This window comes from Staurois parvus, unplaced genomic scaffold (assembly GCF_062004578.1).
Source record: "Staurois parvus isolate SC_StPar_1 unplaced genomic scaffold, SC_StPar_1.0 ptg000154l, whole genome shotgun sequence".
In the NCBI taxonomy this organism is placed as follows: Eukaryota; Metazoa; Chordata; class Amphibia; order Anura; family Ranidae; genus Staurois; species Staurois parvus.
This window is the reverse complement of record NW_028317950.1, coordinates 9865490-10432617: the sequence shown is the minus strand read 5'-3', so window position 1 is coordinate 10432617 and position 567128 is coordinate 9865490. Positions and strand designations below refer to the sequence as shown.

The following is a 567128-nucleotide window of genomic DNA, read 5'->3' as shown; positions in this document are numbered from 1 at the left end:
ACAGTTTTGTATTGTCACTATTGTCATTTTATTTACTAGCACTTTTGGTATTAATATTTTATAGCACTGCATCCTACGTTTTATATGCTTTTGAGGATATAGGGGTTTGTCCTTTTATGCAAGCTGCTTTTTGTTTAGTCCATGTGCTCGCTTTCTGTCTTCATTTTATATTCCATAGTTTGTAGATGCTGAAACTTTCACACAAACCTATGACTAGAGACTTTTTTTTTTTACCAAAGACATGTAGCAGAATACATTTTGGCCAAAAGTTATTAATAGAGATGAGCGAATTATTCAAAAATTCGATTCGGCTGATTCGCCGAATTTGCGGGAGAAATTCGATTCGATGCGAATTTATTCGCTGCAAATTTAACTTATTAAAAGGGTTTCTAGGCTTCAGAGAGCCTTTATATTAGTGCAGAACACTGTACCTTTAATTTAAATGCCCTTGGAGTCTGCTGGGGAAGAGAAATAATACTGTCAGTCAGTATGACATGCAGATGAGTGCCGTCGATCTTAGAATCACCGCACAAATCACTCATTTGGGCAGTCACGGGGCACGACGAAGAAGAAGAAGAAGAAGAATGAAAAGAAGAATGAAAAGAAGAAGAAGAAGAAGAATGAAAAGAAGAATGAAAAGAAGAAGAAGAAGAATGAAAAGAAGAAGAAGAAGAATGAAAAGAAGAAGAAGAAGAAGAATGAAAAGAAGAATGAGAAGAAGAATGAAAAGAAGAATGAGAAGAATGAAAAGAAGAAGAAGAAGAATGAAAAGAAGAATGAAAAGAAGAAGAAAAAGAATGAAAAGAAGAAGAATGAAAAGAAGAAGAAGAAGAAGAAGAATGAAAAGAAGAAGAATGAAAAGAAGAATGAAAAGAAGAAGAAGAAGAATGAAAAGAAGAAGAAGAATGAAAAGAAGAAGAAGAAGAATGAAAAGAAGAATGAAAAGAAGAAGAAGAAGAATGAAAAGAAGAAAAAGAAGAATGAAAAGAAGAAGAATGAAAAGAAGAATGAGAAGAAGAATGAAAAGAAGAATGAAAAGAAGAATGAGAAGAATGAAAAGAAGAATGAAAAGAAGAGGAATGAAAAGAAGAAGAAGAAGAATGAAAAGAAGAATGAAAAGAAGAAGAAGAAGAATGAAAAGAAGAAGAAGAAGAATGAAAAGAAGAATGAAAAGAAGAAGAAGAATGAAAAGAAGAAGAAGAAGAATGAAAAGAAGAAGAAGAAGAATGAAAAGAAGAAGAAGAATGAAAAGAAGACGAAGAAGAAGAAGAAGAAGAATGAAAAGAAGAAGAAGAATGAAAAGAAGAAGAATTCCAGTACAGCAAAAAGTGTATCTGCAGAGAGCTCCGCTATTTCTGACAGTTCTCTGACAGTTCCTTCACATTTACAGCGGTTGAAACATTGTATCTATTTGTTTCCGAATAAAAACATCTGTATCCTAAATGGAAACAAATAGATACAATGTTTCAACCGCTGTAAATGTGAAGGAACTGTCAGAGAACTGTCAGAAATAGCGGAGCTCTCTGCAGTGACACTTTTTGCCGGCTGATCGGGGAAAATTCGATTCGTGCATCCGAAGTTTGCTAAAATTCGGATTCGGTGCGAATCGAATTTTTCCTAATATTCGAAACGAATTCCACTTCGCCAAGTTCGATTCGCTCATCTCTAGTTATTAAGAATTTAGATTTTTTTTTTTAATGGGATATGTTTTATAGCAGAAAGTAAAAAATATTGTTGCTTTTTTTGTTTATAGAGCAAAAAATTAAAAATGCACAGGCGATCAAATACTACCAAATGAAAGCTCTATTTGTGTGAAAAAAAAAAAATTTAGTTTGTGTACAGCGCTGCATGACTGCGCGATTGCCAGTTGAAGTAGCACAACACCGCATAGACTTTGTCAGGAAGGGTAGTAAATCTTCTGGAGGGCAAGTGGTTAAAAAGCAGCCCTGGTGCTTTGTCTTGACTGAGATGATGGCATCAATCTTCTTCAGGTGATAGGAAGCAGTTCCTCAGTCTCTTCTCCACCACTGATCACTTACACTGCACATTGTAACTTTGTAGCCACTTATAAGATGAGAGGCTTTTCAGAGGGCTGATATGAGTCAGACACAGGGGCGGACTGACAACTCATGGGGCCTCCGGGCAATAGGGGATCATGGGGCCCCTGTGTCCTTGCCCAAACTCAAAATAGCCTATGAAAAAGGTACCAGGGGCATCTCATGGGGCCCCCTACTGACCCCGGGCCCTCGTGCAGTGCCCGAGTTTCCAAATGGTTAGTCCGCCCCTGGTCAGACATTTGTGAACACAGCCATGAACTGCACAGGCCCCAGGAAAATGGCTGAAAATATGTCCTTCTGAACAGGAAGGCAGATGAAGACATTGGCGGGGGGAGTACTGTGATCTCTGGGAAAAACAATACTTAAGTGTACCTCCTTGTGAAGAGCTGTGTTTGCCCGCACGGGATGCACATGTGTTCAATGCATCTGCATGCAGGCAGACTCATAAGTCTATTGCAGGGGTCTCCAAACTATGGCAAACAAAAAAAGGGGAGAAAAGTCACCTATTATGACACGTATATCCGTGTCCTAATAATATCTCTGTCTTATTTGTAATGTAAATGTGGATTTATAAACCCAGGGTACTTAGTAAAAAAGTCTCCAAACTATGGCCTGCCAGGTGTTGAGGAACTGCAAGTCCCATGAGGCCTTGCAAGACTCTGAGAGCCACAGGCAAGACTCCCAGAGGCAGAGGCATGATGGGACTTGTAGTACTTCAACAGCTGGAGGGCCACAGTTTGGATGGTCTATTGGGATGCAGTGGCTGCTCAGACACAGCTGCTACTCCCAGTTTGACATCTGTGCAGGTACGGGTGCTTGTACCCAAACTCACACTGCCTGGGTTCAGGGACATGCACCCACATGGATTCCAAATCGGGAGCATCAGCTGTATCTATGCAGAAGGTATCTACCAGGTGTCATGCACAGGATATTTCAAAATGGCAGCACAGGTGTGGAGCGGCGGGATTATTGTATGCATTAATGAATTTTTCACAATTTAAGCTAGCTAAGGAGATACAAGGAGGCCCGGTTCTATCAATATTGACTGTGTGTTAAAAGCCATCTGCGGGTGAGTGCTCTGCATTTTACTGACCTTTGACCTTCTGTTATCTTTCGTGTATCACAGATGAGATTACTCCCGGTGAACCCCCAGCTTTCTCCTGCCCCCCCCCCCCCCCCACACACACACACACGCTATACATCTTCAGCTCATGTCTCTGTCCAGTGCTCTCCTCTCTTACTATTGTGAAATAAAACAAACCAATAAGGACAAGCACTGTGCTGTCTATTTACTGACCGTAAGGTATTTTCACCTGCAATTACAAATTTCCCAATAAGCCTGTTATTCCTTTGTCCTATTATTTCTATTCTGCAGTACATGGTGTGTCCAGGAGCATAAGCCAAGGAATGCAATGATTATTTGTGATCAGACATGTGCAGAACAAAAACATTTGTTTAGTTTCTGATTGATCCGTTAAGTTACTCATTTCTTTTCACTGAATTCGTAGCAAAATTCATTTTGTTTATTCATTTTCGACTGGATTCAAATTTTCCCAATGTATTCAAGCTATTTGAATTGCATTTGAATCGAAAATATGAAATCGATCCTAATTCATTGTGAAGAATAGCTGGTACTATTCTATTTGAAATTAGAATTTCAGAACACTGTTATAGTGTTTCTATTTAATTTATTTATATTCTAGTCTATGCTTTTATTTCTATTCTATTATTTTCTATGCTTTTCCTTTTAATTCAATTCTATTTTATTCTATATATTCTGTTCTGTTTTACTCTATTCTTCTCTATTCTATTTTGTTTTTATTTTATTTTTTATATTCTCTTCTATTCTTTTAATTTTCTAATCTATTGTATTCTTTTCTATTCTATTTTATTTTCTATTCTTTTCTTATATTTTCTATTCTATTTTGTTCTATTTTTTCTATTCTATTCTGTTTTTACTCTAGTCTTCTCTATTCTATTCTGTTTTTACTCTAGTCTTCTCTATTCTATTCTGTTTTATTCTATTCTTTTCAAAATTAAAACTTCAGAAGACAGCTGTAGTCTTTCTATTTTTTCTATTCTATTTTTCTATTCTGTTAATTTTAATCTCTATTATTTTTTATTCTATTCTTTTCTATTTTATTTCTTTATTTTTTATTCTATTTTATTCTTTTATTTTCTATTCTATTTTTTTCAAAATTCAAATTTTGAAAGATTACTATATTCTAACACAAGTACACATTGGGGTTAATTTACTAAAGGCAAATGGACTGTGCACACTGCAAGTGCATTTGTTCCAGAGCTTAGTAAATGAGAAAAAGCTCTGCTGACTTGCATCATCCAATCATGTGCAAGCAAAAATGCTGTTTTTTTTTTAAATTCTCCTTGCACCTGATTGGGTATTCTTTGCAAAGTGAAGCTTTACCTCAATTAATAAGCTCTGGAGCAACTGCACTTTGCAAAGTTCACAGATTATTTCACTTTAGTAAATCAACCCCATAGTTTTTGAAGAAAATCAGCAATAGTTAGCAATATGTTTATATTTGAAAACAAATTTGATTTTGTTTTCGAATTGGATCCAGTTCAGTTAGAATTTGATTGGAAGTTTTGTTTCGTTTTTTCAGATTTGTTTAAATTTGTTACTATTGTAATTTGGAGATTCAGATACATCCAAATCTCCGAAAAATGAAAATTTTGTTTGAATTTTGGAACAAAATCAACAGCGCATTTCTATTTGTTATTCCCAAAATTTTGGAGCTGCTGTTAGGCTGGTTGTATCTTGCATCATGGCAGCTGCCCCCACCTCTCTTATACTGATTGACACCAGTCAGCTGAGAAGACAAAGGGGTTCCTATAGCTTTATAAATACATAAAATGGAACTCCAACTACAATGTGGGTTTTTTGGTTCCCAATGGAGTAAGAGTAGGTAAAAACTCTTCCAAGTTTAATTTCTGTCTGTGCTCATCTTACGGAGATCAAAGTCTACCAAATTAAGTCTAATGGCAAACAGCAACTCTTCAGGACTAGTGATGAGCTTAAGAGTTTTTGGATCCTAGTCCGAACCCACCTGAGCTATCCTGCTAGGAAGCTGTCACTGTACAGAACCAATGATAAGTGGCCAAGGCATTCCCTGCCCCACAGTCGCACGTATACCCACCCCTTGCCAGACAGCTCAGATCTGTTCAGCCTAGGATGCCAACATGCTTCAGCTCATGCTTGTTCAGGACCTGCAAAAACAAAAAAGCAGTCATGTCAAATGTATGTTGTCAGTGATGAGCCTGGGCAGACATACTATTTGTGCGCACTGTATAGGTCAGGGGTGCTCAACCTTTTGAAGAGCAAGGGCCACCTAAGAGATTTGGTAACCAAGCGAGAGCCACAATGAAATGAAATGGCTCAGAATTTATTAATTTTTTTATTTTGAATCTCATAAAGAGTAATTTCCTCCTGCAGTTGCTGAATGCCAGCAGGAAGGAGAGGAGGAGAAGCTGGCTTTCAGCATTTGCAGGAGGAAAGTGGAGAGGATCAATTCCTGTATATGCCACCTCCCTGGAGCATGGAGCAGGGTCACCATTGCAGCTCCCTGATGCTACACTAGTGGTTGAGGGGGTGGGGAATTGATAAAAACTCTTCTCAACTATGGGTTTTACGACCCCCCAAGCCGCATATGTAAATGAGTCCTTACTGTCCTGAGCCCCCTATAAGGCTGTTTTCACACTGATGCGCTGCGGTTTACCCACACTGCAAGATAGCTGTCTTTTGCCATAGACTTCTATTATATCTTGCAGATGTGGTGCACTTTCTGAAAGTGCACCAAAACTCCTGCATTCAGGAGTTGTGGTATGCTTTCAGAAAGTGCACTAAACACAGCACAGAATATAATAAAAGTGCGCTTCCCAGGTTTGAGGTTGAGGGCCACGTCAGAGGACTCCAAAGGCGACAGGTTGAGCACCCATGGTGTAGGTGCACAGGGGCCCTTTACATGCAAGAGGCCATTTTACACTAGATACCAGTCTGAGAGGTACTGGGCCCCCTTCCCCTACTGTCACCTAGATTTGGACATAGTCTGCTTCTATTCAGCACACAGTGAATATGTTTTTATTGGACCAACAGTTTCATTGGGATGCAGCAAAACTGGTCTCACATAGGGGCACTTTGGTGATTCTACTCCCATCTGTGTTGAGCTTTTGCTAAAGATTCTGGAGCGTAAGAGGGAACTCACTGATATCCTTAGTTTCTATCAATACCATTACATTTTGTGGATCATGTAACCCGTCCATAAAATTTCCAATGGACACTCATGGTTCATATGACTCTCTAAGGTCTCTGCTGGGGATAAAAAATACAACATATTTACAGTAACTATTAGTCCATGTTTTTTGGCATCAAAATAAGCACTTTTTCTTATGCAATACTTCTGTAAACTAAACTTATATCTTTTAAAAGAGACTTTAGTTACTAAAGACCCCTCCCTCCTAGATTGTAAGCTCCCAGGATCAGGCCCTCAAATCCCTCTTGTGTTGAACTGTATTGTTGCTGTATTGTCTGCCGTTATATTGGAAAGTGCTGAGCAAACTGTTGGCGCTATATAAATCCTGTATAATAAGAATAATAATAAAGTCTCTTTTTAAAGATGTAGGAGATAAACAAACAGAATACAAAATGTTTACTACAGGTTTAAAGCTGTAAAGCTTTTTTATTGCTTATAAGCTATTGCTGTTATGTTTAAATTGACATAATAAAGCTATGTTATAATTGCAGTTTTTTATATTTTGGACTCTTTATTCTAAAGAAAAATGTAATTTCATACATTAAGGGGGCGTGGTTGGGGGCAGGGCTGGGGTGGGGTTGTTGGACTGGCAGGGGGTGGGGTTGGAGGCCGACCTGGGCAAGGTTGGGTGGGGCAACTGGAGGAGAGTAAGGTTTGTGCCTGGCTAGTGGGTCTAGATTCAAAATTTGAATCCCTGCTCTAGAATATAGTGAAACAAACTCCCGTGCCTACTATGTGCTAAAATGAAAATATATAAATGTTGGTGACTGCTCCTATGAGTACTGCTGCTAATATCAATTGTGTTCCCACAATACAGTATGAATATTGATGTTGTGTGATGTAGCACTACTAGCAGAAAATTGTGAATAATAAAATCAACATCAACCCATCAAATACTCAACAATCACAGTGAGTGAACTCATAACAAAGTGCTCGGAAATAAATAAATATGTAAATGAATAAATATATAAATACTTATATGTAATATGTAAACTTCATTCAACTCCAAATATTGCGTGATCCAGCACCACAAAATTGAGATTCGTGCTTCACATGAATTTCATGCATAATAGTGCCACCTCTGTGCCCTCAGAACTCTCGCCTCCAATGCATGTTAAACTGCGCGTTTATTGAAATATCTCCATTGTTGATCACTATCTCCTTCAACCAATAGGGACTGTCCACTCCTCCTCTCCTTTCCTACAATATGTAAGAACAAAAGGCCACAGTTCTATTACTGGTTTTCCTCCTGCACAGTGCTCATAGCTGTGGTATCTACCGCCAACTGCTGCCAGATCTGCAGGTCACTCACATCTTCCTCCAGGAGATCCTCACCCAGCAGACACACCTTCCTCTGTCTTCTCACAGTGCTCCATGCTTCTATTTCCTCTATCATGTGCATCGGAATTAGAACCTGTCCTATGACTGTGCTTGTAATCCACAGGTCAGACATTCATTTCATACAAAGAAAATTAAATACAAAAGTACCTTGCTACCAATCTATACATGTGGAACCTTCTCAATTAGAAAAATTAACACGACCAAACAAAAAATACAACTCACTACTGGGTTGCTGCTAGCATTGATATGTGTTCCTACACCTAACAAAAAACTTAAAAAAATATAAGAATGTAGCGCAACCTCCTTCTATATCAATATTATTACTTCTGCGAATAAACAAAGATGAATAATGGTAGAAAATCCCATGGGTAATTAAAATATATAGATAGATAGATAGATAGATAGATAGATAGATAGATGGCTTTTTTTCTCAGAGAATAAGTGCAGGTACTTGCGAGTGTGTGTATAAAAATTAAGGAATAGTGGTGGAAACTTCCAATATATTCCAAAATATATGTGCAGAATATCCAACTCCAAAAAGTCCTTTTAACATAAAGTCCAACATATACTCCACTTTCCATTTGGGATGTGCAAGATTTTGTAGTAAAAAACACCACGTGTAATCCTCCACTTATCACACCAACTGCTCACCTCCAAAGATTGACCAATACACTATATACTGTAGGTCTGCATGCACTTTCCCTTTAAATGGATTCTATTCTTCAATTCAAGATTTTTCCAAGCCAGATTCCCTTTCACTTCTGGTTTGTATCAAGGTCTCCAGGTTCAAATGACATTTCTGCCTCCACTAGTAGCTCAGAAAAATCACACCATTGTAGAAAAAAACTTTCTGAGCTGCTATACAGTTGTGTCCAAAATTATTCAACCCCCAATGCTGTAAAGGGGTTTAGGGACTATAGTGTACATTTGGAATTGTATTCAGAATCAAATCCTACAAGGACGTTGTAACTACCCAAATGCAACTAAAATGACATCAATTGTTTATGTAATACAGTAGTAAATGGTTCTTATGTGGTTTCTTCATTGCCACAATTATTCAACCCCTTAAAGACTACCACTCTGAAGAACAGAGGTTCATACAGGTGCTTTCCATCAGGTATTGAAAACACCTGTGGATGTCACCGAGCAGCAATCAAGCATAATAAGCACCAATTAGGCAGCTTTAAAATGACTGTGATACTCAGCTCCTTCTAGACATTTACTGGTGTGGTTACAAACATGGTGAAGGCAAGAGAATGGTCCAGGAAGACAAGAGAAGAGGTGATTTCTCTTCACAGGAAGGGCAATGGCTATAAGAAGATTGCAAAGATGTTAAACATACCAAGAGACACCTTAGGAAGCATCATTCGCAAATTCAAGGCAAAGGGCACTGTTGAAACGCTACCTGGTCGTGGCAGAAAGAAGATGCTGACTTCGACTGCTGTGCGCTACCTGAAGCGTAGAGTGGAGAGAAGTCCCCGTGTGACTGCTGAGGAACTGAGAAAAGATTTGTCAGATGTGGGTACAGAAGTTTCAGCCCAGACAATAAGACGCACACTGCGTAATGAAGGCCTCCGTGCCAGAACTCCCAGGCGTACCCCCTTGCTGTCTCCAAAGAATAAGAAGAGTCGACTGCAGTATGCCAAAAGCCATGTGGACAAACCACAAAAGTTGTGGGATAGTGTTCTGTGGACTGATGAAACAAAATTAGAACTGTTTGGGCCCATGGATCAACGCTATGTTTGGAGGAGGAAGAACAAGGCCTATGATGAAAAGAACACCTTGCCTACTGTGAAGCATGGTGGAGGGTCAATCATGCTTTGGGGCTGTTTTGCTTCTGCAGGTACAGGGAAGCTTCAGCGTGTGCAAGGTACCATGAATTCTCTTCAGTACCAGGAGATATTGGATGGAAACGTGATGCAGTCCGTCACACACCTGAGGCTTGGGAGACGTTGGACCTTTCAACAGGACAATGATCCCAAGCATACCTCCAAGTCCACTAGAGCATGGTTGCAGAGGAAAGGCTGGAACATTTTGGAGTGGCCATCGCAGTCACCAGACTTAAATCCGATTGAGAACCTCTGGTGGGACTTAAAGAAAGCAGTTGCAGTGCGCAAGCCTAAGAATGTGACTGAACTGGAGGCCTTTGCCCATGAAGAATGGGCGAAGATACCCGTAGATCGCTGCAAGACACTTGTGTCAAGCTATGCTTCACGTTTAAAAGCTGTTATAACTGTAAAAGGATGCTGTACTAAGTACTAAGATTGAATGTCACTTGGGGGTTGAATAAAACTGATAATGCTGTGAGCACAGAAAAGACATTTGTGGTTATTTCATTATAACTGTTATGTTATATTTGTCTGACCTACAAGTGCCTCTTTAATGTAAATGTAAGCAAGATGACTGAATGATCAAAAGCAATGTCAAACTGGCCAAAACACTCAATTTCAGTGGGGGTTGAATAATTTTGGACACAACTGTAGGTATAGATAGGACTAGTGAAAAAAGCTGCAAACACCTAGACCTAGACACCACTAGCACAAGGAAACAAAAATAAAATGCTGTTGTGCTAATATCAATAGTACTAGGGACACAATAATTCAAAGAGTGGGGAGACAGAAAAAGGTGATAAGTATAAAGGCCTGGATCCAGACCTAATTAGGTGCAATATGAACTGTGGCAAAGACAACGTGAGTAATAGGACTACTATGTTAAATACATTACTTATGTTCACTTGGTGACTATTGTTCATGTTGTATTTCATCACAATCTATATTGCACTTAGTTTGGTCTGGGTTCAGGACTTTACATTTTTATGTATTATTTACGTTCACTTGCTGATTATTACTCACATTGTCTTTGCCACAGTTCATATTGCACCTAATTAGGTCTGGATTCAGGCCTTTATATTTATCACCTTTGTTTTGGGGCTATTTTTTCTGTCTCCCCACTCTTCGAACACCTCATCTTGCATACCTCTCAAGATTTATAAATTGTATAAACAACAACTAAGATATATGCTCACATTAAACAGTGCAAAAATTCTGGTGCAATGTAGTAAAATCAGCATATAACCTTAAAGAGGTAAGCAATTGGCATCACCTTTATAGTATAGTGTATGATGTCTCTTCTGGTTTGCGTGATGATGTCCCTGGTTCCACCCTTCTTCTAGGAGAATTTCACAATCAGCTTTACTAAGGAAATATTTTTTTTTTCATTTAAGGTAGAAGTGTAATGAAAGAAATATGAGGACTGCCTTTGCTGACCACCTGAAAAAGTTAGCTGGTTGGCTCTTACTCTTTTACTGATTCAGTAGCTTCAGTACTCACTCACTTACAAGGAACAAGCATGCAGATAAGGAAAGGCAGAAGACCTTACCAGCTTACTTGATGTGGGTCAGGAACTGAGGGTATTATAAGCCAGAGGACCAGCATGACAGCCAGGCAACTAGCTTTTTAATATGGTGAGAAACATGTAATTTGCCATTGCTGATTTCTCATTCTACAAATACAAAGCTACGTGGCTTCTATATTGATCCTCTGGCTTCAATATGTTAAGTCACTGACTCCTGACTTTCCTCCAGACTTTTCTGGGAAAGGTTTTCATTGATCAGTAAATTGGACATACAATTCAAATTTCACATGCATTAGTAGAATGTTTACATTCTATTATTATTTGAGTAAAAAGTATATCTCTTCCTGGAAATGAACAAAAAATGCTGTTACCAACCTAACCTAAGTGGTCAAAATCAATCAGCGGTGAGATAAGATGATCAAAAAAGATTGTTCCATGTATATATAGTAGATAACTAAAAAATACACCGTACATAGTAACAGTTTTTGTAATACATTAACACACATTAGTAAGAATGATTAAAGTGTTTTAAGAAAAGCGCCACACCCTCTAACACCAAAGCAGCAAATTCCCAACTCAAAAAAATCAAAAACATTTTTTGCTTAAACAAATAAATAAAAGGAATGTGCTAATTAAGTTAATAATACAAAGTGAAAATAATAAAAAATAAAATAAAAATAATAAAAAATAAAAAATTATGCAAAAAAAGTGTCCATAAATAATGTCCAAAAAGATTTTTAATTAATGTCCACACTATGTTAGAACCACCACCAAAAAATTGTTTTTAAATCACCCAACCGAGCTCAAAAATAAACAAATACCTTTTTGCTCTGGGCAATATATAACAAATCAATTGTTGGATACAATACTGTGTAAATCACTGAACAAATTTTCCTCCAATGAAAAAATATTACTGTGTGAATCAACGAACGAATTTTCCTCAGATGAAAAAAACACCATTCAAGGATATAACAAGGATATATCGCAATCCGATTCTTAGATGTGAGAAACGAACAAATTTTCCTCAGATGAAACTCCACCATTCAATGGTGTAGGTAATTTCCAGGAGTATATCTCACGACTCTTTCATATATTTCCATACCATAGGAACCATGTTTAAGGTAAGAAAAAAGAATCATGGTGCAGCAAGTTTTAAAATTGTAACAAACTTTTTAATGAACGAATAAAACTCACAAGTCAGGTGTCTCCACCGACACCAGTTTTACAAGCATGTGTTTAGGCAATCGTGCACGAACGTATCTTCGTTTGCTCTGGATCTCCTCCTCTCACATCCAAAGAATGTCTCAGACGTCAGCATCCAGCAGGCCATGCCCTACGCGTTTCATCACCAACGACGTTCTCACGGGGCGGTCTGGATGCAGACGTCTACTCCCTATAATTTATACCGTTCGTTCGTATACCAATCACATAACATGAAAGGCAATAGGTGCAGCGAATATCATACAATCTAAAACAAAATATCCGACTTTGACTACACATTCCACCTCCCTTAACAAACATTGGAAACTAAAAAACTGACAAGTTGACATCTTTCTAAGGACATTGCAAACATATAAAATATCCGCAACAATTAAATAACATTCTTAAAACAGCATCGCCTCTTAATGGTTATCACACACACTAATTAAAGGGCCATGTTCCACTTTAAAGAAGTACTCTAAACCAATAAAAATACACATATACAAAAAAATATACATTATGAAAATGAAAATAAAAATAAAAAATATATATATAAAAGGGAAGTATATATATTTCTGTTTGTACATAAAAAATAAAAAACATATCTAAAAAACAGAGATTATATATAAATACTGTACATATATGCATTCCCTACTATTTCCAAAGGACACCTATAATAACCCGCAATTCTGCACGTCCCTTAAAATATGTATATTTATATATTTATTTATTTACCCAATCGTCATCTTGCATTAGACAGAAAACCACTTCTTCAATAATCCCACCTCTCTACTATTCTTTAAAAATTTGTCAAAAAGCAGTTTAGGTCAATATCTGTATTCAAACCTTTTGGATTTAAACAATTTAGTTCATATATCCAATAGGTTTCTTTTTTGGATATTTCCTTGATCAAGTCTGAACCTCTCCAATGTGCATTTATTTTTTCAATACCATAAAAGGTTGCCAGTCTTGGATCACTATTATGCTTCAATTTAAAGTGCCTAGATACGCTATGTTTTTCATAACCTTTTTTTATATTATTTAAATGTTCAGCAATTCTTGTTTTCAATTGTCTCCCTGTTCTCCCTACATATTGGAGGCGACATGGGCACTCCAAAACGTAGACCACATGCGTCGAATTACACGAGATAAATGACTCACTTTTGTACTCCTTCTCAGTCACATTTGAACAGAACTTTTTTCTATTCTTTCTAATTGTGAGTCCATTAACCTTATTACATGCTTTGCACTTTTTACAATGAAAAAAACCCCGAAGCTCAGGAAAAAAATGTTTTTCTTTTTTTGGTGGATCTAGAACATTATGGACTATTTTTGTTCTCAATGGGTTGTTCTTTCTATAGATGAACCTTGGTCTATGTGGAATGATTTTTTTTAATGTCTCATCTTTAAGTAAAATTGGCCAATATTTTTTAACAATATCTTCTATGTCCTTATATTGATTATTAAACTTTGTAATAAATGAAACATCAAAACCTTCTTTCTTTTTTGTTTTTGTATTGGTCAGAAAACTATTAAGGACACCTATAATGTTTTGCCAGCTGATCCCACCAAGAAATTAAAAAGTCATCTAAAACTTTTGATAGATAAAGGAAAAGAAACAGGAGTTTTGAATGAAAAGGAAGCAAAATACTTATATATTAAGAATCCAAAAATCCCTACTATATATTACTTACCCAAACTACATAAAGATAAGAAGAAGCCACCGGGGAGACCGATCGTAAGTGGGATTGATTCTATTTTTGCTTGTGTAGGCGAGTACATAGACTCATTCCTACAACCAATAGTAAGAAATAATAGATCGTTTTTGAGAGATAGTGGAGAATTGATTAATATTTTGAAATCAATAGAAGATGTAGAAAATTGCTTCTTAGTAACGATCGATGTCGAATCATTATATACGAGTATAAAACAAGAGGATGGAATCAGAGCAGTAAAATGGGCATTGAAGCATAAATCTAAAATGAGGAAGACCCAAAGGAAATTTATTATTAAACTATTGGAGCTTGCTATGTCAAACAATTTTTTTTGGTATGGTGGGAAGCTTTACCAACAATGTAAGGGTGTTGCTATGGGGGCAAAATATGCCCCCAGCATGGCAAATATGGTTATGGACAAATGGGAGGAAGAAATGATCTTTGATAGATGGCCAAAAATGGTTCTATACAGGCGCTACATAGATGATATTGTGATGATTTGGAGAGGTTCATTGGATGAGTTGGATAATTTTCTTTGTAGCATTAGTAATAATCATTATGGGTTAAACTTTATGATGATTAGTGATTTTAATAGTGTTAATTTTTTGGATTTGACGCTATATAAATATAAAGACCGTATTTTTACAAGGACTTTATTCAAAGATATTGATAAAAATAGCTACATCCCCATTTCAAGTGGACATCACCCTAGATGGTTACATAGTACCCCTAGTAGCCAATTTACAAGGATAAAAAGAAACTGTAGCTCACAAAAAGATTTTAATGAGCAAACTGAAGTATTAATCAATAGATTTGTAGAAAAGGGATATAAAAGACCTTTTTTGGTTTCTGAGAGATATTATTGGTAACAGAGAGAGAAGTAGTTTTCTGACCAATACAAAAACAAAAAAGAAAGAAGGTTTTGATGATTCATTTATTACAAAGTTTAATAATCAATATAAGGACATAGAAGATATTGTTAAAAAATATTGGCCAATTTTACTTAAAGATGAGACATTGAAAAAAATCATTCCACATAGACCAAGGTTCATCTATAGAAAGAACAACCCATTGAGAACAAAAATAGTCCATAATGTTCTAGATTCACCAAAAAAAGAAAAACATTTTTTTCCTGAGCTTCGGGGTTTTTTTCATTGTAAAAAGTGCAAAGCATGTAATACGGTTAATGGACTCACAATTAGACTCACAATTAGAAAGAATAGAAAAATGTTCTGTTCAAATGTGACTGAGAAGGAGTACAAAATTGAGTCATTTATCTCGTGTAATTCGACGCATGTGGTCTACGTTTTGGAGCGCCCATGTCGCCTCCAATATGTTGGGAGAACAGGGAGACAATTGAAAACAAGAATTGCTGAACATTTAAATAATATAAAAAAAGGTTTCATCTGGGGAAAATTCATTCGATTCTCACATCTAAGAATCGGATTGCGATATATCCTTGTTATATCCTTGAATGGTGTTTTTTTCATCTGAGGAAAATTCGTTCGTTGATTCACACAGTAATATTTTATCATTGGAGGAAAATTTGTTCAGTGATTTACACAGTATTGTATCCAACAATTGATTTGTTATATATTGCCCAGAGCAAAAAGGTATTTGTTTATTTTTGAGCTCGGTTGGGTGATTTAAAAACAATTTTTTTGGTGGTGGTTCTAACACAGTGTGGACATTAATTAAAAATCTTTTTGGACATTATTTATGGACACTTTTTTTGCATAATTTTTTTTTTTAATTATTTTTATTTTATTTTTTATATTTTCTCATATTCACTTTGTATTATTCACTCAATTAGCGCATTCCTTTTATTTATTTGTTTTAGTAAGAATGATTACATTTGGCAATGATTATAGTATTAAATTAGATTATTACAGTATTCACCTCATGGGTATGTGTCATCAGGCCACCCTGGGACTATAGGAGACTGCTGTAAAAGGCATCGCCACACCATTACATAGTGACATTCTCTGCAACATTCAAGACCCTATTGCCAGAAGAGGAAAATACCTTGTGTTATCACATGGCTGGACCAAAGACCTAAGGAAATAAAAATGTGTATCTGTGCAAGTGTTTTAGGCAGATGTGAAAAAATGCTGTAAATGAAGAATTCAAACAAAAGAATTGGAGCGCCAACTCCTGTTCAACCCTATAGATTGTAAGCTCCACAAGCAGGGCCTTCATATTCCTTCTGTACTGAAATGTATTGTAATTGTATTGTCTCCCTTATATTGTAAAACACAGCGCAAACTGTTGGCGCTATATAAATCCTGTATTATAATAATAATAAATACGGAGAAGTGAAAAAACATTATAATCATTAATCTAAGAAAGGAAGGCGTTACTCATAGCAATATCAAAGCGATCACTACCTACATAAATATTGACCACCTGCCCTCCAGAGGATTTACCCCCCTTCCTGACCAGGCCATTTTTTTGTGTTATGGCGCTGCGTTACTTTAACTGACAAAAGTAACGCGGTCATGCAACGATGCACCCAAATGAAATTTATGCTCTTTCTTTCCCACAAATAGAGTTTCTTTTGGTGGTATTTGATCGCCTGTGTGTTTTTAATTTGTGGCGCTATATAAAAATAAAGACTGACAATTTTGAGAAAAAAACAATATTTTTTTCTTTTTGCTATTAAACATGTCCAGTAAAAAAAAATTTAAAAAAATCTAATTTCATCAGAAATGTAGGCCAAAATGTATTCTGCTACGTCTTTGCTAAAAAAAATCCCAATAGGTGTAAATTCATTGGTTTACGTGAAAGTTATAGTGTTTACAAATGGCAGTATATACAGTCATGGCCGAAATTGTTGGCACCCTTGATATTTCTCCAGGAAATCATGTATTTCTCACGAAACGTATTGCATTAACACATGTTTTGCTATACACATGTTTATTCCCTTTGTGTGTATTGGGACAAAACAAAAAAAGGGAGGAAAGAAAGCAAATTCGACATAATGTCACACAAACCTCCAAAAATGGGCTGGACAAAAGTATTGGCACCCTTTCACAACTGCGGATAAATAAGAATGTTACAAGCATGTGATGCTCCTGTAAACTCACCTGGGGCAAGTAACAGGTGTGGGCAATATAGAAATCACACCTGAAAGCAGATAAAAAGGAGAGACGTTCACTTAACCTTTGCATTGTGTGTCTGTCTGTGCCACACTAAGCATGGACAACAGAAAGAGGAGACGAGAACTGTCTGAGGACCTGAGAACCAAAATTGTGGCAAAATATCAACAATCTCAAGGTTACAAGTCCATCTCCAGAGAACTAGATTTGCCTTTGTCCACAGTGCGCAACATTATCAAGAAGTTTGCAACCCATGGCACTGTAGCTAATCTCCCTGGTCGTGGACGGATGAGGAAAATTGATGAAAGATTGCAACGCAGAATAGTCCGGATGGTGGATAAGCAGCCCCAAACATGTTCCAAAGACATTCAAGCTGTCCTGCAGGCTCAGGGAGCATCAGTGTCAGCGCGAACTATCCGTCGACATTTAAATGAAATGAAACGCTATGGCAGGAGACCCAGGAGGACCCCACTGCTGACACAGAGACATAAAAAAGCAAGACTACAGTTTGCCAAAATGTACTTGAGTAAGCCAAAAGCCTTCTGGGAAAACGTCTTGTGGACAGATGAGACCAAGATAGAGCTTTTCGGTAAAGCACATCATTCTACTGTTTACCGAAAACGGAATGAGGCCTACAAAGAACAAAACACAGTACCTACGGTAAAATATGGTGGAGGTTCAATGATGTTTTGGGGTTGTTTTGCTGCCTCTGGCACTGGGTGCCTTGACTGTGTGCAAGGCATCATGAAATCTGAGGATTACCAAAGGATTTTGGGTCGCACTGTAGGGCCCAGTGTCAGAAAGCTGGGTTTGCGTCCAAGATCCTGGGTCTTCCAGCAGGACAATGACCCCAAACATACGTCAAAAAGCACTCAGAAATGGATGGCAAAGAAGCGCTGGAGAGTTCTGAAGTGGCCAGCAATGAGCCCAGATCTAAATCCCATTGAACACCTGTGGAGAGATCTTAAAATTGCTGTTGGGAAAAGGTGTCCTTCCAATAAGAGAGACCTGGAGCTGTTTGCAAAGGAAGAGTGGTCCAAAATTCCGGGTGAGAGGTGTCAGAAGCTTATTGATGGTTATAGGAAGCGACTGATTTCAGTTATGTTTTCCAAAGGGTGTGCAACCAAATATTAAGTTAAGGGTGCCAATACTTTTGTCCAGCCCATTTTTGGGGTTTTGTGTGACATTATGTCATATTTGCTTTTCTGCCTCTGTTTTATATTTGTTCCAATACATACAAAGGGAATAAACATGTGTATAGCAAAACATGTGTTAATGCAATACCTTTTTTGTGTGAAATACTTGATTTTCAGGAAAAATATCAAGGGTGCCAACAATTTCGGCCATGACTGTATACTGGTATTTTTTTAAATTGTTTTACTAGTAATGGCTGCGATCAGCAACTTATAGCGGGACTGCAGCGGCATTCTGACACTGGGGGGAACTGACTTGGTGTCACTGACATCCCCAGTGACACCAATACAGTGATCAGTGCTAATAAAAAGCACTGACATCTGGAGTGATCAAAGGGTTAACTGTGTGCTGTTTTACTGTGTGCTGTGTGTGTACTTTCAACTGTAAGCACACTGCTCTGTATGGCTCTGCTAGGCAGAGCCATGCAAAACAGTGTGCAGGAGCTGACAGGGGAGAGAACTGTATTGTTTACATACAGTTCTCTCCCTCCATCGGTAATGCTCTTCGATCACCAGGTGCCGGTGAGTAATTGCTGGTGAGTAATTGACAGCCAAGGCAAATAGCCAGGAATAGCCACACACGCCCCCTACCCGAAAATGCAAAATCACGTATATATATACATGATTTGCGTAACTGTGCCGCCCTGTAGCAGTATTACTGCTATAGGGTGGACGGGAAGCGGTTAGTAACACATATCATTCAATAACACCAGAGTGTCAAATCAAGTTATAAAGTGTCCACAAAAGAAAAGTCCATATACTAATTTCACAAAGAATTAACCATCCACACCAAGTGTCCAAAAAAACAAGTGATCCCCTTGTGCGAATATCCACCACATGCAGTGAGAGTAATAATTCACCAGATATGGAATATTAAAAGGTGAATCATAATCAGCTATATCATAATGACCGATTTGACCGAAATCTTCACAGTCTTCCTCACAGTAGACTTTTGCAATCAGGATAAAACAGTACAAACACTCAAAAAAGAGAGTTGTTCTATAGTGCAGCAAGTTTATTAAAATTGGGAGGAATATAAAAAATGTTATTGCACTCACATATTTCAGTGCCAAACGGCACCCTCAGAAGGCAGAAACAGATGCTCCGCACCACCACTCACTCAACCTGAGTCGGCATGTGTTCCTCGACTCGGATCCATCACCGGAAGTGACGCCCAGAAGGACTGGAACTGACGACAAATGGCTGGGCCTCAATGCATTTTGCAAATCACATCATCAGGTAGCTTCATGTATAGTTGAGTTGCTTAGCTTTGTTTCCATGTCAGGGGTATGGCTTTTTGGCCACATTTCTTTATGAAGACCACTTCTGGACAGACTTCTTTGGACAGTAGATGGGTGTACCTGGGTCCCCCTGGTTCCCGTCAGTTCTCTGCTGATGGCAATGCTGGGCAGGGAATAGTTTCTGACTAGTAGGGAAACTGTAGGGATGGCCTTGAAAACCCATAAAGACTTCTGCAAGTTTGGGGAAAGACCTTATTCGAGCCTGCATCTGGTCTGACACATTCATGTGTCCTATTTTGCCAACAGAGCACCCTATTGTGAGGCCACTTTATGCCAGCCAAGGGGACCTGTTTAAGGAGCACTCCTCAAGCATGCTGCCACCTGCAAGTTCTGTATATTGATTGGATTGCCTTGTTACAGAACTATTAAAGTATATGTGAACCCTCATCTCTTAAACTAACCCTTTCAGTTTAAAATAGAAATGAAAGGCATGCCTAGTGTGCTCTCATGCCTAGTTATCAGTTTTTAATAGGAAAGCAGAGGGACGGCCGGAACACCAGGGATTTCACACAATGGAAGCAATACAAAGACAACAGAAGAATTTTTCATACAAGTACATGGTACAACAGGTACATATCAGGAATATGAAATGTTGGGTTTACATATCCTTTAAGTCCCCTATTGTACATACACCTACCTAGGATTATCACCATCCTGCTATACTGTTCGGTATTCATTACATAAAACCAGAGAATTCCCAGAAGACAGTGTCTCACTTATTCTGTTAAAATCATCACCACACAAGTAGCCTTGTCGACTAGCTTGCAAACTTTTTTAATTTTGCAGGTAATATGAATATTTTTTTATTTTTGTGTATTAATCAAATACCACACTACTGAAATTTATCCTTTATGCTTTTTAAACAATATGTTTTACAGGGGTTCCAGCCTCCCCACATTGTATCCAAAACTCTACTCCACCATCATTCCTAATATAGAACTATTAGAGTTAGGGTGTGCATTAAATCAGACCTCTTCCCTCTCACCCTCATGCATAATTACCACCATTACTGTATTTATTACAGCAAAATAAACACATCTCACTATGGGAAAGATTTACTAAAACTGAAGAGTGCAAAATCTGGTGCAACTCTGCATTGAAACCAACCAGCTTCCAGGTTTTATTGCCAAAGCTTAATTGAACAAGCTGAAGTTAGAAGATGATTGGCTACCATGCACAGCTGCGCCAGATTCTGTGTGCTCCAGTCTGTGCTGCTATTAGAAACCACGAGGCCCCATACAGGTCCCCCTCCCACCCCATTATGCTTCATATATGAACGAACACATTGAGTGATTGGTACCAATCACTCATGATCATTTAGGAAAGGAAGGGGTTGGTAAATGTGATATATGTCCCACTCTCCACCCGGAAGGATCCTATTGTGTGCTTGCAGCTACTGGTGGTAAGGAGAGGAAGGAAACTGGCAGCACTGAGGGGATGGGGACTCATGGGGGGCCTGGGCAGCAGGGGGAATAGTATAGTGTGAAGGGAGGGTGATGGGTGCAGTGGGGGGAAATTTCTGGAACCGATCCCCTGTATGGTTCTCTCTGCACCAGCTGAAAACCAGTGTGAGGGAAAGGAATAGAAGGCAGTTTTCAGCTGAAAGATTCATACAGTGGGTCGGTTCCAGTAATTTCCCCCACCGCACCCATCACCCTCCCTTTGCACCATACATTTCCCCCTGCAGAAATTGCTCCCCACTGTGCCGATCACCCTCCCTGCCCACATCCAATTCATCCAGCTGCCTGGGCCCCCCTGCAAGCCTGGGCCCTGTACAGGAGGACTGGTGGTACCCCCTTATCCATGGCCCTGGCTCCAGTTTTAGCAAATCTCCCTCTATGAATACTTGCCTTCTGGGTTTCTCTATTGGCACAGGCTAATACTCCTATTCTCTCCCTCCTTTAACCCTGTGCCATCATCTTGATTACTGGACACCATCACTAACTGGCTTCTTCTCCTGTGTTTTTGCCAGTCATCCAATGACACCAGAGAGTGTGCTGTTTGAGATCTGGAACTGTTTACTATATTGTACAAATTTCTATGGCTACAGAAACAGAATTACACTACTGACATACATGTTGCTGAAGCCATAGCAATGTATGATCAATGGAGTTTATTCTGAGATCTCTCAAGGCTGGTGATGTAGCCATCCCAGTAGGCAGCTGCATGCAACTGTGTTTTTTTTTTTTGTTGTTTTGGGGACAAAGGTTCACTTAAATCAGTACAAGCATTGTGAAAGCTCTGATGCTGTATATTGAGCTCCATAAAAATAAATTTTTGGTATGGAAGCTCTGCAGAATAGTTGTTTCGTGTTTTAATTAATACCAGAGTATTTTATCATGTTATCCATCAATTATTATGACAAAAGGTGAAGTTTAGGGGAAACCCTTTATTGACTATCTTGAGTTCATATAGATGCAAGATTTTGGTACCTGTTAGGTTCAATGCTCAAGCATTATTTAAATTGCTGAACACCTAAGGAAAGGTACATCTTTCTTAACTCAAGTAAGCCAATAAAGGTTTTCACTTAAACTCCAAACTTTCCACATTTAGTCACAAAGAGAAAAGCTTTGATCTTTGCTCTTTGACATAAGCTTGTTTTTCGTTGGTAAATCATTGCAGGAAAGAAAATACAGGGATCAGAGGTCAAGATAACTGGAAATGGGTCACTGTCCACTGACCATGTTGACAGAAGTTAAAGGAAAAAAAAAAAACATACAATGAACATAACCCTATATCCTGAATACAATCAAGGTTCCATCTTGACCATTTGGTCACACATCCCCGCCATAAATCCAAACTAGTAAACACCCTTCATCTGAAATCCACTAAAACTCCTGGCAATGAAAAAAAAACTTTTGGCAATACATGGAAACATCTGGGAAATCTCAGTAATCACGAAATGAGATAAATATTTAACAGAGGATACCAGTTCCTCTCTATTATATCCAAAAGGCCAAAAATAGGCTTAACTGTGAAAGGAATAAAGTAATCAGAAACAATATTTTCATAGACACAGATAGCTTGCTGCTAAACACCCCATTACACAAAAATGGCAAACATACCTTTTAGCCTTCAGGTGTGATAATATTACCAAAGAGGCAGCTTTAGCATGCCTTAAAATTATATCTAAAACCAAAGTTCTCTACCTATACAATGTTTATTTTATCCCATGCCCAGGAACGCAACTACCGAATATTGGGCTGCATTCACAAAGCAGTATCTATCACTTTAACAAATGCAGTAAAATACTGCTCAGCATTTTTCAAAAAATGTTTTGGCATTCACTAAAAATGCTTCTAAAATACCGCATGCAGAATTTATCTCATGAAACCATGCGGTATTCATCCAGTGGGATGGATACAGTGGAGAAGAATTAGAACCCCTGTCAGTTTTTATTGCTAATAAAGAGGTAAAATTGTTTGAACTGTAGAAAAAAGCCAAATCACTAAGTCAGTGCGGTCCCTGCAGCAGATGTATTAGTATAAAAGAAAAAGGGTGACCAGACAATCAGCCCAAGCTGCATTCACAGGACACACGTGATGTATCAAAAACAACTAAGTTAAATTAAGCAAATGCAAAATATCTTTCTAAATGTCAAATATTGAATGAAAGTAGTATCAAAAATCACACACACATATAAATACCTTTCTTCTGCAATGTTGTCTTTTTTATTGGTGAAAGGATATTATTATTATTATTATTATAACACAGTATTTATAAAGCGCCAATAGTTCGCTCAGCGCTGTACCCCTGAAATATTTTCCAGTTTCAGGAAACCCCTGCTAAAAATTATTATATTTACAACTCATCATACATTAGTGGTCAGTGGGAAGAATGCTCCTTACACTTATGGTCACTGAGAAGAATTACCTCCTTATAGATCGCTAAAAATATCAATGATGTCAGTGGGAAGATATCTCCAAAAATAATTGCAAAAAAGTAAAGTATCCCCACTACATATGACATATGGTCTAACAAGGGATTAGACCATTGTCATATGCATGTACTGTATGTTGTATAATGTTTGAGGTGATCAGGAACTTTTTTGCAGCAAGTGATGTAAATGCTTGTATATACATAAATAATGTCTCTGAAAATCTGGTGAAATGACAGTAGAAAATGAATCAATTTTACTGCATGTAATGGGGTGGATTTACTGAAGGCACATAGACTGAGCACTTTGTAAGTGAAGTTGTTCCAGAGCTTAGTAAATGAGGGGGAGTTCTGCTGACTTCCGACATCCAATCATGTGCAAGCAAAAATGTTTTTTTTTCCTTGCATGTGATTGGGTACTCTTTATAAAGTGAAGCTTTACCTCATTTACTAAGCTCTGGAGCAACTTGCAAATTTTTAATTTTGCATAGAGTAAGGGAGAGTTATAACCCCTGTCATTTTTGTTTTCATTTTATGCCATCTGTGTCCCCATTGTTAGATTTCCCCTCTATTTCTTTTCTGGGGACAAACCAACATTTTGGATTTTCTTTTGCTTTCACTTTCAATGATAATGGTAAACAGGACAAACAGAGAGGGTGAATCTAATGGGGGGACAGACAATAAAAACCTGACAGGTGTTCTAATCTACCTCCACTCTATCCAAAATTGAAAAAAAGTTTTTCCGTCAGTAAATCAACCCCAATGATTTCCATATTTAGTTTTCTATGCATTACAGTTGAGAGAACTAATCGAAAAAGGAAGAGAATACTCAAAATTGGCCATTATATTTTTACATTCGTTGAGTACCGCATGTGTGGACCACTACTTAATTACAACATGCATTTCATTATTTATTTCCTTCTGTGAATTGAGTTTAATGCATTTTCATGCGGTATTTACCGAGCATTTTTGAGTGTTTTGTGGTAAATACTGTGAAACAGTAGAGTGAATTGACAGTTTCAGGATTGCATGTGATATTTAGGGGAAATGTCTCCAGACACCTACATACCTTATGAGATACACTTTTGTGAATGGAGCCCATTGTCAAGATGGTATGTCTGCCCCACAATCTTACATAAAATAGATCTTTCTAATCCTAATACATGTAAGAGATATTTATAGGCCCCTGGCACTATGACCCACCTTTGGGGCACTTGCCATCCCTTTCTGGGGTATGAAACTGCAACTGTATGAGAAGCTTGTGGGTGACCAATCACTAATGAACCACCATGTTGTCTATGCTGTCAGATTCCATTAAACAAATCAAAAAGAGCTTGATCAGACAATTCCTAACTGGCGCTCAGTCTGTGACAGCTAGACACTGGCGTCAAACCAAACCACCATCGCTGACTGAATGGGCTTGTGAAATGGACAGAATCGACTGCTTGAAGGGTATGATAGTCTGGGATGAAGACAAAATTGAATCCTAACTCGTGCAAGCTGTATGGTCCTATTTTCGTTACTCTTTGCATCCTTCATATCTGGCAAGGATTGAATACCTGGCTGTATCCAGGGCCTCCATGCATGTGTGCCTCTTTCCCTACCCCCCCTTTTTTTTTTGCCCCTCATCCTTGTCATCTGTATTTCTTCTCTTACCTTTTCTCCATATGACACCTATTTTCTCTTTGAGTTGCCAGGAACGGCTGTACACATACTGTAGCTGCTGTCCCGTTTTGCCTATATGTTGCAGGAGACATTTTCATAGCCTTGCTACTCTTGTTCACTACTGTACTGGCTATTGGGTATGAGGGCAAACTGATGCTTTTTGATTTCCTATATGAGTAACTCCATGACTATTGTTTCCATTCATAGTTTTGATATGATAACCTAAGCTAATAGATGTGTGCCATATTACTTTTGAACCTTTGTGTTTGTGCTGATGTACCCTATACTTGGATGTATTGAACATAACGTCTGTTTTTGTGCTATATTATTTCAAAACTCAATAAAAAAAGATTAAACATAAAACCAAAGGTCTTTTCAGGTTTTGATTGCGTAGGGAAGTGTTGGAAGACAATGTTCCTGGTGATCATTATCACCCTGATAGAATGTCTGACATTTTACAGGAAAATCTTCCAATGTAATAGGGCAACTGATGAGCCTACACTCACTTTGGAGAGAGTTCCTTTCACTTCCTGCTATTATTGATGGGTTAGAGCCAGGGGCGGACTGACAACTCATGGGGCCCCCGGGCAATAGGGGATCATGGGGCCCCTGTGTCCTTACCCAAACTCAAAAAGCCTATGAAAAAGGTAGCAGGGGCATCTCATGGGGCCCCCTACTGACCCCGGGCCCTCGGGCAGTGCCCGAGTTTCCAAATGGTCAGTCCGCCCCTGGTTAGAGCAAGCACAAGAGACTTTTTCTCTAGCTCCTTGTCTGCAGTTATAGTGCACACTGCAGATGACCTGAATGTAAACAAAGCAATGCTTATATTGGGGCTCAAGCTTCATGGAAAGCAGACGGAAGGTGTTATATTTGTTCAGTATCCATGTATGCAGTGTCGGGACACGGTCATACAGCGTCCAGGGCAAAAATGCCAAACTGCGCATCCCCCCCCAATTCATGTTTTTCTAGCTTATGGGATTCTATGCCCAGTAGTCACTTACTTGTCAAAATTACTGTGCAGCTCAGTTTTATCACTGGGCACATGCGGGTGTTGATGGCTCTCAACTCCTGGCTATCTCCTGGACACTTCTGCAGGATGTGCTCTCTCTCTCACATCTCCTTCCTGCTAGTACAGCTCCTGTTTGTCTGTGAACACCCCCAGGTGTAAATACAGGATAACTGCACTGGAGAGGGAGTGAGAGCATAGCCTGCACCGAGTCCCAGCTCTCTTTTTCTCTCGTCACTGCTCCCAGCACTGGGCTGACAGGAGTAGTGATGCCGCTGTCACTACTCCTGTCAGCCTTGTGACAAAAGGAAAGCACACCCATCCCTACACTAAATCATTGCACCCAGGGCAGCCGCCCCTCCTGCCCATCCCTTGTCCTGGCCCTGCATGTATATAATAAAACAGCTAATGTGTTTTTTTTTAAAGTACAGTTATCTTTAAACACCAGAAACACTCTTTAATCCTAGTCCAGCAATGATTTTGATGCTATTACTGCACTTTTTCATTCACTTTTGATACCAGAATATTTCTATCAATCCATGTCAGACTTTAAATGGACTGATCTTGGCATGGACTCAGTAGCTGCAAGCTAAAAAGTAACCTGAAACAAATTATTGATTTCCTGTCTACAAAGCGACCATCATCCTCATTAACCCTCTTAGCAAAGATGAGTCTCTTTTTCTTCTTTGGTAAGGGTGGATCAATATTTAGCATGCTTGCCATTGGTGGAAATTGTTGATGAAATGCTGGCCACTGGGCACAGGTCTTTGTTCGCAGGGTCATCAGACATTACACTTTGACGGTCTGAAGAGAGCGGTACAGTTTACCTCTGGAGTAACGGGATTCTGACAGTGAACATGAAGACGTACTTACTTTTCCTCCCTGCCTTCCTGGGCCTAGTGACCAGCATCCCTGTTGAGACGGAGGTCTCCATTACACCACAAGAGAACTTTGATGTTACCAGGGTAACTTCCTGATTTTACTTAATTGCTTTCTTGTTAATATAGAAAATAGATAATCATAATGGTTACATTTCTTCCTGCTATTACTGAAGAATGGTTGTTGTATTATTGTGTGGATAATAGTGGACATATGGCATTTCCAATGTATTGACTTTAGAACAGCAAGAAAGAGTTTTAGAATTTATTTTAGAATCTACATTTATTCTTTTTTGTATCAAAAAGCCAAGTTCTAAATTATTGTTGAACATCTTTCTATCCTCTCATGCTGGTAATACAGCACTTCCCATAATTGCCTTTTCATCATTAGGGATGAACAGAGTGATATCAGCATATTGACTTTCCACAAAAGTACTGTTTTTTGGGATGTATTTAGGTCAATTTATTTTATTAGTGTTCTAGTGTTTTTTGTATTTGTGTTTTTCATGTTTTTTGTGTATTTGATGGTTATTTGTGTTATTCATATTTTTTTTTCCACTTTGTTTTTCCTATTGGTGACAACCAAGTACAATAATGAGAGGTCATTTTTTTGTACAATCACAGGTCTAAAATAGTAATAGGTACAACAGCTGGTCTCAGAATAGTTGGAAAGAGCTTCTGTAACCCAGAGGAGCAATTAAAAGCCCATAGCACACTTAAAAAACAACCAAAAACCACCTTAGTGTAGTTTTCCCCAATGACTTGAATGCATTTAGCCAATATAGCAAAACTTTGATTAAATCACCTAATTTTTTTAACTGTTTATTTGTATTTATGCAATACATTTTTAAGACCATAGTAAGAGAAACCCACAATACATGATAAATGAAGGAAAAATAAGTACAGCTATATGGCGCTTCCTGAAAAGAGCAAGAAAGCAATTAGGCACAACAGTCAGGTAACATCATGTATCAACATGTCTTTGTATGTGTAGATGCGTACACACCGGGACCCATGACTAAGAGGACTTTGGCGGGTTGAGTTTAGAAATTTGTGTGGGAAGTGTAGCAGAGATGAGGGTAAGTGCAGGAGATTTAAAAAAAGGGAAAAGAAGATAGGGGAATACTCAGTGTTCTCTGTACCCTGTTAGGATCCCCAACCAATCCTGGGGCATAAAAAGATACCTGCTTCCTGATTTTTTTACCAGTACCCCATAAGACTCTCACTTTTGTTACTCATCATGACCAATGTTTCACATTTTATTTTTACAGTTCTTTTATCTATCTGTTTTTCTTCTCATGATTATTAGCTTTTTTCCTTATGAATGTTCCTTCTGCATGATGACATAAATAAAGTAATGAAGTGTTCCTGCTTTTCTAGTCGTAACCAATGACTGGAGATATAAGATGGGAAATTACACCTCTGTTCAGAAGCTTAAAGCGGTATTAAACCCAAAGCCAAAAATGTAATATATTGCAGTTTACCAATCATTAGATGTGGTGGCTGCATTTGTTTTCTTATTTTTGGCTTTTTTCCCCTCTGTTTTCTCCTGGGAATCTAGCTAGTAACACACCTATTGTATTAGAGGGCCGACAGTCTGGATAAAGTAGTACAGGGGCACCACTTAGACAGCAGCATTGTCAGTCTTGGGGGTGGGGGGATGTTGGATGGACTAGCAGATTTAGATATACTAACAAACTGAAGCCAAACTCCAGCTCACACTGGAGTTACACAAACAGTTCCAGAAACCGTTTTTCTTTTCCTCTTGGGATAAAGATTTTACATAAATAAATAAAAGCTGACCGTTGTAAGCACCCCTGTCAGGAGTAAATGGTTTATCTCAACCCATTAACTGCTACATCTGCAGGACAGCTTGTTCTGTTGAGAAACAGCAGACTTGCTTGTCAGATCACCAGGTGAAAATAAAGGAAAGAGAGTCTAAAAAGGAAAATAATGCAGCCATCACATTTAGGTTGGTATTGGTAAGCTGCAATATAATAAATGCTTGATTTTGTGCTGCTTTAATTCTAAGTGTCAGGTTCTAACACAGATAATGTGTTTGATGAAATGTTCTTTATTTCAATTTAATATTGACTGCTTATTTTAACAAAGCACCTGGATGTAGGCTGGAGTTGGTAACAGTCCACCAATAAGGCAGGTTCAGCATTTTAGGGTTGAAGGTTAGGGATTAGGACATAAGTGTATATAAAGCCAAATTGTTTTAGTGTACAGAGCGTAGAAAAGTCAGAACCTCCTGTTTATTTTTTGTCCCCACTGGGGAAATTCTACTTCTCTATGTTTCCTGATGTCCATTGTCTCAGGTATACAAAAGTGATGGGAAAGCCAAACTATGAACAAAGTTTCATAAAAACAGATGGTGAGGAAAACCCTGTTCTGGTGACACTGTCTAAGGCAGCCCATACAGTAACCACTTGCCCTCCCGAGTATTTACCCCCCTTCCTGACCAGGCCTTTTTTTTGCGTTATGGCGCTACGTTACTTTAGCTGACCATTTCGCGGTCATGCAACACTGCACCCAAATTAAATTTAAGCCCTTTTTTACAACGAATTGAGCTTTCTTTCGGTGGTATTTGATTGCCTGTGCATTTTTATATTTTGTGCTATAAAAAAAAAGCGACAAGTTTTCGTTCTCCCCCCCTTTTTCCCCCTCTCCCCCTCTTTCCTCTCCCTCTCTCTTCCTCTTTCCCTTTGTATATATATCATTTATTTCCTTCTTATTTCCCCTCTTCTATATAAAATTCTAAACGTAAGGTCGTTGTCCTCTGGACTTTATGCATACACCATTTTTGCCACTATGGGCTTCATATGGTCTTTATTGAATGGGATTTATCCCTAGTTTTCATTTGATTTTGTATTGTTGTAGATTGTCCACCAAACCTATATGTGCTTTGGATCTTATGCTGTTGTGTTACACTTTAAGCCTATATATCACATGTACTTGGTGACAACATGTAATACGGTGTCCCTTTACTTCATACTGTTTTCTAGCAGTCCTGGATGCTGCCTTCTGATAAATTGCCACCTGTGCAATAAGTCAATCCATGACATTTCCTTGCTACTAAATATTCCATGGTCAACTGTTAATGATGTTATAACAAAGTGGAAGAACTGGGAACAACAGCAACTCAGCCACAAAGTGGTAGACCACGTAAAATTACAGAGTGGGATCAGTGCATGCTGAAGTGCACAGTGTGCAGAAGTCGGCAACTGTCTGCAGAGTCAATAGCCTAAGACTTCCAAACTTCATGTCGCCTTCAGATTAGCAGAACAACAGTGCATAGAGAGCTTCATGGAATGGGTTTCCATGGCCGAGCAGCTGCATCTAAGCTTTACATCACCAAGTGCAATGCAAAGTGTCGACTGCAGTGGTGTCTAGCAATCCAATGGACGAGCAATTTATTGCAGACAAACCTGGAGTGGCAGTATTAGTGGTGGGGGACTTTAATATGGTGCTGGATGCGAAGATGGATAGGCTCCCTCCTGGTGTATCAGCAGACAGTGATAGTGTTAGCAATATATTTGCTCAACTTATTAAAGAAGCAGGATTGTATGATGTGTGGAGGTTGTTGAAATCTGGCTAGTTGTCAGTAATCCTGCTTATCCCTTACTCATTTTACACTCTCAACTCTTGACCTTGCCCTGGGAACTGATAATGCCTGGGTTTTATATCTAGTTTAAATTACATGCCCAGAGACCTTTCTGACCACTCTCCCCTAATTCTGTTGATGCGTCTGGGCGGAAGTCATCATCCAGCAGAATGGAAAATAAATCCTTTTTGGTTTGAGTTAATAGGGAAGCCAGAATTGGTGTTGATGTTAATGGAGTTTGTGGAGATGAATGTAGGTACTGTGGGCCCAGGGGTAATGTGGGATGCTCTTAAGGCCTTACTTTGTGGAGTAATAATACAGGGGAACAAGAGACGCACTAAAGAACAAAAATGATCTTTTATAGGAGAGGTAACATTGGCGCAAAGACAATATGTGGATGATCTGGCTCCTGGTGCACTTCTTGATTGGTCGAATGAACAGGAAGAATATAAGATCCTAGTCCTTAAAAAGGCAGAGAATAAAAGATTGTTTCATAAAATGTGTTGCTATGCTGTCCTATGCTGGCATTAATAGCAAGGGCAAATTCTGTCTCTTCTATTGTACCAGCTAATAAAACAAACATGGGTAGAATCACCTCATACTCCCCAGAAATTGTGGATACTTTTAAAAGCTATTATGAGGGGTTGTACAGTTCCCACTGCGTAGATATGGAAGGAGAGCGTTGGGATTTTTTTAAAGATTTGAGGATTCCATGCCTCTTTAGGGAAGATACAGAGATGCTTGATGCTCCTAGAAGAGTTGCAGGCTGCGGTAATGGCGACCGCGAATCAGATATCTCCAAGGCCGGATGGCCTGCCAGCAAAAATGTATAAGTATTATGGGGATGCATTACTACCGGAGTTGTTGCAGGTTTTTAATGGAGCAATACTAGAAGGAGCTCTACCGGCCTCTACGATGGAAGCTTTTATTTTTGTTTTGCCCAAAGAAGGAAAAGATCTGCTTAAACCACCTTCATATACAGTAGGCCAAAATCTCTATTGTGCACAGATGTGAAACTTTTGGCGAGGGTTCTAGCCAATAGGCTCAGTAAGGTCATTCAGTTACTTATACACCTGGACCAGTATGGGTTTATACCTAATAGATCAACTAGTGTGAATATAAGACGAGTGTACCTTAACTTACAGATCCTGATGTTAAATATGGGATCGATAGCTCTGCTGGCTTTTGACGCAGCCAAGGCATTTGATATCTTGGAGGGGTATTATCTTTGGCATGTACTGGGCTTTTCAGTTTGGTCCCTCCTTCATTAATTGGGTTAAGTTGCTTTATAAGGCTCCTAAAGCAAAAGTAAGAGTAAATAATGAATGTTCGGAGACCTTTCCTTTGGCTAGAGGGACTAGGCAGCGGTGCCCTTTGTGCCCCAGCAATGGAACCATTAGCAATAGCCATTAGATCATTGCTGGATGTTCGGGGGGTTCCAGCAGACATCTGGGTAGGAGAAAATAGCTTTTTATGTGGATGATGTCCTCCTATTCCTGGGAGACACTAGGTCCTTGTTGATTAATGTAATGGGTATAATTGGTGACTTTGGGCGGTTCTCTGGCCTGACCATTAATTGGGATAAATCACTATTGTTACCCGTGGATCCATTAGAGCAGGGGTGTCCAAACTTTTTTCAAAGAGGGCCAGATTGGATGAAGTGAACATGGTGGAGGGCCGAACATTTTTCCGAACATTCTTTGAACCATTACAATTAAATGCAAATAAATTATTTTATGCCAAGTTAATTGCAAACGACATACTTTTCATTTCATAACATTAAGATCAACTGACAGCTGAGTTTTCACAATGTATTGAAAATAAATTTATAAAAAAAATTACCTGCACTAATGTGAAGGGTGAAAAAGGTAGCTGGAGCTGAAGTCTCTGCTCGGCAGCCGGGAGGGGAAGAGACTTCACGCTGGAAGCCCGGCCCTGATGTCACCGCCCTCTGTCGCTCCCAGCGCGGCGCAGTCACGCATGCGCACTGCTCTCAAGCAGAAGACTGTCTGCCACAGAAGGGAGGGCCGTGCGACAGCCGCATTTACACAGACCAGGGAGAACGTGCCGCAGTCAGGCATGCTCACTGCCCTCTGCTCTCAAGCAGAAAACTGTCTGCCATAGAAGGGAGGGCCGTGGGAGTGCCACATTACACAGAGCAGGGAGGGCTGTTGGAGGGCCGTATTAAACCGACCCCCGGGCCGTAAACGGCCCGCGGGCCGGACTTTGGACATGCCTGCATTAGAGGAACCTTTACTGGCCAGTCTTCCTCAAATGGAGATAGCTAATAAAATTAAGTATCTAGGGGTATGTATAACAGGAGATCCTAAGCACTATGTTATTGATAATATAGTCCCATTAATTAAAAGAAAAAGTGGGGTGGGGCACTGAATTCCATTATCTGTGGTGGGATATTGCAAACTAATTAAGATGACCTGGTTACCGCAACTTTGTATTTATTACATTACTTCCCGATAGGGATCCCTAAACAGTGGTTTCAGGGATTGGATATTATTTTAGAGAACTAATTTGGAGAAAGGGGGTATTGAGGATATGATTACGTACGTGACAATTGCCAAAGGATATGGGGGATTAGCTTTGCCTCACCCCTAGATTTTGTTTTGACTTCACAGTTACAGCACTTAAGAAATAGTGGATTAACAGAAGGGGGGATGCATGTAGAGATATGATGTTGACCTGTACTGGGCACAAGATAGTGGTGAAGGCTTTAGGGGCGAAGTTTCATTTTGAAGTGCCCAAAGCTGTTATTGTTAGTAAAATTGTTGGAGTTAGTTAAAGCACTAATGGGGTATCAGGGATTCACAGAATTCTCCCGAATTTGGGATATTAAAAACATGCAGAAGTTGTTTATAGTAAAAAATAAGGAATAGGAAAACTGTGGTATGATACATCTGGCCCAGTTGTATAAGTTTGATTCACTGAAAACATTTCAAGAATTAAAAGAGGAGTTTTCATCCAGCATCAATCTTTCTACAGATATCTGCAGGTTAGACATGCCCTGAGGGAGCAGTTTAAAGAAAAGGTATTAGAGTGGAGTGGGATACCCGTCACGTAAGATAATTATTATTTGCATCATCTCATAAGGGAATGATATCTGATGTTTATGCTGCGGTACATATTGTGGCATTAGAGGGAAATATTTATCTCCCATGTAGAAGTACTGTAGATGGATGGAGCATATAGCAAGTATTACAGAAAAGGAGTGAAAATATATGTTGGAAGCCATACTATTGGTGTCTATGTCCTCCTCGCAGAGGATTTCACATTTATTTTCATTACACAGAACTTACTGTACCCCCAAAAGCTTGTTTACATATGGATGATGTCCAGATGCTGCATGCTCGCGATGTGGGGATCCAACTGGTGACCTCATCCATATGGTCTGGAGATACCCCAAACTACAGTATATAGGTATTGGTTAGATATTCTTCATAGCATAAATTCTATGTTTGGGTTGTTCCTGGAGCTGGATCCTACGTTATGTATATTGGGCTATATGGATGAGGGGACCTTGTCATGTAATACACAATCGCAATACTTAGGTGTTTATTTCAGGCTCAGAAGCTTATTGCACAGAGATAGCTAGCATCGGACACTCCAACAAATTGACTTCAATGCAAAAACTCCTGTCAATAGCAATCCTATATGAACACTTATCTTGCCACTCTGCTTTATCACTTGTGAATCAGGACTGCATTGCTAAAAACTTGCAAAGCAATGCAAAAACACTTCCCACTGACTTGAATGCAAAAACACCTTCCATTGACTTCTATGCAAAAACTCCTCTCAATAGCAATCCTATGTGAACACTTACAGTGGGGCAAAAAAGTACTTAGTCAGCCACCAATTGTGCAAGTTCTCTCACTTAAAAAGATGAGAGAGGCCTGTAATTGGCATCATAGGTAGACCTCAACTATGAGAGACAAAATGAGAAAAAAAATCCAGACAATCACATTGGCTGATTTGGAAAGAATTTATTTGCAAATTATGGTGGAAAATAAGTATTTGGTCACCTACAAACAAGCAAGATTTCTGGCTCTCACAGACATGTACCTTCTTCTTTAAGAGGCTCCTCTGTCCTGCACTCATTACCTGTATCAATGGCACCTGTTTGAACTTGTTATCAGTATAAAAGACACCTGTCCACAACCTCAAACAATCACACTCCAAACTCCACTATGGTGGAGACCAAAGAGCTGTCGAAGGACACCAGAAACAAAATTGTAGACCTGCACCAGGCTGGGAAGACTGAATCTGCAATAGGCAAGCAGCTTGGTGTGAACAAATCAACTGTGGGAGCAGTAATTAGAAAATGGAAGACATACAAGAACACTAATAATCTCCCTCGATCTGGGGCTCCATGCAAGATCTCACCCCGTGGGGTCAAAATGATCACAAGAGCGGTGAGCAAAAATCCCAGGACCACACGGGGGGACCTAGTGAATGACCTGCAGAGAGCTGGGAACAACGTAACAAAGGCTACCATCAGTAACACACTACGCCGCCAGGGACTCAGATCCTGCAGTGCCAGACGTGTCCCCCTGTTTAAGCCAGTACATGTCCGGGCCCGTCTGAAGTTTGCTAGAGAGCATTAGGATGATCCAGAAGAGGATTGGGAGAATGTCATATGGTCAGATGAAACCAAAATAGAACTGTTTGGTAGAAACACAACTTGTCGTGTTTGGAGGAGAGAGAATGCTGAGTTGCATCCAAAGAACACCATACCTACTGTGAAGCATGGGGGTGGCAACATCATGCTTTGGGGCTGTTTCTCCGCAAAGGGACCAGGACGACTGATCCATGTACAGGACAGAATGAATGGGGCCATATCTCATGAGATTTCCATCAGCAAGGGCATTGAAGATGAAACGTGGCTGGGACTTCCAACATGACAATGATCCCAAACATACCGCCCGGGCAACGAAGGAGTGGCTTCGTAAGAAGCATTTCAAGGTCCTGGAGTGGCCTAGCCAGTCTCCAGATCTCAACCCCATAGAAAACCTTTGGAGGGAGTTCAAAGTGCGTGTTGCCCAGCGACAGCCCCAAAACATCACTGCTCTAGAGGAGATCTGCATGGAGGAATGGGCCAACATACCAGCAACAGTGTGTGCCAACCTTGTGAAGACTTACAGAAAACGTTTGACCTCTGTCATTGCCAGCAAAGGATATATAACAAAGTATTGAGATGAACTTTCGATATTGACCAAATACTTATTTTCCACCGTAATTTGCAAATAAATTCTTTCCAAATCAGCCAATGTGATTGTCTGGATTTTTTTTCTCATTTTGTCTCTCATAGTTGAGGTTTACCTATGATGCCAATTACAGGCCTCTCTCATCTTTTTAAGTGGGAGAACTTGCACAATTGGTGGCTGACTAAATACTTTTTTGCCCCACTGTATCTTGCTACTCTACTCTATCACTTGTGAGTCAGGAATGCATTGCTAAAAACTCGCACAGGATCCTTTTCGTAAAAGCACTCAAAACACTGTGAGTTGCATATGCATCCAGAATTGCATATATGTGAAACAAAGTGGTTTCATTTAACACCTGGGCGTTTTGGGATCATGGCAGAATTGCTTTGATCACAAAATGCAGGTTGAGGTGCCATTATTTTCAATGGCACCTAAAACGTGGGGTGGATTTGACATGATTGTCTTGCGGCAAATTGCATCGGGTGAAGCTTGTCACCCAAAAGTTGCCTTACCCCAGGCGCTGACAACCTATTCTAAGCTAAAAAAGCTGGCTCTTAACTTTTTTAGCTGGCTCCCAGATTCAAAACAAATTTGTCAAGCCCTGATTTAGGGCAAGGTGATAGTGTGCCCTGATAGCACACCTCCCAGCCATGTATACTCACCCATCTTCACATTTTGTTTTAGAAACTATTTTTACTGGGACAGAAAGTGAAGAAAAGACCAAAACACTTACAGCTGGTAGCAAGTGGGGGGGTTAGAAACTCGGACTCCTTGCCAATAGTGTCATATTCAGAAATAAAAGCCTGACAGAAGGTTATGCTTTTGGCTGAAATTTGGTTTATATGGCTGGAGCGTGGCTGTGTTAAGGATCTGGACACTCAAATATTTACCTGTATGTAACAAGCAAACAATTAGTTTCACTTACCTCTGTAGTTACAGCAACTGTGAAGCAGTTGATCCTCAAAGGTGTCAGCAAAAGTGCTGAAGTCCTTGTCCAAGCCTACAGCTCCAGAGGTCAGTAATGGATTTACTGTTTAAAAATATGTACAGTAAATATAGTAAATACGTGGTACTTCATACCTGCCATCAGGTTTATTTTAAAATGCAAACTCAGTTTAGATCTAAGCCATATATTTTAAAATAAATAAATACATATATTTTTTTTTTTTAATTTTTTTTTTAACCTAAACTGAAGTTATGGTTACTCAAGTATTTACATACAGCATTATTTAGCAGTAAAGTCCTCGATGACCTCTGGAGCTGCAAGCAATGTGGATAAATCCCTCCTCAAAACATTTAAACTGCATATATACACATATACAGTAAATCTTGTCTTTCAATCTTATTGTCATGCTTGCTTTTCTGTCTAAATATGATTTCTGTTGCAGCCGACTGTGTATAGCACATGGGAATCATATCGCTCACTATTTAGCATCTCTGATTTTATTCCTCTATTTGCTCTATTTAGATATATGGCAAATGGTATGACATTGCAATTGGATCAACATGTCCGTGGCTGAAGAAGTACAAAAGCAGTTTTGACATGGGGACTATGGAGCTCAGCGAAGGGCAGACAGATGATGAGGTCCAAATTGTTAACACCAGGATGAGGTGAACACTAACATTACTGTGTGTGAATTTGCGGCTTAGTGAAAGCTAAAAGAAGGGGAAGTTTTACATTTGTCATTTATTTTAAAAAATCCAACTTTCTATTTTCCTTCTTATTTCATGCACTATTTACTATTCTTAAAAGTTTGTATTTCCTGCATAGATGGCTAACGGAAACTGGTAAAACTGAAAAAATATGTTTTTCCATAGAAACCAGATTCTATATTATGTCTTTCCATTGTGGGTTGAAGTATAAAGCCTAAAGCATTGATCCTCATGCACACTTCTAAGGGCGGCTGGTGTTTTTGTTTTTAATTGCCCATGAACTCATCTGTTATGTTATGGCTATGCACGTGTGGTCATATTTGCACAAAGCATTCAGCTGCATAAACAAAATGCCCCAAACCTGCGTTCAGAATGCATGTTATCAGCATGTATAAGCATAACGTGACTAAGCGCGCATAAGCGCACGCATATGCACATAAATTAATATTCTGGCCAGTAGACTGCATTTATGCTGAATTTGGTACGTGCGTAAACATGCATACATATGCAACATAAGAGGTATTTTGTTCTACAGAAAAATTCCAGCATATCTGGTGCATGCGGCTTATCTGAGTCTAGGTAATGGGCTTCTCAAATCAGCAGGAGCAGCAGCAGCAGCAAAGAGATGTTGTCCTATAAATTGTGCCACCCTACCATCTAGTGGCAGAGTAGTAAACTGCAAGGATTATTATTTTAAAAAATAACAGATGTCTCCCTGGGTACATGCTGATCATCTGATATTTCCTGCAGACAAGGAACTTGCACACAAGTCACAGGTGCCTATCAGAAGACAGACATCCCTGGGAAGTTCAATCACCACAATTCAAGTAGGTTTATCTTAATTTTCCATAAACTGTTTCAAAAGCTTTAAATCTGAACTTTACTCACTTTAGAAAGGTCCTCTCATCTGCCACTTTTTTTCCTCCCTCTTGATATTTGCCAAAAAAAATGTAAAAGTAAAAACTTATTCAATTTTTTCTTTGCTTTTTAAATCCAGGCCAGGAGGATATTGTTGGTTAGTCCCAGCACATGCACAGACACACCATCGGTCTCTTATGCATGTGCTGGGATCATAAGAAGCCTGCTGGGTCATGTGATGTCGACACTGTAGGAGTAGTTTGCAAGAGGTTGTGCATGCGCTCACACACCACATAGCCAATGCTAGAGAACTGGAAGAGACTAGCGGTGGCATGTCAGCGCTTACACAAGGGATCTGACACATGTGCAGACACACTGCAGGGTCTTTCACAGGTTCTGTAGATCTTGAACAGACTTGTGGAGTATGTGCACATGTGCCGGATCTCCATTAAAGATGGCAGTGCTGAACAATAGCAGCAAAGTGGGTACATATTCTTCAAGCAAGACAACGCTGACTCCCATGGTCTAGTAAGTATTTTTTTTTTTTTAGATGGGGCTAGTATTAGGAGGTTAGGCAGAGTTAAAGCGGTTAAACTCCAAACCAAAAATGTAATAAATTGCAGCTTACCAATCACTAGATGTGGTGGCTGCATTAGTTTTTATTTTTAGGCTTTTTTTTCCCTCTGTTTTTCCCTGCTGATCTGACCAGTAAGGCTCCATTCTCATCTGAGTGTAGCGTTTTTGTGCATTTTTTCACAAATTTTGTTGCCCGTATTTATGTATGTTTGCAAACATTTGTGCGCGCTTTGTTTAGGCTTTTTCAGGCTTTTTGAGTTTTGCCGTTTTCGTATTAGCCAATAGAGAAAAATTTAATCTGTGACATCAATTCTTACCAAGTTTTCCCTGCCAGAAAACCGCTCTTGGTCATGCGCCAAAATGTGTGAAAGCATATGAAAACGTGCGATTTGTGCATTTCCATGTGTTTCTATTGGAATGATAATGCATCAATCTGCCTGATTGGAGCTACAAAGTAGCTCCAAAACGTTTTTGAGCTTTAGGCATTCTGCTTCAGGCAACTTGGAGTGGAGTTGTGAACCATCTCCATAGAGTAATATTGATTTTTTTCTCCCAGAGCATTTTGGAGCTTCGAGCCTCCTACTACAAAATGCTCAGGTGTGAATGGGGCCTAACATATTTCCTGCATTAGAGTTCTCCCACTATGGATGAAGGAGCACAAGGTGCATATTTGGACAGCAACATTGTCAGTCATGGGGGAGGGGATTGGACTAGGAGATTTAAATACACTAACAAATTGAACTCCAGCTCACACTTTAAAAGCAGTTACAGCAAACAGTTTTTTTTTATCTTTTAGGATAAAGGTTTTACATAAATAAATGGTGATCATTGTAACTACTTTTGTCAATGGGTAATAGTTTGTCTCAACACTCTAACTGATATATGTGCAAGAGAACTTGTTCTTTTGAAAAACAACAGACTTACTGGGCAAATCACCAGGTGAAAAATAAGGAAAAGAAAGCACAAAAAAGAAAACTAATACATCCATCACATCTAAGAATTGGTAAGCTGCATGATAATAAATGTTTGCTTTTGGGTTTAATACCGCTTTAAATTCCTCTTTAAGCAGAACCGGTCACAACTGGTATAATACAAATCAATGTTTCATCCTGTCTTCTCTGATCCTCCCCTTCCTCTACTGTCCCCAATCCATCTGCTGATAGTACAGAAATCTGGGAGTCACTCTGTACATGCTCAGTTTGGAGTGTATTGCTAGAGAGGTCTTTTTTTTTCCACTGGGAGGGTGCATGTGATCAGCACAGGGCAAATCAGCACTTTCCAGACAGAGGTTCAGGAGTTATGCAGCCTCATAGGACAATCAGGTGAGAATGAAAACTGCTTCTACAAACTGTAACCGGTGCTCGGACAGTCACTGATAGAAGTCACAAGACTGCTATATGCTGCTGATGAGGAAGGGATTTAGCAGTTTATATTTACTAAAATCATTGCATTTCTATGTTTTGTGTACTGTGGAAGACCAGATATAGTGAATGCAGGGTCCTGGGTTTAGTAACACTTTAACTTCACCTACTATCTCCAAGCTTCTGAGTACATACCAGGGGTGGACTGGCCATTTGGAAACTTGGGCACTGCCTGAGGCCCGGGGTCAGTAGGGGGCCCCATGAGATGCCCCTGGTACCCTTTTCATAGGCTTTTTTGAGTTTGGGCAAGGACACAGGGGCCCCATGATCCCCTAATGCCCAGGGGCCCAATGATTTGTCAGTCTGCCCCTGGTACATACGACAGTATCAAATAACATAACCTCCTGGTACACATCCTACATTCCAGGAGGCTGAAGGATCGGTCTGACAGTACCGCACAATCTAATATATGTGCAGTGGGGAGCCAACGGTAAAACATCTGGCAGTCACAGCTGGCTCTCACATCCAAGATGGAGGCACCATAAATCCAAAGTTTGACAAAGAATGTCCTTCAGTAAAGACAGCCCTGGACACTTGGCCTGGTGTCTGTTTCTTAAAAAAATCAGCAACTAAATTATATGTGGCTTCTGGCTTTTAATTAAAAAAAAAACAACAAAAGTTCCTCTTTAGGAGGAATGTTAAGCATTGGATACTGTTATGTATTCTTAGTAACTGGGTGACAGTGTGTGATGTCAAGCACTTGACAGGGAAGCAACTATCAGAGTTTAGGTGACCTCTGACCACTACTACTCAGGATTAATTGTCAGACAGACAGACAGACAATGGAACCCAAGATAACAAAGGAGGCAGATATTCATCTTTAATAATTAAAAGCTTCACATTACTTTCTTAATGTTAACATTGAATATCTATAATTCTCTTTTAGCCAACCACAACCAGTTTTCACGGAACCAGAGACTGGCATTCTCCAGATCTTCAGCTGCCACCCAGCAGTCCTGCCTTGTAGTTTCTTGGTGGTTGGAATCAGTCAGGCTGCCTTACGTTAATAATATATGGATCATTTTTTTGCTCTTACAGAATGGGGTGCACAGATCCAAAATTATGTTGTGTTCACCAATTACAATGAATATGCAACAATGCTGATGCGTAAGACAAAGAGGGGTGAGACCACGACTACAGTTAAGCTGTACGGTGAGTATGATGCTTGAGGCTGGACTTAATTTATTGGGAAGTACAAAAGCGATTCGACTTAGGCTTACAGATGTCACAATGAAGCAAACAGTTCTGGGGTCCTAGATTGAATTCACACCCAGGGTTCTGTATGTACAGTATGTTCTCTCATTAAGTCTCCTCCCACCATCCAAAAACATATTGGTAGGTTTCCTGTCTTCCGCCTAACCCAACATATGTATGTATATATGGCTACCAGATCTCTTGCCAAGAACGGCAAATTTTATAGAATCCATCATAATGTCTATACCAGGGGTAGGCAACCTTTCAGAAATTGAGATCTACCTGGACAACATGGAGGAAGTCAAAGACCCCCAGGGTGGTGGGGGGGGGTCCTCTTAAAAAAAACTATCAAGCCCCCTATAAAAACATAGCATAGTGTCCTGTGCCCCCCCCCCCAAAGCAGTATCCTCTGCCCTCTTCATCTCTCCTCCACTGTAGTGTCCTCTGCCCCAACCCCATACCAGTGTCCTGTGAACTCCCAAAGCAGTGTCCACTGACCCCATCATATCACTCCTCCCCTACTGTAGTGTCCTCCGCCCTCCTTTGCACACCCCTCCATGTAGTGTCCCCTGCCTGTGAACTCCCAAAGCAGTGTCCACTGACCCCTTCATATCACTCCTCCCCTACTGTAGTGTCCTCCGCCCTCCTTTGCACACCCCTCCATGTAGTGTCCCCTGCCCCCCCCGCACAGTGTCCTCTGTCCTCCTGCACATCACCTCCCCCCCCCCCAACTGTAGTGTCCTCTGCCCCCCTCTAGCAGTGTACTCCGTCCCTCTTGCATCACCCTCTCCCACTGTAGTGTCCCCCTCTGCACCCCCATAGCAGTGTCCTGTGCCCCCCCAAAGCAGTGTCCTCTGTCCCCTTTACCCCCCCCCCCACTGTAGTGTCCTCTGTCCCCCCAAAATTGTGTCCCCTGCCCCCTCCCACACACACACAAACATACACCAGGATGCAGGTAGCACTCTTCTATCTTACATAGGTGTCCTACAGAGCGGAGAGTGGGAGGTATCACAGTACCAGATGGGGAGAAGGTCACCAGTACACCGAGGATCACCAATATGGATCCAAAAGTTTTAATGAATGATCGCATAGTTACAGCAAGGCAACGTTTCAGAGTGTTGCAGGACCCCTTCACATGCCTGATGAAGGGGTCCTGCGAGACTCCGAAATGTTGCCTTGCTTTAACTATGTGATTCTTCATTAAAACTTTTGGACCCACATTGGTGATCCTCGGTGTGCTGGTGACATTCTTCCTTGCTGATTCTGTTCAGTTCCAGCCGATGGTCGCTGCAGCACCCACTTATACACACAGCCATTTTTAACGCAGGAACGTGTGCGTTTGGATTGTACACTTACAGTACTAGATGGAGGACAGGTGTGGGAGCTGCCAGAGTTAACTTTTCACATGAACAAGCTGGTGATTGTTTGCTAGGACTGCCCAGCAACCAATCACCTGCTGGTTAAAGGATAAGTTCACCTTTACACAAAAAAAGATAAATGCATATTTTTATGCAGGTAAAAAATGGGCATTTATTATTTTTTGTGTTAGGAGCCTCTAAAGCATTGCTCCAGCGATCGGCAGATCACTGATGCCATGCAGGTCTCCTGCAGACTGTCAATGTATCTGCTTGCTTGTACATCCCGTACGAGCAAGACGATACTTCTGACAGGAAGAATCAATTAAGTACCACGGCGCTCACAGCGCCGTGGTAGTTCATTGAGGACTACAAGCCGAGAGCTGCCAAGGCTGACCGGACTTGTAGTTCATTTATTCACAGAGAACTGTGAACGAAAGACAGGGCAGTGTGAGTGGAGCCCCGCACGTTTGCCCTGTGTTTGAAAGATGACAGCTAAAATGGGGAACTTTGCCCCGTACATCTGTCATAGGGAGAGGGGGGCAGCGGCTGCAAGATCGGGAACATGTTCCTACCCTTCTTATACTACTGTGATACCTCCCACTCTCCACTCTGCAGTGGCTGGGGGGAAAGGATCGCCAGTGCAGGGCTGTGTTCGCGATCTACACATTGGCTGCTTGCGGTCAACGGGTAGATCACGTTCCATGGATATGTGAAGGAGTGCTTGCTTCATATTCTACCATATTGGAAACCTGGGTGTGAAAATGATTGCTTCGGATATTGCAGTTGTTTGTTATTACCCCTGTATATGTCTCTAATAGCACATGATTGTTTACATTGGTTGATTGTTAGGTTGGGTGTAGCCACCCAATGACCGCAGTAGCAACATTAGCTTTGTGGTTCTTCCAGGGATGGAAAATTAAGTTAAAGGTTCTATAAATCTGGAAAGGACTACGGAATGTCATGGCACTAAATCAGTTAATAATATTATCCAATACGGCTCCATGGTACAAACAAGATATTTTTGAAACCTGTAAATGACTTTTCGCCTAAATTTAGGACGCACCCCAGAGCTGAGGCTAGATCTGATTGAAGACTTCAAGCAGTTTGCTATGGAGCAAGGGATTGCAGAGGACTCCATCTTTCTTATTCAAAACAAAGGTACAGCCTAACCAGTGCTTCCATATGCATTTCAGTGCAGCTGTGTTTTAACATATGAATACAAAAGCTTGGACATCTGTGCTCAGAATACAGGGAAAAGTGTGCTCAACTGTCCTGAACAGAGGCCCCCAAAACCAAGCAGAATGCAGAGCTCAGACCTGTTGGACCTGTCATTGTATTACGGTATATGAGAGGACATAACCTGGTGCTTCATAGGAGGAAGGTTGATACCTCCTCTAAAGAACCCAAGAAGATACTACAGTGATTTATACTTATGTCTTTGTGATGTCCTACATGGAAGTGGGACCTGCAGGTGGTGCACTTCAGATGTAGAGCAGAAAACTACCTCGCCTTGTCTCCCCAAGTCTTAGTTTGCTACTACCCTGGAATATCAAGAATATGCTTGCCACAAACTTCAATAGAATTATTTGAGACAGGTAACAGTAATTGTTAATAATCTGGATACCCCAGATATTAACCCTTTTGGTTTCTTTACTTACAGGCTGCATGCACCTGGTGTGCAATCTTTCTTGTACAGTAAGATTACTAATAATAATAGGAAAGAAGGAGTGCTCAATGTCCAAAAATATCGAAAAGTACATCAAACAATTGCTACCCCTGGAATGACAACTGTCACTCTGTCAGTTTTTCGTGGCTTGGGAATCATTCCCATAACTGGCTTGGGCATTCCCATTTAATAGTGTGCAGCAACAGCCCTAAAGAAGGGGAAGCCTTTTCTCCCGAAATGCGTTGGCTTGATGTACTTGTCGTTATTCTCAATACATGCCTCTTAATCTACCATCATAAGTGCATTCTTTTGGACATCCTTCATTCCTATTATTCCACGTTTACATGTGGAAATGATCTTAAGGCCTTACCAGAAAGGCAGCAGCCTAAACCCTAAGAGGGTTTACCACCAGTATCCACCTTTGGGCACAATTGACTGGAGGAACATTTCCCTACCCACCCACACGACCACCCACCTATGACTAGTGACAGATCCAGTCAGTCCAGCGCGGTCTTCAGCACAAACAGTAATGTTACTAGGGATGCCTTCCCACAGTTTATATATATATATATTTATAATGCCTCCAACTTACAAGCCAACCTCAATGCACTATTTAATTGGGCAAATATGTGGCAAATGAGGTTTAATGTCATAAATGTAAAGTTATGCACTTGGGAGCTAAGAATATGCATGCATCATTCATAAATGCTAGGGGGGTACAGCTGGGGGAATCAATGGTGGAGATGGATCTGGAAGGTCTGGTAGATCATAAGCTTAATAATGGCATGCAATGGGGATATCATTTTATCCCTGTACAAATCATTAGTAATACCTCATCTGGAATATGCAGTTCAGTTTTGGGCACCAATTCACCAAAAGAATATTGGGGAACTGGAGAAAGTACAGAGAAGGACAACCAAACTGATACAAGGCATGGAGGAGCTCAGCTATGAGGAAAAGTGAAAGGAATTGAATTTATTCTCTCTTGAGGAGAGGAGATTAACCACTTGCCTACTAGGCGATCTGTTCGCTGACAATTGCTTGTTCTCGGCAGTACTTTCCTCACGCTGTGACAGCGTGAGGAAAGTGCAACCAATAACCGGCAACTGTATTTACCTGGTGATCTGCTGTGTCATTGGATACAGCTGTTCAAGTGGTGAAAGGCCACTGTGATTGGCCTTTTACCACATCATGTGATCGGCCTTTTACCACATCATGTGATCAGCTATGTCCATAGGACACAGAGATCATGGAGATTGCCCGGTGCGCGCCTCTGGAGGCTCGCGGGAGGGCGTGTTCTGGGAGGACATCATATGATGCCCTCCCAGAACTTTACAACCGCGCTGTAGCCATCATTTGGCTATAGCGCGGTTGGTAATTGGTTAAGGGGGGATATGATGTATAAATACATCAGTGGTTCATATAGTGAACTCGGTGTAGGGTTATTCACCCTGAGGTCATCACAGAGGACAAGGGTGCACTCTTAACGTCTGGAGAAAAAAAGATTTAATCTCCAAATACGGAAAGGTTTCTTCACAGTGGGAGCTGTGAAAATGTGGAATAGACTCCCTCAAGAATTGGTTCTGGCCAGCTCAGTAGATTGCTTTAAAAAAGGCCAGGATTCTTTGTTAGATACACAGAATATAACTGGATACTAACATTTATAGGTAAAGGTGATCCAGGGAATATCCGATTGCCTCTCAGGGGATCAGGAAGGAATGTTTTTCGCCTGTTGGAGCAAATTGAATCATGCTTTGCTGGGTTTTCTTTTTTGCCTTTCTCTCGATCAACCGTGGGTATAGAATTATAACTCTTTTTTTTATGGTTGAACTACATGGACTTTTGTCTTTTTTCAGCCAGACTAAATATATATATAACCAATTGGATGCATGCTTTCTGAACTAGAAAACAATACAGCTGAACCTAATTGCTTGATATAGAAGTCACAGCTAGTCACGCAGACAGGGAAATAAATAAAAAGATGGATATGGATTTAGCAACAATCATTGTGTTTGCAGGAGTCAGACACCAGACACCCATGTATTGTTTGAAAAATTGCTATTGTTTTCACATTGAGAAGTTTATCAATAGGTTCAGCTTTACATTAATGAACATACATGCTTGCTCTGCCACATTTTCAATTCTAGTAAAGTAGATATTGGTAGATTAGCCACTAGAGAGAGCTCTCACTGACTCTGCGCATTTCACTCTCTCTTTTAACAGCTATTAGGACAAGATATCAGCCATCCAGGGAATACATTGATTTCAATAAGCCTACGTTCACACTAGCCTTGTTAGCAAGTGGCAGACAGGCATTTGGGAAGCGTTTTTACCGTTTCCCAAATGCCTGGGAAAATTCTGCACATTGCAGCACATGGTGCTGTTCAAACGGGAGCATTAGCGTCGCGTTGCATCGCGTTGCGGCAAACCGGACGCTTCTGGTCGAGTCAGGAGGAGTTGAAGCCTCCTATTCAAGTCTATGGTGCCGCTCCGCAAACGCCCGGCGGTGCGGTTGCGATGCGGTTGCGGGGCATTTACGAAGAGTTAACAGCATTCAAACTTCATTATAGGCGTTTGTGGGGCGTTTTTAACGCTTGGCAAACGCCTAGCAACCTCCGCTAAACCGTGCAGGCGGCGTTTGCAGAGCGTTTTTAATCAACGCTTGTCAAACGCTATAGGGGTGTTTGGCAAGAGTTGGAAAAACAGTCAAGTGTGAACGAGCCCTAAATCAATCAACTCATAGACTTGCATTGTGAGAAGGAGCAGTAAAGCATAGCCATTTTGCAGCATTACAAAGCATACAGCAGTGCCTATGCATGCAATGAGCAATATGGCTGCTGATGTGTGCATATTTCATTACAAATTATAATTAAAAGCAAGATTTTAAAACATGAATACGCTTTCATAAGTTTATTTATATCAAGCTGATCTCTTTTCTACAACCCTTCAGGGACTAATGTTGTGTCTCTGCACAGGTGAATGTACTCCAGGGGACATCGAGGTGAAACACAAGGTAAGTGACAACAGTGCAGCTCATCTTGATCTGGTTATGGATATTTGGACAATTCCATTTGGTAATGTATTTTCTTTTAGCAGAGAACTGCACGTGCAGTGGCCAATGAAGAGGAAGAGGGCTCTGGAGGCATGGACAACACCCCATTTACCAAAAATAAAGCTGGTAGGTGCACCCCTTAGGCTACCGTCTATATAGCGACAGTAAATATGTTTTCATATTTGAAAGGGTACATGCTGTGCATGTTCTAAGGATAGCAGGTACACTATATTCCCAAAAGTATTGGAACACACCTCCAAATCATTGGATTTGGGCATTCCAATCACCTCCATGGCCACAGGTGTATAAAAGCAAGCACCTAGGCATGCAAACTGCTTCTACAAACATTTGTGAAAGAATGGGTCACTCTCAGGAGCTCACTGAATTCAAGCGTGGCACCGTGATAGGTTGCCACCTGTGTAATAAGTCCATCCGTGAAATTTCCTTTCTACTAAATATTCCACGCTCAACTGTTAGCGGTATTATAACAAAGTGGAAGAAACTGGGAACAACAGCAACTCAGTCATGAAATGGTATGCCACATAAAATAACAGAGCGGGGTCAGCGCATGCTGAAGCACACAGTGTGCAGAAGTTGTCAACTGTCTGCAGAGATAATAGCTAAAGACCTCTAAATTTTATGTGGCCTTCAGATCAGCACAACAACAGTGCATAGAGAGCTTCATTGGATGGGTTTCCATGGCCAAGCAGCTGCATCCAAGCCTTACATCACCAAGCGCAATGCAATGCGTCTGATGTAGTGGGGTAAAGCACGCCGCAACTGGACTCTAGATCAGTGGAAACGTGTTCTCTGGAGTGATGAATCAGGCTGCTCTGTCTGGCAATCTGATGGACGTGTCTGGGTTTGGCGGTTGCCAGGAGAATGGTACTTGCCTGACTGCATTGTGCCAAGTGTAATGTTTGGTGGAAGGGAGATTATGGTGAGGGGTTGTTTTTCAGGGGTTGGGCTTGGCCCCTTAGTACCAGTGAAGGGAACTCTTAAGGCATCAGCATACCAAGACAATTTGGACAATTTCATGCTCCCAAATTTGTGGGAACAGTTTGGGGATGGCCCCTTCCTGTTCCAACATGACAGCGCACCAGTGCACAAAGCAAGGTCCATTGATGAGCGAGTTTGGTGTGACCTCAACCCAATAGACCTCCTTTCGTATGAATTAGAGTGGAGACTGCGAGCCAGGCCATCTCGTCCAACATCAGTGCCTGACCTCACAAATGCGCTTCTGGAAGAATGGTCAAACATTCCCATAGACACACTTCTAAACCTTGTGGACAGCCTTCCCAGAAGAGTTGAAGCTGTTATAGCTGCAAAAAGTGGGCCAACTCAATATTGAACCCTACAGACTAAGACTGGGATGCCATTACAGTTCATGTGCGTGTAAAGGCAGGCGTCCCAATACTTTTGACAATATAGTGTATGTTTAGTCATTTGTGGGGTAATATTTCATATACCCTGTATTAGGAAACGGTGCACACACATCTGTATACCAGACAAAGCAATCTGCATACTAGCTGAACAACAGCTGTGAGAATTTGCCCAGTTTCCACCGACATTAGCTTATAAGTGGTAAAGCAGATTCCAGCAGTCTTTTGAAGGGATTCAGTACTGTGTAAAGCTTTCTAATTGTTTTCTAGAGCTTAATAACTGTTTCTGTATACAAAAATAAGTGCAGCTAATAAGGTCAGGCCTGAAGTATAGTTAACCGCTTGCCAACCCGCCACAGTACATATGTTGCGTCGGGCAGCAGCTAAAGGCCCAGTAACGTACTGGTACGTTATTGCCTGTTTCCAGGTTTTGGGAGATTTGACAAAGCGGGAATTCCTCAACAAATCCTGGCCAATGATTCATGGCCAAGACCTGCTGATCAGTTGTGCAGAGTAGGGAAAAGAAACATATTGACGTGTAGTAAAAAGCAGCACACAGTACATATGTTAACACTTGTTATGCACACAATTAACCTCTTGATTGCCCCTAGATATTAACCCCTTCCCAGCCAGTGTCATTAGTACAGTGACAGTGTATATTATTAGCACTGACCACTTTATTAGTGTCACTGGTGATGTAAGTGACAGTTAGTCAGTTCTCCCCAGCATCACTTAGTTGTAGATTGTTCACCACACTATCACAGTTCCACTATAAGTCGCTGATTACTAGTATAAAAAATGTTTTATTCCAGTACATATCCCATTGTTTGTAGACGCTATACAGTTTAAGCAAACCAATTAATATACACTTATTTGGATTTTTTGGGGACATGTAGCAGAACACTTTTTGGCCTAAATTTATGAAGAAATGTTTATTTTTAAATTTTTTTATTTGATATGTTTTATAGCAGAAAGTAAAAAATATTGGGTTTTTTTTCAACATTTTCAGGCTTTTTTCATTTACATAATAAAGAATTTAAAAACCATTGGTGATTAACTACCACCAAAAGAAAGCTCTATTTGTGTGAAAAAAAAAAATATACATTTTGTTTGGGTACAGCATTGCGTTAAAGTAGTGCATTTGTGGAAAAAATTGTTGTTTAGTTTTGGCTAGCGTGGACAGACATTGGAACATCTGATTACTGCTGTCTGTGTCCTCCATAGGGAGATTCACCCTCTCTATTTGTCCTGTTTACTGTTTTTCACTGAAAGAAAATCCCATTATTTGGGTTATCACCACAACAGGAATAGAGGGGAAATATTCCAATGGGGGTATAAGTTCTGGTGACCCTGTTGGCAACTAGGGATTCCCTCACTTTGGAGAGATTTTTTCTTATTTCCTGTTTTTCCTATTGGACAGAAGGAGAAATCTCCCCAATGGGAGGCCGCAAAAAAAACGGAAAGGTGTATAATCCTCTCTTACTTTATCCAAAATGAAAAAAAAGTTACAGTCATGGCCGAAATTGTTGGCACCCTTGATATTTCTCCAGGAAATCATGTATTTCTCACGAAACGTATTGCATTAACACATGTTTTGCTATACACGTTTATTCCCTTTGTGTGTATTGGGACAAAACAAAAAAAGGGAGGAAAGAAAGCAAATTCGACATAATGTCACACAAACCTCCAAAAATGGGCTGGACAAAAGTATTGGCACCCTTTCACAACTGCGGATAAATAAGAATGTTACAAGCATGTGATGCTCCTGTAAACTCACCTGGGGCAAGTAACAGGTGTGGGCAATATAGAAATCACACCTGAAAGCAGATAAAAAGGAGAGACGTTCACTTAACCTTTGCATTGTGTGTCTGTCTGTGCCACACTAAGCATGGACAACAGAAAGAGGAGACGAGAACTGTCTGAGGACCTGAGAACCAAAATTGTGGCAAAATATCAACAATCTCAAGGTTACAAGTCCATCTCCAGAGAACTAGATTTGCCTTTGTCCACAGTGCGCAACATTATCAAGAAGTTTGCAACCCATGGCACTGTAGCTAATCTCCCTGGTCGTGGACGGATGAGGAAAATTGATGAAAGATTGCAACGCAGAATAGTCCGGATGGTGGATAAGCAGCCCCAAACATGTTCCAAAGACATTCAAGCTGTCCTGCAGGCTCAGGGAGCATCAGTGTCAGCGCGAACTATCCGTCGACATTTAAATGAAATGAAACGCTATGGCAGGAGACCCAGGAGGACCCCACTGCTGACACAGAGACATAAAAAAGCAAGACTACAGTTTGCCAAAATGTACTTGAGTAAGCCAAAAGCCTTCTGGGAAAACGTCTTGTGGACAGATGAGACCAAGATAGAGCTTTTCGGTAAAGCACATCATTCTACTGTTTACCGAAAACGGAATGAGGCCTACAAAGAACAAAACACAGTACCTACGGTAAAATATGGTGGAGGTTCAATGATGTTTTGGGGTTGTTTTGCTGCCTCTGGCACTGGGTGCCTTGACTGTGTGCAAGGCATCATGAAATCTGAGGATTACCAAAGGATTTTGGGTCGCACTGTAGGGCCCAGTGTCAGAAAGCTGGGTTTGCGTCCAAGATCCTGGGTCTTCCAGCAGGACAATGACCCCAAACATACGTCAAAAAGCACTCAGAAATGGATGGCAAAGAAGCGCTGGAGAGTTCTGAAGTGGCCAGCAATGAGCCCAGATCTAAATCCCATTGAACACCTGTGGAGAGATCTTAAAATTGCTGTTGGGAAAAGGTGTCCTTCCAATAAGAGAGACCTGGAGCTGTTTGCAAAGGAAGAGTGGTCCAAAATTCCGGGTGAGAGGTGTCAGAAGCTTATTGATGGTTATAGGAAGCGACTGATTTCAGTTATGTTTTCCAAAGGGTGTGCAACCAAATATTAAGTTAAGGGTGCCAATACTTTTGTCCAGCCCATTTTTGGGGTTTTGTGTGACATTATGTCATATTTGCTTTTCTGCCTCTGTTTTATATTTGTTCCAATACATACAAAGGGAATAAACATGTGTATAGCAAAACATGTGTTAATGCAATACCTTTTTTGTGTGAAATACTTGATTTTCAGGAAAAATATCAAGGGTGCCAACAATTTCGGCCATGACTGTATGTCTAATTTAAAAAATGTCTTAAAATATCCTAAAATTATCATTATTTAAAAATGTACTGTCCTACCCATCCCTTTACAACATTTTTCTGCAAGTTTCCAAGAAAGTGATTTTTTTTAGACTAGATAGTGTAGTGTAGGTTATTACTGTCAATGTTCCCAGTGGGGATATTTTTTTCCCCACCCCTCTTTGAAGGGTGAGAAGAACAGGAGGTGAAGGGAAATTTCCAGCAATAAAAGTACATTTTATTATAACATGGTGGTTTTAGAACATCTGGTAGGCTTTTTTGCTGTTTCCCAACTGTGTAGAATTTTCGGCCCTTTCCATTCGGGTGACAGTTGTCAGATTGGACAGTAAATGAGGGGAAATCTCCAAAGCAAATAAAAACAGACAGAAAAACCATGAATGTTTCCAACGTTGTTCAAAACTAACAGAACATTTTGGATGGAGTTGCACTTAAATTGCAAGACCCTGATTACTAATTCCTCTCTTTTCTTTTATTAGCATCCTGCCATATAGCTCCGGCTGCTGGTCCTTGTTTGGGATCCAGTGATCGCTATTTCTACAACACCTCATCCATGGCCTGTGAGAAATTCAAATATGGTGGCTGCCTGGGAAACCCTAACAATTTCTTTACCGAACGGGAATGCCTCCAGACATGCAGGACTGAGGGTTCGTATAGGCTGGTGAAGCCATTCCAATATCAGTAAAATGTCCAGTAACACAACCTGACCAGTAGACACAGGGCGAAAACATTAAGGGTCTGTGATGACAGGCTTTTGTCAATGGCATCAGTTTACTATTAATTTTTTATGCTTCTGAGATCTTTCATTTCATCCAGTGGTGCATTGACCTGTGGTTGATGTCTTTCTGACTATGGATAAGCTAAGGTTTGAGCTGAACTTGGTTCATCCTAATGGATCGTGAAGCTGTCAAATGACAGCAGGCCACTAATCAGCTGTAGCCATGGGATTTACTGCCCCTCAGTCACACATAACAAAGGGGTGGGGTTTCTTGTGACATCTTTGACCTAATATGGTCACATGGCCATATTTTCTTGATTTCATTGTTCAGATATGGCACTGCGGATATATTAGGTCAGTGAAACCCAAGAAAGTGGTAAAGGGCATTCCAATTAACTTAAAGGATAAGTTCACCTTTTCACAAAAGATAATAAAATGCACATGTTTTTGCAGGTAAAAAAATGTGCATTTACTATTTTTTGTGTTAGGAGCCTGTAAAGCATTGCACCAGTAATCAGCAGATCACTGATGCCATGCAGGTCTCCTGCAGACCTGTCAGTGTATCTGCTTGCTCGTACCTTGTATGGGCAAGATGATACTTACTGACAGGAAGAAGCAATGAACTACCACAGCGCTCAACAGAGCCATGGTAATTCATTGAGAACTACAAGCCAACAGCCTCAAAGGCTGTCAGAACTTGTACTTTTCCATTCACAGAAAACTGTGAATGGGTGACGTGGCCATATAGGCGGAGACCCGCACAACCGCATTTTCTTTTACATTTTGACGGCTAGCAGGGGGAAAAGGATCCCCCCCTAGCTATAAAAACAGGGGATCAAAAGGGAATGGGGCCAGTCCCTTTGTAACATGTTATGGGTATGTGTGTAACATGTTACATGTTATGAAAGGTGAACTTATCTTTTAAAATGTTATTAAACCCACAGCAGTAAAATCAATCTTTATATGCAGTAAAGCATGTTTGTTATACTCACTGTAGAGCCTAAGGGGTTAATCCTCTACATTATATAAAAAGTCTGTTTGATCCTGTCCTCTCTGATCCTCCCCTTCTTTTGCTGTCCCCATTGCATCTGCCTATGGGCAGAGACCAGTGGCAAGTCTGCACATGCTCTGTTTGGTGTGCATTGCTAAAGAGTTGGGGGGTTTTTTCTTGGGGGGGGGGTGCATATGATCAGCACAGGGCCAATCAGTGCTGTCCAGATATAAGGTCAGGGGGTCATGCACCTCATAGGACAGTCAAAGGACTCCTGAGAACTCCGCCTGCAGGATTAACCAGTGCTTGGCCAGACACTGATACCAGTCACAAGAATGCTATGTACTGCTTTTATATTTTATATTTACTAAAATAATTGCATTTCCATGTTCTGTGTACAGTGGAAGACCAGATATAGTGCATGTGGGGTCCTGGGTTTAGTAACACTTTATTCAAGCTCCAAGATGTACACAGGGCATACAGCCATCCATTTGAGTTGCTACTGAGTTCTTCATACAACAGGATTTTTTCCAACATAAGGGTCAAAAAAGAAATATTATCTTGTGAAAAACAGCCAAAACTATTAAACCTTCACCCATTCAAAAAGAAAATACAAAACATTAATATGCATTGTTGGCTGTTGAAGGGGCTGAGGTGAAGCATAATACAGTAAAGATAAAATGGATTCCTCCTTCGTTCTTGACCAAAAATACTAATCTCAGGTTTAATTGGCTGCAGTGGAACCCTTGTCTCTCTACCAGCCTGATAAGCTCTTCTTTCTTGCAGCTGCTTGCCGTTTGCCCATTGTAACAGGCCCATGCCGAATGTCTGAAACCCGCTGGGCGTTCGACTCAGCCCAAGGCAAATGCATCACTTTCCTGTATGGAGGCTGTAAAGGAAACGGCAATCACTTCTACACAGAGAAGGAGTGCAAGGAGTACTGTGGGGTTCCCACAGGAGGTAAGTGCACAGATAGTGGACGTTTATAGAAGTTTTCTATTTCACACAAACTTTATCCACTGGCTTGTTCGAATTCCCCCTCAACTCTTAGTGAATACATGGCTTTGTATTTCTTCATTCTGAATTTTGTGGTCAACTGATTTTTATTCTTACTCTCAGAAAAAATACTAATATCTGGTTGTATAACATATCGTTCAGTGAGTACACTGTAACTAAGGCAGCAATGCTCAAAAAATTAAGATCAAATCATTTTATGACTTTACAGGATGACTAGTATTTTACTTTACTTATTTTACTTATTTGGACTATGAAGCATCAAGGTGAATAGTGAAACTTCACTGAAAATTCATCCCTCCTTCCTGTGCCATCATCAGAACCTTTTTTTTTCCTTTTTTCTGGGAGCGAGTATGCTGTCACTTTCACTTTTATTTCCTAGAGAAGAATAGCAGAAAATCTTCTCGAATCCCCCCATCCCAGCATGCCTTCTTCTGGAACACATCATACATCACAAGAGGCTGTGGGACCAGTCACAAAGCACAGCTCCTTTTGCACATGCACAATGGGGAGCTGACTGTGAAACAGCAGGAGGTCACAGGTGGCTTCCCACAGTGAACCTGCTAACCATTTTTAAATGTAAAAAAAAATATTCATATCTATCTATCTATATATATGTATACTCACTGGCCACTTTATTAGGTACACCTTGCTAGTTCCAAGAAAATATCTCCCACACCATTACACCACCACCAGCAGCCTGAACCAATGATACAAGGCAGGATGGATCCATGCTTTCATGTTGTGTACGCCAAATTCTGACCCTTTAGCCCTTTTGAAAAGGTGCACAAGCACGAAACATGTTAGGAAGGAGCCCAGCTGCTGACGTCATGCCGCACAGGCCGCGATGAAGGCCGGCGGCCATCTTTATTGTGTATTTTGCCAGATGTAAGTGCATTCTCTTTCTATACCATATTCTAAAAAATAAAATACTGCACTATCAAGAATTCTTTCTTTGGCTCATTATTTAACGAGCCCCCAAGGTGAAGTCCTGCAACATACCCACTGTATGCCTATCTAATTGGTCTATGATATCGGACATGATGTCCCTGGAGCCTGTGTGTGAGGTCTGCTGATCACCTGACGTGCTGACGTGTGCCAGATGATTCGTAACATCCCTATCCACATCCAGATGACCATGACGGGATTATTATACACAAATGCAGTTATATATTGCGCTTCTGGTTAGTGCAATATTATACAAAAGCTTCCAGCCACTGAGTCACGGATTTCACTAATATTTGGACTTTATCATGTCATATATAGATCACTAAAGTCACTTTATTTTTTCACTTTACGTATGTGTACATCATACTGATACGTCAAAATCATGCAATACCACTGTATATTGTATCACTCATAGCGCTTTTTAGCGCCTACACCTTTTTTCTCACTTTAATATTTTCTTAGCGCTGCATTTCTGTATTACATATTTTACTTAGAGGATCAGATGTTTTACCTTCATGCAAGTGGCTTGTTACCTAGCGCTCGTAATTTTTACCTTTTTATCATATGTTGAAATTATTGTATATAATTTTACAATCCTGAAGAAGGGGGTGCCTGAAATCCCTGAAATAGGTTTCCTAGAGTGGTGTGCGTAAATGATTTAGAAATATTTGAAACTTTTTTATCTTCTTGTCCCAAAAATAATACATTTAATATGTACAAAGCTTTCTACTGATATAATTTGGACATGAATATCAAAGTTAAACTTTGAGTGCATACTGTAAGTACAAAATAGTGTGCATCAGTGATTGTCAATTTACAAAGTATAGAGGGCCTCAAATGCGGCTCAAATGCAGCTCCTGATGTCTCCAAAGGGGGGATTAAGCAAGTAATGCTACTGAGGACTTACTGGAGGAAAGGGTCAGGGACTGAAGTCATGCTGTAGGGGACAGTTAGAGACTAGGGACTTGTTACATGAAAATGCTAGAGATCACTGTTAGACCCCCTTTACAAATCAGTGATCCCACTACTAACTGCTTTGGCCCTTGGGCTATACTTCAAACACCAAAAGGACTGGAGTTTGGACACCAGGGGACAAAAATAATTTAGAAATATACAATGGCTGATAACGGTGTAAATGTTTGTCCTTTCAGATGAAGAAGAATTCCTGTAAAGAAGAATCAATACCTGGAGAGTACCTCTGCTTTGCTCTTTACATCCCATAAATTCTTTTTTGTGCAATCCAATCTATCCATACAGGGACATCTGCAAATTAATGAGATTTTTACAAGGCACTTATACGAATCTGAAGAATACTGATAGTAAAAAAGAAGGCAGGTGCTGACACAGCTCACCGGACTTGACCTAAACTAAAGTATCACCCTTGGGTATACTGATCACTAACATAATATAATCGTTTTTGGATAAACATTCCCAGTAATCTAATGATCATCATAATTTTTTGGCAATACTATGAGCACCCAATTTGTGAAGAGTCAATCTGTCTACTGAAGTCACATTACATTTTCACGGTTATTCCTCAGACTGCCGATGGCATATTAGCAGTCACTCTATACTTCTCTATCATGAACTGTTATGTCTATAATAAAGTATAAACTAGCTTAGACTCTTGATAATTAATAAAAGAAGACCTGTATTGTACAAGAAACAGTATGTTAAATGTATTGCACAAACTCAGCATACAAATAAAGTCAAGTTTATACTGAGTCAAGTTTATACTGACTGTGCATCACTTTTACGATTAGTTCCTTCTGTTACCACATTTTTATACATCGCTCCAAAAAATTGAAGAAACACTTTGAAAACACATCAGATCTCAATGGGGAAAAATATCATGCTGGATATCTATACTGATATGGACTGGGTAATGTGTTAGGAATGTAAGGATGCCCCATCGTTTGATGGAAATGAAAATTATCAACCTACAGAGGACTGAATTCAAAGACACTCCGAAAATCAAAGTGAAAAAATGATGCAGCAGGCTAGTCCATTTTGCTGAAATTTCATTGCAGCAACTCAAAATGGTACTCAGTAGTTTGTATGACCCCCACGTGCTTGTATGCATGCCTGACAACATCAGGGCATGCTCCTAATGAGACAACAGATGGGGGTTTATTTACTAAAGCTGGAGAGTCCAAAATCAGACTCCCTTCTGCATAGAAACCAATCAGCTTCTAACCTCAGCTTGTTCAATGAAGCTTTGGCAATGAAAACTGGAAGCTGATTGGTTTCTATGCAGAAGGGAGTCTGATTTTGGACTCTCCAGCTTTAGTAAATAAACCCCATGGTGTCCTGGGGTATTTCCTCCCATATCTGGACCAGGGTGTCACTAAGCTCCTGGACAATCTGAGGTGCAACCTGGCAGCGTTGGATGGACCAAAACATGATATCCCAGAGATGTTCTATTGGATTTAGGTCAGGTGAGTGTGGAGGCCATTCAGTGGTATCAATTCCTTCATCCTCCAGGAACTGCCTGCATACTCTCGCCACATGAGGCTGGGCATTGTCATGCATCAGGAGGAACCCAGAACCCATTGCACCTCCGTAGGGTCTGACAATGGGTTCAAGGATTTAATCCCAATACCTAATGGCAGTCAGGGTGCCATTGTCTAGCCTGTAGAGGTCTGTGCGTCCCTCCATGGATATGCCTCCCCAGACCATCACTGACCCACCACCAAAACGGTCATGCTGAATGATGTTACAGGCAATATAACGTTCTCCACGGCTTCTCCAGACCCTTCCACGTCTGTCACATGTGCTCAGGGTGAACCTGCTCTCATCTGTGAAAAGCACAGGGCGCCAGTGGTGGACCTGCCAATTCTGGTGTTCAGTGGCAAATGCCAATCGAGTTCTATGGTGCTGGGAAGTGAGCACAGGGCCCACTAGAGGATATCGGCCCTCAGGCCACCCTCATGAAGTCTGTTTCTAATTGTTTGGTCAGAGACATTCACACCAGTGGCTTGCTGGAGGGCATTTTGTAGGGCTCTGGCAGTGCTCATCCTGTTCCTCCTTGAACAAAGGAGAAAATACTGGTCCTTCTGATGGGTTAAGGACCTTCTTCGGCCCTGTCCAGCTCTCCTAGAGTAACTGCCTGTCTCCTGGAATCTCCTCCATGCTCTTGAGACTGTGCTGGGAGACACAGCAAACCTTCTGGCAATGGCATGTATTGATGTGCCATCCTGGAGGAGTTGGACTGCCTGTGCAACCTCTGTAGGGTCCAGGTATCGCCTCAAGCTACCAGTAGTGACACTGACCCTAGGCAAATGCAAAACTAGTAAAAAATAGAAAGAATGAGTAGGGAAAAATAATGTCAGTGGCCTCCACCTGTAAAACCGTACCTGTTTTGGGGGTCGTCTCATTGTTGCCCATCCAGTGCACCTGTTGTTTATTTTTTTTCAATACCAAAGCAACTGAAAATGATTAAGAATGCCCTCTGCTACTTAACCGACCAGATCAATATCCCAGGACTTTAACTGACTTGATGCTATACTCTGATTAAAAAGTGTTCCTTTAATTTTTTGAGCAGTGTAGATTGGTTGTAACGATCATCATGTAGATATATATAACATTCAATGTACACTTGCTGACACAATGCCTAGATATTTTACATCTGAAAACCTTTATAAAACCTGGAGACATTGCTGTGTGACTCTATATGGTCAAACACAGTTTAGTGTAATAACTCTTTCCATGGTTTTTCATACACTGGGGTGCAGGCAGAGAATTTTGCTGCTGAAACTGATCGGGAAAGGTATGTATGAAAATATCTATGATCCAAGCCCCAAACCATGGGGTAGTTGTTAGCTGTGCATTCTAAATCCTCTTGCAAATGCCCCTGGAATCACCAAAATCTCTATTGGAATATTGCCTTTACCAGCGATTAATCACACTGGGGGAATTTTACTAAAGCTGGTGAACTCAGAATCTGGTGCAGCTCTGCATGGTAGCCAATCAGCTTCTAAGTACAGCTTGTTCAATTAAGCTTTTGCAATAAAACCTGGAAGCTGATTGGTTTCTGTGCAGAGCTGCAACAGATTTTGCACTCTCCAGATTTTAGTAAATAATCCCCACTGTGTACCATAGATGTCTGGCATTTAACAAGGCTACCAGTGATTAAAGTGTTACTAAACCCAGGACCCTGAATTCACTATATCTGGCCTCCCACAATACACAGAACATGGTAATGCAATTTGTTTAGTAAATATAAACTGCTAAATACCTTTTCTCATCAGCAGTTAGAGCAGTCCTGTGACTTCTATCAGTGTCCAGCAGAGCACATGTTAAAGCTTGTAGGAGGAGTTTTCATTTTTTTCTAGGAGGATGCAGAACCCCTGACCTCTGTCTGGACAGTGCTGATTGGTGTCTGACAGATCACATGCACTCTCCCTAGAAAAAAAACCGCTCTCTAGCAATACACACCAAACTGAGCATGTGCAGAGTGACTCCAAAGGATATGTCTTATCAGGAGATAAGGGGGGACACTGGAAGAAGGGAATGATCAAAGAAGTAAGGATCAAACAGCATTTTTACACAATGCAGAGGATTAACCCCTTATGTTCCACGGTTAGTATAACAAGCATGCATATACATACTGATTTTACTGTTGTGGGTTGTGACAGTGCGAGGCTCTGTCACTATGAAAATGGCCAGGAAAAAAGACACAGAGTTTGCATGTCTGCTTAGTGCAATGCTACAACACATAGATTTGGAGTGGAGAAAACTGCTTTTGCAGCCTTCTCTGGATCTGAGTATTGCTGGATGGGGCGCTGTAGTTTTGGAGATCACTAAGAGTCTTGGGTGGGGTGGAATCTCTGACCCTGTGTCCGGGTGTTGTGGACAACCAGCAGGGTGTGTGCCAAGGTGCACACAGCCCTTATAATGATGGTCTTGCGAGAGCAGTTAGTGGTGGAAGTGGAATAGCAGTTGCTATTACATTGAGCTTGAAGACAGAGCTCGTTTAGGAAAACTGGAAGCGTCTGGTGGAGACTATACCCCTTGTAATGGGGATTCTGAGCCAAGGACTGGGAAAGTCTGACCAGCTACGAGAGTCTGGGAGGCTGAGGAAGCTGCAGAGGCCAGTGAGTCCAAGGAGCTGGAGGGAATCCGTGAGTCTCTGGAGGAAGCAATCTGAGGTACAGGGTAAACGCTGTCAAGAGGCCATGTGGGGCCTGAACAGCAAGTAGTTGTCACCTAGGCTAAGAGAGCCTGAATACCCAGTGGTCTGGGAGACCAAGCTAAGTAGAGGTACTGCTAACCAAAGAGCCAGGTGGCTTGGCATTTTCATTGTGTATTATTTTGAGTGAAGTGGAAACCCCTTGTGTGGGAACCTTGTGTCGAAAGGACTTTTCAGTTACTGTTTAATAAAAGTGGGCTACCAGGCCCTTAATTTTAGTTCCTGTCTGGCATAAACTCACTTAAAAACGCATCTGCCAGTGAGCTAAGCATCCCCCATATCACAAGTGGTTGTCGGAATACGGGCACGCGGACGGTAGAAATCTGGGTCTCTGCTCCAACAGTGAATTTGAGAAGGAACTGTCAGTGGCTGTGTGGCAGCAAGGCAAATGGCATTGTAGAAAGTCACTTGATGAACTGTGTTGCATGCAAGTGGAAGTAATGAGCTCAGAGTGGCCTTAGAAGATGTCTCCACCTGGTAGGAGTGGAGTCCAGAGGGTCCAGTGGTGTTTGAGAAAGTGATTGGTTCAAGCTGAACCAGAAAAAAGTTAGGGGCTGAGGTCTGGGACTCTGATTATATGCTACCTACAGAGGAGGCTGGGGACTTCCTCGTAAAATCCAAAAAAGTCGCTTCACAAAGGACATGGCCTAGAGAACGGTGGCCAAAGCTGCTGCTCAATCAGTTCCAGGTGTCCTACCAACAGATGGGTTCAAGCCGGGATAATTATGACCAGTACAAAGCTGAGATCCTGCTTGGGGAAATGTTCCCGTGTGTATGGGAAACCCAGAAACACTACAACAAGGGAAATTTGCCACCCTTAGCAATAGGAGAAGTATCACCGGGTGGCCAAAGCATCAGTCAAGCAACAGCTCAGGAGGGCATGCGTGAGCATGAGGAATGCAGAATTGTGGATTATGGGTTCTTATGTGAAGTGGTCAGCCCAGAAAGGAGGGCGCAACTGCCAATATCCTGCATTAAGTCTAGCCGATTGTCTGTGGAGTGCCATTCTGCTGGTACCTCTAGCAACAGTGATCCTGTGTTGTCTGCAGGGGGTGCCAGTGGGTCAGAAAAGGCTGCAGTGTCACCTGTGATTGCATGGGGGAGTCAGCCTGTGGAGACATCATGGATGAGAGACACCGCACTCAAGTGAAGGCTATGACACCTGCTACAGGAACTGGTAAGACTCCGTTTGTAGGACTGATCTCAATAAAGTGGAAGTGTGTCCAGCAGGGAGATCTGCAGTACAGATGGACATGGTCTTGCTGCAGTGTGCTACCCGGAGTAGTGGAGTGGCACAGGGTGAAGCTCAACTAGCAGCAGAACTAAAGACTAAAAAGGACATGGGGACTCTATATGTGCCTGGTGAAATCCAGCAGAGGGCTGGGAGAGCTGTACTAGGGGTGACCAAAGCAATCCATGTTTCCTAGTGACAGACAGGTGCTGCAGAGTTGCCCAGGGAAACCTCTCAGGAGCCCGCAGGGTCGAAGCAGAGGGTTTCTCAGTTCAGCTGTGGAGCTGTCAAGTTGGCAAGAGCGCCCCTTTAAAGAGGCTGCTGTGAGGAGCAGCTCACAGGCTCTGGTGGGAAAAGGGGGGGGATTGCATCACAAAGTGAGAATGTTTGGGTGCAGCCCCACAACCACGTCTGTAACTCGGTTGATAAGAGATTACTTCAGCCTGCTAAAGCTGAGTGTGAAGCTGAATGTGTCAGTAGTTCCACCAGAGAGAGCTGGTCAAAATTGTGTATAACAGCCTCCCTTGGATGAGGATGCAGAATCTCCGTATAATAGGAATTACAGCATGGTGTCACAAGGTGATTTATATAGAAGTGACAAATATGCTGTTTTGGCTAATGAATCCCAGGTTCCTGTGGGACCTTCTAGAGCAGGTGATGCAGTGCTGTAGAGCATGCATAATGGAACCACAATTGACTGGGATAGTGGATGCAAGAATGTGCTCATACTAAAAAATGTGACCATGCGTTACAAGACTATGGTGTGTAATAACATGGTGGACAGAACACCAGCTATGCCCAGTGGAGGGATTGCAGAACAGCTGGTATTTTAGGGTGTGTTATCCCTTGAGAAGCCTGATCCCCTTCAGGGCACTGGCATGGCAGATGTGTTGTCCACAACCTCCCAAGATTCAGTGGATGAGTCCTTCCATGTTTCTGACAGGGGTGAAGTCCCCAAAAAAAAAAAAAAAAAAGTAATGTATTGAGATGTCCAATACATTGTTAGAAATGCTGGAACTGGAAAAGATACATTTGCTGTACACCTGGGTGTCTCCTCCACAGTTGGGTCAGGTGGTACTATGTAGTACCGATGGGTGGAGCAGGGTGGTACAAGCTATGTTGGGTATCCTTGAACAAGAATGGAATTGGTGGAACCAATGCTTATTAACAGTTTGGCATATGAACTCCCTATTCTCTGTGAGGGCAGTTCCAGTTACTGGTTGGTATGGAAGGCAATCAGGAGAACTATTGGACAAATCAGAGGTCTCTCCATCGGATGCTGTGAATAAGAACACTCCTGCTGGTGCAGTCTGACGTGTGGCTGAGCTGTGGTGGGTAGAGGGTACAAATACTGTCTCACACGCTAGACCTCATGGGAAGAAAGGGCCTGGAATAGACGTTAGACCAAAAGCGATTTCTCCTGCGCTCTGGGACCCAGGCCGGTGGTGAGTAGATGGAATTAAAACCTCCAGAGAAGCAACCACCGGAGTATCCAAGGTCGTGCAGCTCCAAACCAAGGCTGGGGAAGCCCGAACAAACTGCGAAGTGAAACAACAAGAAGCGCACCAACCTTGTGCATTACCTCAGTAACCAAAATTTATTTAATGAAGGAAAGGTACTCACAAACAGCGAATAAAAACAGGCATGTAAGTCCACCAAGGGACTTCAAAGGTAAGAGGCCAGCGCGAATCCCATCATGGGTGTAGGTACTCAGTCCAGCTGACGCGTTTCGAAGGTCATGCCTTCTTCCTCAGAGCTGACTGGACTGAGAGTGTATGCTCCCATTTATGCCCACAGACTGAAATGGGACCCTCCCAAATGGGTTGGGCTGTCCTGGGGAGGGGCCAGGGGGGAGGGGCCCGGGTATCAACAAAGTACAATAAATAGTCAATAGTCATCCAGATGAATATAAATCATAAAATGTATATAGATGGTAAATAATACATTATACCTTTAAAAAGTGCAGCTTATAAATACAATAGTAAGAAAAGATTAATTAAAAATTGGTTGATATTAGCATTAAACTGATCGTTGGATGCATAAAATGTATATAAAATATATATACACATACATAAAAACTATATAATATATATGCCACAATCGTGTATCATATCCAAGGCTGATGAATATCCAATAGACTTATACGTGTGTGTATGTATATGTATGTGTGTGTGTATATATACGCGCACATGCACATACACATATATACAAACATACCACACATACCTCCACATATATATATATATATATATATATATATATATATATATATATATACACACACCACAGTGGCAAGGTCATAGATACTTGAGTGGGACATAAACCCAATAAGATACACTAAATATGTCTGTCGCTAGCAGGAGATTAGATGAGTGTATGAATTTTGAGGTCATCATTCAGTCCTCTAGGAGACAAAGTACCCGATGTAAAAATCCAAAAACTCTCCCTTTTGGACAGTTCTTGGTGTCTCCTCCCACTTTCTAAGTCCCTAGTGATGGCCTCAATCCCGAAAACTCTCATACCAAGATAATTGCTCGAATGCTTTTCTTTAAAATGGCGGGGAACTGAGTATTTATCTCTCCCTAGTTTGATACTGCTCTTATGCTCACTGATCCTGATCCTAAGGCAACGTGAGGTACGGCCTACATATAGTAAGCCACATGGACAAATTATGCCATAAATGACAAAGGAGGTGCCGCAATTTATAAATTGTTTAATAGGATACCTTTTCCCGTCCGTACTTGTGAACGGAATAGACGTGGCACCAGCAGACATGGTTTCTGTCAAAGAGGTACAAGTTAATGTACCTGGAGACGCTGTGGGGGAAAGTATTAGTTACTGTAACAATGTAATGTGTACACCAGTCTACATTATCGCAGTAAGAAATGGTTTGGGCTTGGATCAGTGTCATTTGTTAGGACATCTACCCATGGAGCGTTGGACAACAGGTAAGATGGAGCTGTGCGATGGTCCTGTAGGGCATAGTCGCTCGCCTGTGTGTGTGATCCCTCCTCAGGTCTGGTCCTAACAAGCATTGAGAAAGTAGTGATACTGGAATTCGGGATCTAGTATTTATTGGTATGGTTAACAATGATTTTGTTGCCATAGGTAGCCAGAGAGGTTTTTGAACCTGAAAGACCTAATGTGAAGTTGAAAACCGGTAGCAATGAGTGAAAATGTTGACTCCTCAACAGAGGCAGATTCCCTACAAGATCCAGAAGGTCTCTTGAGAGGAAGGAAGAGTTCCCCCCAATAAGCCAAGAGAAGACTGAGAATAAGGAACTGTAGGATCCTGTTGAGATTCAGGATTGGGCATACCTGGAAGTACACCCAAAAAAAGGGTTGGGCCTCGACAGCTGGGACAGAGGTGTCCCAATCATAATGATGGGTGAAGGTCTTCCTTCCTCTGCATCGAAACAAAGGGGGGGTGGGAGATAATGTGACAGTGCAAGGCTCTGTCACTATGAAAATGTCCAGGAAAAAGACAGTTTTTATGTCTGCTTAGTGTAATGCTACAGAGCATAGATTTGGAATGGAGAAAACTGCTTGTGCAGCTTTCTTCTCTGGATCTGGGTATTGCTGAATGGGGCTCTGTAGTTTGGAGATTCCTAAGAGTCTTGGGCGGGATGGAATCTCTGACCCTGTGTTCGGGTGTTGTGGACAACCAGCAGGGTGTGTGCCCAGGTGCACACAGCCCTTACAATGATGGGCTTGCGAGAGCAGTTAGTGGTGGAGGTGGAATAGTAGTTGTTGCAGTAAGCCTGAAGACAGAGCCCTGTCAGGAGAGCTGGAAGTGCCTGGTGGTGACTACAACCCTTGTGAGGGGGATTCTGGGTCCAAGGACTTGGAAAGTCTGGCCATCTAAGAGAGTCTGTGAGACCAAGAGAAGGTCTAGGAGGCTGAGGAAGCTGCAGAGGCCAGTGAGTCCAAGGGGCTGGAGGGAATCCATGAGTCTCTGGAGGAAGCAATCTGAGGTACAGGGAAAACTCTGTCAAGAGGCCATGTGGGGCCTGAACAGCAAGTAGCTGTCACATAGGCTAAGAGCCTGGATACTCGGTGGTCTGGGAGGCCAAGCAGAGGTACTGCTAACCAGAGAGCCAGGTGGCATGGCATTTTCATTGTGTTATTTTGAGTGAAGTTAAAACCCCCTGTGTGGGAAACCTTGTGTCGACAGGACTTTTCAGTTACTGTTTAACGTGGGCTACCAGACCCTTAATTTTAGTTCCTGTCTGGCATAAACTCACTTAAAAACACATCTATTGCTGAGCTAAGCATCTCCCATATCACAGGGTTTAGTAACCTTTTTAAGTAGCGATTTCTTTGGAGGTCATTTTTGTTTTCAGAATTACAATTCTTATTCAGTTGCAGCTGATATGACACCCAACGTCTATCAGAAATAAATTTTGTGCAATAGATTTACTAAAACGTAAACTTTTCTCAAAAGAAACACAAGGGTTGTTGTTGCTGAGCTCCTACAAATACTATATTCCTGGCTGTTATACTAATCCTCTGTCTTCTATACTCTCATCAGCTGGGAACAAGAGCGCAGAGCAAGAAAGAGACAGCAGTCTTTATCTATACATTCTCTGGGTATGCAATGCAAAGTACTGAAATCAGTGGGTCAGCATGATGCACTGATAGTAATCCAAATGTGCAAACGAAACCAGCGCTCAAATCTTCATGCAGACTGAAAAAACTTTAAATGCCAAACGTTGAGATGCAGCCCTTCGAAGATCAGGAAATCTTGGTACTGGTAAACAAAAGCAAAACAGGGCGCACTCTCATCGTGCATTAACATGGGAAACCACGAATTTATTTAAAAACATATAGATGTATACTCGCAAACCAAAAAGAAAAAAAACAGAGCAAATAAATCCGTAATGTCAGTCCAATGGAACGATAGACCCTTATTGGGGTAAGCTAACACGTTTCGGGAGACGCACTCCCTTCTTCAGTACTTCTGCAAACTACTGAAATCAGTGGGTCAGCATGACACACTGATAGCTTGCATTTGCAGAATGACAAGTCAGCAATGGCAGCCTCCGTGTTTCTTTCAGGAAAAGTTGATTAGATAAGACAGCAATGAGTCTATCTACCTGGTGTATTCCTATAAGCATTTCCACTTATTGATAGTACTGCTTGGACCTTGAAGAAGGGGACACTCCCCGAAAGCTTGTCCTCAAAATTGTATGTTAGTGCAAATAAAAAATAAAAAAAGTATCACGGACAGTACTCAATTGTTTCTATAAGCAGTTCTCAAATTTGTACAGCAGGTGGCAGCATAAGTATGCAATCTAAAAACTTAAAGCATTACCCCAAACAAAACTGCTCCATGCTTCTGGCCATTACTACACATATGAAACCAATCATGATGCAAAGCAGTAAGCAGGCAAAAATATTTGCCAAATTAAAATCATTACATTCGGGGCACACATAATACAATCTGATTTTATTATGTTATTGACTTATTACACTTTGGACATTAACGCTAATAAGGAAACTTCTAATAAATTCAATCACACCCTGGGATACACTACCAACATTAAAGTGATACAATCATAAGTCATCATTTTATTGACTTTTTTTATAAAGATGATTACAGCTAAAACATTGACCTATATCAGCCTCAATGTGTTCTTGTCATATGTCAGAGGAAGTAAGTGTCTTAATTTTGTCAAATGTTTGTCACATTCCACAGGTTATGGCTGGTCTCTAATAAGTGAATACGCTGGACATGGTAGAGGACTGCATATATGGCAGGTACACATTAGAGGAACTCTTCAGAAAGGATACAAATAACCAGTAAACATGCCTCATCTTTTGTGCAGGTGATCATGTTTTCTTCTTGGAAGCTCCCATCATTACCTGCATTAAAGCTGAACTCCAGGAAGATCTAAAATATACTAATTCATACATTTCTATAATCATTAATGTACTGTATTTTTAAATGCAAACACCTGCATCTGACCGGATATCAATCTCTTGCGGTCCCTGTACAGCAGGGCCCAAGTGTGGGAGGATGAAGCAGCACAATAAGCTTATCGGCTCATGTACTAATAAGAAGCATAACGCCCTTCAGGTTAGATAGTTGTGAGGTTTTTTTGTTTTGTTTTGTGTTTTTTTTTCTTAGAGGCTGAATAGCAACCTGGGAATAGGTCGGCCAGGGGAATGAGGCAGAGAGGTTACCTCAGGCCAGGCTAGGGAGGTTCTGAAGGTCAGAGCTTCTGGAGCCCTCCCACCTCTCCAGGAACCTGAGAGCTTTCTGGAGGAGGGGAGGAAGCTTGGATCTGCATGTTTGAGGGACCTTGGCCAATCCCCTAGCAGGAGGCTTATGGTGACCAAGGCAACCCTTTAAATATGGCAGAGCCTAGGGTGGAGTTCAGTGAGTAAGAGTCAGGTGGAAGATGGAGTGTGTAGTCTGGGAGGGGCCCAGGGAAGGGGCCTACCTACAGGGAGGTGCTCGATAAGAGGACCTCCACTGTTCCACCATCTCTAAGGGAGGACAACCTGAGCAGCAGAGAAGGAGTCGGCCCAGCGAAAGGCCTGAAGGCCATTAGGGGTTGAAAGTGTGTGTACTCTTTCTCCCCCTGGGCTGGATAAGGGGAGAGGGCGGTCAAGTGGAGAACTAACTATCTCTCCTCTGGGACCAGTGGTGTCCCGTGGGGGGTGCGGGAAATACGAGGTAACACCATCACAGGGGGTGCAGGAGCAGGATGCCAGCAGAGCTTCTGGGCTCTGTGAAGGTCATAGACAGTTATTGGGGTGATCCCGGATTCCCGGCACAGTGATGGCTGCCCCCCGGTGTAGCGGTAAAATGAGTATCCCGTGAAGCTATGTATCCCCTGAAGCAACTGCGCATGTGTCGGTTTCAGGCTGAAGGTTCAACCTATATGGGGCTAACTGACCTTGCAACCCACAGTGATACACGGGATCAGCTTCAGAGGTTTGCAGCCTGTAAGGGGTTAACTGTGGCAGCTCTGTGCTGAAGTCAGAGGTCGGCTTCTTCGGCCTGAAAACGGCACATGTGCAGTTGCTTCAGAGGATACATATCTTCACGGGATACTCATTTTACCTGTACTCCGGTACTGCTCCGTCCTCTCTGGAGGGGTGACACCACGTGTTACTGCACTGGGTGACACCAACCCTAGGGACGCCTCTATCTGGGACTGCTTGGTTAAATTGGCAGCTTCTGGCCCCCCTTGCCCAGGGAAAACCATCCGTGCAACTGAGTGAAGTGGAGGATTTATCTGGGGTCTGAGGAGATGCACAAGAGAGCTTTGGAGGCTCTTTAAAGGAGAATCCAGTTTGATCGACATTTTTGTACATTGTTGTCCTTAGGTGGGGTTGAGGGATGTAGGGTTGCCCAAGAAAACTGTAAACCTTAGTTATCAACATCTTAATAAAATCACAAAACCAAGCTCAAGGAACGTGCGTGTTGCCTGGCTGTGCAGAGTTTTAGGGGACCCAAAACTCTGCGACTCCTAAGGGGGTAGTGCTACAGAAGCATATTGATAGACCGACAGAGAAAGCAGAATGACAGAGGGATGGGCTCATCATTGTGCTGCTTCTTCTTTTACTGTCTAGTCACAGTATGACCTGGGATATGAGGAAGTGTGTTGAATAATGCTAGGCCTTTAAGCTGAGGACTTCTGACAGTAAAGAGTACTGTGGGGAAAATCTCTGCATTGCCAGTGAATGTTTCAGCAATTCCTGACATTGGCATTGTGTTCTTCCCTTTTTTTTTTTTTTTTTTTTTTTTTTTCCGCTGATGGGACTTTTTCTACTCTCAATAGCCACAGTTCCCTTAAAATCTGATGGACTGTAAACTGACACTTTGTTCAGAAAGTTTGGAGGCCCCTACACTAGAGATATCAAGAACAGTGCAAAGGACAGAGTCTGCAACCTGAAATTTTATAGAACTCCAGCCAATCCCTGTGTGTGTCCATAGAGAGTCTAAAGCCTGAGTAGCAGAGGGGAGTGTGTGAGAGTTCCTGAGTCCAGATTGTCACGAAGAGACTTCTCTGCTCTCATGGGCAGAAGTCTGGGAAGAAGCCAGCTTGAAGATACCAAGGTCCCTGCTAGGCTTAGTTGTAGTGGGGGGTAGTATTCGCAAAATCAGCCCAAAGATCCGGTTGGGTGAGCAGAAAGCTGTGGAAGAGAGCCTACCTGTCCGAAGGTGGTGTAAATCTATATCTCCCTCACAAGGAACAGTCCGATGGACAATCGGCAGGAGACAACCCATGATCTTGTTGCTAAGTGAGTACAAGTCCCCAGTGCTGTGAATGTGACAGTGCTGTGCTTTGAGACTCTGGGAGGAGTACAGGTCACAGGCAGCTTAGATCCTGTGGGACATTCTTTTGTGAAAGTGCAGCCAGAGGTTGTAGAGAAGCCAGAAGTTAAGCAGTCCTCCAAGCTGTTCAAATTTCAGTTTTCACAGTCCTGGGTATCCCATGCTTCCTATCCTTGGATGGCCAAGTTCATCTTTCCTGATAAAAACACAAAAAAAAAAACCCCTAGACTGATCTTTTGGACCAGAGAAAGAATGCTGCAAAATGCTGTGTGCCTGGCTGTGTGCTCTAAGGGGTACAATAAAGTAAAAAAAAAAAATCAGACCCAAATTCCTAATACAAGCTTTGAAGATGGAATGGGCGATCGTGGCTGGATGAAATTATACTGTGTGTAACAACCATTACATAGACCTTGATGGTGTTCTAATTTTTACCTTCAGAGGCTTTGCTAAGCAGATATAGATAAATCCTTTCAAACACCACATACTCATTTATTTTACATATGGATATAGTGCTGACACTTTCCATTCACTGTAGGCCCGTCCCCTTAAGGAGCTTACAATCTAATGGCCCCACCTAACTCATAAGGATGCATAATAGTGTAGATATAGCACAGAAGACAAATGTACTTATCAGTATATTTTTGAACTGTGGTAGTAAACCCAAACAGACATGGTGAGATCAGGAGCAAGCAGATTGTGTCCAGGACTCCAGAACTGTAAGGAATGCTAATCGCATTGCTGAACTTGATCTATTGCCTAGAGTTCCTCTAAGTGTCTTTTCGACAATATCATTAAAAAAAGAAACAAGCTAAATGGATCAGAGAGCTGCAAATGCAGTTCTACTAAAATCAAAATGTTGTCAAGTTTTCCCCATTCTGAGTTTTATGCCTTTTTCACCAGGTTCTTCTGGACAGGAGGGAATTCTTGTAGGACTTCGGATCCCTCAACATTCCCAGGATCCTGAGCTCCAGTGACGTCACTCTAGCCTTCACGTGTGTGTGTGTGTGTGTGTGTGTGTGTGTTTTCTTTCTAACTTTTGAATAGAGTGTAGAAGAATTAGATGTCCTGACAGGTTTATTCTGCTAGTCAGAGGGTGATGATAGAGGTTGTGCCAGGAGAATAGGGGGTTGTTGGTGTAGTGCCCTTCTAATTTAGCTAGAGGGAGCTAGTGTTAAATTCTTAGTGAGTAAGGCTGAGTAGCAGCCTGGGTGTAATACCAGAAGGTGAAATCATGGTCAGGAGCTGAGAGGCTGTGCAGGCCAGCCCCTCTGGAATTTCCCCTTGCTCTAGTGCTTTGGAAGAAGGTGGATTTGAGGAGTGGCTGGCTGCACTCTTGAGGGACCCTAGCTAATCCCCCAACAGCAGGCTTGTCAAGGGGCTGGCATACCCTTAAAAGTGTTGGAGCCTGCACACCCTGGGTGGATAGGGAAAGGTGCACTCTGGTGGGAAACCAGCTTAGCCACCTACCAGTGACTCTTATCTCTTAAAGTGACAGGAAATGGATCCTCTGTTCAGAAATACCTCCAGATGCTGGGTGAAGAGAAGTTCGTCTGGGGTGGTACATTAAGGAGATGCTGGCTAGCTCTCCAACAGAGGCTGTGTTGCAGAGAAGGCTTGTAATTAATTCAAGGAAGTTGTCCTCAGTACTCTTGGGCATGCTGTACACCCCTAACCCCATCCCAGTTCAAATCCCCTAAATAAAACAACAAAACCAAAGATCAAGAACTGATTTGTTTACTCTGGATGCAAGCTTTTGTGAAAATGTGTGATGTCTGGCTGTGCAGGACTATAGGGGGACCTAAATCTTTTAGCGACTTTTAAGGAGGTAGTGTTATATTAGCAATGACCAGGTTGATGGGGACCGGGGTGTTAGTGTAATTGGGTTTTATCCAGGTTATGGGGGGGGTTATAACCCTGGCTCAGACTTTCCACCCTCCCCCTACTGGAAGTACTGAGCCAGAAGACTAGTTACAAGTGAGTGTGTATATGTGTAAGGGGGCAGGGGGACATATATTGTGTGTGTGTGTGTGGGGGGGGGGGGGACTGTATTATGTGTGAGGAAGGTGGGGGGGGGGGGCTGTATTTCGTGTGTATCTGTGAGGGGGCTGTTATGAGCGAGAAGGTGCGCAAGAGGGCTGTATTATGTGTGAGGAAGGTAGGCAGGGGGGCTGTATTATGTATGAGGATAGGCGGAGGGGGGCTGTATTGTGTGAGGAAGGTAGTCAAGGGGGCTGTATTATGTGTGAGGAGGATAGGTGGAGGGGATGTATTATACAGTGCCTTGAAAAAGTATTCATACCCCTTGAAATTTCCCACATTATCATGTTTCAACCAAAAACATCAATGTATTTTATTGGGATTTTTTGTGATAAGCCAATACAAAGTGGCCCTAAATTGTGAAGTGGAAGGAAAATGATATAAATGGTTTTAAAATTTGGGGTTTTTTGTTTTTTACAAATAAATGTTTGAAACGTGTGGTATTCTGCCCCCTTTACTCTGCTACCCTTAACTAAAATCTAGTGGAACCAATTGCCTAATTAGTAAATAGTGTCCACTTGTGTGTGATTTTTATCTCCGTATAAATACAGCTGTCCTGTAAAGCCCTCAGAGGTTTGTTAGAGAACATTAGTGAACAAACCGCATCACGAAAGCCAAGGAACACACTGGGTGGATCAGGGATAAAGTTGTGGAGAAGTTTAAAGCAGGGTTAAGTTATAAACAAATATCCCAAACTTTGAACATCTCACAGAGCACCGTTCAATCTATCATCCGAAAATGGAAAAAGTATGGCACAACTGCAAACCTATGCCAAGAAGGGGAAAAAATGGGAAAGCTGGGGCGTCCACAATAATCCACAAAGGGATATAGAACAGGTGCCACCAGGATGTCTGGAAGGATGCTACCTAAACCATATAACAAGATCAAAAGAAAAGAAAATGGGCTGCACACCTCAGGCTAACCTCAAAAATTGTTTATTAATGAAAAACATACATAGTAAACATAACATCGGCGATCCGGTGTCATACTCACTCACAAAGGCCCCTCACCCACGGAATAAAGGTCCTCCCGAGTGTCTGCCTCCCTGATGGAGGGGGGCTGTATTATGTGCGAGGAAGGTAGGGGGGGCTGTATTATGTGCGAGGAAGGTAGGAGGAGGGGGCTGTATTATGTGTGAGAAAGGTAGGCGGGGGGCTGTATTATGTGCGAGGAGGGTAGGTGGAGGGGGGGGCTGTATTATGTGCGAGGAGGGTAGGCGGAGGGGGGGGGCTGTATTATGTGCGAGGAGGGTAGGTGGGGGCCTTTATTATGTGTGAGGGTAGGCGGAGGGGGGGCTGTATTATGTGCGAGGAGGGTAGGTGGAGGGGGGGGGGCTGTATTATGTGTCAGATGGATAGGAAGGTAGGTAGAGGGGCTGTATTTTATATGAGGAGTATAGCTCTAGCCTTGTGAGAGCTGCTGTGTTGTGGGTATCTCTAAACTTCCCTCCACACAGCCAGGCAACAGGTATTCTTTTCACACAGATTTGCATCCAAAGACGGTGACCAGTCCACAAGCTTGGTTTTGTTGCTTTATTAGGGGAATTCAACTTGGATAGGGATTATGGGATGCCCAATTTGACTTAAAACACTAGAAGGGGAACACTTCCTTCCTATGTACAAAACAGATCCTGGACTGTTCTTTTCCTGAAAGCCATCAGTCGTCACAGATCAATATAAGCTGCCCCTTATGGGCAAGACACTAGAAGTCCCTCACAAATCACTTTACTTCTTGCAGCTACATGCAGACATCTTCTCTCCCCCTTTCATAGCTGCTCCCAGCTCCACAGCCTGCAAGCGCTACCAGCTCTACTGGCTTCTCGGAAGACCTCCCGGGACAAGGATAGAGGATTGAGCCCAATGCTGTCCTTAAAAAGCTTGCCACATTTGGCAGTCTCTCCCCTTGTAGGTCCCAAAGTGTACTGCTGTACCCAACTCCTTGCTCCTTACTGCTTAAGGCCTTGATCCCATTTGTGCCTCTCCACAGAATGTATCCTTCTGACCCCCCCCCACCTCCCCCAGACCTAGGGGGGGTCCCTTGTGGACACAGACAGTCTCCTCACACTCCTCTGTCGGCCTGACTCTCCCATATTTATAGGTCGGTTCACCACTCTACCAGGGCCTCCAAACCTGGGATTGGCCAGACTCTCCATGAATATGCAGATTAGGCCACCACCCCTTCCTTCTTACCGACTTCCTAAAGGTTCTATGGTTCTCCAGAGTCAGGAGGAGGTGACAGCCACAACCTGTTGTCATCCAGCTGACCTGCAATAACCCGACCTTAATCACATGACTCGCACATCTACCATGAGTCATAAACAATGATTTTACCTATAGCATACTACACTATCCTAGTAGCACACTAGAGAGTGCTACAGGAGGATAGACGGGGGGGCTGTATTATGTGTGTGGAGGATAGGCGGGGGCTGTATTATGTGCAAGGAAGGTAGGCGGGGGCTGAATTATGTGCGAGAAGGGTAGGCGGGGGCTGTGTTATGTGCAAGTAAGGTAGTCAGGGGGGCTGTATTATGTGTGAGAATGGTAGGTGTGAGGGGGGGGGCTATATAATAAGTGAGGATAGACAAGAGAGCTGTATTATTTGAGGAAGGTAGGCGGGGGCTTGCATTATGTATGAGGAGGATAGGGGGAGCTGTATTATGTGGGGGGAGGACAATTGTTGGGGACTATATTATTTGTGAGGAAGGTATACGGGGGCTGTATTTTTATAAGAAGGATAGGCGGGAGGTGTATTACGTGTGAGAATGGTGGGAGGGGGGCTGTAATATGTGAGAGGAAGGTAGGCGGGGGGCTGTATTATGTATGAGGAGGAAGGGATGTGGGCTTGAGTATGAGTGAGGAAGGTACGTGGGGGACTGCATTATGTATGAGGAGGATAGGTGAGGGGGGGCTGGATTATCTGTGAGGAAGGTAGGTGGGGGACTTTATTTTGTGTGAGGAGGATAGACGGGGCGCTTTATTATGTGTGAGGAGGATAGGCAGGGGACTTTATTATGTGTGAGGAGGATAGGTTGGGGGGCTGTATTATGTGTGAGGAGGATAGGTTGGGGGGCTGTATTATGTGTGAGGAGGAAAAGATGTGGGCTGGAGTATGAGTAAGGAAGGTAGGTGGGGGCTGCATTATGTGTGAGGATAGGTGGAGGGGGGCTGTATTATGTGTGAGGAGGCTACGCGGGGGGGGGGGCTGTATTATGTGAGAAGAGGCTACGTGGGGGGAGCTGTATTATGGGTGAGGAGGCTAGGCAGGGGGCGCTGTATTATGCGTGAGGAGGCTAGGCAGGGGGCGCTGTATTATGCGTGAGGAGGCTACGCGGGGGGGCGCTGTATTAAGCGTGAGGAGGCTACGCGGGGGGGGGGCGCTGTATTATGCGTGAGGAGGCTACGCGGGGGGGGGGCGCTGTATTATGCGTGAGGAGGCTACGCGGGGGGGGGCGCTGTATTATGCGTGAGGAGGCTACGCGGGGGGGGGCGCTGTATTATGCGTGAGGAGGATACGCGGGGGCTGTATTATGTGAGAGGATAGGTGGGGGGGCTGAATTATGTGTGAGAATGGTAGGTGGGGGGGCTGTATTATCCATGAGGAGGCTAGACGGGGGCTGTATTATGTGAGAGGATAGGTGGGGGGGCTGTATTATGTGTGACAATGGTAGGTGGGGGGGGCTGTATTATGTGTGACAATGGTAGGTGGGGGGGGCTGTATTATGTATGACAATGGTAGGTGGGGGGGGCTGTATTATGTGTGACAATGGTAGGTGGGGGGGGCCTGTATTTGTGACAATGGTAGGTGGGGGGGGAGTATATTATGTGTGAGATTGGTAGGTGGGGGGGGCCTGTATTATGTGTGAGAATGGTAGGTGGGGGGGGCCTGTATTATGTGTGAAAATGTAATGGAGGATTAGGCAGGGGGGCTGTGCTATGTGTGAGGAGGAGAAACAGGGGGGCTGTAATATGTGTGAAGGAGGTAGGCAGTGTGGTTTTATGTGTGAGGAGGGTAAGCAAGAGGGGCTGGATTATGTGTGAGGAGGGTAGGCAGTGGTGTATTATGTGTGAGGAGGATAGGCGGGAGGCTGTAATATGTATGGGGAGGGTAGGCGGTGGTGTATTATGTGTGAGGAGGGATGACCAGTAGGGCTTCAATATGTGTGAGGTGGGTATGTGGGGGGGTCTGTATTATGTGTGAAAAGGATAGAGGGTAGGCAGGGGGGCTGTATCATGTGTGAGGAGAATCGGTGGGGAGAGCTGTGTTATGTGTGAGGAGGATTGGCGGGGTGGGGGGGAGGTAGGCGGGGGGGTTGTATTATTTGTGAGGAGGGTACATAGGGGGGTTGTATTGTGTGAGGGGGATAGGTGGGGGGCTGTATTATGCGTGAGGAAGGTAGGCGGGGGGCTGTATTATATGTGAGGCGGGGTGGCCGGGGGGGGCTTATGTGTGAGGAGGGTAGGCGGGGGAGCCGTATTATGTGTGAGGAAGGTAGGCCAGCAGAGACATAGTATGTGTGAGAAGGGTAGGCGGGGGAGCCATATGTGTGAGGAGGGTAGGCGGGGGAGCCATATGTGTGACGAGGGTAGGCGGGGGAGCCATATTATGTGTGAGGAGGGTAAGCAGGCAGAAGCATAGTATGTGTGAGGAGGGGTGGAGGGGGGCTGTATATGTGTCACGTACCTTGGTTGGAGGCTGAATTGACATTGAGAGGGCATTAGGGTTGTTATTTCTAGGTTTTTCTTTGGTGAGCTTTCTTGGGTCTGACCCTCTGATCCTGCACCTATAAAAAAGGGACAGGGGTCCAGAGCCTGGGGGCCCAGGTAGCAGCGGTAGCCACTGGGGCATCTGAGTCCTGCAATAAGAAAGGGGATTCTGGAAATCCCAGTCCATGAGCTGGATGTCATCAGCAGTGCTGGATTCCAAGGTCACTTACCTGACAAAACCTTCCATCATGTAGAGGGGCTGCGGGTCCGTCCTGAAGACACCAGCTGCTGGATTCTGCCAACCATGGACTGTGCCACGAATGGACCTATGCAGGGAGTACACAAGCCTGATATAGGGACTAGGGAAGTAATGAAAGAACTGTATTGTACTTTGAACTGTTATGTTTTTCAGTAAAGCCTTTACACCTTTCTTTTGCCTGATCTGAAGTTATGAAGGGGATGCAATGCAAGTAGCCGGTACACATGGCTTTCATCTCAGGTCAGTTTAGACACATTGGGGTATGAAGTCGGCAAGTGGTTACCAAGGGTAACGGAGGTCCAGCAAGCAGCCTGTCATTAAGTGTGCACCTGTGATGGGTGTGACATCGATATATCTCCCCTGGCAGTCCTTTTCCCATAGTAACGGGAGCAGATCAGTGCTCAAATGTTCCCGGCCTGTACACTGTGTACAATAGAGAAGGAATTAGGTGAGTGCACGCATGGAGCCCATGCTAAGTACATGGTGGGGTTCCATTCTGCTACTGAGAGTGAGGTAGTGGAGTAAACGCTGGACAGGTGGAGTGGGCATAGCTTCAGCGTCTCTCCTAAATGCCACACGTTACAGTGAAGGTATACATTGACATGGTGAGCAACATAAAGACAAGGTACCCCATGTGTGAGGCAAGACCCTACTCAACCTGCCTAGCATAGCCTAGAAGAACCCGCCCCAGGAGTAGGTCTCCTATGTGACCCATACTTGGCGCCCAAGGAGAAGGGAAACATGTAGGAAGTGTCACTACTACCCCCCACTTACCCTTGTAATACGCATACCATCTAACAGTCCTAGATTCTGTGGGATTGTCCTGACATTGTAACAAAACTCCTGAATCCCGCAGATCCAGTCTGTGCCCCACAGAGCTGCCAATTGGGGTGTAGTGGGGATGTCTTTGAGCACAATAAAACCATCTCAAATGACATATCCAGCTTTAAAGGTAGTCACTGCAACTAAGCCTATGGATCAGAGGTCTCCAAACTTTCCAAACAAAGGCCAGTTTACTGTGCTTCAGACTTTTGGGGGCTGGGCTGTGGCCAGTGGGAGCAGAACATGTCCTGGCATCAAAGGGAGTTAACAATGTACCATCTTTGCTAATAGGGGAAATATTAGTGCCCCATCATTGGTGTCAGCGGAATAGTGCCCCATTATTGGTATCAGTGTGAGAAATAGTGCCCCATCGTTGGTGCCAGTGGGAGGAATAGTGCCCCATCGTTGGTGCCAGTGGGAGGAATAGTGCCCCATCGTTGGTGCCAGTGGGAGGAATAGTGCCCCATCGTTGGTGCCAGTGGGAGGAATAGTGCCCCATCGTTGGTGCCAGTGGGAGGAATAGTGCCCCATCGTTGGTGCCAGTGGGAGGAATAGTGCCCCATCGTTGGTGCCAGTGGGAGGAATAGTGCCCCATCAGTGCCAGTGGGAGGGATAGTGCCCCATCGTTGGTGCCAGTGGGAGGAATAGTACCCTATTGTTGGTGTCGGTGGGAGGAACAGTACCCTACTGTTGGTGTCAGTAGGAGGAATTATTGTCTCGTTGGTATCAGTGGGAGGAATAGTGCCCCATCGTTGGTGTCAGTGGAAGGAATAGTGCCCCATCATTGGTATCAGTGAGAGGAACAGTACCCTACTGTTGGTGTCAGTAGGAGGAATTATTGTCTCATTGTTGGTATCAGTGGGAGGAATAGTGCCCCAAGGATCAAATAAGGGTATGCAAGGGGCCGCAGTTTGGAGACCACTGTCATAGATTGAACAGCATATTATCTGGCTCCCTCTGGTGGACAACCTTACATTTGCAGTGTCCTACAGAGGAAAAGACTTGTGCAGGACAATGTCCTGGACTGTCAGAAGCGGTGCAGCTCCAACAAGCATTACATTGGTGTTCCCTGTACAAGTAGGGGCTTCAGTTGCTTCTAGAAGGGTGGCAGCAACCTGATCCCTGCAGTGTTCACTGCCGTACTTCAGACAGTCCTGGAATGTAGGCTCTGCAACTCAGGACAGCCTTCGGGGTTTGGGAAGCTTTTCTGCAGCTACCACAACATAGTCCATCTTACAGTCACAGACATTGGGGGGAATTTAATAAAGCTTCTGCACCATTTTTTTCAGCATTAATCCCTCTTCAAATTCTTGAAGCACTGGCAATTACTTTTGGTTCTGACAGCAAATTGTGCGCCAAATTCAGGTCGTTCTAAAATTCATCACTTTTACATTATAGTGCAACACCTGTGCCAAATTCAAAATCAAATACCAACAGTTTGTAATCTACAAAAGTGGAGCTAATAAGATCAAAAAGTGTTGCAAAAATGTGTTGCATTAAATGTGGCACAACACACCTCAAATTCAAGTACAAGTTTTAGACAAATACATTTATTTGGCGCACACTGCACCACTTATGGAACACACATGGTAGACACTTTTCAGCAAAATTTGTCTGCACAAGTCTTAATGAATTTCAGGGTCTGTCTGGTGTGAAGCATCAATCAATGATTGAACTAGTCCCTCCCCCCCTTCCATGGAGCACCAGTCCCACCCCCACGGAACAATAGTTTCCCCCCCCCCCTCTACGGAACACCAGTGTTCACACTCCTATCTCAAAGCATGAGTGCCCAACTGGGCTACAGAGCACCACTGCCTCCCCTCTCCCTCTGCAGAACACTGGGTTCTTACCCCCCCCATAACCCCCTCTAACCCCTCCTGGCCAAAGGGTTTGGTTGTCTGACCATTGCTGGCTGCTAAATAGTTACTGATTATTTTAAGACAGATTTATGGTCACAGCCAGTGTTGCCTGTTTGCTGGCTATCTCTTCCCACAGCTTCCTGGATTCCCTGCATGCTTTTTAGTTTTTCCTCTGCTGTTTACTTTACATTTCTACATATCCCATGGTACCTTGCTGCCTGCAAGGTAGGCTTTATGAAGTGTTACCCAGCAGTGCTACTCACAGCACATAGTGACTACGTGTCACAGAATTCAAGGAAATATATGTGTTGGGATCTTCAAAAAGGAAGTTTACTAATTTCAGGATCATTCAGATTATTATAAGTAGGATAGAAGTAATTGAAATACAATAAAGAAATTAATATGCGAGTTTACATTTTGACCACAGAAACACTTTAATGAAGTTCGGCTCAAAGTATTAGCTCTATGTCTGCATTCTGTTTTTGTTTTTTAACTTCTTCCCGCCTAAGGGTAAAACAAATGTTAATGCCTAACCACAAATTTGCAACTTTGACATGTGTTAGCAAAACTGTACGTATCGTCACAACTTTGTGTATCCAGGTGGATTTCTGGACAAATTAGGCTTTCTTTTGGTGGCAAATGGTAACGAATATCTCCTGATTTTTTTTTTTTTAACCAAAGGAAAACCAGCCCAAAAATAGTTTAAAAAAAAAATGTGTGTGTGTATATATATATATATATATATATATAATTATTATTATTTTTTTTTTTTTAAATTTACCTGTATATTTCTTTCTGTTACCATAATTTACCAACAAAGAACAACTCAAAATAAATACCCCTGCTCTTGACAATCGCAGCAATACCACATATGTGTATGTTTTTGTTTCTACCCATAGTAAGGCCCAGAAACAATAGTGCACATTTTATTTACTTTTTTTTTCAAAACTACCTAACATACACTGAAACTGACTGATACGAATTAAAAAAAAAAAATTCTACCCAAAATATGCTGTGACCTTTGACCCCAACCTTGACCCTAACACTAACCCTGGCAAACCTTGATCTAGGTATTTTTTTCTTTATTTTGTATTCCTTATTTTAATTTTTTTAATATTTATTTTATACAGTTTGGTTTGTGTATATCTTCCTCTCCTGCAAGAAGAGAAATATACAATGTATCTTTCACTTAACTCAAAAGAGGAAGTAAACCCAGGGGCGAGTGTCAAGGTCCTACCTTTTTCCTGTGGTTGTTACTTCATGTGCTGGTGTCCATCTTGGATTCTGCTGTGCATGATGGGAGCCCTTTTATGCCTTCAGGTTTCTGTGGTCCATCCTCCAGAGGGGTGTGGCTGATGACATATAAGCCTGTGGCCCGCACATGCTCTTTGCACTTGTGTCTTGTGTCTTTGTGTTGCTGTTACTCTGTTCTGACTCTCGTGACTCTCCTGGTATCTGATTCGGCTTGTCTTGACTATTCTTTGTATCCTCCTTTGATCTGACCCTCTGTTGCTGAACCCGGCTCGTGACCTGTGATTCTCGTCTGCTGTCCTGTACTGTTCTGTCCTGTTGTTGTTGACCCCGGCTTGTCTGACTACTCTTTTGTCTCTTCCACCAGCTACACGCCATTGGCGGCGGCCATTACCGCAGCTGAGGTGTCTCGGGGGCCGCGACCTGGTTCCTGGCTGCGTCAAGTCCATCCCCACCATCAGGGGCCCTGGTGAAGGGCAGCCTGGGACTTAGACTCCGCGCCCTGAGGGACTTTGGTCTGTGGGTGGTGGTTGTCGTCAGCCAGTGCGTTACATTGTTAGGCCTGCCTGTCCGTTTCTCAGCTCCTGCCCTGACAGCGAGCTCACAGTGACTGATCACTGTGATAGCCAATCAAAGGCTATCACAGCTTTCAGGTGACCCAAAACTGGGAGTCCCCGATTGTTCATATGAGACTTGGTGCTATCAGTGAGAGCGTGGTATCGGTGCTGGGAGTGTGCTGTGAAGTGCTCTACCAGCACAAAGAGACATACGCATATATATGGCCCCACGGAAAAGACCCACTTCTGTGAAGCCGCATATATGCATACAGTTGGTGGGAAGGAGTTAAAGAGGATTCTTTCATGTCTCATGTGTCTGTGACACTCTCACTTGTAGTATAATAGTTAAGGTGTACTTTGTGGGTACAAGGACAGCAGCGTGTGTGTACTGTGAGTAGGCTTAGGGCCTGTTCACATCTGTGCGCTTTTGCCACTCTAAAACGTACCTGCTCAGTGTGTCAAAAGCGCATGTAAAATAGTCCCCTGTGAATGCTATGTAACTGCTCACATCTGGGCATTGCGTTTTTTTTTCTATAGTGCGCTGCATTTTTGAAAAGTCCTGCTTGCTGCATTTTTAGTGCGTTTTGTGAAAAACACACTAAAAACACGCCTTTGATTCTAGTCAATGGTAGTGCAATAAAAACACATGTTTTCTAACTCCACCCTATTATCACCTGGGACAATCCCTGTGATTTCTAACTCCACCCTATTATCACCTGGGACAATCCCTGTGATTTCTAACCCTCCCAGGCACACGCACTTTATCACCTTGAAAACCCCTTTGATTTCTAACACCCCCTCTTATCCTCCAGGACAACCAACCACGTAACAATCCCCCGCCCCCCATCCTCTTTGGCACCCATGACATGAGTAACCTCCCCTTTTATCACCTTGGACAACCCCAGTGATTTCTAACCATACCCCCTTGTTATCACACAGGACAAGTCCCTGTGACTAACAACCCCCTCCAGATTACCTGGGACAACCTTGGTCATCACTAATGCAGGCCATAGATAGGATGTTTATCGGCCGAACGAAAAATCGGCCGATATTCACACTATTAGTGGGGCAATGTCGTCGGCTGATTTTAATGGTTCTTGTTGTTTCTTTTTATCAGTCACGCTGGAAAATCTACATTTTTTGTAAGCATTGGTGGCAGCATCGGTAGCAGCAACAACCGATTTTTCATTTATCGGCCGACAATTCGTCCAATAAACGTCCCGTCTATGGCCAGCCTTACACCTCCGTTTGCTTATCTATCAGGAAAACCTCATCATCACTAAAACCCCACTTTTCACCCATTTGTCATCACAAAAATCACCACCTCCTTATAACACAGGGCAACCTTGGTCATCAACCCCACCCCCACTTTGAGGCCAGCCAAAGATGGATCAAAATTCAGCCGATTTAGCAGTGACTGGATGGATTTTGAATCATCTATGGCCATTCCCATTCAAGAGGAGTCAATCTCAACTCCTCTTGAATGGAACTGTTGGTATATTTTTGATCGATCGGTGCTTGGAGCCAGTCGGCTGCAGCTCTGATCAATGTATTGTGACGGGAGGAGTTCCGCTGTGCGCAGCAAGGAGGATTCCTCCATCCACCTTGATTTTGTGGATGGAGGAATCCTTTACTTTTTTTTTTGCTAGATCAGTTGGCTGGCTGATAAAAACAAAACCCATGCATTAATGGCCAGCTTAACACATAAGATGACCTTGTTCATAACTAGAGCCCCCCATCAGAAATAAGAAGCTGTTGAGGGTTCTTCCCCTCTGTCTATGATACTGTTGGGAGATTTTCCTGCACTTTCTGCCTGGTGAACCTAATGTCACCAACAGTAAGTGAGAGGAAATTTATATAATGAAGTTCAGGAAAACTGTAAAAAATGGCAGGTGCTTTAACCCTACAAATTCCATCAAAAACTTGAAAAAAAAAAATAACCTGGACATACACTTTAACAGCATTTTTATAAGGAGGGCTAAGCAAATAAGCAGATCTAGCATTTTTATGCAAAAAAAAAAAAAAGAATTACTCAGCAGGCAGGCTGGACCCCCTGTATACTATTCGTGGCTTCATTTTCAATTTCCATGTAACAGTAGCTTCTGAGTTGGCTGCTTTGTAGCCGCAAAACTGCTTCAACAGACCTCGGGACAGAGAATTAGTCATTAACTGCAAAATGATAGCTGTCCCTTAATTAACTGGTCAGCCACCTCCTATAGCATAGTGCCCCTGCGTTGTCTATGCTTCTGTGCCGGCTCTTTATTCTGAAGTTACAAAGCATTTCTAGGAAAAAAAAAACTTCTGGGGTTTTGGGGGAGGGGGGATCTGATCTGAAAAGGACTGCACCCCTAACCCCCCCCCCCCTCCTCCAAGCCAGCCCTATAGTGATGTTCTCTCTATAGGCATCAATACAACTTAAGATTTTCTGTGTGGCTGAACAAGGTAAAAGAGGCCTTTGAAAAAGTTGGGGGAGAGGGGCGGGCAGCTTGAAATGGGGCTGGCTCTTTAGCTGCATCAAGGGATTGGCCCGTTTGGCTGGCTGGACAACCAGGGATGGCTCAATATCAGCTGCCATTGCTGCCTGTCTTAAAAAAAAAAAAAAAAAAGCCTCTCCTGTTCGCTCTTTCATCATCACAGTGATGCTTCAGCCTAGGATGAGCTCAAACGGTGGTCCTGAAAAGTCCGCAGTGTGCATTGCAAGTGCTCATAGGGGGCATTTAGGAAATGTCAGGAGGATTAAATAAATCCTAAGAACACAACCTGAATTTCAATGATCTGGATCCACAGGTTATAAAGTATTGTTACAGATAAAAGCGTCATGTCTGTTTTATCAAATGTGTCCAGTTTTATTCTGAAATCTTGGGGGGGGGGGGGGTGTCTCCAAAACAAGAAGTGACTTTACAGAACAAGGTCCCTGTTTCTCTTCTTACTATCTTTCCATTCTATGTTGGGTTATCAAGGCGAGATATATTAATGTGGCATTTAAAATGCCAATGAAAGTATGTTATTATTTGAGTATAGTTTGATGTGACTGTAGTGTCTCATGGCCTTCTGTGGGTAAACATGGCAGCAGGCAGGCAGTTGCCTGAGCCTCCGGACCTGGCATGATCCTCCTCTTAGGGCTAACAGCAGTACAGCTCCTCTACATTTTCTTCATACACAAACCAGCCATAACTTTATGACCATTGATAGGTAAAGTGAGTAACATTTGTTAATCTTGTTACAATGACATCTGACAAGGGGGTCTATTAGGCAACAAGTGAACATGTTGTCCCTGAAGTTAACATGTTGAAAGCAGAAAAATGGGCATTGTAGTTTGTTATATATGGGGCTGTGTAGCTACAAACTGGTCAGGTTGTCCATGCTGAACCGTGTTCAAAGCCAAAAGCGTCTACGATAAACATGAGCATCAGAACTGGACCATGGAGCAATAGAAGAAGGTGGCCTGGTCTGATTAATCACATTTTATTTTTCATCATATGTATGGCATGTGCATCACTTACCTTGGGGGAGAGATGGCACCAGGATGTAATATAGGACAAAGGGTCCTGCCATTCATGTGGATGATACTTGGCATGTACCACCTACCTATACATTGTTGCCAGCCAAGTACACTCCTTCATGGAAACACTGTTCCCTGATGGCAGTGGCCTCTTTCAGCAGGATAATGTACCCTGCCACAACGCAAAAATGGCTCAAGAAGGGTTTGTGGAACACGAATTTGAAGTCTCCAGATTCTTCAAATCTCAATCCAATCTGTGGGATGTGCTGGAATATTAAGTCCGATCCATGCAGGCCCCACCTCACAACTTACAGGACCTCAAGGATCTGCTACTGACGGCTTGGTGCCAGAGGTCTAGATGGGACGGGGCTGTTTTGGCTCCATAATGAGCTGTTTTAACAGCAAATGGGTGACCTACTCAATATTAGGTGGTAGTTGAAAAGTTATGGCTGATCGGTGTAGAAGACTGAAGGATCAGATCAAAATTTCCATGAGTGCATCCCTTTGCCTGCCACATTATCTCCATCTATGACACCTGAAACACTCTAATTGTCCTACACCATTTTCAATATCTTGCCTACATTTTTTTATTTTATATTTAAGCTGTTTATGAGTGGCCTCCTAGATCTCCATCACTGCATGGCCTCCCAAGCAATGTTATGACTATGATGGAATTGATTGAAAGGCTGCTTCAGCAATGCTTATAGTTACACTAAACAATATCCTTATTCTACAATAATCATACACTTCACTACTTAATGGTCCTATAATCTATTACAACCTTTCTTCCTACTTAATGGTCCTATAATCTATTACAACCTTTCTTACTATTTAATGGTCCTATAATCTATTACAACCTTTCTTCCTACTTAATGGTCCTATAATCTATTACAACCTTTCTTACTATTTAATGGTCCTATAATCTATTACAACCTTTCTTCCTACTTAATGGTCCTATAATCTATTACAACCTTTCTTACTGTGGTTTTTCTGCCTCACTGTAACCTCCTCCATGAGATTCCAAACCTCTCCTTTTCCCCCTCACTTCTGTTTGTTTGGAAGAATCCGTGCATTAGGTGTGGTCATGTGCACTGCTCTATGTACACAAAAAGTCCATAGTCCATGTCAGGAGGGAGCAAGGGAAAGGTGGTTGTGTCCCTACATACAGTGGAACCATGGAGAATGAATGTAGTCACCCAGAGCAGCAAGAAAAGACATTTGAAGGAGGCTGAGAGCAATTTTGTGAGTTAAAGGGATTGTAAACCCTCACCTTTTTTAATATAACCCATTCAGTTTAAAATAGAAATGAAAGGCAAAACATTTGTGTATAGATATAACAAAAATTATAAATACCCTTTTTTTTCCCCTCATTTTTTATGTGGTCACATAGTCTCTGTTCTCAGCTGCATAAGATCTTGGGGGGGGGCAGCAGTGCACTGGTCTTCCTAGTGAAAGGCTGTGCGGGGAGGGTTCAGGAGAAGTCTGATCATGGGAGGAAAGCACACTGATTTCCCAGCACAGCTAGGGAACTGACCACAGTGGGGTTAATTTACTAAAACTGGAGAGAGCAAAATCTGGTGCAGCTGTGCATGGTAGCCAATCAGCTTCTAAGTTCAGCTTGTTCAATTAAGCTTTGACAAAAAAAACATCTGGATGCTGATTGGTTTCTGTGCAGAGCTGCACAAGATTTTGCACTCTCCTGTTTTAGTAAATCAGCCCCGGTGTGTTCTCCTGCTTAGTGTGGTCAGTTTTTAATAGGAAAACAGAGGGACTGACAGGATCACCAGGGACTTCACACAAAGTAAGAAGTACAAAGAGAACAGAATATGTTTTCATACAAGCACATGGTACAGCAGGCTCAGGAATATGAAATGTTGGGTATACATATTCTGTAACAATACATACTTGAATCAAATGTATTATTTTTTTTTAAAGTTTAATGTCACTTTAAAGAGGATATTAACCTTGGTGTGATTTTATTTTTCTTTCTCCTCTCTCCTGGTTTCCTGAATTATCTTCAGTGCACATACTCAGGTGTCCAACATTTTCTTGGTGCAATCTGAAGGCTGCAACGCGCTGGATCACACACTGCCATCTTCCTTGCTGATGTCATCAGTAGCTGGCTGTCTGTTCTGGGCTCCTGCAGGCAGCCCCTCTGATGACCGGCAATGTTGTGTGTTCAGTGTGTTTGAGATCCCTCCGATACTTATAGTTGTGCTCAAAAGTTTGCATACCCTGGCAGAAATTATGAAAATATGGCATTGATATTGAAAATATGACTGATCATGCCAAAAAAAACGCATGCCAAGAAATTGTCTTTTATTTAAGAATAGTGATTATATGAAGACATTTATTATCACATACTTTGGCTCCTTTCGAAATCACAATAACAGAAATCACCCAAATGCCTCAGGTCAAACGTTTCCATACCGTGGACTGTTTGGCCTTGATACAGACACACAAGGTGACATACACATGTTAAAATGTCAAGTAAAGGTTAATTTCCTCACATCTGTGGCTTTTTAAATTGAAATTAGTGCCAGTGTATAAATCGATGAGTTTGTTAGCTCTCATGTGGATGCACTGAGCAGGCTAGATACTGAGCCATGGGGCGTGGAAAAGCACTATCAAAAGACCCGTGTAACAAGGTAATGCAACTTTATAAAGATGGAATAGGATATAAAGATATCCAAACCCTTGAATATGCCAGTTAGTACGACTCAATCACTTAAGAAGTGAAAAATTCGGGGATCTCTTGATACCAAGCCAAGGTCAGGTAGACCAAGAGAGTACAGCCACAACTGCCAGAAGAATTGTTTGGGATACAAAGAAAACCCACATTTAACCTCAGGTTAAATAAAGGCTGTTCTGGAAAGAGACATTGTGGTTGTTTCAAGGAGCACAATATGACAATACTTGAACAAAAATGAGCTGCATGGTCGAGTTGCCATGAACAAGCCTTTACTGTACAAATGCCTTTAATATGCCCAACAACACCTTGACACACCTCACCGCTTCTGACACACTGTGATCTGGAGTGACGAGACCAAAATAGTGCTTCTGGTTGTGCCCATAAAGCTCTATGTTTGGAAAGTGGGTCAACAAGGCCTATAGCTACAAAAATACCATCCCCACTGTGAAGCATGGTGGTGGCTTACTAATGTTTTGGGTGTGTGTGAGCTCTAAAGGTACAGGAAATCTTGTGAAAACTGATCGCAAGATGAATGCAGCATGTTATCAAAAAATAGTGGCAGACAATTTGCATTCTTCTGCATGAAAGCTGTGCATTGGACGCTCTTGGACTTTTCAGCACAACACTGACCCTAAGCACAAGGCAAAGGTGATCCTCCATTGGTTACAGCAGAAAAAGGTGAAGGTTCTGGAGTGGCCATCACAGTCTCCTGACCCTAATGTCATTGTTCCACTCTGGGGAGATCTCAAACATGCAGTTCATGCAAGACCAAAGACTTTGCATGATCTGGAGGCATTTTGCCAAGAGGAATGGGCAGCTCTACCACCTGCAAGAATTTAGGGCCTCATAGACAACTATTACAAATGACTGCAAGCTGTCATTGATGCTAAAGGGGGCAATACACAGTATTAAGAACTAAGGGTATACAGACTTTTGAACAGGGGTTATTTCATTTGTTTTCTTGTTTCCATGGTTTTTGTTTTTTATGATTGTGTCAGTCTGTTATGACCAGGGGCGGACTGACAACTCATGGGGCCCCCGGGCAATAGCGGATCATGGGGCCCCTGTATCCTTGCCCAAACTCAAAAAAACCTATGAAAAAGGTACCAGGGGCATCTCATGGGGCCCCTTACTGACCCCGGGCCCTCGGGCAGTGCCCTAGTTTCCAAATGGTCAGTCCACCCCTGGTTATGACCTACAGTTGAATATGAAACCTATAAGAAATAAAAGAAATGTGTGTTGCCTGCTCACGCATGTTTTCTTTTAAAATGGTACATACTGTATTACGAATTCTCCAAGGGTGTGGAAACCTTTAAGCACAACTGTATGTCACGCATCCCAGAAGGCTTTCAGCAGCTGGTGACATCATTCTCATGTAGGCAAGAAATGCAAAAGGGCAGGATGTTCTCGCTAAAAGAGATTTTTGCCTCCTCCAAAAAATGTTTTATATGTGATTTCCTGAAGGGGGTTGGTAATATTCCTTAATGAAGAAAATAGTAGTGAATGTCCCCTTTAAGTACTAATGCTGCTTTGTGAATGAGGCCCATTGTGTCAGTGAATTAAATGAGATTTATATTGTAAAGCGCTGCGCAAATTGTTGGAGCTACATAAATCCTGTAAAATAATAATAAAGATGAGCATATTTCTACTGATGATGAGAAAAGATACCGAGTTTATACATCTAAATGGCTCAGTACACACAAGAGCTACTGAAATAAAAGTTGCAACAGTTGCATTCTGTTAAGTGACTTCTACATTTCACAGTCATCTCTGTACACCTACCCACATATGTACAGCGACTGTTATAGATGACATTTGTGCAGCTCTTAGGCAGCAGGAAAGGTCCTCATTCAATATTTTTCCCCACTGCACCATTTGAAATAAAGATGGACAGAAGGAAAGGCATTGTCTGCATTGGCTGAACAAATGTAGGCAATGGGGTTGATTTACTAAGACTGGAGAGTGCAAAATCTGGTGCAGCTGTGCATGGTAGCCAATCAGCTTCTTACATCAGCTTGTTCAATTAAAGTGTTACTAAACCCACTACAGTAAAATCAGTCTGTATCAGGGGCGGACTGACAACTTATGGGGCCCCTGGGCAATAGGGGATCATGGGGCCCCTGTGTCCTTGCCCAAACTCAAAAAAGCCTATGAAAAAGGTACCAGGGGCATCTCATGAGGCCCCCTACTGACCCCGGGCCCTCGGGCAGTGCCCGAGTTTCCAAATGGTCAGTCCACCCCTGGTCTGTATATGCAGTAAAGTATGCTTGTTATATTCCCTGTGGAACCTAAGGGGTTAATCCTCCGCATTGTGTGAAAAGGATCTTTTCCTGTCTTCTCTGGTCCTCCCCTTTTTCTACTGTCCCCAATCCATCCGCTGATAGCACAGAGCTCTTGAAGTCACTCTGCACATGCTCAGTTTGGTGTGTATTGCTGGAGAGTTTTTTTTTTCTTTCGGATGGTGCATGTGATCAGCACAGGACCAATCAGACAGAGGGTCAGGGGTTATGCAGCCTCATAGGACAGTGAGAGGAGAATGAAAACTCCTGCAAGTTTTAATCAGTGTTCAGCTGGACACTGATAAAAGCCACACGATTGCTATATACTGCTGATGAGAAAAGGTGTTTAGCAGTTTATATTTACTAAAATAATACCATTTCCATGTTCTGTGTACTGTGGGAGACCAGATATAGTGAATGCAGGGTCCTGGGTTTAGTAACCCTTTAAGCTTTGACAAAAAACCTGGAAGCTGATTGGTTTCTATGCAGAGCTGCACCAGATTTTGCACGCTCCAGTTTTAGTAAATCATCCTCAATTTATTTACCAAATGTAGACAATGATCAAATAAAACATTGACAGATTGCATTTGATCTTATCTGTTCTTTCAGCACAACTTTTAAGGTGTGTGTAAAAATATCATTTTTATCCCACTCCCAAAATATTTGTGAAATATAAAGAAAAGTCATCTATATATACTGCCATCTTTTTCAACCAACACAGTGCAAGGGTCTACCCAAATGAGTCAGTCGGTTTAGATGTGATCAGGCCCTGGCAAACAGGTGCATCTGCATTCATGACAGGTCCTCTTCAAGTAGCTGAGCGATAGATAAGCACCATACAGAGCTACAGACCTGTCTTCACATTTTGCATTAACAAATTCCAAAGCAGACACAACAGCGTGAGTGTGTGTGCGGAGGAGGAGGGGGGGTGTCGCATTATGGCCAATGTCTGGAAATTGGGGAACGGAGGAGGGTGGGTGTGTAGGGAGGGGGGTGCCCCTCCTTGTGCATCTATTTTACACAGTCCAAGCCTATTCTACCCGCTGGTTAATGCATTTGAATGTGAAAAGGCAGCCAATGTAAGGGGGTAAAGATGCCTTCTTTGTGATTAGGCTGCCACGGACTGGGTCCGCTGGATTTATTGAGCATTTGGAGAAGTGAGGGGCACTGACTGTCAGGAGCTCATTTCCATAGCAGCTGCTGCATGAGGCCTCGGCAACAAGAGGAGAAGCCTCCTTGTCCAGTCCATGAATAGGCTGCGGAGGCCTGAAAGAAAGGCTCAGGGTGTTGCGGAAAGGGAGGAGTGGGGGGCGCATATTTAAGCTCGCTTTAGTTTGATGAACTTGTGTTAAGGATTCAGAGCAAGCCGGGGTGGTGGCGGTGTGGAAGGGGGGGGGGGGAGGGAAATTGGCAGGTGTGAGAACGACTCTGCCGTGGCACCCAGTCCTGCCCTACTAGGGTGTCCATTGTTTTCTATTTTTTTTTTTTTCATATGTCCCACCCATAGCATTGTAATGTACCCTGTTCCTAGCCCGGAGCGCTGTCACTTTCAGGGTGACCGTCTGTGGGGTTAAGGGCTCGTCCCTCGGAGAAGCAACTTTGTACTTGGCATCTGAGGAACACTCAAAAAATATATCTGATAAAAGTAAGGCACTTGGATGCTGTTATACACCGACACTGATGGGCTGCGTCAACAGCAAAGTTTCTACAACCGATGTGCGTTATTTTTTTAATTATATGAACAGTTATTGTATCCTCTACTGCGCTTTTATCAAATCAGGATTCCCACTAGGATAATTACATGACAATCAGACATCAATTAAAACAGACACACAAACTTGATGTCATGAGAAGGACAGGTCTGCCAGTATGAGTTCACAAAATGCGATCATTTTGCTTGTTTTTCTGAATTCATCAACCATAAAATAACATCTATTTATTGTGGAGCCAATTCTTAGAATTTGTTGATAATTTGGCTTTATATTTAAATATATCAGATGTTCATGAAAGGGCAATGTATATATACTTCCTTCTTAGATGCATAGCAAAGCATGATTGTCTGAGATTTGTGCCCGATGAGTTCATCCTCACGATTTTGGCTGGGTTGTCCCTAGAAATGGCTGAAATGCATTAGATGTGTAGGGAAGGTGAAGTGTTGAATGGGGTATTGAATGACAATTTCCTTACGGGTACCAGTCTTGTTCCAGTATTCCAATCTAATGCTGCACTGGGGTCCTCAGTTCAAATCCCAACTAGAACATTATCTTCCTGCATGTTCTTCCTGAGGTTGCATGAGTTTCCTTCCACACTCCAAAGACATGCTGGTAGGTTAATTGGCTCATGTCTAAATTTGGCCCTAGTATGTGTATGTATGAATGTAAGTTAGGGACATTAGATTGTACGCACCTTGAGAGCAGGGAATGATGTGAATGTACAATATGTAAAGCGCTATATAAATATATCAGTGCTATATAAAAACCTGTAATAAATAAGTTAGTGTTACTAAACCCAAGACCCAGCATTCACTATATCTGGCCACAGTACCACAGAACATGGAAGTGCAATTATTTTAGTAGATATAAACTGCTAAATACCTTTTCTCATCAGCAGTTAGAGTAGTTTTGTGACTTCTATCAGTGTCCAGCAGAACACATGTTAAAGCTTGTAGGGGGAGTTTTCATTTTGCTCTAGGAGGATGCAGAACCCCTGACCTCTGTCTGAATAGTGCTGATTGGATCTGTGCTGATCACATGCACTCTTCCAAGAAAAAAAAAAAAACCTCTCTAGCAATACACACCAAATTGAGCATGTGCAGAGTGACTCCACACGATATGTCTTATCAGGAGATAAGAGGGGGACACTGGAAGAAGCGGAGGATCAGAGAGGTCAGGATCACACAATGCAGATGATTAACCCCTTAGGTTTCATAGTGAGTATAACAAGCATGCTTTACCGCATATACCGGCTGATTTTACTGTTGTGGGTTTAGTAACACTTTAAATAAGTAATAAACAGGTAAAAAGAATATGGTTTGCTATTGTGTCTAAGCCTCCTTCAACTTACAATGGCATAGAATGATAGGCTACATAGCAGTTATAAAAGCTTTCCATGGTTTTTAATACAAAATCCTCCAAATAAAGGGTCGGTTCACACTGGGAGTTGCACAGGAACATGCTGTACGTTCCTGTGCGATTCACATTTTGAATGGGTTGAAATTGCACTGCACAGCACCAAAAGTGGTGCACACACTACGTTTGGAAACTCACTGCAACTGGATCTCATTGTACCATGCAATCCGATGCAGGTAAACCTGTGTTTTGAGATTCAACTTAAAGTGGTTGAAAAGGCTCAAGGTTTTTTACACTCATACATTATAGGCAGGGGCGGACTGACAACTCATGGGGCCCCCGGGCATTAGGGGATCATGGTGCCCCTGCGTCCTTGCCCAAACTCAAAAAAGCCTATGAAATAGGTACCAGGGGCATCTCATGGGGCCCCCTACTGACCCCGGGCCCTCGGGCAGTGCCCGAGTTTCCAAATGGTCAGTCCACCCCTGATTACATGTATGAAGGTAAAAAACCTTCACTGTGCAGCACCCCCCCCCCTTATTACCTGAGCCCCGTCACGATCCAGCCATACATACAAGAACCTCAGTTCTCCCAGGTCTCTACTTCCTTATTGGCTGAGACAACAGTGGGAACCATTGTCAATCACAAGCAGTGAGCCAATGAGGAGAGAGCCGGAGAGGGGTCAAGCCACTCTCTGTGTATGAAAGGACAGACAGAGCAGCGGCTCAGGAGTAAGCCTGCTCAGGTACCAGCATAGCAAGCTGCTTGCCCTGGGCACTAAGCAGGAGGGAGGTGCCAGAAGCGCCAGCGGGGACCTGAGAGGAAGAGGATTGAGACTGCTTTGTACAAAACCACTGCACAGAACAGGTAAGTATAACATTTTTTTTTTTTAAATCTGCCTTTAATATCACTTTAACATTGCCACCAGCTGCAGATTGCAACTGCAGTGCGTTTTGAACACGGTGTGTGATACGTGCTGGGAACAAGGCTGTCCTGCACTACGTTCTGGTTTAAACGAGTCTAAATGTCAGTTGAAGTATATATCCAGCTAAAACATTTTTCCTAATTTTAAATTAGACTGAAGAAGGGTTAGAACACCCACGATTTTACATAGGGTTCCAACTTGAATACATAGTAAAAAAAAAGTCTCCCCCCCCCCAAAAAAAAAAGTTGAGTTATGATTTAGTTTCTCTTGAAAGGGGCTCTGACACTGAACAAACGAGCTGTGTGACTAGGCTCTGATGGAAGCAGGCATTCCCTTGCTCACATGCCAGTATTGGGGGTAGTGAAGCTAAACCTAACCACCAGTTCTCTGTTTTCAAGGACATCTGCAGTTGCTTTTCTGTACAACACCGTCCCTTTAAATAAAGACTTGTGTTTTTCTAATGTCCCGTTGCGCCTGATTGTTTCATGGCGAGGATAGATTCTAAGCTGAAGTGTTGAGGCCCGGAGAACTTCAGAGACCTGGAACCAGTTACTGGTTTTGCAGACGAAACGCTCTTTAAAAAAAAAAAAAAGCCCACCCCCCACCCTTCAAACCCCATGCACAGCTTCTCTATAGCACCTTGTCTGCCAGTGCCATGGTTGTATTCTCATGACCTCCGACTAACAGCATGTAAGGGGGGGTACAGACTTGCCTTTGACAGCCTGCTTAATTTCCAGCCCCCCCCCCCTCCTCTTTCCCCAAGAGCAGAAGAGGGGGAGGACTGAGTAATAGAGCATCCATCTGCTGTGCAGCCCAAATGAAGCAGTCAGGACAATACAAGGAAATGCTCCTAGTTTGGAATTCCTCTTGCGGATTTTGGCAGGAGCTCAGCATCTCTTCCTAGTGGCTAACTTTACCCCCCAACCCCCCCTAACAGCTTTTTTGTGACAGTCTGAAATTTTTAAGTTCTGCACCTAGTCAGGATTTGGATGCAAAGGGTGGGGTGGGGTGGGGGGGATCAGGGGTTTTCATTTTCTTCTGTCATGCAAACCCTGGAGATGTCACGTTACAGTCTGGCGATAAACAGAGAATCTGGCCTTCCAGTGAGAGGGAATGCAGGCCAACAGTTACGTTTGAGGCTGAGAACTGGCTGCGGTAAGCGGTTGTCTGTGCCAGGCCTTCCATTCCCACTGCAGATCAGCGCAATATGTGATACTCCGCTTTCCAGATTGACGGGGATCATTCAGTCTGCTTGCCCAGAATTGTCCTGACATGGTGAACCCAAGAGGAGCTCTTGATCCTTAAAGGAAAGTTGTACCAAAGAGAATATATAGGCTGCTGATGCTGGCTCCCTAGTGAAAGTGCTAGTTGCCTGGCTGCCTTTTGCTTCAGTGCTTTTTAGATCACAGGCTGCAAGAATGTTGTTTGTAAAGGTCAGACCAAAGTCAAAATTCCTGATATGTAAGCTTGTTTCTGGTCAGCAATGATACTGAAGCTACTGGCTGAGCAAGAGAGCCAGGGAACTGGTATTTTTACCAGGGAGAGGACCAGAGGGGTTTCTACAGTCTTAGTAGACTAGAGGCATTTTTGCACATACAGATTAAAATGTTGAGCAGCTGGTAGGATCACTTTGGATCAAATCTAAGACTAATAAAATCTTTTTAACTGTACAAACATGAATTGATCTAAAAATTGTGAAGCATAGTGGTTAGCACCTGCCAGCAAATAGGATTGTTGGTTTGAATCCTAGCTACGACACTACCTGCATGACATTTGCATGTGCTCCCTGTGCCTGCATGGGTTTTCCCCCAATGACATGCTGGTAGATGAATTGGCCCTAGTATATGTATGTATGAATGTGAGTTTAGGGACTTTAGATTGTAAGCTCCTTGAGAACAGGGACTGATGTAAATGTACTATATATCTAAAGTGCGGCATAAATTGATGGTGGTATATATGTACCTGTAATAAATAAACTGTAATTTCACTATGATAAATAATAGATGGATTAAAAAGATACATTATACAACATTCCAAAGCTGTATAATGCACAGCATGTATCATTTCCATATGTCAAAAAAGACCTGGAACATTCAGTTGATGTCCTGGGTACCAGGGTCTAGCAATGCCCCTGGATGGGAAAGTACTGGTAGCCTACCTACATCCTTTCTTAAAGGATATTCAGTTTTGGGTGGACTGGGCATGCTCAATCAAACACTGACATTTTAGGGACACTGGTAGCAAGATTTTACACTCTCCCCACTTTTTTTTATCAATTGCATTTGTAAAGGAATGCAAAACAATGTAATTGAAATATTATCCTGGGTGGACTGACCCTTTTAAATCTCACCCCTGCTTTATAACCTCCAACTGGCTGCCAAAAGAGTGTAGGTTATGGAGGAGTTTGGTGTCACTCCAGCTTTTAGTACATGATACAATCTGAATGCTGACAGGTTCTGTTCACCTCTAACTTTAGGCCTCATGCACATAGGCGCCTGGGATCATAAGATGTAAACGTTTAGCATATTTCCCCACCCGGTATCCATGTTTGCTGCGAGTAGCCACCCATAGAAATCACACATGCATGTGTATGGATGTTCACCTCTGGATGCAGACTGTGCATCATAGTTACATTGTTGGTTAGGTTGGATAAAGACACCAGTCCATCCAGTTCAAACTGTGTTGGTGCGCGCATGTGTGTGTTTATGTCAATATAATTTCCCATATCCCTGTATATTGCATTCCCTAAGATGCCCATCTAAGAGTTTTTTGAAACTATCGACACTTCCCGCTGACACCTTTGATTGAGCGGTAAGCATGTAGAACTCCCTTTCACAAACAGTAAAGAACCGCTATGCAGTCTAAGGTAAAACCTCTTCTCCAATTTCATGGCATGGCCATGTGTCCTCTTAAGCTCACTGAAACTGAACAGTTTTCTTAATATGCGGGGACCACCATTGAGGTATTTCTATATCAATATTATATCTCCTCTCAAGCGTCCCTTTTCCAGAGAGAATAGGTTTAGTTTGTATGTCAATGTACATGCATTTGGTATACATTATACTCAGCTACAGCTGCATACAACCATTGATTTCTATGGGCGGCTGTACTCAATGCTTGTGGTTCAAACATAGCATGGCGGTTTGCGCCTCCAGCGCTCCAACACTCCCCCTGCACAGTGCTCCAATCAACAACACTCCTGCTCCTTGGACAGCATTGCTGATTGGGATATTGTGCAGGGAAATTGTTTAACCACTGAAGACCCAGACTGCTGCACAAGCAAAACTTTTTTGGACCCTGATTACAGCAAACCCAGGGGGTGGTCCTTATTTAGTGGTTTGGTTATTGTGGTAGTTATAAATGTTATGGGTACTACTGTGATGTTTACTGTGTCAACTTGATAAAGAGGGACCTCTATTGCCTGAAACTCCAGTAAACACTTTGAACTAGAATCTAATGTGCTAGCTTGAGCAATAAAAACTCTTTCTAACCCTCTAACCTTTCCAAACTCCATCCAAAACCAAGAAATGTTGCTTTTCAATAAACACTAGCCTAAATGTTTATGTGAATAATGGCTTGCCTGGAATAGTAATGTTTAGGACCCTGGTGCCCAACCCGTGGTCTGGGGGCCACATGTAGGCCTTTGGCCCTCATTTTACAGCTCTCAGGGCTTCTGCAGACATCAGTCTGCGATCTTACTTGGGTGCTTACTCAAACCGGTGAATGAAACAATATTCTTTATACTGGATTCCAGTATTTAAATGGTTTGGTTCATTTCTTCTGAGCTATCTTATTTTTTTCTGTGCTGTCTATCCATTTTCTCTTTTTATGGTTTTAAAATGTATCTTACAGACTTGCACGTCTGTAGTGCTGTATGGCTTTCTGTAGCATAACATTTACTCAATCGATCAGCCATAAAATTATCACTACTGACAGGTAAGGTGAATAACATTGATCATCTTGTTACAATGGAATCTGAGTCGGTGAGATAAATTAGGCAGCAAGTAAGCATGTTGTCCCCGAGGCTGATATGTTGAAAGCAGAAAAATGGGCAAACATTAGGATTTGAGAGAACAAGGGCCATAATGTAGTGGCTAGATGACTGGGTCAGAGCAACTCCAAAACTGCAGCTCTTGTGGGATGTTCCCAGCCTACAATGGTCAGGACCTACCAAAAGTGGTCCAAGGAAGGAAAACCGGTGACAGGGTTATGACCAGCCAAGGCTCATCGATGTACATGGGGGGCAAAGGCTGATCTGTGCAGTCTGATCCAATAGAAGAGCTACGGCAGCTGAGATTGTTTAACCACTTGCCTACCGGGCACTTATACCCCCTTCCTGTGCAGGCCAATTTTCAGCTTTTAGCGCTGTCGAACTTTGAATGACAATTGCGTGGTCATGCAACACTGTACCCATATGAAATTTTTATCTTTTTTTCACACAAATAGAGCTTTCTTTTGGTGGTAATCGCCGCTGGGTGTTTTATTTTTTGCGCTATAAACAAAAAAAAGAGCAAAAAATTTGTAGAGAAAACAAAGTTTTTCTTTGCTTCTATTCTAAAATTTTGCAAACCGGTAATTTTTCTCCTTCACTGATGGGCATTGTTGAGGCTGCATGGATAAGCGGCACTGATGAGGTGGCATGGATAGGCGGCACTGATATGCAACAATGATGGGCACTGGTAGGTGGCACTGCTGGGCACTGGTGTATGGCACTACTGGGCACAGGTGGGTGGCACTTCTGGGCACTTGTGGGCGGTACTGCTGGGCACTGATCATCAGTGTCCTGATGATCGGTGCCTATCCGTCCTCCTGACAATTGCCGGTTATTGGCAGTACGTTCCTCACGCTGTGACATTTGTGCATCTCTGGGCTGTGCTGGAAAAACAAATCCGATCCATGAAGGCCCTCACTTCACAACTTACAGGACTTATAGGATCTGCTACTGACGGCTTGGTGCCAGATACCACAGCATACCTTCAGATGTCTAGTGCAGTCCATGCCTCAAAGGGTTATGGTGGGTGGTCATAATGTTATGGCTGATGATCGATGTATGTGCCGCCCTTTTGACCAGGGGCTGCATTTGAGGCCCCCTAAGTCAAGTAAGTTGACTACTACTGGTTTAGGAAATCAGGCCTGTCACATTCTCAACATAAGCGAAACATGCAAATTGATTCTCTGAAATATTAGTGCAGCCATTAAGGAAACCTGTGGACACTGTACATGGACAGCTTTCTAAAAATGGTTGTCATGTTGTTCCAATTGCATAATTACTTTACAAATCTCTACCCTGGAAAAAGTATGCAGATCAGAATTTTTGACATTACTTGGACTTTAGTTGCATTTTTAGGTCAGTGACTGAAAGTATTGAGGCCAAACACTGCCAAGCAGCTAGCATTTACAGTTGAGGTTAGCCTCAGTTAAAATAAAACATAGGGGGATGCCTATTCAGTGGTTCTACATGGAAGCCTTTTTTGCTTTACTTTGCCTTTCTTTCACTTTAATGACAGCTGCTGTGGCATCTTAAACTCGCCTTTCCTGATTTTCCTTACCAGTCCATTCAGCCACCAGGAACAAAGTAAAATACCCAGTAATATGGAAAAGCATGTGGCTCCCTCTCTCCTATCCCACATGATATCACTGTTGCTTACCATTTGGCTAAGCGGGTACCCATAATGGCAATAAAAGACCCCAGCTCTGTGTCATGACTTGGAGCTTACACAAGGTTTCCTCTCTCTCCATTCATGGTGGGGTAGCAAAGTGAAGGTAATTATAAGTGACTGGTGGGACCACTATTACAGTAAACTTGCATGGGCAAAGTATAGTTCCACCTTTTATTTCTATAGCAATGCAGGAAATTGTCCACACTGTTACAATAAAAATGGACTTCTCAAATTGCAAAGAACCCAGAAAAGTTAGTCATGTTTGCATTCACCTGCAACCCGTGGTGGCAGCCATTCTGCAACCCTAAACTGGAACCTCAGGCTAAAACAATTTTATTTAGTTTTGGAAGAGTAGGGCTAATACCACTGTCAGGTGCTTATTTCTTCTTTTGAGGATGATCTCATTCATCACCTATAGTTGGTGATAAGGGACATGCAAGAAAATCTCTCAACAGTCAAAATGTAAAATTTGTTTTCTCTCTCACAATGTTCTCTGAAACCTTAGTATTGGCTTGAGCTGGGGTAGGGCTGCTATTAGAAACCATGGGGCCCCATACAGTCAACCTGACAGGGCCCCTCCAAATAAACACAGTTTACCATGCTTCAGTTATGATTTAACACTGAGTGATCAGTACCGATTACTCATTGTGTTCATTCAGGTAAGAAAGGGGATAATAAATGTGACCTATTTACAGGACCCTTCCTCCACTCTCCATCCTAAAGGATCCTATTGTGTGCTTGCAGCTGCAAAGAGAGGAGGGAATCTGGCAGCACTGTGGGGTAGGGGGGACAGACAGGGGGACCTGGGCAGCAGGGGGAAAAGTAGGTGCAGCAGAGGGGCAATTACTGAAACAGAATCACCTGTATGGCTCTCTCTCTGCTACAGCTGAAAGCCGATGGGAGGGAGAGAAGAAGCAGCCAGCTTCAGTTTCAGTAACTGACTCCCCCCATGCAGATCATCCTCCCTTCCCACATCCGCTTCATCCAGTTGCTTGGGCCCCGTATGGGGGGGACTGGTTGTACCCCCTTATCCACGGCCCTGAGCTTGGGTTCCACTTTAAGAATGAGCATACTGCCTTTAAAATCCCTGGAAATCGGAGATGCTGCCGAGAAGCTGCATTAGATCTTTCACACATTGACTTCTTTAAACTTTCTAAACAGTAGATAGCCAAACATAATTTGAGTTGGTTGAAGAAATCTGAAAACCCACCAAGAGGAGACAGTCCTACTCTGGAGACCCCAAAAAGAAAAGACAGTTCTACAAAGGTGGTCCCAAACAGAGGAGAGAGTCCTACAACTTACAAAGTCCTACAAAGACCCATTAATTTCTATATTAGGTCAAAACCATACAAATTAAAGTTCTAATGGAGATTACGGGCAGCACAGTGGCTAAATGGTTAGAACTTCTGCCTGGCAGCATTAGGATTGTTGGTTCGAATCTCAACCATGGCACCACCTGCTGGAGTTTGCATGTTCTCCCTGTGCCTGTGTGGGTTTCCTCCGGGTTCTCCGGTACCCTCCCACACTCCAAAGACATTCTGGTAGCTTAGTTGGATCCTGTCTAAATTGGCCCTAGTATGTGTATGTATGAATGTGAGTTAGGGACCTTAGATTGTATGCCCTTTTGAGGGTTAGGGACTGATGTGAATGCACAATATATATATATATATATATATATATATATATATATATATATGTAAAGCGCTGCGTAAATTGATGGTGCTATATAAATACCTGAAATAAATAAATGCCCCAATACCCAAGGCTTTGTTTGTCTAGTCCAAGCAACTTCAGGAATCTTCAAAGAAGTCTACAGGTCTGACAGCTTGTGGAAGAAGGCTGAGACAAGGGCTACCTTGTTAAAAAAAAATGTCCATATCAGAACTTGTTTTTTGAGAGGGCATTACAAAAAAAATATAATTTCCACTTCACACATACCTCCCCGTTGTACCAAAACGCAGTTGAACCATTGACATAAATTTTCCATTAAAGCTAAACAGCATTTAACCCCTAATGATAAAGTTCCCCTTTTTGCTCCCTTTCGATCAGTTAAATATATAATTGAAAGCTTTTTTTTGTATCTGATAAGTGCAAAAAAAACTTCTGAAATCGTCACACGTTCGGAGTAGCCCTGTGTGCAACCTTCCTAGTTCTTACTTTGGACTACAGAATAGTAAACCTTTATGTTGTAAAGATCTGGGAGTATGAGTGGCTGCGTAGTTTAGAAAAAGACATCTGGGAAGGCTGACAACACTCCCTTCTCAAAAATGCCATGTTGTCAGCTTACCACAGGATTCTGGAGCCAAATGCATTTCTGGCAGAACAGGCATTTTATGTATTTGAAGTGTCTTTAACCACTAACCTACAGGGCACTTATACCCCCTTTCTGCCCAGGCCAATTTCCAGCTTTCAGCGCTGTCACACTTTGAATGACAATTGCGCGGTCATGCAACATTGTACCCATATGAAATTTTTATCTTTTTTTTTTTGAGACAGAGCTTTCTTTTGGTGGTATTTAATCACTTCTGGGATTTTTATTTTTTCTTAAACAAACCAAAAACCACTGAAAATTTTGAAAAAAAAAAAGTTTTTTCTTAGTTTTGTTATACAATTTTGTAAATAAGTGATTTTTCTCCTTCACTGATGTGCGCTAATGAGGCTGCAGTGATAGGCACTGATAGGTGGCACTGGTAGGTTGCACTGATGGGCATTGACAGGCATTACTGATGGGCACTGAAAGGCAGCACTGATATATGGCACTGATCGGCAGCACTGACTGGCACTGTTAGGCGGCACTGACTGGCACTGATAGGCGACACTGGCAGCACTGATAGGCGACACTGACTGGCACTGATGGGTGATATTGAAAGGCAGCTCAGATGGGCACTGATATGTGGCATTGATGTGCACTGGTATGCACTGATATGTGGCATTGATGTGGCACTGATGGGCACTGGCACGTGGCACTGATACTGATGAGCACTGACAGGTGGCACTTCTGGGGCCACACTGATCATCAGGGCACACTGATCATCAGTGTACATGTCCCCTCCACGGAAAGCCGATTACCGGCTCTCCTCTCCTCTCGAGCTGTCAGCGTGACAGCTCGAGAGGAGAGAAATGCCAATAACCGGCATTTCCGTGTTTACATGTGATCAGCTGTGATTGGACACAGCTGATCACATGACCAAGCCGACATCTTCAGCTCTTTCCGTGATCCACTGTGTCCCTCGGACACAGCGGACCGACGATCGCCGCGCATGCGCAGTGAGAATGGTAGGACGTCATATGACGTCCTATCAGAACGAGAGAACCACCTTGCGTCCATCATTGTACTATAGGTCGGGCGGAAGGTGGTTAAAGGAAAAATGTGTAAAGTTTAGCTTGGTCAAACTTCCCCCTTCTGCTTGAACTTCCCTTTTGGACAGGACAAGCTTGGATTCACAATTTCAGGCAGACTTAAATAGGTTGGTTTACTAAAGACAAATGGAGTGTTCACTTTGAAATGGAATTTTCCCCAGAGACAAGTGAATGAGGTGAAACTTAGCTGACTTCAATCATTTAATCAAACGCAAGCAAAAATGCTGTTTTTTTTTTAATTTCCCTTGCACGATTCATGCAAAGTGAAATTTCACCACATTCACTAACCTTTGGTCATAATTCCCATGCAACTTCTCTTGCAAAGTGAACTGTCTATTTGCCTTTAGTAAATCAAGACCAAACTCTCTCTTAACTATACTTTTTATTGTTTTTTTTTTATATAACTTCCCCAGTTGCCCTATCCTGTAAAAAGCTACACTGTTTATATACTAACTCCTCATAACTCCAAGTTCAGTCCAACTTTGGGTCCTAGAATGGAGCCACTGCTGTAAGGTCATGTGGCAGCCATCAAGCATGTGTGCTTAAACAGAGCCATTAATGGGTTGCCAGAATCCATAAAAAGTTTGCCATAAAAGGCTAGATTTTGCTTTGAACATTCGTAGAAAAAATGATTAGTGCCATCGATGTAGGTAGTTTTGTCCAAAAGCCCTCAAAATTTCATCTAGATCTGCTGTTTTAATGGAAACCCTGACGTACTACACCAGTTTCATTACAATATGTACAATTTTTCCAGAATATAAAACTCATTCAAATGTTCTATCCTGCGCCTTAAAATTTCTGGTATAAAAAAATTAATGATGATTTGACCCAACCAACCATGAGAATATCAAGTAAATTTTCGGACACCAACACTTTGGTGATGTATAGCCCGCTTAACTCTCCAACGAAACTCCAGAGCAGACTGACCAAGCCTGGAGTTTGGTAAATATTACATTATACCTAGAAAACGTATTGCGAGCCTTGTTCAGTTTCAGATCTAGCTGCCCGCCAAGACATTTGGGCAACAATGTCTGACCAAATAATCAACATGCATGCGAACAACATCCGAAGCCTGAAGAAATCAAATTTGATATCCTGGATAAGTACCTGCATTGATCACAGGCCCAAACTTTTTACCCCCACATGAAGAACCAGGACATCTGGGGGCCTATCCAATCTAGAAAAAACTATAGACTTCACGTACTACTGAACACTACCCAGATCCCTTGAAAGCCCTAGCTGAATTACTGATGGCACATGTAACTAGCTAATTTTCATCACCAATAAAGAATTACAGAGGTTGTAATAGTTCCCTATGCTACTAAATAAAATGCTTTTATTGAACTATAGCTTGAGTATACAGATATTCTGCTTTACTTCCTGTGTCAGTGACCACACAGCAAATGAGGGGGCAAATCTAACTAATGGGAGGACACAACCAATAATAAAATACTGGACAGTGGTTTCCAACCCTTTCCTACTCTGCACAAAATGTAAGGGCACTACCACAAAAATGCAGTTAAGGGGGTAAAGAGTGAAAGGCAGTCATACATTTTACGACTGTGACCATGGACTGTCCCAGTCCTTCGCCACTTTCCACTGCTTTTAGTATGTGTCAGCACTGTAGAAGCCTAGATGTGGTTTCAGATACATTCAAAGAAGGAAGATATAGCAGGACTTAAGTCAAAACTTCTGTGTGACAAACCTCAGAATGGCAGGCTACCTAAAAGGAGGCATTTAAATGAGCAATACTGAAACTCGGACCCACCCTATCCTCCCATTCAAACCATCCCTATTGGAACCCCGGACCCACCTTATGTTCCTGTTCAAACCATCCCTATTGGAACCCTGGACCCACCTTATGTTCCTGTTCAAACCATCCCCATTGGAACCCCGGACCCACCTTATCTTCCCATTCAAACCATTCCCATTGGAACCCCGGACCCACCCTATGTTCCCGTTCAAACCATCCCCAATGAAATTCTGGACCCACCCCACCTTGCCGTTCAAACCATCCGCATTGGAATCCTGGACCCAACTCATCTTGCCGTTCAAACCATCCACATTGGAAACCTGGACCCACCCCATCTTGCCGTTCAAACCATTCGCATTGGAACCCTGGACCCACCCCATCTTGCCATTCAAACCAGCCGCATTGGAACCCTGGACCCACCCCATCTTGCCATTCAAACCAGCCGCATTGGAACCCTGGACCCACCCCCTCCTGCCATTCAAACCAGCCGCATTGAAACCCTGGACCCACCCCACCTTCCCATTTAAACCATCCCCATTGGAACCCTGGACCCACCCATCTTCCCCTTCAAACCATCCCCATTGGAACCCTAGACCCACCCCATCTTCCCCTTCAAACCATCCCCATTGGAACCGTGGACCCATCCCATCTTCCCCTTCAAACCATCTCCATTGGAACCCTGGATCCACCCTATCTTCCTGTTCAAACCATGCTCATTGGAACCCTGGACCCACCCTATATTCCTGTTCAAACCATCCCTATTGGAACCCTTGACCCACCCTATCTTCCCGCTCAAACCATCCTCACTGGAACCCCGGACCCACCCTATCTTCCCGTTCAAACCATCCCCATTTAAACCCCAGACTAGCCTTATCTACCCATTCCCATTTGAACCCCAGACTCATGCTATCTTCCCATTCAAACCTTCCCCATTTGAATCCCAGACACACTATATCCTCTCATTCAAGCCATCCCTTTTCATTTAAATGGAACCCTCCTTTAGTAGTACATTGTAGCAGCAGCTACTTCAAATCTGGGACTTTACATCCTTCTCAAAACATCAAACACAGTTTCTAATGAAAAGTATGATCAAGTGTATAAAGGAAAATATTTTTTTTATTTTCTATTTAAAACGTATTGCCAATTTAGGCTGAATTTTACACCACAAATTCACAAAACGACCGCACAGTTACAAAACATGCTCACAAAACCAATACACCACATCGCATACAATTCTCAAAAGCAACAAAACAAACAACTACATTTCATCAACAGTCTTAGAGCAATTGAGAAAAAGATCTATCTGGAAAATACACCATTCATAAATTCAATGGAATTTCCACTAGTTTGTGGATTTATTGTAATAGTCATGTAAAACCTGCAACAATTATGGTCAGTCCACCCAAAACTAATATTTCAGTTTTGGATACATGACAGCAATTTTTTTTAAATTTTGGGTAGTCGTCTGCACCCTTCTGCTGTGACAATAACAGATAGGTCACCCAGACCAATAAGGATTTATAGCTTGGAGAATAGAGCAGCCATAAGGTTTAAGAGTTGAAGACAAGAATTGGGAAACCAGTAATGAAGATACTGACGCCACAATTCCCGAAAGATAAAAGGACTTGTCATTATCTAACAAAACTGAAATATTAGCTTTGAATGGACTCATTTTATTTTTTTTTTCACTGACATTCTTCACACAGAGCAATGTAGCAAAACACTCCATATACATATGGTATTGCAATCTCTAAATTCCATAGTATCATTCCTGAGACACGAGGCACTTGGTGCCTCAGACAGGTCAACAATCCTAAGTCAACCAGCAGGCTGCACTAAGCAACGTCCACGTGGCTTATGATAATTGTAGCATATGACCATAAAAATGTTTCACATTTTAGTCCCATGCTATTAAAAGGACCAATAGAGCTAAAACAAAAAGTTATAGTATACTGTAAGAGAAAGTAACCGTACTTGTAAATGTGAATGTATAAACCCTAATACTTACAGAGAAAATTGATTTTTTTAAATACCTTAGCTGCATAGCTCATCGTTTCATGTTGTCAGGAATTTTAAGCTATGTGATTCATAAAGATGACTTCATGGAATTGTTAGATGGGATAATGGAACAGCAAGTCCCCCCAGTGTACCCACTTCATTTTAATGATACAGGTCTGAGGAGTTCCCAAAACAAAAAATAAAAAAGAGCCCAAAATTTTTTTTTGTATTTTTCTTTTTTATAAAACAATTTTTTCAGAGGCTACAGGTCATATCATACACTCAAATATTGCTGTATTTTACAGACTTCATCCAGTTACAACATGGCGATCTCAAACACAGCTTCAATATAAGCCTATAACTTTAATTAACATAATTAAAAAGAAAGTTTCCGTATCTAGAACACAATTGATCACAGACAAAACTCCTTTCTGGAGCAGATTACAGCCACACCATCCTGTTCATCCCAAGGATTTAAAAAGAAAGGGGGGGTTGAAAAAAAAAAGTGGGGGTCGGGGACTCCTGTAACAATGAAAGAGAAGAGACAGTGAAATGGGACAGACTATTGAGAAGTCAGCCAATGCACCTGCTCCTAGCGCAGAGCTGGTCTAGTGGTGGCATGCAGGGTCATATTATGAGACAAGAGGGAGAAAGGGGGGTGGTGGGCAGGACAGAAGCTGAATTTGAGAACATATGGTAGCCACGAATATTTTAATCCCAGCCACAGAAAAGAACTGCATTTTAATTATTGCAAAAAACAAAATAATAAAAATATTAACCATAAAAAGATTCACAGTTAGAGAAGGAATGCAACACCTGAACTAAATATCCCTTTAACAACTGAGATTTTACAAAAAAAGGCACAAATTTTAAAAAAAAAAAAACACCTTGGGATGAACATTGGAGTAATTACATCATAAATATTATGACATTATTTGTGGCAGATCCACTTAAAAATGTGCAACAAGCTGTATTTTTCCATTTTTTATACACGCTATCCCTTTTGCCCACAAACCCATTTAAAGTCATTTTTTGTTATTTTTGTAAAAAAAAAAATGTTTTTAGCTGTTCCCTCCCTCCCCCAACCCACTCAAAAACTATTGCACAGAGAGGCAATGCTCCGTGCCAAGTAATACACCAGCCTAACAATGTAGACCAATTAAATAAGAAGGAAAAAAATGCTGAAAATTCAGCACAACAAGACTTTTTTTAATAAAAGTTTACTCCTCGACTTGACTTTTCTTTTTTTTTAACAATATACAAGATGCTTAAAGGGACCTTGTTAGAGAGCATAGATTACGTGGTTTATGTGGCCCTTATGGCTGCAGGTTTTGGATAAGTTTAACGCAAAATGGTTCAGCTGCAATAGATTTCCTGCTCCAATTCACTGATAGTTTTACAAAGTTACTTCAAAAAATGTTTTAAGAGTACAGTGGCAGGTTTGGTGTCTCACATGAACCAGAAATCCTATGATCATTAAAAGGCGATACTTTAAGGCTAACCTGCATGCAGGACATAGCAGTATACAGTGCAATTTAACACAGTAGGCAAGATTTTTTTTTTTAAACATCTGGCAAGATGCATATACCGATTTATAGGTTGACAAAAAAAAATCACCCTCATATACTTCTGCTGAATACAGAGTAAAAATTACCTAGTGTCTTTTTTGTTTTTTAATTTTAAAAAAATGGCAGACTCAAATATTACATTTAGGGGATAATTCTAAACAAAAAATATTTGGAAAGAACCTGGATGCAAATGTCATCTTTTTTCTATAACTTTGCAAAAAAATATTAAATTGCCTGGAAAAAATAGTGAGATTTGCAGCCAGTCATTATATAAGTAAAACATTATTTTGCTTTTAAACCTTAAATTAAATATCCTAATACAAAATACTTTTAAGGGCATTTTGGGCAACTTTGGACTATAATAAGATGCTCCTATAGCAGATACATACACACGTGTCCTGTCTTATCTGCCTAATAATTAAATCCTTTGTCCCATAGGATTTTTTTTTTTCACTTTACAGCAGCGTTTGTCTGATTTAAAGCAGACATATCAAACAAACATTCCTGTTGCTTCTCTATTATTTAAATCCACATAACGTGGTTTCAAAACATCCAAAACAGAACTCAGTAGTCAACAGGTCACAATTCTCTTTGCAGACAGCAGATGGTGCACTTGCTCCTTTTTTGTGCAAAACCGTGCGCAACCAAGTATGTGATTGATTGAGATATATATATATATATATATATATATATATATATACATACATACATACACATATATATATATATATATATATATATATATATACACACACACTAAAATTGAACACTTTATAGCATCTCATTCAAGTCTTCTTTTTTCCTAGAAAGGAAGCTTCATATGATAACAAAAAAAAACCTATATGCATGTTTGCCTTTTCTAGATTTCAGGTCAGGTAAAAAAAAATATTTAGATAGGTTGTTACAGAAAAAAAAAATCGGTTTAATTAGACAGGCAATAAAGGAGCAGAAGCTTTCCATACAGAATGGTCATTCTGAACTCAATACTTTAAAAGGGACTTTTAATTTGTAACAATATTTTTTTCTGCTGAAATGTTAATATCTTGAGGGAATGGGAAGGGATACAACTGAAAATATTTATATAGGAGAATGATCTGGGATGAAAAACATTAAACACATTACCTACAAGTGCAGCGTACAGTATCTGGTGCTGTTTTTTCGAAATACTGTGCTTAAGGTCGAGGTAGATGTAAAAAAAAGATGAAAAAAAGGACATAAAAACAAAATAAGAAATTTTTTTTTAAAGTAATAAAATGTATCTTTGTGGGCCCCAAACTTCCTAAAACCTGGAGACCAAAGAGCAGCTTCATCATGTCAAACAGAAAATAAAAAATAGACATACACAAAGAGGCAGGAGTCACTTTCCATGGAAAAAAAAAACATAATATTTTGTACCTAATATAAAGTAAATTAAAGTTCCTTATGGAAAAATATAACCTTTAAAAAAATTAAACAGCTGTAAAGGAAAACAAAAAAAAAAATTAGTAACCAGCAGTTGAAAAGGATCCGATGAAAACGTATATTTGGGGGATCACACCCTCCGAAATCAGGAGCCTTGTTTGGAAACCTTAAGCAGCGGAGCCTCTTTAATTAAGACAAAAAAATATAAAACATACACAACAAAAATTATTTAAACCCCCATAAAACAGGAAGTGATGGAATGTCACTGCTTGTCCTGCGGGCAGTTACCGACTGCTGGACGAATACTTGGCCTTGGTGATGAGATAAAGGACAATGTCTTGGTGGCCACCATAGGCCGCTATGTGCAGAGCACTCCAACCGTCCCTGTTGGCCAGTCTGATGTCAGCTCCAAACTTCACCAGGAGCTTGACCAACTCCAGGTTGCCATCAATTACAGACTGGTGCAATGCTGTCTGGCCCTCTGGCCCAAAGGAGTTGACATTAAACTCACAGTTGGTCATGTTCTGGAGAAGGGACTGAAGCTCCTTGGTGTTACCCTTCCTTACAGCCTCCTGGAACACCCGTTGGGTGTGAGGGATGGAGCAGGTGGACACTTCTGTCTGGCTCATGGCTGAGAGGGATCCAGGTGGGTAGAGGGTAAGGTCTCCTGGTGGCAAAGAAAGCTGGAAGCCGATCCGGATCCTGGTGGATGAGACCTACAGGCTGGTCCTTTTGGTAGGGATCTCTTTTGAAGCAGATCCTGTTGGTCGAGATCTCTTCAGAAGGAAGCACTGTTGGTTGGGAACTTTTCAGAAGCAGGTCCTGTTGGTTGGGATCTGTTTAGGAGCAGATCCTGTAGGTAGGGATCTCCTTAGGAAGAGGTCCTATGGTGTTGGGGATCTTTTTGAAGCAGATCCTGTAGGTAAGATCTCTTTAGAAGCAGGTTCTATTGGTAGGGATCTTTTTCAAAGCAGGTCCTGTTGGAATAGATCTTTGCGAGAAATGATCCCGTTGGTATGTATCTCTTGAAAAGTTGTTCCTGTTGGTTGGCAGAGACTTGTTACAGAAGCTGGATCTCTCCTGGAGTGTAGGCTCTGTGCAGGTGAGCCCAGGGTGTGTGTGTGGGTAGGTGGGTGGTGTGAGCCCAGGGTGTATGTGTGGGTGGGTGGTGTGAGTGGCCAGCTCTGTAGCAGTTGCAGACCAGTCTTGGTGGGTGCTGAATCTCCTACACCCCCCTGTACTTTATAGCTCCCTCCACTACTTCTGCACAGCTGGATCCAGGAGGCCAGGAAAGGGGGAGCACTGCCAGTAATCCCAGAAGTTTGGGGAAGGATGCAATGAGCACAGCTACACCAGTAAAGGCACTTCCCAAGTCAGTGATCCAAGGCTCGCACGGTGCTCAGCAGCTCTGCACGGTGATTGTAGAGAGCCCAAGCCTTGCTCGGATCCCAGGCTGGCTGTGCACGGACTAGTGACCCGAGGCTCGCTCAGGCTCCAGTAGATCGGCTCGCTCGGTGTCCTCCAGGCGACGCATGGGGCGCTCTACCGGTACTGTGCTGGAAACTTGCAGGTCAGACTCAGCTCAGCTCCAGCCAGCGCGGCCCCTTTTAGGTAGAGCGCTGATTTGCATCACAATGCCCCGCCATCCCGGCTTCCCATTGGACGACAGCCCACGTGGGGCCAGCCCCCCGGCCCTCCCAGCGGAGTGGAACGTTGAGAATCTGGGCGTGGCCTGGAAGTTTGAGTTTAGGGAGAGTGACAAAAGTTCTCACGCACTGTCTGAAAGAATGAGGAGGGGGCGGGGGAGGCTGCCTGGGACCCCGCCCCCTCTGTATGGCCATGTCTTCTAAACCTGACACCCTCTGTCACCACAGCTTCCTATCGACTATACAGGGACCTCGTGTGTCTCCACAGCTCCCTACTTAACATACCGGGAACCCATTTGTTTCCACAGCTCCCTACTTAAGATACCGGGACTCCATTTGTTTCCACAGCTCCCTACTTAAGATACCAGGACCCAATGTGACTCCACAGCTCCCTACTTAACATACCGGGACTCCATTTGTTTCCACAGCTCCCTACTTAACATACTGGGACCCCATGTGTCACCACAACTCTCCACTGACCATGCCAAGACCCCACTTGTCACCACAGCTCCCCACTGACCATACCGGGACCCCATGTGTCATCACAGCTCCCACTGACTATACTGGGACCCCATGTGTCACCACAGCTCCCCACTGACTATATTTGGACTCCATTCAGATCCCCACTGACAATATTATAACCCCATTTGTCACCACAGCTCCCCATTGACCATACCGGGACTCTATGTGTCAGCACAGCTCCCCACTGATCATACTGGGAGCCCATGTATCACCACAGCTCCCCACTGACAATACCAGTACCCCATGTGTTATTGCAGCTCTCCTCTGAACATATCAGGACCCCATGTATCACTTCATCTCCTCACTGACCATACCAAGACCCCATTTGTCCCCACTGACCGGGCCGAGACCCCACTTGTCACCACAGCTCCCCACTGACCATACTGGAACTCCATGTGTCACCACAGCTCCCCAATGATGATACTGGTACTCCATGTGCCACCACAGCTCCCCACTGATCATTTTGGGAACCCATGTGTCACCACAGCTCCCCACAGACTATACCGGGGCCCCACATGTCACCACAGCTCCCCACTGACCATACCGGGACCCCACGTGTCATCACAACCCCCCACTGACTATACAGGGACCACACGCATCACCACAATTCCCCACTGACCATACTGAGACACCATATGTCATCACAGCTCCCCACTGATCATACCGGGACCCCATGTGTCACCACAGCTCCTCACTGACCTTACAGGGACCCCATGTATCACCACAGCTCCCCACTGACCATACTGGGATTCCATGTGTCACCACAGTTCTCCACTGATTATACTGAAACCCCATGTGTCATCACAGCTCTCCACTGACCATACCGGGACCCCATGCATCACCACAGCTCCCCAACTACCATACTGGGACTTCATGTGTCACCACAGCTCCCACTGAGCATACTGGGACCCCATATGTCATCACAGCTCCCCACTGAGCATACCGGGATTCCATATGTTACCTCAACTCCCCACTGATGATACTGAAACCCTGTGTGTGTTCCTAGATCTCAAGTTGTCAAAAATAAGACATAGGGTTAATAATAAAGTGATATTAAATCTGAATCCAAAGATGTAACATATTGCAGCCTAAAGTGTTACTAAACCCATGACCCTGGTCTCCCACAGTACACAGAACATGGAAATGCAATTATTTTAGTAAATATAAACTGCAGTATATAGCAGTCTTGTGACTTCTATCAGTGTGCAGCTGAGCACTGGTTAAAGCTTGTAGGAGGCGTATTCAGTCTGCTCTGACTGTCCTATGAGGCTGCATGATCCGTGACCCTTTGTCTGGACAGCGCCAACTGGCCCTGTGCTGATCACATGCACCCTCCCAAAGGAGAAAAAAAAATGCTCTAACAATACACACTAAACTGAGCATGCACAGAGTGACTCCTAGAGCTCTGTACTATCAGCAGATGGATTGGGAATAGTAGAAGAAGGGAAGGGATCAGAGAAGACAGGATCAAGCAGCCTATTTACACAATGTGGAGTATTAAACCCCTTAGGTTCCACAGTGAGTATAACAAGCATGTTTTACTGCATATACAGACTGATTTTCCTGTCGTCTTATGAATGCATAGAGCAGCAGTTTGGGAGCAGCAGTACCCCCAGGGAAAGCAGCATTTTGTAGGGGCGCTGCTCAAGGGGGAGGAGCCAGGAGCGCCGACAGGGGACCAGAAAAGAAGTGTCAAACTACTGCACAGAGCAGTTAAGTTTGACATGTTTGTTATGTTGAAAAAAAAGCAAAGCTTTAGTATCACTTTAATCTGGCCATACATGGATCGAAATGTGGATCCATGTATGGCAACTGTGGTTGAACATAAGTTGATCTAAAGATTGCCTGCTGTTTAATCTCCTTGTTGGAAAAAAAAACGCTCGATCAGCACTGCTGGCTGTAGACTACAGCACTGATCTGTGTATTCTGACAACAGGGAAATCTCCCACTGGACACAACAGAGAAGATTCCTCATCCACCTTCAAAAACAAAAAATGAATATACTGCAGATTGCCTTAGATGTGGTGTCTACATAAGAATCCCTTTTTCAGGCTTTATTCCCTTTAATTTGTACCTGGCGATCCAACTGGTAACATACTTCTTGTCCTCAGGTGACAATGCTCACTCAGCGCACTGTATCTATGGGGGAGTATTATTGTTGCACTAGGACCAGACTACAGAGCACCTCCCCTCCTCCAAAAACCTTCATTTCTCCTTCCGCATGGACTCCAAAGAATACCACAGAAAGATTAATTTTAGCCAAATTATCTGATATGTGCCAAAAACAATGTTTTTGACAAACTGAAACTCTCAATTTCACTAATCCCAGGGGTCTCAGATGGTAGAAATGTAGGATGCAAGAAACGTTATATATCTTGTTTCTGCTTCACTTGTATGTGTATATTATTTTTTGGTTATCATTGCTATTTTATTGGGATGAAGGGAGGGTGGGAAGGGTGCATTTATTATTTCATAGTGAATGATATATATTAGGGAATGTTTATTTTGCATTCCATATTTCCATTTTTTCTATTATTCTCTTTGCACTCAGCAATTAAACACTGGTATTTCAAGGACAGTTATGGTGGGACCCGGCCCTCTGAAAAAAGTAAACTTGTTGTTTTCTGGCCCATATCAGTGGGAATGTGAACTCCAGGAAGGAGATTAGGTGCCTAATATTTTATCAATTATTTATTTTAGTCAGCTATGGTTATGTTATCTTTTAGTTTTATACATCTCAGATTTATTTAATTAAGTCTGTACAATAAATTTTCCACTATCCATAAAGCAGAACTCTACTTAACCACTTGCCCTCCAGAAGATTTACTCCCCCCCCCTTCCTGACCAGGCCATTTTTGTCATACGGTGCTGTGTTTCTTTAACTGATAATTGCGCAGTCATGCAATGCTGCACCCAAATGAAATTTATGTCCTTTTTTCCCCACAAATAGAGCTTTTTTTTTGGTGGTATTTGATCACCTGTGCGTTTTGAATTTTTTGCGCTAAAAACAAAAAAAGGTTGACAATTTTGAAAAAAAAAAAATAAATTTTTGAAATTTTTCTTTACAACATATCCAATACAAAATTTAAAAAAATAAATTGTCTTCATAAATTTAGGCCAAAATGTATTCTGCTACGTCTTTGCTAAAAAAAAAAAATCCCAGTAAGCGTATATTAATTGGTTTACGTGAAAGTTTTAGCATCTACATCTGGCGGTATATACTGGAATTTTTATTTTTATTTATTTTATACTAGTAATGGCAGTGAACAGCGACTCATAGCGGGACTGCGGCAGGCATTCTGATAGGGGTGGGAACTGACTATCTGACTTTGGCATCTTCATTGACACTAATACAGTGATCTGTGCTAATAAAAAGCACTGACACTGTACTAATGACACTGGGCAGGAAGGGGTTAACATCTGGGGCGATCAAAGGGTCAACAGTGTGCTGTGTGTATTTTATGTGGGAGACATGCTGCTTTGTATCTCTCTGCTGTATCTCTCACCTCTCAGTCCTGCCAACGATCACCGAGTCTAGGCCGGGACCCAGTGATTGACATATCCAGCAGCCAATAGTGGCGCAGGTATGGTGGTGCACGCATGCGCCCCCTACCCGGAAATGGAAAATCACGTGTACAGTGGGGATTGAAAGTTTGGGCACCCCAGCTAAAAACTTGTATTAATGTGCATAAAGAAGCCAAGGAAAGATGGAAAAATCTCCAAAAGGCATCAAATTACAGATTAGACATTCTTATAATATGTCAACAAAAGTTAGATTTTATTTCCATCATTTACACTTTCAAAGTAACAGAAAACAAAAAAGTCTGCAAAAGTTTGGGCACCCTGCAAAATTTATAGCATGCACTGCCCCCTTTGCCAAGCTGAGACCTGCCAGTGTCATGGATTGTTCTCAATCATCATCTGGGAAGACCAGGTGATGTCAATCTCAAAGGTTTTAAATGCCCAGACTCATCTGACCTTGCCCCAACAATCAGCACCATGGGTTCTTCTAAGCAGTTATCTAGAAAACTGAAACTGAAAATAGTTGACGCTCACAAAGCTGGAGAAGGCTATAAGAAGATAGCAAAGCATTTTCAGATGTCAATATCCTCTGTTCGGAATGTAATTAAGAAATGGCAGTCATCAGGAACAGTGGAAGTTAAAGCAAGATCTGGAAGACCAGGAAAAATATCAGACAGAACAGCTCGCAGGATTGTGAGAAAAACAATTCAAAACTTTGATTGCACGATCCCTCCAGAAAGATCTGGCAGACACTGGAGTTGTGGTACACTATTCCACTATAAAGAGATACTTGTACAAATATGGTCTTCATGGAAGAGTCATCAGAAGAAAACCTCTTCTACGTCCTCACCACAAAAATCATCGTTTGAACTTTGCAAATGAACATATAGACAAGCCTGATGCATTTTGGAAACAAGTTCTGTGGACTGATGAGGTTAAAATTGAACTTTTTGGCCGGAATGAGCAAAGGTACGTTTGGAGAAGAAGGGGCACAGAATTTAATGAAAAGAACCTCTGTCCAACTGTGAAGCATGGGGTTGGATCAATCATGCTTTGGGGTTGTGTTGCAGCCAGTGGCACAGGGAACATCTCACAAGTAGAAGGAAAAATGGATTCAATAAAATTTCAGCAAATTTTGGATGGTAACTTGATGCCATCTGTGAAAAAGCTGAAGTTAAAGAGAGGATGGCTTCTACAAATGGACAATGAGCCTAAACACACCTCGAAATCCACGGGGGATTACATCAAGAGGCGTAAACTGAAGGTTTTGTCATGGCCTTCACAATCTCCTGACCTCAACATAATTGAAAATCTATGGATAGACCTTAAAAGAGCAGTGCGTGACAGACAGCCCAGAAATCTCAAAGAACTGGAAGACTTTTGTAAGGAAGAATGGGCAAAGATACCTCAAACAAGAATTGAAAGACTCTTGGCTGGCTACAAAAAGCGTTTACAAGCTGTGATACTTGCCAAAGGGGGCAGTACAAGATATTAACTCTGCAGGGTGCCCAAACTTTTGCAGACGCCATTTTTTTGTTTTCTGTTATTTTGAAAGTGTAAATGATGGAAATAAAATCTATCTTTTGTTGACATATTATAAGAATGTCTAATCTGTAATTTGATGCCTTTTGGAGATTTTTCCATCTTTCCTTGGCTTCTTTATGCACATTAATACAAATTTTTAGCTGGGATGCCCAAACTTTCGATCCCCACTGTATATATACGTATATCTGCTACGGGGTGTCTGTGGATGCAGGAGGGAGGTCTTGTGTTTGGCTACAGTTTTAGAGTTTTTACTTCTTTTGTCTGTACAGCATTCCTTATTATTGTGGTGTAGATCATGGCTTGTTTTTTCCAGCAGATCCCTTTGCCCCTTTTTTCACCACAACTGTCCAATTTTTTTGTTTGTTTATTTGTTTGTTTTTTTACACCCAATTGTATAAAGCTGTATAATTATTTGCGTTATGTAGCTACTAAGAACATTTATGATGCTACAAATCTACAGTATGTGCAACCTGTAAATGATTGCATATGTTCAAGTACAAGTATAAAGATAAATAGCCGTAAAAACAGAATAGTGTTTTCATAATTAGCCTTTTTTAGTTGTGGGCTATAGTAGATGTCTGACTGTGTCTTTAGATGATGAATTCTCCATCATCTACAGCAGGGATCTTCAAACCTCTCAGTACAAGGGCCACATCGTAAATTTTACAAATATTTGTGGGCCAAAAAATAAATCAGTTTTGTAAATAAATGAATAAAATGTAAATTAATAAGCTCTCTTGTACAAACAGGAGTGGACTGTAGCATCCACTCTTACATCCCCGAGTACCTAGCAGAGTTCTTCTTTACATCCAAGAGTGCCCAGCATATTTCCACATGACATCCAGGAGTGCCCAGCAGAGTCCCCCCTGACATCTATGTGTGTCCAGCAGAGTTCCCCATTACATACAGGAATGTCCAGCAATGTCTCCCTTTACATTCAGGAGTGCCAAGCAGAGCGCTACCTTACATTTATGTGTGCCCAGCAGAGTCCCCCCCCATAACTATGTATGTTTGATACATAAATCGATGCATCAACTGTCAGCCAGCCGGGGTTGCTGCAGGCCAGACAAAATCTTTAAAGTGGACCAGATGTGGCCAACAAACTGTAGTTTAGCGACCTCTGGTCTACATGATTGGAGGTCTGGTAAGGGTGACTCTTTTGCCCCAATATAAATACTTAAAAGGGTCTTTCTTTCCCATGTCAGAAGCTCAGGCTTTTTTATTTTATTCTGGCATTGCTGTAGGGTACAAGTCCACCCACTTTCTTTTGTCCGTAATTTGGTGATCTGAAAAAGTTCTTTTAAATGAATGTCACAAAGCTAACAACAGTGAGTGGCTAATATTTTCCAGCAAATGCTGTGATTGTACTTAAATCAGAAATTTACCTTAGTCCAGAGTAATTCACTGTAGGCAGAATGCAAAGTGCACCCCACAGGGGCACTGGGGATGCACTTCCTGAAACCTGTGCCATGTTCCTCTTTCTTTCTCCTTCCTTTCTCACCATTTACAGTCAGACTTTCAAGGATGTTCCAGCTCTGATTGGTGTATGTAACTCTTGAATAATCACATCTTATACATTAGGCTTTCTGTATATAAGAGACAGCCAGGAGCCTACAGCAAGTGTATTTTAAGAATCCTTCTCCTACATCACAAGCACGGGTTTATGGACAAAAGGGAACAGGGTGGACTGGTGAACTAAAACTCAAGAACAAAAAGTATAAAGTAGGCTTTGTGTGCATCTCATCGCAATAACCTTTAGAAATGTACATTTACTAAAAGGTAAAATTTAAAACACAAGAAAAAATTTCCTTTTCTAGTGTATTACACCAGTTATAACTTGACCATTGGCCCCAAGAGTGATGAGGAGCTAAGACATTGGCACGTCATCAAAATGTCTCAGGAAATTGTTTTAAATTGCTAAAAAGTGGGCATTACACTAAGAATTACTAAGAAGGTTACCGAGCTTTACAACTACTGGCATTGAAGCCGAAGACAGCCTGCCCACCAAAGATTTCAAGGTATTGTAATGACTGAACCAAAATGGCTAATTCATTTAATGGAGACTAGTGATGAGCTGAACACCCACATGTTTGGTTCGCAGTTGAATGTTCGAACCGAATGAATATTCTACCGCTAACTTCGAACTCAATGCAAGTCTTTGGGACTCGAACTTATAAATTCAAAAGTGCCCATTTTGAAGGCTTACATGCAAGTTATTGGCCATAAATGGGATATGGGGACTTGGGTACTGTTGTGAGGGACATGAGTCAGTGAAAAAACAAATTCCAAAAAGTACTGTTTTTAAAAGAGTAGTAATTTTTCATTGCTTAAAGTAAAAATAAAAATTCTTTAAATGTTATGCCCGGGGGGGGGGGTTCCCTTAAACTACCTGCAAGTTGCATATTTGTACAATGTATAGAACCTGCTGCAGCAGGACTGACTTTTTTTTTTAACCACTTGCCTACCAGGCACTTATACCCCCTTCCTTACCAGGCCAATTTTCAGCTTTCAGCGCTGCCGCACTTTGATTGACAATTGCGCGGTCATGCAACATTGTACCCATATGAAATTTTGATCATTTTTTTCTCACAAATAGAGCTTTCTTTTGGTGGTATTTAATTGCCACTGGGCGCTTTACTTTTTGCGCTATAAATAAAAAAAGTGCAAAAAATTTGAAAAAAAAAAAATTTTCTTTGTTTCTATTATAAAATTTTTCAAACAGGTATTTTTTCTCCTTCACTGATGTGCGTTGATGAGGCAGCACTGATGGGCACTGATAGGCGGCACTGATGGGCACTGATAGGCAGTACTAATGAGGTGGCACGGATAGGCGGCACTGATAGACAGCACTAATGAGGTGTCACGGATAGGCGGCACTAATATGCAGCACTGATAGGCGGCACTGATAGGTGACACTGATGATGGGTACTGATAGACGGCACTGACTGGCATCACTGCTGGGCACTGACTGGCGGCACTGACTGGCACAACCCCTGGGCACTGACTGGTGGCACTGACTGGCAGCACTGCTGGGCTGCACTGGTGGGTGGCACTGGTGGGCAGCACTGGTGGGTGGGCACAGGTGGGTGGCACTGGTGGGCACAGGTGGGTGGGCACAGGTGGGTGGCACTGCTGGGCACGGGTAGGTGGCACTTCTGGGCACAGGTAGGTGACATTGCAGAGTGGCACAGGTGGGTGCACTGCTGGGCACAGGTGGGTGCACTGCTGGGCACAGGTGGGTGATCCGCTGGGCACAGGTGGGCGGAGCTAGTGGGCGCACTGCTGGGCACAGGTGGGCGGACCTTGCGGGTGGCACTGCTGGGCACCGATCATCAGGGCACTGATAATCAGTGTCCTGATGATCGGTGCCGATCCCCGCTGTGACAACTGCCGGTTCTCGGCAGTACTTTCCTCACGATCTGACAGCGTGAGGAAAGTGCAGCCGAGAACCGGCACTTGCATTTCCCTGTGATCAGCGTGTCATTGGACACCGCTGATCACGTGGTAAAAGGCCGGTATGATTGGCCTTTTACCACATCTCGTGATCAGCTGTGTCCGTAGGACACAGAGATCGCCGGGTGCGCGCCCCCTGGGGCGCACAGGAGAGCGCGTTCTGGGGGGACGTCATATGACGTCCACCCAGAACTGGCCGGCTGCAGTGAAGCCGTCATTCGGCTATCTGCGGTCGGCAAGAGGTTAAAATTACATTTTTATAAAAAAAACAAAAAACAGTGTGGGGTTCACCCTAAAAGTCATATCAGGCTCTTTAGGCCTATTAGGACTTTTAAGGGAATCCAACCTCTAAAAATGGGGGGGGGGGGCAAGCATGGGGTCCTCCCCAAATCAGAAGCTGAAACCTATCAAAACTTGGTACCTGCTGCCAGAAAAAAAAATCCAAATATGGTAGAGGTGGGAGGAGGAGGAAAGAGGGACTTCCTTTTTTATGTGAAGTTTTGCTTTAAAGGCTTGGTCCACCAGAAAGTGGATTTTTAGTTATAGGTGGAGCTTGATGGGCTAAAGGGGCCCCTGAATTTTTATATGTCTTGGATGTTCCTACAGTAAGATTTCCCTGCTCTAACTACAGCTCTGTTCTTGTATTCCTTAAAGTATTGGATGTTGTACCAACCTTGGTGTGTTTCAGCAGGAATAATGGGGGCCCCTCAAAATGGGCACAACAGGGAACTCAGCACACCGATTTCACCAAAAGAGTCCCTGAGAGACAGACAGAAGAAGCCGTCAGAGGGTCTACCCCACTGGAATTCTGCAAACACTGAAATAATCTTTTTTTTATTAAAGCGGACCTTCACCCTAAAGGACATGTGCATGCAAGTGCTAAGACGGCTAGCATGGAAGCCCAAATACTCCACCATCTTTGCACATACATGGAAAATTGCATGTGCAGATGTGCCGATGAACTGTGTCAGGACCCAAAGGCTGGACAGAGCCCATGGGCACATCTACACATGCATCACAGTGGTGGCACCAGAAAGGGGTGCGGAGCCACCTGAGAAGAGAACTGAAACTCTGCTTTAATTTGTGATAAGTCATTGTTGACCTCTCTTGATTTCTCAATGTTATGTTACTCCAGGAGCTTTGGTCACCGACCCAGAACAAGTATGCTGACTGTATCTTTCTCTCCACTTGGCCTTTTTCTAGTTGTAGAGTAGCCATTAAGTAAACTTGTCACTGACTCAGAATTAAGTCAGAGGATCAGCATGATAGCTACATGAACAAAAGTCAAGTTAGGAAAGTTAAGATTTGCATAATATTGTGGATGGATCCTACAACAGATCTATACAGTTGGGAGAAAAAGGCAAGACTTGAACATTTGTTGCCCTGTTTGAAAAAATGGAGCAATATTATGACCTTTACTTACTGTGGATCCTATGTAAAAGGAGAATGGAAAGGTTGAGTTGCCCCTCTATGCGGCCATCAGGTACAAATGGTAATTGTGTATGTAGAAAGAGTGTCCTTCCTCTTTATGCAGATAAAGGGCAGCAACAAACAGCCACATCAATGCCCCCCCCCCCAATCTTCTTTAAAACACTAAGCTGTACTTCAAACCAGACATTTTATTGGCAAGAGTGCTAGGGAGACAGAACAGTGAGAAATCGCACAGGACACACAGAGTCACCTGTCAGGCCTTTAACCTCCCTGGAACTGAGAGAGTCATTAATGGGTTAACCCTTGCCGTGCCCATTGCACTTTCTGCCCTCATAAGTAATTCATAATTTTCAAGTTGGCAACTAACTTAGGAAAAACAGCCTATGAAGGCTGTGATCTGTCAAGTTCACACATCTGACAGATGGTCAGGACAACTTGTGTAGGTCATTAAAGAGCTAACATAGAATTGCCTTCAGGCAAAGTTAGTAGATGGTGTGTCTGAAAATGGAGAAGGAAAACAAAATCAAATATATATAACTGAGAATGTAGTCTGTCCACTTACTTGAGACCAGTGACATCACTGAGAATGCAGCCTATCCATTCACTAGCGACCAGTGACATCGCTGAGAATGCAGCCTATCCATTCACTAGAGACCAGTGACATCACTGAGAATGTATCCTATCCATTCACCAAAGACCAATGACATTACTGAGAATGTATCCTATCCAAGTACTAGAGACCAGTGACATCACTGAGAATGTATCCTATCCATTCACTAGAGACCAGTGACATCACTGAGAATGCAGCCTATCCATTCATAGAAACCTGTGACATTGAGAATGTATCCTTTCCATTCACTAGAGAACAATGACATCACTGAGAATGTATCCTATCCATTCACTAGCGACCAGTGACATCACTGAGAATGCAGCCTATCCACTCACTTGAAACCAGTGACATCCCTGAAAATGCAGCCTATCCATTCACTAAAGACCAGTGACATCACTGAGAATGCAGCCTATCCATTCACTAGAGACCAGTAAGATCACTGAGAATGTATCCTATCCATTCACTAGAGACCAGCAACATCACTGAGAATGCATCCTATCCATTCACTAGAGACCAATGACATCACTGAGAATGTATCCTATCCAAATGCTAGAGACCAGTGACATCACTGAGGATGTAGCCTATGCATTCAATAGAGACCAGTGAAATCACTGAGAATGCAGCCTATCCATTCACTAGAGACCAGTGACATCACTGAGAATGTATCCTATCCATTCACTAGAGACCAGCAACATCACTGAGAATGCATCCTATCCATTCACTAGAGACCAATGACATCACTGAGAATGTATCCTATCCAAATGCTAGAGACCAGTGACATCACTGAGGATGTAGCCTATGCATTCAATAGAGACCAGTGATATCACTAAGAATGCAGCCTATCCACTTACTACAGATCCATTCACTAGACACCAGTGACATCACTAAGAATGCAGCCTATCCATTCACTAGAAACCTGTGACATTATTGAGAATGTATCCTTTCCATTCACTAGAGAACAATGACATCACTGAGAATGTATCCTATCCATTCACTAGAGACCAGCATCATCACTGAGAATGCATCTTATCCATTCACTAGAGACCAATGACATCACTGAGAATGCAGCCTATCTATTCATTAGAGACCAGTGACATCACTGAAAGTGTAGCCTATCCATTCATTTGAAACAGGTGAAATCACAGAGAATGTAGCCTATCCATTCATTTGAAACAAGTGACATCACAGAGAATGCAGCCTATCCATTCATTTGAAACCATTGACATCACTGTCATCACTTCCCTGCCAATGTTTCTGGGTTTGATCCTGCCCACTTGTGATTCAGTTCCTCCTGATACTTTCTACATAAATGATATGAAATAAGTATAAAATCCAGCAGGAAGTGAGGGAGCCCCTTATAATGGTCCCAACAGGTGTGAAGACCTTCGAACTTGGCTCAGAGATCTCACCAATAGAGTCCCCAGGAGATAGAAGAGGTTGTCATGTGCTGAAGCTTTTTAGCATCCACCTGAAAATAAAATACCAGTTCTGGGTGGACTTATCAAGTAAGTATTTATTTGGGCACTTTGAATATCATAATATCAAAATCAGAATACCTGGAAATAATTTCACTGATCAGGTTTATAAATGCATTGCAGTGAGAGTATCATGACTGCTGCGAGTTGGCGGCAGACCTATTATATCGAGTGCAATTCAAAGTCATTATTCTTATCTGTAGAATTTAACCTGATAGGCAATTAATTACTGATGTGAAAAGATGTTGGACCATTTGAAGGAGGAAACAGAAATTACAGGAAGTCCTTTTTGCCAGTTAATCTCATACAATTGCGTGTAATTGGACTGTGTTTTCTTAAGCGATTAACTGCCTGAGATTTTGGGTGGCAGAAAATTGGCCATGAAGACGAAGCTAATTTAGACAAATATTAGAAATACGGTTCTGGAAGCTTTATTCAGACTGCGCTTTTAAAACAGCAGGCCATGGAGAGTCCGACCACCAGACCTTTATGGGGCAGTTATGTGCTGAGGACATGAGTGATTGCCTGCTTGTGTCTGTTGGGATTGGAAAGTGTCTACAGACATACTAAAATCAATTAAAGGATCAGCCCACCCAAAAGTGATATTTTAGTTATAAATGGAGCCTGACAGGCTGAGTCAGCCCATGGCGTCTTAAATGTTTTTGGTGCTCCAAGAGTGAGATCTCCCTGACATAATATGGGGCTCTAGTTTTGTCCACCTGGGGTTCCTGCCCACCTTTGTGTGTTCCAATTCTTCTAAATACATAAGAAATCCAGCAGGGAGGGTGGGAGCACCTCATAGTGGCCAGATAGATTATATCAGTCATAATAATTATAAAACGTGTCTTGGAAATGTCCTGCTATTGTATATTCGCATCAGTCCCTGCCCTTGAGGAGCCTACAATCTAAAGTCTCAATCTCACATGCACATACTAGGGCCAATTCACTTACTAGCATGTCTCTGAAGCAGAGGAGGGATACAGGGAGAAAGTGCAAACTCTATGCAGGTGGTCTTGTGTTTGGGATTCAAACAAGGAAGGGAAAATGTCACCAGCACATGAGGATCATCAATACGTGTCCAGAGGTTTTAATGAACAATCACATAGTTACAGCAAGGCAACGTTTCAGAGTCTCACAGGACTCCTTCATTAGGTACGTCAGGTGCCTGATGAAGGGGTCCTGCAAGACTCCGAAATGTTGCCTTGCTGTAACTATGTGATCGTTCATTAAAACTTTTGGACCCATATTGGTGATCCTCGGTGTGCTGGTGACATTCTCCTTTGCCGATTCTGTTTGGTTCCAGCCGACGGTCGCTGCAGCACCCACTTATACACACAGCCATTTTTAACGCAGGAATGTGTGCGTTTGGATTGTACACTTGGGATTCAAACCAGTGACTCTAGTACTGCAAGGCAGAAGTGCTAACTACTAAACCACTGTATATGTACTACATAGATTTCAGAAATATTCCGTATCAGCCATATTTCATGCCGCTGCTGAGTGAGAGGGTCCACGTTCTGATACCAACACAGCTTTCTTTCTCTACTCACCCTATTAACAACCCCATTCAGGGCCCATTCACACTGAAGCGTTGTGTTAATGCACACACCTTGATGCATTATTATGTGTTGTGTTAACGCAGCCTATTTATTAGTAATAGGCTGTCAAAGCACCACAATGGATGCAAAATGTGATTGACCCTTTTTTAGCACCTTGCTGACCAACATACATATTGAAATGTCCAAGTAGCTATACCAGGATCATGGTTGCAGCTACAGCCAGGGAAGCAGCTAACCAAACATAATCTGGGCTTGGTTAGTTATGGATGACAGAGGAGACATCGGAGGTCTAATAGATGTTGATAGCAATAACAAAACAGAATAGATGTTGATAGCAATAAATGAAATCAAAAATGAAAAAAGTGTAAAAAAATAAAATACATTTAAAAGTACCCCACACAGCAATCAAATGCACACGTAGGTCCAGCACAGATATGTATACGGTGAATGCACTACTCATGTGAAGTATCGCCACAAACATCAGAGTGAGAGTAATAATTCTGGTGCCATAGTTCATGTTTAACTCTAGCTGATAACCTGGAAAGGCTTTTAAAGCGTCACCTATGGACAGTTTTGGTTCTGTAGTTTGTCGTCATTTCACAGGTATACACAACTTTACATCTTGACAAGTTTGGTATCTGTTTATTTGACACAACGTCATCATTTATAATTTACCAAAAAAATATAGGTATTATATTGTGTTTGTGTGTACTTAAATGCATTTAACCACTTGCCCTACTGATTCATGGCCGGGACCTGATGATCGGCTATGTACAATCACAGCCCATAGTCCTGTGTTGACATTTAACCACTTGCCCTCCTGAGGATTTACCCCCCTTCTTGACCAGGCCATTTTTTGCATTACAGCAATGTGTTACTTTAACTGACAATTGCGCAGTTATGCAACGCTGCACCCAAATTACATTTACATCATTTTTTCCCACAAATTGAGCTTTCTTTCGGTGGTATTTGATCGCCTGTGCGCTTTTTATTTTTTTGCGCTATAAAAAAACCCCAAAAATGCCAATTTTCTGTGACATGTCTTTGCTTAAAAAAAATCACAATCCGTGTAAATTAATTGGTTTACGTGAAAGTTATAGCGCTTACAAATGGCGGTATATATACTGGGATTTTTCTTTTTTTACCAGTAATGGCGGCGATCAGCGACTTATAGCAGGACTGTGGTGGACATTCTGACACTGGGGGGGAACTGACTTGGTGTCACTGACATCCCCAGTGACAACAACACAGTGATCAGTGCTAAAAAAAAGTACTGACACTGTACTAATGACACTGCTCGCCCCTCATGTTAACTCCATCCTGCCCAAAGGGTTAACTGTGTGCAGGGAGTGTTTTGCTAGGGGGCTGTGTCTGTGTGCTTTACTGTAATCACACTGCTCTGGATGGATGTACTGTGCTCAGCCATCCAGAACAGTGTGCCCGAGCTGACAGGGAGGAGAACTGTTCGTAAACAAAACAGTCCTCCTCCCCATCAGAGATCTTCGGAAATCAACAGGCGTCGGCGAGTAATTACCGTCTGGGACCTGGTGATTGACAGCTGTGGCCTCAAATGGCGGTGTGGGTAGAGCCCTACCCTACCCGGAAATACAAAATCTTGTGTATATATATATATATATATATATATACGTGATTTTGTGCACCCATGCTGCCGTGTAGCAGTATTTCTGCTATAGGGCGGTCGGGAAGTGGTTAAAGAGTACCTCCACTTTAGCTGAGAAAAAAAACATTCCCTTCTGGGTGTTACATTGCAGGCATTTTAACAAACTTTGTTGCAGATTCCTACCTTTTGTTATTCTGAAGAAATACCTGTTTGTGTGTCTGTCTGTGTCCATGTGTGGAGTGAATGTGAATAATTGTATAATTAGCAATCAGTTGCTCAACTTGCAGGGTTCTAATGAGGAAAGTGGCAGGGTTTGCATCCCTTTTAGACATGATTTCCCTTTGGGAGTATCTCACCAAAAATGAATAATAAAATTGATAACCCAAATCCATGTATAGTTTTTAGTCTGTGTGAAATGTATACAAAGATATAGAGTCTACAAACTATATGGTATATATATTTGAAAATTGATAAGACCTGATGTACTGACGGCCTATCCCATTTCTTGAGGCCCTAAAATGTCAGGACAGTACAAAATACCCCCAAATGACCGCTTTTTGAGAAGTAGACAGTCTGAGGTATTTAGAAATTAAATAAAATTTCTTTTCACAATCCTTTTTTTTTTTTACATACTGTCACCAGAGCAGTACAGAATCATCATATGACTGGCATGGCAGTGATTAGGGATACTGATTAGTGACTGTATGTAAAATAAATAAATACATTTTTCTAAAAAAAAATGTTTACTTTTTTTCTTTTTTGCTTGTTGTCATTCATGACTTTTGTTTACTATGTAACGTGATCGCACAGTGATCACTTGGTATCTGGGCTGCCCACAGAGACCCGATACTGAGCACTGCAGTCTGCTGTGGCCAGATCGCGCATGCCCCAGGGGGCGTGTGCAGTGTGCATGAGCACTGCACAGTATGAGTATGTCACGGTGCCTAGGGGGCCGCCCTCCCACAGTAAATGTACTGTTGGTGGTTGCCAAGTGGTTACAGATCACCTTTCAAGTTGTGAGTTCTAACTGTCTGATGGTCATCTCTTTCCACAACTTCCCGGATTCCCTGCATGCTTTGCATCTTCTCCCCTGCTTTTATTTTTCATTTCTAAGGACTACATGCCCCATGGTAACTTGCTGTCTGCAAACAGTGATTCCTGTACTGACTCCACCTCCTGAAACTCCTCCTCTCAGCCCCTCTGTAGATCAGAAGGCAGGCTGTGTGAAATGTGTGACTCAGCAGTTCTGTCCACAGGGCATAGTGACTACGTGTCACAGAAATCAAGGAAGTACATGTGTGAGGATCTTCACAAAGCAAGTTTACAAACGTCCACATCATTCCAATTAATAGCAGTAGGCGAGAAATAATGGAAACACAATGTGGAAATAAATATATAATTTTACATTTTGATCATAGATCAAAGCCACCTACCTGTGTTTTTTTACCTGAGTGTTGCTGTCTGTGTCCCCATTAGGGAGATTCACCCTTCCTATTTGTCCTCTTCACCGCTATCACTGAGAATGAAAGAAAATTGCAAATTTGGGGTTGTCACCAGAACAGGAATACTACTAATGGTGATGATCAGTGAATTATAATGGGACTGCGATAGTGCAGTATCACCAGTCACACTAATACAGTGATCAGTGATAATAATATACACTGTCACTGTACTAATGACACTGGCTGGGAAGGAGTTAACATCTAGGACGATCAAGGGGTTAAATGTGTGCCTACCAGTGTGTAATGTGTGTATTATGTGCTACTTTTACTATGAGATTTCTATGTTTCTCATCCCTGCTTTGCGGGGATGAGAAACAATGAGATTGGTCCTTCTCTACAGAGCCCTGTCTTAACCACTTCCCATCCACCCTATATCAGAAATACTGCTATAGGGCAGCACGGGTGTGCAAAATCGCGTATATTTACATGTGATTTTGCATTTACGGGTAGGGGGTGCGCATGAGCACCCTACCCGCGCCGCCATTCGTGGCTGCGGCTGTCACTCACTGGGTCCCAGCCAGTAATTACTCACTGGCACCCGGTGATTTCTGAAGATCTCTGACGGGGAGGAGAACTGTTTTGTTTACTAACAGTTTTCCTCCCTGTCAGCTCGGGCATACTGCTCTGGATGGCAATGCACAGCACAGCCATCCAGAGCAGTGTGATTACAGTGAAGCACACACACACCTCCCCCTTCGTAAAACACTCCCTGCACACAGTTAACCCTTTGATCGCCCCTCATGTTAACCCCTTCCTGCCCAGTGCCATTAGTACAGTGTCGGTGCTTTTTTTGTCAGTGACACCAAGTCAGTTCCCCCCAGTGTGAGAATGTCCGCCGCAGTCCCGTTATAAGTCGCTGATCACCGCCATTACTAGTAAAAATGTAAAAAAATTTAAAATTCCAGTATATATACCGCCATTTGTAAATGCTATAACATTCACGTAAACCAATTAATTTACACGTATTGGGATTTTGTTTTAGCAAAGGCATGTAGCAGAATACATTATGGTGTAAATTTATGACGAAAGTAGATTTTTAACATTTTTTTTTACTGGACATGTTTAATAGCAAAAAGTAAAAAATATAGTTTTTTTTCTCTAAATTGTCTCTTTTTTTTTATAGTGCAAAAAAAAAATGCACAGGCAATCAAATACCACTGATAGAAAGCTCAATTCGTGGGAATAAAAGGACATAATTTCATTTGGGTGCAGTGTTGCATGAAAGCGCAATTGTCAGTTAAAATAACGCAGCGCCGTAACGCAAACAAAATGGCCTGGTCAGGAAAGGGAGTAAATCCTCAGGAGAGCAAGTGGTTAAATGTCAACACAGAGCTATGGGCTGTGATTGTGCATAGCTGATCATCAAGTCCCAGCCATGAATCTTTGGCAGGGAGTGGCTGACACACGGCCCGCTGTGTACAATCACAGTGGGGGGGTGATGCGTATGTGTGGTCCCAAACCAAGAAGCAGGTAGCGACGTACCAGTACGTTGCTTTGCTTGCACAGGGCACCAGTCTGCAGTACACTGCAGGTGAGCTGTTCGCAAGTGGTAATAAAGTACGCTTCCCCCAAAAAATAATGTCCAAAGTTAATCACATCAGTCATGATATAGATTTAGCATCAATTACGATGAGAGATGCCACCAATGCTCCCCCCTTACAAATGACAGATATCTGGCACTGCTCGAATGTAAACATAGTGGTGGGGATCCTGGGCAACACCATTGACTAAATATGATCAGCACCATATTTGGACAATGATGTCGCCCCGGATCATCCCTGTGGCTGTTTACATTCCAGGAGGTATCTGGCATGTCATATAGTGGTGGCAGTGCTACTGCTTCCAGGTGATGTTCAGGCAAGCTAAGTGGCCAGGTTCAGGTTGACCAGCTTGTTCCCAGATTTGAAGCTCACCCCTAGTTGGATGTTAGGCTTTAGTTTGGTTCAGCTGTAGCTCTTTGGTAACATATGGCCTCTAACAGTTCTGGCACCAAATGTCAGCTGAATCTTACCAGCTGGTGAAGGGGAAGGATGTCATCTGGGTGTTATATATGAAACCTTGAAGGTTATCACTGCCAAATTGTTAGCTGCTCTGAGAAGTTGCTTAACCATTTGCATGAGATCTCCCTGCTTGAATGACCCCCAGTGTACCTCCCAGGGATGGCATAAGTAGAATACTTTTTTGGTGGGTTCTATCTGTCCTTAGCAGGAAACTTGGCTGCCAAAAGGGGCCATCCTCAGGGTGGTTGGAGGTTCCATTTGCTCCTTACTCAGATCTTTTTGTACATCTGGTGGGAGAATTAGTAGGATACAGAAAACAGTGGTGCCTGCAACCAAGGCATCTCAAAGGAGCCGAACTGGCTATGTGACTTTTCTTGTCTGAAATACTAAAAGGCCCAAGAACTGTAATACTGTTATTGCAAGAGGCTGAATGCAGATGAATTAAAGTATATGCAATTGCACTTTTTTTTAAAGATTTAAACCACTCAGTATTCTTTGGGCACCTCTGACCCATTGGGGGGATGTCCGATCACTTCTGGTATGTCAGATACCACATTATTTGCATTCTCTCATTTACTTGTTGCATGGGTTTTTATTTAAAATAAATATTTGTTTTTTTAAGAATGAGGTTGAAGCAATAGCCTGGTGACAGAGGTGTTCGAACTTTTTAGAGCAAGGGCCACTCAAGTGATTTGGTAACTGGTTGCAGGCGACAATGGAATGAAATGGTTCCCAACTTTTTTATTTTGAATAGCATAATGAACATTTTCCTCCTGCAGCCACTGAATGCCGGCAAGAGGGAGAGAAGGAGAAGCCAGATTTCAGCAGTTGCAAAAGGAAAATGGAGAGGATCGGTTCCTGTATGTGCTTCCTGTCCAAGTGTAAAACAGAGCGTGACAGGGAGGCTGCATGGGCCCCCTGGAGCATGGGGCAGGGTTGCCATTTTGACCCCTAATGCTATTCCAGTGATTGGCAGTGTGTGGTAAAAACACATCTCAACTATGGAGTTTTACTGCCCCCAAACTGCAAATGTAAATGGTGTATTTATATTTGTGTGTATGTTGAGCAGTCCTCACCTCCAGTTGCACCCAGTTTACGACTGTAGCCTGGTTCCTATGAGACATCCCCCACTATTCATGTGAGCCTTATCAGCTTCTAATTGGGGTGGAGTTGAATGCTCATTTGAGCATCTCCCTATAAATTTAGATCAGCTCATGGGGGGAGATCTCTGATGGGGGGCACAGTCTCTGATGGAGTGCGGCTTCGAAAGAGTGCGAAGCAGTTAAACACAGCAGTTGAACTTAGGCAGCAGAAAGACACAACAACAGCAAGAAACTCTACTGCATGCTGGACAGACTGCAAGCAAACACCCTGGGAAACATCTCTTACATGCCTGAGTCCCACTCTGTGTACCTTTATATAATACACTCCTCTTCATACTACTATCCTCTGTTCCCAAATCTCATTTCTTTACCCCTCTGCTCCACCCCAAAACTTGCACATCTCCCCCTCATTGCTATCATCTCCCTACTACTGCTCTCATCACCCCCCAAAATGCCTCTTCTACTCCTTCTCATTTTCCTCTCCTCCATTCCCAAAATCCATTCACTATATCCCTCTGCTCCTCCTAAACATTTGTATATTGTGTCCTCACTGCTTCCTTCGCCCCTCTATGGCACCCACCACCTCCTCCTATTATTCCACTCTCCCACTGACCCGAACACCTCCACTAGGAGTTTCTCACGCTCCTGCACATCCCGCCCCCATGCCACCTTTCTCATTCTTCTCCTCCTCCTAGCCGCGGGAGACATCTCCCCGAATCCTGGCCCTCCACCACCTCCCTCACCCACACAACACCCTTCCGCCTCCATGTCCTACCGCAACCCCCGCAACCTAGTATCTGTCCCCCTGCTCCCTAAAATCTCCCCCCCGTTTTCATGTGCACTCCTGAACGCCCGATCGGTGTGCAACAAGCTTACCGCCATCCACGACCTCTTTGTTTCCCGCTCCCTCAACCTCCTGGCGATCACAGAAACCTGGATCCAGCCCACTGAATCTACCTCCCCTGCTGCACTCTCCTATGGAGGTCTCACCTGGACCCACTCACCCAGACCTAACGGTCGTAAAGGTGGTGGGGTTGGTCTGCTCCTGTCACCGCAGAGCACCTTCCGAGTCCTCCCAAACCCCCCCTCCCTATCCTTCTCCTCCTTCGAGGCCCACTGCGTCCGACTATTCTCCCCAACCCCCCTGAAGATTGCTGTGATATACCGGCCTCCTGGATCCATACCCCGCTTCCTGGATGACTTTTCCTCCTGGCTACCCTTCTTCCTCTCCTCTGAGCTACCCACCATCATTCTTGGAGATTTCAACATCCCTGTCAATCTTGACAACCCAGACACAGCCCGTCTCCTCCACTTAACCTCCTCCTTTGCACTTGCACAGTGCATACAATCCACCACCCACTCCGACGGTAATATCCTTGATCTTGTCTTCTCCAACCGCTGCGCTCCCCACAACCTCACTAACACCCCCTTCCCTCTCTCTGACCACAACCTGATCACCTTCTCTATCTCCTCGTCCTCCAACGCCTACCCCTCCAAATGTCACACTACTACCAGCCGTAACCTCCGCAACCTTAACCCTGCCCCCCTCCACTCTGCAGCTGATCAACTCCACGACCGCATCCTCCCCCTGTCCTGCCCCGACTTGGCTATGACTGCCTACAACAACGCGCTGTCAGCAGCCCTCGACTCACTAGCGCCTTTAACCACACGCAACATCAGACTCCGACCGCTCCAGCCCTGGCAGACTGATCACACCAAAACCCTCAAACGACGCAGTCGTGCCCTGGAGCGACTATGGCGCAAAACAAAATCCCAACAAGCTTTCACCTGCTACAAATCTGCCTTCCGCACCTACACCTCCTCCCTCCACGCAGCCAAACAAGCCTACTTCCTGACCCTCATCAAGGCCCTCTCCTCCAATCCTCGCCGACTCTTCTCCACCTTCAACTCTCTACTCTCTCCACCCCCACCTCCACCCAGCACCTCACTCACCGCCCTTGAGATTGCCAATCACTTCAAAAACAAGATTGACACAATTCGCAAGGACATTGCCGCAACTCACACCCCCTCTCAACCCGTCCCCTCTCACACAGCTACCCCCTCATCCCCCCTCCCCCTCAACATTACCCGCAGGGACTTCGTCACTGCTCAAACTCCCTCCAACCCTGTTCCCCCTCACTCAGCTACCCCCTCATCACCCCTCTCCCACGGCCCCACCACTGCTCTGACCTCCACTCCCACCCCACCCTGCATTCCTCATACTGAAGCTCCCCCAACACTCCACACCTTTGACCTTACTACCATCGAGGAAGTTTCCAAGATCCTCTCTGATGCCCGCCTCACCACCTGCCCCCTCGACCCTATCCCCTCACAATTCCTATGACCTCCCTCCCCCTCCATCCTACGCTCCCTCACCCACATCTTTAATCTCTCCCTCTCCTCCGGCACTTTCCCCTCCCCACTGAAGCATGCACACATCACCCCCATACTTAAAAAGCCCTCCCTGGACCCCAATGACCCGAACAACCTCAGACCCATCTCCCTGCTCCCACTTACATCTAAACTCCTCGAGCGCCTCGTCTACACCCGCCTATGCTCTCACCTCAACAACAACAACCTCCTCGATCCCCTAGAGTCTGGCTTCCACCCCCTACACTCCACCGAAACCGCCTTACTCAAACTCTCCAACGACCTTCTAACCGCCAAAACTAATGGCCACTATTCAGTGCTCCTACTCCTTGACCTCTCTGCGGCCTTCGACACAGTTAACCACCCCCTCCTCCTCAAAATACTACACTCCCTCGGCCTCAGAGATTCTGCTCTCTCCTGGCTCTCATCCTACCTGTCACAACGCTCTTTCAGCGTTACCTATAATGCTACCACCTCCCCCTCACTCCCCCTCTCTGTTGGGGTCCCTCAAGGCTCTGTCCTTGGGCCCCTTCTCTTCTCCATCTACACCTCCTCCCTTGGCCAACTCATACACTCTCACGGCTTCAACTACCACCTCTATGCCGACGACACACAAATCTATCTCTCAACCCCCCACCTCACCCCCTCGGTCTCTGCCCAAATCACACACCTACTGAGCGACATATCAGATTGGATGTCGCTCCACTTCCTTAAACTGAATCTCTGCAAAACCGAGCTCCTTGTCTTCCCCCCAGCCCGAACCCCACCCCCCATTGACTTCTACATCACATCCAACAACGCCAATATCAAACCCGCTCTGCAGGCCAGAGTACTTGGTGTCATTCTGGACTCCAACCTATCCTTCCAGCCCCAAGTCCAATCTTTAACAAACTCGTGCAGACTCCACCTCCGCAACATCGCCAAAATCCGCACGTTCCTAACCCCAGAAACCACTAAGCAGCTCATCCACTCCCTCATCATATCACGACTCGACTACTGCAACTCCCTCCTCACTGGCATGCCTCGCCGCTGGCTATCCCCGCTTCAGTCGATCCTGAATACGGCTGCCAGACTCATTCACCTTTCCAACCGCTCCATTTCCGCCACCCCCCTCTGCCAATCCCTCCACTGGCTTCCGATTGCGCAACGGATCAAATTTAAGATCCTAACACTGACGTACAAAGCTGTCCACCACACTGCCCCGAACTACATCACTGACCTAATATCCAAGTACCGCCCAGCACGCACACTCCGCTCCTCACAAGACCTCCTTCTCTCTAGTTCCCTGGTTTCCTCCTCCCATGCCCGCCTCCAGGACTTCTCCAGGGTGTCACCCATCCTCTGGAACTCCCTTCCCCAACCCATCAGATTATCACCTACTCTCCTCTCCTTTAGGCGCACCCTGAAAACCCATCTCTTCAGGGAAGCCTACCTCACCCCCTGCTAACTTGCTGACCTCCTCCACTCTTCCTACCACTCCATCCCCCACAGCTATCTCCTCCTGTACCACTATCCCATCCCTTCTAGATTGTAAGCTCGAAAGAGCAGGGCCCTCGATCCCCTCATGTTTTGCATTGTATTGGTATTGTTCTGTCACATGTTCTGTCCCCCTTTGTAATGTACAGCGCTGAGCGAACTATTGGCGCTTTATAAATACTGTATAATAATAATAATGTAAATGAGCCCTTACTATCCTGAGCTCCCTATAGGGCTACTTTCACTATGATACTCTACAGTTTACCCACAGTGCAACTGTGGCTTCCCTGCGGGTTAGCTGCACTTTGCCATAGACTTCTATTATGTCTTTCGGGTGTGGTGCATTTTCTGAAAGCGCACCAAATCTGCAGGACATAATAGAAGACTATGGCTCAGTGCAGCGAACCCACAGGAAAGCTGCAGGTTCACTTCACTGCAACCACGGTTCAGTGTGAAAGCCGCCTAATAGTTGTTAACCCTTATGTGCTAACATGCCCAGTGCAAAAGCGCAGCGTATGCGTTGTTTAATACACTGACCTTCTTGTCCTCTTCTGCTGGCATCTCTGTCCATCTCCAGACTGCTAGAAGGTTCGCAGGCAAAGTGCACTTCGTAAAACTCCACCTGGAACAGGAGCTGGTACTACAGAGGAAGCATCAACTTATGTGGCTCCTGCTCCCATCGGGGCCACCTACTTCTTCCACTGCTGGCTCCAGTTCTGGCTCCATGCTCTCTGCTGCTCTGGGATAGCAGGTTGGCAAACCCAGATCGCGCTCAATGGGCTGCCGACCCGGGGCATGCGCTTCCCAGGTTTGAGGTCGCAGGCCACATCAAAGGGCTCCATGTGCCACAGGTTGAGCACCCCTGGGTTGAGGCAATAACCAGGATTTTAGTAGGCAGTGACCATTTATGATATACAGTCATATGTAAAAGTACACTCTAAGGAAATTGTTTTTTTTCAACATATTTAAACAGACAGTCATTAGATTTTCATTCAAACAGTGCCTACATGACATGACATCAGCTGACAGCGGGCCTCAGCCTGCTGTCAGCTGAAAACGGGTCTCAGGAGTGCAGAACGAACTGCACTCCTGTGGTCCACAGGAGTAGTAAAGCCGAAAGAGCTTTGGCCCTACTTCTTTAAATAAAAACACTAGGAAATTTGCCTTTTTAATCATTTATTCAACAAAAATATCAATAGATGCAATGGTGCACTCTGCTAAAATTAATATACCCTTGACTCCAGGAGCAGGTATTGCCCATTTTAGGCAAAATTAAGAATTTTTGAGAACTGCCCACCAATATTTGACCACTTCTCCATGCAAAATACCTTCAATTGCAGAATGTTTGTGAGTTTCCTTGCATGAATTGCCCCTTTCAAATCCCATAACATTTCAATGGGATTCAGATCAGGGCCTTGACTAGTCCATTCGATAAACATCTATATATTTATTTTCTTTTTGAGTCATTCCTTTTGTGGAATTTATAGTGCTCTTTGGATAATTATTATGTTGAAAGATCAGTTTCCAGTTTACCATCAAGTTAGCCTCACATTCTCACCAAGAACACTTTGATATGATGCAAAATTCATAGTTAATTTGATAACTGCAAGCTAAAAATGCCTACTTTTAATGTGGCCAAACAACTCTCTATCTTTCATTGATCAGACCACAGGTCTGGTTTTTGCCTATACATTTAATGACAAACTGTAGTCTTGCTTTTTTGAACAGCAAAATTATTTTTCCACACAGATTCCCCAGGCACATTAAATTGGTAAAATCTCTTTCTGATTATAGATCCCCCAATACAATTTGGGGATTTTGGAAGATTTATTTTAGCATCAAACAGTCAGCTCTTGGGCTGATTTGCTGGGTTAACCATTCCTGAACAAATTGTCAGTCATTTGAAATCTAAGACATTTGCAGATTCAGTTCCATACAGTAGAATGACTGAGTTCAAATAATTTAGCAATCTTTTTAATTGTTAGACTTATAGGTATCCACAATTTTCTGAGGGCCTCAGGGCTCATTCACACTAGTTTTGTTCTCTGAACTTGCAGAGTGGCCCCCATTCACTTTGTAGTTTTCAGCAGGTGTAGCTCCCAACAAACCAAAGGGTATGACTACTGTAACGGAAGCAGCATATGTACACCCTCGGCTGCTGCTTCTGCAGCAAATGGGGGTAGCGGTTGGGGGTGGTAAAAACACAGGTTTTACAGCCCCATCAGCTAGTGTGACCAAGCCTTTTGAAAATTATTGACACCCACCCACCCTGCCACCACGTATACAGTTGCAAGAAAAAGTATGTGAACCCCTTGGGATTACGTGGAGTTTTGCATGAATTGGGCATAAAATGTGCTCTGAACGTCATCTAAGTCACAACAATAGAAGAACACAGTCTGCTGAACATAATACTACACAAACATTAGATGTTGCCATGGTTTAATTGCACATAACATGTAAACATTCACAGTGCAGGGAGGAAAAAGTATGTGAACCTTTGGACTTAATAACTGGTTGACCCTCCTTTGGCAGCAATAACCTCAACCAAACGTTTCCTGTAGTTGCAGATCAGACCTGTACAACGATCTGGAGTAATTTTGGACCACTCCTCTTCACAAAACTGTTTCAGTGTAGCAATATTCTTGGGATGTCTGGTGTGAATCTCTCTCTTAAGGTCATGCCACAGCATTTCAATCGGGTTGAGGTCAGGACTCTGACTGGGCCACTCCAGAAGGCGTATTCTGTGCTGTTGCAGCCATTGTTTTGTTGAATTACTTGTATGCTTTGGGTCATTGTCCTGTTGCATCACCCATCCTCTGCGGAGCTTCAGTTGGCGGACAGATGGTCGTACGTTTTCCTGCAAAATGTCTTGATAAACTCTGAAATTCATTTTCCCATCAATGACAACAATCCATCCAGGCCCTGAGGCAGCAAAGCAGCCCCAAACCATGATGCTCCCTCCGCCATGTTTTACAGTGGGGATGAGGTTTTGATGTTGGTGTGCTGTGCCTTTTTTTCTCCACACATAGTGTTGTGTGTTCTTCCCAAACAACTCAATCTTGGTTTCATCTGTCCAAAGTATATTTTGCCAGTAGTGCTGTGGAACATCCAGGTGCTCTTTTGCAAACTTCAAACGTGCTGCAATATTCTTTTTGGACAGCAATGGCTTCCTCTGTGGTGTCCTCCCATGTACTCCATTCTTGTTTAATGTTTTCCTTATTGTAGATGTGTCAACAAAAATGTTAGCATGTGCCAGAGATATCTGTAGGTCTTTAGCTGACACTCTGGGATTCTTCTTTACCCCATGCAGCATTCTGCGCTGTGCTCTTGCAGTCATTTTTACAGGACGACCACTCCTAGGGAGAGTAGCAACAGTGCTAAACTTTCTCCATTTGTAGACAGTCTGTCTTACCGTGGACACATGAACATCAAGGCCTTTGGAGATACTTTTGTAACCCTTTCCAGCTTCATGCAAGTCAACAATTCTTGATCGTAGGTCTTCTGAGAGCTCTTTTATGCGAGGCATGGTTCACATCAGACAGTGCTTCTTGAAACCAGTAAACCCAAAACAGGTGTGTGTTTTTTAAGGGCAGGACAGCTGTCAGCAACACATGCAATATCATCACACTGATTGGAGTCAAGTTTGGCTCACTCCTGGCTCCAATTAGCTCTGGGAGAAGTCATTAAGCTAGGGCCTCACATACTTTTTCCTCCCTGCACTGTGAATGTTTACATCTTATGTGCAATTAAACCATGGCAACATCTAATGTTTGTGTAGTATTATGTTCAGCAGACTGTGTTCTTCTATTGTTGTGACTTAGATGACGTTCAGAGCACATTTTATGCCCAATTCATGCAAAACTCCACGTAATCCCAAGGGGTTCACATACTTTTTCTTGCAACTGTAGCTGGTGTAAAGGGTTGTACTCCATTAGGCTAGGTTCACACCTATGCAGTTTCAGTTTGATCCCTTTCTGCAGTGCTTTGTGTGCTGTGTTTTGTGTTTTTGCACATGCGTTTTTGACCTGTTTTGCATTTTTTGTCTTGTTGCTAGGCAGATTAAAACGTGTCAAAAACACACTACATGCTTTTCTGCAGCGTCTCCATTGAAGTCTATAGAACAAAAAAATCCCAACTTTTTGCAATTAAAAAAGTCCCTGACCCTTTCCAAAAATCGCACTGGGTGAAAACACGGAGATGTGAACGTGTGTCATAGGAAATCATGGTAAATGGACTGTAGTGCGTTTCTGCAAAATGGTGATGGTGAATGTAGGGTGTGCTTACTTTTTCCACCTGACTAATCAGTCATTTAAATTATGGGAATTAATACAGCCTGCCAATTTTATGTCATTGTTTCAATGAAGATATAATGTTTGCTCAGGAAATAATTCTGTGCATTTTACTAAATAGTTTTGACCAAAATACAAGCAATGTAAATTTGATTGATGGGCAAATGCTTTTTGTAAAAAACAAAAAAAAACTGAGGACTGCCTCCACAGATCCAAAGAGTCATAGTAAATTGAGAAGTCCCTATCTGTCTACTTGTTCTGGGTCCATGGCTCAAAGTATGGAATCAAAAGGGGTCAACGTAACAGCCAGACTGGGCTGTATTTACTATAATGGCACCCATAGGCCAGTACCTAGGGCAGCAAAATAAAGGGGGCAACACCAAGCCTTCATTCTGAGTGGCACCTGCCTGCATATACTATTTCTTGCCAGCACCTGTGCATTGGGGTGCCATTCAGAATGGTTGTGATTGTAAACCCACAAGTGGTTGTAAACCCTCACATATGCCCAGTGAAGTTGCAGGCCTCGAGTGATACACAGAGATGAAAAAATATCCTCCTTCATAAGTTGTACCTATTTATCAACAGTCTTTTCTTCTCTACATCTAATCAAAGTGTAGAATTTCTACAGCTCATCTGAGATTCCAGAAAGTAGGGGTGGGGAGCTGATGTCACACTCTGTAGAGCGATGTAAAACGAACTCTGAGAGCTGATTGTAGGGACCCCAACACACACACAGCTCACGGGAACAGAGCTGAGGCCGTCAATCACAGGCTGTGTACTGTCACCTTTTTTCTCTTGGTGTCAGGAAAACTACTCAGATGTGACTCATGCAGATAGCAGAGGAATGAGACAGCAGACAGAAATGACACTTAGTTATCTGGGTTGAGACAAGTACACACTACAGAAGGATATGCTTTGTTCATATTTCATGTCAGAGGTTTATTGTGCAGTGCTGCAGATAGATGGTGTAAAGGGACCCTTATTATATGAATCACATGACATAAGGGGCAGATATTTTTTACAAGGGTCATCCTGCATTTGTGCCTTAGGACATTATGAGGTCTATACATGGCCATTTAGCCAGGCAACTCAAATTTTTTGAAGGAGAAGTCAGTAATGACAATTTCTCTTTGAAATGAAACCAATAATAATATTCTAGAATGCAGCTGTATTGTTGGTACGGAAGGCTGGCAGACTTGGCACCGAGGAGACTGGACAGCCCCATCAGGATGGGATGTAAGGCATTGCAATGCTGTGTATAATAATATAAAGTACACGGCTGCTCTTTTTATGTGGTCACCTACATCACCTAGGTTAGAATTACTCAGCAGTTAACGTGGGAGTTAATTATAAAGCACAGACTATAACTATCGCCTACACACAGCACAGGCAGACTATTTTCAAACTGCGTGTCAATTCAAAAGTAGCCAATTGTCTCTTTAAAAAAAAAAAAAGTGTCCCTCAGGTGTAACTGCCTGAAAGTAGCATTGTTCGCCCGCAGTGGCCAATCATCTTTCATCTTTTGTGACACCAAAGCATGCTAAGCAGCGAAAAAGGAATACGCTAACGAGTCACATGACCCCGGGGAGGGAAAATGGCTAATTGGGCCCAGTTTGGACATTTTCACTTAGGGGTGTACTCACTTTTGTTGCCAGCGGTTTAGACATTAATGGCTGTGTGTTGAGTTATTTTGAGGGGACAACAAATTTACACTGTTATACAAGCTGTACACTCACTATGTCACATTGTAGCAAAGTGTCATTTCTTCAGTGTTGTCACATGAAAAGATAGAATAAAATATTTACAAAAATGTGAGGGGTGTACGTACTCACTTCTAAGAGATACTGTAAAATGTACATTAGGCCATTTGGTAGATGTTGAAAGTTAAATCCCCTGACAGTCTCTTCTATCTATCAGGGAGTGTACTGGTGAGACCTCTGTGCTGAGTTCCCGACTCCTGGCAGTGCATACCCCCTGTGACATGGGCGTTTGGGACCATACAATGTAACATTTGGGTGTTTTTCCCCCACCCAGGAATAACAGTTGCAGCATATAGCTGCCCACAGAAATCAGTGGCTGTATACAGGTATATGCTGATACTTGCATACAAATGCACATGGGTACGGGCATATGCCCCTAGACACAAACAGCACCCAAGGTCATACACATGTGCGTTTTTAAGCAAGTACTGGCATATTCTCATTCAGCCACGCACAGCCATATACAGCACCTGTGCCTCTTGGATGTGGAAAAACACAAAAGTTTTACATTGTCCAGGCGTCCATGTGCATGAGGCTTTATGAGGGGCCCCCACCATCTCTGCTGGATTCTTCATTTATTTGATATTAGTAAGAATGAAACAGGAGGAGCCAAGACACTGGGGTCCCTCTGCACACCAAGCTCTATCTGTAACTGAAATACAGTTGTTCTCAAAAGTTTGCATATCCTTGGAGACAGGGGCGGACTGACAACTCATGGGGCCCCCGGGCAATAGGGGATCATGGGGCCCCTGTGTCCTTGCCCAAACTCAAAAAAGCCTATGAAAAAAGTACCAGGGGCATCTCATGGGGCCCCCTACTGACCCCGGGCCCTCGGGCAGTGCCCGAGTTTCCAAATGGTCAGTCCACCCCTGCTTGGAGAATGTATACAGTATGTAGCACTTTTAAAGAAAACATGAGTGAGCAGGCAAAACACGTTTCTTTTATTATTTTAAGGGATTAATATTCTGTAACTGTAGGTCATAACAGACTGACACAATCATAAAACAAAACATGGCAGTAAGAAAACAAATGAAATAACCCCTGTTCAAAAGTCTGCATACCCTTAGTTCTTAATACTGTGTATTGCCCCCTTTAGCATCAATGACAGCTTGCAGTCTTTTCTAATAGCTGTATATGGGGTCCTGACAGGGGCGGACTGAGCATTAGAGCTCTCGGTCACTGCCTGAGGGCCCGGGGTCAGTAGGGGGCCCCATGAAATGCCCCTGGTACCTTTTTTATAGGCTTTTTTGAGTTTGGGCAAGGATACAAGGACCCCATGAGTTGTCAGTCCGCCCCTGGGCCCTGAAATCTTGCAGGTGGTATAGCTGCCCATTCATCTTGGCAAGATGCCTCCAGGTCATGCAAAGTCTTTGGTTGTCTTGTATGAACCACACGTTTGATATCTGCCCAGAGTGGCTTGATTGCATTAAGATCAGGAGACTGTGATGGCCACTCCAGAACCTTCACCTTTTTCTGCTGTAACCAATGGAGGGTCAACTTGGCTTTGTGCTTAGGGTCATTGTCGTGCCGAAAAGTCCAAGAGCGTCCCATGCACAGCTTTCGTGCAGGAGAATGCAAATTGTCTTCCAGTATTTTCTGATAACATGCTACATTCATCTTCCATCAATTTTCACAAGATTCCCTGTACCTTTAGAGCTCTCACCCCCCCAAAACATCAGTGAGCCACCACCATGCTTCACAGTGGGGATGGTATTCTTTTTGCCGTGGGTCTTGTTGACCCCTCTTCAAACATAGCACTTATGGTTGTGACCATAAAGCTGTATTTTGGTTTCGCCACTCCAGATTACAGGGTGCCAGGAGCTGTGAGGTGTGTCAAGGTGTTATCGGGCATATTGCAAGCGGGCTTTTTTGTGGCATTGCTGCAGTAAAGGCTTTTTTCTGGCCACTCGACCATGCAGCTCATTTTTTGTTAAAGTATCATTGTATTGTGCTCCTTGAAACAACCACAGCATTTTTTTCCACAGCAGTCTGGATTTATCCTGAGGTTACCTGTGGGTTTTTCTTTGTTTCCTGAACAATTCTCCTGGCAGTTGTGGCTGCAATCTTTCTTGGTCTACCTGACCTTGGCTTGGTATCAAGAGATCCCCTAATTTTCCACTTCTTAATAAGTGATTGAGTCGTACTGACTGGCATATTCAAGGCTTTGGATATCTTTTTATATCCTTTTCCATCTTTAGAAAGTTCCACTGCCTTGTTACGCAGGTCTTTTGACATTTCTTATCTGCTCCCCATGGCTCAGTATCTAGCCTGCTCAGTGCATCCTTGTGAGAGCTAACAAACTCATTGACTATTTATACACAGACACCAATTGCAATTTAAAAAGCCACAGATGTGGGACAATAACCTCTAATTGGCATTTTAACCCGTGTGTGTCACCTTGTGTGTCTGTCATTCCAGGGTATGGAAACCTTTGATCATGGCCATTTGGGTGATTTCTGTTATCATTATGATTTAAAAAGGAGCCATTTGATCACTATCCTCAAATAAAAGACAGGTTTTCTTTTTTTGCATGATCAGTCATATTTCAATATCAATGCCAAAATGTCTCGATTTCTGCCAGGGTATGCAAACTTTTGAGCACAACTGTATCACTTTTGAGTGGGGTGACACTTTAAAGCCTGATGTCACAGTTTTACAATTTCCTATCTGTAACATATTTGTGGAGGGTGTATTACTTCAGGCCATAAACATGGTGAGAAACTGGAGTTTGGCTTTGTAGAATCACTATACAATACATTAATTATATGAAAGTGCACCAGCCCCCTGCAACCATAATGGGAGGTGTGATACTCTCCTAGATTGTAAGCTCCAAGGATCAGGCCCTCCTAACCCTCTTGTATTGAACTGTATTGTTGCTGTATTGTCTCCCATTATATTGTAAAGCGCTGAGCAAACTGTTGGCGCTATATAAATCCTGTATAATAATAATGGCAACCCTCCACTCTGCACACATGAATGTGTTAGACAAAAGGGTCACTTGGGCAGCAGAGCTGGCCCTGCCGTTTGTCTGAAGTTGCATTAAAAAGAGGCTGCTAAACTCTTTTCTCTGACTTACCCAGGGGCGGACTGACAACTCATGGGGCCTCCCGGGCAATAGGGGATCATGGGGCCCCTGTGTCCTTGCCCAAACTCAAAAAAGCCTATGAAAAAGGTACAGGGGCATCTCATGGGGCTCCCTACTGACCCCGGGCCCTCGGGCAGTGCCTGAGTTTCCAAATGGTCAGTCCGCCCCTGGACCTAATCTGTGAACTTTTTGAGGCCAGTGACTCAGATATTGTTGCAGCCAAAGAACAGCCAGGAAACTGGTCTTTTTTAGAAGGAGGTCAACATTTGCAGCCTCTGTATTTCTCCCATGACAGGTATACTATAAAAGCAGGATTATTTTGTTCAATCATCACCCTGCATGGACAGAAATACAGGGGCTGCATTGCTGACGATTGCTGCTCTGATTAAAAATACTAGTTGCCTGGCAGTTAGGCTGATCCAAAGGCTTCTGAGCCACTGATCTGGAGCAAATTTGGATATCAGGAGATCTGGCTTCACTAGCTGCATGACTGCAACTCAAATAAAAAAACCTGGTTGAATGGTTTGCCGTCTAGGCATGGTCTCTGGATACCAATCATTAGAGACTGCACGGTCTGTTACTCTAAATCAGACAGATTCCATATGTTCGGGTTCATTCATACTAGTGGCTAGGACTGCTGTTTGAGCCACACTTGCTTCGCTTTTCAATTGACCCTCCCCAATCATTTTAACCCTTTAAATGTCGCAACTGCATGGTTATCACGCACTTAAATGGGTCCTGTTCAGTGGACCATGTAATGCATCTGTGCAGCAGCAAGGAGGGTGGGCCTTATTGACCACATGCCACAGATATGCATCCATGGTGGCCAAAGTTTCTGTGCTGAGAGAGCACTCACTGCACGCTCCCGGTACATGACCAAGAGGTCACAGACAGCTCCTGGTCTCTGTTTATGACTCCCAGTCATGTGACCTCTGTGACAGCCAATCACAGTGATTAGGAAGGTCGTAAAGACCCAGTTAAAGGGCTGCCAGTAGCAGGTGGGAAGGGGTTAAGGCACTGAATCACCCTGGTACACTAGTTTACATAAAGCTGACCTCTTCCCCTTTAAAGAGGTAGTAAACACATATACCCACTGAAGTGACTGGTCTTAGGTGATACACAGAGATGAGACAAATCCTCCTACATAAGTTGTACCTGTTTATCTGTGGTTTTCTCCTCTCTACAGCCATTCAAAGTGCTGGATTTCTAAGCTTGTCTGAGAGTTCAGAAAAAAGGGGGCTGAGAGCTGAAGTTACACTCTGCAGAGCTCAGTTAGGAGAGCTCTGAAGGCTGATTGGAGGGAAGAGACACACCCCCCTCCACACAGCTCACCGAGCTGAGGCTGTCACTCTGCTGGAGGTCCCTCCTCTGTCATCATTTTTCTCTTGGTGTCAGAAAACCTCAGAAGTGATTCTGCTGATAGCAGAGGAAGGAAGCAGCAGACAGAATTGACACTTAGTGCTCTTAACTGAGACAAGCACACACTATGGAGGGATATGCTTTGTTTATATTTCATGTCTGAGGTTTACAGCCACTTTAAAGAAGGAAGCTTATCTTGCAGTCCCGGCTGATGTAAAGCCATCCCAGGGTAATGGAGTGTGGGAATATTGTGGCCACATCATGAATCACATATGATTAAGCAGGAGTGGCCCCGGGCTTGTCAGGAGGATCTGTTTCTATTATTATTTTCACCTTCTGGTTACTTGTAATAGCTGCACCCTGACAGTCCATGGCAACAGGAACCTGAAACAAGAAAGGACTTTGTCCATAGCAACCACCCGCTTGTGGTCACATGTGCTGGAGTGGCAGAAATAAAGGGAGAAGCCAGTCAGCTTCTATGGGCAACAAAGGCTGCTCTGCCTTCAGGTGATTTCTCATGGATGTAAAGAAATCTTAGAAAGTATTAGGCTGGCCATACACTATACAATTGTCTGTCCAATTTCTGCCCAATTTCCTTTAGATTTACCTTCAACTATGTAGTGCAAGAGCCTGCCTAATTGGATACAAATGAAAGTGTTGTTAGGTTTGACCTCCTATTATATGGTTTTTGGTAAATCTAAGAAAATTGTATAATGTATGGCCAGTCTTATTCTACTGAAAGTGTAGTTGATGCTTGGAATAGACTTCCAGCTGAGGTAGTAAGTGGATTCAAACATGCATGGGACAAATAGAAATCTGTACTTAGACAAAAAAAAAAGTTTAAAAAAAAAACAAAAACCGAGCAGACTCAGTGGCCCACTTGGGCTTTTTTTTGCTTACACTCTTCCATGAAGGAAAAAAACATTTCCAATGACACTGGTTCATAGGCACTGACAGCACTCAAAATACATTGTATTCCAATGGAGCACTATTCCTTCCCACTGACACCAACGATGGGGCACTATTCCTTCCCACTGACACCAACGATGGGGCACTATTCCTTCCCACTGACACCAACGATGACGCAGTATTCCTCCCACTGACACCATGATAGAGCACTATTCCTCCCACTGACACCAATGATGGGGCACTATTCCTCCCACTGACACCAACGATGACTCACTATTCCTCTCCACTGACACAATGATGGGGCACTATTCCTCCCACTGACATCAATGACCGGGCACTATTCCTCCGGATACAAATGGAGAAACAGAAAAAGGGCGCACCGACCTATTGCATTATCATTTAAAATAATTTATTAAAGAAACAAAAATAGGTATCATACTCACAATGGAAATAATAACACGGGCATGTCAAACTGAACAAGATGTATGATCCAAACAACATCTGACTCCATACGATGGAACCCTGGATGACCAACTGGCGTTTCGAGGACACAATCTCTTCCTCAGAGCCAACTTTTCCTCCTACTGACATCAATGATAGAGCACTATTCCTCCCACAGATACCAATGACGGGGCAGTGTTCCTTTCACTGACACCACTGATAGGGCACTATTCCTCCAACTGACACAATGACAGGGCACTATTCTTTTCACTGACACCAATGATAGGGCACTATTCCTCCCACAGATACCAATGACGGGGCACTATTCCTTTCACTGACACCAATGATGGGGCACTATTCCTCCCACAGATACCAATGACGGGGCACTATTCCTTTCACTGACACCACTGATGGGGCACTATTCCTCCACACTGACACAATGATGGGGCACTACTCCTCCCACTGACACCAATGATGGGGCACTATTCCTCCACACTGACACAATGATGGGGCACTACTCCTCCCACAGATACCAATGATGGGACACTATTCCTTTCACTGACACCACTGATGGGGCACTATTCCTCCAACTGACACAATGACGGGGCACTATTCCTTTCACTGACACAATGATGGGGCACTATTCCTCCCACTGATACCAATGTCGGGGCACTATTCCTTTCACTGACACCAATGATGGGACACTATTCCTCCCACTGACACAATGAGGGGGCACTATTCCTTTCACTGACACCAATGATGGGACACTATTCCTCCCACTGATACCAATGAGGGGGCACTATTCCTTTCACTGACACCAATGAGGGGGCACTATTCCTTTCACTGACACCAATGATGGGACACTATTCCCCCCACTGATACTAATGATGGGGCACTATTCCTGCCACTGATACCAATGATGGGGCACTATTCCTCCCACTGATACCAATGATGGGGCACTATTCCTCCAATTGATACCAATGATGGGGCACTATTCCTCCCACTGACACCAATGATGGGGCACTATTCCACCCACTGATACCAATGATGGGGCACTATTCCTCCCACTGACACCAATGATGGGGCACTATTCCTCCACACTGACACAATGATGGGGCACTATTCCTGCCACTGATACCAATGATGGGGCACTATTCCTCCCATTGATGGGGCACTATTCCTCCCATTGATTCCAATGATGGGGCACTATTCCTCCCATTGATACCAATGATGGGGCACTATTCCTCCCACTGATACCAATGATGGGGCACTATTCCTTTCACTGACACCAATGATGGGACACTATTCCCCCCACTGATACTAATGATGGGGCACTATTCCTGCCACTGATACCAATGATGGGGCACTATTCCTCCCACTGATACCAATGATGGGACACTATTCCTCCCACTGATACCAATGATGGGGCAGTATTCCTCCCACTGACACAATGAGGAGGCACTATTCCTCCCACTGACACCAATGACGGGGCACTATTCCTCCCACTGATACCAATGATGGGGCACTATTCCTCCCACTGATACCAATGATGGGGCACTATTCCTCCCACTGACACCAATGATGGGGCACTATTCCTCCCATTGATACCAATGATGGGGCACTATTCCTCCCACTGATACCAATGATGGGGCACTATTCCTTTCACTGACACCAATGATGAGACACTATTCCCCCCACTGATACTAATGATGGGGCACTATTCCTGCCACTGATACCAATGATGGGGCACTATTCCTCCCATTGATACCAATGATGGGGCACTATTCCTCCCACTGATACCAATGATGGGGCACTATTCCTCCCACTGACACCAATGATGGGGCACTATTCCTGCCACTGATACCAATGATGGGGCACTATTCCTCCCATTGATACCAATGATGGGGCACTATTCCTCCCACTGATACCAATGATGGGGCACTATTCCTCCCACTGACACCAATGATGGGGCACTATTCCTCCAACTGATACCAATGATGGGGCACTATTCCACCCACTGATACCAATGATGGGGCACTATTCCTCCCACTGATACCAATGATGGGGCACTATTCCTCCAACTGATACCAATGATGGGGCACTATTCCTCCCACTGACACCAATGATGGGGCACTATTCCTCCCATTGATACCAATGATGGGGCACTATTCCTCCCACTGATACCAATGATGGGGCACTATTCCTTTCACTGACACCAATGATGGGACACTATTCCCCCCACTGATACTAATGATGGGGCACTATTCCTTTCACTGACACCAATGATGGGGCACTATTCCTCCCACTGATACCAATGATTGGGCACTATTCCTCCCATTGATACCAATGATGGGGCACTATTCCTCTCACTGATACCAATGATTGGGCACTATTCCTCCCACTGATACCAATGATGGGGCACTATTCCTCCCACTGATACCAATGATGGGGCAGTATTCCTCCCACTGACACAATGAGGAGGCACTATTCCTCCCACTGACACCAATGACGGGGCACTATTCCTCCCACTGATACCAATGATGGGGCACTATTCCTCCCACTGATACCAATGATGGGGTACTATTCCACCCACTGATACCAATGATGGGGCACTATTCCTCCCACTGACACCAATGATGGGGCACTATTCCTCCCACTGATACCAATGATGGGGCACTATTCCTCCCATTGATACCAATGATGGGGCACTATTCCTCCCACTGATACCAATGATGGGGCACTATTCCTCCCATTGATACCAATGATGGGGCACTATTCCTCCCACTGATACCAATGATGGGGCACTATTCCTCCCACTGATACCAATGATGGGGCACTATTCCTTTCACTGACACCAATGATGGGACACTATTCCCCCCACTGATACTAATGATGGGGCACTATTCCTTTCACTGACACCAATGATGGGGCACTATTCATCCCACTGATACCAATGATTGGGCACTATTCCTCCCACTGATACCAATGATGGGACACTATTCCTCCCACTGATACCAATGATGGGGCACTATTCCTCCCACTGATACCAATGATGGGGCAGTATTCCTCCCACTGACACAATGAGGAGGCACTATTCCTCCCAATGACACCAATGACGGGGCACTATTCCTCCCACTGATACCAATGATGGGGCACTATTCCTCCCACTGATACCAATGATGGGGCACTATTCCTTTCACTGACACCAATGATGGGACACTATTCCCCCCACTGATACCAATGATGGGACACTATTCCTCCCACTGACACCAATGATGGGGCACTATTCCCCCTACTGACACCAATGATGGGGCACTATTCCTCCCACTGACACCAATGATGGGGCACTATTCCTCCCACTGACACCAATGATGGGGCACTATTCCTTTCACTGACACCAATGATGGGACACTATTCCCCCCACTGATACCAATGATGGGGCACTATTCCTTTCACTGACACCAATGTTGGGGCACTATTCCTTCCCAGTGCATTTTCTACTCCCTCTGGTGACAATCCGAACCCCTCAACATCTGAAGGCTAGTAAACTGGTCCTTTGTTTGGAGAGTTTGGGGACCCCTCGTGTAGAGGATAAAAATCTTAAAGCTGAACTCCAACCTTACCTTTTGGTCTTGCAGAGTTGTACTGGCTCCTCTTTTGTGCTGAAATTGCTTACTCTGATTTCACTGCACACTTTGAGCTTCTCACAGTGTGCATTAGAAGCTGCAGAAAGTCAGACAGATCATGACTAGTTTCCTGGCTGGGGGAACTTTCAGCATCATCTAGCCTTTCCTCTCCAGCCTGACTATCCCTGGACCACCCCCTTAATTTAGTGGATCTTAATTCTTTCCATCATGGAGGCTCAGCATCACATGTGGGTAGTCTGCATGTAAATGTAGCCTGCCTAGGAATGCCCACTCCTCCAGACTGATATTCGCCCACCAAGGCATTTTGATATTTGCATAATTCCATCGAACAGCCTGCCCACTGCTTCTATCAAGGAGTAGGTTTCTTGGGAGGAGTACTGAGGGAGGGTGGTGTGATGTTCTCAGGAAACATTGAGCAGAACCTTGCCAGCCCCTCCCACCAGACACGATCTGCTTGCATTGCATAGAGAAGCACAGAGACCCAGTGACTAAAATAAAATGTATAATGAAAATGGAAACTTAATCAGCATGTTGATGGGGGAAGTGGGGAGGTGAGAACCAGGGAAGGCAAAATAAAAGCAGATTAAACTTCAGCTCCAGTCAGAGACCATGTGATGATGTCCCTGGGTCTAAAATAAGATATGTAATGAAAATAGAAAGATTTTATTTACAAAAAAAAAAATAATTACATGATTAGGGGCATGGAAGGCAAAAATATAGGCAGCATTAACTTTCATAATGACACTAATGCCGTCCATAGACGGTTCGAAAATCGGCCAATTTTTTGGCCGAAAGAACAATCGTCCAATTTTTGCACTGCTAGTGGGTTAATTGGTCGGCCGGTTTTCGGGTTTTTTGCACTTTGAGATTATCGGTCATGTTGGAAAATTCGCGGTCGATTTGAAAAAACGGCCGATTTTCCCGGCAATGATGGCCAAATCGGCCGATTGTTTTAACAATAAAAAATCTGCGCATGAGCCGTGACCTGCAAGGGACATAAGTTTGGCTGTTATATAGGGTGAACTTTATAATTTAGTCGGCCGATTTTTTTTAATCGTTGGTGGTAACATCAGCTTAACGAACGACCAATTTTTCGTTTATCGCTCGAAAAATCAGCCAGTGTTCGACCCGTCCATGGCCTGCATTAGTCACCGGTCACACCGCTGCAATTTGTGTGCAATTTCAGTGCGATTTCTAAAGACATTAATGTTTAGACTGTGAAGATTTTCAATGATTTCTTGCAATTTGCAGTGCGATTTCCATTATATTCTATGTATGTAAAATCGCAACGAAACTCCAGAAAAAGTCATGCAAGAACTACTTTAGAAATTGTGCTGCAGCAATCGCACATGTTAGGACACTGACATTCACATTCATCAGATGAGATTTCAATTTGTAAATCGCACCGGTATGACCGGGCTCTAATACATGGACACTTATTGGTCTGTTTCTAATAAGGGGACTGTTTCAGGTGCAAATGGAGAAACAGAAAAAGGGCGCACCGACCTAGTGCATTATCGCTTAAAATAATTTATTGAAGAAACAAAAATAGGTATCATACTCACAATAGACATAAAAACACAGACATGTCAAACTGAACAAGATGTATGATCCAAACAACATCTGAGTCCATACGATGGAACCCTGGATGAGCAACTGGCTAACGCGTTTTGAGCCCTCAGGGGCTCTGAGGAAGAGGTTGTGTCCTCGAAACGCGTTAGCCAGTTGGTCATCCAGGGTTCCATCGTATGGACTCAGATGTTGTTTGGATCATACACCTTGTTCAGTTTGACATGCCTGTGTTAATATGTCCATTGTGAGTATGATACCTATTTTTGTTTCTTCAATAAATTATTTTAAACGATAATGCACTAGGTCGGTGCGCCCTTTTTCTGTTTCTCCATTTGTATCCAGTGTATTTGGACCACCCTGGTCTGTTGAGGGCAGAAAGCAGAGCATATTCCAGAAAATTCCAGAACATTCCTATTGGGTCTTCTGAGTCCTTTCCTAGCGCAGGAGTAAAGTGTTTGACTGTTTCAGGTACACTTACCTGCCTGGATCTGCCCATATAACAGCAGGTAACTGGTTTTCTCAGAAGCAGGATCCCGTCACCTTGAGTGACCTCTGGTCATGCAGCAGGAACCAATGGAATCCAGAGGTGATTAGGGCTCCAGATCTCCGTCCTCTGTGACATCAATGCCAGAGCAAGTTCTAGACGGATTTGATGACATCTAGTAAGAATGTTCACCGTGATCACCAGGAAATCCACTGTGAGAAATACTATCACATGTAGACATGAAAAGGCTGCAAAAAGGTTGCAGGTGATCAGCATCACTGCGATTTAATGGAAGATGAGAAAAGGGAAAACAAGATTTTAAAGCAGCACTTTTAACATTATACCAACATGTTTTTTTTTAAAAATGTTTTTAAAAATGTAAAAAAAAAATATGATGATTTTACCAATATTTGTGCTGCACTTCCTGCTTTTTGCCCTAGGTCAGGCCCGCTGCCTACTGGGATTGCAATATCACAGCTGTCCCAGAAGGTGGGGCGCTGTCTGCGCATGCGCACAACGCCACCAGAAACTAGAGTGCCAGGAGAATGCACACATCCGCTCCCTTCCGACGACGCAGAAGAGGGACGGGGGAGAGAATGGATGTAGCGGCGAAATTCCGCATTAATTCCACCAGTGTTTTAGCAAACTAAATGTCATCAATCCATCAGATTTAAAGGAATGAGCTCTCAGTGCAGCATAGAAATGAGACAGGAAAGCCAATTGGCTGTTACAGGGGACACTGACAGTCTAAAATACTTAGTTGAAGTTCTTTGTGCCTCGGATTTTTTTTTTCCCCCACCCTGTTCACAGATCTGAAAGTGAAAAGTGCATTCCAAACTGTGTGCGCGTTACTCTGCGGCGCCAGTGCAGAAGGCCAAGGGTTAACGACACCTGACTCAGTAAACTGAGCAGCTCCCTGGGGCTCTGACAACCACAGCACAGAGCTGAGACAGCCAAGAGGGCGGGGCTAGCAGGCAGCCAATCACAGGCTGGCTGTAGCAGCCAGATGAAATGGCCTGGGCGTGGCTTCCAGTTTGATTCATTAAAATGTGTAGGAGAGCGTGGGAACAGAGAGAGCATGACTTCCCAGCAGAGTCTGCTACAATAGACACACACACAGAGGAGGGGACGGGAGCTAGTAGGAAATAACAAGCCGGCCGAGAGGAGCGCCAATTCCAGCGCATAGCGAGCCCCCCTCCCCTGATAGGAGAGCCACAGTATAGGACAGGCTTAGAAATCGCTTGGGGGATTGTTTGACCGATATGACGCAGCTTTATGGTCGGCCACACGCAGCTCGGAGGTTGCAAGCGATGGCGATCAATTAGTCTAAGATGGTAAAAAGAGGGATGGCGATTGATTTTAACCATAAGCACTTGTAAATGTTTGTGCAAACTGGGGCCAGAGGAACGCCGCGCTCACAGCGTCACTTCTGCCGCATCAGGGCGAAGATAACTGCAGCTGTGTTAGATAAGCAATTCTTAGACTGGCCATACACTATACAATTTTCTGTCCAATTTCCTTTAGATTTACCTTCACCTATGTAGTGCAAGGGCCTGCCTAAACTGATACAATTTAAAGTGTTGTTTAGGTTTGCCCTCATATTATGTGGTTTTTGGTAAATCTAAAGCAAAATTCTCAAGAAAATTGTATAATGTATGGCCAGCCTTACCGATAACCAGGGTACAAAGGCCTAATTGATTTACCACCAGTTAGGCAGGCCTGCATTATCGGTAAACGTTGCTAATCTAAGGATCAATATAAATTTTACGATCTGACTATACAAATAAAAATGAATTCAGTGTAGTTTAGGGTGTGGTTGCCATCATCCCCATTTCCATATAGAGAGAGTTATATCTTACATTTTATGGGATTTTTAAGGCAACCTTGGAGTGTATACAAAGAAACCAATTGTTTGAAAGATCAACATTTTATTTGAACAAATTTCTTTTATCTAACAAATGAATACACATTGAGTAAACAATAGATATTAGCCAATATAAAATACTATTTTTTTGACAAGTCATTCACTTCACACAAATGTGGTTCTTACAATATGTATCCAGTGGTATCACCCAACGCTGATTTCCAACCTGCAACCTCAAAGTTTGACTGCAGATATAGTCAGCTTGGGATCCAACACGTTTCAAATACATTAGTATAGATTCTTCCTCAGGGAAAAGATACCACTCTAACATTAATTATTGTCAACAATCAATTATTAGTGTATATCTTTTAAGTAATGGTAAACTAACCATATAGGATACATGACTTACACAGTCACCAAAAATAGTCAAAAGAAGATGCTTCAGTGGTATCTTTTCCCTGAGGAAGAATCTATACTAATGTATTCGAAACGCGTTGAAGGTGAGTTTCCCCCATAACTGAGGCCTTCATTTGATGTGCAAGGACCACGGGTGCCACATCACAAACACTGTCAGAACAGAATATATATACAGTATATCTGATGCTGTGTATAATAATATCTTAGAAATACAAGACATCAAGTGTGGACACACGGAGCAGCGGGTGCCCCCATAGCAAGCAGCTTGCTGTGGGAGCACCCGACAGACAGGAGAGCCGGCAGGGGACTCGAGTTCTGTGCAAAACCATTGCACACAGTAGGTAAGTATAGACATGTTTGTTATTTTCCAAAAAAGGAACCTCTAGAAGCACTTTAATGGTCACCATACATGTTACAACCTGAGGGTACAAACAAATTTAGATTTACAAAAACTATGTAATAAGAGCCTACCTACATTATCCAATCAATCTGTATTCAATCAGGCAGACCCTTTCACTACATAGTTGTTGGGAGATCTAATGGGTCTACTCCGATTGTATAATCTTCTTCAGATTTACCATAAATTCAGCTTGTGCAAAATAAAAGTTTCACTTATTTCCCTTCCCTATCCAGAGGCACACACTCACCTACTTTCTGCAACCCTGTGTGGCCATCAGGAGTGAAGTGAAATCCTGACACTTCCAATTATGGGTGAGCATGTGACTCAATGCCTGTCTCCCATGTGACAGTGTTGATGCCAAGTGATTGGCCAAGTGCTGTCACATGGGGCTGTTGGAAGAAATCTATAGCCCTGTGTAAGCTCTAATAAGTCAGTTTGGAGCTTACACAGGACTGTCTTTTCCCTGTTGCTGAACAATAGTAACCCTAATCCGGTAACCTGTAAGGGCTGTTAAAGTGTCACCTATAGGGATTTCTAGGTACTATAGTCTGGACCTGTTCCATGGGTGGATACAATTTTAAAGCGTGACATGGTTGGTATCTATTTACTCAGTGTAGCATTATCTTTTATATTTTACCAAACAATTGGGCATTGTACTGTGTTTTTGTGTGATAAAATTCATTGAACTGTATTTAAAGAAAAAATAGGTTTGAAAAACTGCTGCACAAATACTGTGTAATATAAAAATATGCAATACCTACCATTTTATTCAATATGGACTCTGCTTACTGTTTGGGGGTTCTAAGTAGTTTTCTAGCAAAAAAAAAAAAAATTGTTTTATACATGTAGGAGAGGAATGTCAAAATTGTCCTGGTCTGGGAGTGGTTAGTGAACACAACATTGTTTAACCGCTTCCGACCACCCTATAGCAGAACTACTGCTGCAGGGTGGTAGGGCTGCGCAAAATCACACATATATACACGTGTCTTTGTATTTCCGGGTAAAGGGCGCGCGCGCACGCCGCCCTACCCACGCCGCCATTGGCGACTACAGCTGTCGATCACTGGGTCCCAGCTGGAGATTCCCCACCGGCACCCGGCTTACACAGTAAAGTACACACAGACAACACAGTAAAATGGCACACAGTTAACCCTTTGATTGCCCCAGATGTTAACCCCTTCCTGCCCAGTGTCATTATTACAGTGTCAGTGCTTTTTATTAGCACAGATCACTGTATTAGTGTCAGTGGGAATGCCAGTGGCACTTAGTCAGTTCCCCCCCCCCAGTGTCAGAATGCCTGCTGAAGTCCCTTAGTCCCACTATAAGTCACTGATCGCCACCATTACTAGTATGAAAAAAAACTATTCCAGTATATATACAGTATACCGACATTTGAAGACGCTATAACGTTCACATAAACCAATTTATTTACACGTATTTGGATTTTTATTTAGCAAAGACATGCAGCAGAATACATTTTGGCCTAAGTTTAAGATGAAATTTGATTTTTATTTTTACTAGATATGTTTTATAGCAAAAAGTCAAAAAAATATATTTTTTTAAATTGTCGGTCTTTTTTTGTTTATAGCGCATAAAATAAAAAACGCACAAGCAATCAAATGCCACCAAAAGAAAGCTCCATTTGTGTGAAAAAAAGACAAATTTAATTTGGGTGCAGTGTTGCATGACCGTGCAATTTTCAAAGTCACACAGCGCTGTATTGCAAAAAATGGCCTGGTCAGGAAGGGGTGTAAATCCTCTGGAGGGAAAGTTGTTAATAAAGATCAAAATCTAACATTTTGTAGCACCACCCTCCTATACTGGCAATAATGTCAACCAAGTGCTTAGTGAGGCGAGATGGAATTTGGCCCATTCCAGTATACAGAACAATCTCAGTTCATCTGTGTTATTACAATGTCATGCTTCAGAGCATGTTGCAAAATTTTGATAGGACCGAGGCTGAGATTCCCATTCCTAAGAGTTCTCCAGCTTTAATTCACAGCTGTAATGATGGCCACATACGCTTCAATTTTTGTATGCAATCAATGTGTGATTTGATCAAAACAATCAAATCTGCAGGTAATTGAAAAGCCATAACTTCTCTTCCAATTGAGCCACTCAGCCATTATTGGAATATTATCGATTGTTTTGCATCAATCCACAGCACCAAGACACTTTGTTCATAAATACACATGGATTTCGATAGGATTATGAAGTGGCACATAATTGTGAAGTGGAAGGAAAATGATAAATGGCTTTCAAAATTTTTTACAAATAAATATGTGAAAAGTGTGGCGTGCATTTGTATTCAGCCTTCTGAGTCAATACTTTGTAGAATCACCTTTCGCTGCAATTACAGCTACAAGTCTTTTTGGAGATGTCTCTACCAGCTTTGCACATCTAGAGAGTGATAGTTTTGCCCATTCTTCTTTGCAAAATAACTCAAGCTCTGTCAGATTGGATGGAGAGTGTCTGTGAACAGCAATTTTCAGGTTTTGTCACAGATTCTTAATTGGATTTAGGACTGGACCATTATATGAATATGCTTTGATCTAAACCATTCCATTGTAGCTCTGGCTGTATGTTTGGGGTCGTTGTCCTGCTGGAAGGTGAACCTCTGCCCTGGTCTCAAGTCTTTTGCAGACACTAACAGATTTTCTTCTAAGATTGCCCTGTATTTGGCTGTTTCCTTGTCCCTGCTGAAGAAAAACATCATGATGCTGCCACCACCATGTTTCACGGTGGGGATGGCGTGTTCAGGGTGATGTGCAGTGTTAGTTTTAGTCCAAAAAGTTTAATTTTGGTCTCATCTGACCAGAGCACCTTCTTCCACATGTTTGCTGTGTCCCCCACATGGCTTCTGGCAAACTGCAAATGGGACTTCTTATGGCTCTCTTTCAACATTGGCTTTCTTCTTGCCACTCTTCCATAAAGTCCAAATTTAAAATTAAAAGAAAGAAATACAGGAAATATATCACTCTGTGTGTGATGAATCTATATAAATTATATAATCTATATATGTTTAATTTTTTGAATTGAATTACTGAAATAAAAATAACGTTTTGATGATATTCTAATTGAGATGCACCTGTAGTTGTGGGACTACTAGTTCCTGAATTCCTTGGTAGCCTTTCACCTACCTGTATCTTTCCAACAACATTGGAATAATTCTGCTTAAAGTAAACCTGTCAGAAATATGGTGGATGCTACTGCTTATCTCCCACTGAATATGCTAGTTGCCTGGCTTTTATTCTGATTTCAGTTCTTTTTTTCAATTTATAACTTACTCAGGTATAGAAAATCATAATAGTCAAAAGTCCTTCTTAGCATACTGTATTTGTTTTGGGTCACGGTCTAAGAATTATTGAAGCCAGAGGTTTAGCATTTTGAAAAGGAGGGGTCAGCAATGGGATCCTCCATATTTTTGGTCCAGCTTTCAAGGAATCACCATATCGCCTTTGGCTGCAAGAACAAGTTATAGTATATTTAAAAACCTTTTCTAAATTTTAGTTCTGGCATGGAGAGGGGTTAGTACCTCTGTCATGTTTTTTTTTTTTTAAATTGCTGTCTGTGTGAGATACTTACCCTGTTTGTCCCTGTGACCACTATTACCAAGTCAAAAAGTAATGAAAAATCAAAAATGTTATGGCTAGAGCAGGAGCTGAAGGGAAATCTTATGGAGACCCCTGCTCTGGTGACATTCACCCTCACTTTGCATAGATGTTCTGCTTCCTGTTGTGTCTCCAGGACAGGAAATGAGGGCAAATATCTCCAAAGGGACACAAACAGCAAACAAAAATAAACAAAAAACTTAGAGGTTTTAACTTTTTCCAATACCAGTAATACCATGTCACCACAATAACAAATACGTTGGCATGAAGATCTGTAGCATTCAATGCAGGTTTTTCTGTAGAAGTAGAGAGTCAAGCTGGAAGCACACAGGATGACTTTTCAGAAGATTCAATGAAGAGTTAATGAAAATTCATTACTAGATTATATACAAAAAGGAATTTTTAAGGGTAACTCCACTTTCGTGGGAAAAAGCAAATTGAAAAAATAATATAGCGTATACAATTGCGACATAATCATATTGTAATTGAATGTTATTAAAAAAAATTACCTTTCCTTTTCAACCTGCAGCATTGTAATTTTCTGTAAAATGCAATGGAGTGTAGGTGTTCTGTACACAAAATGTGTACAGAATGCCAACCCCCCCAAAACATCATTTTTTGCTTGTGTGATTGGCTAACTGATTTTTTCAGAGGTCTGCACTTAGATGCAAGTCAGATTTCAGGCATCTCCTGCAACAAAATGTCATTTTTGGTGAGATACTCTCAATAGGAAATCACTTCTAAAGGCATGCAGACCCTGCCACTGTCCTCAGAGCCCTGCAGGTGCAGTAGCTGATTGATAATTCTGAAATCACTCCCATACAGATTCACTCTGCACATGGACACACAAACAGCTATTTCTCCAGAATGAAAAAAGGTATGATCTGCAACAAAGTTTGTTCAAACCCTTGCAATGTACATTGAACACCCAGAGGGGAATGTTGTTTTCTCAGCAAAAGTGGAGATACTCTTTCACGGTCACTTTTATCTTGTGATTGCTATTATGCATTTCATTCACTTTTACGGTAAACATTTGTTTTTGATCATTTGTGCTTGAGCAGTAGAAAATATTCTGTAATTGTCTTTAAAGCTGGCCACACATGGAAACAGATCAACTTCAGTGAAAACCATATATCCACGTGTTCAGCAGATACTGGTTATATGCAATGACTTTTCTTGCTTGGGCAACCTCACTGACCAACAGAGAGGCTTGAGAGGTAGGAGTGATGGGGGCCAAGCCTGACATTTATGAGAAAAGTCAACATTTCTATATTTATTGATTACATGTACTTATATAGCACCGTCATCTTACGCAGTGCTTTACATATAAATTGTACATTTATATCAGTCCCTAATCCTCAAGGAGCGTACAATCTAAGGTAATAAACTCACATTCATACATACACATACTAGGGCCAATTTAGACAGGAGCCAATTAACCTACCAGCATGTCTTTGGAGTGTGCGAGGAAACCAGAGCACCCAGAGGAATCTCACACAGGCACAAGGAGAATAAACTCCAAGCAGGTGGTGCCATGGTTGGGATTCGGACCAATGACCCTAGTGCTGCCAGAAGGAAGTGCTAACCAATTAGCCACTATATGACTTTGACTATACCTCTGGATCTGCAGACATGTGGTTTCCAATAAAGGTAAGCTCTTCTTTTTTCATAATATGCTCAGTTTGATTTGCCCACATTCATGACAGGTTTACTTTAACTGTGTCTATGAGAACCTGGCATGCCATGGTTTGGAGGGCACATTGTCATTTCCTGAACTACTCACTTCCACAAGCTTCTGATTAGGAAATCTGTGAGTGCAACATACAAAATGTGCAGTCTCATTACATATCCACAGCAAACACACAGGGTCATTTTAAATTAGCTGTCCCTGGCAGTGTATACTCATTTCTTTTACTTCCCTGCTGCTCTGTTCAGGTGCTGGAAGTGAAGGGATGTCCTTTGCAAATTACAGCTAAAAGAGTAAGGCTACGTTCACACTAGCGTTGTGTGCAGGCGGCAGAGAGGCGTTTGGGAAGCGTTTTACCGCTTCCCAAACGCCTCTGCTAATTCTGCACATTACAGCACATGGTGCTGTTTAAACGGGAGCGTTTGCACCGCATTGCGTTGCGTCACGGCAAAACGGACGCCTCTGGTCGAGTCAGGAGGCGTTGAAGCCTCCTATTCTAGTCTATGGTGCCGCTCCGCAAACGCCCGGCCGGTGTTTGCGGTGCAGTTGCGGAGCGGTAACACCATTCAAACTGTATTATAGGCATTTGTGGGGCATTTTTAACGCTTGGCAAACGCCTAGCAACTGCCGCTAAACCGCGCATGCGGTGTTTGCGGAGCGTTTGCCGAGCGTTATATGGATCCAAAAAAATAACCCAAATTAAAAATTATAATTTTTGGGTATAAACTAAACATTTTTTTTTACATTTTTTTATCTTATTATTTATGGTTTTTTTTTAACATACTGTCACCCTAGCAGTACAGTGTCACCATGGTGACACTGTACTACTTGTGGGGGGTAATGAAGATTTTTATTTTTTTTTTACACTGATTGCTTTTACACCCATAAAGGCTGTAAAAGCAATCATTTCTCCTCTCTCTAGCTGCATTCTTGCAGCCATTGAGAAATACTGTGTGAGCTGTGATTGGTCACAGCTTGTCACATGGTACAAGGCTGTTGTGAATAGCCTTGTACCATGTGACATCTGTGATCATTCACAGATTTCAAATGTAGTAAGCAATGATGTCAGAAGTGACATCTTGCTTACTACTCTGCATGTGATTGGCCAATCAGTGATCACATGATCGGGACCTCGCACAGAGGTCCCATCTGACGATTGGTGTTTCACTGTTTCCGAAGGACACAGCAGGCACCGTATCGTGGTGCTGCGCGCTCCCTGGGAGCGCGCACAAGCAGGGTGCGGGGAGGCAGTTTATAAACGGCCACTCGACCCTGCACTGCCACCGTCCGGCAGTTTATATACATGGGCCGACGGGAGGTGGTTAAAATATAACTGCAGGCAAAACCTTTTTTTTTTTTTATTGGAGTGGCGAGAGATTAGAACACCTATTAGCTTTTTATTGCTGTCTGTGCCCCAGTTAGGGAGATTCACCCTCTCTATTTGTCCTGTTTACCATTATCATTGAAAGTGAAAGTGAAAGAAAACCCCAAATTTTGGGTTGTCCCCAGCAAAGTTATAGCGGGGATATCTTCCAATGGGAACACTAGTTTCGGTGCCTTGGAAAGAGATTCCTTTAATTTGCAGAGATTTCCTCTCACTTCTTGTTTTGGCTTTGTGACAGGAAGTGAAGGTAAATCTACCCAGTGGGACAAAAATGGCAAGAATAAACTGTCAGGGGTTATAACCCTCCCTTACTTTTTTTTTTTTTTGTTCATTTTGGATATAGTTCTACTAAATTGATTGTTTTAAAGCTGAACTGTCTTAAAGCTGTGACTATCTTATTTACTAAATGATTTGTAACTCTGTCTACATAGCAGCAAGGTGATACCACTTCTAGTTGCATGTCTGCCTTTGGCTTCCGTAACTCAGACTGTACTTAAAGCCAACAAATCAGTATGACAGCCAGGCAACTAGCATTTCAAAAGGAAAGGTCAGCAAAGATTTATTTTATTCAGTTTAGGTATCATCTCAGCAGGTTCGGATGTAGGCTGAAGATTTTCTCAGCTGGCTTACGGACAGATCTACTTTAACAAAGATGTACAATGATATAAGTTTAGCAGAATCATTTTTATTCACAAAACTGATTCAGGCATCAGTACAGATACAGTATGACAGTACTTGTCCTGCAGCAGCACAGTAAGTAATTAATTTAAAGTTCAGCAATTCCTGAATTAACCCCATGTCCACAACCTAATATCAGTGTCTTGTGTTTATAAATATAAAACATTTCAGCTATGAAATAGAAACTACACTCCACTGCCAGGCTGATAAGGAACATGGAGCTGCCCTGCGCAACTGCCCCCGGTGCCAATAAAGGTCACCCTGAAGTAGTTGAATTGCTTGGCGAGCACCTCTGAACCCTTGAGCAGCTGGAAAGGACCGCCATTAATGGAGAGGGGTACCATCTGCTGTAAAGGAGGGTGCTGTGTGACTATGATGCCAAGTATGAAAGAGGATACCAAGCCAAGTCGAGGAACACCAGGCGAGGATGAGTGCTGAATCTATGTTCCATCTCGAGCCCATGTGTATATAATTCCAACAGCCTACTAATAGAGAAGGTGTTCCACTTTATAGCTGAAAGCAACACCTCTTTTAAAATAACAGAAATATAAAAAACACAGATTAAAAACAAAAGTACAGTATTTGATAAGAAATAATAAAATAGAAATAATGGTAAATTACTTAAAGATGGAGGTATGATCTGAGGGAACTGTAGCATTCCTCAACAAACATGAATGGACCATAAGGCGAATCGGCAGAGATGACGGGTGTTGTACATGCTGTAACACTTGAATGAATGACTTATAGCAGGACACTGTGCAATCCTCTACTGCCATGTCCTCCTCCACCAGACGGACCATGTACTGGGTTTATCCCCAAATTTAGACCTTAAGACAATTAAAACGAGGAATCATATAATAAAACAGAGCAATAAGCAGCAACCATAGTAACCACATTTCAGATCAATGCTTTAAGATCTGATAAAGATTTACTGCGGCTGCTATGGGTTACTGTTCACACATTATATTCTTTACTAAATTTGCCTTTATTAAAGCCTTTAAGTCTCAAGACTTTTATGGTATCAAAAGACATTCCAATTATAGAACTGAAGGCCTGGAGAAGGTCCATGAGCTAATGTTCCACCCAAGTACTGTATGTACTTAAGACCCTTTCACACTAGCAGACTCCACCAACGGATCTACATGCTCCGCGTGGGATCTGTCCGCTGATCCCCGCTGAGCAGGCAGATGACAGGTCCATGTCCACTCCGCTTATGCAGAGCGGACATGGACATATCCCACTGTCCTCTATGGGTGGTCGGATGTAAATGGACTGCCTCTCTGCTTTCATCCAACTGTCATCTGAATCGATCTGCTAAATGGATGGTGAATGGATCCCCATCTGTCTGTTTTTAGCGGATCTGATCGGATTGGATGCAGGCGAGTGTAAATGGACATGTCTGAAAAATGGAGAGGTGGACTCGAATGGTCTGCCCATGTGAAAGGGGCCTAAAGAAGAATTTCAGGTAGGGATATTTTTTACATAGTTTCATTAGTCAAGCTTGAATCAATATAACCATGTATATACCATACCTGTGGGATCCACATGGAAAATGAAAATCTTGCTGCCCTGCTGAATTCTGAACACATGAGGCTGGACGCTCAATGTGGGCCACATTCAGAGAATGCTTTGCATTTTCTCAATGAATGCAAAGCATTCTCTGGTTGGACGAGGTGGAGAGATATGGCGGTGAGGCAGCATTTTATTTTGCAGCGACAATGTAAGGACAGGGCCACTTTAAAATACTAGTTGCCTAGCTGTAACTCTGATCCTAAGGCTGTAAAGTTCTGTCCTGAAAATGCAGGCAGCAAGTGAAATCAAAAATCTTTTTCTACAGTACTTCAGTGCTGAATCCTGGACAGTGTGAATCCTGGACCCAGAGCAAGCATGCAGATAAAGGATCAGTTTCTGATCCTTATCAGCATAACAGGCATGTATTTTCAGGAGGACAGCAATATAAGTCTGTATGCCACAGGACAGGTTTTCTTTAACCTCCATTATGAATGCCCAACACAAGTACAGAATCAGAAGGGCGGACTTTAACACCCACAGGACACACATTTGAATTGCTGGGTGGCCATTGTTTAAGGGGTTAATAAAAGGTCTCCCACTGTCACTCCAGGCCCCATCCACTGCAAATGTTGCTAGTTTGATATTCTTTTTCTAAAGGGTCATTATATTATTCTGTGCCTTCACTCACTATTGTACAGACCATGCACCATGTTTTATAGTGGAACACTCTCCATTATAGTGTATTTATACCTAAATCTTTGGATAGAGTAAAGAAGGGTTAGAGAAGGGGCAGGACAGCATGGCATGCTAGGTGTGGTGAAAATACAAATCCCATGAGGCATTGCAAGCCTCTGACAGCCACAGGCATGACTTCCAGTGGAAGAGCATGATGGGATTTGTAGCTTCACCTCGACTGGCATGCAACGTTTACTACCGCTCACTACCGCTGGGTTGAGGTGAGGTTTTTAATTGCGGTCTCTGACCCCTTGGGGAGAATCACCCATTAACCATTAACACAGGACAGAAAATGAAGGGAAATCTAAAATATTACAGTTGTCACCAGAAGGGAATTCCTCCAACTGGGTCACGTTCCGGTGACAACTGTAAGAGAGGATTTGACATAATTTTGGGGAGATTTCTCTTTTTCATTTTTGTAACTTCTGGTCAGGAAGTGATGGGAAAACTTCCCAACACGACACTGACAACAAAGAACACTCTATCCATAAAATAAAAGTTTTGGCTAAAGATACATTCATAATCAAAGTGTAGAGTGTCTATTGCAAAAATAAAGTGTACAATCACAGGCATTCCACAGCTTGTCAATTTATGTATTTTACAGATCTGGTCCCACCATAGTCCATTCACAGACCCTGACTGGTAGACTGGTAAAAACATTCTCCTTGATCTTGCAAAACTTCCTTGAACTGGGACACCACTCGGCCAAAGTGCGAGCCCTCCCAAAATATCTTGCCACAGTGACTACAGCAGAAGAAGAGGGAGACCTTTTCTACAATCCCTGCTGGGACTGCGTTTAACTGTAGTTGTGCTCCACTGGGGAGGTTGAGGTACAGGCCCAAGTCTTTCATCCATTCAAGATCCTGGCTGCTGTCTGATGATTCTGATTGGCTGGCAGGTTGAAGCTTTTGAGGGTCTGTGAAGGAAAGCAAAGACATAAATATTCATGAAAACACACTAATATTATAGACACAAGATTCATTGTTTTTTTTTTCACTTAATTGCAGAATCCTGGTTTCTTTTGAAAAAGTTTAACGTTATCTCTTAACAACCTTTTACATGGAAGGATTAAAGCTGAACATCAGGTAAGCATCTAAATGCTGAGTTGCAATAAATATATATATATATATATATATATATATATACACACACACACACACATATACATATATATACATATACAAGTGTACTTCGGTTTACAATCGCCTCAGTTAACATAATTTTCGGTTTACAACTGAAAATCCATTGAAAAGAATTCCTTTTACATGGAAGGATTAAAGCTGAACATCAGGTAAGCATCTAAATGCTGAGTTGCAATAAATATATATATATATATATATATACAGTGGGGATCGAAAGTTTGGGCACCCCAGCTAAAAATTTGTATTAATGTGCATAAAGAAGCCAAGGAAAGAAGGAAAAATCTCCAAAAGGCATCAAATTACAGATTAGACATTCTTATAATATGTCAACAAAAGTTAGATTTTATTTCCATCATTAACACTTTCAAAATAACAGAAAACAAAAAAATGGCGTCTGCAAAAGTTTGGGCACCCTGCAGAATTTATAGCATGCACTGCCCCCTTTGTCAAGCTGAGACCTGCCAGTGTCATGGATTGTTCTCAATCGTCATCTGGGAATACCAGGTGATGTCAATCTCAAAGGTTTTAAATGCCCAGACTCATCTGACCTTGCCCCAACAATCAGCACCATGGGTTCTTCTAAGCAGTCGTCTAGAAAACTGAAACTGAAAATAGTTGACGCTCACAAAGCTGGAGAAGGCTATAAGAAGATAGCAAAGCGTTTTCAGATGTCAATATCCTCTGTTCGGAATGTAATTAAGAAATGGCAGTCATCAGGAGCAGTGGAAGTTAAAGCAAGATCTGGAAGACCAAGAAAAATATCAGACAGAACAGCTCGCAGGATTGTGAGAAAAACAATTCAAAACCCACGTTTGACTGCACGATCCCTCCAGAAAGATCTGGCAGACACTGGAGTTGTGGTCACTATTCCACTATAAAGAGATACTTGTACAAATATGGTCTTCATGGAAGAGTCATCAGAAGAAAACCTCTTCTACGTCCTCACCACAAAAATCATCGTTTGAACTTTGCAAATGAACATATAGACAAGCCTGATGCATTTTGGAAACAAGTTCTGTGGACCGATGAGGTTAAAATTGAACTTTTTGGCCGGAATGAGCAAAGGTACGTTTGGAGAAGAAGGGGCACAGAATTTAATGAAAATAACCTCTGTCCAACTGTTAAGCATGGAGTTGGATCAGTCATGCTTTGGGGTTGTGTTGCAGCCAGTGGCACAGGGAACATCTTACGAGTAGAAGGAAAAATGGATTCAATAAAATTTCAGCAAATTTTGGATGGTAACTTGATGCCATCTGTGAAAAAGCTGAAGTTAAAGAGAGGATGGCTTCTAATAATGGATAATGATCCTAAACACACCTCGAAATCCACGGGGGATTACATCAAGAGGCGTAAACTGAAGGTTTTGCCATGGCCTTCACAATCTCCTGACCTCAACATCATTGAAAATCTATGGATAGACCTTAAAAGAGCAGTGCGTGACAGACAGCCCAGAAATCTCAAAGAACTGGAAGACTTTTGTGAGGAAGAATGGGCAAAGATACCTCAAATAAGAATTGAAAGACTCTTGGCTGGCTACAAAAAGCGTTTACAAGCTGTGATACTTGCCAAAGGGGGCAGTACAAGATATTAACTCTGCAGGGGGCCCAAACTTTTGCAGACGCCATTTTTTTGTTTTCTGTTATTTTGAAAGTGTAAATGATGGAAATAAAATCTAACTTTTGTTGACATATTATAAGAATGTCTAATCTGTAATTTGATGCCTTTTGGAGATTTTTCCATCTTTCCTTGGCTTCTTTATGCACACTAAAAAAACTTTTTAGCTGGGGTGCCCAAACTTTCGATCCCCACTGTATATACACACACACACACATATACATATATATACATATACAAGTGTACTTCGGTTTACAATCGCCTCAGTTAACATAATTTTCGGTTTACAACTGAAAATCCATTGAAAAGAATGCCCAACAAATTTGTTACGAATTTTTTTCGCAATATGAAGTGTATGTTGGTGCCGGCTTTCTTTTTTCTTCACTATAGCTCACAGAATTAGCTGTCACTTTCCCCAGAGTTAAAGGAAACTTTGTTTCTTTTAAGAAAGTAAAAGGAAGCTTTGTTTCTATTAACTCGGGGAAATAAACTAAAAGGAAACGTTCTTTCTTTTAGCTGGGGGAAAAGTGACAGCTGAATCTCCGAGCTATAGGGCAGAAAAAAAAGCGGTAATTACATTTAAAAACCGGCACCATAATAAATTAAAAAACAGTGTGGGGTCCCTTCTCCAATCTATACCAAGCCCTTTGGGTCTGGTAAGGATTTTGAGGGGAACTCCCACGCCAAAATGTAAAAACAAAAAGGGCGTGGCCCCCCAAATCCATACCAGACCCTTATCCGAGCATACAGTCCGGCAGGTCAGGAAAGGGGGGGGGGGAACGAGTGAGCGCCCCCCCTCCTGAACCATACCAGGCCACATGCCCTCAACATGGTAGGCTGCTTTGGGGCAGGAGGGCTCTGCTTCCAAAGATGGCTCCCGTCATCTGCCTGCTCCGGTGGTTTGACAGTTCTTAAATATGTAAGGGGCAGGGCCACCCGGGGACATCTCGCATGTAACCCCACCCCATGTGACATCAATGATGATTGGGTGATGTCCCCGGTGACCCTGCCCCTTACATATTTAAGAACTGTCAAACCACCAGAGCAGGCAGATGGCAGGAGCCATCGTTGGAAGCGGAGCCTTTTTTTAAAATTCTTTTTTCGGGTCGTTCGCAGTGGACATCATGATTGACATTGGATCTACTGCGGGGGACATTCTTTTAGTTTTTTCTTTTAATAAAGGACTTGTCAAAGACCGTGTCCTGTCTTTTTTCACTCCACACTTTTTGTTTATGTGAATGAGTAGACCATGTATGCCATACTCATTCACACGGGGAAGGGGGGGACTGGGATCTGGGGGGCTTCCAGATTCCGATAAGCCCCCTGCCCGCAGACCCCCACAACCACTGGCCAGGGTTGTAGGGAAGAGGCCCTTGTCCCCATCAACATGGGGACAAGGTGCTTTGGGGGGGGGAGCACCTCTGCCCCAAAGCACCCCCCATGTTGAGGGCATGTGGCCTGGTATGGTTCAGGAGGGGGCAGGGACACTCGCTCGCCCCCCCCCTTCCGTTTCCTGACCTGCCGGGCTGCATGCTCGGATAAGGGTCTGGTATGGATTTTGGGGGGGACCCCCCCCACACCATTTTTTTTTACATTTTGCCTTGGGAGTTCCCCTCAAAATCCATACCAGACCCGAAGGGCTTGGTATGGATGGGAGGGGGGACCCCATGCCGTTTATTTATTTTTTTAATTGCCGGCAATTCTTTACCATTCAGCTGTCAGTGGGGAACCCCGTTGCCAGCTGAAACATTAACACATGGTTGTCACTACTAAAATACCACATGACTTGATAAAATAACTCGTGGTATTTTAGTAGCGTTTACTTTTTTCTAACCTCTGGAATGGATGAATTGGTTTTCAATACATTCCTATGGGAAATGGCGTTTCGGTTTACAAATTTTTCGCTATAAGAAAAGTCCTGCAGAACAAATTAAATTCGTAAACCGAGGTATGTATATGTGTGTGTGTATATATATATATATATATATATATATATATATATATATATATAAATTGTTTCACTTGAAAGGATTTGCAATTTTGCGCAGCAAGTTTTTTGATCCAGAAAAATCTTGCCCCACAGCATAATGTATGATGCCTACTGCAGCACGAGTATAGCTTGATCAGGAATATAGTGAACATGGCTGCTTGAACATTGAAGTAGCAGCAGTAGACTGATGAGGTGGTCTCTGCTAACACATCCATTTTCTATCTGCACATGTGCACTGTAAGGCTTTATTCACACGGGCTTAAAGAACTCCAGGATAGGCAGAAAAAAATCACCCATTAGTACACCCCCCTACACAACAGTGAATACAATTTAAAAATCCTTACCAAGTCTAATCGAATTTTCACTACCTCATCTCTGTAATTCAAAAGATACCAGCACCTGCTCAGCCAAGGAGAAGGTGTAACAGTAAGGATTACATCATATCCTCTCTGCAGTAAAAGGAAACTACAGTTCCCATCATCCACAAGGAATTGTGATTGTGGGTGGGTACACTAGGCCTGTACATGTTGAATGTGTCTCAGAGTCCCAGTCTGCCCACCACTGCAAGTAGGGCTAAATTACATCACTGCTTCCAGGAGAAAACTACAGAAGGCATATGCCAAGACCAGTGGCTGGGGGAATAGGAGGAATAGCAGCCATTGGTCTTACAAACAGGAAACCAAAACTAATTAATGGATGGATTTGAAAATGAATAGAATATTTCAGAGTGACTACTGAGTGAACCAGAAGAAGGATGACATGATGAATGAAGGTAGCATATCGGCAACAAAGGACATGTAAAGAAGCTTTTGTCCGGAGTTCTGCTTTAAGCGTACATCTGTGCGGAGGGCTGTGTGCTCACATGGGAAGCACAGGTATTCTGTGCATCCACATGCAGGCAGTCCCATTCATGTCAATTGCGATGTAGCAGCTGTGTGGACACAGCCACTGGTTCCCATGTCACACTGTCTGCATTTGTGGATACGCATATGCACCTGCATGGCTGTCAAATTGGGATCAGCGGCTGTGTCCATGCAGCTGCTACGTCTTAATAGACATGAATGAGATGGATGCATGGAACACCTGTGCACCTCATGTGGGCACACAGCCCTTCTTGTGTGAATGAACAGAACTTGATTGGCTCCTAGCTTTCCCTCTCCTAGTCTGAGTGCTGCTGCCCAGAGGATTACAAGAGGCTATTACTAAGACAAAGCTAGGAATATACAAAAGCTGCATTTGAAAATTCAATTACTGTTTTTTTTCCCAACGCCTAACTGCATAAACTGTTATTTCTTTTTATAACTTCTTGGAGGTCAGCTGTATTAGAAAAACTAGAAAGGACGAGGGCAAAGCAATGTGAATAACTGTACAAAAAGGGAAAGGAAGATAATTAAAGGAAATCTATTGTGTTAAAAAAGCTATTTCAATATGCCTGTGAATGTGATCAGCTTTGCGGATATGACCTTGTCAAAGTCCGTTAATGTTTTATAAACATTTTCTGTGTATAGTTAAAATATATACACAAATGTACAGGGGGGCAGCCATATTTTCTCAATATTACATACGCAAACGTACATAGCAATGCTGCACGGTGCTTGTACTTTACGGTTTCCCAGTCTCTATGGTAGTCTATTAGCCTACCTAGCATGTACAGTATATATATTATACTCTTTTGAGGTGTCATTGCAATGCTCATATGAAAGTACCATTTGGATGTGAAGCCTCATTTTCATACATTTCTGCTCTGTGACATATTTTATCATATGGTTTTTTAAGATTTGTAGAATCTGCTTCTATTGGCAATTGTGAAACTATGCTACCACCATCCTGGCTAAATGACTGCTGAGATAAAAGTCACTACAGAATAAGCCAAGTAGGGAGTAAATCGTTTTTTGATTTACCAAAGGCAAATAGGCAGTTCACTTTGCAAGAGAAGGTACATTTTGCAAGAAAACTTGCCCCAGAGCTTAGTGAATGTGGTGATGTTTCACTTTGAAGAGAATGCCCAATCACATGTAAGCAAAAAAAAAAAAAAAACAAATCACAGGATTTTGCTTGCAGAGGATTGGATGATAGAAGTCAGCAAAGCTTTAGTCCATTTTCTAATCTCTGGGGATAATTATCTTCCAAAGTGCAACTTCCCTTGCAAAGTGAACAGTCTGTTTGCCTTTAGTAAATCATCCCCATTATGTCTTTGAGCTGACCCATTGACTTATAATGAGATGTGCGAAACCGTAAAAGACATTCACTGAGCAACACTACTAAGAAGGAAGCAGTGTAATAATACCAAAAAGTAAGTTTTTAAAACAACTGAACTGAATATTATTTATGTTAAGCTGATTACATTCATATGTATTTCCAACAAACTTTAAAGGACAGTCTTTTCTAAATGGGGGCCATTGTGACTTGTCTGCGCTCTACATTCTGGTAACATGTTTAAATAATTACTGTCTAGTTTCCCACATGGGGCCAGTAAATGTCCTTTTATACATATGTAGTAAATTGGATGCAGCAAGTCCAGACTCGCGTCAGGCAGCAGTTCAGACACTTGTCTCAATGTATAGAGTCTGAGCTGGATGTTGCACGGCTTCACTTCTATAGGGGAGCAATCATCGGGCACCTGATGCAACTGATGACCAGTCTTCTTTTTTGGACTGTTTTATTTGAAACTTTTTGAAAAGGAAACAGATTTCCCTTCAGTTATTAAAAATATAATTGATTCTTTTTTTTTGGTAGTCATGTTAAGCTCCATGCACACTAGATTAAAAAACACCAGTGCTCTTGGCAAAAAAAAAAAAAAAGCGAATGTTGAGCGGTTTTTTATTTCTAGCGGTTAGGAGAGCTTAACTTTTTTTTCTCCTAGAAAAATGCTCTCAAAAATGCAAAACAGAAGGGTTTTTCTCTGCTTCTAAACGGTGAGCTTAACAAATGCCTCTAGACTACCTAATGTGATGGACACAAAGGATAACATTAGTCGCTTCTACAGGCAAAATGCTAAACTCCTCTAGGAGCAGGGTCTTTTTAAGCATGGAGCTTAAATGTGAAATATTTCTTATCAATAATATGAAACCTATGCAGCCAGCAGGTGGAGTTCTTGGCTCCTTGTTACATGTTTTGCTTCTGTCTCTTTATCTTGTGTTTCTAAAAATTATACTGTTTACACAGCTCAATAGTTGAAGCTGAAATTAGGGCAAGCCATTGATGATGACATTTTCTTTCCTTCAACCGGCCTTCTCTGTCAGCAGAACGCAATGATTACTGCTAGTGGCTATAGCCTACGGCAGTAATCACATGTAAAAAAAATCTGACAGGCTGGTAGTACTAAAGTGGATTGATGGATTGGCTTCAGTAAAATCAGCCTGCCCATAGAGGGATGGAATCTTGGCCAGTCCTTGTCGAACTGGTCGAAATCCGATCCTTCTTTGGCCGACTTAACCCTCACAGTGCAAGACTAATTCATTATTTTCTGGTTTCAGACAGACAAAGCATGCCTCAAGGCAGTGTGTTTAGGCTATGCGGTCTCTAGCTAACCCATAGTGCTTCGGGAATCCTCAGTTATGAATTACATATTTATCTGTAAAACCAAACGTCTGTGTCTGTCTATCTATCATAAAATATATCAAAGCGTTTTAAAGCTTGTGAAAGTATCACTTTCACTATTACGAGCAAAGTGCAGGTTTCCTATGATGACAATATTCAGCATTCTGGAAGAATTCTAAGTGAAGCACAGCCTTGATGAAACAGAAGGCATTCACATGTTGTCAAGTCCATCTCATATCTACAATGTTCCAGTGGCCAACTAAGCATCCAGGATTTCTGCTGAAAATAGAATATTTTAGAATAGAAGATCTGAAGCATACAAATACAGAGTAATTTATAATAATTGGGCACACAAGTTAAAGACTAAAATACTTACTGGAATTATGTCTAATATCTACAGGTCAGAAGCCCAGTGGCAAAAGGGACTACATGCAGCTATGGAGCCACATTCAAGTGGACATGTTGCTTTACCCTGCAAGGGCCAATCACATATCTAATTTAAAGTGCTTCAGATTTGCCTGGCACTGTATCAGTGAGAAAAATAAATCAATGACAAGACAAATCAGTGGAAACAATTTATCTGGTTCTTCTCAAGTCAGGATTTAAGTTATCACCTTCATTAATACACCAGCGGCCTCCCTCCCTCCCTCACTTTCCCATTAGTAAGAAAAACTTCGGGAAGGGAGCCAAGAACAGAAAATGTGCGGCATTGTTCCAGGCTGCCCATTGTGTCCCGACCTTTTGCACACTCCAAGGAATGCCTGGTATGTCAGATTTACTTCCCTTCCCCCCTGAAAGGCATCTTGGCCAGGATGGCCGCTCAGTGAGCGAGGTCTCCACGTCAAGAGGACAAGATAGCAAGGCCCTTCTCTCGCTCTCTTTTTTTTCCTAGGGAGCCCACAATAAAAGAAACATTGTCATAAAGTGGAGAGAGTTTAATAGATTTCCTGGGGCCTGGAGGTGAAGAACAGGTCATCCAGTGGAATGTGGACCTACAGAGAAAGTTTCCCTGGGGTCAACAATGTGACTCTATTTTAGGGAACATAGCAAAATATTAGTCCGGGAAGAAAAAAGTTTCAGCAATGGAGATTAATGGTTTGCATTGAAAAGAAGAGAGTTTGAAGTTAAAGGAGGACTGGTGGAAAACTATACAGATCAGAATTATTACTAAATGATTCCTTGATATTGTTTTCCAATGCACACTTTGGCACAGAAGCGAATAATCCAGACTTTGGTTTCCTATAGCCCCAGAGGCCTGCTTGTAACACAGGAGCTATATGCGTCTACTCTGAACCATATTAGCAATTTCAGCCTGCTTGATCTGAGACAAAGAAAGGTCCACCCATATATACTGTTACATTAGCTGGGGTATTGGAGGTTCACACTTTAAAACAAAGCAACATGTAGCCATAATCTGATGGCAGGGATGCTCCGCTACCACTTTTACTAATATTCATAATGGGCAGAAAGTCAGCAACAATACTTGGGTACACTGAACCAGATTCAGCTGATACAATCTTGGTGGAGTCAATGATGACATCATATAATCTAGGGGAGTATAGCTGGGGGAGTCAATGATGACATCATATAATCTAGGGGAGTATAGAGATAGATAGAGCGAGAAATAAGCATTGAATAGGGTATATGATTGCCATTTATAAAGAAATAAATGGTCCATATAGAAAAACTTGGTACAAAGTTATTCACTTTAGGGTTATTACATATGATGAAGGTGCAACACTCTTTGCAGCTAAAGGAAAACACGTTTAACCTCGACATATGGAAGGCCTTCTGTACAGTAGAGGCTTATTCATACCTATGGCTGGGGGTGGTAAAAATAGGTTGCTGAACCATGGGTTTAGTGTGAACACTCCCCACCCCCAACCCCCAGGGAATATGCATGTATTGTAAGGTGAACTGCATGTTATTTTTCTTATTGACATACACTTTAACCGCTTAAGGCCCGCCCACAGTACATTTAAGGCTGCAGGTAGGGCATTTTTTTACATTTCGAAACCTTGTGATAAAAAATGAGATCTGCAAAATACTCACCATGCCTATTTAAATTTCTTGGGGTGTCTACTCTCCAAAAAGGGGTCATTTGGGGGGGGGGGGATTGGTGCTATCCTGGCATTTCATGGCCTCCAAATCTGTGATAGGTAGTGAGGAAGTGAAATGAGGAAGTTCTGCACCTTCAGGCTTTCAAAGTGATCATTGGATTTTAGGCTCCTGTGGCTAGGCTCCCAAAAAGTCTCACACGTGGTATCTCGGTAGAAGTAGAAGAATGTATTTTGGGGTGTAATTCCACATATACCCATGGCTTGTGTGAGAAATATATAATTTAAATGACAACTTTGTGTAAAAAAAAAAAATGCTTTTGTAATTTTCCAAAAACCTGTGGAAAAAAAAAAAAATCTTCCATGGACTCAATATGCCTTTAGCAGATAGCTTAGGGTGTCTACTTTTTGAAAAGGGGTTATTTGGGGGTGTTTGTACTATCCTGGTATTTTAGCACCTCAAGAAATATGATGGGCAGTCAGAAAGTAAAAGCTGTGTAAATTCCATCTATACCATAGTTTTTAGATGCTATAACTTTCATACAAAGCAATCAATATACACTTATTGGATTTTTTAACCAAAAACATGCAGCAGAATACATTTTGGCCTAAATTTATGACGAAATTTTTGTTTTTTTTATATCTTTTATGACAGAAATAAGAAAATATTGTTATTTTTTAAAAAAAAAAAAAACTTTGTTTATAGTGCCAAAAATAAAAAGCGCACAGTTGATCAAATACCAGTGAAAGAAAGCTCTATTTATGTGAAAAAAGGACATAAATTTAATTTATGTACCGTATTGCATGACCGCGCAATTGTCAGTTAAACTAGCGCAGCGCTGTATAGCAAAAAAATGGCGCAACTTGCAGTATCTATACCATAATACCATAGTTTGTAGACGCTATAACTTTCACACAAAGCAATCAATATACACTTATTGGGATTTTTTTTTTTACCAAAAACATGTAGCAGAATACATTTTGGCCTAAATTTATGACTAACCTTGAGTTTACTATATATTTTTTATAGCTGAAGGTAAAAAATATCGTTTTTCTTCAAAATATTTTTTTGTTTATAGCATGAAAATAAAAAGCTCACAGGTGCTCAAATATCACTGAAAGAAAGCTCTATTTGTGTGAAAAAAAGGATGTATATTTCGTTTGGGTGCAGCATTGCATGACCGCGCAATTATTAGTTGAATTAGTGCAGCACCAAATATCAAAAAGAGGCCTGGTCATTAAGGGGGGTAAATCCTCAGGATGACAAGTGGTTAAGGGGCATTCCGACAGGTACCTTTGTACTGAAATAATGTGTGGCACTTCATTCGTTAACATACATGTGGTAAGGCAGCTCATTCATTTAAAATGAGCTGCTAATGTATCACAGGGTGGTTTTAACACAGTATATTGCAATGTGTTTTTGATGGCTCACATCTGTGTGTTGTGATGTGCCGACTCGATTATGCGTTACGGTGCGCTGTGCGCAGTGTGTGTGCTGAAGTGTCATTCAGAATGAATGAATGAATGACACCGCACTGCAGTCAGTTTTATGTGCCTGTATTTGTGAACTTCACAAGGACATGAACTTTTGTGAAAGGCTCAGTGTAATCAGTAAAGCTGGAGTTTGTGGTTTTATAGAAAATCACACAAGTTCCATAAACAATCCTATATGCAAAACCCACAAGCCTAATAACTAAAACAAAACTGATACGTTAATGTGGGATATACTAAAATTATGCAGGATATTGGAGGACTCACAGATCTATCTTTCCTCCGTTAAACAATGGACTTCAAAGGAGACCCAAGGAGAAAAGGTTACTTCAAAGTGAGAACTATTCAATAACGGTCTCAACTGTCCTCTCCACCCCCATTGCTGTCAAAAGAATTCCTTTAAATGCTATGGGTGCTTCTCTCTTTTCTTTAACCTGTTTGGAGGATGTCAGATACTCTGGTCCAGTGACCTCCAGGGATATGCTACTTGGATGTATTCCTGTGAAATTACAGGAAGTGTCAAAAGTGTACCTGTCACACATGCTCAATAGAGGTGAGGCTGAACAGCATTTCACAAAAATGAAGTTAAGTTAGATGAAACAAGTAACACTACTTTGAAATGAAGAGCAGAAACTGGGGCTGTATTCACACTTGAGTGTAGCGTTTTTTGCACATTTTTTCATGCAATTTTGGAAGGTTCATGTTTGTTTTCATACAGCGTTTTTGAGCTTTTGCTTCCTTTTTTTTTATTAGCCAATAGAGAAAAATATCATCTGTTGCTAGGTTTTTCAGCTTTGTTAACTTTTCCATCAGCTTTTCTTTTTTAAAAATTATTATTCATTTATTATTATTTTCTTTTGTTAGAGTAAGGGTTGAGATTAGAAATTGGGGTTCAACAAGAACTGGAAGGACACAAAAAACAAATGCCTTGGAAAGTAAAACAGCTCCCTTTTATGTAGTTCATGGTGTATTTAGCTGTATGTCTGAAGTTCAACTTTAACCCTCAGTCACTGAAAATACAGTGCCTTGAAAAATTATTCATACCCCTCGAAATTTTCAACATTTTGTAATGTTACAGCCAAAAACTTAAATTTATTTTATTAGGATTTTATGTGATAGACCAACACAAAGTGGCACATAATTGTGAAGTGGAAGGAAAATGATAAATGTTTTTCACAATTTTTGACAAATAAATATCTGAAAAGTGTGGCGCACATTTCTATTCAGCCCCCCGGAGTCAATACTTAGACTCTGGGGGGCTGAATTGCCTTTCGCTGCAATTCCAGCTGCAAGTCTTTTTGGGGATGTCTCTACCAGCTCTAGAGAGGGACATTTTTGCCCATTCTTCTTTGCAAATAGCTCAAGCTCAGTCAGATTGGATAGAGTGTCAGTGAACAGTAATTTTCAAGTCTTGCCACAGATTCTCAATTGGATTTAGGCCTGGACTTTGACTGGGCCATTCTAACACAAGAATATACTTTGTTCTAAACCAGGGGTCTCCAAACTGCGGTCCACGGGCCGGATGTGGCCCTTTGCTTGCTTTTATCCAGCCCATGGAGCACTTTTCCTTCCAATGACATAAACAATGGGATGCTATTCTTCCCACTGACACCAACGATGGGGAGCTATTCCTGCCACTAACACCAAAGATGGGGCGCTATTCCTCCAACTGATCCCAAAGATTGGGCGCTATATCTCCCACTGACCCCAACGACTGGGCGTTATTCCTCCCACTGACCCCAACGACTGGGCGATATTCCTCCCACTGACCCAAACAACGGGGCACTGTTCCTCCCACTGACCCCAAACAACGGGGCACTGTTCCTCCCACTGACCCCAACAATGGGGCGCTGTTCCTCCCACTGATCCCAACGACGGGGCACTGTTCCTCCCACTGACCCCAATGACGGGGCACTGTTCCTCCTATTGATCCTAACGGTGGGGCACTATTCCTCCTACGGATCCCAGTGACGGGGCACTGTTCCACTGACCCCAGTGACAGGGCACTGTTCCTCCCACTGACCCCAGCGACGGGGCACTGTTCCTCCCACTGACCCTAACGATGGGGCGCTATTCCTCCCACTGACCCTAACGATGGGGCGCTGTGCCTCCCACTGATCCTAACGGTGGGGCGCTATTCCTCCCACGGACCCCAATGACGGGGCACTGTTCCTCCCACTGACTCCTGCAACGGGACACTGTTCCTCCCACTGATCCCAGCGACGGGGCACTGTTCCTCCCACTGACCCCAGCGACGGGGCACTGTTCCCCCCACTGACCCCAGCGACGGGGCACTGTTCCTCCCACTGACCCCAGCGACGGGGCACTGTTCCACCCACTGACCCCAGCGATGGGGCACTGTTCCTCCCACTGACCCCAGCGACGGGGCACTGTTCCTCCCACTGACCCCAGCAACGGGGCACTGTTCCTCCCACTGACCCCAGCGACGGGGCACTGTTCCTCCCACTGACCCCACCGATGGGGCACTGTTCCTCCCACTGACACCAGCGATGGGGAACTGTTCCTCCCACTGATACCAGAAACTGGGAACTAATTATTCACTGATGCCAGGTCATTATCTACTCCCACTGGCCACAATCCGGCTCCCCTAAAGTTTGAAGGGCAGTAAACTGACCTTTTGTTTTTAAAGTTTGGAGACCTCTGATCTAAAGCATTCCATTGTAGCTCTAGCTGTATGTTTAGGGTTGCTGTCCTGCTGGAAGGTGAACCTCTGCCCCAGTCTCAAGTCTTTTGCAGACTAACCGTTTTTATTCTAAGATTGCTCTGTATTTGCCTCGATCCATCTTTCCATGAACTCTGACCAGCTTCCCTGTCCCTGCTGAAGAAAATCATCCCCACAACATGATGCTGTCACCACCATGTTTCACGGTGGGGAAGTTGTGTTCAGGGTGATGTGTAGTGTTATTTTTCTGGCACACATAGCGTTTTGCTTTTAGGCCAAAAAGTTCAATTTTGGTCTCATCTGACCAGAGCACCTTCTTCCACGTTTCCTGTGTTCCCCACATGGCTTCTCGCAAACTGCAAACGAGACTTCTAATGGCTTTCTTTCAACAATGGCTTTCTTCTTGCCACTCTTCCATAAAGGCCAGATTTGTGGAGTGCATGACTAATAGTTGTCCTGTTGACAGATTCTCCCACCTGAGCTGTGGATCTCTGCAGCTCCTCCAGAGTTACCATGGGCCCCTTGGCTGCTTCTCTGATTAATGCTCTCCTTGCCTGGCCTGTCTGTTTAGGTGGACAGCCATGTCTTGGTACGTTTGCAGTTGTGCCATACTCTTTCCATTTTCTGATGATGGATTGAACAGTACTCTGTGATATGTTCAAAGCTTGGGATATTTTTTTTTTTATAACCTAACCCTGCTTTAAACGTCTCCAAAATTTTATCCCTGACCTGTCTGGTGTGTTTCTTGGCCTTCATGATGCTGTTTGTTCACTAATGTTCTCTAACAAACCTCTGAGGGCTTCACAGGACAGCTGTATTTATACTGAGATTAACTTACACAAAGGTGGACTCTATTTACTGAAAATTTTTTCTGAAAATATTTTCTACTTTCTGCTATAAAACATTGACTTCTGAAGGCAATTGGTTCCAGTAGATTTTAGCTAGGGGTATCAGCGTAAAGGGGGCTGAATACAAATGCACGCCACACTTTTCAGATATTTGGAAAAAATTTTGAAAACCATTTTATCATTTTCCTTCCACTTCACAATTATGTGCCACTTTGTGTTGGTCTATCACATAAAATCCCAATAAAATACATTTATGTTTTTGGTTGTAACATGACAAAATGTGGAGAATATCAAGGGGTATGGATACCTTTTTCAAGGCACTGTACAAAACTTCATCATGGTTAATTGTTGTTGTAGTTACTGCATATTTTTATGCGGTAATTTATTGCACAGTAGCTGGTTGTCAAGGTAACCGGCCTAAGGGCCTGGTATGGATTTGGGGGGGGACCCCACATCTTTTTTAAAAAAAAGTTTGGCATGGGGTTCCCCTTAAAATTCATACCAGATCAGAGGCGGACTGACCATTTGGAAACTCGGGCACTGCCCAAGGGCCTGGGGTCAGTAGGGGGCCCCATGACATGGCCCTGGTACCTTTTTCATAGGCTTTTTTGAGTTTGGGCAAGGACACAGGGGCCCCATGATCCCCTATTGCCCGGGGGCCCCATGAGTTGTCAGTCCGCCCCTGTACCAGATCCAAAGGGCATGGTATGGATTGAGGGGGGGAATACCGCATGTGATACTGCTACCAAAAACCCGGTGATAAATATCACATCTTTTTTTACTTGCTGGACTTAACAGCTTACCCCATGTTTTTTTGCGATATTTACCGGCACATTTTTCATTCTGCATTAAATACCATAAAATCTTTCTTTTTTTGTAAATTGGAAATTTTTTTAACGCATGTGATAATTTATGCAAATGAGTCACACGATCATGTTATCGCATGCGGTAATCTTTAATGAATTGACTCCTATGTGTAAAAGAAGAAAAAAGAAATAAAATACAGTCTTTGCCTCTTGCTGTTTGAGCATCGGCCAGTTACAATGTTTTTCGATACATAATTAACAACGTACTTAGCGTTGGAGTGGGAGTTGTCCATATCTCATACAACGCTTTGCAAGGTGATGCCAACTCATCTGGGCATTGTTACACACAACAGTTACATTTTATAATATCATTGGCACAATGTTATTAATAAAGGACAAATGCCAAAATATTAGATCATAATATTGAGGGAAGTTCTGACCAATCAGTCTGCTAGCCAGCTACGAGCATAATTTAAACTGAACCCGTAGCAACGCAATCAAGCATATGTAGCCCAAACCGGTAGATTAAAGGATAAGTTCATCTTTTGAAAGAAAAAAAAAAAAATATAGCAGGTAGGGGAGTGGATCGCCCTACTTACTGTCATGAGGGGGGGAATTGGGCATGCTAAACATGTTACATCCTAAATACAGATGTAACATGTTCAGAAAGTTTAACATCCTTTAAAGAGCAAAGACCTACAGCTATTCTAGCACAGCAGCACCCTGGCTAAGCTGGTGGTCTCCATATTCCTTTCCATATAGGTTTCCCTTAAAGGACATCTGTGTTGGGTCCCCATATCTGTACTTGGGAGTGCCCTGCTCCTAAATGACTGATTCCCATGATAAATCAATGAAGAGAACAAGCCTGTGAAATCCTGGGAGTTTCCCATGGTCCAGTTCCCACCCTTTAACTGGCTAATTGCTTTATTCATTTAGTGGGAATTTTTGTGGGTTAAATTGTATTACAATGTACTAAATGTTTTTGTACCTGTGTCTCTCACATACTGTCTTTCCGGTTCTGACATTCCATCAACACACGCGGCTCATGTCTGAAACCGCGTATGACTTGTATGTTTGTAGGAAATGCACTTCTTGCTTTCATCTAATGTCTATGGCTTCTCTAAACACTATCATTATTAGCTGGGGAAAATACATTATCCCACACTCATTCTGCTTTGTTACATGGACTTAATAGGATTAGAATGTAACCAACAAGTGTGCTACTACCTACCCTGAGAAACAGGGTAATTTCTGCAATGCATGTTTTGAGTTGTAGAAGAGGATATGATGCAAACGTTATTATCATTCAATGTAAAAACGGAGCCAAAATGTTACACAACACAGTAGAGGAGAATACAAGAAATTTCCAGTACAGAAGAACTAGAAGAAAAGAAAATATCTGTGCTACTGGAAGAACCAATTAGAATCCAGCTTTCATCCAATGCCTACTGAGAGCGCTAAACAGGAATGGTCCTTACACTGAGCGTGCTCACAGAGTCCTCCCTTTTTGGGGTAACAAACATTTGCAAGCTTTTACAAATATTTACACACCATACTTAAAGATGGCGGTCGCAAAGTTCTTTCTCACATTTTGTAAATCCATTTAAAGGCAAAAAGTATCTTAAAAAGGAGCTACTCTTTCTATTTGTAGATACACGAGTGAATGCAGTTGGATTAGAGGTAAACTTTTTTTTTTTTTTAAGTTGTACTTAGAGATGTATTAGAAACAGGAAATGTAAAATAAATCTCATATTTATAAACCTTACGTCTGGGTGTAGTTTATAATCACGTATGTACATGTGGGTAGCCATATTTGCACTTTACATAGGCAGGCACTGCATAGAAGTGCTGCAGTGTGGATGTGCCATGCTGACCCACATCTACCAGACAGAGTCTGTCTGAGTGAAAACAATGGACTCTATACAGTCATGACAAGAAAGAGGCACTGTTTCTTCAAATGTACAAATCCTTTGATTTTGGTAATGCCAAAATTTAGCCAAGTTAGTAGTGTGGATTTTTATAACTGGTGCACTTTAACGTAAATTATCAGCCCAATGTATATTAGTGTCAAGTACAGACTTATTTGTATGTATAGTTTACAAATACCTCTGAATATGAGGACAGTCATATTTCCTCATTACATATGCAGGCTCTGATCCCTAATCATTTGTGCTAAATGGTAAATTCCTGTGCAAATCACATGTGATTTGTGAGCGGTGCGATTGGAGCCATACATTTTGTATGGCTCTAATCGCACCAACCCCCCCCCCCCCCAAAAAAAAAATGGTGCATGGCCTTTTTTTTAGTCTGAAATAAAATAGGGTCACATGGGTATTCCCACCTATGCGATCTGATTCTGCGGTTTAACCAGCAGGTTAAACAAACAAACAAAAAAAGTGGCAATTTCTCCCATCTACACATTCGATGTGAATGGGGAAATCACTCTCACAGCGCTCTTGTGTTCTGCCAGTGGGAAGCCTTCCCCAGCGGAAGAATTCAATAATCAGTGTTGCTGGCTATAGCCAGCGGCACTGATTGGATGAAAGAAAAAAAAAATGACAGGCTAGTTGAGAGATCCCCTTGTCACCTGTTCACGGATGGATCAAAATTTGTCTGGTCTCTGCTGAACCGGCCAAATTTCTATCCATTTATGGCTGGCTTAAAGCAGAGTTCCGGCCTCTGCCACCACCCTAAAAAAAAATTACAAATACGGTAGCTGTTGACTTTTAATATTAGGGCACTTACCTGTCCTCACCCCAAGCCAATTCTTCAATCTGCTGTCGGGTGCTGGTGCCACCACCTTGACTAAGGGAAACCGGCAGTGAAGCCTTTCCTACAGCGCATGCGCGAAGCATGCTGTGCTTTGTGAATAGACCCCAGTCCTCTGGGACCTTGGAAGTGTGAAAACCAGGTACCTGCGCTCCCCCCAAAAGGTGCCAAATGTGGCAGCGGAGGGGGGGAGGGGGAGGAAGAAAGAAGAGCTTCCACTTTTGGGTGGAACACCGCTTTAAGTCAAAGCTACACAGATTTTTGTAGTTCAATCATGCTAGTGATCAGGCACTAAAAGCAGCAACTGATAAACAGCTAAACAGATACAACAAAAGGTCTTGCATATTCACACAATGCTCCAGTATGTGCAAAGTCCTGTCATCATGTGTTACTTGTGTAACTTACTCCATAAGAAGCCATTGTTCCATCTCTTAACTGAACAATTACTACTCCCAGCAATTAATCACTAGGTATTTTAGTAGTACCATTGAGCTACTAAAAATCTCCTGTGTTGCTCTAGCCTAATGAAATAATTGTTGAAGTGGTTACTTTTCTCAGTTGCCAAAGAGTAAAATTACCCCTGTAATGTAGCTTAGACCTTGCTGATTGGCTCTCTTTTAATGTAAGGTGGGCCATACATTATGCAATTTTTTCTCCTTCAACCACAGGTTGAAGGAAAGAAAATTGCTCTGTTCCCCCATCATGACAGTCAGTGTTGATGAGGGAATCCCTCCTGCAGTGCTATTGTGCTCTGCCAGTGGAGAGCCTTCCTCCTTGGCAGAATACAATGATCACTGCTGGTGGCTCTAGCCGCCGACAATGATTGGGGAAAAAACCCAAGTCTGGTTGTACTGAAGTCAATTGATGGCTTGTCTTCAGTACAACCAGTCTGCCCTAAGATAGATCAAAATTCAAGCAACAGGAACCAAATTTCGACAAATTTCGATTTGCCTACGGCTGGCTTAAGTCTATCAGGGCTTATTCATGCCTAGTGCATTAAGCTGTATTGACCTGTGTTGGTCGGCTCAGGCTCAACGTACAGTAACAGCAAACGCTATTGCTATCTATGTGCCCAGTTTACAGCAAGGAACGGTGGTGGTGTGCGCTGAGAAAAAATGCGAATACACTGCATCATATCACAGTGCACAAAAATGGCTTAACAGAGCATGTCACAACATATTGCAGAACATAGAATTACATGGAAATTAAAAGAAAAAAAAAAAAGGAAAAGGGCAAGTACTGCAATGTGTTCTAAAAATGCATTATAGAACATGTCAGTGCAACATCACACAGCACACATTATATGTGCAAAATGTGCACGTGTGCTGTGAACGAGCCCTTATGTTGGGTACACACTTAGATCGTATAGCGATCTCTCAGACTTTAAGTACAGCAATCTCCTCCGCTGTGCCTTTGAGTTATAACACGAACTCTAATGGCGAATTCACCAAAAATACAATATTTCTTTATACTCCTGATTTTTATCTAGACTCTGGGAGATCTTCTTTATCTCACCAGTCAAACTCCATAGTACACAAATGTACAAAGCAGATCGAAGGTCAAGCCAAGCCTTATTACAGGTCTTATCTGCCTTTCAGGCTGCACATTAGTGACTCTTGAAGGAAATTGCCTGTTTTCACCTTGGCTGGCGAGAACAGACAGAACAATAAGGAAGTGAAGAGCGGGGAGGAGGAGGAGGGAGGGGGGACCATGGGATGGGAAACTGGAGAGAAAGAAAGAGAGAGAGAGAGACACACCTTTACTGCAGGCAAATGCCTGGCTTCCTCACACTTATCCAGAGACATGATAAACAGAGCAGAGCCAGGCTCCAAACCGCAGAACAGGTGTAATCAAAGGCTGCTCTTTCATTTCACCGCTTGGAGCACCGCAAAAAAAAAAAAAAAAAAGAAAGCACTTCCATTCCAAAATGTAGTCTCTGGAAACCTCAATGAAAATTAAAGGCCGACTCTGCTGATAACTTTTAATTCAGACTTGCAACTCTGCTCGTGACAACTAAGACTAAATAGTTACAGTGATTTGACCTGTATACAGAAAAAAGGGAATAATCCGCTGCTTTGTCCCTATAGCAAAAGTAAAAGACAACAAGAAATCTCCCCTGGGACTTTCATGCAGCAACAAAAGAAAATGTAAAACAATATATATATATATATATATATATTTCCAGAAGATCAATAAAAAACAGATTTTATTATAATTCCATATAAAACATTTTGTTGGTTAAAAGCAAAAGACTCTGGTCTTGTTGACCCAACTAGGATATTGTACACAACTTCTTCAATGTGTCATTGTACTATGTTGTCTGATTAGCAAAGTTTACAAAACACTTGTACATTAAAAAAAACAGCATACAAGTTACAGTACAACATAACTTTCTCCAGTGACCCTTTCCAACACATTTTGACTATAATTTTAACTACAATAGTTGAAATGCACATTGTGTTGACAAGACCAGAGTCTTTTGCTTTTAACCAACAAAATGTTTTATATGGAATTAAAATAAAATCTGTTTTTTATTGATCTGCCGGAGATACACTGTATTTATTGTTTTACATTTTCTTTTGTTGCTGCATGAAAGTCTCAGGGGAGATTGTTTGTTGTCCTCTAACAGTGATTTGGCTTTTGCCTTTTACAGAATTTTTTCTTCAGTAAAATCGAACCAAAGGAGAAGCAGGAAGTTTTATAAATGTTCAGCCAAATGCATAATTTGACTTTGGTGGGTGGAGTTGGGAACCATGAGCATGTCCGCATCAGGATTAGGTGTTCTTCAAGTGCTGCCAGCATAAAAAGCAAAAGCCCAGTGCTAGAAGGCTGTTTCTTTCCCATACACCCATCAGCTATAAGGTTATGATGATCCACCAAATAATGAGTGCCCCCACTTTTGGTGCCAAAATAGCCCTGACCTATTGAGGAGTGGATACCCCTAGACCTCTGAATTTATGCTGTGATATCCGACAGCAAGCCGTCAGTAGCAGATCCTTCTAACTCAGGGGTGCCAACTGGCAGCCCTCCAGCTGTTGGGAAACTACAAGTCCCATCATGCCTCTACCTTTGGGAGTCATGCTTGTAACTTTCTTGCAATGCCTCATGGGACTTGTAGTTTGGCAACAGCTGGAGGGACACCGGTTTGACAACTGTGCTTCAATTCCTGTAAGTAGTGAGGCGAGGTCTCCATGGATCGGACTTGTTCTTCCAGCATATCACACAGATACTCAATTGGATTGAGATCTGGAGAATTTGTAGGTCAAGTCAACACCTCAAACATGTTGTTGTGTTCCTCAAACCATTCTTGAACCATTTTTCAGTGTGGCAGGGCACATTATCCTGCTGAAAGAGGCCACTGCCATCAGTGAATACCGTTTACATGAAGGAGTGTGCTAGATCAGCAATAATGTTTAGGTAGGTGGTACATGTCAAAGTAACATCCACATGAATAGCAGGACCAAAGGTTTCCCTGCAGAACATTGGCCACACTGCTTCTGCCGGCTTGCCTTCTTCCCATACTGCATCCTGATGTTATCTCTTTCTCAGGTAAGCAATGCACACACCCAACATCCACATGATGTAAAGGAAAACATGATTCATCAGACGAGGACACCTCCTTCCATTGCTCCATGTTCCAGTTCTGATGATCACATGCCCATTGTTGGCTGTGGACATTGGTCAGCATGGGCACCCCGAGCCCAGTGGGAGGCTACGCAGCCATTCGCAACAAACTGCGATGCCAATTTTTTCTACTTTCAATACATTAACTTCATGGACATGTTTACTTGCTGCCTACTATATCCCACCGACTTTCAGATGCCATTGTAACAAGTTAATCAACGCTACTTACTTAACCTGTCAGTTGTCAAAGTCGTGTCTGATCGATGTATATCAAAGATACATTTTGGAATTTCAAGGAAATGTACATTTAATAAACAGTTCAACATGCAACAACATTTATGATCTTACTTTCTTTGCCTTTGGAGTCTTCTCGATGTTCCCGAAGTTTCATTAACCTCATCATTTGTTCTTGGGAGATGTGCATGTACTTGTCACAATTACATACCTGAAAACAAGCAGAAAGCATAGGTAACCCACAGACCGTGCTAGATGGGAAGACACAATTTCACCTGCAAACATCCTGTTTTTTTCCAAACTCAAGACATTTGTGCCATGATCCAGGCTGTAAAACAGACCAGAATAATGCAGATACCATACTGACTCAACCAAACTAGTCTCCTGGTACAACAGTACACTCAGTGCATTTGGATACTGGAAGAGATAGGCTCCAAGAAGTTCAAAGCAAGTGGACTGTCCTAATTTCCAGAGTAGAAGAGGACTACTGGCAGGAATTTGAAATTACATCTCTTCGGTCACTAATTCGAGAGATAGAGTCATCCAAATAAAACTTAATCAAATTTACTACACCCAAATTAAATTAATGGCCTAGGGTTTAGCCACTTCCGATGAGGTGCGGTGACAGTTTTTTCATGCCAAATAGCAATGCTAATATATTTTTTAGTTCTAGTGACAGGTGACAAGCTTTTTTGCAGACTATCTTACATACTTATTCCAAAATTATGTTTATTGGGACCACTCAGGAGTCATTCCAAAAGGCAACTTCATTATCTGCTATTTTACGCAAAAAAAAAAAGTGCATTCTACTAAGGCCGCTTGCACACTTGGCATTTAGCCAGTTTACATCCAATCCTGGTGTTTTAGTGTTCCTGAGAGGCACAGCACAGTGTCAAGGCCCACTGCCTGCAGCCTGTTAAACTCTATGGCAGGCTGAAAAATGCTGCAGCTGGATGGGGCTTAACACTGTACCAAGTGCTACTTGCCTTTAAGGCCCTATGCATTTAGGGATGTATGCCTAGAACAGTTATTCTGCATTCCATGCATTTGTCCCTGAATTCATAGAGCCCTAAATGGAAGCAGTTTATATGTGTGATTCCAACTTTAAAGAAGTTGTACAAGGTCAAAAATTGTGGACAGGCTTGGTCTGTACAATTGCTGAGAGTCTGGCATGACTGAAAGGATAACACCTTCATCATTACTTCTGCTTATGGATTGTTTACTCATACGTTGAACATGCATGGCTCAAGCTTGTGATAGGTTTGCTTTAAACCTCAGATTTTATACATAACCCATACCACTGTCTGTTAAAGAGAAGTAACTCTAGCCAGTGGAATGCAGCAGATGTATGCTGAGACCTGAACTTTAGGCTGCAGATTTCTGGATCGGAGACCAAAGGTAAGTGTAAACTACAACAATGCACTCACCTTCTTTCTATTCTGGGATCTTACCATCCTTGAGTACTTGCTTAAAAACGAACTACTGGGGGGAATTCAATAAACACCTATGGCAGTCTTTTGGTGGTGTGACCTCTTTAAAACAGCCTATGCACAATTCAGGAAAGCCTTGCAATTGTTTTGTAAAGTTTTCTGACAGGTTCATCAGATTCAGGTAGTTCTCTTTACCTTGGACAGATTTCAAAATAATTAGTGCCAGTCTGCAGATAAACAAACTGGTGGTAATTAAGACCAACTCTGTGTTGGTGTAAAATGAGATGTCAGTGCTTGGAGGGGGGCATTTTGTGCAGGAAAGCTGTCATGAATATGACAACTTCCCACACAGGGCTTCCTAGCTGATGTCTTCTTAACCCTCTTGTATTTTATAATAGTGTAACTGTGCTGTCTACCCTTTAGATTGTACAGCACTGCGCAAAAGGTTGGCGCTATATAAATTCTGTATAATAATAATAATAATAACCGTATGAACTTGGCAGCCTCCAGCATCATAGCAATTGAAGACTCATCCCCTGGCCCCATTCAGTTGCTGGCTGGCAGCTGAAGGTAAATAAAAGTTTGGGATGCAAAGATGACTTTGCCTGAATATTTTTCCCAAATTTTGTACAATGGCATAATCATCATCCATACCCCTTTGTTTACTTTCAGCTGCTGACCTGCATGGGGAGGAGTCATCGTTTGCTTTGATGCTCTCAGCTGCACCGCTGACAGTGTCCTAGCCTGGACATGCACCTGGGATTGAGTTTCTGTGGTATGGACCCTCCAGCCCTAGTGATGCCCACCTTCATGCAACTGATTCATGTACCTATATCTGACAAGTACATGAATCTGTCACCCACAGCAAAGTTTCCGGAGGAGAAGCAGAATTCTAAGGAGTGCCTCCAACATTCCTTTTGAATTCCAGATTGGCTTTTAAATATTTTATCACATATACATGTAAAAGATCATCCCAATGTGAATAATTTTATTATGTATCATTGGTTAAAACCCATGTTTTAATATACTTTGTGCAAACATATATGTGAATAGGGTCAGCCATATCTATCCCTCATATATACAGGCTCTGTTTCCTGTAGTAGTGCTGAACAATGATTATGCTTTGTTGATCCTCTTATCTCATTGCAAGCATGTCAGACCAGGTTAGACTGACAGGACACAATAGACTCCTTTAGGCCTCTATGGATGTAAAACAGCCACCACACCACTGGTAACCAGACAACATGGGATCACACAAGGGAGCTCAAGAACTGTGGTTTACTCACAGCAAAATACTTTTTTTTTAAGCTAGAAATATACATTTTCTTGTATGTGCCATACTGATTCATATGAAGTATGAATTTTAATAGGCCCACTTTAAATAAGAATAAAAAAACCCCCCACAAATATGCAACAGGTAAAAAAAAGGATGAAAATAGTAAACTTGGCCTTTTACTATGTTTGGACAGTGTTGTGCTGTCTCATTTGCTTATTGGTACAGAAATGGCTTCCTGGCGATGTATTAAGGATATAAAAAGCGTGAGAAGTGGAAATGAGAGGTAGCCCTACGGACATGTATCCAGCCCGATGAGAAACAAGAAGGCTCAGGAAGAAAAACCGGTTCTTCAGCACAAGGTACACAAGAGAGAGGAAAGACGGCAAGGCAGGGGGTGCGTTGGGGGACTGAGCTGCGTGAACTTCTCATTAACAATTCCAAGGACAGGAAAGAGAACTTTGGCCCTGTCTGCAGAAGATTAAATGCTTAGGAATAATGACAATATCTGTAGATATAATTCCAGGTGTGACATTTCAGGAAAATGGATCATGGCTATTTATTGATGGGGTGGAAGCATGCAATGTCCAAAAAAGGGGATTTGCAGCTTTTAGGATTTTCTATCACACCCCTCATTAGAAAAAAATAATACAAAATGTAATTTGTCAGGTAGAGCAGGACTTCAGATCTAAAACATGTCCACTTTTTAAGTAACATTACAATTAAAAATACATGACAGAAAAAAAACAGTATCGTGCTGAAATAATGCCAGACTGTTTTAGTTAGGCCATTTATTCGAAAGGTGATCATATAAGATCACAGGACTAAAATCCCACCATAACTCAGTTACTGGATTACATCTTATGTTTTCTTTTATTGAAATTTATTACCGAGATTGCCACTGTAAAAAGGAGAAAATAATGTAAATAATATTGTTTTCAGTTCTTTGTGAATGCTGGGGAGTTAAACCACCTAATGGTTTCTCTGAGTCTGCATAGTTTTCAAATAGGCAGCCCTTGGCAGGTTGGAACACCACCTTATAAAATAAATATTGATTTTGTATGGATTTGTCTTTTCATTAACGTTAAGTGGTATGTATCCCTGAGGAAGGTGAGCTGCGCCCACCGCAACATCAGTTGCTATGCACTATAATTTAGATCCTTCATGGCAAGTCCTTGGGGAGTCTCTATTCGCCTTTTAAACACTTTGCCCATTTTGAAGTGCACCCAGGCCCATTCCCACGTCAATGAGTGGCTGTATCTTTATCACTTATATATAACACATAAATAAATAATAGTGCATACATATACACACCTGCTAATAAATATATACAGGATCCAGGGCTAGTTGCCTATACACAACATACACCGTTGCGTCACCTTTTATTCAATTTCAGCTCTGAAGGATGATTACTATGTCCTACTGGTTTGGGCTGCAAGACCATGCTGGACTGATTTTATCTAGTAATTGGAGGGTGGCTTTGTAGAGAGTAAGGCAGGGGTCACTTCCATTGGGTTACACCCAACGAGTGGTGGTGATGGACCCCCTTAAGGGTTTGGGCTGCTCTGGTACAACAAAGATGTAATCTCAGCAAGAGCTACTCGGGTAAGGAGGGAGGAGCACCCTATGTCCAGAATAACACAACTCTTGGTGTAAAATAATAATTGTTTATTGAGAGTGTAAAACATACAGATCAAGCCAACATATTTCAGGGGAATTGCCTTCCTCTTCTTCAGGGCTTTTAGTGCATGCTTTTGGAAAAAGGTGGGCTCCAAAAAGGTTCCTAAATTCCTCCAAAAGCACACACTAACATCCCTGAAAAAGGGGGAGGCAATTTCCCCAAAGCATATTGGCTCAATCTACACCAAGAGTTGTGTTATTCTGGACACTCCTCCCTCCTCACCCAACTACTATGTCCTACTGGCACAAAAACACATTTCTATCAAAATCAAAATTTTTCCTGCCAGTTATAGTAAGCCTCTGGTAAGTTTATGCACATTATTCATGAATGCATTGCAAAACTCCTCTGTATACCAGTATCTGGCCTATACTGATGTATATTTGAAGGTTACCACTGAAGTCCTTCTTCTGCAAATGCTACTTCCCTGGCTACAGGTTACAGGAAGGTAGTCTCTAAAGCAACCAATCAGGTATTGTCCTCCTTTACCTGAATCAGAAAAATCAGTCGGTATCTGACTAGTTGCTATGGGGAACACAAGCACTATGGAGCAATTCTCATTCTGAAACAGTTAATAGTCCAGGCATAGTATTAACAACATTACTCCCTGTTACCCGTGAGCAGAGTCACAGCAAGGCCAGGAGACACCTTGACAGTAAGCAAACAAGGCGCTCGCTGGCTTGTACGGTGAACGCCCTTGCAAGCATAGTGAAAACATGCCAAGTAGTTTCAAATGGTAAAAACCTGCTGGTTGCTTTATACAGTATATCCGCTGAAGCCCCACATAGCATGGTAATGGTATCTTTTTACGTCAGGTTCTACTTTCTGTAGCCCAATATATGCATATTTAATTACTGTAATTAAAGTATCACTAGAAATCCGGATTACGGTTCCTGATTCCCAGTTCGACAGACTTACTTGAACCTTACATAATTTTTATAAAACTGCAATTTACATCTAGATCAGCAGTCACTAAATGGTGGACCGCGGTCTGAGAACGGCCACAGCAGTGCTCCCTTCTGGACCGCCAACTCGCAATGATAGATCTGCTGCTGAGCAGGGCGGTCGTCATGGCAACATGACATCACATGTGCGCCCTACCCCTTGCAGCTCACTGTCTCTCCGGCTCCCGCTCCCTGCCTGTACACAAGCATCCTTCAGAAAGGATCCCGGCACAGCTCCTGTATGTGCTCAAGGTAGGGGCACTCTGATGGGCACATTTAATGTTAAGGGGCACTCTGATGGGCACATTTAATGTTAAGGGTCATGCTGATGGGCACATTTAATGTTAAGGTAAACTCTGATGAGCACTACATAGAATGTGCCCATCAGAGTGCCCCTTAACATAAAATGTACCCATCAGAGTGCCCCTTAATATAAATGTGCCTGTCAGAGTGCCCCTTAACATAAATGTGCCATTAGAGTTCCCCTTAACATAAAATAAGATGCATGCTGATGGGCACATTTATATTAAGGGGCACTCTGATGGGTACATTTTATGTTAAGGGACACTCTGATGGGCACATTTAATGTTATGGTAAACTCTGATGAGCACTACATAGAATGTGCCCATCAGAGTGCCCCTTAACATAAAATGTACCCATCAGAGTGCCCCTTAATATAAATGTGCCTGTCAGAGTGCCCCTTAACATAAATGTGCCATTAGAGTTCCCCTTAACATAAAATAAGATGCATGCTGATGGGCACATTTTATATTAAGGGGCACTCTGATGGGTACATTTTATGTTAAGGGGCACTCTGATGGGTACATTTTATGTTAAGGGGCACTCTGATGGGTACATTTTATGTTAAGGGGCACTCTGATGGGTACATTTTATATTAAGGGGCACTCTGATGGGTACATTTTATGTTAAGGGACACTCTGAGGGGCACGTTATGTTAAGGGGGCACAAATGGGCACATACTGTGGAAAGGGGCACGCTGATGGGTACATGTGATGGAAAGGGGCACTCTGATGGGGAATATGATGTAAAGGGGCACTCTGATGGGGAAATATGATGTAAAGGGGCACTCTGATGGGGAAATATGATGGAAAGGGGCACTCTGATGGGGAAATATGATGGAAAGGGGTACTTTGAGTGTAAGGGGGCACTCTGACGGGAATACCTGATGCAAGGTGGCACTGTGAAGGGGATACCTGACATAAAGGGGCACTGTGATGGGGACAACTGATGTAAAAGAGCACTCTGATGGGCACACCTGATGTGATAGCATTACATGATGTAATGTTGCACTCTGATGGCGACACCTAACGTAAGGGGGCACACTGATGAGCATACCCTATTCGGACCTTGGCCAAAGGAAAATTTTAGTGACCAGACCTCCTTGAGCTTTAATTCAATACCCCTGTCCTAAATCTTCCAGACTAAGTTCACTACAGAACACATAATTATGCTACGGCCTTTGTTTTGTAATTTTACTACAACTGTAAATGATTCATCTAGATCAGGCATGTTGCTACTACTTTGTGTCCTTTGGTGGTGTATTGTGATGTTCCAGTCAAAATGTGTTTAAAATTTGGATAAATTGGGGAAGAAGTAACATTTATCTCAGGCTTGCATTCCAACCTGTAACCCACAACTGGGTCACTTCATGTCTGTCAAGCCCTTTTGAAGACATTGGGGGAGTGATGGTCCCATGGACAGCAATAAAAACATTCAACAAAGAAAAATGGGGAAGCAGGAGCTTGGACCCTTCTCTAAAAACAAAAACAAATCCAACCCATCATTTTGATACTATAAAAAAATGTAATAGTAACTAGAAACATACTGGAGATACACACACAGGGTTAATTAGCCCACTACTGCTCCTAATGACTGTCAGTGCAGGGGCATTTATTACTCCCATTAACCACTGAAGGATTTTTACTCCCAATGACCATCCATGTGGGTCATTTATTACTTCACCAATGTTGGGGCATTTATGACACCACTTACCAAGAAGTATTTATTACTCCAACAGACTATGGACACAGGCCACTATTCACACTGACCACTGATGCAGGGGGTAGTTTTTTTTACTTCAACTGACCATCCACAAAGGAACCTTTATTACCCTGACTGACCACCACCAACATAGAGGCATTTATTACTTCCACTAACCACTGGCAAAAGGAATAAATTACTCCCATTCATCATCGGCATAGGGGCATTTTTACTTCCATTGATCACCGGCATAGGGGCATTTTTACTTCCACTGATCACCGGCATAGGGGCATTTTTACTTCCACTGATCACCGGCATAGGGGCATTTTTATTTTCACCACTGATGCAAAGACATGTATCACTCCCCGTTGACCACCAATGCATGGGCATGATTACTCCCAAAAATATGTGACACTGGGACATTTTTTTTACGCCTGACCACAGTCTGGACCCCAAACAGTGTGATGGACAGCAAACTGGCCTGCTGCTTAAAATGTTTAGGAACCCCTGTTCTGATGATTTAAAAAAATTCACTGCAACCTCAGTTCTGCATTACTTTGGATCATGACCTGTTCTAGATCCACCATTTGGAACAGAAAAGGATCTGTATCCTAGTCAACCTGTAATTCGCTCTGACAAAATACAAGTATGGATCTCGAAAATCCCAACATGTAATCTGTCAAAGAGCTAACATTATGAAAAAGGTTGTTTATTTGGATTTGACGCAAGGTCCCCAGGAAATAGGTTTATTATTCCCTTCCTCTCTGTCTCCATTTCACGCTGGGGGATAATACAGAGCAGACTACACATTAATCTGCCGGGACAACAAGGCTTTGCTCAGGAGCTGCTCTTTCCCTCTGATGGGAATGAGTTAACAGGGGGGAAGGGGTAGAGGAAAGTCCCTGCTATGTGCTACTGTATTTTTGGCAGCCAACAAACAAACAAAAGAGACTTGGAAGCTGATAGAGGTTCCCAGGGAATAGGTGTTAAGTGCTCCCTGTCTCTTCTCCCCCTGACAGTCTCTGGGGTGTGAGAAATACAACTTCATTATACTTCATTAGGAAGTGGCTGTCCCTTGGAATCTTCCCTGGCTGGCCAGTTCCATAGGCAATAAAACAGATCTTTCAAATGCAAACAGATGACAGTTTAAAGGAAACCTGTCATGAGAGATATGTGAAGGCTATCACCAATGACCTCTGACTCAAAAAATGCTAAATGCCTTGCTGTGAAATTGATGCTTTGGCTTCAGTACTTTAGATTATTGACCTACAGCAGGTACACAGATAAGGACATACTTGTTCCAGGTGTGGCTCTGAAACCAGAGACAACCAGGCATGTAGCATTTTTATAAACAGGTTAGCAATGGCAATCTCCATGTTTCAAAAATGGCAAGTTGTGCTTAACGGTCTTTTGTAAAAACTTTTATTTGGTTTGCATGGAAGAATTATTTTTGCTAAGAGTTTTGGAATAAGGGAACTGGCTATTTGTATTTCTTAGGTATTTTGCTAAAATTCTTTATGGCCCAACTGCTCTCAGGCTAGACTCTTGGCTGGTTGTGCTATAAACACACTAAGCTTGACTGTGGTGCAGTGCGCTGGAAGGCGCTGGTATACCTCTGAGAAACAAAAGTGACTGCATGAGGTTTATAAATCGGTCTGAATAATATTTTTACTTCAGATAGTTTTACAATTGTCATCTTCTGGTACCATGAATGCAAAATGACCAACTGACCTGGCCGAAAACTACCGTGCTCAGTTTGAGGCTATGGCTAGATCAAGTGCACTCTGTTCCTGCATTTGTCGAACTACTATACTGAAATTATAATTGATTGTAAAAAGAAACCAAGTTTGGATTTAACATATGGAGCACCAAGTTTTAGGTACAAGATACTTTTGTGGCAGACAAAGTATGTCCGCATCTCAGGGAGTGTCCCTTGCAATGTTTGGTTACAAAATGCTGCTTGGTCTTCTCTGATATTTAATAATAGACCAAATATTGGAAGAAAGGCAAAAAGCATAAAAAAAAGAAAAAAAAAAATCACATTAACATGTTCCCTTTTTATTCATGTAAAGTGTACATTTCAATAGCTGGTAGCGTTAATATAATTATCATTGATTGATTTGGAGATGCAGCCAACTTTCTGTGACCACCAACGTTCAATCATTTGCCAAGCTGATGCTCCTGTTTGTGTTTGAAAGCTGCTAGTAAGCTAACCATCATATAAATACTACTTATCATAGTAGCTCACCCCGATGAACTATCCACACCACCCCTATCATAGTAGCCCAGTCCTAATAAATTATCCTCAACTCTCCTATCATAGTAGCCCAGTACTATAAACTATCTTTAACAATAGCAAACTTTTTTTTAACTTTCTTCCAGGTTTGAAATTACCAGGCAGGATCCTCTATAACATCTCTATGGGAAGCGTATAAGAAACTCTCAAAGCAAGTTACTATATAGAACATTTGTCTTGTCTGTAATGTTACTAAAAATACTTCATTAGTGAAAATTAGCAAGTTGTTGACAAACAGTGTCATGTAGCAGTTGGGCATTATGGTGGCCCAGCATCCTTTTGCCCATATGGCTAGCATACTGTAGCCAAATTGCTGGTGAGAATGGACAGGTGTAGTCGCAGAAGGATCTGGCAGAAGTGTGTAATTGGCATCAGTGTACTAATCTGTAGTGGACAAGCTGGGGAGAGGAGATAGGTCAGTGGGAAAAGCCAAATGCTCTCGAAACAATAGCAGACATTTGCCTGTTGGAGACTTGTGAAATGTCTTTGAAACATCATTAATAGACATTCACAAGGATGCCATTACTATTTTGAGTGCCATTTGCTGGTTTAACACAGACATGCCAAACATCAGCTTTTGATGGCCAAATGTCACCCTTTGGTCTATACATTTCTTTGTCTAAATAAATGTTACCATATTGGCCAATTGTAGTAAGTTTCTCCAGCTGTAAAAAGAAACCAACTTTGGAATCAGCATATGGAGCTTCAAATTTCAGGCTTGAGATACTTATGTGGCAGCCAAAACATAGACTTGGCCTGGGTGGATTTGAAGTTAGTGAGGACTACGTGCAGAAACAAGGGTCTGTGTTTGCTGTCTGAATGCACAATCTTGCTTGGTCTTCACAGAGAAGTAATAACATTAAAAAAGTGGTAAATAGAAGATTGGTAAAGGAAGAGCACTAGCCAGTACCATGATTTAAAAACCTCAGAGCCAGACTGGTGACCTCAGTTGTACCCACTGTGGATAAGCAATATAACCTGGTCTCCTGCCTGCCCCCAGCCTATGATGTAACAGTAAAGGAACAGTAGAATACTCTAAAGTCATGTCCTTGTCAACACATGTGGCAAACCTGGTTGGCTACTATCATAACTTAAAATGAAAATGATCGTGATTAAATTAGTCAGTTCTCCTGACAGGGATTATTGTGTGCCAGACTTGCAAGTTTAAAGGAAACTTGTCAAAAAGGACTATGTGCTTTGCCATTGCTGTCCTCCTTCTGAAAATGCTATTTTTCAGGCTGTTTCTGACTTCAGTACTTCTGAGACACTACAAGAATGTAGCAAATGAAAGCAAGAATTCCTCAAAGCATATGGAAAATTCACTTCCTTTTTTTTGTTCTGGTGTCCATTGTCCCCTGTACAGAAAATGATGAGAAATCCAAGATTTCACAGTTGTCACCATAACAGAAGGTAAAGGGAAATCATCCAATGGAGACACCTGTTTAAGTGACAAGAGGAGAATTCTACTAACCTTGTTAAAATTTTCATTTTTGTTTGTTCTTTTAAATGGGTAGTATAAAAAACCTAAACTGGGCTAATAAAACATTAGATGTTGCACCTTTTAAAAAAAAAAATTTAAGTTTTACCTAACTATATTTAAAGCTAAAGCATTTTATTTTTGTTTGAATATAGTAGAGAAGATTTAAATCCTCTGTCTTTTTTTTTGCTATCTGTGTCCCACTTGGGGAATTTTGCTTCACTTCCCCTCCTGTAGATACAAGGAAGGTAAAGGAAATTCTTCCAAAGTCAGGGCAGTCTTCTCTCCTCTAAGACTGTCCCCCAGAACAAATGTCACCATTAGAAGATTTCCACTTCAATTCCTATTGAAACAAAAAAAATATTGGATTTTTCCTCACTTTCAGTCTTGGCGACAATGGTCACCAATTCAAATAGAGAGGGTGAATCTTCATAACAGGGCAGCAGACAGCAACAAAAACCAAAATGAAGTTCTAACCCCTCACTACTCTATCCAATATATAAAAAAACAAACTTTAAAGGCACATTCACACCAAGAAGTGCCCCAGCCTGCTAATATTGTTCACTGAGGCAAGCTGTGTTAATGCCCAACACACAGAAAACAGCTTGTTCTCAAATTCTTCTAAAATGCACACAACACACTGGGTTTGATTTGATTTACTAAAGTGCAAGTGCAGTTGAACTCATTTTCCCCCAAATTAGTGAATGTGGTGAAGCATCACTTTGTAAAGAATACCCAATCAGGTGCAAGGAAAAAAAAACAAAAAACAGCCTTTTTTTTCTTGCACATGATTGGATGATAGACATTAACAGAGCTTCGCCACATTCACTAAGCTCTGGGGAAAATGAGTGCAACTGCACTTGCAAAGTGCACAGTCTATTGGCCTATAGTAAATTACCCCCATTGTGTGTAGTAGCATTCTTCACATGTGTTGGGGCAGCGTTCATTATTTATGACACCATAGTACATTGTACCATGCTTTGAGACAGTGTACACAGTCCCAAGATCAACGAAGAAGAGTATTGGAAGAAGGAGCATGGTACCGCAGATGTTTATTGCATGGTAGAACTTTAGGGACTGCATAGGTTTTTTAACCTGTCGAATAGATTTTCATCATGAGAGCTCTAAGCTGGAGGGCATCAATCTGCCATCACAGATGCTACATCATCAACTGATTATTTATTTATATAAATCCCATGCCTAGTGCTACCCACACACATTTAGATTTCTCTCGTTCAGTCTGTGGGCATAACTAGAAAAATCTAACAGATTTCTCCATCAATGCTGAAATGTCAGCTATTGTATTCAAGCAGCCATGACATCCACCTCTCCTCGACTATCCAGTGTCTGGATCTGCTAAGATGCAGTCACTGTTTGGCCACCAATTTTCCACTCAGCTCCTTTGATTTTTTTAGTCGAACTTTGTTGGGCCCAGGGGGTGCCAACAAGACGACCCATGGTTCAAATTTCAGCTAATTCAGCAGGAATTGGCTGACATTTGATCCATGTATGTATTGTCGCTTAAGAGCTGCTTAGTGTTCATCAAATCCTCTTTAAATGAAACAGAATGCCATGTCCTGTTTACAGCCACAATGATGTCATTAGTGAGATGCAAATAATGCTGTGCTGAATTCTTCTTTTGTCTAAAGTGGATTCCAGGTGCAGGAAAAATTAAAAAAAAAAAAAAAAACCTCACGAGAGAGTGTCAGAAAAATGATGATCTGCTGGGGCTAGAGGTTTATTACGCCTCCCAGAAAAGTTGCAGGATCACAGCGACTCCATCTCCACACTTAATTCCATAAGTGAAGATGAATTGGGTGAGAGACTGAATTATTTTCTTAAATTAAAGGAAACAGCGACCTTAATTCTATCATAAACACCCCATAGCAGTATGGAAAGCCAGGATGTGAGCCAAGCCTCGGTCGGCGCACGCTCTGGCATTCCAGGATCTGCTGGAAATGAGATGCACATGGGTCGGCTGGGAGAGCAGACACTCCTTAGAGACAAACATGGATTTACACTTGATGCATGCTCTGTCTGTACAGGATACAAGTGCACAGCCCCAGGCTCAACATCGCGCTGCACTCTGTTTGCTCTCAGCTAGCCTGACATTTGCACATTCCTAAAGGGACACATTAACACCTTCAAGGGATGCTCTGGTGAGCTTTCTGTGTATGCAGTTCTTAGTCGATGAAAGGAATTTTTTATTCAAGACTTATACTTTTCCAACACTACTGTTCATATTTTAACACTCATACTGTATATTCATTTTTGTATATTCCTCCTCTAGTGGATCTGGACCAAGCAGTAACAGTCAAAGCCATTATAAATGGCTGCTGAGATCAGATCAATCAGGGCATAGAGCAAGCCGTCTGGTTTCTTTGTAATCGTTTCTATATAGTTAACAAGAAAAATGGCCATTAGAAGAGAGGTTGTAAGTCTGCATGTATAAAAACAACCGTAAAATGACTAATAACATGCCAGCTACTGAAAGCCAATAAATATTCATTTTTTGAGTGTGATAAATTAAAGGAAACCTCTGCTAAGGGAAATATACAGACAGCCATTACTGATCTTCTCTAAAAATGATAGTTACATTGATCCGCTGGCATCAGTAGCTGATAAGTCACTGACCTGGATCATGCAAATCAGGCACTCTGACCACTTGCTAAATGCTTGTTCTGAGACAGTGGTTCAGAAATGATTTAAGATGTAGGCATCCTGGCAATTATGATTTTTAGGAGGCCAGCAACAGCTTCCTTTGTATTTTTCTCAACACAGGTTTCCTTTAGAGTGTATATCCAGTGAATTTTTTTTTTTTACATTTTGGATAAAGTGGAAACAGATAAGGACTCATGTCAGGTATTTACTGTTACTCAGGGCTCTGATAGGATGATTACCTCTCACTTCCTGACTTAGTGAGTTTCCCTTACTTCCTGCCAGATGAATACATTGTCACCAACAGCTACATAGATGGAAATAAAAAAAATGCTTATTTGATAAGTGTAGTAAGGTAAGCCTAGAAGGATGGAATATCTGCCCTTGGGAGCGCAGGTCTGGCTTATCTGGTAGACACCAAGGAGCACCTATAGACAGATGAATCACATCTATGTACTAATCTAGGACCACTAGAATCACTGGGATTACCTCTACACATCTGTCAATGAGCAACAGAGAAAATGTTTATGAGAAAAGTAGAGGAACACTAAAACCTGTCACCCTTATTTTTTCTTTAATTTCTGTCTATGTACCTTTTGTAGATTTCCCCCTACTTCCCATCTGATTAAACAGATTCCCAGTAATCCAACAAAGGTTCTTAACCTTCACCATTGTATCCATCAAAAAAAAAAAGCTTTGGCTGGACACACTTTTTGGCTTTTCTGGTTGTGATAAATAAAAAAGTATGCATATATTTTAAGTGTCAAAACTCCTATGCTCAAAAACGTGCCATGTCAATGACCATAACAAATGCTCTCTCACCACCTTCCCACTGTCATTCTATACTCACGGAACCCCCTTTTGCCTTCAGATCTGCCTTAATTCTTCATGGCATAGATTCAACAAAGTGTTGGAAACATTCCTCAGAGATTTTGGGCCAAATTGACATGAGTTACTGTTGCCTTTCTATCATCCCGAACCAGTCTGCCCATTCTCCTCTGACATCAACAAGGCATTTTTGTCCACACTACTGCTGTTCACTGGATATTTTCTCTTTTTCGGACTATTGTCTGAAAGTCCTAGAGATGGTGGAGCGTGAAAATCCCAGTAGATCAGCAGTTTTTGACATACTCAGACCAGCCAATCTGGCACCAGCAAAGTCATTTAAATCTTATTTCTTTCCCATTCTGATGCTCGGTTTGAACTTCAGCAAGTCGTCTTCACCACGTCTAAATGCCTAAATGCATTGAATTTGTGTTACCAAGCAATTGAACTAGTGTACCTAATAAAGTGGCCGGTGAGTGTATTTCCATCGTACAACCCCAACTCCAAAAAAGTTGGGACGCTGTGTGAAATCTACATAAAAACAGAATGCAATGATTTGCAAATCTCATAAACCCATATTTTATTCACAATAGAAAACATATCACATGTTTAACTAAGAAAATGTACCATTTTAAGAAAAAAATAGTCATTTTGAAACTCATGGCAGCAACCTGTCTCAAAAAAAGTTGGGAAAGGACAACAAAAAACTGGCAAAGTAAGAGGTACTAACAAGGAGGAGCTGAAAGAACGTTTTGAAATTAAATAGGTTAATTGGCAACAGGTCAGTAACATGATTGGGTATTAAAAGAGCATCTTGGAGAGTCAGAGTGTCTCAGAAGTAAAGATGGATTGTGGTTCACCATTCTATAAAAAGTGTAATCTAAAAATTGTTGACCAAATTCAGTATAACGTTCATCAATGCAAAATTGCAATGATTTTAAATCTATCATCTACAGTCTATAACATCATGAAAAGATTCAGAGAATCTGCAAAAACTCTCTGTGTGCAAGGGACATGGCTGAAATGCAACACTAGATTTTTAGGCTCTCAGACGGCACTGGTTTAAAAGCAGAAATTATGCTAGACATCACTGCATGGGCTAAGGAATACTTCCAGAAATCACTGTCCGTGAACACAGTTTGCTGTGCCATCCAAAAATATGCAAGGTAAAGCTCTATCATGCAAAGAATTAACCATATCTGAATATGATCCAGAAACACTGCTGTCTTCTCTGGGCCAAAGCTCATTTAAAATGGTCTGTTGCAAAGTGTAAAACTGTTCTGTAGACAGACGAATCGAAATTTGACATTCTTTTTGGCAACCATGGGCACCAGGTCCTCCGGACTAAAAGGGAGAAGAACCTTCCAGTTTGTGACCAGCGCTCAGTTCAAAAGCCTGCATCTCTGATAGTAATGGGGTGCATCAGTGCGTATAGGATGGACAACTTGCACATCTGGAAAGGCACCATTAATGCTGAAAGATATATTCAGGTAAATGCTCCCATCCAGATGTCTTTTTTCATCTTGCATGGATGGGAGCATATACCTTGCATCTTTTGGTAGGACCATGCTAAAATGTTTCTGCAATCTATTTCAAAATTACATTTTTTAGTACATTTTTTTGAGTTTAAATATTTGATATGTTTTCTATTGTGATTAAACTATGGGTTTAGGAGGATTGCAAATCATTGCATTCTATTGTTATGTAGATTTTACACGGCATCCCAAATTTTTTGGAATTGGGGTTGTAAAAGTCCCCTCACTGCCATCAATACTACCAGTGGTCTATGTTAAAAAACCCTCATCTCTGGCAGGCGAAGTAGTAGTGGAATGCATTGTGTTTGTACTATATAGTGACCTCAGCCATCAAGAGTTGAGAAAGCTATGACAGAGACTGCAGTATTGCTGTTACCAAGTTTCTCGGGTCCTAAGGTGGCCTTTGCATAAAGGATGTGAAAATTCTGTGGGTAAAAGCAGAGTAGGCAAGATTGAATTTTCCTAAACAGGGGAGCCATACTGGTCTGCATGAGGCACCACAGAATCCCAGGGTGACCATAGATTAATCAATAACTACGGCATGCTTTTAATTTGCAGTTCTGACCTTCTAGGAGGGGGTAATGTTTCTTCAGAGGTCAAAGATACTCTTATCTATGAACTAGAAGAAAGGACCAAGAGATTGCATGTGTGCCACCAGTGAAGATCACAGTACATCCCAGGGCTGGAAAGACACAGGCATTTAGTTAGTCTCCCATTCTCTGGATATCTGCCTGTCTGCGGCTGGAAAATAAAGTGTTTTAAAGTGCTACATTTTCACTTTGGACATTCTTTTGGGTTTTTGTATGTCAAACATTGATGTTAGCTGCCTAGATATTGTAATCCCTAGTGAAGGATTATTTCATAAAGAGTAATTTATGCATTACATTTCAAGTAGTATTACAGCATCTGTTAACTGTTCAACACTTTGCTTCTGAACAAGTGCAATGAAATGCAAAAAAATGGTACTGTTCATATTACATAACATATACAGTATACAACCAATAGACTACAGTGTCTGTCAGAAAATAAAATTCTATCAAAATGGCCCACTTTGTTCATAACAAAAGTGAGCAAAAGGCCACCTTGTCCACATTAAGTCAAATTATGACCCCGCTTTACTTATGCCCTGAGTGAGGAGGGTTAATGTCACAGCCCAAACAAAGGCCCTGAAAGTCAGCTAAAATTCTGGGTGGTCAGCTATTTAACTGTATTGTCCTGAGGGGAAAGGACAGGGAGGGGGACAGAATAGCTGGAAAAATAATTGGATCAGCAGTAACTATATATATATCTGTAAAGATGAGAATGATGCAAAAAAAAGAAAAAAGACAATCAGCCACCTCTGAGCCTGCGAATGGGTTAACGAGTTCTTATCCTAAGTAAGTTTGCAAACATTCCACAGTGACTTTTACAATTGCGCTGCCCTTGTCAGACTGGTTTGTGTATCCAGCCTTAGAATCCATAACTTAGGGTAGCTCATCGGAGGGGGTGGAGATACCGCTCTGGCGAAGATGACCTTCATCTCAAGGGAAAGTCACGTAGATCCCTTACTTGTACTTACAATGCTGCGAGGTGTGAAATTTCAGTTTTAACAAACGCAAAGAACCACCATACAAGTGAATTTAAACTACAGCTACAGGAGTTGCACAGGGTGACACTGTCCTGAATCAAGGAGGGGAACCTGTATAACTGCTGACCATATGTAGCTGTGTGCTGCCAATACTGTATAGGATACAGCAGCATTTTCTTTCCTGAACATCTCTTTCAGGTATTCTATAAAATAGAAGTGTAGGAGATAGGTGGAATTATTGAAGGCTGTTGCAGGGGATTGTAGTGGACCCTGATCCAATTTTGCTCTGGGGCCCCATGGCATTAAAGCTGGCCATAGATAGATCTTTTTTATTAATTAGCCAGCAAAAAAATGAACAAATTCCCCATCTACACAATCGAGTTGAAAGGAGAAACCTTGCTGCACTATTGTATTTTAACAGTGGGGGTCAGAATCCACTGATCAGGTTGGCTGCATGAATTACTTGAATGAATGGTTTCCAACATTCCCGTTTGAGAGAAGCCAATCTTTAGGTCAACTTCTCTCTTGTAGGAATGGCCATAGATGGATTGACAATCGGCCAGTCCCTGTTGCACCATCCAAATTTCAATCAATCTATGGTTAGCTTTAGTTTTGAGGAACAGCAATAAAAACATGCTACAGAAAAAATGCAAACAGCTGATAACAAAGAGAGCTCTTGGTCAAATTTTCTTTTGAGCAGCTGACAGATTGATTTCACTAGCTACCTGGGATGGCCCTGGTCAGCTACTGTAACTCTTTGTATACACAACATGAGACTGGTGTGTATCCAAGCTCAGCGCACCCATTGTAGACCTGAATAACCTCTCAGGAGGGCTAATCCGAGGTATATTATCTCTTTCAGATCTTATCAGCTGTGTGACTGAGGGTAAACAGTGGCTCTGTGACCTCAGCTCATGGGAAGATGAATGCAATCAGATTTTAACAGGAGAGATTTTCGGAACTCCCAGCCTTGTTAATTTTCCCATAAATTCCTGTGTGGATCTGTCAGCGATCCTGTCAGCTAGAGTGTGAAGAGGGGACCTCTGCAGTTCTCACATCACGTCAACACCTGAGCTTTGATCCTTTCAACTTCCCTGATGAAGCTCTTTTATCTGGAATGTGTGAAAATCCTCAATGCATTCCATCACATCCATTATCTGAAATGATACTTTAATTCTCAGTGAAGCAAACTGCTTAAGCAAGTTGACTACTGTAGGAGGTGTTATTCCTATTTTCACTAATAGCTTCCCAGGGTCTACCCTCTTCTTCTCTGTCCAGCAGTACTGATACTGAAAGTTTAGCACAAAGTTAAAAAAAAATCTGCAATCACAAAATATTGTGGCAAAAAAAACTGAGAAGGAAGACTCCCGAAAAACATCTGTTTACCTGTTCACAGGAGAAGCTTTCAGGAGTCTACCTCCTTCTTCCCAGAGATTTTTGTCTACAGATTTTTTTTCTCAACATTATAACTAAACCTTTGTGTATCAGTACTGTTTGGATCAAGAAGAAGATAACATTCTAATAGCTTGACCTGAAAATTTAAATGTTATGGAAAATTTAAAAAAAAATATTACGGACACTACTCAACTGTGTTTTTCCAAGCGCACTAATATGACTACAATTACCCCAATTATTTTTAAAGAGAAAATCCAGGCAACAAGTAACCTCAACTAGTGAACTGTTACTGGGAAACACTGAATTTGTTTTACTAAAGGCAAATAGGCTGTTCACTTTGCAAAGTATTTTCCCTTCGCTTTGTGAATGAGGTGAAGCTCTGCTGACTTCCATCATCCAACCAGGTGGAAGCAAAAATACTGGCTTTCCAGGCACACAGTTGGGTATTCTTTGCAAAGTGAATTTTTGCCACATTCGTTAAGGGAAAGAAAAATATTCTTGCAAAATTAATACAGCCCTTTTGACTTTAGTAAATCAACCGAATTGTGTTGAAGACAGAAAATCTACAGAATTTTGCACTACATGCGCTGTATGAAAGCAGCCGGATTCAGCTAGCTTAAGTTTGTAATTCTGTTCTGGAGCTGCAACTTCCTTCTGTGAGATTACAGGGGGTGAAGATCATTACCTGTGAACACTGAGCCTTCATTTTCTTAGACCCAGATTTAATGGACATTTAGAGAGTCAGGTTAAAGAACACAATTAAGGAAAATGAGGCATCCATAGAGATCTAGGAAAGGTAGTCAGCCACCCATGAGGGGGAGCTGTGCATATCTTTTAAAGGTAACCCTCCTTATTTAAGAAGTTGCTGACACATATAGACATACTGTACTTGTATATACATACCTTGGCATCTGGCTGGTAAAAAAAAGAAGAAAAAACCTGACTTGCACCACTGTTATCATAAACTACTAAGAAACTCTCTGTTACACTTAACTATTAGCAGCTGTAGGCCCACAGTACTTTCTGGCACTCATACATGGTAATGGCGTACATGCTGTCAAAGGAGAGCAAGGCAGCTTATTGGTTGGCTCTGCTTCAGCTTCACCCTTTGGTAAAGAGTACAAAAACCACCGCCATATCTGTATCCAGGCAGTTAATACTTGGTAATGGCGTACACTCTCTCAAAGGAGAGCAAGGCAGCTCATTGGTTGGCTCTGCTTCAGCTTCACCCTTTGGTAAGGAGTACAAAAACCACCGCCATATCTGTATCCAGGCAGTTAACATTAGCCAGAGCTACTAGCTTTTGGATATGTAATATGGACAGAATGAAAGAACTGTATCTTTCAAAAACTGATGGCACTAAATAGGCAGTTTCATAAATTATACGACTTATTGAAAACATTTGTCCATGGAGAAAAATCCAAACCTATTTAACCAAATTGTTACTTTGATTTTTTTTTTTTTTAGCAAAAGGTGAAAACATACATGTAACGCGTTGTGTAATCAACAATGCATAAAGATCTGTATTGAAGAAAAAAATAAAATAAGTAATCCAACCAATCTATGATTGTTTACTAGTGCGCTTCTCCAGAGAAAGTCGTTAGAAAAAAAAATGCCAGTACCAAAAAAAAAAAAAATGTCTCTTCACTATATGAAGTTAGAACAATATTTTTCTAACTGACTTTTCTTCATTTGTACCTTACAGATGTCTGCGTTGTTTGACATAAGCGAGACTCTGATTTACTGCGGAGCGTGACAAAGTGAATCCTGGTGACAGATTCACAGGAAGACTGGGTGTGACTGGAGAATCTTCCTGTCATACATGCTAATGGAGCCTGGGAACAAGCTTCTGCCTGTCACATACAAGCTGCGTCTCTCTCTCTACGGACACCGATACACACCGAATGCACCCACAATGCACTGTCAATGACAGCCCTGAGGAGAAGAAAGAGGGACGGAAGAAATTAAGTTCCTGTTATCTTGAAGTGTGTCTAAAGTAATTTTTTTTTTTAAGTTTAGGACAGACTCTTTATGGTTTTTACTACTGAGTTCCTATTTTATATATATATAAAATGTATTTTTTTTTGTAAGTAACAATTGTAGGCAAATGTGGCCCTTTTTATTGTTCTTAAGAGTTTGTACTGTTTTTGGAAGAGCCCTTTTTTTCAGGCAGAGTTACATAGTTAGTCTGGCTGAAAAAAAGACAAGAGAGAAAAAATACATTACAATACAATACATTACATCACTTCCGAAGTTGTATTCTGTGGTACAAGAGTTTTAATATACATATATTTACATAGTATGGCTGAAAAAAGACAAAAGTCCATCCAGTTCAACCATTAAAAAAAAAAGAAAAAGTTATAATCCTATACCCAGAGTTGATCCAGAAGAAGGCAAAAAAACCCCAGTAAAGCATGATCCAATTTGCTCCTGCTGGGAAAACAATTCCTTCCTGATCCCCCGAGAGGCAATCGGATATTCCCTGGATCAACTTTACCTATAAATGTTAGTATCCAGTTATATTCTGTGTATCTAAGAAAGAATCCAGGACTTTTTTAAAGCAATCCACTGAGCTTTCCAAAACCACCTCTTGAGGGAGTCTATTCCACATTTTCACAGCTCTCACTGTGAAGAAACCTTTCCATGTTTGGAGATTAAATCTCTTTTCCACTAGATGTAAAGAGTGCCCCCTTGTCCTCTGTGATGACCTCAGGGTGAATATCTCTACACCGAGTTCACTATATGAACCACTGATGTATTTATACATGTTGATCATATCCCCCCTTAATCTGCTCTTCTCAAGAGAGAATAAATTCAGTTCCTCTAATCTTTCCTCTTCCAATATCACCGATATCAAAGTTTTAAGGTGGAGGTATTTACACAATACAGGTAGAGGTGATGATACAATATTCTCTAATGTTTTTCTGCATGATTTTAAACCTAAACAGAATCTTCACCATAGGAACAAGAAATGAAAAGTCAGCATTACAAATACTGTATCCACTGACTTTAAATAAAAGGACACCTAGCTTAGGTTCACATTATTGTGTATTTATGTTCACTATTGCTCAGGCACTTCATGCAAGGAAAAAGTTCTTGCACCATTTTCAGACACGCAAACACAGGGAAATCTCCTGGCAGTTCCCGCACCAGCAAACACACGGTGATTTTAGATGTGTGAGGGTGCACACAGAATGAATGGCAGCTCCACACATCTGTAAAGAGCAGCGTGTTTTGGCTAACAGGAAACAGGTGCAATTCCCCCATCTGCAACCACGAGCATAAATGTGAACCTAGCCTTACCTGTCATGGGATCCTAATCTGTCATCACCCAGGACAGTTCTGCGCTGGCGGCATGTTTACTAATAGCTGACTCCTTGTGGATTCACAGCTAGCTTCCTGCACTGTACATTGTGATTGGTCCTGCAACCTTCTAGGACCTGTGACATGTCCCAGAAGGTTGCGGGCAAAGAGAGGGGGCTGAACTTTTGCTTGGATTGCCTAGGTGATCCGAGCGGAAATGAGAGCAGGTACCTATCAAAACTAGAAAGAAACTACAAAAAGAGAGGGTGCACCAGCCTAGTGCATTATGCAAAAAATAATAATGAAAAATTCAAATAAAATCTACTCACAAGCATAAGAAATTACACGCTCATCAGGCCACTCATCCATGGTCAAATGGTACCATAGCCCACTGCTTTACAGTATGGAAATCTGTCACTATATTGGAGTCATACCAAAATTCTGCAAGTAACAGAAATTTTTGCAAAAGGTGTGTGCAGACACTAGTTGGTGACCAGACACACATGGACAATCCTAAGAATATATCCACTGAAAATGTGCTGGGCATACAGGCATGTTTTGGCTTATGCTGAATGGAAGGGGGGAACATCTATGTGCCACCCTATCCCTCTGGGCAAACAATAGTGATTGGTCAGAAAAATATGACTGCTGGCTGGGATTGCTTGGACAGATTAGGTTGAGGATGCCCTACAGACACAAGATTTAAATGCAATTGGATTGGGTGAACATGCTTTTATGTCTGTATGGTAGACAAGTTGTAAACTGACGCATGTTGTCCCCACAATTACGTATAAGGATGTACCACTCCCTACTGCTGTACTGCTTGCCAGGACAAAGCACGTTAAACAACTTTACACGCAGATTATTGGAGATCCTCCATGTGATTCACGTTCTGCCGTCAACTGGACCTCAATTCACCCCTGACTTTATAAATGTTACCTTTCTATATATATCTAATTAGCAGTGTAGGAAACTTGGGTTCCCATCAAGCAAACCTATTTATCCAGATATCTCTACTGGGTGTTGCCAGAGTCCTCGATACGTGGTGACAGCTTAGCCATACACTATGTATCTGAGACGCATTCCCTGCTCTGTTGCTGCATGTACCATTTAGTATGATGTGGTGGTGGCTGTCAGGTGCTGGGAATGCCAATTACCTGCTTTCCCATAACCAGGAAAGCAGCTGAAGATATTAACTGGTTTGATTTAATAAATGTGGTTGCTCAATCTAAAACAATTTCCTTTTTTTGTCTTACAGACTGGAGATATTTAAAATATTGTGTCCCAACAAAAGTAATGAATGAAGTTTCAGGCCGATGGCATTGCTCCTAATGCTGTGAAAGCCCTGAGGTGCCACAGAGTCATCTAATAAGCTGGCGAGCCTCGGAGGACTCTGGGAAGTGATATGAGAAAGTCTCTGAAGTGACAAGCCGTATTAGATTCTTCATCTCCATTTCGTCTTATTGTGGGAAAATGGAGAGGTAAATGGTACGGTGGGAAAATTTCAAGAGCTTCTCTCACCCATAGGAAGATGCAGCAGTGGAAGAAAAAAAAAAAACAGGGGGAGGAGGGATGGGATTTCCTAACAATACACCGCTGAAATCTGCATGACAAAAGAAAATGGAAGCCAGGGCTCCTCAATAGCTGCCCCATTGTCTACACCCTGACCCTGGGGTTAAGGAGGGCTCTCTCCTTCCACATCTCTAACTGTATCGCCAGACTGTGGGATCTTCTTACAGCCGCTGTTTAGTGTCCTACTGTTCCCAGGCTGCCCAGTCGTGAGACACTGCCGCCCTCATGAAAACTCCCATTTGGTTCCATCTTCCAGGCGGACTCACTGGTGAGACCTGGACAATTATAGGACTAAACTCATTAGCAAACGTGTCATTTTCCCCCAGCATGCAGAAACTTAATAAGGAAAAGGACAGAACTGATGGGCCTTTCTGCTCCTTTCCGAAGTACACTTATGAAGATGCAAATGCAGAGGTAGCGTAACTGCGAGATATAGGAAAGCAGTGATCAGTTTTGGATTGAGTGGTCTTTAAAAATGTTAATAGGAAGGAGGTTTTACAAACGCAATCATTATAAAGTGTGGCTCATCACTACACAGACTGACCTGAACCAGGTTAGGAAAAAAGTAGAGATATTTTATTTGTTTATATCAGGTACTTATATAGCGCCGTCAATTTACATATATATTGTATATTCACATCAGTCCCTAACCCTCAAGGGCCGTACAATCTAAGGTCCCTAACTTACATTCATATACAAGGGCCAATTTAGACAGGATTCAATTAACCTACCAGCATGTCTTTGGAGTGTGCAAGGAAACAGGAGTACCCGGAGGAAACCCATGCAGGCACAGAGAGAACTTGCAAACTCCAGGCAGGAGGTGCCGTGGCTGGGATTCGAACCAACGACCTTAGTACTGCCAGGTGGAAGTGCTAACCATTTAGCCACTGTGCTGCCCTTATGGGTGCCTATTTCTATTTATTACAGCTACTTTTATATTGCCATCAATTCACACAGCGCATTACACATATATAGTGTACATTCACATCATTCCCTGCCCTCTTACAATCTAAGGTCCCTAACTCACAACCATTCACATACTAGGGCTAATTTAGACAGGAGCCAGTAAACCTACCAGCTTGTCTTTGGAGGGTGGGAGGAAACTGGAGTACCCTGAGGAAACCCACGCAGGCACAGGGGGATCATGCAAACTCCAGACGGGTAGTGCCATGGTTGGGGGACTCAAACCAATGACCTGAGTGCTGCTAGGCAGAACTGCCAACCACTTAGCCACTTTGCTGCTCCTTTACTTTAGCATTTAGTTACATAGTTAATGTAGAACTCAACCAAAACCTCTAGTTTTGGATAGAGTAGGAAGAGACAGAAACCAACAGCTTTTTATTGTATGTGTCCCCATTAAGAAGATTTTCCCCACTTCGTCCTGGGTAACTGTTGCCACCAGGAGTGAAAGTGAAATCCAAAATTCTACGGTAGGACACCTATTTCATAGCAAAATAAACCTGCAGCATGGGTGTGGAGCAGTGTGCCTGCAGTTTTTGTGTGAGTTACCTGAGCTTTCCCATAGATTTCCATTAAATTGGGCATTTTTGGTATGTTTTCTGAAAGCACACCAAAAGTCCTGCATGCAGTATATTTTGTGCGCTTTCAGAAAATTCAACAAAACCACCCAATCTAATAGAAGCCTATGGGAAAGCACAGGTAACCCACATAAAAACCCCAGGTCCACTGTGCTGTGGAGAAACCGCAGTGGATCAGTGTGAAAGCAGCGTAAATAGAATGGAATAATCATTTTGTGTTTGGTTCCAGTTTTTGAAGCAGTGGTCGGGGGGTCCAATTTGTATTTAAAGGATCTAAATTGCTCTGTTGCTACATTATCTGGAACACAGGTTACCATTGTGGAGTTCCTTGTTAAATCTGGTTGGCTATCTGGCTTTAACTGACCTGGAGCAAGCATACAGTTTATTGCAGTGAAGTCAGGACTATTGATCTGCATACTCCTGAGTCCCCTGTTCACACCTATGTGATCTGTCGCACTTTGCCTGTTGCGTGACAATGCATGACAAGAGTCATCCTTTTATTGTCTATAGGGTTCATTCCCAATGATATGCAAAGCGCTTCAGAGCAACTTGAGAAAAGGTGCAGGCACTTTATTTGGTGCTTCTATAGACTTCAACAGAAGCACATGAAAAATGTATGAAAATGAAAAAAAATATGCATGAAAAAAAGCATGCATACATAATGAACCTAGTCTAACAGTGGATCAGCCTGATAGCCAGGCAGCTAGTAGATCAGCAATGGTAGTTTGATATTTTTCCCATGGCCCCATTGCTTTAAGCAATGGCTTTCGGTGTAGACAGTGCTCATCAGAGTTCCTCTAATATTTGGGAAGCTGGCAGCTACAAATGCCACACACACTGCCTGGAAGTGAAGCTCAGTCACAGCTCAGCGGTGAGACAGCCTCGTGAGAGTGCAGCGTGGGAACTGGGAGGATGGGCAAGGAGGCTGCCGTCACAGTCTCAGCAAAGAGTTAAGCAGGGAGGGGTGAGAACGCTCTGGCAGGTGTATGGAAGTGGGTGAGATGGCTGCACATCTCAGGCTCCGTTCTCATGACCCATGGAACAGGTGTTTCACTACGCACTAAAAATAATACCATGCGGCTTCAATGCTCCATCTCCTGCTTATTGCTGCACTTCTTTTATGTCTTGACAAGGTGGAACGACAAACAAGCCCACTGGGCTGAGGGCTGGGGTGGGCATTTAAAGGGCAGCTACCTCCCAGGAAGAGGTTAGAAGGTATAGCTTCAATTTAAAGCTAGCGTATAGAAATGATGGTTGTCAAATGTATTTATTACCAAATATTTTTCTTTTTTCTAGTTTTGGATAGAATAGGGAAAGGTTAGAACCCCTGTCAGGCTTTACATCAATTTGGGACTCCATGAGATCGATTTCCCCTTTTTTTCTGCTCTATGGAAATCCTTTTTATCAGACAGGAAATGATAAAGAACCTATAACAGTAAAACACTTGTAGGAAAAAAAAAAGAAGCCGACAGAGGTTCTAGTCTTCCCCTAATTAAAGTAGTGTTAAATCCTCAGCGTTTTTTAGTTGAACACATTGAGCACAATAAAATAAACATTCTCCAGTAAACTATTCTTACCCCAGCACTTGCAGTTCACATCTTTCAATGCTGCTAGCTCCTGTTCTTTCAGTAATGCTTCCCTGAACTTCTGATCTTTAGAGAAAGAGTGTGGACAGTGCAGTCCGGTAGCTTGGAGAAGGATGGGAGTGCAGTGGAGTGCCTTCCTATCCTAGGCTATGGGGCTGTGTGATTCTAGTAATCTAAACGTTGTAGGAGACACAACTCTAGTCCCTGCATGAAATGGTGGTTCTACAGAATGCTATAGAAAGAAAAAAAGAGCCATCCTAATACAGGAAACCTGGGGCAGGGATCATGGCACCAGCTTAAACTGGAACACAGGCAAGGATCAAAAGATAAAGAAGCTGCATTTTCAGTGATGAAATCATTTGCTGAAAGTGATAAAAAAACTGATGGTTTAAAGAGGCATTATTACTTCTGTATTGCTGTTGGAAAGTTTCCTTCACTTTCTGTGTGGTGAAGAGGTTGACGCCGGGACAGGAATTCAGGGGAAATTTCTAAGTCCCAGACAGCAGTAAAACCCCAGCAGGAGTTATACTTCTTCCCCGTAGTATAAAAAAAAAAAAAAAAAGAAAAAAGGTTTTGGCTATATATACATTCTATGAAAATTGTGAAATAGTTCCAAGAGATTATCAGAAGAAACCTAATAAACTTCCAGCAATATTTTCAAAGGCTAGGTTCACATCTATGCAGGTTGCGTTTGAGCTGTTTCTGCATTGCGGTTTGCATAGCGGTTTTACACCTGCGTTTTTGCGGGTTTTTTTTTTTTATTTTTCTTGTTAATAGGCAGATTTAAAATGCAATACATGCTTTTCCATTTTAGTCTATAGAACCAAAAACTTTTTGCGTTCAAAATAGTCCCTGCCCCTTTCCAAAAAACGCACTGGGTGAAAACACGCAGATGTGAACCTGTCCCATATGAAGTCATGTTAAATGGACTGTACTGCGTTTCTGCAAAACGCTGCAGAAAACGCTTAGGTGTGAATTTGGGTAACACATAACTGCCTTCCTGTTCATTAACCCTAAGCTACTAACAGGTCTTTCTGTACCCAGGGGCGGACTGACCATTTGGAAACTCGAGCACTGCCCGAGGGCCTGGGGTCAGTAGGGGGCCCCATGAGATGCCCCTGGTACCTTTTTCATAGGCTGTTTTGAGTTTGGGCAAGGACACAGGGGCCCCATGATCCCCTATTGCCCAGGGGCCCCATGAGTTGTCAGTCTGCCCCTGTCTGTACTTTTCTGCTTCCTGACATGACAGCACACAGAGCAACAGCCTGTACAACAAAGTAACATCACACTAGCCAAACACCTATGCTAAACAGCACAGATGGAGGAATCTGCACTACTGGCTATTGTATTCAGACAGCCACTGACACCTATGTCTGCCTGAACACCCAAACAGTGACTACATCTGATTGCCTAACAATTTTTCACCCAGAGCCTTCAATTTTTCAGGCAAAGTTTGTTGAGTTGGGTGGTGCAGATAGGGCCACCCACAACTCAAATTTTGTCCAATTCAGCAGAAGCTGTCAGAATGTGAGCCGTGTATGGCTAGGTTTAGTGTTGGATACAGTTGTAGGTACTTTCCAATACACAGCTGAAGGAAAAAAAAAAGTAACATTTCAATGTCTTTTTAATGGGAAACTGTTCATGGCAGTTTTTTCCTCAAACCTTGGGGACAATTTACATTACTCTTAGCGCTCTTGCACATTTATGCCATGGATTTAGGCTTTGTTTTCTGATATGAATGTACCTCATTGCTTTCAATGGGCCTGTACACAGAGGGGCATAAATATCAGGTAACTAAGGCCACGTTTAGATCAGTAAAAAAAAACAAACTTAGAGTTAACAGTCAATATTTTACATGCGTACGCACAAATAAACAAGAGTACACACATAAATCACCCCAGTCCCTTGAATACAATATATTATTTCAATTTAAGTTAAATTTGGTATTCTGGGAGCTAGAATTTTAAGTGCGAATACGCATGTAAATACAAGCACTATACAGTGCGCAGGGACTTACTGCCAGGAAGATCTGGTGTTCAGGCATCAGTACTGTGTGCAAGCACCCTAAACAAGCAGCTCTGTTCACACATTTCTGTGTTTGGGAAATACATCATATACACAGGTAAAGGCTGAAGCAAAAGAGCATACATATACGGCTGCTTGTACACGCCACCTTGCAGTTCCCCAGGTGTGAGTAAACGCCAGGAGCTTTCCTTGCGCCTGCAAATGTCTGCGTTCATGTACCCTTCGGCCTCTTGCACACTACTGCCTAAAAGCTCAGTTTTTTAGGCATACAGGCATTTTTTTAATGATCAAAATACAGCTCATTGTTTTCAATATGCCTGTACACACAGGTATGTAAACATGCATTGCCTATGGATGAGTAAAAAAAAAAATAAAACTACAGAAATCTGAGTTGCCGGTCAGTATTTTATTATTATTATTATACAGTATTTATATAGCGCCGAAGGGTGTGCTCAGTGCTGTACATTAGCGAGGGGGACAGAACATGAGACAATACAGTACAATACAATACACGAGGGGTTCGAGGACCCTGCTCTTTCGAGCTTACAATCTAGGATTTATTTTATGTGCAAATACGCACATAAAATGTTGATTTGAAGAAGTTAAAATTCCATTCTGAGCGCTAGAATTTATTTTTTGCTTTTACGTGCACACAAATACATGCAAAATATGTGCAAGACATTTTGGCCAGGAATACTGATGTTTAACAGTACTGTGTGCAAGTACCATTATTGTGACAGATCAGAATTACTTGGTTTTGTTCCACAAGGTGGTACCAACAATGAAAATATTGGCAGGGTTTTCACAATTGTGGCATAACCAATTAAATACACACCTACCAATATACACCAGTCAGTTATAACTTTATGACCATAATGTGTATGGGGCTTCGTAGCTGCAGACCGGTCAGGTTACCGATGCTGACCCATGTCCACAACCAAAAGCACCTACAATGGGCACACTAGCATCAGAACTGGACCACAGAGCAGCAGAAGAAGGTGGTCTGGTGAATCATATATTCTTTAACATCATGTTGATGGCCAGGTGTGTGTGTGATGCTTACCTGAGGAAGAGATGGCACCAGGATGCAGTATGGGGAGAAGGCAAGCTGGTGGAGGCCGTACAATGCTTTGGGCAATCTTCTGCTGGGAAACCTTGGGTCCTGCCATTCATGTGGATGTTACTTGACATGTACTACCTACCTAAACATTGTTGCTGACCAAGTACACACCTTCATGGAAACGTTATTCCCTGATGGTAGTGGCCTCTTCCAGCAGAATAAAGCGCCCTGCCACAATGCAAAAATGGTCCAAGAATGGTTTGAGGAGCATAGCAAGGGGTTTGGGGTGTTGATTTGGCCTCAAAATTCTCCAATCAAGAATCTGTGGGATGTTTTGAAAAAACAAATCCAATCTATGCTCAGATCTTACAGGACTTAAAGATCTGCTACTGACGGCTTGGTGCCAGTTATTACAGCATACCTTCAGAGGTCTAGTGAAGAAGTTCATGCCTCAACAGGTCAGTGCTGTTTTGGTGGCAAAAGGGGGACCTACTCAATATTAGATGGGTGGTCATAACGTTGTGGCTGATCAATGTATGTTGCAAATGCCCTTTTGAATCACCTCAAATATGTTTTGTTGCAGTTTACATCCCCTCTTAAAAGATTTATAATGACTTCCTGCCCCATGAAGAAGGTAAAATCTCCTTAATAGGGACACAGGCAGCAAATAAAAATCTGACAGAGGTTTTATCTGTACCCTCACTCTGTTCAGAACTAAAAAAAAAAAAAAAGTTCTGTCTACAGCTGGGAACAGAAAGGTACACAAAGCTTTTTTTTTTCACAAGCTAATGTGCTGATGGGAACATATCTCAAAGGGTTTCATTTACTTCAGACACAAAGCGATTTCAGATCTAGGCGACTCCACAAACACTTCACTGTGAGGGACCTATTAAGGTCTGTTCATTAACATTGCATTTTAATCAACATTTGCTGTACACCATAGTAACCAATCAGATATTTGCTTTCATCTTCTAATGGCTAATTGCTGGCCACAGCCTGCATCTATGACATGTGTAAACAAAGCGTCCTTGTCTATGTCCTATTACAGATAGCAGAGGACCCGGCACCATTATAAAAATACTTCAAACCGCCATTACTCACTAGATAACCCCCAATCCTGACAGAATTTTGGGCCTATGTTGGTGTATTTATCAAATGCTTGTCAGTATGTTATCTAGAACAAATACATCATCTGCTATAATTATCTTCTATGCAGCCACTGGAGCTATCGAGATTTTTATTAGATTGCTTTGAGCTTACTCAGACTGTGGGCGTCCATATTGTGACAGAAACCAATCATTTATCTGTTTGATAGGATTCTGAATAATGTTCATGTCACAAGATGGCTGCCTCCACCACCTTTGCTAGATTTTATAGCTCACCACACACATTACAATTTGACTGTACAATCTCCTTTAGATCTATCGACTAGTACAGCCTTTCTCGACTGTTTCTTTATCCCAAAAGGAACCCCTAAGATCATTTTCAGGTCTCAAGGAACCCCTACTAATACCAACTCATTGGAGATCTGTGGGAAAAATTCTTATGTTGGTGGCTAGTGGAAAGAATCCAAACCCCTACAATGTTGTTCAGAATGCCACTCTTACAGGTACATAAAAAAGCCACTGGCGCCATTCCACTGGCTCTACCTAGGTGGCAATGGCCCAAGAACTATGAAGTCACCATCAAATGGGAGGTCCATCAGCCACAGCTCAAGGAACACCTAGCCACCTACGGAGGAACCTTGGTTGAGAATGACTGGACTAGTATACAGAGCAAGAACCTGCTTGATTGGATACAAATTGACTGGATAGATTGAGTAGCCCATGATATTACATAGGTTTGGTAGATCTAAAAGTTGATACTGAGATTGTGCGGTGCATTCTGATGGCAGGAGAGTCTTTTGGTTGTCAAAATACATTGACACAGTAGGGAGGATTCCCCCATTCGCATCGAATATATACAGTTAGGTCCATATCTATTTGGACACAGGCACAGTTTTAGTTTCTTTCAAGTATTTACAAAAACATATTCAAGCTATAGTTATATAATGGATATGGGCTGAAAGTGCACACTCTCAGGTTTAATTGAGGGTACGTACATAAAAATTGGAGGACGGGTTTAGGAATTACAGCTCTTAAGAGTAGTCATCCCCCTTTTTCAAGGGACCAAATGTAATTGCAGAGCAGAGAATCAGGTCTGTTTTTTCATTCAACCCGCTGGTTGAAGAAATAAAACTGACCCATGTATGGCCAGCTATATGTGACAACTTTCTCTTTCCATAGTAAAGCACATAGCAAATATATATATAGAATAGAACAAAACGATCAACCCCACAAGCTCCAACAATTGACTTTCTTCTCTTCCAGGAGTCTGAGTAAGCCCCCTTTAGAGTGATGAACAGTACAGCAGGGAGGGTCTATTAGAGGCGGTGGGGGTAGGCAGGTAGTACAATGTGGTGTGTTATTACCCAGTGGGGCCTGTATGCAGCACAGCTAGGGGGACTATTAGAAAGGTTAGCAAACAGCAGGGATGGCAGTCACATCCGTCCTCTGCTCTCCAGTTCACATGCTCATGAATGTACAGTGTAGTAGCTTTACTGAAACTTTGACAACTACAGGAAGGCCAACATAGGGCATGGGGTGAATCTGTACTCAGACCATTAGGAGGCTGTTATGACTGGCTTGAAAATGCTAGCTGCTTGGCTTATCCTTTCTGAATCACTCCAGGAACAGACACATTGGAAGGTCGGGACTTCTGATGTGCAGGATTGTTCCTGGTCAGTGACTCAAAGTTTTGAACAGAGAATTGCCAAGACAGCCAGGGAAATAGCATTTTTTGAAGTATATAAGTAGAATTATATATTTAAAAGGACAAGATCAGGAATTTGACAAAATCTAACACTGCAAGGGTTAACTGCTCGTGCAGTCTGAGGTTAGGAAATAAGGTGTAATAATTACTTTATTCCTTGCTCCAGCTGGGTCACTCTAGCCATGCGACAGATCTACCTCTTTGAGGTGCTCCTGGCTTCTGTCACACGCATGCCTCCTCCCTGTACAATATGAGGTCAATAGCCCTGCATTACTTGTTATGAGGCCGAGAGATCATCCAAAACCCTGGGCACCAGAAGGAGAAGATAAGAGTGCTGGAGCTTACCACAGTCGGGTATAAATTAAAAACAAAAACTTTAAATCCTGACCAGGCCATTTTTTGCGTTACTTTAACTGACAATTGTGCGGTCATGCAATGCTGCACCCAAATTAAATTTGCATAATTTCCCCCCCCCACAAATAGAGCTTTCTTTTGGTGCAATTTTTATTGAAGCTATAAAAAAATATGTCCAGTAAAAAATTTTAAAAAATAAAATGTCGTCATAAATTTAGGCCAAAATGTATTCTGCTACATGTCTTTGCGAAAAAAAAAAAAAAATCCCAATATACGTAATTGGTTTACATGAAAGTTATAGCGTTTACAAATGGCGGTATATTTACTGGAATTTTTTTTTTCTTTAAATATTAATAGCGGCGATCAGCGACTTATAGGGGGACTGCGATGAGCATTCTAACATCCCCAGTGACACCAATACAGTGATCAGTGCTAATAAAAAGCACTAATGGCTAATAAAAAGCACTACAGTACTTATGACACTGGGCAGAAGGGGTTACCATGTGGGGCGATCAAAGGGTTTACTGTGTGCTGTTTCACGGTAAGCTGTGTGTGTGCTTTACACTGTAAGCACACTGCTTTGTATGGCTCTGCTACGCAGAGCCATACAAAACAGTGTGCAGGAGCTGACAGGGGAGAGAACCTTGTAGTTTACATACAGTTCTCTCCCCCGTCGGTAATACTTGGCAATCACTGGCCGGGACCCAGTGATTGACAGACGCGGCCGTGAATAGCGGCACGGGTAGGGTGCGCGCCCCCTACCTAGAAATGAAAAATCACACACACATATATATGTGTGATTTTGTGCACCCCTGCTGCCCTGAAGCAGTATTTCTGCAATAGTGCGGCGGGAAAAGCGGTTACGTTTAATCCTCAAGTGTTGTTTATAAGCGATATCACACTATATTAGTCTTTTTCTCTTGGGGACCATTTGCACAAGTCACGCTGGTAAAGAGCAGGAAGAAGGTGGAATTGTTTATTAAAAGCACAGTTTATTGGAAGTTCGGGAAGGAGATTGGAGTACCTTTGGCAAGGTGATACACTTGGTGGATTTTTAGCAAACAGTATTGCACTATATTGGTATTTTGGGTAAGACCGTGTGGATCTTCACATGAGATGATCCTTGGAGTACTAAACTTCTGACCTTCAGTTATACAGAGACCATATTGAAATGATCATTTTGAGAGCGCTGGCTACTTCTATCATTACCATTCATTTAAAAGGCTTGAAATAGCACTGGATCGCTCAAAAATGAGTGCATACACTACTGTTCAAAAATGCACCGCACCAAATCACATGGTACTGCACTACCATGCACTCTGGTGCAGATAAATGCACTGTGCTTACAATCTGCGTTTATGATGGCTCTAAGAATATATTGGCATTCGCAGCAGATCGCACACCCAGTGCATTCTGAAGGTGGTGCAGGAAATGTGAAAGGAATGAGCCTTTCCCGCACCATGTTCTGGTGTGAACCGGCCCTTAAAGTGCAAATATGTCTCCCCACGTGTCCATTTATAATTACAAACTATAACCAGGAACAAAGTCTGAAGCAACATAAACAGAGCGTGGATAAGATTATTTCTATGAATATTTCTTCAGCCTCTCTAAGCTGTACAGGCCCCTCTTCTGTATTGAAACTGCTCACTCTAATTTTACTGCATGCTGTGAAGTCCTCACAGTGTGCAATAAAAACTACAGCAAGTCAGAGCCACCTCATTTCCTGGCTGGTGGACTTTCCAGCTTCATATAGCTTTCCTCTCCAGCCTGCCCCTTTCATTCATTGGATTTTAGTTTTTTCAATCACAGCTCAACATCACATGTGGACATTATCTAAGGTGGTCTGCAGGCAAATGCAGTCTGCCTAGGAATGCCTACTCCTCCAGACTGCCATCCACCCACAAAACATTTTGATATTTGCATCACTCCCCCCAAGATCTAGCCCACTACTTACATGGGGTGTGAGGGCTCTCAAGAGGAGTACTGAGGCAGGGTGCTGCAATGTATTCAGAAAGCTATGTACCACCCTTCCAGCCCTCTCACCCAGCTTTGACCTGCTTGCATTGCATAGAGAGGCACACAGACCCAGTGATGATGTCAGTCGGTTCACAAAGTATGTAATGAAAACAAGTTTTATTAAGAAAAATAATTAGCATGTTGATGGGATGGAAGAGAGGAGGAAACAGGGATGCCAAAATATAAGCCAATTAAACGTCTCCTTTAAGCTGGACACATTTTTACCAATATCTGCCAACATATAAAATTAATTTCATAAATCCTTAACAGAAATATATAACTTTAGTCTTCTAATTCTGGGGTTAACATTAAGAAAAAACAATCTGATATTTTTGCATGGACGGTTTGTCTCCTGTGGCTTTAGTGAGCTGCTCTGCAAGGACTGGCGGCTACTATAAGGTTAGGGTGATTCCAGAAGCCATTGTGTTCTGTAAAAATGGTTCTCTATGTTTCTTAGTCACCCACAGTAACCTATGAAAAGGGGAGATATTAACTGAGAAAATATGTTCAAAAAGTGAACTGAAACTATAGGTGAGCCATGAAGCTAGCACTCTAATCAGTACTAGGAAATGGATGCAGGGAATGTGAAGAATGAGGGGCCCATAGGAGCTGGTGTCTCCGCAGCCGGCTGATCAGGTGTCCCTTCACACAATGAGGCAGCCCTGACTCACAGGGATCTTTCCTCTTCTATAACAAGCTAAGAGTACATATTCCCACGGGGAGGAGGAGGCCTCGGCTCTTGTTACCGACTTCAAGAAAAGAAAAAAAAAAAAAGAACGCCTAAATTTACCACAAACCACAAAAGAAAGAAGACTGGCCTCCTGGTGGCACTGCAGGGGAATCCTGACATGACTGGGCTGCGGAATACCAACATGAATAGATGATCCTCCTGTGGTCTGACACAACCACTCCACAGAGCTCAGGAGACGCTTGGTTCGCTGAGTAATCTGAGTGCCAGCTCTTGGGCTGGAAATATTATGCATCTTATTGATTTAACCATTTACATAGTGTTCACACTTTCTCAGCAGTGTTTCACAGAGAACACTGAACCAATCTCATCTGTCCAAAACTAATAGACATTTGTGTTCAGCTTTAAAGAGACCCTATCACTTTACTAATTCAGGACAAAGTGACAGGATCTGTGTAAGTCCCACACTATACCCACCCTACGCTCACCTCTCCAATGATCCTCCCCATCTTCTTTCCTTCCATGGATGCCCCTACAAAAAAACTTGTACTTCTCCGCATGAGGAAGCTAGTGACCTCCTCTGATCAGATTCGTGTAAAGTCCACACATTGACAACCCTACACTCACCTCTCCAGTGCTCCCCCATCTCCTCTTCTTCTATGGCTGACCCTACCAAAAAACCTGAGCTTCTCAGCATGAGGGAACCAATGACCTCCTCTGATCAGATCCATGTAAAGCCCACGCATTGAGCATCCTACACTCATTTCTCCCGCATCTCCTCTTCTTCTATGGCTGCCCCTACAAAAAAATGTGCTTCTCAGCGAGAGGGAGCATATGGTCTCCTCTATTCAGATATTAGTTAAGCCCACATACTGACCACCCTACACTCATCTCTCCAATGCTCCCCCATCTCCTCTTCTTTCATGGCTGTCCCTACAGACAAAAACACAAAGCAAAATGTGCATGAAGGAGCATGTGCCCTCCTATGATGGTTCTTGGGCTTAGTGGCCATTTGCTAGGGGGTGTAGGGGTGATTTCACCACTCCATCTAAGCTTCAACAACAGTTCTGATAGGGAAGAGAAAGGCACAGAGTACTGGAGAGGTGAGCACAGGATGATGTAAATTTTCCATGAAAGTACAAGATGACAGGTTCTCTTTATAGCAGGTTCACACCTTTGTGCATGCCTCTACATAAAACACATTTTATAGATGAAAGGTCTAGATGTGAGGGAGTCCTTTTGCTGACCATATACAGTATAACACTGTTGTCAGTAGGTTGCCTTCATCCATTTGACTGCTTTGGCAATTAAAAGCAGGTTGAGGTTCTTCAGAAAAAAACACCTTGCATATCTGCTGCAAATTTCACACAGGTATTTTTTTTTTTTTTGTATTCAAATGCATCTCTAGCCAAAACTTTTTTTCTCTGTTGGATGTAGTGGGCAAGGAATAGACCACTGTGAGGTTTATATTGCTGTATGTGTCCCCACCTGGGAGGTTCACCCCTCTAACACTTCCAACGGGACAGAAAATCCAAACTTGTGCAGTTACCGCAGAAGTCTTTTATTAGGAATATCTGTTCAAGTTGGATAAATATAAAAAACCCTAAAAACAACAGAAAACTTTGGACCATAGATTAGGGTTGCCACCTCATCCCTTTAAAACCCAACTCATGTTAATTACACAGGTTCTGGGGCTGATTTATTTCAGATAAGGCACTGAGTTTAATCACCACCTTAATCAGCCACAGAACCTTTGTAATTGATATGTGTTTGGTTTTAAAGGGATAAGGTGGCAACTCTACCATAGATACACTATTAAGTTTAGTGTTCCTTTACTATAATGCCCTAAAAAGCTCAAACGTCTTGTTTTATACGGGAATATTAGGAAGCAGGTATTAGGTTTAATGTATTGCCTGTTAAATGCAAATTCTGATTGTTTTTTATCCATTACAGAACTTTTCACATCATCCTTTGCCTAACTGGATCAGCCGGAATGTCGAGATTGCTAGCTCTGAGATCCAGACTATTAAGATATACACTCTAGAGGAAAAACAAAGTCACAGGCAGTGTGTCACCTCTTTCCTATGTGTTTGTCATGCCATGCAGCCCTGCTCCGACCCCCCCAGCTTCCCTTCCACTCTGTGTGAATAAAGCCTTTCACTGCATTATCACAGCAAACAGGATGCTGCGTGGTCACAAAATAGCAAGAGAAGCGGTACAAGGGAACCCTATGGCCTGCCTGTTCTCACCAGGCAAATTAAGCTCCAGCCTCCCTCCCACCAGAGCCTATGGACTCTGACCCGGGCCAGAGGGGTCTGGAAAATGTCCTTAATTAACCATTTCAATCTGGGAAATCGGGAAATCCACATTCCACCAGCAGTGCCAGGGGACACTGATAGATACAAGTTATTCAGTAAACCTATAGGGTAACAGATTTATTTTAGATTAGCTATCCCTAATATAGGACACGTCTGCTAAATTGCAAATAGGACACTCACTATGTGGCTTCAGTGTAATACAGGACAGGTGCTTGCCACTATAAAAAATAAAGTTTCAAATGCTGCCAAGTATATGCAACGTCTTAAATGGTCACTCCACTTGAAACTGATATTATAGTTCTTTGTTAATGCTGGAATTTTAAAATCACGGTTTCTAAATTTTGGCAACTCTAATAGAGATAATTTGCATTTGAGTTTTTAGGTTTGCACACCTGCTATAGCTATTAGGAGGGGGTCCCAGTTTACTGGCTGGATTTTTTACAAATCTCATATGACTGAACAGGCACATCCATCAGCTGGTGGAACGCTGAGCACTCAAATATGGGCAGTTACGGAGCCATGAACTATGAACCATGAACCAACTATGAGCCATGAACCAGGCCACGTAATCTAACCATACCTAAAACATTGCTTGTGAAGACCCTACACAGAGAAACCCTAGGCAACATCAATTACTGGGATGCCTATACTATTCAGCAAACAATGAAAAATGTTCCTCCAGTAAAAAGGTCACTTTACCCAAAATAATATTTGAATTACAAGAGATTGCCAATCACTTCAAAAACAAGATGGATGCAATTTGTGAGGACATCTCCACTGTACAGATATCTTCCCCACTTAACAAAACCCGTCTAACAGCACATTTAATACTTTCCTCTTTTGGACCTGGCTACTACAAAAGAGGTTACCAAACTTTTCTCAGACACCCACCTAACCAATCGTCCCCTGGACCCTGTTCCCTTGCAACCATTAGGCTCCATGCACACTGGGTGTTTTAATAACGCTGGTAATGTTAGGTGTGTAAAGCCACGTTAAAAACTTGAGTGTTTTTTTTACCATTTTTGCTTAAAAAAAAGTTTATCATTAGAGCGTTTTTACAGCTAAAAAAACTCCTCTAGAAACCCACTAGTTCTGGGTTTTTTTTCTAGCCAAAAAACGCTGATTACAGTCTATGTCTGCATGGACACACAGGATAACATGCTGGGGAGCTTACTGACTGTACACAAAACGCCAAAAGCCAAAAACAGCCCCTGTAAAGACGTCCAGTGTGCATGAGGACTTGCACCCACCCTCTTCCTTTATCCTATACACTCTCACCCAAATCTTCAATCTCTCCCTCTCTACTGGCATCTTCCGTTCCCCTCTAAAGTATGCACAGATCACTCCCATACTTAAAAAGCCCTCACTGGACCCCACCAGCCAGAACAACTTAAGACACATCTTCTTGCTCCTATGTACTGCTTAACTTTTAAAAAGCTTAGTTTACAACCATCTACCTCACTGAAAACAACCTTCTTAACCCCTTAGTCTGTTTTTTTATTGGTAAAACTGACTGCTAAAATCAGTGGCCACTACTCCATACTCTTACTACTAGATCTTTCTGCAGGCTTTGATACTACTGACCACCCACTCCTCCTCAATGAATGCCACTCTCCTGGCCTCCAAAATTCTACTTTTTGCTTGTTCTACTATCTATCATAGCATACCTTCAGTGTTACCTACAGCTCTGTTGCTTCTTCTCCACTTCCTCTTTCTGTAGTGCCCCCCAAGGCTCTGTTCTTAGACCCCTTCCCCACTCTATCCACAACCCCTCTCTCGGTCACTTGATAACCTCCCACGGCTTCCAATACCATCTCTAGGCCGATGACATCCAAATCTATCTTTCTACTCCTCACCACACTCCATTGTCTCCTCTTGTATTACTAACTTACTGACATATTAGAAAGGAGGTCACAGCACTTCATCAAAATAAATCTTTTAAAAACCAAGCTTGGAGAATAACCCCTCCCCCCCCCCCCCCGCCTGTGCCCTTCTCCCTGTCTTTTCAATAAATATCAATAATTCAGCTATCTGTCCATCCCCTCGTGTCAATTGTAATCCTAGACTCTGACCTGTCCTTTCAACCCCAGATTCAATCACTGTCAAAAACTTGTAGACTTCACCTTTGTAACATCTCTAATATGTGCCCCTTTTTAACTAAAAAGAACTACCAAGCTACTCATTTACTCCCTTAGTATTTCTCGCCATGACTATTTCAACTCCCTTCTCACAGACCTACCTCTACACATGCTATCCCCCTTTCAGTTTATCATGAATGCTGCTGCCAGACTCATTTACCCTACCACCCCCTCTGTCAATCCTTCCACTGGCTTCTGATTGGCCAGCAAATTAAATACAAAATATTAACAACAATATACAAAGCCATTCACAACTTTGCCCCGAGCTACATCACCCATCTTGTCTAAAAAAAAAAAAAAAAAAAAAAAATCACCCAAACTGTCCTCTCTGCTCTTCCTAAGAGCTCCTGCTCTCTAGTCTCCTTCTCCAATGCTCATCTCCAGAGCCTCTCCCATCCTCTGGAACTCTCTACCTCAATCTGGCTATCTCCAACTCTGTCCACCTTTAGGTGATCCCTGAAACCTCATCTCTTCAGGGAATCATTTCCACCTAACAACTGAGCTTTTAATTCTTCCATAAGCTCATCCCTCTTAGTTATTACCTTTTTTACCACTTGCTCCACCCTATTAAATTGTAAGCTCTTATGAGCAGGGTACTGTTGACCATTCTTGTATTGTACCTGTACTGTCTTCCCATATAAGCACTGTGCAAACTGTTGGTGCTATACAAATCCTGTATAATAATAATAAGTGGAACCTGCTTAGTGGAGTTGGCCCCTGGCTTTTATTTTTTAAACCTCAGTTTTATTGAGTATAAAAGACATACAAGTATATCGAACAGTTTTCATAACCAGGGTCCATAACCAGGATATCATACAGGAACACAGAGGATGAAGTATGGACTAACGGTCAGAGTATACTTGACAAATAGTCATACTTGACAATAGTCAAGCAACCAAATGTATTGCAAAGATACAATTATTGGTTTGAGAAACAAAGCGAAGAATTAATTAAAAACAGTAAACAAAGGAACAAGAAAACCTATTTACCATATGTGCTGTATCAATATAGTAAATAGTATAGTAATAAAGTACAACGTGCAAAAAAAAAAATGTAGTATGTCACGTGGTTTTGTTATAAATCAAAAAGGTGCAGTAAATGTGGGCATAGGGGAGTCCTAATGCCCCGTACACACGATAAGAATGTTGGATGAAGGATCGCTTTTTTTTTGCACACTAGTCTCCGTATTGAAAATGAAAAGGGTACGAAACTTACAAAAATTCTCGTACGAAAGATACATTTTTTAAAAGTGAAATAATGTATTGTATTGTATTTGCAGACAACTAATGCACTGATTAAATGAAAATCGTACAATCTGGTATCATACGAGAAACATCTTCACGCTTGTCCCTTCAGATATTGTCGCATGAATTGTCATGATTGCTCTCGAAAGCTGTGAACGAACAAATTATTGGACAATTGGTCCTTCTATGATTTTCTTATCCTAAATGGAAGGGGGTCTGCTTTGCTGGGGGAGAGGTTTATTGGAAGGCTGGAGGAGTATTTAAACTAGGATCGAGGGGGGATGGAGAATTAGATTATAATGGGGTAGACAGATCAGACAGGGGTCAGTACTTATTGGTGGGTGGAATGGGGAAAGATGGGGGAGAAGGCTATGGCAGATGATAAGAAGGTTCCCATGTTACAAACAACCAGTGGAATTGGTACCATTTGTATGAATATAAAAAATATGCAAAATACATGTGCACAAGGTGTCAATGAATTAAAATGTTTGTTCACCAATGCCAGAAGTCTGCCAAGCAAAATAGGTGAGTTGGAAGCTTTGGTGCATAAAGAGAACTATGATTAAATTGGTATTGCTGAATCTTGGCTTCATTCTTCACATGACTGTGCCATTAATATTCCTGGCTATGTTCTCTTTCAGAGAGACAGGGTAAATAGGAAAGGTGGTGGTGTCTGTCTCTATGTGAGAAATGATCTCAGAGTGAGTGTGAAAGAGGACCTAGTTGATGGAGTGTGTGATGAGTCTGAAATATTATGGGTGTAACTGCACATGGGGGTGCGTACTACACAGGTAATCATTGGAGTTTGTTATAGGCCTCCCAGTGTTAATGAGGAGGTGGAAACTCAGCTCCTTGCACAGATCGGAAGGGCTGCAAGGGCTGGGACAGTGATAATAATGGGGGATTTTAACTACCCGGAAATTGACTGGAGTAATGGTACTGCAGGAACAGTTAAAGGGCAAAAATGTTTAAACCTACTATTGGACAATTTTATGGTACAGTTCATAGAGGCCCCAACTAGGAAAGATGCTCTGCTGGACTTGGTAATCTCAAACCATGCAGAGCTTATTACGAATGTCCATATAAAAGAACATCTGGGTAGCAGTGACCATAAGATGATTTCATTTATTGTTAGCTGTAAACAGCAAGCACATACAGGAAAAATAAAAAACGCTCAATTTTAAGAGAGCTAATTTTCCAAGGCTGAAAGCTGCTCTCTAAGACTTAGACTGGGAGGGAATATTGGCATCAATGAACATAACACAGAAATGGGAGTGCTTCAAAAAGACTATGTGAACACACTGCAAAATGTATTTCCATGGGCAACAAGTTTAAAAGGCTAAAAATCAAACCTATGTGGCTTACGGCCAAAGTTAAAAAAGCCATAGATAATAAGAAAAGAGCCTCTATTAACTATAAAAATGAAGGAAAGCTATCATCGTTTAAACAAAGAATGTACCAGAATATGCAAAAAGGAAATAAAGGTCGCAAAAAATGAAAACGAACGACAGATTGCAAAAGATAGCAGGACCAACCCCCAAAAATATATTAATAGTAAAAAGGTCAGATCCAAGCATGTAGGTCCTTTACAAAATGGTCTAGAGTGGGTGACTGGGGACAAAGAGAAGGCAAATTTATTAAATACCTTCTTCAGCTCTGTGTATATAAAAGGAGCATGGGGGAGCTCTTGTCTATAATGGGCATGGTATTGACACAGCTCCAGATGATCCACATTGGCTCACAATTGATATGGTTCAAAAATATGTAGACAGAATAAAGGTGAATAAAGCACCTGGACCGGTTGGCATACACCCACAGATCAACCAAGGGTCCTTAAAGAATTGAGCTCTGTCATTTCAAAGCCATTGTTTCTCATTTTTAGGGACTCTTTAATGACTGGCATAGTACCACTGGATTGGCGTAAGGCCAATGTGGTGCCAATATTTAATAAGGGGTCAAAATCTTTACCAAGTAATTATGGGCCTGTTAGTTTAACTTCTATAGTTGGGAAGATACTGGAGAGTTTAATAAAAGACCGCATAGATGAGTTCTTACTGGAAAAAAATATTTTCAGCAACAGACAGCATGGATCCATGAAAGACAGTCATGTCTTTGTCATAGAAATCTGATTTCTTTTTATGCAGAGGTGAGCAAAAACCTTGGACAGAGGGGTGGCGGTGGACGTGGTATACTTGAATTTAGCTAATGTGTAAGGTAAAGTCTACGGGCTTGGAAAAATCTGTATGTAAATGGATAGAAAACTTGCTAAAAGATTGTATTCAGAGAGTAGTGGTTAATGGATTCATACTCTGAAAGGTCTTGGGTTGTCAGTGGTGTACCCCAAGGTTCAGTGTTGGGACCCTTACATTTTAAAATATTTATAAACAATATAGGGTCTGGGATTAAAAATCCCATTTCAGTCTTTGCAGATGACACCAAGCTGTGCAGTGGAATAACGTCCTTACAAGATGTCTTCAACTTACAAGCCAACCTCAATGCACTGTTTAATTGGGCAACTATGTGGCAAATGAGGTTTAATGTTGATAAATGTAAGGTTTGCACTTGGGGGATAAGAATATGTATGCATAATACATACTAGGGGGGTACAACTGGGGGAATCAATGGTGGAGAAGGATCTGGGAGTTCCGGTAGATCACAAGCTTAATAATGGCATGCAATGCCAAGCTGCAGTTTCTAAAGCGAGCAAAATCCTCTCTTGTATTAAAAGAGGTATAGACTCCAGAGAGAGAGATATCATTTTACCCCTGTACAAATCATTAGTAAGACCTCATCTGGAATATGCAGTTCAGTTTTGGGCACCAATTCACAAAAAGAACATTGGGGAACAGGAGAAAGTACAGAGAAGGGCAACCAAACTGATAAGAGGCATGGAGGAGCTCAGCTATGAGGAAAGATTAGAGGAACTGAATTTATTCTCTCTTGAGAAGAGGAGATTAAGGGGGGATATGATCAACATGTATAAATACATCAGTGGTTCATATAGTGGACTTGGTGTAGAGGTCATCACAGAGGACAAGGGGGCACTCTTTACATCTGGAGGAAAAGAAATGTAATCTCCAAACACCAAAAGGTTTCTTCACAGTGAGAGCTGTGAAAATGCAGAATAGACTCCCTAAAGAGTTGGTTTTGGCCAGCTCCATGGATTGCTTTAAAAAGGCCTGGATTCTTCCTGAGATTCACAGAATACACCTGGATACTAACATTTATAGATAAAGTTGATCCAGGGAATATCTGATTGCCTCTCGGGGGATCAGGAATTTTTTCCCCTGCAGGAGTAAATTGAGTCATGCTTTGCTGGGTTTTTTTTTGCTTTATAGGAGGCAGTGCTGGAATCAGGGAACACACCAACCTGATATTTCAAAGGTTCAGTTTCAGGTTTGCTCACAAGATGAGGATCCTAGGAACCCTAGAGGTTTACAGAGTAAGTCAGTCAGATGCATAGGTGACTTATCCGACTTTTATGCAAGATTAACTAGTTGCCGACCGCAGATAGCCGAATGACGGCTGCATTGCGGCCGGCCAGTTCTGAGTGGACGTCATATGATGTCCTCCCAGAACGCGCTCTCCTGCACACCCCAGGGGGCGCGCACCCGGCGATCTCCGTGACCGCTGTGTCCTACGGACACAGCTGATCACGTGATGTGGTAAAAGGCCAATCACAGCAGCCTTTTACCACGTGATCAGCGGTGTCCAATGACACGCTGATCAGAGGGAAATGCAAGTGCCGGTTCTCGGCTGCACTTACCTCACGCTGTCAGATCGTGAGGAAAGTACTGCCGAGAACCGGCAGGTGTCAGAGCGGGGATCGGCACCGATCATCAGGGCACTGATGATCAGTGCCCTGATGATCGGTGCCCAGCAGTGCCACCCGCAAGTTCCGCCCACCTGTGCCCAGCAGTGCGCCCACTAGCTCCGCCCACCTGTGCCCAGCAGATCACCCACCTGTGCCCAGCAGTGCACCCACCTGTGCCACTCTGCAGTGTCACACACCTGTGCCCAGAAGTGCCACCTACATGTGCCCAGCAGTGCCGCCCACCCACCTGTGCCCACCCACCAGTGCTGCCCACCAGTGCCACCCACCAGTGCAGCCCCGCAGTGCTGCCAGTCAGTGCCCAGGGGTTATGCCAGTCAGTGCCCAGCAGTGATGCCAGTCAGTGCCGTCTATCAGTACCCATCATCAGTGTCACCTATCAGTGCCGCCTATCAGTGCTGCATATTAGTGCCGCCTATCCGTGACACCTCATTAGTGCTGTCTATCAGTGCCGCCTATCCGTGCCACCTCATTAGTACTGCCTATCAGTGCCCATCAGTGCCGCCTATCAGTGCCCATCAGTGCTGCCTCATCAACGCAAATCAGTGAAGGAGAAAAAATACCTGTTTGAAAAATTTTATAATAGAAACAAAGAAACTTTTTTTTTTTTCAAATTTTTTGCACTTTTTTTATTTATAGCGCAAAAAGTAAAGCGCCCAGTGGCGAATAAATACCACCAAAATAAAGCTCTATTTGTGAGAAAAAAATGATCAAAATTTCATATGGGTACAATGTTGCATGACCGCGCAATTGTCAATCAAAGTGCATCAGCGCTGAAAGCTGAAAATTGGCCTGGTAAATAAGGGGGTATAAGTGCCTGGTAGGCAAGTGGTTAAGGTTGCCTATAGACATTTGACAATGCTCACCAGAGTCCTAAATAGTATTATAATAATTTTGAAAAAAGATCTTTCACAGGAAATGCTCCTAGACAGTACTGAGTTTCTCTGATAAAAAGAAAAAAAAGTTGTGTAAAAACACAGAGTATTAGATAATGTAAAATGAAAGCAATGCTTTCCGTAGATCATGTGTACAATATGTGATAGTTTGATGATCCTAGGATAAACATACAAAAATGGCTAGTGTGGGAATCAGCTAAATGCTATATGACCACACTAGTTTTCAGAAAAACACCAAGGAGGAAGGAAGAAACAGAATGAGGTCATGTAGTTTCGGAAACACTGCTACTTCATCTTTGGATTCTGTGGTTTATGTGGAGCTTAAAGGGGACCTGTCAAATGGGTCAATGATGGACAATTATGTACAAAGTGGAATCACCAGGCAAAAGCAGGCACAATGCCTTTCTGACTCCAATCTGCAGCTTAGCCCAATCTTCAAACCTCACAGGGTAATTATGAGCCCTTAGTGACCAATTGTGAAGTTTCTACTTTGCTCGGGTAGATATGGAGATATACTTGAGCACTAAATTGGAGAAAACTGGTAATTTTATACTGAACATTTCCTAGGTTTTCTTCCTCTTGAAAAACAATGGAAAAACATTTTCTTAATGTGAGTGCCACCTGATATATTTGATTTATACAATCAAGAAATCATAGCAACAGAGAAGCGTGACAGCAGAATAAAGACCAAAGGCTCAATTTACTAGAAGATATTGCATCCGATATTTGAGTCATGTATCCAAATATCGGATGAGGTATGGAAAAGCAGCTGCAGGGGGAGCTTGAGGAGAGGTGTTAAAGATGGCCATGAACAGATCTCCTTCTTCAAGACCCTTGAGTCTTGAAGAAGGAGCTCTGCTCATGCTCCGAAATGTATCACCGCTCCATGCCCACGTGATTGCCGGTCAACGGACAGCATGCGTTCCAGTGTGCGCTCCAGTGGTCCGAACAGAGCGGTGGCCATCTTTAACACCTCTCCTCAAGCTCCCCCTGCAGCTGCTGGCTGGCATGGCGGCTCCATCGCTTAGAGGACAGAGCCCTGCTACTAACGGATTACATTAGAGCCTGTTTTTACTACCACATTGTAAGTGTTTTCAACCGCTTTTTAATAAAGTTGACTTGGAATACCGCACTTAGAAGCGCCTTCTTCTGTTTCACCCCCAGATCCCACCCTATGTGAATGAGCATGGGGTACATAGTACCATTACTCAATCACCAAAGAAATGACAAGTGTAAATAAAAACAACCCACAGTTTTTGACAAGTCCTTTTTTTGCTAAATATTTTTTAAAAATGGCCCTCGATGGCAGGGGGATCTCACTGTTGAAGTATATAAGGCTTATGAGAAATCAGAGGCCACTAGACTCTACCTTAAGCTAAAATATCACTTTGGAAAGATTGATGAGAAAAGCTGTAGGAAGGCTTCAGGCTAGATTTTCACACTGAAATATGACTGCACCTCAAACCTATGAGCAGCACGATTAGATGGTTGAGATAGATGCCTCTGGGCCCTAACAGATCTCCCTGCCAATCTTTTAGGGGAACAAACTGATGGGCAAGACTGCATTTTCTTCAACATTCACTATCACTTCTCAGTGAAATGGTAGGCTTTTGGTGGGAGATCTCTGCTGGATGCAGTGCAATAAGAACATGCAAATATTGGCCTTCACCATGTAGTTGAGAATCTGTCAATGACAACATGATTAATTGTAAATAATACTGATACATAGGTCTTCTCTGATGATTGACAGAAGAGCTGCTACAGAGAATCTCTGCTGTCCAGTGACATAAAGTCAGACTCTCCCTTTGCAAACTAGAAAACTTACAGGAGAATCTGATTGGATGCTAAGAGACAACACAGAATGTCCCAGCTACCTTTTCTTTGATACTTAGTTGGGCCAACTGTGTATGTATGAATCTAATTCTAGAAAATCTATGTCGATTATCAGACAGGTTGAAACATATGTAGTGAAGATGGCAGGACTTAGAAATAGCTCATTAAAGGAGAAAAGGATGTGTATTCCTGGAGGTCAGGCAGGGTGACCTGTAACCTGCATGAAACTGTATATGTGTTTATAGACTGCTGAAAGTCTCTCAGGGAGATCAGCTTAAGCCTCAAAAAGCAGGCTGCTGTACGGCACTGAATATTCCCACATTGCAGAAAGAGTGCAGTGGCATTCCTTTCCTGTCACTCACTGCAATGTCCTCATCCTGCACTAAATTCGTAAAGGAGAACTCCTGGCAAACATTACAGATAAACTCCGTAATAAGTAAATAGGAAACCTACAGGGGTTAGACAAAAAAAAAATGGAAATACTACATGATTTACAGCTGTGAAGGTGACAACATGTTTCACATTGAAAGCAGAAGTGATGTAACATTCTTTTGCTTCAGCTGTGTGATGAGACTTTCCGACTTCTATCAGAACGCTTATGCATACATCTGTACTGCTGGCTACAGATAATTAAAGATTTGCTAAAAACACTTATCTGCTTCATCTTTTACAAAAGAAATTACAAATGCACATCTTTTTTCAGGTAAAAAAAATGTGCATTTATAATTTTTTTCCACTGCAGTTTGTAGGGCATTGCACCAGCGATCAGCACATCGCAGGTACAATGCCTGGATCCCGCAGACACTCAGTAAGCTGTCTGCCCATACTTCTTATAGGCAGACAGTTACTGAAGGGCAGGAAGAATCAATGAATTACAAGAGAGCTCACCAGTGCCCTCGCAGTCCAATGAGAACTACAAGCCGTACGTTGCAGTGGCTGATGGTACTTGTAGGTTTTCCTTCACAGGAAACTGTGAATGAATGATGCAGCCATGTGGGCGAAGCCCTGAACAGCTGCGTTTTGTAAAATTGTTACAGCGGGTGTAGGGTGAAGATTCCCCGCTTGCTGTCACAGGGAGGGGGGATCAGGGGGGAAAGGAGGCAGTAGCTAAAACATGATCCATGTACATGTGGAAATATGGGTGGGACATGTAACATGTTCCAAAGGTGAACTTATCCTTTAAATATCTTTGACAAAACTTAAATCAGAGGGCAAAGGCTACTTATTTGGGACTTGGGTTTTTGATCCAGGCTGCAGTTCATGTTCCCATGTTTGTGACACAAGAAAGGATTTCCCAAACATATCCACTGCAGGTTACTTGTTATCTCTCACATACAGAAAGCCCAAAAATGTGTCAGTGATCAGACAGACTGTGTTCTGATCCAAGCATCAGACCCGCACAGATGTTCACTCCAGAATGTGCTTGGAGAACCATTCAGGTCTACACAACAAGCCGCCTGTCATTAATTGAAACAAGCTGCCTGCATGCGGCTAAACAGAACAACTGTGCATTCAAGGCAGGTGAAGAAGGCCCTTCAGATGGGTGTACAGATTGGTGCACCCATGTGAATGAGACCTACTAGATAAAGTATCCAGATCAGGGTTTGAAAATGCCCTATTGTTCCTTGGCCTTAATATGGGTACAAACAATAATATACACATACAGCGGGTAAACAGTAGTTGCACAGATACAGATATCGGTGCCATATTTGATGTAAGAAGGGCTCTCTGATGGGGGAATCTGATGCATGGGGGGCTCTGATGGAAAACTCTGATGTATGGGGGTCTCTGATGGGGGATATGATGTAAGGGGATCTGATGTAAGGGGGATCTGATGTAGGAATCTAATGTATGGGGGCTCTGATGTAAGGGAGACTCTGATGGGGGAATTTCATGTAAGAAGGGGGAATCTGATGTATGGGTGGCTTTGATGGGGGATCTAATGTAAGGAGAATCTGATGTATGGGGCACTCTGATTTAGGGGAGAGTCGGATGGGGGAATTTGATGTAAGGGGGGACTCTGGTGGATGAATCTGATGTAAGGGAGGGGGAGAGTCCGAAGGGGGAATCTTATGTATGGGGGCTCTCACATGCGATCCTTTGTAGTGCAAGTTGAGCCCATACATTCTGTATGGGCTCGAATTGTACCGCACAGCATGAAAAATAGGGATCAGTAAATGGTATCACGAGTACCTGATATAAAGTATTGGTACTCGAACTCGTTCCTAAAAAAAAAAAGGATATCGCTGCATCCCTAAAAATAAGCATTGAACACGTCACCATTTTTCTGCATCCCTAAAAATAAGCATTGAACACGTCACCATTTTTCTGCATCCCTAAAAATAAGTATTGAACACGTCACCATTTTTCTGCATCCCTAAAAATAAGCATTGAACACGTCACCATTTTTCTGCATCCCTAAAAATAAGTATTGAACACGTCACCATTTTTCTGCATCCCTAAAAATAAGTATTGAACACGTCACCATTTTTCTCGGTAAATATATTTCTATAGGTGCTACTGACATTGAAATTTTCACCACATGTTGGTAACAACCCATGCAATCCATACATACAAAAAAAACAAAACAAATATGTTCAGAAGTGAATTTATGTGTTATAAAATGGAATTACACAGGGAAGATGCCTCCTGTATGGAGAAACTAGTCACATGCATTGCTCAGGTATGATTTTAGCCCATTCTTCCACACAAACAAACAGTCTTCAAATCTTGAAGGTTCCGTGGGCCTCTTCTATGAACTCTGATCTGTAGTTCTTTCCATAGATTTTCTATTGGATTCAAGTCAGCTGATTGGCTGGGCCATTCTAGCAGCTTTATTTTCTTTCTTTCTTTGAAACCAATTGAGAGTTTTCCTGGCTTTGTGTTTGGGATTATTGTCTTGCTGAAATGTCCACCCTCATTTCATCTTCATCATCCTGGTAGATGGCAGCAGATTTTTATCAAGAATGTCTTGGTACATTTTTCCATTTATCCTGCCTTCAATGATATGAAGTTTGCCAGTACCGCATGCTGAAAAATAGGACCACACCATTATGTTCCCACCTCCAAACTTCACTGTTTGGTATGGTGTTTTTAGGGTGATGTGCAGTGCCATTTGACCTCCAAACATGATGTGTATTATGGCATCCAAAGAGTTCAATTTGGCCTCATCTGAGCAGACTATATTCTTCCAGTATTTCACAGACTTGTCTAAAGGTTGAGCAGCAAATTTTAAACAAGCTTCAACATGCTTTTTTCTTCAGCAATGAAGTCTTGCATGGCAAGCGTGCATACAGTTCATGGCGGTTGAGTGCATTACTTATTGTGTTCTTTGAAACAATAGTACCTGCTAATTCCAGGCCTTTCTGAAGCTCTCTACAAGTGGTCCTTGGCTTTTAGACAACTCTTCTGATAATTCTTTTCACTCCTCTGACAGAAATCTTGTGAGGAGCACCTGGTCGTGGCAGGTTATATCTTTTTATAGGCCATCAGTTGAGACAGAACCAGCTGATATTAATTTGCACTGACAAGGAGCAGGATTGCTTTCTAATTACTGATAAATTTCAGCTGGTGTCTTGGCTTTCCATGCCTTTTTGCTACTCCCTTTCTTCATGTGTTCAATACTTTTTCCCTGTGTCCTTCCATTTTGTTACACATAACTTAAGTTTTGACCTTATTTCTTTTGGTTTCTTTATATGGATAATTGCATGGGTTGTTACCCACATATGGTGAAAATCTTATGTCAATAGCACCTTTAGAAATATATTTACCTAAAAAAATAGTGACTTATTTTACCTGCATTATATGGTATAGCCATGAACATCAGGAGAAGGAGAATTTTATTTTGTTTTTTTTCATAATGGGTCATGGTAATAGCAAAACAAATACAGCTAAATTTAAAAAAATTATGCTCTTTTTACTATTTTGGGGCAAACTAGCTTTGATAATATAAAAGATATCCATTACCATTTACCACCAAATGAAGACACAATATGTCCTGAAAAAAACAAGATAGTTGCAATGATATGTACAGTTATACTAACACATTTCAGGCTTGGAAAAATCAGTTTGGAAATGGATAGAAAACTGGCTAAAAGTCCGTATTTAGAGAGTATTGGTTAATGATTCATACTCTGAATGGTCTGGGGTTGTCAGTGGTGTACCCCAAGGTTCAGTATTGGGACCCTTACGTTTTAATATATTTATAAACAATATAGGGTCTGGGATTAAAAGTATCATTTCAGTGTTTGCAGATGACACCAAGCTGTGCAGTGGAATAAGGTCCTTAACAGAATGTCTCCAATTTACAAGCCAATCTCAATGCACTGTTTAATTATGAAATGGAGTGGCAAATGAGGTTTAACCACTTACACCCCCCCCCCCACAACTGACAACTGTGCGGTAATGCAACGCTGCACCCAAATGAAATTTACATCCTTTTTTCCCACAAATAGAGCTGTCTTTTGTTGGTATTTGATCGCCTGTGCGGTTTTCATTTTTTGCGCTATATAAAAAATAAAAACCGATAACTTTGAGAAAAAAAAAAAATTGTATTCTGCTCCATGTCTTTGCTAAAAAAATCCCAATACTTGTAAACTAATTGGTGTACTTGAAAGTTATAGCATTTACAAATGGCGGTATATATACAGGGATTTTTTTCTTAATTTTTTACTTGTAGTAGTAATGGCGGCGTTCAGCGACTTATAGCGGGACTGCGGCGGGCATTCTGACACTGGGGAGAACTGACTTGGTGTCACTGACATCCTCAGTGACACCAATACAGTGATCAGTGCTAATAAAAAGCAATGATACTGTACTAATGGCACTGGGCAGGAAGGGGTTAACATGTGGGTTGATCAAAGGGTTAACTGTATGCTGTGGGCCGTGTTTCATAGTGTGCTGTGTTAGTGCTATGCACAGCCATGCAAAGCAGTGTGCAGGAGCTGACAGGGGAGAGAACTGTATTGTTTACAAACAGTTCTCCCCCCCCCCCCTTCGGGAGATGCTTGGCAATCACGGGGACCCGGTGATTGACAGCCGAGGCCGCAACTGGCGACGTGGGCAGGGTGACCCCTACCCGCAACTGCACCCGTGCCACCCTGACGGGAAGCAGTTAATTGAGAAATGTAAAGTTATGCACTTGGGGGCTAAGAATATGCATGCATCATACATACTAGGGGGAGTACAACTGGGGGAATCAATGGTGAAGGATCTGGGTGTTCTGGTAGATCATAAGCTTAAAGCGGAGTTCCACCCAAAAGTGGATGTGCCGCTTGTTTGCCTCCTCCCTCCACTGCCATATTTGGCACTTTTTTTTGGGGGGGGGGGGGGGATACCTGGTTTTGACAGGTACCCGCTCCCACTCCTGGCTCAACTGGCTGCAGCAAAGCGATCCAGACGTTCGGCCCCCCTCCTTTACCACAGTCTACTGGGCCCCAGAAGACTGCTGGATCAATAAGGATGCGTAGCACGACTCGCGCATGTGCAGTGGACACCCAGCTGTGAAGCTGCAAGCTGTCACAGCCTGGTGCCCACAGAAGTCAGGGAAACAAGAAGGAGAAAAGGGACAGCGTGGGTGAGCACATCGCTGGACCCTGGGACAGGTGAGTATGTGTTTATTAAAAGTCAGCAACTACAGTTTTTATAGCTCTTGACTTTTAATAAACACAAAAATGCCTGGAACTCCGCTTTAATAATGACATGCAATTCCAAGCGAGCAAAATCCTCTCTTGTATTAAAAGAGGTATAGACTCCAGAGAGAGAGATATCATACTACCCCGGTACAAATCAACCAAACTGATAAGAGGCATGGAGGAGCTCAGCTATGAGGAAAGATTAGAGGAACTGAATTTATTCTCTCTTGAGAAGAGGAGATTAAGGGGGGATATGATCAACATGTATAAATACATCAGTGGTTCGTATAGTGAACTCGGTGTAGAGCTATTCACCCTGATGTTATCATAGAGGACAAGGGAGCACTTTATGTCTGGAGGAAAATAGATTTAATCTCCAAATACGTAAAGGTTTCTTCACAGTAAGAGCTGTAAAAATGTGGAATAGACTCCCTCAAGAGTTGGTTCTGGCCAGCTCACATTGCCTTAAAAAAGTCCTGGATTCTTTCTTAAATGCAGATAATATAACTGGATACTAACATTTATAGGTAACGTTGATCCAGGGAATATCCAATTGCCTCTCGGGGGATCAGGAAGGAATTTTTTCCCCTGGAGGAGCAAATTGGATCATACTTTGCTGGGGTTGTTTGGATCAACAGTGGGTGTAGGATTATAACTTTTTATTATTCCCTTTCATGACTGACGTAGATGGACTTCTGTCTTTTTTCAGCCAGACTATGTAACTATGTCAAAGTTGCAAAACTGAAAAACTAAAGTGGAACTTTAGTCAGAACATTAAATCTTGCTAGATCACTTTATGCTGGTTCCTTTTGCTATGTAAAACATTAAAAACAAGTATATTGTTTAAAATCCAGTAATACACTGTCTCACCATGCTCTGAACTTGCTCAGTTGCTCTTTTTTGACACTGCCAAAAATGTAGAGGGCAATCTGCTGACAACCTAAGGCCTCGTTCACACCATATGTGCAGAAAAACTGACGGAAAACACTCACACAAGATTTCACTTGCAGAGACACGAGTTTATCAGTTTTCATGCGCATTTCAGTGAGTTTAATACAAGCCTGTGTAGAAAAAAATCTGCACGTGATACTAATGTTGTGATGTGAACAGGGCACATAGAGAACAACTGTTTTTTTGTGCCCTTGCAGAAAAATTCGCATCTCTGCACTATGGTGTGAACGAGGCCTTAAGGTTTACTGCTGATCAGGGGCTCTGGGCTTCAGCAAAATGGCAGCCTCCTGCAAGTAGAAACAAAAGCAATGCTGGAGGACATTTACAGCACACACTCATTTTTGTAGCATGATTATTATTGTGGAATGTATGTTCCTTGTTGAAGGACATTATTTTTTATCCAATTGTTATGGGTAAAGTTCCACTTTTAGGTGTAATGTTTTCCACGGAGAGTTTTTGACATACAGCAGTAATGTTTTCTGGAAATTATTTGTAATTCACTCAGTTATTTTACTTGTTGCTTTGATTTTCTCTTCAAAAGGACTATCATGAATATTTGTATGGCTTAACTGGGCTTTTGTTTGGTTTTCATAGCCAGTTTACTTCACACTATTATTTTTACCTCAGGCTACCTATTAGAACTGTATAAGGGAGCTTTGTATGTTGGCATTGTAAGTTACTTCCATGTGGCAATGTTAAAAAGCCACAACACTTACGTTACATAATTTCTATAAACTAGCTTAAGTCGAAATGTTTTCAAAACCTATTATGGACACATACAACTATCAGCCATAACATTATGCCCACCAGCCTTAACCAGTCAAGGCATGGACTCTACTAGGCCTTTGAAGGTATGCTGGTGGAGCTTCCAAAGATCAGACTTGTTTTTTTCAGCACATCAAGCAGATGAGATCTGGAGAATTGGAAGGCCAAGTCAACATCTCAAACTAGATATTGTGTCCCTAAAGCAGTCTTGAATTCATCAGACCAGGCCACCTCCTTCCATTGCTCCATGGTCTAGTTCTGATACTCACACGCCCACTGTTGGCTAGTTTGGCTGTTGACATGGGTTGTGGCATGGGCACCGTGCCCATACACAACAAACTGTGATGCACTGTGTGTTCTGACACCTTTCTAACTGAGCCAGCACAAACTTTTCAGCAATCGGAGCTACACTAGCTCTTCTATAGATGGGACTACTGCAGACCGGGAACATCCCACAAAAGCTGCAGTTTTGGAGTTGATCTGACCCAGCTGACAACAATTTGGTCCTTGTCAAAGTCGCTTGAATCCTCATGCTTGCCCATTTATTATACTTTTAACACATCATCTTCATGGACAACTTGTTCAGTTGCTGCCCAATATATACCACCCACTTTCACATACCACTGCAACATAATAACTCATGTTATTCACTTTAACTGTCAGTGGTTATAATGTTATGGCTGATCAATGTAAGTATCAGAACAGAAAACACAAAATGGTAAAGGAGGCAACAGTATTTTCAAACACACAGGAGTTTCGCAGTCTTAGCCCATAGGATAAATCTACGAAATCCCAATAGCTACTTTTGCCAGCGAAGAAAGAGTCCACAAGCTGTGTCAGGGATACAGTACAGCTATAGTGCATGAACAAGCTGCCAAAATGACAAGCTACAGTGGGGCAAAAAAGTATTTAGTCAGCCACCAATTGTGCAAGTTCTCCCACTTCAAAAGATGAGAGAGGCATGTAATTGGCATCATAGGTAGACTTCAACTATGAGAGGCAAAATGAGAAAAAAAATCCAGACAATCACATTGGCTGATTTGGAAAGAATTTATTTGCAAATTACGGTGGAAAATAAGTATTTGGTCAATATCAAAAGTTCATCTCAATACTTTGTTATATATCCTTTGTTGGCAATGACAGAGGTCAAACGTTTCCTGTAAGTCTTCACAAGGTTGACACACTGTTACTGGTATGTTGGCCCATTCCTCCATGCAGATCTCCTCTAGAGCAGTGATGTTTTGGGGCTGTCGCTGGGCAACATGGACTTTCAACTCTCTCCAAAGGTTTTCTATGGGGTTGAGATCTGGAGACTGGCTAGGCCACTCCAGGACCTTGAAATGCTTCTTACAAAGTCACTCCTTCGTTGCCCGGGTGGTATGTTTGGGATCATTGTCATGTTGGAAGACCCAGCCACATTTCATCTTCAATGCCCTTGCTGATGGAAGGAGGTTTGTGCTCACAATCTCACGATACATGGCCCCATTCATTCTGTCCTGTACATGGATCAGTCGTCCTGGTCCCTTTGCGGAGAAACAGCCCCAAAGCATTATGTTACCATCCCTATGCTTCACAGTAGGTATGGTGTTTTTTGGATGCAACTCAGCATTCTCTCTCCTCCAAACACGACGAGTTGTGTTTCCACCAAACAGTTCTATTTTGGTTTCATCTGACCATATGACATTCTCCCAATCCTCTTCTGGATCATCCAAATGCTCTCTAGCAAACTTCAGACGGGCCCGCACATGTACTGGTTTAAGCAGGGGGACACGTCTGGCACTGCAGGATCTGAGTCCCTGGCGGCGTAGTGTGTTACTGATGGTAGCCTTTGTTACATAGGTCCCAGCTCTCTGTAGGTCCTTCACTAGGTCCCCCCGTGTGGTCCTGGGATTTTTGCTCACCGTTCTTGTGATCATTTTGACCCCACGGGGTGAGATCTTGCGTGGAGCCCCAGATCGAGGGAGATTATCAGTGGTCTTGTGTGTCTTCCATTTTCTAATTATTGCTCCCACAGTTGATTTGTTCACACCAAGCTGCTTGCCTATTGCAGATTTAGTCTTCCCAGCCTGGAGCAGGTCTACAATTTCTGGTGTCCTTCGACAGCTCTTTGGTCTTCACCATAGTGGAGTTTGGAGTGTGACTGTTTGAGGTTGTGGACAGGTGTCTTTTGTACTGATAACAAGTTCAAAAAGGTGCCATTGATACACGTAATGAGTGCAGGACAGAGGAGCCTCTTAAAGAAGAAGGTACAGGTCTGTGAGAGCCAGAAATCTTGCTTGTTTGTAGGTGACCAAATACTTATTTTCCCCCATAATTTGCAAATAAATTCTTTCCAAATCAGCCAATGTGATTGTCTGGATTTTTTTTCTTATTTTGTCTCTCATAGTTGAGGTCTACCTATGATGCCAATTACAGGCCTCTCTCATCTTTTTAAGTGGGAGAACTTGCACAATTGGTGGCTGACTAAATACTTTTTTGCCCCACTGTATGTGTATGGCTGATATGTGCTGTAATCTGACTTGTTACTAGACCTACGCTTCTTCCTGCCCCTTCAGAACCCAAATTTATGAGATACCTGGTTAATGACCCCTGGCACAGCCTTACTCCATTCTACCTGGTTCAATTTCTGAACACTCACTTTATCTTACTTCCTCCTACCTAGTTCTGTTACTGAACCCTGGTTCAACTTTGGTTTGCCTTACCCTGGCTGGACCTCACTTCATAATACACTGCTCAAAAAAATTAAAGAAACACTTTTTAATCAGAGTATAGCATCAAGTCAATTAAACTCCTGGGATATTGATCTGGTCAGTTAAGTAGCAGAGGGGATTGTTAATCAGTTTCAGCTGCTTTGGTGTTAGTGAAATGAAGAAAAGGTACTCTAGATGAGCAACAATGAGACAACCCCCAAAACAGGAATGGTTTAACAGGTGGAGGCCAATGAATTTTTTTTACTCATCTTTTCTGACTGTTTTTCACTAGTTTTACATTTGGCTAGGGTCAGTGTCACTACTGGTAGCATGAGGCGATACCTGGACCCTACAGAGGTTGCACAGGCAGTCCAACTCCTCCAGGATGGCACATCAATACATGCCCATGCCAGAAGGTTTGCTGTGTCTTTCAGCACAATCTCAAGAGCATGGAGGAGATTCCAGAACACAGGCAGTTACTCTAGGAGAGCAGGACCGGTATCTGCTCCTTTGTGCAAGGAGGAACAGGATGAGCACTGCCTGCAGAGCTCTACAAAATGACCTCCAGCAAGCCACTGGTGTGAATATCTCTGACCAAACAATTAGAAACAGACTTCATCAGGTCTCAGGGCCCAACATCCACTAGTGGGCCCTGTGCTGACTGCCCGGCACCATAAAGCTCAATTGGCATTTTGCCATTGAACACCGGCATTGGGAGGTCTGCCACTGGCGCCCTGTGCTTTTCATAGATGAGAGCAGGTTCACCCTGAGCACATGTGACAGACATGAAAGGGTCTGGAGAAGCGGTGGAGAAAGATATGCTGCCTGTAACATCGTTCAGCATGACCGGTTTGGTGGTGGGTCAGTGATGATCTGGGGAGGCATATCCATGGAGGGACACACAGACCTCTACAGGCTAGACAATGGCACCCTGACTGCCATTAGGTATTGGGATGAAATCCCTGGACTCATTGTCACAACCTATGCTGATGCAGTGAGTCCTGGGTTCCTCTTAGTAAACGACAATGCCCGGCCTCATGTGGCAAGAGTATGCGGGTAGTTCCTGGAGGATAAAGGAAATTATTCCATTGAATGGCCCCCACGCTCGCCTGACCTAAATCCAATAGATCACATCTGGGATATCATGTTTCGGTCCATCCGACGGCGCCAGGTTGCACCCCAGACTGTCCAGGAGCTCAGTGATGCCCTGGTCCAGATCTGGGAGGAAATACCCCAGGACACCATCCGTCGTCTCATTAGGAGCATGCCCCGACGGCGAGTTACTGCACAGAAATTTCAGCAAAATGAACTAGCCTGCTGCATCTTTTTTCTTTGAATTCAGTCCTCTGTAGGTTCATAATTTTCATTTCCAAACGATGGAGCATCCTTACATTCCTAACACATTACCCAGTCCATATCAGTATAGATATCTAGCATGATAATATTTTTCCCCATTGAGATCTGATGTGTTTCAAAGTGTTCCTTTAATTGTTTTTGAGCAGTCAGCATACATAATTCCATTGATGACCCCTGGCTTGAACTTACTTTATTCTAGCTGACTTCTGGCTGGTCCTTATTTCATTCTACCTGGCTTTGTTGTGGACCCATAACTTGACCTTACTTTGCTGCACCAAGCTCTGTTGCTGACCCCACCTGGTTCTGTTTCTGAACACTCACTTGATCTTACTTCCCCTTACCTAGTTCTGTTTTAGAACCCTGGTTCAGCATTGCCTTGCCTTACCTGGTTCCACTACTGATCCTTGGCTGGGCCTCACATCATACTACTTAATTCCACGGATGACCCCTGGCTTGAACTTACTTTATTCTAGTTAACCCCTAGCTGGACCTTATTTCACCCTACCTGGCTTTGCTGCTGACCCCTAACTTGACCTTACTCTGCTGTACTTGGTTCTGTTGCTGACCCCAGGATTGACTTTTCTCTGTTCTACCTGGTTCCATTGCTGACCTCTAGTTTGACTTCAATTTGCCATACCTGAATTCTTGCTGACACTTGGCTTGACCTCTGTCTGCACTACTTTGTTCTGTTATTGACTTGAGTTTGCCTTTAGTCTGCTCCATACTGTTCTATACCTAAATATTTACTGTTGCCTATCTGTGTCTCACATCTGCTGATTAGGGACATCATTTTAGTAGGCTGATTTTCTAGCGCTGTCTTGGTTTCAAACCGCTGACTATATTTGTTTCATGGATTTGCCACACTTGAGCCTGGTTAGATCTATGACTTCCTCCCTTCTACCATCAGTGTCAACAGTCTTCAGTGGAATAAACCATGAACTCAAATCTGGGGGCATTTAGTAGCAAAATCAAAAATGTATCTTGCAAACATCCCTAGCAAAGCCTAAAATTCCCTTAATCTGCCCATAAAACTCAAGTAGGTAGTTAGATATGCATGCACCATCTGTCTGCACCAGGAGATACCTTTGCTCAGCGAGTCCATGAATGCAAGTAGTCAGAATGGCCAAGCATATTTATGTCAATGGAATGGGTTAAGCAGGCCATAGAGGATGCGATTTTCATTACTGAAACCATGGTTGCAGGAAAGAAAATAGCTCAATTTCCCCATCAGCACAGTCAGTGTTAATGGGGGAATCCCTCCCGTGGAGCTATAGTTTTCTCCCGGCCGGGGGAGAGAACACAGTGATAATTGCTAGTGGCTACAGGCGCTGGCAAGAATTGCATGCTATAACTCCAACATACTGGTATGCTGGTTGTACTCAATTTGATTGATGGATCGACTTGGGTACAATTAGCCTGCCCATACATGGATCGAATCTTGGCCAGTCCCTGCTGAACCATCTATGGCCGGCTGTAGGAAAGGTGATGAGCAAGGAGTGGGTGGGAAGTTTCTCATCTATCTGATTGACTAGCTTGGGTAACCTTAGGCTACGAGGTATTCTGGCATCTCATGACAATTGTAGGTGTCGCTAAGTGATAACAGCACTTAAATACCAAACATCTCATTTTCTGTCCAGCTTGGGGTACATACTTTATATTGGCTTATTAGCAATTCTTTCACAGAACCTACCTATATATTTACCTATAAATTTTGCATGTTAGGGTTAATATTTACTTTTATGTAGCGAAAGCAGAACGTTTAAAGCAAAAATTACAACTGGATAAAAATATAACAGAAAAATATACAATGACTAATGTCTCATAAATCCTGTGAATTTCAATTGAGCTGCCTGAGGGCCTCAACGACTGAGGTAATAGACCAAGCAGGGATTCCGATGTCACTTGCTTAGATAAAATGCACTCTGAAAACACTCTGAAAACATTTACTTCCTCTGGCTATGTACTAAACAGATAGAGACCTCCATACTGAGGATGGGAATTTTATCTTTAGGTACCAGACCTTATAATAACACAGCATGCCTGAGAAATGATCCCATGTCAAGGGGGGGGGGGGTAAACCTAGAGCTAGTGGGAATATAAAACCAGAGGTCAATGTGCCTTAACCCCTTACTGCCAGGGGGCTGTGAAAACACTACTACTGTGTCTGACTTCAGGAAATTCTACACCTGTTAAGCACATTGTGACAGATCTTTATATTTGCCAGTAAAAACTTGTAGATTGAAGTGGTAGATAATAGGAGACCTGTGTGGGCCAACCTTCCCCATCTCTATGCTGCATTGACAGTGTAACTTTTTTCTTGAATATGTAATTTTTTGTATCCAGGTATTGGGGTAAACTTTTGCGAGTACATTATTGCTGTCTGTCTGCATTAAAGTATATGCGAATCCTTACCTTATAAACCAACCCATTCAGTTTAAAATAGAAATGCAAGCAAATGTTTGCATATATCATTTAAAAAAAGTTACATATTTTTATTTTCCTTTTTATAACTGATCACATGACCTCTGCATAAGGGGCTTCGAGCAGTGGGAGTGTAAACTTCTGGTGACGATGGGGGGAAGCAGCAACTTGAACGTAGCACAGACACAGTCCTGTGTAAAATGCAGAGAGAGAAGTACACTATAATAAGCTGTGCAGGGAGGGGGCATGTCAGCAGGAGGCAGAGAAACAGCAGTACACTGATCTTCCCTGTGAAAAGTTGGACATGGGGGGGGGGGGGGCAGCGAAACAGCACTACAGTGATCTTCCCAGTGAAGAGCAAACTTTATTTTTGGCAGGAGTTGGTCTTTACTCAAGCCCAGTCAAACTCATTATGACTGTAATGCAGCCAGGCTGTATATACACGTAATATATATGGAGTTATTTTACTTTTTTACACTTCTAAGTGCTGCAGCAAGGTTTAAAACATCCTGTTGGTGCCAGTAGGGATAGACTTGAACCAGCGCTCTCCCACGCAAAGCCTGGCTCTCCAATGTCCAATGCTCCCCTTTTAAAACACTATCAGCTCACTTCACACCAGAACACGTTGTGAGATAATGTACATTCCGTGCACTTTTCCCACATCGCAGGTGACTGTGCTGTCCTTGTAATCTGCGTTTGGGGTGCTGTTAATAAACATTTGGCACCCGCATGCAGATCACAAATGCAGTGCAAGGTGGGCACCAAATCACATAGTACAGCAGTACCATGCATTTTGGTGTAGTGCATTTTTAAAAGTAGTCCAAGCACTACTTTTTCCTTGGTCCAGTGTATTTTGCAGCCTATTCAGATAAATGGGCTGTCAAAATGCTCCACGCAGGAATGGCAGGAGAATACGTATCTCGTTCCTAGCATGAACCTGCCCTCAAGGAGCAAGGCACTGTTGATTACAGCAGTATTCTGAGGGAAAAGGGGGGGACCGATGTCCAACTCTCCCATCTACTAGTGTTTTAACTTGCTACAACACTTAGTAGTATAAAAAAAGTAAATGAAATCCATATTTATTGCTGTATATGCAACATGGCTGTATTACAGTAATAATTACCAAGGATTCAGTTGGACTTTAGAAATGTATAGCACAGTGGAGCCTTTCTAGAACAGGAGGTATTCACAAGTCTCATTCCATAACATATTCCATAATTAGGAGGATCATTCCTCAGTTTAGGGTAGTGGGATATAAGTACTATTTATATGTCATAAAACCATTCATTCCAAACTGCATACAGCGGTTTTAGGCTTGTTGGTCATCCGCAGTAAGCCTATGGAAACAAAGGCTACTACTAGAAAGTAGGGCTCAGGAGAACCAATGATAAAGTATAACCAGTGAGGATGGGCTAAAAGAACCAAAAAAGTCCTCCAATGAATCAGTGCATAGCACAGAACAAAAAAGCAATCAACTGATGAAGTAAAAATCTTTTTCAAAATATTGCCACACAAGACCTGTCACATATTTGGGTTTTCCACAAAACCAGGCTGAATGATGATAGACAGTACACAAGACAGAAGCTAAAGAACTGTATGAAAGACAGACATGTAAATATAACGAACAATAAAACCAAAGATGAAGACAAATATATAATTGACAAGTTTTCATTTACAAGATGATAGAAAGGAAGTGAAGAACACAACACCCAACCTAAAACTGGCCATACACCAGGAGAATTTAGTTTGAAATCTTTCCTTTTCAGAGCATTCAGTTTTGTAATGGTTGGTGGGTTTTAATTTTCCTTTGGCTTTCGTGAGCAAGAAAACTGAAAGGAGCATCATGGCAATTTTTTCTCAAACAAAATTCTAACTGTGAATGTAGCCTTCGTCCGGGAGAAATTATACCAATTGTAATGAAATCAATAGCAGGTCTGGATGAAATTTTAAAGGCTTTAAAGGCTGGTTTGCTCCGGAACGTTGTGCGGGAAATGTGTGTTCCGTGCGTATTTTCTGAACCATGTTTAAAACACACTGCCTTTGCAATCTGCTGCGGGTGCTTAACATTGTTAACAGAACTGCAAAAGCAGATCGCAAACGCAATGTGTTTGCGAGCATCAGTGCACATGGTATTGAAGCTCCATGTAATTTGGTGTGGCATGTTTTTCAAAAGTAGTGCATGCACAACTTTTTGTTTGATCCAGTGCAATCTCTGCCCATTTAAATCAGCTGAGAATAACACTGCAGAGGAATTCATAGGAATTGCATCCGCAATGCTCCGTGGTGATCCAGTGGCTTCAGCTCTTTCAGAGACACGAATTGGGAACTGGTATATAGATCAGGAGTTCTAACTTACCTTTCCAATCTGCATGCGTGTTGTGGGTCAGTGAATCTAAGTATGACAGCTGGAGACAGGCAGGCAGTGTGGATTTTTTGTTCTAAATTTTCACTCAGAACCAGTTTCTCTTTTCTTTTGCAAAGGCATGATGCTGGAAACATTTTATGTATTTTTATTAGCTGTATATCTATTGCTCACCATTATACACTGCTCAAAAAAAGCATCAAGTCAATTAAACTCCTGGGATATTGATCTGGTCAGTTAAGTAGCAGTGAGGTTGTTAATCAGTTTCAGCTGCTTTGGTGTTAATGAAATTAACAAGTGCACTAGATGGGCAACAATGAGATGACCCCCAAAACAGGAATGATTTTACACGTGGAGGCCACTGACATTTTTTCCCCTACTCATCTTTTCTGACTCTTTTTCACTAGTTTGGCATTTCGCTAGGGTCAGTGTCACTATTGGTAGCATGAGGTGATACCTGGACCCTACAGAGGTTGCACAGGCAGTCCATCTCCTCCAGGATGGCACATCAATACTTGCCATCGCCAGAAGGTTTGCTGTGTCTCCCAGCACAGTCTCAAGAGCATGGAGGAGATTCCAGGAGACAGGCAGTTACTCTAGGAGAGCTGTACAGGGTCCTAGAAGGTCCGTAACCCATCAGCAGGACCAGTATCTGCTCCTTTGTGCAAGGAAGAACAGGATGAGCACTGCCAGATCTCTACAAAATGACCTCCAGCAGGCCACTGGTGTGAATGTCTCTGACCAAACAATCAGAAACAGACTTCATGAGGGTAGCCTGAGGGTTAGACGTCCTCTAGTGGGCCCTGTGCTCACTGCCCGGCACCATAGAACTCGATTGGTATTTGACAATGAACACCAGAATTGGCAGGTCCGCCATTGGCGCCCTGTGCTTTTCACAGATGACAGCAGGATCACCCTGAGCACATGTGACAGACGTGAAAAGTTCTGGAGAAGCAGTGGAGAACATTATGCTGCCTGTAACATTGTTCAGCATGGCCGTTTTTGTGGTGAGTCAGTAATGGTCTGGGGAGGCATATCCATGGAGGGATGCACAGACCTCTACAGGCTAGACAATGGCACCCTGACTGCCATTAGGTATTGGGATGAAATCATTGGACCCATTGTTAGAAACTACGCTGGTGCAGTGGGTCCTGGGTTCCTCTTAGTGCAGGACAATACCATGTGGCGAGAGTATGCGGGCAGTTCCTGGAGGATGAAGGAATTAATACCATTGAATTGCCCCCACGCTCGCCTGACCTAAATCCATGGGTTATCATAATTCAGTCCATCCGACGCCACCAGGTTGCACCTCAGACTGTCCAGGAGCTCAGTGATGCCCTGGTCCAGATCTGGGAGGAAATACCCCAGCACACCATCTGTCGTCTCATCAGGAGCATGCCCGATGTTGTCAGGCATGCATACAAGCATGTGGGGGCCATACAAACTACTGAATACCATTTTGAGTTGATGAAATAAAATTTCAGCAAAAACGGACTAGCCTGCTGCACCATTTTTTCACTTTGATTTTCGGGGTGTCTTTGAATTCAGTCCTCTGTAGGTTGACAATTTTCATTTCCATCAAACGATGGGGCATCCTTACCTTCCTAACACATTACCCAGTCCATAGCAGTATAGGTATCCAGCATGATATTTTTCCCCATTGAGATCTGATGTGTTTTCAAAGTGTTCCTTTAATTTTTTTAAGCAGTGTACATAGCACTTCAAGAGATGATGGCAATATATAAAGCTTAAAAAGGTATCTAAACATAAGAATAAAAATTTTATATATTTCAGAGTACCAGTCCTCAGATGTGGTGGCTGTAATCATTCTTTCCTTTATTTCCGCTTGGTAATCCTGCCAGTAAAACACTCCGTCCTAGGATAACAATGCTCCCTCAATGTACATTGTATCACTGTAGAAGAAGCTATTTAACCATATGACAAAAGGTTTATGCTGGCCATACAAGGATGTTTTTTTTTTTTTTTGATTACCCGGCAAGTTGATAGAAAAAAACAGACTACCCCAACCACAGAAGTGAGGTGAAGGAAGGAATCCTCCCAGCTATGCTATTATATCCTGACTGCAGAGACTCAGAATACACTGATCAGCGCTGCAGCCCATTGGCTGCAGGCAATGATTGAGTGAGTTTATCAACAGTCCCATTTGAGAGAAACCGATCAGTAGATCACCTTCTGTTGAAGGGGAACTGTCATAGATTTAATGAAATTCGGCCATGCATGGCCAGCTTTAGGACTATAGAATATCCACTCCTCTTTTCCATAACATTTTTTGTGCAGGGAAAGAACTGGTAACAAAGGCTGGCCATGCACTATACAATTTTCTGTCCAATTTCTGCCTAATTTCCTTTAGATTTACCTTCAACTATGTAAAGCAAGAGCCTTCCTAATTGGATACAATTGAAAGTGTTGTTAGGTTTGACCTCCTATTATATGGTTTTTGGTAAATCTAAACCATAAATCTCAAGAAATTTGTATAATGTATGGCCAGTCTTACTGATTTACAATTTTTGGCATGATCAAGGTATAAATTTGCACTTATCAATTAGAAATAAAAAAAAAAGTTATAAATGTTATTTTTAAGACACTAAAAGAGAAGCAAGTAAGATCATTGTTAGGGTTTGCATACACTATAAAGGCAGCTATGGACTGAAAAAGGGGGTAAACTTGTTGAGCATGAAGCAGTTAATGCATATTCACCACTTTGCATAACTGCATTTGAACACATAGATGGCCTCCCAGAAGCATCCACTGCATAGTTAAGATAACCTAAGTTGCTGAGGCAGAAGAGGGACTGCACTGTGACTCTGCAACTCTTTTAGTCTCATCCTCTGGTCCAGCGAGAAAAGCTTCCCACGGGCTTTCTGAGCAGGACAAATCTCCCAGCCCGGCCTGCACTCAAAGAGGAAGCCTGATCCCTGGGAAAGGACCCAGTTCCGACTCTCATCGGGACAAGGGGGAATAACCTTGTGGGAATGTCTATATATTGTCACACAGGGCGCGTGCTGTCACTGCCAGCCTGTCCCTTAATAGAGTTAGGGACAGTGATGAATAGGACTGCACAGAGGCCAAGAAATGTCCGCACTTATTCTGCACACGGATGTTCTGCAGATTTAAGTATTATTTTATGTGATATTGCAGAAAAAGATAACTTTTAAGAAAACACAAACCTAAAAAGCCTCAAAAACACAGGAGTTATTTTAAATGATCATTTTGGCATCAAGGATGTGCAACAACCAAAATTAAATATCACACCGGAGTACAATCATATTTTTCAGCATGAAATGGAACAATTAATGTTCAACCTCAGACATTTATTAAGCTTTGGATACAAAAGGAAACTGATAGAATTTCTGTGATCTAATTTTTGTCTTTGACCCCATCTGTAAGATTTACCTTCATTTCCTGTCCCTGGTACACCCATATAAGAAAGGAGTAGTGGTTATCAAGCAGATACAAAGGTACAGACAGCGAAAAAATTGTTGCCAGAGTTCTATCCCTTATTCACTATACTAGAAGTGTGGTTTTGTCAGCTGAATTGGAGCTTCACAGATTTTGGTATGGTGCTAAATATTACATTTTTGACAGTTTTTTAAATGAGATTTAAAGGATAAGTCACCATCCGTAAACCCATCTCGAGAAATGCCATGCAGGAAGTGGCTGCTCAGAAGATCTGCACCACTGTGCTGCAACAAGCCCAATATTCAAATCACCCTTATGGCAATAGCAAATGTAATCATCACATTAAAGAGTCAAGCATACATAAACATGGAGAAATGAAAAAGCCCACTCATTGGGCCTCAGAAGGGAGATGGAGCTGGGAAATTAGGTGCCACATATTTTTTGATAGGGATATACAAGATGCCAGTGGGAGATTGGTAGATTAATTTTACAGGCATCTACCCCAAAGGTGTAATATCAATTGTGGGTAAATTTAAAGGGAAACTATGATGTTAAAGCAGTCCTTCCCTCACTTTTTATTTCTTGCTCCCCCCCAAAACATCATCAGAGAGCAACCAGAGCTCCCGCCTTTGTTGCCTAGGCGAGAATGACATCCTCCCAGCCACAAACACATCATGTATATTAGGAGAGCTTAGGTCTATGTAGAACATGGCGAATGCACAGGGCAGCATCATTAGGAGGCCGGCTGCTAGAACTTGGAAGAGAAAGCCAGGCTCCTGATGATGTCACAAACAAGATGGCGGCACAAGACCTGGAGTGCAGGGACTTTCAAAAGGCTCCAGTTGGAGAGCACTGGATTTGCTGGGTGGGTGACTATAGCTCTACCCATTGGACCAGGTAAGAGGATTGTATAAAAATTAACCTGGGTGAGTAGGTGAAGTTCATCTTTAACATCTTTTTTTTATGTTATTTAAATTGACCTTCTGAGGCTCTACTTTTACTGGCTATCATATGGACCAGCATTTCCTTAACAGAAATCTGTCATTACAGGAGGCTGCCACAGCCGACCTCTTTTCTTCTAAAACTGCTGGCCGCCTGGCTGTTATGCTGATCCCGTGTCTTCAATACCTTGGGTCACTGGTCTGGCATAAATATTTAGATGTGGGTTTCTGACTTTTCTCTACCCTCCTGATCTGCTTACTTGTTTTGTTACTCGTTACACTGGATTTTCATTTGACAATTGTTAACATTTTTTCTAATGGTTAGTGGGCTGAAATCGACAATTATTTTCAACCTTAGTGACAAGAAAATTCAAAGAAGCAGGAAGGAAATTTTTCTCTAATTAGATTTTTGTTGGGAAAAACTGAACAAAATGTACTTAAAACGTTTTAGGCAAATCTGTTTAACATGTCTGGGATTCCAAGTAGCAGGACCAGCCATGCCTTTTCAGCAGGAATGGGCAAAATTCTTGACATATACAGCTAGCTTAAGAGACTAGTGGGCCAGTGAGTTAGAATTTTCAGATGGATGTCAGCATTTCTAGACTGCCAAGTTTACTTTAAAGTACAGCATACATTTCGGGGAGCATGTAGAATCATCCATGAAGGACAAGGATGACTTGACCTCAAGGCTTCCTGTTTTGCACAGTAAGGTGGAAACTGGTGGTTTTGTGTGTGTAGTCTGCCCTCCGTTGACTCACTTCTTGTAGTGGGTCCCACCTATCCTGCCCTTGTTACACAGTAGTCTTTGAATTTTCACAGAGATTTTGTGGTTGAGACACCTGCAAGCTGCGGCTTTCTAGAAGTGATCTGAGTTGAGTTTTTCACACGGTACTCAGGGACCACAATCACTGATTGTGCACAGTCAACTTGTAAGCCAAAGGCTTACTGACCCAGATTTGTGCTGGATATTTACCCTTTGCAGTCCTGTTATATACTCACCCGCAGTGACGCCTGTTTTTCAACAAGAAGCTAGTTTGCATACCAATTACAAAACCCTATAAAAGCCAATCATATCTGTCACTGATAAACGGAATACTGTTATCACTAATATAGCTCTAAAGTCTAAACTTGTTTCTTTATTTTTGAAGACGGTAGAGAATGGGATAGAACCAGTAAAGACTTTTTTTTCTCCCTTAACTTTCTGTCCAGGAGACACACCAGTCAAAAGAGGCGATTCCTTCTTAGACAGTTGTCAACAGAACAAGTGTCCCTAATGGAGGTTTTCCCTTCACCTCCTGCTCCAGTGACTGCTTTAAAATTGGGGATTTTCCATCACTTTCTGCCCCTGTAAAAACAGTCACCTATACAAAAGAGAGGGTAAGTCTGCGAAGCAGAACTCAAACAGCCAAAAAACGCTTCCCTGCTCCATCCAAAAGTGGAAGGTTTAATCACATCCTTTGCTAAAAGGATGACCACAACATTTATGAAGTACAATAATAAAAATATGGGAAAGCAAGCTTGTGCAAGTGTAAAAATTAAATCAGGGATCAATGTTAGGCAAATGGCACAACAATAATCCAAAATATGAGCTCACTGACAATACATGGTGCAGGTTGATTATCACTTTAAGCCGGCCATAGGCTGTTTGAATCTCAGCTGGTTCAGCAGGGACCAGACAAGATATGAACCAAGTATGCGCAGGATGAATGGTTGCAGGAAAGAAAATTGCTCGGTCTATGGCCAGTTTTAGTTTGGACACTGTCTGCCTGCACCTACTCTGTATAGTTACAGGCTATCTGAAAATAGATCCCTCCACCTAAAGCTGGCCATAGAGGGGTAGAAAATCGCTGCAAAATTTGTTCACATTTGATAAAGATCTGTCAAATGAGCATGCGATTACACCATCTTTGATACACATTTTTTTTGTCCCACTCAATGGCATTTTGTCATTCGTTTACAACATAAAAAGCACACTTTTTGTTGATCGATTTCCCATGAACAGTACGATTTTTTGTGTTATTCCCCATCGATTCCAATACTCACACTTACAAAATTGTTCTCCGGCACTACAAAATTCCGACATGCTGGTTCGTTATTTTGCCATGAATCTTTGCATTTCGAGAATCAAAATGAGCCCATTAACATTTAGAAAGTCGAATGATCGAGTGTTTCCAATGCTTTTTTGAATGATTTTCTACCCATCTATAGCTAGTTCAAGTCATTCTTCAGACTAGATCTATGCATGAGTCTAATGAGAGTGAATGTACATTGTAAATACCTTTTGTATTTAGCATATGAACATCAAGCCAGGGTACAACAGACCTATCTCATTATATCCTAATTACCAGGGATTGTTCTTAGAATAATGACACCCACAATCACTGGTAGGATGTGCTAAATCCTGAAGAGGTTCCTGACTAAGGTTAATGTTTAGTGGTTCCTTCTCACATTTTAATTAGCACTTCAAGCCATTCAGAAAAGACCAGCCTCAGGGCTATGGTCATTAGATGTGAATGTTCCAAGAGGGATAGTGTGGAGATCATCTGTGATGTATGCATGCTGGTTGTCACTTGTGGAATGATTAAGCAGAGAAAAAGCTGGCCATAGATGATTCTTTTTTTTTTTCCGTACAGCCAGTGGGCTGAATGAACAGATTCCTCCATCCACATATTCGGGGTGGATGAAGGAATCCTCCCCACTGAGACATTGTATTCTGACAGAAGGGATTCCCAACTATCAGAATACAGTAATCAGTGGCGGCTGATTGAGAAAACATTCAAGCCAGATTGACAGAAGTTGTTTATTAGATCAACTTCTGTTAAGCGGAAGCAGCCATACATGGATCAAAATTCATCCGGTTCAAAAGAGGTCCTTTTATGGCCAGATCACAAAGCTCACATGCACAAGGATAAAGCCCATATCTAGTAGATTTTTGTACAAATATTCAAAGATTGATAGAGAGATGGATAAATATGGGGAGGACAGTGGCTTAGTGGTTATAATTTCTGTCTCTGGGTCCATGGTGCATGTTCTCCCTGTGCTTGTATGGGTTTCCTCCCACATTTGAAACACATGCAATAAGGACCCTAGACTGTAGAAGCTGACTGAGGGCAGGAGCTGATACTAATTGCTGGTGGTACTGTATGAATACCTGTAATATTTAATCTATAATACACACACACAGCGTGCGCGAGTATACATACTATGTACAGTTTAGTTACACTGACAGCATGGTGTGCAAGTGATTAGTACTTCTGCTCCACAGCATTAGGGTCCTCAGTTTGCATCCCAACCAGGACACTGTCTGCATGTAGTTTTCATGTTCTCCCTGTGCTTGTGTGGGTTTCCTCCGGATACTCCGATTTCCTCCCATATTTCAAAGACATGCTGGTAGGTTAATTGGCTAAATTGAGTATGCCCAAGATGGCTGCCTCACCTCCATAAGTGCTTTGAGCCCCCAGAAACAATAGAAATACAAATTAAATTTTAAAAATCTCCTTTTTTTAGCATATTTCCTTTACTATATGTACTTAGGACATATTGGTGATTATAATAAATAATTTAAAAAAATAAATATAAATATATATATATATATACACACACACACACACACACAAATACACATACACATACACACACTCACCGGCCACTTTATTCACCTGTTCAACTGCTTGGTAACAAATTGCTAATCAGCCAATCACATGACAGCAACTAAATGCATTTAGGCATCTAGACGTGGTAAAGATGACTTGCTGAAGTGCAAACCGATCAGAATGAGGAAGAAAGAGGGTTTAAGTGACTTTGAATGTGGCATGGTTGTTGGTGGCTGCTCTGGGTATTTATCTACAGATTTTCACGCACAACCATCTCTAGGGTTTACAAAGAAGGGTCCCGAAAAATAGAAAATATCCAGTGAACAGCAGTTATGTGAACGAAAATGTCTTGTTGATGTCAGAGGAGAATGGACAGACTGGTTTGAGATGATAGAAAGGCAACAGTAACTCAAATAACCACTCATTACAACCAAGGTATGCAGAATACCACCTCTGAATGCACAGCACGTTGGACCTTGAAGCAGATGGGCTACAGCAGCAGAAGACCACACCAGGTACCACTGCTGTCAGCTAAGAACAGGAAACGGAGGCTACAATTCGCATGGGCTCACCAAAATTGGACAATAGAATATTAGAAAAACATTGCCTGGTCTGAAGAGTCTCGATTTCATCTGCGACATTCAGATGGTAGGGTCAGAATTTGCCGTAAACAACATGAAAGCATGGATCCATCCTGCCTTGTAACAACGGTTCATAGATGTGCAGCCAACAGATCTGCAGCAACTGTGTGATACTATCATGACAATATGGAGCAAAATCTCTAATTTCCAACACCTTGTTGAATCTATGCCATAAAGAATTAAGGCATTTCTAAAGGCAAAAGGGGGCACTAGCAAGGTGTATCTAATAAAGTGGCCGGTGAGTGTATGATATATATATTTAGAATAAGCAGATAGTGACAAAAGAGGACTGTGACTCACTGATGAAACATTGGTGCAATAAAACATCTATGATGTCACTGTTTTTGCTGTTCTCCAATGAAGTCCTTCAAGTGTCTATAGTATCTGCTTCTACCTCTTCCATGTGAAGTTTATATTTTGATAGCACTTTTCTATTTTTTTCTACATGTCACAGCTGTAGTACATGGATTACAATTGTATGCATACTACTAGGCAGTTAGAACAATTATGTAGCTTAACTTTAAGTAAAAAAATTAAAATAAAAAATATTTGCATAGATTATATTCTCTAGAACACAATTCACCCCACTGATGTATAGGGTAGCTCAAATAACCAAAAAAGATAATAGCAATGACTATTAGCTCATGCAGACACACAAACACAAAATATACTTTTTATATTCCAATGTTTTTTATTAATTTTTGAAACATTATAAAACAGAGGCAATAAAACTCGCCCACACAGGGGCTATCAATTGCACAGAAAAAAAAATGCAAAATAAAAGAAAAACAGTGCTCTAACGCCAACAGGGCAAAAGGTACGCCCACGCAGGGGCTATCAATGGCACATAAGGAACAAAACATTAATGCAACTGACTCTAACAACTAAAGGCAGCTGTCCAGTCACACCAAAAACAGAGAGAGAGAGAGAGAGAGAGAGAAAGGGGGAAAAAAAAGGGGGGGGGGCAAAAAGCAGGGGTCCAAGAGCACCAATATCGAAAGCCATTACATCCCCAGGCTAGCCGGGGGGAGTGTGGGAAAGGCATATTGCAACCACGGCTCCCATATTTTCAAAAATTTACGGTGGGAGTCATTGCGGATACTCGACATCTGCTCGTTGAGCATCATACTAGTCATACAATCCCGCACCCCCTGAAGAGGGACAATCGGACTCCTCCAGGCCTGGGCAATTGTTCTAGTGGCCGATAAAAACAAATAAGAAGCCAACTTCTGCTGGTGAGCAAAGAGGCCCGGTATGGGGCAATGAAGCAAGACATACCGGGCATCCCGGCGTATGGAGAGATGGAACAAGGTGAAAAGGAGGCCAAACACACGAGACCAAAAACGAAACAGTCTCGGGCATGACCACCAGATGTGCAAGACATCTCCACGATGGCCACAACCCCGAAAACATTGATCACTACAGGCAGGGTTAGCCCGGGCCAACTGAGCCGGAACCCAATACCACCGAAACAATACCTTATAGGCTGCTTCCAGTGTGGTCGTATTAAATGAGCATTTAGCTATGAATGACCAAGCCTTATTCCAGTCCTCCGGATCCACAGCCACTCCCAGATCGCGCTCCCACTGAACAACATATGAAAGAGAAGTATGAGACGAGCGTCTGTTCAGAGCTGCATAAAGAAGGGATATAAGGCCCACAAAATATACTTTTATACAGCACTTGTTACTGTTTAGAATGAGCTGTAAACCTGTTTGGATAATTTATTCCTAATTAACAGGTAGCAATCTTCTTTTTGTATAAACCAAACTTGTATAAATCTCTCTCCATCACAATGTCACAATATAGCCACATGTAGGAAGAAAACAAATCCTTGAACCCTGAGAAATATCACAGGGATATCAAATCTCCAGTGTTTTGGGGAAAGGACTGCAAACCAGAACTGCTGAATAATCCAACCCTAGACATAAACAAAAGTCCCATAAAACAACACACGCCTGTGTCCTTGCTGTGACAATCCCTGCTGACACAGAACACATGAGAAAAATGAAACCTGTACAGAGAGAACTATGGAAGCTATTATTACAGCAATGCTTTTTGCTTGGATGCCACTGATTTCAGTGCTTTCTGAGTCACCAACCAGGAACAAGCATGCAGCAAGTAAAGTAAGCATAAAATCAAAGTTCCAGTTCACAAACGGTGTTTCACAAAGCACTGAACTTGTTGGATAAGTATGACAGGCTTCTTGGCATATTCAGAAGGTCAATAATGAAAGCCTTTGTAGTTTGCAGTATAGAATTCAGTTTAAGAGCACCTGTCTCTTACCCATACCGATACAGATTATCTTAAACTGGCCATAGATGGATCAAAATTTGGATGGTTCTGCTGGGATTGGCGGAATTTTCGATCTGTCTATGGGCAGGCTGGTTGAACATAAATCGATCTCTTGATTAACATCTGTACAACCAGCCTGTCAAGATTTTTTTCCGCTCGATCAGTGCTGCCGTTTACAGCCAGCACCATCAATCATTGTATTCTGTCAGTAGGGAGATTTGTAAAAAGAAAAAGAAGATTGTATATTTCTCACTATGTCTCTATATGAATCCATCCCTGGGTCCAACAAGTATTATAGCTAGGATTTCCAGTAATATTCCCTTCATGCTATACAATTATAGACCTTACCTTGCTTGAATAAGGATCATACTGACTTGCTAGTGAAGGAAAGTTTTCCTTAATACTATCTCAACTAGCTGTCAATTGTCCCATGACTGAATTGACCTCCAACTACGCCTTTCAAAACAGAGGAGCGCTTAAACAAAAGATAAAAAAAACCTTGATCCCCTCATGTTTTACATTGTATTGTTGTTGTTCTGTCACATGTTCTGTCCCCCTTTGTAATGTACAGTGCTGAACGAACTATTGGCGCTTTATAAATACTGTATAATAATAATAATAATAATAATAGAGAAAGAAACCCCCCAGAGAAACTCAACAAGTTTTGCCACCATTTGTGGCTTCATCAGGAGTATCCAACAAACATAAAAGTGCTCATTAAATCAAACAAAGAAAAAAGGTCCCATCAGGGGCGGACTGACAACTCATGGGGCCCCCGGGCAATAGGGGATCATGGGGCCCCTGTGTCCTTGCCCAAACTCAAAAAAACCTATGAAAAAGGTACCAGGGGCATCTCATGGGGCCCCTACTGACCCCGGGCCCTTGGGTAGTGCCGAGTTTCCAAATGGTCAGTCTGCCCCTGGGTCCCATAGAGAATAATAGAGGGGAAATCTTCCAATGGAGACACTAGTTCTGGTGACACCCCATGATTCCCTCACTTTGGAGGGATTTCCTCTCACTTCCTGTTTTGGCTATGGGACAGGAAGTGAAGGGAAGTCTCCCTAATGGGACACAGATGGAAAAAATAACTGACAAGAGTTATACCTTTCCCTTAATCTATCCAAAAATGAAAAAAAAATTGCCTTTAGTTCTACTTTAAATCTTTATCAAATGAAAACACAATAGCAATAGTAGAGTATTGTACCATGTTATCGATGAATGCAGAAAAGTATGGAGTTTAATTGATAGCCTTTACTGGGTAACCTATTAAAGAGGCAAGCTTCCGGGATGTCTCAGATACCTCCTATAGCCTTTATACAGAAAGCCTAAACAAGAGATCATGGGCATCCCAAAAGCTTGCATCTTTAGTACTTTAAGTGAACCAAACTCCAAACTCTCTACATCAAGTGAAAGATGAAAAGAAGTAACTAAGCTGTATATATGGGGGCGCTTTAGCTGAATCCCAAGATCGGTACAAGTGCCATCTTTTTCCCATGGCTGCGTGGGAACAGCTGGCTTGTCGTATTTTCCAGTTGAGACGGAGGAAAGATAAGGAGCGGAGGGTGAGAAAGAGGAAGTGTACAACCTGCTACTTCTCTAATCCCATGCTCTCCCTCCCAGCTCCACCGACTTTCCCTGTGCCCCCATTAGGATGATGGGAGCAGCTTCTAATAGTAGGGTAATTGACCGGCAGCTCTGGGAACTTGGAGCATGTAAGTAGCAGATGATAATCAGCCGCTTCTCGCATCCAAACAACACATGCTGTGCGGTGAGAATGAGACAGCTAAATAAGGCAGAATGTGATCAATAAAATGATCGGGCTTATTTAAAGTGCAATGTCAGTTAAACAGCTATATGGGCATGTATTTACTAACCAAAAGATTTAATTCATTCACATACTGCTATGCACACCACCCCCACTTCCAAAATACTATAGGACTGCAGACTAAAACAGGGTGAGAACACAGAAGCTGTAGGTCTGTAGCTCTTCCTACCGTGGCATTCTTCCCAACAGGTGGCAGTTCAAATTTGCAAGCCTGATTTTAGCTTTCAGCTTGAAGCAGTTAAAACGATTTCAGGCAAAACGCTAGTTTATTATAACTAGTATAATGAAGGACAAAAGGTGGACAAGAGAGTGTTTTAAAATTTGTGGAGTGATTTTCAAAATCAGGCATCTTTGAAATTGCTAAGGAAAAGATTTATTTTTATTTCACTACTTGACACCCTAAAAAACTATGTTTGTTGTGTCCCCCTGAATGACAGCATAGCTTGCATACAATTGATGTAATTGTTGACACCATCTTGCATAGAGATTTATGGATTATGTGTCTTCAGGATTAAAGTGGTTGTAAAGGCTCAAGGTTTTTTACCTTCCTGCATTCTATGCATGAACGTAAAAAACATTGTGTGCAGCTCCCCCCACAGCCCTCTCTAATATTTACCTGAACCTCATCGAAATCCAGCCATGTGCATGAGAGCCTCGGCTCTCCAGGACTCTCCCTCCTCATTGACTAAGACAGCAGCAGGAGCCATTGGCTCCTGCTGCTGTCAGTCACAACCAGTGGGCCAATGAGGTGATAGAGGTGGTAGGCCGAGCCGTGGCTCTGTGTGTGAATGGACATGCAGATCAGCGGCTCAGCTCAGGAGCAAGCCTGCTTGGTTGCCCCCATTGCAAGATACTTGTTCTGGGGGCACCTCGGCAGGAGGGAGGGGCCAGGAGCGCCAACGGGAGACCCAAGAAAAGGAGGATAGGGCCTGCTCTGTACAAAACCACTGCACAGAGCAGGTTAGTATGACATGTTTGGTTTTGTTTCCATTGCCTTTAATATCACTTTACGATTGGTTACTGGTTGACATATGATTCATGCAGAGTGCAGGGTCTTGTTCGTTTTTATTGGGTTAGCTTTTCAAATGTTGCAAAGTAAAATAATAAAAGTGTTATGTTCTTTAATAATTTAATAGTTATGTCAAACGGTTTATTAGTTAGCTTTGGATTTTAAAAAATCCAATCAATAATACTTCCCTACGTTTTTTAGCTTGCATACAGCGGAACAGGAGAAAGTTATGTTGTATCAGGGAAACAGATATTTTACTTTCCCTGGTTCATGGAAAGCTATTACACCAAGTGGCAAACCAAAGGTCTTAAAGTGTATTTCCACTTTTGCAAACAAATTGGGATCACACCTACTATATATATTATGTTCTATTTGTTTTGATTTTATACTTTGTATCTCTGTAGAACATTGTTATGAAGGATCTAGATACTTTATACGTATATCTCCCTTACTGGTCTTTTTAAGTCTGCCTGTGGGTGCCGATTGATTCATTCTGCACTCGGTATGGTAGGCAGGAATGGTGGGAGAGTTTTATCAATTGGATGTTACTATCACCTACCAGTGCTATGACTAGGGCCCGCATGTGATTTGGAATCGGGAGCCGACTATATTCATTCACTTTATAATTGCTTCCTATTCTCATTAAAATAGCACACACAAAAAAAGCTGGTTACCTTTTAGGTGCTTTTTACTTGCTTTATTATTTATTACAGGTACTTCTATAGAGCCGTCAATTTATGCAGCGCTTTCCATATATATTGTACATTCACATCAGTCCCTAACCCTCAAGGGGTGTACAATCTAAGGTCCCTAACTCACATTCATACATACACATATTAGTGCCAATTTACACAGGATCAAAAGCTTAAAAATCATTAATAGCTCTCCCTGCTTTGTGATGTTTAACTTAATTAACCCTGTCAGTACTATGTTTGCTTTGTATGTTAATGAGGTAAAGCTCAGTCTTTGTGGTGATCAAGACATTTCATAGTATGATAGTAGACAGATTAATTTTCCTTTAAACCTCAGATTTAAAGAGTAATTTCACTTTTGATGAGAAAAAAAAATGCAAGGATTTTAACAAATTGTGTTGCACAGTCCTACCTGTTTCTGTTCTGCAGATAAAACGGTTTGTTAAATGCAGAGTGAATCTGAATGGGGGGCCTTTTCCATTATTAATGAGGTGATACACATGCAGTGTTCTAATGAGGAAAGTGATTAACTCTTTGGGAGTATCTCACCAAAAATGAAATGAATGTTGCAGAGGATACCTAAGATCTGACTTGTATCTTTGCGCATACATCTGTAAAAATCAGTGAGCCAATCACACAAGTAGGAAATTACATTTCTGGGGATATTTCGTATAACAATGGTGAACAGAATACCTCCCGATTACCACAATGCACTGAATTTTGCAGAAAATTGCAGCATTGCAGATTGAACAGAAAAGGGTAAAAAGGTCTTAATTTTTTCAAGGATATTTAATTAACATTTTCCTCTTGTTTTGATAAACCTTCACTATACAATGTTTTAAGCCAAATACTTACTTCACTATGGGTTAGCAGCACATACAGTATCCATCTGCATGTATTAGTAGGGGCTGCCACAAGGTGACCATTCTAACCATTGGTACAACAGGATGTCATGCGCATAATAAATTATGCTATTAAGTTAACCTGAGAATTGGTAAAGACTGAATATAATGAATCATAAATAATAATATGTAAGTAAGCACAAATAATTTTAAATAAGCCTTTGACTCGCTAGCGCCTTTAACCACACGTAACATCAGACCCCGACAGCTCCAGCCCTGGCAGACTGAACACACCAAAGCTCTCAAACGATGCAGTCGTGCGCTGGAGCGACTATGGCGCAACTAGCCTTCACCCGCTATAAATCTGCCTTCCACACCTACACCTCCTCCCTCCACGCTGCCAAACAAGCCTACTTCCTGACCCTCATCAAGACCCTCTCCTCCAATCCTCGTCGACTCTTCTCCACCTTTAACTCCCTACTCTCTCCGCCCCCACCTCCACCCAGCACCTCACTCACCACCCTTGAGATTGCCAATCATTTCAAAAACAAGATTGACACTATTCGCAGGGACATCGCCGCTGCTCAAACTTCCTCCCCACCCGTCCCCTCTCACACAGCAACCCCCTCATCACCCCTCTTCCTCGGCCTCACCACTGTTCTGACCTCCACCCCACCTAACATTCCTCACACCGAAGCCCCCTCCACACTCCACTCCTTCGACCTTACTACCATTGAGGAAGTCACCAAGGTCTTCTCTAATGCCCGCCTCACCACCTGCCCCCTCGACCCTATCCTCTCACAACTCCTACGACCTCCCTCCTCCTCCATCCTACGCTCCCTCACCCACATCTTTAATCTCTCCCTCTCTTCCAACGCATTCCCCTCCCCACTGAAGCACGCGCACATCACCCCTATACTTAAAAAGCCCTCCCTGGACCCCAATGACCCGAAGAAACTTAGACCCATCTCCCTGCTGCCATTTACATCCAAACTCCTCGAGCGGTTAGTCTACAATCGCCTAAGCTCCCACCTCAACGACAACAACCTCCTCGATCCCCTACAGTCCGGCTTCCGTCCCCTACACTCCACCGAAACTGCCTTATTCAAACTATCCAATGACCTGCTAACCGCCAAAGCTAACGTCCACTACTCAGTGCTCATACTCCTCGACCTCTCCACAGCCTTCAACACAGTCGACCAACCCCTCCTCCTCAAAAAGCTACACTCCCTTGGCCTCAGAGACTCCGCTCTCTCCTGGCTCTCATCCTACCTATCACAATGCTCCTTCAGCGTTACCTACAATGCTCCTTCAGCGTTACCTACAACGCTACTACCTCCCCCTCTCTGTTGGGGTCCCTCAAGGCTCTGGCCTCGGGCCCCTTCTCTTCTCCATCTACACCTCCTCCCTTGGCCAACTCATACACGCTCTCATTGCTTCAACTATCACCTCTATGCCAACAACACGCAAATCTATCTCTCCACCCCTCACCTCACCCAGTCAGTCTCCGCCCCCCGAATCACAAGCCAACTGAACGACATATCAGACTGGATTTCGTTCCACTTCCTTAAACTGAACCTCTCCAAAACCAAGCTCCTCGTCTTCCCCCCTGCCCGCACACCACCCCCCACTGACTTCTCCATCACGTCCAACAATGCCACCATCAGGCCCGCCCCACAAGCCAGAGTACTTGGGTCATACTTGACTCCAATCTATCCTTCCAGCCCCAAGTTCAATCACTAACAAACTCATGCAGACTCCACCTCCGCAACATCGCCAAAATCCGCACGTTCCTAACCCCGGAAACCACTAAGCAGCTCATCCACTCCCTCATCATATCACGACTCGATTACTGCAACTCCCTCCTCACTGGCCTGCCTCGCCACAGGCTATCCCCGCTTCAGTCGATCCTGAATACGGCAGCCAGACTCATCCACCTTATCAACCGCTCCGTTTCCGCCACCCCCCTCTGCCAATCCCTCCACTGGCTTCCGATTGACCAATGGATCAAATTCAAAATCCTAACACTGACGTACAAAGCTGTCCATCATACTGCCCCAAACTACATCACCGACCTAATATCTAAATAGCACCTAACAAGCACTCTCTGCTCCTCAAAAGACTTCCTTCTCTCTAGTTCCCTGGTCTCCTCCTCCCATGCCCGCCTCCAGGACTTCTCCAGGGCATCACCCATCCTCTGGAACTCCCTACACAATCCATCAGACTATCACCTACTCTCCTCTCCTTTAGGCGCACCCTGAAAACCCACCTCTTCAGGGAAGCCTACCCCACCCCCTGCTAATTGCCGACCTCCTCCACTCTTCCTACCACTCCATCCCCCACAGCCATTTCCTCCTGTACCACTATCCCCTCCCTCCTAGATTGTAAGATCGAAAGAGCAGGGCACTCGAACCCCTCGTGTATCACATTGTATTGTTATCGTACTGTTGCATGTTCTGTCTCCCATTGTAATGTACAGCGCTGAGCGAACTGTTGGCGCTTTATAAATACTGTATAATAATAATAATAATAATAATAATAAATAGGAATGTAAATGTAGTACAAGGTGTGAGTAAATGTTTAATAAATACCTACTGAACCGACCAGATCTTTCTTTCTCAGAAAATAGGTGCAGGACTCAACTATGCCCCAAAACCCCCCTACCCCACACACACCGTCTAAACCGCATGAAATGAGCGTGGTCAAATTTTACTAACAGTGGAAGGGGCTTAAAGGGGCATTAAATAACAGGACTGCATTACGCACAGAGTACAGAATTCAGGGGTGTGCTACATACATAGTGCAGAGTAGTTGGCCACCAGGTTTGCACACATCTCAGGAGGGATTTTGGCCCACTCCTCTTGGCAGATCCTCTCCAAGTCATTAAGGTTTGGTGGCTGACATTTGGCAACTTGAACCTTCAGCTCCCTCCACAGATTTTCAATCAGATTAAGGTCTGGAGACTGGCTAGGCCACTCCAGGACCTTAATGTGCTTCTTCTTGAGCCACTCCTTTGTTGCCTTGGCCGTGTGTTTTGGATAATTGTCATGCAGGAACACCCATCCACGACCCATTTTCAATGTCCTGGCTGAGGGAAGAAGGTTCTCATCCAAGATTTGACGGTACATTGCCCCGTCCATCATCCCTTTGATGCAGTGCAGTTGTCCTGTCCCCTTAGCAGAAAAACACCCCCAAAGCAGAATGTTTCCACCACCATGTTTGACAGTTGGGATGGTGTTCTTGAGGTCATAGGCAGCATTCCTACTCCTCCAAATGCGGCGAGTTGAGTTGATGCCAAAGAGCTCAATTTTGGTCTCATATGACCACAACACTTTCAACCAGTCCTCCTCTGCATCATTCAGATGTTCAGTGGCAAACTTCAGACGAGCCTGGACATGTGTTTTCTTGAGCAGAGGGACCTTGTGGGCACTGCAGGATTTCAATCCTTGTCGGCGTAGTGTGTTACAAATTGTTTTCTTGGTGACTGTGGTCCCAGCTGCCTGGAGATCATTGACAAGATCTTCATGTGTAGTTCTGGGATGATTCCTCACTGTTCTCATGATCATTGACACTCCACGAGGTGAGATCTTGCATGGTGCACCAGATCTAGGGAGACTGACAGTTGTTTTGTATTTCTTCCATTTGAGAATGATTGCACCAACTGTTGTCACCTTCTTACCAAGCTGCTTGGCCATAGTTTGGTAGCCCAGTCCAGCCTTGTGTAAGTCTACAATCTTGTCCCTGACATCCTTGGGCAGCTCTTTGGTCTTTGCCATAGTGGAGAGTTTGGAATTTGATTGTTTGATTGCTCCTGTGGACAGGTGTCTTTTATACAGGTAACAAAATTAGACTAGCAGCACTTCCTTTAAGAGACTGCTTCTAATCTCAGCTTGTTACCTGTATGAAAGAAACCTGGTAGCCAGAAATCCTACTGAATGATAGGGGATCAAATACATATTTCCCTCATGAACATGCAAATCAGTGAATAATTTGTTAGACATGCATTTTTTTTTAATTTTGTGTTGCTATTCTGTCTCTGTGTTACAATAAACCTACCATTTGATTTTTACACTGATCATTTCTTTGTGAGTGGGCAAACATTCAAAATCAGCAGGGGATCAAATACTTCTTTCCTTCACTGTACATGTAGGGAGACAACACTATCCCTCCAATTTCAAGTGCTGCAAGAGCATTATCACCCTCCTGTGTGAACCACAGGCAGCCGTACATCATGCAATCTACTGGTTGATTAACAGCTGCTCTAACAATTTAGGCTCGATTCACTCTGCCACAACTTGGGATCCGACTTGTGAGACCCCAAGTTAGTCAATGAGAGCTGTCTTAGTTAGCACTACTGAAGTCACTGCAACTTTATAAAAGGTTCCTTTACTATTTTAAGTCGCCAGCAAATTGCCTGGCAAAGTCACACCATAAGTTACATGACTTTCAGGTTGCAGTACTGCGAACAGCCAAGACGGGTTTCCTGCTTCAGTGATGTCACAAGCAACCTCAGTTACAAAACCTACAAAACAATATTGTATGTCTACAATGTTTTTTTACATGTGTCCCATTGGCTAGATTTCCCTTCACACACTTTCCCATAGCCACAACAGGAAGGGGAAATCTCTTCAAAAGGAGAGAAATCCCTGGTAGTCACCAGAACAAGTTTGCCCAGCGGAAGATTTCCCCTCTATTTCTGTTCTGGTGACCACCTAAAATTTCCGGTTTTCCTTCACTTTTGGTGATAACAGTCACCAGGACAAATAGGGTGCATCGCCCTAATGGGGGCAAAGAAAAAAATAAAAACCTGACAGGTGTTCTAATTGATCTCCATTCTAAAACATTTTTAAAAAGTTTTGCTTTCAGTTGCACTTTAGTAAATCACAGACAAAGAGAATACACTGTTTTTATAATGATTTTAAAGGCTGAAGGTTTTTTACCTTCGTGCATTCTATGCACGAAGGTAAAAAAAAAACCTGTGTGCAGCTCCTCCCTTAGCCCCCCTAATACCTACCTGAGCCCGAATTTGATCCAGCGATGTGCATGAGAGCAGCAGCTCTCCCGGGTTTCTCCCTCCTTATTAGCTGAGAGACAGCAGCTCATTGGCTCCCTCTGCTGTCCTTCACAGCCAGTGAGTAAGGAGTGGGGGCAGGGCCTGGCTTCACTCTGTGTGTCTCAGAGGTGGCCCCCTTAATACTTACTCGAGCCTGATCATGATTCAGTGTTGTGCATGAGAGCAGAAGCTCTCTAGGGTTTCTCCCTCCTCATTAGCTGAGACACAGCAGTGGAATCCACTGGCTCCCGCTTCTGTTAATCACAGCCAATGAGGAGGAAGCTGGGGGGAGGGGCCGTGCTCTTTGTGTCTCATAGAAACAGAAGAGGCTCATAAGCGAGCACACACAAGTGCCCCCCAAGTAAGCTGCACTCGGCAGAGGGGAGGGGTCAGGAGCACAAGTGGGGGACCCAAGAAGGGGAGGATCGGGCTGCTCTGTGCAAAACCACTGCACAGAGCAGGTAAGTATAATATGTTTGTTTAAAAAAATATGTGAACCTTTAGTATCAGTTTAATTCAGTTAGTCCTGAGAGAAGAGAAGACGTGAGAGAGGAGAACAGTACAGCACTACTGCTGGACAGCACAATCAGGCTGTACATGCAAGTAGCAGACCATGTGTGCCCCATTTAATTAAAAAAGAACACACTGATGAGATTATTTGCATTTATCCGGTCACTTTATATCTACTATAGAGGCTATAGTGTCTCTTTTAGGACATCTCAAAGGCTTTGAGTGGATGGACAGCCTCGGTTTTCATAACCACCGCTTGACCACTGGAAAAGCCCGCCTCTAGCGTGCTCAGGAAGCATCAGGTACACCATAAATTACACCCAAGTTCAGAGACAGTTCAAGCTTTCGAGACACAAAGATCCTTTCTTTAAGGACATTTCCATTAAGGCAGACGGGAAAGGACGGAGGTTTGCCATAGAGGTAAATAAAAGAGGTAACAGAGGCCTACTAATACACGGCCCCGTTGTTACACAGAAACCAAAATGGCTTTGGGTCTTTTCTCCACCCCGTCTCTACAGAGTCCCTGGCTCCCAGCGGCTGCTTTTGTGTCTCTGGTGACCCGTCAAATTATGAGTGTGGGAACCAGGTCCTGTGGGAGAAGGGGAGGCTGGCCGTGTGGGTCTCTCTGCGGACAATAGAGATACAGAGACAGCCAGAAGCAAAGACGAAGCAGGCCCCATCGCTGGGACACAGGAAGGCGATGCGCATTGCAATCATTGCTTAGAGTACTGATGGGATGCTGCGTCTATTTTATCAAATAGGGAAGAACTATCTGTTGCATTCAGCCAGTTTTAAAATTGAACCAGGTGTACGTTTGTCACCTGGCTGACATTTTAACAGTCTTGAAGGAAAAAAATGGAAATTGTTATTTTTTTACTTGTTATTTTTAGGAAAATGCAGTAACTTTATGGGGCTGATGTACTAAAATTGGAGTTTGCAAAATCTAGTGCAGCTATGCATACAAACCAATCAGCATCCACATTTTTTTGTCACCGTGCTGAGCTGCACCAGATTTTGTACTCTTCAGTTTTAGTAAGTCAACCCACATATGTCGGTATGAATAAATTCTTGACTTGTCACAATATACAGAACAGTATCATTTTATAACAAAAGATCCACCTTTTAGCATTAAAAAGCCATCCTTGAGCTTGTGGCAAGAGACTTTGCCTAGGCTGAGATGATGTCATCAGTGTGCCGCAGTAGGAAGGATTTCCTCAGTCTTCTCTCCTCCAGAGATCATTCTATAACATTTTAACTTTATAGTAAGACACAAGGTAAGAGGCTATGTCAGACATTTGAGAACATAGCCAAGAACTGCACAGACACAAGGATTTCATGATTGTGTCATCTCTAAGCCAGCATTGTGGTCCAGGAAGTAGATACTGACCTTGGATGATGCCTGAACAAAGATTATTTGTTCTTCTGGAGAGAAAGCAGAAGAAGAAGGCAGCAATGGAAGGAGTACTGTAATCAGTGAAAAATCTTTGTAAATGTTATACTTACACATTACTCAAGAAAAATATATTTGAGGCAAGGTGTTGATACAGTGAAGGAAATAAGTATCTGATCCAGTGATGAATGTTTGCCCACTCACAAAGAAATGATCGGTCTAATAATCGAATGGTAGGTGTATTGTAACACAGAGAGACAGAATAGCAACACAAAATTCAAAAGAAATGCATGTCTAACAAATTATGCACTGATTTGCATGTTCATGAGGGAAATAAGTAGAGGATTCTGTGTATGAATTAGAGCAGTGGTGGTCAACCTATTTGATTTAGAAGATCTCAAGTGAGCCTCCTAAAAATCGCCAAACAGTTGCACAGTTGTAAAAAAGCTGTCAGAGACTGCGCACGTGCAACAGGGGATGGTCAGAGATTTACAACATATTACAGAAGATGGTCATAGACAGCAGACATGCAACAGGAGATGGTCAGAGACTTGCAGCATACTAAAAGATGGTCATAGACTGCAGACATGCAATAGGAGATGGTCACAGGTCAAAGATCATGCATGACCAAACATGCTCCAGGACTTATTGAGAGACTGGGGACATACTACAGGAGACATCCTAACTGCTAACACAGATCCTTTATAAATCACACTGGTGCTCTTTACAGCTCCCTAAAAAAATACTTTTATATTTCTCTCAACAAGTTGCATTATAAAAACATACACTATATTGCCAAAAGTATTGGTCGGCCTGCCTTTACACGCACATGAACTTTAATGGCATCCCAGTCTTAGTCTGTAGGGTTCAATATTGAGTCGGTCCACCCTTTGCAGCTATAACAGCTTCAACTCTTCATGGAAGGCTGTCCACAAGGTTTAGGAGTGTGTCTATGGGGATGTTTGACCATTCTTCCAGAAGCGCATTTGTGAGGTCAGGCACTGATGTCGGATGAGAAGGCCTGGCTTGCATTCTCCGCTCTAATTCATTCCAAAGATGTTCTATGGGGTTGAGGTCAGGACTCTGTACAGGCCAGTCAAGTTCCTCCACCCCAAACTCGCTCATCCATGTCTTTATGGACCTTGCTTTGTGCTGTGGTATGTAGTCAAAGTAGAAGATGAAAGGGCCATCCCCAAACTGTTCCCACAAAGTTGGGAGCATGAAATTGTCCAAAATGTCTTGGTATGCCGACGCCTTAAGAGTTCCCTTCACTGGAACTAAGGGGCCAAGCCCAACCCCTGAAAAACAACCCCACACCATAATCCCCCCTCCACCAAACTTTACACTTAGCACAATGCAGTCAAGCAGGTACTGTTCTCCTGTCAAGCGCCAAACCTAGAAACGTCCATCGGATTGCCAGACAGAGAAGTGTGATTCATCACTCCAGAGAATACGTCTACACTGCTCTTGAGTCCAGTGGCAGCGTGCTTTACACCACTGCATCCGATGCTTTGCATTGCACTTGGTGATGTAAGGCTTAGATGCAGCTGCTTGGCCATGGAAACCCATTCCATGAAGCTCTCTATACAATGTTGTTGTGCTAATCTGAAGGCCATGTGAACTCCATTTGGTCTTTAGCTATTGACTCTGTAGACAGTTGGTGACTTCTGCACACTGTGCGCTTCAGAATGCGCTGACCCCATTCTGTCATTTTACAAGGCCTACCACTTTGTGGCTGAGTTGCTGTTGTTCCCAGTTGCTTCCACTTTGTTATAATACCAATAACAGTTGACCGTTGAATATTTAGTAGCAAGGAAATTTCACGGATGGATTTATTGCACAGGTGGCAACCTATCATGGTACCACACTTGAATTCAACTGAGCTCCTGAGAGCGACCCATTCTTTCACAAATGTTTGTAGAAGCAGTCTGCATGCCTAGGTGCTTGATTTTATACACCAGTGACCATGAAGGTGATTGGAGCATGTGAATCCAATGATTTGAAGGGGTGTCCCAATATGTTTGTGCATTGTAGTGTATATAGAAATTGGACGGACAGTACAGAAAAGGCTAAGATTGTGAGAAACAAATAAGCCAAACCCATTCAATAATTGAAACTAATTTAAAGAATATATTTCCTTTACTGGTGTGAGTAGTACTTGGTAAGGACAACAAAGACTACTGTCTGGCCATGGGGGATGCATGTGGCTGCTGAGCCACAGATTTGGCACCAAGGAATTAAAAGGTGATATAGTGCAAATAAGTGTATTATTATGAGCAATATGGGGTGTATTATTGGCAAACACTGAATATCTGCAAGCGATGAGGCACGGACATGATTCTCACGCTGTATACAGAGGAAGAAGCGGATTCTGAGTATATCTCAGGGGATGATGAGGTAAGGACATTCACATATCACTGATCTCCCTCCCGCATGGATGCATGGCCGGGTCACCTAGCGCCCAGCCTTACAGGAGCAATACTGTCCGGCTTCATGGTACATTTTCAAGCCACATTTAGAATTAGTCATGGGAAGGCAGAACCATATCATGAATAGCTTATGTGTGCCAGACACTACCAGCGTCAGCCTCTGAGAACTACTTCAAGATGAGATTTTCCCACACAGCATTCTTCTATTTTAGCTCAGTGCCGGCAATATACCCGGTGTATGCAGCGGGCACTGTGGGCTGGAGACTGTACACACATTCCGCTCATTCCCCCTCATTTATTTTATTATGCGAGGCTGGGCACAGCTCAAGTCGACAAAAAAAAAAAAGTAATAAATGAATCTGGAAGGAAGTGTTAAATCAATGAGCAGTAATGGGTGCAGACTTTAGTAGACACAAGGGACAACATGGCTTCCCATGTCTTCTATCCATCCTCAAAGCAGGAGGGCAGCTGTTGAGGATCTAAAGGTAAGTGACAGGTTCACTTTAATGCAGACCACTGCAGCAGCCTATTTATACCTTGTCTTTGCTCCCCAACAGCTCTCTTTGCAGTTAGGCGTGAAAAGAAAAATCCCTGTGTTAGAACCATGTCAACCATATTCAGAACCTAAAGAGGACTTAAGGACTCTTCTCCCTTGTCCTTTGTGTCAGTGCTGGAGCCTGATTGGCAATTGTCAAGAATCGGCACCTGTTGTTAAATAGGAGAAAGGAAAGTGAGTCACAAGTCCCTCCATACCCGGAGGTACCTGACATTCCTCTTCCCAACCCCGTCAGTGAGATCAAGATCAAAGCCCTGGATATTGCACCTTTAAAAAAACAAGTTATCATTGGCAGCCCCATAACTCTACTCTGACCCAGCAGAATAATCATATTAACTAAGGAAGCACCGATACCCTTTTTTGATTGGCGAGTACGAGTACCGATACTTTTGGTCAAATACTCGCCGATACCAAGTACCGATATTTTGCAGTGCAATTTTCGTCAAATAGAAAATGTATGGATAAAAATTGCACCGCAAAGAATAGCATGCAATTTGAATAAGAATGCAATTCCTGTCCAAATTGCATGCGGTTTCTCCACTGCTCATGTGTGAACCCAGACTTGTCATAGAGTTCACACAGAAGCGGTGCGGAAACCTCCCTGCACCGATCCCCAGGGCTGCTATTAGAAACCATGGGGCCCCATACAGCCACCCAGACAGGCCCCCCCCCCAAAAAAAACACAGTTTACTTTGCTTCAGTTATGAATTAACACAATGGGTGATCAGTACTGATCACCCATTGTGTTCATTCAAGAAAGGAAGCGACTGGTAACATATTTACCAGACCTTTCCCCCACTCTCCATCCTCAAGAATCCTATAGTGTGCCAGTAGGAAGGAGAAGATGGAACCTGGCAGCACTGCAGGAGTGGGGGCCTGGGAAGAAGGGGGAAACATGGTGCACAGGGAGGGTGATGGGTGCGGCAGGGGGGCAATTACTGGTACCGATCCCATTTATGGTTCTCTATGCAGCAGTTGAAAATGGGAGGGAGAGGTGAAGAAGCCAACTTTCAGCTGCTGCAGAGCCAGTCATACAGAGGATCAGTTCCAGTAATTGCCATGCCACCGTGCTGATCACCCTCTCTGCCCACTGCTGATCCCATACTGTTACATAAGGAAAAGCTGAGGATTTGAAATGCCCACAGCTTTCTCTCCTCTCAGTGAAGAGATGACAGCATAGGCTAGATGGCTGGCTGAACAAAAAAAAAAATGAACCTTGTATGACCAACTTAAGGCTGCCCATAGACAAGCAGATGTTTCCACGAAAATGTCTGTTGGTTTAGTGCTGAGTCAGTTTGTTGCACTATGCAACTTACCTTAAAGAATGAATCAGCACATGTATGGTTAACACATTCCTTACCTCTTTCTAGTGAGAAGAAAAAAAATAGGTGCGTCACTCAAACATTTTCCAACATGCTGGAAAATCTCTGTGAGTTAACAAGAGTGAGCATTGCGTAAACTGTGCAAACTATTCATAGATAGATAGAATAGGCTTGGATCACTAAGCTATAGTGCATATTTTATCTGCCACAACAATTATCGTTTTTAACCACATGACTGCTACAAGTTCATATGCATAATATATTATATATATATATATATATATATATATATATAGACACACACACACACACACAGGGCTTGAAATTTCCACTCGCCTGCTCGCCAATGGCGAGTGGAAATTATGGTGGGGGCGAGTGTGTCCCCCAGGGCCGTCTTGCTGAGCAGGCTCGGAACTCAGGCCAGATCTGTCATTGGCACTCGGAGCAGTCAGACTGCTCAATAGCTGAGCGCAGTGAAAGCAAATCAAGGAGTGTGTGTTGTGCTCTCTGCCTCCCCCTAGAGTGCAGTACCTGAATCTGTGAGTGAACAACGAAGTACTGCAACTTTTTATGGGGTGTGTGTGTTTGTCTGTGTATGCATGTACAATTGTACATGTGTCTGCGTGTATGTACATGTATATGTGTGTGTACATGTATCTGTGTGTGCATGTACATGTGTGTGTGTTTATGTACGTACATCTGTCTGTGTATGTATGTACATGTGTCTGCGCGTGTGTATTTCTGTGTATGTACATGTATCTGTGTGTATGCATGTCTGTACGTGCCTGTGTGTGTATACATGTGTCTGTATGTGTGTGTGTGTGTGTACATGTGTCTCTGTGCGTGTGTGTACATGTTTCTGTGTGTATGTACATGTCTGTTTGTGTGTGTTTGTTGGTGGCGAGTAACTCTAAGGCCTGGCTAGTAGCTCTAAGCCATATATATATATATATATATATATATACACACACACACACATTAAATACCCTTTTCTATTTTCTTTTTTAATAAGTAATCACTTAACCTTTGTTCTCAGCTGCATAATGGGCTTCTGTAGATTTGGGGTGGGGGGCGCATTTCAGCATGAGGAAGAGAAACAGTAGTATATTGTTCTTTCCAGAGAAGGGCTGTGCAGGTAGGGATGGTGATAGCGGAAGTCTGACCACTGCAGTACAGGCAGGCTGTGCCCCCAAATAGAAAGCAATGAAGAAAACTGACCATGCTGGGATGGATGTACTGTCATACCTAGTGTGGTCAGTCTGAAATAGGAAAGCAGAGTGACTGGCAGGGATTTCACACTAAGTAAGCAATACAAAGAGATTATGATACTATTTCAACTACATAGTACAAGAGACACATCACAAATATGGAATATTAGGGTAACATACACTTTAATATCAGCTTCCTGTCATTCCCTACGCAGCTGCAGTCAGTTGTGGAGAGGGAGGGGAAGCATTAGGAGCCAATCCTCTGCTCTGCTGAATGCACACATGCTGACAGTGAACATGTGTGTTGCTGCTCTATCATTGTCCAATCAATAGACTTTGGCTAAGGAGGTGACACCTTTGTGCTCCTTAACCACTTGCCTACCCAACACTTTTACCCCCTTCCTGCCCAGGCCAATTTTCACCTTTCCGCGCTGTTGCATTTTAAATGACGAGTGCGCGGTCGTGCAACATTGTACAAATATGAAATTTTTATCATTTTTTTCACACAAATATAGATTTCTTTTGGTGGTATTTAATCACCACTGGGTTTTTTATTTTTATTTTATAAACGAAAAAAGACCGAAAATTTAGAAAAATTTTTTTTACTTCATTTCTGTGATAACATTTTGCAAATAAATAATCTTTCTACACAAATGTAGGCCAAAATGTATTCGGCTTCATGTCTTTGGTGAAAATAACCCAACTCAGTGTTTATTTTTTAGTTGGTAGGAAAGTTATAGACTCCACAAACTATGGTATAGATCTAAAAATTAATCAGTCCTGATGTACTGACGGCTGATCCAATTTCTTGAGGCCCAAAAATACCAGGACAGTACAAATACTGCCAAAATAACCGCTTTTAAGAAAGTAGACAGTCTGAGGTATTTAGTAAGAAACATGGCTAGTTTTTTCAAGTTGTAATTTTTTTGTCATAATTTTGTGGAAAATTAAGAAATAAAATTCACAATTTTTTTTTCATACTGTCATCAATGCAGTACAGCGTCATCATATGTATGGCGTGGCGGTGATCAGGGACACTGACTGGCGACAGTATGTTTAAAAACATAAAAAAAGGATTTAAAAAATTTTTTTTTATAAAATAATTTTTTACCTTTTTTTACTATTTTTTTTTCTACTCCTGTAACATTGTGCTACTCTGGGCAAGTGATCAGGACTTATTTTTTTTTTTTTTACACATTATGATCACTTAAAGCAACAAAATTACATTGGTATAAGCAAGCATTTTTACTGAATGAAACGGATTCATTCAGTAGTTTTTGTTGTGATCAGCTGTGATTGACCATAGCTGATCACATTCTACAGATTGGCCCAGTGTATACATGTGATCACTGTGATCAATCACAGCTCGCAACACAGTAGTAAGCAGTGAATGGAATGAAAGGAAGCCATTCATTGTTTACAACTGTAATGTGATCTGCTGTGATTGGTTACAGCAATCACATGACACTGGTAGCGGGCCGGTGTAGTGATCTGTCATCGGCCGTATCCCGTGGACACAGCAGGTGATAATAAGGTTCGGCTGTCATCGTATAATAGGCCAGTCAGGAAGACGTTAAAGTGGTTGTAAACTCCTTAATATACCCAGTGAAGTTTCTGACCTCAGGTGATATACAGAGATGAAACAAATCTTCTTGCTTAAGCTGTACCTGTCTATCTGTGGTCTTCTCATCATCCATTCAAAGTGCTGAATTTATAAAGCTTCTCTGAGAGTTCAGAAAAAAGGGATCGGAGAGCTGAAATTACACACTGCAGAGTTCGGTGAGGAGAGCTGAGAGCTGATTGAAGGGAAGGGACACTCCCCCCTCCATACAGCATACAGGAACAGAGCTGAGGCTGTGAATTTGCTGGAGGTTTCTCTCCTGTCACCATTTTTCTCTTGGTGTCAGGAAAACTTGTCAGAAGTGATTCATGCTGATAGAGGAATGAATCAGCAGACAGAAATGACTCTTAGTGCTCCAGATTGAGAAAAGTACACACTATACAGGGATTCACTTTGTTCATATTTCATGTCTGAAACCACAACCAATTTTATTAGAGCTCTAACAGAGCTGTGCTGTGTGTTAAAGGCATTTCAATCCTGGGGTATGTATATCTATCATACAGTGTGTTAGTGTGTGTGTGTATATATATATATATATATATATATATATATACATACACACACACACACACATAAAATATATGAGAAAACCTGCAAAATCTCATGAAGTACACATTCCCAGGAAGCAAACACTTGGTAGGAGACAATTTTAAAACCCTGGAAATTGGTGGTTTGCCTCACAATACCCTTCTAAATGCCATCAGTGTTCCTGATAATGGCAGTCTACAAGGAGAAGAGGGTTTGTGAAGCCCACTGTGTATGCATGTGTGTGTGAGAGAGAGGCAGATAAAGGCCGGCGAGGTTGGTATTCATAAGCAGCCAACACACAAATAGATAAAGGTTCCGTTAGGACTGATGTCATCTCTGGTCTCCGAAAATAGGACTCTCAACTTTCTGGTGGGAAAACTATTTTTCTCCTACTCAAACCCTCCCCTTTCCAGCAAGGTCCCCTCCAAACACAGCTCCCAGGAGGAAGCAGAGTTAAAAGGCTATTTTATACCCCTGGGACAAAAAGGACTTCAGCTCTCCGCTCAGGAGATGGCAGTCAGATGGCCATAGGCAGTTTGATATATTTGTCAAGATAATGGAGTGGCACCACATGAGCAGGTGGGAATGGTTGTAAAAAATCTCAATGAGTTTGCTATGTTATTGCTGAATCATTCATTTAGGGCAGGGGAGCATGGGCAATTTATAGCTGCACTATCACTAGGGATTATTTGATATGGGCAAGCTATCGATCACCACAGAGATGTAGAAGTTGGGTGTCAGTTAATTTCAGGATTTGTTGCAATAATTTGTAGCAGTGAGACCAAGTGTGACTATTCACTACTACATGGCACTTGTGTAGCTTACACCAAAGACAGACATTTATTCCATCTCTATAGCAAGCGACCCTAAAGCAGGCCATAGATGACATGATTTTCTTTCCTTCCAAGGAAGCAAAGAAAATCGCTCGATTCCCCCATCAACAGTCAGTGTTGATGGGGGAATCCCTCCCATAGAGCTATTGTGTTCTGCCGGCAGGAAACATTCCCTGCTGGCAGAACACAGTGATTACTGTTAGTTGCTATAGCTGCATGCAAATATAGCTGCATGCAAAAAATCAGACAGGCTGGTTGTACTGAAGTCGATCGATGGATCAACTTCAGTACAACCATCCTGCCCATGGATGGATGGAATCTTGGCTGGTCCCTGATGAACCAGCCAAGATTTGATCCATCTATGGTCAGCTTTACACTTATAGAATGAAATTAAATATGCAGGGATAAGTAATAGGTTCATGTTAACACCCCTAAACTCCCCCACAGCAGCACATACCCACCTTTCATTTGCTTCTCAGCCCCCTCCATATGACCACCAAGACAAATAAATTACCTAGAACTAGACCCAGCTCTGTCAAATGGGCTGGGAGACTGTTAGCCCTGTACAAGCTTGGAACTTTTACAGATCTGTCTTTCCTTATTCCTGGAGGCTGAACAGACAGAGAAGGAAGGGTGAGGATGTGTGCTTTGGGTGGGGGACTTTAAAGCAAACCTGTTTCAAATTTATTTTATATGCAAATATATACACTGCTTAGCCATAACATTATGACCACTGACTGGTGAAGTAAAGAACACTGAGTATATATTTACAATGGCATCTGAAAGTGGGTGGGATATATTGGGCAGCAAGTGAACATGTTGTCCCTGAAGTTGATGTGTTGAAAGCAGAAAAATGGTCAATCATAAGGATTTGAGCAACTGACAAGGGCAAAATTGTAATGGCTAAACACCTGGGTCAGGGCATCTCCAACACTGCAGCTCTAGTGGGATGACCCTGGTCTTCAGTGGTCAGGACCTACCAAAAGTGGTCTAAGGAAGGAAAACCGATGAACTGGTGACATGGGTCTTGGGTGGCCAAGCATCAGTGATGCAATCTGGGAGCAAAGGCTGGCCCGTGTAGTCAGATCCATTAGAAGAGCTACTGTAGCTCAAACTGCTGGAAAAGTTAACAATGGTTCCAATAAAAAAAGAGTCAGAACACACAGTGCATCGCAGCTTGCTGTGTATGGGGCTGCATAGCTGCAGATCAGTCAGGGTTCCCATGCTGACCCATGTCCACAGCCAAAAGCACCTACAATCAGCATGTGAGCATCAGAACTGGACCACGGAGCAATGGAAGAAGGTGGCCTGGTCTGATGAATTCAAGAATGGTTCGAACAACACAACAAGCTTGAGGTGTGAACTTCCAAATTCACCAGATCACAACCCAATTGCGCATCTGTGGGAAGTGCTGGAAAACATTTCTGATCCATGGAGGTCCCACCTCGCAACTTACAGGACTTAAAGGATCTGCTACTGATGGCTTGGTGCCAGATACCACAGCATACCTTCAGAGGTCTAGTGGAATCCATGCCTTGATGCGTTAAGGTGGGTTGTCATAATGTTACCGCTGATCAGTGTACACCCAGGTCAAGAGTCTTAGATCATTACTTTTGCTCCAAGAGGCAAGAGAGCTATTTTGATGGATTTGGTGGAATACCTGACAGCAGTGGACCGGGCTCGGGGCAGGAAAGCATTTACTACCTAGACAAGTACTAATCGGATAAGTGGGGCTGATGGCCCTGAGTGAATATACTTCACCATTTCAGCATAATTCAGAATGGGACTAAAGCTGGTCATACAGTAGAAGAACTTTGTTTGAAAACTTGTTTCAGGAATGTTCATTTGTTTTTCGAATAGTTAGTGAGGTTTTGTTTCAGGAGCGTTCATTCAATTTTTGAATAGTTAATTGGGCCAAGTCCTAGTTTGTTTTCGATCACAGTGATGAGAAAATTAAAATTTCCAACAGTTTCCAAAATGTTAAAGTACTTTCTAACAGCATTTGTCAAGTCATCAAATGTACAGATGAAGACAGTCACCGATCTTTGCTCACAGCGGCAGTGAGATCTTAGCGATCATGTGATCGCTGAGTTCTCACACTTCGAGACAGTGGGGGACAGATGCAGCATCCATCTAGGCAAGTACAATTTAAAAAAAAAATGCCATACTCCTCTTTTAACTATGCAAGGGAATATTCCCTTAGCTCAGTGAATGTGGTAAAGCTTTGCCGACTTCCATCATCCAATCATGCACAACAAAAATATTTTTTTTAAATTTTCCTTGCACATCAGAGTGTTCCTTGCAAAGTGAATTTCCACCACATTCATTCAGCGAAGGGAAAATTCCCTTGCAAAGTTAACAGCCTATTTGACTTTAGTAAATCAACCCCATAGTCTGCATAGATATGCATCTTCAGCGATTTTAAAGGTAACATTTCCATGTTTGGCTGAAGTTTACCTTTAATTATACACAAAGCTGTTTGTCACCATAATCTGTGGATCTATTGATTACTGCAGAAGTCAATGGCTACGTGATGCCTTTGAAATGCCCAAAAGGGAGGAAGGAAGGAAGAAATAAAAAGAGAAATGATCAAGGGAATGTTGGACAGGGTGTATGCAAGGAAAGGATAAGGAAGAACAACAGGACACAGCACCAAAGGCACAGGAAGTGAAAACACAGAGCCACTTTCAACCACTGGCTCTTTGGATACATCCGGAGATGGTCATGCATGGTGCTCGATGGAGCAGGCGGTTTCCAGGTGAACAAAGATTAGGCCATTATCTGGAGACAGTCTGAGCACTGCAGCTTTATAGAGCAAATATTGACAAGCATTCTCCAAGGTTAAAATGAATAAGGTCAAGCAGCAGAGAGGTATGGTGCCGCTTGTTTGTAAAAGATACACTAAAGAGGGCAACAGAGCCTAAGCAAACACATTTGCTTTGGAAGTTAAAGTACATGTAACTGGATGAGATTTAACTTGTTATGCTGGCCACATATAGCTTGAATTTCAGCTGATTCATCAGAAATCAGAGGAACTTCAAGCCATGGGTGGCCCTGCTGGCCCCAGCAACTTCGATCTGAAAATCAGTTGCATGGAAAATTTTCAGCCAAACAGTGACTGCAGCCAATCAGAAGTAGTCAGTGCTTGGGTATTCAGACAGCTGTGGAAAAAGCAATTGTCGGAATACAAAAGCTGGCATGGGAGATTCCTCCATCTACACTTTTTAAGATGGATGTGGGAATCTATTGACATCTCTTGTTTAGCCCAGCAGGGCTAAATGAAAGAAATGTTAACATGTAGTTAACATGAGTTAGAAGAACCATGAGTTAGAAGACCTCATGGAATGAGTAACATGAGTTAGAAGAGGGACTCCGGTAAACTTAATCTTTCCCATGCAGCGGGGCTGTGCCTGCACTGCATGGGTTAACTTCTCATTTTTGCCTAGGGGGGAGGAGAGCGGAGATACTTACCCAATCGGCTGATCCACTGAGCAAAAGACAGGTCCCCACCACTCCTGCCCCCCCCCCCCGGCACGCTAATGGTCTTGTGCATGGACTGTTCTTGACATCATCTCATTCATAGACCAGTACTGAACGACAGGAACAGTCCACCGCTGGACATGGGGGAGTCCTGTTTTTCTGAGGATCAGTTAAGTATAGCCTTTCTGTGCACCACTGGACAAAACAAGCAATTAACCCACGTATTAACCCAGTTATTATAAATAATTGTCTTTTTTTTTTTCAAAACAAACTACTGTTGTCATTTTTTAAAAATCATTTTTTGGATCTCATTACTGATGATCTCCTCTGGGCTTTTTCAGACACTTCCTATTTATATGAACTTGCTTCAACATTGGCTGCACATTGCCCTGGAATTGTTTCCTAATGGTGACAACAGTGGACCATGCCTGAACAAAGTGCGCCGGTATGAACACTTGTAGCCTCCGCTGAGGGCGAATGTGACATAGGATCACAACTGTGAGGCAGTTGTCACCCCATGACAGGAAATTATGGCATGATAACCATGTATTCATTTAAAGAAAAATACAGATTTAATTAGAATTTAAACAACTCTAGAAATTACACTAATACAAACCTTATATGAGATTTAGAAGTTGGGTTTAGATCTGCTTAAAGGAGACAGACAGAAAATCCTTCAGACATCATGGCAGAAGGCATATTTATAGGTGACCAGACAGTGGAAAGGCAGGTTCAGGTGTAATTTACTAAAGCAATTTTAACAGCTCAAAAATTGCTATGCAATTTACTAATGGGAGAGACAAAAACTTTCCCTATGATGTAGGCAGCGTTGGATGATTATGAATTCTTAGAGAATCATACACACATACATACATACATACATACATACACACACACACGTAGGTTTGACCTGGATGGACCCGTGCCTTTTTTCAACCTTACCAACTATGGGGGGAGATTTACTAAAACTTGGAGCACTCAGAATCTGGTGTAGCTGTGCATGGTAGCCATTCAGCTGCTAACTTCAGCTTGTTCAATTAAACTTTGACTATGACGACTCAGGCCACTTTTAGGGGCATCAGGTGTTTTGTTTTTTTTACAGCTTTCAAATGGTCCGCCATGTTATCCTATGCGCCCATGCACACAAACTTTTAGAAGCGTTTAGTGCCAGGAGCTTTAGAAAAAAAAACTCACTGCCAGTGCGTCCAGGTGCAGCAGTCTTTTGGTAGAAAAACCTCTTGATGCTTGTAAATGCAGCTAGGCATGTTTGGCGCTTGAGTGTCAATGCATTTCAATGTCCAGAATAAATTAATAAATTTAAATTGACGCACAAGAGCCTGATGCTAGTAAAAGTGCCTAAACACTCGTAAAAGCGTTAGACACTTTTACGAGCGTCAGGCGTTTTTTTTTCTGCCAGAACACTGCTGCCAAGAGAAGCAACGTTTTTAACAAATCCTGTGTGCATGAGGCTTGAAACTTGGAAGCTGATTGGTTTCTTTTCAGAGCTGCACCAGATTTTGTACGCTCCAGTTTTAGTAAGTCTCCCCCTATTTACCCTAAAATGATTAATAGCTGCTACAGAATACTTGATTTGCTTTTATTTGTTATATTGCCACATTGCAATTTTGCAAACATAAAATAATCCATTGGATCAACCTAATCTACCTCTACCATATAGATATAAATTGAAAGGTTGCCTTAATCTTTTTTGTGACCAAAAGCCAGTTATAAGTGATTGAAATTGCCAAAAAAACCTGCTGTGTGTGGCCAACATCAGCAAGGATCAATGGCTACTGACCGTAGGAGATTTTGGTACCAGGATTGAGCTGTCATTTACAGTAGGTTTCAGTCATTGTCAATTAAAAATATGACATTGCAATTTCTCACCGGATCTAGAAATTTTTTTTTTTCAAATTTTAGATAGCGTATGAACAAATTAAATAACTTGATACCCTTTTTTTAATGTCCATATCTCCCTATGGAAATTTCTCTCCGTTTCCAGTCCTAGAAACATAACTGACAGCTGTCACTAGAACTGGTGTTCTTATTGGAGGAATTTCCTTCACCTTCTGTTCCAAAGACAACTATAGAAATCGGATTTCTCATCACATTTTCTCCTGGTTACAATGATGATCAGAACAAACAGTGAGAGTGAATCCTCCCAGTGGGGACACAGACCACATAAAAATGTTGACAGAGCTTCTAACGCTTCCAAATTCACAAATCCATGCCCAAAACAATTCAACCACATCAGCTTATATTTTTCTGTGTTCCATTTGAAAATTTGCTTCAACTTCTTGTCCCAGAGATACGACAGGAAATGAGAGGAAATCTCCCCAAAGTGTGAGGAAATTCCAATTTGTTGTCACTGGAACACGTCATCGCTAGATGAACCTCTTCTGATGACAACTGTAATTTTTTTTCCTGCAACACAGAGATCAATAACTTGACAAGGGTTATATTCTCTCTCTATGCTATCCCCAAAAAAGGTTTTAATTATACATATATTTTAATTGCTGATTTAAGCATTATTAACATGAAAGAGATGGAAGGAGGGCTGTGATACATCAGGTGGGGGGCAGGGAGATCTCTATAAATAACCAGAATTTGATTCTGGAAAGGGTACAAAACTGAATATTTTTAAGTGGCTAGATGTGGAGTTTCTCTTTAAACAGCCTTTCACCTTTTTCCCACAAGTTTGATTATAAGCTCTGCACAGTAATATCCAGCCAAGAATCAGCTTTATTTATACTGGGAACATAAATATGAAAATATTACTTCCACTTCCCATTTTCGCACACACTATGGCACTCTGTTAACAATGGAAAATGACAAAGGTAGATTGGTCAGATGATGAACGGATGTGACCACACTGGGCAATTCCCATTGCTCTTACTCCAGTCCTCTGGGTGACAGAGCCTGGGTGACCCTGATAAAGGGTTAAGCTGATCTGCGTGGCGGTTCTGTGGGAACTCTCTCAGCGAGGGCACTGTTAGGCTCCCTGGGATATTTTCCCACTCCATTTTTAACAGGGGCAGCCCTGGGGTCCCAGTTTTCCAACCGATTAAGACTCGCTTGACGAATGACCCTGCGTTTAGCACATAGCTTCACCCTCTCTTTGCTGGAGGGGTGTTTAGCTGCACTGTAAGATATGCAGGGCAGGTCTCTGGAGCTCGGACACAGTTAATGACAGTGATGGGGACAAAGTCACATTAAGTTCCATTTCAAGAGATCACATATATGTCCTGGTAAATCCATGTATGGAAAGAGTCCTTGTTACTTGTATATTCTTATCGCTGTATTAGAATGCAAGCTCCTTCATGCATGGAATTCACATTATATGTAGGGGGGGGGGGGGAGTTAACATTAAGTTCCATAAATCTATAGAAATTCCATAGATATTCCAGTGTGTGTGTGTATGTGTGTATGTATATATATATATATATATATATATATATATATATATATATATAAATAAATCTCCAAAAAATAAAGGAACACTTTGTAATCAGAGTATAGCATCAAGTCTATTAAACTCCTGGGATATTGATTAGGTCAGTTAAGTAGCAGTGTGGTTGTTAATCAGTTTCAGCTGCTCTGGTGTAAATGAAAGTAAATTAAATTAACAACAGGTGCACTAGATGGGCAACAATGAGATGACCCCAAATCAGGAACGGTTTACAGTTAGAGGCTATTGACATTTTTTCCCTACTCATCTTTACTGACTGTTTTTCACTAGTTTTGCATTTGGCTAGGGTCAGTGTCACTACTGGTAGCATGAGGCGATATCTGAACCCTACAGAGGTTGCACAGGCAGTCCAACTCCTCCAGGATGGCACATCAATACTTGCCATTCCAGAAGGTTTGCTGTGTCTCCCAGCACAGTCTCAAGAGCATGGAGGAGATTCCAGAAGACTCTAGGAGAGCTGGACAGGGCCGTAGAAGCTCCTTAACCCATCAACAGGATGACCGGTATCTGCTCCTTTATGCAAGGAGGAACAGGATGAGAACTGCCAGAGCCCTACAAAATGACCTCCCGCAGGCCACTGGTGTGAATGTCTCTAACCAAACAATCAGAATAACTCTTCATGAGGGTGGCCTGAGGGCCTGACATCCTCTGATGGGCCCTGTACTCACTGCCCGGCAGCATAGAGCTCAATTGGCATGTGCCATTGAACACCAGAATTGGCAGATCTGCCACTGGCACCCTATGCTTTTCACAGATGAGAGCAGGTTCACCCTGAACACATGTAACAGACGTGAAAAGGTTTGGAGAAGCTGTGGAGAATGTTATGCTGCCTGTAACATCGTTCAGCATGACCATTTTGGTGGTGGGTCAGTGATGGCCTGGGGAGGCATATCTATGGAGGGATGCACAGACCTCTACAGGCTAGACAATGGCACCCTGACCGCCATTAGGTATCGGGATGAAATACTTGGAATCATTGTTGCACAGACCTCTACAGGCTAGACAATGGCACCCTGACCGCCATTAGGTATCGGGATGAAATACTTGGAATCATTGTCAGACCCTATGCTGGTGCAGTGGGTCCTGGGTTCCTCTTGGTGCACGACAACACCCGGTGTCATGTGGTGAGAGTATGCAGGCAGTTAATGGAGGATGAAGGAATTGGCAGGTCCGCCACTGGCGACATGTGCTTTTCACAGATGAGAGCAGGTTCACCCTGAGCACATGTGACAGACGTGAAAATGTCTGGAGAAGCCGTGGAGAACATTATGCTGCCTGTAACATCGTTCAGCATGACCGGATTGGTGGTGAGTCAGTAATGGTCTGGGGAGGCATATCCATGGAGGGACGCACAGACCTCTACAGGCTAGACAATGGCACCCTGACTGCCATTAGGTATCGCGATGAAATCCTTGGACCCATTGCCAGACTCTATGCTGATGCAGTGGGTCCTGGATTCCTCCTGGTGCATGACAATGCCCAGCCTCACGCGGCAAGAGTATGTAGGCAGTTCCTGGAGGATGAAGGAATTGATACCATTGAATGGCCCCATGCTCTCCTGACCTAAATCCAATAGAATACCTCTGAGATATAATGTTTCGGTACACCCATTGTCACCAGGTTACTCCTCAGACTGTCCAGGAGCTCACTGATGCCCTGGTCAAGCATGCATACAAGCACGTGGGGGCCATACAAACTACTGAGTACCATTTTGAGTTGCTACAATGAAATTTCAGCAAAATGAACTAGCCTGCAGCATCATTTTTTCATTTTGATTTTCGTGTCTTTGAATTCAGTCCTTGATAGGTTGATAATTTTAATTTCCATCAAACAATGGGGCATCCTTACGTTCCTAACACATTACCCAGTCCATATCAGTATAGATATCCAGCATTATATTTTTCGCTCTTGAGATCTGATGTGTTTTCAATGTGTTCATGTAATTTTTTTGAGCAGTGTATATATAGTTATTTTGAGCTCCTCTCCTTCTCCAACTTTCAGGCACTTTATGCAGATGACTATGGCGGCACCATTAAAGACATGAGAAAAAGGGAGTTCAGCAGGATTGGAGAATTCATGTTTTACAGGTTTATTTCTTCCATCTAACCTCTGAAATTCAAGTTTTGGGCAGCTATCATCCCACGATCACAGTGGCCTCCATAATTCTCAAATGGAAGAAGTTTGGCACAACCAGGATTCTTCCAAGAGCTGATCATGTGGCCAAACTGAGAAATTGGGGGAGAAGGGCCTTTGTAGGAGAGGTGACCAAAAACCTGATGGTCACTCTAACCGAGCTCCACAGATCCTGTGTGGAGATGGGACAACGATCCAGAAGAACAACCATCACTGCAGCCCTCCACCGATCTGGGCTTTATGGCAGAGTGGCTAGATGGAAGCCTCTCCTCAGTGAAAAAACACATAAAAGCCCGCTTGGAGTTTGCAAAAAATGATGGAGGTCACAGTGATCTTGGGAACCTTCAGTGCAGCAGAAATGTTTTTTGTAGCCTTCCATAGTACTGTGCCTTGCAATAATCCTATCTTAGAGCTCTGCAGGCAGTTCCTTTTGACCTCATGGCTTTTGCTCTAATATAGTAATGCATTGTCAGCTTTGAGGCCTTTTATAGCGAGGTGTGTGTTTTCAAATCATGTCAAATCATTTGAATTTATTACAGGTGGACTCCAATCAAGGTGTAGAAATTTCTCAGCAATGATCAAGAGAAATGTAAGGCACCTGAGCCAAATTTCAAGTGTTGTTACAAGGGGTCTGAATACTTTCTCTAAAGTAATATTTCAGTTTTTATTTTTAATTTGCAAACATTTTTTGCTTGCGAACATTTCTAAAATGGCTTTCTAAAAAGACAGTGCTGTGTAAGGTTCAGGTACCATAGAGCTTAAATGGGGCTGAGGATCCCACTACCGCCATTGGACAGTGCTGGGCCAACCAAAGAAAACCAATGCTGTCAAATGAAGTAAGTCACATGCTCCTCCAAACCCGAATTTCAGTGTACTATCTTTGCTCCTAGCAGCTGAACAAAGCGGTATAAAAGCAAAACAAAGGTGAATGTGTGCTGCGGGGAAAGAGGGTTCAATTAAATCAAGCCAACATGGAGACTGCCATGCTAAATTCACATTCTGCAAATATTAGTTATTTGGCAGTGATGCCAAATCTGTCAACAGTTTGTGTCACTGACTCAATAAGGACTTCAAACTTCTACTTTGATCTCTTGATATGAATACTTGTTCCAGGTCAGTGGGTCAGAATAACAGTTAGGAGTGTAGCATTTTTAAGAGTTCAACATAGGCCCCAATATTTCTCGCCATATTACTCTCAGGAAAGGTAAAATTTAAAGTGGACCTATAGTGAAAATTGGACTTATTTGTATTCTAAGTGAGATGGTCCACCTGACAATCAAAATATGAAGCAAAGTGTAAAAAAATCTGTGGTGGGATCACATGGTTGCCACTAAAGGGTGGTGATCTGACAAAGTTGCCAAAAAGAGAGTTGTGTTTGAATGGCAGAGCCATTATCTGCCATTGGGCAGAGACCAGAAGATCACTTTAACCTCTTCTGGTTAAGCAGCCCATAGGTGATTCGATTTTCTTTCCTTCCACAAAGAAAATTGTTTGGGTCCCCCATCAACAGTCACTGTTAATGGGGGAATGCCTCCTGCAGAGCTATTGAGTTCTTTCAGCAGGGTGGGGAAGCCTTCCCGGCTGTCAGAACACAATGATTACTGCTAGCGGCTGTAACCGATGGCAGTAATCGAATGCAAAAAATCTGACAGACTGGTTGTACTTAAGTCAATTGATGGAATTATATTCTTTATGGCTATTGAGGAATGTAAAGTTTTCATTCCCAGATTTCGATTTCAACGCATAAGGATTAGCAGGACAGCCAGGCAACTAACATTTTCATAAGTCAGTAATACAGGAAAGGTTTTCTTTTAAAGAAACCTTTGCTGAGAGAATATGGAGACTGCCAATGCTTACCTACATCTATGAATATCAGTTACCTGGCCGTCTTTGGCTCCAATACTTTCTGAGTCACTGACCAGGAACAAGCATAGAGTAAAGTCATCTCTCTTGATCTACACACTTGTTTTAGGTCAGCATCACAGAAATTACTGAAGACACTGATCTGACAGCATCACTCTCAGATGCAAAGGTCACTTCTGGCAGATGGTCAGATCACAAGCCCCGACCTTTTGGTCCACATGCTATGCTTGTATTATCTGAACCATGAAACATATTCCTCTCCCCTAATGTGCGTTTTAGATACTGTACAGATTAAACAGGCTTTTTCTAGTTTTCTGGTCGGTGCCCCGGGGGCTCCAGGAGCAGAAATGTCCCTTCAGATGGATTACTACCATAGAGGTCAGTAAAGTGTTAACGTCCTGTTTTTCTAAGGACAAAATGATCCTTATCTGGTCAAAGCAGTCTGATCGGGAAAGACTGTTATTCCCAGACTGGCCCACGTCATGTAGCAAGACAAAGGTTAACTTCCACCATTGTCCTTTCTGCCAGTACGATTTTATCTGCGGTATTTTTAATCATAATTATTTGGTTGCTGCCCTTTTTCACAGGAAAGGAAAAGATTGTCAAGAGAGAGAAAACAAAATAAAAAAAACTTTCTGGAATCCTGATCTCGGTAAGGAAAGTTGTACGTCTACCTGTGCAATAAATGGCTGCAAAATAGCTAGCATTATGAAAAGCTATGTGCATGAGAATTTCAAGAAATTCCAGAAGTACTTTAAAATGGATTCTGCTAAACAGACACCGTATATCAGTCTATGCACACTTTGGCACTTTAGGTACTCCCTACCGCATATTTAACTGCACCAAAACCACTCAAAGAATTTTAAAACACATTTTTCCAATGGTCAATATATGAAAATCCTGTTGAAGCTTATCTGTGGTTTGCAGCAAGCAAATCTTCTATAAATCTGAATGGTATCTACATATCTACAGTGGTTTTCTATGTACGTTTATACAGCTGCACATTAAAAGCAGAAAACACGTCACTCCCTTAAAAATGTCAATGTAAAGTTGGGAAGAGATACTCTGCCAAGCTTCTAATGCCATTTGTGTCTACACTTGGCCTTACAGACTCCCATACAGCTATCATTGCCCCATGCTGCCTTGTTTCTTGGGGACTCTATACAGAAACGAGTGCTCTCCCTGATTTAAAAGCTACGAATGCGCTCTTTTCCTCTGCCGCAACAGCAATGAGCTCAGCGTCGCTGCAACAGATAGAGAATGTACTGTACTGGCAAGGTCCAGTTTTTTTAAACAGGGATAGTGGTCACCCCTTTGATGCTGGGAGCAAGCATTCAACATATAGAGTGTCCAAGTCACAAGGCAGGATGGGCAATGATAGCTATATGAAAGTTTTACAGCTAGGTTACAAGTAATAAACCTTCCATTAATCAATTTTTTTTTTAAAGCTGTTCAGTTTTCTTTCACCTACTCCCTTGTCTGCATAGGCATTTTATGCAAAAAGGTGTGTGCTTAAGTTGGCCATACACTAGTAGATTTTTGAATTAACGTTCATACGAACATTTGTACAAGAGTTCTCTGTGCTTTCGATGGCTTGACATATGCTGTTTGAAAGTACTTCAAAATATAATTTGCTTTTAACATTTGATTTTGGAACTAATGGATTTTACCAAACAAAAACCATATGTACCGCTCCGTTTCCGCCACCCCCCTCTGCCAATCCCTGCACTGGCTTCCGATTGCCCAACGGATCAAATTCAAAATCCTAACACTGACGTACAAAGCTGTCCATCATCCCCAGCATCCCCAAACTACATCACCGACCTAATATCCAAGTACCACCCAACATGTATTCTCCGCTCCTCACAAGACCTCCTTCTCTCTAGTTCCCTGGTCTCCTCCTCCCATGCCCGCCTCCAGAACTTCTCCAGGGCATCACCCATCCTCTGGAACTCCGTGCCCCAATCCATCAGACTATCACCTACTCTCCTCTCCTTTAGGCGCACCCTGAAAACCCACCTCTTCAGGGAAGCCTACCCCACCCCCTGCTAATTGCCGACCTCTTCCACTCCTCCTACAACTCCATCCCCCACAGCTATTTCCTCCTGTACCACTATCTTCTCCCTCCTAGATTGTAAGCTCCAAGGAGCAGGGCCCTTGAACCCCTCGTGTATCGCATTGTATTGTTATTGTACTGTTGCATGTACAGTCTCCCATTGTAATGTACAGCGCTGAGCGAACTGTTGGCGCTTTATAAATACTGTATAATAATAATAATAATATGCAGTGTTAGAATTTTGTTCATTTGAAAAAACTTTTCTGTCCTTTAAATTTTCTTGTCCCTATGGATGAAATGAATGTCAATTTGACCCCACTAATGAGTAGAAGAGCAAACAAATGGACTTAAAAATAAACATTTTAAGCAAAATTCTACTAGTTTATGACCAGATTTAGCCTTTAAACAAGTTTAGGTTTGTTCTATATGGAGTCTGTCCATTCTTGAACGTGCAGCATACAGAAGGGCACATCACTGCAGGGGCAGCAAGCACAGAAGCATGCACTGGTACACTGCTGGCAAGCGAAGAAGTGGGCTTCAGTGCAGTGGTGAATAAAGGGCATATGGGAGAGGTGGTGAGAGAAGCAGGGGGTAAATATGGGGGTCTGGTGCAGTGGAGGTGGGGAGGAAATGTGAGCTGATGGGGCCAGAAATTATGAGGCCATTTCCCATTGCAAAACAAACACACGTGCTATAGAGACTGCTCTGGATGTGATTTCTGTTGGGAACAGAAGTTTTGGATGCCACTGGTCTATATTTAAATGTCAGTGCACTGTGCATATGCGATAATGTCTTTGAGATAAGAAAATAATGTCGGTACCTGATGCGTGTGTTGTAGCGACACAATTTTAATACTACACTACTCCCAGAGCAGACTCAGGTTTAGTGACAGCGATGCGGATTCCTTCTAACCTGCAGCAATCTTTGCAGATACCTGAACAAGATGCCTCTGATCACTACTAATAACTTATTTGCAGCTTATGTTTGCCATATAATCTACTGAGAGCTGGAAATAAGTTATTAGTGATGGGAGACTTCTTGAGTGGTCAGCGGATTGCTGGTATGTGGGAGGGATCGCTGCAGGTTAGAGGAGATCAGCAGCACTCTCACAAAATGCTGAATCTATGCATACGCATGTGGGCGGCACAGTGGCTAAATGGATAGCAATTCCGCCTGGCAGTACTAGGGTTGCTGGTTCGCATCCCAGCCACGCTCCACCTGCCTGGAGTTTGCATGTTCTCCCTGTGCCTGCGTGGGTTTCCTCCGGGTACTCCGGTTTCCTCCCACGCTCCAAAGACATGCTGGTAGGTTCATTGGATCTTGTCTAAATTGTCCCTAGTATGTGTATGTATGAATGTAAGTTAGGGACCTTAGATTGTACACCCCTTGAGGGTTAGGGACCGATGTGAATATACTATATATATATATATATATATATATATATATATGTGTGTGTGTGTAAAGTGCTGTGTAAATTGATGGCGCTACATAAGTACCTGAAATAAATAAAATATGGACGCAGTAGAACTCCTATGTCCATAGGGTTCTACTGTCCTACTATGCACACAAAGGTTGCAGTAAGGAAAGGACACGTAATCCCCAGGTAAACATTGTGGGGGAACATCAGTGCAGGAGGTGTACACTGAGCTAGATAAGCACAGCTCAGGAAGGGGAGGTAGAGAAAGCATTCAGAAAGTTCTGTTTAAAACTTTCCCTCATCTTCAAAATCAATCATAAGGCAATCATCATTGTGTATTTCTACATATATTGCATAATGAGGTCATACACTGCATAGCATAGAACAGGTAGCTGAGTGTAATCTGAGACCTGAATGGAGGGAATGAACACAGTCTTATAGGGAAACATACACAACTAAAGTTATTAATCACCTGTTGTGTGCTGGAGGGGGAATAGAGTCGCCTCCTGGGATTGACTGGTGTAGTCAACTGGTGTAGAAGGAACTCATACAGAAAGCAGAGAATTGACAATGCAGAGAGAAATCACACTGGGTGCTCTGGATCAGCACAAGTACACTATATGATATGCTGCGTTCATTTTTCATTCGTTCAGTATTCTTAGAGTTGGTCAGACAATCTGATTAAAATGTATATGTGCAACTTAACATACTTTTAAAAAGGAGTCCTAAAACCAGTTGCCATCCACAAAAAAAGAAGGGAATTGGACTGGCTGAAGACTTTGCTTTCAGGCGTTAATGACAAATGAGGCCCAGAGTGTTCTCTCTCTGCTTACGTGAAACTCTCAGGGAGTCCAAACACTGATATGTGAAACCCAGGGGCAGCTCAATCACAGCAGGGGACAAACATTGCTTATGGTGATGGAAAAACCTATGTATGACACCGAGCATAACACTACTGCTGCACGCTGGGTCCAGCACAGCAGGCCTCATCTCTCCCAGAAACTACTGACAGCTAAGCAGATAAGTAAACTTGTCCAACCGGTGTACATTCCTGGACCAAGGCCAGCCAGGTACACCCCGGCAGCTCTAAAGATACAGCACAGCAAGTGGTCACTCCCTTCTGGAGAATGTAATCAGGAATTCGGGGAATTGGACCGTCAACTAATCCATTACCTGCGGCTATGAGGGTCCTGTGAGGGGAGCAGCTGGGGACTGCTGCGTGGCTGGAAGCTGGCTTGCAGCTCCAAGGACTTTAATTAACATGCCCTCCTCTGAATTTTCCCCTTAGCAGACATACCTTCAGCATTAAAAATGCACCTGTCTTTTGCAACCTGTAAAAGGAGCTATTTTATAAGCAGAACGTAACTGGAATGCTCATACTTAGGCAACCAGAATATTATATATTTTTTTAACACGTCTAATATGTATGGGTTGTGTTGGATTAGTAAAAGTGGGAACTTGTTCTAATGAATATTAAACAGGGTGCATTTTCCTTCAAGGAAGTAGATCCACAGTGGAAGTATAGTGATCCTAGATTGTAAGCTTGAAGGAGCAGGGCCCTCGAACCCCTCGTGTATCACATTGTATTGGTATTGTTCTGTCGCATGTTCTGTCTCCCTTTGTAATGTACAGCACTGAGCGAACTGTTGGCGCTTTATAAATACTGTATAATAATAATAATAGTGTATGTGGACCTTGTTCTAGCCTGAGCCTTCTGCCTCTACAATCATGATAGACAAATCTCTCAATGGGCCATCAACGCTTAGATGTGTATGAAGGAACGCCCAGTACAAATATTCATAGCGCTTAAAAAGTCCTTTTTGAAACATTAAAGATTCATGCACATGAAATAAACTAGTAATTTTTTTAAAGCCTAGCATAAAGGGTAGATATTGCCTGCCATACAAGTGAAGGGCTCTACATGGCTGTACTCTTGTAAACCTGTGCATGCGTGTCCAACATATTTCCTTCACATGAAACCTCTGTGATTGGGAAAACTGTCGGCTGTGTAAGCAAGGGCAAATACATTTTACAAGAGTATGGTCGCTTACAACCATTCACTTGCATGGCAAGCTGTACGCGGCATGTAACGCAACCAAAGGACTGCAAAGTGCCAGGAGACTTATGTTAGGCATAAAAAAAATGCCTATTTTAGTCCATGAGCATGAACCCTTATTGGTTGAGAGCACCAGGTAAAGCCAAAGCGTTTTGGGGAAAAAAAGGCCACTTCCCTCTTTAGGGCTAATACGGAGAAAGGAACAACAATAAAATCTTGTATGTTTATATGAGATTTTAATAGTATTTTTATTGTTCTTTAAATGTCTTTAGTGTTAGTTCACGTTTCAGATGCACTGTAGACGTGGGGTGGGAAAACAATGTAAGAGCCATAGCACTCCACAAACACATGCCAAATGCCTTAGGAGTGTTTAGAATGTGTTTCTGATGCACTTTTCTTGACTTGAATACAGTGTTTGGCAAGCTTTGCAAGCTGCAACACCTGCCAAACGTTTCAAGCAAGATCAAAATGAACACAAATTTAAGTGAACCTGCTGTGTGTACTGGACTATATATGTAAATAACAGGCCTTTCCTTGCAAACCATTTGTAAAGTTTTGTTAATGTGAAGCAATAACCGATTCTTTACACCAGCCTTTCTCAACCTTTTCAACATAGTGGAACCCTTGAAATAACTTTACACAGGGAACCCCTGCTAAAAATGATTATGTCTACAACTCATGATACATTAGTGTGATGGTCAGTGGGAAGAATGCTCCTTACACTTGTGGACATTGGGAAGAGATACCCAGAGGCAGAAATTGCTCATTGCTCAAGGAATCCCTAGCAACCTCTGGAGGAGCCCTAGTTGAGAAATCCTGCTTTACACCCTTAGTGAATAAGGTCTTACAGTAGTATGAGCATCCCCTGCTCCCCCACAGGTTTTAGCTGGACACCTTGAGCTTCATGTCTACTTGTAGCAGTTTGAGCCTTGGTTCACATGTGCAGTTTTGAATGAGTTTTGAAGTGGAGAAATCGCAAGAGATGAGGGATAAAATGGAGGGTCTTCATATAAACTATTATTGGGACACCCCTCCAAATCACTGAATTCAGGTGTTCCAATCACCTCCATGGCCACAGGTGTATAAACTTAAGCACCTATGCATGCGGACTGCTTCTACAAACATTTGTGAAAGAATGGGTCGCTCTCAGGAGCTCAGTGAATTCAAGCGTGGTCCCGTGATAGGTTGCTACCTGTGCAATAAGTCCATTCGTGAAATTTCCTTGCTACTAAATATTTCATGGTCAACTGTTAGTGGTATTATAAAAATGTGGAAGCAACTGGGAACAACAGCAACTCAGCCACGAAGTGGTAGGCCACGTAAACTGACAGAGCAGGGTCAGCACATGCTGAAGCGCACAGTGCGCAGAAGTTGCCAACTGTCCGCATAGTCAATAGCTAAAAACCTTCAAACTTCGTGTGGGCTTCAGATTAGCACAACAGTATGTAGAGAGCTTCATTGAATGGGTTTCTATGGCCGAGCAGCTGCATCCAAGCCCTACATCACCAAGTGCAATGCAACACGTCGGATGCAGTGGTGTAAAGCATGCCACCACTGGACTATAGAGCAGTGGAGACGCATTCTCTGGAGTGACAATTCATGTTTCTCTGTCCTGCAAACCAATAGACATGTCTGGCTTTGGAGGTTGCCAGGAGAACGGTACTTGCCTGACTGCATTGTGCCAAGTGTAATGTTTGGTGGAGGGGGGATTATGGCGTGGTGTTATTTTTCAGGGGTTGGGCTTGGCCCCTTAGTTCCAGTGAAGGGAAATCTTAAGGTATCAGCATACCAAGACATTTTGGACAATTTCATGCTCCCAACTTTGTGGGAACAGTTTGGGGATGGCCCCTTCCTGTTCCAACATGACTGCGCATCAGTGCACAAAGCAAGGTCCATAAAGACATGGATGAGCGAGTTTGGGGTGGAGGAACTTGACTGGCTGCACAGAGTCCCGACCTCATCCAATAGAACACTTTTGGGATGAATTAGAGTGGAGACTGCGAGCCAGGACTTCTTGTCCGACATCAGTGCCTGAACTCACAAATGCACTTCTGGAAGAATGGTCAAACCTTCCCATAGACACACTCCTAAACCTTGTGGACAGCCTTCCCTGAAGAGTTGAAACTGTTATAGCTGCAAAGGGTGGGCCAACTCAATATTGAACCCTACGGACTAAGACTGGGATGCCATTAAAGTTCATGTGTGTGTAAAGGCAGGCCGACCAATACTTTTGGCAATATAGTGTATATGTGGTTGAGCCACACTGTGTTTTCAAGAAAAGGTCACGTGTTAGTAAGGGTGAGTGCGATCTGTTTTTGCAATTATATAAGACTTGAATAGAAGTCACATGGGAAACACAACTGTAGTAAAAATGTGTAAAAATGCATTGCTTTTCAAATAGAACAGAACCACATGAGCTCCCAGAATTGCACTAGAAAACTGGGTGATTTTACAATGCAGTTAGTTTGTATTTTCACTTTGTTTTTCTGTAACACTAAATACACTCACTGGCCACTTTATTAGATACACCTTGCTAGTACCAGGTTGGATCCCCTTTTGCCTTCATTTTTCATGGGATATATTCAACATTCCTCAGAGATTTTGGTCCATATTGACATGAGTTACTGTTGCTTTTCTATCATCTCGAATGTCTGCCCATTTTCCTCTGACATTAACAAGGCATTGTCACCCACAAAACTGCCACTCATTGGATATTTTCTCTTTTTCAGACCATTCTCTGTAAACCCTAGAGATGTACATTAAATCCCAGTAGATCATCAGTTTTTTAAATACTCCGACCAGCCCGTCTGACACCAACAACCATGCCAAGGCACTTAAATCCCATTTCTTCCCCCATTCTGATGCCCGGTTTGAACTTTAGCAAGTTGTCTTCACCACATCTACATGCCTAAATGCATTGAGTTGCTGCCATGTGACTGGCTGATTAGCAATTTGTGTTATCAAGCAATTGAACAGGTGTACCTAATAAAGTGGCTGGTGATTGTAAATGCTCAATGAAGACTTTCTGCTGCAGAATATTTTGGTACATTTACAATGTTTTCAACATCCCCTGCTTTCCCTACATACAGCACAATACAGATGGGCTGTTATTTTTCGCTCTACACATGGGGTTTTGCCTTTATTCATAGATCAGGAGCAGTTAGTTAGTATATTGACTTTGTTTCTTTAAAACATTGTATAAATGCCTATTATAAGTCTACTACACAGTGCAGCATTTTTTAACAGCTCATCTGCCAGGAGTGACACAGATCCATGCTAGCAACATAAACTGGTGCAGGACTTGGATGTGACATGTACAGTGCCAAATCTTTGCCCAGATATTGGGGGGCAGGCCAAACACCAGTAATTAAAAGGCATGAGGGTCAGAGAAATTGGTTTCTGCATTGGTGACAGGCTCTCTTTAAAGTGTTCTCAAGAGGTAAAGTAAACGTCATTGCTGCTACAAATATCAGCAAAAAGTTTCCAGCTAGCATCTCTTCAGCAGAATCACTGAGCTCTGGTTCGTACTCCAGTCTGTACCCATCAGTACAGACATGTGCCCACAAGATGAGGAATACCGGATCACAGACACCTGGGATGTTAGTCACCCTTCCCCTCGGCTCACCCCACCCCAACGTGCAGGATTCCGCCTCCCCCTGCAGGCAGGGAACCACATGAAACAAAACCAGGGAATATCCCAGTATTTCGGCTTCCCACAGAAGATTGTGTGAGAAAGGTTTCCCCATTTGTGACAATATAAGGCATATATTTAAGTACATACTATATGTATATACACAGGGGACTAAATCAGTGCTGTAATATCTTCTAATGCTTTTGGACATGTATTCTTATAAAGCAGTACACATGGAATGCATTTTAAATATCAATGCTGCTTATCATATTCAACACCATTAAAATTAAGCTTTGCCTATACAATGCAAAGTAACAGGTTCATTTAATGGCTTTCCTATCACCCATTCACCCACCAAAAGCCAAGATGGAGCTTACACAGGAAAAAGTACCCAATCACCACATGACAGGTCTCAGGCTTGGCAATTGGCTGTTCAGGCTCCCAGTGCTGCATCATGGAAGGAAGAGGAACGAGTCACAAGCTCCTCCTATGCCATTGTTTGACCAGCTTTAGCTAAAGGCAAAGAGTATGTCACCAGCACACCGGGGATCTCCAGAACAAGTCCAAAGCTTTATTTAACGATTACGTCATAGTTACAATGGCAGTGTTTCGGAGCCATATGGGACCCCTTCATCAGTCATGTGATGGTCACATGCCTGGTGAAGAGGTCCTGTGTGGCTCCGAAACATCACCATTGTAACTATGATGTGGCCTCTAAATAAAGCTTCAGACTCGTTTTGGAGATGCCCGATGTGCTGGTGACATACAGAACTCTTTGCCTTTACCTAAAGCTGGTCAAACTCTTTCCTCTTCCTTCGATGATCCAGTGCTTGCTGCCTGAAAAGGCAATTGCTATGCCATTGTAACTATGATGTGATTGCTAAATAAAGCTTTGGACCTGTTCTGGAGATCCTCTGTGTGCTGGTGTAATGTTCTTCACTTTGAACACCTTTGGTGCCTAGCCAGTGGTCCTTGCAGCACCCTCTTACATCTATAGCTATTTTCAGGAATGTGTGTATTGGGAGTATTGTGCTTAGGTTTAGGTAAAGGAGGAGATCTAAGAAGTAATAGAGGTAGGGGGGGAACCTATCAAGTGCACCCTATTAAGTCAGAAAATGTATTGATGGATAGTCCAATTGCTTCTTTTGATGCTCCAGATGCTGCTGGTCCATGTGACACGGAAGAAGCTGCCATTTTCAGCAAGTACACTTACTTTGGTGTATAAGCTTTGTGAATTAAGCCTATGAGCCTATAGTCGTTTATTATTTCTGCTATCCTTGAAATTCACTCAGCCTACCCACTGCTTGGTTATAAGATTTTCCCTTGCTCCATCTTGCAACTCTACTTCCCAACGGCTGCTTTTTTACAGAATGGAGCAGTATGTGAGCCTCTGAAGATGCACTCTGCTTCTCAGGTTATGGGCTTTGCCCTTTGTAGTTCTCAAAGAGGGAGGTTGCACAGCAAAAAAGTCAGTCAGCAAGAGTTTGCAGTAAATTTGTAATGTACCTGATGAATTTGCCTGCCATATATTTAATAAACGTCAGATTGAGAGCATTTTCTGTTTTCATCATAGTCAAAAAATATTTCTTGGTTTGCATGAGTGATTTACTAATTAGTCTAGAAGTCTCTGAAGGCACATTAGTAAAGGGTTTTATTGTGACTTGTGTTGGATACCTGCACTTTGATTCCCATCCTCAAACTCCAAAGAATGAATTCAGGGGATATCCTTTTCTCTCATCCAAGCCACGTGTTTCCTGGTAGGGGGCTTCCGCTCGTTAACGCCTCTCCTCATCATGTTTGTATCCGGCGGAAGGCAGCCAGTAAACACGATGGCCCTGGGTTCAGCTTGTGGGAAGGGAGAAGGGAGCTTGCTGGCCATTTCCTCTGCCTGTGAAGACCAGCATCCTGCCAGCGACACCATCTCTCACTTAGACACACACACTGTCACACGCTCACACACACATAAAACCACAAACACTCTCTTGTACAAACATGGACACCCTGTCACATGCTGATACACAGAGAAACAGACACAGCGTTCAGCTGCAGACCCTCACTGGAGCACACAAGTTAAGTTTCTCTTATTACAAACAGCTGCTACAAACCAGATAGACAGCCCACTAATGACTTGTGTGTAAGGGTGTACACTCCAGTAATGTCATCCTCATCCTTGCATAACTACTACGTCAAGGCCCTGGAACAAATATGCAAGTCAGGTGTTGAAGCGTTTCTCCAGCTTCATGCTTTCCGCTCAGTGTCTAGTTGAGGATGACCATTCTGGAGCCTGGCAGACCTGTACACGCTATTATAGTGGACCTGTAGTCCACACACTTAGACCTGTAGTCCAAGCCAGCTCCCACACTAGTTAAACCTTAGGTTGAGAGAGTAGCCACTATCTTGTGCCTGCAGATCTTGCTCAGCAACTAAATTATGCGTCCACTATGCCCCAAGAGCTCCTGGATCATCAGAGGCGGCTTCTATGTTTCCTACAAGGAAGACTATCTAAATGGTACCAGTTGCACACCACATAGATCAATGCCAGTATGTTCAGGGTGCTGTAAAATGCTAGAAGCATACTGTCCATTATTAGAACATGTTGACATCTCAGTGCCTTGAGAAAGGGGGCCTTGCATGATTCTCAAACATTGGTTGGTGACATCTGCTTTCACAGACATCTTAATTAAAATTAATCTACAGACAAGGTGTGTGCTGGTGGAAATTTCTACTTGTTTCCAATATGCAAATGTCTCCGTAAGTGACTGATATATTCCCACACTGCACTGTGGGACATGACAGGGAAATGCTTATGCTGGGCTGTACATGGGACTTATGGGGCATGGCAGAAGAATTTAGAAGACATTGAGCATGATTGTCAGATGCTGGATACTGCTTAATTTCCCAGCCCAACCAAGGGCAGGTTTAACCTGTTTTGGGCTAATACAGGTACACTTTAAAAGCAAGTCAGCAACAACACCTTCCGTATTTCTAATATCACAAATGTTCTTTAAGAGTACTTTGCCAAAACATTTTGACTGTACACAATACTAAAAACATTATCTTTGAATACAAAAAAAATTAGGAATTACATTTTGAAGTAATGGGAATAGATCATGGTAGAAATATGCCTTTGCTGACTTGTCTCTAAAGGTGCAAGCTTGTGCTAAGATATACTATTTAGTGTAGTGGTGGTCAACTTCCTAGATACTAGGGGTCTCAAGTGTAGCCTCCTCATCTAAGGGTCTCAAAAAATTTTCTGAGTATGTATTGCTATGCAAGATTGTCCAAGCCTGTGGACATGCTATAGGAAATGGCAAAAACTGTATAAAAGTGACAGTTAAAGATTGCAAATGTACAGTGGAAAACTCTCAGAAACATGTTATAGGGGACTTAAGAGGCCACCATCATTACAGCCACTTTAAAGCTCAATGTTTCTACATTTGTAATCTCTACAGTCCCTCTAAAAATTACTGTCACCACATTTAATATCTCACTACAACAAGATGCATTATAATAGATTAGTGGAATTAGAAAAAAAAACTAAAATGAGAAATGGGAATAGTCAACTAAAAAGAAAAGTCGCAAATAGTTTTTCTTTCACTGGCCTCAGTTCTGGTTCAAGCAATGCAGGATAATCTCTTCAATCATGCTGGACTTCGCACAGAGGGAGGTAAGGTGTTCCCAGGCTTCCCCATGGTACACAATAAGTACCAAAGGGGTCAGGCAGGCTCAGCATATCACAGACCCAGCGTACAGGTTGGAATTCTGCATCCATTTTGCTGAAGACTTCATTTAGGGTGGAGTAAATGATCAGAGTTTAGGTAACTGTAATGGTAAATTGCTGTACAAACCCTCTGACTATAACTATGTCCTGAAAAACTAACACACCGCAGTAAACAGGGAACAAAAACATTATGAACTTCCAGTACAAAGAGAAAAAGCTCTGCTTAATCCAATAATGCCATTCTAAAAAAAAGCTATATTCACTTCTAACTTGTACTCATGTAATTATGTAAAATCCACCTTCAAATAACTGTTCCAAAATCACCTTAACATCACAAACCAGGCAAATTGGGGATTCAAGCAGCATGAACCAATGGAGTATAACACCCCGGTCACATCAAAGCCGATTTTGAAATCGTGCAACTTACAGTGAGGTCGCATGATTTCAAAATCGGGTGAACTGACGATTCCAGTTGCGATTTGCAAGACATCTGACACAGATGTCTATGCAAATCGCAACTTAAGAAATCTGCGTGGCTCCGACCAAGTCGGAACCGCACCGATATGACCGGTATAGCGGACAATAGGGTGTGACTTGGCATGCGATTTGCAAGTTGCCTGGCATGCAAATCGCATGCCAAGTCGCACCCAATTTGACCGGGGTGTAACGATGCCATAACATGTTTCAGCCATTTATGGCTGGAGTGGCAGGTGTTTATGCAAGTTTACAAAAGTTGGAGCTCCCATGGAGGACCTAACCAGTAAGGTAATTCATAGCCAGCTGATTAGGTTGCAGGCAGGGAGGTGAAAAAGAAATGAGAGTAGATTCAAACTGAACTCTGACCTTCCAATAAAGTGGTAGTAAAAACACCATACCTGGTGGGGTGGGTGGAGACAGTGATTATTGTTAGCAACTATATAACAGCTGTTAACAATAATCACATTTAAACTCCAGCAGGCTGGTTGAAACCAAGTTGATCCATCGATCAATTTTGGTACATTAATGCAGGCCATAGACGGGGAAAAAAACGGCCGATTTTTCTTTAAAAAAACGAAAAATCGGTCGTTCAAGCGGCCGACGTTACCAGCAATGGTAAAAAAAAATCGTACGATTTTCATCCCGTCTACAGCCGGCAAAAAGTATCCCTGCAGAGAGCTCCGCTATTTCTTTGACAGTTCTTTGACATTTATAGTGGTTGCAACAATGTATCTATTTGTATCCATTTAGGATACAGATGTTTTTATTCGGAAACAAATAGATACATTGTTGCAAGGAACTGTCAAAGAAATAGCGGAGCTCTCTGAGGGGACACTTTTTGCCGGACTGGAATTCCTCTTATTTTTCATCCTCTTCTTCTTCTTCCTCTTCTTCATCCTCTTCTTCTTCTTCATCCTTTTCTTCATCCTCTTCTTCAAACTCTTATTCTTCTTCTTCATCCTCTTCTTCATCCTCTTCTTCTTCCTCATCATCATCCTCTTCTTCTTCATCCTCTTCTTCATCCTCTTCTTCTTCATCATCATCCTCCTCTTCTTATTCTTCTTCATCATCCTCTTCTTCTTCTTCATCCTCTTCTTCATTATCATCCTCTTCTTCTTCCTCTTCTTCTTCTTCTTCTTCATCCTCTTCTTCTTATTCTTCTTCATCCTCTTCTTCATCCTCTTCTTCATCCTTTTCTTCTTCATCCTCTTCTTCTTTTTCTTCTTTTTGTCTTCCTCTTGCAGGTCACTGCTCATGCGCAGATTTTTTTATCGGTAAAAAATCGGCCGATTTGCCCATCATTGCTGTGAAAATCGGCCGATCGGCAAAATCGGCCGATTTATTTCCAACTTTACCGATAAAAAAAATCTGCCAAAATACCGGAAAACAGCCGAACAAATAGCCCACTAACGATCCGAAAATCGTCCGATTATATTTTCGGCCGAAAAATCGGCCGATTTTCGACCCATCTATGGCCCCCATTAGCCTGCCCATGCATTTGCTTGGATCTCTGTCGGTTCCCTCTATGGCTGGATTAAATCAGGCTCAGGTAAGTATAAGAAGAGGCTGAGGGAGCTGCACAAAAAAGGTTTCTGACCTTATTGCAGATAATGCATTAAAGTGGTTCTAAAGGCTCAAGGTTTTCTACCTTCATGCATTCTATGTGCTGTGGGGCAGCACAGTGGCTAACTGGTTAGCACTTCCGCCTGGCAGCACTAGGGTCGTTGGTTCGAATCCCAACCACGGCACCACCTGCCTGGAGTTTGCATGTTCTCCCTGTGCTGCCTGCATGCGTTTCCTCTGGGTACTCCGGATTCCTCCCACACTCCAAAGACATGCTGGTAGGCTGTTATTTGGCTCCTGTCTAAATTGGCCCTAGTATATGTATGTATGAATGTGAGTTAGGGACCTTAGTTTGAACAACCCTTGTGGGTTAGGGACTGATGTGAATGTATAATATATGTGTAAAGCGCTGCGTAAATTACAAATACCTATAATAAATAAGTAAATAAATAAAACCTTCTGGGTGCAGCGCCCCCCAGTCCCCCTACAATTCTTACCTGAGCCCCCTCCGATCCAATGACGTTCACAATAGCATTGTCTGTATGGGGACTCTCCCTCCTCATTGGCTGAGACAGAAGTAGGAGCCGAACAAATACAGTAGCCAATCACAGCCAGTGAGCTAATCAGGAGAGAGCTTGGGGGAGGGGGGAGGGGGGGGCGCACAGAGCAGTGGCTTGGGATGAGCACACGGCAGGGGCTCTCTCTGGGAGGCACTGCTTGAGGTGGATGAGCACTGGCGGGGGACCCAAAAAGAAGGGAATCGGGGCTGCTGTGTGCAAAACTACTGCAGAGCAGGTAAGTTTGTTATTTTGAAAAAAACAAAACTTTAGTATCACTCTAAGGTACAAAATCTTCTACCTTTAAAACCACTTTAAGGCTAGGTTCACACTACTGCAAATCTGATTTTCTGTGCGATTATGTAGTGCGATGTGGTTGCATTTTGGACGTGGTTTGCATATTCTATGGAGCCAAAATTTCACTAGAGTCACACCAAAAGTAGTAGATGGACCTTTTCCAAAATCACACTATGCTGTGTCACATTGCTGTGAATGGACACCATTGAAAACAATGTAATTTCCATTCTCATGTGGTTCTATGTAAATCAAAATCGCATCTGAAATTGCACTAGTGTGAACCAGGCCTGAAACAACATCTGTTCAGCAGCATTTAACTGTAATTGCATGTGCACTCACAGTTTTCTCTCCTTCCCCCTGTAAAGTTTCCAAATTACTTGTTGATCCTGCCAGTGAAGTCCATCTAATGCAGCTTCCTGTGATGGTGTGGCAATAATGCTGCACTGCTCACAAATTCAGAGCAGAGTTGCCATGCTAATGTAGGCTGTGCCTTGTTGAGCTCCAAAAGATGAAAACATTTTGCAGGAGGTGTGACTATCAGCATTGTCACCGCTAATTCGCAGGCCTGTAACTTATTAATCAGCACTTGGCCACACCCAGTCCTGCCCATTTGAAGCCAGAGGGTCAGCATGACAGTCAGGGTACTTAGGTGACACAAAGTTAGGAGTGGTTTAGGACGCTGTTAGATGGGACAGGGTAAAACTTCGGCTTAGATGGATCAAATACACTCATATGCAAATGCCCCCAGAAATTTGCTCCACAGAAAAGGGCATAACTTATTTTTTGGTCACTCTAACAAAGTGGAGGAAATGTGGGCTCATGGACGAATGTCCGCCAACAAGATGGAATGAGACTTCTATACAAGGTTTATTTAGGATCTTGTCCACTGTAACCACTTTAGGTCTAATGACACCACTGAATTTTAGGCCTGGTATAATGCACCTTAATCTGAACCTAAGCCACATGAGAATGTTTTTGAAAAAATCTCCTACTTCGTCTTTGGTGTGCGTCTTCCATAAAGATAAATGCTTGTACATGCAAAATGCGCTTTCCATGTGTTCTATTGCATGGAGTGGCACACAAAGTCCCCAGTCTGTTGGAAAATGTACATAAAATGCAACAAAAGTGCAGCACAATGCATAATAAACAAACGCCTGCATTTTCAAAAAGCAGGAATTTAAATTTGCCCTTTAATTGATTGTCCGGGCAATAATCTGACCAGCCATTATACTAACCCGGGGGGGTCAACAACCAGTAGATCGCAGCCAGGTGACTGGTAGATCACGGTCTGGGCTTGTTGACCTGCCATCCCAGAGCATCAAACAGAGTGCAAAGCAGAGAGGCTACTTGTAAAGTTAGAGCTGTAGTAGGGAGCAAGAGCCACATAAGCCGATGTCTCGTCTGTAGTGCTGGCTCCTACACACTGTCATGGTTGGAGGGTGTACCACCTGCCAAGCATGACCCATTCAAGTGAATGAGGCCACTCTGCAAGTGCCCTGTTTAACCCCTTGTTTGCAGTACAGCAAACAAGGGGTTAAACAGGCAGTGGTGTGTACTCTCTCACCATCTGCTTTAACCCCTTGGACCCAGCAGAAGCATGCAGTTAAAAGGCACATGCCCCTGACGATGTCTTTTGATGATGAAATGCGTAGTTTGGAGCTACGCTGTGTGACGTCATTGCGTTCCTGAAGGGACAGCGGCCATCTTGCCGGTTATAACTTATCATAGTGCCATTGATATGCTGTTTTTTTTGCTTGCTATGTAAGTGCAATTTAATAAATCGGTTCTTAACTTTGAATTTACTACACTATGAGTAGGCAATTCTTCTTTTCACGTGGTGCTTTGGTGGCCTGATGGGGAGTTTGCCATTTGAAGCTCTTTTTTGGAGGAACATTTTGGATGACCCTGTGAGCATTTCCTGTGCAAGAACCGGTTGCAGCACCTGTTGGATTTTAGGACTGCTTATGTTGACCGACTTGTGCGGTCAACACTTTTGGTAAGAGGCCAATTTATTTGGGTGTATGGTAGTGGTCCCTCTTTTGGATTGGAACCCCTTTCCTTTGCATGGCTCTTCATCTCTTTATGTTGGAAACCTACATGGACTGTGCTGTCATCTACATTATTGTGTATGGGACTTTATGTTTTAATTAGCGCTGCATTTTTACACTATATATTTTTTGTACGCCTATATGTGCAAGCTGCTTTGTACAGTAGTTCTAAGCCCAGTGTCTGTTATACATTTAAAGGGCACTAGCATAATGGCCCCATTTACTTGAATGGGTCTTGATCGACAGGCCATAGCACCCACCAAAAGCAACAGGGAGTGTAACTCCTTCTTCGGGACTGTGTACATCTTTGGCTGCTGCCTCAGCAGCTAAGGGGGGTAGTGATTGGTGGTGGTAAACTGTGACTCAACCACAGGGTTTTATCATCCCCCCCCCCAACTTTACATGTTAACGAGCCCTGAGAGTACTGCTGAAGGATGCAACTAAGGGCTAGTTCACAAGTGCAGCAGGCACTGCTGCTCCTCTGCAAAGCGATTCAAGTGTGTTTGACAGGAGGTGATATATTGCCTCCTCACCACCTGATTGAAACCCATGATTGTCGTGCAATGCATGTGATTGTGACACAGCAGCATGGCAATTAGAGGTTTAAATCAGGTGTGAGGAGGCGAAACTGTGCCTGGTGATTCTCGACTTCTCCCAAGTAGTTCAGGTACATCTCCACCTCTTTAAGGTTGCCTACCCCTGCACTAACCTATTGCTGATGGGACAATGACACCTTGATCCCAATCTTCAAAGGTAATGCTGGCCATACACAAATCTTTTCCTTTCATACACACTGAACAGTGCACATGAGTGAAGCTTCCGCTGCAGCTATTGTATTCTGACAGCTAGTGCCAGTGGCTGTCGTAATTGATGCAATGCGGCAGCTTTCCCTTGCCGGCTCTACACCGAGAACTGAGTGATCAAAGACCACTGATCACTCAGTTCTCAAGTCTGCTCTGAGCACAGAGCGGTGACTGTCAGTCACTGGCTCTGTGCTCTACCCCTTCAGTAGTCACTGGAGCACTGGGTTGTGAAGGGGGGGCAGGGGCAGCAGCAGCTGGCTCTGGCTCTCAGTGGCGTGCTGAGAGGCTGAGCCAGATGCCATTTTTGCCAGGATTCTTGCAGAGCCTGGACCGGTTCCGTGACATCAGCAGACAGCGGACTTGAGCTCGCTGTCGGCTGAATTTGGGTCACAGGAGTGCAGAACTAAGTGCACTTTTGTTACTCACAGAAGTATGCTCAAAAGAGCTTTGGCCACACGTCTCCTTTAAGATTTTATAGTCTCCTATATCACTCAGGGACTCTATTGGTGAGTTCTCAATGCCAAATTCCCAGGTTTGTACACCTGTGGCCAATATGAGGAACTCACTCTTACCCCTGGTTCATCTGTGCAGGTGGTGCTGCAAAAATCCATGCAGCCGCACCACCTGCACAGAGGAATGCGGACCCAGGGACGGGTGCCATTAATTCTAAATGCACGTCGCCCGCACTGGAAATCGCAACCGTACTGGGAACCGAGGTTCCTGTGCGGGCTGCGTTTTCCAAAGAAGTGCAGGGACTTGGGGCACGGGAGACCATTCAAATGGATGGGCTCTTATGCCCGCGCAAAACGCGGCCCGCAGGAACGTGGAGATATGAACCTAGCCTAACTAATGCCTTTTTTTAAAATGTATTTTCTATTATAGAGAATATAACAGAAGAAGCTGTTACACACAAAGGAAGGTGGGAGCAGGAGTCAGGAATTATGGCGGGGGTCTCCAAGACTGATAAGGCCACATGTTCCATCAATAACTAAAATATCTCTTTTGGGTAGACTGTCTCTTTGGGATTTTTACTTCCAAGCACACAATAAAAAGAGGCATTATATATATTATTATAAGTAATTTCAGAATGTTTTTGTGTGATGCACAATAAAATAGATGTTACCAGGGCATATGTTTGGTGATTTTACATTTTGGGTTATTATAAAGTACACCTAGAAATGTTCTTTGATGAGACTTTTATGTGCTTGCTATCCCATATTACTATGATCCTGCTCCATATGCATACTTGTAAAATCTCCCCCTCGTGGCCATTTGTGTATTAGGCAGTATATTCAGCACCCCTGCAAAATTGCTGCTGAGGATACAAAGAAAGCCAGGTAGAATGTCAACTGTTTTAAAGTACTCTGTAAAAAAAATACACAGGCATGTACAGAGAGCAGAGAAGGTAAGAACAATCACCATGCAGCAATACTAAGCAGGAAGTAGTGCCTGCATTTGTAATGCACAAATATGACTGCACCCTGCACACACACACACACACATATATATATATATATATATATGAGAAACAATAAACAGAGGCACCTTTATAATACACATTGATAAGATGATTACAGTAACCTTTGTGGGGAAAAAAAAAAGAAAACTGAAAGCTATGCAGTGAAATAGTAAAACCGAATGGAAAGTAAGACAAAATAACAGGCAGACGAGCAGAGAGAAGGCAATGGCGCAGGGGGAGGAAGTCTGGTATGTCTGAGACAGATCTGTATATTTTTTTCAAATCATGCTTCACATCTCCCTATAACCCGACAACCCGTGGGCTTCCTGCCGGCCTGTGCAGCTCCTCATCTCTCGGAGAGGCGCTCTCTCTGTACACAAAGAGCTCTCGGAACGCAAGAGGCCCCGGGAGGAAGCGCTTCCCCCGGCTGACGTATTTGTTATTGTGTCTGGCCTAGGCTGTTCTCACGGTTCTTGAACCTGCGCCAAGCTGCACAACAGCCTAACCTTGAGCTCAAGTTTTTTCCCAGCAGCTCTGGGAGTCAGGCGGGGAGGAGGGGGGGCAGAAAGGTGTCTGAGTGGGGAGGGCAGCTAGTGACAGGGTGGGGGGGGTGGTTAACCACTTTAAGGTGTGTTAGTTCCACACACACAAAAACAAGACAAGACTGTCGCTGTCAGTGCTCCGAGAACCTGATCTGATCTCACGGAGAATGAAAACTAAGCAGATGTAAACAAGACTGCAGGCGCAAAAGAGATTTTACACTTGAAATGGGGAAATTTCACACTTTTTAGCAGTAGAAATCTGGAATGAAGTAAACAAGAAATGGTTCACAAAGAAGAAATCCTTTATATGTAACAACTACAACATATACATAACACAGTCAAAGTGATTTAATAAGGTATGGTGTACCTATTACTCTATCACAGCATTGTTAAGCCCCTTGTGATAGCACTCTATCACAAGGGGCTTAACAATGCTGAATAAAGTGGTTTTAAAGGTTTTTTTGTTTTTTTTTACCTTAATGCATTCTATGCACACTGAACGCTCCCTGGACACCTTTCTCCAGGCAGCAAAAAAACCTATGGACACTGGTAAAAACATGTACCGCGTTTTGCCGCATTTACCCCCGTTTAGCAGCGTCAAGCAGTTAGGCATTAATTCATTTCACTGGCCAGAATAATAATTTATTCTGGCTATTTAAATGAATGAACGCTCAAGAGTTAAAATGCACCTAGCATTAACGTGCGTTTAGACACATTTACATGACTTTTCGCCGCATCAACTGCTTTTCTGACAAAACACTCCTCTGCTGAATGTGATTCTTCTGCATTCAGGACAGCAGCATTTACTGCCGCTGATCACTGCTGTCCCTAAACTCTGGTAAAAGCCTGTGTGTTTATGGAGTTTTGTTTAGGAGCTTTGGCAAAAAAATGCCAAAAGCTCCAAAAACATGAGTTTAGGAGCAGCAGTGTGCTTGAGGTCTTCTTCCCTGAAAATTATCCTTACACATCTAGTACTTAATGGCCTTCTAATCCATATTTCATGAAGTTGTTTCTTACTGTGTTTTTCTACCGCCTAATGTCCCTCATGAGCTTCTGAACCTCTATTTTTCACCCGGACTTCTTTTTGTTGAAAATGAGCAGTGCACGTTGGTTGTGGTCATGTGTACAGCTCTATGCGCACTACACATCTCGCAGTCCATAGTCCTTAGCCCCTAGTCAACGTCTGGAGCGAGCAAAAGAGGGTGACTATGTTCTAACATACAGTGGAACTGTGGAGAACTAACACAGTCACTTTCTAACAGAAAGTCAGATCACAGCAGCAAAAAAGAATTTGGAGATTTGGAGGAAGCTGAGAGCAACAGAAGGGACTTGAGTTAAAGGATAAGGTCGCCTTTAGTACCATGTTACACCCGTATTTAGGGTGTAACATGTTACTAGGCAGCACAACCTTCTCAACCGCCGATCCCCCACTGTGCGGGATTTTTTCTGCCTGCACCTGCTGTCATAATTTAAAAACAGCGAGGCTATGCTGGGCTCCGCCCACGCAGCCATGGCATTCATTTCCAGGAATATGTGAATGAATGAACTACAAGTCGCATCTGCCATTACGGCAGACAGACTTGTAAATTCGAGAGCACTCTGATCAGCATGCTTGTAGTTCAATCATTCATACTGCCTGCAGCTCAGGAACTGTCTGCCCATACAAAGGTCTGGGCAGAGAGCTCTAGGCAGTGGCTGTAGAAGCCTAACATTGCACCCGCGATCCACTGATCGTGGGTGCAATGCTCTGCAGGCTAATAAGAAAACTACATAAATGCCAATTTTTTTTTACCTGCAAAATATGTGTTTATTATTTTTTTTTCAAACTGTGAACTTGGCTTTTAAGAATATATAACTGAATAGATTTCTCTTTTTTAAACCAGACTTTAGTGTCACTTTAAGTACACTGTTTTGAGTCAGACCTGATTGGAAAATCTGGTAAGAGATGCAGGACAGTCAGTCACAATTGGGGCCAGATCTAGCCTGTCTGATGTAGGGGTGCAATAAAAAATATCAGAGGGGCAGAGAATGGGAGGTCAGCAGGGAAGAGCACAGGGGGTCAGCAGAGCTGAGGATAGGGGGGAGCAGGGCGAAGGACAGGGGTCACAACTTGCAGGGCGGAGGACAGGGGTCACAACTTGCAGGGCAGTGGACAGGGTCACTTTTGGCAGGGCAGAGGACAGGGGTAATTGCTAGCTGGGCACTCAGCAAAGCCCCTTTTTTCCCATCCTTGCACTGTACACAGCCTGGGCACAGGCAGCAGAGCTCATCATCCCCACACAGATAGCTTTGGCTTTGGGGACACAATTAAAATCTGGGGGGCATACCCCATACCCCAGCACCCCTAGATCCTGCCATGATCACAATCATTATGCAGTACTGCAAGCCAGGAAGCAGAGCTTTTAGATACAAGAAGAAAACATGGCTGGGTAAAGAAATATGATGAACTATAAAAGGAAAAAAAAAGGAATAAGGTTTTAAAAATAAAGGAATTACGGTGACAATAATATTCATAACAAGGTACTTAATCAAAGTACTTTTCACAAATATTTAAAGACAAAAAATATTCATAGACTTCCATTTGGTCTTAAAAAAATCTTGAGTCTCCGGGTCAAATCCTAGCCGTAAGACTATATTATGTCACCTGCTATTTACCCTTCAGCCTTCTCTCCCTCTTCTCCATACACCCCTCTCCTGTTTTGGATATCATGATCCTCCCTTGTTCTCCGCATTGCTGTTACTCCCCCCTTTCCTAACCCGTCATCAGACTTGTGAGTACTTCAGCTACTTCTCAGCAGCCCTTGGGAACAATGATCCCCTATCTTAGCAGTTCCCCAAGGCTCCCAGGGGAACCTAGAGTAATAATGGTGTTCCAGTGGGGTCAGAGGCCTGACCTGTGGTGGAATGGGAAAACTCAGGCCAAGTAACAGAAAGTGAGAGTGACTGGAAAGGGAGGCGTGACGTAGATAAGAGTGAGAGGGAAGGGAGAGGGGTCCTTACCACCCCGATGCTGCTTGACAATCCTCCCTGCTCTATGTGGTCTGTTTCTTCTTCTAGAGACATCCTAATACAATATGAATATTGTCATGTGTGTTTAATGTAAGAACAACTGTAGCAAATTATATACTATATGTAATATATTTAATGTATTATATTTGAATATCTCGTTCCCCCTTGCAGCTTAAAGAAACCTGAACTCGGAAAACACACTTTATTTTGGTAAATGCTCCTGGCTGTTCTCTTGATCCAAGGGCTTCAAAGGTTTCTACTGGCCTGGAACAAGTTTATGAAAACAATGCATAGTATGAAATTTATCACAGAAATTGCTGAACACTTTCTGAAAATGCTCATTGTCTGGCTGTAATGCTGATGCTCTGGCTTCATGGATTGCTGCAGCTCACAAAGGTAGAACTTGTGACATGCATACTTGTCCAAATCAGTGACCTAACAACTATATTCATATGGTCAACATTGGGGTCGATTTACTAAAGGCAAATAGACTGTGCACTTTTCAAGTGCAGTTGCACACTGCAAGGGCAATTGCTCTAGAGCAGGGGTCAGCAAGCAGTAGATCGTAATCTACCAGTAGATCTCAGCCAGGTGACTGGTCGATCGCGGTCTGGGCTTGATGACCCACCATTCCACAGCATCAAACAGAGTGCAATGCAGAGGGACTACTTGTAAAGTTGGAGCTGTAGTAGGGAGCAAGAAACGCATAAGCTGATGTCTCCTCTGTACTGCTGGCTCCTATGCCCTGTCATAGTTGGTGGGTGTAGCACCTGCCAAGCATGAGCCATTCAAGTCTCGAATGACAGGCGGTAGCACCTACAAAAAGCAACAGGGGGTGTATAATTCCTGCTGCGGCATGTGTATACCTTTGGCTGCTGCCTCTGCAACTAAAGGGGGGTAGGGATTTGGGGTGGTAAAACCATGTCTCAACCGCAGGGTTTTACCAAACTACACTTTACATGTGAACAAGCCCTAAAAGTGCTGCTGCCGGATGCAACTAAGGGCTCATTCACATTTGCAGCAGACACTACTCCTCCTCTGCACAGCGATCCAAGTATGTTTGAAAGGTGGTGAGGAGGCGATATGCTGCCTCCTCAACACCTGATTTAAACCCATGATTGCTGTGCACAGCACACGATTGTGACACGGTAGTACTGCAATTAGAGGTTTAAAGCAGGTGTGAGGAGGTGATACTGGCCGATACTGTGCCCGATGATCTTTGACTTCTGCCATGTTGTTCAGGTAGATCTCCACCTCTTTAAGGTTGCCTACCCCTGACTCTTAGAGCTTAGTAAATGAGGGGAAGCTCTGCTGACTTCCATCATCCAGTCATGTGCAAGCAAAAACGTTTTCGTTTTCCTTGCATGTGATTCGGTAGTGAAACTTCACCTCATTTACTAAGCTCTGAAGCAAATGCCCATGCAAAGTGCACAATCTATTTACCTTTAGTAAACCAACTCCATTGCAGTTAGGCAACTAACATTTTCACAACAAGATCATGCTGGGTTACATATTTCTCTTTGTGAAAGACTCCCGACTCCCAACCTAAACTGAAAGTATTTTTAAAATGAAACCTGCTGTTTATAAGAACAAATGATAATGACAAAGCATTTTCTTCCCTTGTAATAATGGAAATTCTTCATGCCTTCAATATCCAATAATGTGATGAAGCAGCCTGGATCAGGTGATCTGTGCCAATACACAGATCACTTGGGGGACTGACAACAGAAGATGGGTCAGACAATGCAAGCAAGATTGTAAGCATTTGTGGAAGTAAGCCTCAGTATCATCCAAATGGTCTGGAGGAGTCTTGGACAAAAAGGGAGGATCACTGTACTGGTAGGGTAGCAGACTGACCAACTGTTAACCAGCTAAATAGGGTTGGATCCCCCAGCTAAAAGATACAAGCCTAACTGGCAATAAAATAGCAGCTTCCATCTACCTCTTCTCACACTGGTATATTGCTTCTTCATACCTTTCTGCTAAAGTGAACATGTGCTCTGCCCATGCAAGGCAAAGGTCCCTTTAATGAGGGCCCAATCAGCTGCATGTGCAATATAGACTTTTCCTTTGCTACCCTGCTGCTCTGTTCAGCTGCTGGCAGTAAAGAAAGGAAACCTTGTGTAAGCTCCAAGCACTATGAATAGTCAATCCAAGCACCAGCCTGTCACGGGAAGGGGATCAAGTCACATGCCCCCAATGCCTGGAAGTACCGGGTAGGTTGGTTCCCAGCATCCGAACCAGAAACTATAGGAAGCAAAGGGAAGACAAGTATGGCAAATGGTAGAGCAGCATTAAAACTGGACCTGTTGCTATGCCCTGAATTGCAAACAGGTAAGAAAAAGAAGATCCCAAATCACTGACAAAAGAGATTTAGCAGACTGCTACACTACAGCTACACTTGGATAGAAACTAAAAGGGCACGTTCCCTTTATGTACCTCAAAATTAGAATTTTTAAATTTTAGGCCCTTTAAAAATCTCCCCCCTTGGCCGATGCCCAGTTGCTTCTGATAAAGCCAGCATTTACATGCATTTTCTGTAATGCTCCCATGCCTTTTCCCACAACCTACTAAAGCCAGCATTTACATGCATTTTCTGTAATGCTCCCATGCCTGTTCCCACAACCTGCAGCTACAAACAAGAACTCAATGCCCATTGCTGTTGCCACTTCCCTGTCTCCATTGTGTTCTCTTGTCCCCTGCTGGACCACTTTGTTGGCCAGCTCTCCAAGGCATAGGAATTCCAGCATTGTTTTCTTGTGCTAAATATATGGATGCTACTGGGCTTATGTTTCTATAATTACAATACAATGCAGGCAGCAACAAAAATAGTTGGAGAGAAAAGGAATTAGCATGTCAATTATCCCTGCAGTGTGAGAGAGGTGTACAGTGCTCCAGGGGTTCACAGGCAATGGGGAGGTGGGATAATGGTCCAGTTAGGACACTGGATACAGCTTTCCTTTCACAGTGAGAGTGGTATCTGATATAATTTGTTCAAATGTTGGTGCCTTTAATGCAGCATGAGAGAGGGCAGAAGGACCTCAAAACACAAAATCTAACAGAAAAGTGAATTTGAAAAAAAAAAAAAAAAAAAAAAAAAAGTGTAACAAAAAAATGGTAAAAGTGGAACTTGCCTTTAAGTACCTATCAAATGGATGTACATTTTTTTTTCATGCTCCCTCCAGGCAATCCTGCCCTTTATTTATCCACTGCTTTACTTTAAAGAATTGGTAATATACAGTATGTACCATTTAACCATTCGCCCTCTTGAGGATTTACCCCCCTTCCTGACAAAGCCATTTTTTGCGTTATGGCACTGCTTTACTTTAACTGACAACTGCGCGGTCATGCAAAGCTGCACCCAAACAAAATTTACGTCCTTTTTTCCCACGAATTGAGCTTTTGTTTGGTGGTATTTGATTGCCTGTGCGGTTTTTATTTTTTGCACTACAAGCAAAAAAAAAAACAACAATTTTGAGAAAAAAAACTATTTTGGACATTTTGCAATTAAAAATGTCCAGTAAAAATGAAAAAAAAAATCTAATTTTGGCATAAATTTAGGCCACAATGTATTCTGCTCCATGTCTTTGCTAAAATAAAATCCCAATACGTGTAAATGAATCAGTTTATGTGAAAGTTATAGCGTTTACAAATGGTGGTATAGATACTGGGATTTTTTCTTTCTGCTAGTAATGGCGGTGATCAGCGACTTTTAGTGGGACTGCAGCGGGCATTCTGACACTGGGGGGAACTGACTTGGTGTCACTGACATCCCCAGTGACACCAATACAGTGATCAGTGCTAAAAAGAAGCACTGACACTGTACTAATGGCACTGGGCAGGAAAGAGTTAACATCTGGGGTGATCAAAGGGTTAATTGTGTGCTGTGTGTGTTTTACTATGGGGCTGTGTCTGTGAGCTTCACTGTAAGCACACTGTTTTGCATGGCTGTGCTGTGCACAGCCATTCAAAGCAGTGTGCACAAGCTGACAGGGAAGAGAACTGTATTGTTTACATACAGTTCTCCCCCCCCATCGGAGATCCTTGGCAATCACCGGGCGCCAGCGAGTAATCATCGGCCGCGGCCACGAATGGGGGGGAACTAACTTGGTGTCACTGACATCCCCAGTGACACCAATACAGTGCTAAAAAAACAAAAACAAAAACAAAAACAGCACTGACACTGTACTAATGGCACTGGGCAGGAAGGGGTTAATGTGAGGGGCGATCAAAGGGTTAACTATGTGCTGGGAGTGTTTTACTAGGGGGTGGGGGGGTGTGCTTTATTGTAAGCACACTGATTGGGATGGCTGTGCTGTGCCATGAATGGCGGCGCGGGTAGGGCGAGCGCACACCCCCTACAGGAAATGCAAAATCACGTATATATACGTGATTTTACGCACTTGTGCCACCCTGTAACAGAATATCTGCTACACAGGGTGGACGGGAAGTGATTAATTGAACAAGCTGAAATTAGGAGACGATTAACTACCATGCATATGTTTATGAACACCTACCTTATGTAACCAATCATTTTATCCAATCAGGCAGGCCCTTGCATGACATGATCTAAAGGAGATTGTACAGTCAGTTGTCACCAGAGCATACAGACTGTTTCCATTGGAATATTTCCCTTCACCTGCTGATTTAATGGCAAACATTAGATTTTCCAGACAAAATAGTCACTAGGACAAATAGTAAGGATGAATCACTGCAATGGGGGCACAGCAATAAAAGCTTGACAGGGGGTCTAGCACTTCAACAATCTATCCAAAACTTTGTTTAAAAAATGGCTTTTAATACACTTTACTATGTCTGTTCCTCATTTGGGTTTACTACAATCTCTATTAGCTTCATCACTAGCAAGTGAACATTTTCAAATCATTTGACCAACCACTTGCCTGATTGTTGTACTACAGTGTAAGTAAAGGCTTGTTCACACTTGCTTTGGTCTCTGAAAAGCGACCAGTCTTCAGAGAGCATTTGGCAGGCAGTGAGCAGGCTTCGTATGGCCTCCTTGAACCCAGCACTAGCGTGCAGCAACCGTGTGAATTGCACGCTGTTGAGGGGCACTTGCACAGTGGCTCTATTCACTTGAAAGCTACAAAAGATAGAATTCTTGCCACTGCTAGGAAGCAAAGCATCGCACCCACGGCATGTGTCTAACCCCCATTTGCTGTCTCTACAGCTTAGGGGGGAGCAGTAAAAGCACAGCTCAGCTATGTGAACAAATCCTAAAAGAGTCATTACACTACATTACAAACTGTCAGAATTGAAAATGAGTCATTGGCACCTGCATTGCATCTCAGGTCAGCAGCTGGAATGGTGTGGCTGCCATCTCATATGTAATAAAGCTCCTTCCAGGGCTTCTCAAATGGGCCTAGTAATAATTTGCAGTATGGAATAGATGGAGCTCTGACCACTATACTAAAATTAGGCTAAGACCCCTTATTTTTTGGATTTGTGATGGTAGTTGGATGCGTAGATACCCTCGCTGCTCTAAAAAGACTCACTCTGCTTTGTCTATGAAAAGTTTTAAAATCACCAAGCCTGGAATTACTGAGCATAAGGGCCAGATGTACCAAGAGCTCCCGACCAGGCCGCCATGTCCTAAAATTCACACCGAGACACACTGCATATCCTAATATGAATAGCCGAGCTGGGCTGACCTGGGTTGTGACAGAGAAAGCTGCAATGTGGGTGACATTGTTGGTGAACTATGACTTTGGCCCCGAGGGCAGACGAAGGAGGGGGGAATGAGGGGATTCAATGTCTGCGTGAGAGAGGAACATTAGGATGGAGAGGAGATACAACTGCTGGACAGGACAGCTCTGGCTAATATCACACGTGGGAAAAAAAATGAAGATAGCCCCTCGGATCAGGTATCTGCATTCTTCCCCGTCAATATTCCCACCCATGACAGTCCTAGGATTGTCTGTTCAATGATGCACTGCAAAGAGGAATGATAACATGGAAAGCCAAGCAACCCGGGGCAACCACAATTCTTCTTTAGTCAGGGACTTGAGGTGAAGACATTAGGTAGTGAAGGGTTTATTCAACAAAGAGCAATGTTAATGTAAATCTCCTCGGAAATATTAAAAAATATTTACAAAAAAACCCCAAAAAACACAATTTAATACTCTATTTCTTTGTATTTCCTAATAAATAACTATTGTAAATGCATTTTTATCTAGAACTAGTATTGGTGGTTTGATATCAGCACCAGGGCCGCTGATATGGGGGTACCACCAGGCCTCCTGTAGGGGGTCTGGGCCCCATCACTTAAAAAGGGGGCCCGGCCAATTGGCAGCTTCAGTACGTGTTCTATACAGGGGCGGACTAACCATCAGGTCAAGGGGCCCCATGACAGGCTCTGTCACTTCACCTCTACCCGTTGTGGAGCACTGTTCATAGATCGGTGACATGTGATCAGTTCCTCCATCCTCCCCAGAAACACAGATCCCTTATATGAGGACAAGATGGAGACAGTGGAGAGCATGGTGTCCAGCCATAGAACAGGGAATGCCCATCCGGGAGAGCCATGGATTACAAGCCCCACCCCCTCCGCTCACCGTCCATCGGGATCACTGCCCTTGCTCTGCAGCCCTGATCTCCTATTCATTCTGCTGTGTCCCTGGCTGGAAAGAGATGATCCTGTGTGTGGATGGAGGATGATCTTCACACACTCCTGTGAGTCGATGGAGGATGATCTTCACACACTCCTGTGAAAGGGGCTATGGAGGCGGCAGATTTAAATATACAGAACAAAGCAGCAGGTTTAGATCCTGGCTGCCTGAGCATACAAGACAGTAGCCTGGGGCCAAAATTGTGAGTAGCAGACATACTGACCCAACTCTCTTTCACCTCCCACATTCTCATCTCCCCCCCCCCCCCACCCCCTTTCTCTCCCCCCATTTCACCTCACCCCCCCTTTCTCATCTCATCCCCTCCCTCTCACCCTATCTCACCCTCGCTCTCTCTCTCACCCTACCTCACAGTCCCCCTCTCTCACCTCACCCCTCTTTCACCCTCCCCCTCTCTCACCTCACCCCTCTCACCCCCCCTTTCTCACCTCACCCCCCTCTCTCTTACCCCCTTCTTTCACCTCCCCCCGTTCCCCCACTCTCTCACCCCTTCCCCCTCCTCTGTCCCATTTCTGCCCCTCTTTCTCTAATCCTCTTCTCTCTCTCATCTCTTCCTCTCACCCTCTCTCACCTCACTCCCCTGCCTCTTTCCGCCCTCAGGGAGTGGGGTCAGGGGCCCCAACAGGTAGGCTGTATGGGGCTCCATAATTTCGAACAACGGCCCCAATCAAAGTCCTGTCATCTGTCAAACTCACACTGCCAGAAGTAGGGGCAGCAGAAGGAGCCAATCAGGATTGCCTTCCTGTATATATGCCAAGAGAGAACATGCATCTGATAGGTGGAGAGAGATGATAACTTATCAGCGTGTTGCAGCCTCTACTTTGTACAATAAGCAGGAAGGGGGTGAGGAAGGTAACAGCTCTATTTATTAACTCACAAGGTGGACTTTAAATTGATCGGCAGGGCTCTGTCCGCTAATACCGATAAGAGCATAGTAAATGACAGGTTCGTGTATACAGAGCGGACACGGACAGAGCCAACTCTGCTCTATGGAGTGGCGGGAGTAAGTGTACTCTGCTGTCCATTTACACTTGACTGCCCTCTGATCCCTTCCCCTAGATCAGTGGTTCTTAACCTTGTTGGAGGTACTGAACCCCACCAGTTTCATATGCGCATTCACCGAACCCTTCTTAATTGGAAAAATAAAATATGATTTTTAAAATTCAAAACATAGGTATATATTTAGGTATATATTTATACATAGGTGCACAAAATGAACAAAACCGTTAAGAACAAAGAACAAAACCATTAAAACATGATTTTCACACAAAAACAAAAACATAATAATGAATATTTACTGCACGAATCATATGAGTCGGGTGTGGGTCTTCACCTCCGCCGAACCCGCGAGACTGACTCACCGAACCCCTGGGGTTCGATCGAACCCAGGTTAAGAACCACTGTAGTAATTCATCCCCCATAGTAATTCATCCCCCATATAGTAATTCATCCCCCATAGTAATTCATCCCCCATATAGTAATTCATCCCCCATATAGTAATTCATCCCCCCTATAGTAATTCATCCCCCATAGTAATACATCCCCCATATAGTAATTCATCCCCCATGTAGTAATTCATCCCCCATAGTAATTCATCCCCCATATAGTAATTCATCCCCCATATAGTAATTCATCCCCCATATAGTAATTCACCCCCCATATAGTAATTCATCCCCCATATAGTAATTCATCCCCCATATAGTAATTCATCCCCCATAGTAATTCATCCCCCATATAGTAATTCATCCCCTATATAGTAATTCATCCCCCATAGTAATTCATCCCCCATAGTAATTCATCCCCTATATAGTAATTCATCCCCCATAGTAATTCATCCCCCATAGTAATTCATCCCTCATAGTAATTCATCCCCCATATAGTAATTCATCCCCTATAGTAATTCATCCCCCATAGTAATTCATCCCCTATATAGTAATTCATCCCCCATAGTAATTCATCCCCCATAGTAATTCATCCCCCATATTAATTCATCCCTTATATAGTAGTAGTAAGTAAGTAGCAAGTAGTAAGCCAAGTCCCCCCTGTGTCAATTCACTTACCTTTGCTCCGCGCGTTCCTCTCGCCGTATTCCCGCGCCGTTCCGGTCTTCAGGGCGGACTGTGAGAGGAGCCTAGCTCCTCTCACGTTCGTCACGCTGCCCCGCCTACACACATCCTGACAGCCAATCACTGGCTATCAGGATGTGAGTGGCAGCGAGACTGGCCAATCATTGCATTTGAGCACGCTGCCCTGGCTGTTTTTTTTTTTGGATCACGCTGCAGAGTCCCTGCCGCCCGAGAGGAGGGAGGGGAGCGGGCGCCCGGCACACAAGAGCCACATTAAAGCGTGTAAAGAGCCGCATGTGGAATTGGATTGGAGGTAGGTGGGTGTAAACAGAGACTGTTTACACCTGCCAGTCCATAGAGGTGAATAAACCATCTGAAAAACTGACAAGTGGACCTGATCAGACCCTTTGTCTGAAAGGGGACTTGTGTTCGTTTACACTCGCCTGCCTCCAATTTGTTTAGGTCTGCTACAAAAACACAGAAGGAGATCCGTGCTCCATCTAGGTGGATTGGATCAGAGGGCAGTTGGGGGTAAACAGAGGACTCAATTTACTGCCGATGCTCCATAGAGTCGCCCACTCTGATCTGTCCGCTGATCTAAATGGAGTCCGCCCTATGTGAAAGGGTCCCAAGAGAGAAAGTGGGGTCACCCTCCTGGCTGTGCTGTCCAGCATAGGTTTATAAACCGCAAAAGCTTCTGGTCAGAATTACAAATCCTTTTCACAGATAAGCAACTGAGTAGTTTGTTTTTCTGCCTGGACTTCAGATTTAATTACTGAAGTCAGATCAGTGAAAGGTTTTAGATTTGGTTCTGAGCGTTAGTGTACTTTGCTCACTGCCTTACTGAATACACCCATATATCTGGACATAAAGGGCACAATTTATGTTGATGAAGATACATATGCTTAGTCAGCTCCTCGAGCTCCCTCACTGATGCGGACATATTTCTCCATTTGATTTTCCAGGTAAAATGACGTAACTCAAGCGCATGCGCACAAGAGTGAATTTATACTACCACCAAGGCATGATGAATGGGCAGTTTATTAGCAGGCAAGTAGGTAAGACTGTTTTAATACAGAATCAACAATGGGGTTGATTTACTAAAGGCAAATGTGCACTGCAAGTGCAGTTGCTCCAGAGCTTAGTAAATGAGGTAAAGCGTCACTTTGCAAAGAATACCAAATGACATGCAAGGAAAATTAAAAAAAAAAAAAAAAAAAAAAAAAAAATCGGCATTTTGCTTGCACATGATTGGATGATAGAAATCAGCAGAGCTTCCCCTCAGATCTAGAGCAACTGCACTTGCAGTATACATTATATTTGCCTTTAGTAAATCAACCAAGTATGTCTCTTCTGCAATAAAATGTCTGGCTGCTCACAATTTTTCTTGCAGGTGGGGTAGTAAAGTTCTGCTTTAATAATTGTTGATATAAGATATGAGCCACACAGTGAGTGTGTTGTTTTCAAACCATGAACACACATTAATAGGACTTTTAAGATAAAGGTGAACTTTTTCCCATGTATATCAAATATAACTATCATAGTACCCTTTAATAACATCCATGACTGCTCTATGGTCTGACTCTAATTGATGGTCAATTATCACATTACAAACATTACTCCCGTATTATAAATGCACCACAGTCATCAAGATCATTTCATAGAAGACACAATAGAATTAAAAAAGTGTGTTCAGCACAGATGTTGTATATCAGGGATTATACTCAGACTGGGGATCGAGACCTGGGATTTTTCACCCTCTATTAAAAAGGTGAGATCGTGGGAACCAGGTGTTTCTCGTCTGCCATCAGTCTGTAAATTTGGGCTCCGTGCAGTTTTGTGAGCCTTTGTGCGACAGACTGTCATTTGCCCGGGAGCCTGGGAGACAGATACTTGCTAGTGCCCACCATGGAGACAACTACTCATGTAACCACAATAGTGGTGATAAAACATGCAGCCCTCGGGAACTTTCTGTAATTCTGATTTTTAATAATTGCTTTGTTTCTTAAAGAAATTTGCAGTTGTGCAGCTGAGTTAAAATTCCCAGCATGCCCCACTAGCATAAGGCACAGCAAGCAGAATCTGTAGTATCTCAGATAGCTGATGACTCGAAGGTTGTGAGGTTGCAAGGTGCACTTGGGTTTTTTTCCTTTCTAATCCTAGGCAATGAAAAAAATCTACTGTATTAATTATAACTGTACTGTACATTAACTTTACTGAACTCCAGTTAGATATCAAAGATAACCCTACTTATGTATTCAGTAAAAGAAAAACATTTTGGGCCCCTTCACACCTACCCATTCCAACCCAGATCAAGACCCTTTTTAAAAAAAAAATAAATATGGTATGGCACTTTGAGCTGGGATGCTCTAAATCAGTGTTTCTCAACCTATTTTAAGTCCAGGCACCCTTTAAAAGTAAAAGTATGGACAATTTCAAGGCACCCTGTAAAATTACTGACAGTCCCGAGGAACCCTTTAAAATTATGGACAGTCATGAGACACCCCATTATAAAATGTAAAAAACTATTCTAATACTTTTTTATAACGCAGCAACATCCACACATGGACATCCGATGATAGAGGTGATTTATTCTTTCCAATCAAATACACTTTTGCACACTGGTACTGACTAGTATTCTAGTGTTTCTCTTCTCCCTCAGTTTTTCTCCATCACTGAGCTAATGTGACCGCAGCACTGATGGAGAGGGGCTGGGGAGGGCCAAACAAGGATGCTGTGCAGGCAGCTGACATCCTCCCTATCAACTGAAGATGTAATTGGTTGTCAGGATGCAGGTGGCTAGAAAGTCATAGTGGTGCACAATGAAAACCTGTGGCTTTGTGTAACTAAAAGTCAGGCTTCTTCCACCCGCCAGCTTGTATACAAGTTTGGCCAACTTTTAGACATTTTGCCAAGGCACCCCTAAAGAAACCTTAAGGCACCCTGGTTGAGAAAGGCTGCTCTAAATGAATTAGAGTGAAGGGGGCCTTAATATATGTTTACATAGAAGTGATGGAATGACTTGAATTAGTATTTTAGCCTCCCGCAATATTCTGCACAACAACATAAAAACAAAGAAGGGGGGGGGGGGGCAGCATGTGAGTCTGTCTTTGGGGGCTCTACTGCATTGCACAGCACTAAGGCCCCATTCACACTTTGTGATTTGGAATTGTGGGCAGAATTGCTGTGCTCATTGATTGCGTGGCAATCAGTGCAAAACGAGCATGTGTTTGGGTGCCATTATCCTTCAATGGCACTCCATATGCAATGAAGATTCTGCCTCGATTGTGGCGCATGTTGCCCAAAAAGGAGCAAGAGCTTTGTTTCGGACAACAAAAGTGCATAGGGCAGCTCATTCAAGTGAATGGGATGGCCCTATATGACACACAGAATCAAGTGACAATTGTGTTTTGAAATACATGTAACAGGAATGCTCATTCCTGCTATGTGATATGTGAATGGGACCTCACAGAAGAGGAAAATGCTGACCTCATCAGTGTGGTGCTGCAACTTCGTGACTAAAGCTGGCCATACATTACACAATTTTCTTATGCAATTTCCGTTAGATTTACCTTCAACTGTGGAGTGCAAGGGCCTGCCTGAAAGTGTATAGGACTGACTTCATATTATATGGTTTTGGTAAATCTAAAGAAAAATTGTACAAGAAAATTGTATAATATATGGCTAGCCTAAGTTAAATTGCTTAGCTGTAGTAGAGAAAAATTAGTTCTGAGACCTGGTTGTGCTGTCTTTTGGGTTAACTTTTACTAGCTAAAGTAGTTCACGTGTTTTCATCAATATATTTAGCCGTTTTCGTGGAGTACCACTTTAATCTGGCCAACACTCCTGATCTAGCATCTATAGACTAGTACACCTGGGCCGAATATCAGTCGGTATTGGTCGGTTCAAAGGAAATCGGCCAACATGTGGCCCACGTGTACAGCAGCCTGTGCGGCTTCTGTCGTAAGGGCATGCCGGAAAAACAGCTGCTGATCAGTATCCGGATAGCGCTCGCAGCCAATGGCTGTGAGTGCTGACCGGTATGTCCTGGCGGGAGGGGTAGTCTTCCCGTCAGAACAAAATAGCTCAGTGGGTAGATCACTGCATAGTTAGTAAAAAAACAGTGTACCAGGCTTTAGTGATAACAGGAAACATGAAGACAACTGCCGAAAGTCTGATTTCATCCAGCAATCTACTGTGGACTACTGGGATTACAGACAGAGCCCAGGGGAATACTGTAAATGAACACCTAGTGCCATCAAAGCAGCTCTCTTCAACCCCTCCTACTCAGGATAAAGTATGCTTTTAACAATTTGGGCTTAATGTGGAGCCTTCATTTACAATGGCCATCCACTAGTAAATTTTTGAACAAACGCTCATATAAACATTCATACAAAAATTCTCAGTACATTATACGACTTGATGAATGTTGTTCAAAAGTACTTCAAAATGTTTGCTTTTAACATTAAATTTTTAAACAAATTGACTTTCTTGAATGAAAACCATATACACTGTCAAAAATGAATTTGTCCAAGAAAAGCTTTCCATCCTGTCCCTTTAAATTTTCTCAACAGCAAAAAACAATTTGACCCGAGTAACAATTAAAAAAATTGAATGAATGTTCTTAAAACAAGAAAATTGTGACAAAGTTCTGCTACTTCATGGAATTCCAGGCTAATCCCCAACTATCCTTTTAATCTGTTCCTACCTCATTTTTTAAATCCTATTACGACTACCCTGTAGAAGGAAGATGCCTTTACTCACCTATTCTCAGGGTGCTCCGGTCTGGTCACATGATCAGATACCAGCGCCTGGCTTCAGGGGAGAAGAGGGACAGCCAACAACAGATGCAAGCTTATGGGTGATGTCACTGCCCATGCATTTCAGCTGTTGTCAATAGTCCTCTACCTGGAAGCCAGTCACTGGGGGACCAATGCGCCCTCTGAATTGGTAAGTATACAAGTTAGATAAGTATTTAGAAGGAGTGGGATCAGTAGGATTAAGTTAGGCAATAGTCTGGAATTCCACTTCTGTGCACACAGATATCGCCAGAAAAAAAACAAAAAACAACTTCTTTAACCTACTGAGACCTGAGTAACCAGATGTCTACACTTGAGCTCTCATATACTCCACTTGCCAGGACGATCTCAAGTTGGGGCAGAACCACCATTTAAATTGGCCATACACAGAGGGAGGTTGTTGTATAATAAAGCTGACATTAATGTCAGAGGCATAAATGCTTAGTGAACTGTATGGGTACCAGTGAGGAGACTTGGTATATTGGCTCTGCATAGGAAAGAGATCTGGCTCCTCTTGCTCTCTGGCTGAGCAGCCATGGGCTTGCAATGGGCAGCACTGAACTTCTGGCTATAGGGAGCTCACCTACTGTATGTAAAGTGGACGTCTAAATTCAATGACACGTGTAAACATTTACAGAGAATCAGATGTCTTTAGTAAGGTTTTACTGTAGAATGCAACTCTGTGAACGACTGGGCAACACAGCAATATTGTTTTTGAGAACTATGTCTCATTGTTTAACCTCTACCACAACTACCTACATTGGGTAGTGAGGATATTCTCTGGGTAATGCGTATTCCTCTTGCAATCCAAAAACATACTGGCAAGCTCCATCCAAACAAAGTTAAAGTGGTTGCAACGGCTCAAGGTTTTTTACCTCCATGCATTCTATGCATCAAGGTACAAAACCAACCTTCTGTATGCAGCAGTACCCCCATCCCCCTTAATACTTACCTGAGCCTCATTGCGATACAGCCATGTACACAACAGCCTCGGCTGTCCCGGGTCTTTGCCTCCTCATTTGCTGAGACAGCAAGTGGAAGCCATTGGCTCCCACTGTTGTCAATCACAGCCAGTCAGCCACTGAGGAGAGAGAAGGGGCTGCGGATCCGCGTTTGAATGGGCACACGAAGCAGTGGGTGCCCCCATAGCAAGCTACTTGCTGTGGGGGCACCCGACAGGAGGGAGGGGCCAGGAGAGAGTGTGGGGGATCCGAGAAGAGGAGGATCCAGGCTGCTCTGTGCAAAACCACTGCACACAGTAGGTAAATATAGCATGTTTGTTATTTTCCACAAAAAAAAAAAAAGAACCTTTAGAATCGCTTTTCATGATCAGAAGTATTTTGTGCCCAAGTAAACTTCACCTACATGACTTTCAATAATATTTTACTCTTTATCTTTCTGTATCTTGATAGCCACTAACTTCTTGCACATGTCATTATATTTTTTCTCATGTGTAGGAAATTAGGTCTTAAATGTACACTATATTGCCAAAATTATTGGGACAACTTCCTTTACATGCGCATGAATTTCAACAGCATCCCAGTCTTAGTCCCTAGGGTTCAATATTGATTTGGCCCACCCTTTGCAGCTATAACAGCTTCAACTCTTCTGGGAAGGCTGTCCACAAGGTTTAGGAGTGTCTATGGGAATGTTTGACCATTCTTTCAGAAGCGCATGTTGGATGAGAAGGCCTGGCTCGCAGTCTCCGTTCTAATTCATCCCAAAGGTGTTCTATTGGGTTGAGGTCAGGACTCTGTGCAGGCCAGCCAAGTTCCTCCACCCCAAATTCGTTTATCCATGTCTTTATGGACCTTGCTTTTTGCATTGATGCACAGTCGTGTTGGAACAGGAAGGGGCCATCCCCAAACTGTTCCCACAAAATTGTCCAAAATGTTATGGTATGCTGACACCATTACATAAAACTCTCTATGCCCTATTGTTGTGCTAATCTGAAGGCCACACAAAGTTTGGAGGTTTTTAGCTATTGACTCTGCAGACAGTTGCCGACTTCTGCACACCAGGTGCTTCAGCATGCGCTGACCCCGCTCTCTCATTTTATGTCATCTACCACTATGTGGCTGAGTTGCTGTTGTTCCCAGTTCCTTCCACTTTGTTATAATACCACTAACAGTTGAATGTGGAATATTTAGTAGTAAGGACATTCCACAGATGGACTTATTGCACAGGTGGTAACCTATCACAGTACCATGTTTTAATTCACTGAACTCCTGAGAGCGACCCATTCTTTCAAAAATGTTTGTAGAAGCACTCTGTATGCCTAGGTGCTTGATTTTATACACCTGTGGCCATGGAGGTGACTTTTGGCAATATAGTGTATGTCCTCTTGGTCACTAAAAGGCCAATATACAATACATATGTCTTTTAAGACTGTAGTAGGAACATAGTTTTATTAGTATTCTGTAAATAAATTAATTTTGTTGTTGAATGACAAAGCATATAACAAAGTCATACTAAAGTTAAAATTATATAAATGGTTGTTTTTAGCTGGCCATACACTAGTACATTTTTGTACAAACATTATTATTTTTATACAGTATTTATAAAGCGCCAATAGTTCGCTCAGCGCTGTACATTACAAAGGGGGACAGAACAATACCAATACAATGCAAAACATGAGGGGACTGAGGGCCCTGCTCTTTCGAGCTTACAATCTAGGAGGGAGGGGATGGTGGCACAGGAGTTTGTATGAACATTCACAGTGCATTTGATGACATGAAGAATGTCATTCAAAAGTACTTAAAAATTTTGTTTGCTTTTAACATTCGATTTTGGAATAAAGGAACTTTCCTGTACAAAACCACATTCACTGTTAGACATTTGATATTACAAGAAACATTTTCCATCCTGAACATCGATTTGACCCCACTACTAAGTAGAAAATTAAATTGACATTATTAAAATGAAAACATTTCAACCAAATTTTACTAGTTTATAGCCAACCGTAGGCTTTTACCTTCAAACCCACTATCATAATCAGTAAACTGATTCAGGAGTGATACTTAGCCCTAATATCAGATAGAAGGTGGAGTAGTGGATCCATACTGCAGGACCTCACATTGAACAGTGTTGTCACTCTCTTTGTACCATGCTACTATATAGCACAGCAGAGGACGGCAAATAGTATGTGCAGCACTATACAAACCTTTTGGCAGGAGAATGTAAGTATTTGTTCTTCAGCTGTACAAAATAGGGATTCATTTTAAAAGGTAACTGGCAGGGCACACTGAAGCTCTCCCATCCTCAGCAAGATGCATGTCTTGGCTGCATATAAGTTTTTTTGTCCTTTTAGCATGCTATTTGTACAGGCGCAATAGGGGTTAAAGATAGGAAGCCCGCAGTTTAATTGGAAGAATGAAAGAATTAGGACACAAGGGAGTGAGGAGACCAGGGAAATCGGAAGGGAAAGTGTCAGGGACAATCTTACAGCTTTGTATCATAAACTTAACAGCTGGATCTCTTCTCAGCTGGTTGGACTCAGAGCATAGCTGGAGGCGAGTTGGCGGCAGTTACTGGCCTGGCTAAGATTTCTGGGTCTGTGCTTCTCTACCATCTTTGTCCCAGCTATATCAGGCTGTCTGTAAATTGATATGCTACAGAAAAACAAATCCTTTTTAGATTTACACATCACTGTGAATTGCTTAAAGCTCCACTCCAAGCTAGCCAACTTTTAGCATTTACAGTAACCTGAAGGCATTCAGAAGTAAGGTCACAGAAACCAAGGCTGCAACTGGGACTCCAAAGGTGGTGCAGACCAATTCCCAGCTGTGTTTAAAACAGGACTGAGCCAAAAAAAAAAAAAAAAGGTAAGCTGGCCATACACGGAGCAAATTTGTGCAGTGGGTGGCCCTGTTGGCGCCAGTCTCACTGGCATCCTACTGGCCGAGCAGTGACTACAGCCAATCAGATGCACCCACTCTTTAAGGATTCTCCCAGCCATAGATGATGGGTATCAGAATATAATATTCAGCAGAGGAGTGTTCTCCATCCACGCTATCTAGCATGGATGGGGGGAATTCATAGATTTCTCTTGTTTCGACTGAATGGGAGGAATCTGAGAGTGTATAGCCAGCCTTAAATGGACAACACAGAGTCAGTTTTCTGTGCCTCCCGTAAGCTTATTCTTGTGATCTCACATGACCAACAGCAGGGCATACATAAGGAATTACCAATGCTATGAGCTCACTGTATGGCTTGGCTATGTTGGCCTGCAATTATATTGGAGAAGATGCAACAGTAGTGTTCTTTGCCCTGGAACTGGCACCATTTGTGGCAAGTTTCAGAACTTTATTCCTAAAGCGTTATTAAACCCAAAACCAAAAATGTAATATTCTACAGCTCACCAAACTTTTCACCTGATCTGGACAGTAACACATTTCCTGTATTGGAGTGCCCCCACTCTAGATGAAGGAGCACAGGAGGCACCTTTGGAAAGCAGCATTGTCAGTCTGGAGGAATGGTAGTGTTATATGTGCTAGCAGATTTAAATACACTAAACAAATTGAAACTTCAGCTAACCCTTTATAATCCGTTATGGCCATTTATTTTCCTTTTGGGATAAAGGTTTTACAAAAATATATAAAAGCTGATCGTTGTAAGCACCCCAGGCACACCTTTTTTTCAGGGGGTTCGGTCCTCAATTCTGTTTTAGTCACTCTTTCACATAAAAGAAATAAAGTTCAAGTGCATCTAAAGGCAAAAGTTTTTTTTAAACAGTGTGGAAGGGTAGAGGCACTGTCTGGTATTTCTTGTTGGCTGGGTCCCCACTGGGGAGATTTACCCTCTCTGTTTGTCCTGGTGACCATTATCATTGCAGAGACAGACAAATCATTGGAAATCTAAAATTTTATAGCTGCCACTGAAGCAAGAATGGAATGGGAAATCGTCCACTATTTAGGATGATAGCTGCTTAGAGGGGGATTAGCCTTTATTTTCCCCTTGCTTCCTGTTGTATATCCAGGATAGGAAGATGAGAAAATCTCCCCATCTGGGACACAGGCATCTAAAAAAAAAATGACAGAGGTTTTAATATTTTAACTATTTGCTACTGTATCAAAAAACAAAAATTAAATTTTGTCTAGAGATACACACGTTACCTAGCTTTGTTTACTGATTTACAGCTCTTTGTAAAGCAATGTTCTGCTTTTTTCATGAAACCAGAACTTCGAATTTTTTGGGGGGATATAATGATCTTTAATGCTGTCTATACAAGGTAGGGTTAAATCAGACACATTAAAAGTCAGTCCTGTAGCAGATCTGTACACAATATGAAGCTACAGTGCCACCTCTGGTCACAATGTGGTAATACATGCTTGTCAGTGTAATGGAATTTACGATTTCCCAGCTGATCTGATTGCTCGTTAATGAGCAGCTGCGCTCTCACTTGAACATAAATACCAATCTCACATTATTTCCCAATTAAACCATTACTGCTTGAGGCCTACTGGATACAGTTGGAAATGTTCGAGATGTCTGGACAAAAGGCTGACAATTTCAAAGAACGCAGCCTACTTTGCAGTGACTTACTTGTGGCAGGAGGCACAGTGCGCTTTGTGCCATATGATGCCACTCGATCCTAGAGAACATATATGGAAATTCCCCAATTGCACCCATTTACTATGGGGACCACACAACAAGTGTACATGCAAATTTTGCCCACCAAACGCTGGATACATCTGGAGCTGCTTTAAGTTCATTGTAATTAGATGCAGTTTCAGCATTCCTTATTTTGTGATCACGATGTGGTCACTCCGACCACATGGTGCACACAGCTCCATATGCACAGCCAAACTGCTAGCTCTTTCCTACATGTGGCTGACTTCTTCTCTAGTAATGTCATTACAGTCAATTCTTTTTAGCAAACAAATGGCCAAAATAGTGAATTACCCTCATGCAAATTTTATAGTATGTGTGACTAGAATGCAAAATTAAAGGTTTTTGTGATGATAATAATTTACACATATAGCTGCTCTCCTACTTGCTTTAGGTTATTAATGTTTTAAATATACATGTGTGTTTTAATGGACCAACTTTATGCTCTAATTGGCTACCCTACTTTCTCTCCTCTGAAATACCCACTATCATTCTTGGAGACTTTACCATCCCCATTAATGTGAACAACCCGGCTACATCCCAACTCTTCAACTTAACCTCATCTTTTGCCTTAACACAATGGACACAGTCCTCCACTCACTCTGATGGAAATACATTAGACCTTGCTTTCCCCCATCTTTGCACTCCCTACAACCTCACAAACAACCCCTTTCCTCTCTCTGATCACAATCTCATCACCTTCACAGTGTCCACGTCTTCAAACACCTATCCCTCCAAGCAGCAATTAACCGCAGAAACCTTCACAACGTGAACCCTGCTCTTTTCCATTCTGCAACTGACTGCCTCTATGACAGAATCTCTCCCCTGTCCTGCCCTAACCTGGGCACTGCTGTCTACAACAGTTTGTGTAGTTAGAGGAGTCGAGTGTGGATGAAAGCAAAGTATCAGGCCCCGGCCATTACAACCGTGGCAGACTGACAACACCAGAAATATTAATAGACATAGCCGTGCACTGGAGCGATTGTGGTGTAAAACCAAATCTCAGCAAGCATTCACCCTATATAAATCAGCTTTTTTAACATACAATTCCTCCCTCCATGTTGCCAAACAAGCCTACTTTGTCACTCTTATTAATAGCTTGTCATCCAGTCCTCATCATCTCTTCTCTACTTTTAACTCTCTACTTTCTCCACCTCCACCCAGTACCTCACTCACTGCTTACGAGATTGCAAATCATTTCAAAAACAAGACTGATGCAACTCGTAGGGGCATTTCCACTGCAAAGACTGCACTTAGCATAACTTATACTAAGCCCACCTCAACACTTTCCTCTTTTGACCTTGCTACTACTGAAGAGGTCACTAAAGTTTTCTCAGAAGCCTCACCACCTGCTCCCTGGATCCTGTCCCCTCACAACTACTATGGTCACCTTCTTCTTCTATCCTATGCTCCCTCACTCACATCTTCAATCTCTCCCTCTCTAATGGTGCCTTCCCCTCCCCTCTAAAGCATGTGTACATCACTCCCATACTTAAAAAGCCCTCGCTGGACCCCACCAACCTGAACAACTTAAGACCCATCTCCCTGCTGCCATTTACCTCTAAACTCCTAGAACACTTATTCTACAAACGCCTGAGCTCCCACCTCACTGACAACAACCTTCTTGACCCTTTACAGTCTGGCTTTCGCTCACTACACTCCACTGAAACTGCCCTACCAAAATTCACTATTGATTTAATAACTGCTAAAACCAATGGCCACTACTCCATACTCTTACTACTTGACCTCTCTGCAGCTTTTGATACGGTTGACCATCCCCTCCTCCCCGAAAAACTCCACTCTCTTGGCCTCCGAGACTCTGCACTCTCCTGGTTCTCCTCCTACCTATTGCAGCGCTCCTTCAGCGTTACCTATAAAACTCTGTCTCCTCCTCCACTTCCTCTTTCTGTAGGGGTCCCTCAAGGTTCTGTTCTTGGACCCCTTCTCTTCTCCATCTACACCTCCTCCCTTGGTCACTTGATAAACTCCCATGGCATTAAGTACCTCTATGCTGATGACACAAAAATCTATCTTTCTACTCCTCACCTCACCTCTTCAGTCTCCTCTAACCTACTAAGTGACATATCGGCATGGATGTCAGTCCACTCCAGTTCCTCAAACTCAACCTTTTGAAAAATGAGCTCATAATATTCCTTCCAGCCCGTGCCCCCTCCCTAAACTTCTCCATCAAGATCAATAATACAGCCATCAGTCCCTCCCATCATGCCAGGGTACTAGGTGTAATCCTAGACTCCCATATGTCCTTTCAGCCCCAAATCCAATCACTGTACAAATCTTGTAGACTTCACCTCCGCAACATCTCCAGGATACGCCCATTCTTAACCTCTGAAACTACTAAGCAATTTATTCACTCCCTGGTTATCTCCCGCCTTGACTATTGTAACTCCCTCCTCATTGGCCTACCTAATGGAAGACTATCCCCTCTTCAGTCTATCATGAATGCTGCTGCCAGAATCCTCTACCTTACTAACCGTTCCATATCTGCCATCCCTCAACTGGTTTCCCATTGCCCAACAATTAAAATTCAAAACATTAACAATCATATATAAAACCATTTACAACTCTGCCCCAAATTACATCACCAATCTTGTCTCCAAATATCACCCAAACAGTCCTCTTTGCTCCTCCCACGACTTCCTGTTCCCTAGATCCCTTGTCTCCTCCTCCCATGCTCATCTCCAGGACTTCTCCAGAGCTTCCCCCATCCTCTGGAACTCTCTACCTCAATCTATCAGATTATCGCCTACTCTGCCCACTTTTAGGTGACCTCTGAAAACCTCTCTTTAGGGAAGCCTATCCTGCCTTCAACTAATAGAATCTTCTATTCCTTCTACCAGTCCATCCCCCACAGTTATTACCTTTTGTACCACCAGCCCTTTCCTCTTAGATTGTAAGCTCCAAGGAGCAGGGCCCTCCTAACCCTCTTGTATTGAATTGTATCGTTGCTGTATTGTCTCCCGTTATATTTTGAAGCGCTAAGCAAACTGCTGGCTCTAGATAAATCCTGTATAATAATAATAGGGGTACTGCCAAAAGGAAGTATGCTGTGTACAGAGAATTGTCGTCATGTTAAATCCAAGTATTCTGGTGCGCCTTAAAACCTTTTAACGCAATACACAGTTCTAATTTACTGCACAATCCTAGTGAATGGTCAGCAGAAATATGCATGGCCTAGAAAGTGCAGAAACTTTACAATCCTCTTTCTCGAATGACACTGATCAAATTAGTCTCATTGATTGCTGTGGATTATTGCACTGTATGTATCGCCACTGCTCTTTGAGCTGCCTTGCTGACTAACACAACTGGTGGCTTGATTTCAATGCCCTCTGGCAATGTGCACAAAAGTTGTTCCTAAAACTGTAGCCGGAGGGCACTAAAAATCTCTGTACAAATGAAAGGGGTGGGTAGAAGATGGCTGCTTAAGTATGGAAATGAGGAGGCCTCAATAAAAGTGACCACAGTTGTGTAAGATGGATTGAGGAACTGGAGGAGAGGGTGGTGGCTGCTTGAATAGGCCTGGAATTTATAACCTTTATTCATGACCAATATGTTCAAAGGGCCAAGAAACAATGCCATGCCCTGGGAGGAGGTTCAGTGCTTACCAAGCTGTCATTGCCTAATTATCTCCTTAGGAATGTGCCAGGAAATTAAAAAAAAAAAAAGATGGACTCCCTCACCCTAAGGTTTTCTTCCACTTCGTGATGAAAAGGGTGAACCCGGAAACTGCAAATATTCACAGGCAAATTTACTAAGAGTAAGCGCAAAGTTTAAAATACAGTATCCCATGCCAAACATCAATCGCCTGAACTGACTGACTAATCGAGAGTGATGGTGAAATTTGATTGGCTACTAGGAGTTACTGAGCAGCTATAGTCTGTGCACACACTTATTAAATTTTAGATAGTGAAGTTACTTCAAGGTTTTAACATTTAATAATGTCTTCTAACAAACATGATTAGTTCAGTAAACAGGGTCTTCCTCAAGATTATAATTTTCTACCTTTGTCATTTAAAATCAACCTGTCCTACAAAGGAACTGTAGACATCATCAGTAAGGCTGAACAGCAGGCAAGCTGCATGTGCAGTTTTGTAGCCTAAAAATAGTTTTTTGGGTTTTTTTTTAAATTCTTTATTTAAGGTTTGCAACAAAACATAATAGTATGACACAACAATCTATGCTTAATGATATCTTCCAGCAGTAATATACTTAGCATGTAAAAACAAAGAGTTAAAAGACATCAATAAAATAATAAATCATGTTCCAGCACATTAGCATGCAGTGCCTAAAGACTTAGGACTCGGGCCTCCACAGCAAATATATTCTGCAATGTGGAGGAAGACATATAAGAGAACATAACTGACATGCACATACCAAGAAGATGGCACAAACTAGCAGACACAGAACCATTATGAAGTGGGGGAGTTAAACATAGACCTCATATAGTGAATGATACCTTGCCGAGGCCTCAGAGCAGTTATACCTAGCGGTTGGTGCATACCTGATAGCATTTTCCTGGATTTTAGAGGAGAAAAGTAGACGCCCTAGGTGTCAAGGAAAGGGGGAAAAATGGGGAGAAGAAAAAAGGAGGGAAGGTGGGGGGCTTCAGGGGTCGACAGCTCAAGAAGTCTGGTTCCCATAAAGAAGTAACCTCAATTGAAGGATAGGTCAAATAGAGAGAGAGAAATAGAGCATGCCCCAGTATAGCCAGCGTGTGCTGTGTTCCTCGGTCTTGTCCTTGAGGGCAGCAGTCAGGTGTTCCATCTGTTGAATATCAGTCATCCTGGCAAACCATTGCAACATAGAAAGTGGGGATTGCGGTTTCCAAATGTTGGGGATGCATGACCTGGCGGAATTCAGAAGATGTTTCAACAAGGACTTAAGGTATCTACTAATGGCCATAGGAAAAAAGTTAAGGAGCACTGCAGCCGGGTTGTTAAAAAGAGAAATGTCCCTAAGTTTGTGAACGATCTTGCAGGGCCTGTTGCCAGAAGGGGCGGAGTTTTGAACAGTCCCAGAAGATGTGGAGTAGCATGCCAGCCTGGGTACTGCAACACCAGCATAACGGGTTGTGTCCAAGGAATATTGACACTAGTACTAGTGGGCTTTGGTACCAGTGCATCAAGATTTTAAATGTGATCTCCTGGTATTTACTGCAAAGGAAAGGCTTGTGAGCAATAAGGAGTATCTGGTTCTTTTGGTCCTCCAAGAATGTAGTGTTAAGATCTCTTTCCCATTTGGAGGGTCATGCTGAGATGTGACTGCAAGTAAGATACTGTAAGAGGAGGACAGAGATTTCCATAAGGGCTCATCTTCTAGACAGAGGTCTTCGAATGAAGAAACATGGTCTGGGAGGGACCGGATAAAATGGGACAGTTGCAAAATCTCCCACCTGCCCAGAACAGGAGTTGAAAGCACCATATAGGACCAATGGACAGACCCATCAAGAGGGACCAAGAAAGGTAGAAGCTCTAACCAGGTTCAGGTCTGGCCGAAGTTGAAAGTCTTGATCAGAGATACCCGGAAAAAAGTATGAGTGGCCAATAATAGGCGTCAGCAGAGAGGGGAAGCTAGATGTCTCCTGAAAATAGTTTTAAATGAGCCTGATACTGGGTGTTCCACTCCACCAACCCTAAAAAAATCCAATGACTAAGGATCAGTGTCCCAGTAAAGGCTCTGGATGTCAGGGCTCCCAGGTGTGACCAGAGGTGTGTGACTGACGCAGGGAAACGCAGACTTCAGATATGTGATAAACAATATAATTTATTAACACTAACCATACAAACATAAACGCAGTGCAATACTAAAACATAATACAGTGCAAACAAACCAAACCAACCACCCACAGATAACAGTACATACAAGCAAGCGTCGTCAGGCAGGCCGGGTCAATATCAATAGGGCAGGTAGGTACAGGGGGAGCAAGCAGAGATGTGTCGGGGTCACAGGCCAGGTTCAGCAGGTAGCTAGCAGCGTAGTACAGAGGGTCAGGCAGAGGGATGGTCAGGGTCACAAGCCAGGGATCAGAACAGGTAGCAAGCAGCGTGGTACAGAGGGTCAGGCAGAGGGATGGTCAGGAGCGAGCCGGGATCAGAGCAGGAGAAGTCAGCAGCGGTTCAGATCAGGCAGGGTCAGCAAAGGAACAGAAACAGGATGCAGGACAGATACAGGGCCCAGGACAAACACAACACCAAGGCAGAGTCTGCAAGTCTGGCCATCCCTTAAATACACCAGTATCATCAGTTCCAGGTGTTAGCTGGCTGAAAGGTTGAGTCTCTGATTGCTGGGAGCACCCGCTGGCCAGCCCTGGTACTGCAGATCAAAAGGCAGGTGAGTCCCACCATTGCTGGCCAGTCCATTCCTGACACTGGCATTGGATTTTTGAATATTGGGGATGAGGATTTGGTTCGATTTGGGGGGGGGGGGGGTAGTTATGATTTGAGTTCGAAAAATATTGAGGCCTTTCTGGACACTGTCATTGATCCATGGGCTCATCTGGGTGCAGTAAGGATGATTTGGTGTTTGCCTTTTAGCCATTTGGTTAGTCACACCCACCTGCCTAACTGCAGAACACTTTTTGGCTAAGGTAGTCTTATTGGACTGTAAGTTGGTAGTTGCTGAGCTTGTGAAGTTGTGAAAAGTAAGGTCCGCATAATAAGTGCTAAATTGGAGATGGGTATGGGGTATGCTTTTCTGGCTCACAAAGACAACAAGCAACATGTAATATCTGCTCAATGCAAGATCTGGATCTGATTTACAAAAGCATGAAGCAAAATGTGGTAGGATACAAGTACAAGTCTTCACTTCAAACAACTCATTTTCAAAATTTTCCTACACAATCTGATACTTTTTATGCACACAGGTTTAGCAAATCAGGCCTTCAAAACGATTCTTTGTTGAAACTTGCAGAGATCTGGGTGCTGCTGCTTCCAAGACTTCTGAGTGTGTCGGATAATATGACCCTTGCTGTGTACTGTGGCTCCACTCATTAGCCCCTATGTCATGAGAGGGTACAGTAGTGACCACGGGAGAGGCAAGTATAAGACCTGGATCGCATATATGCATATTGGATTTGTTTTAAACCACATCCCATTTGCATGACATGTGAACCAAAATCCTTTTCTATGGAGCCGGTTCACATATGTGCAGGCCGGCCACAGTGCAATTTAAAAAAAGAGTCAGGTCCGATTTTCAGCCCGGTTCAGGTGTGATTTCTAATGTCATACACTTTAACAATTCGCACTGGAGTCGCACTTGAACTGCTGAAATAAACTGCACAAATCGCACTACAAAACCAGCCCCAAACATGTGAACCCAGGCTCAAGCTTCTTCTTTCACAGAAGGCTTTTTTTTTTTTTTAGTTTTGTTCTAATGCGACAGTCACTTTAATACTGTTTCAGGTTCGCTCTAACTCCATTTTCCTTTACTCAAAAGTGAAATGATCCGCTTACCGGTCACAAAAACACATCCTAGAAAACCTAGTGATTGTTTACAACAATCAGAAACTTGGAACAACAATTTTTCCAGGACTTATTGTAAAAATCTGCACCATTTGCTTTTATCTAGCTATGTATACAGCCATGTTTTCATGTGTTGCAGTTTTTCTGAATCTGCAGCCCTGTCTTTCCTTTGTCCGTTCTCCATGCAATGCTGCGGGAGGGCCCCATAACTGACTCCTAGATACCTGAGCTTGTCACTCCCCTGTGTTCATGCAGTGCGGGGACATTATTAGCACACCTGGGCTGGCCGGGCATATACAATAACGCTGCCCTGAAGCCATTGGGATTAAATAGCACTGCAATGAGCTGAGAAGCCTTTGAGCTGAGATTTTAGCGAAATGGATCGCTGTTGATAGGGCACAGGAGGGGAGAGGTGTGTATAGTAAGATTTTCTGCGACTTTAACAAGAGAGGTTTTTTTTTCTCCATGGGCTATGGGGAATGAACAGGGAAGGTTTATTCATTAACTAATTGGAAGGTAATTAAGCCTTCAAAGGAAATGCACCAGTCTCTTTAATAGGCCTGTGAAAAAGCCCCCACCTCCGGGACAGAAAGAGACCAAATATTCACCCATGAAGTGGCAAAAGAAATACAATGCCTTTGTCTTGTGTCCCTCCTCTTGCTATAAATTGGGACTGGGGCATAGAACTGAAAGGACTGTCAACAAAACAGGCTGAAGGCTTTTAAGGAATGAAAGGCTCCCATACATGGCGGAGCTGTGACACTATCTAAAAGATTCCAACATCTGACTATTACAGAGGTCTTTTCTGTGCAAGCAAACCACAACGCAGTTGCTTGCCATTCCAGGCAACAAGTGAAAGCAATCAGTGAATGTCTACAGCTATCCCACAGATCATGCAACTGTTCCTAAATCAAAAAGTTCACTCAATTTACTTTGATCAGAGCTCTGTGTAATCCACCACAAACAAAATACAGCTAGCACCTCACAGGACCCCTGGAAGGGTACTTCTGGAAGCCCATACCCTGAAACCGCCTACATGATGGATCAGCAATCACATTCAAATTTCCAAGGCAGAGGTGAATCTGATTGGTTGCTTTGAGGAAGTACTGGAATTTCTGTAATTGAGAGACAAGAAATGTGCATTGGGTGTGCCTGGGAATAGGTTTTATACATCACAAGCAGGGGTTCTCAGATCACCAGATTACAGAATATAGGGAGTAGATATGTGCATTACGGCAATACTTGCATTAAAATCTCAACATCTCAGCAGGTAGGCTGTGCTTCCCATCTGTATCCCATGCATTAAATATTCAAATATAGCTGGAGCATACCATAAAACAACTAATTTTTTAAAGGGCCAGGTTGCTAATTCTGCACCCACTTACTCTCAGCAGGTAGGCTGTGCTCCCCATCTGCATCTCATGCTTTAATATTCAAATATGGCTGGAGTATACCATAAAACAGCAACTAATTTTTTTACAGGGCCAGGTTGCTAATTCTGCACCCACTTACCCTACCAGTAGGTATTTAAATAATGGGACAGCACCATAATCCTTTTAGAAAGTCCATGCAAATATAAAGAGAACATGTAAACTCCATACAGATCGTGCCCTCGGTGAGAATTAACTGCAAGTCTCCAGCTCTACAGCGCAATAATGTGAATTTATCATGGTGCCCTGATTCTGGTACATTTACATGACATACTGTAAATAACTGCTGGGATGGAAGGTTTCGGATGACCTCAATAGAGTTTTGGTTTAATTTGAGGGTTACCAGAATTTGTAAAAGCTATAATTACATAACAACACACCAAGCTGGGGCTATTACAACAGGAGGTTACAGAAAGGGGTCCAGGTGCTTAGTCATGATTGGTCAACAGGTTTATTTACCTCCTATGGGGTAATATTAACATCTGAATTAGTAATATTTTATTTGTTTTGTTTATTTGGACAGTCATCTGGTCAACACATCTGCAGCTGCTATGTGCAAAGACTATCATTTCACTTGACCAAGTGTCTTTTAGGAAGAACTACTTGAACACAGACTGTTCAGTGAATCATTAGTCTATCTTCATTATCAAACTTTTGCTTGTGTAGTTTTGTTCCAAAGGCCCCCTCCATCTATCCAAGCAGCCCTACGTATAACGATCCTTATAGTACCTCTGACCACCTGATCCCTAATGCTACAACCTTGTGCCAAGCCAGGAGTCCATTATTTATTCCTAAAGCTGTGGTACTGTACATGTCCAACTGCACCACACCCGTGAATGGACAGCCCCACTACCAATAGGTCACAACATTAAGATGCTTTTGCACATGCTCATTGACAGTTACAGCCAAGATGTGCAAAACCCATCTCCCTGCTGCCATTTACCTCTAAACTCCTAGAACGCTTAGTCTACAATCGCCTGAGCTCCTACCTCACTGACAACAACCTTCTTGACCCTTTCCAGTCTGGCTTTCGCTCACTACACTCCACTGAAACTGTCCTACTAAAACTCACTAATGATCTACTAACTGCTAAAACCAATGGCCACTACTCCATACTCTTACTACTTGACCTCTCTGCGGCTTTTGATACTGTTGACCATCCCCTCCTCCTCAAAAAACTCCACTCTCTTGGCCTGCAAAACTCTGCTCTCTCCTGGTTTTGGACCTATCGCAGCGCTCCTTCAGCGTTACTTGATAAACTCCCACGGCTTTAAGTACCATCTCTATGCTGATGACACACAAATCTATCTTTCTACTCCTCACCTCACCCCTTCAGTCTCCTCTCGCATTACTAACCTACTAAGTGACATATCAGCATGGATGTCACTCCACTTCCTCAAACTCAATCTTTCCAAAACTGAGCTCTTAGCATTCCCTCCAGCCCGTGCCCCCTCCCCTGACTTCTCCATCAAGACCAATAATACAACCATCAGTCCCTCCCCTCATGCCAGGGTACTAGGTGTAATCCTAGACTCCCATCTGTCCTTTCAGCCCCAAATCCAATTGCTTTCCAAATCATGTAGACTTCACCTCCGCAACTTCTACAAGATATGGCCGTTTTTAACCTCGGAAACTACTAAGCAACTCATTCACTCCCTTGCTATCTCTCGCCTTGACTATTGTAAATCCCTCCTCATTGGCCTATCTCATCGCAGGCTATCCCCTCTTCAGTCTATCATGAATGCTGCTGCCAGACTCATCCACCTTACTAACCGTTCCATATCTGCCATTCCTCTCTGCCAATCCCTCCACTGGCTTCCCATTGTCCAACGGATAAAATTCAAAACATTAACAATAACGTATAAAGCCATTTATAACTCTGCCCCAAATTACATCACCAATCTTGTCTCCAAATATCACCCAAACCGTACTCTTTGCTCCTCGCACAACCTCCTGCTCTCTAGCTCCCTTGTCTCCTCTTCCCATGCTCGTCTCCAGGACTTCTCCACAGCTTACCCCATCCTCTGGAATTCTCTACCCCAATTTATCAGACTATCGCCTACTCTGCTCACTTTTAGGCGATCTCTGAAAACCTATCTCTTCAGGGAAGCCTATCCTGCCCTCAGCTAACAATGGAACCTTCTACTCCTCCAACTAGTCCATCCCCCACAGTTACTACCTTTTGTACCACTACCCCCTCCCTCTTAGATTGTAAGCTCCAAGGAGCAGGGCCCTCCTAACCCTCTTGTATTGAACTGTATTGTTGCTGTATTGCCTCCCGTTATATTGTAAAGCGCTGAGCAAACTGTTGGAGCTATATAAATCCTGTATAATAATAATAATAAACTGGAAAAGAGAATGAGTTGGAGAAATGTGGTCATATAGATTACAGAACCCCCAGAAATAAAGTGGGGTTTGGCAAATGTGTCTTTTGTCATTTAAAAAAATGAAACCGCCACAACTGACAATGAAAACTTTTAAAGACAGAAGAGGGTTTGAACATATTTAACCTAGGAAAAATTCATATTGCAAACTTATTGAAAACCTACTCAGAGGTTGATTTACACTTAAAATTGTGAACACTTTGAGTATTGGGTGTTCTAATGTTCCTTGTACTGTGAGGATGCTGGAATGTACAGGAAACAGGAAAAGACATGGAAAGATGACAGAAACAGAAGACAGAGCAAGACATAAAACGAGTCAGAAGTGTCACTGAAGAGCTATGTCTTCTGGCACTGACTAGAGAACATGAGATCTACGGGTTGTACTGGGTGCCATGTGCACGGGCGGTTTCACCTTCATATCCCCTCACTATAATAGTAAATCATCAGAAAGTAACATGAATAGATTTACAGGATGTACAGACTATTCCAGGAGGTGCAATTTGTGGTTATACAATGTTTGCTTTTTCCTCCATAATATCTGTCAATTTTATTTATTGTAATCATGTGACAGAACTCTGAAATTTGCAACACTGAATCAGGTAGGAGCACACCAGAAACGCATGCAATTATGACTGCTGCATTGATGAGTACTAGCATGTGCTTGCGTTGCATTAGAAAATCCGTTTTAGAAAACCCATAAAAATATACAGTGAGCTACCAATAGTACTGAGTAATCATTGCAACTTTACAAAGAGAGAAAATTAATAAAATTTTCCTTAAAGCGACCCTGACTTTACGTCTATTCAATAAAAATCATATTGGTGGTCATGAGAGTCTTCTCAGTACTAACACTTTTACATCATGCTATCTGTGTTTGAGAGGCACGTAGGGTGATCCAGCATCACAGGCAGGTATGTTCCAGGATCACCAGATTAAAGGCAGAAGGGAGTGGGTTTGAACAGTGCAGTACTACAAAGTTAGATAAAAAAACTAAAATACTCATTGAGTAGGCTGTGCTATTTTTAGGTACTTCAAGGTTTCATTCCCTATTGTTACTAGCATGTAGCTTTAAGTTTTTCATTTAACCAACTTGATTGGCAAAATGCAAGCCAATAGATCCAAATGCAGCAGAACTTTTTAATGAAAGCGCTGTAACACAATGCGCTAGTGCAAGTTTTCGTAGTGGCTCCTTGAAGCAGAACTTCATAGATTAAATTTATAGATGGTCAAAAATGTAAGAACCATATAGACTTCGGGTACTCCGATGACTCACATTCATTGTAGGTGCTAGTGTTAAGAGAGCCTGTCCTGGCTCTGTATACATACATGGAAAGAGGGCACTCGAAAGGAACAGACCAAGGGTAAAGAAGAGTAAAAGTGGCTTCAGTTCAATCCCTCCCAAATCATGCCTCACTGACATGATTTGCCCCCCCCCCCCCAGGGCTTAATCATAGGGGTCCTTGGAGTGCAGAGTTCTATCCTCCCTCTTTCCATGTGTGTCAAAAATGTAAATCATACATTCATTTCCACATTGTATTTCAATTATTTCTAGCTTACTAGCCTGACCTATTAATGTGAACAATCTTGATGTTTGTAAGCTTACTTTGTGAAGAATCCTATAAGTAGGAATCCTGTAAGTAGGCACTGTAGTCACACATTTCACAGAGCCTACCTTCTGAACTACAGAGGTGCTGAGAGGAGGAGTTTCAGGAGCAGGTAACACAGCTTGCAGGTGGAAAGGTACCATGGGATATATAGTCCTTGAAAACAAAGTAAACAGCAGAGGAGAAGCTGCAAAGCATGCAGGGAATCCAGGAATTTGTGGAAAGAGTTGACCAGGCAGAACTCACAACATGAAAGTAGGTTTTTAAAGTAACCTCATATTGGATTGCCAAATATAACTATTATTTGTACTGCTTACTACAATACCAATGTTCTAAAAACTCATAGGGTATGCTTTGACCAGAGAACTCCTTTACATAAATTTACTTCTGATACCTTTTGATAACTGCATCAGTCTTTCCTGTTTGTAATTGCAGTTGATATAAGGATGATCACAAAGGAGTAGTCAAGCAGTTTGGAGGTATACCAAATCTTTAAAGTGGTTCTAGGAGGCAGAAGGTTTTTGTACCTTAAGTTATTTATTACAGGTACTTATATAGCGCCGTCAATTTACGCAGCGCTGTACATATATATATATATATATATATATTTATTTTTATACATTCACATCAGTCCCTAACCCTCAAGGGGCGTACAATCTAAGGTCCCTAACTCACATTCATACATACACATACTAGGGCCAATTTAGACAGGAGCCAATTAACCTACCAGCAAGTCTTTGGAGAGTGGGAGGAAACCGGAGTACCTGGAGAAAAGCAACGCACGCACAGGGCAAACATGCAAACTCCAGGCAGGTGGTGTGATGGTTGGAATTCGAACCAACGACCCTAATACTGCCAGGCGGAAGTGCTAACCATTAATGCATTCTATGCATTAAACTAAAAAAACCTTCTTGGTGCAGCGCTCCCTTCCTTATAATTACTTGAACCCCATCTCAATCCAGCAATGTGCATGAGAGCTACGGCTCTCCCGGGTCTCTCTCTCCTTGTTGGTTCACACAGCAGCAGGAGCCATTGGCCATTAGCTCCTGCTGCTATCAATCAGAGCCAGTGAGCCAATGAGGAGAGGGTCCAAGCCACGCTGTGTGTGTGAATGGACGATATTCAATAACAGGAGAGCAGCTCAGAAGCGAGCCTGCTCGAGTGCCCCTATAACAACAGGCTTGCTATTAGGAACACTAGATGGGGGGAGGAGCCAGAAACGTTGGCAGGGGACCCAAAAAGAAGAGGATTGGGGCTGCTCTATGCAAAATCATTGCACAGAGCGGGTAAATATAATGTGTTTGTTACTTAAAAAAAAAATACAACCTTTAGAATTAGTTTACATGAACCCAGAGAGATCAGAAGCATTTTACAAGTTTATTAATGCATCTAAACTATTTTGCAATCTGTGCACCATCTCTGAGATTCATCGCTTCTAAAGACCAAGCCATCCACTAAGCAAGCCTCTAAAGGATGTCCAAGCACAATGGGTCACAATGGGGTGGCGATTTGAATGCCCGTACACTGACTTTTCATCTCCCAGTGTTCTTGGTGAAATATCTGCACGTGGCTAGTGTCCCAAGAACCCCTGATGCAATGTGTAGTGTCAGACTGAGACAATGATGGAGAGCTAAATAAGCAGGCAAAGATAAATCTACCATAAGCCTAATCAATTCTGAAATTCAAATTGTTGCATACGTCCAGTGATGAATTTTGATCAGTGGGTTTCTATCTGGGGTCTGTAAGAATATGTATATCTTCCTGAGCAGGGTGAGGAAAGCCTTTTTACAGGTAGTGCATTTTCTTTTGACCCTGTAGTGGCATGGTCACTTCAAAGCGTATTTCCACTTTTGCAGCCAAACTGGGGTAAGGCCTATTTTATATTTATTACACGTCCCCATTGACATGGCATAGTTTAATTTAAAAAAAATAAAAATTGCTGATTACATTTTAAGTTCTTTTTACTTGCATAAAAATCATTACAAGCTCTTCCTGCTTTGTAATGATAAAGTAATATTAAACTCAGGACCCTGCATTCACTATATCTGGTCTCCTACACTATACACAACATGGAAATGCAATAATTTTAGTAAATACCTTTTCTCATCAGCAGTATATAGCAGTCTTGTGGCTTCTAGCAGTGTCTGGCCAAGCACAGGTTAAAGCTTGTAGGAGGAGTTTATATTCTGCTCTGTCTGTCCTATGAGGCTGCATAACCCCTGACCCTTTGTCTGGACAGCACTGATTGGCCCTGTGCTGATCACATGCACCCCCCCCCCCAAGAAAAATTAAACTCTCTAGCAATACACACTAAACTGAGCATGTGCAGAGTGACTCCTAGAGCTCTGTTCTATCAGCAGATGGATTGTGGACAGTAGAAGAAGGGGAGAATCAGAGAGGATAGGATCAAACAGCCTTTTTACACAATGCAGAGGATTAACCCCTTAGTTTCCACAGCGAGTATAAAAAGCATGCTTTACTGCATATACAGACTGATTTTACTGTTGTGGGTTTAGCAACACTTTAAGATGGGGACTTTGGAGTAATGTTTAGCCTAATTAACGTCATCTGTATTGTGCTCACAGTTCTTCTCTATCAGTTGTAAAGTAGAATTGAACAAGGTATGTCCTAACTAAGGGTTAACTTACCCTTCTACAAGGTTTAGTAGTGCTCTTCAAAAACCGATTCAGCAGACTTTACATACTGATTCTGAGTGTGACAGCAGCCTCTTGTTATATGTTGCTAAGTGGCGTGACCTGCCTCTTACACTATCTGTACCAGGGAATCCTCTGTGAGCTTTGATAAAACCAGGAAACACACTGATCTGCACTTATGTATGCTCACATTTTAGAACATAAGAATGGCAGCACATTTCAGAGAGAATGAACGTTTGGAACAGGCTTGGTTCATGAAAAGTTTAAATTCCAAAATGTTCTTAAATGACTGGAGTGGCCCTTTTAAAGTCCATTATTCCCCTGAAAAAATCTCACTGTATCACAAGTAGACATACAGCATCCAGAAGATCTGACTGCAACAGAAAAATGTCAAGGGAGCGAGGGACAAAATATCTGATCCTCCAAAGTATCAAGGGGAGCAATTACAGGACAGAGTTTAAAGACCCCAGGTCTGGCTAGTTTCCCCGATCCCTGACCGTAACGCTCTGTTGCATCTGTGAAGATACGGAGATCTTGGCAGGGGAGAAGAGGACAGTCTGTGGGAAGGAGCCAGTGAGCCGAGCTGAGCCAGTAGGGTCAATGTGGACGACCTGGACTTGGAATTCAGAAGTGAACAGGGAATAGCAGGGATTTATTTACTTGCAGATTATGCTGATGCTGCTATGTAAAATGCCACAGAAACCAAAAATACCCTTTTCTCTAGTAAGCATAACCCACAGTTCCTGTTACTCAAATACATGAAAGATAAAAGTATGTTGCCCATAGCAACAGCATTCCAAATGTCATCATCACAGGTTTAAAAATTAAAGGAAGAATATGATTGGTAGATATTACCACCTTTAAATGAAAACTTCTATTTTATTTCTTAGAGTTTATGCTTTTTTTTAACTTACATTTTACAATGGTTTATTGTATTTATATAAAATTGTTGTTTTTTAAATAAACTTTGAATAAAGAGCGCACCCATGACACAGGATTCCTAGGAGGTCCGTGGGCTTTTTACAGAGACAGCATAGCAGAAGCTGTTTGCCTTCAGGCTTTCTTGTTCAGACCTTCACATACAAACAGCCATACACGGATCGAAACAAGGTCAGTTCAGCAAGGACTGGCTGAATTTTGATTTATGTATAGGTAGGCTGACTGTGATCGACTTCTGTACAACCTGCCTGATGGGTTTTACCTAACTGGCAGTGCATTCTGACGGCAGGGAGATCTACATGGGAAGGATTCCCCTAACCACATCGAAACGTCTGGATGAGCGAAATTGGGTCTTTTTTTTTCATTCAAAACACTGGTTAAAAAAAAACAACACAAAAATAATGTATGGCCTGCCTTATACATAGAAAGAGGCGGTTTGTTGGAGAAATCGCTGCTCCAACTCGTTTACTGGGATGTAGCCATTTCAGCTTGAGCCAGTGAGATCTGTAAACAGCAGGCTGTTAACAAAAGCTAGGGAGAGGCTGAAAAACACAAAGATGAACAAAGAGCTTCATTTGCGGGATTGAAATGAGAATACAAATTTTGTGTCTTGGTGGGAAACACAGCTGAGCTCAAGGTCTACTTTTAGTCGAGTCAAGATTTGCAATGTAACTTTAGCTGCCTATATCTTTGGATCTAACGATTATTTTATATATGGCTTTTGCTGAAGAAAACCTCTTTGGCATGTTGTCATCATATGCTCATCCTGAACTGAACAGTTTCATGATAGGATTACTTTAAACACCGTGACAAAATAAAGAATGCACAACAAATACACAATGGAACTGTGAGAAAGGTGAACTTGAACTTTAATGCTTCCCCACTAAGCAGTGTCGCCCTAGGCAGATGTTTACATGGTAAATGCATCTTTTAAAAGCAGAATGACCAGAAACGGGTCACCCAATGTCCTTTCCGTGTACATTCCTGAGAGTTCCTATGCCTGGATACATTATTTTAAGTTATATGCTCTCCCAAGTCTGTGTTTAAAGGTGTAGAGTCAAGGTAAAAATGTATTCCTCTAAAAAGTATTTGTTGAGCCTCTTCTAGAATGTGACTCCATTTTAGCTAAATAGTTGTTTTGTTGCATTAATATCTCCCAAGTGGTGGATCTTGGTACAGGAAAACGTGCTTTTAAAAACCTTCAGCACCCAAAAAGATGGACACTGATTAGCAATGAATTAGGGGTGAGGTCCAGGTTTGGTTCAACAGTTAAGTGGCTAAACGTAAAGGTTCAGTCCACCAAAACTCTTCTTTTAGTGTCTGGAAGATGCTGGAAGGTGAAACCACCTGACAGTTTGTTTTATTTCTCAGTTCCTCAGTATGAACCCCCGCTGTGGCCATTATGAGGGTCTCCCACTTTCTCTACTGGATGTTTATTTATTTTACATAATGGAAAATGTGACTAGAAGAGCTGGAACACACAAAGGTGGGTGGGAACATCCAGAATACCCAGGTGGACAACAACAATGTTGGGAATTATGGCAGGGAGATCTCGCTGTTGGACTGTCCAACACATATATGAAGTCAGGGGAATGGCTCACCTATAACTAAAATATCATTTTTGGGTGAGCTGACCCTTTAAAGGTTAGAATTAAGCAGGAAATTAAGAGTTAAATGTTAATTTAGGTTTTAGTGTTCAGGTAAGGTGTTAAAGTGTCATTAAAACCAGACTATGAAAAAATCTCATTACATGCAATATAACAGAGTGTGCATACTCACAAGGTCACTAAAGCATTTGTTTAGTGTACAGTGAAATATACCTGGTTGATCCTGCCTTCAGCTGTCCCTCCCATATTTTCTGTGTCCCCACTTCAGGCTGAGATTATGTAGACCAACTGGTGTCCTCTACGAAGCATGCTAAAATTTCAGCACCCTTCTAAGCTATTCATTTCCTCCTTTTTCTTATCTGTGCAGCCCATATGACTATAGAATCACATATGTAGGCATACACACAGTGGTAAATGACAGTCCCATCCCTCCTCCTCCATGTCCACCTATTGCCAAACACTATGGGGGAGGGATATAGTACGCTGATTGATTACCTTCATTAAGAAACTCACAAAAATGCTTTGTTTTAATATAATCAGTATTAAATATATTGAATGTGATTGTGAATACCTGTAAAGTAAAAAAAGAGTCTTGGATGTAGATGCTCTCTAAACAAAGTGAAATCTAGTGTCAATTATCTTTGACTCCACCTACAATACATTCATGCACAAAAAAATACACATTAGATGATAAATAAAGATTTATAGGGAGCTAATATACAGGTTTTTTTATGTTTGTAATCTAATTTGAATTGCTCTTCTGAAACAATTTTTTTTAGTCATGTGACTGGCACAACACCAATCAGAACTGTGCAGACACAAACTCATACTGTAGAGAACATACATCAGCAGAGTAACAGAAGTCCCTCCCAAAGATCTTTAGTTGCAGATGCCAGAAAAAACGGGAAATATGACGTGACCACAAAATAGTGCTGCATGAGTAAGGTACCTAGAGGTATTTTTATACAAAAACAAAAAATACAGTGGTATGATATACACTATATTGCCAAAAGTATTGGAACGTCTGCCTTTACATGCACAAGAACTTTAATGGCATCCCAGTCCAAGTCTGTAGGGATCAATATTTAGTTGCCCCACCCATTGCAGCTATAACAGCTTCAACTCTTCTGGGAAGGCTGTCCACAAGGTTTACGAGTGTGTCTATGTGAATGTTTGACCATTCTTCCAGAAGCGCATTTGTGAGGTCAGGCACTGATGTCAGACGAGAAGGCCTGGCTCGCAGTCTCCAGTCTAATTCATCCCAAAGGTGTTCTATTGGGGTTGAGGTCAGGACTCTGTGAAGGCCAGTCAAGTTCCTCCACCACAATCTTGCTCATCCATGTCTTTATGGACCTTGCTTTGTGCACTGGTGCTCAGTCATGTTGGAACAGGAAGGGGCCATCCCCAAACAGTTCCTACAAAGCTGGGAGCATGAAATTATCCAAAATGTCTTGGTATGCCGACACCTTAAGAGTTCCCTTCACTGGAACTAAGCCCAACCCCAGAAAAACCACCCGACACTATTATCCCCCCTCCACCAAACTTTACACTTGGCACAATGCATTCAGGCAAGTACCGTTCTCCTGGCAACTGGCAAATGCAGACACGTCCATTGGATTGCCAGACAGAGAAGCGTGATTTGTCACTCCAGAGAACATGTCTCCACTGCTCTAGAGTCTAGTGAACTTGGTGATGTAAAGCTTGGATGCAGCTGCTCGGCGATGGAAACCCATTCCATCAAGCTCTCTACAGACTGTTGTTGTACTAATCTGAAGGCCACATGACGTCTGCGCACTGTGCACTTCAGCATGCGCTGTCCCCGCTCTGTCATTTTACGTGGCCTACCACTTCGTGGCTGAGTTGCTGTGGTTTCCAGTTGCTTCCACTTTGTTAAAACACCACTAACAGTTGACCATAGCAAGGAAATTTCCTGGATGGACTTATTGCACAGGTGGCAACCTATCACCATACCACACTTAAATTCACTGAGCTCCGGAGAGCGACCCATTCTTTCACAAATGTTTGTAGAAGCAGTCTGCATGCCTAGGTGCTTGACTTTATACACCTGAATCCAATGATTTGGAGGGGTGTCCCAATACGTTTGGTAATATAGAGTTGTCACAGTGTGCAGGCTGCCCGTCTCTCTTCTCCTCTCCCCACTGCAGCGTCCCCCTCCTCTCTCCCCTCTCATCCTGACACGGCCCTTTGATGCGGGCTGTCCAGGATGTGAGGTGTGACTTTCGTCACTCCCCCATCTCCTATCTCTCCCCATCCAGAGCACCCGGAGGGAGAGAGAGGCGGTCACCCACTGATAAGCCTGCACTTCCTCGACCACTTGGCCGGGAAAGGGGCGGGCAACTCACAGGGGTTTCCTGCGCTTGCACTCGTCATATGACAAAGGCCGCGCAATACCCTGCCTAATACTCTGGGGCCCGGATTACCCGATGTGCTGTGTGCTAGAACTGCTTTGCTGTGGGCCCAATGATACCCTGCCTAATACTCTGGGGCCCGGATTACCCGCTGTGCTGTTTGCTAGAACTGCTTTGCTGTGGGCCCAATGATACCCTGCCTAATACTCTGGGGCCCGGATTACCCGCTGTGCTGTGTGCTAGAACTGCTTTGCTGTGGGTCCCACAATACTCTGCCTAATACTCTGGGGCCTGGATTATCCACTCTGCTGTGTGCTGAGAAGGTTCACTCCTCCCCTGCTGTCGCCTGCTGTGAGCCTGGACATCCCTGGAAGCTGCCTGCTGCTGAGTGTCTGCAAGCCGCCTACCTCCCTGGAAGCTGCCTGCTGCTAAGTATGTGCAAGCCGCCTATCGTGAGTGTCCCTAGAAGCCATGAACTGCCCCTATTGTGTGCTCAGACTACCCTTGCTTGAACCGCCCCCTTGCGTGCCCGGTTTATAGCTACCTGGACTGCCCCCAAGTGCTTGAGCCATCGCTACCGGAATCAGGCCCCACAGCCAAAGTCCCGCTGAGTCCCCGTGAACCAGATATTGTCCCTAGAGAGCTGTGTGGGAGCTGTGCTGAGGTCAGACCCCCAGCCAACGTCCCACTGAGTCCCTGTGAACCTGATGTTGTCCCTAGAGAGCTGTGTGGGAGCTGTGCTGAGGTCAGACCCCCAGGTAAAGTCCTGCTGAGTCCCCGTGAACCTGATGTTGTCCCTAGCTAGCTGTGTGGGACTGTGCTGAGGTCAGACCCCCAGCCAAAGTCCTGCTGAGTCCACGTGAGCCTGATGTTGTCCCTAGAGAGCTGTGTGGGAGCTGTGCTGAGGTCAGACCCCCAGCCAAAGTCCATCTGAGTCAACGTGAGCCTGATGTTGTCCCTGATGAGAGCCCGCTTACCGTGAGTGTCCCTACAAGCCGCATGTTGCGGAGTGCCATGAACTGTCCTGATTGAGTGCCCTCCATAGTTCAATAAAGTTTGAGCGTTCTGTCCTGCCTACGCTTCCGTCACAAGAGTACAGTTGCAAGAAAAAGTATGTGAACCCCTTGGGATTACGTGGAGTTTTGCATGAATTGCGCATAAAATGTGCTCTGAACGTCATCTAAGTCACAACAATAGAAGAACACATTCTGCTGAACATAATACTACACAAACATTAGATGTTCCCATGGTTTAATTGCACATAATATGTAAACATTCACAGTGCAGGGAGGAAAAAGTATGTGAACCGTTGGACTTAATAACTGGTTGACCCTCCTTTGGCAGCAATAACCTCAACCAAACGTTTCCTGTAGTTGCAGATCAGACCTGCACAACGATCTGGAGTAATTTTGGACCACTCCTCTTCACAAAACTGTTTCAGTGTAGCAATATACTTGGGATGTCTGGTGTGAATTGCTCTCTTAAGGTCATGCCACAGCATTTCAATCGGGTTGAGGTCAGGACTCTGACTGGGCCACTCCAGAAGGCGTATTCTGTGCTGTTGCAGCCATTGTTTTGTTGAATTACTTGTATGCTTCGGGTCATTGTCCTGTTGCATCACCCATCCTCTGCGGAGCTTCAGTTGGCGGACAGATGGTCATACGTTTTCCTGCAAAATGTTTTGATAAACTCTGGAATTCATTTTCCCATCAATGACAACAATCTGTCCTGGCCCTGAGGCAGCAAAGCAGCCCCAAACCATGATGCTCCCTCCGCCATGTTTTACAGTGGGGATGAGGTTTTGATGTTGATGTGCTGTGCCTTTTTTTCTCCACAAATAGTGTTGTGTGTTCTTCCCAAACAACTCAATCTTGGTTTCATCTGTCCACAGTATATTTTGCCAGTAGTGCTGTGGAACATCCAGGTGCTCTTTTGCAAACTTCAAACGTGCTGCAATATTCTTTTTGGACAGCAATGGCTTCCTCCGTGGTGTCCTCCCATGTACTCCATTCTTGTTTAATGTTTTCCTTATTGTAGATGTGTCAACAAAAATGTTAGCATGTGCCAGAGATTTCTGTAGGTCTTTAGCTGACACTCTGGGATTCTTCTTTACCTCATGCAGCATTCTGCGCTGTGCTCTTGCAGTCATTTTTACAGGACGACCACGCCTAGGGAGAGTAGCAACAGTGCTAAACTTTCTCCATTTGTAGACAGTCTGTCTTACCGTGGACACATGAACATCAAGGCTTTTGGAGATACTTTTGTAACCCTTTCCAGCTTCATGCAAGTCAACAATTCTTGATCGTAGGTCTTCTGAGAGCTCTTTTCTGCGAGGCATGGTTCACATCAGACAGTGTTTCTTGAAACCAGTAAACCCAAAACAGGTGTGTGTTTTTTAAGGGCAGGACAGCTGTCAGCAACACATCCAATATCATCACACTGATTGGAGTCAAGGTTGGCTCACTCCTGGCTCCAATTAGCTCTGGGAGAAGTCATTAAGCTAGGGCCTCACATACTTTTTCCTCCCTGCACTGTGAATGTTTACATGTTATGTGCAATTAAACCATGGCAACATCTAATGTTTGTGTAGTATTATGTTCAGCAGACTGTGTTCTTCTATTGTTGTGACTTAGATGACGTTCAGAGCACATTTTATGCCCAATTCATGCAAAACTCCACGTAATCCCAAGGGGTTCACATACTTTTTCTTGCAACTGTATATGATTTCTGTGAATGAAGTATGGCAATTAACACTCTGTTTAGTGTGTATATATATATATATATATATATATATATATATATACACATACACACACACACACATACACACACACACACACAGTATATACCAACTAAATCTCCTTAGGATTTTCTCCCTCCCTGTCCGAACCAGCAAGGAGTTGCTCAGTTGCTGCTTCCTCACTAGGTTCTCCAGTGTTTCTGCCAGTAATGATTTTTACGCTTTTGAGACAATAGCAATCGCATTTTGCCGAGTGTGCAATTGGCAGGGTATCACTGTTGTGCAATGGTATCTCAGGAGAAATCCTCCCAAACGGGAATGTATAGTCAACAGAAAACAAACACAAATACAGCCCAATCACTAGTTTACCCTAAAACCTGTAGAACAAAAAAAAGCTGTAAAAAATATGAATGGAGTGCCTAAGAAATCGCATTATATGTATGCAGTCACTGCAGTGGTTAGGTAGAGCTAAGCGTTTTTGGATAGTAATATTTAGAACCCGTCAGTTTTTATTTTGCTGTCTTTGCTCTGTTTTTAAGAAACCCCCCTTTTGTCCTGGAGACACAAAAAGTAATGGAGATAATTGCTACCGGACTAGATTTCACCATTGGATGATTTGCACTGGAATAAACAGTGAGGGGAAATATTTCACTGAGAACCCTCATTCATGTGACAGCTAAGAGGAGTTTTCCTCAGTTTGGAGAGATTTCCAAAAAACTTCTTGTTGCATCCCTTGGATAGATTGTAAGCACAGATTCCTGCTGTACTGAAATGTATTGTCTCCCTTATATTGTAAAGCGCTGCGCAAACTGTTGGAGCTATATAAATCCTATATAATAATAATAAAAACAATAATAATAGGAAGCAAGAGGAATTCTATCTACCAGCATAGCAATAAAAAAAAAAAAACAATGACAAGTGTTCTAACCCTTCCTACTCTATCCAAATGTAAAAATACTGAGAGACATTAAAAGAGACAAATTTGCAAGATCATTCATTTCAACAAATGTTCCTATAAGATTATATGAGCATTTATGAATGTTATTTACCTGTAACCCCCCACCCCCCTTTCCTTGTCTTGACATCCATAGACCCTGAGGCTGCTCCTAGGCACTGCCATCTTGGAAGAGATCTCAGCAGTCCCAGCAAGCTCAGAGCTCTCAATCATATGACACTACAGTATTCTCCTTCACTCCTCCTCCAGCAGATACATAAAAGGTTATGTAGGGAGGTGAAGGGAGGAGGAGCTGGATCAGCATGGATGGTAATTAGACACTACCAAAAGAGAAGAAGGCTATGACATGCAAGGAAGGGGGCTGCTCTAGGAACTTGACTCTTCCTGGAGTAGTCAAATTTTCTAGCAGTTCTAAGTCACATTGCAAGTTATTAAAAAATAATTTATGGAAAGGAAAACTGCTGCAAGTAAGTATTTCAAATACTCGATTTTTCTGTCCTTTTATCTTCAATTTTGTAAGCTGGTGACAGGGTCTCTTTAAGGTTAAACTTGATGAACATAGGTCTGTTATCAGCCAAACTATGTAAATAATTATCAGGCAGAGGGATTGTCTTTCTCGCCTACAGGCACTCAAGGAGGGGGTCTCTCCAGTCTGTGCATAGGATCTGATCCACACCCTTGGTAAATTCCACTTAGTGCTGAGCATGCGGGTAATTACACGTTATTTATGCCTCATACCTGAATGCCAGATAACCATCAAAATCTATCTTTTCTTGTAAAAATATTCATATAAAAAAGGTTTAAATAAATAATAATCAGACAATGGTTGTCGTTGCTTCCTGTGAGCGCCTCCTGCTTTCATCTCAGCTTTCGAGTGTAGGGGAACAATACAGTTTGGATTACAAACCAGAAAAACTTGTTCTAAAAAATACATTTCGTGTCAGCCCAGGGACTCAATATAGTCCTCACAGCGCAGCTTTCCCCTGCATTGTTTTTTTTTTTTTCCTTTTTAACCCTTGAAAAGACAGGAGAGTAAATTATGCCTTTATTGCTCTGCCTATATACCATAAATAGGGTGTTAGGACAAGATAAGCATGGTGCTTGTTTTGTTCACAGTTAAAACAATCCCATCAAAGGAAATGCAAAGGCTTTGCTTAGAAGTCCCCTTCTCCTGGAAGCACATCCAGTGGTGTCTGGATCACAAAACTGGCTTAACAGAATTGAAATGGTTCTGCAGGCAAAGCAGTTCCCATATATGTATTTCAACTTTGTATTGATTGCTTGCCTGACGTTCAAGTAAAAACGTTAAAGTATATTTAAACCTCCACCTTGTAAAGCAACCCATCCAGTTTAAAATAGAAATGTAAGGTAAACATTTGTGTATAGATATAAAAAACATGATCAAACACCTTTTTTTTAAATAAATGATCACATACCATCTGCTCTCAGCTGCATAGGGAGCTCAGAGAGCTAGGGGAGGAGGAATTGCAGAACACTGATCTTTCCAGTTAATGGATGTGCAGATGGGGGGACATGTCAGGAAAAGTCTGATCATTGGAGGAAAGCAGATTGAGTTTTCAGCACAGCTAGAGAACGGCCATACTGTGCCTCATGCCTAGTGTGGTCAGTTTTTAATAGGAAGGCAGAGGGACTGGCAGGAACACCAGGTATTTCACACAAAGGAAGCAATACAAAGACAACAGGATACTTTTGCACATACAATACATGGTACAGCAGGCACATATCAGGAATATGAAATGTTGGGTTTGGATATTCTTTAAGTCAGGGGTGTCCAGCCTTTTGACCTTTCTGGGCCACAGTGGAAGAAGATGAATTGTCTTGGGCCACACATAAAGTAAACTAACAACAAGAATAGCTGATGAACAGAAAAAGTCGGACAGATTACAGGTTAATGACCACTGATATACAGTTGTGCTCAAAAGTTTGCACACACCGTTGGAAAATTGGTAATATACAGCATGTACCATATTTAAAGAAAACATGAGTGAGCAGGCAAAACAAATTTATTTTTTTTTAATTGGGTTCATATTCTGTAACTGTAGGTCACGACAGATTGGCACAATCATAAAACAAAACATGGCAGCAAGTAAACAAATGAAATAACCCCTGTTCAAAAGTCTGTACACCCTTAGTTCTTAATACTGTGTATTGCCCCCTTTAGCATCAATGACAGCTTGCAGTCATTTGTAATAGTTGTCTATGAGGCCCTGAATTCTTGCAGGTGGTAGAGCTGCCCATTAGTCTTGGCAAAATGCCTCCAGGTCATGCAAAGTCCTTGGTCTTGCATGAACCGCTCGTTTGAGAGCTCCTCAGAGTGGCTCGATGATATTAAGGTAAGGAGACTGTGATGGTCACTCCAGAGCCTTCACCTATTTCTACTGTAACCACTGGGAGGGTCAGCTTGGCCTGTTCTTTATGGTCATTGTTGTGCTGGAATGTTCAAGAGTATCCCATGTACAATTTTGTGAAGAAGAATGCAAATTGCCTGCCAGTATTTTCAGATAACATGCTGCATTCATCTTGCCATCAACTTTCACAAGATTCCCCATGCCTTTAGAGCTCACCCCCCCCAAAACATCAGTAAGCTACCACCATGCTTCACAGTGGGGATGGTATTCTTATCACTATAGGCCTTGTTGAGCCTTCTCCAAACATAGCGCTTATGGTTGTGACCATAAAGCTCAATATTGGTCTCCTCACTCCATATTACAAGATGCCAGAAGCTATGAGGCATGTTAAGGTTTTGTCAGGCATATTGTAACTCGGCTTTTTTTTGTGGCACAGGAGCAGTAAAAGGCTTCTTTCTGACAACTCGACCATGCTGCTCATTTTGGTCAAGTATCATCGTATTGTGCTCCTTGAAACAATTATACAGGCTGCTCTGAAAACAGATGGTGTTTCTCCTAAAGGTTACCTGTGGGTTTTTCATTGTATCCTGAACAATTTTTCTGGCAGTTGTGACTGTAATCCTTCTTGGTTTACCGGACCTTGGCTTGGTATTAAGAGATCACTGAATTTTCCACTTCTTAATAAGTGATTGGCATATTAAAAGCTTTGGATATCTTCTTCTATCCTTTTCCATCATTTTAAAGTTCCACTACCTTGTTACGCAAGTCTTTTTACAGTTCTTTTCTGCTCCCCATGGCTCAGTATCTAGCCTGATCAGTGTATCCACAAAAGACCTAACAAACGCATTAACTATTTAACTCATTAACTATTTTGCAATAAAAAAAAACACAGGTGTGGATAATTAACCTTTATTTGTCCCTTTACTTGTGTCACCTTATGCATCTGTACCAAGGCCAAACATTCCAAGGTATGTAAACCTTTAATTAGGGCTCTTTGGGTGAATTCTGTTATCATTATGATTTAAAGAGGAGCCAAACAACTATGTGATAATAAATGGCTTCATATGATCACTATCCTTAAATAAAAGAACGTTTGTTTTTTTTTACATAAGTCATATTTTCAATATAAATGCCAAAATGTCACGATTTCTGCCAGGGTATGCAAACATTTGAGCACAACTGTATCACTTTTGAGTGGGGTGACACTTTTTTGTATCTTTTTTTATTGTAAAAGTAAAAGGGGCAACATAAAACTAGTGTGATATTTGACACAGTTTTTGATAAACACATCAATATCTGGTTGGATAAATTCAGTAGCAATTCTCAAAGGATTCTCAAGGTGCTCATCAGATATTTTGGTTCTAATTTTGCCCTTCGTGTGCTTCATCCTTGCAAATACTGTAGTTGCTTACAAATATCAGTGCTGCTGAAAGCTGATGACGTGAATAAGGCGTGGTTGGGAAATTTTTCTTTGGGAAGATTAAACTTATAGAAAACTTAAAGTCCAGAGACTCTGTCAAAGTTTTCTTTGGCCACACATGTTCAGTAAGTGTAAACGCAAATTCCCTCAAAAAAAAAAAAAAAAATCACCATTTTTAAACAAGTTTATGATTTTGTGGGCCGCATGCATAGCCAGGTTGGACACCTCCGCTTTAAGTGTTTTAAGTAACTATAGCTGTTTTACAAACAAAAAAACACACACAATTTAGGATGCATTTGCATTCACCAAGGGGGTCCTCAGAAACATTAGATATTGTAAGCGAGTTATTAACAATGTAACTTTGATAAATACAACTTAAGAGGAGTACTGGCAGAAACCCTACCTGACAGCGACTGAACACATCCGAGAGGGTGACACGAACATTAAAATGTTTCAAGACCTTGATTGCTTGCTGTCGCGCTTTCTCTGAGCAGTCTACATTAAAACATCTCCCTTCACCAATTTGTGAGCGTAACTGTGAGATTTAGAGAAAATACAATGTATAAAACGGAGCATTTTGAAGTAAACTTGTGCATTATCCATTTTTTTTCCCATTGCAGAAGTGAATCTGTAAGCATGCGGAACAAAAGGTACAAGTACTCTTAGCAGTTGCCATCCCCTATTGCACATACAATATTCATTTTCCTTTTGCTCCCCAATTGCTCCAATTGAGTGTGCCCGTAACTAGAAGCGGCGGCCATCTTGGTATGTGAATTCACCAATGTCTGTTTATCTTTCCACGTGGAATGTTTTATATCCATTTTAATAAAGTACTACACTATACTTCGCTTTTTGGGCTCCGTGTGGTGAGCTTTTTCCTAGGATAAGTCCTTTTGGCTAAAGACTGAGCATTTTATTTGAGTGATCAGCGATTTCTGCTACTATACCAGTAGATTTCTGGTGAGTGCATAGCAGTGGTGGAATGTTTCACTGGATCCAATAGCACCTGTTTGGAATTGAACACGTTGCTGCTGTGTCTTGTAGTGCCACTGACACAATATTTGTTTACCAAATTGACTGTAGTCTTGTCACATTGACATATACTGGATGGACTTTATCTGTTCACTGCTTTACTAAGATATACATTGATATTTCAGCACTAATGTCTCACTGAGAGATATTTATTATTCAATTTGCACTGGTGTTATATTTGATGTTTTATTAACCACTTCCAGTCCGGACACTTTTACCCCCTTCCTGTTCAGGCCAATTTTCAGCTTTCAGCACTCTCACACTTTGAATGACAATTGCGCGGTCATGCAACACTGTACCCATATGAATTATTTAGCATTTTTTGAGACAGATAAAGCTTTATTTTGGTGGAATTTATTCACCACTGGGATTTTTATTTTCTTTTGCTATGTAAATGGAAAAGTCCAAACATTTTGAAAAAAAAAGTGTTTTTCTTATAAAATTTTGCAAATACCGTAAATATTTCATCATAAATCTTGGCCAAAATTTATTCCGTTAAACTGTAGTTTATAACCAAAAATAATAATTTTTAAACTTTTTTTTTACATTTCTTTTTTTAACATACTGTCACCCTAGCAGTACAGTGTCACCATGGTGACACTGTACTACTTGTGGGGGGTGATGAAGATATTTTTTTTTTTTTGTTACACTGACTGCTTTTACACCCATAAAGGCTGTAAAAGCAATCATTTCTCCTTCTCTCTGGCTGCATTCTTGCAGCCATTGAGAACTACTGTGTGAGCTGTGATTGGCCAGAGCTTGTCACATGGTACAAGGATGTTGCGAATTGCCCTGTACCATATGATCTCGTGATCATTCACACGTAGTAAGCAATGATGAAAGAAGTGACATCTTGCTTACTTCTCTGCATGTGATCACTGATTGGCCAATTGATATTTCAGCACTAATGTCTCACTTTTTTTTGAGAAATGCATTGTGAACAGATTATAGACGTGTAAAGGTGACCTATAGTGGTTATTGATTGGTCAGTTTTTTGTTTATTAACTATATTATACCCTTAGTTATGTCATGATATTTGTATAAAATCCTTACATTACATTACTGGCCAATCAGTGATCACATGATCGGGACCTCGCAGAGAGGTCCCGTACGACGATCGGTGTTCCACTGTGTCCGGAGGACACAGCGGGCACCGAATTGCAGTGCTGCGTGCTCCCAGGGAGCGCGCACAAGCAGGGGGTGGCGAGGCCGTTTACAAACGGTCACCCGTCCCTGCACTGCCACCGTCCGGCCGTTTATATACAACAGCCGGACAGGAAGTGGTTAATATTGATGATTTAATATGATTTTGATGATTTAATATTTACAGTATATAAAATCTTTAGCGCTGCACTATATACATATAAGTTAGAGAATGTGAGTCTTTCTCAAGTAAGGGACACATCTCCCTCCTACTTTACTAGCTGAAATAACACAATCTAGCTCTTCAGTCTGCAAGAGCAGTCAGCAAATGTGCAGCTAGTGCTAGGCTTTCTCATTAGGCAGCCAAGCATGAACTGTACACACTTGAATTCATAAGCACCTGTTTATTTGTAATGTAAGGATTTTATACAAATATAACATAACTAAGGGTATAATATAGTTAACAAACAAAAAACTGACCAATCAATAACCACTATAGGTCACCTTTAAACGTCTATAATCTGTTTACAATGCATTTCTCAAAAAAAAAAAGAAAACAAATTCCTAAACCTTCTCACCGTCTGGTAGGGCAGTCCACAGGTCAGGATGACTCTCCCATCTCGTCTGGCGATCTAGGACACGCAAAAAAAAAAAGTTAATTTTAAAGGCTATACATTATCACAATAAAAAATCTATGTTTTAACATTTTAAGGCCTTAGTTTTTACACAGAAACACGGCGACAATGTGTCACTAGGAAAAGAGGTGGGAGACGTTTTCCAAACAGGGTCATGAAGGAAAGTAAAAACTGGCTAGGTTCTAACTTGTCCCCACTCTAGCCAAAGTGGACATTTTGGATTGATACACTTTAACAGCTCACCAGTATATTGGCTCCAAAAGCCCTGTTCATATCTTGCATGAATGATAACCAGAGAACAGCTGAATTTCTAACAAGATTAGCAGATATTTTTTGAACTTATGAGACAGATATAAAAACACTTTAAATGTTATATATTTAGCAAACCAAAAGATAGCAAATAAGAGAAGTTAATTGTTAGGGTTTATGTACATTTTAATTGTTCTTCTATATAGCCAACAAAGACCCTGTAGCAGGATAGTGTTTTTTGGAACTGTGATGAAAGTGACATCACATTAATAACTAAAATGGTAATACTGTAGGTACAAGACATAAATATACACTATATGGCCAATGGTTTGTGCAAACCTATCCAAACTAATGAGTGCAGATATTTGCAGTGATTGGTGCTGTTAGTCCTACAGAACACAAAAGACCATTTTAGACAAGGCCCTTTTCTGTCCTAGCATGGCTGTGCACCTGTTCATAAAGCCAGCTCCATAAAAGCTCTGTAAAGATACGGTTTGGTGAGTTTGTTGAGGAGGAACTCAAGTGGTCTGCACAGAGCCCTAATCTCAACCCTACTGAACACGTTTTGGACAAATTTGACAATTAGCAAGGCAGAATATCTCATCCAACATCAAATTCTAACCTTACAGATGTTGTTTTAGGTAAATGAATGCAAATTCCCACAAAACACTCCAAAATTTTGTAGAAAACCTTCCCAGAAGAGTGGATGCTGTCAACGCTGCAGCTTTATATTTGGAATGGGATATCTAACAAGCTCACACAGGTAACATGTAATGATCAGCTATCTACAAACCTTTGACCACATAGTGTTCTAACAAAAATATCAGTTATAATTAACGGACAAAAAAAAAAGGAACTGATCCTCCAAATAAATCAGAGCTGTGTATGTACAATTCAACATACATTCAATAGAATGTGAGCAGGCAGGTATTATTCAGAAGAGATATACAGTTGCAAGAAAAAGTATGTGAACCCCTTGGGATTACGTGGAGTTTTGCATTATTTGGGCATAAAATGTGCTCTGAACATCATCTAAGTCACAACAATAGAAGAACACAGTCTGCTGAACATAATAGTACACAAACATTAGATGTTGCCATGGTTTAATTGCACATAACATGTAAACATTCACAGTGCAAGGAGGAAAAAGTATGTGAGGCCCTAGCTTAATGACTTCTCCCAGAGCTAATTGGAGCCAGGAATGAGCCAACCTTGACTCCAATCAGTGTGATGATATTGGATGTGTTGCTGACAGCTGTCCTGCCCTTAAAAAACACACACCTGTTTTGGGTTTACTGGTTTCAAGAAGCACTGTCTGATGTGAACCATGCCTCGCAGAAAAGAGCTCTCAGAAGACCTACGATCAAGAATTGTTGACTTGCATGAAGCTGGAAAAGGGTTACAAAAGTATCTCCAAAAGCCTTGATGTTCATGTGTCCATGATAAGACAGACTGTCTACAAATGGAGAAAGTTTAGCACTGTTGCTACTCTCCCTAGGCATGGTCGTCCTGTAAAAATGACTGCAAGAGCACAGCGCAGAATGCTGCATGAGGTAAAGAAGAATCCCAGAGTGTCAGCTGAAGACCTACAGAAATCTCTGGCACATGCTAACATTTTTGTTGACACATCTACAATAAGGAAAACATTAAACAAGAATGGAGTACATGGGAGGACACCACGGAGGAAGCCATTGCTGTCCAAAAAGAATATTGCAGCACGTTTGAAGTTTGCAAAAGAGCACCTGGATGTTCCACAGCACTACTGGCAAAATATACTGTGGACAGATGAAACAAAGATTGAGTTGTTTGGGAAGAACACATAACACTATGTGTGGAGAAAAAAAGGTACAGCACACCAACATCAAAACCTCATCCCCACTGTAAAACATGGCGGAGGGAGCATCATGGTTTGGGGCTGCTTTGCTGCCTCAGGGACGGATTGTTGTCATTGATGGGAAAATGAATTCCAGTTTATCAAGACATTTTGCAGGAAAACGTACGACCATCTGTCCGCCAACTGAAGCTCCGCAGAGGATGGGTGATGCAACAGGACAATGACCCAAAGAATACAAGTAATTCAATAAAACAATGGCTGCAACAGCACAGAATACGCCTTCTGGAGTGGCCCAGTCAGAGTCCTGACCTCAACCCGATTAAAATGCTGTGGCATGACCTTGAGAGCGATTCTCACGAGACATCCCAAGAATATTGCTACACTGAAACAGTTTTGTGAAGAGGAGTGGTCCAAAATAACTCCAGATCGTTGTGCAGGTCTGATCTGCAACTACAGGAAACATTTGGTTGAGGTTATTGCTGCCAAAGGAGGGTCAACCAGTTATTAAGTCCAAAGGTTCACATACTTTTTCCTCCCTGCACTGTGAATGTTTACATGTTATGTGCAATTAAACCATGGCAACATCTAATGTTTGTGTAGTATTATGTTCAGCAGACTGTGTTCTTCTATTGTTGTGACTTAGATGACGTTCAGAGCACATTTTATGCCCAATTCATGCAAAACTCCACGTAATCCCAAAGGGTTCACATACTTTTTCTTGCAACTGTAGCATGTCTCTTTTGCAATAAAGAGCTGCCTCTGCTCACAGCATTTGACAAGTTAGGTTTAGTTTTGCTTTAAATATATGTGTGATGAGAGGATAAAACATAACCTGAAAGTCCACTCACCTCCGCGGCTCTCCTGTGGTCATCATCATTACCCAGCATTAGGACGTCGATACCAAGGCAGCGCAAGTAGCGCCCCAGTCCTTGCAGCATGTTGTCACAGATCACACTGAACTCTTTTGGGGACAAAGACTTATTACTAGGACCGCTTTTTGTCTCATCTGTTAGTGTTTTCAGCTTCTAGGATGATACATAGATTAGAGATTTCAGTATTCTGTTATATCACCATTTAATTTCTTATGAGATACAGCATTTTCTGATCTGCAGATTACTCTTTGGTTGCTAGCTTCCTTCTGAAAATCCTACAGTAGTTTCCTGGATGTACTGTGACAGTTTAGCTTCAATAGTTTACACGTCAGAGACCTAGTACCAGTATGTAGATTGCGCCTCTGCCATTTTGTTTGCTTGCGTGGGGTCAAGTGGGGAAAGCTGTGTATAAGCTCCAAATCTGACTGGCTGGAGTTTATGGGGGGCCTGAGGGATCTGCCCCCACATGACTAGGGCCTGGTGACTAGCAGGCATTTTGAGCAGCATTATTGGAGGAATGGAAAAGAGTCACATTGTTCCTCATACCAGGAAGAACAATACATCTTACTTTGCTCTAGCCAAGGATGGGGGGATTTTGGGGGAGTGGCACTTGTGAAGAACAGCAGCAGGTAATTAGATATGCAATATACAGCAGGTAAAATAAGTATTGAACATGTCACCTTTTTCTCAGTAAACATATATCTAAACGTGCTATTGACAGGAAATTTTCACCACATCGGCAAGAACCTATGCAATCCATACATATACAGGGAAAAGGCAATGAACACGCTAAATTAAATGTATTTAAAATTTGTACAAAATCCTTTGTTGGTAATGACAGCTTCAAGAAGCCTCCTGTATGGAGAAACTAGTCACATGCATTGCTCCGGTGTGATTTTGGCCCATTATTCCACACAGTCTTCAAATCTTCATGGCTCGTGGGACTCTTCTATGAACTCTGATCTTTAGTTATTTGCATAGATTTTCTATTGGATTCAAGTCAGGCGATTGGCTGGGTCATTCTAGCGGCTTTATTTCTTTCTTTGAAACCAATTCAGAGTTTTCTTGGCTTTGTGTTTGGGATCATTGTCTTGATGAAATGTCTACCCTCGTTTCATCTTCATCACCCTGGTAGATAGCAACAGATTTTTATCAAGAATGACTTGGTACATTTTTCCATTCAGCCTTCCTTCAACGAAGTGAAGTTTGCCAGTACCGTATCCTACAACAGCCCCACACCATGAGTTCAATTTTGATCTCATCTGACCAGACTGTATTCTCCCAGTATTTCACAGGCTTGTCTAAGTGTTGTGCAGCAACGAGCTTCAACATGCTTTTTCTTCAGCAATGGAGTCTTGTGTGGTGAGTGTGCATACATGCCATGGTAGTTGAGTGCATTACTTATTGTTTTCTTTGAAACAATTATACCTGCAAATTCCAAGCCTTTCTGAAGCATTCCACAAGTGGTCCTTGGCTCTTGGACTACTCTTCTGATAATTCTTTTCATTCATCTGTCAGAAATCTTTCGAGGAGCACCTGGTCATGGCTGGTTTATGGTGAAATGATGTTCTTTCCACTTCCAGATTATGGCCCCAACAGTGCTCACTGGAACATTCAAAACCTTCTGTAACCAATTCCATCAGTATGTTTTGCAACAGTAAGGTAGCAAAGGTCTTGAGCGAGCTCTTTGCTTTTACCCATCATGAGATGTTTCTTGTGTGACACCATGGTAAAGGGAAACCTTTTTATAGGCCATCAGTTGAGATTGAACCAGCTGATATTATTTGCACTGACAAGGAGCAGGATTTCTTTCTAATTGGCTGTCTTGGATATCCATGCCTTTTTGCACCTCCCTTTCTTCATGTGTTCAATACTTTTTCCCTGTGTCATTCCATTTTATTACACATAACTTAATGTATGAACTTGTTTTGATTTCTTTATATGTATGGATTGCATGGGTTGTTACCGACATATCGCCTAACCTGATCTGTCAATGTATAACCAGCAAAAAATTCTAGTATTCCTTCTCTTCTCTGCTTGTAAGAATAAAGACATTCTCATGAATAGTGGACCATGATATAAAATGGCTGACAGTATGCCCTTGGCCAGCACTGTGACCTCCTAATCTGGTTCAGTTCCATACCTGCTTTGGTGTCGCTGGCTTCTTCTCTGGCGATCTGTCCATCTTTGGCTGAGGCTGTTGTTTGCATTTGGGCAGTTTATGAAAATCTGGTTTTAACCCAAATTTCTCAGGGCTGTTAAGCAGGGCCTCATACACCTCCAACAAACAATATGCATCGGCAGCTAAATGTAAAGATACAAAGGAAACCACAGGCACTACTTAGTAAATGATTGCTGTTTACTGTAAAGGTTTAATATTACTACTATACAATGTGAATGGTTCAAAGTCTGCACCTGACTTTCATATCATGCTTTTGGCACTATCATGCTTGATGCCACTCACAGTATCAGTATCTTATATCTAAGCGTCAGCCCACCCAGCAGAGGTATTTTAGTTATAGTTAGGGCATGGTCAGCCAAGTAAGCCCGGCTTCTTATTTATCTTGGATATAACAACAGTGAGATCTCCTTGCCATAATTCCTGACTCTGTTCCTGTTCACCTGGAGGTTTTGGATGTTCTCACCCAACTGTGTGTTTCAGCTCCTCCTGTTAAATCTTTTATAATATTAAAAAATCCACCCAGCATGGAGAGGGAGAAACCCTCATAACAGGCACATCAAGTGTGCAGGAGTGGGAAGTCAGGGCAGAGATCTCACCAATAAAGTCCCCCAGAGATATAAGAAACTGTCAGGTGGCCTGTCAAAATGTAAAATTCTTCTGCATATATCAGATTAAAAGTAACCATTGTGGGTGGACTGACCCTTTAACCACCTCAAGACCACATATTTACACCCCCCTTTCTGCCCAGGCTATGTTTTCAGCACTGGCACACTTTGAATGACAACTACTCAGTCATGCAAAACTGTACCCAAATGAATTATTTATACATATATATATATATATATATATATATATTAGACATGTGGGGTTGATTTACTAAAATTGGACAGTGCAAAATCTGGTGCAGCTTTGCATAGAAACCAATTAGCTTCAAACTTCAGCTTGTTCAATGAAGCTTTGACAATAAAACCTGGAAGCTGATTGGTTTCTATGCAGAAATGTACCAGATTGTGCACCGTTCAGTTTTAGTAAATCAACCCCATAGAGTTTTCTTTTGGTGGTATTTATTCACCACTGGGTTATTTTTTTTTGCTAAATAAATGAAAATAAATGAAAAAGAAAAACCCCCACAGAAATTATTGAAAAAAACCCAATTTTTTTCTTAGTTTCTGTTATAAAGTTTTGCAATTAAATAATCATTCTTCATAAATTTAGGCCACAATGTATTATGCTACAATTCTTTGGTAAATAGCCCAAATCACTGTATATTATTTTCTCTGTGTGAAAGTTAGTCAATAAACTTGATATATACATTTGAAAATTGATCAGTCCTGATGTACTGAAATATGTACTGTTCTGGCCCAAAAATGCCAGAACAGTACCCCCCAAATGACCCCTTTTTGGAAAATAGACACCCCAAGGTATTTAGCAAGAGGCATGGTGAGTGTTTTTGAAGTTGTAAGTTTTTGTCCCAATGTTTTGGAAAATGAAGATATTAAATAAAATTAGTTTTTTTTCCACAAAGTTGTCATTTTAACAAGTTATTTTTCACACACACATAGGCATACTGAAATTCACACCCCAAAAACACAATCACATGTGTGGGACTTTTTCAAAACCCAGATGCGTAGAGGGGGCCAAAATCCAAGGAACACACCTTTGGGCTTTTAATGAGCTCAAATTACGCATTTAATTTCCCGACTACCTATCACATTTCTGGAGGCCCTGGAGCATCTGGACAGTGGAAACCCCCACAAAATGACCACATTTTGGAAAGTAAACGCTCAAAAGGTATTTCTGAAAAGCATAGGAAGTCTTTTGAAAATGTCACTTTTTTGCCACGTTTTTGGAAATTGCAGGAAAAAAAATGAAAATGTATATTATTTACACAAAGTTGTCAATTAATAAGATATTTCTAACAGCATAGGCATACTTCGTATTACAACCCAAAACACATTCTTCTACTCCTCCTGAGTATGGTGATACCACATGTGTAAGACTTTTTCAGTGTCTAGACTGATTATGTACTGGACATGGTATCTTGTGTATCACATAAATCAACCAATTGTGTCAAATTCAAACTGTATTACTCGCTTCTGTATGAGCGATCAGGGAATACAGCTTAGTACAGCATCACCTTTAGCAGTCCCAGTTGCTATAAGCTAAGTAATCCTAGCCTACTGGTACAAGGCTGCCCCCAGGAGTGCCATGTTCACTGGCCACAAAGTGCAGGAGGCTGAAGTTATTAAGAACAAAAGAGTTCCTGTGGTTCCACGAGTGCAGTTGTCCACAGGGGTGGCTGGGACTGGTGTCTCAAAGGAACATAGTAAGTGGGATGTGCAGATGGGTCAGTTCAGGCGCAGACAGACACAGGTCAGTAAACTGGCAAACGATCGGTCCAGGCAGCAGGCAGAAACGTGGGTCAATAAACAGGCCGGGGTTAGTACAGGCAGCAGGCAGAGGAAACACTGCACTAGTGTGATGGTGATTAGGAACACTTTTGCTGGATGCACTGGTCAGGTGACAGTGGGACATGTGTAGCAGTGATCAGGAACACTGTTGCTGGCTACACTGGGGACTAGTGTGGCACCATACAGGAACACTACTGTAGACATACACTGGTCTGGTGACACTGGGGCTGGTGTGATGACAATCAGAGACACCATTGTTGGCTTAGATTGGTGTGGTGGCACTGCGATTGGTGTGGTGGTCATAAGGAACACTGTTGCTGGCATACACTACTTTGGGACAGATGTGGCGATGATCAGGGAGACTGGCTGCTGTGGCAGCGATTAGGAACACTGTGAGTAGGCATCAGTGATTAGGGACACTGACTGGCAGTTGGTCTGGTGACACTGTACTGCTGTGGTGATGATCAGAGACAATGGCTGGCAGCACTGACATATATTGATAACAGAGCAGCCAGCCATTGTTTATGGTCACAGCCCAGGCAGTACAATGTTACCAATGTGACACTTCACTTTCTCTGGTGACAGTATGTAAAAAAAAAAATTATATATTTATTTACAATTTGTTTTGCATATACTGTCACCAGAACAGTGCTCTGGGGAGTGATTAGGTTTTGTTTTACACCATGATTGCTTATTACAGTGATGAGCACTGTAGAAGCAATCTGTCTTTAATGGTGTTTGTCATCCATTTATAATGTCATTGTTGACTATTGTGATTGGCCACAGCTATCACATGGCACAGGGCTGCTGTGACTGGCCGTGTGCCATTTGATCACTGTGACCAGTCACAGAGATCACAGTAGTAAGCAATGGCATCATGAATGACAGCCATTGTTTACTAATTTTCTTGTGATTGCTATGATTGGTCACAGTGATCACATGGTACCAGGGCCAATCAGAGCAGCTTGATCCCCCGGTCAGTAATTCACTGCATCCGGTGGACACAACAGTCACAAATCGCGCTGCTGCTCAGCCCCGAAGCCATGCACACGAGTGCCAGAAGTGGTGCTTACTCCAAGAATGAAGCTTGTCCTGCCTAGTCACATATTTGCAGTGTCCAGATGGTAAGTGATTAAAGTATAACTCTGACCATTTAATGCAGTCAGTTTAATAGGCTTTAGCAAGTGCACTTTAAAGTAAGGGAAGGTTATAACCTCTGTCAGTTTTTTCTCGCCATCTGTGCCCCAATAGGGAAATTTTCCAGACAGAAATAGAAACTGATAGGGGTTCTAATACTTCTTCGCTCTATCCAAAACTGGCTTTTGCCTTTAGTGAAATTTTAGTTCATCAACCACGAAAGCCAATTCCAAGCTAAAGTGGACCTGTTGACATTCAAAAGCAACAATAACTTTGAGAAATTAAAAAAGGCATTCAGTAAAGCCTTATTTTATAGGCTTGTTGATTTTTTTTAAATCCTAGGAAAAAGACAGCCTAAGATATGTCATCCTAGGAGACGCAGGTGAGATTTTGAATCACAGGTACATTTGAAGCCCAACTCACATGGTGAAACCAATCTTCGCAACTGCAGCTCTTGCCCACTCACTGGACTATGAAAGTGTATCATCACACTCCCATTCTAGCTATTAGTGCCTCCTTCATGGTAAAATACCAGCACTGTGCAATGCAATAAAGCTTGACAATATTGGTGATTTTGCCAAGCAGGCAAATGTAGGAGCACAAAATACAGAGAGATTTCAGGCAGGTGTAAAAGCAGTATTTAAAAATGTATAAGGGCGATTTTATGTGTAATAAAGCATACATTATCTGGGCACAATGTTTTGTTCTCATTGGTCTTGAGTTCCATCTTAAATACAGCAATGTAAAATAAGTGATTGCAAATAGGTACTGTAATTACAAAAAGAAGAAAGCTACACAAATACATAGCCAAACAACCATGAACATTCAAGGAATGCACCTGGCAGTCTGTTAAGCAGGTGTGACTGAACTACATTTATAAATATTGATCCTACAACTAATCTATTCTTATAATACACAAGAAAATGGAAAACTAGAAGAAAAATATAAAAAAAAATAAGCTTAGAAAATCTTGCTAGGGCAGGATAAATTAACTAATGTGAAGCTGTGCTATGCTTGTGCAGGGCAACACAACAGATTCTCTTTAACCCTATGGCCGAATGGTGGCTGGTAAATGTCATCAGCGTTCATGGTGGACGTCATATGGCGTCCTCCCGCACATGCGCAGATTGAGCTCCGCAGCTGCGCGATCTGTCACCGGCCGTGTACCTCGGACACGGCCGATGACAGATCTGAGTATCGGCCCCCGTTGCCGGTACCATGTGACCTGCTGTGACCAATCACAGCAGGTCAAATGACAGTTGTATACAATGGATGGCTTAATTTATGCTAGTGTGGTAGAATGGTCACAGCTAATCACATGCACATGTCATGTGATTAGCTGTGGCCAAATCACAGCTAAGCAAAAAAAAAAAAACCCTGAATGAATCGATGTCATTCAGGTAAATGCTTGCTTATAGCAAAGTAATTCTTTGCTATAAGCAAATTGTGTAAAAAAAAAAAAAAAATACTGATCACTTCCCCAAAGTAGTACAAGGTTACTATGGTAACATTGTACTACTTTGGTCATAGTGAAATATGAAAAAAAAATCTTAAAAAAAAATAAAAATTAAATAAAAATATATATTTTTTTTTCACACTGTCACCAGTCAGTGTCCCTGATCACCGCCATGCCAGTTATATGATGACGCTGTACTGCACTGGTGACAACATGTAAAAAAAAAATAGTGAAACTAATTTATTTAATTTTTTCATTTTCCGAAAAATTATGACAAAAAAATACAACTTCAAAAAACTCGCCATGCCTCTTATGAAGTACGTCGGACTGTCTACTCTGCAAAAAGGGGTCATTTGGGGGATATCTGTACTATTCTGACATTCCTGGACCTCAAGAAATTAGATTGGCTGTCAGTACTTCAGGATTGATCAATATTCAGATCTATACCATAGTTTGTGAACTCTATAACTTTCCTGCAAACTAAATAATACATCCTAATATGGGTTATTTTCACCAAAGACATGTAGTAGAATACATCTCGGCCTAAATTTATGAAGAACAATTATTTATTTGCAAACTTTTATAACAGAAAAAGAAAAACGTGCGTTTTTGTTCAAAATTTTTGGTCTTTTTTTGTTAATTTAGCAAAAAATAAAAACCCCAGCGGTGATTAAATACCACCAAAAGAAAGCTCTAGTTGTGTGAAGAAAATGATAAAATTTTAGTTTGGGTACAATGTTGTATGACCGCGCAATTGTCATTCAAATTGTGAGAGCGCTGAAACCTGAAAAATGGCCTGGGCAGGAAGGTGTAAAATTGCCCGGTATTGAATTGGTTAATGAGTGCCCCATACTCCTTGTCATCCCATTAGGCTGCTGGAAGCACAGACAGGGAACCCTGTTTAATCTCCAAGGCTCAGTCTGAAGCTTACACAAGGATGAGGACTCTCCCCATCTACATTTGACAGTATTGGTCATGCACCAGTATTGACACATGTAAGAAAGGGGAGTGAATCACATACCCCAAAGTTCTAGGTATTTCCTCTGCTCCCGGTGGCCAAGCGAAGATAAGTTTAAGCTACCAGAGGGGCCAGCACTATAATTTATTTATTTATTTCAGGTACTTATATAGCGCCGTCAATTTTACGCAGCACTTTACATACATATATTGTACATTCACATCAGTCCCTAACCCTCAAGGAGCGTACAATCTAAAGTCCCTAACTCACATACATACACATACTAGGGCCAATTTAGACAGGAGCCAATTAACCTACCAGCATGTCTTTGGAGTGTGGGAGGAAACCAGAGTACCCGGAGGAAACCCACGCAGTCACATGGAGAACATGCAAACTCCAGGCAGGTGGTGCCGGGGTTGGGATTCGAAGCAGCAACCCTAGTACTGCCATTCGGAAGTGCTAACCATTTAGCCACTGTGCTGCCCATATATTTAACCTGTTACTTTGTCCTGTATGAGAAAAGCACAGATTCATCCTAAAGTGTAAATCCACCTTACTCTACCAAAAAAAACAAAACAAAAACATTTTGTTCTACTTTAAGCATTATTTCAGTTTGAGTGGAAATTTAACTACCCAGTAGATTCTTAAATCACTTCAAGACCCTGGGGTTTAGGATCCATTGCCTTAAAGTAATGCTGATCATAGATAGCTCATCTTTTTATAGTTGAGGTTGATCGAGGAATCCTCCTCACTGAGCCATGGTGTTCTGACAGCAGGGATTCTCGGCTGTCAGAGTACATTCATCAACAGCTTCAACCCAACTTCCAACAAGCCCAATCAACAGAAGTCAATTGTTTGACAGACTGTTAAGCGCGGGCAGCCAAACATGGATCTAAATTTTCCACCCAACTATGGCCAGCTTCAACCTGTCACTGAGCAATTTAAACTGAGCAAATAACAAAAAAATGCAGAGGCTGAAGTGAACCTCAATGAAAACTATAATCTGAGATTCAGAAATATAGGAAACAGAAAGGTACATGCAAAACATGACTTTTCCCTCTTGAGCTTTGTATCACTGACCAGTAGGGAGACTGTGTAAATCTCAGCACTGTATAGAGAAAAATACAAAAATAGTTGCTGGTAAAAAAGCTTTCTTATATATACTATAAGTGTGCATTTATTTATTTGCCTGCAGTTCACCTTTAAATTATTTGGAGAGTATTAAAAGACACCAGGTCAGCATAATAGCCAATTAATTAGCATGTTTTGAGAATTCAGCAATAACTGCTTCTATATTTTTACCGTTATCTTTGTTTCTATAAGTCTCTTCAGTACTTCCACATCAAAAAGAAGAATTTGCATTATCAGAAAATATAAGAGTTGCATAATATCAAAAAGCAGGTATGATGTGTGGAAGATCCAAGTGGATGAGATGCATCAGTAAGAACTGCTCTGTGACAAAGCAAGGTACCTGCATAGGTGATTTGATCTTCCCGGAGTGGCCTCTTGTCCCAGTTTGATAGCTGCTCGGTCTTGTCTAGTGGTTTGCCCAACACATCCTTTACCAGTAAACTAAGCCCCTTCTCTGGCTGGCGAATGACTTCTTCACTCGGGCTGTTCTCCAGGACATCCACTGGCCCGCCAGGAGCCCTCACACGACCACGACAGCTCTGAATCTAAAGTAAAAAGAAGATGCACCTTAAGCGGAATGCAATACACACTTTCAGTGAGCAAATATTTAAGTTATTTTTACCTGCTTTCTAGTCCATATTTTTTGTTACTGTAATAAATATAAAGATTTGTAGATCAGCCACTTGAGGGAGCTCTCACTGACTCAAATGTACCTCTTCACATCTGCTTACCAACTGTTTTGATAGGATATCAGCAATCAGGGAGTGAATTGTGTTCACTGAAGTAGCCGACTTATAGACTTGCATTGTGAAAAGCCCAAGTAAACCAAAACCATTATGTATAACACTAAAAAGCAGGAAGCAGAATCTGCATATTTAGTGGACAAAAATGACTGCCCCTGCATACATGCTGTATAGCATTACACATGTATTGTTTTTTAAAACATTAAAATATATGGATAAGCTTATTTACATCAAGCTGATCTCTTTTGGATATTTATCAAACATTGGCAAGACTTCAATATGCTGCTAATTAGCCATACACACTACCTAAAATGAAAATGTTTGCATGTAAACCTGGCAAATGGAGCCATAGGACCACAATTATTTATTTTTAAACAGAAATGCAGTTTTAGGAAATCTAAATCAGAGTGAAATGCGCACTCCAGCAACAGATGGTGTTTAGTGAAGGCCTTCTACAAGGAGGAAGACATAATGTTTCAGTCCACTGTACAGGCTGATGATTGGCAGAATAAAATTGTAGAAACAAACTGATGGAATCAGAGGCCAGTGATGTCACAGCAGCTTGGTTTAAAGACACTGTAAAGGTTTAGTTAATTTTTAGTTTATTTTGTCATACTCACCTGCTCTATGCAATGGTTTTGCACAGAGCAGGCCCAGTCTTCCTCTTCTGGGGTTCCTCGCCAGTGCTCCTGGCTCCTCCTCTTCAGCAATTGCCACCAAAGAAAGCTGCTTTCTATGGCGACACTTATGCGGGCTCGATCCTGAGCCACCCTGTCTGCGTCTATAGACACAGAAAGCGCAGATTAGCCCCACTCCCTCATCACAAAATTTGATTGACAGCAGCAGGAGCCAATGGCTAATGCTATCAATCTGCCCTGTGAAGAGGAAGAGAGCGGAGAGAGATGCTGCTCTTGTGCACATCGCTGCACAAGATGCATGAAATGCATTAAGGCAGGCATGTCCAAAGTCCGGCCCGCAGGCCATTTACGGCCCGGGGGTCGGTTTAATATGGCCCTCCAACAGCCCTCCCTGCTCTGTGTAATGTGGCCCTCCCTTCTATGGCAGACAGTCTTCTGCTTGAGAGCAGAGAGCAGTGCGCATGACTGACTGTGGCGCGTTCTCCCTGGTCTGTGTAAATGCGGCTGTCGCACGGCCCTCCCTTCTGTGGCAGACAGTCTTCTGCTTGAGAGCAGTGCGCATGCGTGACTGCGCCGCGCTGGGAGCGACAGAGGGCGGTGACGTCAGGGCCGGGCTTCCAGCGTGAAGTGTGTTTCTCTTCCCTTCCCGGCTGCCGAGCAGAGACTTCAGCTCCAGCTACCTTTTTCACCCTTCACATTAGTGCAGGTAAGTTTTTTTTAAATTTATTTTCAATACATTGTGAAAACTCAGCTGTCAGTTGATCTTAATGTTATGAAATGAAAAGTATGTCGTTTGCAATTAACTTGGCATAAAATAATTTATTTGCATTTAATTGTAATGGTTCAAAGAATGTTCGGAAAAATGTTCGGTCCTCCACCATGTTCACTTCATCCAATCTGGCCCTCTTTGAAAAAAGTTTGGACACCCCTGCATTAAGGTAAACAAAAAAAACCTTATATTCTTTAGAACTGCTTTAATGAAGTCTCTTTTTCTTCTGTTCCAATTCAAAGCATACAGTATATTGGGACACTTTCCTAGAAATAGTGTAAGAGCTTCAGCAATCAGAAATGGAAAGAGAAAAATATATTGGCTCCCTGTTATCAGGCTGGTACACTATCCTGCTATCGGCCTAGTATATCATTAAAAGGTCAGAGGTGTGAAGCTCATCAATACACTTTTTACCTGTTTATGCACCTCACAGAGGTCAATCACATTGCACAACTTGACTCCTCGGAAGGCAGTGTGTGTGTTGTCGAGACTTTGGAAATCCCCGTGCATGCCATATCCTGCACAAGACATGATTCAAATTTCCATATTACAACCAGAGAGAGATTAGAACTAAACAATTACAATAGATAACACCTAATAACCTTCTAACCCTATGACATAGCAAGATGCTTTGACATTTTTGGTTAATTCACCGTTATTCTCCTCTGAGATAGCAAAACCAAAAAAAAAATAAGACAGTGCTGAAATGGCTAATAGCAAAGTACAAAAATTTTATAGCAAATGTAAATGTCATATTAAAAGCAACTTATGAGGACAACTTTATGTGAGATGTCAGCTGTTATCTTGATCTCAGCTATCCTTACTGGTGAGTTGCTTGAGCCACAATAAGAAAACAAGACAGGGGTGCAGGATTTACAGACAGGCTGTATGATTGTTCCAAGTCACTGGCGCACTATACAGTGAAGCTTAGGTTAAGCTGACAGCCCAGCAACCTGCAATTCAATCTTTAAGGCAGAAATGTATAGTTTTATCCTCACTGTTTTTGGGCCTGTTTACATCATTGTATTATAAAACATGTATGTGGCATTTTGTGGGTTGTACCAATGTTTTTTGGACATATGGACATGTGAAAAATGCACTAATTAAATGCATATAGCCTTGTTAGTTCATTTCTATGCATTGTGTTTAGGGGCAGACTGACAACTCATGGGGGCCCCGGGCAATAGGGGATCATGGGGCCCCTGTGTCCTTGCCCAAACTCAAAAAAGCCTATGAAAAAGGTACTAGGGGCATCTCATGGGGCCCCCTACTGACCCCGGGCCCTCGGGCAGTGCCTGAGTTTCCAAATGGTCAGTCCGCCCCTGATCGTGATTGACTATATTGTAACTAGAGTGAGATGAAAAGATGTTGCAGGGGACATGGCCATCAACATTGTCACTACTGATTCACAAGTCTGCAGTCACTAGTCAGCACCTGGTCACACCTAGTCCTGCCCATGTACTTTCTGAATTGACAGCAATACTGCTGTTGCTAAAACCCCCTGTGAGCTGCAGTTCCTGGGAGGGAGAGCTGTGCAACACAAGTAGAGGAGGATTTGGCTCAGTCAGGGAAGGTAAAGGATTTTGTTTGTCAACATTTACGTTTAGGCTGACATATAGTAGCCTTTAGATGTACTTCAAGCTGCCTAGTGATGAGAGAGGAAAGTCACTCACGTATGTGAAATGTGACCATCCTCAGGGCAAGCTGTCTGCAAAAAAGGGCATGTTTAAAATGGAGAAAAGTGGCTAGCACCAGTTCATAAGGGCAGAAAAACAGACTGGGACAGGATCTCTAACCCATCTAATCGGCCATTCCCTCTGCTGCCTATTTCTGTCACAACGTTTGTAGTCAGCAGATACTAATAGGATCACCATATAAACCTTCCCTCTTGCAGTTTGAGAGCTTTACATGAATGAAATTAAGTAACTCACATTAGCTGCTTTTAAAAATTAATATATTTACTCTTCTTTTATTGATCGAATTCATACCTACATTAACAGATTTTTTTTTTATATCAGCTTCAAGCTAGGAAGGGGAGTCTAGATGGCATAAAATAAGGATTACAGAAACTCATTCCACTACACTCCATCAATACCCATGATATCACTTTTAAGTGGACTGACCCATTAACTTGCTGGGCAGACAAGATAAGGAGGGCAAGCCATGATATTTCCACAAATCAGTTTAACAGTAAAAGGTTTCCATCTGAGCATGGTGAATCTTGTACTGAATGGCTCATTGTATACTGACAATGTGGACTATAAGTAACAGTCGATGTTTACCCAGTTTTGTGACTGTGGGGCAGGAAAAGAGCTCTTTGATTAATCTGACCAGCAGTGGGCCCTTTTCTTCCTCTTCATCACCATTCTGAAGAAAGTCACCCTGCAGCAAATCCAGTATAAAGACCTCTTCTTTCACTGCAATCTGAATCAGAGATACATTTGGCTTTCCAAGTCCCCCAAAAGAGGGTCTCCACTCCATATCCACACCAACAACTTGTCCATCCTGGAAAACAGGAGAAAGAACAACTTTTATACTTTGTCTAGTACAGTGAGATGTAGAGAGCTGGTAGATATCTACAGCATTAAATAATGACAACCAAACTTGAAATGTTCTTCTGTATTCAAATAATATCAATCATTGCATCATGAAATTTAATAGTTTCTTAATTTTTACAATTTATTTATAAATTTTTTCGATTGAAAAGTACTGTTTGGTCCCTTTCAATTGGATGTTCTGTCTGTCTGATTTCATTCGTCCAATGACAGATGAAAAATGAACAGCAATGCATTCCTATGATCATCCATTTACATCCGCATCCGTTCTGGTCCATTTTAAACAAATATTCTATTTTTGTTCTATTTAAAAAACCGAAGCAAATCTAAATTGGATGCAAATGGACAACGGTCCATCTTTGCATTAGTTGTGAGGAGCTGCCACCACCCAGCACTGCACATGTCCATGCACAAGTGACCCTGCCTCTTTGTTTACATCAGCGTCAGGGCCATATGACAGCTCTGCTTCCCCCGCAGCTAAAGTAAATAAAGTGGCAGGGTCACCAGGTGATCATAAAGGATTTGTGCATATATGGTCAATGATGTCATAAGGGGCTTGGTCACTTGGTGATTTCACTGGAGACCCAATTTCTTTGTTTACTTTAGTGGTAGGGCAGAAACAGCAATGTAATTTGGTCCCGGCAAGCTACAGGAGCAGTCGGGTTTGGGTTTTTTTTCCCCGAATGGGTTGGCAGCCTTTGTTCTCGGGCCTAGGGCAGTAGGATAGTATCTTGCACCGTTTATCATTCTCCCACAGTGAGCAAATGGTCCCAGAGATGGAGGGCGGCTAGGACATAGAGCCCAGGAGAACCTTCATCATCTGCCTGACTCTGAGGCGAGCAGCAGCGTGCGCAGCATCCACGGTGCCTCCCAGAGCCTAAACTCCATCTCCAACTTCTGCTCTGACTTTAGATGTTTTGTGTTGCCTAGGGCAGTACAAAACGTAAATACAGCACTGCGTAGGGGTACTTATTCACTTGAGAGGGACGGAGCAGAATCTAGTATCGATTGGGAGGGGCACCTCCTATTTTTGGCAGTAGACCTCCCCCCCGAATATATACCATGTCATTTTGATAAATTTTTGGCGTGAGGTCGCCCCCAAGATCCTAAGGAGTCAGTTCCCAGTTATCTCTGTGGACTACAGAACACCTCTCTATTTTATAAAGAAGAGGAGAGGTGGAAGTGTTCTATAGACATGACACATTTCCTGTCCTAGGGTGGCAACACTGTTTCTCCAAAGATAATGTACAATAAATGAGTGTGTTACTTGAAGAAAAATGCCTAAAAAAAAAACAAAACTAATGCAGCCTCCACATCTACTAGCAAGCTGAAATATATTACATAATTGTTATTGCATTTACATACTTGTATACTTTAATGTGCTGTGGTATTTTAAGGTGTATCCAAAGTGTCAAAACGTTTAGTCCGTTTTAATATGTACAATTAAAGTAACTCTGTCATGAGAAATGTATGGAGCTGTCATTCCAAGGCCTCATAGATCCAGAACAAGTTTGCTGTAAATGAGTATCAGAAACGTGTTAGAATTCCTTATCTATAAATGGTTCAGGTCAGAGACTCAAAAAGCACCGAAGCCAATGCATCAGCATGACAGCCAGAGAGCTAACATTCTCAAAGGAGAGGCCAGCAATGGCTGCCACTATACTTTTCTCACAACAGAGTCACTTTAATACTACTAGCACTGTGTATCCACAGGTGTATTCTTTATTTAGAGTGACACTTACTCTATTCAGCTGCAGTATTGTTACTCTTTCTCGTGCACTCCATAGTTGGGTTACAAGCAGCCATGCCAACTCACTGTGTACTGTGAGATGTGGGAGTTGTTCTGCTCATTGGTAGATATGTTTCAGGCCGTCCACGACAGTCGAGACTGTGGTTAAGGGCTTGCCGGCCCACTTTTATTAAATAAAATGAAAGTAAAGTTCACAAAATAGTTACTCACGCAGAGGATTGTCACTATCAAAAACGGGTGACGAAAATGTCAAGCCACTTGGTTTTTTCCTCAATAAAACAAGTTGACAAACTTCCTGGGCACTGATAACCAAAAATGAGGTCTTGTAGCTTGTGAAGACTATAACCATAGCTACTCAATAAACCACAGGAGACGTGAATAGAACAGTAGCTGATACTGAACACTACTGGTATAGAGCCATATTAATAGTGACTAGTAAAGTGACGTCAGTGAAGCGCAGAAACCGCCAGATGGACGCTGATGGATGGAAAGAGAAGCTAGAGTGCCTGGGGCAGACCACAACAAGACCTGGTTGCTATGATGTTGCATTTCGTACAGATACGTGCTTTGTCAAAGTGATTAAGCAACCAGGCTTCCCTGTCTATCCATCAGAGTCCATCTGCTGGTTTCTGCGCTTCACTGACGTCACTTCCGGCGCACGCCGACGTCATGATTTCCGGGGACATCCGAGGCAGCATCCTGTTCTGTGACTGGTACTTTCTCACAGTTGACAACCTATCTTCCACAGGATTCCTCTCCACCGCCTCCTGCACCCTGGTCCAGATGTACCCATTTCCTCAGCAGTAAGCCAATTTTATTGACCACATTTGGGCTATAACACCCACTTTTTCCTTCATTTACATTGGACATATGACTATGAACAATGGTTTTAATTGCTTTCAGGTGGATAATAAAATCCTTCTTTTTTACTCAGGATAACATTGTCATTATCCTTGATCATTTTTAATACTTTGGTCACTATTAATTTAGCTCTATACCAATAGCACTCAGTATCAGCTACTGCTGGTTTTCTCCTCAGCAGCTCCATTGCTCTTGTCAGGATCCTTCAGAGCCAGCTCTTTGGGCTCTCTTGGCCTTTAGTTACAGTATCCAGTTTTAGGGGCCTGCTCATGGCCTCTCAATAGGGATATCCTGGTAACCCCAGGCTCTCTCACTCCACTGAGACTCACAGAATCTGTCAGTCCACTGGACTCATCTAGTCACCTCAGTTATCCTAGCTCTCCAGACTCACTCAGCTATCCTGACTCTCCCAGTCCTATGGGTCAGGATTCTCTCCAACATGGAGTGCAGTCTGTTGAGTGGATCACCTCTCCTAATGGGAGTACGCCTGTCTCCTAGATGGAGCTTTGGCCAGTTCTCGTTTATAATGATTGTGCACACCTACACACTCACACAACCTGCAGGTCTCTAGTAAGACCTGGACAGAGGACTCCAAGCTTTGTCCCACCCAAGACTCTTTGAAGTCTTCAAACTCCAGACCCTGACCTGGCATTACCAAATACGGCGTACACTGACAAACCAGTCGTTTCCACTCAAACATTACTACTATAACTTTGAGAACCATGTGTACCTTTTGCCTATACTTACACAGTAGCATGTCCCAGCACTGTCATAACTGGCAAATTGTGCTTTAATCATCACAACAAACTGTGGTGCTCAGCTGCTGCTGCTGCAGCATGTGTACATTCAAAGGAAACTATAGAGCCCATAGGATATGCACAGCGCATGGAAAGATAACATTAAAGCCCATCTCCAGAGTGAACAAATCTGCTGCCTTGTAATTTGGCAGTCAACGCACTGAAAGGGCTAAATGCACATTTAGGTCAAGGGGTCCGTGACAAACATGTATACTTCTCCCCTACGTTATAGCAGTAAACTGTTCCTTGGCATCCTCACATCCAGTTACTGGCTATGACCTCTGCATTGTTTTTGAAGGCATTAGGAGGGCATATGTATGACCAAGAATAGGGGAGAAAAGGCTGTGGGGAGCGATCTTGCAACCCATAGGAGCTGCAGGACTGATCCCCACAGCTTCTTCTCCTCTATGTTCCGCCAGTTGTATGCCTTCTACTGTCAAAAAGACCAAGAGACCATAGCCCTGCACTGGATGTGAGAAGGCCAAGGATCGGGAAGTAAAAGTGCTTTTTGCAGTCCCCTAGACCTAAACAAACATTTACCCCTTACAGTGCAGGGTGTCTTCTCTGCAGTTCAGCTTTAACAAAGTAAGGAGGAGACTGTTTTTTTTAACAGAAAATAATGCAATCCAGTGTGCAAGATTAGCACGTGCGAAAGTTTAGCAATAACTTGCTCGATAATTTGTATATTTATGTTTACGGGCATTTTTATGGGAATGAGTGCTGAAACACTAAGTGGTTTGGTCACCACTTGGAGTTCATACATAGTGTAGGATTTTCAATTTGTCTCCATGTGATAGTGTTGGGTGCCTGTGTAGACAATTTGCCAAGCATAAGCACTGTCACATAAGATGAAGGAGAGTAAGTTGCTTTATACCCAGAAGTACAAAGTGATCACATGACCTCAGCTGCATAAAGACGTTATGAGAGGTAGGTGTGGAAATTGCAAGGGTGTGTGTCAGCAGGAGGCAGAGCCAAAGAAACAGCCATGCACTGATCTTCCCAGTGATTAGTTGTGCAAGGGGGTATGTCAGCACAAGTCTGACTATTGGAGGACAGGCAAGGTGTGATCCCAGCACAACCAGAAAACGTGACCACGCTGGGATGGATGTCTTTCTATGCTTAGTGTGGTCAGTTTGAAATAGGAAAGCAAGGGACGTGGCAGGATCACCAGGTATTTCACACAAAGAAAGCAATACAAAGATAACAGGATACTTCTTAACACAAGTACATGATAACACATATACATATCAGGAATACAAACTGTCAGGGTTACAAAGGGAGGGTTTATCAGTAAAAAAAAAAATCATAAATCCAAACAATATAAGTAGTGCTTTTACCATTTACCCTCTTGCTTTTGATCTAAATGTGTATTTTTTTGACAACACCTACAGCTTACTATCAGGCTTGCAGCATGCCTGCTCTGTATGCTGACTGGTGTTAAAGGTTAGTATTTTATAGGTCGGAGACAGGTCAGGTTGGGCTTCCAGTGTAGTTTTGCTTAATAGTAGTCTGAGAGAAGGTAGTGCAGTTGCACACATTTTTCAGGAGGCGAAGAAGTAAACCTAACTTCACTAAATTTCACTAATATTTGTTGTTATCAGTCTTAGACTACGCAACCAAAATTGTAATTGCAAATATATGTGCATTGTATTAACCAGTATAGAATAAAAAGTTAGGGTTGGAGTTGGGCTTTAAACCTCACTCAGTAAACTCTTTACTCTACTCATGCCACGATAGTCTTTTTTCACATGTTGTTCAAAGATATTAACCACTTGCCCTCCAGAAGATTTACCCCCCTTCATGACCAGGCCATTTTTTGCTGTTTGGTACTGCGCTAATTCACATGATAATTGCACGGTCATGCAGTGCTGTACACAAACAAAATTTATGTCCTTTTTTCACACAAATAGAGCTTTCATTTGGTGGTATTTGATCACCTCTGCAGTTTTTACTTTTTGCGCTATAAACAAAAAAAGACCAAAAATTTAAAAAAAAACCCTATATCTTTAAATTTTGGTTATAAAAAATACCCAATAAATTCAAAGTTAGTCATAAATTTAGGCCAAAATGTATTCTGCTACATGTCTTTGGTAAAAAAAAAAAAATCTCAATACATGTATATTAATTGGTTAGTGTGAAAGTTATAGTGTCTACAAACTATGGCATATATATTGGAATTTAAGTAGCTTTTACTTTCTGACTGCCTAATCACATTTCTTGAGGTGCTAAAGTGCCAGGGCAGTACAAACCCCCCCATATGACCCCTTTTTGGAAATAGACACCCCAAGGATGTTGCAGAGAGGCATGTTGAGTCCATGGAACATTTTACTTTTTGCCAGAAATTTTTTGAAAATGACAATTTTTTTTTTTTTACACAAAGTTGTCACTTTAATTATATGTTGCTCATGCATGCCATGGGTATATGTGGGATAACACCCACCATACCACATGTGAGAGACTTTTTTGTAGCTTAGCTACATACAGGCCCCCAAAATCCAATGACCACCTTCAGGCTTTCAAAGGGCATATTTCCTCATATCATTTCCCCACTGCCTATCACAGTTTTGGAGGCTCTAAAATGCCAGGATAGTACAAACACCTCCCCAAATGACCCCTTTTTGGAAAGCAGACACCCCAAGGAATTTGATAAGAGCATTGCGGTGAGTATTTTACAGATATAATGTTTGTCACAAGGTTTTGAAAAAGAAAAAAAGAAAAGAAAAAATACATTTTTGTTTTCTTTGTTTTCCAAATACTTGTGGCAACAAATGAGATCTGCAAAATACTCACCATGCCTCTTAGCAAATATCTTGGAGTGTCTACTTTCCAAAAAGGGGTCATTTGGAGGGGTTGGTTCTACTATCGTGGCAGTTCAGGGCTAATATTTTTGTTCACATGAAAAAAATGGGTTTTTTTTGCTAGAAAATTACTTTGAACCCCAAAACATTATATATTTTTTTTAAAGCAGAGGCCCTAGAGAATAAAACGGTGGGAGTTGAAATTTTTTACATCACACATTATTTGTGCAATTTTTCAAACGCAAATCTTATCGGAAAAATACACTTTTTATAATTTGAATGCACAAAAACACAATATATTGCCCAATTGTTTGATAACATATATAAGATGATGTTACGCCGATTAAATAGATACCAAACAAGACATGCTTTAAAATTGCATGCCTGTGCAATGACAACAAGGTACATAAATTGGTATTATCGATAGGCGATGCTTTAAAAGCCTTTACAGATCACCAATTTATATTTACACATTAGGTCTAGTGCTAGAATCCCGCCCCGATCTGCCGTTCGCAGTGATACCTCACATGCATGGTGCAACCGCTATTTACATACCGGCAAGGGGTCAACGCTCGCGCACGCAGGTGTGAGTATGCAGGGGGGCAAGTTTAGTTATTTTTATTATTATTATTTTTACACTGTCCCTTTCTTTTTTTTGTAATAATTTTATTGCTATCAAAGGGAATGTAAATATCCCCTCTGACTGCAATAGGCATGGACAGGTATTCTTTTTTGAGAAATCTGGGGTCTATTAGACTCTAGATATCTCCTCTGCCCTTACATCATCTGATCTCACCATGAGCGGTGTGATCAGATGCTTTCCCAATTTAGAAATGGTGCTGTTTATATCCTGCAAAACTGAAGTGATGAAATGCTTGTAGCTTCCGATTTCTTAGACTATAGAGATGATTTGAGCCATTCTGGTCTCTGATTAGCTCTATGGTCAGCCAGCAGATCTTCCAGCTGCATTCTTGGATTCCACTGTGGGACAGGAGATACCAAGAAAACGGTGGAAGGCAGCAGGGGGGGGGGGGGGGGGGAGTATCCCTTCCCGCTGCTTGTAAAAACAATTCAGCAGCTAATTGGCCACTAGGATTGCTTTTAAATGAAAGCTGACCGCCAGCTGAAAAAAATGATACCAGGATGATGCCTGTAGCTGCAGGCATCATACCAGTATAACCACTCAAAGTCCAGCGACGTATCAGTACATTGTTGGTCCATGTTTGGCATATATGTAACAGTAGAGAACATGGGCATATGATGAATCAGGTCTGTGGACCAAGATGATCACAATTTATTCTTTTTTGTAATGCCCATGTTGAATGTAAGTCCAAAAAAAGTTTTAAAATTCAGAAACTGTGAAAAGTTTCCATGTAAATTGTCTGGCAAGAGCTGAATTTGGGTGGGCAGCCTTGTATTGTTGTGCGTATAAATTGCCTTAGCCCACAATCAATTGGTACAAATCTTCCATGAAAAACAGAGGAAGGGCTAAATGCTAGTTCTGGCAGCAAACAGGGCTGATCCTGTTAACAATGCGTTTTTTGGGACACTATACTAAGCAGGCACTAGTAGAGTTCTGTACATGATCATTATATTGATCTGTACAAACACTATACTAGTAATGGCAGTGATTAGCGACCTATAGTGTGAGTGAGATAGTGTGTGGGCAATCTAACACTAGCTGACCCTGGCTGGGTGGGGAGCTTACTGACCCTGACGTTATCTGGATGTCGCTAGTGGCAGGAATGCAGTGATCAGTGAAAAATTCTATATACTGACACTGTACTAATGGCACTGGCTGGGTGACGGGCGATCAAAGGGTTAATTAGGGGCGATCAAAGGGTTAAATGTGCTAATCTAATGTGTGTGTAAAATGTAGTGCTTTTACTCGGTGCCGTGTACGCTCTTCTCTCCCCGGACCGATCGTGGGGGCAGGTGTGTTTACACCCCAAAATAGGAACCAACGCAAGATTACAACGCCTTGCCAAGCGCTGCTGCTTGCCCACGGAATCGGTTGGCAAGTAGTTAAAAAAAAAAAAAACCTTAACATTTTTTTTTTTTAAATTGTCAATATGGCATTTTTTTGTTTTATTCTTATATATTTTTTTTAACACTTATCAGAATTTTTATCTACACTTTGCTTTGCAGGAGAAATAAAGATCATTTCTCCTGCAATGCAAAGCTTGCTGTCATGAACCTAGCTCATTCATGAACTGTCAGGTTTTTGACAGCTCAAGATAGTGATCTGTGATTGGCTGGAGCTGGTCACATGGTACAGGGTGCGTTAGTACAGCCAGAGTGAAGTACGGGTACGTCGCTTTGCCTGCAGCTGCCGCCTGGCCGCAGTACATTGCGGGCGGACAGATGGAAAGCAGTTAAAGATTTAGGACAAGCAGAGAGGAGGAAAAGGATGCACAATCTGTTTTTTGTCACTATGGCCAGAGCTGGGGAGACTTCCCATTACCTGAAGGACGATGTCTCGGCAGAGCGTCAGCTCCGTGTGACTCTGGAGGAAATGAACTTTGCTCCTGGGAATCGGAAGCTGGTAAAAGTGGTTCTTCCTCACTTGTGAAGAATCATCAGTGTTTTTTTCCCCCTCCGACAGCCTGTAACATAGAACAGAACCAGCATGGGGTGCATCATTAATAAAAGCTTTGGAAAATGGGAGCCTGGGGAGGAGGGAAGAGGAAGTCAATGAATAACATGAAATATTAGGAATGTGTCAAAAACGTGACAAAATACTGTGCAGAGAAAAAAGGAGTCTACAGGGAATAACAATATATTTGGCTTTCTTCAGTTTTTAAAGGCAAAGTACTTTCATATCAATAAATCATAGAAGTATTAAAACAAAATATGATGAAGTGGCGGTTCACACTGATGCGGTGCGGGATTTGCAGCGATTCCTGTGCGCTTCCAGTACCGCATCACAATCACACTCCATTCATGCAAACCTCTTCGGGTGTCTATGTCAAGTTAACGTCACACAAAAAACGGTTCACAAAACTCAGTGTGAATGGCTAAATCAGATTGCATGGGTGTGAACACCCAAGCGATCCAATTCCAGTGTGGGGAAAAAAAAGGTACCTGCACCTTATGTGTGGGTGTGGTGCAATTTGAGTCATACAAAATGAATGGCTCAAATAGCACTACAAAGAATCGCATGTGATTTGAACAGGAATGCGATGTGATTCCTTTCTGCATTACATGCATTTTCCCGAACCACATCAGTGTGAACCGGGACTAAACAATGCTCAGTTTTCACACATTTTAACTATATCAGGAACACAAACCAGGCTGAATATGGTTTATACTGAAACAACACAAAGAATGCAACCTACCCACTTACTAGAGACCAGTGACATCACTATGACTGCAGCTTACCCACTCAGAGACCGGTGACATCAGAGACAATACAGCCTATCTATTCAGTAGAGAGCAATGGAATAACTGAGAATGCAGCCTATCCATTTATTAGAGATCAGTTACATCTCCTAGAATGCAGCCTATCCATTCACGAGAGATCAGTTACTTCTCCAAGCCGAGAATGCAGCCTATCCATTCACTAGAGATCAGTTACATCTCCGAGAATGCAGCCTATCCATTCATTAGAGATCAGTTACCGTATATACTCGAGTATAAGCCGACCTGAATATAAGCCGAGGTACCTAATTTTACCACAAAAAACTGGGGAAAACTATTGACTCGAGTATAAGCCGAGGGTGGGAATCATTGGTATCAGTGGGAGGAATAGTGCCCCATCATTGGTGTCAGTGGGAGGAATAGTGCCCCATCATTGGTGTCAGTGGGAGGAATAGTGCCCCATCATTGGTATCACTGGGAGGAATAGTGCCCCATCGTTGGTGTCAGTGGGAGGAATAATGCCCCATCATTAGTATCAGTGGGAGGAATAGTGCCCCATCATTGGTGTCAGTGGGAGGAATAATGCCCCATCATTGGTGTCACTAGGAGGAATAGTGCCCCATCGTTGGTGTCAGTGGGAGGAATAGTGCCCCATCATTGGTGTCAGTGGGAGGAATAGTGCCCCATCGTTGGTGTCAGTGGGAGGAATAATGCCCCATAATTAGTATCAGTGACACCAATGATGCGGCGCTATTCCTCCCACTGACACCAATGACACTTGCTGACCCCTGTTGCAGTATGGTGCTGCTGCAGCCAGCATATGTGGTTGCAGCAGCACCTCTGCACTGCACACTTACCTGTCAGCTGTCCTTCTTCACTCCGGCCTCTCCCTCACTCGATTTTCGCGGGTCCGCTCGGCTCCGCCTCCTCGCCCGTGATTGGCCGCCTGTGTACCTTTCCTGAGCTACAGTTCTGGCGGCCAATCACCGGTGAGGAGGCGGAGCCGAGCGGCAGGAGTGAGGGAGTGGCCGGAGTGACGGAAGGAGCAGCGCTTCCTGGATGGATCATCGTGGGACTGGGACCGGAGTCAGGTAAGAGACAGCAGCCCTCTGCCCACCCCTGTACGCTGCCCACCCCTGTACGGATCCTCGCGCCCCCCCTGCAGACGTTGACTCGAGTATAAGCCGAGGGGGGCGTTTTTCAGCACAAAAAACTCGGCTTATACTCGAGTATATACGGTACATCTCCGAGAATGCAGCCTATCCATTCACTAGAGATCAGTTACATCTCCGAGAATGCAGCCTATCCATTCAGAGACCAGTGACATCACTGAGAATACAGGCCATTTACTTGAGACCAGTGACATCAATGAGAATGCAGTCTATTTACTAGAGAATTCTGATATCACTGAATGCAGCCTATTAATTCATTAGAGGCGGGTGACATCACACAGAATGCAGCCTATCATTTCTCTAGCTGCTGGTGACATCAGAGGGAATGCAGCCTATCCACTCATTACAGACGAGTGATATCCCTGAGAAAGCAAAACATTTTCATCCTGCTCCTTCAAATTTTCTTGACACTGCTGTCAAAATTTAATTCAATTTGACTCCACTAACAATTAGAAAATCGAACAAACGGTCTTAAAAAGTAACTGTTTGAACAGAATTCTACCAGTGTATGGCAATCTTAAGGCAAACATAAAAAAATGTGCCAAGTGCAGCAACCAATATAAATTCATATATAACTCACATTACTTCAAGAAATTGAACTGTTATTGATCATTACTGGTTACTAAAGGCCTCAGATTGCCACTGTTTTTGTTTGCACTGTTTCAGGGTATAACATGAACCCAAGTTTTTTTCCCCACCCTCCCAAAATAAAAAAAAAAACCACTCATCACTGGTAGCCATCATCACTTCTATGGTACAGTGCCTTGAAAATGTATTCATACCCCTTAAAATTTTCCACATGTTACAACCAAAAACATAAATGTATTATATTGGGATTTTATGTGATAGACCAACACAAAGTGGCTCACAATTGTGAAGTGGAAGGAAAATGATAAATGGTTTTAAACATTTTTACAAATAAATATCTGAAAAGTGTGGCGTGCATTTGTATTCTGTGTCAGTACTTTGTAGAACCACCTGTCGCTGCAACTACAGCTGCAAGTCTTTTTGGGGATGTCTCTACCAGCTTTGCACATCTAGAGAGTGACATTTTTGCCCATTCTTCTTTGCAAAATAGCTCAAGCTCTGTCAGATCGGATGGAGAGCGTCTGTGAACAGCAATTTTCAAGTTATGCCACAAATTCTCAATTGGATTTAGGTCTGGACTTTGACTAGGCCATTCTAACACATGAATTTGCTTTGAACTAAACCATTCCATTGTAGCTCTGGCTGTATGTTTAGGGTCGTTGTCCTGCTGGAAAGGGATCCTTCATCCCAGTCTCAAGTCTTTTGCAGACTCTAACAGGTTTTCTTCTACAATTGCCCTGTATTTGGCTTCATCCATCTTCCCATCAACTCTGACCAGCTTCCCTGTCCCTGCTGAAGAAAAGCATCCCCACAACCTGATGCTGTCACCACCTGGTCACATCTGACCAGAGCACTTTCTTCCACATGTTTGCTGTATCCCCCACATGGCTTCTCGCAACTGCAAACGGGACTTCTTATGGCTTTCTTTCAACAATGGCTTTCTTCTTGCCACTCTTCAATAAAGGCCAGATTTGTGGAGTTTTAGTTGTCTTGTGGACAGACTCTCCCTCCTGAGCGGTGGATCTCTGTAGCTCCTCCAGAGTTACCATGGGCCTCTTGGCTGCTTCTATTATTAATGCTTTCCTTGCCCAGCCTGTCAGTTTAGGTGGATGTCCATGTCTTTGTAGGTTTGCAGTTGTGTCATACTTTTTCCAATTTTGGATGATGGCTTTAACAGTGCTCCATGAGATGAAAGCTTGGGGATATTTTGTTTTATAACCTAACCTTGCTTTAAACTTCTCCACAACTTTGTCCCTGACCTGTATGTTGTGTTCCTTGGCCTTCATGATGCTGTTTGTTCACTAATGTTCTTTACCAAACCTCTCAGGGCTTCACAGAACAGCTATATTTATACTGAGATTAAATTACACACAAGTAGACAAGTATTTACAAATTAGGTGACTTCTGAAGGCAATTAGTTCCTCTAGATTTCAGTTAAGGGTATAGGAGTCTATCACATAAAATCCCAATAAAATACATTTACGTTTTTGGTTGTAACATGACAAAAATGTGGAAAATTTCAAGGCACTGTACATGAAAGCCCACTAACAGAAATTAGTCATTCACCTTTCTGTTTGTGCTGGGAATTTCTGTCTGTGTTTAGAAGGATCACAACAAAGTGTCTGTCTGAGGAGCTGAACAAATGCATTTGGAGCAATTACTATAACTGACTACAAGTGAACAATTAGAGGTGGCAGATGAGATCAAGATAAAAAGCTGTTATAGATAACACAACACTGCATGATACAGCACTGGATGATAAAGAGAGACACTTAATTAGGGATAGTCATAGACTGGGCATGCTGGTTTATTTGTTCCAGATGGATCAAAAAACAGAATGTGAAGTAAGCAGATAACATCAGAAGAAACTGCAGAGATTATCCAATTTAGAAGAGGCAAGCCAATTGTTGATGGTCTCATAATTAGATGTCAGTCAGGTGTGAAGGAACAATCTAAACATAAGATGATATGGTAAAAGGTTAGTGCCTGAGTAAAGGAAAAGAAGATTGGTTTGGGGTACAGTTTTAGTTGTCACTATACTAAACTTCCTAAATAAAGCTCTACCTGTAAAAGAGAGGAAACATTTACCTCTCCTGCTGCCCACACCACTTAAAGTGTCACGAAACCCAAAAAAAACCCCTAAAACCCTAAAAAAAACTATCAATAAATGTATTACATGCTGTTCATGCTCACTCTGGGATTCGTTTTCTGTATTCTGCAAGGTGATTGTTGCCGTATTAGTGCACTTGCGACAGAAACAATTGAGCACTGACGTGATACTTTTTTTATTTGCACTAACATATAATTTTGAGGACAAGCTTTTGGGGTATGTCCCCTTCTTCAAGGTCTAGGCAGTACTGCCTAGACCTTGAAGAAGGGGACATACCCCGAAAACTCGTCCTCAAAATTATATGTTAGTGCAAATAAAAAAAGTATCACGTCAGTACTCAATTGTTTCTGTATTCTGCAAAAAAAATGGTAGATCTTGCTGTTCTCTATCTCCCCATTCTGTCCATTTCCCCAATGAAGTTATGGATTTTGCAGAGCATAGTTGACAGCTTCTGCACATGCTCAGTTTTCAGTGAGTTTCTATGCTGAGCAGTTCCTCCCTATCACATCTGAGCAACCCATGTTACTATAGAGATGCACATGTGTGTGTATAAACAGTGGTAAATGACAGCCCAATCCTTACCTCCTCCATGCCTACTAACCAGCTAAACACAGTAGGGTGGGATATTACGTCTTGACTGATGGAGTCTTTACTGCCCTGTTATTCTAAGACACAGGCTGGGGGGGGGGGGGGGGGGGAGTGAAACAGCCTGTGAATGGAAAAATCCCACACCATGTTATTGCCAAAAATAATAATATTTGTATGACAATTTAAAATATTTTTTTACTCTGTATTCCAAAGACTGTCTTTTTTTTTTTTTTTGAACATGTGACCAGCAGCAGAGGACTAGAAGCACCTTCTGCCACTGTTTCCCTGATAGCAGGCTGGGAAAAAGCTGGGCATTGTGACAGCTTTATATCAATTAGGGAACAGATTTTTATTTATTAAAATAATTACAGTGCCATCATCCACAAAAAGAAAGATAAGGGATAAAGTAAAGTAAACATTGTGTGTTTAGTATCATTTTAACACCATTTCAATCCTAAAGAATTGTCCACCAATGTCTGCAGGAAGAATGGGTCCTTCGCAGTTCTCAGTGTCCTCTTAGCAATCTCCACATCATTATAGTATACTGTAATGATGTAGAGGCGTGACCATTCAACCTGTGAAGCAAAAAGGACAGTTTATAAATGTCCAACTATTTCTGCCACATTGTTATTGGTTGAACACAGAAACATTACCTTCATATGCGTGGGTAATCTAATATAAAATGTTTACTTTAAAAGAAGTCCAGTTTTCCACAATCCTAACCCCCTATTCTAAATCTCCCATGTCTTCCTTAGGCTGGCCGTACACTGGTAGATTTTTATATGGGCATTTGTACAAAGAAACTTGTTACATTCAGTAAAGCCATCAGAGACTTGACAATTGTCATTTGAAAGTACTTCATAGGCTTTTAACATTTGGGAATGAATGGAACTTTCCAAACAAAATCAGATTCACTGATCTAATCATAAATAATTAGTTTGAGAAAAATTTCCACCCTACTCCTTCAATTATTTTCATTACTAAAGTAAAAAAACAAAAAAAAACAAAAAACATCGATATGACCCAATTCCCTAATAGAAAATGGAACAAATGTTCTTTAAGCAAAAATTGTTAATACAATTAATTAATACAATTGTTTCTACCAGCTCTACACTGCAGTGCTCAGAACTGATCCCCACAATTAAAAAATGGACTTATAAACCAATTGCATTTATTTATATACCAAGACAGGCCAAGCAGTAGCTTCCTGGTCTTATGGTACTACAAATCTCAGCACATTTTAATGTCTAAGAGTTGCAGTTCCCCAGCAACTCGTGGGAGCAAAAGAATGCCTACTTCTGCTCTCCGCCATGGGAATTACACCTGAGTTCCAGAGCCAGGCATGGCTTCAGACTTGTCAAGACTGATGTTCCCAGGACACGGGAAGAAAAGTGTCTCTTAGGGTTTCTCGTGGGAATTGGAGATAATCCAAGAACACAGAGACTCCTCTCTCTCTCTCTGTGAACTCATGCATGGCAGTGAATGTGTTAAATGGTGGAAAGCCAGTTCTCAGTCAGACAGGTAAACTTGTAAAAGGAAAAAAAAAACTTTGTCATTGCTCTCTCTCATCCCTTGAGCAGCAGACTCAGATCTTCCCACGCTGCTTTGAGAGATACAGCTCTGTCCTGAGCTCAGGGCCGCCCGCTCACTAAGGTCTGCTGTGCAAACATCATAGGGCATTTTGTGTGTATGTGTGTGCCTGGGGAAGTCAATATTTGTGCTAGCTATTTAGCCATGGTGTGCATCTTCGTTCAGGTTAAGATCCGGACCAGCCCTGAGTGCCAAGCGGAGGTGATGGTACGTGTTTACACTGTGGCTTCTGGGCCTGGGAATAGCCTTTCTCGCACGCCCTGACCTGGCCACTCTTGGCACCTGAGCGTTGGGAATTCTTTGGCACACAGGATGCTGGGTTCCGTCTCTGCAAAATAAGTTCAGGGGAAGGGTTGAGCTGGAGAGAGATGCTCAAAAGGCAGCTCTGTTTTTCTGCACAGTAGCGCCGGAGGACCAACATTCCAGAACTGCTGGGTAGTCGGCAGTTCTGTTTGAATAGTCTGATAATGTCAGCTGCCCACCATTCTCAATATTGGCAGAGGACATGTTACCAAAGCCTCATCTATAGTCATATGACTGGGTGTTGAATCATAGCAAGACTGCTTTTATAGCAGCAAAAGGTAAAGTTTTAAATGGTCACTACATTTAAAATGGGGTCACACATTGTCTAAAGCCGGCCATAGACGATCGAATCTCGGCTGGTTCAGCAGGAACCGGCTAACATTCGAACCATGCGTTGGCAGGCTGAATGTACCAAGCTGATTGATCGATCAACTTGGGTACAAGATTTACCTGCAACTATCGCTAGCAGCTGCTATAGCCACTGGCAATAATCACGGTCTTTTCCCAGCAGGGACGGCTCCCCTTTCCTTGCTGGGTGAAGACAATTGCTCGGTAGGAGGGTATCCATTGTCAGGACTCTCTGTGTTGATGGGAGAATTGTGCAAATTTCCTTCCTGCAACCCGTGGTTGCAGGAAAGAAATTTGCACCGTCTATGGCCTGCCTAAGAAACAGACTGACAATCATGCGAGTTCTTGAGAAAATGTTACAGGATTTAACTCTATAGCATCTACCAAAAAGTTAAACAGAAAGATGCTTTAACTTTTATGTAAACTAAAATATCAGTTTTGGATAAATTGATCCTTTAAGTTTCACATATTGTTGACTGAATATTATATTAAAGTGGTACTAAACCCAGGACCCTGCATTCACTATATCTGGTCTCCCACAGTACACACAACGTAAAGTGCAATTATTTTAGTAAATAAAAACTGCTAAATACCTTTTATCATCAGTAGTTAGAGCAGTCTTGTGACTTCTATCAGTGTTCAGCAAAGCACTGGTTAAAGCTTGCAGGAGTTTTCTTTCTGCTCTAGGAAGATGCAAAACCCCTGACTCTCCTTCTAGACAGTGCTGTTCACATGCATTCTCCCAAGAAAAATAAGAACCTATCTAGCAATACACACTAAACTGAGCATGTGCAGGAGGGCTACGGATTCAGTCTGTCTTATCAGTGTGGACATTAGAACAAGAGAAGGGGCAGAGAAGTCAGGATCAAACAGCCTTTTTACACAATGCAGAGGATTAACCCCTTAGGTTCCACAGTGAGTATAACAAGCATGCTTTACTGCAATTTGCCCTTTTTAATGCTTCGTAAGCTCTGACATGACTCCGTATTACTAGCAGCATATGCAGAGAATGACGAAAGTGAGGATTCCCACCTGTTAGCTAGTTTCCTCATCATGCAGCAGAAGCAAAAGAATGTCACATAATTTCCACTTTCAATGTGAAACATGTTGTCACTTTCGCACCTGCAAATCATGTAGTGTTTCCATTTTCTGTGTTACCCCTGTATGTTGCAGTATTACATTAGGCAAAGGTTGCCCTAGTACATAGATCAGTGGTTCTTAACCTGGGTTCGATCGAACCCCAGGGGTTCGGTGAGTCAGTCTCGGGGGTTCGGCGGAGGTGACCCACACCCGACTCATATGATTTGTGATGACATGCCCAGTGGTCGGCAAGCCGCGGCTCTTGTGTGCCGGGCGCCCGCTCCCCTCCCTCCTCTCGGGCGGCAGGGACTCAAATGCAATGATTGGCCAGTCTCTCTGCCACTCACATCCTGATAGCCAGTGATTGGCTGTCAGGATGTGTGTAGGCGGGGCAGCGTGACGAACGTGAGAGGAGCTAGGCTCCTCTCACAGTCCGCCCTGAAGACCGGAACGGGGCGGGAATACAGCGAGAGGAACGCGCGGAGCAAAGGTAAGTGAATTGACACAGGGGGGACTTGGGGACTTAATATGGGGGATGAATTAATATGGGGAATGAATTACTATAGGGGGGATGAATTACTATATGGTGGATGAATTACTATATGGGGGATGTATTACTATATGGGGGATGTATTACTATATGGGGGATGTATTACTATATGGGGGATGTATTACTATGGGGGATGAATTACTATATGGGGGATGAATTATTATATGGGGGATGAATTACTATATGGGGGATGTATTACTATATGGGGGATGTATTACTATATGGGGGATGAATTACTATATGAAGGATGTATTACTATGGGGGATGAATTACTATATGGGGGATGAATTACTATGGGGGATGAATTACTATATGGGGGATGAATTACTATATGGGGGATGAATTACTATAGGGGGGATGAATTACTATGGGGGATGAATTACTATATGGGGGATGAATTACTATATGGGGGATGAATTACTATATGGGGGATGAATTACTATATGGGGGATGAATTACTATATGGGGGATGAATTACTATGGGGGATGAATTTTCATACCGTTTGTTACAACATATCTTTGCGAGCAATCCTTTTCGAGGATGCTGGACATAAAGACGAAGAAAAGGAACAGACTTTGTTGCGAAAATGACATGAGAGTGGCACTTGCCAAGGAAATGCCGCGCATTTCTGAACTGGCCTCTGAAAGACAACAGCAGAAGTCACACTGATTTGCGGTAAATATTCTTTATTTTGTTTTTGTGTGAAAATCATGTTTTAATGGTTTTGTTCTTTGTTCTTAATGGTTTTGTTCATTTTGTGCACCTATGTATAAATATATACCTAGGTTTTGAATTTTAAAAATCATATTTTATTTTTCCAATTAAGAAGGGTTCGATGAATGCGCATATGAAACTGGTGGGGTTCAGTACCTCCAAAAAGGTTAAGAACCACTGACATAGATAGAAGAATTGATACCATTCCCTCTGACTAAGGAGCTTATACTTTATTGTCTTAAACAATCCGATTATTATGGTTATTGCCCACTTTCCCTCTGCCCTATAGCAAAAGTACTGCTAGAGGGCGGCAGGGCTGCGCACAATCATGCATATATACAGTCAGGTCCATAAATATTGGGACATTGACACAATTCTAAAATTTTTAGCTCTATACACCACCACAATGGATTTGAAATGAAACGAACAAGATGTGCTTTAGCTGCAGACTGTCAGCTTTAATTTGAGGGTATTTACATCCAAATCCGGTGAACGGTGTAGGAATTACAACAGTTTGCATATGTGCCCCTCACTTGTTAAGGGACCAAAAGTAATGGGACAATTGGCTTCTCAGCTGTTCCATGGCCAGGTGTGTGTTATTCCCTCATTATCCCAATTACAATCAGCAGATAAAAGGTCCAGAGTTCATTTCAAGTGTGCTATTTGCATCTGGAATCTGTTGCTGTCAACTCCCAAGATGAGATCCAAAGAGCTGTCACTATCAGTGAAGCAAGCCATCATTAAGCTGAAAAAACAAAACAAACCCATCAGAGAGATAGCAAAAACATTAGGCGTGGCCAAAACAACTGTTCGGAACATTCTTAAAAAGAAGGAAAGCACCGGTGAGCTCAGCAACACCAAAAGACCCGGAAGACCACGGAAAATAACTGTGGTGGATGACTGAAGAATTCTTTCCCTGGTGAAGAAAACACCCTTCACAACAGTTGGCCAGATCAAGAACACTCTCCAGGAGGTAGGTGCATGTGTGTCAAAGTCAACAATCAAGAGAAGACTTCACCAGAGTGAATACAGAGGGTTCACCACAAGATGTAAACCATTGGTGAGCCTCAAAAACAGGAAGGCCAGATTAGAGTTTGCCAAACGACATGTAAGCCTTCACAGTTCTGGAACAACATCCTATGGACAGATGAGACCAAGATCAACTTGTACCAGAGTGATGGGAAGAGAAGAGTATGGAGAAGGAAAGGAACTGCTCATGATCCTAAGCATACCACCTCATCAGTGAAGCATGGTGGTGGTAGTGTCATGGCGTGGGCATGTATGGCTGCCAATGGAACTGGTTCTCTTGTATTTATTGATGATGTGACTGTTGACAAAAGCAGCAGGATGAATTGTGAAGTGTTTCGGGAATATTATCTGCTCATATTCAGCCAAATGCTTCACAACTCATTGGACGTCACTTCACAGTGCAGATGGACAATGACCCAAAGCATACTGCAAAAGCAACCAAAGAGTTTTTTAAGGTAAAGAAGTAGAATGTTATGCAATGGCCAAGTCAATCACCTGACCTGAATCCAATTGAGCATGCATTTCACTTGCTGAAGACAAAACTGAAGGGAAAATGTCCCAAGAACAAGCAGGAACTGAAGACAGTTGCAGTAGAGGCCTGGCAGAGCATCACCAGGGATGAAACCCAGCGTCTGGTGATGTCTATGCGTTCCAGACTTCAGGCTGTAATTGACTGCAAAGGATTGGCAACCAAGTATTAAAAAGTGAAAGTTTGATTTATGATTATTATTCTGTCCCATTACTTTTGGTCCCTTAACAAGTGGGAGGCACATATGCAAACTGTTGTAATTCCTACACCGTTCACCTGATTTGGATGTAAATACCTTCAAATTAAAGCTGACAGTCTGCAGTTAAAGCACATCTTGTTTGTATCATTTCAAATCCATTGTGGTGGTGTAGAGAGCCAAAAATGTTAGAATTGTGTCGATGTCCCAATATTTATGGACCTGACTGTACATGATTTGCATTTCCGCTATTGGTGACTAGAGATGTCAATCACCGGGTCCTGCCCGGGAATCACCAGCCTATCCTCAGGGTAAGCTAACAGGGGAGAAACCTGTGTGTGAACAACACAGGTCTCTCTCCTGTCAGCATGGACTTGCTGTTTTGTATCTCTTTGCACAGCAGAGAGATACAAAACAGCATGTCTCCCTAGTAAAAGACAACACAGTGCACACAGTAAAACACACACAGCACACAGTTAACCCTTTGATCGCGCCAGATGTTAACCCCTTCCTGCCCAGCGTCATTAGTACAGTGTCAGTGCTTTTTATTAGCACAGATCACTGTATTAGTGTCACTGGTCAGTGGCAGTTAGTCAGTTCCCAACCAGTGTCAGAATGCCCGCCGCAGTCTCGCTATAAGTCGCTAATCACCACCACTACTAGCATAAAAAAAAATCCATTATATATACACCACCATTTGTAGGTGCTATAACCTTCACGTAAACCAATTAATTTACAAGTATTGGGACTTTTTTTTAGCCAAGACATGTAGCAGAATACATTTTAGCTTAAATTATGAAGAAATTTGATTTTATTTTTAATTTTTTTTATTGGATATGTTTTATAGCAAAAAATAAAAAAATATAGTTGTTTTTTTTTGTTTATAGCACAAAAAATAAAAACTGCAGAGGTGATCAAATACCATCGAATGAAAGCTCTATTTGTGGGGAAAAAATGACAAATTTAATTAATGTACTGCGTTGCATGACCGCAAAATTGTCAGTTAAAGTAACGCAGCGTTGTATTTAAAAAATGGCCTGGTCAGGAAGGGGGGTAAACCCTCTGGAGGGCAAGTGGATAAGGTATGTAGCATCAACAATAACAAAATCAAAAATAATTTAAAGAGAATCAGTCACCCATAGGCATTTGTAGTAATCCCAATCTCCACTTTTCACTTTTACAACAAAGACATTTTTCCTCCCAGGGGTTGTGTCATTTTGATTATTTACTTAAATTCTCTTCCTACCAGAGAAGAAGGGATCTGCTGTTCTACCTCTTGCCTGAGCACAGTGCAGACACTCATAAAACTATCATGCTGTAAGCATCTCAAGGGGAAGAGAACTCCTAGAGAGGGTATGGCAGCCCCATAGATGATTACATTTTCTTTCCTTCTATAATGGAACGGTGGAAGGAACAAGAGCCTTCCCAGTGGGCAGAACACAATCATTACTGCTAACAGCTATAGCTTCTGGCAGTAATTGCATGTAGAAAAATCCAACAGGCTGGGTGTACCCAAGTCAATCGATGGATCGACTTGGGTACAACCAGCCCGCCCATACATGGATCTAATCTTGGACAGCTCAACAGGATCCGGACGAATTTCGATGCACGTATGGCCAGCTTAAGAGTACTGGAGTTGTAACTGTTTAAATTTCCGCACAGTGTGTCAGTTAGGAGACTTGAGTTCAGCCAGGAGACAGCTAAGCCTCCACTAGGCTGACACTTCTGCTACGACAGGGAGAGAACACAAGTAGATAACAGAACACACGGGTATTCCTGAGAAGTAAGGCTGCATTTGTATAACAATTTAAGAAACAAAATTGTAAAATTAGAATCTAGACTTAAAATGAGATATTCTTAGTTTCTATACCGCCCCTATATTATATATTACTATACCACTGGCTGGTTTGACATTTAGCAAAACATGGTTTTGATATAGTGGTGTGGATGGCATGTAACTTACTTCTGAATACAAAAGTCCTGTAGAAGATCTGCTAAATCTCGAGGAAGCTTCTCCTTGGGTAGTCCAAACGTCAGTGCCCAGCATCCAGCTGTTTGCCTATCACAATAGCGGAATAGCAGGGCAAGGCATTGCTCCTGGAGCCAGCCATTATCTACAACTATGCTCTGCAAAAAAAAAAGGTAGTTTCAAGTCAAACAAATATTTTGCATTTAAAGAAGAACTCCAGGAAATGCTTTTCTATGTTTTGGATGGAAGAGGGGATGAGAACCCCAGGTTTTAATGCTGTCTACCTTCCCACGAGGGAAACTTCCAGTCTATTAGTGAGCCGATTCAGAAAGCAGTATTATTATAACTGAAAGTAGCAGAGTGATCTTACTGATTAGCAAAAGTGTATGTATCACATAAACATTTGGCAGGAAAACCATATAAACAAATGCAAAAAAACAACCAGTCTTTAATAGAAGAGCAACAATGCTTACAAGTCCAGCTGTCTGTCACTCAGATTTTTGCTCTCGTGAGGATCATCAACAGCTGAAGTTTCTTCAGCATTTAGCAGGTCCGGCTGTACCGTGGATTCTTACAGGTACTTACACTTTTTGGCAGAATTTTTTTATTTTTGCCAAAATGACTTTCATTGACTGTATCAAGGCTGTTACAGTTCTATGCTTATGATCACTTCTCGGTTTGATTGTTAATGTGCCAAACCCCTTAATAAAACTGTATAATTTAAATTAAAAAAAAAAAAAACCACAAAAAAAAAAAAAGCAAATTTCGGCTTTGCTGGATACCTACTTTCCCTGCTACATGGTTTGGTTCCAACCATCAGATCCTACAGAGACATAATAATGCTGGATGTAGAATATTCTTTGGCTGGTGTAGCTGTGCAAGACAGTGAAGACCAGAGTCACCAGCAGCGAGACTGGTAAGTAATATTACTCTTCATTTATAGACTGGCTGTTTTTTTAATATTATTTTTAGTTGTATTAAAGTTAGTATCAAGGAATCCAAGGAGACATCCATATCTGAAAGTAAAGAAGTAGATTACAGGTTCCCTTTAGGCTTACCTGTAAAGGAGATGAAAATTAAGCTGCGCTATCAACTGCCACCCCATTATCAATAATTATTCCCCACACGAGCTCACAAACACATACAGTACACACTACAAGGTGTTTCATGACAGCAAGGCCTGGGGTTTTGACTCTGGGGATCAGTATTTTATGTTGAGCAATACATCTATTTATAACAGCATAAAAAGCACCAGAATTGATATGCGAGTCACTCCACAGTCTCTTGTCTTGTTAACGTTATTCAGTGCAAGCTCAACATGGCCTGATGTACAGACAATTCAGGAAAAAAGACATGTGACCGACTTTCAAATTTTTTGGCACACTAAAATGAGAAAATAAAGGATGTCTCTGCTTTCAACAAGCAACAGAAATCCTTTTTTACAGATTAAGTTTTATTACCTCATCCCTACATACAAAAGAGAATGTACAATATACAAACTGTGAATTTTACAGATATTTTAAAATGGTTTATCCCTGGAGAACAACACTGTCACTCCCTGAAAACAAAACTGTTGTTTATATAGCAGTGGAGAGAACAGTAACTAAATGGTGCAAGGCATTCAAATGCTTTCAAGGACCCTGTCTTCAGGGTCCTTCATGTGACCATGCAGTATGCTTGAGTGTGGGAGTCTCCCTTAGGTACTCTGGTTTTCCTATTAATGAATACTGGTTTTAAGAAAACTTGTTCTTTTCCAGATGCAGAACACATTTTCAGGTTCAATTTGGAACAAGAGACCGTAAATACACACTGTTCTCATACTCCCCAGCAGACCCCTAAAAAGGTAAATGTTGTGACCCGACACTGTGGCGCAGGTTGCAAAGAGCTAAGGGACATTAGTCCACTAAGTGACATGCAAATGGAAGATAAAATGTATGCCTTTCTCTCTCTGCTTTAGACTGCTATTTAGCCCAAACAGGCAAAAGAAAGTCAATTTAACTGGCTGCTTTTCCTGCAATTAGTCTTGGGGGTGAATTCATAAAGCAGTAGTATGATGTTGCTGCAACCCACATCCAAAAAACTTGGAGCGCCACTCAAAGCACTGCAAAACTTCCCCGAAAGCACATTTTGGGTGCTGAAGTTCAAACAAGCTCATCCAGCCTAGTAACAGATCGGAAAACAGAAGGTGGAAATACCACACACTGTAAACCAGCCACTATATAGAGAGGTAAAGATATGGCTTCAGCCTCAACTTCTCCTGGCTATGCTCCTCTGACATATTTCAACCTGCCTACAGGGCTTAAATCACTGAAATGACATCAGAGGTGCATAGCCAGGAGGAGTTCAGCTGAAACTGTACCATTACCTCTCTAAATAGTGGCTGGGTTCCGGTGTGCAGTGTTTCAACTTTCTGCTTTCTGATGATGTTGCTTCAGCCATACTGCCTCATTAAAACAGAAAAAATAGAACACTGTGTGTCTATAAAGCACAGCAGTGAGTTTGACAAATATACATTGTTACATATTGGCTTCAAGACTACAAAGCCAGTGGAGATCAATAAAAATGAAGAAGAGGGGGGAAAAAAAAAAAGTAAGATGAGAGTCAGGTGACAGGAACAGTCATGTGACTGGCCCACCTCCAATCACAGCATATCTCTCTACTACGTTAAGCAAAGAGAACTCCATGACACTGCAGCCTGCACTTTATGAATGGGCTGCAAAATTCAGGCCACGGTAAGGATTAACCCTTTGGATAGGGATATCTGCTATCCATTATAAATGACCCCCTATAGTATTTATTAGTCCAATAGAATGCCTAGATTGTAAGCTACCGAGGCAAGCAGGTTTTGATATGAATGGCCCTATGAACTCTGTAGAGAAGTGTAATATGTCAGCATAATGTAAATACAGGAGATGGTGATATCACTTTTATTTAGAGATTAGAACTCTCAAATCCTTTAAATACAAATAATATTGATATAACAGCAATACAGGCAATTTTCACTGGAGACACAATGATAAGTCTATTTCCCACTAATTCAACAGCTGTCGGGCTTTCTGACATATCTGTTCTCTCTAAAGCTGAAGGGCCAATGTCCGGGAATGCCTGAACTAAAGGCCCTGTGTCAGATGTTAGAACAAAACAGACACAACCCCAGTGACCTCTGTGCGTTCTCACAGCCTGACACTGATAAGATGTTTACCTCACAGATGGGGGGGTGATAGAATTACCTGGACATGGTCACTCCAGTTCTCCTCGGTCATTGTTTTCTGGAAAGTAAAATTGGACTTTTTTAGAAGCCATGTTTTTGGTAATAAACCACAATAAATGCTTATATAATGCTGTACCATGTTTGAATTAAAGTAACGTCACAGATCACCAGGGCACAGGGAAGGCAGGCATTCTCATGAACCAAAGGGCATATCCAAGAGATGCTGAGACTTCAGTTCTCATTACTTCAGTATTGTAGAAAGTACATCATGATCTATAGAGACCACTGACTTTGGTGAGACTGCTCTCGTGAAACAAGGTACCTCTTATATGGGTAACCCAAAATACAAATAAGAATAAAAAAAAAACAGCAGTAAGAGTGTCAATTCAACAGCCTTTTCCACTGTTTGGTTTGGCGCTCTTACTGCTGTCTCATTTTCTGGTTTTCAAGAAGATAGCCTTTTTAGGTACTGATGACATCACTAGAATGGAAAGTAAATGGTGACATTCCTATAATTTATTATATAGCATGGGACTGATCTGCAGGTTAAATTTATCCAACAACATTGTATCAAAGGGACAATCCACAGAAAAGTGGTATTTTTGTTATAAGTAGGTCTGGTGGGCTGTGAAAGTACCCAAGTTCCTATATGTCTTAGATGCTACAATAGAACTATCTCTCATGTTCTTGTCCACCTGGAAATTTTGCGTATTCCAGATAATATAGTTACACTCTCTATAACATACAAATACCTTTAAAAATCGAACAAGGAGAGTGGGAGCCTCTCACATTGACACAATGTGCACAGAATCGGGAACTCATCTCACAATAGAGTTTCCAGAAAATAGAGGCTTAGGTTGTTTAATTCTTCAGTAGAAAAGTGGATTTTGTTTTTTTATTATTATTATTATTATATTTGATAAAGATTTACAATCAATAAAAGTGTTTCTCCAGCCAAAGTGTCTTCTATTTAGAATGGTAGAATAAAGGTAAGATCTTCCTTTATGCTTTTATTGTTGTTTTGTCTCGACTAGGGAGATTTCCCCTCACTTCCTAACCCTCCAGAGACACAACAGTAAATGTAGCTTTCCCCATACTTAGAGCAATCTCCACCTTCTAGCTTTTTCTGGATCAGGCAGGCCCATTGGAAGATTCTGCCCATACTACTGACAATTGATCACCCGTACAGATAATGAGGTTAGATCTCTTCAATAGAGACACAGACAGAAATACAAATCCTTACCACTCTCTAGCAAACTTTGGTTTGATGTTTAACATTAAGTATCCATTAAGTATTCCAAAGTATTTCAGAAATTATAAATCCACAAACCTACCTCTACAAATCTCTTATGCATGAGGTATTTCATGGTGCCCATATGACGTTGGTTTATTATATTTGAACAGTCAGCTGGGGAAAAAAAGAGCTTGTTCAATTTATAAAAGACAAAAAACATGACAGAACCATATTATGCAAATTAAAACTTAATAATTAAAAACTATGTTTCTGTAGTACTCACATAAGATTTTGTTTACCTGTAAATCTTTTTTGATTTTTAAATGCTTGCTCTCTCAGGATTAATATCACAGATATGTAAACTTGGTATCTAGACTTGTCTTGTCAGACAGTGCAGCCAGCGGCTTTGTTAAAAAACTGCTTTCATAATCTACTTTGGATGCTTATACCAACAAGTAAAAGGCATTTAACAGTGCATTGATATCAGAAGAACAGAGATAATTGTGCTGTACAGCATGCATGTGAAATGCGACAATATGGCTGCCTGCACCATATATGGATAAATGCCAGCCTTACCGTGGGTATTTAAATTCAGGGTAGGGATCTGTGGATCAAATCATCTGCTTCCCATTATATATGTCAGAGGCGCAATTTCCCAGCTCTGCCCTTTCCACAAAGCTATAATAAAAGTTTCACTCCCCTCCAATCCCCAATTATATGTTTATTTATCATTAAATTAAAGGATAAGTTCACCTTTCAAAACATGTTACACCCATATTCAGGGTGTAACATGATATGATCAGACCAGCCCCCGCCCGCTCCCCCTGCTGTGACAGCTAGCAGGAATCTTTTCCCCCCAGGTTAGCTGTCAAATGTTTAAAAAAAACGCCGGGCTCCGCCTGCCTAGCTGTGTCACTTATTCACGGTATTCTGTGAATGAGAAACTGCAAGTCCTGACAGCCTAAACGTTGTCAATGAACTACCACGGCTCTGTGGAGAGGTGCTGAAATTCATTGTCAGTATATCTGCTTGCCCGTACATCCCTCTTAGATTGTAAGCTCCAAGGAGCAGGGCCCTCCTAACCCTCTTGTATTGAACTGTATTGTTGCTGTATTGTCTCCCGTTATATTGTAAAGTGCTGAGCAAACTGTTGGCGCTATATAAATCCTGTATAATATTAATCCTGTATGCCTCACTGACCAATAAGGACGTATGAGGGGTGAGATCAAACTTGGCTTTTACTGGAATAGTTGAGATGTGCATATTATTCTGCTTTCTATATCTCTGGTTTTAATGATAATTTTGACATGCAGTTTTACGCTTAAGAGACACTGAAAAAGCACAGTACACTAGCCAAGGTTGCCTAAATCTGGCCATAGATGGATCAAATCTTGGCCTGTTAAGCAGGAACCGGCCGAGATTTGATCCATCTATGGGCATTCTGTTAGTACTGAAGTCGATCCAGCGAACAACTTCAGTACAACCTACCTGTTGGGTTATTTATTCACGCGATCATTGCTGGCGGCTATAGTCGCTAGCAGTAATTGTATTTTGCCAGTGGGGAAGGCTCCCTGCTGGCAGAACACAATAGTGCTGCGGGAGGGATTCCCCCATCAACACTGATTGTGTTAATTGGAGAATTTAACAATTTTCTTACCTTCCATCTGTGGTGGAAGGAAAGAACATGTTAGAATCTATGGCTTGCTTTAGAGAGAAGAGGAGCTGTCACTTTCACGCTCGATGCATATATAATCAAGGTGAAGCTACAGGTGAGCACAGGTGAAGACGCGCAGTGCTGTCTATACAGGTAATGTCCAGAGCACCAGGTGTGCACTGAGAAGTTTACAGGGAACCATGGATAAGTTACCAGCATGTCAGATACCACAGCTGTGTAATGGGATTATGGCATGCATAGTGGTAGTCACAGAAGTGACACATATGGGAAAGTATAGCTATGTAATAACTTTGTTAATATTTATGAAACTGTGATGTGAAGCATGCAATGAAAACACAAAAATACACACAAGAATTTACCATTTGACAACCTGCAACATAAATGTCGCATTATAACTTCTTCCCATATATACAATGAGCACTTACATCAGCTTTGGATATAACGTTACATGTATGGTTGATGTATGTAGTAAAGTAGGAAAAATGTTTCATGTTGTTTAAATCCATATAGCACTTGGCCTTGTTCAAATCTGTCCTTCAGGCCAGCCATAGATGGCTCATTTATTTTCGATCAGTATTGATAAAAAAAAAAATAGATTCCCCTACCGACACAAACAAGGTGGATGGAGGAATCGTCCTCACTGTGCCATTGTATTCTGATAGTGGGGGCTCATCCACTGTCAGAAAAAACTGATCAGTGGCTTCAGACGATTGGCTGCAGCAGTCTGATAGATCAAAATCATGCATTTTTCTTGATCAAAGGGGCAGCTTTAAGCATAGTAAGCAGAATGAGAAAATCGGATGAAAATTATGAATTTCGGAGCAATCGTCCACTAAGCTGACCGTTAGTACACAGCTTTCTAGAGCCGATCATGTGAAATTATCTGAAGAGACAAGCACTAAAATTTTCGCGATCAAGACCGTGACCAAGATCATGCATACTTGGAAAGGAAAGAATACATTACAACACAATACATCACACCACTTCTGAAGATGTATTCTGTCAAATACTTTTGATTTTCATTATTTGAGACTAGCATAAAAAAAAAAAAAAAAAAAAAATCGGACGATCATTTGTCCGATATTCTTATCAGGTGCACCAGGCTTTCGTTTCTAAGCAGCATGGTCAGACGAGTACCCACACCATCCCCACCCCCTTTCAACTCTGCTAGAAAGGAGGCAGATTTGTGATTGACAGCTCTTCTCTCTGGCAGCAGGGGCCACTTTGGAGACCAGTACTGCCATACTTATTAATAGAAAAAAAAAATCACATAGCCTGCGGTGTTGTGTATCAATCGGTGGCTGCTTTTACAAATACACAGCCCAACCAATGGATTACACAATACCTCAGTGCTGTGTGATCTTTAAGGTGGAACTTCTCTCTCTCAATCAATATTGACTATTTTGAAATGTCAGCATTAGAAAATAGATAGGAAAGTATATCATATTTACTCAGTTTTTTACATTTCCTTAGTTACTTCCCAGTTTCCATGCCTAGAAAAATGATGTCATACATCCAAGGAGTCTTCAGGAGGGGAGGAGGGGTTTACTCAGCTAAGCACACCCTCCTGCCTGTATGTCTGAGCTAAGGGCAGATGGATTCCAGGGAGACATTGTTACATAAATCACCAACCTTTGCTCAAGATGGCCACAGCCAGAAATGCAAGGGGATTTTTTTCTAGGTGATTTCTCAGAAAAATAAAGCATGGAGACATGGATGGGCGAGTTTGCTTTGAGTATTAAAAAAAAATAAATAGCGCTTTTAATTTGTGCTGCTCAGATACAGTGTAGTTCCACTTTAAGTGTTCTGAATAAACAGACCACACTGTTGAGATTATACACTGCATCGGTCTCAACATCGCTAATCTTTCATTCAAAACGTGAATGCCCAAACAGCGCTGCATGATCCATCAATTGGACTTGTTTACATGTAAAAGCAGCTATTGGTAGACACACAGAGCCGTAGAAATTAGTGATTCATCACTGTTATGAATGAACAAGCAGTGATTATTGTCTATTTATAATAGTGACAGACAGCTCAGCTTAAAGAGAGGGTGGGGCTCTGTGCATGTTGAATCTCCCTCCAAAGGAATGCCCATAATTTTGGCTTCATAAAGGGTGGAGCTACAGCCAGTATAAAGAAGCACGTTTTGGGGACAAAAGTGCTGGCAATCAGACCTGGACCAGCTATAATAAAGTTTTGCTATGATGATAAATGCAAAGTAACTAAGGAGCTGAAATAACTTTACAGGGCAAACTGGTGCTCCGTGCTCTCGACAGTGCCTGTTGCACAAAACAAAAACCTGGGTTTTTGATCACATGGTTGCTGCTGGAGGAAAGGATCAGCCATCATCAATGATCATGTGACCAAGCACATAGGTTTTAGGCTAGGTAAGCAGCACTGGAAAGCCATGTAGCAGCATTTTCTACAATTAGGACAGGCACATTTCAAACATACCAGTAATGTATTTATGTGAGATGAAACAAGATGCACACTAGCCTACTACAGAAAATATTGATGCTCATAACACCCACTAATTTTACATTGGTAAAAGATCATTCTGATTGTCTGCTATGGGTTCCTATGTTTTTCATACTGCTTTCTGCCTTCTTGAAGATCAAAGGACAGTAATGTGCATAGAAATAAGGAGTGGTTTACTTATGGCAATTTTCACCAGGACACCACCACTCACCAGGATCCAGTTTGTAGAGGTCAAGCAGCCGGAACGCCAACTTAGTGATAGTCTTGGGGTTAAGTTTGTCTGTTTTCGCAAGTGGAAGACCCTTGAATTCTCTGCAAGGGGATTATAAAAGAGTATCACCTTTATAATACATACAGTTCGGGTAAATGCATTATCACATCTTTCCTTTGTTGCAATGCAGAGCTACTGAATCCCTTCAGCCTTGTTCAGCCACTTCCTTTCAACATGCACTCGCTTCAGTATTGACCGCAAATCACTGCCCTGGTCCGGCATTCTGACAGTGACAACAGTGGACCAGTCCTGCACAATGTGGGTTAGCATGACAGCTTAAAGGCTCCACCAGGGGAGCATATGAAAGGGTGAAAACACAGCAGCAAAAATGGGAGAAGGTTGTTACCCCATAATAGAAAATGCCTGAACAAGAACCTCTACAAAGTACTATTTTAAAGAGATTCATAGAGATGAATGGAGGTTGCAAAAACTGAACTAAAATTTGAGAATGCTAAATTCCTGTCTGACACTGATGTCACCGACCAGGAACAAGTACAAAGATAAGCAGTTCTGAAACGTTTCTGATAAAAATGTACAGCATGCCTGTTCCTGGGCTGTGGCTAAAGCATACTTAAAAGAGAAACTTTATGGCAAAAAATCTAAATGGGTGAACAGCAAGATTTTTAATGCAGAAGAGACACATTTTTTGTGCATTAAAGTTATTTATCTGTCTGTCTACCCCTGTACAATAAGCTGTGCATTCACAGCAATTTGTACAAAGTCAGCAATGCTGAGCTGACTCATGCGCAGGAGTGAGGTCATCTTGGCCTGGCCAATAAAAGCCGCCAGTGATCAAATCCCAGAAGCTAGCCACCCAAATGTGTCAGCGACCGGCAGCGAGCTCTGGATGCAACATTGCTGAACTGAAGGTGAGTAAAGTTCCACTTGAAGTTACACAGCCAGGCATTTAGCATTTTCAGAAGAAGGTCTGCAATGGCGGCCCCTCTCACACTACTTCTACTTCATTCTACTTCTCTCATTAGAGTTATTTTAAGGAAAGCTGTAGACCTAAAAAGACTCCAAGAGGCCGGATTAGATCTAAGTTAAGAGAAAGTATGTGTTTTCACAAAATTTTCTGAACATTTGAATTCAAGTGTAATTTTTTTTTAAACAAATGTTTTGTAAACCTTAGATGGAGCTGTAAAGGGGGGGGGGGGGTGAGTCACTGCTCTGACTTCACACTTCACACTTGTGTGTGTAAATTCCTGCTTAATTTATTGAGCTCTGTAAACTACAGACATTTTAGTCCAGGAGGTAGGCTTAAAAGCAGGAGCTGCTTATAAGAATACATACTATTTACATGCAGTATTGCATATTTATTTGTCAAAAGAGGACAAACATTGTTTAAAATATGTACAAACCACTATACATTCCCTTCAAGAATTCACTTTATGGGTTAGGTTAATGGCCAGGGTTAGATAGGATAAATTTAGAAGACTTATTAAAGGTTACGTATTGAGGGAGCTATGCCCAGACTATGGACATTAAAATCAAAGACTGTCCCCTGTCTTTTTTCACACTACAGTTTTTTTGTGAATGGGTAGCGGCACCATGTATCCCATACTCATTCACATAGAGGGGGGGGTGCGGGATCTGGGAGCTCCCTTGTTGAGGGCATGTGCCCTGGTATGGTTCAGGAGGGGGGGGGGCGCTCGCTCGCCCCCCCCCTTTCTTGACCTGCCAGGCTGCATGCTCGGATAAGGGATTGGTATGGATTTTGGGGGGGACCCCATGCCATTTTTTTTTTATTGGCGTGGGGGTTCCCCTCAAAATCCATACCAGACCCAAAGGGCTTAGTATGGATTTTTTTTTTTATTATTTTTTAATTGCATGCAATTCTTTCTTTTACAGTCAATTGTCAGTGGGGAACCCCGCTGACAGCTGAAACATTAACGCATGTTTTTTACTACTAAAATACCGCATGACTTGATAAAATAGTGGGGCGGCACAGTGGCTTAGTGGTTAGAACTTCTGCCTGGCAGTACTAGGGTCACCGGTTTGAATCCCAACCACGGCACCACCTGCCTGGAGTTTGCATGTTCTCCCTGTGCCTGTGTGGGTTTCCTCCGGGTACTCCGGTTTCCTCCCACACTCCAAAGACATGCTGGTAGGTTAATTGGATCCTGTATAAATTGTCCATAGTATGTGTATGTATGAATGTAAGTTAGGGACCTTAGATTGTACACCCCTTGATTGTTAGGGACTGATGTGAATGTTCAATATATATATGTGTAAAGCGCTGCGTAAATTGACGGCGCTATATAAAGTACCTGAAATAAATAATAAATATATAGCTCATGCGGCATTTTAGTAGCTTTTTTTTAGTGAATTCAAACGTGCAAATCTGCCCAATTTGAGCTACAAAAGTAAGTCACATATCCAGGATGTTCCGCTTGAAAAACGCTTCAAAAACACCTCAAAAACACTCCAAAAATGCTAGTCATTTTTCAAGCATTTTTGAGGCGAACCAGTGTGAAAGCAGCTTTAGTTTAAAAAAAAAAAAAAAAGATTTAATACTGTATTAATGGGCTTATTTCAGGGGTTACATTTAGAGGCACAATAAGTGCTGATAGGGGTGGAAATTGCTTTGGGCAACTATGATATTCAGGTTAGATCTTGGCTTTGGAAGCCTTGTGTTGGAAGTAAAAAGGGTGGAGGGGCAATAGCATAAAGTCTATAGAATGCAAGGCGCTAAAAAACAAGCATCTGCTTACTCTACTCTAAAAAAAAAAAAAAAAAAAAAAAATTAAAATAGTGCCTACCTGCTAAGTTTCCTGGGGTTAAATTTGGATAAGCTCCATCGGTCTAACATCTGCAGCAGTTTAGTTTGCAGCTCTGGGTACCCAGCAACATAGGCCTCCACAAGATTAAACCTCTCCAATAGCAGCAAGGGGATACACATCTGTAGAGGAAACAGACCAATGACCATTACAGGGCACACCCCAGCTATACATTAAACAAGAAGAATTAGAAGTCGACTTCCCACTGGGGAGAGTGCCCCTCACTTCCTATCTTGATGACATGACAGGAAGTGAACAGAAATCACTCTAACCCACCACTCTTTATAGTTGCCTTCTAAATTAATATGTGTTTTGGTCCTGTGCACGCAGGCTGTGTTTTTGTTGTTTATTGGAATATTTCAGGCCAAACGTATATAAAGAGGAAATTACTCATAGCTTCTCTTTTCAATTGTAGGGGAAACCATGGGTTGATACACATCTGTGCACATTTTTGTGTATTTAGTGTACTTGATGGAAAACATATGTGCAAGCACAAATCTTGGGAGAACAAAGAACACCAGTACACCTTAAATTAGGACGGCTGAGTAAAAAAAAAAATTGTTCCAGAGGCTTGGGTTCTAGAGCTAGAGTGACAGTAGTAATGGCACAAAGGGAAAAGTTCAGAGTCCAAGAAGAGTCTATAGTCCATGTGGAATCCAATGGTATCTAAATAGAACTCTGAATCAGTGGAAGCTGTCCCAGAAGTAAGCCAACTCTGTCATGAGAACGCACAGGAGAAAAAGGAAGCACTATATAAGTGCAGAGGGTTAAAATAGTTAATACAGCAACGGTAATAAAAACTTACAAGTATTGAAAATACATGGTGTAACAGCGTATACCCAGAGATGGACGCGGTTCAACCATTTTGGTTTCAAACTCCATCTTGGCAAAGGGGTTAACTGTCCTGACAAATATATTACTCCCTTATTCTCCACCCCAAAACCAACCCCCCCCCCCGCCCTCTGTGAGAGGCCCAGTGACATATGGCAGTATATGTGTGTGTTAGAAGTTTCACAGGCCAGATCCCAGCAGGGAGCCAGGAGGTACCTCAATGTCCCAAGAAGCTGTACCATTTCACAACTCGGAAGAGATAAGGCAAGCTTTCTCTGGAGTTGAGAGAGATTCCAACCTCATAAAACTTAACTCAGCTTAGGTGACAGAATCAGATAACCTTGGTTAAACCCATTTTTCCCCTATGTCTCATATCTTGGAATATGAGAGATTTACATAAAAACCGAACATATCGTCAGATGGACGATGAGCAGGCGAACAGTTTGATGGGTCACTCGCCTTGTCTCGGACGCACAGGAAAGCAGAAAAATAGATCTCGCAAACCATTTAGCATACACTCTTATAATTCATGTCTAATCAATCCTCAGACTTGTCTGCATAATAATCTACCCGTGGGTGGGGATGTCACTTGTGCATAGGAAAAGTTATAGGCCAAATATGAGTTATGGGAGATTTTTGCTCTAGTTGAAGCATCCACCCATCTCTCCCCTCCCTATGCGGAGATTGGTCCTTGACTGCAGAGCCACCCTCTGCTGGGGACTACAAAACTGGCTGTCAGGCCTAAGATAAGGTAAGCTGAAGAATTCTCCCATTGACCATCGTAACATAGGGAGATCAAAGCACCCTTCTGCTCTGAAACTTGGATCTGCTAACCCAGGACTTTGGCAAGTACTTTCACCTCTCTCTGATATCTCTTTGCTGTGCTGTTGTTCTCTGTATATTTATATCTTAGTTACATCTTTTTTCTGTAAATATTTTTATTGCACCCGTTTGACCTTTTAGTAATAAGTCTTTCTTTCTGAAAGTGTTGAATGGTTTCTATAGCTCTGTATTGCAATTTACGAATCCCTGCCTCTAAAGAGAATGCTGTGTTTGTTTAAACCTCTGTATAACCGGCCTGCGGACCGTTTTATACAGACGATTATCTCAATCATTATAGTGTTATAGCTGATAACGCCAAGTTTCCTCTTTCTCTGTACAAAAAGGAGGTGGTGGCAGTGTGAAGGGTTATATGCGTAATTAACCTGACCCAGTAACAATCGCCCAGGCTGCCGGTACATCAATTGTGGTCCGTTAGGTGGAAAATCGTTGTGCAGGGTGCAGCTGGGTGTGGCATTGTTACGCACGTCACATCGCGGTTTTAGATCGGCTAGTCCTTCGGTCACGAGTTTGGGTGAGAAGGTCTGGGGTCTGACGCCGCGATCGTCACACATGGTCATAATGAGTAAACAAAAGCCTCTGTTTCCCTGTCCTGTGGAGTCTGCCTGTAACTTCTCTCCTGTCAGTGACATCACATCTGCCCTTGGTGTGTGTGCTCCAAGCTGGTTTGAGACACTTCCAGGATCCCCATCAGTGTCTCTAGCTTTGTGCACACCACTCCCAGCAGCTCAATCACTCCAGGTGGACTCCACAGGACTGGGAAACAGAGACTTCTATTTACTCATTATGAGTGTGTCTTTTCTTCAATTTTTGTAAGTTTTTATTACTGTGGCTGCATTCAATGTTTTAATCCTCTGCACTTACACGGCGCTACCCTTTTCTCCTGTGGGTTCAAGAGCTAGGTACTAAGGTGGGTAAGAGTCTCTTCTACTCTCTTCTCAATCAAATATCTGTCCATTTCTGTCATCTTACAGCTAGCAACGGACAACTGGCCAAGGAGGAATGTGGAGTATGACCTGTCTGCCAATGCATTTCTTGTGCAAAACCTTTCCACAGAGGAAATGAGAAGATATCCTCAGCACTGGACATAAGGGTAGAAAAGTAAATCTAACTAATCTATACCAAAAATTGTCAGGACTGAGTTTTGTGCAGATGTTATAATGTACACACAGACCTATCATTTCCCAAATCAACCATAACCAGAAAGATCAGGCAAAATCACCTTATACCTATGGGCACCTGAAATCCCAACTACAGTCACATTTATATTGTGGTTTTGAACAGAGCAGGAAAGAGACAGAACCTCTGATTGTTTTTGTCTGCCCCTTTTTAAATATTTTCATGCTACCTGTCCCGGAGACATGGTGTCACAGAAACAGAATAGCAATCTATGCAATGGGCAGAGAGCAACAAAAACTTCTATGTAGTAGCTGTCTATCATTTCTTGTCCTGATGACATCCATACTTCTCAATCCTTGTCCTGGTTTTACAAAGATTAAAAGCTTGGAAAAACTCAACAATATCTTTACAGACAGCAACAAAAGAATGGCAGAAGTTCTAACCATTCATATTATTCAAGACAACAACAAAAGTTTTGGCTAGAGTGGGGCTTTAAGACATGCAATTACAATTCCAGATATTACATGGGCCATACTTAGAATAGCATGTTATCTCATGCTATCCACTTACCTGTTCCAGGTCCAGATCTGGCTGTAGGTTCAGTTTGGTACTTAAAATGGCTGCCTTCAAAGAAAGTGAAAAATATTATATATTTATAACAATACCATTTTTTTATACTACAAATATATTCCACAGCACAGTAAACAAAATCATTTACATCAAGCCCAAGTAAACTTCTACTCTAATGGCTTAAGCTGGATATAGATGGACTGCTTTTTTTTCCTGATTGGCCAGAGGGCTGTTCTACCCACAATAAATGGGTTCCCCCATCAACACAAGCGAAGTGGATGGAAGAATACTCTCTGCTGTGCTAATGTATTCTAACGGGGAAGCTGCTGCGCCTGATTGAATTAAAATTTGTTTTGCTAGACTGACTTCTATTAAGCGGGAGCCGCCATAAACTGAAATTCAGCCGGTTCTTGCTGAACCGGCTGAAATTCGAACCATCTATAGCCGGCTTTAAGCTGGCTGAATGCTATTCTCTTATGCCACTTAAAGAAGATCTTCACCCTCTGCAAATACTTCCCTTCTCTCCACAATTAGCGCCATCTCTTTTTGCTTTAACCTTTTTTCTTCTATTACAAAAAAAAAAAAAAAAGGCCCTGCCCCCTCCATGCAAGTCATATGCCAAGGCAAACGGCATAGTGCTTGCTATGCCTCCTGGAATATGTATGTCACATATCCCATAAAGCATAGCCACTTATTTTTTTTATTTATTACAGGTACTTATATAGCGCCATCAATTTATGCAGCGCTTTACACACACACATATTGTACATTCGCATCAGTCCCTAACCCTCAAGGGGCGTACAATCAAAGGTCCCTAACTCACATTCATACATACACATACTCGGGCCAATTTAGACAGGATCCAATTAACCTACCAGCATGTCTTTGGAGTGTGGGAGGAAACCAGAGTACCCACGCAGGCACAGGGAGAACATGCAAACTCCAGGCAGGTGGTGCCGTGGCTGGGACTTGAACTAATGACCCTAGTACTGCCAGGCAGAAGTGCTAACCATTTAGCCACTGTGCTGCCCATTCTTAATGGAGGAGGGGGCGTGCCCAGCAACGTGTCATTGGGGGGGGGTGCGTTGGCTGCTGAACCCTGAAAAACCAGCGAGCCTCTTGAAGATGTCATAAACAAAATGACGGAATGGGACTAGGTGGTGGCAGAAGACAAGAGGATCTCGGAGGGACAATGTTGGATCCGCTAGGTGGGTAAGTATCTGTTGGGTGGGTAATGCCTTGGTATCTGATGAAAGATATTTAAGGGGAAGCTACAATAGTTCAGGAACAGTTGTTTTTGTAAATAATTCTTTAAAAGTTTACACCTTTATGTTTTGTATTTTATTTCTGTCCTGTACATATAAAATTTTACACAGAGTGTACTGATTTTTTTTTCTTGTGTGCGCATATTTCAGTTTGAGCTATGAAGCTTTGTACATAGGTTCTTTCAGCAAAGCAGTTAAGTATAGCCTGGAAAAAGAAAAAAAGCCTAGAACGCCTTTTAAATTTTTATTTTTTTGGACCGACTAAAAAAAATACATATAAAAGCACTATACATTTTTTAGGGATAATGATATATGCTTACATAATTTGATAAACATAGTAAGGCACTCAGAAAAGGGGTGAGAGGGAGGGTGCAGGAGTAAGGAACATTTGTGCAAAGTTTATTTTCACTAGTTTTCGGTGTGGAAAGCTTTACACAGAGTATCAGTGTCACAGGATTTCCTATGATGAAAACCAAGTTATCAATAGATATACAACATTATGAAGAAGTCAGAAAACAGCAGTCACCATCTGACGTTTCTGATACAGGTATTTAGCTCCGTGACAGATTCCCTTTCATTCTTTAGACCAAGCAGAATTTTGTCCCATAGTTCTAGAAGTGACACCCAGATATGGTGATTTACTCAAGGGACATCCACAGGTAGCACAGGCCCTATATACACACCACAGTATACCATGCTTAGTCTGCACAGACAGAGGCCACCCGGAGACCTTAAATACATCACAGGCCATTCTTTCTCAGGACCCTTTGCTAATCCAAGCTGACAAGAGGCTGAATGCATTTGCTGCACTATCAGAAAGCAGTGAAGCATGCACGGACTGCCAGACTGGGCCTCTGTTTGTGTGACAATGGCTGTTCTCAGCAGGAGGGGCCTGCCTGTGACAAGAGGCACCTTTGTCCTCTCCTCTCTGCCTTTTGGAGTGCAGCAAAGTCTCATTCAGCCTGCCACAGTCACTCTTTCAAAAGGCTAAAGTGTAACATGAGACAGCCATGAAACACTAGCCAGCCTTCTGCCTACCCCTTATTATTCTCAGGCACCGCCTGCTCCATTCAGGGGGTCTTCAGAGAATAGCTGCACACTACATGAGCCTCTGCTGTGCTCTGAATTCCACCATTGTCTGCTAATAATCACAAGAAAGGAGAAGCCAGGGGAAAAGAGGACATGGGCATCACTGAAGCCATCTTGAATATCCAAAGAGCCATTTCAGGGGATATTTATTTATTTATTTCAGGTACTTATATAGCGCCATCAATTTACACAGCGCTTTACACACACACACACAGATATATATATATATATATATATATATATATATATATATATATATATATATATACACACATACATATATTGTACATTTACATACAGTACAGTCCCAAACCCTCAAGGGGCGTACAATCTAAGGTCCCTAACACAGATTCATACATACACATACCAGGGCCGATTTAGACAGGATCCATTAACCTACCAGCATGTTTTTGGAGCCCGGGAGGAAACCGGAGTACCCGGAGGAAACCCACGCAGGCACAGGGAGAACATGTAAACTCCAGGCAGATGGTGCCGTGGTTGGGATTCGAACCAACGACTCTAGTACTGCCAGGCGGAAGTGCTAACCATTTAGCCACTGTGCTGCCCATATGGTGGAAGTTTCTGCAAATTAGGCTAAAAAAACGTGTACCTGGCCATATCATTGCTTACAGTAAGTTGAAATAAACTGCAGTATGCAGGCTGCACTATCATCCATTCCAAATTCCATTTTGTGTTCCCAGGTGGCCCTTTTAGTGGACCCCTGTAAAAAGGCGATGAGCAGTACATATTAAAAACAAAACATTAAATTGACCACATTTTTATGTTTTAACCAAAGACTAGCATCTGTTTACCCTTTAAAGACAGGAGTGACAGAGTTACAATTCAGCTTATAAATTGTGTCGTAACTTAGGATAACAAAAGTGATAAGTAAATTGATTCTTTAGGACAAACTTTTGTTCTGGTGGCATAATTTTCCATAGATATGTTTCTATGTCACCACTTTTTGAATGTCTAAAAGAAAGAAACGTGGACAGTCTATAAAATAACTACTACTACTAATAATAACAGTTGCACTCTTTCTGCAATATCTTCAACCATCAGCACAGCTCAAATACATTTGCAAAGAACCAACACTTCCTGGAGTGTCAGACATACTGTCTTTTGGGTAATTGCTCCCTCCCTTGGCTCCCACATCATCTATCTTTTATCATTGCAAGTAGAAAAATCATGAGATTGAAGGTGAAAACCACTGCATACTAAACACTGATCTGGTGAACACAACAAAAAAAGTTTTGGCATCACATACACTTTAAAAACCGACCTTGCAGTCTAAGTCAGGTCTGCTTATTTGTCTGGATTGCTTCTCAGAAAAGAAGAGAAACCCCTGGGGGGGGGGGCAAAAAAGGTAGCTATGTCTACCTTTATTATCTTTACCTTACCCCCAGCTTCCGTATTGCAGAGGGTAATCTTAAAGCAGAATTTTACCCATAACAACTTGATGAAGAAAAAAAAATGTTCTTTAGCAAGGAACACACATCCCACATTAATAAATATGCTACCAAAATGGGTGTGTTCTGTAAATTGGCTCCAGCATTTTTCCTGTTTCTTCTTGCTGGCGACTACCAATTTGCTGAAGCCCAAAGCCCCTAAGCAGTAGTAAATCTTTAGGCTGTCAGCAGATCAACCTCTAGCACAGTACCGAAAAATAGGGAGCAACAGAGCATGTGCAGAGCAGGGTAAGACCGCGTATTGTATACTGGATTTTAACCCCTTCCCGCTGGCGCCTCCCGGCTCTTTAAGAGTTTCAGAAGCCGGGAGGCAGGACGGCGGGGCGTTGTTTAGGGATCATGTGACCGCCGTGATGACGCGTCATCACGGCGGTCACATGATTGGGAAAGGTCCTGATCGAAAGAGCAGACCGGGACCTTTCCGTGAGTACCAGACATGTGTGCTGGGTGCGCGCTCTCAGCACATATGTTTTTTCTTAATTGCACGCAAATGTGCGGCCACTTGGTGTCTAGGCCCAGATGCCGGGAGGCCACACATTTGTGTGCGCCCGTCGTGAAGAGGTTAAACAGTGCCTATCACTTATTTTGAATGTTTTACATAGCTATATCTGCAAAAGGGGCCTGCCTTAAGCGATCTACAGCATCATTTGTTGACTACGGTTCCACTTTAACATCCTTGCTAGAAGAATCTCAGGAATTCAGAGTAGCCCAAATTCTGCAAGATGGCACAGTGCGGTAGCATCGTCTCTTGAGATTTGGGTCACTGCATTAGATACATTATATTGCCAAAAGTATTGGGACTCCTGCTTTTACACGCACATGAACTTTAATAGCATCCCAGTCTTCGTCTGCAGGGTTCAATACTGAGTTGGCCCACCCTTTGCAGCTATAACAGCTTCAACTCTTCTGGGAAGGCTGTCCACAAGGTTTAGGAGTGTGTCTACGGGACTGTACTGGCAGTACTAGGGTCGTTGGTTTAAATCCATGCCACGGCACCACCTGGCTGGAGTTTGCATGTTCTCCCTGTGCCTGCGTGGGTTTCCTCCGGGTACTCCGGTTTCCTCCTACACTCCAAAAGACATGCTAGTAGGTGAAATGGTTCCTGTGTAAATTGACCCTAGTAAGTGAATGTAAGTTATGGAGCTTATATTGTACACCCCTTGAGGGTTAGGGACTGATATGAATGTACAATATATATATTATTATAATTATTATTATACAGTATTTATAAAGCGCCAATAGTTCGCTCAGCGCTGTACATTACAAAGGGGGACAGAACATGTGACAGAACAATACCAATACCATGCAAAACATGAGGGAATTGAGGGCCCTATATATATATATATATATATATATGTAAAGCGCTGCGTAAATTGACGGCGCTACCTGAAATAAATAAATAAATGTTTGACCAAAAGCGCATTTGTGAGGTCAGGCACTAATGTCAGATGAGAAGGTTTTGCTCACAGTCTCTGCTATAATTCATCCCTATCAGGTCGAGGTTAGGACGTGTGCATGCCAGTCAATTTCCTCCACCCCAAGCTCATTCATGTCTTAATGGACCTTGCTTTGTACACTGGTGCGCAGTCATGTTGGAACATGAAAAGGCCATCCCTAAAGTGTTCCCACAAAGTTGGGAGCATGAAATTGTCCAAAATGTCTTGGTATGCTGATGCCTTAAGAGTTCCCTTCACTGGAACTAAGGGGCTAAGCCCAACCCCTGAAAAACATCCCCACACCATAATCCTCCTCCACCAAAATTTACGCTTGGCATAGTCAGAAAAGTACCGTTCTCCTGGCAACCGCCAAACCTAGACGTGTCCATCGGATTGCCAGACAGAGAAGTATGATGTGTCACTCCAGAGAATGAGTCTCCACTGCTGTAGAGTCCAGTGGCGGCGTGCTTTACACCACTGCATCCGACGCTTTGCATTGCACTTGGTGATGTAAGGCTTGGATGCAGCTGCTCAGTCATGGAAACTCATTCCATGAAACTCTCTATGCACTGTTGTTGTGCTAATCTGAAGTTTGGAGGTGTTTAGCTATTGACTCTGCAGACAATTGACGACCTCTGCGTACTGTGCACTTCAGAATGCCCTGACCCTCCCCTGTCATTTTACCTGGCCCACCACTTCGTGGCTGAATTGCTGTTGTTCCCAGTTGCTTCCACTTTCTTATAATACTACCAACAGTTGACCATGGAATATTTAGTAGCAAGGAAATTTCACGGATGGACTTATTGCACAAGTGACAACCTATCACGGTACCATGCTTGAATTCACTGAGCTCCTGAGAACGACCCATTCTTTCACAAATGTTTGTAGAAGCAGTCTGCATGCCTAGGTGCTTGATTTTCTACACCTGTGGCCATGGAGGCGATTGGAACATCTGAATCTAATGATTTGGAGGGCTGGCCCAATACTTTTGGCAATATAGTGCATCACCAAAGGATGGTGCTGTCACTCTCACCTAAAATTAATTATTATTATACAGGATTTATTTAGCACCAACAGTTTGCTCAGCGCTTTACAATATAACAATGAAAACACCAATACCACCCCCTTCCCCAGAGGGTTTTTTTTGTTTCAATTTAATTGTAAGGCCCACTTTCCAACCACCATTATTAGGTATGGCATACACAAAACGCAGAGAAAACGGTTTGCAACAGACAAGCCCAGTAGGGCATTTTTAGACTCTTACCTCTTTATAGTTGCCCAGTAGGTGAAAGCGTTTGACAGGATCCAGCAGAAAAGAACGCTCAGCTTCTTGCAGGCGATAAATGGAAATGAGGTAATCTAGCAGCTGCCCTTCAGTAACCAGGAGGAAAACACGGGCCTGAACCTTTCTCAACCTCAACCCGGACTAAGAAGAGAGTACAGGACCATTATGTGATAACCGCATTCATGTAGCTCTATACAGAAATGAATTGCATTAATGATTTTTTTTTTGACAGGTTGGTAGTTCTCACCAGCTGGCATTCGGGATGTTCCAGCAACCATTTCTGAGTTTCGTCAGCAAGTAAATTAGACAGTGAATTCCCTTTTCCCTTTGAAGTGCTACAACTTTCCAACAAGTCCAGGAGAGCAGTCTGCGGGTCATCTACAGTAGCTAGGAAATCTTTCATATTTTTTCGTACCTGGCAGAGCAGAAAAACTGCTTAGAAGCATATATACACACACACAACAAAATGAAAGTACAGTTCAGAGCAAATATATATGGCATTACCTTGAAGTATATTTAGCTGGAGCAGTTACCTGAAGGCAATCTTTTTACAAAGTTTCCAAAGTTTTATTCTGGCTTGCAGTGGGTATGGCTACTCTTTAAGCTGATGGCCAAGCAAGAGGGAGGTAGTTATGACAACAGTTTAGCTGGAATTACTCTTTAAACATGCCGTGGAGAATCTACAGGGAACTCGTTGGGGCATAAATATGGGAAACCAACATTACTGAATTGTTTTAGAAGGTGCAGACTGTTGTAGTTTTTATATTTTTTATGTATGTGGCATTTATCTCATGCTTCCTTTTTTTTTTGTAACACTGCCTGCTATCATTATACCCATTTCTCTTGGTGAATAACTAACCTGAGGCCAACATACAGTATATTACCCATGAAGTGTCAGGACACCTGATGAGCACATATTTATCCTGATTCAGTATGGAAGAAAAGATGAAGGGCCCTGGACCTTGTACCTTTACAAATAAGTCAAACAAAGCCATTCCCATATTCCCAGCAGTTTAATGTTTCTTTCTACCGAAAACTAAGGTTTCAGTTATGGGTGAATGTACACAGGATGAATCGCACTTATTACATCTTAAAGTTTATTTTCCTTTTGGAGTCAAATTTGAGAAAACCCACATAATAAACAACACTTCTCACTATAGGGAACGGCCAGAAATGCATCAAAATTTGGTTGAGTTCCAATCCAACTATGGCCAACTTAAAGTGATATTAAAGGAAGGGTTTTTTTTTGTTTAAAAATAACAAACACATTATTCTTACCTGCTTTGTGGAGTGGTATTACACAGAGCAGCCCCAATCCTCCGCTTTTGAGTTCCCCGCTGGTGCTCCTGACCATTCCCTCCTGCCTAGTACCCCCATAGCAAACAGTTTGATATGAGGGCACCAAAGCAGGCTCACTCCTGAATCGCTACTCTGTTTGTTCATTCACACACAAAGCATGGGTTAGACCAACCCCTCACTGGCTGTGACTGACAGTAGCAGGAGGCAATGGCTACCACTGGTTTCTTAGCCAATGCAGAGGGAGACCTGAGAGAGCCAAGGCTCTTGTGCACATTGCTGGATCAAGATGGGGCTCAGCTCAGTTTGAGAGGGGGCTGGGAGAGCTGCTACACACAGAAGGTTTTTCTTACCTTCATGCAAAGAGGTTGTGGGGGCACCAGAGTGTCCTTGGACTGAATGTGGGGTTGCTATAAAATGGAATAGACCTTCAACCCAAACTTTTTTTTTAGTTTGAATTATACTTAATACATCAATTACAGACAGATAACGACCTACCTGCTCCACATTCTTCTGGGCCAAGGCAATATGTAGAGTGGATAAAATCTGAGAGTAATCAGGCCCTGAAGTAAAACAGAAAACAACGTGAGAAAAGCCATACAGATCGGATAGGTGGTTGCATATTTGTTAAGGCTCCATGCACATGGGGTGTTTTAATAATGCTGGTAACATTAGCTGTGTAAAGTCACGTTAAAAATTTGAGTTTTTCAGTGTTTTTTAGCGGTATTATATTAGCGTTTAGCTGCGTTTTCGTTTTTTAGAGGTTTTTTTTTTACCAAAAAAATTTTTATTTTTGGTAAAAAAAAGTCCAAAAATGTTTGTATGCCGTGATTTACAGCGTTTAGCTGCATTTTTCAGCATTAGAGAGTTTTTACAGCTACAAAACTCCTCTAGAAATTCACTAGTCCTGGGTTTTTTTTCCAGCCAAAAAACATTGATTACAGTCTGTGTGTGCATGGACACATAGGATAACATGCTGGGGGGGTTTACTGGCTGTAGAAAGAAAACCCGTCAAAAAACAAAAACAGCAGCTGTAAAAATGTCCAGTGTGCATGAGGACTAAATGTAACGGGTAGACACCAAGGTCTATCCATCAGAGACCAGGAGGAAGAGAGCAGTGACAAGTGTATGGGGGTAAGACAGCAGAGAGTAAAATTAAGGAGATGGACAAAGAGAGAAAATATTGTCTCCCAACTACAGTGGGCCTGTTATTCAGAATGGTTCCCCCTGACTATGCTAGTGTCTTCCTCTCTATAATGGGAGTTATTTGGCTTCCAATAAGACTGGTCAACAGTCTGTGTTCCGGATATCAGATTATAAGAAACTAGAAGCAGGGATTGATAGGAATGGTTCTCTGTAAAACACTGAGAATTATATGTCAGCTATAGAAAAGAGCAGAGGACCTGGAGCAACACAAAAACTCTAGGCGGACAGGAATTGCGACACTAAGAACTCACTGATGAATAATCCAAGACATAAGAAGCCTGCCAGGATTCTCCTATAACTAAAATAACACTTTTCAGACCTTCTGACTTTTAAAATGATAGAGCCTGTCACCTTAAAAAATAGCAGGTTAAAGCACAGAAAAATCAAATGTTTAGCTGCTTTCTTGCAGTGTTTTTCCTTTCCATAAATTATCATTAACTTGCAATGTGCCTCTATGAAGAAATTCAATTTGCTATGCTTTATAACAAAGTAAAAAATGATTGGGGGGTTTCCAAATTAAATTTTTTTTAAATTTATATAATAAAAAAAAAACCCCAGTGGTGATCAAATACCACCAAAATAAATCTTTGTGTGAAGAAAAATATATAAATTTCATTTGCGTACAGTGTTGCATGACCGATCAATTTCGGAGTAGTACAGTGCTAAATAGCAAAAAAATGGCCGGTCATGAAGGAAGTAAAACCTTCTGGAGCTTAAGTATTTTGCATGCATATGTGTATTTACATGAGTATAATGTCAGAGCGCCCAGGAGCAGCAGTGTTTTGGGGAAAAACAAAAACGCTTACCGCCTGTAAACTCGCCTAAGCGCTAGGCGCCTTTAGCTCTTGAGTGTCATTAAATACATTATTATTCTGGACATTGAAATTAATGAATGCCCAAGTGCTTGACGCCCCTAAGCGTGTTACATATTATTACAAGTGAAAAAAGATTTTTCTGACAAAATGCCACTAGCAAGAGGAAAGGCTTTGAGTAGAGTTGGCAAAATGTCCTGTGTGCATGAGGCCTTATTGCAACACAGTAGTGTGTATGGGTCCTTAGGGTTAAAGTCAGAGAAATGAAGGAGCTGGAATACCCAAAATTCTCAGGGGGAAAAGAATTATCTCAGGGAAAATTGTACTGTTGGAATATCCAAAACTTATAGAATGTCCAGGACTGACACAGCTCACCAGGCTCCACCAGTAACGTAAAATACCTTTTGGTTGATTAGACTTTTTAAGATGCTCCCTTAGACAAAATGAAAATTGTGGCCCTGTGAAAGTGACAAGTGCTGCTTTGCTTGCCAAGGAAGGAGAGACAGAGATCAAATGTCAAAGAAAAGGAGTATTATGAGAGGTGAGAAAGCAGGAGACACAGGAAGAGGGACAAAAGGAAGAGTCACATAGACAAGAGTTATGAAGACTTACAGAACAGACTAAATTCCCCTAAACCCACAGGCCACGGGGTCAGTAAACACATCTGATCTGTGACTGATCATACACATACATTAGTACTGATAAATGATCAATCTCTGGGCTTTGGGTTACGCTCCAGACTCGTCTAATGTAAACAGATGGACGCTGAAAGGATGTTCCCTGACTGACCCTATAATATCTATATATAACATGAACATGTGATGAGTGTCTACATCCTGACATCTTAGAAAAGTCTTTGAGCTACGTCCAGTTTATGGGACCATTTGCAACCCAGAAATAAAAGCAAAGGGAGAGAACATGTTTCACATGTACAGCTGCTCAGAGCTTCAGTCAAATACGCAAAGTAATACTGCGCACGTCCGTGGCTGAATGCAAGACATTGTGTAATGTCACCTATGTCTCTACTGCAGACATGGAATTCTGTTCTGTATAAGCAAGATCTGCAAAGTCCAGTGAAATATTATTATAGGTGAACTAGAAAAATGTTTTTTGCTCAGTCCTTTGCAACAATTTTTTTATAAATGTAAACCTGTCACTTAAGGTATCAGGAATAACTGAGCTGGTATAAACCTTCTTTCATGTCCCAGAGACCCCAAGCAGCCGTGTTACTCAATATAGAATAGGCACTTCCAGCTTTTAGGTCTCGTTCACACCACACGTGCAGAAAAACTGATGGAAACTGACACGCAAAATCAGTTTACATCAGTTTTCATGCATGCTTCAAGGAGTCCTGTGTTTTTCTGTAATAGAAAACTACAGGTCTTTGCATGGGCACACAGAAAACAATTGCTTTTGATGTGCCTTGCTCACACTAGAATGGAGCCCTTAGGTTTAGAGAAGTGCAGTATGAAACAAAAACATGCTGTATGCATTTTTAAGCAATGGATTAGAGCTGTGCCAAAGTGTCTGTTTCTACTGCTGCTTCTATGTATTTCAGCTGAGCTGCAGTTCATAACAATTAATGAAAGGTCGCTCTGTGACATTTCAATAAAGTTAAAAAAAAGAAAAAAGGGTAAACCATGCACTGCACTGTAAAATGCAAGGCACCAACCCCTGGACCAATAGCACAACAGAGCACTAAGCTGGTACAGGGAAAACGATTGCTTAAAAGTAGTGTGAACAAGCCCATAAGGTGGATGTACAGCCTACATGAATTTGATTACATTTCCTTAAGCACTGTGTATCAAAAAGAATTTATGTTTTGTTTTTTTTATTGGGGGGGCGTTTAACAAAATACTTGCTTTCGCTGTTTTTTATCCTCTGTTGCATCTCAGTTCAGCTTTCTGTCAACATAAAACACTTAAAGTGGCAGTAAAGTTGTATTTTTTTAATTTGTACCTACATGTAAGCCTTACCTTCAGGTACTGTAAATATCTCCTAAATGTGCACCGTTTAGGAGAGATTTACTTGTAAAATACACCGGCGCATGTGTTCTGAAGGAACAGCCTATGCCGTTCCTTCAGAGCTGAGTGTTGTAAGAAGTGAGTGATGTCGGCCATTCAAGGCACCGAAGCCTGCGAAGCCGGAAAGAGGACCAGGTGAAGATAAAAGCCATGTCAGCGTTGACAGCCGCTGCAAGCCTTCATTTTAAGGTAAGTTGCACATAATGTGCTAATATGAGATGCATGCTAGCACATTATGACATTTTTTTTTTTTTTAAAGGTCATGGTTTACTACCACTTTAAAGAGTAACTTTGTAGCAGAGTCCTGTTTCTGCTCTGAAAAAAAGCAGTGTGTTCGTCCATGTCTTTTGGATTCTGATTCTAAGAGTCCAATCACACTTGTGCAACTTGCCATATGACTTTGGAGTCCATGTTTCCCAATGAGTACCATTCAAATCTGTGAGACTAGTTACAGCACTACTTTGGTACAACTTTTGTCCAGTGAATGCAAAGCCGGTTCAAAGTCACACCACAAGTCACATCAAAGTCGCACTGGAAATTGTGTGACTTTGGAGATGCGCTGACATGAATGGAGCCTTATGCAGGCCATAGACATGGAGAAAACCAGCCGGTTTTTTTAAAAAAAAAAACAAAAAATCGGTCGTTCAATAGGCCGACGTTACCACCAACAGTAAAAAAAAAATTGGCCGATTTTCTTCCCGTCTGCAGCCGGCATTTAATTACTTCTGTCCCTGCAGAAAGACCCGCTATTATATTTGACATGAAAAAGTATTGCGGTTGCAACATTGTATCTATTTGTATCCATTTCCGATACAGATGTTTTTCGGATACAAATAGATACATTGTTGCAACCGCAATACTTTTTCATGTCAAATATAATAGCGGACTGGAATTCTTCTTTCTCTTCTTCTTTTTCTCTTCTTCTTCTTTCTCTTCTTCTTCTTGCAGGTCACGGCTCATGCGCAGATTATTTATCGGTAAAAAGAAAATTGCCAATCGGCCAATTTTTTTCCAACTTTACCGATCAAACAAATCTGCCAAATTCCAGAAAAACAGCCGACCATTAACCCATTAACCCATTAACGGTGCGAAAATCGGACGATTTTTTTTGCGGCCTAAAAATCAGCCAATTTTCGACCCATCTATGGCCTGCATTAGGCTGGCCATACACTAAACAATTTTCTTAGTTTTCTGTCCAATTTCCTTTAGATTTACCTTCAACTATGTAGTGAAAGGGCCTGCCTAATTGGTTTCAATTGAAAGTGTTGTTCATGTTTAACCTCATATTATATGGTTTTTGGTAAATATAAAGCAAGAAAATTGTATAATGTATGGCCAGCCTTAATGGGAGTGATTTGATCAGCTGATACATTTGCAGGGCCTTAATGAGGAAAACTGCAAGGACTGCATCCCTTTAGTGCAGACTTCTAGAAAAATCAGTGAGTCAAACATTAAATTACTTTTCTGGGGGAGTTCTGTACATCAACTGTGTACAGGAAGCCATATTGCACTGAAGTTTACACAAAATTATAGTGCTGCAGATTAAAAAGAAAAAGTAATTTTTAAAGTGACTGTAAGCAACAGGTTTACACTTACCTGCTCTGTGCAATTGAATTGCACAAAGCGACCCTGAACCTCCACTTCTCGGGCTGGGGAACCGATGCTCCTCCTCTTCTCAGTGTGCTACCATAGGAAGCAGCTTCCTATTGTGACACACCTGCGGATTCAATCCCGAGCTGCGCTCCCTGAGGCCACTGACACAGATATCGGGAATCGGCCCTGCTTCCTTGTAACTGGCTTTGATTGACAGCAGGGGAGCCAATGGCTCTGGCTGCCTAAGCAAAGCCTGTGATATTGGGAAGTGAAAGGAGAAAGCCAGTGCAGACAGGCACAGTGTTGGATCAAGTGAGGTAAGTATTAGGGGGGGTTGAGGGGCAATACTTTTACCTAAAAATTACCTTAATGTAAAAATGCATTTAGGCTTTAGAACCATTTTAATAACATTAAATTACAATACGGCTTGTGGCGCGATTGTATATGCTATACAATCTTTTTTTATTTGCTATATATTTTTATTTGGCTAGGCTTCCTGATGGCGACAACAGTGGAGCAAGTCTGTGCAATGTGTCCTGAAAAGGCCATGTGTCATCTCCATGGGAAAACCATGTGAAAGGGTGATAGGGTGATAAAAACAAGTGGGAGAGGACCTGCACATGGACTTTCATGGAAACATCAATAGGTACTAATTCAATGAATGCTGCAGATTTGAAAATATTGAATATAATTTCAGAAATAACATTAACATGTAAAGTAATATACCTTCAATCTGAACATCAGTTCAAAGATGAGTGAATTTTACCACCATGCCCAATCTGCTGAATTTTTAGCAAAACTGAAAGAGAATTGTCTGGGCACAACCATTTGCTGCATTTAGCATTAACAATTTTGATTAAGATGTAAAAATCTCAACTCTATTTGCCAATAAACCCCTCCTAAAAGACATCTGTCATTTTCAAGTGAGAGGTTCTCTTGAAAGTTCACTTAGCCTACCTAATGAAACTCATCATTCACGCACTTCCCTTTTGCTGTTACCCTGTTGAAGCTGTAGGACTAACTCTTGTCCATGTAAGATTTGTGTCAGAGCTTTAATTGTTAATGACCTGCTCCCCTCCCTCACGTGTTTCAGGCATGGCCATTGAACATTCAGAGCCGGGTCTGCATGTGCAGACTGATAGCTTTCCTCCAAGTATATACCCGTATTAGAGCATTCACAATCAGCATTTATGGTATATCTAACCCAGCTAGTACTTTCTGCCCACAGCAAGCACAGTTTTCCTTTAATTCTGCCATATTGCATTCATCTAGGTCAGCCTTTCTCAACCAGGGTGCCCAGGCACCCTGGGGTGCCTTGAGGTTTCTTCACTGGTGCCTTGGAAGATGTCTAAAAATTGCCCAAAACTTGTATACAAGACAGCGGGTGAAACAAGCCACAGGTTTTCATTGTGCACTATTATGACCTTCTAGCCGCCGGCGTCCTGACAACCAATGACATCATCAGTTGATAAGGAGGATGTCAGCTGCCTGCACAGCAACCTAGTTTGACCCTCCCCTGCCCCTCTCCATCAGTGCTGGGGTTACATTAGCTCAGTGATGGAGAAAAACTGAGGGAGAGGAGAAACACTGGAATACTAGTCAGTACCAGTGTGCAAAAGTGTATTTGCTTTGGAAGAAAAAATCACCTGTAATGTTTGGTGTCCCACATGTGTGGATGTTGCTGCGTTACATAAAACTATTAGAATAAATTTTCACATTTTAGAATAGGATGCCTCACGACTGTCCATAATTTTAAAGGGTGCCTTGACCAAAAAAAGGTTGAGAAACACTGGTCTAAGTTCACACTTATGCGTTCACACGTATGCGTTTTCGACAAAACGTTTTCTGCAAAGCGCATTGCAGTCCATTTAACATGTTTTCCTATGGGACAGGTTCACATCTCCTCATTTTCCCCAGGTGCGTATTTTGGAAAAAGGTCAGGAACCTTTTTTTTCCCCATACGCAAAACAATGCATTTTTGGGTTTATAGACTTCAATGGAGACGCGTCAGAAAAGCATATCCAACACAACAAACACTTTTCTCCTGCACTAGGAAAGGACTCAGTAGACCCAATAGGAATGTTCTGGAATTTTCTGGAATATGCACTACTTTCTGCCCTCAACAGACCGGGGTGGTCCAAATACACTAGATGCAAATGGAGAAACAGAAAAAGGGTGCACCGACCTAGTGCATTATCGTTTAAAATATTTATTGAAGAAACAAAGTATGTATCATACTCACAACAGACATAAAAACACAGGCATGTCAACCTTTTGGCTCTGAGGAAGAGGTTGTGTCCATGAAACGCGTTAGCCAGTTGCTCATCCAGGGTTCTATCGTATGGACTCAGATGTTGTTTGGATCATACATCTTGTTCAGTTTGACATGTCTGTGTTTTTATGTCTATTGTGAGTATGATACATACTTTGTTTCTTCAATATTTTAAACGATAATGCACTAGGTCGGTGCGCCCTTTTTCTGTTTCTCCATTTGCGTCAGAAAAGCATGTAGTGCGTTTTTGATGCATTTTGCATTTTATTCTGCCCAGCAACAAGTTGAAAGAAAAATGCAAAACACAACAAAAACGCAGCAAAAACACGTGCAAAAAGGGAAAGAAAGGGTAATTCTGACTGATAGCTGAAGGCTGTCTGAGCTAGTCTGAAGGCTGGTTATTGGCATACAGCCCAATAAATAATGTTGTACAGTAATAATCGAAGTTTAGATTTCATTTAAAATTTTAGTTCCGATTGACTGCCATGACCATTGCTGCTCAGCAGCTGCTGTCAAGATGTTCCTTCATGTGGGGAGTGTTATTCTGGTTCTAATATAGATTCATGAAGTCACTGTTTTCACTACGTCCATCCAAGTTTTATCCTGTGTTGAGCCCTGATGAAGTAGGGGTGGTGGTGTTGCCCCAAAAACGTGATGGATGATTTTATATGACTTTTTTCTTTTACAAACTAAAGTGATCTTGGATTAATTCATCCAGTTTTGATCCTTTCTGTATTTCTATGGTTTGAGTTACTGTTGGCTACCCATCGAGGGAAATCTGGCCTTGCCATAGCTATCAAGCTTCCTGGAAGTTTTCTATCATCTGACTACGCATGCAAGTCTAAAAGTTCCCAGCACCTTTTTTTGAGTATGTTGTTCAGGTTGACATGATCTGCACACTCAATTCCTGGCAAGGGCAGTAAGCTATAAAAAGGTAAAGAGTGAAAACTCACCTTCCTCTCGGCCCTCCTTCAAATCCATCTTTACCGAATGAGGAACACAACACAAGGCCCACACCAGCAGTCTTCTCTGCCTAAAAAAAAGGTGCAAGCTTGTTATTAGGACAACGGTGTATAAAGAAACAAATATGAAACCTTTATTCTTTTGTCATACAGTGGAGAAAGGCTAAACCTTTGTAAGATTTTTATTTTTAAGTTCTGTCTGGGTCCCTGCTGTGATGATTTTCTCTTACTTCCTGTACAGGAAACAGTTGTCATTAAACAGGAAGTAAAGGAACAATTTCCAATAAAGACACTTGTTCCAAGGGAATCTGTCAGGAGAGGGTTTTTAAGACCCCACGCACACTGGGCATTTAGCCCTGGTGCATGAGGCTCTGATGTTTAGCCATGAGTGGGGGCACAGGTGTGCCCTTCTAGCAGCCTGTCAAGCTCTATGAAAGACTGACAGCTGCTGCAGCTGGACGGTGCACCTAGCGGTAGTATGTACCCAGGGATGAATTTCCAGAATGCAAGAAGTCTGTATTTGGGGCAATTGTCCCTGGGCACATACTGCACTAAACAATCATACTCATGGTGCACTGAAATGAAAATTCTGGACCGAAACCGAAAATTCAGGATGCACTTCACCAAAAACCAAAATGTTTTTGTTTTTTTTTTTAATATTTTTTATATACAAATTGTATTCTATTTGACTTTTTAATTAATATAATGAATTTAAATTAATGTGAATTTAAAAAGCACAATCCAGTAATGCAAAATAACTTTTATTGAAAGTAACACAAAAATTGGACAGAAAATAAAATGAAATATATATATATATGCAATAAAAAAAACTTAAATAGAAGAGTTTTTGCATTGTAGCCAACGGGGGTGTTTTTGCATTGAAGTCAGTAGGACCGGATTTTGCATTGAAGTCAATAGGGGGCATTTTTGGACTGAAGTCAATTGGACGCAATTCTGCATTGAAGTCAATGGGACGCAATTCTGCATTGAAGTCAGTTATCATTATCAGTATAATGCCCAGAGGCATAGCTGGGGGGGGGGCAGGGGGTACATATGTACCCGGGCGCCAAAATGAGGCTTACAACCAGGGGCGTATTTGCCATGAGGCAAACAAGGCGTTTGCCTAGGGTGGCACTTTTTAGGGGGCGGCGCAGTGCCGCCACCCCCCCCTTCCAGGCTGTATGCCAGCGGGCTGCTGTGTCTTACCTGGCTCCGTGTCCCAATCCCACGACGATCCAGTCCAGGAGGCGCTGCTGGAGGAGGGGTAGAGAGGTCCGCAGGGCCAGTGTCTTCTTTTCCCTGGTCGCGATGTGTGGGCGGGAAGACATGCCGCCCCTGTCATCTGGCCACACCCTCGGGATCACTGGACAGCCTATGGCAGCTTGTACCTCCCTCTGCAAACTCCACCTCCTCCCCAGTGATTGGGCGCCAGAACTGTAGCTCAGGAAAGGCACACAGGCGGCCAATCACCTGCGAGGAGGCGGAGCTTGGAGAGGAGGAGCCGAGCGGCAGCGTGAAGATCGAGTGAGGGAGCGGCCGGAGCAAGTGAAGAAGACAGCTGACCGGTAAGTTTGCCGTGCAGATGGTGCTGCTGCAACCAGGTATGCTGGCTGTGGATGGAGAGGGAAGGAGCCTAGGCTGGAGCAGGGGTCAGCAAGGTAAGTGTCATTGGTGTCAGTGGGAGGAATAGTGCCCCATCATTGGTGTCACTGATGTGATTAAACGGGGAAGGGGGCTGGGGCGCAATTTTATAGTTCGTCCCTGGGCGCAAAATATCCTAGCTACTCCTCTGATAATGCCGATAACTATTTTTGACTGATAATTTTCGATGGCCGATATATCAGTGCATCACTAATTCATACCACTAGGTACACTGTCAAGCCACATCCAGCTGCAACAGCTGTCAGCCTGTTCCAGAGTTTGACAGGCTGTCCACAGTGGGGGGCTGGATGGGAAACCCGTGCCCTCCACCCACAGCTAAACAGCAGAATCCTATGCACCAAGGCTAAAAGCATTGAAGATGCAATTAGGCACTCTAAATGCGTCTAAAGATGGGTATACACTAGTAGAATTTAGAATTTTTCATTGTAAGAACATTTGTTTGTTTTTCTAATCATTAGTGGGGACAAATCAATTTTCGTTTTCGACTGCAGTGACAAAAAAATTCAAAGAAGCAGAATGGAAAATCTTTCTTGAATGCACAACTTTCTAAATGTGTGTTTTTGCAGTATAGTCCATTCATTTCAAAATCAAATGTTAAAAGCAAACAAAATTTTGAACTACTTTTGAACGACATTAGAATGTTCTCAGAATTTTGGTACGAATATTCATTCGAAATTCTACAAGTGTATACCCACAGCTTAAAGTGGAAGTAAAGGCAAAAGCGAACTAACTCTAAACCTAGCCCCATCCACATTCTAAGCCTAATCTATCTAACCCTGTAAAGAAAATATCGCTTGCCAAATTTGCTGCCGTTCCGGTCCGGGTTCCAGGCTGAGCGGTCAGTGGCAGCTTCAGTGTATAGGAGCGGAAACAGACAACAGAAGTCCCATAGTACGTCTATGGGTCATGTCACTTCCCAAGGCATTTCCCAGCTGTTGTCGGGTTTCTCCTGTACACAGAGAGCGCAGCTGCAGTCCGGACCGGAGCAGATGCAGAATAGGTAAGTATAGCAATCTTTTCTGTACAGGGCTAGATAAATTAAGCTTAGAATGTGGGTGGGAGTAGGTTTAGAGTCGGTTAGGTTTTGCCTTTACTTTCACTTTAATGCATGTACTACTGTGAAGCTAAACTACCACTACTACCACCTCTACGCCGATGACACGCAAATCTACCTCTCTACCCCTCGCCTCACCCCTTCAGTCTCCACCCGAATCACCCGCCTACTGAACGACAGATTGGATGTCACTCCACTTCCTCAAACTAAACCTTTCCAAAACCGAGCTCCTAGTTTTCCCCCCAGCTTGCGCCTCCCCCCCCCAACCTCTCCATCACGACCAATAACGCCATCATCAGTCCCACCCCGCAAGCCAAAGTCCTAGGTGTCACTCTAGACTCCAATCTGTCCTTCCAGCCCCATGTCCAATCGCTGGCAAATTCATGCAGGCTCCACCTCTGCAACATCTCCAAAATACGTTCGTTCCTAACCCGACGCTACTAAACAACTCATTCACTCCCTTGTTATCTCACGACTTGACTACTGCAACTCCCTCCTCACTGGCCTACCCCAACACAGGCTATCCCCGCTTCAGTCTATCCTGAACTCTGCGGCCAGACTCATCCACCTTACTAATCGTTCTGTATCCGCCACCCCCCTCTGTCATTCCCTCCACTGGCTTCCGATTGCCCAACGCATAAAATTCAAACTTCTAACATTGACGTAGAAAGCTATTCATAATATTGCCCCAAACTACCTCACCGACCTGATATCCAAATACCACCCAACCCGTACTCTCCGCTCCTCACAAGACCTCCTACTCTGTAGCTCCCTGGTTTCCTCCTCCCATGCCCGACTCCAGGACTTCGCCAGGTCTTCCCCCATCCTCTGGAACTCACTACCCCAATCCATCAGACTGTCACCTACCCTCCTCTCCTCTAGGCTCACCCTGAAAACCCATCTCTTCAGGGAAGCCTACCCCGCCCTCACCTAACAACCGATCTCCTCCACTCCTCCTACCACTCCATCCCCCACAGCTATTTCCTCCTGTACCACTACCCCCTCTCTAATAGATTGTAAGCTCCAAGGAGCAGGGCCCTCAAACCCCTTGTGTATTGTATTGCTACTGTATTGTCTCATTTACTGTCTCCCACTCTAATGTACAGCGCTGAGCAAACTTTTTGGCGCTATATATATACTGTATAATAATAAACCTGCTTTAAGGCTAGGTTCACACCTATGCAGTTTGCGTTTGATCAGTTTCTGCAGTGCGTTTTTGCACATGCGTTTTTGATGCATTTTGCGGTTTTAATTGTTGCTAAGCAGATTTAAAACGCAAAATGCATAAAAAATGCATCAAAGCACACTACATGCTTTTCTGCAGCATTTCCATTGAAGTCTATAGAAGCAAAAATGCAACTTTTTGCGTTTAAAAAAGCCCCTGATCCTTTCCAAAAAACATACCGAAAACGCAGAGATGTGAACCTGTCCCATAGGAAATCATGTTAAATGGATTGTAGTGCATTTCTGCAAAACGCTGAAAAAAACGCTTAGGTGTGAACCTGGGGTAAAGCAGGAACATCTAATTTCAGGAAAAAGTGGTCTGGTAGGCATAAAAGTCTCAGATCACTTCTCCTTGGTTTGGAAAAGCTAAACACTGAAGTGCCAGTATGAATAAAGCCTTAAGCTGGTAATAATTAAAATAATAATAATCGTTACTTGTGATTTTGCAGCCCATAGCAACAACTTTTCTGCCATTTGCAAGCCTGAACTGGAAAAATGGGAACTAAACTCCCATCGGTTGTGAACTCCATCAAATACAATTTTATGTTTGATGAAAATTAACAGACAAAAGCTGAACAAAAGAAAAAAAATGTTATCCAAGACAGCTATTTACATTTTGTAAGGAATCTATCATGAAGGAAATATATTTTTGGATTGTGGTAGGAAATGAGAGAACCAGCAGACTTTGCACACAATGCTCCTGCTGGGAATTGACCCCAGAAGCCCGAGACTGTGAGGGCAAGCGTTTTTAACCACACTGATCTACCTTTAGTGCACAGATGTAATTCAATAACTGGACATGTGAGAAGCGAAAGCTGGAGCTAAAATCAGACCATTAATCCTGTAATTGTAAAGCATTCAAAATGTTGCCGTTGCAGAGTAGCAGCAGTCAGAAAAGTAATATGAAGTATACAGAGAATATATGATCTAGCGAGGACGTGTGAGCATTACTTGATCTGTGAATGATCCTGGTACACGGAGGGGAAATAAAACTTGGCTACTGCTGACACTCTAAGCTAGGAGCTGGTGCCCTCTACTGGACAGCACCCAGTGATGCGATGTGTTGGATATTTTCAAATGCACGCAATGTACTTTTAATGATATTATTATTATTATACAGGATTTTTATAGCACCAACAGTTTGCTCAGCGCTTTACAATATAACGGGAGACAATACAGCAATAATACAGTTCAATACAAGAGGGATTTGAGGGCCCTGCTCCTTGGAGCTTACAATCTAGGAGGGAGGGGCTAGTGGTACAAAAGGTAATAACTGTGGGGGATGGACTGGTAGGAAGAGTAGAAGACTCCATTATTAGCTGAGGGTAGGATAGGCTTCCCTCAAGAGATAAGTTTTCAGAGATTAGCTAAAAGTGAGCAGAGTAGGCGATAGTCTGATAAATTGGGGTAGAGAGTTCCAGAGGATGGGGGAAGCTCTGTAGAAGTCCTGGAGACAAGCATGGAAGGAGGAGACAAGGGAGCTAGAGAGCAGGAGGTTGTGCGAGGAGCGGAGAGTACGGTTTGGGTGATATTATACAAGATTTATATAGCGTCAACAGTTTGCGCAGCGCTTTACAAAATATTACAACAGCATCTTTAAAGCCCTGTACACACGATGAGAATATCGGATGAATGATCGTCCGTTTTTTTTCTGCATGCTAGTCTCCATATCGAAAATGAGGAGGTTACTAAAGTTACGAAAATTGTTAATAAAAATTCAGAAGTGATGTAATATATTGTATTGTATTTTTGGACGAAAACTGTACTGATTAATTGAAAATCGTAAGATATGGTATCGTATGAGAAACAATGGCGGGAGATGCTCTCAATGAACTGTGAAGGCACTGATGGGCACCCTCATAGTTCATTGACCCTTCCTCCAGCTTTGTAACTGTCTGCCTGTAAGGAGGTACAGGCAGGCCAGCTGGAGGCAGTATCTGTAGAAGCCTTACATTGCACCTGTAATCTACTAATCGTGGGTGCAATGCTCTGCAGGATCATCAGAAAAAAAAAAATGAATGCACATTTTTTGGCTGTACTTCTCCTGTAGGTCACAGGAGTGCAGTTTGCTCTGCACTCCTGTGACCAGCCGATGAAGTGGGCTAAAAGGCAATGCTGGATAACATCACAGAGCTGTTCCAGGCTCTGAAAAGATCCTGATCACCTGGCCTGCATTAAAAAACGATTATTACATAGTAAAACATTGCTGTTTCAAAGCAATTCACATTTATTTTGTCCCTCCTGCTTTGTCCTGTGCCCTGCCTGCATTTTGACTGTTCTTTCTGCCTGGAAACTTAGAAAAGTCCATGGCGTCCAAAAAGCGTCCCTTTATGTCAAAATAGGTTTTAGACCGGCTAGAGAACAGCGATAGTAAATCAGAACCGCTTTCAGAATTGAGTGATAATGATTTGTGGGGAATTTCGTCATCAGACACTGAAAACGATTCTGTGACTTTGCTCAGTGATGTGCGAACTTGGCGCAATATTTCAAATTTCAGTGTTTTTGGTTTGATTATATTATTGAATTAAATTTATTATATTATTATTTTTTATGAGTATTTATTAAATTATAAATTTATGATTTCGTGTTTCAAGTTTTATCATATCCAGAATGTTTACTAGACTCTTGTTCAGACAGATTTCAGTGAGTTATTCCTAAATTACAGCCTACAATAAAAAAACTACATATTTCCATGCAAAAAAATGGTACCGCTTTCAGCACCAAAAATCTGAAATAATCATACCGCTAGGGAGGTTAAAGGTGGGAAAAGTTCTGAAATGATTTATCTTATCTGATTTTTTTTTTACATCACAGAAACCTGACATTTTTCTAGGGGTGTGTAGACTTTTTATATCCACTGAATGACTTTTTTGATCCTGTGGTCAAGTCTTTGGGCCATGGCTATATGCTGTGTACATCATGCACTGCTCTCTTTTAGTGGCAAGTATGAAGCATGGCTTCAATAGCTAGCAAGTCACTGATCCAGAGCAAGCACATAGGACAGGGGGTTCAGGAATTTTTAGCCTTACTGGCTGCACGCCGATAATGACTCAACAAGTAATGAAGCCAAGATCAGGATGACAGAGCAGAGGCTATCAGCAATGGAAGCTCCTATATTTTTCCGCACAGATTCTGTTTAAAATGGACCTGAAGACACCACCAAATTCTTTGTGCCTAAGCACAGTGGTACAGTGGTCCTTACAATATAAACATGGGTAATTGGCAGCCACTCAGCATCTCTGCCTGAAACCTGATCATCCCATTAACAAAGACCATTTGAAAAATGTTTAGGAACTAGTCATGTGACGCTAAACGAATCAAGGTGTACCTTTTTTTTTTCAGGAAAGACATTTTACCACTAGTTTTAAAGACAGAATAACCACAAAGGTAACCAATGAGATCAGAGGGAGGTCACATGTTCAGACATGTGAACGCTTCTGCGCCACCCAAATGGCCGCATCATGTAACCAATCATGCTTTGCCTGCGATAGAGGATGAGCTTCCAGGTTTACCAAGATGAAAACAATAGCAACTGGACAAAGTTCTTCTCAACCAGGGGTGTTGGTCATATTATTTACCAATTGGGATGCAATAAGACCAGAATGGGAAACTGTCATGAAACGTGCATGGGCACCATAAGTATGGCTGTGGGGTGGTACTTTGACAACAGGTTCAATTACTCTGTCTGCCTCCCAGGCTGTGACCATCCCATCCTACAGTCACTAAGTAGGAGCCTATACACTAGGGCATAGCAGCAATGGCAACAATGACACTAAGCCATATAAAAGGTAGCACTTCCCCTGGGATAGAGGTATGTGGCCCTCATTAGCCAGGGGCGGGGGGATAGATGCCTTAGGACACCATGAACAAAAGGAAATTGTTAATTGCTACCCTCATTTTTAAGAACATTAGGAGGGAGGCATCCGCAGTCATGCAAATTTACCGACTCCTAAGCAGATGCCTCTGCAGCCCGGCTGTGTTAAGTAATCCGCTGTCCAAGCCTTGCCTAATTAAACAGTGCCCTTGTCAATAAGACAGCCAGCGCTGGTGTGACTGACGCTTTGTAAATATTGGCAAGATGGTCTTCTCTATTTCCTTTTTTTCTTGTCATTGAATTTAGCAGCTGGATGATGCTCCCTGGACAAACCCCCCATTCCCCCACCCCGCCAAGCATGTATCATCTGTCACGCTTCCTGGACCACCGGCTCAAAGTTACACCAAGCAGCTTTGTAAGCCAAGCCGAGCCTGTCCACGTCCCCAGAACCCCTGGGGGGAAACCTTTCTATACACTGCTGTGAGTTAGTCATTACAATAGGAGGGTAATGTGACAAAGGGCTCAGAGGAGGCACAGACTGCAGAAAAGTGAGCCGTTTGGGAATGTCTTTAGAGAGGAGTGTCCAAGTGTCCATCATTGTCGGGATGCCAATGGCAAACTAGAGGGGAGGGTTTGCTGCTCCTGGCATTGAGAGCATTCAGTGATAGCAACACCATTTACAGGTCTGAATAAGTCAATAGATTGCTCAGCCAATGAATGCGGAACAAAACAGACAAATGCACCAAAACACATGTAAGTGAACTGGTTTATAGCCCAAAATATTTGCAGCACAGCACAGTTGTAAGGTGACACTACAACCCAGAACTTGGAGTTTGGTAGCCTCACAGTCTCCAACATACTCATATGCCTATGCCCGAACCTGGACCTGTAATATGTTAGGATCACAGCACTGTGCAATGTAATGTAGCTTGACAACTCCCAATCTCAGCCTGATTTCTGTTGTGCAGGGAATTGTCTTGTAGTAGAATGAGTGAAAATTTATTCAAAGTAGCCCTGTCACCAAAGGGTTTCTGGTACAAAAAAAACATACATGGAAAAAGAAGAGGCAATATACTAACTTTAGCTTATTTTCCAGTGACCCATTATAAAAAAATAATAATAATAATAATAATAATATTATATATATATATATATATATATACACACACACACACACACACACACATACAGTCAGGTCCATAAATATTGGGACATCGACACAATTCTAACATTTTTGGCTCTATACACCACCACAATGGATTTGAAATGAAACGAACAAGATGTGCTTTAACTGCAGACTGTCAGCTTTAATTTGAGGGTATTTACATCCAAATCAGGTGAACGGTGTAGGAATTACAACAGTTTGCATATGTGCCTCCCACTTGTTAAGGGACCAAAAGTAATGGGACAATTGGCTTCTCAGCTGTTCCATGGCCAGGTGTGTGTTATTCCCTCATTATCCCAATTAAAATGAACAGATAAAAGGTCCAGAGTTCATTTCAAGTGTGCCATTTGCATTTGGAATCTGTTGCTGTCAACTCTCAAGATGAGATCCAAAGAGCTGTCACTGTCAGTGAAGCAAGCCATCATTAGGCTGAAAAAACAAAACAAACCCATCAGAGAGATAGCAAAAATATTAGGCGTGGCCAAAACAACTGTTTGGAACATTCTTAAAAAGAAGGAACGCACCGGTGAGCTCAGCAACACCAAAAGACCCGGAAGACCACGGAAAACAACTGTGGTGGATGACCGAAAGAATTATTTTCCTAGTGAAGAAAACACCCTTCACAACAGTTGGCCAGATCAAGAACACTCTCCAGGAGGTAGGTGTATGTGTGTCAAAGTCAACAATCAAGAGATGACTTCACCAGAGTGAATACAGAGGGTTCACCACAAGATGTAAACCATTGGTGAGCCTCAAAAACAGGAAGGCCAGATTAGAGTTTGCCAAATGACATCTAATAAAGCCTTCACAGTTTTGGAACAACATCCTATGGACAGATGAGACCAAGATCAACTTGTACCAGAGTGATAGAAAGGGAAGAGTATGGAGTGAAGCATGGTGGTGGTCGTGTCATGGTGTGGGCATGTATGGCTGCCAATGGAACTGGTTCTCTTGTATTTATTGATGATGTGACTGCTGACAAAAGCAGCAGGATGAATTCTGAAGTGTTTTGGGCAATATTATCTGCTCATATTCAGCCAAATGCTTGAGTTATGATTATTATTCTGTCCCATTACTTTTGGTCCCTTAACAAGTGGGAGGCACATATGCAAACTGTTGTAATTCCTACACCGTTCACCTGATTTGGATGTAAATACCCTCAAATTAAAGCTGACAGTCTGCAGTTAAAGCACATCTTGTTTGTTTCATTTCAAATCCATGGTGGTGGTGTATAGAGCCAAAAATGTTAGAATTGTGTCGATGTCCCAATATTTATGGTCCTGACTGTACATACATATATACACACACATACACACTATATTGCCAAAAGTATTGGGACACCTGCCTTTACACGCACATGGACTTTAATGGCATCCCAGTCTGTGTCTATGGGAATGTTTGACCATTCTTCCAGAAGCGCATTTGTGAGGTCAGGCAGTGATGTCGGACAAAAAGGCCTGACTTGTAGCTCTAAAAAGGCCTGGCTCTAATTCATCCCAAAGGTGTTCTATTGGGTTGAGGTCAGGACTCTGTGAAGACCAGTCAAGTTCCTCCACCCCAAACTTGCTTATCCATGTCTTTATAGACCTTGCTTTGTGCACTGGTGCACAGTCATGTTGGAACAGGAAGGGGCCATCCCAAAACTGTCCAAACAAAGTTGGGAGCATGAAATTGTCCAAAATGTCTTGATATGCTGACACCTTAAGAATTACCTTCACTGGAAATAAGGGGCCAAGCCCATCCCCTGAAAAACAACCCCACACCATAATTCCCCCTCCACCAAACTTTACACTTTGCAGTCAGGCAAGTACCGTTCTCCTGGCAACCGTCAAACCCAGACATGTCCATCGGATTGCCAGACAGAGAAGCGTGATTCGTCACTCCAGAGAACACATCTCCACTGCTCTGTAAGGCTTGGCTGCAGCTGCTCGGTCATGGAAACCCATTCCATGATGCTCTCTATGCACTGATGCTGTGCTAATCTGAGGGCCACATGAAGTTTGGAGGTCTTTAACTATTGACCCTGCAGACAGTTGAAGACTCCTACACACTGTGCGCTTCAGCATGCGCTGACCTCGCTCTGTCATTTTACGTGGCCTACCACTTCATGGCTGAGTTGTTGTTCTTCCCAGTTGCTTCCACTTTGTTATAATACCACTAACAGTTGACCGTGGAATATTTAGTAGGCAATTTCACAGATGGATTTATTGCACAGGTGGCAACCTATCATGGTACCACGCTTGAAATCACTGAGCTCCTGAGAGCGATCTATTCTTTCACAAATATTTATAGAAGTAGTCTGCATGCCTAGGTGCTTGATTTTATACATCTGTGGCCAAGGAGGTGATTACAACACCTGAATCCAATGATTTGGAGGGTTGTCCCAATACTTTTGGCAATATACTGTACATAAACGCTCATGCAGTCTGAGCATGACTATATTATGGAGTCGTTAGAATGATGAGACGGTTTGATCAAGGCTACTTGTTGGATGGCCACATCCTAAGCCACAACTCAGATCTGCTGGGAATAGAATACGCTGCTGTGTCCAGAGAATTCTTGTACAGGCTAAGAGCCTGGATGGACCAAGAAAGTGCGTGAAACTGTTAGTTTTAATTTCAGCCTGTGCCTCCTCCCCTGGGGAAATCTTCACTCACTTCCTGTCCTAGAGATGGGAGTCACTAGGATAGCAAATGAGGTAACATTTCTCCTATGGAGTCACAGTAGAAAAAAAAAAAAAAGTTTTCTTCAAAGGAGTGGGGAAGGGTTATAGATCCTCTATCCAGTGCTACTGCTGTCCGTGTCCCTACCGATGATAATTTTCTTTCTCGTCATGACTTAATAACTGGTATCATTGGAAGAAGAAAGATGGCCTTTTCCCACAGGGACAAAGGCAACTGTGAAAACAGAGTTTACAACCTTCATCATTCTTTTCAAAAGTAACAAGAAAATCTGTCAGGATACGGCCTTTACGTGGATCTGAACTCAAAAAGTGAATATGTGCCATCTTATAAGGAACATTTGCAAATGTGAAAGCTGCATTTCTAGGTATATACTACATGATTACAAAGCTGTATAAGTTTTGTTTTTCATAATACATAATTAAAGATATTTTTAAATACAGGTAGTGTGAGTGTCTGAACTTGACCCGGTATCAGCTTCTTGCGGTCCCTTTATAGCAGTGCAGGAGTGTGTGTGGAAGAAGCAGTACAAGGAGCCAATCAGTTCATGTGCTAACAAGAAGAATGCTGAAAGGGGGAGAGAGAAAAGAGACAGAGAGATGAACTCATCACGGTTTTGCTTCTCCTTCCACTGGCCAATAACAGGCTGGAGCAGATCCAGTATGACCTGAGCTCAAAAGAAGTGGTTTGAATAACTGTGGCCATTAAACTGAGGACATCTAGAGAGGTAGAAAAAAAAAAGTACTGTAAGGCAGAACTCTGGATTGATTGAAGATGAATATTGCAGCAAAGGATAGTTTTTGTTTTTTTATCTTTTTATTTAACCATTAATTTTTATGTTGTTATATTTGTCTGGAGTTCTGCTTTAATTGTGCCTAAGCAGTACCCTGAAAGATTTACCTTATTTACATGCACTGACCAGCCAGCTGCAGGATGACCACAAACAATGCTGGTGACCAATCCTTTGCTCTCTTCCTCCAGCCAAAACACTTTATTTCTTTTTGGATAGAGTGAACAAGTCAGGACAGGCAGCAATCAGAAATCCCTCCAACAGGTACAAGCAAAACACATTATTAGTCAAATTAGGAAGGGTTAAAACATCTGACAATGTTTGTATTACTGTCTGTGCCCTCCTGTTGCAGTGACAACCACTCATATGGGTGTCACAGGAACAAGAAGTGAAAGAAAGTCGCCCCAATGGGGACACATACAAGAACATGGCAGAAATTTTAACTCCTCACCAGTCTACACAAAACTATGGCTGTGTTTACTTAAAGTTTATTTTATTCCAGCACAGTTTCAGCTTTGGTTAGAGTGGTGAAGACTTAGCTCCTCTATTGGGTTTTATTTATAGGTAATCACTCCAGTGGGGGTACAGAGAGCAATGAAGAACCTGACAGAGGTCCTAATACACGTGTCAAACACAACGTCCACGGGCAGAATCCGGCCTGCCAGGCCATTTCATGTAGCTCTCGAACCTCTCCTGCAGCTGTGGCACTCACCTTGGTTCTGCCCCCTCCTCTTATCCTGCACCTCTCTGTGCAGTCACAGCACCATCTAGTCTCCACCTCCCCTGGTCTCAGCATTCAGTAGATTCTGACAGCTGACTCCAACCCTCCTCTGGTCCTCCTGCAGACCATGCACTTTCTGCTTCTCAGCCCTGCCCCCATCTTCTTCCCGGCAGCAGCATTGGCCATTGGCTCCTGCTGCTGTCAATCACAGCCAGTGAGAAAACCAAAGAGGGGGCAGGGCAAGCTGCGGCTGTGTGTGTGTGAATGGGCACATAGAGCAGTGGCTCAGGAGCGTGCCTGCTTAGGTGCACCCATTGCAAACTGCTTGCTATGGGGGCACCTGACATGAGGGAGGGGTCAAGAGCACTGGGTGGGGACCCGAGAAGAGGAGGATCCGGGCTGCTCTGTGCAAAACCACTGCACAGAGCAGGTAAGTATAGACATTTTGTTTTTAAGAAAGAAAAAAAAAAAATTTGTATCACTTTAATTACTAAAACCAGTAATAATCAAATGCAGAGGCAATTATTTAGAGTAGATACATTTATATAGTCTTACAGATACAACCGGCCCTATGAAGACAACCATAATGCTGATGCATCCGGAGAATAAATTGAGTTTGACATCCATGTCCTAACCCTTCCCTAAACAAAAACAAAAAGTTGGCATGCATTATGAAATACTATGTAGTTCAATTTATAACTATATAGAAATATTTTTCTAGCTGTGAAATGTTTCCATTCGGTAACACTGACATGGAATTACCACAAGGTCACAGCACAGAGTCTTCAGCCTGACTCATGAAGAAGAAAATGTGACCCGGTCTACACCAAGGATCTTTCCAAATGATTCAACTACTTCCCGGAATAGGTAGAAATTAAATAATGACTTTACAACATGTGATGACATTTATAACTACCATAAAGTCCATCCTGTTGATGTTGATATGCAATCAGGAAAGTTTTTACACTTTAGCTGTTGGTACTACCCAAACTATCCATTTAATTGTATCCAGTCAAGCAGTACCTTGCATTACATAGAAATGATGTATATGGAGAGCAGGTATCGCTTTCAGTTCTCTAATAGTCTCCAGTAGGTTACGCTCACCATGGCACGCATTTTACGGCCTGTACATAAAATGTGGTCTGCGGTGTGGAGCCTGCGGTGCTTTATAATTATGCAATTTATTTTTTTTTATTAGTCTACAGTCCAGCCATATTGCTGTGTTTTGACTGTTGTTGTCGAAGGAGATTGTACAGTTAGCTTACAATGTGTATAATGGGCGTTAAGCTAGGTTCACATTAGTGTGGTTCTGCGTGTTGCATTTGTGTGGGCACAGCAGTCCATGCATTTCAATGGGCTGCTGTGCCTGCATGAAAAATGTTCCTGCACCTCCTTAAAATGCGGCCACATGGAAACTGCATGGTGCTTTGCCACAGCATTTTTCAGTGTGTGGGGGTGCCATTAAGAATTGATGGCACACGCGTGTTTTCTTTAGAGCACCGTGTTTTGTGTGCAAGAAAGCGTGCGATTTACACACAATCCCACATTCACAGTAATGTGAACCTAGCCTTAAACCTAAATGCCCAGAATTACACAAAAAACACACTTGCTGTGTGCCCCCTCCCCCATTGTCCCAGCCTGCGAGGGTTAAATGCTTGTTAGGCCTAGAGCTATTAAGGTGCAATACCTTATTCCTCACTCCTGGAGACTACGCCTATCTGCGCGAATAGTCCACAACGCCACTTCTCTAAGGTGCTTCAGATGGCAGTCGCACTCTGAATATCATCAAGCACAATGCACGACAAATAGCCCCACATTGTATGTGACGAGAAAATCGATCGCTCACAACCCAGAATGATAAAGTGTTACTAAACCCACATCAGTAAAATCAGTCTGTATATGCAGTAATGCATGTTTGTTATACTCACTGTGGAACCTAAGGGGTTAATCCTCCACATTGTGAGGACTTCTTCCAGAGTCTTCCTCTTATCTCTTGATAAGACATATCGGGTTGAGTCACTCTGCACATGCTCAGTTTGGATTGTATTGCTAGAGGGGTTTTTTTTTTTTTTTTCTTGGAAGGGTGCATGTGATCAGCACAGGGCCAATCAGCACCGTCTAAACAGAGAGTCAGAGGTTATGCATCCTCCTAGAGCAAAATGAAAACTCCTGCTACAAGCTTTAATGAGTGCTCTGCTGGACACTGATAGAAGTCACAAGACTGCTCTGATGAGAAAAGGTATTTAGCAGCTTATATTTACTAAAATAGTTGCCCTTCCATGTTCTGTGTAGTGTGGGAGACCAGATATAGTGAATGCGGGGTCCTGGGCAGGGGCGGACTGACAACTCATGGGGGCCCCGGGCAATAGGGGATCATGGGGTCCCTGTGTCCTTGCCCAAACTCAAAAAAGCCTATGAAAAAAGGTACATGGGGCATCTCATGGGGACCCCTACTGACCCCGGGCCCTCGGGCAGTGCCTGAGTTTCCAAATGGTCAGTCCGCCCCTGGTTCTGGGTTTAAGAGAAAAGAAGAGCACCAAAGCAAAGAATAAGTGTATTCCTCTACCCCTAGACTTAAAGTTGTTGTAAATGATAGGGCACTATATACTCTACATCAGCCTTTTTCAACCAGGGTGCCCAGGCACCCTGAGGTGTCTCAAGGTTTCTTTAGGGGTGCCTTGGCAAAATGCCTAAAAATTGCTCAATAAAATTGTATACAAGCCAATTAGTGGATCAAGCATGTCTTTGTGTTGTTGTTTTTGTTCATCAACGGTTTTCATTGTGTACCATTACAACATTCTAGCTGCCAGCCTCCTAACAACCAATGACATCATCCGTTGATAAAAAAAAACACCTTGGGCGCCTGCACAGCATCTATGTTTTCCCCTCCCCTACCCTTTTCTATCAACACTGGGGTTACAATAGCTGAGAGAGGGAGAAGAGAAACATTGGAATACTAGTCAGTACCAGTGTGCAAAGGTGTATTTGCTTTGGAAGAATAAATTGCCTATAACGTTAGGTGTCCTATGTGCGTGGATGTTGCTGTATTATGTAAAGCTATTCCTTTTTTACATTTTAGAATGGCATGCCTCGAGATTGTGCGTAAATGTAAGGTGTGCCTCGACTTGAGTAAAGGTTGAGAGAAAAACTTCTCTAGATCATGGGTACTCAACCTGTGGCCCTCCAGCTGTTGCGGAACTACAAGTCCCATGAGGCATTGCAAGGCTGACCGTTACAAGCATGACTCCCAAAGGCAGAGGCATGATGGAACTTGTACTCCCGTCACAACTGGAGGGTTACAGGTCAAGCAACCATGCTCTAGATATTCTAAGTGGGTCTGACAGCATTTAAAGAACAGTTCCCCTGTTCGGAGTGCTGTAATGGGGGAGATTCCTACACAGGGAATACCCCTCAGGCCTCAACCAAGGAAAGAAGGATGTGTACTGCAAAAGCAAAAGCCACAAAGAATAGAAATTGGCTATGGAAAAAGTAGTTTGCAGAGTGGGGGAAGGGAGGAAAGAAAGGTAATAGGTAATAGGTCAAGATGAAGGGTTGGAGTTGGGCCAGTACCAACTCCCATATGCAAAGTGAATACTTCAGATGTTTATTGGGCTTTGTGTAGAGTAGGGAAGGGTTAGAACCCCATGTGGGTCCACAAAGAATTTTATAGTAAGAGAAAGTCTAAAATGTGAGAGAAAATGCCACCTTTGACAGTTGACAGTGGGAGAGGTGACCCCACTGGAAGATTTCCCAATACTTTCGGTTTCAAACGACGATCACCAGGACAAATAGAAAGGGTGAATCTCCTAAGTGGGGGCACAAACAGTAAAAACCTGACAGAGGTTCTAATGCTTCCCCCAATCCATCTAAAACTACAACACCAGTTTACAACTTAGCGTTCATTTAGTGACTAATACTGAGTGTGATAAAGTCATTTTTGGGTGTGGTAGGTGTTTTGGTTATTTGTACCAAATGTGTGTGCGTGAAGATTTTCAGTAACAAAAGGTTTGTGTGAAAATAATCAAGCCGACTTTCAGAAGCCAAAAACTAATGTAGGGAAGGAGCCTTTGCTTGAGCCAGGACTGAAAGCAGCAGGAGAAGGGGAGGTGTCGACGCACAACACATTGCTGAATTCTCTAACTGGCATACTACAATTACCCCTCCACCTCCTCCTGATCTGTGTAATCTGCAGCCAATTGTCCCAGCAATAGCTTCCAATCTGTTCCAGCAATGGCCCCGGTAATGAGGCCAAATGACATTTGGGGACCGTGGTGAGAGCTCAGCTGGGCAAAATGCTTCTTATTGTTAGCTGTTGTTTATTTATCTACTAATTCAATTTCAGTCATACATTTTTTGATGAAGTAAAGTCAAACATGCCTAAAATTAATTACACATTTTTTTTTTGTTAATTTCAATTAAAGTGTCAGTCCACCCAAAAGTGATATTTTAGTTTGGATGGAGCCCTGTGGACTGAGGCTCAGTTCATACTATGCATCGCAGAGGAACATGCTGCGCATTCTTGTGCAATTCACATGTGATTTAGTGAAGTGTGACTTGAGCGCAATCATTTTGAATGGGTTCAAACTGCACTGCATCGCACCAAAAGAAGTGCATGCACTACTTTTTGGAAATGCATTGCAACCAGATTGCATGATACATTTATAGCATGCCAACCAGCTCAGGCAAATGCACTGTATTTGGGGTGTTAATACTGAAACCCGCTGCAGATCGTGAGTGAATTTTGAATGTAGTGCAGGAAACACGCACAGATCTTTCCCGAATTGCATTCTAGTGGGAACCTAGCTTGAGTCAGCCCCTAGCTTCTCATATGACTAAAGCTGGCCATACATGGGTCAGTTTTATTGTTCAGCCAGCAGGTTGAACTAAAAAAAACTGACTGCATTCCCTATCCACATATTTGACGGGACTCCCCACACCATCAAAATACACTGATCAGCACTGCAGCTGATTGGCTGCAAGCACTGAACGAATAGAAATTTTCCAGCACGACAGTTCATGAGAAATCAATTGTTAGAGAACCTGTCCATAGATTAAATGAAATGCATCCGGCTCACGCTAAACCAGCCACATTTTGATCCATGCATGGACAGCTTTAGATGCTCCCACCTGGGAGTTTTGGATGTCCCTGTCCAATTTCGTGAAAAAAAAAAAAAAAGGCCAGCAGACAGGGATTGGGAACCCCTCATAATGTCCACATTAGGTGTGTAGACCCCAGAACTCAACAGAGAGATCTCAACAATAGTGTTGCTATAATAATTAAAAATATGCTAATTAATTTAAAAGCACAGCATAGCCAGCTGCCTGACCTCCAATACAGCAACATAATGGTTGAGTCAGAGCTAGAGCTCACCCATCAGCAGGGAGCATGTGATTGGAGAGTTCTAGCTTTGGCTCAGTAATAGACATGTCAGACCTCTGCAGAGAAACCACTTTTTCCAGGCAGAAAGCAAGAGCCATTCTCTGCAGCATACTTGCAGGGCACATACTTTTCTACTTAGGATGTGGGTGCTATCTAAAGAAAACAAAATGTAAGACTTTGCACACTTTTGTTGTGATGCACCTGAAATGTATTTAGCGGTTTTAAACCAAATGTTCAATAGGATTTTGTCCTAAACTCAAAACTACACCTATGCCCTAAACATTTACCTAGCCATACTTCTAAACCCAACCCTCAAAGTAAGACAGTAGCTACACTACATTCAAACATTTACATAATCTTAAACTGGGAAAAAAAATTCTTGCTGACCCCTGTAACTGCAGGAACTGTAGAACAATTTATCCTCAAAATTTAGAGCACAAATCATTATCTCAGCTCCTTCCTTTCAGAGAACATAGCTTGTGTTTACTGTATTGAAAGACTGCCAAGTCACTGCTGGGAGAGGGCGCGGATCTGGCTTAGACAAGAACTTATTGGACTTCAGTGCCTCAACTTTGAACTTTTGAGGATGATTTGTTTCACACCCTGCAGCTAAAGAGGTCAGTGGGGGGTTTTAATGCTTGATTTCTAATTGATAAGTATACAGTCAGGTCCATAAATATTGGTACATCAACACAATGCTAACATTTTTGGCTCTATACACCATCACAATGGATATGAAATGAAACGAACAAGATGTGCTTTAACTGCAGACTGTCAGCTTTAATTTGAGGGTATTTACAACCAAATCAGGTGAACGGTGTAGGAATTACAACAGTTTGCATATGTGCCTCCCACTTGTTAAGGGACCAAAAGTAATGGGACAGAATAATAATCATAAATCAAACTTTCACTTTTTAATACTTGGTTGCAAATCCTTTGCAGTCAATTACAGCCTGAAGTCTGGAACGCATAGACATCACCAGACGCTGGGTCTCATCCCTGGTGATGCTCTGCCAGGCCTCTACTGCAACTGTCTTCAGTTCCTGCTTGTTCTTGGGGCATGTACCCTTCAGTTTTGTCTTCAGCAAGTGAAGTGCATGCTCAATCAGATTCAGGTCAGGTGATTAACTTGGCCATTGCATAACATTCCACTTCTTTCCCTTAAAAAACTCTTTGGTTGCTGTTGCAGTATGCTTTGGGTCATTGTCCATCTGCACTGTGAAGTGGCGCCCAATGAGTTCTGAAGCATTTGGCTGAATATGAGCAGATAATATTACCCGAAACACTTCAGAATTCATCCTGCTGCTTTTGTCAGCAGTCACATCATCAATAAATACAAGAGAACCAGTTCCATTGGCAGCCATACATGCCTACGCCATGACACTACCACCACCATGCTTCACTGATTAGGTGGTATGCTTAGGATCATGAGCAGTTCCTTTCCTTCTCCATACTCTTCTCTTCCCATCACTCTGGTACAAGTTGATCTTGGTCTCATCTGTCCATAGAATGTTGTTCCAGAACTGTGAAGGCTTTTTTAGATGTCGTTTGGCAAACTCTAATCTGGCCTTCCTGTTTTTGAGGCTCACCAATGGTTTCCATCTTGTGGTGAACCCTCTGTATTCACTCTGGTGAAGTCTTCTTTTGATTGTTGACTTTGACACACATACACCTACCTCCTGGAGAGTGTTCTTGATCTGGCCAACTGTTGTGAAGGGTGTTTTCTTCACCAGGGAAAGAATTCTTCGGTCATCCACCACAGTTGTTTTCCGTGGTCTTCCGGGTCTTTTGGTGTTGCTGAGCTCACCGGTGCGTTCCTTCTTTTTAAGAATGTTCCAAACAGTTGTTTTGGCCACGCCTAATGTTTTTTCTATCTCTCTGATGGGTTTGTGTTGTTTTTTCAGCCTAATGATGGCTTGCTTCACTGACAGTGACAACTCTTTGGATCTCATCTTGAGAGTTGACAGCAACAGATTCCAAATGCAAATAGCACATTTTAAATGGACCTTTAATCTGCTCATTGTAATTGGGATAATGAGGGAATAACACACACCTGGCCATGGAACAGCTGAGAAGCCAATTGCCCCATTACTTTTGGTCCCTTAACAAGTGGGAGGCACAAATGCAAACTGTTGTAATTCCTACACCGTTCACCTGATTTGGATGTAAATATCAAATTAAAGCTGACAGTCTGCAGTTAAAGCACATCTTGTTCGTTTCATTTCAAATCCATTGTGGTGGTGTATAGAGCCAAAAATGTTAGAATTGTGTCGATGTCCCAATATTTATGGACCTGACTGTATGTAAATATTTGTTCATAGACTGGTCAGTTTTCCTCTAACCACTAACCTTAAAGCTGAACTTTATAGGGAGCTATATACATAAAATATATGAGCAAAAGCGATTTTACTTACCGAAGGATCTGCAATTTGTCCAACTAGTCCTAAAACTGCTATACAGCACAGCCAGATTGGTTTTAGTGACCCAAATTCCACTACAATTACTACAGCTAGTCCTCTGAAGGCAGTAAATCCTAGCCTTTCCTGATGCCTTTACTGTTAAGTTCTGTTTTATTCACTACCATTGATCCCCGCATGTTGATGTCAGTGGAGCAGATGTCATTTGCCCTTACCTTTGATTTAAAGTCTCCACTTTCTTCTGCAGTTCCATTGGACAACATTATCCCTATGTATGTTACCTATGCTAGGTAAAATAGCCCCTATAGATGCATTTCATTTTGTGTATTTAGCTCTAGTGTAAGGGGTCAGGGTCACTATAGCTATACAGCAAGGTCACCCCCCCCCCCTCCTGCCCACAACCTGTGATTGGACAATGAAGGAACAGCAGCACACAGATCTGCTCAACTTCTCTTTCTCTCCTCCTGTGATTATGTTCTTTGTCAGCACACGTGTATTCAGCAAAGGCTGATTGGTTCCTACTATTGCCCCTTCTCCAATGACCGAATCATTGCACTAACAGGAACATTTTAGTACCAAATTGCAAAAAAAACAAAAAAAACTCCCTATCTAAAATATCGGATCATAAACAAATAATTAAATAGCAATGACTTTTAATGTACAGTACACAAACAGATTAAATGCTAGGTATAAAGGGTCCACCAGACAATATTAAAGTCCAATAGGGAACAGATGCAAAAATACATTTTGTAGAGTTTAGTGGTGGGAGTAGTTGGAATAACTACTGGGGGTGGGAAAACATTGCTAGGAGCAGAGATTTCACACCTTTCTACAAACATGGGTTATGTGGGAGAATGTAAAAAATTGTAGGATTGGTGAATATCTTATGACAGAAAGGAGTACAAAAATGGAGCAACACTAGAGAAGTCTTAAGAGGTGTGAGTGAGAAGTGGTGGCCAGGCAGAAAGAAACAAGAAATATGTGAGAAAAGCCAAGGCTCCAGATGTGTGTACAATGGCAGACCAACAACAATACAATTATGATCAACAAAAAGAACCTTAAAAGTGATTCAGTAGTGCAATGAAATATATATGTGCAGATAAATAAATTAGTGATAAAAAAAGTGTGAAAAACTAAAAGTCCTTAAAAAGTCTTTTCCACCAAATGAATCTTCCAATTCCCAAAAGATCACCACGTGCAATAAAGATGGCGTTCCCCCTGTCAGGTGTGCACTCACCAGATAGCCATGGTTGGCTAAAATCGCTTATTAAGTGGATCAAAATGGGAAGGAAATCAGTCAAAATGGATATTATAACACTCCTCTCTGCTCACCATCCAATTGCCATGATCAGTTGACACCACTTCATACATTAACAAGCTCCTAATATTGAAGAACTAACAGCAACATGGATAACACTCTCCTCCTCCTTAGTCAACATCAGTATCTTCTGGTACAAGGATAAGGGGAATGATGCAAAGCAGGTCTGTTGCAGAGAAGTGCGGTGTTCTCTCTTCTCTCCCAGGACCAACAGGGGGTGAGTATGAAGGGGCAGGCGCGTTCACACCCTGTGCCTCTCGAAGGAGAATGCTCCAAGCGTCAAGATCATATGGGTAATCTTCCAACTTCTCCTCTGCCTTCTTAACCTTTCCCGGAACGTATTCTACAACCTGTGCTCTCCCCGGAGGCCAGTGTCACCGGGCCGAAACGTTCCTCGCAAGTTCCCTGCACCCTCAGCTAAATTATACAATTAGGCTGCTAAAAACAGACACATGGAACAAGCTGTGTTTTAAATTATATCTACAACCAAAACTCTTTTAGGTTGCTTGTTTTGAAGAGGGTAGAAAATGTTTAAACCTCATCCTTATTTTATGCTGTGTGTACCCCATTAAAGCAGATCTTCACTGTCTAGGCCAGGGGTCTCCAAACTTTGCCAATTTACTGTCCTTCAGACTTTAGAGGGGCTGAGCCCTTTCCAGTTGGAATAGAAAATGTCCTTGCATCAGTGGGAGTAAACAATGTCCCATCTTTGGTATTAGGGGAAATATTAGTGCCCCATTGTTGGTATCAGTGGGAGGAATAAAACACCATTGTTGGTGTCAGTGTTAAGAAGAGTGCCCCATCATTGGTGTTGTGGGAGGAATAGTGCCTCGTTGTTTGTGTCAGTTGGAGGAATAGTGCCCCATTGTTGGTGTCAGTGAGAGGAATAGTGCTCTAAGTATCAGATAAAAGCAAGCATAGGGCCATATTCGGCCCGAGGCCACAGTTTGGAGACCACTGCTCTAGGCAATCATCCCTCTTCTCCTTAAATGAAATTGTTTTTTTGTTTTAACGTGCACTATGTGCCCTTTTTCTCTTGGGATATGCACGTTGCACAGGAGGCAATGGGGTCAATTCACTAAAAGTTACCGCATGTGACAACACGGTCACGTGACTCATTTGCATTAGTTATCACATGCGATAACAAAATGTCCAATTCACAAGAAAAAGAACCCAAAAAACGATTCTGTGGTATTTAACGTAAAATTGAAAATGTGGCAGTATATACCGCAAAAAAAAAACCTGCGGTATACCTGTTAAGTCCAATTCACAAATAGAACAGAAAGTAAAAAAAGATGCGATATTAATTACCAAGGTTTTGCTGGCAGTATCACATGCAATATTTTTTCACATGCAGCAACCTCTATGGGTGTGGTATGGATATTAAGGGGAACACTATGCCAAAATGTAAAGAAAAACAGCGCGGGGTCCCCCATAAATTCATACCAGACCCAAAATCCCTTAGGATTGTGAGGGGACCCACAAGCCTTTTTTTTTTTTTTCATTTTGGTATGGGGTTCCCCCAAAATCCATACCAGACCCAAAGGGCCAGGTATGGATGGGGGAGGGCACACTGTTTTTTTCAACAATTGTAATTGCTGGCATGTTTTGTTTACATTCAGTAGTTAGTGGGACACCCGCTGACAGCTGAAGAGTCATTCGTTGTTATGGATGCGGCAGCTGGCTTCCTTAACCAGCTACCTGTGATAAACTACCGCATGAAAACATGTGGTAATTACCACAATAACGATATTTTACCACATTAGTTATTTACCGCAAAATTCTTAGTGAATTGCACATTTGCAAAAAAGTTTTTTTTCAGTTGTTATTTAACTCTTAGTGACTTGACCCCCTAGTCCCTCCATTCAGTAAAGGAGGAGGGGGTGGGGATAGCGGCATGTCAGCAGTAGGCCCGTGGGACGAACCCAGAATAGTCTGATGATGACATCACAACAAAACATGGTGGCGCAGAACCAAGAACAACCCCTGGTGGAAAAAAAAAAATGGGGGGTGGAGTTTGGCTGAAGATGTTTCACTTTCCATCACAGAGACAACAGGAAGAAAGACTAGACTCTCCACTGGAAAATAATCCCTTAGTTTATGTTTTGGTGACAACTGTCAAATATTGGATTTCCCATCGTTTCCTGTCCCAGAGGCAATGGACACCAGGACAAACAGAGGGGCTGAATCACCATAGCAAGGACAGATAGACCGAAGTAAAAACCTTGGCAGAGGTTGTAACCCATCCTCACTCTTGGAAATTATCAAAAATGTTTGAGCTTTAGAAATACTTTCACAGCTTAATCCTCCAAGAATCTTCTAACAAGCTGAAAAATCTCTGTATCATGAGGCAACAATTGTTCCCTTTTTAAGGAGAAAAGGAAAAAGAAATTCCACCACATGTACACCACATGATGTAGCTGTCCAAGTCGACGAAAACAGAAAAAAAGAGTGGGTTCCGGAAATTCAAGGGATGATAGGCCAGTGTCTCATGCGCCGTCATTTTTAGAGTATCCTGTATCCTACAGACAATGGAGAACCAGCGCAGAAGTTCCTAAATCCTAATTCTCCTCTATTCCAACCAATCTCTGGATGAGGGCTGAACACAAGGGTTTCTCTCCCCCTTCCAGAGACATAACGTGAAGCTGCAGTGCAGAGCCGTCTCCATTTAGAGGAAGTTGGGACTGTAAATAGCTGATTGGTTACGGATTGAGTGTCAGACCTCCAGATTAGCAAGTCACGGTCTCTTGGACATCGATTGGAAGTATGTGCCAGGCCACAGCCGGGTCCTGATTAAACTGCATCGGAATTCAACCCTGTAACCCTTTCACCACAGCCGGACCTCCAAGAGAGAGAATGATCTTCCTTGAGGCTTTCCCATCAAGGAAACAATGACAAACCCCCTGATTAAAGACTTTGCAGTGCAAGGGTAAACTCACTCCCTGTGACCAATACAAAACAGAATTAGACATAATCAGCTTCTGTAGAACCGTACCTCCCAACTTCCTCAGATGGGAAGGATGGACGGTTTTTTTTTAGAAAAACAAACTTCTTGGCTTCTTCTTGGACATACTTCTGTCACAACAGAAACATAAAAGAGAAAACTTCATGCATATACATATACCTACTACTCACAAAAACATTAATATTAAAAAAAGAACAGGCAGTATGATGTCAATGCACAAAAGAGGAACCAACCCCCAGATCATAGGTAACTTTAATAAACAATATAACATGAACCTGTGCTTAGTCATTGCCTAGCAAACAACCAAGTTCACTTAAAGTCACACCCCATCCTGTTGCTTACAACATCTCCCCTTCACTCCTCCTGTAATCCATTTAATGGCCAAAATGAAGAGAAGCCTTGCATGACCATCTGGTCACAGCTTACACAAGCCTGTTCCTGTCCCTGCTGAACCGGCCAAGATTCGAACCATCTATGGCTGGCTTAACTCTCAGCCAACATGGCCCATGGAGTGTCAGCTCTATAGCTGGGTTCCTGCTTACGTTCTTAAAAGTTTCAAATACTACGAACACCAGAGCTCAACTGTAAAAATCAAAATTTCTGACTAATGAAAATTCAGGGTTAAGATGGTGACATAAAAGCTAACCAGTTTTTGCTAAGCTAACCACTGGCTAAAGGGTAACTCCACTTTCATAGGGGAAAAAAAATCAGCACTTGAAAAAAAGAAAAAAAAAATATATATATATATTTATTATTATACAGTATTTATATAGCGCTAAAAGGTTTGCTCAGCGCTGTACATTATAGTCGGAGACAGACAATACAGTAACAAAACAATACACGAGGGGTTCGAGGGCCCTGCTCTTTCGAGCTTACAATCTATATATATATATATATATACAGTGGGGATCGAAAGTTTGGGCACCCCAGCTAAAAATTTGTATTAATGTGCATAAAGAAGCCAAGGAAAGATGGAAAAATCTCCAAAAGGCATCAAATTACAGATTAGACATTCTTATAATATGTCAACAAAAGTTAGATTTTATTTCCATCATTTACACTTTCAAAATAACAGAAAACAAAAAAATGGCGTCTGCAAAAGTTTGGGCACCCTGCAGAATTTATAGCAAGCACTGCCCCCTTTGCAAAGCTGAGACCTGCCAGTGTCATGGATTGTTCTCAATCATCGTCTGGGAAGACCAGGTTATGTCAATTTCAAAGGTTTTAAATGCCCAGACTCATCTGACCTTGCCCCAACAATCAGCACCATGGATTCTTCTAAGCAGTTGTCTAGAAAACTGAAACTGAAAATAGTTGATGCTCACAAAGCTGGAGAAGGCTATAAGAAGATAGCAAAGCGTTTTCAGATGTCAATATCCTCTGTTCGGAATGTAATTAAGAAATGGCAGTCATCAGGAACAGTGGAAGTTAAAGCAACATCTGGAACACCAAGAAAAATATCAGACAGAACAGCTCGCAGGATTGTGAGAAAAACAATTCAAAACCCACATTTGACTGCACGATCCCTCCAGAAAGATCTGGCAGACACTGGAGTTGTGGTACACTATTCCACTATAAAGAGATACTTATACAAATATGGTCTTCATGGAAGAGTCATCAGAAGAAAACCTCTTCTACGTCCTCACCACAAAAATCATTGTTTGAACTTTGCAAATGAACATATAGACAAGCCTGATGCATTTTGGAAACAAGTTCTGTGGACCGATGAGGTTAAAATTGAACTTTTTGGCCGGAATGAGCAAAGGTACGTTTGGAGAAGAAGGGGCACAGAATTTAATGAAAAGAACCTCTGTCCAACTGTTAAGCATGGGGTTGGATCATGCATGCTTTGGGGTTGTGTTGCAGCCAGTGGCACAGGGAACATCTCACGAGTAGAAGGAAAAATGGATTCAATAAAATTTCAGCAAATTTTGGATGGTAACTTGATGCCATCTGTGAAAAAAGAGAGGATGGCTTCTACAAATGGATAATGATCCCAAACACACCTCGAAATCCACGGGGGATTACATCAAGAGGCGTAAACTGAAGGTTTTGCCATGGCCTTCACAATCTTCTGACCTCAACATAATTGAAAATCTATGGATAGACCTTAAAAGAGCAGTGCGTGACAGACAGCCCAGAAATCTCAAAGAACTGGAAGACTTTTTTAAGGAAGAATGGGCAAAGATACCTCAAACAAGAATTGAAAGACTCTTGGCTGGCTATAAAAAGCATTTACAAGCTGTGATACTTGCCAAAGGGGGCAGTACAAGATATTAACTCTGCAGGGTGCCCAAACTTTTGCAGACGCCATTTTTTTGTTTTCTGTTATTTTGAAAGTGTAAATGATGGAAATAAAATCTAACTTTTGTTGACATATTATAAGAATGTCTAATCTGTAATTTGATGCCTTTTGGTGATTTTTCCATCTTTCCTTGGCTTCTTTATGCACATTAATACAAATTTTTAGCTGGGGTGCCCAAACTTTCGATCCCCACTGTATATATATATATATATATATATATATATATATATAGACAGAGTACAGGAGATGACTAGAGACTGCGGACAGAGTACAGGAGATGACCAGAGACTGCAGACACAGTACAGGAGATGACCAGAGACTGCAGACATGGTACAGGAGATGACCAGAGACTGCAGACACAGTACAGGAGATGACCAGAGACTGCGGACACAGTACAGGAGATGACCAGAGACTGCGGAAAGAGTACAGGAGATGACCAGAGACTGCGGACAGAGTACAGGAGATGACCAGAGACTGCGGACAGAGTACAGGAGATGACCAGAGACTGCGGACAGAGTACAGGAGATGACCAGAGACTGCGGACAGAGTACAGGAGATGACCAGAGACTGCGGACAGAGTACAGGAGATGACCAGAGACTGCGGACAGAGTACAGGAGATGACCAGAGACTGCGGACAGAGTACAGGAGATGACCAGAGACTGCGGACAGAGTACAGGAGATGACCAGAGACTGCAAACATAGTACAGGAGATGACCAGAGACTGTGGACATACTAAAGATGACCAGAGACTGCGGACATACTACAGATGACCAGACACCGCAGACCTTTGGGGAGCAGGGGGGGTGGGTACCCAAATTTGACAGGTACCCACTCCCACTTCCGAGGAGTTGTCCTCTCTGTAGTCTTGTGGGACACGTGACAGGTCCCAGAAGACTAAAAGGCCATTCACAAAGCACAGCACTTCTCGAGCATGCGCAGTGGGCACCCGGCTGTGAAGCCGCAAGCGGTCACAGCTGGGTGCCCATACTAAAGATGCCAGGGAGAGAAGACAGCCGGTGAAAGCAGGACACCGCTGGACCGAGGTGCAGGTTCTTCTGCACAGCAGAGCCAAGCGGCCGGCCCGATATTCTAACATGGCGGTGGTGACGGGTGAGAGGGGGAATACCAGACCGGCTGCTCCATATTCGCTCCATAAGATGCACAGACATTTTCCCACATTTTTTTGAGGGAAAAAAGTGCATCTTATGGAGCAAAAAATCTGCAGCACTGTAAAATGCAATATGACAACAGCAGATGGGGTATGGAACACCCCCCCAGAAATGTAATTCCCTGCTTATCTGTTAGCCTCCTGATTTTCCCAGAAGTCTGCACTAAGATAAAAGTCAGATTTTGGGAATCATCTGCAACAAAAATGTCATTTTTGGTGAGATACTCCCAAAGGGAAATCACATCTAAAAGGGATGCAGATCCTGCCACTTTCCTTATTAGAACCCTGCAGCAGCTGATTGAGAATAATAAAAATCACTCCCATTTACATTCACTCCGCACATGGACACAGACAAACAGCTACTTTATCAGAATAACAAAAGGTAGGAATCTGCAACAAAGTTTGTTGAAAACCCTGCAGCGTACATTGATCACATTGATCATGTTCTTTTCTCAACAAAAGTGGAGTTACTCTTTAACCATGACCGTTTCTCAGTAAAAGATTTTGAAGCTCACAGATGAGCTTGGCATCAGTTGCATCAGACACAAAAATGGGATTCTAGACTGGATAAGGGTTTACTGCCATGGGTATACATACAAGGGCAGAAAACAAGAGTACAGAGAAACAGACTGGCACACGCACATATGTTCCCATGAAGTTGGAGCGAGCAAATAGAAAAAGTGGACGTATTTGCATAATTTTGTGCTGGTTAAATTCCTACAAATAAAGAGCAGGAGGAACAGACAGAGCTGGGGAGCTGGGCAAACTGAAACCATCTGTACAAATTGTTAAAGCCAAACAGCTTCCGGCAGCTTGCAATCCCTCTCTGCCACCCCTCCCCTCTGGAAAACAACCCTATAACTTAACCCTCTTGTCACTATTTGGTCGGCCACACATGGCCAATAAAGTTGAGCTATGTGACACAGTTTAGATCAGCTATGTATTTAATAAAAATGAAATGCATTTGAAAACAGAACTAGCTGACTATATATGAACTTTTTTTTTTAAATCCCAAAGGATTTCTACCGCACAGCCAGGAAGGGGGCTTCACTATTGCTTGCTTCTGCTTTGCAACTTTCTTTGCCACCTTTCTACTTCTGGCCTGCTCCATGGACGAGGAGCCAAGGTGACCTACTCTACTAATGAGCGGACAGGTGACACATGAAGCTGCAAAGCCATACCAGCAAACAACATGCTGACAACATGTGGTCGTAGGGAAATGAGAATCACAAGACTTTCCCAACAGAATGACTTTGGCAGGTAACAGTTCCCACATTTGTGTTCCAATTGTATATTTAGGTTGTTTTTTTTCCTAAAGTTGCATTTTACCTTCAGAATGATAAAAAGCTCTTCTGACCTCCAAAAATCTCTGGAAACTGCTGGAAAATCTCTGCAGCCAGTTGCCAATCATAAACTAACAAACGGACGATGGGGGAAGAGCCAGCCAAATCTTCTTCTAAGCACGTACTGTTTGTCCAAGTAGAAGATGTCTTAATATTGGGAAAATTGATAATTGCTTACTGTAACAACCGCTGTCTGGTCTGGGAAAAACAGACTGCTCAAATTCCAGCTTAAAAGACCTCCACTGTATAGAATTCATATTTGTTCACCATATTAAGGGATAGCGTGTCAAACCAGCTCTCTAGATTAGAACTTAAAAGCATGAAAGTTTCCCATCTGTTTGCTGACTAGGAACAGGTCACTTCTCCTTTCATGGAATAGCTGCAATTCAGTTATTAGGAAAACAACATATTTGATACAATTTGTATTGTGACCCTCAAAAACAGTGGTCTCCAAACTGTGACTTGGGGACCAGATGTGGCCCTCTGCTTACCTTTATCCAGCCCTTGGGGCACCATTCAATCCACTGACTCGAACAACAAGGCATTATTCTTCCCATTGATCCCAATGATGGGGCACTATTTCTCCCACTGACACCAATGATGGGGCACTATTCCTACCACTGACACCAATGACGGGGCACTATTCCACTGACACCAATGATCGGGCACTATTCCATCACTGATACCAACAACTGGGCACTATCCCTTCCACTGATACCAACAATAGCATTTTTTTTTTCTTCTTTTCCTTGTCTTCCTTCAATCTGCTAATTAAGGGGAGGGGGTTAATTGGTCACAGGTGATTCAGGTTCTATATAAAACTTGCTGTAGAGCTCACTCTGATCTTGCCTGTATTTTGCTTGCCGGACCTTTGACTAAGTGGACATTTGATAAGTGGAGTTAAAAAACCAGGGTGGAAAACAGGAGATTATAACAGGAGTCTACTAACCTGTAAGTGACAACTGATATTTCATGTTTATATTGTAACTGGGATAATGTGTGCTAGCAGGGTGGAAGGTTTTGTGCAGTGCACAGTGTGCTGCATGTATGCAGCAATGGAGCATTAGCTCCAAGATGGATACCGCTGCGACAGATGTGAGCAGCTTGCCCTACTGGAAACTCGCGTTAGAGATCTGGAGGAGCAAGTTGTAACACTGAGCAGAACGTCAACCTTGAAAGGGGTCTTCTGCTCTCTGAGTAGGTAGCTAACGGGACTGATGTGGAGGGGCTAATCAGGATTATCAGGTATGAAGATGGGTTACTGTAATGAGAGGGAGTGGTAGGGGCTCACAGAAAAGGAAAGCCGGCCCTGGGTTTGTGCACCCAAAAAGATTTGCCAAGTTGGGTGAAGATGTGGGGGTGGCAAGCTCAGGGGTGGCAGCCCTGGATGTCACTGCTATCTCTAACAGCCGGGAGAGCAGACCATCTGGGAGGGGTGGTAAGGGTAGTGCAGGAAGGCCTAGACAGCTGGTGGTAGTAGGGGATTCTATAATCAGAAGGACTGATTGAATAATTTGTCGCCAGGGTCGCCTCAACCGAATGGTTTGCCTGGTGCCAGGGTTCGGCCTATGGTGGACCGGGTTGATAAATTACTGGGAGGGGTTGGGCATGACCCAGCTGTCTTGGTTCATGTTGGAACCAATGATAGAATACATTGAAGGTGGAGGCTCCTTAAGAATCAATTTAAAGAACTAGGTTGCAAGTTGAAGGGAAGGACCGCCAAGGTAATATTCTCTGAAATATTACCTGTTCCATGTGCAAATCAGGAGACAGGAGGTGATTAGTGAACTCAATGCATGGCTGAAAACCTGGTGTAAGAGGGAAGGATTTGGGTTTCTAGAGCACTGGGCTGACTTTTCATTGGGGTGCAACCTATATGCTAGGGATGGTCTGCACCTAAATGGATGGGGGTCTGCTGTGCTAGAGGAGAGGTTTATGGGAAGGTTGGAGGAGTATTTAAACTAGGATTGACGGGGGAGGGAGAACTAGATTATATCCCAGCCACAGCACCACCTGCCTGGAGTTTGCATGTTCTCCCTGTGTCTGCGTGGGTTTCCTCCGGGTACTTTGGTTTCCTCCCACACTCCAAAGACATGCTGGTAGGTTAATTGGCTCCTGTCTAAATTGTCCCTAGTATGTGTATGTATGAATGTAAGTTAGGGACCTTAGATTGTACACCCCTTGAGGGTTAGGGACTGATGTGAATGTATAACATATATGTAAAGCGCTGCGTAAATTGACAGCGCTATATAAGTACCTGAAATAAATAAATAACGGGGTAGACAGATCAGACAAGGGTCAGTACTTATTGGTGGGTGGAATGGGGAAAGATGGTAGGGAGGCTATGGCAGATGAAAAGAAGGTTCCCATGTTACAAAGAACCAGTGGAATTGGTACCATTTGTATGAAAATAAAAAATATGCAAAATACGTGTGAACAAGGTGTCAATGAATTAAAGTGTTTGTTCACCAATGCCAGAAGTCTGCCAAGCAAAATTGGCGAGTTGGAAGCTTTGGTGCATGAAGAGAACTATGATTAAATTGGTATTGCTGAATCTTGGCTTCATTCTTCACATGACTGTGCCATTAATATTCCTGGCTATGTTCTCTTTCGGAGAGACAGGTTGAATAGGAAAGGTGGTGGTGTCTGTCTCTATGTGAGAAGTGATCTCAGAGTGAGTGTGAAAGAGGACCTAGTTGATGGAGAGTGTGATGAGTCTGAAGTATTATGGATGTAACTGCACATGGGGGTGCGCACTACACAGGTAATCATTAGAGTTTGTTATAGGCCTCCCAGTGTTAATGAGGAGGTAGAAACTCAGCTCCTTGCACAGATCGAAAGGGCTGGGACAGTGATAATAATGGGGGATTTTAAGTACCCGGAAATTGACTGGAGTAATGGTACTGCAGGAATAGTTAAAGGGCAAAAAACTTTAAACCTACTACAGGACAATTTTATGGTACAGTTTATAGAGGCCCCAACTAGGAATGATGCTCTGCTGGAACTGGTAATCTCAAACCATGCAGAGCTTATTACGAATGTTAAAACATCTGGGTAGCTGTGACCATAACATGATTTCATTTATTGTTAGCTGTAAACAGGGCGCACATACGGGAAAAATAAAAATGCTCAATTGCAAGAGAGCTAATTTTCCAAGACTGAGAGCTGCTCTCCAAGACTTAGAATGGGAGAGAATATTGGCATTGATGAACACAACACAGAAATGTGAGTTCTTAAAAAAGACTGTGTGTGAACACACTGCAAAATATATTCCCATGGGCAACAAGTTTAAAAGGCTAAAAATCAAACCTATGCGGCTTATGGTCAAAGTTAAAAAAAAAAAAAACTATAAATAATAAGAAAAGAGTTTTTATTAAATATAAAAATGAAGCTTGTAGCTCTGAGGAAGGGGGTACAGCTCCCGAAACGCGTTAGCATATCCGCATCACTAGACACAGCCATATTGTGACTGTTTTTGTGGACCACCTTACTGCTTTTTTATCACATTGGTTTGTAAGTATATAATCCTTTTTATTAATAAATACCTGGATTACCACGGTAATGCACGATGAGAGTGCGCCCTTGTTTGTTTTTTTTCCACTAGTGGCCAGATTACCCGATCTCAGAAGGGCAGCACCTCTTCAGTTGGCATTTTGAGATGTCCTTGGTTTGCATGAAGATTTGAGCGCTGGTTCTGTTTTGTTCATCTTTGTGTGTATATTTGTCTGCTGGTCTTTGTAGTTCTCCTTGCTCAAGAAATGTCTGCTCACCAACCCCCTCCCATCATGTGGACTTGAAGACAAAGGAATGTTTTTCTTTCTATAGATAAGACTTATAGAAGAAGATCACGCCTATACTCTGGAGAAGGTTGTTTTCGTGTAAAGTGACCAATCAATGACTAATATAATGCGAATGCTGTTCTCATGTGATGTTCGCATTATTTTACATATATAAACTCTCTTTTTCATTTCAATAAATTAGAGAAGTTTTCACAGACCAAACGTTTCAGTGTGAGTTTCTTTATGTGCGCACATTCCAGAGCTAGCCAGCGTGATAAATTAGGACAGGAGCAGATAATCACCTGACATTTAGTCCTCCTCTAAATCAACACCAATGATGGGGCTCTATCCCTCCTATTTGTATCAACGATGGGATACTCTTACTCCTCCTAACAATGATGGGGTACTATTCCTCATACTGATACCAGTGATGGGGCATTATTCTTCCCACTGACACCAATGATGGGGCTCGATTCCTCCCATTTGTACCAACGATGGGGTACTATTCCTCATATTGACACCAATGATAAAGCAATATTCCTCCCACTGATACCAATGATGGGGCACTATTCCTCCTACTGATAACAATGATGGGGCACTATTCCTCCCACTGACACCAACAACTGGGCACTATTCCTCCCACTGACACCAATGATGGGACACTATTACTCCTAACAATGATGGGGAACTATTCCTCATACTGATACCAATGATGGGGCATTATTCTTCCCACTGATACCAATGATGGGACATTATACCTCCCACTGACACCAACAATAAGGCACTATTCCTCCCACTGACACCAATGATGGCGCACTATTACTTTTCCTAACAATGATGGGGTACTATTCCTCATACTGATACCTATGTGACGGGGCATTACTCTTCCCAATGATACCAATGATGGGGCACTATTACTCCTCCTAACAATGATGGGGTACTATTCCTCATACTGATACCAATGATGGCGCATTATTCTTTCCACTGATACCAATGATAGGGCATTATTCTTCCCACGGATACCAATGATGGGGCTCTATTCCTCCCATTGACATCAACGATGGGGCACTATTACTCCCCCTAATAACAATGATGGGGCATGGTTTACTCCCATTGACACCAGTACATTTTCTTCTCCCACTGGCCACAGTTCGGCCCCCCTAAAATTTGAAGGGCAGTAAACTGGCTCTTTGTTTAGAAAATTTGGAGACCCTTGCTCTAAAATATTGTTCACATTCATGTGCTGCGATAACACTTGTGGGTTAAGGTGTGCTAAAACAGCTTTTTATTTTCAATGACACTGCAGCACATTAATCCAATTAAATCCACAACTTGCAGTTTGGAGCAGCACAGTGGCTAAATGGTTAGCACTTCCACCTGGCAGTACTAGGGTCGTTGGTTCGAATCCCAACCACGGCACCACCTGCCTGGAGTTTGCATGATCTCCCTGTGCCTGCGTGGGTTTCCTCTGGGTACTCCAGTTTCCTCCCACACTCCAAAGACATGCTGGTAGGTTAATTGGCTCCTGTCTAAATTGGCCCTAGTATGTGTATGGATGTAAGTTAGGGACCTTAGATTGTACGCCCCTTGAGGGTTAGGGACTGATGTGAATGTACAATATATATGTAAAGTGCTGAGTAAATTGACGGCGCTATATAAATAACTGAAATAAATAAAACACAAATGTGCCTTCCCTTGTTGCTCAGATGCGTTGTGGAGACACTTCTGGCCTCCTTGTGTTTTATGACATGGTGTAAAGACTGGTCAGAGGTCACAGCACACCATTAACAAGACTGTACAACAACATAGTCCATTTATTCTTCTACATTATATTTAACACCACTTAAAGCACTTTTTTATTCATTAAAAAAAAATAATATTTTTATATGGCAACTGTCAGTGAGTGAACTTGAGTTGGTATCAAACCATAGTAATTTCCTATAAAGCCACATTCTGCCTGGTAGGGACAGCATTTGGAACCAATGAAATGTCGTTGCATGCACATGTGCTGACAGGAAACAACTGACAGGTTGTAAAAGCTGAGGGATGACTTCATCACTGTCCAAACACTGGGAGACGGGGAAGCAACTAAGCTGCACGGTTTAAAAGAAATCTCACCCAAAAACTTTTTTGGTTCTCCAGGGACAAAGTGCATGTAGCACATCGTCCTGTTTTTATAAGTGGTCAGAAAGCGGAGCTAGCATAGTTAACAACACGCCTCCATCTCCCACCATTGTTCTGCTACACTAAATCTTAAAGGGAGACTAAAAAAACTATTCAAGTATGTATTGTCAACCCAAAAAATTACATTTTATTGCTCTCAGCATCCTTCAAATTTCCAAACTCCTTTTTTGTGCTGCTATGATCTGACTTTTCTTTTTTACAGGGTGGCTACGTTTTTGTCCTTCATGGTCCCAAATGTATGTAAAAATGTAGCCACCTTGCTCACTCTTAAGATACTCTATGGGTTTTGTATCATGAATAGAGCAGTGTATATGACCACAACTAATGTGTACTGCTCCTTCCCAACAAACAGAAGTGAGAGGGGGGAAAAGGAGGAGTCCAGGAGATCACAGAGGATGTTACAAGGAGGCAGAAAAACATAGTAAGAAACTATTTCATTAACCACTTGCCCTCCAGCAGATTTACCCCCCATGCCTGACCAGGCCATTATTTGTGATACAGTGCTCTGTCACTTTAACTGACAACTTACGTCCTTTTTTCCCCCCACAAATAGAGCCTTCTTTCGGTGGTATTTTATCACTTGTGCATTTTTAATTTTTTGCGCTATTAAAAAAAAAAAAAAAAAGACAGACAATTTAAAACAATTAAAAAAAAAACTATACTTCGATCTGTCCAGTAAAAAAATTTGAAAAATTAAATCTCATCATAAATTTAGGGAAAAATGTATTCTGCTACATGTCTTTGCTAAAAAAAAAAAATCCCAATAAGTGTAAATTAACTGGTTTACATGAAAGTTATAGCATTTACAAATGGCAGTATATACACAGGATTTTTTTTTTCTAGTAATGGCAGCGATCAGTGACTTATAGCGGGACTGAGGTGGGCATTTTGACACTGGGGGGAACTGACTTGGTGTCAATGACATCCCCAGTGACACCAATACAGTGATCAATGATATAAAAAAAAAAGCACTGACACTGTTCTCTTGCATACGTTTTACCTGTTTATCTACAGCTGTCTGTCCCCTATATCCATTCAAATTGAAGAATTTACACAGAATATCTCAGCTCTTAAAAACAGGGTGGGGAATTGAAGTTACACACAGTGAGCAGAGATGAGAGCTGACTGGAGGGGAGGGGAAAGGAAGGGGAGCACACCCACCTACACACACACAAACAGAGCTAAGGTTGTCAATCACAGGCTGTGCCCCCTCCTGTCACCATTTTTCTTTTGGTGTTAGGAAAACTTATAGTTTTCCAGTCTAGTCTAGTGATTAAAGCAAAACTGCAGGAATAATTATTTTTGCATGCTTATATTGGTCCACTTTGGCTCAATGTAAATACCTATATCATATATCCAGAGGACCACTGGGGATGCTGCAAATTACTGTAGCAGTCTCTGCCACATACAGTGAGAACCATGATCTTCCTAGCTATGTGTAAGCAGTTTCCCCTCTGCACACTAACCACAGGGGGTCTCTCACTCAGCACCTCCACCATATTATCAATATTCCCATCACACATGTTCCTGGTACAGTAGATAGGTTTAAGGATAACAGCTGCTGCAGCTACATCCAACTGAAGACTAGAAATTTCACAGATCAATACACATTTTTGCCAGCACACCATGGATCTTCAATTAATGTCCAAAATTTTTATTCAAAGTGATCACATCATAGCGGAAGAGTGGAACATTTTGGGGCTCCCTTTGGCAGGCACGCCTTTTTGGCATCATTTTAAGATCCATAGTGTGCTGGAAGATATGTATATTGATCCACCATATATAGAACACCTTGTATTTTATTCAATGAATACAAGGTGTTCTGTGTATGGATGAGATATCGTGAAGTCAAGGCTCCTGCCCCTCCACCTCATCCAATCAGAGAATGCTTTGTATTCATTGAAAAAAATACGAGGCATTCTATTACTGGAGCAGGGGACAAACAACACCCCCCACGTTCAGTGTGCAGAAGGGAAGCAGTTCGCACAGGACCTGGAAGATCACGGCTCTCACTGTATGTACGACGACTACTACAGTTATTTACACCATCCCCATCACCCCCTGGATTACATTGAGCCAAGCTGGACCAATATAAGCATGTACAAATATAATTCAACTCTAATCACTAAACTTGGAGTTAAAGTTTTAATAAAATAAAAAGGGGTTTATACTTACCTGCTCTGTGCAATGATATAAAATACTGGTGTCGCCCACCCAGGACAGACTCCCACTAAAGTACTTCTCCTTCCTATCCATCAACTTACAGAGCTGCCACTGCAAGCCTGATTTCAGCTGACATGTCGTAAGCCGAAATAAAAGATAGTTTTTCCAATAGAATCCAGGGAGAAAAATGTGAGAATCCTGGGTGAAAGTTGTATGAAAACATTTATAAATGGCCCTCCACCCCATTATGCAAATTTTATAATGGTACGGTGTTTGTATCTCTGTAATAACCTCAGGCAGAAAATCTGATTCATTTTAAATTAATTTTTTGTTTCTACAGGAACTACAACATTAACATTATTTACAGAACACTAAAGCATTTCAGCCGGGGGTTTAATCCAAGTTTCTGCTTCCCTGAATCCATGTCCATCGCTGGCCGGGTTTAAGGCTGACTAATGCCAAAGGATTCTTTATAAGAATTCTCTATCTTTAAAGGATAACATTCTGAATCTCTAGCTAATCAACGTCCACCCCCACTCCTGTGTGTTCCTGAATATGTCTTGCCTGGCAGAGTCTAGATGGCGGCTGGCAAAAATACTTTCCTAATCACTCGTAATGCGAGTTAGATTAACTGTGGGCAAACATGTTCACTAGTTTAAGCATCTCCTCTCTGTGAGCCCCACCAACACATACTGGAGTGTGAGAGGGAAGTTGCACAGTAGATTCATTGGGAAGAGGATGCAGTCTCACAGATCAACACATAACAGATGGATCGGCTTAATCTGAATTTAAATTCATAATGTAAAAGTAATTTGTGTGGACTTTTTTTTGTTTAGAAAAGACCATGACACAAATGCAAAGCTTTGAAGGGTGGCTCTACAATTTATTAAAGTGGAAGATAAGGCTAATGTTAACCATTCCTAAAAATGTTCTCCGCTCTGTGTTCCTACCGATCAGGCCTAATCTGTGTAAAAAATGGGCTCACTTACCTATTTTTTATTCACTCCAGTCAGTCCTGCAGCTCCAGCTCTCCATTGTCAGTGAGTGGGAGCATATGGGTGATATCATGGCTCTGGAAATTCACAGCCATTGTCAAGCACTCCCTAAAGCATAATAAACTCAATCAGAAAATCATACGAAAAATACCGATTTCGAAGTGATCGTACGATAATTTGATTGTTCGTACACAACTTTCGTCCAAAATTATTTGAAGGGACAAGTACGAAAATGTTTCTTGTACGATACCAGTCCGTATGATTTTCTTTTAATCAGAACAGTTTTCGTCCGAATATGCAATACAAATACATTACATCACTTCCGAATTTTCTTTCGGTCATGGAAAAATTATTGTAACCTCTTAACTACTTGCCAACCGCAGATAGCCGAATGACGGCTACACTGCAGCCGGCTAGTTCTGGGAGGGCATTATATGACGTCCTCCCAGAACGCGCTCTCCTGCACGCCCCCGGAGGTCTCCGTGATCGCTCTGTCCTACGGACACAGTTGATCACGTGATGTGGTAAAAGGCCAATCACAGCGGCCTTTTACCACGTGATCAGCCGTGTCCAATGACACGCTGATCACCGGGAAATGCAATTGCCGGTTATCGGCTGCACTTTCCTCATGCTGTCTGATTGTGAGGAAAGTACTGCCGAGAACCAGCAGTTGTCAGAGCAGGGAACGGCACCGATCAACAGGGCACTGATGATCGGTGCCCAGCAGCACCACCAACCAGTTCCGCCAACTTGTACCCAGCAGTGCCGCCCACTAGCTCCGCCCACCTGTGCCCAGCAGTGCACCCACCTGTGCCCACCAGTGCCACCCAGCAGTGCCACCCACCTGTGCCCAGCAGTGCCACCCACCTGTGCCCAGCAGTGCCACCCACCTGTGCCCACCAGTGCCACCCACCTGTGCCCATCAATGCAGCCCAGCAGTGCTGCCAGTCAGTGCCACCAGTCAGTGCCTAGCGGTTGTGCCAGTCAGTGCCCAGCAGTTGCGCCAGTCAATGCCTAGCAGTGCCGCCAGTCAGTGCCCAGTAGTGATGCCAGTCAGTGCTGTCTATCAGTACCCATCATCAGTGCCGCCTATCCGTGACACCTCATTAGTGCTGCTTATCAGTGCCCTTCAGTGCTGCTTATCAGTGCCCATCAGTGCTGCCTCATCAACGCACATCAGTGAAGGAGAAAAATTACCTGTTTGAAAACTTTTATAATAGAAACAAAGAAACTTTTTTTTTTTTTTGCACACTTTTTTATAGTGCAAAAAGTAAAGCACCCAGCGGCGATTAAGTACCACCAAAAGAAAGCTCTATTTGTGAGAAAAAAATGATAAAAATTTCATATGGGTACAATCTTGCATGACCGCGCAATTGTCAATCAAAGTGTGACAGCGCTGAAAGCTGAAAATTGGCCTGGTAAAGAAAGGGGTATAAGTGCCCGGTAGGCAAGTGGTTAATTTTCATTACTATTAACTCACATTCATACATACACATACTAGGGCCAATTTAGGCAGTAGCAAATTAACCTACCAGCATGTCTTTGGAGTGTCGGAGGAAACCAGAGTACCCGGAGGAAACTCACGCAGGCACTGGGAGAACATGCAAACTCTGTGCAGATAGTGCTCTGGCTGGGATTTGAACCAACGACCCTAGTGCTGCCAGGATGAAGTGCTAACACTTAGCCACTGTGGTTTATCAGGAAGTTGACAGCTTTAAGCAGAATTCACTCAGCAAGTTGCCTTGCTGGCAGCCTCCCTCCCGACATCCCTCAACTAAAAAAATCGAAGGAGCCAGGCAGAAAATTGTCAGCCGAAAAGCTGCTGCATCCAATAGGTTATTTTGACAGCTGGAGTGGTTTTCTGTGAAAATCCAACAGAAACAGCAAGAGATTCATCCAGTCCCGCTGCATAGAGAGGATGGAGGAATCATTCTGTCAGGTATTTTTCAACAGGCTGAAAAAAAAATATTATATGTGTGTGTATGGTAAGCTCAGAAGCAATACAAGCTTCCTAAACAGCAATAGCAGTTCACAAATTAAGTTGACCCTTGAGATGGTGGCAAAAGATTCCAACAAATGTTTGACTATGGAATCAGTATGTAACCTTCAGCTGATGAACTATGTCAACACCCCAGAAGTTCTAAGACTTCCAGGGGAGGAAATGGCTGAGGCTTGACAGCTTTTATAGCCTGTGAGTTTGCTTACAATAGTAACGATGTTTACTTGTATTATGTGCTCCGGTAAACACTCGGCATGTGTGTGTGTTTTCACTAGGATGGCCGCACTTCCCGCAGATAAACGATAAAAAGGAAAGCCAAGAAATCTGTACAATTAAACCTACAAAATCCAGCCCCCAGCACATGGCCACCAATTCTGACACTTGTTTAAAGAAACCTCTACTGAGAGAAACAGAGAATGTAGGCAACTGGTGATTTCCCAGAAAGGCTGTCCACCACGCTATCCTTGGAAGAAAACACCCCCCAAATACTGAAAAAAGCTTATACAATTGGCACCCTTCAGTGTCTATACAGTATTATTATAATACAGGATTTATATAGCGCCAACAGTTTGCGCAGCGCTTTACAATATAAAGGAGACAGTACAATTACAATACATTTCAGTACAGAAGGAATAGGAGGGCCCTGCTTGCGGAGCTTACAATCTAAAGAAAGGGATGGGGGGGGGGGTGTGGTACGAAAGGTGATGGGCGTAGGTGATGTTCTGATGGTGGTGGGTCAAGTACAGTTCTTAGGTGGAGGTGGTGTAGGCTTCCCTGAATAAGTGAGTTTTCAAAGATCACCTAAAGGCAGACAGGGTGGGGGCTGACTGGACATACTGCAGTATGGAGTTTCAGAGGATGGGAGAGGCTCTGGAGAAGTTTTGGAGGAGAGCGTGGGAAGAGGTGATGAGGGAGCTACAGAGTCAGATGCCTTGGGAGGAGCACAGCGGGCGAATTAGACGATATCTGCAGATGAGGATGGTGATGTAGGCAGGGGTAGACTAACCATTTGGAAACTTGGGCACTGCCCGAGGGCCCAGGGTCAGTAGGGGACCCCATGAGATGCCCCTGGTACCTTTTTCATAGGCTTTTTTGAGTTTGGGCAAGGACACGGGCCCCATGATCCCCTATTGCCCGGTGGCCACATGAGTTGTCAGTCCATCCCTGGATGTAGGTAGGGACAGTGTTGTGGATGGCTTTGTATGCTGTGGTTAGTATAGTATTCTCTGCATACATGAGCAGATCTAATTGCATCCTGTGCCTTGCTGAAAATCCAAGGATGAAGTTTGGGACACACATGCACACTCCCCTGTCCTCCCAAAATGCAGTGCTAGGGCCATGAGACCAAACATTGTGCTTGCGTTCCATTAATATGATGGTGAAAAGGAAAACCTATGACATAAACAAATGTGTTTCTAAGTTTCTTATGGTAGAGTGCTTTAAATCACTAAATATAAGCTGTTAATAAGCTGGCCAAACACGGCTCAAATTTCAGCCGATTCCAAACTTCCATTGAAAGATTGAAGGATGGCAAACTGTTGGCCAAAGAGTGCCTGAACCCAATTAAATACAGTCACTGGGTAGGTATTCAGGCAGCCGTGGGTGTCAGCAGCTGCCTGAACACAATTTGCAAAGAGAATGAAGTGCCTTTTTCATTATCAATCCGCTGATGCACTTGCAGTGTTCTAATTAGCAAAGTTGCAGTGTCTGCATCCCTTTAGAAGTAATTAACCCTTTGGGGAATCTCAACATAAATTACATATTTGTTGCAAAAGAGGTCTAATATCTGACTATTTTGGTGCCATTATGGGAAAATCAAGGAGCCAATCACACAAGCAGGAACTTACATTTCTGGGAATGTTCTGTATAACAGCTGTGCACAGAAGACCTCCAGGTTGCAAAATCACATCGAATTTTACAGAGAATGACAGTGCTGCAGATTTTAAATGAAAGTTAATTTTAAATAACATTTAATTAGAATACGGCTTGCGTAGCATTTGTATATGCAAGATTTTTTTTTTAATTTGCTATTTTTTCCCCATGAAAGTGGAATTACCCTTTAGGTTTTTAATGTGATGAACTCTGCTGATATGCTACTTCTCTTCAATTAGATATGAATCTTCAAAACATGACACGAACAGTAATTTGTTGTTTGTGTCCTCCTTTAAGATCTTATGGAGGCCCACAACCTTAAGGGTCCATTCATATTGGCCATGATTTCCATGCCCAGAGAAAGAAGGTATTTCTCAGGCAGCTCAATGGCATATCACGGCAAGGGGAAAACACAATAGAGGTAATGACAGCCTGCCGAAATTCCCTCCTATAACTAACCATTTACTTTTCAATCAACGGGAAGTACATTGTGCCTGCTTCCTATATCAACAGCTATTACATGCTATGGAGGAGAAGCCACAACTCTTGGACCAGGGTGCTCAACCTTTTGAAGCGTGAGGGCCACTTAAGTGATCTGGTAACCGGTCGAGGGCCACAATAAAAGGAAATGGTTTGGAATTCCGACTTTTTTTTATTTCCGTTGTATGCGGGTGAGAGGAGGAGAAGCAGGAAAATGGAGAGCATAATTTCCTGTATATACTGCCCCAACCCCTCCTGTCCAAGTGTAAAACAGAATGTGACAGGGAGGCTGCACAGCCCCCCTGGAACATGGGGCGGGATTGCCATTGTGACCCCTGACACTACACCAGTGATTGAGGGTGTGTGGTAAAACACATCTCAATTATGGGGATTTACCACCCCCCAAACCGCAAATGTAGACAAGCCCTTACTCTCCTGAGACCCTTATAAGGCTGCTTTCACACTCATGCGCTGTAATTTATCTGCACCACGGGTGCAGCGCAGTGCACCTGTGTCTTTTCTGCGCTTTGCCATAGACTTCTATTATATCTTGCAGGTAGGGTGCACTTTCTGAAAGTGCACCAAAACTGCTGCATTCAGAAGTTTTGGTGTGCTTTCAGAAAGCACACCAATACTCAGGATATAACAGGTAATTGGTTTAAGGTCAAGGGCCACATCAGAGGGTTCCGAGGGCAACATGTGGCTCACAAGCCACAGGTTCAGCACCCCTGTCTTAGACATTTGTATGACTATCAGAGGCAAAAGATCGCATTTTTTGTCCACTATTTTTTTGTTATTTTTCAAGAATTACAACGATTTGAGCTTTGTTATCAGTAGAGGCCCCATTCACACCTCACCTAGCATAGTGGGAGCGCAGATTTTTGCACACTTAGGCATGTTTTTTGTGCAACACACATAGGGCAGCACATTGATTTCAAAGCAGCCACAGCATTTTGCCATGTTTTGGTTTAAATATGTTTGCTTCTCACGTTTGGGATGTCATTAACAATTAAAGGCAAAACAAGCACAATGTGCGTTTTTCATGCATTCCAGGACCGCACAGCTGTGAATGGAGCCAGAGATGGTCCGTGATTTTTTACAGCCCCTTACTTTTGGGTTCTTAAAAGATACCATGGCTGTTATATACTGTTACACATACAATACTCCCTCCAACTTCAATAGTCCCCAAGTAAAACATTTACCTGAACCTACTTTACCTCATTTTACCCTTAGCTCTAACCTTTAGCCCCAGGCACAATCCATAGAACAGCCATGCTAGCAGCAGAAATTCTATCGTATCAAAAACAACATGAGATGAAAGCTTTTTCTGAGGCCCAAATAAGTTGTACGTTCCTCTCCGGTACTTAAAGCTTGTGAAGCCAATCAGATTATCTCACAGGAATCTTCCTTCGGCGCCATGCAAAGAAATTTCAAAAACCAGCAGCCAAATTAATATTGGCAAATTGTTCAATTATTTAAACAAAAACAAAATAAGACAGAGAGAAAAAAAAAGAAAAAAAATCGGGAGAGAGAGTCTTGGGATTTTGGCTCGTCCTCCTACTCCTGCCTCTTCCACGCAATGGACTCTGCCAAATTCCCAGCCTCAGCTTCAGTTTCATCTGAAAGCAGCAGACCTGACTGTGTTGGGCTATGGACGGAATTTGAAAACAAAGACGCAGAATGCGAGGAGGGATAAAATCCCAGTTCCAGAAGAGGCAGAGGCAGTGAATGCCAGAGTGGATTCTTACTTCTGAAACCTATTATGTTGAGAATTTTTGGCCTTCTTAAACTCACAGGAATGACCACATGAGATAATCATTAGTACACATTGATTTCAGTGGATTCCAAAGTTGAGCTGTAGTACTCTCAATACTATGACCATCCCCAAATAGGTTTAAAGAGAAAGATCAATACAGTCCCACTGAAGGGGTTTTATATTTTAAAAGCAAGTACAGATTAAAGTGGCCCTAGAATCAGATATGTTTTTTCCTGTGGGAAAAGCAAACAGGAGGGTGCAAAAGCCTAGTGTATTACCTAAAAACTTTTTACATTAAAAATAAACACAATAACAAAAATCATACTCGCAAAAGAGAAAGAATGCAAGCACTGTATCGCACCAAACCCAGATCCAGTGCTGGTGAAGTGTCCCCTGGTCCAATGCACCACTTGATTGGCAAGCTAACGAGTTTCGGGACACACACCTCCTTCCTCAATGCTCTCTTTTGCGAGTATAGATTTGACCTTTGTATCTATTTTTAATCATTGTTTTTTGGTAATGCACTAGGTGTTTGTGCCCTCCTGTTTGCTTTTCCTACAGTAATTAAGATTCCCCTATCTGAGGAAGGCTGCAATGGCAAAGTGTTCAAGTTAAAGACATACTATTGGTTTATACTGTCTACATACAATTGAGTTTTGTAGAAGTCCTCAGGGCACTGGGAGTGTTTGTATATTTTTTCCAGTTAAGTTCATTCAGGCTAAGAGTAACACTCACAGGTATTTATTATCTCCCACAGAGATTCTACTACTGCCCTTTGACAATGCCTTCATCTACTTTTCTATCCAGAAGGATGAAGACATCATTGTTCAGGCATTCCAGGTCAACACTGACTTCCTGGACTGAGATGCTGGCTCAGAGATAACACGATTAATGTAAATTGTGGTGTCTGTTCACTGCCTGCCAGTGTTCAAAGATTTCCGAAACAGATCAGACTCCTGCTGAACCTGTCACCTTGTGTCTTGCTACAAAAATACAGTGTACAGTCAGAGTGATTACTTGGGGAAAGGAGACTAGAGAAATGCTTCCTCCTGTAGACTGATATTATTATAATACAGGATTTATATAGCGCCAACGGTTTGCTCAGCGCTTTACATTATAGATCTTCTCAAGTCAGACAGTAAATGAATTGAAAGAAAGATTGAAACAATTGCAATGATTATATATTTAATATATTTTGTTGTATACGGTAACATGTCAGGAACTTATGCAGACTTGTACACTTACTGAAAGGGCTGCTTTTTTAACATCTAAATGCTAAAATTGGCTAGTTCCTAGATTGTAAGCTCCAAGGAGCAGGGCCCTCCTATCCCTCTTGTATTGAACTGTATTGTTGCTGTATTGTCTCCCGTTATATTGTAAAGCGCTGAGCAAACTGTTGGAGCTATATATATCCTGTATAATAATAATAGTACCTAAGTCAATGTTTCTCAACATTTGTTTTTTAGTTACGGTACGCTTTAAAATTATGCACACCTCTCGAGGCACCCCATTCTAAATGTAACAAATAGAGATGAGCGAATTATTAAAAAATTTGATTCGGCTGATTCGCCGAATTCGCGGAATAAATTCGATTCGAGGCGAATATATTCACTGCGAATTTAACTTATAAAAAGGGTGTTTCTAGGCTTCAGAGAGCCTTTATATTAGTGCAGAACACTGTACCTTTAATTTAAATGCCCTTGGAGTCTGCTGGGGAAGAGAACTAATACTGTCAGTCAGTATGACATGCAGATGAGTGCCGTCGATCTTAGAATCACCGCACACTTCACTCATTTGGGCAGTCACGGGGCCAAAACCAGAGTGTGGAGCCACAGTGTGGCGGTGGAGGCAGCAGCAATGGGAGGCCATACAGCACCCTATGACAAAATGGAACCCACCAGAAGTGAGGAGACCTGAAAGTGGCACATGGCAGAGTGTGGCGATGGAGACAGCAGCAATGGGAGGCCGTACAGGGACCCATGAGACACTCTGGACCTGGCAGCAGCATGAGGAGGCGGTACAGGAGCCCATGACAGATTACGGGCCTGGCAGCAGCAGTGGGCGGGCGGTGGATGCAGCAGTATTCGGAAGCCAAACACAGGCCTCGGTTAAAAAGCGGAAGCCGTCAGCAGCGTGAGCAGACGACAGAGGCACATGGCGCAGGGTGGCGGTGGAGGCAGCAGTATTCGGAAGCCATACACAGGCCTAGGTTAAAAAGCGGAAGCCGTCAGCAGCGTGAGCAGACGACAGAGACACACGGCGCAGGGTGGCGGTGGATGCAGCAGTATTCGGAAGCCAAACACAGGCCTTGGTTAAAAAGCGGAAGCCGTCAGCAGCGTGAGCAGACGACAGAGGCACATGGCGCAGGGTGGCGGTGGAGGCAGCAGCAATGGAAGGCCATACAGCACCCTATCACAAAATGGAACCCACCAACAGTGTAAGGAGACCTGAAAGTGGCACATGGCGCAGGGTGGCGGTGGAGGCAGCAGTATTCGGAAGCCATACACAGGCCTAGGTTAAAAAGCGGAAGCCGTCAGCAGCGTGAGCAGACGACAGAGACACATGGCGCAGGGTGGCGGTGGAGGCACCAGTATTCGGAAGCCATACACAGGCCTAGGTTAAAAAGCGGAAGCCGTCAGCAGCGTGAGCAGACGACAGAGACACATGGCGCAGGGTGGCGGTGGATGCAGCAGTATTCGGAAGCCAAACACAGGCCTCGGTTAAAAAGCGGAAGCCGTCAGCAGCGTTAGCAGACGACAGAGGCACATGGCGCAGGGTGGCGGTGGAGGCAGCAGCAATGGAAGGCCATACAGCACCCTATCACAAAATGGAACCCACCAACAGTGTAAGGAGACCTGAAAGTGGCACATGGCAGAGTCTGGCGATGAAGTCAGCAGCAATGGGAGGCCGTACAGGGACCCATGACACACTCTGGACCTGGCAGCAGCAAGAGGAGGCGGTACAGGGGCCCATGGCAGAGTGGCGAAGCGTAAGCAGCTTAAATTGAAGGCCATACAGAGGCCTATGTTAAAAATAATAACATGTTTGGGGCATGATTCATGGCGGATTTAGTCAGTTGTGTCAGGAAACGTGAGTCTCTCCACACTTTGGGTGGACAGTCGTGTCCTCCGCGGAGTTACAATACCTCCTGCTGCACTAAACACGCGCTCCGATGCCACGCTACTGGCCGGGCATGACAGCTTTTCAAGGGCAAATTCAGCTAGTTGGGGCTAAAGGTCAAGTTTCGTTGCCCAGTAGTCAAGGGGATTGTCTACCTTGGTTGGCAGGGTGCTGTCCAAGTAGGCCCGAGCCTGTTGTTTGAGGTCCTGCTCCAGGTCCACCTGATGCTGCTGCTGCTGCGGCTGGTTAGTAGTTTCCTCACTGCGCTGGTGAAGAAAGCTACTCATCATCGACTGCAGACTGAGGCAGCCGCTGCTGGTGGAGCTGCCACTGCTCCTACCACCCCACCCCTCCCCTGCTGCCATGGCAGCGGAACGCGAGCGCACAGGGCCCACAGTGTCTGAGGATGGACGTTGGCGCAGAAAGGCAGAGACCAACTGACTACATAGGTGGTTTTTATAGTACTTTATTTTGGCCTCCCTCTCAGCAGGTGTGAAAAAGGCCACCATTTTTGAACGGTAGCGAGGGTCCAACAAGGTAGACAGCCAAAAGTCATCCCTCTGTCTGATGGTTATTATTCGGCTGTCGCTACGCAAGCAACCGAGCATGCTATGGGCTATTTGTGCCAAGGAATGCGAGGGACTCCCTGCCTCCATCTCCACAGCATACTGCCACGGTGCGTCTGGGTCCTCTGTCTCCTCCTCCTCCTCTACCAGATGCTCCTGCTCCTCCACTCCTGTCCGCTGAGTGGAAAAACCACCCATTTCACTCAATAATTCCTGAGCACCAATGTCCTCCTCTACCTCCTCCTCTTCTTCCTGTCCTGCCCCCACAGGGGTCATGTGGCGTTGAGATCTGTGCGCCACGTCTACCGCACCCTGACCAGCCATTGTTAACAGCATTTGTTCCAGGACGTGCAACAGAGGAATGACGTCGTTCATCCCATAGTCCTGCCGACTCACGAATAGCGTGGCCTCCTCAAAGGGCCTGAGCAAGCGGCAGGTGTCACGCATGAGCTGCCAATGGCTGACATCTAAGTTACACAGGGGAGTACCTTTATCCGCTTGTAACATCAGGAAATCGGTGATGGCCTTTCGCTGTTCGTAAAGGCGGTCTAACATATGTAGGGTTGAATTCCACCTTGTTGCAACGTCGCAGATCAGGCGATGCTGTGGAATTCCGTTCTGCCGCTGCAGCTCAAGGAGGGTGTGCTTTGCGGTGTAGGAATGGCTGAAATGCATGCAAAGTTTACGTGACATTTTAAGGATGTCTTGCAGTGGGATGGTGGATTTTAGGAACCGCTTGACAACCAGATTGAACACGTGAGCCATGCATGGCGCATGGCACAACCTTCCTTGACGCAGAGCAGACACCATGTTCTTTCCGTTGTTGGTCAACATGGTTCCGATTTTCAGTTTGCGCGGAGACAGCCATCTGTCGATTTCTCTGTTCATTACACTCAGAAGTTCCTCCCCTATGTGACTACGTTCGCCAAGGCATACCAGGTGCAGCACAGCGTGACACCGTTGCGCCCTGCACATGTGATATGCCGGTCGGGTAATGGGACTTGGCACGGGGGTGGTGGCTGAGGACACGGCGGAAGAAGAGGTGGTAGAGGCGGACATCTTTGCTGGACCAAGGACGTGCAAACGTGGAGGCAAAAGCGGCGTGACCTGTCCAAGTTGCTGGTGCGGCTGTGCCGGCACCACGTTCACCTAGTGGGCCGTAAATGACATGTACTGTGCCTGACCGTAGTTACAGCTCCACACGTCGGCGCTGCCGTGCACTTTGGCAGAGACCGACATGCTCAAAGACTGGCCCACCATCTCTTCTACATGTGAATGCAGGGCTGGCACTGCCTTTTTGGCGAAGAAATGCCGGCTTGGCACTCTCCACCGCGGCTCGGCACAAGCCATCATTTCTCGGAAAGGTGCTGAGTCCACCACTTGGAAAGGGAGGGACTGCAGCACCAGCAACTTGGACAGGAGGACGTTCAGCTTCTGCACCGTCGGGTGCGTGCTCGCAAACTGTTGTCTCTTGGAAACGGATTCCAAGAAAGACTGCTGACGGAATCCGTGAAGAGGAGTAGCAGGAGAAGGAGCATCTGAACGAGCGGAAGATGCCAACGAGCGACAACTCCCCTCAGCAGAGGTGTTGGAGCCTTGACTGGCTGATAGAGGGCGATTGACGTCGGGTGACGGAGCAAGTAACGGAGCGGGTGATGGAGCGGGGGCTGGGGCAGGCAGAACCGCCGTATCTTTATCACGGTTTTCCCAGGACACCGAATGGCGACGCTGCATATGCTGACGCAACGCTGTAGTCCCAACATGGGCCCCCTGGCCACACTTGACTTTCTGGCCACATAGTCGACATACGGCTACGTTTACTTCCTCGGGCGGCTTGACGAAAAATTGCCACACCGCCGAGTAGGAAACTTTGCCCCCGCTACTCCTCACTGGCTGACTGCTACTTCCTCCGTGCACACCGGCACCACTACTGGCCGTGGTGGTAGGCTGCAGTGGAGCTGGTGCTCTACTCCGTGGCCGTTTGCCTCCACTGACACTGCTGCGACCCTGCTGCCTCCTGGGCAACCCACCGACTGTTTTGCTCACTGCCAAGCTGGCACCCTCTTCTCCTGATGATGCGGAAGCAATAGCCTGATGACGACGAGGCTGCCAAGTGCGATCAGCCTCATCATCAATTAGGGTCTCCGCGTCACTACTAGCCCCCTCGGCTGCGTGTGGGTCAGGAGACAGACCTGTCTCTAGACCGGCTACCGAGTCACTCTCCTCGCCAGTACTTCTTCGCCTGGCTGCTGAAGAGGCGGATGTCTCCCCCCGTTCCTGACCGCCCTCTGTTAGCTCTTCCTCACTGTACAGTGGGGCTGAGCCCACAGCATGCGATACTGTGCTTGGTGAGGGAACACCAAAGGACAGGGGCAGGTCGAGGACACGTGATTTCAGTGGGCTTGCTCCCGGGCCATGCCAACTAACGGTTGTGTCTGACGTACCCACCGACCGTTGGCTGTAGGTGTCAGAGGTGACCTGGGAAGAGGAAGATGACCGAGTCAACCAATCGATGACGGCAGGGTTGTCGGTGGAGACACGACCGCTGGATGACACCGGGAGCACTGGCCTCTGGCTGCGACTAGTGCTGCCTCGACAACTTCCTCTGCTGCCACGTCTGCTCGCTCCTGAAACATTGCCTCCTCTGCCACTCCTCTGCGTGTTGTCTGACATACTCTTTAATTCAATAAGCACCCCAAACATAAAACAGGATTTAACTCTTTGAACGTACAATAGTGGTTGTGAAGCAGAAAGTAATGATTCTGTGTCCCTGAGTAACAATTCTGTGTCCCTGAGTAACGATTCTGTGTCCCTGAGTAACGATTCTGTGTCCCTCAGTAACAATTCTGTGTCCCTCAGTAACGATTCTGTGTCCCTGAGTAACGATTCTGTGTCCCTGAGTAACGATTCTGTGTCCCTGAGTAACGATTCTGTGTCCCTGAGTAACAATTCTGTGTCCCTGAGTAACAATTCCGTGTCCCTGAGTAACAATTCCGTGTCTGTCCCTGAGTAACGATTCTGTGTCCCTGAGTAACGATTCTGTGTCCCTCAGTAACGATTCTGTGCCCCTCAGTAACGATTCTGTGTCCCTCAGTAACGATTCTGTGTCCCTGAGTAACGATTCTGTGTCCCTGAGTAACGATTCTGTGTCCCTGAGTAACGATTCTGTGTCCCTGAGTAACGATTCTGTGTCCCTGAGTAACGATTCTGTGTCCCTGAGTAACGATTCTGTGTCCCTGAGTAACGATTCTGTGGCCCTAAAGTCTCTGTGGCCCTAACTCTGTCCCTAATACAGACAGGTCTGTCTCTCTTGAATGACCGGAGGCTAATGGAGAATTCTAAGATGGCCGCGATTTATAGCTCCACCATTACACAGTGCTGGCTGGCTGGCTGCTGATTGGCTAATGCAATCACATGTCATGAATGAATGCATTATGGGTCAGCGCTCCTTGTCTGCGCGCCTTCCCAGAGATCCCCGTTCCGTCGCCACACATGTCGCCGCCATTTTTGGGAAAATTCGATTCGTTCATCCGAAGTTTGCTAATTTTCGGATTCGGTGCGAATCGAATTTTTCCTAATCTTCGAAACGAATTCCACTTCGTCATGTTCGATTGGCTCATCTCTAGTAACAAACTAAACTAAGATAACTCTGCAGCATCCAGACATGTAGCACAACCAATGTTAGAGGTGATTTATAGGTTGTAATGGTATACAATGAAAACCTGTGGCTTTGTGTGACTAAAAGGCAGGCTTCATCCATCCGCTGGCTTGTATACAAGTTTTGGGCAATTTGTAGCCATTTTGCCAAGGCACCCCTGAAGAAACCTGAGGACACCCTGGTTGAAAAAGGCTGATCTAAGTTACTATCATACTGCATAAATGTACCCTATAAAGTTGAAATAAGATCTGCAAAAACCTTTTTAAGCTATATGCATGTTATTTGGCAAATGGGAAGCCAGTCCCTTTTTAGTAAGAATGTGATTTTATATACATACAGCATTGTTGATCTAATCAATCCCACATGATCTTTCACGGAGAGCAGACACTGCTTTTTATTGTTCAGCTGACTAAATATACAAACCGGCACGCTAAGCGTTACATAATGGCAAATTTTAAAAATATTTTTGAGAATGTGTAAATAAGTGAGATGAAAAGTTTGTATAAATGTTAGATGCTAATGGCTACTAATCAGTCCTCCTACTCCTTGACCTCTCCGCGGCCTTCGACACAGTCGACCACCCCCTCCTTCTTAATAAACTACACTCCCGTGGCATCAGAGACTCCGCTCTCTCCTGGCTCTCCTCCTATCTATCCCAACGCTCCTTCAGCATTGCCTATAACGCTACCACCTCCCCCTCTCTCCCCCTCTCTGTTGGGGTCCCCCAAGGCTCTGTCCTAGGGCCCCTTCTCTTCTCCATCTACACCTCCTCCCTCGGCAAACTGATACACTCCCACGGCTTCAACTATCACCTCTATGTCGATGACACGCAAATTTACCTCTCCACCCCTTCAGTCTCCGCCCGTATCACCCACCTACTGAAAGACATATCAGACTGGATGTTGCTCCATTTCCTCAAACTGAACCTTTCCAAAATAGAGCTCCCGATTTTCCCCCCAGCCCGTGCGACCCCCCCCCCCTCTCCATCACGACCAACAATGCCACCATCAGTCCCACCCCACAAGCAAAAGTCCTAGGTGTCACTCTAGACTCAAACCTGTCCTTCCAACCCCATGTCCAACCGTTGGCAAACTCATGCAGGCTCCACCTCCGCAACATCTCCAAAATAGCTTCGTTCCTAACCCCAGACACTACTAAACTACTCGTTCACTCCCTTATTATCTCACGTCTGGACTACTGCAACTCCCTTCTCACCGGCCTACCTCATCGCAGACTATCCCCTCTTCAGTCTATCCTGAACTCAGCGGCCAGACTCATCCACCTCACCAACCGCTCCGCTTCTGCCACCCCCCTCTGTCATTCCCTCCACTGGCTCCCGATTGCCCAACGCATTAAATTCAAACTACTAACATTGACGTACAAAGCCATTCATAATGCTGCCCCAAACTACCTCACCGACCTGATACCCAAATACCACCCTACCCGTAATCTTCGCTCCTCACAAGACCTCCTACTTTCTAGCTCCCTGGTCTCCACCTCCCACGCCCGACTGCAGGACTTCTCCAGGACTTCCCCCCATCCTCTGGAACTCACTACCCCAATCCATTAGACTGTCACCTACCCTCCTCACCTTTAGGCGCACCCTGAAAACCCATCTCTTCAGGGAAGCTTACCCCGCCCTCACCTAACAGCCGATCTCCTCCTCTCCTCCCACCACTCCATCCCCCACAGCCACTTCCTCCTGTACCACTGTCCCCTCCCTCCTAAATTGTAAGCTCGAAAGAGCAGGGCCCTTGATCCACTCGTGTTTTGTTACTGTATTGTCTCATGTACTGTCCCCCACTATAATGTACAGCGCTGAGCAAACCTTTTAGCACTATATAAATACTGTATAATAATAATAATAGATGCTCACACTATCCCCTGAGGAAGAATGCATCAAAACACATTGGGTTATCCACAAGAACACCACCATATGTCTTGCAAGATCTGTTATTACTTATGACATGTGGTGGCAAATAGAGTGTGCAACTTTATCCTCTTGCATGAGTAATGTCTAATACATGTGAGCTCTGATTTTATGTGTACTTTTATGAAATTTTGTATAATAAAAATGTTAATGGTTTTATTCATATATAGTGTGTTAAAGACTTTGGTAAATAACGCCTAAATAGTCCCATTATAAATATGCAGTTCCAATGCAATTGATGCAAATTGAGATGCTGGCATAGGTTCTTCCACAATTTTTATGTTTTAGCAATTATAAAAAGTTGTTCAGGGGAATGAACGGCAACTTGTGTTGAAATACATATGGTGCCAAATTGACCCCTCCTTTTGAAAATGCCAACTGCCTTGGCAAGGGTTTCCTTTAAAGCCTAACTACAGCCATTTTTTTTAGTTTTGACAGAATAGGGAAGGTTTTGGTCAAGTTTTTATTTGTCTGTTACCCTATTAGTGGGATTTTCCTTCACTTCTTTTCCTTGTGACAAGAAGGCAAATACAGCAATAATTGTCAGAAGTTTTATGCCTTCCTCACGCTACTAAAAATATGGGTTTTTTTTGTCTGTGTCCCCACTAAAGAGATGTCCTTTAATTTCCGGTCCACGCAGTGATGTACTACATATTTTAATTCCCTAAAATACTCTACATGTGCAATATTGCTTTAAAATTCTGCTGTCCCAAATTCAATGGTTTTGAAATAATGTTTTCGAAAAGATTGGAAGTTTTAAAGAAAGAAATCCTGCATGTCATCCTTAAAATATGTATCCCTGCAGATCTCGGTCAGCCAAATATCACCTAGCTCAGTAAGTTTGCATAACCTAAGGGACCCTAGGATGCCTTCTTTAATATGACTAAATATGCAGAGTCCTGTTTCTTTAGATGACTTTATCCAAAAATATAACAGAACTGGCTGGACCCTTGACAATCCCAATACCGAAATGAAAAGATAGAAAGTTAAAAAGTGGAAGGTTACACTTGCAAACATGCTCAGTTTTCCCAGCTTTAGGTAGCATAACAGATTGCGGTCAACGGCTGACTTCTTAGCTCTTGAAAAGTCCAGAAATGCAATCCCACCACACTGATAGATGCCAGGATCTCTCTTAAAGATGCTTTATATCTCTAAATATACCCCAATAACAGAAAAGGTATTATTCGTACTTGCTTCCTTCTTTACATTAACTTGGAATCAGTCGAAGCCATGCCATGTCTGTGCCTGTCTCCACAACTGTATCTTGACCAGTGATAACCACTGGTTCATAAGAAAAAAAACTGTATTTTTTGTTCCTGGATCAGATCTTCTAATGAAACATTGAAGGAGCAGCCACACATCGGTCCTTATTTATTTTATTCTTGCACATTTATAGGATGCTACTCAGATCAAAAGGTGCTCGTGTGCCAAAACACAGACCTGGCATCATTGCCACTACCTTGCATGGCCAGCCTCATCTGCGCAGGAATGCATGCTGATGCATAGGGTATGCGCACAAACACAGGGATGCGCACTAGCACATGCCTGTGCAGACCAGGACTGGTGCCAAACACCCTTTATAAGGAGGACAACAACCTTCAGAGATTGCCGGTTGATCTTCGGCTCCCCAGTGTTACCAACCCAGCTTGCTTTTGGACCAGTCTTGTGCCCGATTCCTGTTTCTGACCTTGGCTTAATCTTACAGACCCTGCCTCCTCTGATCACCCCTGTATGACCCTGGCCAGCCTTTCTGACCACTCACTTGTCCTTTTGTTTGGCTTCTGTGCATGACCTCGGCTATGTCCTGACTACGCTTCTGTCTCTTCGTTTGCTTGATCCTCTATGTAAGACTTCAGCTCTGGTCCTGACTACACTGCTTCAGTTCTGATCTGCCAACCTTACCTTCTACCTGTCACAGGTACTACCTATCTCCTGCTGCTGTTCTGGTCCTGCCTCAACACTTGGGAGGTTCCAGCACCGCAGCTGACTACGTAGACGCCCTGTCCAGCAACACCCCAGCCACATGTCACCATGAGCATTCTCCAGCAGGCAACCTGTGCTTCCTTGAGCTCTGCACTCGCTTTCCTCACCGCCATGGGTGCTCAAAGCTTAGTTGCAAGGGCTGCCCAATCATTACTCTGGCCTTCAACCTGATATGTGACATACAGGTGAAACTTGAAAAATTAGAATATTGTGCAAAAGTTCATTTATTTCAGTAATGCAACTTAAAAGGTGAAATTATTATATGAGATAGACTCATTACATGCAAAGCAAGATAGTTCAAGCCGTGATTTGTCATAATTGTGATGATTATGGCTTACAGTTCATGAAAACCCCAAATCCACAATCTCAGAAAATTAGAATATTGTGAAAAGGTGCAATATTCTAGGCTCAAAGTGTCCCACTCTAATCAGCTAATTAAGCCATAACATCTGCAAAGGGTTCCTGAGCCATTAAATGGTCTCTCAGTCTGGGTCAGTAGGAATCACAATCATGGCAAAGACTGCTGACCTGACATTTGTGCAGAAAACCATCATTGACACCCTCCATAAGGAGGGAAAGCCTCAAAAGGTAATTGCAAAAGAAGTTGGATGTTCCCAAAGTGCTGTATCAAAGCACATTAATAGAAAGTTATGTGGAAGGAAAAAGTGTGGAAGAAAAAGGTGCACAAGCAGCAGGAATGACCGCAGCCTGGAGAGGATTGTCAGGAAAAGGCCATTCAAAAGTGTTGGGGACTTTCACAAGAAATGGACTGAGGCTGGAGTCAGTGCATCAAGAGCCACCACACACAGACGGATCCTGGACATGGGCTTCAAATGTCAAATTCCTCTTGTCAAGCCGCTCCTGAACAACAAACGTCAGAAGCGTCTTACCTGGGCTAAAGAAAAACTGACCTGGTCTATTGCTCAGTGGTCCTAAGTCCTCTTTTCTGATGAGAGCAACTTTTGCATCTCATTTGGAAACCAAGGACCCAGAGTATGGAGGAAGAATGGAGAGGCACACACTGCAAGATGCTTGAAGTCCAGTGTGAAGTTTCCACAGTCTGTGTTGATTTGGGGAGCCATGTCATCTGCTGGTGTTGGTCCCCTGAGCTTCATTAAGTCCAGGGTCAACGCAGCCGTCTACCAGGAGATTTTGGAGCACTTCATGCTTCCTTACGCAGACAAGCTTTATGGGGATGCTGACTTCATTTTCCAGCAGGACTTGGCACCTGCCCACACTGCCAAAAGCACCAAAACCTGGTTCAATGACCGTGGGATTACTGTGCTTGATTGGCCAGCAAACTCGCCTGACCTGAACCCCATAGAGAATCTATGGGGCATTGCCAAGAGAAAGATGAGAGACATGAGACCGAACAATGCAGAAGAGCTGAAGGCCGCTATTGAAGCATCCTGGTCTTCCATAACACCTCAGCAGTGCCACAGGCTGATAGCTTCCATGCCACGCCGCACTGAGGCAGTAATTGCTGCAAAAGGGCCCAAACCAAGTACTGAGTATATATGCATGCTTATACTTTTCAGAGGTCGGATACTGTTCTATGTACAATCCTTGTTTTAGTGATTGCATGTAATATTCAAATTTTCTGAGATTGTGGATTTGGGGTTTTCATGAGCTGTAAGACATAATCATCACAATTATGACAAATCACGGCTTGAACTATCTTGCTTTGCATGTAATGAGTCTATCTCATATACTAGTTTCACCTTTTAAGTTGCATTACTGAAATAAATGAACCTTTGCACGATATTCTAATTTTTCGAGTTTCACCTGTACATGTATTTGGCAGTTAGGAGTACAAAAACTCATTTCTTTCTGAAATTGCACTGGGGTCATTTCACATTTTCAGCTCAAAAGCAAAGAACACTTTTTGGGTTTTGTGTTTCAATAAATAAAAATCTGCTCAAACAAGAATGTTTGCTGTTGGCTGAACTATCTTTCTCCATCAATGCCAGTGAGTAGTGTGCCAGGATTATATCTTTGAGATGAGAATGGGAAGCATTGCCATCTGTGACTCGTAGTAAGACAACCCACTGAAAAAGGCACAGGTTGTCAGCCTCAGGGAGAACGGATTACTTTTCTATAATTTGTTGACGGAACTCGGAAGAGTGAGAACATTCCTTAAAGATTAGTTTTGCAGGGACTTCTGGGACACAGCCTCTGCCGACCTGGTTCACAAGCACACTGTTGCTCAGTTGAGGAAATGGAAGGGCCAGTTTGTTATTGCCAACTGTGAAACCCATTAACATCACTAAAATGGATTGGTCACAAGAGAACCTTCAAAAAGTTTTATGTTGCATATTTCACAAGGAAAAAAAAATCATTTGAGTAACAAGGAAGCAAATCAGAATCAATGTTGGTTTCCCAACAACATGAAGCCAACTTGTGGGATAGGCCAACACCTAGCCTATAAGTTGAACATCTAGTGACAAATGAAAAACAGTGAGGGTCATCTGAGGCCTACCCAAGCACATGCTGAAGACATCCCTGGATTCCTGATTGTGCCAAATCAGCCCCATTGAACTTGATTGGCCAGGCTTCTGCTGCAGCTTTCAGACCACGCAAGAGGAATCACCCATTGGTCAAAACATCCATCTCTCAGTGTTACTTCTGTATTACTTCAACAGCCAAATAGATTATTGTGGTTACACATATCAAACAGTGTTCGATTTCCAGCTGAGGTCTATGTCTGCCTTGACTTCTATTTTCCCCAAACTTTGTGAAATCATTGTTTAGGCCAATTATGTCAGGCATAGCCCAAATTCAGCCATTTTTTAAAACATTGGATAGTGTGTGACGATGGGTTAGGACTTCTGCTTACATTTTACTACGTTATGTTACCTAATTTGGGGATTTCTCCTCATTTCCTGTCTATTAATAGAACAGAAACCTGAGCCAGGGATGCAGATAGGAGGTACATGTAGTACTCCTGACCAGGCCTGGTGCCTCCCTCTGTCAAGAGTTACTAAACCCACAACACTAAAACCAGTCAGTATATGCAGAAAAGCATGCTTGTTATACTCACTGTGGAATCTAAGGGGTTAATCCTCCGCATTGTGTAAAAATGCTGCTTGATCCTGTCTTCTCCGATCCTCCCCTTCTTCTACTGTCCCCAGTCCATCTGCTGATAGTACAGAGCTCACTCTGCACATGCTCAGTTTGGTGTGTATTGCTAGAGAGGTTTTTTTTTTTTTTTTCTTGGGAAAGTGAATGTGATCACCACAGGGCCAATCAGCACTGTCCAGACAGAGGGCCAGAGCTCCTGTAGCGACAAAGAACAATCAAGGGAGAATGAAAACTTCTCCAACAAGCTTTACCAGTGTTCTGCTGTACAGAAGTCACAAGACTGCTCTAACTGCTAATGAAAAAAGGTATTTAGCAGTTTATATTTACTACAATAATTGCATTTCCATGTTTGCATACTGTGGGAGACTAGATGTAGTGAATGCAGGGTCCAGGGTTTAGTAACACTTTAAACAGGATGACATCAGTAATCGGCTGCCTAATGTCACTGTCTTGCAGCATCTGTTCCCATGGCAGAATGTGGGTGTAGGCATCCCTGTGTTGCAAGGTGCCATAGTAAGCACCTCACAGCTCAATTCTCAGAGCGCTACAGTCTCCCTCTGACACCCAAAGACTTCCAGGTATCAGAAGTATCAAAAAGGGACAGGAGTGGCAGCTCCACACAGTGCTCTGTAACTGTGTGGAGCCAGAATGGTTACCATACTGATATGGGTTCTTGGGTGCGCTGTCACTATGTGAACAGAAATCTGTTGGGGACTACAGGACAGATAAAGGTCTGTAAGATTAAAAAAAACAAAACAAAGTGCCCCACTAGACCACAAGGGAATACAAGAGACACCCCACTGGGTGGCTAGGGATTTTTATGTGGGGAAGGGGGGATACAGGGGCCATGACAAGCTGTAGGGGAGCCCATGAATTCTCATGATAGCCCTGCCCAGAACTCTGACTACGATTTAGCTAAAATCCTGCTGCGTCAGCACCTCCAGAATGGACTGTCAGTTGAGGGATAGGAAGGAAAAATCCTATTGGCTCAGAGAAAGAGTATTCTTTGGTTTCTTATTTGGGCTTTCTCATATATGAAATGCTAGGTAAAAGGAGTATCCACATACAGCTCACATGTATGTTTAGTGATCCCATAAAAAGCATTGTTCCACTTTAAAAGTGTTGTATTTTTATCAAATAATATTGGAGTTATGCTACCTGTTTGCATGTAAATAATGCTTACAGTGAAGTTTCTTCTTAAATATGCAGAGGGGTTAAGTGCAATGGTAAGCCAGTAGAATGGAAGGCAAAGTGGGGTCAGGAACACGATGAAGACCTTATTACTGGCGGAACAACCCCAGCCACAGTATGTAAACAAGAGTGGCTTCTGCTGGACGCCAGCTGGGGCTTGTATTCTAGCATGCAGCTCTTGGCAAGCAGTTCTTGGACACTCTGCGATTTGGACAAACAATGATTAAGTTAGCTCACGCAAAATATTTCCAGCACTTTGTCACCGGGTCACTGTCTCCCCTTATGTTCCGCCGCCTCCTACTGGTCCTGATCGTGGGTCCATCGCGCGTTCGAGAGCCTTGTAAGCAAGGGTCTTACAGGCATTTCCAATGAGGTCTTATTAAAGGAAATGCCTAATAATATGTTGGCAAGCATTGCAGACTTCCTTCTGAAAATGCTAGCTGCCTGGCTGTTTTTGGCTTCAGTTCAGTATAATTCACTATGCCAGTTTAAGAATGCAACAGGTGACCTCAAAAGCTCCTACTTGCCTACTTGTTCCAGGTCAGTGGGTGTGAAAGGATGCCAGGGGATCAGCATGATAACCAGATACCAAACATTCCTCTCAGTACAGGTTTTGGATACCCAAGTTCTGTGCAGACACAAACCTTTAAAATGTATCTACCAACTGCTGTGTTTTTGTCCAGGGGTTCCTAGAGACACCAATGTGGTTTACAGTCCATATACTTTAAAGCCTCTGTGTTGGGTTTTTAGGTATCTCTCTGGTGGCGTTATGTTTGTTATGACAGAAAAGCATTAGGAAGCGGGGTGTCCTGGTAGACCACAGATGGATAAAAAACAGAAGTCTACAAGAGGTAGGCCATGTCCCCTTTTTACTTCTGAGGGGACTGTGCTATTCAAAGTGCATTATAATATATAGAGTTAAAATACACATACGTAAACTTTGCTAACTATGTGCAATTCTGTTTATGGGCAGACCCCTGCCACACTGCACAGTCAGGGCAGAGAGCTTACTTTTCTAACCAGTGCTGATTGGACAATGTAGAAACACCATCAAACTAATGATGCCATCCACTCTCTGCACACATCTCCAATCTCTAAATGATATGCTCCCGAACCTCTCAATGACTCTCTCCACCTAAAAGCAAGTTTCCAGTGCTAGAAAGCATGTTACAGTTGCAAGAAAAAGTATGTGAATCCCTTGGGATTACTTGGAGTTTTGCATGAATTGGGCATAAAATGTGCTCTGAACGTCATCTAAGTCACAAAAATAGAAGAACACAGTCTGCTGAACATAATACTACACAAACATTAGATGTTGCCATGGTTTAATTGCACAGAACATGTAAACATTCACAGTGCAGGGAGGAAAAAGTATGTGAACATTTGGACTTAATAACTGGTTGACCCTCCTTTGGCAGCAATAACCTCAACCAAACGTTTCCTGTAGTTGCAGATCAGACCTGCACAAGGATCTGGAGTTATTTTGGACCACTCCTCTTCACAAAACTGTTTCAGTGTAGCAATATTCTTGGGATGTTTGGTGTGAATCGCTCTCTTAAGGTTATGCCGCAGCATTTCAATCGAGTTGAGGTCAGGACTCTGACTGGGCCACTCCAGAAGGCATATTCTGTGCTGTTGCAGCCATTGTTTTGTTGAATTACTTGTATGCTTTGGGTCATTGTCCTGTTGCATCACCCATCCTCTGCGGAGCTTCAGTTGGCGGACAGATGGTCGTACGTTTTCCTGCAAAATGTCTTGATAAACTCTGGAATTCATTTTCCCATCAATGACAACAATCTGTCCAGGCCCTGAGGCAGCAAAGCAGCCCCAAACCATGGTGCTCCCTCCGCCATGTTTTACAGTGGGGATGAGGTTTTGATGTTGGTGTGCTGTGCCTTTTTTTCTCCACACATAGTGTTGTGTGTTCTTCCCAAACAACTCAATCTTGGTTTCATCTGTCCACAGTATATTTTGCCAGTAGTGCTGTAGAACATCCAGGTGCTCTTTTGCAAACTTCAAACATGCTGCAATATTCTTTTTGGACAGCAATGGCTTCCTCCGTGGTGTCCTCCCATGTACTCCATTCTTGTTTAATGTTTTCCTTATTGTAGATGTGTCAACAAAAATGTTAGCATGTGGCAGAGATTTCTGTAGGTCTTTAGCTGACACTCTGGGATTCTTCTTTACCTCATGCAGAATTATGCGCTGTGCTCTTGCAGTCATTTTTACAGGATGACCACGCCTAGGGAGAGTAGCAACAGTGCTAAACTTTCTCCATTTGTAGACAGTCTGTCTTACCGTGGACACATGAACATCAAGGCTTTTGGAGATACTTTTGTAACCCTTTCCAGCTTCATGCAAGTCAACAATTCTTGATCGTAGGTCTTCTGAGAGCTCTTTTCTGCGAGGCATGGTTCACATCAGACAGTGCTTCTTGAAACCAGTAAACCCAAAACAGGTGTGTGTTTTTTAAGGGCAGGACAGCTGTCAGCAACACATCCAATATCATCACACTGTTTGGAGTCAAGGTTGGCTCACTCCTGGCTCCAATTAGCTCTGGGAGCTAGGGCCTCACATACTTTTTCCTCCCTGCACTGTGAATGTTTACATGTTATGTGCAATTAAACCATGGCAACATCTAATGTTTGTGTAGTATTATGTTCAGCAGACTGTGTTCTTCTATTGTTGTGACTTAGATGACGTTCAGAGCACATTTTATGCCCAATTCATGCAAAACTCCAAGTAATCCCAAGGGGTTCACATACTTTTTCTTGCAACTGTAAACTGACTGTGGCTTGCATTGCTGGCCTGGTTTTCAGGTAAGACTAAGAAAGCTAATAGAAAGGTAGGTTTTCAACACCTATCCATCAAAAATATATTAAATGTATTTTAATTCCACCTTTTCTATCCAGTTAGTAGTAGTTTTTTTTATCAATGATTAATTTAGTCATTATCAAAATGTATTTCACAACAACTGACCACTTTTGACCGATTACACAGAATCGAAAGCAACTGGCTAGGTTGGAAAGTTACCGCTGTTTTCAAGTATTTGTTGTATTGTGCATCAATCCTGAAGCGGTCAGGTTTATTTTTTACAAAAAAGTTTTGAGATTGATGAAGGCAAATTAACAGTTTGTGCCGTATCAAACAATTCTTTCTGACATTCAAGTGATTTTCTGGTAAAAAAAAAAAACAGAAAAAGCCAAACAGATTCAGGTGGTTTAAAAGGTTATCCATGCAAGTTCTACTGACCAACAAGTTCTTGTTAACCCCTTCACGCCTAAGGGTAAAACAAATCTAAATGCCTAAGTATAATTCTACAACGTTGACATGTGTTAGTAAAACCGTACATATCATCACAACTACTTTGTACATCCAGGTGGATTATACCTTGTTTTTTTCAGGACAAATTGGGCTTTCATTTGGTGGTAAATGGTGATGGATATCTCCTGATTTGTTCTTTATTATGAAAGGAAAACTGGCCCAAAATAGTAAAAAAAAATAATTTTTTTTATTCAGCTGTGTGTTTCTTGTGACTGCCATAACCTACCACCAAAGAACAACCCAAAATAAATTCCCCAGCTCTTGACAATCGCAGCGATACCATATATGTGTTTGTTATTTGTTGCTACTGCACACAGAAGGCTTTTTACCTGCATGCATAGAATGCATGAAGGTAAAAAGCCTCGAGCCTTTATAACCACTTTAAAACACATGCAGAGGGGTTGATTTACTAAAACTGAGGGCAAAATCTGGTGCAGCTATGCATGGTAGCCAATCAGCTTCTAACTTCATCTTGCTCAGTTAACCACTTGCCCTCCTGAGGATTTACCCCCTTTCCTGACCAGGCCATTTTTTGCGTTACGACGCTGCGTTATTTTAACTGACAATTGTGCAGTCATGCAACGCTGAACCCAAATTAAATTTACGTCCTTATTTTCCCACAAATTGAGCTTTTGGTGGTATTTGATCATCTGTGACTGTTTGCTATTAAACATGTCCAGTAAATTTTGTTTTTAAAAAAAAAATCAAATTTCGGCATACATTTACGCCAAAATGTATTCTGCTACATGTCTTTACTAAATAAAATCCCAATACATGTAAATTAAGTGGTTTACGTGAAAGTTACAGCGTTTACAAATAGTAGTATATATGCTGGTCTTTTTTTTTTTTTTTAAATTAAAACTAGTAATGGCAGCAATCAGCGACTTATAGCGGAACTGCAGCGGACATTCTGACACTGGGGGGGGAACTGACTTGGTGTCACTGACATCCCCAGTGACGCCAATACAGTGATCAATGATAAAAAAAAGAAAGCTCTGAAACTGTACTAATGGCACTGGGCAGGAAGGGGTTACATGAGGGGTGATCAAAGGGTTAACTGCGTGTAGGGAGTGTTTTCCTAGGGGGCTGTGTCTGGGTGCTTCACTGTAATCACACTGCTCTGGATGGCTGTGCTGTGCACAGCCATCCAGAGCAGTGTGCCTAAACTGACAGGGAGGAGAACTGTTAGTAAACAAAACAGTCCTCCTCCCCGTCAGAGATCTTCAGAAATCACCAGGCGCCAGTGAGTAATTACCGGCGGGGACCCGGTGATTGACAGCCGCAACCACAAACGGCAGCGCAGGTAGAGCGCTCACACGTGCCCCCTACCCGGTGATGCAAAATCGCGTATATATACACATACACACACACACGTGATTTTTGCGCACCCGTGCCACCCGGTAGCAGTATTTCTGCTATAGGGGGTCGGGAAGCGGTTAAGCTTTGATAAAAAAACCTGAAAGCTGATTGGCTACCATGCACAGCTGCACCAACCTCAACCTCAATGCCTTCCATATCATGCTTACTACTCATTCAACTTGCCCTTTCAGAACAAATAAACAGCCTTTTGATCGTACATGAGGGAAACAGTGATGTGCCTTCCGCAGAAATACAGACGCATACAATTTATTCACCTCAGGAGAGGAAGCTGAACGCAGGGTCTGGGCTTCGGCCCCCACACAAATGTCTTCCTTCTCAGTAGTGCTGCATGGATAGAGTTACAACAAGCGGGGAATCCTCAATGTCTTTCACAGGAATAAACCGCGGCTAAGCCAGCAAAAATATTTACTGGAAAGTAGTTTCACAGCTTTCCGTAGAAACCGCGGTGAGGAAACTTCCGATGAATTTTTGTTGAGGTCTTGACCCTTACCAGGGAAAAAGAAGGAGTAAAAGCCTTCAGCAGGTAGAGGATGTCTTTATTAGATACCACAGAAAAACATCTGCAGCGGATGCAAACGGACGAAATTCACAGCTGATCCCACTTGTAAATAATGTGGGATAAAGGTTTTATAACAAATATACAAGGTCAATTAGAGCTGCAGATGTCTACAGTGATGACGAACAAGCACCAAACTGCATTGATGATGGTCATCTCAAAATGTCGCCGTGGGAGGGTACAGAAGAGCCTGTAGCCAATCAGTGCAGTGAAATGATTACAGCTGTGCAGAGAGTTACAGTAAGGAACTGCAATGCTATTGATTCAGGTATCTATCTGTTCACACGCTTGCATAAGGATGACCATAGGCAAAGGTGATCCCTGCCCACTTTGATCTCGTCTGCAGACCCTACTAGCTGAGACATTTTGGAGTAAACAGCAATCAAAGTGCTTATTATTACAGATACTTATATAGTGCCATCAATTTACACAGCACTTTACATACATGTATTGTACATTCACATCAGACCCTAACCCTCAAGGGGCGTAAAATCTAAGGTCCCTAACTTACATTCATACAAACACAAAAAATCTTCAGTGGTTGTTTCTTCCCTTGAATACAGCCAAAGGCACAGGTTTTCATATATTGTATAAATAGTGGGTGCAGCGCTTAAAAAATGAAAATAACCACAGACAATGCATACAATGTAAACATGCATAAAAGTGACTTATAATAAAGTGCTGATGAATAAATGATGTGACTCAATGTGTCAAATAATACTTGTCACTGTATGTGACCAAAAAGATGCATAAAATAAAGTGCAAGAAAACAATAATCCACACATATAATAAATATCCGTGTCACTGCGTTGTGACCAAATGTGCATATAAAGTGATATATGAAACATATAGTCCAAAATAAACGTGAAGAAGATCCAAATATGTAAGATGCATGGAAGATCACAAGGATTTCTGACAACTGGTGGTCTAATCCAGTAGGTGATGGTGTATCCAAACTGATAAAGACTGCGCACTCACCAGATGCGCAATCAGTATGCGCAGTTATGAGATAACACTCTTAAGGATAAGCTGGAAGTTCCTCTGGAATGTGGTCTAGTCTGCTGTCCCTCATTGCTCACTCAGCTGTCAGCCATGGCTCTAACCTTCTCTCACGTGGCTCTGTGGGTGGTGGAAAGCTAGTAGATGAAAAGAGGGAGGGAAAAATCCAGCCACATTTGACAAAATAGATCTTTTTCACTGTTGTGTCAAATGATGGTTTTCCAATAAAAGATCCTATGAAATGATCCATATAATGACTGACTGATCGTTTAATGTTACCTGTATGGCCAACATTAAACCATTTAGCCTGAGAGACATTTACACAACATGATGGTCTGCTGATTTCACACAACAGCTGTCTTTCAAAGCCTCTACAACTCACATGTAGAGGTGAAAGTCTTTGTGAGAGCTGTTAACACAAAGGTGCCATGGTTTTCACTACATAAATGGTTGCTACCCAATTCAATGCAGGAAGCTATTTTTTTATTTTTTCAAGTGCCACTGAAGAGGAACGTAGAGCAAGTGTAGTCATGAAAAGGACCAGAACTAACGCAGTGAAGAATTACGATCTTATATAGAGAACATTTGGATGTGATAATTGTGCCTAAGCAGTACCCTAAAATATATCCTGAAAAATAATATAGAATGTGAGCATGCCTGAACATTCCTGTAGCTACAGCCTCATAGCTATATATCTGCAGTGTGAGATCAACTAAAGCACTACTGCCTCTGACTAGCTGTCTCAAGAGATTTGGAGTGAAGTATGGTGAGGTCACTGCTGGGCTGCTCACTGTTTTATTTGCTGGAGGCTCTGACATAAGGAAACAAAGCCCAGCCTGTACCAAGATAGTCAGCTCAAGGCATGGCAAGTCAGTAATTATTATTATTATTATTATACAGGATTTATATAGCACCAACAGTTTGCTCAGCGCTGTACATTATAATGGGAGACAGTACACGAGACAGTACAGTAACAATACGATTCAATACACAAGGGGTTCGAGGGCCCTGCTCCTTGGAGCTTACAATCTAGGAGGGAGGGGATAGTGGTACAGGAGGAAATAGCTGTGGGGGATGGAGTGGTAGGAAGAGTGGAGGAGTTCAGTAATTAGCTGAGGGTGGGGTAGGCTTCCTTGAAGAGATAGGTTTTCAGAGTGCGCCTAAAGGTGAGGAGAGTAGGTGATAGTCTGATAGATTGGGGGAGTTCCAGAGGATGGGGGAAGCCCTGGAGAAGTCCTGGAGACGGGCATGGGGGGAGGAGGAGAAATCATCAAATCATAAGTCCAGAAAAAAATATATATATGCCAATACCGCAAAAAAATACCACAAAAAAATAAAAAAACTTTTAGGTGCAAAAAACTTTTGTGCAAAAAAAGTGTCTAAATATGAAAAATTTCACCAAAAAACCTTGATAATATAATGGCAGATCATCCATAAATATATCTTCAGAAACGGAAACTCTGCAACACACCGATCCTCATCGATCGAAATAACAGGATGAAAAACTTTGTAGTTAATCGAAAATCCACTTCTCCAATAGATAAAGGACCACCTTCAAACGTATCCATGGGGGGAAATGCCAAGCACTCGAGAGAAACAGAAAGACTTCATGGTGCAATATTATAAAAACCAATTCCTTTATTAGGTACTCATTGCACTTACTCAAGAGGTGTCCCAGCCGACACCAGCATCAACAGCATAACAGCAATCACATAAACGAGCCTGGCTACTCAGCACATGCGCAGTAGCTGGCAGCCAAAAACGTAATGACGTCACATCAATCAAGCTCCGCCCTATGCGTTTTGTCATCGACGTCCTCACGGAGCGGATAGATGTGAGACGTCTCAACCTCCTTAAATATTCACTCACAGGAGGTTGAGACGTCTCACATCTATCTGCTCCGTGAGGACGTCGATGACGAAACGCGTTTGGATACGTTTGAAGGTGGTCCTTTATCTATTGGAGAAGTGGATTTTCGATTAACTACAAAGTTTTTCATCCTGTTATTTCGATCGATGAGGATCGGTGTGTTGCAGAGTTTCCGTTTCTGAAGATATATTTATGGATGATCTGCCATTATATTATCAAGGTTTTTTGGTGAAATTTTTCATATTTAGACACTTTTTTTGCACAAAAGTTTTTTGCACCTAAAAGTTTTTTTATTTTTTTGTGGTATTTTTTTGTGGTATTGGCATATATATATTTTTTTCTGCACTTATGATTTGATGATTTCTTTTTATACACATTTACTAGCGCAAATTATTTATTTATTGGTACACTTTATATATGGTGATTTTTTTGCAGCTGGTAAACTATTAGTAAGTTATATCATTTTGACCATAGGCGCTATTAATTTTTCTTATGGGAGGAGGAGACCAGGGAACTAGAGAGTAGGAGGTCTTCTGAGGAGCGGAGAGTACGTTTGGGTGGTATTTGGATACCAGATCGGTGATGTAGTTTGGGGCAGTATTATGAACAGCTTTATACAGTTGCAAGAAAAAGTATGTGAACCCCTTGGGATTACGTGGAGTTTTGCATGAATTGGGCATAAAATGTGCTCTGAATGTCATCTAAGTCACAACAATAGAAGAACACAGTCTGCTGAACATAATACTGCACAAACATTAGATGTTGCCATGGTTTAATTGCACATAACATGTAAACATTCACAGTGCAGGGAGGAAAAAGTATGTGAACCTTTGGACTTAATAACTGGTTGACCCTCCTTTGGCAGCAATAACCTCAACCAAACGTTTCCTGTAGTTGCAGATTAGACCTGCACAACGATCTGGAGTCATTTTGGACCACTCCTCTTCACAAAACTGTTTCAGTGTAGCAATATTCTTGGGATGTCTGGTGTGAATCGCTCTCTTAAGGTCATGCCACAGCATTTCAATCGGGTTGAGGTCAGGACTCTGACTGGGCCACTCCAGAAGGCGTATTCTGTGCTGTTGCAGCCATTGTTTTGTTGAATTACTTGTATGCTTTGGGTCATTGTCCTGTTGCATCACCCATCCTCTATGGAGCTTCAGCTGGCGGACAGATGGTCGTAAGTTTTCCTGCAAAATGTCTTGATAAACTCTGGAATTCATTTTCCCATCAATGACAACAATCTGTCCAGGCCCTGAGGCAGCAAAGCAGCCCCAAACCATGATGCTCCCTCCGCCATGTTTTACAGTGGGGATGAGGTTTTGATGTTGGTGTGCTGTGCCTTTTTTTCTCCACACATAGTGTTGTGTGTTCTTCCCAAACAACTCAATCTTGGTTTCATCTGTCCACAGTATATTTTGCCAGTAGTGCTGTGGAACATCCAGGTGCTCTTTTGCAAACTTCAAACGTGCTGCAATATTCTTTTTGGACAGCAATGGCTTCCTCCGTGGTGTCCTCCCATGTACTCCATTCTTGTTTAATGTTTTCCTTATTGTAGATGTGTCAACAAAAATGTTAGCATGTGGCAGAGATTTCTGTAGGTCTTTAGCTGACACTCTGGGATTCTTCTTTACCTCATGCAGCATTCTGCGCTGTGCTCTTGCAGTCATTTTTACAGGACGACCACGCCTAGGGAGAGTAGCAACAGTGCTAAACTTTCTCCATTTGTAGACAGTCTGTCTTACCGTGGACACATGAACATCAAGGCTTTTGGAGATACTATTGTAACCCTTTCCAGCTTCATGCAAGTCAACAATTCTTGATCTTCTGAGAGCTCTTTTCTGCGAGGCATGGTTCACATCAGACAGTGCTTCTTGAAACCAGTAAACCCAAAACAGGTGTGTGTTTTTTAAGGGCAGGACAGCTATCAGCAACACATCCAATATCATCACACTGATTGGAGTCAAGGTTGGCTCACTCCTGGCTCCAATTAGCTCTGGGAGAAGTCATTAAACTAGGGCCTCACATACTTTTTCCTCCCTGCACTGTGAATGTTTACATGTTATGTGCAATTAAACCATGGCAACATCTAATGTTTGTGCAGTATTATGTTCAGCAGACTGTGTTCTTCTATTGTTGTGACTTAGATGACGTTCAGAGCACATTTTATGCCCAATTCATGCAAAACTCCACGTAATCCCAAGGGGTTCACATACTTTTTCTTGCAACTGTAAGTCGATGTTAGCATTCTGAATTTTATCCGTTGGGCAATCGGAAGCCAGTGGAGGGATTGGCAGAGGGGAGTGGCGGATACGGAGCGGTTAGTAAGGTGGATGAGTCTGGCCACAGCACTCAAGATAGACTGAATAGAAATAGGGTAGAATCAGCTGCAGGGAGACTTTAGATAATATTGATGACTAGTCATTTGCCCTGTGTCTGCCTTTTTGGCAAAGCTTGCAGACATCCTCTTTAAATCACACTTTTCATGAAAAATATGGTAGCTGTCATGCCTGTGTGTTGCTCCACTGCAACTGCCTTGCCTGACAGGTTCCCTTTAAACAGGTCAAATGAAAAGGTTGTCCATAGTAACTAAATCCTAACTAATGTCATTCTCAGACTTGCTAAAGGGAAAAGACAGATGAATTCTTGGCTGCCCTGCAGCTGCATCTCTACCCCCTGGCCTTCTGCATTCACAACACGCCTACCTGCTGACGTTCCTGGCTCTTTAAGGACACCCTGAAAACTGATGGATAAAGAAGGCTACAGCCAAGCATTCTGCCAGTTTTGACTGAAATCTCAAATAACACCAAACCGCATCTGTAATTCTTATTTTGCCTGACCCAACGTCGGTCATACCCCAGGCCCCGGCCGCGTGGGAGATGGGACAGCGCTAGACATAAACTCATTGTGTTCAGCAGCAGAGAGTCTTAAAACATCACAGATGGCTTCAGAGAAGTGATCCCCAGGGGTCCCGGCTACAGACTAAACACTGGGAGATATTAAAAACAGAAAATAGCTAAACACGCTGTGCCCCCCCCCCCCGTACACACACACACACACACACCTCCTTAGAAGCAGTGAATGTGTCCTCTACATGTTCACACAGAACATTATTTTTTGTTTTTTGATCCCTTTAAATGGACAGCAATAATGCTGAAAGCAAACACTTAGAGATGTCTGCATGTATATTTCTATACCTTGTTCCCCTGCAACACTCAAATTTAGAGCAGCAACAGTAGGCATTAGTTAGGTCTAATCTGTCCAACACCTTGCTTTTGACCTAAAACTATAATGGGCCAAAAGAGAGGAATTGCAGGCAGGGCCAACCTTGTTGAGATTTTCATCCAAGGATTTCAGGGCTAATGCAGGCCATAGACGGGTCGAAAACTGTCCGTTTAAAAAAAAACACACAAAAAAAGGAAAATTGGTCGTTCAATAGGTCGACGTTACCACCAACGGTAAAAAAAATTGGACGATTTTCATCCCGTCTACGGCCGGCATTTATTTACTTCTGTCCCTGCAGAGAGCTCCGCTATTATATTTGACATGAAAAAGTATTGCAGTTGCAACAATGTATCCATTTGTATCCATTTCGGATACAGATGTTTTTATTCGGATACAAATAGATACATTGTTGCAACCGCAATACTTTTTCATGTCAAATATAATAGCGGACTTGAATTCTTCTTTTTCTTCTGCTTTTCTTCTTTTTCTTATTCTTGCAGGCCACGGCTCATGCGCAGATTTTTATCGGTAAAAAGATCAGCCAATTTTCCCATCATTGCCGGGAAAATCGGCTGATTTTTTTCCAACTTCACGATAAAAAAAATGTGCCAAAACCCCAAAAAATGGCCAACCAATTAACCCATTAACAATTCGAAAATCAGCCGATTTTCGACCCGTCTATGGCCTGCATTAGTGTGTTGTACAAGTTACACAAGCAAATAGGCAGGCACCTCCAAGTCTCCGCTTTCCATTGCTGCTGCCCATTTAGCACTTTTAAACAGATCCCAAATTACTAAGGCTGCTTTCACACTGATCCGCCTAAAAAAAACAGCAAAGACACACAGGCGTTTTTACCGTGCTGAGCATTTTTAAAAAGATACGTGACTTAAAAACTGCACCAAAAACACTTCTCGGAGGCGGTTTTGAGGTGCTTTTCGAGAGTTTTCCATTTTGTTTTTCTTTAACTTACCAAACATGCCCTAAAGAAGAGTTTTAACAACGCACTGCAAGCGCAATGCCTGTGAAAACATACATAGATATACATTCACATACATAGGGAAGCTTTTTTTCTTGAGCTTTTCAGGCGCTTTTTTTTAATGCAAAAATGCTTCAAAAACTACTCACTGCAAAAGTAGCCATAAAGACATTATTTCAGTTCTATTAAACCTCAGCAATTTTTAGCTTAACACATGCAGTGCAATAAAATAAGCATTCCCCAGTAAACTAGTTGTTAAAATTCGTACTCCAGCACTTGCAATTTTCAAAGCTCCTGCTCTCTCAGTGCTGCTTCCCTGAACTTCCGGTCTTCATAGGAAAGAGTTAACCGTGAACAGTGCAGTCTGGAGTCAGACAGTGAGCTTGGAGAATGGAAGGGGACGAGAAGCAGGGGAGTGCCACGGCTGTGTGTTTCTATTGATGCACACAGTGTGGGAAGACAACTCTAGCCGCTGCATACAATAGTGGCCCCATAACAAGCTGCAAGAAAAAGGAGCCACCCTGAAGCAGGAAAGCCGAGGCAGTGGTCATGGTACCAGGCACACACAAGAGAAGAATATAAATAGTATAATATATTAAAGTGGTTCTAAAGGCTGAAGGTTTTTTTTACCTTCATGCATTTTATGCATGAAGGTAAAAAACCTTGAGTATGCAATTCCAGCCTCCCCCCCCCCCACAGCCCCCCTACTTACCTGAGCCCAACTTTGATCCAGCAATGTGCACAAGATCAGAGGCTCTCTTGCTCCTCATTGGCCCTTAGCTCCCGCTGCTGTCAATCACACACAGTGAGGTGGGGGTGGGGCCAAGTTGCACTCTGTGTGATCTGCCCCCAGAGAAAGCGGCTTGCTATGGTGGGCACTCAGCATTAGGATTCAAGAAACCCAACAAAATGAGGATTGGGGCTGCTTCAGGCAAAACTGTTGCGCAGAGCAGGTAAGTATAACATGTTTGTTATTTTATTAAAAACAAATAATAGCCTTTACAAACTCTTTAAATCAGCTGCTGAAAGTGCTTCAAAACTAAGGGTTTAATATCACTTTAATGTAAACAAACCCCCCCCCCAAAAAAAAAAACATCGGAGGTTACATTCATTGAAAACCCAATGTCATAAAACACTAAGACAGCTGAAGTGCCATGCAAACCTTGACTTTCCCTGTAAAAGTCATACTTGGCTCCTCCCCTTCCATGTTCCAATCTCCCCAACGGGCCCTTTAATGTAACAGTCTAATAGGGAGGTTCTCAAGGCAGGAAAGCATTGTTAAACTCCCCCTTAAAGCTGAGACTTGCATATGACTTTTACATTTCCAGCTTCCCTGTCATACTCTGTCATGTAAAAAATCAGAATAGAAACGGCTTGTAATGTACAAAGAAGGAACTCCGTATAGAAATCTCACCAATATAGTGCTCAAGAGAAAGAATGGGCTATCGAGATTTAACTCTCCACCATCCTCCAAACACTAAAATATCAATTTTTGTTGGATTGGCCTTTAAAGCTATTCATCTGTGACTAGGATCTAACCGTTACATCAAGTGCCAGCACATTGGTTAACCTCTTGCCGACCGCGCATAGCCGAATGACGGCTTCACCGCGGCCGGCCAGTTCTGGGTGGACGTCATATGACGTCCTCCCAGAACGCGCTCTCCTGCACGCCCCAGGGGGCACGCACCCGGCGATCTCCGTGATCGCTGTGTCCTACGGACACAGCTGATCACATGATGTGGTAAAAGGCCAATCACAGCGGCCTTTTACCACGTGATCAGCGGTGTCCAATGACACGCTGATCACAGGGAAATGCAAGTGCCGGTTCTCGGCTGCACTTTCCTCACGTTGTCAGATCGTGAGGAAAGTACTGCCGAGAACCGGCAGTTGTCAGAGCGGGGATCGGCACCGATCATCAGGGCACTGATGATCAGTGCCCTGATGATCGGTGCCCAGCAGTGACACCCGCAAGTTCCGCCCAGCAGTGCGCCCACTAGCTCCGCCCACCCGTGCCCAGCAGTGCTCCCACCTGTGCCCAGCAGTGCACCCACCTGTGCCACTCTGCAGTGCCACCTACCTGTGCCCAGCAGTGCCACCTACATGTGCCCAGCAGTGCCACCCACCTGTGCCCACCAGTGCCACCCACCTGTGCCCACCAGTGCCACCCACCTGTGCCCACCCACCAGTGCTGCCCACCAGTGCCACCCACCAGTGCAGCCCAGCAGTGCTGCCAGTCAGTGCCACCAGTCAGTGCCCAGGGGTTGTGCCAGTCAGTGCCGCCAGTCAGTGCCCAGCAGTGATGCCAGTCAGTGCCGTCTATCAGTACCCATAATCAGTGTCACCTATCAGTGCCGCCTATCAGTGCTGCATATCAGTGCTGCCTATCCGTGACCCCTAATTAGTGCTGTCTATCAGTGCCGCCTATCCGTGCCACCTCATTAGTACTGCCTATCAGTGCCCTTTAGTGCTGCCTATCAGTGCCCATCAGTGCCGCCTATCAGTGCCCATCAGTGCTGCCTCATCAACGCAAATCAGTGAAGGAGAAAAAATACCTGTTTGAAAAATTTTATAAAAGAAACAAATAAACTTTTTTTTTTTTCAAATTTTTTGCACTTTTTTTATTTATAGCGCAAAAAGTAAAGCGCCCAGTGGCGATTAAATACCACCAAAAGAAAGCTCTATTTGTGAGAAAAAAATGATCAAAATTTCATATGGGTACAATGTTGCATGACCGCGCAATTGTCAATCAAAGTGCGGCAGCGCTGAAAGCTGAAAATTGGCCTGGTAAGGAAGGGGGTATAAGTGCCTGGTAGGCAAGTGGTTAAAGGATTGCTCTGGTCACAGCGAACACTTTCATTTGATAAAATCAGCATTGTAATAACAATACAAACAATAATTTTTATTACCAATCCAACATAAGATCCAACTTGAAAATTCTCCTTTCATTTTGTGAGTTCTGCCTGTCTGATGGCCATCTTTTTCCACATCATCCTGGATTCCCTGCATGCCTTGCAGCTTCTCCTCTGCGGTTTACTTTCAATTTCTAAGGACTACATATCCAATGGTACCTTGCTGCTTGCAAGCACTGATTCCTGTACTGACTACGCCTCCTAAAACTCCTCCTCTCAGCACCTTTGTAGGTCAGAATGCAGGCTCTTTGAAATGTGTGACACAGCAGTGCTACCCAAAGGGCATTAGTGAATACATGTCACAGAATTCAAGAAGGTAAATGTGTCCTTTACTTTGGTCCTTTCACATGAGCCCTTTTTGTTCTAATCAGCAGGGGATCTGTCCACTGATCCCCTGCTGATCGGAGCAGAGCAGGCAGATAGCAGGTCCATGAGAGGGAAGAGGACAAGCGCCAGCTAAGTGCAGTAAGTTAAAACAGATTTAATAAGCAAGATGCACTCACAAGACAGACATTAAAAAAGGCATATAATGCTAATTGGACTGTCATCACAGGTCCCGGTCCCAGATGGAGTAACTGCTGTGGTCACACTGGTGGCTCCCAGGGCTTCCTATTCGGCGTGGAACGGAAGGACAGGCGGATGTGACAGCACGTATGTGATGAACAGACATGGCTGCGCGTTGCAGAGCATGCACTTCTTCCTCAGGCCTTAACAAAGCCATATTAGGTCTGCTATATATGGGCAAAGAGGGCAGCAGCTGGTGGACAGCAACGCCCAGCCGCCACAATTATATAAAAAAAATCATATGAGAAGCATATAAAGTGCAAAATCGAATAAAAACGGGGCAAGTGGAGTTGATACAAAAAAAAAAAGCAAAACTATAAATGGAAAAAACATAACATTTAATAAGCAGCAAGCTTATGGGTGACATTATACAATATAATAACCGTCAGGACTACAAAGCCCAGCTGACCCAGGAAGTAGGAAAGCAAGTTTAATAAAAGATGGCAGAACGGAAGGTCCATGTCCACTCAGATTATGCAGAGCATACATGGACAGACCCACTCTTCTCTATGGGCAGCTGGGAATAAACGGAATCTGCGGTCTGTTTACACTGGGCTTCCTTTGATCCGGTCCACCCAAACCAAGAGGACGCAGTCCTCCTCCATTTTTTTCCTAGTGGGCTTAATCAGAGCCAAAAGGCAGGTGGGTGTAAATAGACACAAGTCTGTTTAAACCTGCCGAGCCATAGGAATGCATGGACCTTCTAATCAGGTCTGAAAAACTGACAGGCGGACCTGATCAGACCACCCATGTGAAAGGGGTCCCCAGAGTAATAGAAACAGAATAGAAATATTTGAAATACAATGTGGAAATGAATATAAGATTTTACATTTTGACAATAGATACGCTTTAAACTGGTTCTACAGGCAGAAGGGTTTTTACCTTAATGCATTCTATGGATTAAGGTGAAAACATCTTCTGGGTGCAGCTCCTCTCTCACCACCCCCTTATACTTATCTGAGCCCTATCTTGCTCCAGCAATGTGCATGAGAGCTCCAGCTCTCCCAGATCTCTCTCTCCTCATTGACTCACACAGAAGAAGAAGCTTTTGGTTCCTGCTGCTGTTAATCACAGCCAGTGAGCATATGAGGAGAGAGAGGGTGGTCCATTCACAGGACCCCATAGAAAGAGGCTTGCTACTGGGGGCACTCAACAGGGGGGAGGAGCCAGGCCTGCAGGTGGGGTACCTAAAAAGAAGAGTATTGGGGCAGCTCTGTGCAAAACCATCACACAGAGCAGGCAAGTATAACATGTTTCTAATACTTTTTTTTTTTTTCTTTTCAATACCAACCTTTAGATCACTTTAAAGTGTTACTAAACCCAGGACCCTGCATTCACTATATCTGGTCTCCCACAGTACACACAACATGGAAATGCAATTATTTTAGTGACTAGAAACTGCTTGTGACTTCTGTGTCCAGCCCACCACTAGCTAAAGCTTGTAGAAGTAGTTTTCTTTCTGCTCTAGGAGGATGGAAATCCCCTGACCTCTGTTTGGACAGTGCTGATTGGCCATGTGCTGATCACATGCACTCTCCCAAGAAGAAGAAAAAAAACCTCTCTAGCAATACACACCAAACTGAGCATGTGCATGCCTACAGTTCAGTCTGGAGATAAGAGGTGGTCACTTGAAAAAGGGGAGGAACAGAGAAGAAAGGATCAAACATCCTTTTTACACAAAAGCAGAGGATTAACCCCTTAGGTTCCACAGTGAGTATAACAAGCATGCTTTACTGCATATACAGACTGATTTTACTGTTGTGGGTTTAGTAACACTTTAAGCACTCATCAGGAATTCCCTGGAAGGCCTGTATTATGTAAATATCGACTTCACCTTTAAAGTCAATCATTGGCCCTTCCCACTCATTATATGGCTAGCATTGTTACTTACATATTCACAAAATATACACTAAAACAAGGTTTTTAAAATATTAACATGCATTGGTGAGATTATTTGCATCAAGCTGACAACATCTTGAGCTATACAAAGACAAACGTATTTAATAATACTGTAAAGTAGAACACTATATAATTATAACATACATTATGTAGCTTTTAAGGCCCAGTCAGAAAAGTTCAGTAAGTAGAAAAACAAATTCCTGCAGGGGGAATGACTGAAGCCCCCTTGTCCGGTCCCCACATCACAGCCACAGGCAGATTGTATCTCTCATACAAGACAGAGAAGTGTTTGGTGAACTTGCGCCTCCCCACTGGGGGATACGTCTACATCGACCCCATAAATCAGGCCCAAAAGACCTACGGTTGGCGCAGAACAAGCCTTCTGCAGAAGAGGACAAACCACACACAAGCATACAAAGACACGAAGCATGGAATTGAGATTAACCCCCGCATAATCAACCGACTTCAAGGAAAGGCGCTCCTAAGGGTCCTGCTTCAGCTATAATTTGGAATGGGAATGTCGGGATTTAATTAACTATCAAGATGAGACACCAGACGGTAATGATAAAAACAAACTGAAAAAAAGATTTGTGTTTGCCTGAAAAAGTTCTTCCGCTTTTACAACAAAAACCATATGTAAAATACAGCATAACTTTAGGCAGGACCCCAGTCAAAATGGATAGAATGAAGAACGGCAACAGATTTTTATTGTTTTTGGGAAGACTCTGCGTGCTTACTAGGACAGGAAGTGAGAGGAAATCTCACCTAAGGGAGACAAAGACAAATAAAAACCTGACATCCATGTTATCCAAAAGCTAAAATAATCATTTCAGCAGGAGTTCCAATTTAAAAAACAGGTGAACTTTAAAACAAAGTGCGCTCATCCTTTTTGCCTCTTTCCCCTGACTTACCCCTCCAAACATACCTTCATCTAATGGCTGTGGTGGCACTGGATGCAAACAAACAATGGAATCACAGTCATTAGTTTGAGGTACAGTGGATATAAAGGGGTTTATTTACTAAAGCTGGAGAGTCCAAAATCAGATTCCCTTCTGCATAGAAACCAATCAGCTTCCAGGTTTCATTGCCAAAGCTTCATTGAACAAGCTGAGGTTAGAAGCTGATTGGTTTCTATGCAGAAGGGAGTCTGATTTTGGACTCTCCAGCTTTAGTAAATAAACCCCAAAAAGTCTACACACACCTGTTAATATGTCAGGTTTCTGTGATGTAAAAAAATTAGACAAAGATAAATCATTTCAGAACTTTTTCCACCTTTAATGACCTATAAACTGTACAACTCAATAGAAAAACAAACTGAAATTTTTTTGGTGGGGGCAGTAAACATAAAAAATGAAAATAATGTGGTTGCATAAGTGTGCACACCCTCTCATAACTGGGGATGTAGCTGTGTTCATAATTAAGCAATCACATTCAAAATCATGTTAAATAGGAGTCAGTACACACCTGCCATCATTTAAAGTGCATCTGATTAACCCCAAATAAAGCTCAGCTGCTCTAGTAGGTCTTTCCTGACATTTTCTTAGTTGCATCCTACAGCAAGAGCCATGATCTGCAGAGAGTTTCCAAAGCATCAGAAGGATCTCATTACTAAAAGGTATCAGTCAGGAGAAGGGTACAAAACAATTTCCAAGGCACTAGATATACCATGAAACACTGTGAAGACAGTCGTCATTTGTACTAGGTGCTACTCAATACATATCCAAGAGCTGATTGTCCATTGAACGAATTGTTTATCATGATCGTAGAGGTAGCAGCCAACAGACCAGAACAAGGCCCATATACACAATGCTTCCACCACAAATCTGCTTCCTTGAAAGAAATGTCCATTAGAACCCATTCCAATGCTTATCCATCTAGCACCATCACACACATATCAGACTGATGTGTGTATGTTAGCACTGGATCAATAAAAGTTCAAGTTGGTTTTGGTTAATTTACTGCAAAATCATGTTTCCTTCAAAGAAACAGATCTTTGAAATATATTGAAATTGAATATTGGTGGACCCTGTTCTGGTCCTAGGCTGCAACAAAGGAAGCTTGCCAGGCAATAAATCCTTGGATGAGTACTGAGGAGCACCTGGTAGAAAAGTTCATCTCACTTGAAGGACTTTTTAAATTATTTAAAGCTGATCGCCATGTTTTCAGTCACTTCAAACAATTCTTTTGGACCAAGCTGGTCCAAACGAACTATTTCCATTACTAAGTGCTGCATTGGCTCTAAGAACTATATGTAGTACATTTAGCTTCAAGTACATACAGAACACAGTACTGGGTCCCAGCTGCTTGTCAAAGACTCACACCCAGATTGGCTGAGGCGGAGAGGTAGGATGAGGACATCCATTCTCCCACTCGGCCAATCAGAAGAAGGTTTGTATTCATTCACAGAATACAACGCTGCCTATGAATGGCTGACTGCTGTTTCGACTGACTCTGATTTTGTTCTGATTGTGAGACGGTAAGACATTTTTCTTTTTTTTAGCCGGGGTTGGACTTTAATGGCTCCAGTGTACACAATGATATAGTCTCTTCTATGTCTCCTCAAGATACCATAATCTCTATACTTTCACTCCCCATCCTCTACAAAGTGGAGACAGCAACACAACAGAAAAACACATCTGACAAATCATAATTGTCTCCGTCGCCAGAAAAATAGTTTCCTTTTGAGCTATCACTTCCCAAAAGGCAGAGATATGAGCAATCCCCTCCTCTAATAATAAATGTCATGCAGATGAAACACATTAAACTTTGCAAAGCTGCCATGTCGCATTCCAGCCGCATACGCAACAAAGAAACAATCTGACAATAATAAGGTTAAGGGAAGAGTTCATTCCAAAGACAATGTGGAAATTAACCCAGGTCACCGGGGCAAATCAGCTCATATGCTTGCTAGTGACTACCACTTATTTCAAGGACTCTGGTGTAATTAAAGTGAAACTATAGAACACATTCAGGGATTATATCATTTCCAGTTATTTGTGTAATGTTAACACATTTATTGCTGAAAGCGTGTTCTGTGTGTACAGTTTAACAACCCCCCTACTACCCCACCTAAATCCATGGTAATGATACTCACCCAGTAAGTACATGGGTGACCATAGGGAAAAAAAAAAAGGGACTGATGAGGTTCAGCTTTCTTAGTTATGCCTTGTCCCCCACAAGCTGATTGGAGAATAGAGAAGCACGTCATCCCTGTGATTTCACTTTCTGTAGGCAGAGCCGGCAGAGTTAGTTTGGACAGACTAAGCAATGATTGGCTCAAAATTGTGTTCCTTCCTCTCCCTATGAAAGTGCTGCAGTGCAGAGGATCACAGGAGGCTCACAGCTATTAAGGCTCCATGTACGCTGCAGCTGATAAACTCACGTTCAGGAGCTTTTCTGCATTTTTTTCATCAGCCCCTGAACTCTCCCTAATGTTTTCCTATGTGTCCATGTACACATCGTCGTTTACAGGCAGTTGAGTTTACAGTCATTTTTTTGAACGCACCAAACTTGTGTTCAGGAGTAATTTTATCAGCGTTTCGAACGCCAAACGCGGCTGACCGCGTTTATATGCATTTGGAAATTTTTTTTAACTCTTCCATTTCCAGATGCTGTTCAGAGCCTTTTTTCATCATGAAAAATGCATGCAAAGTGGTTTCCCAGTACTCAAATGGACCTGGTACACCATACTTTGAGGTTTCGCATGAAAGAAAATAGGTTAGACACTGCTGCAATAATTTCTGCACAGAAATGAGCTGGAACACTTCCATACACCACAAAAAAACAAAACAAAAAACAGCTAATCTCAACAACAGGGGCGAACTCATGGGGCCCCCGGACAATAGGGGATCATGGGGCCCTTGTGCCCTCACCCACAACCAAAAAATCCTAAGAAAGGTACTAGGGGCATCTACTAGGGGCATCTACTAAGCCCCCTACTGACCCTGGGCCCTCGGGCAGCGCCCGAGTTCCTGAATGGTCAGTCTGCCCCTGCTCAACAAATACTACTCTCTCTGCTTCTGTCCTCTTTATTTCTCTCAAAATGTCTGAAATAGTTAATTTTTTACTGTTTTTCAGTGCATTCTGGGCATTTTGGAAGGTCTCCCGAGGTTATCTTTAAAAAATGTTTCTAAACACAAACGCTCAAACACGGTATGCAAACGCAGCTAAACTGACATTTTTTAACCTACATTTTCGAGTAGTCAGTTTCCATCATTCAGAAATGTCCCATGTACATGAAGCCTAAGACTCAGGGCCATATATTAGTTGAGTTTGGGCAGCAGATTCATCCTGTCTGAGAACATACAGTATTGTGGGCCAGGTGAGACTGCTTGAGATAAAACATAATACATGTAAAGTCAATTATGTTTAGGGGGGGATGCACTAAAACTGGTGCAGCTGTGTAACCCATCAACTTTTTACTTCAGCTTCTTCAAAGCTTTGACAATAAAACCTAGAAGCTGATTGGCTACCATGCACAGCTGCACAAGATTCTGTGTGCTCCAGTTTTAGTAAATCTCCTCCCATGGCTTGCTAAACCTTTTTTTAATATTAAAATACTGTTTTTGCCTTTTCTGCATCATTTGTCAATACTGCTGATCTCTTACACATTCCTTGGAGGCACTTCCTGTCTATATGCATACACTCCAGCAGCAGCTGTTAACATTTTTCAGGACAGAATTGTAGATGGTAACAGACGCCTATGCAATGGCAGCTTGCGGTCTCTATTGGGAGAGTGCATGACACAGTGACAATGCTGAACAGCATGTTGGTGACAGAGACAGAGGTCTAGTTACAAAGCAGTGAATATGACTTTTACCAAACATTCTCTGGTGGAGAATCAATCACTCTCATTTAGAAAAATATGGATGTGGTAGACTTCTGCAGAGAATGAATGTCAGAAACATTGCATTATAAAATATACCTAATAATGTTGTCATCCAACAGCAGAAAATTCCTGAACAAGGACCTTTATAGCAGGATCACCTTTATGGCAGGTGTTACTTTTATGAGAGCTTCCAATTATGGTAAAGTACATATGTACTTTTAGTACTCTGCTTTTTACTAAATACTAAAATGTATTTTAAAATAGAAGTTGAATTTTTTGGGTTTTTTTTTTAGAAATCATACTTGCCTAGGTGGATGCAGCATTGACCCGATGCTGCATCTGTCCCCCGTCGGCTCTAAGACTGAGAAGTAAGCAATCAAACACTGCTGATCGCTCAGTTCTCAGTGCTCTGTGAGCTTTCTCACTGGAACGCTGGGCTGTGGAGAGGGCGGGAGCGGCTGGTTAACGCGCTCAGTGGATCGCTGAGAGGCTGACCCAGGTGCTGGTCCAGACATCTGATTGGATCCAGACTTTAAAAGTCGGGCTCTTTCCCCAGCCTGGACTGGCTGAGTGATGTCAGCCAACAGCGGACTTTAGCCGTTGTCAGCAGAAAACGGGTCACAGGAGTGCAGAAAAAACTGTACTCCTGTGATCCACAGGAGAAGTACAGCCAAACGAGCTTTGGCTGTGCTTCTCCTTTAATGCCAACACAACTGTTTAACTTGTTTTTAAGGTATGCATTTGCATTGTATTACAATTTAAAGTAATGTTGATGCAACATCCTTATTTCTACCATAATAACTGTCTCCTATACCAGGGCTTGAAAAAGCCGCTCGCCCACTTGCTAAATGCGAGGAGAAATTCCTCTGTGGCGAGCGGCTGCGAGCAGTGAGCACAGATGAAGCATGGAGCGACTGCACCTGCGCTCCAAGCCTCATTGTGAAGCCGAGTTCCGGTTTACAACTTCCGGTTTCTGGCTTCTGCGGCACCGCCGCCGAGGGGACAGGTACAGGAGAGGTCCGCTCTCCTCCGCTGAGAGGAGACACCCTCTCCACCATCGCGGGGGACTCGGGGGGACAGTAAGTACTGTATACAACATGTCATATCACTATAATGGAGTACAGAGGAGCTGGATATACATTACTATATACATATCATATCACTATAATGGAGTACAGGGGAGCTGGGATATACATTACTGTATACATGTCATATCACTATAATGGAGTACAGGGGAGCTGGATATACATTACTATATACATATCATATCACTATAATGGAGTACAGGGGAGCTGGGATATACATACTGTATACATGTCATATCACTATAATGGAGTACAGGGGAGCTGGATATACATTACTATATACATATCATATCACTATAATGGAGTACAGGGGAGCTGGGATATACATACTGTATACATGTCATATCACTATAATGGAGTACAGGGGAGGGGGGATATACATTACTGTATACATATCATATCACTATAATGGAGTACAGGGGAGCTGGGATATACATACTGTATACATGTCATATCACTATAATGGAGTACAGGGGAGGGGGGATATACATTACTGTATACATGTCATATCACTATAATGGAGTACAGGGGAGCTGGGATATACATTACTGTATACATGTCATCACTATAATGGAGTACAGGGGAGCTGGGATATACATTACTGTATACATGTCATATCACTATAATGGAGTACAGGGGAGCTGGGATATACATTACTGTATACATGTCATATCACTATAATGGAGTACAGGGGAGGGGGGATATACATTACTGTATACATGTCATATCACTATAATGGAGTACAGGGGAGCTGGGATATACATTACTGTATACATGTCATATCACTATAATGGAGTACAGGGGAGCTGGGATATACATTACTGTATACATGTCATATCACTATAATGGAGTACAGGGGAGCTGGGATATACATACTGTATACATGTCATATCGCTATAATGGAGTACAGGGGAGGGGGGATATACATTACTGTATACATGTCATATCACTATAATGGAGTACAGGGGAGCTGGGATATACATACTGTATACATGTCATATCACTATAATGGGGTACAGGGGAGCTGGGATATACATTACTGTATACATGTCATCACTATATTGGAGTTCAGGGGAGCTGGGATATACATACTGTATACATGTCATATCACTATAATGGAGTACAGGGGAGCTGGGATATACATTACTGTATACATGTCATATCACTATAATGGAGTACAGGGGAGCTGGGATATACATACTGTATACATGTCATATCACTATAATGGAGTACAGGGGAGCTGGGATATACATTACTGTATACACGTCATATCACTATAATGGAGTACAGGGGAGCTGGGATATACATACTGTATACATGTCATATCACTATAATGGAGTACAGGGGAGGGGGGATATACATACTGTATACATATATCACTATAATGGAGTACAGGGGAGCTGGGATATACATTACTGTATACATGTCATATCACTATAATGGAGTACAGGGGAGCTGGGATATACATTACTGTATACATGTCATATCACTATAATGGCGTACAGGGGAGCAGGGATATACATTAGTGTACACATGTCATATCACTATAATGGAGTACAGGGGAGCTGGGATATACATACTGTATACATGTCATATCACTATAATGGAGTACAGGGGAGCTGGGATATACATTACTGTATACATGTCACATCACTATAATGGAGTACAGGGGAGCTGGGATATACATTACTGTATACATGTCACATCACTATAATGGAGTACAGGGGAGCTGGGATATACATTACTGTATACATGTCATATCACTATAATGGAGTACAGGGGAGCTGGGATATACATTAGTGTATACATGTCATGTCACTATAATGGAGTACAGGGGAGCTGGGATATACATTACTGTATACATGTCATATCACTATAATGGAGTACAGGGGAGCTGGGATATACATTACTGTATACATGTCATATCACTATAATGGAGTACAGGGGAGCTGGGATATACATTACTGTGTACATGTCATATCACTATAATGGAGTACAGGGGAGCTGGGATATACATTACTGTATACATGTCATATTATAATTGAGTACAGGGGAGCTGGGATATACATACTGTATACATGTCATATCACTATAATGGAGTACAGGGGAGCTGGGATATACATTACTGTATACATGTCATATCACTATAATGGAGTACAGGGGAGCTGGGATATACATTACTGTGTACAGTTTTATATTTTGGACTATTTATTCTAAAGAAAAATGAAATTTCATAAGCTTTAAGGGGGCGTGGTTGGGGATGGGCCGTGGGTGGGGTTGGGGGCAGACCTGGGCAAGGTTGGGTGGGGCAACTGGTGGAGAGTAACTTTTCTGACCGGCTAGTAGGTCTGGATTCGAAATATTGACCGCAGGACCTATACATATGTATAAATTTGCCTTCTAGGGGCTGCATTTCACTGCTATTACTTAGTCTCCTACATCAACAATTGCACAGCACTCATAAGCAGTGAACAGAGCCTATATAATAAGCAAATGCAGCCACTTTGATTTACATATAACACATACTATCACAGAATTAACCTGTTACATAGTGATGAAGAGGGGTTACCCTCGAAACGCGTAAACTGTCTGGTTGTTTTTGGATCCCGGACAGCCTCCACTTGGCGATGGTTCTTTCTGGGTTCGCTTTCCAATATGCCACGAGCTGGTGGCTCTACATGCTGTAATCTCTTTATAGTTTGTATCCTTTATTAATAAAGTACCCCTGGGATAATGCACTAGGTTGGACTTCCCCAGACGCTAGAGGACAGCAAGGCCTGGCACCCCTTAGGATGTCGCTATTAAGCATGTGTGAATAGATCCAGGTCCACCACACTTATACGCAGGAGGTATTTTTGGAGTTTATCGCTACATAGTTAGTCTGGTTGAATAAAAGACAAGTCCAACTAGTTCAACCAATTTAAGAACGAATCCAGGCTTATTTTAAAACAAAAATTTACTAAGCTGGCCATAACCAGCTCTTGAGGGAGTCTATTCCACATTTTCAAGTAAAGAATAAGGCGCACAGAACATGGTTACAATTAGCTCTTGGTAGTATAGAAAAGTAAAGAGTCCAATTATGGTATACATGTCCATCCACTGAGCAAGCTGTATTAAGAGCAGAAGCTGGCTCCAGAAACAAGCAAAACATAAGAAAACACAGCGCCTTGAAGTGTAGACTTATTACAAGTTTAACTGTGACAAAAGGAGGTTAGGCAACTCACATGATAAAAATTGAGGTACAAGCTCGTCGTGTTATCAAAGGTGACAGGACCACCTAGATGTCCTGGAAAACGCTGTAGCAACGCTGTAGGGTGAAGCTTGAAGAAGGAGGCCGAATGTACATTTCTGGACCTTGCGCACGCTCAAAAACGTGTTGCAACCCCCTGGTGATGTCATAATGCCGAGATTCTGTGCTCCACAGTGCGTTCCATCTACCGGCTTCTTGGGATAGAAGTGCCTGCCAGCCTACCTGTTCCACGTTGCCCGACACCTGTAGTGCTACAGCGTTTACCCAGACATCTCTCGTTTTATCACAATTAAACTTTAAATAAGGCTCTTACTTTGAAGAAGCCTTTTCGTATTTGGAAGTCTCTTCCTCCAGGCGTACAGAGTTCCCTCTAGGCCTTCGTTATGACCTTAAAATTAATAACTCTGCACCAAGTTCACTATATGGACAACTTAAGTATTTATACATGTTGATCATATCCCCCCTTAATCTCCTCTTCTCAAGAGAGAATAAATTCAGACTACTTCAATTTATATATCTAAACATAATAAAAGACTAAAGTATCCCTGTAAAAAGTCACAACCACCACTTAGTCACCATGCTGTCTAAAACATGCCTTACAATTGTAAAAAATTTGGGTGCATGGAAAAATCTGATCCAGACTGAATATAAACCCAGTATTCACACAATCAAGGGCACACTTCAGTTTTCTACCACAGATCCCCAGATGGGATGATAACCCTTCACTTTGAAACATTCTATGTCTTGCAATGAATTTAGGACTTGCTCCATCATTAGGTATACCTGCTGGTGATAGGGACCACGCTTTGATGGTCATAGTGTATGCACTCACAACATCTTCTCTGTTTTGCAGCAGTGGTTGATCCCGACAGAATTATTATTACAGATACTTATATAGCGCCGTCAATTTACATACATACAAATATATATATATATTGTACATTCACATCAGTCCCTAACCCTTAAGGGGCGTACAATCTAAAGTCCATAACTTACATTCATACATACACATACTAGGGCCAATTTAGACAGGAGCCAATGAACCTACCAGCATGTCTTTGGAATGTGAGAGGAAACCGGAGTACCCAGAGGAAACCCAAGCAGGCACAGGGAGAACATGCAAACTCCAGGTAGGTGGTGCCGTGGTTGGGATTAGAACCAACGACCCTAGTATTGCTATTTAGCCACTGTGCTGCTCCTGATATACACGACCATTGTAACAGGATTTCTCTTAGCCCCAGCATAGATGTCACTGGTTGACAGATTGGCTCAAAAGAAAAAGATACTTGTTGTTCTTGATAAATTCCTATAGAGAATCCACCAGGGGGAGTACAATAAAGTATTCCTGTGCTCTGGGCCCTCTAGTGGCTATTTGAGAGGAATCACTAGTACACGACTGAAATGTTCAAACATCAGTATTCCTGGGCGAAATTTCAGGTGTTTATTTTGCGCATATTTGTGTGTACCTGCTTATGTCCATAAAAAAAAATATACCTCCCAGAGGTCAATATTTTATTGAGGGATGTATTGTATGCAAATATGCATATATTTCCACATGTAAAAGACTGACCAGCAATTCAGATATCTGTTATGTTCTTTTTTTTTTGTTGATTATACGCAGTGCATGTTTATTTGCCTGTGTGTACAAGCACATTAAATGCGATGGTTTGCATTTACATCAGTAATTTTAAAAAAAGCCTGTATGTCTACAAAGGCTTAGGGTAGATTTACTAAAACTGGAGAGCGCAAAATCTGGTGCAGCTATGCATACAAACCAATCAGCTTCCAGCTTTTATTGTTCAAGCATAATTGAACAGTATGAAATTAGAAGCCGATTGGCTACCATGCACAGCTGCACCAGATTTTGCATTTTCCGGTTTTAGTAAATCAACCCCTTAGTTTTTAGGCAGCTGTGTCCTACTGGTGACAAAAAAAGACTATTATCCAGGTTCCCTGGCTGCCACAACCACAGATGACCTCCTAATCGCACACAACTGTCTACTAACAACATTGATCCATGGTGATTTTGATATCAGTAGCAAAGACTCTGTTTAGGTAGGCACCTAAGTAAAAAAAAAAATTACTTTAACTCTTTTGGATGCACACAGGATGATCTCAATCAACACATCATGTAACAGAATTCATCTAGGAGGTCCCTCCAATTTGGATGTAATCTAAATGTACTGTTAAAATAGTCAAACTACATTGTTTAGTAATTTCCCAAATGACATCTGAAAATCTGACCCTGTGTGTGCAAAATATGTTCAAGCTCTACAACCACAGACAACAGATACATAATTCAACCTAGGCCATCAAAGCTGTAACATAAGTGAAAGGCAGATGCATTATGCTGTCCTTTCCAGAACTTGAGATCTCCAATCATTGAAAATTTGTGATATTCTGCTGCCATCTAATGGTGAAATTAAAGACCACCTCTGGCTTAAAGGAGAGGTTTGGCTTTTAAAAAAATTATAACAAATGCACATTTTTTCAGGTAAAATTATTATTATTATTTTTAGGAGCCTGCAGTGTAAACCATTGCACCCTTGTCTGCTAAAATCTCAGGCTCCTGCAGGCTCAGTGTAGCTGTCTGCCCATACATCTGATACAGAGAGCACATCACTGTGCTGCTTTTCCTTTCACTGTCCAATCATAGGCTGGAGTGGGTCTAGGATGACCTGGGTTGAGAGGAAGTGGGTTGAATGATGGTGACCATCAGGCTGAGGACATCTAGCAGTAAAAAAAAGTACTGCAGGGAAATCTCTCGGCTGAAAGTAAATATTTCCACAAAGGCTGGTTTGGTTTCTAATCTTTTATAGTACTATTCATTGTTATCTTGTTATTTTTGGCTGGTATAAGTGTTAATGATACTCACAAAGTAATATCTTTTAAATTGTTCTACAATCCTGCATGCTGCACATTATTCATTCTCTGCATCAGTGCCGTGCCATGATGAGGAGTTCCTATACCACAGTGGTGCCTGCAATACTTCTGCAATGCACTGCTAACAGCGAGACCGTAATGGTACCAAGTCAATCACATCAATGTCATACTGTTAACAAGTACACATACTTCATCCATGTATCATCAGAAAATTATTTTTAAAAAACCGGTGATCATAATTATCTATTACATTGATTATAGCCTTCCTGCTCCAACCCACGTTGTACATATCTCATACAATTATTGGGTTTATAGATTGCCCATATCATCAAACTAATATCACATCAGGAGAGAAAATTCACAACGGGAAGAGATTCATTTCCCAATGTGTTTTGTAGACTGAGATTCCACTTCTTCAGGAATAAATGGTGGTGTTGGTATGGTGTCACTGCAACAATTGCTACAGTCAGGTAAAATCTAAATCAAATCTCTCAGCAAAAGCTAAACCCATTCCCAAGAAGGAATGCAAGAGGTACAATATGTCATGGGTTGATATCTACTATAAACCGTCTTTATGTCAGGTTCTCTGTATGCCAAAAATCATCTACACAAAAAGAATGGAAACAGCATTTGGCATGGGGAGAGGGGGCTGAGGTTTGAATCTAACATAAATAAAATTTCTAGATTTTGGCTACAAGAGATCTGAATAATTTTGATACATGGTAAATTATCTCCAGGGTACATACATTGTCCCCTTTCTTCCCATACAGTAAGGGTCTCCAAACTATGGCCTGTAGGCCAGATCCTGCTTGCTGCAAGACCTATCTGGCCTGTCTTTTCTTCAGGTCAGTCTACGGTCTCTGTTTCTCCCAAGCATCTATCCCGACCTTCTCCTTATCCAACGTCTCCAGTGCAGGTTCCCTGGGCTATGCTGTCATTGTACCATCATTGGTTGCTAGGACCACAGATGTTCCAACAACCAACTGCATAATTGCCCCAGTATTCACTGGAGGAGAGCACTCCATCCAGACCTGTGCCTCCTCTGCATGCTGCTACAGTTATGTTCCTTGGCTCTCCAGGCTGCCAGCCACGCTGCAAGTGTATGATGTAGTGGTTGCACTGTAAGGGGGAAATCCGATGGATACTCTCCTGAAATGGAGAACTCTGATGGGTACTCTCATGAAAGTGGGGACCCTGATATTAGGAGGGGCTCGGATGGGGACCCTGATGTAAGGAGGTGACCCTGTGACAGACCGCCTGTCACCCCGATTGGGTGATTCTGTCAGAGAATTGCTTCCTTGTCGCTGTGACACAAGACCAAGGTATTATAGCTGGGTATCGCACCCAAGACTAGCTTAAGCAGAAAACTGGAACTCTTTTATTGAACGGAAATACAATCAGAAATGGGGTCAGTCCCCACAAGAACAATAAAAAAACAAATATTACACATTGTGATAAACACCCCACACTGATTAGACAAGAGCTTTATCACGTTACCCTAAATAGTGAAAATGGTAAACAGTACAGCCAACAGCTAATTAACAGTAAGCTAATCAATAGCCAAGTGCCCAGACAACACTTTGATTAATCAGGGAGTCCAGACAGCCCAGCTACAAGCCCACCCCTGAATACACAAAGTACTTCAAGTACCTGTCCTTCAGGTGTTTGCTTTCACTTGTATAAATTTGTCCATCATAAGACAAAACTCATACAATTAATATTCCAACAGTCTGAAAAAGTGGAATTTATCTTTCTTCATAGATTTGTTGAGGGAGAAATATTTCTGTCCCAAGTAGAGGAGCTTCTCCAACCCAGTCTACAGGAGGGCCCCATATTTCCTCTGATCATTAACCTGTCAAAGATTAATATTTCACCTTTCCATCCACTCCAAAAGGGAAGCTGCATTGTCTTTACTCAAAGAATTAATCCAAGCCTCGCTCTCAGCATTCATCAGGTTGTTGCCCATAATTAGAAAATTATCTGCTTTCTCCATGGGCCATAATCAGTGGGGAGAAGGCTAGCCTCTAGTCCCCAACAAAAAGCCCCTGCCACGGTTGTGTCTGTCACAGACCCTGATAAAAGGGGGGACTTGGATGGGGATCTTGGTGTAGGGAGAGGACTCGGATAGGGGTCCTGATCGAAGGAGAGGTCTCGGATAGAAGCCCTGAAGTAGGGAGAGGACTCGGATAGGGGCCCTGATGTAAGGAGAGGACTCGGATGGGGTCCTGATGTAGGGAGGGGATTTAAATTGGGACCCCGATGTGGGGGGAGGGGCCCAAATGCAGATACTGATGTAGGGAGTGGAGTCAGATAGGGACCATGATGTAGGGAGGGGATTCAGAAGGGGACCCTAATGTAGAGAAGGTATTTGGATAGGGACCCTGATGTAGGGAGGGGGGATTCTGATGGAGCCCCTGAGACAAGGGGGATTATGATAGAGACCCTGAGGCATATGGGGGAGGGGAATTATGATGGGGACCCTCGGACAAAGGGGGGGGGGCCTCTGATGGGGACCTTGAGGCAGAGGGGGAAGGGGAACTCACATAGGGACCCTGATGTAAGGGGGGATTCTCAAGGGTTAATTTGCTTTGTTTTACTGATGTTTACTGCGCAGTTCTGAATCATATTATGCTGATTACAAAGAAGCTCCAAGTAAAACATATTCATTCATTTAAAAAACGTTTTTTGTTCTTTTTTCGACCTGCGAATAATTGTGCACATATACAACGTGGCCTCAAACTGAAGAGTTCAAACTGAACCCCTGCTGTAGAACATCTGGTCCTAAAAATTTATGGACACGCAGAGCAGCGGCTCGGGAGAGAGCCTGCTTGGGTGCCCGCAGAGCAAGCTCAGCAAGGAGGGCCCAGAAGCACCAGCAGGGGACCCAAGAAGAGGAGGATCAGGGCTGCTCTGTGCAAAACCACTGCACAGAGCAGGTAAGTATGACATGTTTGTTATTTAAAAAAATAAATCAACGTAATACCACTAAGGTTGCCCTAAACACTGTGGTCTTTTTGCACATTACGATAGCCTTTCAATTAAGCATGAATAGGTGGCATTTACACTAAAGCCTCGTAAAAGCCTGAGGGTCCAACATGGTAAGCTGCCAACTTATGTTGCACCGTGCCTGAAAATGCTTCGGCAGTGGCAAGTAACGGCAGAGGAAATTAAGTTTCTTCCTAGGAAGGCCCTGGAGAGGAGGGTTGTTGAGGGTCTTCGTTTGATGAATCTGGAGAATCCCTTTAAAGTTTCGGGATTTGGCCTGGCGCTCGTTCCACGGCAGACTATATGAAGGGCAACTTGAAGCATTGCTCTGCGGAGAACCGTAGTTGCCAAGAGTGGAGTGTGGTGGGGTGGAGGAGACAATGGACCATTTCTTGCTTCAGTGCCCCTTCAATATAGACGTCTACAAGCGAGTGGGTGGGGCTCTGGGTATCCCTTTCCTTTCCCGCTTGAGTTATGCGGAGTGGTCTTACGGAGCCTTTCGAGCTCACTGGGATTTTGAAACACTTTTTCTAGTTAGCTTAGTAGTCCGTTACTACACATGGAATGCACAGTGTCAGGTTTCCACACTGAAACAAGTCCGTCCTGTCAAGGTGGTGGTGCAGAACATTCTGGGTGAGGTTGGGAAGCTTCAGGGTCTTGAGAAGGACAGGTGACGGCCGGGAGCCTGGACAAAAGCGTGGAGGAATGTCATGTCCCTGTAACTGCTGTCTGTCAGTCTCTGGTTGCATGGCTTCTCTTTCTGTCCTTTCACGTCCCCTAGATTTTTGTAAGATCAGATTTTTGAAAAAAAGGCTGCAAGCATGGGATAAATGTTTAATCGTTTCTTAGCCTCAGGGGGTGTTTAGGTGATGGTAGGGTTGTGTTTTGCATAATTTAATACGTTTTCGAATAAAATTATGTTTCTTTGTTTATAGTTCTATTTATGTTATTTTCCGAAAAAAGACATTTTCGGTTCTGTTATTTGCTGATGTAAGCTTGTTTGGTTTTGTTTATTTATACAGCTATATATTCATTTTTATTTTTTGTACATATGTAAATATGTTTTTATTAATAAGTTGTATGTTTGCAAGATTTTAAATAAACAAAAAATTTACACTAAATCCTCGTTCACACGGAGAGTACTAAAGCATGCGCTTGTACGGGGCTGTTTACCTGCATGGAGATGCACAGATGTCCCATGCATTCCCACATAGGCAGTGCCATTGATGTCAATTGGGACAGCTACACACAACACTGTTCCCATTCTGATATTAGTGCAGGGACCGTTGCATGGCTCTGAATGCACACGGTCTGCATTTGGGGCTTTGCACCCGTACAGATGTCAGATTGGGAGCAATGGCTGTGCAGCCGCTGTGTCCAAATAACATGAACAGGACTACCTGCATGGGGATGCATGGAACAATGCTGCATCCCTGTGATAAAAACATCCGTCCACAAGCATATGCCTCACTCTCTGCACTGTACAGTATTTACGGTGGAGCAGCATTGTCACCTGAGATTGCTCTCCTAGTTTGGATTTTCAAACACCTCCTGCTGTCCATTACATAAAACAGTGGTGGTCAACTTAGTAAATAAAGGGAGCCTCAGGTGCAGCCCCCGACATGTACAGTGTGCCACACAGTAGCACATTATAGCAAGGACACATAACAAAACATGATTTACTGTATGTCACCACAAAGCACAATGCGAGCCATGCTGTATGCGAGTTGCAGTGTCATTCATTCTGAATGGCCCTCAACACATTTTTACATTACTGGTCAATGCACCAGCAAAGCAGCCCACCACATTTTCCGTGCATTGCGTTAATCAAAGTCATGTGCGATTTTTAGTGCGGTAAGGTGCGCTGCAACCCATCCAAAATGAATGGGCTGGCTGCTTTAATGCGCATGTGATAACGCACCACAAAGATGTGAAGTGGCCCTTTTGAATAGAGTAGTATTGCATTTTCAACCATCAACTTAACTCACGTTATTGGTAAAAAAACCCACATTAACTATAATCCTACTTTCTTTTACCTTTAGTCAAGTTCTTCAGCGCTCCATTTCCAGAAGACCAGGACTGACACACTCTGCAGGGTCCTATACAAACTGATCACTTTCTGCTGCTCATTACACACCACTCGGATTTGGCCCACCTTAGGAGCCAGTGTACAGGTAATGATCAGCAGCCTGAACACTGGTAGCCTTTGTTCTCATGATCAAAGCAATGGTGCCGGGATGCGGCCAACACATCAGGAACCATTGTTTACCTGGTGCCCATCACTCCGCAGACTGTGCATTGGGCACCAAGGACATAGAAGGACGTTGTTTGGTAGTTCTGAGAAGGTAGTGGAGAAAGTGGCCATTTGAGATTTTAGTTCTGTGCACAGGAAGTTTCTGTCAAGGTCAGCAGGCACAGTATTTTTCTGTACTTTCAGAAAATGTATTTGGCCTTAAAAACAAAAGTAATGCTGCCAACATATCGAAGTACTGGTAAGCCGTGATATGTTAAAATGTCGTCCTTGGGTTTAGATGTCCTTTAAATGTGTCAAGTGTGATGAACGGTTCAAACCTTCTCCTTTCTATGACCCCACTCTTTATACTCACGAGGGAGAGGTTACACAGCAGAGGATTATTTGACAGGAAGCGGAATTTTTTTAATGGTATACACACATCTTTCTCTTCACTTTTCTCTATGTTTTTCTTTAGATCATTCTGCTTAGGAAGACCTTTGAGTTCATTTAACAACCTGCCATTTCACCCAGGTATGTCTGCACCATCTATCATTGTTACATAGTTAGTCTAGCTAAAAAAAGACAAAAGTCCATCCAGTTCAACCATTAAAAAAAAAAAAAAAAATTATAATCCTACATCCACAGTTGATCTAGAGGAAGGCAAAAACCCAGCAAAGCATGATTGCTCCTGCAGGGAAAAAAAACTTCCTGATCCCCCGAGAGGCAATCGGATATTTCCTGGATCAACTTTACCTATAAATGTTAGTATTACCATGTACCATAATACAATGTATTTCATTATACATATAATCCCTCCCTTCATGCTTTCTATAAAAGTATATTTTTTCAATGAACAGGGTTACTTTTATGTCAAGCTCATTTTTTTAGTAACAGCAATTTTGAAGCATCAGTGTTTGCCTCACTGCAACCAACTGCATTTCTAGAAGCAGAAACATTTGTATCTTGTCGGCCGGACTGCATCAAGCCACACACCAGCTGAGATATTTATGTTACTTTTTGTTATACCACAATCTTTGTGATTGTTCTTCTATAACAGAGGTCTCCAAACTTTCTAAGCAAAAGCCCGTTTACTGTCCTTCAGACTCCAGGGGGCCCGGACTGTGGACAGTGGAAGTAATAAATGCCCCAACATTAGTGGACATAAGCAATGCACCATCATTGGTTTAAATTGGAATAATAGTGCCCCATAGAAGGTGTCAGTGGGAGGAATAGTGCCCCATAGATGGTGTGAGTGGGAGGAATAGTGCCCCATAGATGGTGTGAGTGGGAGGAATAGTGCCCCATAGATGGTGTCAGTGGGAGGAATAATGCCCCATAGATGGGGGTCAGTTCATGCAATAGTGTCCCAAGGGCCAGGTAAAGGCAAACCAAGGGCCAAATCTGGCCCCCGGGCCATAGTTTGGAGACCGCTGTTCTATAACATCCCTTGTCTCACTGAGAAGCCAGCAGCATCTTTGAATGACCATCAACTGTGTATATACACAGTTTAATATGTGGTTTTTAGTGTGAAATGTGGCTCCTTATTTTAAATATTTAAGTTATATTACATTATTGTGCTATTTGAAACTTTTCCTCCAGCCCTGATGAAGGGGAATTGTTGGCCCCTGAAACGCGTTAGTGGTCTTGTGTCCTGCTTGTTGCAACCAGCTCAACAATACAGACATTAAACTCCTAAGGATTTTTCATTTGGCACTCTCCTTGACCTAATACACTTGGATTTGTCAACTTGGGTGAATGTTCTCTCCTGGGGGTCATGCTTTTTATTCTACTATGTTTGTAAGTGCATTTTCGTCCATTTAATAAATTAGTCTTTAACCTACTGCACTATGAAAGGCACCTCTTTATTTCATATGAGTATATGTCGACCCCATAAAATCAGGATGGCTTGAGGAGCCTCGGGTGGTGCACGTGATCTGGCCTGAGACACATGAGCCTGGATGGAATTATATACATTGGACATGTATTTACTCCCTATTATTAAGGGGTCAAAGGATCTGGTAAGCCTCCAATTTGATATCACGGTGGTGCATTCTCACGTTGGTGGTTATACTGGAATGAAGATTTTCCATTACTTAACACAGAATAAGGGGACTGTTCTATAAACCTTATAAGGGCTGTTTCACATCTGTTTATTTAAAATATTTATTCTTGGCAAGGGTTCACTCTTGAACACTTTCTGTTCATCCGTTATTGGACATATATTATTTGTACATTATTTATGAATTTTTTGATGTATGAATATTTCACTTGGCGCAACACTGCATTCCAATTGCACTGGTTTACAATCTGTAGGGGGAGTCAGTGCAATCTTAATGACACCTCAAACGCAGGTCACAAATCTCATGTGAACTGCACAGAAATGTGGTATGATTCCTGTGCGATTCATATGTGGTTCTCGGTGTCAACCGAGGCTATATCTGGACTTTCATACTACAGTATACACCCTTTCACTCCAAAGCCAAGCCCACCAGCTGTATATACTCACTTTACCCCTGCTTTCATGCATTACCATTTGGCTACCAGGTCGTCCTTTACCAAGTCGAAAATGATCCGAATCACACAACTGGTAACAAATCCAAATCCACCCAGGGGCGGACTGACCATTTGGAAACTCGGGCACTGCCCGAGGGTCCGGGGTCAGTAGGGGGCCCCATGAGATACCCCTGGTATTTTTTTCATAGGCTTTTTTGAGTTTGGGCAAAGACACAGGGGCACCATGATCCCCTATTGCCCGGGGGCCCCATGAGTTGTCAGTCCGCCCCTGCTTGCACCTTCCCAGGACCTTAACAACATAGAGCCACTAAAGTCAATTTTGGAGAACAAGGTTTGGGCTCATTTTCAACCTACAGCATCTCTGTGAGAACTGGAATGACTTTTGTATGAAGCGTGTTATCAAATTCCATTATCCAACATCCAAAAACTTTGTCAATTCCCAGAAGAATTCAGGCCATCTTGGATGCCAAAGGTGGTCCAACACCATACTAGGTAACTATTTCTTTCTTTTACCTGGTGCTTCCATAATTTTGTCCAACCCCTGTATCATCAGCTGAGCAAGGGGAAGTGAAGAAAAAGGGAGTATGTGTCGACGGTGTGGCTGGACACAGGCAACACACAGGTTTGCTTTAAACACAACTACAATATTTCTTGGATATTTACCATCACTGAATGCTTTTGTTTGTTTACAGGAATAGTATATTTCTGATGTTAACCAGAGCAGTCAGCTTTGTGATTGCGTATCCTGTTCACACCACAACACTGTGTTGAATGGGTGGGTTGCAGTATGTTGCATAAAAATGCTGTATTTTTACAGGGCACTACTCACCACACCACAACATATCACAATGGGGTTTATTTACTAAAGCTGGAGAGTGCAAAATCAGACTCACTTCTGCATAGAAACCAATCAGCTTCCAGGTTTCATTGCCAAAGCTTCACTGAACAAGCTGAGGTTAGAAGCTGATTGGTTTCTATGCAGAAGGGAGTCTGATTTTGGACTCTCCAGCTTTAGTAAATAAACCCCATGGTCTCATGGTGCATAATGTGGACTTGAATGAGAAAAAAAAAAAAAAAAAAAGGTAAACATCACCTTCGGTTTGTAACAATGCAAAGCACTGCCCCTATGCAACAGACATGAGCTTGCACCCATTTTAGCATGCGGGCTGATGTGAAAGGGCCCTAAGCAAAAAACGTCACATATTGTGGACAACTCCAGCAGCTGATTATACAGATATCACTGTACCTCTATTTCTGTGATGTACACAACTTTCCAGAATCCTTCTGCGAAGCACGTTCTAGATAAGATCTGAAAAAACAAACCAGCAATAAAATATAAGTATCTTGTAAATGCAGATAGTGCAAAGGCCAAAGAGGAAAAAAAAAAAAAAAAAGGATGTTGCAACTATATTACAATTGGACTTGTAGGTGATTTTATTTAGTTTATGACTTTTCACAGACAAAAGGACCCACCCAAAAGGTGCAGTTCACATACAGGTTTATGGCGCTTGTAGACAACCTACAGAGCCAACAAGCTGAACACTGGTTTTATTCTAAATGCTACAAGATTTTCAAAGCAAATCATTTTAATAACATTTACACATAAATCTGAAATTAATCAAAATTAAATGAGGGGAATATATCAAAACTGGTGCAGACAGAATCTGGAGCAGCTGTGCATAGTAACAACTATCATTCTTTTTTAAAGCTTTAAGCCCTGGTTCACACTAATGCGGTGCGGGAAATGCAGCAAATCCTGTGCATTTCTCGCACCACATTGCAATCGCACGGCGTCCATGCGATTTGGTGTGGGTGTCAATGGTAAATTAACAACACCTCGAAACAGATTGCAAAATTCAGTGCGATTACCAGGATTCCCACCCATGCAATGCAAATCAGGTGCGTGGAGAAAAAAAAAAGGGCTTTTGCACCTTTTTGGTGCAGATGTGATGCCATTTGAGCCACACAAAACATAAGGCTCAAATCGAACTGCACAGACATCGCATGCGATTTGAACAGGAATGTTGTGCAGTTCCTGCACGAATCACATGCGATGTGCCGCACCGCATTAGTGTGAACCAGGGCTCAGGGAACAAGCTGAAGAGAGAAGTCATGCATAGCTGCTCTAGATTCTGCCTGCTCCTGTTTTGATAAGTTCCCCCAATATATTTAAAACAAAGATAAGTGCTGGAGGTTCAAATTACCAGCACACAGCTTACTTCCTATATAATAAATGCTGCCAACACTCACCTAGCCCTCTTGCAGAAGAACAGTAACTAATCTATAGTATGCAGCACATAAACAAAGGGGTTGATTTACTAAAGGCAAAATCGACTGTGCACTCTGCAAGATCAGTTGCTCCAGAGTTTAGAAAATAAGTGGAAGCTTCACTTAGCAAAGAATACCCAGTAACATGCAAGGAAAATTAAAAAAAAAAAAAAAAACACCTAAATTTGCACATGATTGGATGATGGAAGTCAGCAGTTCTTCCCCTTATTTACTAAGCTCTCGAGCAACTGCACTTGCAAAGTGCACAGTCTATTTACCTTTAGTAAATCAATCCTATAGTGTCTGTGCCTACCCCACTCAATGCATCACACCAATTTACGGCAAAGCTCGCAGACAACAGAATGGATAAAGCTGCTTCTGCATCATAAGATCATAGTTTTCCTTCACAAGCAGAATTGTTTTGTGGAAAAAAAATGGCTATAGACGTGTAGGGGTTGAATGGAGGTTAAAGATTTATTGTGACTTCATCCTTGTACAGTGACAGCTATCCCCAATGCAAGCACAGACCACAACAAAAGAGGTGATAATCCTTCCCCATTCTCTACAAAAAATTCTTAGGGCCGGTTCACACTATGCTGTGATATGAATCTCGATTCATATGCGGGTCTATGCGGTGCGATTTCATGCCTATTCCTTTGAATGGGATGAGATCGCACTGCACCAAAAGTAGCGAGTGCACTACTTTTTTTAAGAGCAAAATAAATGTCACCAGCACACCGCAGATCTCCAATAAGGGTCCGAAGCTTTAATCTGCACTCATAGTTACAGCAAAGCAACGTTTGACGTGACATCACATGCCTGATGAAGGGGTCCTGCGAGACTCCGAAACGTTGCTTTGCTGTACCTATGTGAGTGCAGATTAAAGCTTTGGACCTTTGTTGTAGATCCACGGTGTGCTGGTGACATTTATTTCGCTCTGACTTTTCTTGGTTTCAGCCAGTAGTCACTGCAGCACCCATCTACACAGACAGCCATTTTGTGATGCAGGAACGTGTGCGATGGGATTTCTCAAAATTTCTTTCTGCACTACATTTCTAAACGCACGGCAACCGCATCGCATGGTACTTGGTACCATGCGGTCTGTGCGGGCCAACCAAATATGTTTGCAACCTGAAATCGGGTTGTTGTTAACTTTAACTGACTCCCACAGCAGTTCGCAAGGGCATTGTGATCAGAATGCGGTGCAGGAAGCCACACGGGAACAGAGCTCTCCCGCACCGTATTCCAGTGTGAACGCGCACTATACACAGGTCTGTCACTTTTGCTTGTCAGAAGAGTCAGTGTAGAAAAGCCTGGCGGCTGTGAGGGCAGGCAGGCATAAGACTGACCATTACTGTTAGTAAAACATTTGTTCATTTCTATCACCGGAAGCCATTAAGCCCTCACTGGGTGGCATATAATGCAAGAATAAGTGGTTCTAAAGGCTGAAGGTTTTTTACCTTAACACATTCTCTTCCTAAAGAGTAACTCCACTTTTATTGTGTGAAATAATTCCCCACTGGGTGATCTATGTACATTATAAGAATTTTACTACACTTTGCAGATTCCTATCTTTTGTTATTCTGAAGAAAGCACTGTTTCTTGTGTCCATGAGTGAGTCTGTATGGAAGTGGTTTCATAATTATCAATCAGCTGCTGCACTTGCTGGGGTCTAAAGAGGAACATGGCAGGGTCTGCATCCCTTTAGACGTGATTTATTATTGGGAGTATCTCACCAAAAATGAAATTTTTATTGCAGGGGATGCCTGAAAGCTGACTTGTATCTTAGTGAAGACTTCTGGGAAAATCAATGAGCCAATCACACAAGCAGGATATTATGTTTCTGGGGGGCGTTCTGTACACCTTCAGTGTACAGAACGCCTCCAGGTAGCCATATTGCATTGCGTTGTACAGAAAATTACAGAGCTGCAGAATGAAAAGGAAATTTTTAATACCTTTCAATTACAATAGAACTTGTGTCGCAGTTGTATGCTATATTTTTTTATATGCCATTTTTCTCCTACAAAAGTGGAGTTACTGTTTGAGGTAAAAACCTTCAATACGCAGCATCCCCCCAGCCCTATCATAATTACCTAAGACCGATCTTGATCCAGCAATTTTCACAAGAGCAGAGGCTCTCTTGGCTCTCTCTCTCCTCATTGGCTCAGACGCAGCAGCGGGAACCATTGGTAGTTGCTATCAATAACAGCCAAGCTCCTCACTGCGTGTCTTATGGACACAGAGACCCGGCTCGGGAGCGAGCCCGCAGGAGTGCCCCATAGCGGGTGGCTTGCTATGGAGACACTCAGCGTGGGGGCGGGACCATAGATTATATACAGCTGGGGCTAGCCTTCAGCTGTCATACCTGCTTAGTTGTAAAAGTGGAATTAACCAATTGCCCTGCAGAGGATTTACCTCCCTTCCTGACCAGGCCTTTTTTTGCGTTATGGCAATGTGTTACTTTAACTGACAATTGTGCGGTCATGCGATGCTGCACCCAAATAAAATTTATGTCCTTTTTTCCCATGAATAGAGCTTTTTTTCTGTGGTATTTGATCACCTGTGCGTTTTTTATTTTTTGCGCTATAAACAAAAGAAGACCGACAATTTTGAGAAAAAAACAATTTTTTTTACTTTTTGCTATTAAACATGCCCAGTAAAAAATGTTTTTAAAAATCAAATTTCGTCATAAATTTAGACCAAAATGTATTCTGTTAAATATCTTTGCTAAAAAAAAAAAAAAAAAAAAAATACAATACGTGTAAATTAACTGGTTTATGTTATAGCGTTTACAAATGGCGGTATAGATAATGTATTTTTTTTTCACTTTTTACTAGTAATAGTGGCGATCAGCGACTTATAGCGGGACTGCAGCAGGCCTTCTGACACTGGTGGGAACTGACTTGGTGTCACTGACATCCCCAGTGACACCAATACAGTGATCAGTGTTAATAAAAAACACTGGGCAGGAAGGGGTTGACATGTGGGGAGATCAAAAGGTTAACTGTGTGCTGTTTCACTATGCCATGCAGAGCCATACAAAGCAGTGTGCAGGAGCTGACAGGGGAGAGATCTGTGTTGTTTATACACAGGTCTTTCCCCTGTTGGAGATACTCGGCGACCACCGGGTGCCAGTGGGTAATCACTGGCCAGGACCCGGTGATTGACAGCTGAAGCCATACGCGCGCCACCCTACCCGGAACTGCAAAATCACGTATATATATATGTGATTTTGCATACCCGTGCCACCCTGTAACAGTATTTCTGCTATATGGCGGCATGGAACCGGTTAAAATGGATCAGAGTACCACAAACTGAAACCGCTATTTAACGTAATCTTTAACCATTTCAATACTGGACACTTTCATCCCCTTCCTGTCCAGGGTAATTTTAAGATTTCAGTGCTGTCACACTTTGAATGACAATTAGTCATGCAACACTGTACCTATATGACATTTTAATACTTTTTTGGGGACAGATAGATCTGTTACTTTAACTGACAATTACACGGTCATACAACATTGTACATAAATGAAATTAATGTCCTTTTTTTCCACAAATAGAGCTTTATTTCAGTGGTATTTGATTACCTGTGCATTTTTTATTTTTTGCGCTATAAAAAAAAAAAACCAACAATTTTGAAAAAAAAATATTTTTGACTTTTTGCTATAAAACATCCAGTAAAAAAATGTAAAAAAAAAAACAAATTGTGTCATAATTTTAGGCCAAAATGTATTCTGCTACATGTCTTTGCTAAAAAGAAATCCCAATACATGTAAATTAATTGGTTTACGTGAAAGTTATAGCGTCTAAAAATGGCGGTATATATACTGGAATTTTATTTTTTTATACTAGTAATGGCGACGATCAGCAACTTTTAGCGGGACTGCGGTGGGCACTGACATCCCAATGACACTAACCCCTGGTTCACATATCTGCATTCCTGCGGTACTCATTTTGCGCAGGCACGAGAGCCCATTCATTTGAATGGACTCCCGTGCCCCGGGACACGAAGGTAAGAAGTCCCTACAATTCTTAGGAAAACGCAGCCCGCATGGGAACCTCAGTTCCCAGTATGGTTGCGATTTCCAGTGCAGGCGGCGTGCCATTAAAATTAGTGGCACCCCCCCCCCCACAGGTCCACATTCCTCTGTGCAGGCGGATTTTTGTGCGGATCCGCAGCAGCACCACCCACACGTATGTGAACCTAGCCTAATACAGTGATCATAATAAACAAATAATAAAAAGCACTGACACTGTACTAATGACACTGGGCAGGAAAGGGTACCATCTGGGACGATCAAAGGATTAACTGTGTGCTGTGTGTGTTTTACTGGGGAAACATACTGCTGTGTATTATTATTATTATTATTATACAGTATTTATAAAGCGGCAACAGTTCGCTCAGCGCTGTACATTACAAAGGGAGACAGAACATGTGACAGTACAATAATAATACAATACAATACACGAGGGGTTCGAGGGCCCTGCTCCTTCGAGCTTACAATCTAGGAGGGAGGGGATAGTGGTACAGGTGGAGACAGCTGTGGGGGATGGAGTGGTAGGAAGAGTGGAGGAGGTCGAGAAATTAGCAGGGGGTGGGGTAGGCTTCCCTGAAGAGGTGGGTTTTTAAGGTGCGCCTAAAGTAGAGTAGGTGATAATCTGATGGGTTGGGGCAGGGAGTTCCAGAGGATGGGTGACACCCTGGAGAAGTCCTGGAGGCGGGCATGGGAGGAGGAGACCAGGGAACTAGAAAGAAGGAGGTCTTGTGAGGAGCGGAGTGTGCGTGTCGGGCGGTACTTGGATATTAGGTCAGTGATATAGTTCGGGGCTGTGTGGTGGACAGCTTTGCACGTCAGTGATAGGATGTTGAATTTGATCCGTTGCGCAATCGGAAGCCAGTGGAGGGATTGGCAGAGGGGGGTGGCGGAAACGGAGCGGTTGGTAAGGTGAATGAGTCTGGCTGCCATATTCAGGATCGACTGAAGTGGGGATAGCCTGTGAGGAGGGAGTTGCAGTAATCGAAAGAAATATTGCAGAGAAATACACAGTAGCATGTTCTTGCTGGCAGGAGAGAGACCTGTGTTGTTTACACACAGGTCTCTCCCCTGTCAGTGTTACTCAGTGATCACCGGGTGCCGGCGGGGAATCTGTGACCAGGACCGGTGATGGACATCTGTAGCCACCTAAGGCAGAGCGCGCCCCCTACCCGAAAATGCAAATTGCGCAAATATATGTGATTTTGCGCAGCCCTGTTGCCCTGTAGCAGTAGTTCTACTATAGGTATTCAGTAGGAGTCATGGTGAGTTTTTTGAAGTTGTAACTTTTTGTCACAATTTTTTGGCCAATGAAGAAAATAAATAAAATTTGTGTTTTTTCCCATTTTTAAATTTTTTTTCTTTTACTTACTGTCACCAGAGCAGTACAGAATCACCATATGACTGGTGTGGTAGCTATCAGGGACATTGGCTAGTGACAGTATGTAAATTACAATTTGTTTTTGTTTTTTTTTTTACATATTGACCAAAGTATGTCATCATAGTGATTTTTTTCACACTTTGCATATTACAGTGATCATTGCTGTAATAGGTAAACAATCTCAAAAACAGTTTTTTTTAAACAGGTTCAATTCATGAAACCCTGCTTACTACTGTAATGCTGTGATTGATGGACTTCCATGTGTCCTTTCAGCCCCAATTCCAATCACTGTCCAAATCTTGTAGACTTTACCTCCAGAACATCTCCAAGATACTCCCGTTCTTAACCTCTGAAACCACTAAGCAACTTATTCACTCCCTGGTTATCTCTCGCCTTGACTATTGTAACTCCCTCCTCATTGGCCTACCTAATCGCAGGCTATCCCCTCTTCAGTCTACAGGCATACCTCAATTTACAAATTGAATTCGTTCTGCAGGACTTTTTGTATAGCGAAAAATTTTGTATAACGAAAACCAATTAATCCATTCCGGAGGTCAGAAAAAAGTAAACGCTACTAAAATACTTAGAAATCAACCACCTCCTATCCTACTATAATTGCCCTATAACACAAACAACACCTTCCCCTGAAGGTGTACCAAACTGTATATATGACAGTGTTATTAACAAATGTTCCAAAGCAAATTATAATCATATAGATACCCAATTATTGTAAAATAAATCCACTACCAATATAAAGTCCACTATGATTTTTATGTAAATACGCAAAATGTCCCATCAATAACTCCAACGGTGTTCAAAATTAGTCCACCTCAAAAAAAAGAAAACTCATATAGTGCATTAACCTTTATCAAATAAGCTTTATCTATGTTTCCTCCAGTGAAAATAAGTAAAAGTTGTGAAAAAACGTGAACCACACGTGATCAGTGAAAAACCACTTCAATGTGCATAACACTATTTCAGTGCCACATCACAGAAAACTCCAAAATAAAAAGGGTGTATCCACTTCTAAAAGCAGTGAGGATACCCTTACCAACTTCCCAATATAATGGGCTTTGGAGTCATCCAGGAAATTCACAGGCTGATCCACTCAGGAACCTCTGCTGTATCACGCAGCCACCCCACTCTCTGGATTCCTTAGACACTTTGCTCCCAGTGTCACCACAAAAAAACACAGGACATAGTGTGATACCGCCAATAAAATAAGTAACATACACTTTATTAAAACTGCTCACATTGCCAAAGCTTTTTAACCGCATTAGAGGGAGTACAGAAGGCATAGGAATCTCACGGTCATCCAGGGAGACACAACCCGTTGCTCCTGCTCGATCTCTCCCTTATCAGAAATGGCCGCCAGGTAACTTCCGGTTTCCGGGAAAACGTCTCGACGTCACTCCACCTTGACGCGTTTCGTCATCGACTTATGACTAAGTCGATGACGAAAAAGAAGAAGAAGAATGAAAAGAAAAATGAAGAAGAATGAAAAGAAGAAGAAGAAGAAGAATGAAAAGAAGAAGAAGAATGAAAAGAAGAAGAAGAAGAAGAATGAAAAGAAGAAGAAGAAGAAGAAGAATGAAAAGAAGAATGAAAAGAAGAAGAAGAAGAAGAAGAATGAAAAGAAGAATGAAAAGAAGAATGAAAAGAAGAATGAAAAGAAGAATGAAAAGAAGAATGAAAAGAAGAATGAAAAGAAGAAGAAGAATGAAAAGAAGAAGAAGAAGAATGAAAAGAAGAAGAAGAATGAAAAGAAGAAGAAGAATGAAAAGAAGAAGAATGAAAAGAAGAAGAAGAAGAAGAATGAAAAGAAGAAGAAGAATGAAAAGAAGAAGAAGAATGAAAAGAAGAAGAAGAATGAAAAGAAGAAGAAGAATGAAAAGAAGAAGAAGAAGAAGAATGAAAAGAAGAATGAAAAGAAGAATGAAAAGAAGAAGAATGAAAAGAAGAAGAATGAAAAGAAGAATGAAAAGAAGAAGAAGAATGAAAAGAAGTAGAATGAAAAGAAGAAGAAGAAGAATGAAAAGAAGAAGAAGAAGAAGAAGAATGAAAAGAAGAAGAAGAAGAATGAAAAGAAGAAGAAGAATGAAAAGAAGAAGAAGAAGAATGAAAAGAAGAATGAAAAGAAGAATGAAAAGAAGAATGAAAAGAAGAAGAAGAAGAATGAAAAGAAGAAGAATGAAAAGAAGAATGAAAAGAAGAAGAAGAAGAATGAAAAGAAGAAGAAGAATGAAAAGAAGAAGAATGAAAAGAAGAAGAAGAAGAATGAAAAGAAGAAGAAGAAGAATGAAAAGAAGAAGAAGAAGAAGAATGAAAAGAAGAAGAATTCCAGTACAGCAAAAAGTGTATCTGCAGAGAGCTCCGCTATTTCTGACAGTTCTCTGACAGTTCCTTCACATTTACAGCGGTTGAAACATTGTATCTATTTGTTTCCGAATAAAAACATCTGTATCCTAAATGGAAACAAATAGATACAATGTTTCAACCGCTGTAAATGTGAAGGAACTGTCAGAGAACTGTCAGAAATAGCGGAGCTCTCTGCAGGGACACTTTTTGCCGGCTGTAGAAGGGATGAAAATCGGCCGATCGGGAAAAATTCGATTCGTGCATCCGAAGTTTGCTAATTTTCGGATTCGGTGCGAATCGAATTTTTCCTAATATTCGAAACGAATTCCACTTCGCCAAGTTCGATTCGCTCATCTCTAGTGACAACCATGTGTTAATGTTTCAGCTGTCAGCGGGGTTCCCCACTGACAGCTGAATGTAAAATAATTGCCGGCAATTAAAAAAATAACTAAACAAACGGTGTGGGGTCCCCCTCCAATCCATACCAAGCCCTACGGGTCTGGTATGGATTTTGAGGGGAACTCCCACGCCAACATTTTTTAAAAAAAATGGCGTAGGAGTCCCCCCCAAAATCCATACCAGACCAATATCCGAGCATGCAGGTCAGGAAAGGGGGGGGGAGACAAGTGACACGTGGGGTGTGGTTACATGCCCCCGGGTGGCCCCACCCCTTACATATTTAAGAACTGTCACTGGAGCAGGCAGAAACCCGGGGGCCATTGTCGGACATTCTTTTATTAAAGGACTTGTCAAAGAATGTGTCCTGTCTTTTCTCACACTACACTTTTTGTTTTTTTGTGAATGAGTAGCAGGACCATGTACCTCATACTCATTCACATGGGGGGGGGCCGGGATCTGGGAGCCCCCTTGTTAAAGACAGGGGGCCCATGGGGACAAGGTGCTTTGGGGGGGGGAGCCCCCTCTGCCCCAAAGCACCCCCCCATGTTGAGGGCTTGTGGCCTGGTATGGTTAAGGAGGGGGGGTGCTCGCTCGTCCCCCCCCCTTTCCTGACCTGCTGGGCTGCATGCTCACAAAGGAGTCTGGTATGGATTTTAGGGGGGACCCCCACGCCATTTTTTTTTACATTTTGGCGTGGGAGTTGTCCTCAAAACCCATACCAGACCCGAAGGGCTTGGTATGAATGGAGGGAGGACCCCACAACCTTTTTTAATTTATTATGGTGCCAGTTTTCAAATGTAATTACTGCTTTTTTTTCTTCACTATAGCTCAGAGATTCAGCTGTTACTTTCCCCTCAGCTAATAGAAAGAACGTTTCCTTTTAGTTTATTTCTAGTCTCTTAAAAGAAACAAAGTTTCCTTTAACTCCAGGGAAAGTGACAGCTAATTCTGTGAGCTATAGTGAAGAAAAAAAAAAAAAGCCGGAAATTGCATTGAAAAATCGGCACTGACATACACTTTGTTTTGCGGAAGAAATTTGTAAACCGAGGCATTATTTTCAATGGATTTTCAATCGGAGACCGAAAATTACGTTAACCGAGGCATTTGTAAACCGAGGTACACCTAATCACGAATGCTGCTGCCAGACTCGTCCACCTTACAAAACGTTCCATATCTGCCATCCCTCTCTGCCAAGCCCTCCACTGGCTTCCCATAGACCAACGAATAAAATTCAAAACATTAACAATAACGTATAAAGCCATTTATAATTCTGTCCCAAATTACATCACCAATCTTATCTCCAAATATCACCCAAATTGTCCTCTCTGCTCCTCCCACGACCTCCTGCTCTCTAGTTCCCTTGTCTCCTCCTCCCATGCTCATCTCCAGAGCTTCCCCCATCCTCTGGAACTCTCTACTCCAATCTATCCAACTATCGCCTACTCTGCCCACTTTTAGGCGATCTCTCAAAACCTCTCTCTTCAAGGAAACCTATCCTGCCTTCAGCTAAAAACGGAAACTTCAATTCCTCCTATCAGTTCATCCTCCACAGTTATTACCTTTTGTACCACCAGCCCCTCCCTCTTAGATTGTAAGCTCCAAGGAGCCGGGCCCTCCTAACCCTCTTGAATTGAACTGCATTGCTGCTGTATTGTCTCCCTTTACATTGTAACGTGCTGTGCAAACTGTTGGCGCTAAACAAATCTTGTACAATAATAATAATTGACCAGAGCTATCACAGGGTACAGGTCCACTGTGATTGGCCCCTCTACCATGTGATCACTGTGACCAATCACATAGATCACAATAGTACACACAATGGCTATAAATGAAAGCTATTGCTGACAACTGACATGTGATTGCTGTGTCTAGTGGACACCATAGATCACAGATTGCACATGAGCCCACGAATGGAAGGACATCCTCCTGGAGTAACCGTGCTCCCGCCAAGGCATTTTTTATTTACAATAGGCCAAGTGGGAGGTGGTTAATATTCAAAGCAAACTCAAACTTTGTTGAGAAATCACTTTGAAAAACACTTCCTAGCTACGACCATCTTGAGTAAGGGAAGATTATTCCTGTAGCATTTACTTCCAGGAATTCATCTGCTTTTAGCTCAGGCATGCAGGAAGGAGGGTGTGCTTAGCTGAAAAAGTCCCTCCTCCCTATGAAAAAATATCCATGAAGACTTCTGGGAGGTATGACATAATTTTGGCCTAGGCCAGAAACCAGGAAGCAACTGAAGAAATGTAAAAAAAATTAAATATTTAAACAATATAACATACCTTCCAATCTATTTACAAAGGCTACCGGTAGCCACATAAGGATTAAAAACAGTTTGGCTCCATGCACACTAGTGTTTGTTTTTTTTTTAAGCTCCTAGAAGCTGTTATTAGCATTTTTTCTGTTTCTAGAAGCTAAAGAGTGTTATTGTGTGTGTCCATGCACACTACTTTAGGATATAAGAATTTTTTGAGCTTCTGCATCTAGGAGCAAAACAAAAAAATGTTTTTGTTTTCGAAAAAAAAAAACGCAATGCTCCTAACAGCTTTATACTAGATTTTTTTTCTACATGTACTGTAAAAACGCTAATAAAACACTAACGCTCCTAAAAAAAACTATTACCAGCATTTTGTTAACTTAAAAAAACACTAGTGTGTACAGAGCCTTAAGCTGGCCATACACGTGTTAAATTCAAAAAGAATTTTTGCTTTCGAAAATCTTTTCTAAGAATTCTCGCTCAAATTTTGCACCACTAGTGGGCCACAGAAATGGCTGATTTCCGTGTAACCATCAAATTTGAGTGATCGGGCATGTTGAAAATTTTTTGAAAAAGAAATGAATTTCGAATCAATGTTGCGCGCATCATGCGAGAAATAAAAACGAAAAAGGAACAAGCATGAACAGTGACCTGGAAAGAAAAGAAAAATTCTTGGCCACGAAAATTCTTTTCTGTAGCAACATGAGAAGAAATTGAAGGCTTGGTTGGTTGAATTTCAAAATAAATGGTGGCACCATCGGCTTACAAAACGCAATATATTTCCAATTTTCTAAAAAAAATTCGTTTGGAATTCGACCCATGTATGGCCTGCATTAACGCTGATTGAGAGAGTTCTGTTTCACTTTTACAAGGAGAGAGCGGGGAGTAAGTATCATTTTCTTCAATGCTTTCTGAGTCTCTAACCTGCAAAGTCATGTCTTTTTCAGGTCTGTGACTCAAAAGTAGCTGAATCAGATACATCCAGGTATAATGCTCCTGATGATGCAGAGTAAACCCTAAGGCCCCTTTCACACGGGCGTTCCTTATGCCCATTTATGGAATAAAAACGGACACCCATGTATTTCTATGGATTAGTGGATGTAAACGGATGATCATCTGTTTACATCCGTTAAAGTGGAGCTCCACCCAAAAGTAAGTTCCGCTTTAAGTCTTTGTCCCCCGCTCCCCATTAAGGATTGGCACCTTTGGGGTGTGGGGGGAGTGGGTACCCAAATTTGACAGGTACCCGCTCCCACTTCCGCTGTGATCGCCTAACGTGATTGGAAGTGGATGTTGTCCTCCCCCCTCCCTCCCCGTAGTCTTCTGGGACACGTGACAGGTCCCAGAAGACTATGGGGCCATTAACAAAGCGCAGCGCTTCTCAACCATGTGCAGTGGGCACCTGGCTGTGAAGCCACAAGCTGTTACAGCCGGGTGCCCACACTAAAAATGCCGGTGCCAGGAAGAGAAGACGGCCGGTGAAACCAGCCGTGGTGAGGACACCACTTCACCGAGGGACAGGTAAGTGGCTGTATTTTAAAAGTCAGCAGCTACAGTTTTTGTAGCTGCTGATTTTTATTTTTTTTTCAGCTGGAACTCCGCTATTTTTCTTCCATTAAAAACAAAGATCAGATAAAAAACGGATGTAAACGGATGAAAAACGGACGTAAACGGATGAAAAACTGATCTGCGAACTGGTGAAAAACTGATCCGCGAACTGATGAAAAACTGATCCGCGAACTGATGAAAAACTGATCCGTGAACTGATGAAAAACTGATCCATCAACTGATCCATTTTTTCGTGGAAAAAAACGAGACTGAACTGATGAAAAAAATGGAACGCCCGTGTGAAAGGGCCCTAACAGTGAGGCAGACTAACATTTCAACCTCAGGGTTCATCCCTAGTTGTATGGTGGGGTGGAAAATAAATTGGGTGCCACTAACTTTACTCTTTTTAACTTTTACTGCCAAACTGAAATCTAGAAGAGAGGATTTAGGGGTGCAGGATACTCAAAAAGAGCACAATAGAAGGACAGGTATTATTCTGAAGTGGTAGTATTATTAGACACTTTCAGAGAAGCCTATTAACAATTGCTGGCCCTGTGAGTTAAGACAGATTTACAACCCTATAACAGCCATCATAGTCTGTAATTCTTTCTTAGATTGTAAGCTCCAAGGAGCAGGGCCCTCCTAATCCTCTTTTATTGAACTGTATTGTTGCTGTATTCTCCCCCGTTATATTGTAAAGTGCTGAGCAAACTGTTGGCGCTATATAAATCCTGTATAATAATAATAATAGTTGTAATGGATGCCATATATAAGCAGCCTGGTTCTTGATTCTTTTACAGCAATTAAATCTAACCTGATTTATGGCCAATGAATTCTTCCTACAACGTCCTGCGGGCAGCTTCTAGCACACAATTAGTTTCAGTTTGAGCTGTGATTCTCTACAGGAGAAATGAAACCATCACAGACAGGAAAGGGTCACGTATTCTGACAGGCCTGGCTTAGTCACTATAGCAGTGAAAAGAGTGCAAAATGCTGTAACCATAGCAAAGAGATTCACTTTTCTGAAAGTCTCTCCAGCCAAAAGTTTTCATTATGGAATGGATTCCATAATTCCTGAGATGCAGGCCTGGAACAAGCATGCAGCATTAAAGTAGATACTGCTGTGGGTCACAGGAATGCACTTAGTTCTGCACTCCTGTGACCTGTATTCAGCCAATAGCGGGGTAAAATCTGCTGCCGGCCAACGTCACTCAGCTGGTTCAGACTCTGGAGAGATCCTGACTTTAATGTCAGGATTCACCCAGAAGCCTAGACTGCTCCAGAACGGACCCGAGAACTGAGCGATCAGTGGTCTTTGATCGCTCAGTTCTCGGTCTTAGAGCCTGCAAGGGACAGCTGCAACATTGGATTGATGCTGCATCCTCCTAAGTGAGTATATAGGTTTTTATTTTTGTTTTTTTTATTCCTAAACTTCTCTGTTAAGAGTCAAACAACAGCCAGATCCTTAGTCTCCATTCAGATTTGGGCACTTTCGAATTGCAAGCAGAATTGCCACGATTCTGCCCACGATCCCAAAACGCTGTGTGAAAATGACAAATTGCACTACGAGTGTTCAGGTGCCATTCATTTTAAATGGCACCTAAAACGCAGTGTGATTTTGCAGCGATAAATCACGCTGCAATCGCGCAAACCGCATCGTACAAAGCGTGTTGCCCCAAAAGAAGCTCCTGCTCCTTTGTGGATGACAAGCTTCACGTGACAATTGTGGCAGAAGCGGACTGCATTTTAGGTGCCGTGGTGCAATTTGTCATTTTTGCACAGCGTTTTGGGATCGTGGGCAGAATCGTGGCAATTCAAAACGCCCAGATGTGACTTGAGCCTTATACTTCTGCCAGTTCAGTGATATAGAAGATATTGAAGTCAACAGATCAGCTGCTGGCCATTACTACAGTCTAGCCCAGCAATGGGCAAACTACGGCCCGGCGGACCTTTTAATCCGGCCCACGGAGTGTGATAAAAAAAAAAAAACAGCTTGTTTACACTTACATTGTCTTCTGAATAGTGACAGGCGGCACATCGCTTTTCAGAGTGCAGTTGAATCCCTTTAAAGCCTGCACAGCTGTGACATAACCATGTGTATTCCATACAGTTGCAATGTGACCGCACTCACATGAGTGGGTCCCATTTGGCAGTGATGCTGCCTTGAATATGACGTGACAATTTGCCACACCTACAGCATGTTTACCATCTCACCTGGGAGGCATGCCATACGGGTCAAATTCCGAAAAAATTTTCTAAAATCTTTTCTATGAATTTTCATTTAAATTTCGCACCATAAGTGGGTCACAGAAACGGCCGATTTTCATGTGACCATCGAATTTGAGTGATCGGGCATGTTGGAAATTTTTTGAAAAACGAACGAATTTCAAATCAATGATGGGAGAATCATGAGAGTAATATAAAGCTGTGACCTGGAAAGAAAAGAACATTCTTGGCCACGAAAATTCTTTTCTGTTGCAACATGAGGAGGCTTGCTTGGTTGAACTTCGAAAATCAATGGTGGCACCATCGGGTTACCAAAAGCACAAAATTTCCGATTTTTTAAAGAATTCAGCCTGCGTATGGCATGCATTAGCTTTAGGCAGGATGCCTGGGGGGGGGGGGGGGAGGTAAAACGACAGCTCAATCACCTATTTTACTGGTCCTCAGCTGCAAATGTAGACAAGTCCTCTTTTTGCAGTTAGAGGGTTGAGTCAAACCATTCACCACTGACATGGGTGCTTACAATGTTCAGCTTTTATTTATGTAAAACCTTTATCCCAAAAGGAAAAAAAAATGGTTTTCTGTAACTACCTATAAAGTATGAGCTGAAGTTTGGCTTCAATTTGTTAGTGTATTTAAATCTGCTAGTCCACCCAACACTCCCCTCCCCCCAGATTAACAATGCTGTGGTCGCTGTTGCTCCTTCATCCAGAGTAAGGGCACTCCAAGAGTCCATGCACACTAGGAGCAGAGAAAATGGAAGTGCAAAATCCGGTGCAGCTTTGCATGGTAGCCAATCAGCTTGGAACCTCAGCTTGTTCAATAGGCTTTTCCAGAAAAAAAGAAAACCTGGAAGCTGGCTGGTTTTGCCTCACCAGTTTTAGTAAATCAACCCAATTGGCTAACACGGGTGGGAGGGGTATTAAAGTGGAACTAACGTCCTTTTAAAAGTTTAGTTCCACTTTAAAGTAAACCTGTCACAAGCCCAAGTAAGTGAAATGGATGACAAAAATTATTATTATACAGGACTTATATAGCGCCGACAGTTTGTTCAGCGCTTTACATTATGGAGGGAGACAATACAGTTCAATACAAGAGGGATTAGAGGGCCCTGCTCCTTGGAGCTTACAATCTAGGAGGAGGGGCTAGTGGTACAAAAGGTAATTAGCTGTGGGGGATGAAGTGGTAGATAGAGTAGAGGATTCCAGTAGTAGCTGGGGTCGGGGTAGGCTTCCCTGAAGAGATGGGTTTTCAGAGTGCGCCTAAAAGTGAGCAGAGTAGGTGATAATCTGATAGATTGGGGTAAGGAGTTCCAGAGGATGGGTGAAGCCCTTGAGAAATCCTGCAGACAGGCATGGGAGGAGGAGACAAGGGAGCTAGAGAGTAGGAGGTCTTGCGAGGAGTGGAGAGTACAGTTTGGGTGGTATTTAGAGACAAGATCGGTGATGTAATTTGGGGCAGTGTTATGGCTTTATATGTTATTGTTAATGTTTTGAATTTTATCCGTTGGGCAATGGGAAGCCAGTGGAGGGATTGGCAGAGGGGGGTGGCAGATACAGAACGGTTAGTAAGGTGGAGGAGTCTGGCAGCAGCGTTCATGATGGACTGGAGTGGGGATAGCCTGCGGTGAGGTAGGCCAGTGAGGAGGGAGTTACAGTAGTCAAGGCGAGATATAATAAGGGAGTGAATGAGTTGCTTAGTGGTTTCCGAGGTTAGGAACGGGTGTATCTTGGAGATCATAAGCAGTGGTCACCTTCTATCAGAGCGACCAGTATACTCTGATATTGTGGCAGCTGAAGTTCCGTGCACATCTCACCTTCTCCTGTAAAACAGATGCTTAGCCCCACCCAGCTGCCTTTCTCGTCTCACGATTGGTCAGTGGAGCCACCCCTCCTCTCAGAGAACCAACAGCAAAGATTGGGATCCACTCAAGGGTGGGCTCAAGTGTAACATTTACCAGAAGGGTTTTGGATTTGCCTGTAACCTCAGCTGCTTATATCCCTGGCTCTATGAAGTGCAGTTGTCAGTAAATAAGCACTGCCTCTATATGTGCTCTGAGTATGAGGAGGTCGGGTCTGGGACTTTATTACCTCCCCCCAGAGAAGCCTCCTCACCATACAGGGCAGGGGGGGGTCATCATGTCCCCAGCTCAGCACACATAGGACTTCCCCTGACTGCAGGTGACTGTAATGAAATCCTGCTGTCCTGGCCTGACACCAACCCAGGAAGTCACTCTGCCACACCAGCTGTACACAAGTCTCCTTCCCTTTAATTCATCTACCTCCTCCGCCATTGATACCCCTGTACACTCAAATCCCCCCCCCCCTCAATACCTCACGAACAACCCAGAGCCACCTACCTCTCCACAGTGCGCACACGTATCCCTCGCCCGGAACCTTTGTGTCTTGGCTCTGTGCGCTGCCCGGACACCTTTCTGTGAGGGACTGCCGCCAGAGTGAAGCCGCCGGGCGTACGGAGCACGCTGGGTGTTTCCATGGTAACATGACGCTGGACGCAGCATCATAGAGCTCTGTTTTGTTGGGGAGCCTCTGTTATGTGGCTGGGAGGAACATCCGGGCTCAAGAAGTAACAGTTATGAGATCATTAGTTGCTATGGGCAACCATATTTTTTATCTTATAGATTTCTTTGGATATGGGTCCATTCACACTTCAAAATCCTGCGATTTTCATTGCGACTTTAAGGTGCAACATGACGCGACTGGCTTTGACCAAGGAGAATTGTTTTTGCTGTACAAAGTCACACACAAGTCGCATGTACAACATTCAGGTGCAACTTTGGAGGGTTTACATTGAAGTCTACGGTCCTCATGTCATATGAAAGCCAGGCCAAAGTAGTGCAGGAACTACTTTGAAGTCGCATAGATATGAATGGTACCCATTAGAAACATGGGGGGTGACAAGTCGCATAAGTGTGAATGAGCTGTAATTCCACCCCATAGGTTTGTGAGAGTTCTGCACTTTTATAGAGTATTGAATCTGACATTCACCAGAATTCCAATGCAGGTGAATCTTCCCTGGTGCATATGCATGATAGCGATTGATTCACTGCCAGAGGATTTTTAGTAAAAGTCACATTCACCGCTTTATGTTAGGTTCACACCTCTGCGTGTTACTATTGATGCGCTTTTCCGGTACATTTGTCATTTTTGAACACGCATTTTTGATGCGTTTTTAATGCTTTTTCTTTTTTTTTTTTTAAATAGGAAAATATTGACTTTGATGCGACTTTGAATGGGCGCAACTTGGATGTGACTTTGGATTAGGGTTGCCACCTCATCTTTTTAAAACTGAACACATTAATTACACAGGTTGCGAGGCTGATTGAGGTGTACTGAAACAAAATTTATATATTTTTTTTCTCCACAAATAGAGCTTTCTTTGGGTGGTATTTGATCACCACTGGGTTTTTTTATTATATAAACGAAAAAATAATTCAAATTCTGAAAAAAATATTTTTTCTTACTATAGTTTTATCAAACATGTGTAGCAGAGTACATTTTGGCCTTTATAGGTTCACACCTCTGCATGTTACTATTGATGCAGTTTTCTGGCACATTTGTCGTTTTTGAACATGCATTTTTGAAGCATTTTTAATGTTTTTTTTTTTTTGCCAATAGGAAAGTATTGACTTTGATGCCACTTTGGATGGGTGCAACTTGAATGTGACTTTGAACAAAAACAAAAAAAGGGTGCACTCTCTTCGTGCATTACCGTGGTACACCACATATTTATTGTGTAATCAAATAGATATATACTTACAAATCAAAGGATAATAAAAGCAGTATGAATAGTCCGCAATGGTAGTCAATGCAATGCTGTGCCCCAATTGGGGATAAGCTGACGTGTTTCGGGAGACGAACCCCCTTCCTCAGAGCTCATAGCATGGATGTGACTTTGGATTAGGGTGGCCACCTCATCCCTTTAAAACTGAACACATTAATTACACAGGTTCTGTTGATAATTAAGGTGTACTCAAACAAAATGTATATAATTTTTTTCCCCACAAATAGAGCTTTCTTTGGGTGGTATTTGATCACCACTGGGATTTTTATTATATAAACAAAAAAATAATTAAAATTTTGAAAAAAAACACAATATTTTTACTATAGTTTTATCAAAAATGTGTAGCAGAGTACATTTTGGCTTTTGTAGGTTCACACTTCTGCGTGTTATTATTGATGCGTTTTTCCAGCACATTTGTTGTTTTTGAACACACATTTTTGATGCTTTTTTTTTTTTTGCCAATAGGAAAGTATTGACTTTGATGCAACTTTGAATGGGTGCAACTTGGATATGACTTTGGATTAGGGTTGCCACCTCATCCGTTTAAAACTGAACACATTAATTACACAGGTTCTGTTGCTGATTAAGGTTTACTCTAACAAAATTTATATAATTTTTTTTCCCCATAAATAGAGCTTTCTTTGGGTTGTATTTGATCACCACTGGGGTTTTTATAATATAAACAAAAAAATAATTCAATTTTGAAAAAAAAATTTTGATTTTAACATTTTCTTTCTTGGGTAGATTTTATAGCAGAAAATAAAAGGTTCAGTGGACACAGCGGTCACTGGTTGCACTGTTGCACGCCCCAGGGAGCGTGCACAGTGTGCATGAGCGAGGCAACGTACTGGTGCGCTGCGTTTCCAGCTCCAGCAGTAAAATTACGGTTGGTTACCATGCGTGCTAAATACAAAAAAAAAAATGTAATAGATTCTATTGGATCCTAGCATTGTTTAGCTAACAATTTTCTACTAAGAATCTTCGACAAAACTCAATTGAAAAATCAATTTTTGTTGATTTGGATGTTGCCAGCAGGCTCACCTATAGATCACATTTCGGCTGGTTAAGCACAAATTGGCCAAAAATGGATGCATGCGTGGCCAGCTTTACTTTATGAAGAATCCCACACATTACTTATTTCTTTCACTCATGTCCCATGAATATGAATTACTGTGTCACCCATTTCGCAGAGTCTGCTGTCTGAAATACAAATATACATCTCAATATTCTGAAGAAGTTTCAGGAGGTATAATACAGGAAGCCCACCACGTGTGACATCATCACTGCCTGCAGGAAAAGAGGAGGGGGCAGGTCAAACCTAATAACTAGGGTTAAAAAGGACTTGGCAACTTGGGAAAAAGTACACTGTCCCATAGGGGACAGAACTGTCACAAAAAAATTCTAATGATAGATTTTCTGTAATTGGCACCCGGAGCAACCATAGAAATAAACCCTCTTGATCCTTCCTGTTTTATCAGTCCATTACACACTGTGTTCAACAGTACCAAGCCCTGATGAAGAGGGACCCTTTAACCCCCTGAAATGTGTTTGTTTTTATGATCCAAATTTAAATCTGGACTTTATACTCTTCTGCTTTTGGCAATTTCCTCCTTGTGCACCCAGAAATAAAAATCTGAAATTTTAATTTTCCTTACTTTGTCCAAAACGAAATATTGCTCTGTAGCTTGATTTTTACCAAGTACAACCTGTATGACTTTAAAGCACAAGTCCCCTGTGCTGGGTGAAAATTTCTTTCCCTGGTCCCCCCTCCCCCCCACCTTCCCACATACCCTACATGCTGGAGGGTCCAAGTGCCTCTTGTTTGTTTGTTCATATATTTTAGAATTATGCTCCGGCCCTATTTTATTATATTATAATATATATTGTTTTTATATTTATAAAGATAAACAACTTTTTATGCATATATAGTTTCTATGTATGTATACATCTTTTATATAGTATATATATATTTTCTATTGATTTATTTTACCCTTTCCCTAGAGTTGAGTGGTATTCTGGATTGGCTCTGAGGAAGAGGGGATCACCTCTCGAAACATGTCAGCCGTTTGGATGATCTATTCCCAAAAGGACTTGTCCAGGGAATGAGGTCGCTTCTGTTTTTTCTGTTTTTGTAGTTGCATTTCTGGTTTCCACTGACCTTTCGGAGGGCAACACAGCCGGTGCCATCTTTGACCCACTCATAGGCCATTCAACAGTTCCATGGTGCCAATGCATTGCTTTTGAGCGCAGGAGGTATTTTTTTGTTTGTTTGTCTAGTGTTAATATTACAGTACTACAGGGCTTTATACAGCCACTGGACTTGGTAGGTAGCAGAGGAACGTCTATTGCAGAAGAGATTCATAAAGTCTCTTCTGAAATAATAGCCTACCCGCCAGCAATTTTTAGCATTTGCACTGTAGTTCCCCTTTAAATAGAATCTGGGTGTGCACTGGCACAGCTGAGTAGATTCTACAGAAAAGGCTGTCCAGCAGGGTAGAGGACTCAAATGAAGATCATATCTCTAAATAGTCAGTATTATTACAAGTATTTATATGGCATCAACAATTCACATGGCTTCTACATATTGTACATTTACATCAGCTCATGCCTTCAGGGGGATTACATTCCAAGGTCCCTATCTCACATGGATTGTAAGACCATGATTGTAAGATTGTAAGATGGATTTAGACAACTAGCCTAAGACTACGTTCACACTAGCGTTGTGTGCAAGCGGTAGAGAGGCATTTGGGAAGCGTTTTTACCGTTTCCCAAACGCCTCTGCCAATTCTGCACATTACAGCACATGGTGCTGTTCTAACGGGAGCATTTGCGTCGCAGCAAAACAGATGCCTCTGGTCGAGTCAGGAGGCGTTGAAGCCTCCTATTCTAGTCTATGGTGCCACTCCGCAAACGCCCGGCCGGCGTTTGCGGTGCGGTTCCGGGGCGTTTGCGGAGCGGTAACACCATTCAAACTGCATTATAGGCGTTTGTGGGGCGTTTTTAATGCTTGGCAAACGCCTAGCAACCGCTGCTAAACCGCGCATGCGGCGTTTGCGGAGCGTTTGTCGAGTGTTAAAAAACGCTCCGCAAACGCTGGACCAACGCTTGCCAAACGCTATAGGGGCATTTGGCAAGCGTTGGTAAAACAGCCAAGTGTGAACGAGCCCTAACAGCATGTATATTCAAAAGAAGCAAAAACTATAGTGAATGCAGGCAAAGTGTACAAGTATGAAGGGGCAGTAGAATATAATTGGGGGATACATCGCTGGACAAAACACAAACCGGTAAAAGGAGGGTTGCCACATTTTAGGTAGGCGTTGCAGTATGCATAGCGTGCTGGGATGTAAAATGGGTGTGGCTTATCTATAATAAGCATGGCTTAATAGTGGTTACATGGTTACATAGTTAGTCTGGCTGAAAAAAGACAAAAGTCCATCCAGTTCAACCATTAAAAAAAAGTTATAATCCTATACCCACAGTTGATCCAGAGAAAGGCAAAAAAAGCCCCCAGCAAAGCATGATCCAATTTGCTCCTGCAGGGAAAAAAATTCCTTCCTGATCTACCGAGAGGCAATAGGATATTCCCTGGATCAACTTTACCTATAAATGTTAGTATCCGGTTATATTCTGTGTATCTAAGAAACAATCCAGGCCTTTTTTTTAAAGCAATCCACTTAGCTGGCCAGAACCAACTCTTGAGGGAGTGGTGGCTTAATCATACTTATTTTTCCTTCCATCTGGGAACTAAAGGAGCATATAACTCTACAACTTCCTTTTCACAGAGTGAAAATCATTTTGGGTGATTTTCCCTATTTATAAAAACACATTTTTGTTGTTTTTGACATTGTCACCAAATGAATAAAGTTATTTACAAATAAACTTTTTTTATTTTGTGTGTTTTTTTAAAAAAATACTAGAAAAAGAAAACAAAAATGCAGTATTACATAAAATAATAAAGAATAAATATACTGAATACCATTACAACATATTATTTGACACAATTATCAGAACATGTTATTTTTTACGATAGCTGTTTTAAAGTTCTCCCCTGCACTACAAGGGTTAAATGCTTGTAATCACTAGGGGATTCAGGAATAGACAGTATAACTTACTGTGGCACCCGCCTGGGTGCTTCCATCAGAGAACTGCTTCCTCGCCGCTGGGACACCGGACCAAGGTATTATAGCTGGACATTGCACCCAAGGACTAGAGGACACTAGCTTAGGTGCAACTGCAACTCTTTATTGAACAGAAATACAGGTTTTTTCAGAAATAGGGGCAGTCCACACATGAACAATAAAAACAAATAGTACACATTGGGATAAACATCCCATATTAGTTAGATAATGAGGTAAAGTTGACACAAGGCTTTTATGTTAACATCTGCTCTGAGTCTAGGAGGGGGGTCAGCATGGTCAATGCTGGTTTTGGCACAGAGACCCCAAATCTGTATCCTGGTCCTTCAGTTCTCAGAGTCTGTGTGTTTTGGGGAGACATAGACTTGGATCCAAATTAAAAATTCTTCAGAAGGTACCCCAGACACACACCTCCCAAAGAATAGAGCCCCCTCAGATGCCAGGGCCCATGGTCAGTAGGAAAGTGGCTAGCCTGCAGTCCCATCCAAAAGACCCTGTTCCAGTTGGGTCTGTCACGCTTACCCTAACCCCTGCTCCAACACTCTCTTCCCTAAAGCTGCGGTCTGTGGGCAGTCCCTTGGTCTCATTAATATAAACCTTGAATTGTATGTGGAGTCCGACTGTGGCCAGGAGCACCTTAAGTAGCACATGCGTATTATTTCTTTTCAGTCAATCAGCAGGATGAATGAAAAAATATTGACTTGATTTCTCCATCCACACAGTCGATGTGGATTGGGGAAACCTCCTCGCTGAGGTATGTTCTGACAGTGAGGAGACTTCCCCGCCATCAGAATATATTGATCATAGCTGCTGGCTATAGCCTGCGGCACTGATTAAATGGAGAAAATCCAACAGGCTGGTTGTACAGAGGTCAATCAGTAGATTGCCCTCTGCACAACCAGCCTGCTGAACCATCTGAATTTTGATCCATGTATGGCCAGCTTTAGAGAGGAGTCTTTTCAGAATTGGTTGCACAGCTGGAGAGACCCTGCTGGAGCAGGAAATAAGATAAGGATTGCACTTTATTCATGCACGACTATACTTCAAGTGTTACTAAACCCAGGAATCTGCATTCACTATATCTGGTCTCCAACAGTACACGGAAATGCAATTATTTTAGTAAATATAAACTGCTAAATACCTTTTCTCATCAGCAGTTAGAGCAGTCTTGTGACTTCTAGCAGTGTGTAGCTAAGCACTTGTTAAGACTTATGGAAGTAGTTTTCATTCTGCTCTGATTGTCCTATGAGGCTGCGTGACCCCTGACCCTCTGTCTGGACACTGCTGATTGGCCCTGTGCCAATCACATGCACCATCCCAAAAAAGAAAACAACTTTCTGGCAATACACACTAAACTGAGCATGTGCAAAGTGACTCCTAGAGCTCTGCAGTATCAGCAGACAGATTGGGGTCAGTAGAAAAAAGGGAGGATCAGAGAAGACAGGATCACACAGCATTTTTACACAATGCGGAGGATTAATCCCTTAGGTTCCACGTGAGTATAACGAGCATGCTTTACTGCGTATACAGTCTGATTTTACCGATGTGGGTTTAGTAACACTTTAACAAACATTTACCCTTAGGCCTCTTTCACACAGGCGGTTAGATTTCCGCTTTTAGCTGCAGTTAGATGCACTGATTTACCGCAGCTAAATGTAGACAATGCATCCTTATGGCTCTGTTCACACACTGCGTTTTTCATAACACGCTTTTATGCATTTAGAAAAAATAAAGTTGACAGCGTGTACATAAACGCAGTTATTCTCAGCACAAAGAAAAAATAGGTAAAACAGTTGCTATACAAAAAGCAAAAATATACTACCCCAGCTAAACCAGCCGTATGTAAATGCAAGCAATCGCAGATAAACACAGTGTACAAACGCAAGTGACCTCTGTGCCTGGAGTGCTGTAATTTCAAAATAATAAAACATGCAATTACATGCAGCAGAACAACCGACTGTGAAAGAGGCTTTACAGTATAATTTTGTACCTGGATTTTTTTTTGTTGTGACTGCATTGCATGGCTATGGCATTGCCCTATTCGCTTAAATGGGTCATGTTCAAATGCTACAGAGGGGATCGTTTTTGCTGCTGCTGCTTCATGTGTACACCCCTATCCAGCTGGCTTTGCAGCTTAAGGTGGGGGGGGGGTAGAAATGAGGCTCAAACACTTGGTTTTACCACCCCACTCCCCCAACCTGAAATCTAAGTACAAGCAGAGAGCAGCAAGTTATTATACAACATACAATTCATCCCTCCATGCTACCAAACAAGTCTACTTTGTCACTCTAATGAAATACTTATCCAGTCCTCGTCGTCTCTTCTCTACTTTTAACTCTCTACTTTCTCCACCTCCACCCAGTAACTCACTCACTGCTTACGAGATTGCAAATCATTTAAAAATCAAGATTGATGCAATTCGTAGGGGCATTTCCACTGCACAGACATCTATCGCACTTAGCATACCTTATTTATTTATTTCAGGCACTTATATAGCGCCATCAATTTATGCAGCACTTTACATATATATTGTACATTCACATCAGTCCCTAACCCTCACATCCTGCACATCAGTCATACATACACATACTAGGGTCAATTTTAGACACGATCCAATTCACCTACCAGCATGTCTTTGGAGTGTGGGAGGAAACCCACGACCTTGTACTAAACCTCCCTCAACATTTTCCTCTTTTGACCTTGCTACTACTGAAGAGGTCACTAAAGTTTTCTCTGAAGCCCATCTCACCACCTGCCCCCTGGATCCTGTCCCCTCACAACTACTACGGTCACCTTCTTCTTCCATCCTATGCTCCCTCACTCACATCTTCAATCTCTCCCTCTCTAATGGTGCCTTCCCCTCCCCTCTAAAGCATGCGCACATCACTCCCATACTTAAAAAGCCCTCGCTGGACCCCACCAACATGAACAACTTAAGACCCATCTCCCTGCTCCGATTTACCTCTAAACTCTTAGAACACTTAGTCTACAATCACCTGAGCTCCTACCTCACTGACAACAACCTTCTTGACCCTTTACAGTCTGGCTTTCGCTCACTGCACTCCACTGAAACTGCCCTATTAAAATTCACTAAAGATTTACTAACTGCTAAAACCAATGGTCACTACTCTAAACTCTTACTAGATGACCTCTCTGTGGCTATTGATACTGTTGACCATCCCCTTCTCCTCAAAAAACTCCACTCTCTTGGCCTCCGAGACTCTGCCCTCTCCTGGTTCTGCTCTTACCTATCGCAGCGCTCCTTCAGCGTTACCTATAACTCTGGCTCCTCCTCTCCACTCCCTCTTTCTGTAGGGGTCCCTCAAGGTTCTGTCCTTGGACCCTTACTCTTCTCCATATACACCTCCTCCTTTGGTCACGTGATAAACTCCCACGGCTTTAAGTACCATCTCCTCTCAAATCTATCTTTCTACTCCTCACCTCACCCCTTCAGTCTCCTCTCGCATTACTAACCTACTAAGTGACATATCGGTATGGATGTCACTCCACTTCCTCAAACTCAATCTTTCCAAAACGGAGCTCATACTATTCCCTCCAGCCCGTGCCCCCTCCCCTGACTTCTCCATCAAGATCAATAATACAACCATCAGTCCCTCCCCTCATGCCAGGGTACTAAGTGTAATCCTAGACTCCCATCTGTCCTTTCAGCCCCAAATCCAATCACTGTCCAAATCATGTAGACTTCACCTCCGCAACGTCTCCAAGATACGCCCGTTTTTAACCTCTGAATTTACTAAGCAACTTATTAACTCCCTTGTCATCTCTCGCCTTGACTATTGTAACTCCCTCCTCATTGGCCTATCTCATCGCAGGCTATCCCCTCTTCAGTCTATCATGAATGCTGCTGCCAGACTCATCCACATTACTAATCGTTCCATAACTGTCATTCCTCTCTGACAATCCCTCCACTGGCTTCCCTTTGCCCAACGAATAAAATTAAAAACATTAACAATAACATATAAAGCCATTTGTAACTCTGCCCAAAATTACATCACCAATCTTGTCTCCAAATATCACCCAAACCGTCCTCTCTGCTCCTCGCACGTCCTCTTTAGCTCCCTTGTCTCCTCCTCCCATGCTCGTCTCCAGGACTTCTCCAGAGCCTCCCCCATCCTCTAGAACTATCTAACCCTATCTATTTATCGCCTATTCTGCCCACTTTTAGGAGATCTCTGAAACCCTCTCTTCTCAGGGAAGCCTATCCTGCCTTCAGCTAATAACGGAATCTTCTATTCATCCCATCAGTTCATCCCCCACAGTTATTACCTTTTGTACCACCAACCCCTCCCTCTTCTTTCCCTGCTCGTAAATCAGGGTGCTGTGAGAGGTTTTGTGCTGCGGCCTGCCCTCTGCTCTGTGCCCAGACTTACCCATTGCCTGCCAGCCTGCCCTCTCCTGTGTGCCCAGACTTAACTCATTGCCTGCCCGCCTGCCCTCTGCTGTGTGCCCGAACTTACCCATTGCCTGCCAGCCTACCCTCTGCTGTGTGCCTGGACTTAACTCATTACCTGCCAGCCTGCCCTCTGCTGTGTGCCCGAACTTACCCATTGCCTGCCAGCCTGCCCTCTGCTGTGTGCCCTGACTTAACTCATTGCCTGCCAACCTGCCCTCTGCTGTGTGCCCAGACGTAACTCATTGCCTGCCAGCCTGTCCTCTGCTGTGTGCCCAGACTTAAATCATTGCCTGCCAGCCTTCCCTCAGCTGTATGCCTGGATTTAACTCATTGCCTGCAAGGCTGCCCTCTGCTGTGTGTCCGGACTTACCCATTGCCTGCCCACCTGCCCTCTGCTCTGTGCCCTGACTTAACTCATTGCCTGCCAGCCTACCCTCTGCTGTGTGCCCAGACTTAACTCATTGCCTTCCAGCTTGCCCTCTGCTCTGTGCCCGGACTTACCCATTGCCTGCCAGCCTGTCCTCTGCGCTGTGCCCATACTTGCCCATTGCCTGCCAGCCTGCCCTCTGCTGTGTGCTCGGATTTAACTCATTGTCTGCCAGCCTGCCGCCTGTCGTGTGCCTGGACTTAACTCATTGCCTGCCAACCTACCCTCTACTGTGTGCCCGGACTTACCCATTGCCTGCCCTCTGCTGTTTGCCCGTACTTACCCATTGCCTGCCAGCCTGCCCTCTGATGTGTGCCCAGACTTACCCATTGCCTGTTGGCCTGCCCTCTGCT

The 567128-nt window shown here is 42.5% G+C and overlaps 3 protein-coding genes and 1 long non-coding RNA gene across 5 annotated transcripts; 2 read left to right on the top strand and 2 right to left on the bottom strand.

The window, feature by feature from the left end:
- The first annotated feature begins 26842 nt into the window (after positions 1-26842).
- On the top strand, positions 26843-57500 carry LOC149463492 (protein AMBP-like). Of its 2 annotated transcripts, none has more exons than XM_089675032.1 (10): positions 26843-27042; positions 37247-37389; positions 38182-38258; positions 41325-41438; positions 43895-43996; positions 47480-47517; positions 47601-47682; positions 52585-52752; positions 54601-54774; positions 56928-57500. In XM_089675032.1, the coding sequence occupies exons 1-10, from the start codon at positions 26935-26937 to the stop codon at positions 56945-56947; spliced, it is 1026 nt and encodes a 341-aa protein (XP_089531158.1). In that variant the 5' UTR covers positions 26843-26934; the 3' UTR covers positions 56948-57500. The 2 variants fall into 2 exon arrangements, with proteins under 2 accessions (XP_089531158.1, XP_089531157.1); XM_089675031.1 differs by having other exon boundaries at positions 47598-47682.
- A 48813-nt stretch (positions 57501-106313) lies between these two features.
- Positions 106314-111774, bottom strand: NRARP (NOTCH regulated ankyrin repeat protein). Its single transcript, XM_089675030.1, has one exon. The coding sequence runs from the start codon at positions 110809-110811 to the stop codon at positions 110467-110469; it is 345 nt and encodes a 114-aa protein (XP_089531156.1). The 5' UTR covers positions 110812-111774; the 3' UTR covers positions 106314-110466.
- A 51817-nt stretch (positions 111775-163591) lies between these two features.
- On the bottom strand, positions 163592-556440 carry EXD3 (exonuclease 3'-5' domain containing 3). The gene is made up of 22 exons (XM_089675029.1): positions 556354-556440; positions 538767-538829; positions 439268-439347; positions 430906-430970; positions 429359-429526; positions 429091-429252; positions 422568-422621; positions 419190-419329; positions 416368-416468; positions 412101-412174; positions 410786-410824; positions 407550-407713; positions 393893-394034; positions 384950-385172; positions 383082-383185; positions 380858-381062; positions 373386-373546; positions 371219-371395; positions 368231-368284; positions 365881-366012; positions 188764-188860; positions 163592-166767 (listed from the first exon to the last, which is right to left on the bottom strand). Exons 3-22 carry the CDS (start codon positions 439293-439295, stop codon positions 166478-166480), a joined length of 2580 nt encoding a protein of 859 aa, XP_089531155.1. The 5' UTR covers positions 439296-439347; positions 538767-538829; positions 556354-556440; the 3' UTR covers positions 163592-166477.
- On the top strand, positions 469004-473285 carry LOC149463490 (uncharacterized). Its single transcript, XR_016312434.1, has 2 exons — positions 469004-469201; positions 472889-473285. It is a non-coding gene; the product is annotated as an uncharacterized LOC149463490 (long non-coding RNA).
- Positions 556441-567128: the final 10688 nt, after the last annotated feature.

Coding starts and splice junctions, on each gene's coding strand:
- EXD3 (XM_089675029.1), bottom strand. CDS start 439,295: ATGGATTTGAAGGAGGGCCGAGAGGAAG. Junction 385,173..393,892: donor GCCGAGACATCGTCCTTCAG/GTAATGGGAAGT, acceptor CCTGTTTTCCAG/GATGGACAAGTTGTTGGTGT. Junction 383,186..384,949: donor CCCCACAGTCACAAAACTGG/GTAAACATCGAC, acceptor TGTCTTGTGCAG/GATATGGCATGCACGGGGAT.
- NRARP (XM_089675030.1), bottom strand. CDS start 110,811: ATGAGCCAGACAGAAGTGTCCACCTGCTCCATCCCTCACACCCAACGG.
- LOC149463492 (XM_089675031.1), top strand. CDS start 26,935: ATGAAGACGTACTTACTTTTCCTCCCTGCCTTCCTGGGCCTAGTGACC. Junction 38,259..41,324: donor GTTCAATCACCACAATTCAA/GTAGGTTTATCT, acceptor TTGCTCTTACAG/AATGGGGTGCACAGATCCAA. Junction 54,775..56,927: donor CTGTGGGGTTCCCACAGGAG/GTAAGTGCACAG, acceptor TTGTCCTTTCAG/ATGAAGAAGAATTCCTGTAA.